The sequence below is a fragment of the Amblyomma maculatum genome, chromosome 8 (genome assembly GCF_055883805.1).
Source record: "Amblyomma maculatum isolate TAMU_Amacu chromosome 8, ASM5588380v1, whole genome shotgun sequence".
NCBI classification, from domain to species: domain Eukaryota; kingdom Metazoa; phylum Arthropoda; class Arachnida; order Ixodida; family Ixodidae; genus Amblyomma; species Amblyomma maculatum.
In genome coordinates, this window is record NC_139351.1 from 102,206,335 (window position 1) to 102,773,834 (window position 567,500).

The window sequence follows — 567,500 nt, forward strand, 5'->3', positions numbered from 1 at the left end:
GTGGGTAAAGAAGGCGCCGTATACTTTTGGGTGGACACCATGGAATCGCGGGCACCCACACCTAATAAGGTCAAGGTCATTTGAAGGTCAAATTTAGTGCCACGCGATGACCTGCTCTATCAGCGTAGGAAAGGAAAGGCGATGTATTTGTCACACAGGCTTCCCCGGAAAATGCGTGATAGATACTGCGCCGTTCACACCTAATTAGGTCAAGATCACTAGAAGGTCAAATTTAATGCGACGCGAAAACCGGCTGTACCAAGCGGAAGCTTTCGCTTCAAAGTAAAGGGAAAGTGAGGGACTCATTATGATACGCAAATGGAAAAAGGCATCAGTCAGGCCAAGTATAGCATAGAGGAGAGATGAAAGAACAGTCCCCTATGCTTTCCTTAGCCTCGTAAGTTGGTTTCTTCCATTCATGAGACCGTGGCATGGTCAAGTTTTAAAGTAAGGTGGCATGGCCGTACGTGGGGGTGGGTTCGGCGGCGTGTGGCAGTTGCGCTTGGTTGTGCACTATGCAGACGTGTCTACGTAGCTCCCCATATAAGGATGCAATGCAGGCATAACTAACGCCGCGTGTATGTCTACCGCAGTGGAAAATCCCTGCAAGCTAAAATGGGCAACCGAGAAGCTTGTGACTGCATATGGATTATCAGCGACTAGGGGACAAATCTCAGCGCATGCGACGTCGAGCAAGAAGACAATCAGGCCGACCGAACTGTATGCATTATTGCTACGACACTCTCAGCATGTACGTACTGTAATTAGGCTATTCTTATACACGTACAAGTGGATGCCCGTATGATTAACGTGCTGACTCGTGTAGTAGCGTGTAGCGGAGAACAGTGCTGAGTCTTTTAACAGCTAAAGTTCTATAAGTTACCTCTGCACCGTGGTACAGCCGCTAGAGCTTCGACGTTTAGCACGATATCACTTTTTTTTTTTTTTTGCGAGTATCCGTACACCTAGTGGCGTATAATCGACTCGGTTGTTGGCTGCAGCATTCGATTCGGTTTGGATTCACACATCCCTAGCATTGTTTATTTATTCTTACTGCAGAAACGCATTTGGAGGGTTTCACATTTCTTTAGTTGAAACGTTTGAGTGAGCGCTGCAGCGCCCGTCTGGACTGCGGTGCAGCAGTTGCAAGTTGCAAGTTGCATGGGGGCACCCATGCACGCAGACGGCGCTTACGTTTGAAATCTATAATGACCACTGCCCCGCTATTTACTTATTTATAGGAAGGGAAATGCGCTGTATCTGCCACACTTGCTCTGTGGACACCTCAACCGCGCCGTGAGGGAAGGGAGGAAGGTGGGAGTGAAAGTGGAAAGAGAGAAAGAGAAGCCGTAGTGGAGGGCTGCGGAGTAATTTCGAACACCTGGGGATCATTAATGTGCGCTGACATCGCACAGCACACGGACACCTCTTCATTTCGTCTCCATCGAAACGCAGCCGCCGAAGTCCCTCGCTATTATACGACCAAGTGTTCCGATCACGACTCCAGCAATGGAAAATGCACGTTCCCTCAGTACTAGCAGGCATTTGAGGCAAGTTGGATTCGTGGCCTCGTCGAAAAAATTTTATTTGTCCCGCAAAAATGTAATCTTTTTTTTTTTTTTTGTTTGGCTGCATACATTTAGCATACATATCGCGTGCCGCGTATATGGTATGCTATATAGAGTATACACTGCATAGCTGGCCGCACACGTGGAAATTTAGTTTGACCGCGTCCTTCAGGTGAGCTTCGAAGAGGATAGCTAGTTTAGTTTAAGCGGTTAACCGCACCAAGGGGACTCCGGCTACAAGGGGCGCCCAGGGGAAGGGTGCCTAAATTCAAACCACTTGGGCTTCGTTGTGAACGAAAAAGAAGCCAGTCTGGATGGGCACAGGGAATATCGGGGGAGAAGAATAGAGGAGGCATAGGGGGAGTCCCTGCGATGCGGCGTTTTTCCCTCCAACACAGTGGCCGAAAGGTTACTCCATTTGTCCGGTGGTATTTAGCGTCTTCGTACTGTGCGCAACAACTGCTCGGAGGAATTTTCGAGCCGTCACAAAACCCTAAAATATATGGCAAAACATTATGTTGCAGAGTCAAGTGAGCGGTCTATAGCATGCGCGGCGCAAGGTGTGCCCATTTCGGAAGTGCAGCAAAGCCGTGACCTCAAAAGTGTGCGCGCGGACCACTTCTGTGACATATGTGCAAGGCAGTCTGCCGATTTCTAATCACTTCTGGCGAACCCATGGAGTTACAATACTGCTGCCTCTTTCTTCTTCAACCTCATTCTTTCGCTTTAACTTCTTGTCTTTTTCAAATGCTTTATTGAATTCTGATAACCTTTTGGGGGCAGCCATTTGTCAAGTGGATACGAATAATAAAATAAAGGTGGACGGGAGGGTGTGGCTTTGGCTAGCATAGTTTTGCGTTGAAATGTTTGTAGAAGAAGAGGCAGGGTCCCCTCAAGGTTCGCCACCGTTGCGCTGATCAACGTCTTCGTCGAAAGTCCAGTTGATTGTATCGTAAATATCTTTGACCTGGATTTAGCGCATGGGCCGGTAGCGCACGTTGAATGAACACGGCTGCCTGAGCGGAGTACTGGCTCATGTACGGCCAGCTCGTACACGGCTGAACCGTCTTTATCTTCTTTATGGCGAGCTGTGCCTGCGGCGAGGTAGCCAATATAGCACGGGTCGTTTGTTGTGAGCACGCGTGATGTTTTTGAAAGTGGTTTAGAAAAGTATGCTAACGAGATAGAGCAATTTAGGAGCAGCTCTCGAACAAGCTGCGAGGAGCGGACGTGTGGCTTGATTATCTATCTAAAAGACGGTGTTTTTACCTTCATGTCATTTCTTTTCTCCTTCTACATGCTTTAGCCATTTCAAGAATTTTCGCGCTACGATATACACAGATACACAAGAAAGCAGGGACCACGTACACAGGACAAGCGCGCACTAACAACTGAGGTTTATTGATAACAGGGTTACATTTAAAACATTCCACACGCACTCTCTGATACAAGAAATCTCGCAAACTCACTGAACAGGCAGTGTCACATCCCTACGCACCTACGCTCCTTTATTATCTTTATCTCATGATTAGTTAGCATGACTGATGGCGTGCTCACGCACTTGTCTTTCCAGCTGCCCATATCTGAAACGCTTCTTTTATTTCTCTTTCTTTTCTGTCTTTTGAACGGCCTAAGATTGTGTTGTTGACTCTATCAGGAAGATAGAGTCAACACATGCGGAATTGCGCACAAAGAAAGATTTGTTGAGTGTGATGCAGGCGTTGTGTATTGCATTCCCTTATCATGCGGAATGAGGTACATAGGTCAGACAGGCAGGTGTTTGAACACGAGGTTAAAGGAACATTGCAATGATATAGGTAAAATCTATAACCCTGGAAACCTCGCACCCCTATAGCGTAGCGCGAAAATTCTTGAAATGGTAAACCAACTAGCCCACATTGCTGCTTTGCATGCTTTAGCTACATTTCGAATCTTAAATGGCATGATCTCTTTTCGCCACATCCTACGCGGTGCAAAAGAAAACATTTCTGGGCGTTTTTATTTACGCGACCCGAGAAACTGCCGTGCCGGCACAGGCGCGTACGGTAAGCACTGGCACTGCATTGCAAACATTATGAAAAAAGAACATAATAGAGAGAGGGAGAGAAAAAACAGAACATGCAGGAATAAAACAAAAAAAAAGATTTCCTTCTTTAAAATTTTTAGCCTTTTGTATTGAGACATGCCGGAGTGGGCAATTAACGCGTCGCGTTGTTTTAAAAATTGGTTTGCAAGAAAGGGAAGTCACATTCTCTGTTGCACTTTTCCTGTGGACGCTGAACCGCGACGTAAAGGAAGGGAAGAAGTTCGGAGTGGAAAAGTGGAAAAGTGGAAGTGGAGAAGTGGAAAAAGAGAAAGAGGAGCCGTAGTGGAAGGCTCCGGAGTAATTCCGAGCACCTGGGAATATTTAACGTGCATTGGCATCGCACATCACACGGACGCCTCTCCTTTTCGACTCCATCGAAACGCAGCCGCCGGTGTCAGGTTCGAACCCTGGTGCTCCGGCAAAGTAGTCGGGCATCTTAACCACGACGCCGCCGCGGCTGGGCAATGCGCCGCTGGACAAGACAAATTAGAAGGTCGCCTAAGCCGTGGTTACGGCGCTCGACTACTATGCCCAAGGATGCGGGATCGAATCCCGGCCTCGGCGGCAGCTTTTCGATGGAGGCAAAAAGCAATGCTCCCGTGTGCTGTGCGATGTCAGTGCACGTTAAAGAACCCAGGTGGTCGAAATTTCCGGAGTCCTCCACTACGGCGTCCCTCATAGCCTGAGTTGCTTTGGTACATTAAATCCCCACAAACCACAACCTTTACTTCACGATTACCTCAGACCCCGCCGGGGTGGCGCAGTGGTTACGGCGCTCGGCTACTGTTCCCAAGGGCGCGGGATCGATTCCCGGCTTTGGCGGTCGCTTTTCGATGGAGGCGAAAAGCAAGGCGCCCGTGTGCTGTGAGATGTCAGTGCACGTTAAAGAACCCCAGGTGGTCGAAATTTCCGGAGTCCTGCACTACGGCGTCTCACATAGCCTGAGTCGCTTTGGGACGTTAAACCCCACAAACCAAACCAAACCATCACGATTACCTCACATAAAAGCAAGGGTACACTGTTGGAGACTTTAAATGCGAGAATATTTGTTATAGGCGCGATATTATGAACACTGCTGCAGCAACACCCCTGTAAGTCTTCCATTGAACTTAGAGCTTGGGATAAAGTACGCTACGGAGCTAAAAATCATTAGTAAAGGTAGCGCTCTGTTTAAAGTACCCGACCGCCGGCGGCTGCGTTTCGATGGAGGCCAGACGGAGTGGCGTCCCTGTGCTGTGCGATGTAAGTGCATGGTAAAGAATCCCAGGTGGTCGAAATTTCCGGAGTCCTCCACTACGACGTCTCTCATAGCCTGAGTCGCTTTGCGGCGAGCCATACAAACGAGTGTGTTCAAGCAGCGTTATTGCACTGAAAGGACGCTAAAGTAGCTACGATAAATTTTAGCGTGCGCGTACTGGAACGTAAAAGAAAAGCTGTATGAATAATAAAGCATGTTTCACGAAGTAAAATTCGCGAGCTTGATTCTAGAATAATATTGACAGAGTGTGACGTGCGAAAAAACGTCGTTTCAAGAAAGAATTAATAATTTCCCTGGCAATTTGACAACTTCCTACAATATTCTGTTAACAAGCCTTGTTTGCACAATACACGTGCTCAAACAGAGAGCTAGATTTTGTTTTCTTAAAATAAAAGAAGGACAGAAGTAGAAAGAGGCAGAGTATTACGCACTCGGTGATTTGTTTGGTTGGTTATATAGGGCTTAACGTCCCAAATGACATCGGCTATGAGAGACGCTGTAGTGGAAGGCTCCGGAAATTTCGTCCATGGGGGGTTCGTCAGGTGCACTGATATCGCCTAGTGCACATGCGCTTTGCTTTTCGCCTCAATAGAAAAGCAGCCGCAGCTTCCTGCAGCTTCTGGATTAGCGCCCGAGTGGCCTAACTACTCAGCCACCGCGGCAGGACCGCTCAGCTATTCACCTGCGCTATGGGCACCAGATAAACACAGTGTGAACGACTGTGACTGTTGTTGTTGTTGTGGCTGTAGGAAGAAGGAAAAGAAGACACAGAAGATTGGCTCGTGGTGCTAGGCACGCGCTTTCCAATTGGATTGGGTGTTCGATTTCTGTCGTCGATTTCTGATCTGCCTGTCCTGGGAGTCCTCAAGGTGTTCGGTGCCTGAGCTTCTTCGTGGTGAGGCCTTTCCACGTTCAGGGGGGTTTTGATCAGGGTTCAGGCTAGCTTTATAGGATTTGGTAATGTAAAGGTGTCATTACCTTGCGCACAGGCATGTCTTTCACCACCCCGGGAGGGGGCTCGGCAGATTGGTTCGCCAGCCTGCCGAATGAAAGCTTGCCTCTGGAATCATTTGCAAAAAATGGCGTCGATGTGCTTCCTGTCGCACTCATACCGATAGGCGATGGAATGCTGAAAATGAAAAATCCGAAAGCTATTCAGCAGCAACTCAAAACTCTGACGGATCACTACCTTGTTATCTCTGAGGTGCGACCTTTCGGGAGAAGAGGTATAGTTTGCAAATCTGCAAACATTAATTGTGTGTCAGATCTGCTACACTGCAGTTCTTTTACATCGATTCCTGTAAAAGCTTTTATTCCTGAACAGCTGGCTTGCACTAAGGGTATTGTGCGTGGAGTGGATCCTGCATCTACTGCTCAAGAAATTTTGGAGGAATTTCAGGACGCAGGAACTGGTGTTCTTTCAGTGTATCGCTGCTCTCGCATAGTGGCCGGGGTGCGTGTTGCTACAGAGTCAGTTATAACAACCTTTGCCGGTCTCATGTGTCCATCTGAGTTAAAAATTTGGCCAATTATTTATCGCATTGACCCGCTACGTCCTCGCCCCCTTCAATGTACCAACTGTTGGCGATTTGGACACAGTGGACGAGCGTGTAAGTCTGCGACAAGATGCAGGGTGTGTGGGGAAGGACACTCTTCTAATAGCTGTACCGCTGCAAGACCTAGCTGTTGTCTGTGCAGTAACGAGCACTCGGCTGATGACCCCAGTTGTGAGAAACGATCCCAGGAGCAAGCGTTACTAGAATTAATTCAAGAGAATCGTTGCTCTCGAGCAGATGCTTATGCCCTTCTTGATCGGAAAAGGCACACTTATGCCAACTGTGTGCGCCCTTCTACTCCAGACTTTGAGACCTCGTTGTCTACCGCAATTGTGAAAACGGTTGAAAAAGCCCTTTCTGTCGTGGTTGACCGTATGCTTACCAGCTTTACTGAAGCTTTGTCTAGTATTGTTGGTAGCCAGTCACTTTGCCCACCTCAACCTGTGCTGACTCCAGCATCTATTTCATCTCAAACCTGTACTGAAAGTTCAAATGCAGATTCTCCTCTAGTGCTGGCTCAAGTGCACCCAATCGACAGTGTCCCTGTAGGCATTTCTCGCAAAAGTTTTTGCTCTAATGATGTTGAAATGGCATGCCCTACTCAAAAGCGCCGTGCTTCTAGCTCACCCTCTAAGTCCTCCATTTCTCAGACCAAAACTAAAAAAGGACCTTCCAAAGTTTCACAGCAAACCGATGTGTTAAAAGAGGCTATTGCGGCCTCAATTTTAGATAAGTAATCATGGCAGGTGTACAAGTTCTGCAGTGGAATTGTCGCTCTATTGTATCTTCACTTCCAGATTTATATCTTCTCCTTTCAACACATAAACCAGACATAGTGCTTTTGCAAGAAACTTGGCTCTCCCCCGCAAAGTCATTTACCTTAAAGAAATATCATGTTTTCCGCGCCGATCGTGTAAACGGTAGGGGCGGTGGTTTATTAACTTTGATATCGTCAAAATTATGTCACTGGACAAAAATAAGCAATACAGTAATGAATCCTGAGTGTGAGATTTTGGCTGTAGATATCGCATTGCCGCATTGTGGCCCTGTCACAGTCGCTAACGTGTACTGCCCCACAGGTGTACGTAGCACAGACTATTTTGACAGATTACTTACAAATTCTAATAGGGTAGTTATTGCAGGTGATTTTAACTCGCATCATACTCTTTGGGATAACTACTCCGACGCATGTGGACAGCTGTTATGGACGTGGATGTCGTCAAATGCTGTGCGCTGCTGCAATTCTCGGGCTATAACCTTCATGCGCGGAAATTCACAATCTGTCGTCGATTTATCCCTGGCAGCAGATGGGATAGGTATAGGAGGATGGTCCACAGTAGATAGTGGTACGTCTAGCGACCACTTTCCAATAACATTTACCATCATGATGAGCACAACACGAGATAGAACTTTGGACCGTAAACTAGTAAACAACGCCAAATATGCAGCTTCGCTACGCTCCTCCCTCAAATCAAACCTTTGTTCATGTAGGACCGACAAAGCACAAAAGGTATTTTCCTCAATCGCGAATGCTACTGTAGATTCCCAGTTCACTGTGCGGTCTACAGTAAACAATAAGTCGCCATCTCCATGGTGGAATGACGCGTGTGAGAAAGCCTTCCGCCGTAGAAAAGCAGCATGGAAAAGCCTCTCTTATAACCAGAGCCCAGTAAACTGGATAAACTACAAATTTTGTTCGGCGTCATTCAAAAGAGCCATAGCGCAGGCAAAGGACGAGTACAACGAAAATTTAAATACTTATTTGTCAAACCCTAAGCACAGGAAGGCTTTGTATCGTTTCATGGAACGAAATAGAAACTCGCACCTCTCACAGTCATTAAGTTCAGTAGTGTTATCCCCACAGGAGGCAAAGGATGAGTTAGAACAAATTGCGCAAGGACTAGCATTACGTTTCCAGGAGCAGTGCAGAGTTCCCTTGCACGCTCCCATTTCCTGCTCAGAGTATGTTGAGGTTGATAGGTCAGAATTACTATCTGTGATTTCTTCCATGAGAAACTCGGCTCCAGGTTGGGACGGGGTTACGGTAGGTATGGTCAAAATTTTAGCAAATGATTTCACTCAGGATCTCCTGGATCTGGTTAATGAATCATTAGAATCTGCATGGCTGCCTCACGTCTGGAAAGTGGCGAAAATTATATTGCTCTTGAAAGACCCTGGTAAAGGATTTCATGTTGAAAACATTCGGCCGATAGCTTTGACTTCGAATCTAGTAAAATTAATAGAAAGAATTGTGCATGGCCGCCTCTCAAAGCATATCTCAGAGGTTAATGCTTTGAGTTCTTCCCAAATAGGCTTCCGCAATGGATGCTCAATATGGTCTGCACATGTAGATTTAGAAAGTAGGATTCGCCTTGCAATGTACAACAAGGAGGTATCAGCGTTAGTGACGCTCGATATTGCTAAGGCCTATGACAGCATTGAACATTCCATTCTACTAAACAAGTTGTCATTATTACGTCCTCAGTTCTACATTTATGCGTGGATCAGGGAATTTTTGAAAGGACGAGAATTTTTTTGCACTGATGGCACATTAACCTCAGACACCTATGCACAGACAAGAGGGGTGCCTCAGGGTTCTGTGCTCTCCCCACTCCTTTTTAATATATTAATGTGCGATATTCCGGTTCATCCTGATGTCACTGTATATGTATATGCAGATGACATAGCATTGTTCGCCTCAGCAAAAGATATTCATGACCTATATCGTTCACTGCAGGCTTACCTAAATGCACTTGAGGTCTGGTTTGACAAAATTAAATTGGTTTTAAATGTGTCCAAAAGTAGTGTGCTAGTTTTTAAAACCGTAACCCCCTTATATGTTTCGTTAAATTACCGCTCAGATGTAATACCTCAAGTGGAATCTGTGCGGTATTTAGGCATTACGTATGATGCTAATATGGATTGGAGGCTTCACATTAAGTCTAATGTTCAGAAAGGTGAACGTGCCCTTGGTAGGCTGACACGGATAAGTAACAGGAAATTTGGTATGCGTCGAGATACCCTTCTACTTTTGTACAAAGCCTATGTGAGACCGATTCTGGAATTCGGCTGCATTCTTTTTTCTGGGTGTCCAAAATATAAGCTACATCCTTTGCTGCTTTTAGAAAGACGGGCGCTGCGCCTCTGCCTAGGGCTTCCACAGTCAGTCTCTACCACCGTTCTGTACTTGGAGGCCCGCATTCCGGACCTTAACTCCCGTTTCCACCTTCTAACTGTCAGATCATTCTTGCGATCATTTGAGACTACTCCCGGTGTGGCTATACCTATTTTTGTGTCAAACCCCGCACTCTTTCTCACTCACCAGTGGCCAAGGGTCTGCAAGCCCCAGGTTGTTTATACGCAGAGCATTTTAACAAACATTGGTGTGGACCTTGCTTCTATATGTCCTATTGGTTGCTCAACGTCCTTTGTGGATATAAATTATGATTCTATATTTCCATCTAATGTGAAGCACTTGCCCTCAAATTTAATATCCAGTCTCCTATGTGAACACCTTGAAAAGTTCCCTGATCACGCTGTAATTGCCACTGATGCGTCTGTGATTGCGCACAAAGCTGCGATTGGAATTTTTTCGGAGTCTCTTTCCTGGAGTTTTTCGGTGCGTGTCCCGGATTACACACCGATATTTCTAGCAGAGTTTATGGCAATTGGGCTAGCGCTACTAAAAGTTCCCTGCAGTCAATCAAAAATAATTTTTCTATCAGACTCTCTTTCTGTTTTGTTGTCACTGGAGTCAGCACGGGATGCTCAGTTGATCCGCTCACTAAAGTATTTCATACCGGGGTGGGTGAAAGAAATACGCTTCATCTGGGTCCCCGGACACAGCGGTATTTTTCATAACGAAACTGCAGATTTCCTGGCTAAATCAGCTCTTGATGCATCTGTTTCTTGTACCATTCCTAATATCACCATTTTTGGAATGTCCCGTTTCCAGCGATATCAATACCTAGCCGCTACATGCAATGATTCCTTGCTATCTACAGCCGAATACCAGCATCTCATATACTCATGGAAAGTTCGAGCATGTAAATCACGACAGTGTGAGGTTACGATGACTCTTCTGAGATGCAGGATTCCTCGCTTAAATCTTTATTTATGTAGATGCGGGATCATCCCCACAAACCTTTGTGAGGCTTGCGGTGAAATTGAAAATATCGATCACTTCCTTCTCGCTTGCCGAAGGTTTTCACATCAGAGGAGGGTGCATTTAGAAAGTCCAATTGCACGCTTGGGATTTACGTTATCGGTCCCGCTTCTACTCTCCTTCGGTGCGAGTGCGAAAGGATTTGCGTTGCCTCAAATCTGTCAGTACTTACATAACTACATAACAGCTACGGACAGATTCCCCTGCTAATTGCATTCCAAATTTACAAAACTACAAATTTTTGCATCATATTTTTTCATTCAATAACTTTTGTGATCTAAAACCTTTTGTTTTTGTTTAGTTGTCAATTACTTTATTACATTAATTCAGTTTGTGTAGGATATTTGGCAGTCCACACTGAACCCTGGCCAATCCCCCTTCGTGGGTATGTGCCAAATATCAAGGACGAAGAAGAAGAAGAAGAAGCTGAGCCACCTCCGCTGCCTCGTGCAGACAGAAGAGAAAATAGAGAAGAAAGGAAAGGAAGAGAGAAAGAAAGACGCGCGCCGCAACAACAGCCGTCGTCCACCACCAACGGTGGCGGGTGCAATGACGGCGTACAACAGATAAAAATTCGGTGCCAGGCTAGCCCCTGCCGCAAGCGGCGGTGATCCACCTGTACCAGCCCCATCAGGGGAGATCCTACACTGTGACTCCGCGGTGGTGCAGTGGTTGTTGTGGCTGTAGGAAGAAAGAAAAGAAAAAATTTGGAGGACCCTTAAGCTTCGCCTTCAAAAGTGGAACGCGATAGCTTTATTGCACCTCGTCGAGAAAACTTACTAAACGCAAGGGTATTGGGGCATCCTCGCACCGGTACCCGCGCGGCCCGAAGGGGAGAAGCCGGTGAGCGAAGATAGTGATCTAAAGAAAGGAAAGACTCTTGATTCTACAACCTGTGAGGGTGCACGGCGAAACGTCAGGGGCGAGTGGCGCGTCACGTGTCGGGGCAGCGTCGTACATTGCGAGGAGGGGTTCTTCTGTGTTTGCCGCAAGATGGCTCTGCATGTGCGCAGAGCGCAGAAGAAATGTAGCGGAAACGTACTTCGCTACTCGTGTAACTGCGACTTCTGTAAGTAACATGCTCATAATTACCGATATACACTGCAGTATAACGTTCTACGGCATGTTTCTAAGGCAACACCGAATTCACTAGAAGCGCTTTTGTACCGCTTTCAAGCATCGCACTCGTGGCTGAGTGGTAGCGTCTCCGTCTCACACTCCGGAGACCCTGGTTGGATTCCCACCCAGCCCATCTTGGAATTTGCTTTTTATTTATGAAGTGCATGTTTATTTATGAAGTGCATGCCGGGATTTATCGCTCACTGGACGCCGACGACACCGGCTTTTCTGCGACACGAGCTCCTTAACGCTACCGCGTTAAAATGCACGGGCCTGCTACTGACTCTGTAGCTGAGCCACCTCCGCTGCCTCGTGCAGACAGAAGAGAAAATAGAGAAGACAGAAAAAAAAAATAAGAGGGAAAGAAAGACGCGCGCCGCAACAACAGCCGTCGTCCACCACCACCGAAGTGGTGGCGAGTGAAATGACGGCTTACAACAGATATAAATCGGTGGCTGGGTAGCCCCCGTCGCAAGCGGCGTTGACCTACCGTCCCAGCCCCATAGGGCCAGGAACTGCCACCCTTCACCACCTCCCTGTGATGCAGTGGTTAAGATGCCCGACTAATGTGTCGGATTAGCTGGGTTCGATCTGGACCGCCGGCTGCTGCGTTTCGATGGAGACGAAACTGCCACCCTTCACCACCTCCCTGTGATGCAGTGGTTAAGATGCCCGACTACTGTGTCGGATCAGCTGGGTTTGATCTCGATCGCCGGCTGCTGCGTTTCGATGGAGACGAAACTATAGTGAACTAGAACATTGATGAGTATTCTACTTCACTATAACGAAACGAAGAGGCACCCGTGTGCTGTGCGACGTCATTGGACGGTAAAGATCCCCAGGTGGTCGAAATTACTCCGGAGCCCTCCACTACGGCACCTATTTCTATCCACTTTCACTTTCACCTACCCCTCCCTTACGGCGCCATACAGGTGTCCACATACACAAGTGTGACATATACTGTGCTGTTCACTTCTTGTGAACTATTATTATTATTATTATTGTTATTATTATTATTACTATTAACAATTGTGACAAAACTTGGGGGGACGCACTATTCCGCGCGATATAGCTTGTAGCGCGTCAGGACAGGTGAAGACGAGGTCCCATGCACTGCGGAGTGTCTTCACACAAAGTCATCACAACGTCTTCACAAAAGCGCTTTGTGTACTTTGTTTTTTGCATAATTAGGCTCCGCACTTCTCTGATTTATTTATTTATAGGAAGGGAAATGCGCAGTATCTGTCACACTTGTTTCTGTGGACATCTGAACCGCGCCGTAAGGGAAGGGAGGAGGGTGCGAGTGAAAGTGGAAAGAGAGAAAGAGGAGCCGTAGTGGAGGGCTACGGAGTAATTTCGACCACCTGGGGATCTTGCGCTGACATCGCAGCCCCGCCGGGGTGGTGCAGTGGTAAGACGCCCGACTACTGTGCCGGAGTTCCCGGGTTCGAACCCGACCACGGCGGCTGCGTTTCGATGGAGGCGAAACGAAGAGGCGTCGTGTGCTGTGCGATGTCAGCGCACGTTAAAGATCCCCAGGTGGTCGAAATTACTCCGTAGCCCTCCACTACGGCTCTCCTTTCTCTCTTTCCACTTTCATTCCCACCTTCCTCCCTTCCCTTACGGCGCGGTTCGGGTGTCCACAGAGCAAGTGTGACAGTTACTGCGCCTTTCCCTTCCTGTGAACCAATTTAACTTTAACACCACTGCAGGTTTTATTGAGCGTGATAATAGGTTGATCGCAGGTTAACGGATATTAACTGTGATGGATTTGCACAGGTGAACTGCGAGGGAGTCTAGAATGAGTTCGACCGCTTGAGGTTCTTTACCGATCAAGCACAGGGAGGTGCCCGTTGGGATGCATTATTTAGTCGCAATCCCTTCAGAACACTACTAACCTCTATTAAAACTTCCTGTTGGGCAAGTTGGCAGTTCATCTTGATGTAGGGATTTTAAGCGCAAACAAATCCAAGAACACACACACACACACACACACACACACACACACACACACACACACACACACACACACACACACACACACACACACACACACACACACACACACACACACACACACACACACACGCACGCACGCACGCACGCACACACACACACACAAGCGCTTGTGTGTGCGTGCGTGTGTCAACTTTCTTGTTCTTGTATTTGTGCTTAAAATCCCTACAACTACTAACCTGGACATGTTTCTTGCAGGCATGCTTGCGTAATGTGCACTCTTGGTCAAAAGTCTTGAAGCCAAGGTATTTTCGTCTGTGCCGCTTAAAGGAACCGCGCTCTCGAAAAGCCAGGAAGTGCTTCTCATAGCATGAAGAAATCGTATTCTAGAATTTCAGCGACGTTTGATTTTTACAGGTGCACCGATGACTTCATTTTACATTTTCCGGCTGAGACAAATGTCATTTCGATTACAGATTTTTAACCAAGACACCGCGACCAAGACTATACGTTAGTGGCGCTTGAGCGGGAAAGGTTGTGTCATATTTTTAATCCACGGCGCGCCCCGGTGCGGCGCGCATAGCGTGTTCCCTGCAATGCATCACCCAAATAACGACCTTGAGTTGCAAATTGCTGTGTAAATATAAACAGTTTGAAACTGCGTGTCAACCTAATCTATTTTGCCCTTAAAAATGACAAGAATAAAAGTAACAGAAATGCAGCCAAGGCTTCACGCATATCAGGCCTCTGTCCCAGATCTTGAAACGGGATGGATTGACCTCTTTTTGCATTATTTTTTGTTTGTGAGCAAACTGTCAGAGGCCGTGTCAAGAGGCGATAGCGCGACGCATGTGTAATATATAGGTAAAGGTTTAGAAACAAGTAGGAGTTGTTGGATTTGACAAAACGAGCTCACAAGATGTTGAACAACTTCAGAAAATAAAGCGGATGCGCCAACGCGCCGGAAATTTGCCTCATTCCGACACCACCCCCTGGGACCGTCTTCCTCCTATCACCGCTTCAAAATGTTCCTCAAAATCCTTCTCTCCTCCATTTTTTGCCTTTCTCCTCCTGGGCCCCTTCGAACCTCTTTCGCGTCACGCTCCAACTTCCACCCCTTCCCCTGGCAGCGGCGACAAAAGGCAGGAGCGCGGGCACGATTTAATCGTGATTTATGGCAGCCAGTTTTCCAGAACACGCTGCGCTCACGTTCGTCGCCCGTTTCCCTTTCCACTGAATCACAGCGCTGTTGAGGGAGGCAGAAGGAGGTTGGTTCTAAAAGGCGAGAGGGTAAAAAGCACTGAAATAAGCGCCGCTGCAACCACCGTCTACAAACCGTACGTTCTGAGCGCCCCTATCCCCCCCCCCCCCCCCCTTTTTTTTTCTCGCAGCCAAGCGTGTTACAGGGCTGTACTTTTGTTTGGTCATTTTCACACCTTTAATGGTTCTCAAGAGCTCTCTACACCTCGACAAAAATTAGCGCAGCATTGCTTGTTTTGTTCTTTTCGGGTATTTTCTTTCTCGCCCGAACCTCCCGCTTTTACCGTTACATCTGACAATGTCAAAACCTCCCCCCGCCTCCCTTCTGCCCCCTTTTCTTCCGACATAAGGTGATGCAGGATAGAAAGGCACGCCGTATATGAGAAACTGCTGTATGAAAAACGCAAAAGTTAAGGTTTAAAGACAGAAGAAAAAAAAAAGAGGTACCTAAGGGGAAATCCGGATGGGCGGCTAACGCACAGGATTCTGGGAGAGAGGGGAAGGAGGACGTGCCTGAGACAGGCGTGGCTGTCTCACTCCGGTGTGGAGGTGGGGAGGCCTCTTATCTGAATTGGTTCCCTGCAGGGCGGTCGGCGTTACCGGCTATGAGCTAATACACGACGAACACGTCGAGTACTGTCGATTAGGTTCCTTTCCTGCGCACCCCTTTGACATAAAATTTTTACCTTTTTGTACCTTTGGAACATTCATTGAGCTTGTTACTCGAACACTTAAAAGGATGGAAACTTGAGGCCTAGATTTCTGTTCGTCTTGCTTGACTTCAATTTTTTTTTTTTTTAAATTACGAATTGCCCTTTTGTGCAGTTGGTTTCTTGTATCGTTGACATGCTGCCGTGTCAGGTTTTTCAAATCGAAATCGACTCTTTCAGGCCCCCTTTCTCATCACCACGACGTCTGTCTGTTCTCAATATTTCCTTTACCACGCGGTGCTTGCGCGTTGTCCATTTTGAGGTACTTCTGCGGTGCTATTTATGTTTTTTTTTGTGTGTGTTCTATGTTTTTCGTGCGTTTCTTATTTAATTTTTTGTTTCCGGTGAAGACGCGTCTCCTCTACCGGGGGATGTCTTTCATTTTTTGAATGTTTCACCCACTGTTGTTGTGCGCTCTACGCCAAGCCTTTCACTGATTGTACGCGACCCATTTACTCACTGGGGTCTCCTCGCTAGCCGCTTAATATATCTTCGGTGAACTGGCTGCGGATGACGGAGCCCGCGTGACAGCGAAAGATGAGAAAAGCGCATGAGGTGAGAGTATCTGCCCTTGCTTTCGAGTTTTTTGTGGTTCTTTTTTTATTTATTGCTTCTTTATGTCAGGCCGTCCTTATCGCTGCTCGTAGTGATGCGAAGGCTGCTGCCAACGTCTGCGTCTAGCAGATAACTCGACCTGCATGTAATTAGTGGCGATTACGAAGTTGCACGTGGTTGTTAGCGGAATTCCCCCTCGCTCCGGGCTACTTTCACAATGAAAGCTCCGGCCGGGACTGCTGACGTCATTTACTGATTACACGAACGTTCTTGCGCCTATATACCTGCTTCTCCGTGCGTCGGAAAATGATAAAACTTTTTCGCGTGCTAGCTGTACCTGCTGCTGTTGCATGACTATTTTCCAGTCAGCGTGCTTGACCTTGGTGAAAACTGGTTAGATATAGGATGACCCCGACGAACTCGTTCTAGGTTAAAGGTTGCAAATCAGCAGATGATCGCCACGTGTTTGAGGCAATACGGGTGAATTTGCCGCAAGAGAGGTCCAAGAGAGGTGTTTACAAACAAGTACGACATTTTAAATAGAATGCCGTGTCTGTTAGTATCGGTATCAAAGAGTGCCATAACGGCCTGTACCGCTGCAGTACTTTCGAAGCCGCGATCAGAATAGTCTAGGCATGCCTGACCCGACGTGTCTGCTGAGAACAAAGTAAAAAAGAAACTGAGTACAGCACTCGCTCTAGTTTAATGTTCACTCTCTCTACTCTTGTCTTCACTTCCGAGTCCATCTGCTGATACCATGTGACTCGAGATCCCATACCGCAAAGCTTGCAGAAGCAGTGTGAACGCACAAAAAAAAAAAAAAAAAGGACGGGTCCGTGTTGGCTGTTTTGTGCCTTTTCCTCGTGTCTGCATCATACATAATGTAACGTCATGTGACGTCATACATAATGTAACTTCAACGCGCTGCAGCACGAATACAGTCGCGTCACGCACACTGTGCCAGAGGAAGCGGCAAATGGTAACGGAGAGTTTTTGAGCCTCTCGTTACAAAAGGGTAGGCGTCCTGGGAATCTTTTATTACACGTAACCACGTACGAAGACCTCCAGTCCTGTCATCTGAGGCGAAATGTTCTACTATAGCTCAATAAAAACAAATATGCCTCGCCTGCGTGCCTTTTGCTGTCGAGGATAAACTGGAAGACAATAATTATTGTTGTAAAGCTCATGGCCGACTTGGAAGCTGCTCTGATAAGTGGCCGCGGTGTGTTACGTCTTGCTAATGCACTAATCCCATACATGGCCGAGAGCAATGGCGTTTGGTTGGATCCACAACCTAGTATACGTGCTAACAAGTAAAATAATTGCCGTTACTTAGGTCGGCAGAGACCGGTTTTGCAAGCGAAAATTTTGTTATGCTTGGTTATGCTGTGTTGCCAAGGCAGGCTATATTCATATGGATAACCTAGTTTACAGAACGGAGGCTCGATTAAGCATGATCAGACACTGTTTTCTGTGGTTGAACTCTTCCGTAGCTGTCTGCGAACGTCAAGGAAACACAGCCGAAGTAGTAGTTCCGTCTGCGAACCTCATGAACACCACAACCGTGTTCCGCCAACACGAAGGTGTCGGGGGCATTTTGAAGAGGGAGATGCCAGGAGGCGAGCCAGATGGGCAGCGGTGGCGATGGAGCGAGAAGGCAGACTGGGAACTGAAGGTTGTATCAGGCAATGTTGTACATTTGTGGAGATAAGTACCGGTACGAATACAATTTGTCAAGTGTGTAAGAACCAAGGAGAAGAACCAAGCGCCGCTGACTCCTCACGCCGCACCTGAGATCAAGCTCCCAGCGCCAATGGCCTTGTCTCGACGAGGTCAGTAAACGTTGGCTTTAAAATGCTGTGAAAAATTCGACAACGAGCATTTCGGACACGAACGTACCTACGATTTTATTGTTATGTTATTTTGGTGGTTGTGGTGAATGCCTTTTTTTGGAGGGTGGAGGTGAGCTGAGGCAGGTATAGGGAGGTGGATCGAGGGTGGCGGTGTCAGGATGGGCAGCTTCATAGTAAGGCTGTGCGAAGGAGTCGTGGCTGGTGTGTTGTGCGCTTCTCGAAAATGAAGGTTTAGGCCGCCCAGAACAGCATTTTCGCTTCCGGTGAAAAAATTTGTGGTGGCTTAGCTTGAATAAGCCTGGATATCAGAAGCGAAAAGCTTCGGCGATTCCAAGACTTAGCTTATGGTTCCTTGGCGTAGTTGTGGCTTACCTTGCTATTCACGGTTGCACCTTATAGATATTCCATGGCTTATCATCACGGTGAAACATTGATTACAGCCGTACATCACATAAGATTAAACTTTATTCCGATTCCACATCATCATCACCGTTACACTTCTGTATAGACAGACATAAACACAGCCCGGTGAAAGCGCGCGGCACCGGCTAAAGGTCAACCGCCGGAGTCGCGGCGGCGGCTCCGACCACCTGCGCCTCTCCTGTGACGTCACGTGGTTTGCGCATGCGCAGCTGTGACTTTTATTGCGAAAGCAATACTACGCCAGGTCTAACCGCTCGTCGCTGGGTGCCGTGTCCGTGTCCATGGCCGTGGTCCCCTAGCAGGAGCTGCCAACTTGGGTCTCTCGTTTTACATGGGACGGTCATGTCTGACGCAGCTGCTAGGACCCTGGCATTCACGTCACCCCTATAGACCACTAAGGCACGTTCATACGGCTTGGTTAAAGCGGGGCTTTATATGTGTTTCTAACGACGGAGCACACGCGAGACTCAGAATTGACTAGCCTAGTGAAGCTTTTCGCTGCAAAAAAGAAAAAAAAAGAAGCAATTTTATTGTCTCAAAAAACTCAATCATGATTGTATGATAGAGCTATGTCCGCATGATAATTGAGCCTGTACCTGGGAATATGTTCCGGGTAGCTTGAAAAGTTGCAACATGGACCAAGCCTATTCCAGCATTGACATCTGTCGTTATAGAACCAACTCATTTGTAAAAAAATAGTTTTCCAAACTTTAACTCTGACAGCACCGGAAGGGTTTGTGCGTAAAAATGAGCGAATTGCTTTCCGGTGTCTGTGTTGCCACTTCAAGCCTGAAATAAAATAGGACCCCGGAAAAAATCTAAACCTTTATTTTGCTTTGTTCTGACAACAAGCGCTATGCTGCATACATCACCTAAAATTATGTGTCGCGATTTTTTCTTCCACGCAAGTTGCGGAACATTCTCTCGCCTTGCCGACTTGTCACCTTCCGGAGTCATCAGTCATGCTCTGCACTCTTTGGCCTTCTAGTTACGTTTCTACTTTTCTTTTATTTCTTGTCTCCAACTAATCTATGCATATATACTACCTGCTATAAACCGCCTCCTTCGCTGGGAAAAATGAAAAAAAAAAACGATAAGGAAAAAAGAAGCCTCGTAATGGCCCACTCGATTGAGCGCGCTATCGAGCGTTGAGCGAGTATCATATATATCTTGCACGCATATAAGGGAGGGGGGCGTAAATGTGTCCACCAACCCGTACCGGAAGATTTTAACGTTTTTAGAGCGCACGCGGCTTAGACGTCATTAATTTTTTGGCTCTCATCTTATGCCGCTTTCTTTCATTTTTTTCATCTTATGTCGCTTTATTTTTGTGCGCCTGCCCTTTACTCCTGACACACACACACTCTCTCTCTCTCTCTCTCTCTCTCTTTCTCTCTCTGCATAGCTATCTCTAAAGATCGCGCCCTCTTCCTTGCTCTCGGATGAGACGGGATTCGAGTTCAGGACTAGCAGGACGTTGAACGAAGATGGCTTAACACCTTCCGGTCGGAGATCCTTCTCCGCTCATGTGGAAGACGAGCCTACATCGACGCGCCGGTATCAATGGTGCAGATGGGAGGAGACGGATTTACGGAAACAATAAGAGAAAGCCACGCTCTCAGAGTCACCCAGCAGCGGATGTTGCAATGACGGCCGCATCACCACCGTTTTGTGGACGTCAGCTTGGTGCTGCTGGCTTTACAACCATACCTCGTGACGTGCAGCTAGTGATGTTGCTTCTCTAGCCTACAGGAGAGCGAACTATGTTAAGTTTCCCTTTGAGGCTTCAAAGGCGATTGTTCACTTTTGTGTAGTGACTGCGTCGCTTAGCGCAAGCCAGCTCCGGAACCGTTTGACGCACAAATAAAGTAGTTAGCGACAGCCAGCGTCTCCGGCTGGGTGGAAAGGCACAATCCACCGTATTCTCGAGAGAGTTTAAAGTTTATTAGGGCGGCATTTCGACTAAAAACGTGCATGTTAAATGTCACTAGGCGCTCGTAACTGATGTGAAGCGGTCCACTATATCTCTAGAGTAGTTCTGTTGCAACTCCTTGACAAGAAACACTTTTGCAGTTTTATGCAACGTGCTGTCAGCTCTGGCCACCGTGGCTCAGGCTGAGAGTTACGCAATACGACATGTTGGGCTAGGTGGTACAAAGTTGTTCCATAACTACAGCGCAGTCGACGGAACATGTGACGGGGCGGCAGAACGCAGCACTAACTTGCAAATGAAATCTCTATTTGCTGGACAGACGGTATAAATATAAGCACGTTGGCAATCAGAATTGCCAACAAACAAAAAACAGACATTGTGCATACAGCCTGCGTAGAAAACAGAAATGTTACCATAATTATCGTCCTTGCCCACGAATCACCGATCGTGAGTATCACTATCTGTTCGGAATACAGTGCTCGTACCCCGCCGGGGTGGTGCAGTGGTTACGGCGCTCGACTACTGTTCCCAAGGACGCGGGATCGAATCCCGGCTTCGGCGGCCGCTTTTCGATGGAGGCGAAAAGCAGGGCGCCCGTGTGCTGTGCGATGTCAGTGCACGTTAAAGAACCCCAGGTGGCCGAAATTTCCGGAGTCCTCCACTACGGCGTCTCTCATAGCCTGAGTCGCTTTGGGACGTTAAATCCCACAAACCAACCGTATACAGTGCGCGTCTATTAGGTCCGTTATGCGCGGGAAATGATCAAAGCGCTCGTGGCGTCCACACCTGCCAAATATGATTTCGGTTGCAATTAAGTCAGCGCTGTGTTGTGTCTTCTTTTACTGCATCATATCGATTGTGCTGTAGACCACTAGGCACGTAATTCTCCAAGACACAATCTTTAATGCTTAACGTTTGCCTGCGAACACCACCTAGCGGTGGCAGCTGTGACAGCCAATACCAAAAGAAACAAGGCAAGGGATGAGGAGAACCCACATTCTGCAAGCGATCGTTTCGACAACAGCTCTTGTGCTCATCCTGGTAGCGCGGTCATCACTGGCGGGGTTTATACAGCTTTTTGTTTCTGCAGACAAAACGCAGGGGAGAGGAGACGAGTAGGGCAAGCAATGAATGTTTCCTGGGAAATCCGATTCGCTTCACTGGAAACCCGTGGCGATGCCTCCCTTTGAGGTTCTGTGCAGTTTCAGCCTGTTTTAGTTGCCTTTAATGTATCACAGAATCTTATTAGCATACAGTCCTAACTTACTCCACTTTGTGACAGCATGTGGTATTGTTACGTCACACAACCCTACTGAAAAACGAAAAGTTCTACGGGGCAGTAACCTCACACAATCTCATCAAATCACATAGACTCTCATACGATGCACATCATTATCGTAAAGTATCTTCTATAATTTATGTTAATGCGCAAGAAACTATGCGCAATTATATGCGGCTTGTATGTGATTTCTTACGTGAATCGAGTGAGACTGTGTGAGAAAAGGTGAGGTTATTGCCTCATACAATTTTTTCAGTAGGGAACCCATCGACGAATGGCTGATCGGTCATACCACCTGTCAATAGAGTCAGGCCCGTGAGTCATGTTGGATGCATCCTGGTGAGCGATCTATAAACAGATAATTTTACAGTAACTACTAAAGAAAAATGTGCGATAAATGTTCAGGACATTTAGCATTTGTCCTTTAACATGGCAGCTATACTGTACATTTCATGGAACAATATTATTTTGCTAGTAGTACTTTAAAATTAGGCTAACTTCTCACGCGCATAGACGCTAACACAGCGTTCGCATGACACGATACAACAAGCACATAGCAAAAACCAAATTTGTTTCATCACTCGTCGATGCAACGGTAGGCCTGTTCGCATTTATGCTTTACCTAGAGGGCTGGGTTCTGAAGCCAATGATGTTAGATTAGAACATATCTCCTGCATTTTCTGAAGCCTAGTCTTTGACAAACCGTTCTGTTATATATAATTTACATTGGTAAATAAATTTCGAATTTATTTTAATGAAGAAAAATTTGCCATATCAGAAGGCTGAAATTTGTTTTACATGCCGAGCAAGAGGCCTGGGAGGCAGCGCCGCTCAGCTGCCATGACCTACAGTCCCAGCGGACCTTGGTCGCCAGGGCGCGAGCGGCGTTAGACGCCATTGGGGCTCCGGAATAGGAGCTCCACCTAGATGAATACGCTAGCGCTATCTTTGATCCTCATCAAACTAACCTTATCACAGCTCTTGAATCTGTACAGAACCGTGCTACTCGCTTTATCCTATCTAACTACTCAAGATATTCTAGCATATCCGCATTAAAACTTCGACTTCAACTTCCTTTTCCTCGCTTCCCGTCGCCAAATTTCACGCCTCTGCCTTTATCACAAGTTTTTTCATAGTTCACCTCGTGACAGCCAGCTCATCCAACCGGTATAGGCCATTCTAACAACGTCATCCCGCATCGTGACCGCACTACTACATTCCAGAAGTCTTTTTTCGTGTACACAGCTAGCGACTGAAATGACCTTCACAAGAATGCTGAATTGGGTGAGTTGGTGCATTTACATTTTAGGAAACGTAGCGCGAAGAAGACAAGGGCAAAATGAGGGATACACACATGAGCGCTTGTCTTCTTTGCACTACGTTTCCTAAAATGCAAATGCACCAACTCGCCCAATTCAGCATTCTTGTGCAGTTCCTTTCCTGTACAGCAGGATCTTAATTTTCCACGTTCTAATTCACATTTTTCAAAGCGCTCGTGTGTGTATCCCTCATTTTGTCCTTGTCTTCTTTGCGCTACGTTTCTTAAAATGGAATGACCTTCCTAGCAGCCTTGCCCTAATCTCCGACCCTGCTCATTTCAAGAGTGCCATCGAAGAAGCCTCATCATCTTTGTAATCATTTCACAAAAACCATTGTTAACCAACAATGCAAACACGGGGGCCAGTTGGTTGATCATTCTGTGGAACACTGCGCTACTTGATAGACAGAGACAAATGTAAGACGACACACGAATGAAGCGCTTCATTCGTGTGTCGTCTTACATTTGTCTCTGTCTATCAAGTAGCGCAGTATTCCACAGAGCGCATTGTTAACCGGCGTTCAAATGCCCACCCCTCATGTAATGTCCCATCTGGGAGCCCTTGAGGTTCTAATAAATAAATAAAATTTGTGAGGGCCTGGACCAATAGGGCCTCGGTCCAAACATCTTGTTTAAATAGTAAATAAATGTTTGTCACCACAACCACCACCTAAGCCAGGAAATTGTACGGTTAAGAACTCCCACAGAATCTTTTAAAATTTTCTACTTCACTCGGAGCAGTGCCTGGCTGAAGAGCTGTGAGCTGATGGCATATCTAGAATCGCTGGCGCATGTGTGCTTGCTCATTCGCCTACTGCCGACAAATTAAGACGGAGCCGAACAAGAACACTGTATATATTTTTTTTTCCAATGGAAGGCAGATCTCCTTCATTAAGGCAAGCCAGACCAGGCCAAGTCAAGCCAGGCTGTCTGTCTGTCTGCGAATAAACGAGGACAGACGATTGCGTCCAGCATCCCCGTGTGTTGGTAACATCGCGCGCCGTTTGGCTGGCTCGGTGTCTCCGCTCTTCGTGGGCCTAAATCCAGTTGGGCAAGTTGTACAGGGCATCGATTATTCAACCGCGACCTGGAAAGCGCATCCTCCATCTCCGTTGTCGTGCGACGCGCGGTCGCGCTGCCAAGCACGCGTGGTATTTCGAGCACGCGGAGTGTAAGGTATACTTGAGTGGCAAATTAAAATTAACGCGTTTCTTCACGTTCCAAAGCTGCATACTGTTCAGTATAAGATGCTCTATGAGTAGAGGAGATAGGCTTTGGCTTCAGAGACATTTTAGCCAGCCAAAGTTGTTTAATTGGCGTAGAAATGTCGCCATGCAAAGGCGTCATTTCCAGTACGCCTCCCTGATACAGAACTGTGAACGGCGGCGGTTCTGTTTTAGTGGTGGTGCCAACTTAGGGCTGGGCAAATAATGCTTTTTCAAAACCGAATCAATACAAATAATTCGGCTTCGTCAAATCAAATACGAATTGAATAAGCATATCATTTTTCGCTCCTTATGCTAATAATATTCTTGGTTATACACGCACAGCAGTGAAGTTTTATTGGTGGGGCCGTGTTTCATAGACTGAAAGCTGTAGTTGCGGAAAGACTAAAGGCATGTTCATAATAAGGTTTTAAAAACCGAAACGAACACGGATAGGGTAGGTCTGCCAAAACAATGGAACACACACAGGGAAACTTTGCTGCCGCATCAAATACTGTTGTAATAGTGAACCGAATGATTGGTTTGGTTTGGTTCATAGGGTTTAACGTCCCAAAGAAATTCAGGCTATGAGAGACGCCGTAGTGGAGGACTCCGGAAATTTCAACCACCTGGGGTTCTTTAACGTGCACTGACATCACACAGCACACGGGCGCCTTGCTTTTCGCCTCCATCGAAAAGCGGCCGCCGAGGCCGGGATTCGATCCCGCGCCCTTGGGAACAGTAGTCGGGCGCCGTTAACGCTGCGTCACTCCGGCGGGTCGAAACGAATGAAGTTTGCTAGTCAGCTATTAGTATTAATATTCGATGCTGTTAAGGATATTAATTAAAAATCAGCAATGATGGCAATCACTCTGGTTAAGTGCTGTAACTTACGAATTTATAGCTGTACAGCTGTTAAAAGGTGCAACAAGAATCTTCGCCACAATACGAATTCAGTGCAGTAAGTGTATATAAGAGGCAAGTTGCACGTGTAGGAAGGTTACTTTTTTCCCGTCTACCGTGGAAGTCAGAGGGCAGCTCTCTCGTTCCTGGCTCGAGTGGCGTCACAGTCGGCGGGTGGGCGGCTATAGGGTGGCCACCTAGTACTATTAGAAGTCATGCCATCACACCGTTGATGAGAGTCTTAGCTCACAGGTGGCTCGATTGGAGGCGGCAGGTTACCCCAGGCACGTGATAGTTTCTGTAGCGGAGGCCCTGAATCGCAAACGGAAATCAGAGGCGAGCCTGCGTAACGTGCAGACAGCAGGAAATAGAAAACAAAGACAGGATAAAGAGAAGGTAGCTGTCATTCCGTACGTGCATGGTTTTTCGCACAATCTGAAGAAAGTTGGGCAGCGATCCGGAGTAAAAGTTTTGTTTTCGGCACCAAAGAAGCTGATGAGCCTTTGTAGGTTAAGTTGTCCCACACGAACGCAAAAACCAGCATGCAATGTCAAACATAGGGATCCCTTGGTATCTTCCCAGAAGGATGTTGTGTATAAGATCCCGCTTTCGTCTGGTAGACACTTCGGCCAAACTGGAAGATGTCTGAACGTTCGGCTGCAAGAGCACTCTAAAAAGGTCCGCAATATTGCCCTAGACGGACAGCTAGCGGCCCATTGCAAAAAGTGTGACAGCGAGACACCTGCCAGCCTTTGTTCGACAAAACTATTGCTTTGTATCGCCACCGTATCAGCCTAACTAGGGAGATTGTGGAAGCATCGCAGATAGCACGTTCAGGGGATGATTGCGTCAGCAAACCGTCGGTGGCTCTATCAAAAACTGAGCTGGATTTCTTAGCTTAGGCGGCACGTGCAGATGTTTTTCCTTCTTTCTTTGTGATTCTGAAGTGTATATATATATATGCTCCGCAACCGCAATAAACATTTGTTGAAAGTGCGCTATTGTCCTGTTCCCTCCTTGTCCTTTGTGATTTTGAGCGCTTCGCTGTATTATCGCAACTGGAACTGGGAATCTGGGGAGCATGATTCTGCTCGGCCTCTCCTTACCTGCCATCGTCATCCGGAACACCAACAAAACACACACGCCCGTGAGTATTTTGTTTGTGTCCCCTTCTCGCCCTCGTCCGTTGCGCTGTACCAAGAAATATGAAGCTTAGGAGTTCGCCCTATTGTAAATATTCCTTATTATGGTAAGCATTGCGAATGGTACTCCTGTGGCACCTGGAGAATGATTGGCGGCGGAAGAGAGGAAGGTGGAAGTGTAAGGTGGTTTTGTTTTGTTTGTGGGGTTTAACGTCCCAAAGCGACTCTGGCTATGAGACGCCGTAGTGGAGGGCTCCGGAAATTTTGTCCACCTGGGGTTCTTTAACGTGCACTGACATCGCACAGCATGCGGGTGCCTTGCTTTTCGCCTCCATCGAAAAGCGGTCGCCGCTGCCGGGATTCGATCCCGCGTCCTTGAGCACAGTAGTCGAGCGCCCTAAGCACTGCACCACCACAATGCGGCGTTAGTTTAAGGTGGACAGCGGAAGATGAGGATATATGGGCCGTCGGGGCTTGTGTTGTGAGCGAAAAATCACGAGGATGCTTTTGCCATGAGGAAGTTGGCAGATGACATAGATTGAATGCATGGAGAAAGTATAGACAGCTATCCGAGTGTGAAGATGTCAACTGCTACGCACAGATGCCGGTTAAAAGTGCTAAACGTGTAGATTTATAGTAAGGTACAACATGGGCAAGTAAGTGGGTGGGCAGCCAATGGAACAAACGCGTTTAAGGCCATAAGGTAAACCAACGCCGGCTGTAGGAGCCTTGCACGGCACTAAGTGCAGTGGCAGCAGAAGTTCCCGCCCTTATGTAATATATGGCTGCTTAATAGCTGCTCCCGGGTACACATAACAGGAACGAAATCGAAGGAAACCAGGTTCTGAGCTTTGTTAAGCGCAAGGGCCTGGGCAACTTTCTCGATAGTGTGCATTATGGCATTCTCTATAAACTATTATGTTCATGGCACATACTAGCATCTCCGGCTCCTTTTTGTTTCGTCTCAATGTTTGACATTTCTTTTCATTCTACAAATGGTACTGTTCGACTTTTTCCTTCGATTTTCGTTGTGTACTGTTAGCCTAGAGAACGTAAGCCTCTGATCGCTGTATCTTAGTCTTGTGCAGTCTTCACTCGCGTCTTCCTGTTTATGAATCCGAGGACCCCAAACACTGCGTGCATACACACACAAAAATAAAGCCCTTACTCAAGGCTTCTCCGCCGCCTTGTAACGGTACGCCGGTTCCTATATAGTGGTCAATCCACCTCCCCGTCGGAGAGCTTTCTCTTCCGAGTGGAGACGACGTTCCCTATCTTCCAGTCCACCGCAGTCCTATGTCTCGGTGTCAGGAGCTGAACCATGCCTATATATTTCCCAATCAAGCAGCCGCAGTCGGTGACCTGTGTGTGTAATCTTTGCAGGGCACGGAGCCTTTAGTCTTTGCCTGTCATCCCGAGATTCCGTTGTCTTTTAATTTGTTTACCTTTTCCTTCCTCTCTTTCCGCGCATGTCTCCAGTGCAATGCTTCCATTCGTGCGAAGCGGCTGACAACCGCTCTCTCAACCTCAAGCGGTCGCACGTATACAATTCGTGTGGACTCTGTGTATATAGTATGTGCGCATAGATGTCGGCGCTTGGACAAGTATAGGTCGCGTTTTTTCTATGCTAATCATCATCGCGCGAGTTGCTTCACCCGAATACGGGCAGCTTTTGTCATCCAGTAATTTATTGCATTTTGGCTCGTGTTTACATCACTATGCCCCCCGAAATTCATTTTCTCTCTAGATTATTCCCCTGTTATATCATGGTCCTCGCGAAACGAAAAGCATGAGCTAGACGTATGAAAGCCTGCATGTTTTTAAGCAACGGCACGCTGAATTTAAATTTTATTTTACCTGTGAAATGGGGCGCAGCGCACTGCTTATTAAAAATATTGGTGCCTCGAAGTACCACCAAACAACGCCGGTTATGTCATAAGAGCTTCGTACGTGGTCATGAGAAATGCTGAGTTAACAACCGGCATATTCGGATGGAACGAAAAATTGTTGGCGCAACGCTAAGAGATAGAATGAGGGCAGAGAGGGTCAGAGAAATAACTGGAGTTTATGACATTCTAGTGGAAATCGAGAAAAAGAAATGGGCATGTAGTGCGAATAGAGGATAACCGATGGTCGCTTAGGGTAAAAATTGGATTCTAAGGGAAGGAAAGCGTAGCAGCGGGCGGCAGAAAGTTAGGTGGGCGGATGAACTTAGGTAGTGTGCTATAGGGTGAAGCGGATGCAGCTAGCACAGGAACTAGTTAATTGGAGAAATATGGTAGAGAACTTCGCCCTGCAGTGGGTATAGGCCGGCTGATGATGATGATGATGATGATAATCATTATATTCGAATGCATCGAAGTTGTGGTTGCAGCGAACGAATGACATCTTACTATAGCGTTCGTGGAAATAGATTCACTGCAAACAAATTCAACAGAACTGCTTTTGTATAGACACGTGTAAGGACACCTATCGTTTCAGGCTCCGCTTCACATGTGTAGTTTGCCCTTTCACTCACTCACTCACTCACTCACTCACTCACTCACTCACTCACTCACTCACTCACTCACTCACTCACTCACTCACTCACTCACTCACTCACTCACTCACTCACTCACTCACTCACTAAGTCGTCAACTTATTATAGCCGTTTCCTCACAAATTCCCAGTTTACGACACTTAATGGACATGAGAGGAGAGAGATAAAAATTATCAGTGATTTGTATGCTTCCAAGAAGTATAAGGAGCAAACTTCCGACTTTCAAGCAAACAGCACTTACTCCCAGAGTGTAATATCTTGAAGTGCACTTTTATTCTGCTTTTCTGTGTCGTACTTCACTCGAAGAACGTTCCTGATGCTTACATTTCACCCAGAATTGGAAGGCTTATTGGTTTTGGGGCGTTAACTAGGAATACTTTTTGTGTTGCTGGTGCATGTGAACGGCCAAAGTTGAGCGGGTGGATCAACGACTGGGCAGAGCTTTACGAGAACTTCTTGCTTGCTACGGCGATGGTCTCTTGCGCAGTAGGAATGTGTCGATGAAAGTTAATGCTTATTTAAAGAAACACAGGAGTTATACTATTTTATATCATCTCTAACAATGCAGGTCGGCTGCTAGATCATTTAAAGAAACGTTGCAATCGATGGCTTCATAGCGGGTGGGTGTCCCATACTACTCGTACATATCAACTTTCATCAACTCGGTGTACTGCTTCAAGGCTCTTGGTTATCTTGGTTAGTTGCAAATCTAATACCGATTATAATCGCGGGTAGCGAACGATGCTAGCTCGTCTACACCAACTCCTCTGAATTCAGAAATTGGTGTTATAAACAAATTCTGAGACTAGTTAGAAAGCTATTTGTTTATCTGCGTCTACGCACCATAATCTTCAAAATAATTTTCTTGTAGAATGCATATAGCACTCCGAGCGTTCTTTCATAACTGCAATGTGTTCTCAAAGCCTATTTCGCACGTCCAAGTATATTCTACCTTTCGCATTACATGCCCCCATGTAGTGACAAACCTTTGAGCTAGATCTTTATCCGCAGGAGGTAGATCTGGCGAATAAGCTGGGTGCGGAAATGAGACGATCTTGCTCCAAGCAGTAAACTCGGGTGTTGTTGTTGTGTTGTTGTGGCTGTAGGAAGAAGAAAAAAAAATGCACGGGCCTGCTACTGGCTCTGTAGCTGAGCCACCTCCGCTGCCTCGTGCGGATAGAAGAGAAAATAGAGAAGACAGAAAAGGAAGAGGGAGAGAAAGACGCGCGCCGCAACAACAGCCGTCATCCACCACCGAAACTGTGGCGGGTGCAATGACGGCCTACTCGGGTGTGAAGAGAGCTCGGTGACATTGTCGTCGTGAAGCATCCAGTTTCTCGCGCACCACAGGTCCGGCCGTTTTCGCCAAATGTCCTACCTCAGACTCCTTACAATTTGACAGTAAGACTCGCTACTGACGGTGCTGCCCCGGAGGAAGAATTCTTGATGCACAATGCCGTGAATGCCGCAAAATACTCTGAGCGTGCCCTTGACTTATACCGCGAACCGGCCTCACCTTTTTCGGCGAACATTTCCACTCTGTAGGCCATCTCTTCGTCTCAGTGTGATATCCGTAAATCTACGTTTTATCACTGGTAATGATCCTCAACATGAAGGGCGGATCACATGAGCAAGCAGAGAGAGTTCTTAGCAGACCTCTACGAGGTGTTTATTCTACTCCTTGATCAGCAGCCATGGGACCAACTTGGCGGAAACACGGCGCATGTTTAAACCAACCGTGAGGATTGCTTGGGCAGCTCCGCATGACACGTCGGCAGCAACATCGCAGATTAATCTTCAACGATTAACATGCCCAAGCTGCCAAATGGTTTCGACATTTTTTGGGGGCGAGCTTGTTGAAGGCCTTCGTGATTTCTGGTCATTCTTCGGTGATGTTTTGTCGCTCTTGAAATGCATTTGCCACTCAACTCGTGCGATTCATTGCACCATCGCCGTAAACCGGCTGAATGGCGACAAACGTCTTGAGGCAGATTTGCACAGTTTCACGCAGAGTTCCACGATCGCTCTTTCATTTGGTCTCCTGTTCATTGGGAAATCGCCGGTGTTGTAACGCACGTGGTCAGAATAGCAACAGTGGCCCAGCTTCCGTTACACACATGACATCTTCTGATTCACTGACATTGACGGTCAGTGCTTCCTGTGTACAGCCTTGCATTGCCTTTCGTGGGCGTATTAGGAACTTGTCTAGAAACTTTTCGACATCACCTCGCGGCGCTGCAGTCTATCTGTTTCCGCAGTGGAGTAGCCAATGAGCGGAAATGTTATAGCCGTCAGACTGCCCAAGTAGATATTTTAAGAAAGTTGTTGAAAGCGCGGCACTCTTTACACCTGCAAGGAATCCTGTCCAATCATCTCTGCCCGTTTGCTTTTCACAGGAATCGATGCCCACCACTGGCGGCCGTCAGCCGAGCGGGCCGTATCGCCGTGACGTCACCGTGGCGCCTGCCTACTTCCACTGCCGGCTATCACCACTTCCGGCCCACCGCCCACGGCCTACGTCGGCACCCACGCGCTCTTCGTTAGGCGAGTATATCGTCTTTCGCGGCGGGTAACCGAAACCCGACTTCTTTTCTTTTCCCCCTTCAATATACCGACAAAGTCGCCACTTGTTCATTCACAGCACACTCGCAGGCACAGGCACCACGAACGTAAATTTTAACGATGGAGCCGCTCGACGCTCGAAGAACGCGTTGTTTTTCAAGGTGTCCGATTCGCATTGCAGATGTTGCCCTCGTTGGTGCTCGTTTTAGAGCTGTCGAGCGAAGTGGGCTTCTTAAGTTCCACTCAGACGCTTTCCCGGTGCATTCGGAGTCACCACGCCCACGCCTCGGAAAAGACGAGCGAGTCGTTGTCCGTGCGACGTGGAAATCGGATGCGTCTGCCCAACGCCTACGCTCTCCGACCGACCGGTTCGTTTATGTATCCTTCTCATATCTCGTACCTTCGGTGCGCGTCGTTTTATGCGCTTGAAGTTGTCCCATTTCCCACGGTGTTCGCGCGGAGCGAGAAAGCGTCTTCATTGATTTTCTCGCGGCGTCACGCGTAGCAGAACTGCAGTACAAGCTGCTCCGGATAAGTATACGACCGCACGTACCTTGTAGCCGATCGTTGATTGCACTATGATCTTTTCTCGGGCTTTTCAATGCGGGATGCTGGACTGTGGCGAGAGCTTGCGGCCCACAGGTTCATTCGTGCCTCCCCAGCAGCACTCCGGAGTCTAAAATTGCGGTGACTTTCAGCCTAGGTACTTTGAGAAAAGGTCCATGCGGGACCCGATTCTCGCAGCTTGCCGTACGTGACGTGACGTTCCGATGAGGCAAAGCGAGGGCGGATATGTTAGGCGTTGCATCAATATGGCGTTCAGTGTATCAGAGTTTACAGGTAATAACTAAGTCGTCGTGCCCTCCCACGCTTAGTTTGTGTTTGCGTGAGTGAACATCTGTTCGAGAACAATTCTCTTTTTGTTTTTTTCTTGTCATGATGCACACCGCTCCCCACGTGCTCGATATAATGGTTCAGCACCTTTGCTAGCCCTGCGTCGCAACACTTGAGACACACATAAACTGCAGGAAACTTCGCAATGTATCTCTTTGGCGAGTGTAAGTGAAAGCGGCCGCCGAGGCCGGGATTCGATCCCGCATCCTTGGGAACAGTAGTCGAGCGCCGTAACCACTGCGCCACCCCGGCGGGGCCTTCGCGTGAAGTAGTTTGCCACCGGCAATATGCGCAGCTAGCAGCACGTCTCAAAGCGTGTATCCGTTCAACGAAGCATCGGAAGAGCGCGCCCCTCCATTTTCATCCATACAATCCATTTTTAACTCCGGTACGAAACAGACTTCATATGCCCGGCTTTTGATCGGAAATTGAATCAAGGACCAACCAAACTATGGCATCGTTTCTTTCTGTTTTCTTTTCCGTGCAGGTGCGAGACAGGTAGGGCTCCTTGTCTTTTTTTCTCTCTTAATGCGGAACGCCATCGAGACCTTTACGCCGCGTGCACTGGAACGAGTGGCCGCGATCTTATATATACGCCTCTCTTTCTCACCCGCTCGCGGTTGTACGAGAAAATGAAGCCATAAAATCGCGCCATCCGCTCCGCGCTCCGCTGGCGGTGCCGTTTCTCGTGGGGTTCATGTAATATTCACACGCGGCGCGGGCGTTCCCGCTATCCGCACGCGCCGAGAATCCAGAAGCTGCCGCTAGTGGCGCGCGTGCGGGATATAAAGCAGGGAGTCTGGCCCGACTTCTCGTATCATATATCTAAACTACTTCGCGTGCGAAGCGTTGCGGGCGCGGTGCGGCGTAATTCGGTTTCCATGTTCTCTATGCGAGGGGCTTCTTCTTTAACCTTCTGTTTTAGCTTTTACTTCCCTATGCATCATTGTATTCTGCTGAACTGCTCGTTACAGCGGAGTGCCTATACAGCGGTGCCCTCCAGCACGCGTCCGTCAAGCCAAGGTCTTGTTACACGCGAAACCTGCCCGCCTGAGATAGTGGTGCACTACAGTTTTCTTCAACTATGGCATTGAGGATGAAGGTTACCTTTTTGTTCGAAATAGCGGACATGAAAAAACACAGGCGATTAATGAGATTCTTGCCGCATATACACGCGAGAGTATACTTTTCTACGGAATGATATCTGAATACGTCATCAACTATGTAAAGATACGAAAAAAGATATTAATGCTTGTTTGTAATATGACGCTTTTTTTTTTTTTTCAATAATGGGATCAGTGGAACTGTCGTATCCGTATGGTGAGAAATTGTCCTTCCACCTGCCAAGAGGCAAGCTAGAAGTTTTTGGAGGTTGCGAGGCCTCAAACGGGGGTGTTCGACTTCCATGTAACCCTTTGTAATGTGGAAAAAAAAGAAAAAGACTGCCCGAGTTTCTTCCAACTCTAGAATACCGTCAGTTCTTGTGACGTCACACAACCGGTGACCAATCAGCGCCTTCCTCTCCCAGAGGTATGCTCGTGACTTTCCCTGGCTGCAACGCTTCAAATGGTCGACGTTGCCGGTGCCATCGGACGGTCTTTTCACCCAATTTTGTGTGGTACTTGAACGCCTCACACGTTGAAAACGTCTAACTTCAACTGCTTACATATGTTTGCCCAAACTGGCTGACCACTGACCTACGACCTCTCTCATTGTATTGTTAAACCCTTTCTTCACTATGTGATTCACTGAATCGCTGACTCAATCAATCACTTGTTGATTGTTCATATATAATTTGTGTGCTCAGTCGTTCGCAGGTTCGCTCCCTTGACTACTTGACCTCAGCCCATCTCTTTAGTCACACACTAAGACACTGGGCTCGCTCGTTTACTCTTTCTACTTTTTCCCTTCGTTCGTTTATTCAATGAACTCATTCATATGCTCAAGCAATCACGTTTACTTACCTGTATTCTCGTCACTCTGCAAGAAAATGCTCGACCCGACGCAATTGATCGGTATATTACATACGACACAAGCCATCCCTGTCAATTTGTGCGTTTCAGTTGATCCTTCGGCGCGGATTTTTTTGTGAAAGACACTCGCCGAACACGATGTATTTTCGTGATTCTCCTGAGATATTCGTGCCGCATTAGCATAGCGCTCTGGAAATGCACTGGCTGTGGAGCTGTTGATTAATAAAACAAAATTTCGAGATCACTGCTCCCTCTCTCTCTCCTCTCCGAACTTGGGAAGACTGGGAGACCTCACTGCGGTCAGCGGACCCGGTCAGGCACAAGATCGTCGTCAGCCGGGCCGCATACGTCATGGATCAACATCACATGAATATTTAGATCGCGAGTGGGGTCTTGCGGAGACCCAGGAGGCCTGCTTGCCTGGAATGCTTCGCAAATTAAAGTTTTTCCTCCTCCTCCTCCTCCTCCTCCTCCTCCTCCTCCTCCTCCTCCTCCTCCTCCTCCTCCTCCTCCTCCTCCTCCTCCTCCTCCTCGGTGGATTTCCGGTGGATGATTTTTTTTTCTTAAAGGTTAAACAAAACTGCGTCATCATTTGATTGACGGGTTGAGTGGGACGGACGCTCACACGTGAGCATATAAAGGCGTTCGCCTTAATATGTGCAGTATGCACAGAATACACAGTGCAGTATACACAGTGCAGTATACACAGTAGCCATATGCAACATACGGCTCCAGGCGGGACGCCGTTCTTCGCGGTCGTGTGCTCATGGAGCCGTGACCGCACTTACAAACTAAACAACCATAATGATCAGCACATGCTAAGAGAGATGCGACTGAATTAATGCAGCCTATACATGGCACCCCACCTTCTCTTATGGCAGGTAGCACTTGCTTCCGAAGCACTGTATTTATTTAATTTCTTTTCGTCAATGTCGACGTGTTCTTTTTGTGTTTTTGTGTTCAAAATATCACCCTGTCTTGAACCTTTATTGACCCTGGTGGGGTCTGACCTCTGGATGTCATATTTTTGTCTCCCATGTGTCCCGATAGTGTTCCTTTCCCCTTCTCCAGGACAAAGTAACTGGCCCTTGGATACATCGTGGCCGGAACGGGTCCTAGAGTGAGGACCCGAGACCAAAGCCTGTTCCTGATCCTGGTCCTCTGTCTTACAGTACCAGCGCAGTGACGCGTTTATGCATGCACCAGCTAGTGCGAAATGAACCCCCAATCCTTCATTCCGACATCGTACGAACAAGCCGCGGGCAGAGACGATGAAATGATTGTCAACGCTTTTCTGAACATGTTGGCACCGTCCGATAGCGCTCCAAATTAAGGTAGGAAATGCATTTAATTGGAGAGAGCAGACTACGTAACAAAGAAACATGCTAACAGCGGGCCATCAAAATACCAATTCCATATTTTTTTTTCATGCGACTGTGATGTAGTTCCTTTGCTGTCTAAATAAATGTCAAAGTTCCATTAAGGACCCTCCACTTCCTGTATGATTAACTCGTTAATAGGTCTACGTGTCGGACCATTAATAACAACAGTGAGCTCATTGCACTAATGGGCTCATTTTTAGCTCTAATTGCGCTTTAAGACTGTCACCAATTTTCATTTCGGATCTTGCGAACTCTCATCGTAAAGGAGGGCTAATGCTGCGGTTATGCTGGCGCAGTTCTTCTTTTCTTTTAATAACAAATAACCCCAACATGGCTTCCCGCGTGCCTAGCACCCGAATATCGCCATCCGAGAAAGGAGCACCAGGGCCATTTCTGATCGGCTATTAAGGTGCCGTGAGTAAACACACGTAAGTTCTCAGCTATAGGAGCTGGTGTCGAAAGACGAAGGATGGGGCTTGGGGGGGGGGGGGGGGGGGGGGGGGGGGATAGTATACTGAACGCCCAAGCGACTTGCATGGGTAGTGCTTTAACGAGTGGAGGAGGGCGAGGACGGTGTAGTACCCTGTCGATGATTTCGTACTACACTCTCCCCTTCCTCTACCGACAATCTTCGCTGCTCGTGCTCTGGCCGAACGAACCTGTCAGCTTCACTCGAGCTACGAGCAGACGGTGGAGATAATAAGCCCCGTCGCTAAAAGGAGGCGCTCGTTAGCGGCCCCAGATGCTATCTTCTGCTAAGCGAGCCGCCTTCTCAAATGGCTAGAGGCACACAAGATGGCGACCGGGGCGCTGGTTCTGATGCTTCGAACGGCGACGAATGTTCATTCTTTCGTTGCTTTAATAATCGGCGGGTGGCGGGCTTGTCAAGTGATCGGCGAAGGGCCACTTTTACGCTTTTACGGCGGAACGTTGTTTGTCTATAGGCGGCGCTCTGATCTCTGTTCCGGTCACGGAGCATCCGCGCGCGCTTTGGCTTCTAGCGTGTGAAGGGAAGAAGGAGGGGTCACGCGGGTTGTTTACAAGGCCAGACACACCACAGTCGTTTTCCTTCGGAAGGTGTTGTTAGTGGTGGCGCTGCGTTCGCGCCCCACACTGACGGGCAGTGCGTTGGTGCGGGCCCGGCTTCGCGGTTTTCAAAACTCGTTAAACAGAAACAAAAGAAAGCACAGACCTTCCTCTTCCCCTCATCTAAGACTTCCTTTTACGGCTGCCGCACTTCAACGGTGTGGGCACCGGCCGCCCTTCCCATCCTTATTCCCATCCCCGTCGGTGTGCCCTCCATCGGCCCACGCCTCTCGGAAATTCTCGTCCAAATTGCTATCGGCCATCGTTGGGGGCTGATCGCCAGGGACCGGATTCGGACTTTTGCGTTGCCGTTGAGTGGGGATCGTCGCTCCACGCGCTTTTAAAGATGGATGACTCTGGAGAGAGAAGTTATAGATCTGAGCGGCGGGGGGCGCCACTGTAGATCAGAGGGTGGTCTAGTGTGCGAAGGCGGGTGTGGGCCAACCGTTCAAAACTATGTTTCTTTTTAAATTATCATCTTGAGATGAGAATTCCACGTCGGCTTGTTCGCCTGTCTCAGACCGTTTCGAGCGATCTTGATTACCTTCCTTTAAACCGAACGGGCACCTCAGGATTGCTTGCTGGCGAGGCACACACGGATTCTCAGACGCTGATGTTATGAATGATTACTTGGGGAAAATATTGCGAATGGCTTGGAAATATTATTTTGTTTATCACAGAAACACATTGTTTTTATAGTTCGGAGCCAGACGCGTGCGATGTGGAAGTTTCTCGCAGACACAACGTCGACTGTGTACACTAAGCATGATTTTGCGGAGTGTAAACGGAAGAACTTCTGCGTTAAAAAACTATGCGCTTGACATTTACAGCAAAATTGCGGCAACAGGCCATGCAACTGTTGATTGCTTGTCTTGCAAAAATGCCGGTTACTCCTACTGAAACTCCGCAGAAAAGAAAAAAGTACCCGCAACAACTGAAACGAAATATAAATACACGAAGTATGTCTGTGTCTTCGCATGGTATATACAGTGCGCAACGTACCAGATGCAGTCACGATGTGACAGTATATTTTCCTTAGGTTACACTCGTAAAGCACGCTGTGAATGTTATGTGCCGACTCAGGTTACTCTGCTGACCATCGCGATTGCTTTCGCTACCGAAGTTCCGGAATAGCCCCAGTCAAAATAGCTCATTACAAGAATAGCCTATCGGACGAATGGTCATAAGTTCAAAGTAGGAAAACATGGCTTCAAAGCTTTTAAGCCATCTGGACCTGTGGTTGCGATGGCTGCAATTGTGAGTGTGGCTGAGTGTAGTGTAATGAATGCAGTTGAACAGTTTTAGATGTCTGATTGAAACTTGTAGAGATTATTTCATGGCATTTTAGCTGTCGCTTCTTAGACCATGCCTTGGGATGAACTTTTTGGCAACGCAGATATCTGGGCGAGTTTATATGGACACATAAGTAACATGAGCGCATGAGCACAGAGAGAACATAAGGACACAACACGCGCTTGTTTTACCCTAATATTCTCTCTGTGTCTATGCCTAAGCGCTCATGTTAGCTATGCACCTTTGGCAAGGAACGGGACCATTGAAATGGCTAATGACAGCATGTACACGGGATATATAATAGGCTACTCTAAATTCTTGTTTCGAAAAGATACAGTTGAGTTAACTGAGCTAACTGCATAGTATTTCTGTTCGGCGAACTTCTTTCAACTATTCCCTTACGAAGTGAAATTTGTGCGCGACCGTTGTAGACGGACGTCACGGGAGAAGCAGCCATTCAGAAGCCAAGGGCAGGAGGCTGGAAAGCGTGCCCAAGAATGTGGATCTCATATTGCCGCCTAGTTGCGGCGTTTTGTGGTGTGAATGTGCCATTAATTGTTCTACTAGGGTTGATGACTTGAGTTTGTCTAAAGACTCTACAAACGTGCATATTGTTACATATATGTCATCTCAGAAGTTAGAAGACGAAGATTACGAACAGAGAAAGAAGACGAAGTGATAGCAACGGTGGAGGCTAAGAGAAGGTTGACGCTGCTGTGTTTCTGTGTGCTGTGTGCTGTGTCATCTTGGACTAACCTTCTTCGACTAACCTTGCCACGTATCATCTTGGTGAAGGTGTTGGGTCGGTGGGATGACCACCATGACTGGGACATTACTTTGCCATTTGTAACGTTCGCTTATAATTCGTCCCGTCACGATACAATGGGCCCCTTCTATCTTCTGTTCGGCCGCAACCCTTCACTTCCGTTTGACAGCGTACTGCCTCACACCGCTAACGCCGCCAGTTCCTACGTTCGTGACGCCATCTCCCGAGCTGACGCCGCCCGTGTTATTGCTCGCCGCCGACTGGCTTCCTCTCAAAACGCACAAAAACGATGCCATGATACTCATCATCGAGATGTCCACATACTCTCCGGGCTCTCTCGTCTTGCTCTGAACTCCCGCTCGTCGAGATGGGCTGTGTGAGAAGCTCTTGCAGCGCTACACAGGCCCCTACCGTTTTTTACCGCCAGTCACTTCCGTGACATACGAGATCACCCCTGTGCATACGACACAACAGCCCGCTTTGCCGCGTACTGATATAGTTCATGTCGCCCACATGAAGCCTTACTACTCCAACTGCAGTTCTCTGATATAGTACGCACCGGGACTGTGTTTTTCACGGCGGGGGTAGTGTTACATATATGCCATCTCAGAACGTAGAAGACGAAGATTACGAACAGAGACAGAAGACAAAGTGATAGCAACGGTTGGTGCTAAGAGAAGGTTGACGCTGCTGTGTTTCTGTGTGCTGTGGTCTGTGTCATCTTGGACTAACCTTGCCACATATCAGTATTGAAAGAAAAATGCCACTAATGGGTCACCGGGATATTAAAAACGGCAACAGACACAGGGCAGAAAAAGGCGGTCTTTGGCTGCTGCGGCTTTTAATATCCAGATGTCTCATCAACTGGGGCTTTCGAAGACAATTCGCCATTTTGTTCAAATTGTGACGTAGGAGTGACATGGGCAGTAGAACGGTGTCAGGTCACGTAATCACACAACCGGGTTACGCATTGTGAAGAAAAATAGAAAAAAAATATGATAGAAAAAGTGCTGTTGTCTGCTACTATATATTGACGCCGGGTATGAAAAACTATACGATGCTCCAGGAACCGTGACAATGTGGTGCTTTCCGCGATTCGAACGCCTTGGGTTGCAGTGAGGGCGAGTGAAATATGTTACGGCATTGCGGTCTCAGTGTGTCACGACATACCTGCTGTTGGACATTTCGGCAGCGCAGCTACGCACGGAGGGGCTGAGCGAGTTTACGAGATGCGAGGAGCGTTGCAGCTGGACAGCAAGAATGGCAACGGAATATTCGCAGTAGCTTGGCGCAGAGAAGGAGCGGAGGGTGGCATTGCTCCTCATAAGCGCCGATGAATTCTCTCACGTTTACTTATCAGCGGCATTTGAATACAGGAACTAAAACGCTTAAGGACCTCGTCGTAAACAGGAGGAATCGACAGATTTGCGGAGTTGCTCCAGCACTGGCAAAGAAGCGCCCGCGCAGCCAGCATAATCAATGTCCGAGGATAGCGCTCACAGTCTCAAAGTATCAATTAGTCGTAGCTCCTGGCTGTGCTGCTCACCTTTTTCGAACAGCCGCGTTATGACCATCTACCGTCAGGTCAGCAAGTCTGCTTAAGTTTCTAACATCTTGTGTCGGCTTGAGAGAGAGAGCTTGCGTGTGCGCGCGCGCGAACGCACGGTCCACGGGGCGGACGGCCGCCGCCCAGGGTTAAGAATTGCGCATTAATAAAATGGCAATCGCTAACAGCAGTGAAAGTGGAGACAGAGAAATAGGAGTTGGCGTCGGGGTAAATCAGCTGCTATGCACGCTTACAAGGAGAAGCATCGGCGATGCGCCGAAGCCAGAAATCGGCAACGGGCTCAAGAGACTGCTGCCGAACGTGAACAACGGCTAGCAAAACAGCGAGCGCAAGCCGCTGCTAGACGAGCGAGACGTGCACCTCTAGATACTTGTACGCCTGGTGATGACCCCATAGGGAGTCTTCAGAATGCCTTGATGTTGTTAATGACTCGGTATCAACAACGGGACCAGAAGAATCACAGAGTAGCCAAGAACGGTGGAATGCAACCAGGCGACAACGACGTGCTCAGGAGGCTGAAGAACGAGAGAAAAGGCTTGAGAAAGAACGAGTTCACGATGCTGCCAGACAGGCAAAACGGTGTGAAGAGTGTAAAAGACAACGCGTAGTAGAGACCGAGGAGATGAATGCATCGGCGACTGGGTGGTGCAGTGGTTACGGCGCTCGACTACTGTTCCCAAGGACGCGGGATCGAATCCCGGCCTCGGCGGCCGCTTTTCGATGGAGGCGAAAAACAAGGCGCCCATGTGCTGTGCGATGTTAGTGCACGTTAAAGAACCCCAGGTGGTCGAAATTTCCGGAGTCCTCCTCTAAGGCGTCTCTCGTAGCCTGAGTTGCTTTGGGACGTTAAACCCCACAAACCAAACCAAACCAAACCAGACTAGAATAAAGACCCGACGAGAGACAGTGCTTTTATCCAAGCTGCAAACACAAACTGTATCCTACAGTTGAGCCATTTACAACCTAAGAATACAACGCAGTGGGGAAGCATTTTGGACCTTGTGATGTAAAGGGCTGCAGCCGAAGATGGATACGTGGTCAGTCGAGTCGAAGTCTCACTACTTTACTGACTACCGATGTTTTTTCATCGGTGTTAATATAGCCAAAGAACACTGGTCATTCATTATGTATCGTGTCTTTAATCGTGGCTAAACACGTCAAGCTACACCCGCAGCTACACTACATGCCGAACCTTAAGCGCAACCACTGCAGTATTGTTGCGCAACTTACCAGGTTTAACCAGAGCTGAAATACTGCCATTTTTTGTTCTCTGTTTTCTCTCCCACCTTCGTGACGGCGCGAAAACTACGAGCCAACATATAAAACCCCGCTTTGACCGAGCCGTAGGAACGTGCCTGCGTGGTCTAGGGATAACGTGAATGCAAGGTTTGGTTTGGTTTGTGGGGTTTAACGTCCCAAAGCGACTGAGGCTATGAGAGACGCAAGGATTTTGGCAGGCTGATTGTGATATCGCCCTCCCACATGAAAGGGCGAGGCCCGAGATGGCAGCTCCCGCCAAACGTAATGTCAGGAAGCTGTACGTTCAGGTGTTCGGCCATGTCAGCTGCCAACTATCTTCTCTCACGAATTCTTTTTCTTCTTCCAGCCTTTGGATGTAACGGACGGTCCGGGAGTATGAGCGCTTAAAGGCTCTCCTCGCCTTAATAAAGAGCTCTATTTAGGTTATTAAGCAAAGGTATGCGCGTGTAGGTTCTAAGCAATATAATTTATGTCTTGTGTGCCGATTAATGCCAACGTGCTCGCAGTACCCCAATAAGTAGCCACGCATGTGTGTTACATGTACGTTTAGTGTAGTGCAGTGTACTTCTATCTCATGTGTTCCTGTATATCTCACTAGTCATGTACTAAGATTCGCACCAAATGGCCCGAATAGTCGCCCTGTTAACAGATCTTCATTCCGAGCAGTGGTCTTTCGGGTTACGATGTAGAATTCTTGCGGGATTGGAATTCACGGACGTATAGGAAAAAAATCGAGTCTAGATGTTAAACACCTGGCGCTCGACATTACAGGGCCACTCGTGTTTCTTGATTTCAACAGCGCGTCCTCTACTGCCTCATATTCCGCATGCAGGGATTTTGTAATAATAACACAAAATAAATAAATAAATAAATAAATAAATAAATAAATAAATAAATAAATAAATAAATAAATAAATAAATAAATAAATAAAGACGAGATTCATCAAAGCGTTGTTTATTAGGCTGCATGACTCATGCTAATTATTCAAGAAAAGATCTATAAATTACGGTATGAGATTACGCCCGCGCCACCTGGTCACCTTTTATATGCATACTCTGGTGCAATATTCGGGGTACGAACTCGCTGCAAAGCGGCCATTGGGCCTTCCCTCTGAACTTGGAACGTATGAGCTACGTCTAGCGCAGCATTATGGAGGAAATAAAGACCGCTCTGGTCACCGACCTTTTGAAGACATAAACGCTTCGAATAGCGACCCTGCAGTTCCATACTTGTTTATTTTCAGGTCTGCGTTCGCGTACGTGCACCTTGCGACTCCTTTAATAATCAAGCCATTGAACTGTGCTTCCGAGTTCTCGCACGTACTCTTCGCATATATTCACCGGACCACTGCACACCGATATGTAAAGCCCCGCTTTTACCAAGCCGTACGGACGGACCTGCTTTGCCTTGGGGTACATGAAATCTATTACTCGTTGTTCAAAGATCCCGAGTTCAATTCTTATCTCATCCTCACATCTCAAAGGTGCTACCCAAACTGGCAGTAGTGACTGCATGACGTCATACATTGAGCCGACCAATCACTTCCCGCCTATACTATGTCATTTGCAAACTATCATTAATCGTCAGAGGCGAGCCAGTTAATTTTTTTGCTTGCTTACACGTCCGCAGCTGGGGAGACGCTATCGCACAATACCAGAAAAACCTATCTGCTCAGTTTAACCTTCACGAAAGCGTTAAAGAAGAAGAAGCTAGCGCTTCCCATAACAGCCAGAGAGGCATAATGTACTCGCACGCCTCAGAGAGGAGTGACTTACGTCGACTGATAACCAGCAGAGAGATACTGCCTTTTCATACAGGCAGCCAGCTGGCCTTTCCAGTCGCACCACATGGCCCCAGACCGACAAACTAGTAATATAAAAAACTTTGAAGTTATAACGCCCAGAGTACGGGGCTCATGTTTAGCTCGGGGCTCGGTCAGACGCCTCCTTTTTAACTGGGAATATATGGCTTCGTTTACTGCCTTTCCCGCTACTTAGGAGATTCGTCTTGCCGTGTGTTCTCATATCTAGCTCCCTCGCTTAGCCTATAGGGCTCAACACGAGGTGATAACCTCCCTCGGACAACGTCTGGCTTTTTTTTTTTTTTTATTTCTACCTCTCTCCCGAACCATCTGCCGCAGCGCGCGAATATGTGTCTGCGTAAAAGAACGAAAATGGCATTCTGGTCCGGCAAAGCGCGGAGGAGAAGGAGGAGAGGAGGTTTCTGCCTCGAGGAATTCGCGGCCTTTGCGTTTTCGCACATCTTTTAGCCCGCGACCGGGTCTTCCCGTATTTATTGCCAGCCGTAAAGATTGCCGTGCTGTCCCTATTGGTAGCGGCGCCTACTAAAGGTGGACGCACTGTAAAGACCGATCGGTGGCACTGAGTCGTCCATGCGACTAACCGTATTCAGCTGGCACTAGCACGTCGGCTCAATCCTCGATTTCTTAGACTTTATAAAAGCTTAAAAGAATACGGCTTGCACGTTTCCTCGAGTGCAGTCGAAAGAACGGGACTAGATAGATGTTGTTCGGTAAACTTTGATGGCTGCACTGTGAATGTCGCTTCGACTGTGCTACTCTTGTTTCTTTTGTTTGACCCTCATAAAAGAAGAAAGCGGAAAATGAATGTGCAAAGAGCCCGCATCTAACATGGATATGTTGCCGGAAAACTAATAAATTTTACACAGTATACGAAGACGTCGCCCTTGCCATTTTAACTGATCGCTATAACCGCGTCATACAAATTCAGCAGTAGTATTAAAAACCTCCGTCATCATAGGAAAATATGAGAACTGCTCTGTCTCGACAACTTTAATTACAATTTTGCGTTCCAAGATCTCATACCTTCTTCGTTTCTTTCCTTGAGATGCGAAGGCATATGACTGATGTCATATACGCGGCGTGTTCGCGAGATAGTGCGGTATAAGGCAGTAGGGACGTTCACGGTATCTGAGATATCTTTTCTCAAAGCGCGGAGGAAGCAGTTTCGTTCCCAACTGAGGGATTATCACGGCGAGGGTGTAGCGCTCCTCACTTTGGTAGGCGTCTCACGGCGTCCCGCACAGCATTAGTTTTAGGCTAAAAGAAAACAAAATAAATACGGAACAGATGCCTTGAAGAAAGTACTGGCTAGAGGTCTCAGCATTTCACATAGACTCGTGTTACGACCGTGCATCCGCATTTGCGCGCTCTATTGTTCGCCTGTGGGCATGGAAAAGTATTGTGAATATGTGGTGATGGTCCAATGGCTCTAAGTGAGCCTGTTTCCAGGAATCCTGTTTTGTAAGCCTGTTTTGCTTTGTGGACAACCTGCAAATGCCAAATTGACCCTGTCAAGAGAACGTCTGGAAAAACACAAAGAAACGTCCCCCTGCGGGAAATAGCAGGAAGTGCTTTCTTTTGTTCACCCTTCCAGTCGAGAAGGGCTATGGTCCAGTGAGGAATGTCTACTTTTCAAAGGAGACGACAGAGTGACATGTCCGCTGACGTGCAGGACAAGAAAGGAGCATGACGCATACAGCCATTAAGTGATTTCCCAGGAATGCAGGAAAGATTTGCAATTGTCGAAAACGGACAATGCTGGGAGCGGATGCGGCGCCACGTGCACTCGGGTTTCTGAGAAGTAAAACCCCTTGTCAGAACCAGCCTGTGGTTTCTTTGCTGAAGAATAGAAATGTACCTCCTCTCCTCGCCGTTCCCAAGCTTTTCCCGCCAACAAGTGATCACGCCCAACGAATGAATGCCGGACCAGTCAGTGCTTCAGACCATCAGTGCAGTGATGTGTTCGATTGGATGCCGATACCTGAGGGGCGTGCCCTGGATTTGGTTGGTCAGCATCTTCAGAGAGGGGCTGGACATAGGGGGTTTTAAGGACGCTGCAGAGCACGAAATGTCGCTCTGGGCCCTGGGTAAACGGCTCATCCAGTCGCTTCTCGCTATGAACTCTTAACGCTTGCCATTTTGCTGATGTACCCTTCTTTTTCGTGTAAATAATCTTGTAAATAAGTTTCTCAAAGTGCCATTAAACCTGCTTGTACATATTTCGCCAACTTCGAAGATTCAATCCTACTTCGACCCCGAGTCTCTGCACGCTACCAAGTGAAGGCCGGGTCGACATAGCCCCAGCGTCACGACAACTGGTGACCAGCGTTGGGATCTGAATCTACAAGCCACAACATCTGATGACTGGAGGTGGGATCTGGATCTACAAGCTACAACATCTGGTGATCGAAGGTGGCATCTCAAGCAACAAGCAGGCGCAACAATCGGCCAACAAGAGGGCAGCTCGGAACATCGATCGCATGTGTGGGTGAGTGCTTGGCTTTTCTTCTGATGTGGACCAGGTTCTAGAACAGGGTTAGATTTTAGAACTGGTAAAGAGAGTGTGGAAACGCCTTTAGGTTGGTAGTTTGCACAGTTGTTTTGGAAGTAGCCGACACTCGGAGCGATCATGGACCTACAAAAGCTGCAGAAACCGGACCTGTTGCTATTGTGTGAGGAATTGGGAATTGATACAAGTGGTTTGGCACGAAAACCCTTGATTATAAAGGCAATCACTGATCTGGGAACCGATGATGAGGAGCTCAGTGAAGCATGGAACCTCATCGGTCAAAAAAAGGAACAGCTCAGACAGCAGAAAGAGCGTGAAATTGAAAGAGAAGCAAAAAAGCTGGAGCTAGAAATTGAGCTCCGGAAATTAGAACTAGAGTTGAGCAAGAGGTCGGGCGATTGTCCCCAGCTAGCGGTACCTCGTCTCAACAAGGAGGCAGATTTCAAGATGTCAAAGTACATGCAGCCATATGTGATATCAGGGGATATCGGTCTGTATCTGGCTAACTTTGAGCGAACTTGCGAAAAACTGTCCTTCCAGCGAGACACGTGGTCTCAGAGATTATTGACGGTTCTGCCCTGCGAGGCAGCGGAGGTTGTCGCGCGGCTAAGCAAGGAGGACGCGGACAACTACGAGAAGGTCAAAGCTTGCCTTCTGAGAAAGTATAGGCTTAGCGCCGAGGCGTTCAGACAACGTTTTCGGAACGCTACTAAGTCCAGGGACGAGAGTTACCCTGAATTCCTGTACAATTTAAGAGTAAATTTGGGCGAGTGGCTAAAGAGCACAGATTCCTACAGTGATGGGGACGCTGTAGTCGAGCGAATTCTTTTGGAGCAGTTTTATAACTGCCTCCCAGAAAAAGAAAGAAATTGGTTACAGGACCGAGGCGAAATTAAGTCGGCAACTGAAGCTGCCGAACTCATTGAGGAGTATGCTTCGCGCCGACAATTCAGCAACCCAGCAGTGGATAGGCCCCGCAATTCCAAGTTCAGTGTGAAAAACCGTCAGGAAAGGCACTTTGCTAGAGTTGGAAACGAAGAAATGAAGGTTTCTTCAGGCAAATTCCCTAGAAAGGACGGCAGTGAGAAAAGTGGGGAAGTGACCAACGTGCAGAACACAAAGAATAAGCTTGAGGCTAGGAAGCCGCTCACATGCTTTAGGTGTAATGAGCAGGGTCACATTGCCGTCAACTGCCGGAAAGAAAAGATTGCTTTCTCGTATGTCAGGGACTGCGATGAAAATATGCAGCTTTTAGAACCCTACCTGCATGACCTAGTAGTCAACGGGAAGCCTTGCAAGGTACTGCGCGATTCGGCCGCAACGATGGATGTTGTCCATCCGGCGTATGTATCGCCTTCCGACTATACAGGACAGTGTGCATGGATCCGACAGGTAGTTGAGGAACAGAGTGTGTGCTTGCCGATCGCGAACGTGGTCATCGAGGGCCCTTTCGGCGAATTAACAACCGAGGCTGCCGTTTCAGGAAAGCTTCCTAAGTGCTATCCGTATTTGTTCTCCAACAAATCGGACATGCTGCTGCGAAAGAGGGGCATCCTTTTCGGAGACAGAGTTGTGCAAGCCTTAACACGTTCAAAGGCGCGAGAACTAGCTACACTGCTCATTCCAGAAAAGTCCACAGCGGAGGAAACGGCAGTTAAAACAGTGGTAAATGCGGAAGATAGCAGGTCAGAAAACTTTGAGAGCGAGGCATCTCAGATATGTCAACTTGAAAGGGAGCTTGATGAGACGCGGAATGAGGACGTTCTTGAGAGTAACCTCTTGCCGCCAGTGTCTAGTAATCTCACGAGACTTTTAAGTGGAACCCGAGAGGACTTAGCTATAGAGCAAGCCAATGATCCCAAGATACAGGAGATAAGGGAGCGCCACCGTGCCACTAAGACAGCAAACAATATTTCTTTCGAGATGAGAAAGGGAGTGCTGTATCGCTTATTCAAGGATAAGCGCGGAGTAGAGCGGGACCAATTAGTCGTTCCCCAAAAGTACCGCGGAGACTTACTGCGACTTTCCCATGGCAGCTCGTGGTCATGTCACCTTGGAATAAAGAAAACAAAGCAGAGGCTGTTGCAAGAATACTATTGGCCTGGATGTTTTAAGGACACGGAAAATTTTGTACGGTCATGCGACACGTGCCAGCGGGTTGGAAAGGCGCAAGATAAGTGGAAAGCTCCGATGGTGTTAGTACCAATCATTACCGAGCCGTTTCACCGGTTAGTAATAGATGTAGTTGGGCCACTTCCTGTGACAGAGTCAGGGTACCGTTATATCCTCACTATGTTATGCCCAGCCACAAAGTTTCCAGAGGCTGTTCCGCTGCGCGAGGTGACGTCCGAGAGTGTAGTGGATTCGCTGCTGTCAGTGTTTGCACGAGTTGGATTCCCTTCCGAGGTCCAAAGTGATCAGGGTAGCGTTTTCACGAGTGTCCTCACCACCTCATTTCTCGAGCGATGCGGCATTAAGGTAGTGCATAGCTCGATCCATCATCCGCAGAGCAACAGCGTAGAAAGATGGCACTCTGTTCTCAAACGAGTCCTGAGGGGACTGTGCTATGAAAACAAGCGCGAATGGGATACCTGCCTGCCTGCAGCGCTTTTCGCTTTGCGGTCAGTGCCGCACGAATCCACTGGATTTAGCCCAGCCGAGTTGGTGTACGGAAGGTCACTGCGCTCACCTTTGCGAATGGTGCGCGAAGCCTGGGAGGGGCGCGGAGAAGACCCAACAGTAGTAGAATTCATTCTGAACCTCTTGAATCGCTTACATAACACTAAGGAACTCGTTGAGGCCAGCATGGAGTCAGCCCAGGCTCGTTCCAAGGTGTACTATGATAAGACAGCCCGTCAAAGGACGTTTTGTATCGGGGACCAGGTGATGTTGCTGTGAAGTTCAAGGCAGAATAAGCTCGAAGTACAGTGGGAAGGACCGGCTGAAGTCGTTGCAAAGCTTTCTAACACTAACTACGCAGTGAAAATTCCCGGTAGGCGTAAAGAAGTGCGCATTTATCATTGCAATCTTATGAAGCCTTATGTGCAGAGGGAAGCCGTGGTAAATCTAACTTTAAACCTTCCCGAGGAGATGGGGGACAACTTGATTTGCCTCAGCGGAAAAGGAAGCAACGCTCAGGAGCTTCTCAAAAAGACGGAGCAGAGAGGAGAACTAAAGAAATCCCAGCTGTCCGATCTGGGCGAAATAATAACAGAGTTTGAGTCCTGCTTCGTGGACAGGCCAGGCAGGACTGATTTGACTGAGCACGATATTGAGCTGACTTCAGACGTGCCAGTGCGATCAAGGTGCTACCGATTCTCTCCAAGGCAAAGAGAAATTCTGGATAGGGAAGTAACTCGCATGCTGGAATTGGGAGTAATAAAACCCTCGGAAAGCGATTATGCTTCGCCTATGATCTTAGTAGAAGCTCCAGGTAAAGACCCTAGGCCTGTGGTAGACTACCGAAAGCTAAATTCTCTCACCAGGGATCAAGTGTATCCTATTCCGAATATTGAGGAGAGAGTAGAACAGGTCAGTAGAGCGGCATATGTGACTACGCTGGACCTTACTCGAGGATACTGGCAAGTACCGCTCACTGAACGCGCCAGCAGATACGCGGCTTTCGTCACTCCGACGGGCAGCTACCAGCCAACAATGATGAGTTTCGGGCTCAAAAATGCTCCATTTTGTTTTTCCCGACTCATGGATAGGGTTTTAAAGGGGTGTGAAACATTCGCGGTGCCTTATTTAGACGACATTGCGGTTTTTTCCGACTCATGGGCGGACCATATGGTACATCTAAGAGCTGTACTGAGCCTTTTGCGTCAAGCTGGACTAACCGTAAAGGCCGAGAAATGTTGCCTGGCAAGGGCGACCGTGGACTACTTGGGTCACCATGTAGGTCAGGGTTTCAGGAAACCCAGCGAGATTAAGATTTCTGCGGTAGCAGACTATCCGCGGCCGAGCACGAAGACGGAAATTCGAGCATTCCTAGGTCTGACTGGGTACTACAATCACTACATCCCTAACTATTCAGCTTTGGCTAGCCCTCTGACCGACGCTCTCCGCAAGACAGAACCGACAAATGTAGTCTGGGACGAACAAAAGGAAGCCTCCTTCGTAAACCTGAAGGCTGTGCTGATTAGCCGTCCGGTATTGCGAGCTCCAGACTATGACCGAGAATTCACGGTCCAGTGTGATGCTAGTGATCGAGGGCTAGGTGCTGTTCTCTGCCAGAGAGATGACGACGGTAATGAGCACCCCGTGCTCTACTTGAGCAGAAAACTGAGTTCTAGAGAGAGGGCTTATTGCGCGTCAGAGAAAGAGTGCGCTTGCATTGTATGGGCCATTCAAAAATTGAAGTGCTATCTTGGAGGGGCCAAATTCACCGTAGAGACGGACCATTGTCCCCTGGCTTGGCTGCAAACTGCGACATCGAAGAACAGTCGCCTTCTTAGGTGGAGCTTGATTTTACAGCAGTACAATTTTGAAATAAGATACAAAAAGGGGAAGTTAAATGGGAATGCGGACGCGCTTAGCCGCTCATTCTAAGCGGTCCGAGATGTTCCTCACCATGTATCCAAATTGATAATCAGGTTTTTTTTTTTTTTTTTTTTTTTTTTTTTTTTCGTGCGCTTGAATATATGTGACTATGTAAAGCAGCACGTTTGGTTTTCGAGGCATACGTGGGTCCTGAACGTCTTGAGAGTGGGCTTTTCTCGAACAACAATGGCAGTTTTCTTTTAACCTGGTCTCTTCAGACGGGAGCCGAGTGCTTGTTTGGACATGTGGTTGAGTTTCAGACAGCTCGAGCAATTTGGCCTACAACAATCAAGACAACGCGACAAGCAACAGCGAGCTTCAAGCGTTCACGTGCAGGCCATTAAGTCGTCTCTTCATGCAGCAGCTGCGGCTGCTGCCCTCCGAGTCTCTTCTGGCGGGGGAGGAGGCTGTTACGACCGTGCATCCGCATTTGCGCGCTCTATTGTTCGCCTGTGGGCATGGAAAAGTATTGTGAATATGTGGTGATGGTCCAATGGCTCTAAGTGAGCCTGTTTCCAGGAATCCTGTTTTGTAAGCCTGTTTTGCTTTGTGGACAACCTGCAAATGCCAAATTGACCCTGTCAAGAGAACGTCTGAAAAAAACACAAAGAAACGTCCCCCTGCGGGAAATAGCAGGAAGTGCTTTCTTTTGTTCACCCTTCCAGTCGAGAAGGGCTATGGTCCAGTGAGGAATGTCTACTTTTCAAAGGAGACGACAGAGTGACATGTCCGCTGACGTGCAGGACAAGAAAGGAGCATGACGCATACAGCCATTAAGTGATTTCCCAGGAATGCAGGAAAGATTTGCAATTGTCGAAAACGGACAATGCTGGGAGCGGATGCGGCGCCACGTGCACTCGGGTTTCTGAGAAGTAAAACCCCTTGTCAGAACCAGCCTGTGGTTTCTTTGCTGAAGAATAGAAATGTACCTCCTCTCCTCGCCGTTCCCAAGCTTTTCCCGCCAACAAGTGATCACGCCCAACGAATGAATGCCGGACCAGTCAGTGCTTCAGACCATCAGTGCAGTGATGTGTTCGATTGGATGCCGATACCTGAGGGGCGTGCCCTGGATTTGGTTGGTCAGCATCTTCAGAGAGGGGCTGGACATAGGGGGTTTTAAGGACGCTGCAGAGCACGAAATGTCGCTCTGGGCCCTGGGTAAACGGCTCATCCAGTCGCTTCTCGCTATGAACTCTTAACGCTTGCCATTTTGCTGATGTACCCTTCTTTTTCGTGTAAATAATCTTGTAAATAAGTTTCTCAAAGTGCCATTAAACCTGCTTGTACATATTTCGCCAACTTCGAAGATTCAATCCTACTTCGACCCCGAGTCTCTGCACGCTACCAAGTGAAGGCCGGGTCGACATAGCCCCAGCGTCACGACACTCGCAACAGAAGACGACGTGGCTCTTTATAGCTTAGCGCGCCCGTAAGTGGTAATGAGATATCCTCATTGCCTGAATTCGAGACTGACTTCTCGTTTTTACGGCTCTCTCCCAGTACGGTATTTCCCGACGTTTCGGGGCATTTAATCACGCCTCCATAAATCGTAAAGCTGGCGCTGCTCTTCTCTCGCCTTCTGTATAGTTCGCGCGGTCAGTGCCGAGGGTGCGGCGCACCGGTACATAAGGGTCACATTCATTCGTCCATTTCTCCTCTTTTTCTTCCCTCTCCTCTCCCGGCTCACCGGCGAACTTAATGACGCTCCTGCGTGGCGCAGACTGCGGAGTGATATATCGAAGTTTTATGCGCCCTTATTCTGGCGGGTAAAATTCACCGCCTTCGCGGCGCTGTTAGGAACAGACCCTGGCCGGCGTTCAGTACTTATTCGATGATAGAGATATCGACTTTCTTCTTCTTTCTCGTTGGTTTCCGGTTGTCTGACCTTACATATGCGATAAGGCGGATTGAGTGATCATAGATTTGTGAAGGCGCAGCCTAATCTACCGCGCTGGTGATATCTTAGTTTCCACCTGGGGAATGCCAGCGACAACGGGTGGCGGATGTGCGGGGCTACACTAGCTTATGATGAATGACTGAGCGAATTTTTTTCTTGAAGTGGAGTGTATACTCTGCACCGCTGCTCGGGTTGGCGCCTCCTGTTGTTGTTCGGCAGTCCAAATTGGCCTTCTTTTGTAGGTATAGATACCATGATGCGCGATGTACAGAGTTGTGAGTATTTTTTGCTCCGGAATGGAGTATGCGGACGGGACGATAGCAACAAAAACGCAAAACTGGCGGATCTATGGGCTAATGCAGGTAACACTGCAGAAAAAGTATGGCTTAACGCGTGTGTAACGAAGACGGGCTTGCGCTCCAACCGCATGGCCATCGCCTAGCACACGCTCCCGGCTGGGCTCGCTGAATTTTGACTGATGTTGGGCCTGCTTCATTTTCCAAGATTTCGCAGATAAACCTAGTCATGCTACAACCCCCGCGATGCCTGAAGACGTCAACCAAGCCATACAAGTGGACTTGGCTGTCGTCTGTGCCGGTTCTTTCAGCCTGCGTAACCCGGCCATCCTCAGGAGCGCCGACGATCATGATATTGAGAACCAGCTCACATCCTGTGACCGGATCATTGCTTACAACAAGTCGGCCGTGTAAACTAAGCTGAGCAACGTTTTTTCCCCTATACTGGTGTACCCAATCAGTGGTATTGGAACCTCGACGCGGAGCTTACATCTCGGTCCATTTTCAAGGCAAGCTTTTTAGAAGTCTTAGGCCTTCCGGCTGTCCGACAACTCCGTGCAAGCGAGTGAACGCACAGGTGTCGGAAGCTGATAAGGTCAAGCGCATTTTCAACACGTACTTCAGGTACGTGTTGGTGGCGCGAGACATGTGCACCGTCGCAGAATACGTGTTAGACCTTCGATGAATTACACAAGCAGAGGGATTTGACTCGCGAAAACGCAATGCTCCTCGTGTCGCTTGCTGGCCTAACAGATGCAGACGACCAGTCATCGCTTCTTATCCACGCATAAAGGGCTTCATTCGGGAAGACGTCGCTCCCTTATTTCATGTCACCAAGAGCCATCACCGCGCCTGTCTCCCAACTTGCGCCAGATCATTCAAGAGCAGGTCGGAGAGGCTCTCCCTTAGGCATCTCAGTCTACACCTGTCAAGGCTACGCTGACATATGCGGATATGGTTGCAAATACTTGACCACCTAACTACACAACACTTTCTGGTCCCGTTCGAGCACAGGCAAGCTTTCTCTGACCCCCTGCTCAAGAAGGAACCTGCGGCTTACCAGGTCATATGTGGTTCGAAATTGCCGTCGACGCATGAGCACCTCCCGACCATCTCCCGAAGTTTCTGATTACTTACTTCAGCGTCAGTATAGCACAGCCGTAGGTGCGGTTCATTAGAGCGATTTAGCTTACCGTGATCCGCGATCCGCCACCGTGACTCTCTACCGCTCGTGATTGCGCGTGATCCGCAAGCTGATTGGTCCCGACGCGGCAGGTCTGTGTGCCGACCTCCAGTATGTGGCGCCATCTATTGGCGTCAAGGGGATCTGGGCATGCGCAGTGGAATACGCGGTGGCGGATCACGGTAGCGGATCGCGGATCACGGTAAGCTAAAACTCTCTATTGTCTCTTAACCGCACAGTATTCTCGGTAGCCGTTTACCTTTTCCATGTCGGCGCTCCATCGCCCCATTGCGGCGTCGTCCCTCGGCAGCTCAAGAGCCGCAGTTCCTAAGGCGAGAACTGCGCCGTCGTCGGATTTTGAAATTTCTTGTTTATCTGCTACCAACATACTAATTCAAGTTTTCTTGGAGGGGGCTTCTATGGTGGTGCCTGTCGACACCGGTGCTGCCATCTCTTGTCATTGATACCTTGGTGTTCCGCTTTTTGAAAAACGTGAAGAGGCCCCTTTTTTACTCGTATGTCATGAGCTGAAATCACTCACCTCTTCCAGCCGATAGTATCGTGTATTCGAGTATTAATACAACCAGAGTATTAACACAAGACATTTTATATATGATAGAGTTTATTGTTGCGCCGCCATGTTCACATGCGATTAGCTTGGGCTGGGACTTCCTATCGCTCCACGACGCGTAAGTCCGTCTTCTTTAGAATGCAAGGGCTAAACTTCTGCCGATGTCTGGTGCTAATCAATCATACATGCCGCGTGAAGATTTTCACAGGTGTAGGGCTATGCGACAAATATTCATGTAAGAGATACTAGTTGTTGCGATAATGTTATTTCTCATATAATTATCGGAGTTGATGCGATCGGATTCGGGGGCCAATACTTCCGAGTAGTGTGATCTGGCACACAAAACATCGGACATGGAAGCAGCAGAGAGAGTTGGCAAATAAGACGTTTTATATACACTTTTTTACGTGTCGAGTTAGGAAGATGAACTCGGACGAGAAGAGAGCTGTTAGTGGATAGAACACTCGTCAAATCCAGCTGCTTCGGAGAGATGCGCCTGCAGTACGCTGTTGCTGCGGCGTCGGACGTACGTATACTCGGAGGCTGTATACAAGCGCTGTCGGGAACCATTTTAGACTCTATCTATTTTATGTGTTGCTCTTGAAATGTCATTTAGGGTGAAAAGTGCGCTGTTGAAGCGGACCAGCTCCTGCGTTTTCTCACTCGGGCGCCGATGCCGCCAGCCGCCAGTTTTTCGCTGCATGTGGTACGGCACGGCGGCGGTGCGTCGGCACCGCATAAAGTTCCCAGAGAAAGTTCTCTCCATGTGGGTGGCCATTTACAAGTTACCTCATAAGTGGTTGAATATAATCGTTACCTACGACACCATAATCTTTTTGACTGAAGTTCGTTATATTGCCGGGAGCTTCGGTCTTTTCTTCATGGTGTGTACATTTTGTCTTCCCAACAGGGTCATGCGGACGGCACCGGTTCCGGCAGCCATCTTGCTAGCAGTCCTGGGCGTCTCACTCACCGGTGAGCAAGCCATTGTGCTTCATGTTACAGTTGCTTTGCGAGGACTATAAGTACGCCAGCCTTTCTTGTATGGTCTGGACACGCACAGGCTATGTTCGTGTGTTCGATTTGCAAGTGCCATTCTAAACAACGGATGCGTACTCCAAGAGCGGCAAACTAATGGACAGGTACAGTTTTAAGAACGGAAGTGGAGTACGGGACTCTCTCGAAAATTTCAAACGAATCCGAGTGTGCGCATAGCCCGCTCAGCAATGCGTTTAGTATGAGAGGAGAAGCTGAGGGTGCGGTCAAAAAGTACACCAAAATTTCATCAACCCTGTCCAACAGCGCAGAATTCACAGAATAATGGTAGAAAAAGCTGTTCGTTTTACTGGCAAATGAGGCAACCCTAGTTTTGGAAGAATTGAGGTTACGTCCATTCTTTGCACACCAATCAGAAAAAGCAGATATGCCAGATTGCAACAACAAGCAATCTTGAAAAGAATGTATGACCTTGAATATTTTTATATTATGAGCATAAAGAAGAAACGAGGAGTTCTTAAATATGGACGAAACGTCATTAATAAAAACGGAGAAGAGAAGCGGGCCTAATACGGACCCTTGAGGAACTCCACTGGTTGCGAGGTAAACGAAGGAGGCCTCACTGACAAAGCAGGAGCGATCTAGGAGATAGTTATGTAGGAGGGCTACGAGACTTTGACGCCGGAGAGTAGAAGCTTGTCAAGAATTAATGAATGAGTAACAACGTCGAGAGCTTTGCCCAATTAAATCACAGTACACAGTGTCAACCTGACGTCTCTGAAGGACTGCTGCAGAGTCGTACGTCATTAACGTGACTAGGTTGGTTGATGCAGAGCCAGCCGATATGAAGCCATGTTGGCTCGGTACTATGATATGTTTGAGATGGAAGGAAAGTACGTAGTGCAAAGCTAATTCGAAAAGCTTAGAAGTTGCAGATAGAAGAGAAATCGGACGATAGTTGGAAGCAACAGACACGGATGCCATTTTCTACACACGAGGAAAGGCAGCATTTTTTAAACAGTTATTAAATATGGCAGTCAATACTGGTAAAAAAAATACCACTGAAGGCTTTTATGGCGGCTGGAATGCCATCAGCTCCAGGAGACAAAGGTGATCTCAGACGTTTAAGACTCACACTTATCAACTCCACGTCAAAGATAGCGGAATTAAATGATGCACCAGATGGGAGGCAAACGGAATCACAATTTGGATGTTTGTAAACGGAGGAAAAATGTTGGGCAAAACTGTCGGCAACATCTCGAATTTCCGACCCATGAGAGTCAACTAAGCTAATACTCGAATCTGATTTAATGGAACGCTTGCGAACGTATCGCCAGAACTGGCTAGGACGATTTGATGCACTCCTCTCTAAAGACTCAATATAAGAGTCGTGGTCCCGCTTCTATAAACGTTTGCAAAGAGAACGCAAGCGGCGAAACTCATCTGCCCAATTGTCAAAACCAGGGCGTTTCGCTTAAGTTTTAACGCCATTTCAGTTCCCTTGAAAACCAGAAAGGAAACTTCCTACGCATCGGAGTATGCAGAGGTATGTACCGACGCATACCATCAAGAACTATTTCAGTGAAGCGACTGACTTGTCCATCTGAATCATTAATGTCATTTAAAAGGAACCAGCCGACGGAAGAGAAGAAATTGAAAAGACCGACATAATCACCACGTGCATACGTGAAACGGGGCAAATTCCTCACCCTACCTGAATTAGTAGAAGGTGATGCAGAGACAGCAGAAGTTGAATTAGAAGTGGAGGGTGAAATTTGTCACAGCGAGTCAGCGGCATGTCTGAACTCGAGACTGGAACACTTTCAGAATTCGATAGACAGATGTCAAGAATATTGCGACAGCAGTTTTCAGTGAAATTGTGTTGCTGCAAAGAATTAAAGGCTTTAAAATCAAGTAGAGTGTTACACTTACTTAATATGTAATGATTGTTGTGAGAAGAAGTAAATGAGTTCCAGTTGATACCTGGAGTATTGAAATCGCCTAAAATAAGAAGTTTGTGTTTGCTATGACGGGTCATAACATGTTCGATTGAGAGCAGAACATCATCATAGGCTGGAGGAGGAAGATTCGGAGGGATGTAGAAAGCTGCCAGTAAAAGATTTTCATGTCGATTTAAAGTGAGCTCAAGCCACACACATTCTTCAATAGTTTCCAGATCGGAACGTCAAACACACTGCACAGAACTGTCAATAGCAATAGAGCACTCCACCCCCTCTTTGTTTGGGTCCTGTTTCAGGGCGGTCGGTACGAAAAACAAATTATTAGAAAAGGAATCACTGGAAGGGATATCGCTTGACAACCAGGTTTCGGTAACTACAACAGCGGTATAACAACAGGACAAAACGCTAGAAAAAAATTCAGATCCCTTAGTCCGAAGACCTCGGGCGTTTTGATAATAGATGTCCAAATTAAGGGCCACTGCAATTTAGCGTCCGTTTTGAGGGATGCAGCATGTCGTCGTGAAGCTTCCCACGAAAGTCCTTTTAAATGCAACCCATCGGCCCCATCAAAGGCTCAACAAGCTTACTGAACGATTCTTCGTCAACTGTAATATGGAAGGACGAGTAGGAGTCGTACCTTGTTTTCGGATGCCGGCAGGAAATGGGGGTAACATTGATTGACTTTAGATTGCTAGTAAGGTCTACCGATGTGGTTTCGGGACTGAGTTTAGGGACGAAAATATTCTTCGGAACTGAGTTTAGGGACGAAAATATTCTTCGGACGCTTCTTTTCATTAACAATTTTTCCAACCAAAAGAAGCGTCCGAAGAATATTTTCGTCCCTAAACTCAGTCCCGAAACAACATCGGTAGACCTCACTAACCATCTAGATATGCCAGGTGAGATATGCCGAATGGTGTTCCAAGTACTTAACGCTCATATTTAAGAAGTCTCTGTTAAACGCCGAGCTCCCGGAGGACTGGAAGCACGGAAAAATTATTCCTATTCCCAAAACTGAAAATTCATCTCTACTTAGCTCATATAGGCCAATATCTTTACTGTGTATTTCTTCAAAAATACTTGAACATATACTTTTTGGGCATATATCAGCCTTCCTGGAAACCAATCACGTAATTGACGACCGGCAACACGGTTTTCGCAAAGGCTTCTCTACAGTGACCCAACTTCTAGAGACGATGCAGGATTTTGCCGCAGCCATTGATAACCAGTGTCAAATTGATGTCATTTTTTTAGATTGCGAAAAAGCATTTGACCGGGTCTCACACAGAAAGTTCTTGCTAAAGCTAAATACTATCTTTAAAAACGATCTACTGTTGACGTGGATAAAAGCACATCTATCGTCTCGATATCAGTCCATATCAATCGGCAATGCATGTTCGAGCCCAGCTTTGGTAAGTTCCGGTATCCCACAAGGCTCAGTACTTCGGCCATTGTTCTTTTTAATTTTTATAAATGACATTGTTAAAGAAATTCCTGTCAAAATCAAGCTGTTTGCCGACGATTCTGTATTATATCATGAAATACGAACTCCTGCTGACCAGCTTCTTCTTAATGACGCCTTGGCTAAAATTCATGATTGGTGCTCAACGTGGCAGATGAGTATCAATACTAAAAAAACAGTTTCATTGTCTATTACGCGTAAGAAGCGGCCATTAAGTTTTGCCTATACTATTAATAACCATCCCCTGTCTACTGTGGACAGCTACAAGTACTTGGGATTAACGATTAGCTCTGACCTACGGTGGAACAAACACATTTCTAATATTAAAAATAAAGCTATGAAAAAACTTGGTTTTTTAAGAAGATCTCTCCGGTACTCTACGCAGGAAATTAGGTTACTAGCTTACAAAACTTTTATCCGACCTGTTTTAGAATACGCCTCTGTTGTGTGGGACCCTTATACTAAAGAAAACATTAAAACACTCGAAAATATTCAAAGAAAGTCAGTGCGATTTATTTATAATTCATACACCTGGCAGACGTCCCCTACCATGCTACTTGAGAAAGCAAATTTGGATTCTTTGCAGCTCAGGAGATACCGCGAGAGGCTTAAATATATGTTCATGATTGTTCACAACAAATTAGGAATTAACAGCAGCAAGTACATTGAGCTCGTCCCGGGTCGTTCGACACGATCCTACCATTCTTTAAAAGTGAAGGAATACTCATGCCGCACTGAAACATACAAGAATTCTTTCTTCCCCCGTACTGTGCGGGAATGGAATGTCCTCAAAGCGAATATTGTAGAGGCTTCTACTGTGGAGTCATTTACGGAGTCGCTTAGGAATTCGTAACAATTTTGCAGCATTCAACATTTTCATTTTTTTTTTCCCAGTGCTCATTTTGACGCCAGGCGTCGTCTAATATTGTATAATGTTGTTTCTTTTCGTCGTTCATTTTTTTCGGTATTGTGTGCCGAGTTGCGTGTACCTCAGGGAGGTTTTCTTTTTGTCAAAGTGTATTTTACACCCACTCCTGCTTAAGGCTTTGCAATAAAGCCAGCAGTCTTCTGTAAATAAAATAAAAAATAAATAAAGTCAATCAATGTTACCCTCATTTCCTGCCGGCATCTGAAAACAAGGTACGACTCCTACTCGTCCTTCCATATTACAGTTGACGAAGAATCGTTCAGTAAGCTTGTTGAGCCTTTGATGGTGCCGATGGGTTGCATCGACATGCTGCATCCCTCAGAACGGACGCTAAATTGCAGTGACCCTTATGCGCCAGTGATGGCTAGACTTCGGTGCTTCTTCATTGCTCTAGGAGGGTTAACCGCACTTGTTTCTTTTTTGTTTTTCCCACCATCTTTAGTTTGGTTTGGTTTGTGGGGGTTAACGTCCCAAAGCAACTCAGGCTATGAGAGACGCCGTAGTGAAGGACTCCGGAAATTTCGACCACCTGGGGTTTTTTAACGTGCACTGACATCGCACAGCACATGGGCGCCTTGCTTTTCGCCTCCATAGAAAAGCTGCCGCCGAGGCTGGAATTCGATCCCGCGTCCTTGGGAACAGTACAGATTAGATTGCCCATGAGTGAACGCGTATCCAAAAACATTCCGAGAGCACTTCAGAATCTGCGGTGAAGAAATGCTAAAGCTACAACGTTACAACGCCCAAGCTTTCGCATTTCTCCACCACAGATTCTGCAGTGTTCTCGGAATGATTTTGGAAACGCATTCACTCATGGGCAATCTGTAAAGATGGAGGGAAAAACGAAAAAAAAAAACATAACATGCGGCGCTGCGCAGCTAGCAGAACTAGGGTGCCTCGATGTAGCGCACGCGCGCGCCCTCAGCTGAACGAGAAATAAAAATGAGGTAATCCCGGCACGCGCGTTGAACAAGCGCCCCGTTAATGTACCCCGTTTCACAAGATGTTGGCAGCACAGCGAAAGGGCGCTCGATAGGCCAGTTAGAATGGCGCGCGGTGCACCACTGTGTCTGCACGCACCTATCGACTACGATGTAAGATAGGATTAGAAACACAATCATGTCGTGCGCATAGTGCTTATAGAAAGGCATCTTGGTCAAACTCGCTTACCTTTTCTTGTAGTGCTACAAACAATTCGTGAAACTGAGTACATGTCTTAATAATAATACGTTCACAGGAACAGGAAAGCGCAGTATCTTTCACACTTCCGAATCTGTGAAAGATACTGCGCTCATATCCAAACAGAGCCTTGTACCACAAGATATGGCCAACACAATACAAAAGCGAATGTGTCTGGTGCGGAGACACCGCTACACTGTACCACACAACGAGGGGATGTAGGGCAAGCCCCATAATGCCTAAAATGGATAGCCCTAGTCCTGAGTAGTGGGAGGACATTCTAGCCGACTCGGACGAACAGCATCAGCTCATGCTGGTGCAGCGGGCCAGAGCCGCTCTAATGCCAATGGACTCCTGAACAGAGGACTGTCGACTACTGCTCTTTCCTAACCCACTACCCCTAACCCCAATTTTCCCCAATAAAGTTTATCAATCAATCAATATTTCACACTTGTTTCTGTAACACCTGAATTGCGTCGTAAGGAAAGGGAGCAAGGGGGAGCGAAAGTGGAAAGAGAGAAATAGGAGCCGTAGTGGAGGGCTGCGGAGTAATTTAGACCACATGGGGTGGTGGTGGTAAAAATATTTTAATGAAAATGATTAGGAGGTTGTAGCGGCGGTTGGAGTCCTCAGTCCGGAACCCCATTGGCGTAGGCTGCTGTCCGCGCTCTTCCGATGAGTTCTTTTTGAACCCTTGCGTCCGAGCTGGTCAGAGCTGCCTCCCACCCCTCCTGCGTTGGCTGGTTATTAATAGTGACAGTCTGATTTCGCTGGCATGCCCACACCATATGGTATAGGTCCGCCTTCTCCCCGCAGAATTTGCATTGTGAGTCAAATGACTCTGGATCTATTGCGTGTAGTCTGCGTGGATTGTTAAAAGTGTTGGTCTGTAGCTTGCGGAGGTGTATCTCCTCCCCTTTGTCTAGTGTCTTTGCCGGTGGAGGGTAGACCCGGCGAGATAATCTTAAGTGCTGAAGTATTTCGGTGTAAGTTAGCAATGGGATAGGAGGTTCCACGAGATCCGTATTGGGTGCCCGGGGGAGAAATGCTCGGGCTGAGGCGTGTGCGCTCTCGTTCCCTGGGATGCCCTGGTGACCTGGTACCCATACTAAGTGTTTATCCATGGGTTGGTAGCCACGGGTGTAACTATCTTGCAGGATTTTAGCTGCTAGCGGTGCAATCCTGCCCCTGAGGTAATTGCGATATGCTGTCTGTGAATCTGTAAGAATGTATTCTGAGGTAGTGTGTGTCGCAGCTAGGGCAATTGCCACTTCCTCCGCAGCCAGTGTGTCATGGCTGTGTAATATTAGTCCATCCACTGTTTTATCTTGGTGTACTACCGCAACGGCCGCCATTCCCTGTTCAGGACCCGCAGCATCGACATAGAACACGCCCTCGCGCCCGCCGTAGTGCCTTTTTATAGCTTCCGCTCGTGCTTGTCTTCTTGGCTGGTGAAAGTCGGGGTGCATATTCCTCGGTAATGGAGTTCCCTTGAATTGTCCTCTCCATGAGGCTGGGATGTCGCTTTTAGGGTCTAGCTGTTCGGGGCAATTGATGTTCAAATCGTTCAAGACTTGTCGGCCAGTCAGAGTCGTGGAGAGTCGTACCACCTGCGCCGTGAGGTGTGCCTCAATCAGCTCGTCTACCGTGTTGTGGACGCCCAGTCGTAAAAGCCGGTCCGTCGATGTCGTAAGAGGGAGGCCCAGGGCCTTCTTGTAGGCTGTTCTGATTATGACGTCGAGGTTCTTGATGTCAAACTTCTTGAGACGAAGGTAGGGTGCCGCATAGACGATGCGGCTCACGACGAAGGCCTGCACCAGTCGGAGAGTATCTTCTTCGCGCATCCCTGATTTCCGCGTCGTTATTCTGGCGATCATCCTGCCGACTTGCTCGCTCACGAGGCGGAGTTTCTGGATGGCGAGGTGGTTGTTGCCCTTGTTATTGATGCATAGACCCAGTATCTTAACGGTCTGAACTTCCTTTATGGGTGAGTTGTCAACGTGGATGTCGATCGTGGCCTGATTTTTGTGCTGGCGGAAGACTAGGAGTTCACATTTTTCGGGAGAGCAGGTTAGTCCACACGCTCGTGCATAATTCTGAACTGTTGTTGCCGCTGTTTGTAGTTGTTCTTCCATCATTCCCATACTACCCCTAGTTGTCCAGATGGTTATATCGTCAGCGTACAGGGCGTGTCGTATGCCCTGTATCTGATTTAGAAGAGGTGGAAGATTGCGGAGTGCAATATTGAACAGAAGTGGGGATAATACTGCCCCTTGCGGAGTGCCTCTCGTGCCCATCTTCACTTGCGTTGTTTGTTTAGTGCCGATGCTGATGTTGACTGTTCTGTCTTTAAGGAAATCATAGATGTATGAGTAGACTCGCTGGCCACAGTTGGTGGTCTGGAGATTTTGGAGGATTGTGGAATGTTTGACATTGTCAAACGCTCCTTTGAGGTCGAGGGATAGAAGTGCTCGGTCACTGTTTCTGCGTGCTGGATCAATGACTTCGCGTTTGAGTTGCAGAAGCACATCATGGGTGGACAGATGTGCTCTGAATCCAAACATCGTGTGTGGCAGTAGCTCGTTGTTCTCTAGATAGTTGGAGAGACGTGCGTGGACTGCCTTTTCCATGAGTTTGCCTGCGCACGACGTGAGGGATATGGGGCGTAGGTTTTCAATGCTGATTTTCTTGCCGGGTTTGGGGATAAAGTGTACATTGGCTGTTTTCCATGCCTGTGGAATGGTGCCGATGCGCCAGCATTCGTTAACGTAATCCGTAAGTTGCTGCAGTGCCTCCGTGCCGAGGTTGGTTAGAAGTCCGACCGTAATTTTGTCTTGTCCCGGGGCTGTACCTCGGCGCATATCTGCTAGTGCTGCTATGATTTCTTCTAAAGTGAAGTCTTTATCTAGGTCTTCGTTCGGTTCCCCCCGGTATTCTGGATTTGAGGGTTCTGCGTCTCTCGAAGTGCAGATATAGCGACGCGTGAGTTCATCCATGAGTTCATCATCCGTGCCTTGAAAGTTGTGTAAGGCTCGATGCAAATTTCTACGTTGTTCACTCTTCGATTTCGGTGGATCAATTAGGCATCGGAGAAGGTTCCACGTAGTCTTGCTGTCTAGGCGACCTTTGAGGGATTCGCACCTTTTTAGCCAATTGGTGCGAGCGAGGTCCCATGCGTATTGGTCTGCTTGAGTAGTTAGCTTCGCTATTCGAATTCTGAGTTTTCGATTGTGCCTTTGTTTCTTCCACCGTTTTATGAGACTACGCCTAGCTTCCCAAAGGTGTAGAAGATGGTTGTCAACAGCTGGGTGGTCCTCCGTGGTGGCAAGGGTTTTTGTGAGGTTTTCTTTAAGGTCGAGAATAGATGCCGCCCACTCTTCGTAACTAGTTATTTGTTCCGATGTAACTAGTTTAGTATCCTTCCTGAATTTCTCCCAGTCTGTCATTCTGGCTTGCCCACGAGGTTTGCTGTGCTTGTTGCTTTCAAAGATGGTCTGCAGCATGTAGTGATCGCTGCCTAAGGTCTCTCCCGTATTGAGCCACTCATAGTTGCGGGCGTTGCGGACGAGCGTCAGGTCGGGGGAGGTATCCCGAGTTATGCTGGTACCGACTCGAGTCGGATGCTGCGGGTCAGTAAGTAAGGTGAGTGCCATGTCAGCGATGGCGGAAGCTAGTTTCCTGCCTTTAGTGTCTTCCTTTGGATATCCCCATAATGGGCTAGAAGCGTTAAAGTCGCCGACTATAGCTAGGGGAGCTGTGTGAGCTTCTCTTAGTGCTTTGATAAAGATAGCGTCAAAGGCTGCGCGGCGCTGTTTGGGGCGACTATATATATTGAGTATATAGGTGCCCTTGCTGTTACGGTGTTGTGGTAGCAACTTTATGAAGGTATATTCAATGTCGCTGTGTAGGTCAAGGTCTACAGTGGTTGCTGTGCATGATTTGTGGACCAAAATACATGTCGAGGGGTTTGTTTGATGTGTTGAGTATCCTCTGATCTTAGCCTCCATATTTACTTCTTGCAGGGCTATTATTTGCGGCGCATGAGAATAAGAGTCTATGTATTGTTGTAATGTTTCCCTCTTGCGCTTTAGTCCCCTGCAGTTCCATTGTAGGATGGTGAGTTTAGGTCTTGGTTGTGGCGCCATGTTGAGGATTAGAAATGTGTGTCGGATCCTGTGGTGGATCTTCAGGTTCTTTATCAAGTTCAGGGATGACTAGGCGACGATTTCCCATTTTGCCCTGTAGTTTTGTGCCCTTGTTGTGAGAAACATCCGAATATTCCTGAATTTTTCGGTCAATTCTAATCTCCTGCGCTTGCATCCTGATTAGAACTGGTTCAAGTTTTTCCATCATGGGCTTGATGACTGATTCTAACATGCTTTTGATTGTCGTCTCGATCATAATTTGTAATTTATTGGCCATGAGATCTTGGACTGTGTTTTCCAAGCGGGTAATGCGGTCCTGTGTTTCGGTGTTCTCAATAAATTGCGGCATGGGTGCCTGCGGTGCTGCTGCCTGCGGTTGTGGTACCTGCGGCATTGGCGCCTGCTGTGGCGTCTCTAGTGCAGTTTGCCTGTCGATAGTGCTAGTATTTAGCTCCTGTGGGTACGGAGGGTGTACCTCTTCCTTGTCCTCCTCCATCGGACATGCCTGTTGTGTCAATGGAGGTAATGTGTTCTTCGGGTTGGCTGCGACGCCTAATTGCTCTTTTAATTTCCTATTTTCTGACTTTAGTTTCTCGATCTCTGCTTTAAGTTGTTTGTAAGCCAACGCTTCGGGGGAGGAGGCAGCTACATCTGCCCAGCTCACCTTGCCGTCGTTGCGCTGGTCCTTGTAATGGGGTCCTGTTGTTTTCTCAGCTGGACGACTGCCGGTGGGGTGCGACGCCTTGTCGCTAGTGTCACGTCCTTTGCTTGATGACCGGGAGCCGCGTGGTCCTGAGTTGCTGCTGTTGGACTGGGCCCGTTGGGTCAGTCGGTCCCCGCTGTTAGATGTGCCTCTGCGGCTGGACCGGTCCCGAAACTTGGCCCTGGACTGGTGACTGTCTTGACCTGTCTTGGATTTGGCTGGTTGTGATGTTCGGTACTTGAACTTGCATTGATTCGACCCCATGGGATGTGGGCCTTCGCACACTGTGCACTTGGGTTGGCAGTCATGGGCTTCTTGGATGTCGTCCTGGCCACACTGCGGACATCGTGACTGCGCAGGGCAAGGGCAGACATCCGCCCGGTGTCCAAGTTTCCCGCACAGCAAACAGGCTGGTGTTGTTTTCTTGTACAGGCGCACGGGAAGCGCCTCTCCGTAGTAAAAGACGTGAAAAGGGACCTTTCTTCCTTCGAAAGTGACGGCCGCTTTGTTGGAGGAACCTAGTTTTCTCACGCTCACCACTGGTGCGTCCGGGGAGCGAAGCGCTTCCGTGATGTCTTCGTTGGAAACCCTAGGGTCCACCTGTATTACTCCTTTACATGTGTCGTCAGAAGGCCGGAGGTAGGAGTACACTGCGTGTGCTGTGTCCCCTAGTTTAAGTTCTTGAATTGCGAGGATCTTTCTGATTATTTCGGCATCTCGTACGCCGACGACGATGATGTTTTGTTCCCAAATGGGCCAAACGCTGAGCGCTGCTGATGTGTTATTAATGCCTGCTGCCATGTGCAAGGAGCTTCCGAGAGTGTTGCTTCCCCTGAATTTGCTGAGATCCAGCGTTCCTCTAGGTTTGATTATGATGACTGCATCTTGCTTGTCGAGACGCGGCTGCGGAGGAGGCTTCCAACGCTTGACTTGCGTGCGTGGCGTCTCCTGCAGCGGCGTATCAGCTGCGGCGGTGAAGTGGCCATCTGGCGTTCGTCCTTTCTGCCGTGCCGAGCGGTTGTTACGGGCTGATGCGCGTTCCCACTCTTCTATCTTGCGTTGGATGTTGGCTTCTGTTACTTTGTCGAAAACTGGCGTTTTCGCCTGCGGAATGGTGACGATACGCATTCCATCCGGGTCGTACCCCGTCAAGGTTGTCATGATTTGCGGCAGAGTTTGCCCGCGGAGCCGCGGCGGGCAGCTGACTCGAGGCCTATCTGTTAGGCTTAGCTACTCGCTCGATCCGCTTGAACTTGAAATCCTCGTTGAAAATGGTCCCACCTGAGAAACGGTGGTCTCCTCGTTGTTCTGAAGTGCCCGGGAACAAGTCCTGCTGCTTTTGAAGCGCTTTGGAAATCCTTGTCCGGGAAAGGAGCATAAATTCGGCGGAGCCGATGTAACACACGGCCGTCCTTCCCGACTGCTCGCAGCGCCCCCACCACATGGGGATCATTAACGTGCGCTCCCCTGATGGGGCTGGGACAGGTAGGGGCTTGCCTGCCGCTGACGTTTTATCTGTGCTAGGCCGTCATTGCACCCACTACCGCCTGGGTGGTGGACGATGGCTGTTGCGGCGCGCGTCTTCTCTCCCTCTTCCTTTTCTTCCTTCTCTATTTTCTCTTCTGTCCGCACGAGGCAGCGGAGGTGGCCCAGCTACAGAGCCAGTAGCAGGCCCGTGCATTTTCTTTTCCTTCTTCCTACAGCCACAACAACAAAAACGCTGACATCGCACAGCACACGGACGCCACTTCGTTTCGCCTCCATCGAAACACAGACAATTTGTTATGCTGATCTTGGTCTGTCGTCTTGCTGTGCTAGGTAACCGATAACGTTTGGTCGACGCTTTGTCAGTTCAGGTAATTTCATGTTTTTGATCGCAAACAGAAGAAACGAAAGACGAACAACATACGCGCTCCTGTTTTTTCTACGTTCAAAATGTCCAGAACATATGCTAACTTTAGTTCAAATTTCTGTTTTAATTTTCGATTGAGGCGAAAAGCTAGGCGCCCGTGTGCTGTGCGATGTCAGCGTACGTTAAAGAACCACAGGTGGTCGAAATTTCCGGCGTCCTCCACTACGGCGTCTATCATAGCCTGAGTTGCTTTGGGACGTTAAACCCCACAAGTCAAACCAAACCTAATTTCAGGTAAAGTTGCCTAAAAATGTGCGCTTCGTGTTTCAGGCACTAGGACGACTTCATATACTTCCAAGTAAAGGCCCACATATGTTCCGAACTGCAACGGGTGCCTTGACCTGACTTCAGGCATCATTAAAACATCAATTACTTTGTCGCTAAGCGAGAATGCAGTTGATTCTCGATCATGCTTTTCTCGACGCGTCGCTGTATCTGCACGCAATGAAATGCAGAGATCATGATCAGTTCAGCGTAAGGGCAAATAGCCGACGAAACTTGAAACCACTATTACTTCCACAGAACTGCCTCTTTCGGGCAAACGACAGGCTTACCCGTGTCGCCTTACCGCACTGTCTCTCCAACTCTGCTGATGGCCCTTTGAGCCCAGTGCTCGCTATGTCTCGCGAAAATCTTGTTCGTCGCTGCCTTAACTGTCGCGCACGACGTAACGATGCCAAAACCCTTGCCATTCTCAGCCGCGCTCGCTGCATGTTATGTCTCCTGTCACGTGAGCGAAATAGCTAATGTTGGAATACATAAACGTTAGCACCGGCGGGGAGCTCTTCAACGCGGACTGCGATGCGCAGGCCATTCAATCACGAACGAACCAGCTTTTTGCATTCAGACTGCGGCCATTCCCGTCTTCACTACAAAAAACAACGACGAAAAAAAAAAAAAAAACAGAGTGAGGCATCTCCAAACCGCCACGGCAAGACGCCATTACTAATGCACGTGAACGAGATAACGCGGGAGCTGGGTACATCATAACCGAGAGCAATTATTGAGGACCGGGAAGGGCGCGAAGTACACGTGGTATATGTAATGGCCGAAGCGGAGGAAAGAGCCCGGGCACGCATATTCTTACGCTTATGTACACATAGCGCTGGGAACCCAGAGAGAGAGCGGGTGCACAAGAATAAAGCTTGCATTTGAGCAATCCGGACGTACGTACCGCACAAGTTAGTCTCGCGTGTCCTTGCTCACGTCTGCGGCGTCCGTCGTCATATACGGGAATGTGTGCAGACTTTTTGAGGGAAGAAAAGGAAACGCTGAAGATGCAATGAAATGACGAGGCTATAAAAAGAAAAAGATCAAGAAATCGTCTTTATAAAGTATGGGCCGTATACGAGAAGGCTGTTGGAATCCAGCTAAAGAAGGCTACACGCGCTCCGCTGTTCGTGACGCCATGCCTGTTGTCCCTCTGCCGTTGGCGGTACGAGGCTAATTGGACATTAAAGCTTGATGACGCGCCCGTCTCGCTCGTTTTCTCGTCGCCTTCGTCGGAAGCTATGGTTTTATGCGCGAACATGGGGGGGGGCTGGGCTTTACCGAACGAGCGAGACGTACGCAGCTCGCTCGCCGCCAACACCACCACTGCCGGGTCGGATGTGGCCTGGATGGGCCTTGGCCTTTCTAGGTTGGTTTGTTGTTGTTGTTTATTCCCCATCGGCGGCAAGGACGGCGACTTTTCCTGAAGCTCCGCTTGACTCGCCTCGGCGCGTCATTGCATCATTGATGCGAAAGCATAACGCCCTGGATTTTCGGGCGCCATCTCGCGCTGTTTGTATTAGTGGACTGGTCTGTCTCTGTTAGGCCCTGCAAAGTAGTGAGGGGCTGTTCAGTTCCACGTTGAAATTGTCGCTCCACCGGGGCCATTATAGATTAGTTGCTGAAGGTAGCGAGGGAGCCTCAGGACGCTGCCGAGAGTTTGCGCAGTATGGCGTACTCTGCCTGCTGACCTCTAAATGTACCGAGAAATAGCCTCAGGGGTTGCACGTTTCACGAACAGATGTCATTTAATACATGCAACGTCCAAGCAGCTCTAGTACAGAACGGGCTAGGGTTGGTTACACGTTCATTTCCTATGCGCCATGACGAAGGATGCCGCATCTATTACCTCAGTCTATGTGGTTGCATCAACATGCACCACCATGTTTTCTCAGTTGAGACTATCTCCTAAAGCTAGAAAGATAAGAACCAAACTGACCTGTGACACCAGGATGATGTTCTAGCAAAATGTACCCGTTCTGTCGCCGTGAAGCTTTGTTTTGTTTGCGCTTAATGCCTCCAAGAGCGATCACATCACGTTCTTTGTACCGCAATCGAGGCACCAAGATTTATCTCTATCGATCACAGCCACACACGACTGCTTGCACGATGTTCCAACGCCACGAATTCTTGTTTTGTTAAGGCTTTACGCCACCGGGTGCGCTCTTATCACTTTTTAAATCACGGCGTATCTTGCGTTACGAAGAAAGTGATAAGATCGCGCTGGATGACTTTCATCGTGAACTAAACAAAGCTTGGCGGCAATACTATCGCATCATAATAAAAACATATTATAGCAACGTTCCGTTCAAAATTGCCGCATGTGGTAGAATTACGTGTAAGTACATCTAATTTGTTTCAGGGTACGTCGGTGACGCGTAACCCTTCACAATAACAGCTATTAACCAGTTCTATGAAAATCATGCCGATAAAAAGAAAATTATGGTATTGAAGGCAACGTCAAGCCACAGGCGACCCACGAATGTTTCTTCACGTCATAGTGGGCCGGGTGGAAGTTGGAGCTTTAGGCCAAGGTTCAGAAATAAGAGACATCGGTTCGAAAAGTGGCCAGAATTCCACGAGGTTATCGTAATCTCCCGCGCAACTTACATGATACCCATACATGACGCTACATGCACCGTGGGTCTCTACGCGTCGAATGGCATGCTCTTAGAACGTCTCGTCTTACTTAGAGCGAAAAGCTTTTTTTTAAAGAGCTCATCTACGACTGTTCTCGTGCTCTACATCTGGCGCACGTACGCATCTAAGCCGCAAGAGAAATGAAGCGGCGTCGCGCTAGTCATCGCAGCACGAGGCTACATACGCGGGAAACATTCTAACGTGTCCCAATCTTTCTGTTTTTCATAGTGTCACACGAATTTCTGAAACCTTGCCTCTCGAATTACGCCAGTGTTGTTGTCTCTTCCATAATTTTGCGGGAGTTGTCATTTTAGAGCATAAGCTATACTGCAGAGTGTGACACTTTGTACTTCGCCTCTGTCGCAATGACCTTTGAGTCTTTGACTTGGAATTCATTTCTCTTGCGACACGACGTGGTACAGGTGTCCATCGACTTTTCTTGCATTTTTATATAGACTGTCTATGGATAATCTATATATTATCTATAGAGGAGAGAAAAGAAAACTGTTATAGACTTTATTCAGTGGAATGTCTATGACAAAATAAATATAGAGTTGAGTTTATAAATTGCCTAAAGAAGGTCTAAAGAATGCCAGTAGCCTGTAAAAGTCGATAACCATCGTCTCGCAGGGCCTCGTTGGTGTGGCGTCATCGCGTCGTCGCCACCGTCCCCCGCGGTCCACACCCACCATCCGCACCACCAGCACGAGTCCGAGGAGCAGTGCCGGCAGCCTGGCCCACTGGGCCTGCTGGCGGGCCGGTTACAAGAGTGGCAGCTGAGCGCCAGCTCGACGCGGCAGCCCGAGTGCCAGCTGCGCTACGCCCGCGTCCTTGAGCTGGCCTCGCGGGGCGCCTGGTGCCCCGCCAAAGACGCCGACACCGAGTGGATACAGGTGGACCTTGGAGCCGATGCTAAGGTACATACTGATGCGCGCGTGGTTCATCCAAGTGTTGCAGGCCTTCGGTAACCTGCGCCCGTCAAACTATATTTTCAGGACTTTATCTTTGGAATGAGCTGACTACACCGGTGATATCGAATTTTGCTGCAGATCGTAGCCGCTTAATGTAGTTTCCAATCGTTCGCGCCTTCCAACTTAGAAGCCCCGTTTTACCAGTGACCCCAGAAAGAAGTGCTATACAATGGTCATGCGAATACTGTCCTCACATGAATAAGTATGATAAGATGGAGGAGGAAGAGCAACGCCTTTACTGGGGCCTTAAGTCAGAACTTGAAGAATAGGTAATTTAAATGCGATTGAGGACAGCACAACGAACTGTAGGAAGAACACGGTGGGAGCAGCGTACAGCAAAGGATTGAGAGCTGTATACATGTATCTAAAAATAAGCCGATACTCTGGCGAAAATTTAGGAAGAAAACATGCTAATCGCAGGCAGGTCATCTCATGTGAAGAGCGATTAAGTCGCCGATGCTCGAACGGAACTAAATAAACAGGAGCCAGTAGAAGTTCTGGCCGAAATGCGTGGATAGGAAAGTTGCGGGAAGGGGGCTGAATGCACGTGGTGCTGGACAAGGTTAATTGCACCTAACAGGAAGAGGCTTTTTTTTTGTAATGAATATATCCTTTTTGACGTCGACTGAGACAATAATGATGACAGCGACTGCTATAGCAAAGACATTCCGCGGTTGCCTTTAGTGCAGACCGCATTGATTCTAATACACGGCTGTTTTACCATCCCTGGTAAAAGAAGCATGTAAACTTTACTGTGGCTCTACAGTATTATGGAGAAAATACAATTGGCAAGCGGACAATGAAGGACTACCAAAGACTGTCGTTGTTGATACATGCACCGAAGCCATTTCCTAGGGTCTTGGGCCGCTATCCATTAGCGACAATGACGTGTGCTCGCAGATCACCGGCCTGCTGACCCAAGGCCGTGGCGACGGGCGTGAATGGGTCTCGTCGTTCGCCCTGTCCTACAGCATGGACGCCTACCACTGGAAGCACTGCCTCGACGCCCACGGGAACAAAAAGGCACGCCAATTTTATTGCGAAAGCAATACTACTTTCACTTTTCAGCCCTTCGCGTAGCGAGGCGGTAGCTACCATTGACTTTTAGCGGGACCTTTGGCGCGCCGCCAAGCACAGCTATAGTGCTCTAGAATATTGGGCAGTGTGACGACCGGCGCCGAAGAGCGGGCCGCTTTTGCGATGACAAGAACCGACTCCCACGAGAGGGCGCGACGTGCAACAGGGGTGCCACGTTCGCCGCTCGGCGCGTAGCGGCCGCGGGATAGCGGGGGTACAGAGGAGGGTTGCGGTTCTCTTTGGAGCGATTTTCAGACGGTGCGCAATTAGTGTGATAATTAATAAAGAGGCTACTTATTCCAGGTGCTTAAACTGATCCCTGCCATTCTTTTACGTCTATCGGGAGACATCGTGCACGCTTGGGTAGTCCTTCGGAGCAGCGCGCGATGTTTGAATCGCTATCTGAAACTCTCAACATTTCTTCCTGTGGACAGTTACAAATCATCCAGATGAGCAATTTGTACTTAATGTTTGCAATGAAGCGTGGTTTTTTGCATTCGTAAATCCCGTAAGGGAATAAAGGCTGCTGCCCAGCAGTGCTATTAACACGCGGAGAAAAACAGTGTACATGCGAATCAAAGCTTGTGCTTCGTAAGGCCTCTTTAGGAACACCTATTTTTTACAAACCTTATTTACGAACACCTGCTTACATTTTTCAACTTGCGCTTATTGATACATAACAACGTTTATCTTAAATCGTCAGTAATCTGTAATATATCTCTTTAATCGGTGTCCTTTATGTGCCCTAATCACCGCTTATAGAAATTACAAATACAGTGTGCGAGCAAAACACATTTATTCACTACCGTACTAATTTAAAGCACTGTGGTATTTACCGGCAAAAAAAAAATAAACAAGGTATACGCGGCTCAAGCATTTATTCTTTCTTCGTGATTAACAATTACGTATATCGCGGACATTTGTTTGCGTGCCACTAACCAAAGGGTGAACCAGCTGCTTAGATGAAAAAAAAGACGAAAAGTCAAGTACAGCTAGGGCATTACTTCAAATAAAATATGAAAAATTAAACCCGTCACATACGTAATACGTTCATAGTGGGCACTTGAGTGCGGACGCTTTACTGGCATCAAATGGTACAGAGCAAACAAACAAAAATAAAAGCACTGAAAATTGCGCGTCGAATTGGCAGGTATGATGCAGTTCTTGGCGCGCACCGAGAGAAAGCGGAAAAATGCGAAAAAGATGACGAGCACTTAATACGCAAGCAATTAATATAATGCCGAAATCAAATGCGGACATAATGCGTGTTTATTCTTTAAGTGTGTGGTGTGAAATATGAGTAATCGACTGGATATACTTGCAACTACTGCTTACCGGACTATAAATAATCGGGCTACTTGCCGCGGGTGCTTTTTGCAGTACTAACCAGACTGTAATTGTTAACAAGGTTAATATTACACGTGAAATACTTCCAAGGGAATTTAATTATTTTCCCTTTGGGAACTCTTGTCGTGATTCGCTTACTTCGCAAAGAGCGACGCCGTAAAAACACATCAAATTTCATTGCTTCAAGTGGGAGCTTTTCTGGTGCTCCAAGTAGGTAAACTTTTTGAACCTTCACATTTTACAGGAAGTTTGCAAAATCTGAAGTGCAAAGCAGTCGAAAAGGACCGTGCATCCGAGCCAAATTTTTGAGTAAATTGCGACCTAGCTTCGAACCTATGGCGCTATTTTTGTTCGTGGTGAGAAACCGTGCCGACCTCACAACCTCTCTTTCGCAGAAGGATGATATAGCGGAAGCGAATTAAGCGTACCCTATAGCCTTCGCGTCCTCTATTTTCCGTCATTTCTTTTTCAAAGCTATTCTTTTTTTTTTGTATGTGTACATAAAACAGGACTAGAGCGATCTTCTGGAGGCAATGACTTGCATATTACCGGTGGCTTGCGCACCCTAGAATGGAAACATTTTATTTATTTATTTATTTATTTATTTGATACTGCCAACTGCCTCTTGGCAGTCCAAGCAGGAGTGAGTAAGTACAGTCGGCACTACAAATCAAGGTAAACAAGAATGTGAGTGACAAGAAAACATAAGGAAATGACTTGCAATACAGATTATTGCGCGGGCAAAAGCAGCTTATACAAAATTACAAAAAAGAACATTAAAAAGAACAAAAAAAAAAAACACACACACATCTGCAAACTGCAAAAACAGGAGACTGGACACTCTAAAATTAACATACTTCATTGCAAAGAGTGCACAGCAGACGCAAAGGATTCGACCGAGGTCATATTGGCGACTTCTTGCGGTAGGGCATTCCACTCTGCTATAGTTCGAGGGAAGAACGAGAAGCGATAAGCGCTAGTCTTAGCCTGTGGCATCACAATTGTTTTGCTATGCTTGCCTCTTGTTTCTCTTCTCTTATTAAAATTGATGTAGATGTCGGAATCCATTTTTGTTTGTTTATTAACTATATTAAACAACGTTTGTAGGCGATGTAGTCTACGCCGAAATTCTAATGTTGGGAGGCCGGACCGTGTTCTGAGTTCAGTGACCGAGGCTCTTCTACTGTAAGTATTATAAATAAATCTAAGGGCTTTCTTTTGCACGTTTTCAATGTTATTGATGGCAGTTTTTGTGTGGGGATCCCACACAACATCGGCGTAATCGAGCAATGGTCTAATGAGTGTCGTATAGGCAGCGAGTTTAGTCCTACTAGTGCAATGCTTCAGCCGGTGTTTAAGTAGCCATAGTCTCCTTAGCGACGCCGAAACGACATATTCAACATGAGCATTCCAGGTTAGCTTCGAGTCAATTACTACACCCAGGTATTTAAATTTGTCAACCGGCTTAATTGCTGCATTGTTGATTTTATATGTACAAATTAATGGTGTTTTCTTCCTTGTAATGACCATGTGTGTGCATTTTGACGCGTTTAAGTTCATGCGCCAGGACTGACACCAATTATTGATTGCAGTTAGGTAATCATGTATGGCAGTCTGATCGTGCAGTGATTGAATGTTATGATACACAATGCAATCATCTGCGAAGAACCGGCATCGTACCGGGGAATCAAAGGTCAAATCATTTAGATAAATTAAAAAGAGAAGGGGTCCAAGTACTGAACCTTGCGGTACACCGGAAAGTACGGGAGCAGGTAGAGAAATTGAGTTTCCTATACGGACGTACTGTGTTCGGTTAGATAAATAGGAGTCAAGCCAGCGGAGAATTTGTTCATTCTTTAGCACGCATTGTAGCTTCAGTTTTAGTCTATTGTGACAAACACGATCGAACGCTTTCTGAAAATCGAGAAAAAGCACGTCTATTTGCCCGCCCCGGTCCAGCGCTGCCATGACCTCATTGGTAATGTGTAGAAGCTGTGTAACTGTGGATAGGCCACGCCGAAATCCATGTTGTTTTTCGGAAAAGAAACTATTATTTTCTAGAAAGCTAATCACGTGCTTAAAAATAAAGTGCTCCATCACCTTACTAGCGGTGCACAGAAGAGAAACGGGTCTGTAATTAGTAATACTGAGTTTATCTCCGGACTTATAAATGGGTATTACCTTTGCTGCTGTCCAATCATTAGGAAGGACACCTTGCCTTAGACTTTCATTAAATATTATAAACAGATATTTTGCGCACCACTCCGCGTACCTAAAAAGAAAATTATTTGGGATGTCATCGGGACCAGCAGATTTCTTTATATCTATGCTTAGTAGGGACAATTCTGGAACAATTAGGTCATTGTTAAACTATAACGCATTGAGATTAAATGTTTTAAGTATAGCGCACATCTCTGGGTATTTATAAAGCTACCCGTTACAACAATGTTTCAACTTATGGAGAGAAAAGAAAATGGTGTGTTCTTAGATTAGTGTACAGTTTCACAAATTGTTGTCTCTTAAATTTCGACGCTTATATATCTTTATACGCGTTCGATTGCAGCCTGTTTGTGCACTGCTTTCCTCTTCCCGGCCGCCTTCATTTGGTTCTTATGCTCGGTTGTTTCCTCTCTTTTTATTGTTTTTAATATATCTCCATTTTTCTTCCTCTTTAGCTGCCTGCTTTCTTCGTCGTGCGTTTGCCGTGCCGCACAAAAATTCTGAACCTTTATTCACATTCGCAGTCGCTCTTTTCACGGCGCTGCGTGCCTTCCACCAACCCCTTTCTTCCTCCCTGGTAGGCGACACGTTTCTTTTTATTTTCCTGTGAAACCTTTACCTCCCACTTCTTCCACCTTTCCTGACCCACTGTGTTCCGTTATTCAGTAGCCAGTTGGCGTGGTGTCGTTCGTTTTTCATGTCCTTACTTTACTATATCTCTACCTCCATGCGGAGTAGTCCACATTTAATTCATATCCAAGTGAATGCTGACTTCTCTTGTGGCTTCAGTGACGTACTGTAGTCGGCATAGTTGGAGTGAAAAACAACGGAATATACCATTTTGGACTGTTTTGATAATGGGGTTACTGTGACCAGTTTTATTCAGCGCTCGAACGCACGTGTTGTATGTTTCACTTCTTCATACATCCTGCCTCCACACAGCCCTCTTTTCAAAACGACTACATTTCTGGACGTGAATTAGGTGCTTTAGGAATGCTAAAGCAAGCTGTACGGCGAGTGAAGCGTGCTGTGCGAGTCGTACGCCGGCCCTCTCCAAGCTGTTTTCTTCGGAGCCAACTCCTGTCATGTTACTTCCCCGAGGTGTTGCCGACGGCCAAAATGGAAAATAAATTAGGTGATTGCTAACAGTACTGAGCACCGTTAACCGGCATATTTGTAAAATCTTGTCGCGAACAGCTCGAGACGACGCACAAGCAAACAAGAACGTACAGTCCGCGCGGTATCCGCCCCGCCGCACAGCGCGCATACGCGGGCGCCCGGACGGCTGACACACCAGTTGCTGGTGGCGCCCTCTGCGCTGCGGCGCCTCCGTCATCGCAAAAGCGGCCTCCCGCTCCCATGCATTGCGCGGCGCGGTCGACACACTGCCCAATCTTCTAGAGCACTATAGCACAGCTGCGCAAAAACAGGGGCCCCAACTCGCGCCGTCAACTCGCGAGGCGGTAGCTATCAACCGCGGCCTAACTCCCGCTCCCTCCGTGAGGGAGCGCTACAGCCGGAGTGACGTCATCCCATCTGCCGCAAAAACAGGGGCCCCAACTCGCGCCGTCAACTTGCGAGGCGGTAGCTAGCATCCGCGGCCTAACTCCCGCTCCTTCCACGAGGGGCGCTACAGCCGGAGTGACGTCAGCCCATCTGTGGCAAAAACAGGGGCCCCAATACATAGAATAACCAGGTAGCACTCCGCAATAAACAATAGTTGAACCATATGCCGTGGCCAGAGTGAATCACTGCATAACCATAAGCATAACCACAAGCACCACAGCCAGCTACACCACCAGCTGCGTAGCCATAGCTATTGCTTTCGCAATTACCAGGCTTAACTAAGCTAAGCCACTGCCCATTTTTTTTTTTCACTAAGATATCTTGCTTGGAGGAGTGCTATGTGGGCGATGCACAATAGGCAGCACCAGACAGGCAAATCGCTTGCGCTGAACCATGCTATATATCCAAAGGGAGCCATGTCAACACAGACGCTAAATCAAAGGAAGCTCGTTTCTGGCTTCACGGCATCTGGGTCTTTGAAAGGTCGCTCGTTTTCGTTTTGCGTGTGTAGGTTTACCCAAGGATTCCAGTCTTGGAGCAAACGTCTTTATGCATAGGGCTGGATCACCCGTCGCATTTTCTTACCATGATGATCAGGCCCCTGATGGCAGTTCCTGTAAGTCTCGAGACATTGAGAAAAGCTGTCCTCCCACTGCTTGAAACAGCAGCTGAACTCGAATTGAGTGGCTCGGTGGCCGGAGCACAAACGCACACAAATACATGATATTGCTCCTGTGGTGTCCAAAAAGTGCATGATGTACATTCGCACTTAAAATATTATGTGCAGCGAGAGTAAAGTGTGCTGTGACTCCTACGAACGAGGTATGTGTAAGTAATGATGCTAGCTGTGCATAAAGTAAACTGAAAGTTAAAAGCATGCGTTACTGGCTATGTCCATAAAATACGCTGTAGCAAGCGCCAAACATCCGCGAAGCGTGGAAAGAACGCTTCGCTTTAAGCTTTATTATTTAGCTTCATTATTTCTAAGTGCCTCTGGATGCACGACTAGAACGACTATCTGAAGTGGCACTATAAATTCGTTTTTTTTTTTATTCTTTTCTTCAAACATGTGTCTGTTCGTCGAATTTAGAATAATATGCAAGACCCAGTGAAATCAGTTGCTATACTCTCCTATAGTGTGTTGTGAGGGCGGTTGTAGGTACGCATTTGCTTACAACCTGTCAGTATATGTTTGCTTGCTCTCTGTGGCCAAGTCATTCAGTTTGATGTAGTGATACCATGGTGCTCTCGAGGTTTTAACCTCGGTTAGTCTTAGCGACATTCCTGGACCCGGCTTTGTGTGTGCAAGCCATGGGGAATGCCGTGATAGTTGACACCATATGTATAATGTCCTCGCAGATTTAACGTCGGATTGTCTCAGCAACGTTACTGTAAATTCATACTCGCAGGCTTTCCTGGGCAACAGCGATTCGCACAGCCTGAAGCTGAGCTACCTTGATCCTCCGGTGCGTGCCCGATTCCTGCGACTGCACGTGCTGCGCTGGCACGGACGGCCCAGCCTGCGCTTCGAGCCCCTCGGCTGCCAGGGTGCGTCTTACGCCTCGATCATTGATCTTCTGACTCTCAAAACCAGCAGGCACGTGAATAAGAGATGATAAAGCGAACAGAGTGCAGTGTATCCCTCCATCATTATTTCGTGTTTTCGGAGCTCTAAAAGGAAGCCTTTCCAAAATACATCTTATGCAATGCAAAGCTTTGCAAACATATTGGGGCAAATTACGGGCAAGTATCTTTCCTGTGGCTCAAGTTTTGCGAAGGATAAAATTGAAATAATTGACTCAGAGGTCACAGCGAATTACGCCCCAACGGACAGACGAGGGGGAGAGAAAAAACTGCCCACGATTACGTTATTTCCTAATGCGAAATTTGAGCGCAGCTCGTCAGCTGTTCCACCTTTTCGATAGATTGAGGCAAAGATTTCGAGCAAGACACGTATGTACAATTAGAGACAACTTTTTTTTTTTTTTAACGCATATTCCTTCAAGAAACACTCCACTAACAGTTCTTGGCTGTCATGAAAGAAGCATTGTGGTCGGAGAAATGGAGAGCAATTGCGTTATTGGGAGGTTGCGGGAAGCAGCACGTGGGCCCATAGGAACGTTACGCGACGAACAGATAGCAGCGACTGACTAAACGCGCGAATATAGTCCAACGCAACGCACTTGCACGCGTTACTGATAGGACAGTGATGCCTGACAAAAGATTGCTTATTCGCACGTTTCTGCTCAGGCCATGCATTAGTACCTTTATGTGGGCAAATGATGTTTATCGACGGCGTTGGCTTTATGAAGCCGTAGGTGGAGCGATGTATGAAAAGAAATGCAAATCAACCGTGAACTCCGAGATAGATGTATACGGTTTCATTTCTGGCAACAGTGCCTTGCACATTTATATCAAGAAAGGAAAGAATATACCTAAAAACAAATGCATGAACCCAACACGCAACATCACTGTATTGGACTGCAGCTTGTTTCTTTATTTCTTATTCAGCGTTAGAAATACAATGGTTCATTACTAACTATGCCAGTAAAATAACATTGAAAGCCGCTGCGGAAACTACGGCTGTGCTGCATTTCATTTTTTGTTTGTTAACCAGCTCACTCAACACAGACATCACCATTCCAGGGAAGACGAAGAAGTTGTTCTTTAACGCTGCCTTCACGTCCTTTTCTCTCTTTTTGTTTTGTATATTTAGTGATATAACCTGGGAGGCGCCGCTCCCTATTTCACACGGCGATGCAATTCTGGAGGCTCATGGGCCTCCTTTGGAACCCGGTGTGTCGGCAGCGGCCGCCCAGAGGAAGTGCCTCTACCAGTCGAGTGATGCAAGCAGTCAGGCCGCCATGTTATACTCGGCTGCTGAGACAGGCTTGCATTGTGATTATGAGAAATGGACCATGGACAATCGCTACACCGCCAACCTCTGCGAATACCTAAGCGCAACTGGACTTCACTCCTTCTTTTAACTTTCTATCTCCTGCATCCCATTCCCTCTTTCTCAACTTATGCCTTGTGAAAAACGTTTCGAGAAAAAAACACACACAAAAAAAAATCGCGTGCTTTGCTCTAGACGACGAAACTCCGCCTGGCGAACTGGTGGCGCTTGTACAGGTTGCGGCGCTTTTGATCATTTTTTTTCGCCGCTTGAGATGACGCCATAGTCGCAACGAACAGAGATATATATATATATATATATATATATATATATATATATATATATATATATGACGTGTTGTGTGTGTGTGTGGTTTGACTCCACATGATTGAGCCACTTGATGGCTGTTACACCTGTCTATTGGATTATCATAGACTTTACCTCTCACCACATCATGTGGGAAGGCGTTCCAATTAGACATAAGGGAAGAAATCTTGTGTCATTAGCCTCTGACCTTGACCTTCAGTATCTTAATGACGGTATCCCGACCTACATTTGAGGGGCGACTTACAGCAGCTGTCCTGAGTCCGGTTGCAGAAATAGAACCGCACCGAAGCGACACATGTATGCGCCGCGTCGATTGGTCAACCTTCTTTCAAGCAGTTACGAAAGATGTTTGCATAGCAGGCCTCTTCGCATATTTTGAAGACAAAATTAAGGAAGTCATGGTAAACGCGACGTCTTTATTCACCCTAGTGCCTAACTATACACAGAGTTTGATATGGAATTACAGCCCCTGCGACCACTGCGACTATATATATATATATATATATATATAATAGATAGATAGATACCGACGCACAAAGTCGCGCATCGAACTCAGAGATGCCAGGCGCACGCAAAAGAAAAATCAGCGTAGAATTTGTAAACCCTCCAGGCAAAGTGTAGGAGGCCATTCTGTGAAACTCTTCATTCACGGTAGCTTTATCACGCATCTGGAATGTCGTTCGTGGCCTTCGAACATCCTCTCAACAGCTCCACCCATTCATATCTCTCGCACTCTTCCAGATGGGGTGAGGTCGAGGTAGCTGAAGATTTCTGCTCTAGGGTAGCAGGCCAATCGACCCCAACGGCAACGCTGCATTTCAACGATATTCCTGCTTCTTAAGATTCACGAATGGACCTTCCCTTCTCCGTGGAAGAACGACGCTGTGCTGGCTTGTTGCAGACGGTCATCATCGGCATATCCCGACGGTGTAACATATTCTGCGCTTGCAAACCTTAGACAAGAAGCTAGACGCGTTTTTTTGAAATATTACAAAAAATCATGGAGGGACGGTGCAGTTCCAGACGAGTGGAAGTGCAGTCGTTTAGTTTCGCTCCTGAAACCAGGCAAATCGCCACTGGACTCGAAATTATACCGTCTAATTGCACTGGCTTGCTGCGTCGGCAAAGTACTGGAAAGAATACTGCTTACACGTATTGAGGGTTTCGACATGGACGCTCTCCAATTGACAACGTGGTGAACCTGGTATCATCTGAACAGCGTCAACAACTTTTGAAGCGTTTACCGGCGTCGTTATTCCTGGATATCGAAGGCGCATATGACGTCACTGACCAGACTATTTTGGACGCTCTGGTAGATGTCGAAATTGGCGGTTGCGTATCCGGCTGGATACGGAGTTATTTATCCAGCAGATCTCTTTGTGCTGACTGAGAAGGGTCCAACATCACATTTCCCTTCCCGTGGAGTCCCACCGAGTGGATTACTAAGCCCAATGCTTCTCAATCTTACAATTCGTTTCACTACGTTTCGTTTATTGATTCCTTAAGGACCCGAAAGCATTACATAAGGGGGGAGGGGGGGGGAGGATGGGGGCCATATAGTTTTGGAAATGTCGGGAAAAATGGAAATAAAGCACTCAGTAAAAAAAAAAAAGGAACTACAAAGTGCAACACACGTGATAATTACGGTATTCATATAAATGTTTAGCAGATGATTATACAGCCCTATAAAGTAAGTAAAATAAGGATTAAATTAATGCATAAATCAGTCGATCTAAGTCTGATAAGCTTTTAATTTTTCGCGGAATGTTTTACGATCAGTGTATGAAGCGATGTCCTTAATCAGCGAGCTCCAGAGTACTATTGCATTAGGAAAGCATAACCTGTTATTAGCAGACATGTGGCCGCTTATACGTGCTATCGGGTTATTGTGGCTGAGCCGGGAGGAAGTTCTTAGTGGGGCAGCTATCAAATAGTGGCGTGATTTTAAATTGCGATAAAATGTGTGAAATAAACATAGCGGGCGATGCCATGGCGTGAATCGAGTGTTGAGAGACGAAGGGACTGCTGGAGGTACGTGACACTAGATTTTCGTGTGTAACATGAAGTGATGAACCGACCTGCACGATTTTGGATTGAATCCAATTCGATGGTGAGATAGGATTTCCATGGATGCCAGATGGATAATGCATACTCTAACTTTGGGCCTACAAATGTTTCGTGCGCTAATTGTATTATTTCAGGAGATTCAGATTTCAGATTACGTCGCAGGTAACCAAGTGAGCATAAAGCGTCGGAGCAAATTGATTGAATGTGAGTAACCCATAAAAGTGACGATGTCAGATGCACACCAAGATATTTGTAGGATTGTGCTACATTAGTAGGGACTGATGAAATGCTGTAAGTGTGGTGGATCAATGTGTGTTTCTGGGTGAAAGACAATGATTTGCACCTTGTAAGGTTTAAAGGAATCTGCCATTTTTCGCACCATCCTGCGAAGTCCTGTTGTAAGTCTGCATTATCAGCTTGGCTATGAATCGTATTATAAATAACACAGTCATCTGCAAAGAGTCGCAATTTACAAATAATGTTAGAAGGCAAGTAGTTTACATATATTAAGAAAAGTAATGGCGATAGGCTAGCCCCCTGAGGGACACCCGACGCCACATCTGTCATTGGTGATTGAAAGTCATTCGCAGATGTGAACTGTAAGCGTCCTTTGATGAAATGCTCTATCCAGTTTATTAGATTCTTGGGAATCCCGAGGCATGAAAGTTTCGCAAACAGGTTGTTTCAGCACGGTAAAGGCAGGAGTCAAGGGTCGGTGATCCGGGAAAGGCCACGCACTAGACGGAAGACAGCACACCAGCATCTGGAACACGAAGATGGGCGTAAACGTGGTGCGAGTGGTGTCATGCTCCAAGTGGTGGGCCGCTTCGGCCCGGTTTATGTAGCGTGCTCTCAGGTCTTGTGACGGGTGACGTTGGGGATGCAATATGTTTCCAGTCGAATTGTCAACTTACGCTGGATTCGTGGCCGGGCTATTGAAGGCGATGCCACCCAGGGCGGGTTCCAGGGTTCGGCTACAGGCACTGTGAAGGCAGGGGTCGAGGGCCGGTGATCCGGGAAAGGCCACGCATTAGACGGAAGACAGCACACCAGCATCTCGAACACGAAGATGGGCGCAAACAAAGTGCGGCGAGCGTTTTCATGCCCCCAGGGCTTATCGGCATGAAATCACAGTCGGCGCAACTCTCAATTTGTGAAGACGACACCTGTATCTGCACATCAGGAGTTACGGGCCCGCAAGTTCGAGCGACTCTTCAAAAGGGGAAAGGTTGTGTCGTACCTTCACCTACAAGGTCTGCAGATTTCAACCCAAAAGTACTAGCTCGTTGCATTTGCATTGAAGATGTCTCATTATACCGTACGTGTAAATGGCATATCAATACCCTACAGAAGCATCCGTCGCTTTCTAGGAGTGATTATCGACCGATATTTTAAGTGAACTCCCCATATTTCATTCATGAAAAGAGACTGACAGCGACTGCTCACGTCCTCGCAGTCTTTGGGGGAAGTCTTGGGGAGCATCAGTACGGTCGATGTACCAGCTGCACATTTAATTATTAATGGGATTCCTTCGGTACAACCTACCTGCACTTGGAAACATCATCCTAGCGTGAGCTTTGCGTCTACGTCTATTTCTCAATGCACAAGCTTTTCAAAGGGCTGCGCGTGATGCTATTGCATCATACATTTAAGGCGTAGCTTAAGTGTCCGTCTAGATTTCAATAACCAACGATTTATTTTCGGTTGGCGCAGAGTGCAACGAAATCATCTCTGTGCCGCCCGTGGCGCGGCTGACGGCGTCCAGCTGGCGGCCTTGGCACCCCCAGCAGGGCTCATGCAGCCCCGACGAAGCTCAGCTCTTCGCCAGGGGCGGCTGGTGCGCGCTCAGGAACAATGGCAACCAGTGGCTTCAGGTATGCACAGAGACGATTTCACTCCTCTCGGTGCCGTTCATTTTTCTTTGGCATATGTGGTATACAGTGCCTATCCAGTTGGGAAAGTTGTCCCATTGTAGATACATGGGCAAAGCGAGGTGAAGGATGTTGCGTTCTGTTCACTCCGTATGTCGCCTTGCGTCCAGGGCTTGTCTCTGCAATGATACACCCCACGTTCCCTCAAAGAGCCTGCAACATTAAAGGAGGGATGAAAAAAATTGGAGGCTTATTAAGGTTAAGCCCAGTGGATGCGAAGCATGTTAAGCAGCTGCCTCAGTGTGGATGGGGCTAAATAACGGAGACGTGGTTTTAGGTTAATCGTCGTACTTTATTCTTTGCAGCCCGACAAACACACTCTTATGGTCCGTAAATGCATGACTCTTGGTTTGCACGTCACTTACGCATACACGCCCGGCGCAAAGACGCTGGCGCGGTTGCGGGCACAGAGACTGACGCGACGGCGGGCGCGCGCCGCTTCATCCCTGGCGTGACGTCACATATCACGTGATGCAGCGATGGTGGCGCCGCGCGACGGCGCGAACCGAAGCGTGGAGGCCTCCGCCGGGCGACGTCCGACGGCGCGATATGAGGCCCCATCTGCAGCCGGTGTGACGTCATCACGTGACGTCACATCATGTGATCTCACTTCAAGGTCAATAGAGAGATTTAGCCCACCGTGATCCGCGATCCGCTACCGTGATCCGCCACCGCGCGTTCCACTGCGCATGCTCAGATCCCCTTGGCGCCGATAGATGGCGCCACATACTGGATGTTGGCACACAGACCTGCCGCATCGGAACCAATCAGCTTGTGCGCCCCGCCCACGAACGGTAGAGGGCCACGGTGGCGGATCGCGGATCACGGTATGCTAAATCTCTCTAATGGTGGCCACCGCCGGGAGGCGACCGACGGCACGATATGAGGCCCCATCTGCAGCCGGTGTGACGTCATCACGTGACGTCATGTCACGTGACCCCACTTCAGGGTCAATGGTGGCCACCGCCGGGCGTCGCGCCAAGACCCGAAACCTAGGTTAATATGCTTCGCATAAAATGAGCGAAAGAAATGCTCGGACAAAGGAGACTGCTGGATTTTCGCTGACCAGCTGGAGTTTTATCGCGAGACGTTCGCATACTTATTTACATGCGCAATCACAACTTCTCCGTGTCCTGAGGTGAAAACGCGGGAACACGGACAAGCTCATTGTAATACGGCTCTTTAGTAACACCAATTATCAAATTCTGTTCTTCAATGACTAAGAAAGCGTTCATTCGCATGCTGTGTGCTGTTCTTTTGAACACAACACTGCAACTAATTTACGTCTGTGTCCTTACTTTTGCGTATTTTAGGCTTAGGAAATAGCGGCGTATAATGTACAAATCAGCAGCAACAATAATACATATTTCAGGTCTCTTTAAACACACACACACAACGCGCGCATGCAAACGTAGCGCTTAAAATAGACTATTTTTGCCTGGAACCGTTTAGTGCAGCACAACTTTAGGACCTACGTATATGGAATGTTTATTTCATTGTCTTTATGCCTCAGGGACATTGAAGATGAAAATAAGGCGATGGATGCTGTGCCAGATGCCTGAAGTAATGTTAAGCAAGTGTTTAAAAGGACGGGATACAGTAGCTCACTAAAACCAACTGAGGAAGGTTGATTGTCTCGTTGACTAGACTGCTGTGCCTTTTTCTCCTATACAATTATTAGCAATGAGTGATGAGCTATATATATATATATATTAGCTCCTGTATTAAGCTGTCAGGCGAGAAGTTGTAGGTCATGTTAGAAAAAAAACACTTGATTGAAGAATTAGGACCAAGTTGTCATTATGCTGTTTTATTTATTGGCCTTAAAGGCCACTATCTAGGGTATGGCACTGACAAAAAATCAAGCCGAACACTGATGAAGTATCGCTGATAGTCTCTACAAGTACTACAATATTTGCGTGCCAGAAAGCAGCAAAAATAGTAATCAAAACTCTCTCACGCTCGCCTTCAAAAGCCATATTCCGTGCTCTACTCTGGCCGCCGATCCTCGACGCTGACGTCAATACCCAAGACAGCATCCACTGGTCCGTCTCTGACGGACGGGTGGAGAGTGGGCGGAGACCACTAATTACCGCTTGCAACGCTCGCTTAATTTTCTCTCGCTTATTTTGCTGTCGCGCACGTGGAGTCCCTGCTCCTGCAGACAACACGCCGAACCCGGAGGAGTAAAAATGAATTTGGCTTGCGGAGGCTAGACGGTTGGAGAGGAAAGTGAAAGACCTCTACGAGTCAACGGAAAGAGAGAAACACGGGGGAAACGTTTGATTTCGGGGTCTTTAACTGTGCGACTGTTTACTCAAAAAAAAAAAAAAAAAAAGTGTCCGCAGCCTTGCGTTCCGTGGGCAAAACCTCACAGTCATCGGGGAAGAACATAGTTCCGGCCGGAGGGTGCACCGTAGACCTTTAAGAGGATGATACCACGTGACGGCTACTGGCACATATCTGTCGCTCAGTGCGCACGCACAACTTCTGGAAAAAGAGGTATTTGTTTTGCTTTCGATGACAAGTCCTGGGACACTGATTATGCGCCGTTGTCACGTGGAAGCTTTTGTATTGTGCGAGTTATCTTTTAAACTGGACACAAAAAGCCAGTGCACCTATATGGTACCCTGGCGGAAATTTTAAGCAAGCTTGCTGCATTTCAAAACGATTGACAACTTCTACATTGTTTATTTATTCCTTAAGCAAAATCTAAAATTTTTCTAATTGCTTTTATTAATTAGTTTTCGTGAAAAAAAAACTATGTATTGAAGACTCGGTCGTACGACTCTTCACAGCCCTGAGTTGGTTTCACGGAGCTGAGATACTTCATGGTATCTAAAAGGTTGGTTAATTACCACCTTCAATTGAGGCATATAGGGTATATCATCGTAGACGCTCTTGTTCCTGGTTTCGAGGGTTAATTTATGTTTTACCCTCTGGCGTCGCAGGTGGACCTGGGACCCGCCACTCGCGTGACGGGTGTGGCAACCCGGGGCCGCGGTGATGCCCGGCGCAAGCACTGGACCACGGCGTACCTGCTCTCCTACTCCAACGACAGCCTCCGCTGGCACCACTACAAGGACGACAACCACCTGGACCCCAAGGCCGGTCCGCCTTCCACTCTTCTGTTCATCTCGTTGTTTGTTAAAAATCCGACACAATTTTTTAAGAAGCATCTGCTGTGAGCTGTAGTATGTGAGACTCAAGTCCCCTCAAGCCGCACGAAGCCGTACAGAAGCTGCAATATGCCGTACAGAAGTCGTCTCAAGTAGGATGAAGCCGTAGTATGCTATATTTTGGGAGCAGTAGCCTGCCGTGCCAAAGCCATCGGACTTTATACGAGCCATGCTTAGAGACTTGCTCCTCGAAACATTGTTTCTTAATATGAAGTTTGATGACTGATAATTGCACCACTTAAAGAGCCTCCATATTCGAGTTCGTTTTTTGTTCTAATGTAGCTCGACGTTTTCAGGTCCTAAATTTCTTACATACGCGAAAAGCAGCGCATGCTTGTGCACCTGCCGTACATAACAGTAGGCATGACATAGTTCAAATGATTTTTTTCTTCTCTAACGGCCCACTGTGTGCAACTAAGTGAAAAAATTAACGTCATCCCCTTAGCATGCACCATTTTGAGACAATTTTTATCTGGCGCATCGTTTTCAATAGCTGTTTGCTGCTTATTAAGCATATTTTTATTCTTGAAAATAATATTTATTGCGTTAAAACTTATCGTTGCATTATACACACTTCAACGTTTATGCATAACAAATGCAATTCTGATGGGACTGAGATTGTTACATCAAAGTTGAGCGTGGAAGCCATGTTGGGGGCCACAGTAAATTTTGAGAAAGACTCGATGGGAAGTGGCAAAAAGATCCGATGGAAGAGCTTGATATTGGTGACATCTTAGCAGAGTGCACAAGCTTTATTAAGTGACGATGTGAACTGACCCACCACCGCTAGAAAATGGGTAGAATGGGCACCAGCCGATGCGAGGAATTTAATCATGATTCATTTATCGATTTTCCAATCATATCTGACTCTGAATATATATTTTTTTTTTCTGAGAGAGGAAGGATCAACGTTGCTCACGCAGTCAAAATAAATTTTTATTTTAAATAAAATGCCGCTTTTAGACGCTCGTATCCGCTGAAGGTATAGTACGTCTTATTGAAATCGCCTGAAGTCGTACAAAATCTCGTTGGAAATTGGGAGATGCAGCGTGCCACACCGGTGAGGGTTGCTCACCGCATAATGCTGTTTCTACCATTCACTTGCGTTCCCATCACGTAAAGCCCAGTCTATATATTTTATTATTCTACTGTTCGACTGCGCTATATAATGTCTGCCGTAGGTTGCTCCCCTAGATCCTTTTTTTCTACCTCCCGGTGACCTGTCTCGCATCCGTTTGATGTTTAAAAACTAAATTGAAAAAAAAAAAAAGCAAGTTAAGGAATGGTTAAACATAATCAGACAAGCGAAAGAGCGCAACTCCTCCCACTGCCGGGGCTAAACAACACAAAGCTGTCGAGAGCATCTTGAAGGGAGAAGTTATGCGCAGTTATTAACCGGCATCGTTTACAACTGCCACTCCGGACGGTAACGGCGGTTAATTATAGTCATTGCTAACGCTATGTATCGGGACTCCATCCTTGATTAAACTATTCTTGCCATTTTAGACAACAGGAACTTGTCGGGGGCATTTTGAAGAGGGCGAGCCAGATGAGCAGCAGTGGCGGAAGGGAGGGGAGTGGAAAGCTGGGAGGTACTGTGTCGGACAATGCTATATACTTGTGGAGATATGTATCGGTACGAATACAATTTTTCAGGTGTGTGAAAAAAAAAAATTACCGACGATTACGTTACTTCCTAATGCGAAATTTGAGCGCAGCAAATAAGCTGTTTCACCTTTTCGATAGATTGAGGCAAAGAAATCGAGCAACACATGTATGCGCTATCACAGAATTTTTTTTTTTATTTTTCACACGTATTCCTTTAACAAAGACTCCACTAACAGTTGTTGACAGTCATGAAGGAAGCTTTGTGGTCGGAGAAATAGACTGATATATGTTCGACTTGGTACACCAATGCTTGATTCTCAAAGACGAGATCTATAATAGTGCCTCGCGAGGTTGTCACAGCCGTGGGACGCGTTACGAGCGAGAAGAACGGTATGTTCGCCCGCATAAGTGTGAAGAAATTCCTGTTTGTCTTTATGTCAACATTAAAGTCCCCCACTACTAACATCGGTGTGGATCGATGGACGGTTAATGCGAGTTGCAGGAAGTGCACGACGTCTTTCGTGAGTGCCGTAGGGGCGAAGTAGGCAGCTACTACCAGCAAGCCGTTGGGCAACTTTGCGGCGCACAGTTCGCCAACTTCATGTGACGTGCCAAACATTTCGACTGGTATTGCAGAGAGACCTGTGCGCAAGTAGATAGCGACTCCCGCCGCTCTGTTGTCACCGCACAGGGGTTGCATTGGAGGAGGAGCGAAGAAAGGAATTAAGTTCGAGCCGGCGCTTTGACAACCGGAGACTCGCAAGAAGAGGGGGGAGGGGAGCGGCGTGTACACCCAGCGGCAAACGATGGGGGCAGAAGCGCGCGCAGCAAGCGGACAACGCGATAAAGGGAGGAGGGAAGAGATAGCAGCGACTGACTGATGCTGCTTACGCCGATAGTGAGTCAACCCCAGCTGCGGAGTTGGTTTCAGGGACAACGCCGCCGATGCCGACGCAAACAATATGATACCCTCGCTTCCGCAGCGCCAAGAACCAGGTCTAGCCGTGGGAAGGTGGTCACGTATTCGTCGACGTGCCGGGGCCTACGTGAAATAACCGGCGTGTCGGCAACTGAAGAGCACCCTATCCGCCACACAGGAACAGGGGGGGGGGGGGGGGGGGGACCCTCCCCTCCTCTTTCTGCATGGCGGCGACGGTGTTCTATGCAGTCACGTTATCTTGACTCTCTAGCGGCGTCAGCGGCATCCAGCGGTATCAGTCGGTCGCTGCTAGCGCTTGGGGGATAAAAGGGGGGCGGAGCTGGTTACGAGGCCGACGACGAAGCCGACGCGGAACCCAGGAACGGACGCCAAAGAGCTGCGCTCTAAAAGAAGCAGTGTGAGATGTAGGAGAAGAAGCGAATCAGCAGGACGAGAAGCGAGCGCCGGCTCCGCGTGCCGCACGTTCGATTAGAAGCGGGCGGCGGGGAGGCCGGTCGCCGCTAGGCACGTTCAAGGCCATATGAAACGTATGCCGACCAAGCTACAGAAGAGCCTAGTAAACTTCTTTTCACTTCAAAATTAAGGAGACCCTTAAGCTCTGCATATAAATGACCCGATAGGGGCCCCCTGGAGTGCTTCCGAATTGAGACGCGTAGTTTGCACTGCAGAGCCAGTTTTAAAATTACTAGAATTCGGAGGCATCATTTGTCTTGGCAATAACGTCATCGTCATCATCATCGTCATAAATCTTTATTCATAAGGAGGACTTGATGCTGAGAGGGGAAGGGGGTGGTTTAGGTGAGGTTGAGGGCGCCAGACTCGGACATGAAGTTCGACATGAACGTAACAGCTCTCGATAGAGTTCCAGTGGCAGCCGTTGGCCGGTGCCACAAGTTTTTTTCCGACACATTTTTTTTTTATTATTCTGGGTTACGGCGACGCCAATGTTTTTTCCACAGAACAAACTCTATATGCTATCGCGTAAAACAGAGCATGATTCTTTCAATGTATGCTCCTTTTTGCATCAAAGTGGCCAGGCGAAGAAATATCTTGCTCGAGCAGCTCTTTTTTGTTGGTTCGTGCTCTCACAGGTGTTCGGGGGCAACATGGACCGTGACACGGAGAGGCGCCACTACCTGAACCAGCCGTTCGTGGCACGCTTCGTGCGCTTCCAACCCACTTCGTGGAAGAGGAGAATCGCGCTCAGGGCCGCCGTCATCGGGTGCCCGCACAGGGGTAAGCGGAACACCCCTTCTGAACATCTCATCACGTTGGTGCATAGTTAAGTGAAAGCGCTTCCCCGCTATTGTTTCACCGTTAGCTGCGCTTGCAAAGTTGTATGTTGACGGAGAAACTTATAGATGAATAATAATAATAATAATAATAATAATAATAATAATAATAATAATAATAATAATAATAATAATAATAATAATAATAATAATAATAATAATAATAATTGTTTAGAGGAAGTATTCAGAGACTTGGAATGGGAGCAGTTAGAGATAAGGGTAGATGGAGAATACCTCAGTAATCTGCGATTTGCTGATGGCATTGTCTTGCTAAGCAACTCGGAGGATGAACTGCAAATAATGATTGGTGACCTAGACAGGAAAAGTAGAAAGGCAGGCTTAAAAACCAATATGCAGAAGACTAAGGTAATGTTCAACAGCCTCGGGAAGGAACAGCAGTTTAATTTAGGTAGCGAAATACTGGAAGTAGTAGGCGAATATGTCTTAGGATAGGTACTAAGACACTTAGGATAGGTACTAACCGCAGATCCGGACCATGAAAAGGAAATAACAAGAAGAATAAGACTGGGATGGAGCGCATTTGGCAAGCACTTGCAGATTATGACTAGCAGCTTACCGGTATCGCTCAAGAGGAAAGTATACAACAGTTGCATCTTGCCTGTACTCATCTATGGGGCTGAAGCGGGGAGGCTAACCAAGAGAGTTCTACTTAAGTTGAGGACAACCCAGAGGGCTATGGAACGAAAAATGGTAGGAGTAACATTAAGAGATAGGAAGCGTGCAGAGTGGATCAAAGAAATAACTCAAGTTATCGACATTCTAGTGGAAATTAAGAAGAAGAAATGGGCGTGGGCAGGACATGTAGTGCGAAGAGAGGATAACCGATGGTCTCTTGGGATAACAAACTGGACTCCAAGAGAAGGAAAGCGTAGCAGGGGCGGCAGAAAGTTAGGTGGGCGGATGAGCTTAAGAAGTTCGCAGGTGTCAAGCGGATGCAGCTAGCACAGAACCGGGTTAATTGGAGAAATATGGGAGAGGCCTTTGCCCTTCAGTGGGTATAGTCACGCTGATGATGATCATGATGATAATGTCATGACTCCATCACTCTCAACTTATTTTTGCCGCCATTTTCGGGAGGATTGAATATCCCGAACTTTCTTTCCCATTTAGACACTGTCCGTTGCCTGCAGTCTTCTAAGTGTCCGCTGTGGTTTAGATGCTTGTCCGGAATGCTTACTACGTCTTTCCTTCCCCGCAGCTTCTTCCTGTGCACCATTCTGATGCACTTTCTCATTTCCAATCCTCTCTTCAGGTGCCACCGAATTAAAGTCGCTCTAGGCCACAGGACGTCTTGTATTATTCCTCTAAAGATAATTCTTACTATTCAGGAAAATACTACGAGACGCAGCCACTAAACCTGTTCGTCCCAAACGTCTCCCCACTCGTGCCGGGTGTCCTCTCCTCAGCAAGGACGGGTTCACAACTTAATGCTTTTTCTCTTCAACTGAAACTACATTTTCTTCTTAAAATATGCGCGTTTTACATTATTAAAAACAAGCTGTAGAGACTGCGTTTCTTCGTGATATTCGAGGTATTTGGTTCTTGGACGTTTGAGGTAATGTTTCTGAAAGTTTTTTCAGTTCTGTGAGACGGACCATTTAATCCAATGTGAGTATATTGCGGTGCCCTTCGACCTGTCTTTGAGGACGCATGCAGTTCATTCAGATTCCCATACCAAGGCCATTTGCATTCTTTCGAGTCGTGATGCTCCAGAGCATTTGTACCGTAATAATGACAGATGACGACACAGGCTGTCGAACGAGGTTCAAGGATGGTAGGATGCCCCGTCCATCTGCAGGACCAAAGGGCTCTCTATCAAGAGCGCGGACAGCAGCGACATCTTCTTGATTCCCGGACAACGGCGACATATATCCCACTCCCTTTACCACCCAAAAAAGATTCCTATTCATTTCTTTAAAGCCAAGGAGTTTCATCATCATCCTCATCAGCCTGACTATATCAACTGCAGGGCGAAGGCCTCTCCCATATTTATCCAATTAACCCGGTTCTGTGCTAGCTGCATTCACTTGACCCCTGCGAACTTCTTAACCTCATCCGCCCACCTAACTTTCTGCCGCCCCCTGCTACGCTTTCCTTCTCTTGGAATCCAGTTTGTTACCCTAAGCGACCATCGGTTATCCTCTTTTCGCACTACATGTCCTGCCCATGCTCATTTCTTCTTAATTTTCGCTAGAATATTGTTAACTTGAGTTATTTCTCTGACCCATTCTGCACGCTTCCTATATCTCTTAATGTTACCCCTACCATTTTTCGTTCCATAGCCCTCTGGGTTGTCCTCAACTTAAGTAGAACCCTCTTGGTTAGCATCCACGTTTCAGCCCCATAGGTGAGTTTATAAATATTTATAAATTATAAATTATATGTAAGTTTATAAATTATAGGAGTTTATAAATATTCAAAGCGTTACGGTTGTAAGTGCCAATTCCAAAGCGCCCCTCTGCCGAAGTTTCTGCACCGCAGGTAGCCAAGTATATTCATGCTCTGTAAGTACTAAAATTTCAGTAATAATTGAACGGTTATAGCACAGCTGAAATTAGCGGCAGACAAATATCGGCCGAACGTGTGGCGCCGTCAGTATGAAAGACATGTATCAACATCCAGCCATTGCGCATGAGGGCAGGAATCCGCATGGCTGGCAGGCATTAAAGAGGATACGCTTTCAGATGTTTCTAACTCGCTGGAGGACAACGAGTTTATGCAGAGGCCAAAGAAAACACGGACGAGTTAGCATTGCTCGGCCGAATTCGATGCATATGCGCCAGCACATCAAATTTCACTTCAGTTTCGGTTCAAGGCTGGGTTTTCAAGGTGGTTGTTGTTGTTTGGCTGTAGGAAGAAGGAAAAGAAAATTCACGGGCCTGGTACTGGCTCTGTAGCTGTGAGACCTGAACTGATTGATTTATAGGAAGGGAAAGGCACGGTAACTGTCTCACTTGTTTTTCTGTGGACACCGCAACCGCGCCGTAAGGGAAGGGAGGAAGATGGGAGTGAAAGTGGAAAGGGAGAAAGAGGAGCCGTAGTGGAGGGCTACGGAGTAATTTCGACCACCTGGGGATCTTTAACGTGCGCTGACATCGCACAGCACACGACGCCTCTTCGTTTCGCCTCCATCGAAACGCAGCCGCCGAGGTCGGCTTCGAACCCGGGTACTCCGGCACAGTAGTCGGGCGTCTTACCACTGCACCACCCCGGCGGGGCGCACAGCCGCTGCCTCGTACGGACAGGAGAAAGTAGAGAAGAAAGAGAAGAAGGAAAGAAAGACGCGCGCCGCAACAGCCGTCGTCTGCCGCCTAAGCGGTGGCGGGTGCAATGAAGGCCTACAACAGACAAAAATTCGGTGGCTGGCTAGGGCCCCCGCCGCAAGCGGCGTTGACCTACCGTCCCAGCCCCGTAGGGCCAGGAACTGCCACACTTCACCACCTCGGGTTTTTAAGGTCAAGCAGGCTTCATGCAAAGATCATCAAAGTCGCTGATTGGTTACCTTAGTAGTAGCCCACTATAAAAATTTTGTGTCCACTTAGGCACACTAAATGGACCCTGAATACAGGTCTATCACAATTTCTGTCTTCGTGAAATGCGATAGCGAGCCTTTTCATTTATTCGTTGTTGGGCAGCAAAACGCCTAAGTATTGCTGAGACATTTCGACTCTAGATAGAACAGGCTTTTATTTTTTTTATTTTTTTCACTGATGATACAAGTCAGAAATGCTGACGCGGGATGGGAGCGGCTTAAATTAAAGCCACCGCTAGTTGAAGATTTCGCTTCATTTGCCGTAGTTCTCGCTTCCGACAAGAGAAGCGCTTGTCGAGGCATGAACTTTTCCTAGAACTTGGACTTCCTGTGATGCTCCCAAAACCGAGGCATGTAAAACAATTTCGCAGGTTCAACTATCTTTGAAACAAGTCAAGAGTGTTAGCCATCGGCCGGCGCCACACTCGCTGCTGCCGCTTCGTTCTTGGCTCGATTCCGCGCTTGGTAACTTTCTCGGGAACAGGCATGTCTGGCTTCTTGTTTTTCGATAGTCTAGGGAACATGTCTGGCGCTGCTGCGGTCTGTCTTCAGCGAGAGTGGCTTCCTCTGCGCCATGACACCTGGTGGACTTACCCGAAACTGCGCTCTCGGTCTCGCCCGCACTCGCTTAGATGGCGTATTTACCTACGTTGAATGAAGAAGCGCCGCAAATGGAACTTTATTAAGACGACAATATTCACTGCGCATCCAGAGAGTGTGTTTCAGTTGGAACATGGTGAAGGTGGCGATGTTTGTTACGCAGAGCGAGAGTCTTGTAGTTTTGCACGAGGCGTGATTGGCTGCAGTGGTAGCATAGCACTCAAAGTATACAATGTTTACACAAGAACCCTCAGCCATAATTCGTGCATGTGCTAGGAAAGCGGATCCGTTGGTTCTAGCACGTATTCGAAACCCAGCCGCGGAAAGGTTGTTTTTTTTTTTTCACAATTTCTTTACAACCGAGGTCACATGGTACGCGCTGTTGCTATGTAATGTATTTGCACCGTTGTCATAACGACCGACATCGTTTACACATTGAGGAATAACACGTGATCTTCGCCAATGGGAGCTGTAAAACTAACGCTCTAAAATGAGAGCCTAACCGGGATGCAAAGTCGCGAAGCGGCGAAACCGAAATACACCGTAACACAACCGGTCGCCTATCGCGCCGCCAACTGTAAGTTTAATTTTGCTTCCAACACTTAGACTCTTTTCTTTGACCTTATTTATGGGTTAAAATTGCGCTAGCAGGTACGAAGCGAAGGCTACATCACAACTGAGACGTCTAACCATAATGTATACTTATTAGTCTCCGAGATTGCTTGAACGACATGGTATTCATTCTTGAGAGAACGGCATGCGGCGGCAATACATGTATTTCTATTCCTGTTCTTGTCTTTGCCGGTTGTCTTTTGCGAATTTGATTTCAAGTTCAAGAAAATATTTTGACCAAGCGTCGGTGAAATCGGAAATTGGGGGAATTAGTGCTAATCACAAGAAGAAAAGATGCAAGAGATGCTGAACAAACGTCGTCGACACCTTAAGTTGCTTTGTAAAGGTCGCTCTACCACAGCACAATAAAGTGTGCAGTGAAGGCCAACTTTTGTTAAATAAATTTATATTTAAGAAAAAGGAAAATTTTTAAACCTGTAAAGCAGGTATTATAATTTTACTGCGTACGCGCCTTTCCTTTCTTTTTATTTTTTTTCCCCATAAGAAGTAAAACGTTCCTTAATGTGGATAGTGTTATTCAAATGGAGGAACTTGGCTGAATTTTGATTCATGTTTATGATTATTTATTCTAAATATTTCAAAGAAGGAGTACGTTTTATTGCCCTGGTGTTTGCTGTTAGTAGATTAGGCTGACATGCCAGGGGTGCCGGCACTGACCACAGTGTGGATAGCGCAGTGTTGTGAGTGGTAGGCCATTATTCATTATGTGTTTGAACAAATTGCGAAGCGAGTAACTTCGGTTGGCGCAAAATGCATCACAAATGCCCTACTGTTGCTACATGTGATTTTGGCTCGCGTAGGCGGAGACTCAACAAGCGCTAGACATCACAAAAAATACCGGTTATGGTATACCGGATTTGTTTCGCCAGCTTGCCAAGGGATGGCGCCACCACACTTACTGTCCAAGCAGAGGCATCGATTTTCTGCGCAGGACTTTCTTCGCTGAAAGCCAGCTGGAAATAACTATTCGTGGTGATTGCATAGATGTGGAACTCCTTCCATCACATTTTTAAGTTCGCTGACCACCGGACCTCTCTAAACTGCTAGGTTATTTTGAGAGTGTGATCACCTGTTGCGTGATACTGTGTTTCGCTCGGCCTTCGTATAGATTGCAAAGGTCAACCTTCGCAAGCTTCGAATATGATAAAACAGCCGTAATAGTTGGGAGACAGTCATTTCCTATACTCGTACCTTGTAGTCTTGTTCACATTTTTTTAAATGTTTGGTGCAACAAAAACGGAAGCTTCACTCCAAACTTTATCTTTATTTTCACATGATATTGCACCGTGAATATGGCCATGCCGTCACTGTGCCGTGATGCCTAAAGTATGTGAAAGTGAGCTTTCCTTTATTTACCTATTTCTATTTGTAAAGTGGAATGATACTGCATCCTCACGTTAGCTGAGCTACAGCGAAAGCAGCGAGCGCTTTAATCAAGTCATGAAGGCCGTGAGAAAAATGAGAAATATATGTAGGTTCTCTGCAGTTGGACGGGTATCATATGACGAAATGATCGATATTCGGTAGCCATTTGTTTAGAAATCGCACATAATTGGTAACTTTCTTGCCACGGTTGGCGTTGATATTGACGACGAAGTTTAACAAAATAATTATCAAAAGTTCATTCGGGCGTTGTTTAACACGAGATGAAGTTTTCCGAGTTGCTTTTCTCAATGAATCGAGCCCATGGATGCCCTAAAGCTAGACCTGAGCACCAGGAAACCTGTAGGTTCACAATAAACTGTGCAAAAAATTAAATAATTCCCGTTCATTTCATGTTGGGGCTGTTTTTCATTATCTAGGGCTGTCTCGTCTAGAGTCTGCACTAATGGTTGGAAATTTCAGCCCGTACCACGAGCCTTGTTGGTACTAGCTATATACATCACTTGAACCTCTGTCACTCCTTGTCCGGAAAAAACGCGCCTAAAATTCGGCAGAGACGATTAAGGCTGCTTTTATGTGAGAATGTGAAAGCAATTATGCATTATGTTACTCTGTATAAAGCTGATTCATGGTACGTTGTCTAACGACTACAAATGATGACTATGGGTTTGGGTAATGATTATGCACAATGTTTGTACACACTGTACACCTTTCATTGCGTTGTTTTTTATGTCACTGAGTCTATAGCTGACCAATAAGTGTCCGGCCATGTCACCTGCCAAATTCCACCTGACCTGCCATATTCATGCTCGTGATTTTCCTGACATGGACTCTGTTGCCGGATTTTGTGCGAATTGGACACACAATGCTTTTTAAATAATTGTTTTTGTTATGTTAGGTACTTGATACTTTGCTTCTGCCTATATTGCAGATGTGATTACCAGTGCAATTTCTAAATAACGTTTCGATGTTATGTATGCATTTTTGTATTTTTTTTTCTTACTTTCTCCGCAGGAGACTGCGGCCCTGGTTTCTTAAGGGTTCGAGAAGACTCTGAATGCAGTGAGTAAAGGGTCTTTTGTTTTCTGCTACTTCCATTTCGATAGGAAAAAAATATTGTCCTTCGTTTCAGAAGCAAGAAGCAGAGGGTACACACGACCAGTTATGCATGTCATTTCACCTCAAGTACATTATCCTGCTATATCATTATCCATGCGCGCAAGTGTACTGCTCAGAATAGGCGAATAATTTTGGGTGAAGGCGTAAATTGACGAGGCCGAACCTTACTTTTGTTGACCTGTTGAACGCCACTTCTCCTCAAATATGCATGCCCCGCCTAATGTAATAAATGAGTAAAGAACAATGTGGATTTGTCCGTTATGCGTTTAAGTACAGCTTTCTTGGGCATATCTCGTAATTTTAAGGCAGCTGACGGATTGCAAATGACCGTTGTGAACATATTAATAGGAATGGTCTTATCGTTCGGTCTGTAAATAATTATGAAGCAGCGCACCAGGAGAGCACACAGACAGGAACGAGGCGACAAGCTCTGAATTTCCAGCTTTTATTCAAGGAACGTTTCAGAGTAAATAAAATACAATAGCATTACAAATATAAGCGACATCGAATACGATATGGACCCTCAGGCATCCTCAGGCACAATTTACCTTTGCACGTCAATGAATTCTAGCTCTCTCTCTCTTTTTCTCTATCCCTCTCGATCAGAGACTGCATGGTGCGCTTACGCATGGAGTCCCTGCATTATCTATTGCCTTCTCGATAATCATGCTTGTTATTTGCATTTATGTTTGACCAAGGTTTTGCAATTGGGAAAATTGGGTTCACAGACTAGCGCATTTTTCCGCTTTACCGTTTTAAGACCAAAGGGGTACGTTTTCGATAATAACTTGCAGATAATTACTATTGTCTCGGAGGATGATATGCGGGTATATTGCAGTGCAGCCCTGTGATATGCAAAAGGTTACTTCCATAAACGACTTCCTGCTTAAGTTTGCGTTTCCCCGGAATTTATGATGATATGAACCAAATCAGGTGTCGTCGGGGTTTCTGTACATGACGGTAAGTGCACCTGCAAATTCCACGTATTTAACATTTGATCCTCGTCCTGCTAGGGCCGAGAACTTACGTTATTTAGACTGTCTGAAACGTGGGAAACTGACTTAACATATGGGGAAAATGCTGGATGCTTTAAGCACAGACACTCACGAAAAGAGTTCGTTTGGTCTTTGCAGCATACGCTACGTACCACCGTTGTCCGCTGGTTCGATCGAAGTGGCCACGTGTTCTTTGAGCCAAGACGGATGCAGGGCACGTCTATCCCATTGCTTTTCGCAGTAATAAATAGATTTTTACCTGTCTCTAGGTATACTGATTCCTGTCTGGTAAAAGAGGATGCATTTATTTTTTCGAAACCTGCATGGAAATGCTATCTTCCCACTGGTTGATTAAAACATGTGACGTCTACACCGTGTAACATGATCACCGCTTTTGGGCTGTGTAGCCTAGCCTGTGAGATCGGAGTAAATAAAACTCGATGCCTGCATTTACTGGCATGCGAAATCGCCCGGAGAAGACGACACTTGCGTTTTTATTTTTTTACTTTCTTAAAGCTTCGTTTCGTTGAAAGTAACGTCGGTATCGTTAAAATGATGCTCTGAATTGTCCTATGGTGTGCTTTGAAAGCGATACCTCGTAAACCAGAAGCGTGCTTCACTGCATCAGTAGTGTTTCTGTGGAAAAGCACACTCTACTGAACCTTTTGTGGAGACAATATGCAGTGCGTACGCGCGCGAGCTTGTGTATGTGTGTGTGTGTTTGGGGGGGGGGGGAGTGTATGGGTATGGATAGAAAGACAGAGAGAGAGAGGGGGGGAGGGGAGTCTATAAGAAAGGGAAGTGGTGGAGCTATTACTCCCTTACAGTGCACATGAGCAATGGTCGCCACGTTCGCGCTAGCTTTTTTATTTTTTTTTTGTAAAACTGTTTCACATCAACTGGGAACTCTGCAGATATTTCGGCTTCTCATAATTTCGCATATAGATACACGAAAAAGTTTCCTTGGAACATCGGGAAGCTTTTCCTTTTTTAGCTTCTGTTTGCAGCCTTTTTGTTTGCTTTTTATATTTTTTATAATCAAAAAGCAAACTTTTGCAGAAAGTATACTTTCTAATAACGTCCCCAAAGAAGGAACTCTTCTTGTTTCATTAGGTCCGCTTAAATATTCGACACTTTGTTTTCCACAATATGTTTTATTAGCAATGCAAAAATAGTTTCCCATATTTAGCGACATTCGGACGTGGCTGCCCGCCTTCTAAGCGAATTAACCCGCATTCTATTTTTTTATAAGTCTCGCCCTGTCATGCCCGCGTGCTCGAAATACTCCGTTCTTTCGCAATATCTTCCTTGCAACATTTCCTTTCTAACCTATTTGCCAATTCTAACCCATGCCGTGGCCTTCCATTAAACGGGATTGACTTCGACCCCTACACAGTGCACGTCGTTGATCCCTGTATTTATGCAGTCCACAAACATCGCAGATACGACCTCAGTTGCGAGACTAGCCGCTCTGAAAACATAAGAACACGGAAGGCGTGGCCACATGTGGGGGCTGGCTGGTAGAGGGTAAAACGAAAGAATAAAAAGCAAGGTTAAAAAATCTCCCAGACTTCTGGCCGTCTCTCAGGGCAACGAGTGAGTGACAGTTATAGCTTTTCCAGCCCCTCCACTCCACAGACGAACCACTTTCGAGCACACCTCGATGCCCTGACGAGACGCTATTGGGGGTAGATTTTAATGATATAACCTTTGAATGTAAGCTTAAGCAGGCGTCACTTTACCTGGAAAATTTAAAGGAAGCTCTTTTTTTTTTTTTTACTTCAACCTGCGTCTTTTATTTTACTCCTAGTTTTATTCAAGGTACTTTTCATACGAAACTGGCCTCGCTTGTGTTTTAAGTTGTACTTTTCTTATTTCATTGATCTTCGTGCCATCTTTCTGTTTATATTTCACGCCATATTTTGCTTCTCTCCACTGTTGAAGCGTTAATTTTCTTTTCACTATCTGTAAAAGCTAGAGTTTCAGGAAGACTTCAAAAAAGTACAAATATTCTGGCTTGTATCTTAATACATGTAGAAGGTAGATGACATAGGATGTAAAAATATATGGCGGCTGGCCTACACTCTACGATATTATATCCGTCCGCCAGCACATGGTCGAAGTTTCCGAACGTAAATATTTATTTTTGATCGTTGTCATCGTTTCTCATAATCGATCGCCTCTTACAAAGAAAACTAAAGCCCAAGATCAGTATCACTAACTCGGATGTTAGAGAAAACTTATTGTTTGCTGCCTGTAATGAACACGAGCTGCAGTCGCTAAATTCGACAAAGTTTTAAGTTCGCTTGAAAAGTCTACGTCTCCTATTTTGCACACGCATAAATAACTGACTTTTTATGACACCTGGTTTTGTAAGAAACAATGTGATGACAGTATTAGCCGATAACGTGGTGGCGTTAGTCTATACAAGCTACCTATTAATGGACTATACTGAAAACACTATATAAATATGTGTTCGCGGTTCTGTTCCGACAAGGAGCTTGTTTGCTTATTTGTTTATTTTTGACAGTATTAGATCGTGTCTGCCATTGCCAATTTGCACCTTTATTTTGCAGCGGCAAGCTTACCCCCCGCAACAATTTAAGTTAATTTTCGACACTTTTTTTACTGATCATGCGTAATCTGAGTGCCAGAAACGAAGAGCAAAAACTAAAACTAACATTAACCGTCTCGTAGGGGGCACAATTCTCAATGCGATGCGTTGCTTCCTAAGTGCAGTACCGAGTAGCGGTAATCCATTATGTATTTTTCCTTGCTGCAAGACGGAACAGTCTAGACCCGCGAATCGATGGTTCTCCTCGGTTCTTCTCTGACCCGGAAAAGCGTGTCACGTACTCAGGGCGTAAAAGGACCCGTACCATCGTGACAGGCGCTTCCGTAATGGGACCCCGAGTCCGTCGGGCAGAATTGTTTGTAAACGAGGGGTTTATGACGTCACCCATGCGCCGGTGCGGTGCAGGAATAACAGTGATGCGACCTCTCTTGTCGATGGAACCGCCTCTTGAATAGAGAGCAGGGCAGTTTGCCTTCTCAAATGAGGTTTACCGCAAAGTGATGCAGTCAAACTTACTTGAGCTTCTTGATTCCATGTGCCCCTAGTACATAGCTATACTCGGGGACACTTTTTCTTGGCAATGGAGCCAAAGCTACGGAGCCGAAACGCATCATCTTCCTGCGCAGCTGAATATAGTCCCTAGTTTTGTGAGCAATCTCTGCAAAAACAAATTGAAATCATAGTGCTAGTTATTTACGGTATATTTTTTATCACGGAACCAATTTTCCGAAATGAAACTTGCATGCCCAAAACACTTATCTTTGTCCCACCGGGTTTTCTCGTCTGTTGTCTGTCGCGGGTTTTCGAGACTCCCAGACTTTACAAACAAGATGGCTACAGTCGCCTGTTCGGGTAATTCCGGTTGTTCTGGTCGTCTACTCCGCAAGGGTTGGAAGCGTTTTCACCAGACAAGATTCGAGTCAAGTTCAAGAGACGTTGGCTGTCGAAGCAAACGAAGAAAATGATCTGCAACGTCTATGCAGACCGAAGCCGCGCGGTCGAACTACATGGCGGAAAAGTGTCCCCGAGTATAGTGCTGTGTACAGGCGCGTTTGAGCGAGTCTTGAAAAGAGCGCCAATTTTGAATGAACAACATTTCTTTTTCTTATGGGGGGGGGGGGGGGGGGGGGGGGGGGGGGGGAGGGGGGGTCTAAGATGTATTGTTACTAGGCATCAGGTCACGTAATTTCTTTGTTATCTTTTTATAGATGCGAAGAGCGAAATTAGGAAGATAAATTTTGCCTGACCCAGCCCCGCCACCCGCACATGCTAGACTGTGCTCCTTATAGAATGAAATTAGGCAGATTACTTTTGCCTGACCAAGTCCCGCTACTCGTAAATGCGCGGCTATCATCTGTCCACTTCGGCCACGATGTGATTGCTTAAGAATGGCTTGTGCATGTCAGGACAGCGTCAATCCACTTCAAAGTGCGCATCTAAATATGGCCTTTGTTATTTCCAGACAAGGCTTAGAGACGCGGCGTGTTTCATCTGGCTCCAATTTCCGTGACGCGGTTCCTATTCCGCCCTCGTTGCAGCCGAGAATCTGGCGTACCGACGCGAAACGTGGGTGAACGACAGGCGCTACGCGTTCGCCCAGTGGACCGACGGTCACTCGTCGTTCGCCGTGGACGGGGACGCCGGGGCGTCGCAGCCTCCGCGTAGCTGCGCCATTCTGGACAACTACTTCGTCGACCAGCCTGTGTGGATGGTGGACCTGGCCAAGAGGCAGCGAGTGCGGGGCCTCGTCGTGCTCAGCTGGCAGCCCAGGCACCAGCAGCACGGTAAGGAGAAGCCCTGTCGCTTGACTCGTGCAGCACTCCGTGTCTTCTTTTTAACTTTCCCCCTTCCTTTTGTCTTCTCTTCGCTCATCTGTCTATCTGTGGAGTGGCATAGTAATAAACAACATGCACGTATTTATAAGCATATAATGTATGCATGACCTTAGGGTCCCTTCTCTACTGAAGGACGATGACAGGTTGCCTGTGTTAGTCAAGGGGCGTAGAAGAAGATGACGTGGAGGAAGAATTTGTGGAAGCCGGAGGTCCGCCATTTCACCTCTCACCTCACAGTTCAAAAAGATGCCTTTCTAATTGTTGTTTCTAACAGCAATCACAAAGCTACAAGCGCTGGCAGCCAGCAATAACCTGCACAGTTTTTCAGTCTTTGTTGCACTTCACATAAGCAAACTCTATTGGGAATTAGTGTATTCTGCCGATACCAACTCGAACATTACTGTTGTTGCTGCGTTTTCTGAGGCCAACATTAGCGAATCTGAAGCTAGTCTCAGCAGAATACACGGACTCCAAAGGAATCTTGCCTCAAGGAGGCGTATCAAAAACATTGAACAAAATGGCTGTAGCGCGAGTCGCTTGGCGACTGCTACCAGGAACAGCTATTGGAAAGGTGTCTTTATCCGCAACACCTTGTCTGTATGCATAAGAATATAACACCGCTCACCAATTATGAATTTCATCCAGCAGCTTTGCCCTGACGTGGTGTGGACTATACCTCGTCTCAGAAGATGTGTGCAGCATTGCGAAAAGCAGGTGTGCAATTCACCAATCGGGATCATGCGCACTACAATGGTAATTGTGCTCCTACGCACCTCTCGTCCCGGGGCACAATAATAGGCATTTGTGGTCCCACTGTCGGCCACGCCAATTCGGGGGCGATAGGTGCTTCAGAGCACAGTTACCTACTATTACAGTGGCCATGATCCAAAACGGGCCGGGGCTTCCCTGCCTTTCGCAGTGCTGCAAACATCTTGTGCGACGGAGTATAGTCTAAAAGTTTTTTTCTTGCAGACAGAGCTAAGGTTAAGTGCATCCGCAAGTGGTCGCGTTCGGTTCCCTGAAAAAAGGACAAATCCTAAACACAACATAGGTTTTTTATCGTCGTATGCACGATGTTTAAACAATCCATTGCCAACTGGTGCGACTGTCTGCGTCTATCAGCATCTAGGACTTAAATGTACTTGACTCTTTCGTCTATTCCGAAAGAGGGAAACGGTTTTCACTGTGTACCTTCGCGATGAATCTTTGTGCATACTAACTGCGGAACTTTGGTTTTCACTAGTTTGCGTACACTTGGGAGCAGCCGTATTACTTAAGAGCTAGTTGCGGTGGCGTGATCGAGGTTATAGTGGGCTTTAGCCATTTTCGCTGACCCGTTTCTGAAAGCTGAACTGGTAATATTTACGACAATCTGCCTGGTATTAGTGCATATGTGGTTATGTCTGGGCACGTTGTTTTCGTTTTCTGTCCCTAGTCCTATATTCGCCCTCTTTAAAACAAACCTTGCTTTTGGCGCATGATAGCATAAGTCAATTATCTGCCAAAAGACAGAACACAGCACAAAACTGTCTTCGTCTCAGTTGAGACCGATATCGTGAGCGAATAACTAAGTCTACAAATAACAAAAGAAATGTTCATAAGCGACTACAATAGCATTTTTTTCCACCTTTTTTTTTTTTTTAATTTTACCTCGCGGGTTTTCAAATTCAAGCAGATGAACGAGACTCAGTGAAATGAACAATATGGAAAGCAAAAACTACTCTCTTCAACAGTATCTCCTTCATGCTTGTCCTCTTTTTATTGGAAATTGTCTAGCCTCGGCTTTTTTGTGTAATTTCATGTCTGATATGGCCTACCTTTGGGCTTTAACCTCTCCTCAGAGTATTTAAGTACACATACTTGCTCAATTTCTTTGGTTCCCATTCACATTACCGAGAAAAATAATTTTCATTATTATGAGATTATATTGAGCGCGCCGAAAATGTTCTTTTTCTTTTCGTATGCTAGAGACACGTTTATGGACAGGGATAGCTGCTCAGTCAGTGTTTCGATATTTTCTACGGCAAGAGTAGATAATATAATGAATGAATGAATGAATGAATGAATGAATGAATGAATGAATGAATGAATGAATGAATGAATGAATGAATGAATGAATGAATGAATGAATGAATATAAACCATGGAATTAAGCAGAGTCGGTAACAGTTGTCTTCAGCAAAGCGCTACCGATTGCAATCAGAATCATTCTCAGAATCGTGTACTGACTGGCTAAAACTCCCGTTTTACTATAGTATTCGGCCTTGTAAGTCACATGATCATAACGAAAAGCGCGGCATGTTTTCTTTGCCATTGGTTTCGTATTCTGGTCCACTCTAACCCCTGACCACGACCATGGCGGGGCAGTTGCTGCCAGGCTTTAGGCGAGCTCTCCTGGCGAAGTTTCTCGACGTTTTGAAGGAAAACGCGACAAAATGTCGCGTATGGATTATATGGCTGAAAAAAAATTCAACATTACGAAAAGTATGACTGGGATGAATAGGAAACTCATAGAGCTGAAAAGCGCAAAAAAATGCGAACTTCTGCGCCTTTCCTTATAGCACACAGCCACGCAATGAAAAGCGTAATCAAAATGTCGAAAGGACGAATTTGCCTTCGCGTGTTCTTTTGCATTCCATTCGACAAAAGCGCTCCACGGCTGATATCCCAAGACATTTTTTTTTGTTTGTTTGTTTTTTCTAGAAATTTCTAAAGTATGACGTTAATGTTACTTTTTGTACTGCGTGGATTATTGAGTTTGCACCGGGATTTCTTTGCCAATGTGGCACCGTCTCTCACTCAACCGCCACCGCTACAAAAAGAAAAAAAAAAAAAAAAGAAGAAGAAGAAGAAGAAATTATGAATGATCACAAACAACAAACGACGTTGAACATCGCTGTTGAAATCGCAGATTATAACAAGTACGAAACGCCCAACAGAGCCTGTGTACTGAAATAAGCCGATCTCCTTATTTGCGGAACACTCGGAGTCCATTGACGCACCATTTTACAACATTCCGACAAACTGACCGCGGCTCCCCAAAATTTTGATGTGGTGGATAAAAAGTAATTTTCAAGGGTCAATAACTGAACGTTTCTTCAAATGACGCATCGTTATCTCGGACTCTCAGGAGGCTGAACAAGTCAATAGTGAAAGTCGACTCACAGTTTTTTAAAAGGCATACGATTACCATGTTCATGTTCAGGATGCATATCGACATGAGTTCAGCGCTTTTGTACAAGGCGCCGCAATGCGCCACTCACAGATTCACTTCCATGACCCATTTTTCTGTCTCTAGGAATTTCACTCACTGCTTGCAAGAGCTACCTCCTACCATCTTCCCTAATATCTGACTTCTCTCAAGCACCTTCCCTATACCTGATGTGCACACTATTTCATGACAGCCCTTGCTCGTATCAAAGAGAACGAAACTACTCCCGCGCCTATCGCACCTGTCTGGAGTCAGGGTGACAACCATACCATGTCCCCCGACCGTGGTGGCACGAGCTGCGATGCCCTTGTAAGTCAGGCCTACTCGGCATTCGTAAAAACACGTGGCGCAATCAAAGGAAGGCCACTTCCCTGCTTACGCATAAAACGTTCCCGTAGATAAAGCAAGTGAAAACGGTTGTTTCTTAGTTACAATTGACTACGTTGAATTGCAGTCACGCATTGAATAACTCGAAAAACAAGAATAAAAGCATCGTCATTTTCTTCTGCGGCTCCATATATATCCAGTCCGTCAATGATGCAACGGGAAACGAGTGTGGCTTATTACAGACGTTCCATACAGGGTGTTCTCAAAATAAAGTACAGCGGTAGTGGTTGTTACAAATTAAAACAGCGCAAAGAAACCGGACACGAGGAGAAGACAACACGTAAGAGGGTACGGGTGCTGTCCCGTCTTGTGTGTTTTCTTGTCGTGTTCGTTTTTTTTTTCTTTGCGCTGTGTTAATTTGTAAAAGCTATGAACCAGCTAGCCGCGACTAAGATCCTCATTGAAGGTAGCTGTTAAAACTGCTTTCCAAGAGGAATAGCAAACTTCCATCTTTAGTGGATATGAATTGAGAAGCCAGCTCCTTTTCCGCTGCAAGGGATCATTCACGAGTGAGGGTTACAATATTCACTCCAGGCATGGTTAGAGGAAATCATTTGCAATTCTCCCTCTCTGTCTTCCTCTTGACCCCTCCCTTTCCGTTTCCTCAGCAGAGCGCAGCAAGGTGTACCACGAGATGTCCAACCTGGACAAGCTGACGGCGTACGTGGTGGACCGGCCCCGTCTCGAGGAGATCCCCAACGCGTACAAGTGCGCATCGGTGTCCCGGCTGCACGGGGCGCTGTCACGGCGCCGGCTGCACTTCGAGTGTCCTGACGACATGCAGGGACGCTACGTCTACATCAAGGCCAGCGGCGTGCAAAACCGGAAGGGACGGCTCTTCGCCGCCGTCCTGTGCGAGGTCATGGTCTACTGACACCCTGCCACAGGGGAAGAGGTGCGGCAAATGTTTCTAGTTGCGAAACAAAACCGGTCATCCTGTCTATGAGTATAAATTTAGCACTACGTAGATCTTGCTATTAGTCCAGCAAAGTGAGTTCGTCTTCCACTCGCCCTGACCACACTTATGCACTCCTGGAGTCGAGCGTAGGGAGATGATGACCTATAAACGCACAACGAATAAACACTACGTGGGGTTCGAAATCTCGCCTCATCGTTGAACCAGCCCTTGCAAATCAAGTTTTTGTGTAACCCTAACCCACATCTGTCGCAAAATCCGAGAAAAAAATTGAGGGCACTGTGGAATCTACACTGCAGAAATGCGAAAGCTGGAGTTTTGGTGCTGCATACCATGCATTACGTTTGCTGTCATCATTATTATCAACTAAATGCACCGCCATTATCAATGCTACTGTCATACAGCTGTATAACGTCACAACACCTGTGGCGCTCCTGGCGGAGAGAGCGGGAGTTAGGCCGCCGTTCATGCGCACCGCCGTCTCTCACGGAAGGCGCGAGTTGGTCGCCCAGCTTTGAGGCCTGACGTCATAACACCTGTGGCGCTCCTGGTGGAGAAAGCGGGAGTTAGGTCGCCGTTCATACGCACCGCCGTCTCTCACGGACGGCGCGAGTTGGTCGCCCAGCTTTGAGGCGTGACGTCACACAGAGGTCATGCGAAAGGTCATTTCATATGCACCGCCATCGCACCGCAAAGGCTTTAAAGTGAAAGTAGCATTGCTTTCGCAATAAAAAATAACATTCTGCATGGTTGCATCCGCCGGGCTCATCTTTTTCAGGTCGAGTCTGCTCTGCCTACCATCTAGATCATTTTATTTGGTCCTGTTTCGATTAAATGGCCAGGCAGCTTATACCATACGCGACTCACATGCATAGCAACAGTGTGAGCGGTCAGGCGTTGCTTGTATTCGAGTTTGCCATGGTTGCCGGTGTTGGCCTAGATGTTAATGTCATCCACATACAAGGATTGATTGACGGAAGGAATTTGGGCAATATCCCGCTATAACTGGATAAAAGTGATGTCGAAAAAAGAACCTGGACAAAACTGCTCCCTGGGGCGTCCCTCGCTTCCTGGCGGGAATAGTTTGTTTTTGACTGCGCCTAACTGTAGGCAGGCGGATCTGTTGCTCAAAATGGCAGTAACATAACCGTGATTTCGAGAACCAACCATTAGGTCGCTCAGTGATTGTAGAACGGATGAACGAGCAGCATTATCAGAAGCCTTGGGAAACGGAAATCGAGAACATCTTCCTTGAGCTGTAACATGACGTCCTCAACTGAGAGTCCGGCTCGGAAGTTAAGCATGGTTAGGGGACACAGTTGTTCGTTCATATGTCTATCACAACTGTCTTCTTAAGGAAACGTCTGTTCCCCTCTCAGGCTGGGAATTCATTTTCGCCCTTACCTGGAATCTCGTGAAACCACTGGGAATTCAGATTTTTTTTTTAGAAATCAAGTTTAATTTCAGCAGGGCTCTGCCGCACGCAGCGCTACTATATATTGAAGCCAGCCGCCGACGCATTTGCCCACAATGCGTCCGGCATGCAGCCAGGGGCTCGCGTGTAGCCTTTCGGAGCATTCTGCGCATGCTCTTTGGCGGTATCAGCGCAAGTAGCGCAGACCTCTCTATGCCCACCGCTACGTCGGGTCAGTCGGCACGTCTGTCCCGGGACGCACGCCTCCTCCGCCCATAGACAGAGCGTGTGGCAGACGTGAAAGATTAGCCATGCTCGCGCCGCGCCTCACGAATGCACACATCGTACCTGTCGCTAAGACACGTGACTCTGTCCAGCATCGGATAGCGAGCGAGCGCTCGGCCACGTTGCTGGCAGTTGCGCTTTTTCTCGCACCGCGCTATTCGCTCGCGAAAGGCGGTCGTGCGTACCTGCAAGCATGGGCTTTGTGCGTAGAAGGCAGCCTTCGTGAGTTGGGGTCGGACACGCACGTCTGCCCTTGCTGTTCGCGGAAAGCGTGCGGTCGTTGTGCCAAACACCGTTTCAGGTGTTTGTCGGCCGGTAGGGGGAGAGGGGATACAGAGTAAGCCCTATGCCAGATGCCTAGTCGTTGCGCCATGCGATGAAAGAAAAAAATTACGAACGGGGAAAGGAAGTGCCAATGGAGAAAGGGCATAAGTGAAGTCTCGCCAAACGTTCTGGTGTATTCGTCAGCGCCTGGGCCTTGCCTGTAGAATTGCTTGATCGTTCTCACCTCATCTTCCATTTACTGTCAGTCGTCCATGGCGGAGTTGGACGGGGAGGAAAGGTTTGCTGAAACTCATATTTTTGCCGATGCTTTGTTGTACGTGTCGCCGTAAGAAAGATGAAAAAGTTTTCCTGAATGGAAAAGCTGCACACGAAACTACATTTGGAGAGTAGTTCCACACTTCTCCTCACCTTTCTTGCCAAAACGGTGATGCCAATACGTCCCCCCCCCCCCCCCCCTCCTGTATTGTGTTCTGTTAGTCACCTTCAGTGCCACCTGAATAGAGTGGCTACGCGCCGCACATTCTGAAGCAGCCATGTCCACCTAGATAATGGTCTGACTGCTCAGCTGATAGGCACGGAAGAACTCAATCCACCTTTTTTGTTGACTGTGGCGCCACCTCGTGGATGCGGTCACAACGAAAGTGGTTGGTCCAAGCGTAGTCAGAGTCAATGCAGACACTTGTGAACTAGCGTGGACAAGCTGTGGACAAGGTGAATGTTGCGCAGATGCTGTTTTCTTGACAGCCTAGGCAGCTGTAGTAAGTCTACAGACAGAAGCAATCTTTACCGTATCGCCACCGGGGCACGAATATATTCCCGGAAGCTTCTTTGCCGTTACAAAAAACCGGCGACTCTGTTGCCAGCCGCTTACAGTGGAGAGTGACTTATACTGCTAGGACTGTGTTCAAACTGTACCGACCTGGATTTTTTGCTGGTCGATCTGGATTAGGTCAACTGCATTTTATAAATGAGAGAGAGCTCGATGCAGAGCTCACAACGTGTTATTTATTTATTTATTTATTTATTTATTTATTTATTTATTTATTTATTTATTTTGTAAGGGTGCGTTAAAGCTCAGGTCGGTGTTCAGGTCGACCGTTTAACTAGCGCGTCAGTCTCTTGCGTCTTCGTCTTTTGTCTGCCGTCTTCTTTTTTAGCACGCGCCTTTTGACATACGCTCGTCGTCTTTGTCACTGTCGACAATCACCGAGCGTTGGTGTGACACTACAATTTATTTATTTATTTATTTATTTATTTATTTATTTATTTATTTATTTATTTATTTATTTATTTATTTATTTATTTATTTATTTATTTATTTATTTATTTATTTATTTAAGCGGTGAGGGAACGTCGGATGCTTTTTTCTTTCTTGCACCTAGTCACCGTTCGCGCAGTTTAATCTTTCTTTTAAACCATATCTCGAAATATTTTGAATAGGCAGGCTGCCAATATATTATCAATGGCATTGTCATTGCCAAAGGTCCTGTCCGCAAGAAATGTTGGAGGGGTTATGTGTTAGATATCCGATCTTATTCTGTGGATATATTTTAAATCGACCCTAGTGATTTAAATATTTTGAGAAATCTATGCATCACATTTCATGGCGCGCTCATTAGTGCCCACACCGCGGAGACACCTTCGCGCATGTAATTACTATTAAGGTTTGAAGACGCCGACTACCATAAGAAAGCAACACTAGCATAAAGAACACAATGGCGTATTAAGTTGTTCCTTTCTAATTCTCAGCCGCACAGCGGGGCATACTCTACTGTGAGATAAGATATTTTATTTGCAAAAAATAAAAATACGATCGATAAATGTGTGTATATACTGCCGCTTTAAAAGGCAATTCCGTTCTTTGTGTGTGTGCGTGTGCGTGCGCGTGCGCGCGCGTGCGTGCGTGCGTGTGTGTGTGTGTGTGTGTGTGTGTGTGTGTGTGTGTGTGTGTGTGTGTGTGTGTGTGTGTGTGTGTGTGTGTGTGTGTGTGTGTGTGTGTGTGTGTGTGTGTGTGTGTGTGTGTGCGCGCGCGCCTTTCCAGTTTATAATAGCTTCACATTTAGACTCCCTCTTTTCCTGTATACGAGATCGTTTTTCAGTATATTAGGTATTCGTATATTAAAAGCGTAAAGACGGGTTAGCCCGTGGTCGAAACTAGGTTTTGACTAGCCTGTGACGACACGACAGATCAACCAGTGAGGTCCTGGATATGGCCGCAAAATCTACCGAGCGCGCGTTAATTGCCTAAATTGGTGACTTCCGATGGCAGCTAGGATCATTATTTGTCTGAAGTGACTGAAATCAAGCTCAAAATGTTGTCATGCTGCAAACGCTGAGCAAATAAACGCGTCCGTGCATCCAGTGACGTCACACGCCCAAGATTCGCATGGCGGCACCTGCAAGCTGGGAACTTTGTAAACCCGGTCTGGGCATATTATATCCAGATTGACGATAGCAAAAACGACAAATGCAAGCACTGTGGGGAGAGAGGGACCCTCGACCATATAGACTGGGAATGTGCTAGCTCCCCAGAGGCTATAGCAAATATAAATTGTAGACAAGCCTGGGAAGCCCTGCTGCGGAGCGAGGTCCCTGCTCTACAGCAACAAGCCATCCGCCTGGCGGAAGAAGCCGCGAAGAGCCAAGACCTCTTTGCCTGCTTCTGATCGCGGAGGTCTCGGCTCCCGTCCCTTAGGCCTGAGCGCCGGGGTCGGGGATTGGAGGCCTGCTTATCTGGTGGAAGACTAAAGTTGTTATCATCATCATCATCATCATTGCCCGTACAGACCTACCTGACTGAGGCCACGACACGGGGAAACTTGAAAATTTATTTTCGCTGCAACAAAACATGCAACAATTGCGAAAGTTGGTACAAGTGATCAGAAGGCATAGTATAACTTCCAGTGAAAATGGCAATAAAATCAGTGATATAAAAACTTCTGAGAACGATATACTCCTTATGCGAAATGTTAGCGTAGCTATTTGAGCGTTTTTGAGATATATTGAAGCAAATAATTTTAGATATGCTTGTATGTATGTATGTATGTATGTATGTATGTATGTATGTATGTATGTATGTATGTATGTATGTGTGTATGTATGTGTGTGTGTGTGTGTATGTATGTATGTATGTATGTATGTATGTATGTATGTATGTATGTATGTATGTATGTATGTATGTATGTATGTATGTATGTATGTATGTATGTATGTATGTATGTATGTATGTATGTATGTATGTATGTATGTATGTATGTATGTATGTATGTATGTATGTATGTATGTATGTATGTATGTATGTATGTATGTATGTATGTATGTATGTATGTATGTATGTTTGTATGTATGTATGTATGTATGTATGTATGTATGTATGTATGTATGTATGTATGTATGTATGTATGTATGTATGTATGTATGGGCAGCTACAAAGCACGCTATTCTTCCCACGAGACAAAGAGAATTTCTAAGACAGAAGAGAGTCACGAGTGAGCGGCAAAACGCTTGTGGCTGTCCTTCCTCTTCTCAAAAATTCTTTTTGGCTCGCGACTCTCTCGTGTCTCAGCTTCACCGGCAACAACGGGGACGCGGATCAGCCGCTGATGCATAAGATCAACGCTTTAAAAACACCGAAGTTGTCCTTAAGCATGCGTCGCAGAGCTGATGTTCAGTGCGCGTGCGAACTTATCAGACGGTGTTGCCTGCCTTTCTTTGTGCAGTAAACAAACCGGACATGTTTCACTCTCTGTCGCAGATTCCCAGGCGAAGTGCTGTGACATTCAAGCTTCGTGCAGCACTTCCTCGTTCTTCAACCCATGCCTGTCACACCGGAGCCACACGTGATCACTGCGCCGAAACAAGAGCTGCCGTGCTGCTATTTCAACTTCGCATGGTTTTAAAGCTTGGGAAACAAACCGACAGTTAATGCATAACCGAGCATCACATGAAAATCACCATTTTGTGTTAATGTCCTTTCACCCACTGACATTCTTGTTGTTGCAAATATATTTTCTCTGGGTAAGTTTATTACGTATTTTCGCCATCTCTCAGAAAGAATTGTCGTTAGGCGATAAACGCTCAAACCTTCCTCAGTTTGCAAAGAGAAAACGTTTTTGGCTATATTCAATGAAAGAAGATAGCATTTGCATAATACTAACTCCTTAAGCAGCAACCCTTATTTTTTTTTCTTTTTGAAGAAGACTATGCCAATGACTGTTTCACAAAGGTACAGGTTGTGCACTTTGAAGTACAGTCTTTGTCAAAAGTGTAGAGCCCAGGGGATCTGCTGTCCAGTCTGTCCAATGCATGTCCAATGCATGTCCAGTGTTCCGAATCTCTCGATGGTAAGATTTTTTTGTCCTACCCTATCCAATGGAAAGGACCTCCACTAACGCTAGATTAGCGCCGCTGTTTGGCTCAAAAGCAGACCCCCCTGGCTCTCCACTTTTGACAAAGGATGTACATAAGAAAGCAATTAAACTAAAATTTTACTCCCTTGAGCGGGAAGTTTTGTTAAAAACTTGACAGCTATGGAGTACTTTAAAAGCACCGGACCTCCTTTGCAATGTCATTAGAACTTACCTTTTGACGACGTGTTCAGTGATAAGCTAAATCAAAATTTCATTCTATGTGCTTTCTCATCGTTTGTTTACTCTTCTTTGGCCAAGCTCACATTGTTGTTATCGTGTGTTACGCATGTGCCGGCAGATTCGCACGCACTGAAAAGTGCCGCTCGAACTTTCTGTCGCACATACTTGTTGATCCATACTGTTTGCACTGATGTACTGTTTACATTGAAGCCACTGCCGGTAAATATGAGCAAGTTACGGGATGTTAGCAGAAGAAAACTTGATATTTGGTTTATCACACTTTGCGGCAAGGTACCGTTAAGTCGATAAAATCTTAACAGAAGAGACTATCTTTGTCTTCTAAAAAGGTTCCAGAAATTGCAGCAATGATGTTGTCCTTATCGGCATTTGGCTGTTTATAGAGCCGTGTTCACGATAAAAGCAGCGTTATATATTACTATGCATCAGCATAACTGTGTTATTGTTAAAATGTGTGGTACACATGCATTTATGGGTAGTCTTGCGTAAAGGGCAAGAATTAAAAGCAATAGCACTGTTCAGATTAATGTGAAATTTTTGGCGAGAAGAATGTTTTCGTGTGGATCACAGCACAGTGTACTCGTTTTATTGTCGTTGATACGACGCCACTCAGGCCTGCTGCGTTATGTACAAACTCAGTGAACCATGTATTACTGCCACCATGAACTGCTATTAAAGTGTCCTGTAGCCAGTTGAAAGAAAATCTCGCTTTTTTTTTTTTTTTTTTTTTTTTGCTAAACGAAGTTTGTCATCATTTTCGATGGGGGATATATACAACTTGGGCAGGCTCCCAAAAACACCCTATACTCTACGTGCATCCCACAACAAAACCTCTTCACGCAGCTACTCAACTTGGGCAGTGACGTCTTGTCTCTGTTCACGGTTGCTGGTACAATAGATTTGATGCGATTAAAGAAATAACGCATAAACAATAGTCGCAGAGAGAAAGTAGGTGTGACACCATAAAAGTAGCGCATGTCTTCTAGATTTGCACACACACTGTCAAGGGAATAACAAACGTGCGGTTGAGGTGTCCGTCGGGAAAGGAGACAGATATTGCCAAATGTTTGGTTGCAGCATCCTTTAATTATGCAAAAGCGAGCTGTCATTTTCGTACCCTTACTAAACGACAGCTTATATGCAGCTCGTTTCGCCGAAATGCCGCCACAGACGACGGTCGGGGGAAAATTCTAATTTGTCTACAAGGTTATGACGTAACAGTCGCAATACATTCAAAAGGAGTTTCAGGCACCAACATTCAAATAAAGCTAGCTAATTGGACAAGGGATCAAATGAAGCCAAAATTGGAGAGAAGGTTCCTCTAAGAGGGGGTATTTCAGAAAATAGAAATAATTCAATGAAGAAATTTGCTACTGCTGTAGTTCGGACCCAGGACGTCTTCATTCCAGGCGGGCACTCACCGCATAGACAACGAAGAAACTATTTTCTTTAACATGGTATTTATTACGCTGAAGCAAGAAAATATCTCACGAAGAATCATGTGTGTCAAGCGTGTTCTATAGAAAACACTTAGTGAACGTGTTGCGGTGCGTATTACTAACGTATGTTTTGGATGTGCATATCTGTATTGGAGGAATAGTTATTTTTGATATTTTATTTAATGATATTTGGCGAAGTTTAAACGTGCTCCTGATTTTGTGTGCCCTTTTCTTCCGAATGCGGAATGCATCTGAATTCTATGTATTTTCTTTTTTTTTTGCCTGTTCACTGCCGGCATTACCGCCCGAGGCCTGTCCACCTTCGTCGATGCTGCACCAAACAACGCTACGCGTGCTTTAGCTATAGTGGCGTATCTTTTTCTTTTTAAAGCGAAGGTTTCGCTATAGTGAAGCTGTCACAGTATACGCATGCCACCATGCAGCCGCCTATCCTGCACTCTGCTCTGCCGAGAAGACTGAGTGTCACCGCAGTTCTAATAGGCAATTACGTCACCATTTCAAATGCTAGCCATAAATACTCGGAATGCTCTACCTGCAAATTTCAGACATTCCACCCGAGGCGAAACTTATAAGACCTGTATGGTATACACCCGAAGTGAAAGAGAGCACGCTAAAAGTGGGCAAACTGGAAGAAAAAAAACAAAACAAAGACACACACAAAAAAAAAACTGCATGCCACTAATATCAGATGCATTGCACAGTGCAAGGGGGAATCGGCACATTCAGCTGACCCATGTCGATTACTTGATGCTTGCTTATCGCCAGTACGAGCGACGATACGCCACTGCCACCACCACTCGCCAGGGGCGCTTTCAGTGCTTTATGCTAAGGTTTTTTTTCTTGCCAAGCCGTGCAGAAGGGCTAGCCTTCGGCGACGCACACTTTTCTACTTCGTCAAAAATGGCGCAATTACTGTCTGCGTGACCCCCGCAGTAATCGTTGCTGCGAATTTGTGCACTAGGGAGTACAAAAAATCTTACATCGTCTGTGAACCGTGGTTAAAATCTTTCTTGGCTGAAGAGGCCGCATGAAAAAGGAAGCGAATGCATGTATTGGATGTTTTGTCCTGGCGAGCAGTGATGGCAGCAGTGCAACTTGGCTCGTGCCGGCGATAAGCTGAGCTTCAGGTGATCGCGATGAGTCCGGCGGATGTGGCGATGCACACTGGTTCGCTGCTGCCCACCTCCTGACAGAGCGCGCTGCAGGACTGCAATTTTAGCCAGTTCGGCCACGCTCTCGTGTTCCGTTTTCCTTCTGGGGGACTTGTACGAGTCATTGCACAGATCCCCACTAGCGCGCACAGAATATTCCAGGGCCATCTACGGCAGCATGAGAATGCAGCACACGACAAACAATACGCGCCAGACTACGCAAAGAAAAAAAAAAGATTGCAGAGCGATAAAGCAGCAAAAAGAAAAAAAACAGCATGGGGGCATGGCCATACGGGCAAAAAAAACAGAAAAGCGACGAAACAGCAGAGGGAAAGGCAGCACGACTACAACACAGCATATCACAACACTGTGCAGCGCTGCGAGACATGTTAACTATTGTAGTCAATACCGTAGCAGTCTGAGCGTGTTGGTTATTCATGATGGAAAAATACAGCGCAGAGAAGGACGAGGACAAAATGTGTCCTATGTGTCTTCATTTTGTCCTCGTCCTTCTCTGCGCTGTATTTTTCCATCATTATTGTAGTCAAATTCCATATGGAGAGGCGTTAGATTAGATGAGTTAACGTTAGATTATGTTAGGATTAATGGCGCAGAACTTAGAAAAAATCTTTTCTGTCTGTGTTGCAGTCGCTTTTAATGTGTGTCTTGTTGCTTAACGGACCACTGCGCATACACAGTATCGTCTAAAGGCCCGAGTCGTGGGGTTGATGAGCCATAATAAGACGTAATAAAGGCTTCAGATGCTTATTCGAAGATAATTAAGAGGGATTGTAATAAAATCGGTTCGCCAACGTGTCCTGCGAAGTTGCTTAGTTAGTGAAAGCAGAAGCGAAAAAAAAAATAAAACCATGGCCAATTTTCCAACCAACTTCATTTCTGGGTGGCCCAGATTTAATTGCGTAATGCAGCAGAAACTGCGTCACGAAAGCGAGACAAGCAAAGACTGCATAATCCCTTGATCTGCCACGCAACACTGCACCGTTCTGCACCGCGTTGTGCTGTTTTTTGTTACCGCTGGCTGTTTTGACGCATGTAGTTTTGTCGCGCTGTTCTTTCATGGTACCGCCCTCCACTGCGGCGTCGTACGCTTAGTCACTCCGAGACGTTATGCCCGGCAAACCCTAATTTTGTTCTTGCTGATATACGAAACCTCGTCAAATGCCCTACAACTCAAAAGAACTGCACTGCCCGGGTCGATGAGCTCGTTTTAGGGAAAGGAAAAAGTATATTTGTAAAACAGCGCTGACATCGTTGGACAAGAACTGGAAAGACACGAGCGAGCGCTGACTCTCAACTAAAGTTTTAATGCCAACACCTGGCGTTTATTAAGTAAAAACACAAAGTACATACTAAGTATGAAGAAGAACTGAACAAGGGTAAATGGGGTACGCCTCAGTTCGCAGATGAGCCAACGTTTCGACAAGTGGACTTGCCTACGTCTGGGCCCTGACGAAGACAAGTCCACTTGTCGAAACGTTGGCTCATCTGCGAACTGAGGCGTACCCCATTTACCCTTGTTCAGTTCTTCTTCATACCGTACAAACCATCTTCTTCCTTTCGTTTATACCTGGAAAGTACATCCTAAGTCACACATAAAAACGATAAAACAAAAGGCAGAGAAGGGCGCAACGCTCAAAGGCCAACAGGAAAATTTATCTCTTTGTGACTGACAGATGGTTTGGTGGTTCTTAACTTAAATGGAAGACTTCTATTAATTCCTGCGTGGTCTGATCACAGCGCGTGTAAAGAACATCTGTGCTGCTCCACAAGTCTGTGCAAATTTTCTTTTTCTTTTTCATTACGTCTTAGCTTTTGCAGTGGTTCACCAGGTATGAAAGTTCCTCGTTATTGTCTAGATTGCTTTTGTGTTACAGCAACATTCTCGTCTGCCCTATGTACCGGGCTCCTCTCGGCTGCGGGAGGTGGTTAGTTCGAAACCCACCGCCGGACACCCACCGGTAAAAATGGGTAAAAGGTGGGCATATACAAAGCCCCTTAAGTGCAAATAAAGCTATATCGCATGTCAGAAAACTTTAAATCCCAAAGTTGAAAGCATATGGAAAACTACAAAAATTGTGTGCGTAGAGAACAGTAAGCTAACGAATAGACATTATGAATTATAAATATGTCCATTTGGAGTGAACGCACTGGACAAGGCCAAAAATTGTGAAGTTCACTGGTGCGTGGAAATAAACTGCATTTAAACATATCAGTCCGAGCCAAGATTACAATCGTGATGGCTTCTTGTTGATGTCGATTTGGCAATCGTGGCGTAACCATTATGAAAGTCGGTATAGTGCGATTGGACAGCACGGTGCAAACTTTCAACGGTTCCGATAGCTGGCGAGTGGCGAGGTTAATTAACTGGAATAATTCGAGGACATATAGAAAAGTGCGTGAGTGTATGGGGAGATGGGGGGGAGGGGGGTATCACGGTTTTATGATGGGTCAAAATTTACGAGGGTTGTTGGTTAACAGAGAGGACAAGTCATGATCTAAAAACTGACGTCGGGTGGATTTTAATAATTACTGGTATTCTTTGTCGCCTTTCTTATACTTTTCCCACATGCCCTAACTACCATTTGAGGCACTGTTTTAAAGCATGATATGTGACAGATGAAAAGAGGTAAGGACACCTTAATAGGATTAACCTCAACGTCATGAGGGTATGTCGACGCCATTTGGGTGAAGGGCCTCCTATAAGGTGCATCCGCCGTTTTTCTCCGCTGTTGTACCCGTAAGATGGCTCATAGGCTGTCGTAGCCACATCCCGATGCCGTGCTGAATACTCGGATTGCCTGCAATAGACGTACAGACTTAGTTAAATGTTTAGAACCTATAGGGGGTTTGCTCCTAAGTCATGTGGTGAAGTTCATTTAGCGTTCCCGGAAGCCTTACCCTTTCGGGAGTTCAGGACCAAAACTCTTACCTTGAGGCGGTTTTGAACAGTCTGAAAGCATTACGAGTCATGCGAGATGGCCTTTTCACAAAGACTGCGCCTTCCTTCGTCTACCTGTCTTTTGAGCTCGCCTGCGCTTGCTATAAGTGATTGCTTTCACAGCTTTATTCTGCGCCATCAGCCTCTTTTCTTCCAGCAGGATAAGGTGCTCGTTCCTGTTAGCAAGTGGCATATACTAAAATTGCAAAGTGCACCGCGAACAGCTCCGGCAACGGAAGATCTCCGAGACGTGAGGACTCAAAGCAGAGCACGCTTTGGTTCTAATCTCGCTCCTGGCATTGCATGGTGGGAAAAAAAAATAAGATTTTATTTTTACTTTTGAATACTAATCAGAGGGAAATCTTTTTATTATTTATTTATTGTTTATTGCAACCTCAAAGGCCCATTGAAGGGGTATTACATGAGGGAGTGGGTTTCAGGGCATAATATTGCTTCAAGTGATGATTTGAACAGTGATGGGTCTGTATGGAGCACGACGTCGGCAGGCAAGTCATTCCAGTCCTTTGCTGTGCGCACGAAAAACGAATATAGATGCGCAGATGTACGGGCTTGTGGAGGGTGGGTTGTCTTTTCGTGGTTCATGCGGCTGGAGGTGCGGTCTTTTGCCAAGTTTCGGAAAGTTGCTTCTCAGGGTTCAGAGTAGTTCACCTTGAGTTTTGCTGTCAACATCGCCAAGGTTTCAGGGTGATTGATCCTTTGTACTTTCCTGAACATAAGAGGAAAAGTTTAATTTGAAGAGCAGCTTTTTTAGTCGACAGTTCAAACCACTTGGCCATCGCCACAGCGACTTGCGTTGTGTTTAAGGAGGTATAATACTTGCTATCAAGTAAATTGTGTATATTCACTCTCGTTCTCTTCCATCCGCTTTTACAAAGGCTGAGTGGCAGCCGTGGCCATCCAACAGGCGGGTAGGCTCAGCTAGGCGACTTGATGTCGCCTCTTTTGATAGCGATCACGGTGACTGGGTGGGCCGCTAAAGATGAGGAATAATAGGTGGAAGGCGACTTAAGGAACCGAAACATAGATGTACCCTGCACAAAATTTCCAGCGGTCGAACACGGCGGCCCGTAAATATTCTAGCCATCATCTTGCAAAGCACCATTTAAGGCACGGAAGCCGGACGCGCCATCCTTCTAAAAAACAAAACAAAGTATATGCGTGTGAACAACAATTTAAATAAACAAATTTTTTTCATTATTCTCTACTTATCTTGCATAACCTTCTATCTGTTATTTATCATAGATTAGGCGCCAAATCATCGCTGTTCACAAGATCACACAAGACGATTCTGTGGGAGTTCCGTTCTCGAAAAAAATAGGTTTTTTTCCTTGTTATGATGATGTTTCTCCGGCTGCAAAAGACGCACCCTTGGTGAGAAAGCTAAATTTTTAAACTTCTCTTCGTATTCGATGTCATGACGTCAAGATCCGCAAGGCCTTCATCATCATGTTTATGTTGGTAGAGGTGCAGGGATCCGCGCTCTTAAAACTGTAGCTTCGCATCGCAGTTTTAATTAGACATTTGCAGGTGATGATACTTCCTGTAATCATTCCTTTTTCCCCTTGCCGGCCAACTAAAGTCAAGTTTTCAGTAAAGGCAGATCCATAGTTTCTACAGCGGGAGAATCTATCAATACACCTACTGCAGTTACTCTTCGTGTCCTGTCACAGTATTATATAAAACCATGTCAAAATACCACAAACTATGTTGTAATTCTGTCAAAGCGCCCCACAGTTCTTCAGTACTTATTTGTATTCAATTTCTGTACCACTTTTCTGCTATAACTACACAAAACTGCGATGTTCGTAAATAAATATTCGCTGACACAACAGATCCACGATAAAACCTCATAAAAAATTCTGTTGTGACAACAGGAGATGTTCTTCAGTTTGTTTGTTTGTTTGTTTGTTTGTTTGTTCTACTGTTTTGTTTAATAGTCAGGTATGCCTGTCTATGTAAAAAAGAAAACGGATGCTGTATAATTTCTTTAAAAAAATAAACTATCCCTATTCATGTGTGTAATAGTGCAGTAGGAGGCTTTTGCGCTATCAAGTGCTGTCGAGTGAGTGCCAATAATATTTATGACACGACTATTGGCTGGTAATTTTTGTTCCCTACGTAGTCATGTATGATTCCAGAAAGTGGAAATGTGTTTAATGCCACAAAATAACATTTTGCGGCATAACCCCGCTAAAACCACTAGCGTTGCTCGAAATGCGATTCCTTCCTTCATTTATGCACGCCTCTGCACTTTTCCCCGGAAAGAGTGGATGAGGGGAAACGGAGTGAGGAGGTGAAACGTGAGCTGCCGCGCCTCCAGAGACAGGCAACATTAGCGCGAGATTAGTTTCCGGCCGGAGTGACAGATCCTTCCCGCCGCCTGCTATCCAATAAAGAAAAGCACGCAGCTCTCCCCTTGCCTGGAGTACAGCCAGTCCGTGCGGCAAATAGCACAAATGCGGCAGCGGCTGGCGCTGGTAGCACTGGTCCCACGCGCGCCTATTTGCAAACACTGACCCAATGCCGACCGACGGGCCGACCGGAGACGGCAAGCGATGTGCGTCAGATCAACGTCATGCTGACGTCGACTGTACGTAGCGAGCGACGAGCTGAAGACGGCCGCCGAATCCAAGAGGGAGCACAGCGCCAGTTGCGTATCTCTCGCCCCTCCTCCCGAACCTTGCCGTGTGTGTGGTTCCGCGTGAGAGCGATTGCTGCGTGCCGCACGAAACACACGAACGAGCAAAGAAACAGGCCTTTCGGGTGGGCTCTTTCTTCTTCCTCAATCCTAGACACGGGCGCTAAGGCAGTTGCCGTTCTTCCTAGTCTTGTCGCGTCATTGAAAGTCCATGATTGAAGCGAACAGCGGCGGTGCGTTGACCGCGTCGACGGCCAGGAAAGCTGTTGCAGTAGCCCTCTGCGCAGCCGGTTCGTAGCGAAGGCAGCTGAGTCGAGGGTGAGTAGAGGCTATGATTCGGAGGTGGCGTGCTTTCCTGCCCCACCCCTTAACCCCTTTGGCATCACGTCGTTTGCTCAGGAACTGCCGTGTTTCCCCCCGGGTGTTCAATTAGGATGAAAGAATCGCAGTGTTGTGATCACGCTTGGCCCCATAAGGGAGGGCAGTAACCTTGTCTGGGATGCTACTTTCGCAGGAATTTCCGCAGACACTGACAGCTGAAAGCGTCGCCAACGTTCCGGGTATGAATCGGCTGTGTTGCGATCTCGTCGTTCGCTGCAGCTGTTCTTCGTGAAGTGATCAAGTTTCATAATAAGCCTCTCTCTAAACTTGGCGAACTTGCGTGGGGCAGTTGCACGTTTGCATAATTTTAGTCGCGCTAATACTTCAACACCCTCGTAGCACTTGTAGCTGCTTCTCGGGCGCGAGGGTTGGGATGCACATAAAAAAAAAGAAATATCGGTCTATCGCTGGACAGTGTGAGAGAGGGGTGGTCCGCTCGCGCGCGCTGCTGAGAGGGCGCTACGGCGCGCTGCATCTTTCGAAGCAGACGACGCGGAGAGCGTAGCAGACGAGCATCGAATCGGGGGAGCGCCGCTCGCTATAACTCCAGCTCGTGTGGTTACTTATTTTGTCATCACAGGGCTCTGTGGACGGGTCACCGAACAATGCCGAGCGGCAAACGCATCATGAAAAGGGTCTTCACCTACGCCCTCATCCTCGGTAAGTTTTACACCTTAGTCCTTTCACCGTTACAGAGAACGGTACCTTGCCGTATCACGCGAGCAGCAACCGCTTGTGTGTTTGCTTTTTCAGAACCTTTGCCACGACATCTCGCTCATGAGCAGTAGTGAATCAGTGATAAAATAGTAGTGGAAGAGTTTTGACGTTTAATTTCGCATGAAACGCGCATCTAAGACACGCTCCAATTTGTATCTCGTTAGCATCTGCTGTTCGTGGCTGCAGTTATCAGCTTTAGTTAGCAGTCGACGTGCTGCAGTTTATTCAAAGCAAACAACAGCTCGAAATGACATGTTTAGAATGGCACCTTGCGAGGCGAGCTACAAGTATAGCTTGCCGTTTAATTCCGATAAACCAGATCAATTCGTCAAGCCCACGCGGGTCGTCTGGTCACATAATGGTACGCTTTATTGAGCGTAGCACCGTGACACACATACTGTCAACCCTCGGACTTCGAGTATGGCCAATTCAGTGGAGATCTCTCCTCATCTCGCATCGTTTTTTTTTTTTTTTTTTTTTTTTTTTTTTTGCATGCTTCCATAGTAATTAGCACAACTGCCGCGAGCGACTGTGTTCATATGAGTGCACTGTGCCGGTGATATTTGTATACCTGCGCGTTTGTAGATTTTGTTGCTTTGAAGACATTATTCAGTTCCCGTCATTCATCCCGCCTGATAACGTCCCACGTTAATGAGCCCTTTCCCTCCTGTGTTTATTGACCTGCCCCTTAAGCACATGCGCCTTCTGAGCTCTTCCCTGTATCGCAAGCTACTGAAGCGCGAATCTGTGATGTGCCAGCCACTGAATAGCGGCACCACACACGTCCTAATCTTGCGCTGTGCAATGATGACGCGGCTCGGAGATAAAGCACGTGCGGAGCCCGTATATTAATAATGCCCAATGAATATATAAAATGGCTCCGCATACACAACGCATTTCCCAACAAGGCTGAATGCTATACCTTTTCTACAAGACACAAGTATTTTCGGCGACGGCATGGCAGCTGTCATGTCTTAAAAAAAAAAAGAAAAAGAAGTGACATTGGAATCTGGCACCGTAATGAATTCATCTGTCTCGAACGTAGCTCAGGTGCTTCCATGTGGGCTACTTTCCAAACTTAAGCGCTATGCTACATATAATATAGTAAATATATTTCCTGATAGTAGTTTGCTAAGTGGACATGTTTATTCGTTTGTTCAAAGCCACGTCAATGTGTTTTCCCCGCGTACATGCTTGGGTGTGTTTTCCTTTTCTCCAGCTGCTGCTTTCTATAATACTTGAACAAACTTTTCGCACGCGGTAGCAACGACCTCATTATTCGTCATGGATGTTTACTGTCGCCCCTGTCGTGTTTTGTCCCACAAAGCTCTCCGTCACGTGTATCACGTTCGCCGTGCCCCCAAGCCTACCTACCAATACACTACAAGCTTCGCTGTCTGCAATTTACGGCTCATCTATTATTATCCCAACCACATAATGGTTTGATTAGGTATCGTTTGTGGGGTTCAACGTCCCAAAGCGACTCGGGCTATGAGAGAGGCAGTCACTTGATTAGTACGTCATTTCTGACACAGAAGTTGTTACGTTAGCACTGCATTATCTCCCTGAGTCATCGACGAGGAGCACGTGTTTCATGCTCATCGTCTTTTTTTTTTTTTTTTGAACATGTTGTCATTCCTAACATAATGCGAGCGTTCTTGGCAGCGGCTGTGAGTGCGAATATCCATACTCGGCCTTCACCAGCAAGATAACCGCGGCCACATAAAAATGCTTTTTCAGAGACCTTAGAGGACGCTTGGACACACACATCGGTGTGGTCCGGCGTGGTACATATGGGGTGGGGACCTCCAGAAGCGACATTGGCTACGAGGGACGCTGTAGTGCAAGGTTCCGGATTAACTTCGCCTGCTTTGGTTTTCTGAAGGTGCGCTGACATCGCACAGTGCACGGACGCCCTGCTTGTGCTCTCCATCGGCTCAGTACTCGAGTGCCCTGACCGGCCTCGAGCCGGCGTGTGGACTCGATGATATAACCCAAAATGACTTCAGGTGGCCACAGAAGCAACTGTGACAGATACAGCGCCTTTCCCTTCCTGTGAACCAGTTACGGCAAAAACCTTTCTAGACTCGTGCTGAAAATCTCGCGCCGGCGATAAGTGCCAGCGAAATTCTGCGAGTGACAGATACTGCTCCTTTCATTTCCTGCAAACCAATTATAGAACGGCGGTGTACTTTGATGCGTTCAATGGAACACCGGTTGTGTCCGATAAGGGGCGCGCGATGAACCGCGTGTAGCAGCAACGCTCAGGCATTCATATTTCTCTACTGCAGATTCTGCAGTGCTCTCGGTACTTTTGGGTACCGAGCTTGGACTGCCAGCAATTGTTATTTATTCGCATGTTTTTCGCGTCCGTCGGCGCAACATTAGTTGTATCAAAAGACATAATGCGGCACGTATTTACGGTAAGACTATTCTCGGTTATTAAGCGCGAGTGATTAAGGGTTTCCTGAACAAATGTGCTTGAGGAAGCGGCATGAGCCAATGGCTTCCGAGGGACTTTCGATTTAGTTCACTGAGGAGGGATTTACAAGATAGGGGCGTCACTCCTATTCGAGGGATCGTACATAGGAAAGCATTCCGTACCCGATTTTCGGACGGAAAAAATTATAATAAGCTCATGGTTCAAATAAGAGTTTCCAGTCTCCCTGCTGACACACCCCAAGAATGACCCATAAGTCTGCCCCATATATATAGCTAACTCAGTGCGCACTTATCGCCATTGTATCAGCGATAACAGTGCAGTGATAAGCATGATAAGTTTTGCGCTATATGTGATGATGATGATGATGATGATAAGCTCTTTATTTACTCTGAAAGAAGGGGAACCAGCCGGAAGACTGGTTGCACTGCTTAGAGAAGGTCAGCAGGGATCCCTTGGGACTCTGTGGCCTCCAATGCGCGCAAAATGAGCTGGCGCTGTTGGGCGAGCTCGGTGGTACGCAGGAGGGACTCCCACGCATCCACTGTACCTGAATTGTCTGCGTTGTGTCGTATACATGTCCACGCCATGTGAATGAATGTGACCGGTTGTGAGCAGTGTTTGAACGTAGGTGCAATAAGATTTGGTTAAATTTTGCTATATAGCCATGGGTTGGGAAAGGCTCCTGTTTGTATTTTGCGCCAATGGACCTCGTGCCGGGATAGTTCCCGGTGTGCAGGGGGGTATAGGCACCGTTCGAGCCGATAATGCTGGAGGATGTGACTATGTCGTCGTTCTGGTCACCGAATGTAATTAAAAAGTTCGTTTTCAGGAAAGGCGCAGTATCTGTTACACTTTTTTTATGGACACCATAACGGCGCCGTAAGGGAAGAGATGAAAGAGGGAGAGAAAGAGGGGTCGTAGTGGAGGGCTACGGAGTAATTTCGACCACCTGGCGATCTTTAACGTGCAGTGACATCGCACAGCACACGGGCGGCTCTACGTTTCGCCTCCGTCGAAGCGCAGCCACTGGCTGTCGGGTTCGAAGCGTCCGTGTGCTGTGCGATGTCAGCGCACGTTAAAGATCCCCAGGTTGGCCGAAATTATTCCGTAGCCCTCCACTACGGCTCCCCTTTCTCTCCTTCCACTTTCAGCCCCACCTTCATCCCTTCCCTTACAGCGCGGTTCAGGTGTCCACATAGCAAGTGTGACAGATACTGAGTCTTTTCCTTCCTGTGAACCAAATATTATTATATTAGAAGCCGGGTACTCCGGCACAGTATTCGGGCATAATAACCACATCGTCTACTTTATACTGCCTGTGATGTTGAAAATCGCTCTAGCAGGCTCATTCGGAGCGGCCGCCCAAACCCATTGAGAAAAGGATGGTGGAGTGAAGAGGGGAGAGAAGCATAGAAAAGAAGGCACAGCGAATTTGTGCGAGTCCATCGCAATGCAATGAAGTCCCAATTCAGTGCAGGCTGCGGGCCCTCACTTCCCGTAATGCTCCAGCCGAGACGCCCTCGACGTTCGACGAATAGTAATCATCTTTAATGCTTTTATGCAGTTCTCTTACTGACAGTAGTCAATTTAGGGAGCTCACATATAGTAAAAAGCTTCCGTATGATATTTTATATATATGGAGCCCCCGAACGATCTCCTATGTGACCGTCCATAGCTGGGAAGCTTTCTGATGATGTTATATATACTAGGAGCTTCCTTTAATGTTATATATAAGAAGTTTGCATGCGGTCTTCCGTGTCGCTTTCTCCTAACATAGATATATCATTGGTCTTTGTGATGTAGTGATATCCGACATTGTCTTTTGTGCGTATACAGTCACATTACATACTGCATATTCCATAAGATAAAAGGGGGTATCCTATTTGATCTGTGCTTCTATTTTCCCATAGCCCGTGATAATTGAGTGCTCCGTGCTTTGTCATACGTTATTGTTTAATTTTGCCGCCTTGGAAATGCGGCTCGTGTCACAAACGGGATAAGGACAAGCTCCGTACCTCTTCATCACTGAGCCGGGGGCGCTGTTGGCTAACCGCTGGAATAGTCACGACCGCATACTTCAAAGCAATCCCCGGCATCGACTGCACGTGGAACCTAGCCATGGTCTTTCAAATGTCAATTGGTTTCGAGAAATGGACGCGCTTGTCTGGAGGCAGGTATGTATTGGAGAGGCATAGCCAAGAAAAGCGCGCTCCGCAATAACCATGGCGGTCTGTCTTCAAGATAACCCATGTCGAAATCAGTATTCGGGCAGTATTTATATATGTTTGTAACATCGCTAACGGCAGCATTACTGCAACGTCTGAGATGAACAGAGCAATGCAGCTATGACATAGAGAACTTTTGAAGATCTAGTTGTTTGTAGTTTTTCTTCTAATTCGGCGCTCAGGCCCAAAGCACAAAGTGGCTTTGAGTGGCGGTGCATGGCTGTATGTTACAACACAGTATAAAACCAGCTTCTTTTTTTTTTATGCTCTTCTTGTGTTCATGCTATGTTCTTTTGTTTTCTTTAGAAAACACCCAAAATAGCTAAGAAGAGTGAGATATCGACCAATAGACGTGTGTAGTGGTTTAAAGATACAATCGCAGATCCGCATAATAGCCCCTAGAGCGTAGCCTTCCCTCTTCTTGCTGTCCCAGCGCTATGAGGGGAGGGGGGTGACTCATTTTCCTTGTGCTGGCGGCTTTATTTCATTTTTCAGGAATCCCTGTACTCTCGCACGTGGATACGTAATTATTTTATTTGGCGAACGAGGAAGGAGGCGGAGACGTCTTTAAGCATATATATATATATATATACACACACAAACACACACACACACACACACACACACACCGTGGCAGTCGGCGATATATACTTGACACATCAGTGGTGCCGTCACGACCAGTGAAAGCATTGCCCGCGTGGACCGTGACCCTCATTTCCTGGCTGATTAGCACTAATCGACGGCTTCTCTACCTAATGTGCTTCTGGCTAATGGACAGTGCCGGTCATCGCTCTGACGGAGTATTCTCTGCCCCCTCACTTTTTTCTTCTTTCATATGTTTTCCCCGAATAGTGGATCTTCCCTTCAAAGTATAGTGGCAAGCAGAAAACCCACTGACGAACGCAGTTGATTTTGGGAGGCTAAAGGAAAAGCTTTAAAAGTGAATCTGGGGTAATGCATAACGCGATGTGAAAACAAATTGAGGGTAATGTGGATAACGTTGCAAACGAAGGGGGCAGGGGGGGGGGATATTGCAACACAGTTGTCATTTATACCAAGGGGAAATCAAAAGAGTGCACTCGAAAAGGAATGTAACACGGGGAACAGTAGATTACATTGGAACGGTAAGATAATGTAGCCGGCGGTAACTGAGTCATGTAGGAAGCTCAAATAAGCAGATTAGATACGTGACCACCCTGCTGTCCCCGGCTGCAGGGCTGGAATAGACGGAGTAAGTGGCAAAGGCATTAGAGAGATTTAGCGTACCGTGATCCGCGATCCGCCACCGTGACTCTCTACCGCACGCGGGCGGGGCGCTCAAGCTGATTGGTCCCGACGCGACAGGTTTGTGTGCCGACATCCAGTATGTGGCGCCATCTATCAGTGTTAAGGGGTGTCTGGGCATGCGCAGTGGAACGCGCGGTGGTGGATCACAGTAGCGGATCGCGGATCACGGTAAGCTAAAACTCTCTATTAATCCGCCTTTTGCGCGAGGATGTGGCGCCATCATGCGGGAGCGGGCGGGAAACACATTGAGCGGCAGTGTAGCAGACGACGCGAGAGCACACCATACGAAATGGCCACGCCAACGCTGGTAGAAAGCGAAAGCTTCCCCCCTTTTTTGGTCTCGTAGCGGAAAGTAGTGACAGTGATTGCAGCATATCATGTTCACGCAGTATGGGGGAAGGTAGAGCGTTTTCACAATCCACTCATAACGCACGTACGCATATACTATCTTCGTATTGTAAGAGCGTGTAGCGCGGGCCGTGTTCGACGTGACAGAATGAGACGCTCTCAGCGTGCAGGTTTTCGGCAGACAGGAGAGCGTGGGGACAGAGAGAGAGAGAGGGATCTCAAAGGGCAAAGCAGCCAGGGGTTTGTTGATGCTGCAGAGCTAGGTGGAATCGTCTCCTGTGACTTTGAGCGGCGCATATGCGCGGGGTGTCTTGAGTTACCGAGCACAATGCGGTCTCCGCGGCGCCGGCATGGTGCAATGGGCGTCGCTTCCTCCTCGCGTCATCTACAACCGTGCAGCTATAGGATTTCATCCACGAAGATCGGCAGAGAGTCACATATACACACCCCGTGAAAAGGGCATTGTCCCGGCCGGAATGCACACCTGCAGGAAACGCGCTGCATTTTTCTGGCAATGGATGATTCAGAGCTGTAGCCGGTTTCTGGCCTCAGGAGTCAGAACGGATGTGGTCGCAGTGGTGAAAAGGTTCTCGGTGCGCAGAGAATGGTCATTCTGTTGTGAAAGGATCTCCAACGTTCATTTCTGCCTCCGCCGCGATTTCTGCGGAATCAACAACTTGGTGACACATGTGAATCTCCTACATATCTGATGCGCATCTCGGTCAGGAACCAACCCTGTTCTACGTCCAGAGCGATCCACTCTGCAAGTGAACGAGCATGAACCCTCCAGGAGACTCATTTATTGTGCCGGGCGGTTTCCTTGACGTTGCAAACGGTTGGACGAAGACTACGATTATCAAGCTCCCTAACGAAGTGCATCTGATAATTCGTACACCAAAGGAACAAAATCCGGATGCTTTGGCGTGCACGAAGGCGAGCCTTTAATTTAAAAAAAAATACTGTGCGTCGTGCAAGTGTCAAGTGCGTCATATGCTCCGAGCGGCAAAAACACAGATACTACAGGTGTGTATGCATCTAAGCGAAATAAGCATGATGAAAAGTACCTACTGGAGTTTTCACCCAGGCTGTAGCGCACCAGTGATAGCTGCAATGAGGATTTCTTCGGTGCGTGATTGCTTCAGTTGCACCGGGGCCTGAAGGCGATGTATTTTGTCCCTTCTTATCTTTATGTGCGAAACGGCTAGGTAGCTTAGATATCACAGGCGGCTGTGTGCGCTAGGCCGTAATATTTAGCATGTTTTATCGCGACTGCCGCCTGACTAAAAAGAAGAAAAAAAGGGTGTTTGTTGTGATGCACCGCCGTTAGCGAGCCGAGTGGTTGAGCTGGTCATGACGCTCGCGAACGGCAGTGCATTAAAACGCCGTATTTTTTTTTTCTTGTCAAGCGCACACAGCCACCTGTGATATCTGCGCTACCCGGCCCCTTCGCACATAAAGAAAACAAACGACAAAATACATCGCCATCAGACGCGCCGAACAAGTGCTCATTGCGGCTATCACTGGTGGGTTACAGGCTTGGTGCAAACTCCGGTAGATACTTTTCATCATGCACATTTCCTTTAGATGCATGCATACCTGTAACGAAGTGTTTTTCGCACAGTCGAGAGCACGCAGTCGGCTGCCAAGGTCGCCCATTCACGTCTTGACGCTTGGTTGCCCTAATCCAAGCTTCACGCCGTTGCAGGTCGCGGCTCGCCGAAGGAAACCTAACAAAACGCGTCTTGCATCCCGGCACGCCTCGAGAGTGGCAGCCGTAAGCGGCACAGGTGGTTGGCATCGTTTTACCGAGGCTGTGAACGTACCGCGCCTCCAGACCCCGTGCGTTGGCTATGAGTGCGGCGACCAGAAGCGCCGTCGACGCCTCTCAATGTGTTTTCATCAGTCGCCGCTGGGGCTTCGCGCATGCGCAGAAGACTCGCGCAAAAGGCGGATTCCATGGCGCAGAGACGTAACCTGGCTCGCAATGGTAACAGTGATGATGCGTTTCGCGACTTTTTTTTTTTACACTTTGAGCCTAAAGGTTAAAGCAAAGCCGACGCGTTGAAATTATGCTATATGGCCTTCGCACAGGTAAGCTGTAGCCCGTCCCTATGTGCTTTTTCACTGACAGACTGTAGCTGTAAGACGCGATGTGATACATATCCCTAATGAAGAAACTTGTACAGTGCAATGCCGTAATGCATGTATTATTATACGATGTGATACAAGTATCATACAAACGCGCCCGTGTGCTGTACGATGTCAGTGCACGTTAAAGAACCCCAGGTGGTCGAAATTTCCGGAGTCCTCCACTACGGCGTCTCTCATAGCCTGAGTCGCTTTGGGATGTTAAACCAAACCAAACCAAACCATCATACGTTATCGCACAGCACGTATATTTCATTACAACGTATATTTATATGACGTGGTATGAAAAGCCGTGTGAGGTTATTGCACCATACTTTTTTTCTCAGGTGCGCTGCAGTTGACTTAATTCATACACCTGACTTAAAAACTACTACTGTATACTGTACCATAGTGTATATATTTCTTTTATTTTTACCTACCCTTTTCTTTCTCCCTGTCACTCACCTCTTTGATTTCCTCTACCTTCTCCTCGCTATCCCTTTATTTCCGCCGCCCCAGTTCAGGTGCTTCAGATATAAGATAGCAGATACCGGAGCTGGCAAACATCTTTTCCTTCCTTTGCACATACAATAAATAACCACTACAACAACAACAACAACTTAAAAACTGCGCACGCAGCATGTCGATTATTCAGACCCCTTCAGCTGTTACCCGTACGTCCCCATATCAGATCGGTTTTTCGCACCGCATTCGCACGTGTTCTGCTGACAACCTGGCGTGGATGCATAAGAGCCTGGCATCGTCTCCACTGTGTTGTTTATTCGGAAAGGTGTGTCCTACTCGCTTCCACCAACAGGGCGGGAGCCCCATGCGGTTCACTCTAGGACATTGTTTACCCACGTGCCAAAAGAAGCTTCACGCCTTCTTTTAAAGTTCCTCGGGACTTGGATTTAGCCTTCTTCTACGTACAGCAGTTGATGACTGGCGGGCTGTTTGCGTGCATGGCGGCGTTGTTCTGCTAGGTCTCAGGTATGTGACCATAAACTCTTGCATGTAAGTAATACTCAGGTGTCGGGACGGTGGGGCGATTTCCGGCAGAAGAGCCGCAGGTCTAACCGTACCACGCAGTAGTTTACAACGCCCTCAACCAGCTTTCACGTGGCTTTTGCAGCTGCGACATCAAAAATCACAGCTGGAAATGTAGACCTCGCGTTTAGGTTTTTGTCGTTCCGCCGGCTCGCCTCGCCGCATGCACTGTCCTCCGAACATCCGCCACATTCGTCAGTCGAGGCCCTGTCATTCGTGTCCTTCTAAAGTGCTTCGTGTCGTACTGCATTCTAAACAGCCTTTCTGTTCAGCTTGTTTTTAACCGTACCGTAATGGAAATTTTACCCGCCATCCGCGCTTAAAAGATTCTGAACGCTGATTTGTCAGAAATCTCAGTTAGCTGCTGTGAGACTACGCCATTCCACGAATCCTGCATTTATATGACCTTGGCAGCACTCCTCGGTCAGAATTGTCCGATCAGAGCCCTCTATTGCACGCGGTTATGAACCGAGAGTCAAGAAATCAGATTAAGCGTTCAGCGGATCCTGCGCCTAGATGACCATGGCAGCCTGATCTTCGAGACAGCTAAATTCTCTTGGCCGGGGGAGGAGGAGGAGGGGCGGCGGTAGGGGAAGGGGAAAGGTATGTAAGGACTTGCAGGGCGACAAAAGAAGAGGTAGATTTACATACAAAGCAGGGCAGTTAGAACAGCAGAGGTCCGAAAGTGAAATTGTCAGCAAGGTGCAATGAATGTTTGTTTGAATCCTGAGATGTATGCAAGGTGTCCAAGCTAACTTCAGCCAAGGGTTGAAACTTAAAGCATTTGAGGTAGGCCAGAGAAACCACTTGTATACAATTTCCCGTCATCCGGCGCTCCGCAGTCAATGTTTATTTTGCAATTAAATAATTAAAATATTTTTTTCTAATTTGCTGACTATATTTGCAAAGTTGGAGAGCACCTTCTGAAACCCTATTCCGTTTATTTCCGGTAAAAAAAATTCACGTGTATCTTTTTTTTTTTTTAAGCTCTAAAGAAAGCCCGCGAAATAAAAAAAAAATATCACGTGACTAACGCATTCGCGCGCCATGATTGTGGTGCTCTCAATCGCGGTTTGAGTGAACGAAATTAGCTGCGGTCGTGGCTCGACAGCCCAGTTCCAGTGATATATTGGCGATGGTTGCAGCGAGTGCGAATGCGGTGGGCTCTCTGCAACTTGTGTAGTCACGTGCGCCGACTGCCTGAAGAGGACGAAAAAAACCATCGCATACATATCGGCCTGCCGCTGCAATGGGTCCTTGAAGCCACGGCCACAGCTGATTTCATTCCCTGAAACCCCTTTTGAGAACAACACAATCGTGGCGCGCGAAGGCGTTAGTCACGTGATATTTTTTGTATTTCGCGGACTTTCTTTAGAGCTTAGAAAAAAAGATACACGTGATTCTTCCTTTACCAGATATATATATATATATATATATATATAGAATGGGGTTTTCAGAAGGTGTTCCTCAACCTTGTAATTCAGATTTACTGTGTAAAGGCAGTAGTTCGTAAATTAGAAAAAAATATCGTAATTACTAATTAGGTAATTTCAAAATAAAATAAAAAGCGTCTGTGGTGCGCCACATGGCGGGCAGCTGTATACAAGTGGTTTCTCTGGCCTACCTCAAATGTTTTATTTTCTAGCCCTTGGCTAAAGTTAGCTTGGACGCCCTGTATATGTACTTGAATAACGTTGAGATTTCGATCTAGGCGGGGATACCTGTCAGTACGGTGTTTTAGTTGGCCGAAGTGCTTCTGCATTGTGAGTTTGCAGGCCAGCGCCTACCAAGAAAGGAGGGAAATTCACCCCTCGCCGAATATAGCTGGAAACGCACAACACGCTCGAACTGTCCAGCATACTAATGCCATCTACAACCAACTTTCCTCCTTTGTGTCTACTTTGTGCAAAGCCTACCGAGTTAGCTGTTGGCCAAAGCTAAATGAGGTTCTTCTTCACGTCACTGAAACCCTTTCTTGGACCCATCCTTAATTCCGCTGTTTATTTCTTCATCGCTTTCTCACAGTGCAGCATCTACTGTCGCGCGATTTGCATTAACTAATTACGACAAAGCTGCGTCCGCTTTTTATGAGCACAGCACCCAGTGCTTTAGCGGTTCTGTGCATATCGACGGATATTAAGTATGTTCCGTCTGAATTCGTCACTGTAACGTCAGGTCTGATATCGCCCGCAAAAGGGAAGAGATTATTCACATGCAAATTTTGAGGCGCTAGCTAAGCGTCAAGGGCGACAGCGTATAAGATCAGGCAGCGTAAAAATCTCCGTAAATGGAACTAGGGAAGGTTAAATGGCAGCCATAGCATTTGCCAACATTGCCAGGAATGCTAACGGATTGGTCAGATATTGATTCGTTCAGGACGCAGTGCATGCTGCCTCTACAATTGCGACGTCGACATTTGGGACGCAGCAACCCGCTAGTGTCGGAAGAGAAGTCGTTTTATGGCGAAAGAAATACTACTCTAGGTTTCGAGCTTTCAGTGTGGCGCGGCCGCACCCACGTGACGTTGTGACGTCACACCCCACGTGACACTAGGGTAAGAGCTGGGCTACCAACTCTTACGGTCGGCGTAGCGTGGTCGCAGTCACGGCGCGGCGCGTGACGTCACACCCCACGTGACGCAAAAGCGAGAGATGGGCTATCAGGAGCTGCCAACTTTGGTCTTTCGTTTCACATGGGATGGTTATGTCAGAATCAGCCTGCTAGGACCCTGGCATTCACGTTACCCCTATGGGCCACTAAGGCACGTTCATAGGCCTTAGTTAAAGCGGGGCTTTATATGTGTGCCGAGGAAGAAGAAAAAGAGAAGAAGAAGAACGCTCGGTCACCCGCAGTTAATGCTTTCGCTCAATATTTGGTTCAGCAGCGTTGAACCCTTGTAATTTCTTTATTTCTTTAAAATTATATTCATTTGCATATTCATGCATACACTGATTACTAGTGGGACGCGATAAGCATGTATGTGCACGATGTGATATAATTAAATATTCAGACCGGTTAAAAGCAGTTAAATACGCTACCTAATTCTTGCACCAACGTCGAGGGCCGTAACCTACACCTCTCGCTGTAACTTGATGGGGTTACAGTGGTGCCGTAAGAGTAAACCTGTACTGACTGAATCCTGCCGATGCACTGCTTTTTATTGTTACTCCTTAGTAAAACTTCTATTGGTCTAATCCGCTGACTCTGAGGGAGGTAAAAGAAAGCGAGGAAACGGTAGTACTAGACTATAAAAGCAGATATCATCCAGGTGACAGAAGGACTTAATTGTCTAGACTAATAGCCAAAATTAAAAACATTTTTTTTGCGCTTCTTCCTTGAAACAGTACACCAATTTGGACAAAAGCGGGAAATGTTTGCTTCTTACTTTTTTTTTCTTATAACCCACGAAGATTCTCTTTTCGCTGGAGAAGACTGCAGACTGGCACCTTCCACAACTTATACATTCTAAACAAAATGTTTCCCACACAGTATAGAGATAGCTGCCCCTGGTGCGGAGACAGTCCGACCCTATACCACGTCACATGGGAATGTAAACACAACTACACTTTCCACAAACAAACTAACCCGAGTGCGGAGCAATGGGAGGGCCTGCTAACCAGCTGCGAGCTCACCGCCCAAAGGGCATTGGTGCAGCACGCATGCGAGGTAGCCAGGACCAGTGGAGCCCTGGAATGAGGGAACCACCCGTGCTAAGGAGTCTCCAACGGTGGCGAAGAAGCGGCTGCAGGAAGACTCTCCGAGACTAACCAAAAGACCTCAATAAAGTTTTTTCACTCACTCACTCTCTTTTCGCCACATTTTGCTCATAATGTTTTCCGGATGTAGCGTCACCGCAAATATTTGTAGGCCCAGTGTGGCGCCCACGTGTCTACAATTTTCGTTTTATTTTGGTTTTCGTGAAATTTTGCTTAGAAGTGTATCAATCCATATGCCGTTATGTTGTTCGTTTTGATGCCTTTAATTAATGGCTAGATTTTATACCTTGGTAGTTTCTGCATTGGGTTATTAATTAGTATAAGTTTATGCGAATGCGTTTGTGGTGTTTTTACATATGGCTGTGCAGTTCGTTCCTTCTCTCATAGGACGGCTGCCACTTTCACGCCCCAGAAGGGCGATATGTGAATGTTCCTTTATTTCTGTTTTTCCAGCTACTATTTTAAAATTAAGCTTGAATATGTCGTTACACAATATAAGCAAAATATACGCCGCACTAGGAAAATGTTTTTTTTTTTTTTTTTTTTTTTTTTTTTTTTTTTTCATTGTAAGAGTAGGAGATACGTGCGTAAACGTAAACTTGTGAGAGACAAAACATCTGGTTATTGGCCTACGTCTGAAAAAACAGCTAATGACCTTGCAACATCTGTTAGGCCTGCATCCAAGTTATTCTTCTTCTTTATAAATTGCCTGTCATGCGTAGCGAATTTGTAAGCGTTTCCGTTGCGAACGCTTACAAATATTCCTTTTTTGCCGAAAGTTTCTGTTTTTCGTCGTCGTTTTAGTTTTTCATCCTGTGTGGAATGTAGAAAGTGGTCACGCAGTGTTTACGAGAGCCCAAATGCCTGTGGTACTCCGTGGACGTCTGAACCGCGGAATTTACTGTCGGCCACCGAGGCCTCGTGTAGCAAACACGTCCTCATCTAACAGCGCCACCAACCTTCGTCGTCGGTTTTTTCCGTTACCAAGGTTCGCCTCGGGCAGTGCTAAACCAGGCCCTGCACCGCTATGAGCTCACTCCGTTAAATATTGATGAATATCAGCAAATCATACACTTATCATAGCCGCCAGGTACGCGCGGTGAATTCTGAGTCAATCCTTTTCGCCTATCTTGACGACAGCGACCTCGTACGACGACGCCTCTTCGTTTCGCATGCCGGCTTGCTCGCTTTAGTCGAAAATGAGGCACCGTGTATGCCAGACTCAATCGTGAACGCGCGCCGAAGTGGACTTTTTTTACGGGACTGCCCCGAAGTGACGTGGCTTTTCAGTCTTTAATTCTTGGAACCACGTCCAAACAAGTTGCGATCGAGCGACGCGGAAAGGCCGAGTGACGTTACGTTCGCCTCGTAGAATTGTATATAGGCGCACACAAGGTCAAGAGCTTTCTCTATCGCTCGCTTCGTCGCCAGGCTCGGCTTTGGCCCGCTCTTTCTCCTATGTCGGTGCTTTTATTTTTTCTTTAATTAAGCTATAGCCACTTTTGTAATAGGTGGCAAACAAGCCTGGGGGGCATCTGTATTCAGCGGCCGGCTGGTGGTTGCCGTCATCTGGGCGACCTCCGAAAGATGGCCGTGAGAAGCGGGAAGAAAGCGGACTCGGACAAACGAAGCCAGTTTCGCGATTCTATGCAGTGCTTGTTCCGGAGAGTGAGAAAATGATCGAGGGTTTTGCTCGTAATCATCGGTAATCGCTGTGTCTTATGGCCAATGTCGGACCTTGAACGTCATCGTGTAACTGTCACGGTTCGAAAGCAGTAATACAGTGAAATGTTGAGCTAGTTAGTTACGCACGCACGCGCACACACTAACACAGAAAGAGAGAGAGAGAAATGGGGGAGGACGATGCTCTACGAATAGTGCTACGTAAATACCGTCACCGTGTGGCTGGCGCAGTCGAAAACAAGTGTTAGGTTGAGAACTGTCGTGGTATCCGACGGCATGTTAGTGGATTGAGGCCGTTTCTTTGACGGGTGTTTGGTAGAAACTGCCACCTCAATATATCACGCTCTACAGTTGCTTTCCTGTGCCACAGCGGCACATTCGAAATCTGTTAAGAGTGTTTCTGTGGCATCGCTCAAAAATGCGCTTGGCAGGTTGTGTTCTCATGACGTCCTTCTAAGCGTACAAGCGGAGGCGCAGAAGCTTTCAAAGCCTCCTTGTATCTGCGACAGAGTCCCTCTCCATAGATGCGCTCAGTGCAAAACAAGTAAAGAAGGGTGTATCCCTTCCAAAAAGATACAACATGTAAGATAGTACGCTCTCATGTTCACAGGCTGTCATGTCGAATGAAAAACGCGGCGGGACGTGCCGGTGTCCATGTAGTTTTTTTTTTTCTTTTTTTTAACTAGTAAGTGTTGTGTTTTCTGCTGGCGGACTGACGCCGATGAGCGTCCTTAACCACGTGTGGCAAAAAACACGAAAATTGCTTTGTATATTTCCAGTGCGGGATCGATGTACTATGGTTATATTTGGGAAATTGTATGCCGAGCAGACTGTTCATAGTTTAAACAAAATTATCCGCAAACACGTCAAGTTGCTATAAATGGGAACGGGCATTAAATACGCATTTTCAAGGCTTGCCCTTCTAAAACTCCACGCTTGCCCTTGACGGCATCCGCGACCGCGAGATCTGCAGAAACCGACTAGCAAGGGATATCCTTGAAGCGCTGATCATTCATCAGCCAGAGCCGGATTACTTAAGCACGCGTTCTGTGAGGGAGCCTTCTTGAAAAAAAAAAAGAAAAAAAAAAGAAATTGACTACATCGCTTCTGCTAAGCCCCCTACATTATTCCTGTCCGTAGTCTGGCTTGTCTCCATGGCTTGTGTTGCTTTTCATACCCTTCTCAGTATGCACGCAACTAGCAGTGTTCAAACATTTAGTTGATAGCCAACGCGTTGCATCGCATGCTCTTTTCTGGCCCTGTGGTATGCGCTTTGTTTTCAGATCTAAAGGTGTTCTAGCATGCTCAGGTATCCGGCCTAAAGCAGGCGCATACGCTCTGATCTGTTCTTCCCTGGCAACCGGGAGCCCATTGTGGAGACCGTCACGCCATGTGTAGTTCAGGTGGGGGTGATGCAGCTTCTCGGAAAAGAACTCGTAAGGCATGATCTGGCAACACTGGCTTCCCTTGCAAAATTCTCTTTATACACTCCGTAGACATCATTTAGGCAATCTATCAGACGTACGATTTATTCCGTGCTGCTCATGCGAGCAGCGAAGATCTCCGCAGGCTCATACCTCTATGCGCATTCCTGTGGGCATCCACCTACTTGCGCCATATTGTCTACTACACATAGTACTGTGCACGGTGGAAGACACACCGTGGTACTGTGTCACCGGAAACACTGCACGAAGAACACAAAAGGTCAATGGAATATTGTGCTCCGTGAAAAACCGATCACAACCTCGTGAATGCGGTGTATGGCGTACTGTACGACGACTGCTTTTTTAACTGCGGTCACAGATGCGTACCATGCCAGCCTGTATTTATTTTTTTGCAGATGATTAGAGGCTCCGTGACGGGGGCTTCTGCAGTGTAGGCGCCTGGCTGCTAAAACTGTTATGTAATAATTAAGGTACGTGCACAGGCTGAAAGGCCCTGTCATTGCCCAACAAAAAAGAAAATACAATCAACGGACGCACGAAGAGACCTGAAAAATGCTTTGTACGGTGTAGGACCACCGTGTCGGTATAGCACTCAACTGCCAAGCAGCAATCGATCGCAGGTCTCACGTTTACACCAAATCGCCCACAAGTGTTTTTTTTTTTTGTTTTGTTTAGCGTGAATGCACTACTTCAGGTGGTAAATCAGAATACAGGTAGACAGGGGGGAAGCCCAAACCTAGAAAAGAAAAATATCTTGACGAAAAACAAAACTCGCCACCAGTGACTTTCGAAGCCAGGCCGAAGCAAAGAGATCCGCGTGGCTGGCCACTGCATTAGAGCACTACCCCTTCTCCTTTTTTTTTTTTGTTTTGAATTCACTGTAATGAAAATAAACATATTCAATTAAGAACCATCAGGCTGCCGCACGTGACCGACGTAACCTGGCTAAATTTATTTTACTACTTTCAAGCATTCAATGTGCGAGAGCCAGTCAGATGGCGGATCCACAAGTTTGATTACTGCAGTATATCTTGCATTGCCTTAACGTGCTCTCTGACTGGCCGGGCATCAATATCTGCGTGACGCACCGGCGTCCTGTTTCGGGCCCAAAACCATTACAACGTCGCATGGAATGTCGTCCTGATTTTCAACAGGGGAGTACTTGATGACATGAAGGTCATGCGGAAAAACCTTATAAGGGTCATTTGAAGAACATCCCGGAATATAAAAAACAACCTTCGTCTAGCAGTCCAAGAAGTCATGCTCAATGGTCTCATTCTTTTTGCATAGAGAATAGTGCACTCTCCAAGGCACTGCATCGTCTCGGCAGCCGGTTTCTCTGTAAGCGTGGAAAGTTGCCAAAGTGCTAAATTCAACTAGTACTTTCTACTAGGTTTAGCCACGTTATCCTCCGCATTCTTTTTTTTTTTTTTTCCTGCAGATGTACCTACCTGCTCCCGTTTTTCGGTTTTGCATGATCTTTCGCATTTGCATGACGTCGGTTTTATCAGAAGCCTACGTGCTCTAGTGTAACACTCCTCGCAACTAGGCCGTTAATAAAATTCCGCCAAATTCTCGAACCTAAGTTGCAAGACCACTTTAACTGCTTTTTTTTTATTTTAAAATATTTAATCAAAAAGAGCGTATAAAAGCCCCAAGAGAACAAGACATTGACTACATACTGTTCTCTACACAAGACAGGTAAATTACAGCGCAAGCAGTACGTCGTCATCTCCATCCAAGCCACTCCGATACCCCCTATGCTATTTGGTTCGGTATCGTCGTCATCATCATCAGCCCGACTATACCCACTGCAGGGCGAAGGCCTCTCCCATATTTCTCCAATTAACCCGGTTCTGTGCTAGCTGTATCCACTTGACCCCTGCGAACTTCTTGACCTCATCCGCCCACCTAACTTTCTGCCGCCCTCTGCTACGCTTTCCTTCCCTTGGAATCCAGTTTGTTACCCTAAGAAACCATCGGTTATCCTCTCTTCACACTACGTGTCCTGCTCATGTCCATTTCTTCTTCTTAATTTCCGCTAAAATGTCGGTAACTTGAGTTATTTCTCTGACCCACTCGGCACGCTTCCTATCTCTTAATGTTACCCCTACCATTTTTCGTTCCATAGCCCTCTGGGTTGTCCTCAACTTAAGTAGAACCCTCTTGGTTAGCCTCCACGTTTCAGCCCCATTCGGTATAGTGACTAGTTATGCGGTCCAGGGACGTCATGAAGATTGCTTGCCGATAGCAAGGCTCGGCGTCGCTGTAAATCTGGACAGACGTCCCCGGAGCTTTTGTCGATGTAAAGGTAGAACGCATCGCGCCGAAGTCAAGCGGTGGCTGCTATTTACAGCCACTCTTAATGATGTATTCTTACAGCTATAAAACGTACCTGCTTTTTCCCCTAACTAATTTCCATCACTGCCGACACCTCTTCACGGCAACGAAATGGCCTAGCTTCTGACCTAAAATTTATCAGGCGCTTTTTGTTTCTGTCTTTACTGACTGATAACGTTCATGGATAGCCAAGCAGTAACACATTCGCGTGAGCCATTGAAGCCGCTATGACAGATAACAACAAACAACACAGTCGTGTCCTACACACTCGCGTGGACGTAGTGTTCTTTTCCCGCGCATCCCACTGACAGCGAACGACTGCCACTCCCTTTATTCTTGCGATCCGGCAACGCCTCGCTCGCAGCTCTCCTGGGAAACCGTTTTCCGCGAAATGTCGCGTTCTTTTAATGCGTTCTGCTCGGGCAGCGCGCCAAGTTATCCGGAGCGGCGCGCAGATAGCGATAACGAGATATCGACACACTTTTTCTTCTCCCTCTCCCGATTATGGGGAAGAGCACGGAGCAGGCGATTAAAGACGACCACCGTACCCTTGCGTCAGATACCGGGGGTATAATAACAGTACCAGACCATGCAGACGCCGGCTGCCCCTGATTCACCACCACGGCCGACGTGGCGTAAGACCCGCTAGAGCCAATCCGGGTAGAGTTCCCGCCACCCTGCCGCCGCTTTTACTGCTTGTAGGCGGAAATGGTCGCCTCCGTCTCTGTCCGTTTGTCTGTCTGTGCGATTTGCGCCGATGAGGCAATGCATTCATCACCAGAAAGTGACGGTTGTTCCTTGGGCAACGCAAGAGGAAACGACACGCAGGTCACCGCTGCTTGGCGGCCGAAGAAAAATAAGGTACAAGAAAAAAAAGAGACAGAATAAAACTCTTGCCGTAGCTTTTGTTCGTGGTGACTGACGATGGCTTTTTTTTATGTCCTTCTCTATCTTTTTTGTATTTAATTTCGTTGCTTTCTTAATTTCTCCTTAATTTTCCTTTCTATACCAAGCGCTTACTTTCGTTAGCTTTGTTTTAATACTTCCTTCATCTGTTCTTCGCTTCACCTTCCTGCCTATATCTCCCCGTTCAGTCTTTTTTACACATTGTTTTCTCTTCCTTCTCCACCCTTTTCTTCATAGGTTTTTTTTTTTTATTATTATTCTCTCGTATTGCATAATATATATAGGCCATTCGTCCTATTGCACTGTGGCCGAACGCAGTTGTATTTGTCGTGTGCACACGTTGTGTCACAACCAAGTCTAGAGTGCCTGAATATCGCTGACACTGTGTTTCAAAATTACTACGCGACGCTACGCATAGAATGTGTCATCCCTAATTGATTTGCTGTACACGTGACTGGACGTTTCGTCGTCAAGTGTTAATGAGGAAGAATTTTTTTTTTTTTTTGGCGTCTACAGGATGTGCGGACAGTATATGTCACTACGAGACTGTACGCGAGATATATAACGAAACTAAGAATGACGATCATTCTAACGACAACAAGGCAGTTAACAGAGCATCATTAACAATAAAAAGTCAACGTTGTGTACAGACTGCTAGTTCGATTCATGATAATCACGATAATGGTACTGAGATAACATGGATGACATAACGCACCTGAATGAGAATTTCGGTTACTTAAACCTGGTCAGGTTCCACTAGTCACATGATCAAGATGCTTATTTCATTTCATTTATTTACTCTCAGCGCCGTTCGATATTACAAAGAGGAGGGGGTAGTGCAAAAAAAAAGCAGCAAAAAAACAAAGAATACAGGTTTACTGGGTAGGTTAATGCAGGTGATCAAATGCAGCAGACTCGAGGCAGTCTTGTGCGGTGATGGACAAGACGGAGGAGGGAAGGTGGTTCCAGTCCGTGCTAGTTATAGGAACAACGGATTCGAAATAAATATAAGTGTGCAGCTAACTGGCACGCCAACTTTGACTCAGTGGTCCATGCGCCATGAGAAATAAGTAGGAGTACTGAAAAGAGATTGGTTCAGCTTTTCATTGGTGAAATAAATTTGGTGAAAAAGACAAACGAGAAATGCGACGGCGGAAATAAAGCTCAGGAAGGTTTAATGTTTTCTTCTTAAGTGTTACACTAGCCAATCAATAATAGTTAGGCAGGAAGAAACGACTAGAGCGATTTTGAATGGATTCGAGGGCTTGTATGGGTGATTTAGTGTGGGGATCCCAAACAGATGAGGCATACTCAAGTTTCGGGCGCCAAGAGACATGTAAAGAAGTACTTTCAGGGTCACAGGAGCAAGGGAAAAATTGCGGCAAAAGAAACTAAGCGTTCGGTTAGCTTTATTTGTAATATGTTCAACATGCGCTTTCCATCATATGTTGTTAGTAATGTATACGCCACGGTACTTATGATCAGATACAGAAGTTAAAGGAGAGCTATTGAGGAAATGGGCGCATGAAGACTGGTTAAACGTACGTGTTACTTTCATCGCTTCGCACTTACCAACATTTAGTTTCATAGACCAGGTGTGACACCAAGTGGAGATGTTATCAAGATCAGACTGGAGAGCAAGTACATCTGAGGGCTTAGATATTTGTCGATATGACACACTATTATCCGCGTAAAGCTTTATTTGTGAGTCAATGGAATCAGAAAGATTGTTAGTATAAATTAGGACGAGCAGAGGGCCTAGTACGGAACCTTGAGGAACAGCGGATGTTACAGGACTTACGGGTGAGTCACAGTCGTTAATGGTAACGTACTGGGTACGGCCCTCTTAAAAGCATTCAATCCACTTCATAACATTAGTATCGAGATTAAGTTTGCTAAGCTTGAAAACTAGAAGTTGATTTGAAACAGTATCAAATACCTTCGCAAAATCGATAAAAATGCAATCCACAAATGACGATGAATCCAAAACGGGTAGACGGTGCCACACTAGCATCAGCTAAGCCTACACAAGAAGTTGTGGACGTCGACATAGAATGTCAGCAAAATGAGCTGACGTGTCGTTATAGCAACATGCATAGACAAGAAGTTGTGGGCGTCGAAACAGCGCGACAAAATTTGCGAAATCAGAACTGGGCATGGACTTCGCAATTATTTCGCATTCCCGCATCTAAGGGGAGTTAAGTGCGCCCCTGGAATTTTTCACTGCGATAAGTAACTGAGGCTTCGTTTAGCGGTTGACCTTGGCGACGTTTTCTTGGAAAGAAAAGAAATAGACAAAAACGCGCACCCTGCTTTGGAATTTGCACTTGCAAGCCGATGGTTATCCCGATTATACTTCTCGTTTTGCACCCCAATTCCGGTGAACGTGCAAATGCCGACGCACCGTGTGTGTGTGTGTGTGTGTGTGTGTGTGTGTGTGTGTGTGTGTGTGTGTGTGTGTGTGTGTGTGTGTGTGTGTGTGTGTGTGTGTGTGTGTGTGTGTGTGTGTGTGTGTGTGTGTGTGTGTGTGTGTGTGTGTGTGTGTGTGTGTGTGTGTGTGTGTGTGTGTGTGTGTGTGTGTGTGTGTGTGTGTGTGTGTGTGTGTGTGTGTGTGTGTGTGTGTGTGTGTGTGTGTGTGTGTGTGTGTGTTTCACATACCAAAACATCGCGGATCCCGTGAGGCACGTAGAACAACGTAAACATTTGAACTAGTTTTGGGCTCCTCTATGGTTCTTCCACGTGCGCCGGAATCTCATTGATGAACACTTTAGGTTTGCACCTAAGCCTTGGGCCCAACACTCAATGCCATGCCTTCTCAGCACCAAGTCAAAACTGCTCGGAACCAGTATAACTATTATTGGTTCGAACATCTTATCAAGTTGCAAAAGCTTCCTTTTCACTTCACTGCTATATAATTGCAAAATATTTACGCTGTTGATGAGGTTAAGAAGCTCGCAGGGGTCAAGTGGATGCAGCTAGCACAGAACCGGGTTAATTGGAGAAATATGGGAGAGGCCTTCGCCCTGCAGTGGCTATAGTCAGGCTGATGATTGCTGATGATGATGATTGGCGCTGTGGCCTAAAGTCCTTCTGTAACACGTCCAGTACGTGTGAGGTTCATATTTCCAACTTCGATTCCCAGTTGAATCACCATGGCTTAATCTTACTTTTCTTTGTTGGTTCATTTTATGAGATTACTAAGGAGCGCCTTTGTTGGTAACTGAGTGTTTCGCGATATATAAACAGTGAGCATTTTATAGGTTGGTTGGGACACGAAAGAGCACTTCCGCTTCAATGTGCGCTAAACCTGCAGAGGTCTCTGTGCTCCCCTCGTTAGAATGGTTTTGTTGTATACCGTTATCTGTGTTCTCTTTATTCTATTTAAATGGAAAGAAGCGCAACCACGTCACTTGATTTAATAGCTAACAAAATGTGGAGAATGGCAAGGTGAATATTTTCGGCTGACCGAAACGTTCGCGTCTGGATAAATATGAAAGGAGATGGTTATGAACTCTAGTCAGAGAAAAAAGGTCGGTAATATGTGCAACGCTTGTCAAAGAAATCGCACGAGAAAACACGGGGACTTAACCCTCCGGATTTCGCTCACGGTTCTTGCACAACGTGTGATCGAACGCTTTATTTAAACAATTACGACACACTACTAAGTTCCCCGCAGGGGGCACCTGTTAAAGCAGGTGTTTGTGTGTTTTGTGCGACACCACGGACCCCGAGCACCCACGTTTAGTCGTGCGTGGCATCGCCGTGTCCGGGGAAAAGGGGATCCTGGTGGTTGAGCCGATGCCGAGTGTTCGGACCTTTAAGGCCCCTCGGCGGAGGCAACACACCACTTTGGCCCCAGCTTCACGTAGACGGCACCTCCGGGCTGACCCACCCGGGGGAAGTCGGCAGTCGTCTTTTCCTGTCCTCCCCTCCATCTTTCACTTTCCTATCTCCTTTCCTACAACTGTCCTGTCCTCTCCTCTCTTCTTGGTTTTTCTTTTTCCAGGCGGCTAGGGTTAACCTTGTGTGGCGTACCACCCTGAGTACCGCCATATTTGGTTATAGCTGGAGTGTACAGCTGGCATGGACTGGACTTGGTTGCAAGTTCCTGTCCTGCCCCCTTGTTGGGCTCCATGGTGGGTGGCTGGCACCTTGGCCGAACAACACACATATTACATGGCTTCTTCTACTGTAAAAACTCATCGCCTAAACAAAAAAAGGCGCACCGAAGAAATTGCAGAATTCCTGCAAAAACCTAAGAAAAGCTTCCCCAAATATCACGTCGTGCACTCCGAAGTTGAAGGAAAGCCGGCCCGAACTTTGTCCCCATTTCTAGTGTCAAAATGTTTCTCAGCTGTCCTTGGTCCGAAATACAAAGTCACAAAAATAGCAAACGGAGACCTACTACTTGAATTAAACGATGAAACACAGTATGCAAGGCTTCCAAACCTCCACTGCATTGGGGATGTCAATGTGACCATCACCGCCCATAGATCTTTGAACACCGTGCGTGGTGTAATCTCCGATAATGACTTACTCCACATAAGCGAGCAAGAAATGCTAGAAGGTCTTGCAGAACAAAATGTTATAAATGTGCACAGGATAACAATCCGAAGAGATGATAAAGCGATACCTACTAAACATCTCATTCTCACATTCAGCTCAAGCGTACTGCCAGAAAAGATCGAAGTAGGATACCTGAAAGTTGAAGTCCGACATTATATACCGAACCCCCGAAGATGTTTTAACTGCCAACGATACGGCCACGGATCACAAAGTTGTCGCAGTCGCAAAACATGCGCAAAATGTGCTTCGAAAGAACACCAGTCTGAAAACTGTGATGCCTCATCGCCACACTGCGTGAACTGCGAGGGGGATCATCCTGCCTATTCTAGATCATGCCCAAGTTGGAAGAAAGAAAAAGAGATCATCGCTATCAAAACTAAAGAGAACATTTCATTTACAGAGGCCAGAAAACGACTTGCACAAACTAATCTTTTTATATTCACTGGAAAACCAGACTATGCGGTTGTAGCGTCCAAGGGCGAGGCACTACACCGCAATCAGGCGTCTGCCAAGGTGTCTTCGGAACCTGAGGCAGGGCCATCCTGCTCGCCCCAGGCAGAAGCAGCAAAGGCTGCTCTGCCAGTTTCAAAAGAGGGCTTGCCGACCACGGAGTCGGTAGCCCGCAAGGTTTCCCCTACCAGGGGGAGACCTAAGAATCGGTCGTCCGTGCCTTCACCACGGACCCCCAGCGCCTCGGGTGAGGCGATGGACTTCTCCCCCAGCACTTCTGGGCTGCAGGGGAGGAGGCACTCACTTGAAAAAAAGGGAAAACCACGTATAACCCCTCCTGAAGTAAAGTAACTTTTCTTAATCCCCAAAATATCATAATGGCTTACATAGTACAGTGGAATTGTAGAGGTTTATTGAGAAATTACGCAGACATTACAGATATCCTCACAACCATGACACCCACAGCTGTGTGTCTTCAAGAAACAAACCTTGGGCCTCAGCACACAAATATCTTTAAAAAGTTCAAAACTTTCCGAAAAGATCGAACGCATGCTGGTAGGCTGTCAGGAGGTGTCGCCATAATAATACAACCTGATGTCCCTGCCAGACAAATACCACTCAAAACAAATCTTGAAGCAGTGGCCGTAACCATCATAAGCCACAAAACGATAACAATATGTTCCCTCTACATACCACCACAACTCTCAATTACACTACATGAATTAGAAGACTTGACTGAGCAGTTGACAGAACCATTCTTGATTGTTGGGGATTTAAATGGGCACTCCCTCTTCTGGGGAAGTGACCATACTGATACCAGAGGACAGATCTTAGAAGACTTTATACTTTTTAATAATATATGCCTTTTAAACACCGGCAAGCCGACGTATTGTTGCCCCAGCTCTGGAAAAATGAGCTGCATTGATTTAGCCTTCACATCTCTATCACTTTTTAATGACTTTAATTGGGATGTTTTAAATGACCCTCTGGGAAGCGATCACTTACCGACAGTTTTAAAGTTATCATCATCCACACCCATCATCCCATCGAGGCCACGGCGCTGGAAACTCCACCTCGCCGATTGGTCGGTTTTTAGAACGAACGCTGCGCTAGAAAAAGTATATTCTGAAGATTTGAGCGTAGAAGAAATAAATGAAAGGTTTATCGCGTGCATAATTTCAGCAGCACTATTATCCATCCCACAAACGTCACAACACGCAAGAAAGAAACACAAAGTATGGTGGACGGAGGCATGCAAATTAGCTAAAAAAGAACAAAACAAAGCATGGGGCATCCTCCGCAGATATCCGACACATGAGAACCTGATTAACTACAAGAAAGCCAAAGCCAGAGCGCGGTATGTCCGGAGAAATGCGGAGAAAACTTCGTGGCAAAAATATGTGTCCTCGATAAACAGCTCGTTGCCCTCCAAAAAAATGTGGGAACAGGTCCGAAAATTTACAGGAGATTTCACCCCTTATACATATCCTATGCTGACACCACCCGGAACACAAACAACATTAGAAGAACAAGCGAACATTTTAGCCGAACACTTTGCCAATGTGTCAAGCTCATCTAACTACACTCGCACATTTCAAAAGCATAAAACAACAGCAGAAAAGCAAAAGCTTCCCCTTCGGACAGGTGTAAATGACGACTACAATGCACTTATAACAATACATGAATTGAACAGAGCCTTATCTTCTGGCAAAAAAACAGCACCGGGACTTGACAATGTACACTACCAAATGCTCGCCCATCTCTCACAAGCCGCTGTAGAAGCATTGCTGAATTTTTTTAATAAAATATGGACGACTGGCAAAATACCAGAAGCTTGGAAAAAAGCCATAATAGTACCCTTTTTGAAATCAGGCAAACCCCCCACATGTCCTAGCAGTTACAGACCAATAGCCCTAACCAGCTGCATTGCGAAATCTTTTGAAAGCATCGTAAACATCAGACTAACCTTTTTTCTTGAATCCCGGCATCTTCTCGATATACATCAATGTGGCTTCAAAAAGGCATCATCAACAACCGATCACCTTGTCCGCCTCGAGAACACAATCCGGGAGGCGTTCAGCCACAGGCAGCACTGTGTCGGGGTCTTCTTCGACCTGGAGAAGGCCTACGACACCACGTGGAGGTTCGGTATCCTCCGCGACCTAGCAGATCTAGGTATCCGGGGCAGGATTCTGAGCTGCTTGAATGACTTCCTGACGAACCGTACATTTCAACTCCGTTTAGGCACAGTATTCTCCACGACTTTTGCACAAGAAAACGGCGTACCGCAGGGGTGTATTCTAAGCACAACTCTCTTTATAGTGAAAATGAACTCGTTATCTGCAATAATCCCAAAGTCCATAATGTACTCCGTCTACGTAGATGACCTGCAAGTAGCATGCACTTCCTCCAACATATCCACCTGTGAGAGACAACTACAACTGACACTAAATAAACTAGCTACCTGGGCAGACAGCAATGGATTTAAGTTCTCTCCTCAAAAGACAGTGGCCGTTGTGTTTTCATTGAGACGAGGCTTACAGAATTATCCCACGTTATACCTCAACCAAACCATACTACCAGTGAAACATGAACATAAATTTCTGGGTATCACATTCGACAAGAAACTTTCATTTCTTCCCCATATAAACAATCTGAAAAAGAAAGCAGCCCAATCACTTAACGTCCTAAAGGTGCTGTCGCGAAAACGGTGGGGGTCCGACCGAGCATGCCTTCTGCAAATCTACCGCTCCGTGGTGCGCTCTAAATTAGATTACAGTTGTATAGTATATGGTTCAGCTAGGACATCCTATTTAAAACGACTAGACCCGGTACACAATCTTGGATTACGGTTAGCAGTTGGCGCGTACAGAACATCCCCAATAACCAGCCTCTATGTAGAAACAGATGAACCTGCATTAAAGGACAGACGATGCGCCCTAACATGTGCATACATCCTGAAACTTCGTTCTCAACCAAAACATCTATGTCATTCAGTAGTCACGGAATGTCCCTCTAGGACAGCCTTCAACAACAAGCCCCGGTTGATTAAGCCGCTTCTCATGCGCTTCGAACAAATGTGCCAAGATTTAGACATTAGTGAATTGCCAAGTATTGCCCCAAGAAATAAACCACTCCCACCATGGTACACCCTCCCAGCAGTTTTCGACCTCACACTAACGCAGTTTCAAAAAACACGCACACCACATGAGCATATATCACAAGAATTCCTTGCATTAAAAGAAAAATATAAAAATTGCATTGCATTTTTTACAGACGGCTCAAAAACTAAAGGCTATGTTGGCAGTGCAATAGTACAAAATAACACAGAGAAAATAACACGACTACCCCAGTGTGCATCAGTTTTTACAGCCGAATGCTACGCAGTCTGTGTTGCTGTGGAGAAAATATTGGATAAGAACATCAAAAACAGCATCATCTACACAGATTCATTAAGCGTCATCAGTGCAATAAACTCCAAAAATGCTGTTCAACCAATGATAGGAAACATTATACACAACATAGTAAATATCACAAGAAGAAAACATACTATCAAATTCTGCTGGGTACCCAGTCATGTTGGGATAAAGGGTAATGAACGAGCAGATGTATGCGCAGCAAGTGCGAAAAATTTACAAATAAAGCAAATCAACATGCCACACAGAGACGGAATGAACTTAGTACGTACGAAATTACGAGCTAAATGGCAGGCTGATTGGGAAAGCGAAGCAGAGAACAAGCTTCACTCCATAAAGCCCATATTAGGAGAATGGCAATCATGTGAACATCAGAAACGTTTCATTGAGGTAATTTTATGTCGTCTGCGCATAGGCCATACACACATAACACATAACTTCCTACTAACGAAAAAAGGCAAACCTGTATGTGAAATGTGTAGACATGAGCTAACAGTAAATCATATTTTAATCTCATGCTCACAACTCGAGGAGCACAGGAACAAATATTTTACTGTATTTTACAAAGAACACATCCCATTTCATCCCGCATTGCTTTTAGGCCAAGAAGCACTTGTTGATTTTTCACTTGTTTACGGATTTTTAAAGGAAGCCAATGTTTTAAACCAAATCTGAGCATCATTACTGTAGCCACTTGATCGTCTAACCTTGCGGTTGGCGCATGATAGCCACAGTTGCTTATGCGCCAAAAAACTCCATATAACTAACTAACTAACTAACTACTAAGTTCACCGTGGACAAATACTAGAAGCTTTCTCGTTGGTATCGCTAGCAACTGTGAAGTTCTCGATGTCTTTTTACCACTCATATTTTCGACCGCAACAACAAGCAAACCTTAAAGAAAAACGAGTAGCGCGCTACATGTCAGCAGAGGGGTCCGGTAATCCGAGGAATAACCGATTTCGATCTATAACGGGGGGTCTTCTAGAAGGTGGCGCACACGCCTGCGGAGAGGCAGTGGTCAGCCGCACTGCGCCGCTGAAGCTTACCAGCAACGTCTTTGTTTTATCCAGTTATAAAGACTGACACAGCCGGCCGTGCGCCGAGCAAAGTTCTATGCCAGCGTTTCCCTGCTGAAAGAGTTGTATGATGCAATAGCCTCATACAGCGTCTATTACACAATTTCATACACAATACCTCCACAACGCCATGTCGCGGTGGTACAGAGGAGGGCGCTCGACTGCTGTGCCCAAGGGTGAGGAACCGAATCCCGGCCGCGGCGGCCGTTTTCCGATGGAGGCAAAAAGCAAGCCACCCGTGTGCTGATGCGATGTCAATGCACGTCAAAAAACCCCAGGAGGTCGATATTTGCGGAGCCCTCTACTACGGCGCCTCTCATAGCCTGAGTCGCATTGGGATGTTAAACCATGGTTAAACCCCATGAATCCATGTCAGCATTCAAATATTACTCAAATATCATACATTATCGTAGAAAATGTTTTTCAAAATTTATAGCGACGGTAAGAGATGTGACTGTAATCATGCAAACGTCATATTTCATACTTCGCCATATATTGCATAATATATTTGCTATAATTCATGACATTCTATGACAGAATCTCTAGGAGGTTATTGTACTGCACAGCTTTCTTCAATAAGGAACTGGCATCCCGGTATAACGCCCTGACCATTTAGTGTGCATTGTTTTGCCGGTAGTTTTCATTCCTTTCAATTAGCGATGTCTTCGCGCAGCCGCTAGAGCGGATGTTGGTCGACAGTTGGACTAGAGTGAAGTACTAGAAAAATTCCATTTTGGCGTAAGATTTCTAGGCACGTTGCAGAACGCCTTGGGGAAAACCGTGTTAAATTCCGTGTGCCTGTCACGGTGTCCCTGACGGCTCGCTTTAACGGCGTCATATCGTCTTGATTCATCTAAGCTGTTGGTGTCTAGAAGCACATACTATCGCGCGGGAGAACGCTGGCAAAAAGTTGCCGCCGTGCGTACAAGTACACATATTGGAATTAGAGTTAAAGTATTGTTCGGTTGGGGCGAAATTCCCGGTTCTTCCATATCTCCGGAAGGCCGCGGAAGCAGGCTTGACGAACAGCACGGTGTTTTCGCCCCTGCTAGGGATCGTTGTCTCAGATGTTCAGAAACTCAACAAGTGGTGACGGGAGTGTGCTTGGCCTTCTGGCACGGAAAAAGAGTGGCTTAGGGCCACATATTTGGCTGAGTGAGGATTTGCCTCTGCAAAAGCCTGAAAAGGAGCTCGACTCTATGAGGACCATCTGCAAAGCCCACGTTGTCCACAGTCCGGACCCATTTCCCGTAACGCTATCATACCGGCATTAATCCCTTTTCCTGAAATCCTATGTTCCTGACAACTATCCAGGGGAGTTTGAGGTGCAATTTATCCGGGCCAGCTGTCTACTTATAGCTTGAAGTCGCTCTTTTGTTTTCTGAGTTCGGGAGAGTCAAAACTATCCTGTCCTCCGAGACAGAATTATTTGTGTCATTGGCTGCGAGCCTGTGATGCGAATGTGACACATCTAGGCGAAGAATTATTTATTCACTTATTTATTTAAGCTAGAACTAGAAGTTTGTTTCACTTAACCCGCGAAATACTTTATAAACGCGCTCTTTGTTTTTTTCATATTTTACCTCCAGCTACAATCTGCGTTTTATAGTCTAACCAGAACAAATGGTGTGTTTTCTCCCTCCACCCCCCCCCCCCCTCTCCTCCCAGAAGAAAAAAAAAAGAATGTTTTCTTAACGTTTGGTGCCGCACACAATGATGCCTATTCTAAAACATAAAAATGGTCTCGCCTGTGATATTGATAGCCTTCAACTTTGCTATTCAGTTATGCACACTAAGTCCAAAGATAAGATAGTTGATTATATAGCTTTATTTAATTAATGCTGTTTCTGTTGTATTCGCCACATAAATGCTGTCCGCCCTACCGTACAGTCAACCTGCGTGCATAGATGTTTTGTTGCAAGCAAGATCTGTATTGAATAGTTTGAAAAGCTCGCTGTGTATGCACCGCATGCTCCTACGAAACTCCTTTCTTTCCTTCAACTTTTCATTCGTTCCACCTTGCCTTTCCTTTCTTCCTTTGTTCCTCCTTTCGCTCTTTTTTTTACTTCCATTCCTAACGCTTCTTCGCGCCGTGGAAATTAAGTCTGTGTAACTACGGTGTGCAGCGCCTAATGGACCCGACCGTTCCCAGAGCCGGGCGTAATTATCCAGATTATGGCACAAGTACCGGCCGGGGCACAGGGTCGAGGATTTAGCGCTACGCGGATTAGCGAGGATTAGCGCGTAGAGTGCGCAGTGCGCCAGCACCTGAGCGCGAGCATTAAGGCCCGTGTTTGCATAATGCACCGGTGTGTGCGCCAGCTATGTTCCAGGCTAGCGGTCACGTGACCAACGCTGCGCAGGGTCGGGGCGGAACCAAGAGTGTCACCAATGTTTACGCTTCGGTGATTGGCTGCGCGGGTCGCCTTGTGCTGGGTGGTGCCTGTGTGGTCTGCGTGTGAAGTTCTCGTTCGTGCTTAGCGTAGTTTGATTCGTGGGACGACGAATGTGAATTTGAGATGTTCCAGTGCTTTGTGCGGGGTGTGCTCCGTTTGTCGGGAATGCAAATAGAACCCGCTCAGTGCTTGCGCAGACCGGCGAGTTCGCTGTTTCGTTGTAAGCGTGTTTGTGGGACCTGTATTCAAATGATTCCGCATGTATCTGTTATTGCGCTCGTCTCAGATGTCGCGCGCTACGTCTGGGTTGTATACGTCGTCGTCGATTTTTCATGCTTCCTTCCTGTGAATCCATGGGCATGGTGGAGGCGGAGCCTCTGACTGGTGTATCTATTTCACTCGCGTCTGTTCGTCCTTTCGGTCAATTATTTTGTTCATGATCGTCCTGTGTGCTGCAGTTATGCCAGATTAGACACCAGCGAAACCAGCGTCCATAAAATATGATTGACGATATTCTCGACCATTTTAGACAGACCTTCGATTATAGAGTGCGATAAGCCTTCGGCATTATGCATCTTTCTTTAAACCTTTAGGCAGGGGCGCAAACTTAGATTCCGCTTGGTATTTCTCATAACAAGTGTTCCTGCAATGTTGGGCCTCCTGCAATTGCGTAGCCTACAGTGTGTCAAAACTGCTTCCCTTGTTGAATTCGTAGCACTTGAAATGGCTGCCTTTTCAGGCTGAGATTATTATTATTTTTTTTAAATTTCAGCGCTTGCTTTTTGCAGATCATTTCCTGCTGCTAAGAATATACCTATAGTGCTTTTTTTTTTCTTATGATGCCCTCGGATATAGCTGACAACGACTAATTAAAGCTCAGCTACGGCAGATGTTACCTCGTGCGGGATTAGCACCTTATCTACTAGTTAGATTACAGTGGCTTTCTTCAAGGGCATTTTACTTCTTCGATCGCATTATTTGTTGCATAAATAACTAGTTATCTTTGTTTGAGACGGGATTTTTTTTTTGAAATTTGGGTCTGAGATTGTTTTGAGGCTTAAGAACTTTGTCATCCTGAGTTGAAGGCAGCGCAAGACGTCGTGTCTTGCTGCTCCTGCTCGTTTTTTTTTTTTTTTTTTTTTTGTTTTGTTTTCGGACCATATATTATCATCCGCAGCCACTGCTTTAGAGAATGCATTGTAATATTTGCGACATAAATTTATCAATAGCGTAATAGTTATCTGCTTTTCGGAAGAACGGAATTTTCCCTCCCTCCGTCTGCGTGGTGTAATCGTCTATCACGGGTGCTTGATTGTCCTTGACTGTGCAGGCCTTCTGGTGCTGTGCGTGGCGTCAATGCGCGGTGCCCTGATGCCCAAGCAACTGCCGGGCTTCCGCTGCGACGACCCGCACATCCGCCACCCGTTCCGGGGCGACACCGTCACGCTCACGCAGATACTGGCACTGGTCATCGTGCTGCCTGGACCTCTGGTGCGTATATCTGTCTGGACGCCATTATTATACGCGCTGTATGTGCCCCCTCACACAGGTCACGGCGCTGAAAGGGATGGACTTTTAACGCCTGAGAATCAGAGAGGCCACATGATGGCGTTGTCGCCACTGTAGGCAGTCGAGTGACAGTTCTATTCCGCTCATCAGTGCTTCCTTATGAGAGATGCCGCTGATATCCGACACGTGCCGAAGCGGGCGCCTAACCCTCATAGGTATACTTGCCCTTACGGCTCCTGTCGTAAGAGATCGCGGGAACGCGCTGCTCTCCACCCTCCAGCCTTAGTGAATTTCGGCCCTAATTACGCGATCACTATCAAAGAAGTGCCCTAGAGTACTTTCGCAACGTCCACGTGGCTCAGACTCACGAAGCATGCACATTTCAATATATGACCGCACACTAACCGACGCTCGTCCGCTTAACGTCTTTCTCTCGTGTCCCGCTGTGATGTCTCAGTGGCTAAGACGCTGGACTATGCTGGCCTCGGCTGCGAAACACAAGGCGCCAGCCTACTGTGCTGTGCCAGTGCACGCTAAAGAACCCCAAGTGGTTGTAATTTCCGGAGCCCTCCACAACGCGTCGTCGCTCATAGCCCAGGAACGTTTCCTTGTTTTTCCGCACATGGAGCCATGCTTTGCGTCACTCTGTGCAGTTGTTCCTGGTGGAGCGCTGGGCGGGCAGCCCCGTCCGCTGGCCGCTTGTCCGGTCGGCGCTGCGCCATTACGTGCTCGGCCTGGAGCTGGTCTCCGTGGCCATCGAGGTCGTCAAGTCGCTCGTCACCAAGCCTCGGCCGCATTTCCTCGACTCGTGCCGGCCCGACTGGGACAAGTTGGACTGCTCGCAGGGGTATGCCCTCTTTTTACACTGCCTACATGTATCGGGACAACATTCTCACTTTCCCCATGTCGCCTATGGATCGAGAGCAAGCACACTTAGGGGAGGAAGGAAAAACTATAGTAGCATGAAAACAAGGCAATCTTGATGCTATGTATGCGAAATATAGCGAAGTTCTATATATGCATAATGAATATCACTTAGGGACTTTAAGATCACAATTTACTTTTATTGTTTATCATTGCACTGGACAGTCTCCGGGTGCAATGCAGTTCCAAGCTGTGGCCCCGTCGACGAGCAGTACGTGTTGTGTTTGTCCGCAGTGTCGACCGTTGTCGGCGTGTTCTCTCGTTGACGTGTTCTCGGTGTGTTTCCTGCAGCTTGGTGACACAGTACCAGTGCGCCACTGAGGAAGCCTGGACGCTGGTCGACATATACAAGTCATTTCCATCTGGTCACTCGGCACTCGGCTTCTACCTCTTCACCTTCGTCGCGGTGAGGACACTGGTCGCTGTTTTTGCGCCTCTGTACACCACAGCGCCTAAAATTGAAGCGCTTTGTGAAAACCGTTCAAACAGGAAATCCGAGACGGCCATGCATTCGTCAGGGTCATGCGTTCGTCAGTAATCTAAACCTTGCCATATCGTTTCCTATTAATGGAAAGTACACGACCAAACGTACAGTACTCACGGATTGAAATAGGACACTCGGAGCGCGTGGCCGTCGCTGCATGCAAGGCACTGTGGTAAACAACAGGCCGGCTTATTGGCGACCGGAAGGAGCAGTTCTGCTTTTTAGATGTTCTCCCCCTCGCGCTATACCACAATGCAGCACCTTGGTTCCATGAGCATCCACGGGCGGCGCTGCATGCAGCGACGGCCACGCGCTCCGAGTGTCCTATTTCAATCCGTGAGTACTGTACATTATTATACGCGATTGTGGTTGCAGGAAAAGCAGGTTATTTAACGTAGTGCCTCAAAATAATCTTATATAGTGTCAAGAATGCTGTAGTCAATATGCGTACGCATAGCTTTAAGAGGACGGTGGCATAAACTAAAAGTTCTACCGGGCAATAACCTCACAAAATCGCAGACTCTCATACAGTGGACATCATTATCATAAATTATTTCGCATAATATGGTAAGTACAAGAAACTATGAGATCTAATGCAATTATATGCGATTTGTATGTGATTTCTTATGCGAATTGAGTGAGATTGTGTGAGAAAATGTGAGGTTATTGACTCATACAATTTTTTCGGTAGCTTTCTACTAAATGTGATCGTAGGCAGCAGCATATAGAACACTAACACACGCGTGAGGCGTCATCGTTCAAAGTGTGCCTCTTACTGCTCCCTTCACCGCTTTCTGTTCCTTTCTGTCTGCCCGCAGGCGTACTGCACTGTTCGGCTACCGTCGCTGGCGTCTCGGTGGTCGCGGGGCGGCTGCCGGCTCCTGCAGCTGTGCCTCTTTCTGCTGGCTTGCGCATGCGCGGCGTCGCGCATCTACGACCGTAGGCATCACCCGGTGGACGTGGTCACGGGAGGACTGCTAGGTGTTCTCGGAGGACTGGCCACCGTAAGCGACCTTGTCCTCCTCACTACTATGCTCAGCCCCTATATCGGGTGGATGACGAAACGCGTGCTCTGCCTTTCGGTGGAGTTTGGGTGCCGGGATTCCGGATGCATTCAGAACAGCACGACAGCGGTGCAAGGCAACATATAAGTGTTGCAGATTGACGCTCAAATATCTGTTTCCTTTCGTCAGAGTTAAAATTTAGTTGTGCCCATAATTTCCTCTTTAAACGGATGAAGTCACGTTTTTCTAGCAGCTTTCCAACGCTTTTTTTTTTTTCGTCAGTTTGCAGCGTTCTTTTTTGATTGCCTCATTTGCTCAAAATCATATGACGGCGACTACCGCAGTATATATCATTGATGATGGGTGCAATGACAGAGGGCATTGGCATTTATTATGAATCACGTGATTTCCCCATCACGTCATCGCGCGACACTACACCGTTTTGTCTGCATACGGCAATGTCCTCACTTCTCAACGACCGGACAGTGGTTGTAGCGACCTTATTTTCTGAACTAGACACGGTTGCGTTCGTGGTCGCTCCACACAAGAGGACGATGCGCTTACGGTGAACTCTCTCATCGCTTTAGCGAAGACGACGTAGACTTCACCGGCAGACGTGGTCGTGACTTTGTTCCGAAGCCAATCTGTCGCAGAGTGAAATCCCACGACAAGAACCTCGTTGTGTCATCGCCATCATCTTCTCCAGCCGGAGAAGCGAAACTTACCGCTTCCGATGCAATCAACACCGCCTCTCCCTTGCACTCTTTCCGGTGCAGACCTCGTTGTCCGCGTTTCCGACAGTTCTTGGTCATCAGCGGCCGGCGTATCAACTCTGTCATCTCGTTGGCGGATGCCTTCTCCCCGTTCGGTCGTCTTACACGCTCCCCTCCTTCTTCCTTTCCTGCGAAGAACCGGGGCTCGACACCACCGGCGTCATCGTCATCCCAGCCATTCTCGCCTTTCCCTCAAACTTCTCGTCGTCGCGCCAACGGCTTTTCGGCCTCGGCTCCTTTGTCACTGCCGCAGCGCGATAGGCCATTTTTCATGACGTCAGCAGCTTCTACTGCTCTTTGGTCATGATATTTCTGATATTTCTTTTCCTACGCCCTCCCTTCGTAACCCCGTGGACGACAACCCATCCAGCCAACGTTCTCTTGTCAAATAAGGGAATATATGGAACAAAAAAAAAAGAGCAAAAAAGGGAGTTTCATCTATAAGCGGATTGAGGAGACTACTCTCTGGTGGCGCTTGGATTCTTTCGCCTCTGCGGCCCCAAAAGCAGCAGGGCGGGCGCGCTTGCGAAGCTTATACTCTTGCTACTCACCCGACAGCGGCGGTGGTGGTAGATCCTATTGGATCCTGCCCTTTGCCAGTCTTTACTTTTTTTTTCTCTTGAATTTTTCTTCACTTATTCGTCAACTCGATCTTCTCATCGTCGCTGCCAAGTCCATGCTTGCTTCCTATCTTCCCCTTTTCCTTTTTAAACCTTATTTTTCGTCGGGCTCTTAAGTGAGTCTCGCGAGGTGTTAGGAAACCCTAGAATTTCCTTCCGAAGTAGGCGGGCTGCAGGACGGTGCTATTATATATACTCTGAGACCGCAAACGTGGGTGCGTTTTTTTTTTTTTTTTTTTTTTTAGTTTTTGCACGATGCACGTTGGAGCTAAGGGATGCGGGTCAAAATATGCGGATCTAAATATGTAAACCTAGAGGGTCCGCCACTCTACTTTCTCGCTCGTTCCTTCGTCTTTGCCGCCAACTCTCTCGTTTTTCAATGCAGTTCTGTCTTGGAAGAAAAAGGAAAAGAAAACAAGCGTGTTCAGAAATAAGAAGTAAAACTGAAGCATAGAGAATAAATATCCAGCTGACAGAGAAGAAAAGAGCAAACGAAAAATTATCGCGACTGCTACAAAGAATGGAAGAGAGAGCGCCACTGTCTACGTAAAGAACCGGTATCGGACAAATGGACAGGAGCAATGGCCCGCACAAAAGTCAGACAGCCTCATTTCTAATTTTTTTTTTTCTCTCTCTTATCTTATCTTCCCTTTCACCATAGCCCCGCGCGACGTGTCCGCAAAGCTGTTAGGAGGGCGCAAATGTCGTAACCGCCGCCTGCACCATTGGGCGGACAAAGGAGGCGCGAGAATGAAGCGAATGGGAGGGGGGAAAAAAAGAGGGGAGGGGGAACACGAAAAGAGATCACGGATATCGAGAAGGAAACGAAAGAAGAGAGAAGAGGAAAGGAAGGAAGAGTAAGAGAGAGGGTGTTGGTAAGACGGTGAGATGAGAGGCAAAGCAGGAAAGCATGAAAGGGGGAAACGGTAAGTAATCGCGAGCGAGCGGAGGGGGAGCTTCGCTATCTTCAGAAAGATACGAAGATGTCTGCTTTCCTTTTCTCCATTTCGGAACCCCTCCCGCAAATTCCCTTTCCCTGCAGGGATGTAAACAGGAAAGGAGTGCGAACGAAAAAAAGAGTGATCTAGATTTCTTGACGGGCGAAAATATACTGCTTGCGGAGGATGATGGAAAGTAAGAAAGAGAGACACAGGGGTGGGACAAACGAGCTGTGCGGCGGTATATACAGAAAAGGCTCGACAACCAGCCCCCTTGTCTGTGCACCGACCACGTCCGTCCATCGGACGCCTGACGGTCGTGGTCCGATCGGAACTGCGGTCTGTCGGCGATCATAGATCACCCAGTTTTCTAACGGCGGAGGCGGTTTCCTATTGATTTCGAATCGACGCCGCAACGCGAACCGTTGTGCCCTCCGTGTCCAGTTGTCTGTAGAAACACTGCAGGCAGCCCCTGCCAGAGGAATAGGGAGAACGGTCCAGTTTTCGTGCGTGCGTGTGTGTGCGTGTGTGTGCTGTGTGTGTGTGTGTGTGTGTGTGTGTGTGTGTGTGTGTGTGTGTGTGTGTGTGTGTGTGTGTGTGTGTGTGTGTGTGTGTGTGTGTGTGTGTGTGTGTGTGTGTGTGTGTGTGTGTGTGTGTGTGTGTGTGTGTGTGTGTGTGTGTGTGTGTGTGTGTGTGTGTGTGTGTGTGTGTGTGTGTGTGTGTGTGTGTGTGTGTGTGTGTGTGTGTGTGAACTTTTAAACAGTGTGGTTCTGCACGGGTAAGAAGAAAATGAGAAAGCAATATCACAGCTATAGAACCCGTCCTCCTTCAGGCGGGTTTGTGACCAGCTTTTTTTTCCAATTCTTGTTTTCTTTCCCTTTTTCCTTCCCTTCCTTTTCTTTCTTCCGTGTTTGTCATTATTGTCGCTCTAATTTTCCCTCGCACAATCGACGGGCGGACAAACGTAAAAGGCCCCTCTGACCTCCTCCTCCTCCTCCTCCCCCCCAATTTTCCCAATTCCCGGGAGGCGCCCGTCTCGTGCATTTCAGCCGCCACGCTGCAGCTGCAGTACCACCACCACCGCGAGGATTCATCTTACTGTTTAATGGCTCCGGCCCCACGCACATCCCAAAGGCCTCGCTTGGTAGCACTCTTTCTCCGTTTTTTTTTGTTTTGTTTTGTTTTCCTTTATAACAGCCAGCGGGTTACGCACGACGGTGGATAAAAACAAAAGCTAGAAAGAGGAAAAGCACAAACTACTTTATATATAACGACGGCCCGCCGTCCGGGCCTTGCGGCGCGCGTGTTCGCTTTAATCTTCTCATTTCGCGGGAACTCTGTTTTGTCACCCCCTCCTATCCACCTCCTTCTGTTGTATCCTCTGCTGGTTTATATCTTTCTTTTCCAAGCGTCGGGTTTTCCAGCTGCGTTTCCCTCGCTGCACTGGTACTTTTTATTGCTCTGTATCTAAATTTCCTTTTCTCAACTTTTTGTGTCGCTGCTCCCCCACTACAACGCCACTTTCCTCATTCGATGTGATTTTTTTTTTTCTGTTCCTATGTTTCAGTCGGGGCTTGTACCACTGATATTACTGCACGGTCACAGCGCAACAGCCTTGATCGAAAGAAAACCACATTATAATCGTATCCCGCCCAATGAAACTAGCTTATCAGCCTTCATTTCTTGTTCTCATCCGCCCGAAAAGCACTTCTCTATCTCATTTTTCTTGACAACCTTTACCTTTTTTTTTTTTTTCATCGGGCATAGAAATAAAGGAAAGGGGAAGAGCGGCGAGGCGATTTATGTCCGTCGTCCGTATATAACGTCCCTTAACGAGATTAAATCCCATTTCGGGGCAGCGCCATTCCCGGCCTGTCTCTTAATGCGGATCTTCTCTGAATCGCCAATGCCCACCGCCGTTGGCTGTCTCCGTCTTGGTGATCCGTCCTTGTGCCATGACGTAGTATATACCCTCGTAAGCCCGGAAAAGCCGTTCCGGTCACTGCCCCTCGAAGGCACGCTAGACGGCGCACGTATAAAGGGGGCCCTTCACGGCGCATGCGCGTAATGCTATTTCTTTACTATATACTCCGTTTCTGTGCTTGTATATATTCTTTTTCAGAATGCTAAATCCTCTCGTTGAGTTCTCACATTCCTTGGCGCAGTGTGGACACCAGGCTTGTTCAAAAGCTCGGATTTAATACTGAACGTCTCTCGGTGTATAGCGCGAACCACGGTGTCTGTTTTTCGTTTCTCGTGCCTGCGCATATTGCGCTAGAGTGTTTTGATTGCTATTACGTTTTTTCTCCCGACAGCTCGCGCGTTGTCAGCTGTAGAAACTGGCGGTAGACGAGCGACTCGCATAGACTGACAGGCAAATATTCTAGACTGGCGTAGGCAAGCATGCCCAGCAATGTAGGCAATTTTTCGTCTTTTCTGCGTCGCGTGTCTGCCACCTTGAGACTCTTCGGTTTTTCATTGATTAACCGAAGCGCAGAAGGCAGACGTGTTGTTCAAAACTACACAGCAAGTCTTTCAGAGGGAGCAGCAGATACCAGAAGTTTGGCTACGAAGTTTAATTATCAAAGGTAAAAAGGGAAACGCGTGACTTGAATCACACACCTCAATCGCGGTGTGCAGCTGTGCACCGGGTGATTTTTTTTAAAGGTGTACACATGGTACTATAAAGGCACGAAAGCTGCCTCGGTGCTGTCTATACAGGTAGGGTGTACAATATGTGTGTACATCACCTGCACATTATATGCGTTATAGAGTTTGAGGGTACAATGTTTTCCTTTTTTAGCTAAAATTGCCTAATCAGCTATTTTTTTTATTATTATTTTAAATGACATCCGTCATTGATGAGTCGCCTTTTTAAATTCTCTTAATCGGCGATATCGCTCGAAGTATCGGACGTCAAAAATGCGCATCTAAAAGCTGGCTGAATAGGCTTTCACGCATCGCACATTTATAAAATAGCATCGCTGTGCTGATATTTTCACCAAGATCGTGTCCTCTTATTCTTCCATCATCACACACACAAAAAAAAAAAACACATGTATCATCATCAGCTGGACTGTACCCACTGCAGGGCGAAGGCCTCTCCCATATCCCTCCAATTAGTCCTGTACTCTGCTAGCTGCATCCACTTGACCCCTGCTAACTTCTTAACCTCATCTGCCCACCTAACTTTCTGCAGTCCCCTGCTAAGCTTTCCTTCCCTCGTAATCTAAATCCTTACCCTTAGCGACCATCGGTTATCCTCTCTTCGTACTACATGTCCTACCTATGCCCATATCTTCTTTATTTTGACTAGAATGTCATTAAGCCTAGTTATTTATTTCACCCACTGTGCATGCTTCCTATCTCTTAACGTTACACCTACACTTTTCTGTTCAACAGCACTCTGTTTTGTCCTCACCTTAAGTAGAACCCATTTCGTTAGCCTTTGCGTTCAGGCCCATAGGTGAGTACAGGTAAGAGGCAACTGTTGTATATTTTCCTCTTGCGCTATACCGGTAAGCTGCTAGTCATAATCTGCGAGTAGTTGATAAATGCACTCACCTCAATCTTATTCTCATACTTATTTCCCTTTCTTGGTTCGGACCTACGGTTACTACGGGCCCTAAGTAGACATATTCGCCTGTAACTTCCAGTGCTGTTCTACCTCTTGTATACTCATATTCCTTTCCGAGGCTGTTCAACATTACCTTGGTCTTCTGCATGTAAATTTTTAGGGCTACCTTTCTGCTTTTTCTTTCTATGTCATTAACCATTGTTTGCAATTCGTCTACTTAGCAAGGCAATGTCAATGGCGAATTAAAGATTACTGAGATATTCTCCATCTACCCTTATCCCTAACTGCTCCCATTCCAAGTCTCTGAATACTTCCTCTAAGCAAGCTGTGAATAGTACTGGGGAGATTGTGTCTCCTTGCCTAACACCTTTCTTTATGGGAATTTTGTTACTTTCTTTATGCAGAACTATGGTTGCTGTGCAGCCAATATATATTACAGCACTTTCACGTACGCCTCGTCTACTCCCTGATTTCGCAATGCCTGCATTACCGCCGATGTTTCAACTGAGTCAAATGCTTTTTCGTAATCAATGAATGCTATGTATAAGGGCTGGTTTTATTCCGAGCATTTTTCTATCACCTATGATATAGGTATGATCGATAGTAGAGTACCCTGTTCGAAAACCTTCTTGATATTTTGCTTGATTGCAGTCTAAGGTTGTCTAAAGATGAGTAAATAGGGAAAAACAAAATAATAATAACCCGGTATAGGCTTAGGCTATCAAAACAATAGGTGGTAGATGTGCGCTTAGTTTTGGCATGAGCCGACAAGGGCTAACAATTGTCCGATGCCTTCGGGCTTGGTGTATGCGGCTAATAGGCACCCCTTTGAAGATATCCAAAGCGAGCGAACTCCTCTCAAGTATCTGGGGAAAGGAAACAGTAATCATTGCATTCAAATTGAGTGTTGACAAATCTGGCGTTTCGATATTTAGCGATAGCGGGATTAGGACAGTTTCAATACAGGAATGATAAATTATGTACAGTGTAAATATTTGGAGGCGGGGATTGATAAAAAAAAAGAAAAAAAAAACAGAATACTTAATGACCCATGAACGACATATCGCAAGGCGAAATGCAAGTGGAATGCGGCTATATAATGGAACGTACGGTTGTTTCGACAATATACACGCGAAGTAATAAAAAGACTGTAGAAGGGTGTAATAGTTCCGGTGCTGAAATTTATGCAATGCTGCTCTTGAAATCTAAAACTCTGCAAAGACAACAGGGTAATATGGGCTGGCCGTTCTTTGAAGGACGGGAAGCTCAGAGAAAAACACCGTTCGAGGAAAGACTATACGAATAATGGATGAGAAGAGGTGGGCAGTCAGAGTCTTCGGGTGTTTGTGCAGTAAATACGCTGACACGCGCTGGAGGAAAAGGAACACAAAGCTTGCGACAGGCTACGCAGGCTGTCGCAAGCAGCAAGAGAAAGGAAGTTATCGCGAACATCGAATAGAGAGACCGCGAAACTGAGACTTGTTTTTCGGAGACAATGAGATCACTGCGTAAACACACAGCTAGAAAGTGAGAATTAAATCCTGGAGAAAACATTGTATGAGGATTCCAGCGTGTGCCCGTCCATTTGAGGCCAGATCAGCTTTCATTAGAACCATGCTATATAGAGGCAAGTATGAATAGGCAAATGATATCCGTGTAGTATACGGGTGCAGTGCAGAAGACAATGAGCATATTCTGGCAAACTGTTATATGTCTGAGAGCGCGTGGTAAGCTTTCGAATAGCTTTGGTGTTTTGGGACAGTGCATGCAGAATTAACGCATCATCGGTAGAGGTGAGCAAGTGTAGACTAAAGGATTATTGGCATGAGAGCAAAGCGTGAAAACTGCGCAACCTGTCATAAAAATTAATATAATTTAGCTTCGAACTTGGAAAATAGCGTGGTATCAAAAAAGGAGCAGGATAAAAGCAAAACGAGATGTGAAGGGGGAGCACAAAACAAATAAAACAGCGGTTTTGTTCGACAAGATTCACTCGCCAACACCTCGATATGCAGTGGGGATGCCAAAATTCATCTATCTATTCGTCCGTCTGTTCGCCCGTCTGTTCGTCCGTCTATTCGTCCGTCTATTCGTCCGTCTATTCGTCCGTCTGTTCGTCCGTCTGTTCGTCCGTCTGTTCGTCCGTCTGTTCGTCCGTCTGTTCGTCCGTCTGTTCGTCCGTCTGTTCGTCCGTCTGTTCGTCCGTCTGTTCGTCCGTGCGGTCATCCTTCCGTTTATCCTTCCGTTTATCCGTCCGTTTATCCTTCTGTCCATCATTCTGACCATCCTTCTGACCATCCTTCTGACCATCCTTCTGACCATCCTTCTGACCATCCTTCTGTCTATCCTTCTGTCTATCCGTGTGTCTGTCTGCTTGTATTTCATCTATCCTAATCTGTCTGTCTATCTGCTCGTCTTTCATCTATCCTAATCTGCCGTTCGTCCGTCCAAAGGCAGGTATGTTACGGCTTTCTTTGGCTTGACTAGGCGGCGGTGATGAGGCAGGGGTGCGTGTTACGCACGTTGGGAGGACCCTGAGGCGTTCTTCCCTGGCCTCTATCCAGCGTATTCCTAAACCCAAGCCATCTCTCGTGTTGTTTGTTGCGTTAGAAGTGCTTTTACGCGCCACTCGAAATAATCGTCGGGATGATCCTCATTGCACCCGCTCAATGGTAACAATCATACCTCTGTAATTAACCCTGGCTTGCTCCAGGTGAAGCTTTCCCGCAGCCTTCTTAATCTCATCCGCCTGCCTTTTTTCAACACCTGCGCACTTGTCTTCTCTTGGCGTCCTACCCTTAGGTAATGCATGGCCACGATTCGGGAACAGAGAAAGATAGAAAAGGAGGACTACAGTATTTCCCGCTCAATTTAATCCAAACGCCAGACTATTTAATCATAGCGCCATAGAATTTAATCTAGGCGCCACAGAAAATAATCCAAGCGCCAAAACATTTAATCCTGCCGCCACTGATTTTCATCTGTGCCCACTCCAACAGTTCCTGGACAGCCAAGGCCATTAAATTTATTTCATCAACCCTATAATCATACGTATCAAATAATTGGGCTTTCTGAGCGTATTAATATGAATAATGTTGTCAAGCGATTTTGGTGGGTCATGTGACAGTGTAATGTGATTTGGTGTGACATGCGCGTAAATTCGCCCATTTTTCAACTGTATCATCATGGGTGTCAAATGAAAGGGCTTTTCGAGCTTAATAAGGAGAATATAGCAGTAAAACAATTTTGCTGAGTTACATGACAGTGTAACATGATTTCTCTTGACATGCGCAATACTTTGCTTGTTTTTAACCCTATAATCATGGGTATCAAATGATCGAGCTCTCTGAGCATATTAAGATAAATAAGGTTGTAAAACGATTTTGATGAGTCATGTGACAGTGTAACGTGATTTGGTGTGACATGCGTGATAATGTGCCCATTTTTCAACGATATGATCACGAGTATCAAATGAAAGGGCTTTTAGAGCTTAATAGCGCTATTATTGCAGTAAAACGATTTTGCTGAGTTACATGACTGTGTAACATGATTTCTCTGGACATGCGCGATAACTTGCTTGTTCTTAACCCTATAATCATGGGTATCAAATGATCGAGCTCTCTGAGCCTATTAAGATGAATAAGGTTGTAAAGCGATTTTGATGAGTCATGTGACAGTGTAACGTGATTTGGTGTGACATGCGCGATAAGGCACCACTTTTTCAACAGTATCATCATGGGTATCAAATGAAAGGGCTTTTCGAGCTTAATAACGCTGTTATTGCAGTAAAACGATTTTGCTCAGTTACATGACAGTGTAACATGATTTCTCTGGACATGCGCGATAATTTTTTTCAACCCTATAATCATGGGTATCAAATCATCGGGCTTTCTGAGCGTATTGAGATGAATGTTAGTAAAGCGATTTTGATGATTCACGTGACAGTGTAACGTGATGCGTGATATTTTTAGCTTTTGGCACCCTATAGTCATGGGTTCCTAATGATTCAGATTTTTGAGAGTAATGAGGCGAATGTTTCAGTAATGAAGTTTCAGTAATTTCAGCCACGAAGCATTTAACTCAATCGTATCCGAAATTCTTTCCATGTTTGGCCAATGTATTCCTGTGGTTTCGACGCATGAAATGCCGCATGAATGCTCAATTAGGTGTCTGGACTTGCGACTGCATTTCTCTAACGAGCAGACCTGCTGGTCCTATCAGCCCAGGGGTGAGAAACCTCTCCTGCCTTTTATGCCTGCTCATACTAAACTCATTAAGAGAGGCATAGTAAGACTGTTTTCAAAATGCGCTTCAGAAGTCCTGTGAACATCATTTCCAGGATAGTTTTAGCAACCAGGTCGAGCGCCTGTCAGCCACCGGATATCCCCTGAACGTTCTGGTGTCCGTGGCCGGTTCCGCGGGCAAGAAACGAGGACGACATCACACACAGGCGGCGTCCAACAGGGAGCACAGAAGTGTGGTCGTATGCCCTACATTCATGAGGTCAGCCACCGCCTCAGAAAAGTCGCGAAACGTTCAGGGGTTGACGTCGTCTTTTCAGCGCTAATAAGTTTTCGCCCTTTGCGCGAAGGTAAACAAACCTCTGATCGCCCGTGGATGTGGGATGACTCATTCGGAACAACTCTTCCCCTGTAAAACCGGCGTCGTGTACTCCCTGCCCGTATCCTGTGAGAAGAGATACATTGGCCAGACAGGCAGCTGTCTCAACATTAGGCTTCAAGAGCACAGGAAAAACGTAAACAGCATTGCAATTTCCGGGCACCTCGCCATGCACTGCAAAAAGTGTAACCATAACGGTGATGATCCGGACAAAACCTGCTACCAACATTTCAATCGCTGCACAATTCTTGCTAGAGGACGGGATAGGATATCCAGGGAAATCGCAGAAGCGTTCGAAATCCATAGCGCAAATAAGCAATGTGTGAGTGCACCCTCCCTGTGCTTGTTGCAAAAAGAATTGGAATTTCTCAGATGCAGGGTAAATGTTTAATCCTTTTCATTATTGCCCCTCTCCGCTAATTTGTTAATCACTTTGTGCCACGATTTTAGTTTCGTGGTTTTTTACCGTTAGATTTTAATGCTCTTACTTACAATTTTGGCTATGTATATATCTGTTTTTACCGGTTTTACTTCCCGTCCCGGCTTCTTACACAGTGGTTTTATCGCTTTTAGGCTTTTCGGCCTTTCACCTTTTTTTACCCTTTTTTTATCGTTTTTATCGTTTTTACTCTTGGCCGTGACGACACTGTTTCGGTGATTGTGCAGGATCGCATTTGCCCCCCCCCCCCCCCCTCGTAGTACCTTATATATGTGTCCTGCTTCGGAATAAAATTTCAGTTGTTAGTCAGCGCCTGTGCCTTTGTCTCCGTTCCTTCGTGTTTCGTCCCGTTCCTTGCGCTGTTTAATTTTATTAGTTTCAGTAATATAGCTTTGCTGAGTTACGAGGTCATGTAGCGTGATATGGTGTAACATCCGCGATTGTTTCCCTCATTTTGAACCGTACAATCACAGGTATCAAATGAGTCGGTGCTTTGAGAGCAGAAAGATGAGTATTGGAATGAATAAATATTGCTGAAATATGAGACATTTAGACTTGACACAATTGATATCCCTTTAAATAAACACTTTTTGCAACCCTATCAGCACCAGCATCAAATGATGAATAGTCTTTTATAGCACGCCAAGGCAAATACTGCAGTAATACCTTTTTTCTGAGTGATTTGGCACAGTTACGCGGTTTGTTTTTAGATAAGCGGTAATACATCACATTCTCAATGTTATCATGATGTTTGCCAGAATCATCCACTGAGTGCAGCAAAACTATTTTGCAGTAAAGCTTTTCTGCTGAGTCATGAGACGATGTTGGGTAAATTGGTTTGACATGCGCGATCATACGCTTTTTGCATCCCTATTGCGCTTGGTGTCGAATAAATCGGCATAAAAGGCTAAAACTACAGAAAAATAATTTTGCTACATGACCTCGTAACTCACCAAACCTATATTACTGAAACATTCGCCTCATTACTGTCAAAAACCTGAATCATTTGGAACACATGACTATAGGGTGCCCAAAGCTAAAAATATCACGTATCACGTTACACTGTCTCATGACTCATCAAAATCTCTTTACAACCTTATTCATCTTAATATGCTCAGAAAGCCCGATCATTTGATACCCATGATTATAAGGTTAAAGAAACAGCAAATTATCGCGCATGTCAAGAGAAATCATGTTATACTGTTATGTAACTCGGCAAAATCGTTTTGCTGCAATATTCGCCTTATCAAGCTCAAAAAGCCCTTTTATTTGATACCCGTGATGATACTGTTGAAAAATGGACGGATTATCGCGCATGTCACACCAAATCACGTTACACTGTCACATGACTCCTCAAAATCGCTTTACAACCTTATTAATCCTAATACGCTCAGAAAGTACGATCATTTGATACCCATGAGAGTAAGGTTAAAGAAAAAGCAAATTATCGCGCATGTCAAGAGAAATCATGTTACACTGTCATGTAACTCAGCAAAATCGTTTTACTGCTATATTCGCCTTATTAAGCTCGAAAAGCGCTTTCATTTGATACCCGTGATGATACTGTTGAAAAAGTGGCGCATTATCGCGCATGTCACACGAAATCACGTTACTCTGTCACATGACTCATCAAAATCGCTTTACAACCTTATTCATCTAACACGCTCAAAAAGCTCGATCATTTGATACCCATGATTATAGGGTTAAAAACAAGCAAATTATCGCGCATGTCCAAAGAAATCATGTTACACTGTCATGTAACTCAGCAAAATTGTTTTACTGCTATATTCTCCTTATTAAGCTCGAAAATCGCTTTCATTTGATACCCGTGATGATACTGTTGAAAAAGGGATGCATTATCGTGCATGACACACCAAATCATGTTACACTGTCACATGACTCATCGAAATCGCTTTACAACCGTATTAATCTTAATACGCTCAGAAAGCCCGATCATTTGATACCCATGATTATAAGATTAAAGAAAAAGCAAATTATCGTGCATGTAAAGAGAAATCATGTTACACTGTCATGTAACTCAGCAAAATCGTTTCACTGCTATATTCGCCTTATTAAGCTCGAAAAGCCCTTTCATTTGACACCCATGATGATACAGTTGAAAAATGGGCGCATTATCGCGCATGTCACACCAAATCACATTACACTGTCACATGACCCACCAGAATCGCCTGACAGCATTATTCATATTAATACGCTCAGAAAGCCCAATTATTTTATAAGCGTGGTTATAGGGTTAATGAAATAGATTTAATGGTGTTCGCTGTCCAGGAACTGTTGGAGTGAGACCAGATTAAAATCAGTGGCGGCAGGATTAAATGTTTTGGCGCTTGGATTATTTTCTGTGGCGCCTAGATTAAATTCTATGGCGCTATGATTAAATAGTCTGGCGTTTGGATTAAATTGAGCGGGAAATACTGTAGACGCAGGCATTGCATAATCTTAGCAAACCACGCGTGCTCCCGTTGCTGTTACCGACGAACGCGAGTCGCGCACATAACGCATGAGTAGTTTCTTGCAAAGTTGATAACAGAGGCTACTGCGTGGTAGCCATAAGCAGGAACGTTCTGCAAACTAAGCACTGTTGCCATGGGCAGGCATGGCTTATACCTCACAGGAGCGATAACAGTAGAAATCCGTGGCATACTGGCGCAAGAGCGAATACAATGGCCACACTCCCATGCACTCCATCCACATCTAGCTTTTGGTGGCGGGATGGCAGCCATTATGGTAACGCGCCTCTCAATACCCAGCCGTTACTCTAAAGTGTAGGCTACAATATTAATAGAACACTAGTGTTCTCTACTTCGTTTTGTGCATCAGGTGCTGCGAAGATTTTGAGGACAGCGCTCTTGCTAGCTCAGCCTGCTTCTGTGACCAAAAATAGTGCGCTGCTTGGAGAGTGAAAAATAATAAATTGTTTGCCTGCAGGTTCAGCACAATGCGCTTGTCATCAGCTTGATTAAAGATGCTCGTATCTTTCGCGAAACGATCGAAATCTATGAATCTGTATATTGCTTTTCTCGTTTTAGTTACCACACTCGATGTCGTCACCGAGAGTAGACGTAAGCGCGAAGTGTATCAGAGGAAAGCCGTGCTTAAAGCCATTTCTGCTTCAGCGCCTGTCTCCTCTAAAGGCAGAAGCATTTAGCGCCACAAAACCAATGCGAAAGGATCCTTATATTTTTTTAGGCGGACTACTTACGTAGCCGTCGCGGTGTTGCATCTGCTGTTTTAAGCGGAGCATAGCACTCCACAGTTAATTTTTGGGCCAAATACATTATCTGTTAAAAGGTTGACACCTCTTTCTTTAACTGCAGTCACCTGATTCCTACAGGTAGCGTAGCCTAACGTCCTTCGTTACCATATGTAAATGAAACTTTCTCTCAACATAATGTACAAAATGTTATATTTCAAACTGAGTTCAATGTTGTTGAAAGACTAGTTTTTGTCTTTTGTGGGAGTGTTCTTGGGAGTACCATCGTGACCCCGTCAAGTGCTATACACCTCCTTGCCGCACTTTAACCCCCTTGTAGGGGGAGTAACTGTTTACTAAATCGATATATATATATATATATATATATATATATATATATATATATATATATATATATATATATATATATATATATATATATATATATATATATATATATATATATATAAATTATTTATTTATTTCAAATATGACATACAAATACGAGCTCTGTGTGCTTCGCTGAGTCTGCTTCTGTGTGCTCAAACTTAGATTGCAAAGCGTTTCATTATGTTTCCTGAAGAGTGCATCGCCATTTTGCGCCGAAAATATTCACTGTTATTTTTGTTTCGTTTTTCTCTATTTCAGATCAGGTGGTTTGTCTCAAGCAGCCGACATCGCATCGAATCTAAAGCCCAATGAAAGAGAGAGTGAGAGATGCCACGTATGACGGCATCACCGTTACGTAGCATAGCAGTGATATATACACATGTCTATTTAATTACCCCGTTGTTCGACATTCCAAACGCGTCTCGAAGACACTATTTGGGCTTCTCCCTTATGGCTTCCATCTATAAATGTTTTCACACCATGTTTTACGGCGGTAAAGCAAGGAAAACACTACCCCGCATTCACCAACGCGACATTCACTGGTGGTAAATCACGGGGCACAACAAGGATGCTGGACGGGAAACTTATCATTGCCTCGAGTGAAGCAGCGGGCTAAAAGATAACGTCACAAGAGGGTTTCGGCGGCCGTGAAAGGTACGCCTGATGGCGGAGATTTAATCTGTCAGCGGATTGTTTTCCTTTGTTTTGTTACATGACCAACAAGTCCAATTGTCTAAACCGCTTACAAATGCCCTCTCAATAAAAAAAAGTTTCTATATTTCACTTCACAGAAACCGCAACAGTAATATACTAGATGCGCGCGCGGGAAAAGTCGTCTTTCTGTGTAGATTCCGCCGCCGTGATAGTTGCTCTGGGATTGCTTCCAGCCGTCATTGACAGTAATAAAGGGCCACTATAGTAGAGACAACTATGCTTAAGACGCCATTTCTTGATCAGCTATGTTGCGTTTACCCGACAAAGCTCATAATTCCCGCCTGCGGTAAGGGTTGAGCCCCCGCACCCCTCCTAATGTCTGGGTATGTGCGTGGGAAGTGCACCGATCTAGGAGGTTTTCCTTGTTTGATAACTCTGACACGCGCAATCTTATCTCCTAAGATGAACTCCGACACGCGCAAGTCCTATCTCCGAACCAAAATGACGGAGTTGTCGCCACCCTAAAAGTGCAGTGTAGCGCAGTGGTTACGACGCTCGACTACTGTATCGGAGTACCGCTGGTGGCTACGTTTCGATGGAGGCGAAACGAAGAGGTGTCTGTGTGTTGTGCGATGCCAGTGCACGTTAAAGATCCCCAGGTGGTCGAAATAACTCCGTAGCCCTCCACTACCGCAACCTTTTCTCTCCTTCCACTTTCACTCTCACCTTCCTCTCTTTGCTTACGGCGCAAATATCTGCAGAAAGTGTGACTGATACTGCACCTTTAATATAAACCAATTAATTGGTGTTTGTCGAACACTTGAAGGAATGTGGTCGAGGAAACTCTCATGTGACGTTATCGGGCCGGGCCAGACAAAGCGGGTTTTCCTTCTGTACATTATTTCATTGCTCCCGTGTCCTTCATGCACACACACCCGCACACGCCGACACACGCGCGCACACGCACGGCGACACACAGACACGCACATACACACACCTTTTCTTCCCCTTCAACATGTGAAATCGGTGGAGCGTGTACAACTCAAACCGTCCTCTTTTCTAAACGCATCTGTGTGCATCGAAGAGTATATATATGTATACACAAGACACGGGGTGCGTGTCTGGCCGAGGAGTTTTTCTTCCGCCAGGGCGTCGTCGTATTGTTGACTGCGCTCTCTTAATATATACAGTGGCTGTTTTCTCTGTTTTTATTGTCGCCATTACTGTTGTTTGTTGTTCTCATTACGGACCTGTAACCGCGCTACAGCGCGGTTTTCGCCAACCACGTCTCACGCCTCGATCGAAGTCTTCTTTCCCTCTTCGTCGTCGTCCAAGGTCGCAGAGGCGTTTCTATTTCGACGCTGGCGTGACGCCTGTGCTGTTGCTGGACGAAGCCGCTAGTTGGCGGTCGTATTTTTGTACGCTGAATGGGATTAAAAAGAAAACACGAAAATGCGTGAGAGTACGTGCTTGTTTTGTGCGTCTGTTCTTGAAGCGACCCTGACGTCTCTGCTAATTAGCAGGAACATTGGCGTTATAGCTCGTGCAAACTTTTGCAAGTGTGTGTATGTGTGTATGTCTGGGTTTTCAGGAAAGCTGGCCCCGTGTATGAACCTCTATCGGAAGAAGAATGTTTTACGTCAAACTTCGACCATCAAGAAGGCATGCGATTACCTTTGGACAAGTGACTTGTAACTATTATTTCGTTCGGTTCGGTAGTTAGAAATATAAAGTCGCTTCTCGTTTACAGCGTATTGTTTCAGGGATAATACGAAAAATTCTATTTTGAGTGCGCCGCACGCACGCGAGTCATCTTTTTACTGCTGATCGAATAATACTGTAATCAACGGTCGAAGCATAGTTCGAGGTATTGCGCGATAGCGCATACAGCTCGCTCGGTCAAAAAGGAGTCACCGTTGTCGTAACCAAAAATGAAAAAAAAAATCGGAAAAAATACACAGGCGATTTCGTTTAAAATTGTGACAACCGTTCTTGTGTAGCATTCAGGATATCATTCCGGATCGTGTGCTGTGCGATTTAAGAGCACGTAAAGATTACTCCGGAGCCCTTCACTATGGCACCCCTTCCCTTACGTCGCGGTTCAGGTGTCCACAGAACAAGTGCGACATATACTGCGGCTTTTCTTTCCTGTGAACCTATTATTATTTCGTGCGGTTTGTTGGGTTAATCTGCTATAGCGTGCCCCAATAAATCGAATCATTCACATATATACCTCCAATTGTATGCCGTTAATTGTAAGTGTAGGTGTCCACCGAGAAGTGAGTCGGATGCCGCATCTTTTCCCCAAAACCCAAACCGACTAAAGGCGGAACTTTTTCCAAACTCTGTGCCAGTCTGTCAATGACCTAATTTCCCGAAATGAAAAGGCGCTGTTAAAGACGCTTCTACCCTCAAGCGCATTGTGGTCTGTAACAACAGTGAAATATCGTCCAAATAAGTAAGGACGAAATTTAGCAACGGCCCACACGAGAGCAAGGAATTCACGCTCAGTAATGGAATAATATATCGTCCTGGGTCGGATAGGAGACGACGTTCATATCGATAACTCGGTAATGACTCTGCCGCTGAGCAAAGTTTGCTGCATTGCCATGGCCACTTGCGTCGGTGCGTATAGTTCTGTCGGAGCGGACGGGCAGAAATGGTGATGTGGTGAGTGCGGCAATAAGTGCTCAGAAAGCATAGGTCTGGTCCGGGCCTCAGCATAAGTGCACGGCCATGTTCAAACGGTGAGAGGACGGGCGATTACTGCAAAGTTGAGCACGAACAGACTAAAATAGGAGCACAAATCGATGAAACTTCGGACGTCAAACGCAGAACTAGGAGCTGGGAATGAACTGACCGCGCGGACTTTATCTGGGTCGGGCTGGACGCCGTAAGTATTGACCAAGTGGCCAAGAATCTTAATTTCGTGGTGACCGAAGCGGTTTGGAGTTGAGCTGAACGCCATCTCGGCAGAAAATGGCGAAGATTGTAGAAAGACGATCCAATTGGCTTTCAAAAGTGGACGAAAAAAACAATAACATTGTCTAAGTAACAAAGGCAAGTTGTTCACTTCATACCCCGAAGCTACGAGTCCATCACCCGTTCGAATGTCGCAGGAGGATTACAAAGGGCAAGTGGCACCACCTTGAACTGGTAGAGGCCATCAGGGGTGATGAGCGCTATTTTCTCTCGGTCGCGTTCGTCGACAGTAATCTGCCAGTAGCCCAAACGTAGCTCAATCGATGAACAGTGCTTAGCTCCGTGTAAAGTCGAGGGCATCGTCTATTCTAGGGAGAGGATAGACGTCTTTCTTGGTTGTCTTATTGAGGCGGTGGTAATCAACGCAAAAATGCCATGTGTTGTATTTCTTTTTAACAAGAGCCACGGGAGATGCCCATGGGCTACTCGAAGGTTCGATGATGTCGTTGGCCAGCATCTTGTCGACCTCGCTTTGTACTACTTGACGTTCTGAATGGGACACACGGTATGGACGCTAGTGGACAGGACCGGCGTAGCTGGTAGCTATGCGGTGAGTAACGGCTGTTATCTGACTCGACGGACGGCGACCAATGTCGAAGATATCGTTGTAAGTAAGCAGAAGGCTGTGCAGATCTCGTGCGAGATCGTGTGGTAGATCTGCCGCAATCATTTCAGAGATGACACCAGAACTGGAGCTGGACTGAGCGGCGCCATAGGAACTTCAGACGGACGCTTATGCTTGAGAACAGGCACTGTGCATTCGCTCAGCGAGGACAGTTCAGTAAGTGCAATGCCTTCAGGTAGAACCTGTGGTGATACGCTGAAGTTGAGGACAGAGTGGCTTGATTTTGATAGACATTGACGATGAGATGAGCAAGTGCAACATTACGCTGCAGAACGACATCAGTGGCAGGGCGGGCAAGATAGTCCTCGTCAGGAACGGCTGGATAGGGCACTAAAGGGTCGTAGACGGCAGCTTCCGGTGGCAGGCGACAGCATGGGGCAGAGCGAATGTGAGATAGGCTTGATAGGTCCTCAGAGCAGATAGGCAGTTGGAGGCGCAGAACACCAGCAGAACAGTCGATGACGGCGGAATGAGCAGATAAGAAGTCGAGCCCAAGAATTACACATTGAGGACAGCTGTGCAGAACGCTGAAAAGGACAGAAGTATGGTGATCGACAACACTCGGGTCGTACACATGCCGACTACGGCGGCACAACTTCCGTCGGCTACGCGGACGGTGTATGTCGCAGCTGGGGTCATTACTTTCTTTAGGCGACGACGAAAAGAGGTGCTCATAACAGATACTTGGGCACCAGTGTCAATAAGGGCAGGAACTGAAACACCATCCACGGAAATAATGTTACTTTGGACAGGAGAGGGCGGTAGAGGATTTGCAGTCCGAGTCGAGAATGCAGCGTCACCTCCGGGAGCTGCATTTCTAGTTTCCCGCGAAGTGGCCGGTGTAGGAAGGTGATGAGCTGCGGCGAAGAACAGGAGAGCGGGAGCGACGGGTTGGCGGGGATGGTGAGCGACTTCGGGGTGGTGCGGCGGGCACTTGGTCGGATGCTTGAGATGGAAAATTCGATGCATAATGTCGTACCTATTGTTGAAGAAGCGGGGTACTGAGTGCCAACGGCTTGCATTATGGCAGTGGCGGGAGATATGGCCCACACAATGACAAAAAAAAAAAAAAAACAAAAAAAAACAAATGGGATGATCATGAGGAGTGCGCCAGTCCTCTGGTTGTTGAGAGCCGTATCGACGATAGAAATTATTCCGGGGAGTGGTAGCGGCAATAGCAGGAGGTTCTGAAATAGTGCGGTGTTCGGCCATGGTTTGGCCTATGGAGGTCCCCAGGTTAGCAATCTCTTGACGGATGGCTTCTTTATCAAGGAAACTGTGGCAGCGTAGTTAGAAGGTACTGGAGGAGCAGGGGGAATCATGGGTGCCAGTGCCTCTAATTCTCGGCGCACGATGCGGGTGAAGTTATCTGTTGCAGACGGCTGCCTTAAAGTCGCTGAATCAGCGCAGGTGGAACTAGCAGCGGCACAAAACGAGGACCTCTTGTATGTAGACCACGCATGGTTTCGTGGCCGTTTGTGCGCGTGACGCCAGGCCTTTCTTGGCGGCAAGCAGGTTCCCAATGGGCTTACCAAAGAGATCATGCATCTTCTGTTCACAAATTTGCCATGAAGTTAGTTCTGGCTCGTGTGTTACGTACCACCTGAGCGCCGTGCCAGTCAAAAAGAAGATAAGGTTGGCTACCATCAGAGTGGCATCCCACCAATTATTTGCTCTGGCGTGCTCAAACAGGTAGAGCCAGTCGTCTAAGTCGACGTTGTGGTCACTATCACAGAATGGGCCAGGGTCGCAGAGCTGTACCATGGCGACGGCTTGTGGGGTCATTGGAGAGAATGCGCTGCTAGGTCGGCGGCAATGGGCATGTTGATCGGTGCAATGTGGCGACCACTGCGGAGATCCAGCGTGGGGTAGAGGGATCGAGCTGCAGCCTCCACCAAAATGTTACGGAGGACCTTGATATGGTCAGTGAACCCAGTCCGCCTTATCTACCACAGCGAGAAATACACTACCACCCAGTAAATGCGCACACTTTGGCGTCGTCGTCTCTCAGACCAATTCCTTAATTCTTCTTCGTCACAATATCAGCAGCTTAACCTGATGGAATTATCATTTCATTCAACACCATGGGCGGGAGCAGATGAAATAACATGGAGGAAGGAAACAACTTAGGAGAGGACCTTGCCATTCCCAATGCATTGAAGAAAGTGTGGCGGAAGTGACGTCAAAATTTAGGGTTAGCCAAGTCGGTCCATTAGCAATGGCGACGCTGTTGCTATGAAAACTCGGGCCACTAGCAACAGCGCTGCTAAGGGCCCTAGGTACCTGAGCGTCGAGGAGAAAGAGAATGCGGAGGGTAAAGGAGGAGGTATAGAGGACTAGAGACGTTGCAGCGTCCGGTCGCGGCGCGGCTGCGCCGGCTTCAAAAAAATGACGTCAGGGCCTCTCCTAAGCTTTCCTTCCTCCATGTGAAATAACTTCGCTAAGCCTACAACGCTAGTTTTAGCCGGAGGGTCCCGTGGACATACTATATTTTCAGGTTATGTTAATTATACTCCTGGTTATATATAAAGGTTTCCGTGTGCGTGACGCAGGCTTATCGGTTTGGCTTCGCTTTCATGAAAGCGGAGAATTTTATAATTTCAAGTTATTTATTAATTGTTAAGTTCTTGAAATTAAGTATACCAGCTCCCTTGCAGTCATTCGAGATAACCCCTTCAGTTCTAGCTATAATAGGATACAACGTTAAAAGAAACAGCAGTTGCTAACTAAATGTCATAGTACGGGGCATATATTATTCCGCTAAACAGTAAAAGAAATAAGCTTTTAAATGGGACTATATCAAAGAACCCAGAGGCATCGGATATATTGACCTGGTAATTTGGTCTGATGCCTATAGCTTTTTGTTTAGGTGACCGATCCTTTCAGTCACAAAAGAGTATAATGTATATGGTGGTTAATTGGTTTCTATCTGGAGAATCCCAATTTTTCTTTTAATTGGGGTTTTAAAGACAGTGTTGTGGTTTCTACGAGCGGGCGCGGCCGCGCAAAATGCAGCCGCGGAAATCCCGAATCCAACAGCGTGAAAATATTGTGAGCCTTCCGTCTCAACTTAGCCTTCTTTCACAATATGAATAATTTTCATGTATTTCCCATAATTTATGATACGTCCAAACAGTAAACTGCTAGCCCTACCGGTAGGATTAAATTTGTGCGTTCTCAACGCTATGCTGAAATGATCGATGGAGTCGTTTTCAGTTTTGCTCTTTTTTATATTGCTATTATATCCACATTCATCTAAAGAAGGTAACTTTAATTATGCTTTAATCGCATTTTTAATAATTATTTTCTTTGTGCATTTATACCCTGAAATTTGGATCACTGACGAAAACTCGCAAGTTTTATCGTATGTTTTCAAAGTGGTAATTGTAGGATAATATTCCAGATGATACTTGTTACCATTATCCAAATTGTAATTTAAAATCTTCAAGAGATAAGCCTGCGCGGTACTGTAGAATGCTCCTCCCAGCTAAACCGCGGAACGCTCGCAGCTCAAATTTCGCACAGAAATGACATTTGGTCATTAATATTTTTAATATCATTTTTTTTTTTTGGAGTACTTGCCTAATTCGATCAGAGGCTAGATATTCGTATCGTATTCGGCGGCGGCGAAGCAAGAGAAGCCGCTGCCCCGCTGCTGGCATCGGAAGCACTAATCTTGAGATGTTTCGCCCAACTCTGTCACGGCAGAAGTAGCAGAAAGAGACGCAATAGATGGTCGTAAACAGACAAGATATGGCGCATCCGATGCCAGTGCTGGGGCAGCGGCTTCTCTTCCTTCGCCGCCGCTGAATACGATAATAACATCTGGCTTTTTCTGATTGAATTAGACAAGTACTGCAAACAAATTTGGTATTAAAAATATTAGTGACGAAATGCCATTCCTGTGCGAAATTTGAGCGGCGAGGATTCCGCAGTTTAGCGGGAAAAGCATTCCACGGCTCGTTAAACGGCAACTCCGGAGGTTTTTCCACATTCAAATATCCTGGTAAAATTTTACTGTAGGTTGTCCTCTATGCCTAGATGCAATCTACCAAATCCCCGCAACACAATTTTAAGGTGTGCAGTTTTCGTAGCTTCAGTAGAGAAAATTTCAGCGGGCAACACCGAGTTTGTGACGTCACAAACAGTACACCCTCTTTACTGTGTAATTTAATCGACGTTCGTCCATGTTCTGGCAATCAGGCGGCTCCAAAGCAGAAAACTGGTGCCACCACCAGATAAGCGTCCGAACAACAAAGAGGCGACCGCATGGCGGCGTTTACAGGCAGGGAATTACATCCACCCGGTCTGGGCCTATCGTGTCCAGAAAGATGAGCGACAGGACGATAAATGCAAGCAAAATGGGGAGAGAGGGACCCTCAACCACGTAATTTGGGAATGCGCTAGCTCCCCAGGGGCTGGGAAACCCTTCTGCGGAGCGAGGACACAACTCTTCATAACTCTTCAGAAGCAAGCCATCCGCCTGGCGGAAGAGGCCTCAAGGAACCAAGACCTCTTTGCATGCCTCTAATCGCGGAGGTCCCGGCCCCTGTCCACTAGGCCTGCGTGCCGGGGGCGGGGAGTAGGGGGCCTCCATTCTGGTGGAAACAAAAGTTCACGCAACACACATCCTCGTTTCTACGCGTTTTACGCTCGTTACTGGCTACCGCTGGCCACTGCCTACGCGATCATGAAACTTTTAGGCTTGTATTTGGCTATCTCAGACATTCTATGTACTCCGTCATAATTTCCACACTTTATTTCTACCATGCAGCGCGCTTGCGAATGCTTTTCCAAAACTGTATGTGACGTCAGCGTTTCATCGACTGAAACAACTAGAACGTTGGTTTGGCCGTTAAAACAGTTTCGGTTTCGTTTTGCTGTTTTCGAAAAAATAGTTCTACTTGGAGTTTCGAAACGCGGCTTTTTGTGTCGGAGTCAGGACACACCAAGGAATGCGAAGCAATAAAAAACTCAAGAAGATGTAAAAACTACCGGAGTTGCCCTTTAGTATACCCTCTTTGTCGTTAGAATGCCATAGTAAATCGCTATTCCAACTCCTTAATGTCCGTCTCTTCCAGTGATTTGAACACGTTTTTGATCATTTTCGCTTCAGTCTGTTCCAATGTCCGTATATCAGGACAAACTATCAAGCTAGATGAAATGTAAGTTAATTATTTTAGGTATATTGATCATGACCATTCCCACAACGGCACCACTGGAATGAATTTGTATTGGTGTGTTCAATCAGCAATTCGTTTCTAAACCTTCTGAATGATAGAAGAATATTTTAACATTTTCTCATAATGTGACGGAGTTTGGCTGTGTACGTGTGTAAAGAGCAATTCGTAGAGCGTTCAAAGGTTCAAAGTTCAAATTTCAAGAAAAACTAGCTAGTTCCATTATAACTTACTAGATGGCGCTGCAGCACATACATCTTCAGAGAAAGTTTTCTAACTCATGGCTATGTCCACGCATTTCATATAGCGTCTTCCGAAGATGGCGAGCTTTGTGGACTTCTTCCACAAGGGAAAGGTAAATATTGACTTGCTTTTAATTTTTGAGACCTTTGTGACAGCTTTCTTGTGGTCATATAAGTCAGCTATGTGTTCGTTCACAGATCTTTACCTAACGAAGTCGGGGGCACCTGTTACCTGAGCAGTTTCGGTGATATGCCCTTGTGGCAGCTGGTGATCGCCACCGTCCGGAATCGAAGATTTTTCGTGGAATGCGTGTTGACCTTTTGCTAGATCGCCTTGGAGATGTTTTGGAAAAGACCTTCGCCCGTATTTACTCAGCAATAATTTCTTAGTCTCGGAATGCAGCTCTTGGAGTGCAGTCTCCAAGGTCGAAACGAACTCGGGAGTGTAGTTGCAACACGCCCACTGCTAAACTAGACGTTCGGCCGCGCGTTAAGGTGTGAACGGTGTGAATGAACTCTGTTGCACTGTACCGTTCGCTCAGCGTTAATTTATTTTAGTTTCTCGCATCCACAGTCACTTCGTTGACAGTAGTGCAGAAGCTATGACTTGAAAGTTTTCGATAGAACTCGGGCACTGCAGTTTAAAAAAGCGGTGCGTCGAAAGATGAGCCCATGTCCGATCTTGCCGTGAGCGCCCGTATATCGTACCATAGCCCCCACAAAGGCCCTCACATGTGCGAGACCGTTCGTTACTCATTCTGACGTCACGCGGCTCTCGAGATTGCTGTATTTTTTTTTTTTTTTTTTTTCCTGTTTTCGGAATACTCACACCACTCAACGTCCCTGGAAGGTCGCTGCCATGACATTGCAAAGCCGTAACGATACCCTGTACCAGGAAATTTACTTTCATTGCGTTCTGTACCAGTTGTTCAGTCGACGCCTTTTTGGTTAAGTTGCTTCGTTTAGGAGCCAGACGTTGCAGAGCTCTTCCTGCGAACTAGTGGAGCTGGTACCTTGCGAAACCGGCATAAGTGCGTGGTTTTTCGCAACCCATTGCCGTTCGGCACGGAAGAAAGGTATGAGAACAAGACAAAACAAAAGCTTGGTCGGAAAGATGCCTTGCTTTTCCTTGCTATCTTGTGCGTGCGGCCTGAGAGTTTCTACTAAAACACGTGAGACAAAAGGAGGCAAAGGGTGGGGTGAGGGAGAAACTATATTCGGAAGTTGTTTATTGACTGCCTCCTACCTGGGGAAACGCGTTTCTGAGGAGGAGAGAACCGCCTGCGCGTCATATGGTCGAATGGGGTTCCGTGAGAAACGTGCAAGCCTTCGCGTCGCTTCTAGCGTTGGCGTACGACGAAGAGCAGGGAGTTGGGAGAGGAAGCTTGCTATCTTTTGGAAGGCACATCGGTACAGTGGGTGCGATAGTTCCTTCCGCGCCGGCGGTGAAGCCCCCTTTCGCATCCGGGCTGCCCGTCTCGCTGTTTCGTTCTTTCGCGCGCCAGAGTTTCCTTTTACCAAATTCTGTTTCCGTACGTCACATCATCGACCCGAGGGTTTTTCCTGCCTTCGCTAGCGACCGCCAGGTAGAATATGGAAATATCATGCGCGAGGTCGTTTATGTACTGCTATGCATAGGAGAGACAGTGCATGCCGCGCGAACCGTTGCTTATCACGGAACAGATCTACTCACAAGCCAGTATCAAACCGATCGATTAGCCCCGCTACTGCTGGTTGGCCCTGACTATAGTGAACTAGAATATTCTATTTCACTATAGCTCTGACCTACAGACATTGATCAGGAGGAACAGAGCTTTGAGGAACTGTTTTGAGGCTGGTTTGTGTTTAGATATGTTCTATAAATGGCCCCAGGTCGCATGACGTTGCAAATGCCATGGTAGTGCACCACGCGCAGCTTCTATCAAGTTTTTCTCAAAATTACCTAGAGGGATGCATGACGCCACCGTCAGTATATGTTTCTTCCACTATGGGAATGCTAGGAACGCAAGATTTCATGTTTGGTTTAGCTAGTGTTGGGCCTGAATAGTGGATTTTACCTCAGGGTTTGCAGCTGCATTGTGATTGTCTCATCTGTGTGCCAAATAAATTATGTTTAGTAGCACATTTTTTCCCCTTCATTTGATTGAAATAAAAGTGCGGTGCTAGGCTGGTATAAAAGCTCTCACAGCATTCTTCAAGGCGTGCCTTGAAAAGAGGTATATTATTGCAGCTTAATCCACATTTCATACACAATGATAGCGAAGCCAAAAATGTAACCTCACCTTCATGTCATTTCTGCACCTCTCCACGGTGGATGAATCATTGCAGTGCTACTTCTCCTCCTAGTTAGTACAGGGGGAATCATCCTTAGGTGAAACTCATCTCTACAGGGAATCACTCTTACATTAAATTCAGACTCATCCACTGTGATATCTCTCATAGCATGGGTTGCTTTGGGATCTTAAACTCCACTAACCAACAAAACCAAAGTACAGGGCATCGAGGTAGGTGACCTTAAGCAGATTAAACAAATTAGTGCAAGCCAACAGCAGTTGCCATAGTTGGTGTTCCAAATGGGGTTCAAGATGGTGTTTAATGGTTTAATGTACCATGCGGACAATTTTCACCATTTTCGAGAAATTGATGGAGTAAAATTTTGTGATATTTTTTATTGTATTTCAGTAAATTTAAAAATCTAATATTTTCTCACTTTTTCAATTTTACAAACCAGTTTTCAATCTGCTGATTGGAATAAGACCTAAAATAGGGATTTCTTTTCATTGTGGGAGATTTTGGTTACAGCATGGAGCATTACCCGGGCCCATGGTGGCAAAAACCATTTATCACCGCAGATTTGTGGGTAGGCTCTGTGAGCTCATTTTTTGAAAAGCACTTTCTTGTTAAGGCCACTGTGTAGTCATAATGACTTGTTCTGCAGTTACTACCTGACATTTATGCACAATCAGGGTGGCTCAGTGTTTAGAATGCTCGGCTGCTGTACTCAAAGATGTGGGATCGAATCCTGCCTGCAGAGGCCACTTTTCGATGTAGGCGAAAAGCAAGATGCCTGCATGCTGTGTAATTCAGTGTGGTATCAGTGCACGTTAAAGAACTGTCAGGTGTTCGAAACTTCCAGAGCTATCAACTAAGGCATCTCTCGTAGCCTGAGCTTTTTTGGGACGTTTAATCCCATAAACTAAACCAAATCTGACACTTATACTGAGTGTTGGCAATCAGCCCAAATTAACTCACTAGCTTCATTTGAAAAGTATGCACATTTGATCTTATTGGATGTCTCTGTGGTTGCATGGCTCTAGTTATGATTTAAAAGGTTTTCAAGTTTGGCAACGAACAGGTTTTGGTGCATGTCCGGGCTTTAGGTAGATTAATCCAAAGATAATATGTGAAGGTTGTGTTGGGGCAACAGTTTTGATGTTACTTCATGGGACAAGATGGATTGTTAAACATGTCCATTTCTGTGTTATCTCCACTGGACACGTTGGAATATGCCATTCAACCGCTTTCTGCTGATTTTTGTTTGACGTCACAGCATTTGCAGTACTGTACCTTACAGAAGGTATGCTTGTCTAAATTCATGCATTTGTGATAAGTAATGCATTTATGGCATTACTAGAAGTAAATTGAGCAGTTTTCATGCAGCTAAATAAAGGAAGAATAAGTTTGCACTGCTAACGAGCATGTTCCATTCTCATTGTCAGCTCTGCAGTGCTGACTTTGTATGCTCATGTTGCACTCATATATAAGTGAGACTTGTCACAGTACTGACAGTGCTAATTGTCAGTACATAACGGTGTTTAAATGATTGTTATAATGGGTTTTAGACATTTGATTGTGGACACAAACACCTGCAAAGACAGGGCTCTTAGCGCTAATATTTGGTTGGTGATGGGATCTGTGTGTGTGTCCACTTTGCGCCATGTTTTTTATTCTTGCTGTTCGGGTTTTTAGCAAGTTGCAAGAACTTTAAGCTTTTATGCTGTAATCACTACGATGTAGTTGATGAAGCAAATCCCCACTGTTTCCCTTGCTGTGCTTTGATACCCCTTGTAGATGTCAAAGCTTATGTAATACCAGTTGCAGTGTCTCCTTCTCGCAAACATCACATGATTTACTAACAAGGGCGTCATATGCAGCTTGTGCCTTTTAGATTTCTCACTTCCTCTTGTGATGGCAGTGCTCATTATAACAAAAGTTTGAAGAATTAACAAAGAAATACTATTTATACTTCTAGGGGCTTAATTTTAATCGCAGCTGCCATGCATTGCCTACTAAAACTTTTCAAATGCTGCAATCACAGGGAATGCACTCTTTTAATGGCTAGCTATAGTTACAAAACTGGGGCGCTGATAAATGTCAGATTCTTGCTCTGTGGTGTTTCGTCAGCGATATGCTTGGAGAGTGAATTTGACTGCATATCAATGCTCTTAACTGGGCTAGTTGGTGAACGAATTCAGGCATGGTGCTAGCGCACAAGGAGGACACACACGGCGGGTCTTGTCCCCCTACCCGCCGTGTGTGTCCTCCTTGTGCGCTAGCATCATGCTTGGCTGCATAGTCTGTTGTGTCTGGGCTGACAGCTGAGTGGGCTGTAGATAAATGTTAGACTTTCCAGCTTTTTAGAATTTGGCCGACTTTTACTAGCCCTTATATTATAATATTGTTGGTTTTTGAGGGCAGGAAAGGCGCAACATCTGTCACACTTCTAGGTGGGCACTTGAACCACACATTGAGAGAAGGAAGCAGTTCTTTTTTCAGTGATCATTTTCTACTGGTTAATTACTTTCTTTTTTTTTTTTTTTTTTTTTTTTCCAGTGACATAGCATATTCCGGTGTAGTAAAATGTCATCTTTGCCTTTTTTTGTTAGCCTGAGGATTGGATTATGAGTACTTTTTCATAAATGGCCAAGTATAAAGCATCGCTTGTAAAAAATATTGCCAGTGCAAAAACAAAAGGGTGCAGAAGCAAAAGGATGCAGCTGTCAAACAAAAATTCATATTAAAGGTGACTTCCCAAAGGTCCATTGTTATTTTACCATTGGGTTGTGGCACTGCGTTGAGTAAGAGGACAGGGCGTCATGTGGCCTGCATGTTAACAGGCATTTTTCATGACCCCTATAGATAATATTGAGTCAGATACCTTTAAACACATTGTGAAACCTTAACCATGTAACTACCCTACCTGGGTGATGTCAGTGAACAGTGCCGTGCAGGCAGATTACATTAGGCAAAGAGGTTTAGCCTACCAGTCTGCAGAGGCGTGTATTGTATTGGAGTGGTACTTCAAAATGCACAAATGCACTACTTAATCCAACAGTACCGCTGTTTCACTGCGCCTCTTTCTTGTGTGCTTTATTTCTTTTCTTTGGTTAAGTGCAGCCCCTGCTTAATAAGCAGCTATCTGTGGTGTGTACACCGGATTTTTTCGGTTTTAGCTAAATTTCGAAACTTAAATTGGTGTGCTCTTTCATCCATCTTTCTTTTAAAGGTCTGGCCCCTTGTTATAGAACAAACTCAAGTTAATGATAATATTAGACTTCACAATTTAGAGATTCCTGATTTTCCTAAATATCATTCCTAGATCGCCAGGGGATGATTTGGAACATGTATTTCCCTGTGAATGTAAGATCAGAGTTGCTTTAGCCATAACTGCAGCGCATGCATGCATGCATGGAGAGAGCATGCCGATCCTTCCCTCCCTCCCATAAACCAAACCTGCCTCTCTTCTGACGAACGGTCAGTCATCGGTGCAGACGTTCCGGCCCAAGAAGAAGTTTGAGCCAGGCACAATGCGCTACTCACTACACAAGCAGGCGCAAGCATCACTCAACTCTGGCATCAACCTCCGCGATGCTGTCAAGTTGCCACCCAGGGAGGACATGAATGACTGGCTGGCCGTGCATGGTAACATTTCTTCCAGCCTTTTCTTGTTGTGATTTCCAGGACTGCATTTTCTGCACTGCCGCCAGGTTTCATTCCTGGAGGGGCATATAAGGATTTTGCCTTCAAACAGAAATAAACATTAGTTTACCACAGAAAAGACAGTGAAGTCATTACTCTATTGGCTAAATGCTACTTTGTATAAAACCACATTGGGTTGTGCTGGTGTAATTGTGCCTTCTTTAATCTCTTTTTCATTTTTTTGCTCACATTTTTCTTTTTCATGGAAAACGTGTGTCTTATACATTCCACCTTTTCAGGGACATTTGTTGATGGCAGAACCATATTTAAGAATGCATTTGGCTGTTCTGGGCCCCGCGTTTATCATTCACGCGTGCATTTTAAGAGCTATGCACGTCTTTGCACCCCGCTGTGGTGGCTGAGTGGCTAGGGCATTCGACTGCTGATATCAGAGACATGAATTCTGTTGTGGCTGTGGCAGCTGCGTTTCAATGGAGGCGAAAAGCAAGATGCTTGCATACTGTGCATTGTCAGTGATCATTAAAAAACCCTAAATGGTTCAAACTCTCTATGCCCTGCACTAAAATGTCCCTTTAGGTCCCTCGAGTCGCTTTAGGACGTTAAACCCCACAAATCACACCAGATGACGCAAATCAGCATATCTTTGTGACGAGTGGGCGTGCAAAAAAAATTGAGCTGACCAATTTTACTCTCACGGGGTACCTTCATATTTATCACATGACTTAGCTTGCAGCTGCTGCCATATTCTTTTGCTACTTTTGTGAAGTCTCACACAGCCGCTTGTTTCACTTATCACTGGTTTCCTTTGCAGTGGTGGACTTCTTCAACCGGATAAACCTGATCTATGGCACCATCTCTGATTACTGCACAGAGGAGAGCTGCCCCAGAATGTCTGGGGGCCCAAAGTGAGTGAGCATTGCTTCTGCATCAGCTTCTACTTCTGCCCTGCATCAGAGACTCTCACGCTGGACTTCATGGAATTGATGGGTCCCCCTGCAAGTGCTCTTTGCATTGTCGAAGCACCTAGCTTCATCCATTCCTTCAACGTTCACCTTTACTGTGCACGCCATTTTTGCAATGATCACACTGTAATTGCTCGCAGCAGACTGTTTCACTGGGCAGCCAGTCTCTGGTAATTGACTGCATGCATAATTGATACTTAGGAGCTCCTCAGCACTTTTTGAAAGCTCTTGGAGTTCCCTGAGGCAGGAGAGATTGAGAAACTCTTGCCTACATTAGCAACATTTCTTCCACATCAGGAGATAAAAACTCGGGAAGAAAGTGTTTAAATCTTTTAGTTCAGCAGAGTTTGGAGATGGCAGCTGGTGGGTGTGTATTCCATACCTGCCGACTCTCTCGAATTGTCTGGGAGTCCCACGAATTTCGATTACACCTCCCGATCATCCGAACGTGACCTCAAATCTCCCGAAAAGGGGCCGCCATAGCCCAGCATTTCTTTTTTCTGTAACTATTTTTTTTATATTTTTTTTGTGCGCTGTCGCTATAATCCTATAACGTCCTATAATATAACCATGCCGGAAAGCAGTGCGGGAGCTGTCGGTCACCAGCATGCACCTTGAATCGAGGTAGCGGCCGTCAGCACCATCACGAACGCGAGCAACCAATGGTCGCTGCCATATTGAATTTTCCAGATTAGCTCATCTCAGGCTATCTCGCGCATTTAGCAATCCAGTAGTTATATGATCGTGGGTGCGCCAGCCGTGCTACGCTGCCTTTGGCTTTCTCAGGTCGTTGAGTGAAGTGCGGAACGCCGAACTACTCTTTGTGTATCCCCGAGTTGGAACAATCGATGGCGCTTTCAAAAGCCAAGAAGTACTTGCAAGTAAAAGCTCGTTAATTCAAATTCCACGGGGCCGCCAGGCCAGTTCGAATTAACCAAAATTCGAACTAATGAAAGTGAGCAAAAATGAAGGCGTTTGATGCCCGGAGGGCACGAAAAACATTTATTTAGCAAAAAAGTCTGTTATCATCTTCTGCTTCTTCTCTCTGAGGGCTACCGTACTCACTCGGTCTTCTAGCATGCGAATGCGACGCAGGGAGTCTTCTTCCCCCTCTTCAAAGCTGAAGAAAAGGCGCGCGACATTCAGCGCTCCCATAACTTCTGCCGCGGATGGACGCACGGGCTCTTGCTCCTCGTCGTCGTCCTCGTCTTCTGCCTCTTCTGGGACAGACTGCTCCCCAACAATTTCAGCGACAATGTCCTCATCACTTAGGGCACCGCACACTGCTGCATCGCTGTCTACTCCAATGTAATCATCAAAACTGACGTCCTGCAGCACAGCACGCACAGCCGCAGGCAGAGGCTCCGGACTCCCATCGTCGCCACTTTCTTTCATACTTCCGGCAGCAAAGCCACAGTGGTGGAAGCAGTTTGCAATTGTGGACGGCGTGACCTGCTCCCATGCACGCACCAACATGTGCACTGTGAGCAATGTGATGGTGCTGGTCTTCTGGTTTCCAGCGCACAAAGTCATGCGCTCGATCATGTGGCGCCTATAGAAACATTTGATGTTTCTGATCACCCCCTGATCCATCGGCTGCAAGGCCGCAGTCGTGTTGGCGGGCAAAAAGACGAGCCTTGTGGCTTTCAGCTCGGCGTCGACTTTGTGTGCCGAGCAGTTATCCACAATGAGGAGAACTTGACGCTTCCCTAGCTCCATCCTCCGATCGAATTTCAAGAGCCATTTTTTAAACAATTCGCCCGTCATCCACGCCTTGCTGTTGGCGGAGTATTCCGTCGGCAGCGTCCTAATGTTCTTGAAACATCTAGGCTTATGTGCCTTGCCGACAACAAAAAGAGGGACCTTCTCCGTCCCGGTCATATTAGCGGCGACCAGAACAGTAATCCGCTCTTTGCTTCGCTTGCCGCCAGCGCAGCTGTCCCCTTTAAATGTTACTGTTCTGTCGGGCTGGAGCTTATAAAACAAAGCCGTCTCATCAGCATTGAATATATCATGTGCCGAGTAGCTTTCTAAGTACTGCTGCAGAGCACCGCTTCGCCACGTGGCACAAGTTTCTGCATCCACTTCTTTGGCTTCTCCAGACAACACCCGGAAGACAAGATTATGTCTGTCTCTAAAGCGGTGAAACCATCCTTCGGAGGCGACAAAATCTTCCACATTCAAGCGCAGGGCGAAATCGGCCGCCTTCGCCATGATAATTGGGCCGCTCAGTGGAATGTCAGCGCTTCTCATTTCTTTCACCCACGTGATCACAGCGGTCTCAATTTCCGGATACTTGGCTAACCGAAGCCTTTTTCTGTTGCTGGCGAAATCTTCGGCTTCATAGGCATCCTCGATGGCCTTCCTATTTCGGACGTACGTCGACAACGTGCTTGGTGGAATCCCGTGCTTTTTCGCGATTTCCACTTTGCTGGCCTTCCGTTCATCCACCTCGCGTAAAATAGCCACTTTCTCCTTCACCGTCTTGGCACAGTATTTCCCACGCGAACACATCTCGCGGACACAAGCTCACAACAAGCGGCGTGCAAAACGAGGGCTCACGAAATGCAACACGAAACCGTGGTCATAACACTAAAACGTCGTTCCTCGAAGGAGTCGCGGCAGGAAAGACTGTTTAGTACTTGTTCCCAAGACCGACTGAAATACAGACCTGCACAGATAGCACTGCTCCAGCGCGCACCTTCTAGGTCATAGCCTTCGCCGCTAGGGAACGAACACTACGGGTAACCTGGCGCTACTGTAAACCTGTTAATAAGAAGGGTCTATTAGTTCTGTCATTTTTCTTCGTCGTTATAGTTTACTTATCTGTCCACGTTGTAATGCACAAGCACCTGTTCTGCGCATGTGCAGCGAGTAACTGCAGTGCCGTCGCACAAAGCGGAATCGCGGTATGTCTTCTAGCGAGAGAAAAACAAAAATAAACACTCTCCGCTAAAGTACAAAAAGGCAAAATTTTAGAAGTATACCTCGGGCAAAGATCTTTTTTTTAATTTGGGTACAGTCTGTTTATATTAATTTGTGATTTGATGATGATGAAAATGACAGACGAACAGGTCAACCGAGCGCCCTCAACGACGAGAAAGGTAACGAAAGTTGGCGCACGAGGTCCCATAGGACCCTGTTTTTTATGCAGGTCTGTATTTCAGTCGGTCTTGCTTGTTCCTGCACCCTAGCGGCGCCCCGATGGTTGTGCCATCTATCGTTCTGCCATGAAAGCTTCCAACGATGGTTTTTAACAGCGCCGCTTGGCGGCGCGCAGTTCGAATTATGGGTGGCGGCGCCAATTTTTGAGTGAATTAACGAGCTGTTATGCGCATAGACTTCTATGCACTGCGGACTGGACCACGATGACTATTTCGAATTATCCAAAATTTCGAATTAACGAGTTGTGAATTAACGAGCTTTCACTGTATTTTGGAAATCGTACATCATTGAGTTTTCGTGGTTCGACAGTTCGTGAAAAGGTGACAAGTATAGATTCTGTACCATCTACGCCTGTGATGGGAGCGTTTCGTACGGTGACAAGAATGACATCAAGGGACACATCGCTTCACAAAAGCATTAGAAATATGTCCGTGCTGCAGAAATGCAGGGCACCATCGGCAGTTTCTTCCAAAACGACGGCGAAGACAGTGTGATTTGTGCAGAGTGCCTCTTCACGGGAGTTTTTGTCGAACGCAACCAGCTGCTAAGCGTGAGTGATCACGCGGGACCGTTATTTCGGAAAATGTTCCCGAAAATCTGCCAAAAAGCACCCCCTCTCCCTCACCGCGGCGGTCTCCCACATTTTCATGTTGCTAGGTTGGCAGGCATGGTATTCTCATCTGCCATGCACTGCAGTGTGGGTGCCCTGGTTTCGGGCTTTCCAAATGTCAGCTTGGCTGCAGAGTGACTGTCATCAGTGCAAACATCTCACAGCGCTACAATTTCTTTTTTTTCTATATCTTTCTACCACCCAGCGGTGGAAGGTGAAGGCCTTCCATATTAAAGGACCGCCCCATGCAAGCAACCATTGCCTCACACCTGCTGCCAACTTTGTTGTTACTGGGTGGGACATTAAATCGTATGACGCTTTCAAAAACCCCAAAACACCACTCGGCTGCTCTGTGCACTTCATTGTGGGTATTTCAAATGAATGACCTGGTAGCAAGTAATAAGTGGACTCCTGAACCGTTCATTCAGTGACAAGGTGAAGGAAGGAGTGAAAGGGAAGATAGTTTTTGAAAAAGCGGACTGCATTTACTAGCGCTCTCGCTGAGTTATGCATGCATCATTGTGTGCTTGTAGTGTCTTCAATGTAGGAGTGTGCAGAACAGCTACATTTTCACCCTTCTGTGTTCATCTGTCTGTCCAACTGCTCATCCTGGGCTCCCTCTCTTCGCTGTGATGTGCAACAAGGTGCCTCTGTATATGATGTCAAAATTCTCGTTTGCTATTTATTTATTTATTTATTGTACCCTCAGGGCAAAGCATTACAGAGGGGAGGGGATAATACACAAAATACTGACAATGCAAAGCAAGAAGATAATAAGCTACCAAATCATGCATAGCAATTGGAATAAGTGTTCAAAATTTTCAAATAATTTCAAAATTTCAAAAAATATAAAATTCAAAGTGTTCAAATAAGGTTCTATCTCCTCAAAGACGTGCATAAGTATCATAACAGTATCATCAATTGGAGCTGTGCCGATTACGCAAGGCTTTATATTATCACCTACAGTAATGACATTACGAAGTCTGCACGTGCATTACAAAGAGGATTGTTGTACTAAAAATGTGACAAAGCAACCAACACGTGCCTCCTGCTGGCACGTGGTATGTGACTCTCTCATCTACGCAAGGATTTCTTTGAGGGTGCCAGACGGTGCCGCACATCAATGATCTGAGCATGCACTTAGTGTATGTGGACCAATCAGCATGCATGCAGTTTGGAAATTGCACTCACTGTCGCTGCGAGCTGAGGCAGTGGCTTTGACATAGATGGAACCTTCTTTGTTCACTATGATAATGTCAGCATGTGCATCGCTGGTACATTGCATGTTCTCATCATTTGTCAAGGCTGTAGTGTCGATGCTAAGCAATTGGGATTGTTAGCAGGATTTTAGAGCTCTGTATCAATGTTCGCGCATGAGCCTATCGGCACCGAGATTGTAAAAACAGTCCCATCCAAGCGATCACATAGAACTGGCGCTTGCACAGTGATTGTGGCGCTTCTGTACATCCACATGCACATCATGACATTGTTGATGTGACCACCATGATTTTTTTTTTGTAATTATTGCAACCGTGTCTTTGACTTCGATCGTAATAAGATAAGTTTCCACACTCTATGGGTGCTAAAACTCCCCTCCTCCCCTCCCAGTCCCGGCATCCCTGAACATGAAACAGTCCTTGCCTTCTACCGACCGTTCGTTTAAGCATTGCATCTCCTTAGGTCATGGCAGGTATGGTGAAGAAAGCAGATCTGTACAGTGCAGTGTGTACCATAGTATATCTATATGCCATGTGTTACATGTTAATGGCTTTGTTTCACTTTGCTGTGCAGATTTGAGTACCTTTGGTGTGATGGTCAAAAGTACAAGAAGCCAACCCCACTTCCAGCACCACAGTACATTTCCCACCTCATGGACTGGGTGGAGGCGCAGATAAACAATGAGGAAATCTTTCCCGTCACTGTGGGTGAGTAATGTCAGCGAGGCGTTTCAGCGTATTCTTCAGTAACCTCAAACTTGTTGAGAGTGTGCTGCATGAAACAGGTAGAAAACTTGCTGCACCCTCACATTTGACTCAGATGGCATCCATGAGCCTAAACAGCCAGTGTGACGAAACTCTCCCATAACCTATTAACATTGTTTGTGTTTAGGCTGCCTTTTAAGGAGGTTTTTTGGCAGTTTTGTCAGTAGTTTATTTGTTGCTTCATAAGTGGAAGTCCCATCTGCCTCGTTGGCCACTGTACAATTTTAAGGCCTGTTGGTAAACTGTGGTGATGTTTTACAGACCTGTTTTGATTCACATGAATGCTCATGGTTTGATGTTTAAAAGTAGTGTTACCATTTTTACATGGATGGCCATCAGTGGAACTGCGGCCATTGTATGCAACTAACCTTACTTCATTGATCTGTCTTGTAACCAAGGCTGTGTAACTGCAGCATGCCTTTCTTCCTTTTTAACAGATGTTCGGTTTCCGAAGAATTTCGTGCCAACCTGCAAAAAGATTTTGGCCCGGCTCTTCCGGGTCTTCGTGCATGTCTACATCCACCACTTTGACAGGCTCGTCGCCATTGGAGCGGTGCGTTCTTACCCGCTTCTGCCATTCGGCGGTGTTCTCTGCATGACACGAAAGCTTTCTCGCTGTATTTAGCTCCTTAAAGTAATGCAATGATGGAAAATTATGTTTCTCTACTTTGCAGCTGCATCCACTAGGACCACAGTGTTATTCAAAAAGTAGTCAGACCTCGATATAATGAATCGCAGGGGACCGCCTAAAATTATTTGTTATTTTTAAATCTCGTTGTAATGAAAAGCTTGCAGTTATAAGATAGTGGTCAAACCTTGGTATTGAAATGACGTACCTTGACAGTAGACACGTAGCAGACAAGCAAAAGCTGAAATGAAAATGTTGCAATAACTTCAAGTCTGCTTTATTTCAAGAAACCATTTTCTTTTGACATGTGCAGCACATACGACCGATTAAAAACTCGACAACTTCCACATTGCGCACACCTCATCGTGTACGTCATTGCACCGTGCGATGAAAGTGCGGATTTTATTCATGCGCAATAAAACACAGTTAGATATGACCTCATTTTCAGTGTTCAGTGAAGTTTGATAATCTTGTCGCGGTCTTTCAATATTACCGCAGCGGTCGATGGTTCAACGCCAAGCTCTCTGCAGAGGCCAATTTACTTTTTCCCAGCGTCGATTTCTTGCAATATGGCTACTCTTTCCTACAGCGAAAACTGCTTTAGCTTCTTTTTGGTACCATTGATGGCTACATCTATCGTCGGATCTCGATGAACTTGGCAATAAGATTATCCACAATGAAAATTCCTGCCTGCACGCACGAATGGCACGAATGGCACGAACCACCGATCAGCGAACGACACACAACGCAGAGAGAAAAAATGCAGGGGGCCAGTAAAACCACAGCATTGTGGTGGCGCTAGGTGTTGGCTCGAAATATGGGGATGATAGCTGTACCCTGCGGCATACTCACAGAAATGACGGTTTCTGTTTCGTTCGAGAGTTGCGGTGCAGTTAAATTTAGGTGAATTCCTAATAGCTGATGTTTCTTAATTATAGAAGAAAAATAAGCAAGGTACATTATTCTGAGATATGCACTATATTGAAATTCATAGTTCAAAAATAGTTTTACATTGAAAACATTGGAAATCAGTCGGTGATTTTCAAAAAGTTTGTTAGTTTAAAAAATTCATTTATGTGGTGTTCATAGTAACGAGATTTTACTGTAGCTTGTGTGGCTCTTCTACGTATACGGCTTGTGGCACTTTTGTAGGTGAGGTTGTTGTAGCGTAATACCCCTGTTACATGGGCAGGGCTAACCGCAGTTAGCATAACTGCGATTACGCGAAACCATGGTTAGCCCATGTCACACGGTGGACAAAACCATGGTTACACCACCAACCGCGGTTATCGCAAGCCGAGCTTGGCGACCTCGGTTTGCATTGTTAACCAAGGTTATGGCGGCATCTGTTTCAAGTGCGTCTGCTTCAACAGTGTACTCGCTTGCCTATTATATCACGTTTAATGACAGACGTATTGAATAGATGGTGTCTACTGCGCCACCCGACATCTCCAGTTACAGCAGACAGCTTAGCATCTGCATACTGAAGCCTCATCCTGTTTCTGCAGTATCGTTTGCGTGGCTTGCTGCTGAGCGGAATGTAAAAAAATGCGTGGTCTTAGCTGTATCATGAAAGTACACAATTTCACAATGCTTGCAGCATAGGATGCTGCGAGTAGGCTGAGCTGCGTTACACTTACCGCGGCGGTAAAGCGCGCGAGCGCGGTGAACAACGGCACCGTGCGTAACCCCCAAGTCGTCGCTAGGCCTAAATTGTTTATCTTCGAAGCCACGGTGGTCGGTGCTTTGGAACTAATAAACTCTGTCCTAAATGGTCTACTCCTGAAACTGCCTTATTGTGAATCCTATTCTGCCGCAGTAAAGGATGATGTGATCAACTTTGGCGACGCATTAATCGCAGAGCTAGTATAACCTGAGCGGTGAGCTGCAATGCATCGGCGGCAGCTGCCTTGAGCAGAAATTTGCTAGTATCGCAGTTACCAGTCTTGTCAGCAATTTGCCGCTGGTCAGCGATCTTCAAGTGGGGATTGCTCCTGATATTTGGCTTAGTATTTCATATGCCAACAAGTTTAGCACGCTTTATTTTTGACACTGGCTTTAGCGAGCCACTGTGTTATTCACGTACGGTTTGCGGGAGGAGGGGCCAACACGGTAGTGTTTGCGGCAGTTGAGGAAGTGCTGCATCGTGCGGTGCTTGACCGCGCTGTTTACTCCTTGTCGGACGGCACACCAGAAATTATATGATAAGTAAGACATTTATAAATGCGGCTTTGTTCCGCTGATCACCACGTCGCTTCAGTTGCTGTACTTAATGGGCAGTGGCCGTCGTAACCGAGAACGGCGGCGAGCTGTGTAACAACAGCGAACCACGTTTGGCGGCTAACCGTGATCAAGTTCGGTAACCTAGGTTAAGCGTAACCGTGGTTACGCCAGCCATGTGACTAGGGTATCAGACTGCCTGGTGACTAGAGGCCACCTCTGTAGGTTGATTATGGCCCAGCAGCCATACTTGATCAGTTGGCAGAATATAAGGATAGCATGATGCTATTGGCTGGTCTAGTTGCTGGCCTTGTTTTCTTATGCACAAGCTCCCGAACTCACACTTCTTGCCTCTGCTTCTTCGTTGGCTGTGCCATTGCTGACAGCAGTGCTGCTAGATTCTCGCCCCAATATGTATTTTTATGCATGCACCTTATGACTATGAGAAATGAGCCATCCATGTCTTTTGCTGGGAGTTGAGAAGCAGAGTGAAATTAATTGGTTAGAGTTCACAGCATTGTTTTTTTCTGCTGCCATCTTTGTTTACAGGAGGCACATGTCAATACTTGTTACAAGCACTTCTATTACTTCATTACTGAATTCGACCTAGTAAGCCAAAAGGAACTAGAGCCCTTGGTAAGTTGTATGTTTATTCTTCGATGTTTTGATAGCCTTGTTGGCTCACTCGTGGAACGGTGGCTGTGTCCTGTCACAACTACCATAAAAACCTACACTTAATATTAATTTGCACATAAAATGAGGTGTACTTTGGGACTAGCTAAAACAGAAGCTTTTGGTTGCATATAATGTGAGGAGGAAAACACACTGAGAGTATTTATTTGCGCTGATTGCACACTTTACGTTTGCCTTGAGCTGACTGCATTCGTGGAGTTCCCACGCACTTATGTGCTGCCACCATGGCAACTGACGATAGAATGTGATGCAATCCTGTTGTGCAGCGCGCTCTAGCTGACACTGTGGGTAGGCGACGTTGTCGTCATAGCTGTATTGCACTTTGCTATGGCAGACAGCAAGCTTTAAATTCAACAAAGAGAAAAAAGAGACAATGCATTTCAAGTGGGCATATTTGATGTGCTCTTCTCTCTCTGACTGATTGCAGACAGAGATGACTAGAAAGGTCTGCAAGGATGTGGTTATCTGGAGCCCTCGTCATAGATGAGACAAGCGACAGCACATGATGGTGGCCATCGTAACCTACCCCGTGATGTCTACAGTTGCTGTGCTGTGTTGCTATCATCCTTCAACTTGTTGGCTACTCTGTAGAGACAATGCTGGTTACTTTACCACTTACTGGTAACTACTGCTACACCACCGACTGTAGCAAAGCAGTGAACTCCCCTTCTAGTCTTGCTGGTACAGACACAATTGGTGAAATTCGCACATACCATTCGCTTTTATCAACGATTCTTGGGAAGAACTGTGCTTTTTCCGTCTCGCTGCATGCATTTTATTATATGTCGCTGACTTTTCTTCAAGGGCTTGGACCCTTTGTATGTGGCACCTGTAGCACTTTGTTGTGTAATGTGTGAATAGCATGCTTTTTTTTTTTTTTTTTTTTTGCTGTTTTGTCTGCAGCTGCAATGTCTCTCTTTGGGCAACCTCTTTCCCATGTTTTCTCGTGAACATTTTTTAGAAGAAATGACACTATGTACGTATAGAGACTGGAGTTTGTAGCTACTCCGTCACATATTCTTTATTATAGAAAACATACTTTATTTTGCTCGTTTGAAAGCACATGTCATAGATTTGAGGGTTTCATTTTTAACCGGTAACTCAGTTATCCGAAGCACCAAGTGCTGCATGGATGTTGTCAGTCACGTTTTTTAGTTTATTGCTATATCAGGTGGCATCGTATATTTATAAATGGGACTACAAATTACAAGTGTCGACGGCAGTCTCGGTCTGCACTTGACTTTTGTGAACGGAATGCCTAAATGTGCTGGCCTGTCTTCTTCGTTGTTGTTTGTGCTAGAAGAAGTTCAGTAATATAAATAACAAAACAGCGGGTAACTGTTCTTGTCAGTGGTTTCATACTCTTAGCTGCACATTGCACAGATGTTGTCAGAAATTGTTACTGACTGCCTTGTGCCTATGAAGGCTTATCATTTTAGGTGTGTAATGAATTTGTATAAAAATGTGCCCACTACATCGTTTTTGAAAATTTACCAATATTTAAATCAGATTTACATAGATTATTTGTCCAAAAAAAGTAGATCCATTCTGTGAGTAAACCTAACAAACGGCATTGTGTCATTTTGTCCACAATATTGCCACGGGAACGTGAGCAGCTCAAATTCTTCGACGTATAGATAATGCCACATCCGAGCGTGTATCTTGGTGTTGGTATATATTTTATTTTTTCTTCTGAGATGGGGGTAGACTGTCTTTCTTATATGAAAGTGACTGTACTTTACTGCAGTCTTGGAGGCATTATTTTCTCTACTTGTCTTTATTGTGTGCCTTATTGCCTGCTGATATTATCCACCTTATTGCTCTGTTCCTCTTTTTGCACTTTCAAGTGCGCCTTTTGTTTGTTTTTTAACTTTCTCTGAAGCACCCTGCTTTTACCACTTACCTTTTATGTACTGTCGTGAGCGAAAACACAAAACCCACCCACCCGCCCACCCTCTGCTAAGTTGCGAGCCTTGCCACACTAAATATGGGTGCTGCTTGGCAATACACTCCTGGTGTAGACACTAGCGCAGAGCATCAGTCTTGACACCAGGAGCGTGTCGTAATGTAAGCACCAATATGCTCTGTAACTTGAGGGATGGGTCTTTTACCTTTGCTTACGATTGTACATGTGGGGCTAAAAAGAAATGATCAAGTTGATCATCGGCAGGGAGATCAATGTCATTAGCTTTGTGAGAAGTCCAGGTTTTTTTCTTTACATGACTTGCTATCTTGGATCAAAAGTTGCTCCACATGATATGCCCTGACCTTTATACAGCCAGGGCCATGGAAATTCTTTGATTCAGGCCTAATTTCCAGAAAGCACAATGTTGTTGAATATTTGTGTTTTAATCCGCAGCTGTCAGTGTGACCAGGACAGCTTAAATGGAGCTTCAACATAGTGTCCGCTTTATTTTAAATTGCTTAGCAATAACTCATTATAAATGCCCTAGATTGGGCTGATTGATCAGGGACAAAGTATCAAAACTATTGTGTGTAATTAGAGATATCCTAATATTAGGTTTGGTTTGGTTTGTTGGGTTTAACGTCCCAAAGCAACTCAGGCTATGAGAGACGCCGTAGTGGAGGACTCTGGAAATACCGACCACCTGGGGTTAAAGAACCCCAGGTGGTCGGAATTTCTGGAGTCCTCCACTACGGCGTCTCTCATAGCCTGAGTTGCTTTGGGACGTTAAATCCAACAAACCAAACCAAACCTAACCTAATATGGGATTTTGGTTGAATAAATTGCATATAGAGCTTGCAACAGAGGGAAATAATTAACTGGTTTTCATTTCTTTTATGACGAATGAGCGAGAAGACACTCTGAGCTTTTTGTTGGTTTGCACCATAGAAAATGACTATGTGTGACTGTCAACTGGGGGCATTATACTTCATATTACTTGCGCACATTTCAATTTTATCTTTTCCCATCTGCAACTCTGCCTGCATGCCTGTCTTGTAATGGTGTTGCTTAGTTTGTCTTTTCCTTTGCTACTCGTGGACAATGTGAGATAACTAGCACAAGTGCTTTGTTCAAACGTTTGCACACACATGTCATTATGTTGCATCACTTGGGAGCATATTTGCTTTAGAAACATGCAGGCTGTAACCAGTTGGTGTAGGCCTAGAACACTTACTGGTTGTGTGTCCCATATTAACTTGCAACCTGGCACATTGTTGTATAAATGTAAATTTTCTAATCAGTGTACAGTGCACAGTGATGAGCCATGCTCTTTTTATCTTATCTTTTCTTTATTATAATGATAAGAGGTGCTGCATGGTCTGTCTGACATGTTTTTTATGAATGTAAATAGTGTGTGCTGGAAATTGAGGTCACATTTCGTTTTCTACTATTGTGGGCTTTTGGAAAATTGCCAGAGAGGTTGCCGAGTCATGGCACAGTCTGTTCATCCTGGCAGCGTTAGGAAAAGGAGTAAATACATTTTTTTTTTTTTTTGTCTTGGTAACAGATTGCTGCTTAAAACTGAAATGTTTAGAGAATGAGCTTGAATAGCAATTGTGTACTTCAGGTATCAGACATGAGCGCGTTCTTGTGTTATGGTGAAGTTAGATTTAATGTTAAAGGGCATTAAGGGACAACTAACATCGTGCATTTCTTGGCTTAGTAAAATACTTGATGATTGGGTCTTTGTGGCCACGTAGTGTTTATTTTGACAGAGTCAGATTTGAAATTAGAACATTTTATTTCTCTATTCAGTTTCAACTCCTCACTTCAGTTATGAAAAGGATTACGATCACATTTAGAATTTGGTTCGAGACTGATAGACCCAAAACATACAGCATTTTGCTTTTTCGTCGTGACAGCTTTCAAAAAGTTTTCCGACTTAACCGATGGCTCATTTGCAGTCAAACTGTGAACAGAGCTTGTGTATTCCGGCAACTTTTTTATCATGGCAACTTTTGCTTGGTCATGCCATGCATGTTGCAAAAGCGTAATCATCTACGCCGAGACCTACGATCCCAGCCTGTAAATGGCATTTTCTTGCTGCAGAGTGTCAGTGTCACCATCTCTGAACCAGCCACAGCACCGCTACCACTTTATCTTTCGCACTGTAAGTAAGCATACCATACCTCCACAAACTACACCACATTGAAACAGAGAGGTCAGGCTCCACACAATACAATGAAATAAACGAGAAAAACACAGCCCAGGACTCTGCAATGTCATCTTCCGATGCTTTAAGCCACGAAAGCTGATATATAAGCTGAATTGGATAAAGTCACCCTACAAGAAAAAGGATCAATACCTTTTTATTGGTGAAGCCGTGTTAAATCAGTTGTATCTGATATTTGTTTGCTAAGTTGGATGCAAACGTTCTGAGTACTTCAGTTAAAGCAGATGAAACGGCTGAAGCGGGGTAGTCAAAGGGCCCGCGCACCTTGCAATGCTCCCCTCGGTGCTTTGTGGCGCTTTCCACTGCAGAAAAGGGATGGTGTCATCACCCTTCTTCAGCAAAGAAGTGTTGTTTGCTGGTTTTTGTTCCTCTATCGTGGTGTAGGCATAACGCTTTTGCATCATGCACAGCCCAACCAAGTATCGTAAAACTTAGAATGGTACAAAAGTTATCGCAATATGCAAGTTCAGTGTGTAGTTTCATCGCAAACGAGTGATCAGTTGAAGCAGGAAAAGTTTTGAAAGTCTTCACGATAAAAACTCAATATACTGTACAAGCAGTACGGATCTTGTTGCAATTTGCTTATAAAAATGGCTGTTGGTTTGTCTGGTTTGGTCTTTGACCTTTCCTAGCTTACAAAAGCTCAGTTTTCAGCAAAAGAAGCCATTGTTCTATTGATTAGGCATAGCTTAAGCTATTGAAAAAAGCCAAATACAATTTGTCCTCATCGTTCATTTAACTTGCCAAAGGTATCTGGTAAGCTTGCGTCATTGCATAGTGTTGAAGTTGTAGTAAACCCTCTTTTGGGTAGGGATAGGCTCAAAGTTTCGAGCGTCCATCACTGCCATTTGTACGGTTCATCACGAGGCCAGATTTTGCAAACCTTTCCTTCCTTCGATTGTGTACAGAGCTGCTGACAAATTGTGTCATGCAGCTTCTGGACAGGTGAAAAGGGAGGAGTATACAAGTGGCAGCAGTGCTGAGCCTGAGTGTCTGCTGAGGTTTGTAGCCGACACTCTGAGCTCACGCATGTAGACTAAACTCTATGCAGATATAAAAATTGACGTCTTTAAATATGATTGTATGCATTAAATATCTGGTTACATTTGAGATCAAAAACAATAAGTGCGGTTTCAACTCGGTCTTGTTGGTTGCATATTTCATGACCTTGATAGATTCTGCCTCGACCTCTTGTATATCTCACTTTATGAAAAGTATCCGTGCCGCTGGAAAAATGTTTTCTACATGAAAGGTGGAAAGATTTTTTTACTCTGACTTGTGACTCGAGCTTTGTAATAGCGTAGTGGCTTGAATATGAAAGAGTGACGCTGTCATCAAATGTTGGAAAGTTTCAGTACTTGTGCTTCCATGAAGTTTATAGGTGCATGTGCAAGGTTGTGAATTGTGTAATTTGTGAACTGATGATGAAAATACGCTGGCAATTTTTTCAGGTGTGTGTGTGTAGTACCTGAGTGGCATGTTAGCAGCAATTTTTCTCACTATGGTATTGTAATGAGAAGGGTTTCATGAAGAGCATTGACAACAGCACTGCAGTGTTTTCATGTCTGGAAGTAATGTTCGTTTTTGCGAACTTCGTTTGAAAAAGGTTGCAGTTAAGATGGATGTTAGCAACTCTGAAAGTCTGTGAAAGAGGCTGGAAGCTGTTGCAATGCATTCAGTTTTGCTTATGTCTGACCAGACAGTGTTTTTTTCACCAACATCATGCTTCTAAAAGCAGTTTCTGTAAGTGAGCCTACAATTATTTGGACTGCCTTTCTTTATTGTAATAACTCTCTCCATGTGCGACGACAGTGCAATGATTCACATTCACATTTGGATTTAAAACCGAGTACCCCACCTAACTTGCCATTATGACTGCCTTTAATAGCAGAGATAATTGGGCGAATTCATATGACAGCATGTTAGAAAAACAGTGCAGTAGATAAAGGCATGGCTAACAGTGGGCTGGATATTATTAGAGTAATCTTTATGCCCAGCTAATTTGGGCTACCTCGGTGTTGTGTAGAGCTAGCTTTCTTGGCTTTTGTGCACAAGTGCACATTTTGAGTGCACAATATACTTTTATGTCCTTTGCCCTGAAACTTCAGCTAAGGGTTTGCACTCATTCAATCCTTTCTTGGCTATGTCTTTTCTTTCATTCTGTTTTTCACTACAGGTTGTTTTCCATAGTGTTCTGGACAGCGCGGCCATGCATAATATGTAAATATGTACTAGTACCAGGTCTCACAGGCCGTGGTCAAAGTTTGGTGTTAATATGAAAAAGAAGCTAATTAGCTGCTCTTGTTGAGGAAGACCCCAAATCGCTTTCAACTGCCTTGTTCCCACTTTATGTCCTGGAGTTTTGTGAAGTTTGTTTTTTGCCTTTACCAGTTTGCTTTGCACTATAGCTTTATTGCTGCTTTCATGCAGAGTGCCCAGTTTTCAGATGAGTGAAATGGAATGCCTTTTTGAAATAATGTATGTGCTTCAAATTAGATGTTCTATTTGCATTGACCAGCTACTTATTTACACAAGAAATGGAAAACTGGTGGTGGAAAACGAAATTTTTTCATCACCTTCTTTTTTTAATGTGATGGTACTTTCTCCACATATGTATCATACTTTATTTTTTCTGGACATATATTTATTTCATTTGTACATCACTGTCATCCTTGCATGGCATCAGGCAACAACACTGTAATATGTAATTGCATAATGTTGATGTTTTTGATCCTTATGTTTGCCTCAGCAGAGCTCTGCTTTTCCGTGGCAGTTGTGCTGTCCATGCTACAACTAACAAAGCCATCCCCACCTGAATGTTGTTTTACTTGCAACTGTATTATTGCCTGTATTATCAGTCTTCTAACTAATGCTGTTTGGGTGTTATTATGCAGGTTTTCCAAGCCTGCAAACTTGCTAAGAAATCTTCTGAGACTTGTGATTCAGGATTACTTTGCAAATCTGGAGAAAGCAGAATTGAAGGCACCAACATCTAACCCAGGAAAAGATATTTTTTTCTGTAGTGCCCCGCCACGGCGGTCCAGTGATTAGGGCAGTCGACTGTTCTACCTAAGAGTACGGGATTTAATCCCGGCCCTGGCAGCCTTGTTTTGATAAAGTTGAAAATCAATGTGCCCATGTACTGCGTGATGTCAGTGCACGTTTAAGAACCCCAGGTGATTTAAATTATGTAGAACTCTTCACTACGGCATCTCTGGGCCAGTTTGGGACGTTAAGAAGCTATTTACTAAAACTAGAAAATGCGTACAAGAGATAGGTATCATCAGTGCTTTCCACAACGCAAATATTTTCATGCTAGCTTCATTAGCACCGAACATATCTGCAATCGAAAATGATGCTCCTTTTGTCTCCCTTCAACTTAGCGCACGCCGACGTGCAAGAAAACCCAAACAAGTCGTGACAGTGTCCTACCACTCCTTGTCGCACTCGCATAACGTGGGAGTGTCTGTGAGTGGGAGCACCCAGCCAGCCCCAATGATGTTGTTGAGAAGGGAAGGCATGGAGAGATGTTGCCCCAATCGGTTGGGAGCGGTTGCCAGGAGCACTTTTTAAAAATTAGGTGTAAATTATAGGCTCCACACAGAGCTTTTAAATTTCAGTGGAATACTCACAAAGACCACCCCTATCGAATTCTTGGACTGGAATATTACCGAAAGTACTGTTTAACAAGCCCTTTAAACCCCATAACCAAATCGATAACATTTTGTAAGTTAAGGCGGTGAATTGAACGACTAATGTACTTGAGGTGCATGAATTCTGCCCTTTAGGAATCTCAAAGCGAACGTGATAAGGAGTTAAGTCTGTCAGGATATGCGATATTTCTGAAATTGATGCAGAGTCTGAATACTGATCCTGTTTAACTTGCACATTTTGGCTAGCACAGGCTCTTTCAGTGGATCAGCGCTATGTGGTCTAGATTATATGAATTTTTTCTCCGTTGGTTTTGAATTTCGAAGGCTCAAAAATGGTGCCTGTGTGCCATTGCATAGTTGTAGATTCTGGACGGCTAGTAGATTTACAGCATCTTTCCTTGTTCTAATAACGAGTCTTCTGTAGTTGTTTGAGCAGTTGTGCATCATGTGACTGTTATTGGCTAACAACTGTTGCGTGCAATGTAAACTTGATAGCTGGATTTCAGCAATATGATTCAGTTGAACTGCAGTTGAACAAGTGAACTGCATCATCTCTGCATTTATCAAAACTGTAATGTTAAGATGTAAAAAATGCTTCCTTATAGATGTTTATGTATAGTTCGTGCACAGAGTTGCATATGACTGCAGTATGATGTTTTCAGCTGTGCATGGCTCCTTTCGCTTTATTAAGGTGTCTGGTCTTCGCTTACAAAATGTGCATATTGTCTGCTTCATGAAAATAAAAGTTTGTTGACGATTATTGTGCTAATTTGTCTTGGACAGTACTGGTCTTGAGGGCTCTATTTGAAATAAGCCTTGTTAGGAACGAGGCACATCTCTCAGTCTCTTAGTCTGCTGCTTTGTGGGGAAGGGGCCCAGTGCTCACTTTTCACTAGAGACTGCCTGTTATATAGACCTTTTTATGAGGCGAAAGTGATGAGAGGTGAGTCCGTGCACAGCTCTAAAAGAAATACTACTTTGGAGTGTCACAAACTATAGTTCCATGATCACTTCCACAATGCCAGCATAAAGTGAAAACAACAAAGTTAATACACGAAATATAGTGTACTAGATAAGATACAGCTTCACTATGCAGTAACCAACACAATTCATATGTGGCAGAAAGTAGGCTGTTAGGGCTTTCCTGGTCACTAATATAAAAAGCTGTCTGTAAATTAAGAGCGCAGTAATTTGTTGATGGGACTGAAGGAAGAAGGGGAAAAAATGCACATGCCTGCTCTTGGCAGTGTAGCTGAGCCACCTCCGATGCATTGTTCACCACCGAAACGGTAGCGGGTGCAATGACGGCCTACAACAGATCATGATAACTTTATTAATATCCGTCAAGGAAAAGATTCCTCCCCTTTCGGCAGGCTGGAATCCCTTGCGATTCAGCGGTGTCCAGGGCCAGATGGATGATTTTCGTTAGGACTTCTTTGTTCTGGCTGATCATTAAAGCCTCCCAGGACTCCAAATTCTTGTCTGGTTCGTTGTATATAGGGCATGTTCACACCATGTGTATCATACCTGCCATTTCGTTACATTGTTTGCTCCGCGGGTCCTGGATCACCAGATATGCCATCTGCTATAGTGCGAGTGGGTTGGGAAAAAACCCTGCCTGCAACTTTTTCCATATACCCTCTTATTTTCTGTTTAGCATTTCGTCTGCTAGAGGTGCACGTCTGCCTTTCTAATCATGATTGAGAATATCGTGGTATATGTTTCAAACTCTTAAAAATGCGGTGGCTGGATAGCCCCCGCCGCAAGCAGCAATGACCAACCAGTCTCAGCCCCGTAGGGCCAGGAGCCACTCTCCCCACCCATCCTGCCGAAAGTTCAATGCTTCTGGCTTATATGTTAATAATTGGTTCACAGGAAAGGAAAGGTGCAGCATTACTGTTCTATGGACACCTGAACTGCTCCGTAAGGGAAGGTGGGACTGAAAGTGGAAAGAGAAGGATAAGCCATAGTGGAAGGCTACGGAGTAATTTCGACCCCCTGAGGATGTTCGTGCACTGTAGGAAGAAGGAAAGAAAATGCACGGGCCTGCTACTGGCTCTGTAGCTGAGCCACATCCGCTACCTTGTGCGGACAGAAGAGAAAATGGAGAAGAAAGAAAAAGAATAGTGGATAGAAAGACGCGCCGCAACAACAGCCGTCGTTCACCACCGTAGTAGTAGCGGGTGCAATGACGGCCTACAACAGATAAAAATCGGTGGCAGGCTAGCCCCCGCCGCAAGCGGCGTTGACCCACCTGTCGCCAGCCGCGTATTTGGGTTTGCTCGGTACGGTGGCTTCGCAAGGGACAAAACGACAGAAGAGACGAAGAAAGCGGGCTGTTCCGACTAGCATCTACCGCCCCCAAGAGCCGAGCAGCCTAGCGATTAGCGGCGCATGCTTTTTCAATGGGCGTCCTGTTGGACGCGGCACTAGCTTGAGAAAGCCTATACTACTACTACTACTACTACTACTATTACTACTATTATTATTATTATTATTATTATTAGTAGTAGTAGTAGTAGTGGTAGTAGTAGTAGTAGTAGTAGTAGTATAGAGGAAGACTTGTTTCACTAAGTTGGCACTGAATTGTCATAGTTTTAATTATTAATGATAATATTAATTGGTTCATAGGAAGGGAAAGGCGCAGTATCTGTCACACTTGTGTCTGTGGACACCAAGGGATGAAGGTGTCCACTACTACTACTACTAATGGTAATAATGATAATAATAATAGTAATTAGCAGAGAGATATTACTGTGTATTATTATTATTTTGTAGTAGTAGTAGTAGTAGTATTATAGGCTCTCTCAAGCTAGTGCCGCGTCCAACATGACGCCCATTGAAAAAGCATGCGCCGCTAATCGCTAGGCTGCTCGGCTCCTGGGGGCGGTAGATGCTAGTCGGAACAGCCCGTTTTCTTCGTCTCTTCTGTTGCTTTGTCCCTTGCGGAGCCACCGTACCGAGCAAACCCAAATACGCGTCCCAGCCCCATCAGGGCCAGGATCAGCCACCCTTCACCTCCTCTCCTCCGCTGCCTCGTGCAGACAGAAGAGAAATTTTAGAGGAAAAAGAAAAAGAAGACGGAGAAAAAGACGCATGCCGCAATAGCAGCCGTCCACCATCTAAGCGATGTGCAATGATGGCCTACAACAGATAAATATTCGGTGGCTGGCTAGCCTCCGCCGCAAGCGGTGTTGACCTACCGTCCCAGCTAACGTTGGTCCCAGCCCCGTAGGGCCAGGAACAGCCCTTCACCACCTCCACTCAGCATCGCACAGCACACGGACGCCTCTTCGTTTCAGCTCCCATCTGCGGAGCGGAAAGAAGGCAGGAAAGCGAACGAAACTGGAAACTAACTATTAGACACTTCTATTTTATAGGATGTCTCTGCACCCAAAACCTCCTTGGAGACATCCAAATGTTTGAGCACTGCCGCTCAACAGTGCGCCTCCATTGAGCGTCATGCCGCCATGGTATTATCATCATCATGTTATTAGCCAGTATAAGTCATAGTTTTAGCCGCCCTTCAAGATAGGCGCGGTAAATACAGTTCGTTGTCGTATGTTGCGACGCTCCGAGTGCTGAAGTAAATATAAGGGGCAGGTTTCGTTCGTTTGCTCGACAAAGCTTATAGCAAAACTTCTTCCAAGTCTTTCGCGAGTGCTATCAATCTTCTTCGCGAACGCAGCGATGTTCCGGTGACCCGTTGCTCTGAGCGTGCACGGACATCTGCTTGGGCGCTTAACATGAGTCACGGCTCCTGGCCTAGTCGCGGTCGTTGGCGGTTCCGACGACGTGCCGGCGGTGCGAGGTTCGGTGCAAATCGGCGGCGTCCAGTTAACACAGCTGTCACGGGCGATAACAACGAGGAGGAGGACAGCCAACCATCTCCCGAAGGCCGTAACCGCGCAACCCGTCGTCGCACCGTTCATTCGCCGTATCCTGGCTGGGATCTGTACTTCCCGAGCGGGGATATCGCACCGGACGCTGTATTCCTGCAGCGGCTCACGCTTCTGGAGGCTTACTTCGCTGAACAAATTCCCAAGCTAGTGGGATCAGCGGGTGTCATCGACCGGTCCCGCAGCTCCTATGAAATCAACATAGATGAGATTGTGGCTGATGCACGCGTTAGGCAGGGCTGGTCTGACCTGAAAGACTGCCTGAGACTTCGACCTTGCGATGTACTCAAATTACTGGGTAAGCAAATTTTGTAGCAGGTTATATGTTATTGACGAAAAGTGGTATGTACCGTCTTTGCCAAAAGTAACCAGGCTGCTCCGAAGGCTGGCGGAGCAAGCGCGCGGCCGTGTGGCGGCGTTGCGCTCGCTGTGGCTTATCGGTGCTCGTCAGCTCCGAGGGACAACAGCTGACGTAACTTCGCACCCTCACTCTCACCCGTTGGATGATAAAAACTAGGCGCGCATGATGTGTCGGCTGCGGTTTCACGTGTGCGAAGCTTGGTAGAGCCCAGCGAGGGCGCTCAGTATACGACGGGGCTATTCGCTCTTTTTGGCAACTGCCCTGAAGCAGATAATATGTCGCGTTTCTCGCTGTATAATTATACGTGCTTGTGTTCTGTAATCCGCTGCTGAAACGCACCAGCAGAATTGCGCTTTCCTGTGTGTTTGATACGCCTGTGCATCGCACCTCGAAATTTCAATATGCTTTCTTCAAGGTGCCTTGCGTAGTGCCACATTACGGGTCGTAACTATAGGGAAAGCTTGTGAACCCTTTAAAGTCACCTTATCTCTCTGGAAATTGTGTCAGCTCCTCGGGGTAGCAGTTTAAAAATACGTGCAATGATTGATTGCAACTAATTTTTGCGTTTGCTTGTAGGTAAGTTTTGGTTTAAGTAAAGCACTAAAATGAAACCTTCCTCACGCTTACCCATTATATGCCCATGATTACTTTCTCGCTCGCGGAACCCTTATTTCTAAAGCCCCTCAGGGGCTTTACTTATTTCAGGGCGACACTGTCTGGCAAACCTAGCACATACTCGTCCTAGAAACGAAGAGCGCACCGTGTCTACTATCACCTGTTTTTCTGTTTTCCGCAGTTGCCGAGCAGAGCGGATAGCCCGTCGCTATACTGAGCGCCCTCGCTGGGCACAACCAGGCTTCGCACGCCTGAAACCGCAGCGCCTAGTTTTTCTCATCCAACAGGCGAGAGTGAGGGTGCGAAGTTACGTTAGCTGTTGTACCCTCGAAGCTGACGAGCACCGATAAGCCACAGGGAGCGCAACGCCGCCACACGGCCGCGTGCTTGCTCCGCCAGCCTTCGGAGCAGCCTGGTTATTTTTGGCAAAGACGGTACATAGCAGGGACGGCCTGGGGCATCAAGATTGTGGAACAAGCCGTGTCATAAAATGCACACCGTTTGCGAAGCTTATTAGTTGAAGTACTTGTCCTCAGATTCAGGAGCTACAGCGTCCATACTGAATATGTCATAGTACAAATTTAATGTGGTAGCCACCTGTGCCTTTTACCTTAGGTTGTGCGTCAGTCATCTCAAAACATGGACAGCCATAAATTGGTTGATGTTTCAGAAAAATCATTACTCTGCCGAGGAACTTTTCCACTCCACTTCTGATTAGTTTCCATCTCTTCATTGCCAAGCATGATGAAGGTCAGAGCTGTTAGTCGTGCTATAATCAGCGATTGACTACAGTAGTGACCCTGTTTCTTTTCCTTGCAGGTCTCTCATTACACCAAGCTTTCACAAAACACGACAAACAGTGCACAGACGATGCCACGGAATACCCATTTCCAGAGTTGACCGTCCGCATTGCTGGGTTTGGGCCAGTGATGCCACTGCGGGATGTTCGTAGCACGACGTGCGGCTGCATGGTAGCTGTCCGTGGCACAGTTGTTCGTGCGAGTGAAGTGAAGCCACTGTACCGCGCTCTTGGCTTCCGTTGCCTTGGCTGTGGCACAAGTCAAGCTGTTATGCAACCAGGCGGCTACTTCACGACACCCTCCGGCTGTTCTGAAAGAGGCTGTCGTTCTAAGTCTTTCCAGGAACAAGTGACATCACCTTTGACCCAGCTTGTTGACTGGCAGTCACTGAGGCTTCAGGTACTTTTCAATCTAACTGAAAAAGTAGTTTTATGTACGCTAGTGCGTGCTTATAACTGGACATGGTGGTAACGTGCACTTGGAAACAATCGATATACATCAGTTAGTATACATGTAACGTAAAGTAGCAAAAGCAAAACACATGGCTGGATTGTTGATTCATTGATTCAGCATGTGCCAGCTCAATTATATTGGCTACGTGCACACCACAAGGCGCACTGTGGTTGGCGCTGCGTTCAGCGCCACTGGTGGCCACTTCTGCATCCAGAGTGGGAAAGTGCCCCTTAAGAATACATGTTCGTAAAAGTCTAAAGCTTTTTCTTATTTTATAGCATAATTGCGATATCGGCTTTTCATGAAGAAAAGCCCAGTGTACCCTGAAGCATTATAAAGCCTCATTTCAAAGGTGCTGTATTTTTAACACAGTGCGATACTTGTGTGTGGGGGTCACTCGGTAGCTTGCTCTGGACTGGAGCGCAATGCATCGAGATGCTCAAACAAAATTTTACGACCAATTTTCTCATTTCATCGTGTATTCATGTAGGCAGCCGTTCGTTCACAGTTTACTTTCAAATGCACTGTGACATGGTATACAATAACACTTACAATCAATATTTTTAGAATGGTATGAAAAGTGTATGTTGCGAAGCCGGGCATACTTCTAACAGGGGCTTTGCCAGCTGGTGTTTCCGAATCGCAAAATCTCCTGGAGTCCAACATTCTGTTACATGCGCTCCACTGGTTCAGTAATACGGGCACTAAAAACAGGGCACCCTAGATGCTCATTGCGAAAAGCAGCTCTCAAACGGCATGACAAACAAACGAAGACAAACTGCCCACCTTTGCAGATGACATCTGGCCGTTGCGGTGGCTCGCACCGTGCAGACGATAGTGCAGACGACACCCCAGATGGCACCCCGGCTGCTTTCGCCATCTGCACATGAGCAAGCTCAGCATTTGCCATGCCTTTTGAGAGCTGCCTTTCAGGTAGAGAATCTAGGCTGCCCAGTTTCAGCGACCGTACTATGAACTAGTGGAGTGCACATAACAGCATATTGGACTTCTGGAGAAGCTTTTGTGATTAAGAGAAACACCAGCTCTCAGAGCACCTGTCAAAGGTATGTCTGGCTTCTCAGCACACTTATCATGCTTTTAAAAATATAGCTTTTAAAAATCACTTCATATTTTGTCACAATATTCTTCAAAGTACATACTAACTGTGAATGAATAGCTGCTTACATTAATAAGTACAAGGTGAAACGAGAAAAACTGAATGTTTTGTCTCCGAGGCATGCTCCCGTGCAGTGCCAATAGTGAGTGGCGATCCCCACATGCAAGCATCATGGTATTTTAAAAATACCACACTTTCGAAATGAAGTTACATTATTTTGCAATATGTTTTAGGGTGTACTGGGCTTTTCTTCATGAAGGGCTGACATCACACTTGCACTGTGCAATCATAAAAATGCATTTAACACTTCTGTTTACATGTATTCCTATTGGTGCATTGCCAATCTGGACGTCGAAGGTGCTGTTAGTGGCGCGTAAATTGCCCTGATGTTAGATGTGCACAAAGTTTTTGGGATGTTAAACCCCAAAACCTACCAACCAGCTTATTAAGCCTATTAACCTATTAAGCCTGTTCCAAATTTCAATGCTCTGAAGAGCTAAAGAATATTGTTACAGGCTGTTATAACAATCTAATGGTGACTGCAGAGGAACTGTGAGTAATGGGTTGTGAATTTGTTTGCATGGAACAGGGCACTTAAACAGTTAAATAGGTGATTGTATGGATATGATGCTGTAAACATTCTTATGCAGGAGAATGATACAATCATGCGTGCGGAAGAAATGATATGCCAGTGTTAGAAAAGCTACTTCAACAGTCATCTAACAATGTCAGCTTTGAACATGCGAAATGCCTGTTTGTATTTTCTGCAGTTTCACTACTCATTGATATTTCCAGTGCAGATCATGAACTTGCATCTCAAATAATTCAATGCATACAACTTCGCTTGAAAAAGTTATCAGTATTTATCAGTAACCTTTGATACAAATTGTACAGCTCTTGTCTTTGACAAATGATGTGCATAAAATGTTGAACACTAGAAAAGCAGTACTCCTTTATCTATAGAGCCCCGCCGTGGTGGTGCTGTGGTTAAGACGCCTGTCTACTGTGCCGGAGTACCCGGGTTCGAACCCGACTGCTGACGACTGCGTTACAATGGAGGTGAAACAGAGTGGCATCCATGGGCAGTGCATGATATCGGTGCACATGGGGTTTAACATCCCAAAGCAACTGAGGCTATGAGAGACTTAGTGGAGGGCTCCAGAAATTTCGACCACCTGGTGTTCTTTATTGTGCACTGACATCGCACAGCACACGGGCGCTTACCTAGCTTTTCACCTCCATCAAAAAGCGGCTGTCACGGCCGTGGGTTCGATCCCGAATCTTTGGGCACAGCAGTCAAGCTCCCTAACCGCTGCGCCACCGCGGCAGTGCTCTTGTTACATTGCTCCGGGCATGTCCTCATACGACATTTCTTAGCAAAGTGAGAGAGATTGTTGTTACACAACAGTGAATAGACCTTATCGTGATTTCTTTTGTGTGTGAAACGTTGTTGCCTTCCATTTTCTTTTTTGCTAGGAATTAGAGGAAGGTACTGAAGGTGGCCGTATTCCACGAATAATTGACTGCGAACTGACTGATGATTTGGTTGGAGCAGCTGTTCCCGGTGATGTGGTGACTGTGACAGGCATTGTGGAGCTGGCACGTTCCGACATTCCCTCAAACGCGACGGGCCCCGTCGATTGTCACTTGGTGGTGAACCACCTTCTGGGTGAGCAGCGTGAAGCGGTTGTAGCCGCAACGCCACTTGGACCTGATCTGGGGAGACTCGACTACTATGCCATTGAAGCAATCCATGACAAGCCAGACTTGTTTCGTCTGCTGGTGAATTCCTTGTGCCCCGCCATTTATGGTCATGAGGTCAGTTGCATTGCTGTTCACTACATGCCAAATGATTGAACTAATATATGCAGTAACTCACTTGGCATCAAAGCAGGGCCTCATAAGAAATGCTGCTCTTTTTTCATAACAGGCTGTGTACGCTGAGTGTAAGCTTGAAAGGCTAGCATTTGTTTGGTGTTAGTTGGTGGTACTATCATAGATTTCTCTGTCCATTTTGACAGACCAAAACTGCAATAGTTCATTTGGAGACAAGCCTAAAGTTGTTGATTTCTATGCCAAGCTTTCAAAGAAACTGCAGCCTTTAGTATACTCATATTTAGCCATGCAGCAAGGTTGTGTGCATCAGTTTGCTGCATGAGCTTTTTGTTACAGTCATCTTATTTCTTTCTCACATTTGACATAACCTTGTGGCAGCTGGAGTGTACACTATGCTGCATTTTTTTTTATCGTTACATCTCATATATTTGGATATAACTGTTTGGACCTGGAACCATGATTTAAATGTTTTGCTACATTTACAACTTTTGGCTCTTTGCAGGGACAGGGAGGTTTGTGAAATTTATTTGTAAAGCGCACAGGGAAACTAGAGCTTTCATCACTCAAATATGTCCACATGTGGGTTGTCAGCTCTGCAAGTACTTCAAAAGCGCTTTAAGATTGCTGTGCTGCTTATTGACGTGAATGTGAACCCACTGGCTTTTTTTTATTGCCGCAAGAATCTTGCTCGCACTGATTACCACACTTATGAAGGCCTTGAGGCTAGCAAAAACTTGGGCAGCACCTAAGCTCTGCCTTTACAGGTGTAATGGGATAGCATTAATGGATGCCATCTGTGGAACCTTATTTGTGCACATGCAACTAGTTACTGACATTATAGTGGAAATCAAGAAGAAATGGGCATGGGCAGGACATATATGCGAAGAGAGGATAACAGATGGCCGCTTAGGGTAATACGCTGGATTCCAAGGGAAGGAAAGTGCAGCAGGGATGGCAGAAAGTTTGGTGGGCAGATGAGGGTAAGAAGTTCTCAGGGGTCAAGTGGATGCAGCTAGCACAGGACCAAGTTAATTGGAGAAATATGTGAAAGGCCTTCAGCTTGCAGTGGGTGCAGTTTGGCTGACTGTGATGATGATCATATCTCACACATGCTCAGCACACAGTTATAGGCTATCACACTATGTAAAAAGCCACATAACATACATATAAAGCTCTGCTTTAACGAAGCCCTACGAGTGTCCTTGCATGTCCTAGATGTAGCTTTACTGATTTGTGCTGAAGGGTACTGGTGGGTTCAAGTCCCATCTCGCCCCCTTCCATCTCAAAGGAACTACCTTGAGTTGCCATGTCATGCGGTGTCGTGACATTACACGACCTATCAAACAATCAGTGTCTGGCCTTGCCACCTTCCAGAGTCATGCTCATGACTTCTCACTCTCAACACTGACACTGGATTTGCTGGAGAACAGAGCTTTTAATCCATTCGCTTCCAAACACGGTGATTCACTATTCAGGGTGAAAAGATAAAAGTGAGAAAAGCTGCTGGGACGTTGTCTTCAGGGACAGATTATTGCTATCAGCAAATATTAGAATGTGATGCCTGTCATTAATTCATTAGTAGTTAGCTCTTTCTACATGAGATGGCAGTAGTTGACTACTAGTTTTGCAAATATTTACGCAGAGAAAGTTTTTCAGCCCGCTGATTTTCGAGTCGAGCATGATGTCGAGTAGAGGCAAGAATGTTACGGGTGCTGATACTGACATGCTTCTGTTTGCCAGTGACATTGATTTGGATTGTGATAATCCAGAATTTTTATATGGCTTGCAAAGCATTGATGATGACAGTGACAACAGCTCAGTGGCTCTTGACTACAACGAAGTATGGGGATAGAAGGATTCATCATAAAGGCTAACATCTGGCTTTATTTTTGATTATGCAGAGATATGCCAAAGTCTAAATGGAACTTTTTACGTAATGAATTTCATTATCTATAACACCTAATCATTCTTTACAAGGAAACGACTAGGGGAAAAAATGTCCTATGTGGGAGGGTTGATCTACTCGAACAGATTGTTGAAGGGACTGTATTGATAGGCTACCTGTGTGGAGGGAAACCAGGTGCCGCTTTATCTCACCCTGTGAATGGGCTCACTTTGGTCGGGAGATACCTGCTGTTGCCATGAAGCAGAACTTCTTACACAGATGTGTTTTCTGCAAAACCCAAGACAAAATAAAAGCTAGAGCCATTTTGTGTGTGGCTAATCGGAGATCTCGAGGCATCCTCGAGGCACTGCAGATGAAGTTATGTGATGTTGGGAAGATGGTGAGAGACCGGAAGGCGTGGCATGACATGGTCCATGGGGTCACGAAGAGTCGGACACGACTGAACGACTAAACTGAACTGAACTGAATCGGAGATCTCACTTCGCGTGCCTGTATTTTCTCAGATTTTCCATACAAAATAGAATGTCTAGGTAGTGTCAGTGTGTGCATGTTGTGGCAGCTGAATAAAACACAGTTCCTTTCACTACAGCATTTGTAGCACAAGGCACTGTTGATTATTTCAGGTCACCCAAGTCTTGCTGGGTGCTCAAAAATATGACACTGAATTCTGCGCAGGGAATGTAGGCAAAACGGCGGAAGTGAACATGTTAACGCTAGGGGTGTGCAAATATTGAAATTTTGTAATGGGAATCGAATACAAATATCGGGAAAAAATACCCTCGAATATAGAATAGTTGATCAGTGAAAAACAAATAAAAAAAATTGAAAATGGAAAGCACAGTAATTCAATAATTGGGGGTTATGTGTCGACACAGAAATATTTCCTTCCCCTGCCTGCTCCCAGTCTCTTTGTTCCTCATTCTACTTCTGCGAGGCACCCATGCGGTCTCAATCATGGAAGAGAGGTCGTCAACTTTAGCACAAATGTGCTACAGCGACCAGAAAACCATGAAAAGCCGTCTTTCGCGACGTTGTAGTGATGTGCATACTTTGGCTGTTTCGATTGGTCCCGCCATATGGCCTCATTGGACGAGTGAAATGCGATAGAGAGGGACCGGGAAAAAAGAGTCGGGGGGCCATTTTCGGTTTGCTTGTATTTGGAAATTTCTTTGCTTAGGAACTGTCTGTTCCAGTGCACTGATTTTGTAATTGTTTCTGAGCCGGTATCTGTATGAGATAAAGGATTAATCCAAAATGTAGCACACAAGTGTTGCAGGGCCTTTTTAATTATAGTAGCTGTGAAAAAGTTTTTATTCTTACAGAACTAGATTTCCTTCCATGGCTGTCACACTTTTAATTATGTCGTCCAATATGTTGAACATTTTTTCATTTCTTGGTCTGGAAAGAGTAGCAATGTGCACACAATGTCACCTTGATATAAAAGATCTTTAATCCTAAGAAATCACTGCATTTCATCGCTGACTGCATCCACAACAAAAAATACATTTGTCAAGTTTTGGTACATTTTCACAGTAACATAATCACAAATGCCACCTCTCTCTTTTTTTTTATATACCAGGTCGTTAAGGCTGGCCTGCTTCTAGCCCTTTTTGGTGGTGTGAGGCGTTACTCGGATGACCCCGATCATGTGCCCGTGCGTGGTGACCCCCACGTGCTGGTGGTCGGCGACCCAGGTCTGGGCAAGAGCCAGCTGCTCCATGCCTGTGCCCGGGTTGCACCCCGAGGAGTATTCGTGTGTGGTAACACGGCTTCCGTTGCCGGTCTCACTGTTTCCATCAGTCGGGGATCGGTAGGAGAGGCATCTTTGGAGGCTGGTGCTTTGGTCCTCGCAGACAGGGGTGAGTGTTTGTTTCAACAACACAGTTGTACCTTTTCTGCTGACCCCTCTGAAGATACGTTAATTGCTCATCTTTTAATCGGCTGAAGAGCAGTGCAAAGAAAAAGGGACAGTGGTCACATGCATAGAAAACTGGGCGAGTTGGATTGGATTCATCTTAAAGCAGATTCATCTTTAAGTGCTTGTGTCACCTCCTGTTCTTTTGTCCTGTGTTTTGTGCTGATTTAAGATGGGTCACAAGCACTGTGTGTGTAGTCATTTTCTTTTCTTTGGACAAGTTTACAATGCTGTGGATATATCGTCATTTTATATGCCTTACATTGTGTTAAGAGAGTGTAATCATTGTTGCATCTTGTGCTCTGCACTGAAACATTTTTTCACTAGTTTATTTCTGATTTCAACATTTTGACAAAGACGTGATTTGCACAGAACTAGCAGATGTTGAACTGTTAAGTTCTAGAATGTTTACAGGCACCAATTTCTGCAGTGTGCACGAAAAAAAATATTGCTTTCATAGAAGTTCCGAACCTCATTTAAAGCAGGAGATATGTATTCACAGCGCCTGTTGGCAAATGCATTCATATTTGTGCTAACATTATCGGTGCATAGTAGCAACAGATGAAAATATACAGCATAGGCAAAAAAAACAACAACTAAATTTTAGAGATGCCTTGTAAGACATTTAAACAATGCATTGTGCTGTCTTCGTTTTGCAGCTAACCATTCCTTCCCAGAACATGTCAAGTAATATAAATGGGCATAGTGCTATCACTGGCCTCTCATAGAGAAGATTCATAGTGGTAAGCAAGGTGCTCTCTGCTTCTCAATGAAGCTTATGCAGAAACTGACCTTGGAAACTTCATAGTACCTAGGAGTTGGCAGAAATAGACCATTTTGTTATGGTTTTCAAATAAATGGCTGGAGTCAGTGGTAAATTGCAGCGAGCTTTGTGCACACAAAAAGCTCTCAAAAGAGTTTCTATTGAGACTTTCAATGCAGCAATATTTGGTGGGCTCCAAGACACGCGGCTACTGAACCAAAGTACCCGGGTTCGAACCCGACCGCTGTCGGCTATGTTTCAATGGGGGCAAAACGGAGAGGCATCCATGTGTTGTGACATGTCAGTGCAAGGTCCCCAGGTGGTCGAAATTACTCCTTAGCCCTCCACTATGGCACCACTTTCTCTCTCTCTGCTTTTACTCCCACCTTCCTCCCTTTCTTTATGGTACGGTTCAGGTGCCTACAGAAAAGTGTGACAGATACTACACCTTTCCTTTCCTATAAACCAATTTATTTATTTATGATTTTGATGGACAGTGCTGGCAGTGAGAACTCAGACCATTTCATGACTAAGGAAAAGGCCTTACCCGCAGCTAGGTTCATGTGGTTGTCAACAGTAAGATGTATCTGGTAAAACTGCAAACCTTTTATGTTGACACTGAAGCAATTTAGTTTTGCTGCTGAGAGCTGTATCCGTTTTCCACCGAAAGGGTGCTGCTGCATCGACGAACTGGACAAGATGTCGACGGCACAGGGGGCCCTGCTTGAGGCCATGGAGCAGCAGTGTGTGAGCATAGCCAAGGCCGAGCTGACGGTATCACTGCCAGCCAGAGCGGGTGTGCTGGCCGCAGCCAACCCTGTCAAGGGCCATTACCACCGTGGCAAGACGGTGGCCGAAAACCTGCGCATGGGCAGTGCTCTGCTCTCCCGCTTCGACCTGGTCTTCATTCTGGTGGACAAGCCCAATGCAGTGAGTTTTGCTCCAGGGCTGATGCAGGGGCACGCCAAGAGGTGTATGAGGTTTCCGGTTGTGATCTGATTTGTACAGGAAGTGGAATGCATGCATGCAGACAGGACGCTTAGTCTAACCAGCATTCACTGTGCTTGCACGCAGTTAGTGTGATTGGTAGCAGTGCATGTCATTGCTTTCTCCTCAGAATTCAGTGTACTGCATTACATCATACATTTAATTAAAGATGGAGCTTAAGTATCCCTCAAAATGTCTTTTGCTAGCACTTACCTCTGGTGCAACGACAAAAATTATAAATTTTTTTGGATGCAGATGTGTGTGATAGATCAGTGTTCATGTATTGACAATTTTAAGCTTAACTCAGTAGACCTCCACTATGGCACCTGTTTTTATCTTTCCACTTTCACTCCCACTCTCCTCCTTTACCTTACAGAGCGGTTCAGATGTCCATGGAAAAAATGCAACAGGCACTGTGCCTTTCCTTTCCTGTAAACAAATTTATTTATTGTTTATGAACAATATTTCTGTTGTTTCTATCCTTTTTTTTTCTTGTTAGGATCTTGACAGGCGTCTGTCAGAGCACGTCATGTCGATGCACTTACAAGGATCCACTTCACTCCTGACACGCCGGCAGCAGTCGGAGGGAACAGCAGCTGACGTTGAGCTGTTAAGTAGTCCTCTGGATTCTGAGGTGTGCAAGTCACTTGTGGAGAGGCTTCGTGGACCTGTTGAAGACCCGGTCCCTGCTGCACTGCTACGAAAGTACATCACTTATGCACGACAGTAGGTTTCACTCACTGTGTTGTTTCCTACACTTTATTTATTATTGTGTATTTTTGCACCTTCCCATATTGTGAACATAAGTCATGCTGCCATACTTCCTAGATTCGAGCTGAGCTCTGCTTTTTGTTTTCTATTGATTTTACAAGAGGGTGGATGCAACTGTTGCTTGTGACATCTTAAGTGGAAGTTATGCGAAAATGTGGACGAAGTATGGATTCGTTTGCTTGTCATGAGAGCAAGTGACAATTCATCTATATCTGCGCTTGGGTGATGAACCATTTCTTTTGAGCAAGCTTTTGCCGCCAAAGATGCTGTAGGTTGTTATAATCTTTTATCTAATGAGTTTTATTTTGTTCATGCTTTTTCAATTTGCTCGCAATTAGATCCAAATGCTTCACGCTTCTACTTCCTCAAACTGCATTCAGTTAGTTTGTTCATGTGCCTGCATGTTGTTTTAGAGCATAGGATAGACTATTGTTAGTGAGTGCGAACTGTGTGCACATAGCCTAAATGAAGATAACGCAAAGTGAAAGTGCAGGCATCATTCATGTTTCTTTTCAGGAAATTCATGGTGAGCTGGCACGATGTCAGCAGTTAAAGATTTATACAGTATGGTTAGGCCTGCTTTTTAACCTGATAGCATTAAAGGCCCCCTCACTCCCCCTCCCCATTCATCGAAAATCTGCCGTCGGTGTTGTGAACAAAAAATCACGAACATGCCGCTGGCAGCCGGTAGCTGGCAGCTGATATGGTCGTGCATTGACTTGACGTAGGGTTGTTTGACGTTACGTTTGGCAGGAGCTGCCAACTCGGACCTCTCCTTCATATGGAAGGGTGGGAGGGTGATATCAGAATCATCCTGCCAGGACCCATACATTTCACGTTACCACTAGGCCACGCAGGCACATTCTTACGGCTTGGTTAAAGTGGGGCTTTGTATGTGGGCTGGTTGTTTACGCAATCGCGTCATACACTTTAAAGCGGAGCTTAAGTGTGGCCGATAATTTTTTGTTGCACTTCATTTTATGTTGTGCATGTAAATTCATTCAATGAGTCATAATTTTTCTCACTAGTTGACAGTCACCTTAGCATTGCCTTCAGCGATAGCACTAATGTGCTGCATACATAGCTGCGATTCTGGTCATTCTTGCTGTGACTGTGCATTCGCTTTGTTTCCCTCACCACCGCAGGTATGTTCAGCCAGTGCTGAGCAGCGAGTGTGCATCACACTTGCAGAAGTTCTACCTTTACCTGCGTGAGAAACGACAGGCAGACTGTGTTCCCATCACCACTCGACAGCTGGAGTCTCTCATCCGGCTCACTCAGGCCAGGGCCAGGCTTGAACTGAGGGAGGAGTGCACTGCCCAGGACGCTCTTGACATCATCGAGGTGGTGTACACAAATGTTGCCTACTTTGTCTTTCGGAAAAAGCCAGTGTCAGTGTTGTCTGCGCTATGAGCAAGAAATTGCGTTTGGCAGGTGACATGGCCGTTTATTAATTGGTTGGTGGATTGTGTGACACCACAACACCATATGACATAACCATGTTGGGAGCTATGCAATCAATGACATTTTTTTATAGGCATACTGTAGGAACCCGCATATAATACAAAGTGTAATAGTATCGTCATAGCAAAAACGGAAGAAAAACGATTTCATCTGCCTATAATGCGAGCGAGGAAAGATCGGCAAAAGTATTTATTTGCACTACATTTCGCATTTACCCTGCGAGTCATAAGCACTCTGCACTTTCACATCTAACGCTACTCCACACTAGGCATTAAATAGTGCCTCGAACCTTCATGTGGTGGCGCTAGTTCGCTCCTTTCTCACACCGACATGTCACCATGAGGAGAAGAGCAGCTCACATTCACCCTGGCAGTCACAGAAGCCACATGGCTTTCTGGTTGTTCTAAAAACCAGTAGGGAGCTTCCAGCCCGGATGCGGGACAGCAGCGCACGAGCTGCCGGCCATCATGCACCTGTTTGCATCTAGTACCGCGCACAGGCGCATAGAGTGTGCATCCAGGAAGTGTTTTCACATTCGGGGTTTTCGCAACTTTTGTCATCCGGTACGTGTATCATCTGCCTAGAGTCCCTTCTTAGAGGCATCTTTCAGTAGAAACTCGTCTTCGGTACCTCTGAATGTACTACTTGGTATCCCGCATTTCTTGAAAGTGCAACTGATGCACACCTTGGGGGTGCCAGTCAAGCATCCGCGTTTCTGCTGTAGTGCATGACCAGTATCGCTTAAGAGGCCCGTGAGAGACCCGGACAACGTGCGGAGTGACCCTTTCTCCATCCCTACATCGGTGCTATCGACCTCATTTCGGTCACGAGGATTGAGGGGTCAGCATTGTGAAATCAAAACCATTAAAACAGTCAGCCGACACCATCGCTAGAAAGCGCCATTCTTGCTCCAAGCAAGATGCAGATAGCGCTGATTAATAAGTTTGCCGGAACTGTGAATTTCGGCTGAAATTCATTTGGATTTGCATATAATATAATATCACGAGGAAATCTGATATGATTAAATAGGGAAAAAAATCTCGTAATATACGGGCTTTTTTTTTAGGATAATTTGAATGTTGTCTGTAATCATAAACTCTGCTGTTATTTTAAAATGCAGAAATACTGCAAACATCCTTCTCATCAGTGGTATTTAAGAATACATATATTAAGGTCATTTGCTTTTACAGTACGTTTGACTCCTTTCGATAGATCATTTTGCACAATAGCATTTTGAAAACTTGCTGAATTTTTCTGCAAGCACTGCGACATAAAGTGGTAGGTAACTGATGACTGAATACTCATATGATATGTATAAGGTTACAGAGGCATTGCTGCACAAGTTAAGGAATTGTTGACTACATAAGTGAGTAGCAAAGTGCATGTATGTGTAGGAAGATTCCCAAGGGCAGCCGCAGTTGGGAGCCATTAACATTGCCACGTCACACCCTTCTCAATAGTATTAAGCAGAAAATTGGAAGGGAAATGAGGGGTTCGTTGTGATACATTTAAAGGAGCCAACAGTCTACGTGTCCAAGGTGTGAGGATATTATAATTTTGTTTAGTGTTTTGTAGTTGATCTTGAACAGAATTAGTCTTGTGAAGATTTTAGGGAGAAAGAATATAAATGCAAATCGGAAGGAAAAACAATACGTGACTGTAGCCAAAACCTGAGAGGGTAATCACCTTGTAATCACCTCATTCATAGTGGCGGATGTCCCACCATCGGCGCGTTGTTTTTTCTTCCGCTTTGCATTTATATTCTTTCTCTCTAAAATCTTCACAGGACTAATTCTGGTCAAGATCAACTACAAAACACTAAAAATAATTATGATATCCCTATACATTTACCTTGGACTTGCAGACTGTTGGTTCCTTAAAACAACCTGCTCAATGGCATCCTTTAAGTGTACACCAATTTTTTTTTTGTTGTTTGTCTAGAGGATGGGGAAATATTGCTTGTCTACATAGGTTGCACTTTTCAGTTTAAACTGCGAAACACCAGATAGAGAAACTGTATCAAGTTTATTTCCTTGAAATTCGGTTTTAGCCAAACAGTATCAGTTCCCCTGACAGGCATGCCAGAACTATCTAGCCATTCAGTGTCAACTATGGTCGACAGCAGGAAAAAAAGAAGTGAAGTATAGAAACCAGGGATGTGCCAATGAAATCGTGTCGCTGTGTTAGAGACCTCTGCCTTACAATCACCTTATAGAGTCGCCCTAATCACAAAAAAGTCACCCTCACTTAAAAGAATGCCATCACCAATAAGCTGTCATCAAGCTGCATAAGCAGTGCTCTCACTTTCACCCGTACATGTGGCCTTGTGTACAAGCCATCGTAGCTTTTGATGAAAATCGGACAGATTCTACAAAAGGGCTCACAGGTTATGTGGCTAAAGTTCTTGTTCTATATCCACCTTTTATCACGATTTTCGGAATCTGCAAAGATGGCAGCATTATAGTCTAAGCATAGTGAAGCCTCCGACAACATCGACATATAGTGAGGTCACAACGACGTTGACACAAAAATTTTCTGAGGAACCTTCCCTTGGCTAAGAATACTGCTTGCGACGACCTGCTACTATAGGCTTCCAAAGCACCGCCGAGCGGCGCTGCTGCTCCTGACAGGGAGCGCCATCTCTGACGGAAAAATAGAAACTGGGGATATGCGCGGCGGCACCACCTAGGCATCCCGTGCAAGTTTTCTGCTTTCGCTCGCTTCCGCGTACGTGCAGACATCTCGCGCTGCTTTGTCGCGCGGACAGAAAAGCACACACTGGACGCCGCCGGCTCAGCTCGCTTGCCTTCACGGCGTGCGCCGTGTGCTTTCTCTCGCATCAGCACGCGCCTTGACGCGCCCCCGCAGGCGCATCACGACATGCCACCTGCATTCCGTCTTGATTGGGCAACTTGACGCGTAGTTTTATGAAGAATACTTAATTATAGGCGGTAAACTTTTTATTCACGTCTGCACTGTAGAGCAGACGGGGATGAGTAAATATTGATTGTGAATGCGTCCCACGTTAGCAAAACGTAGGAAGTGCATCTCGAGGTAAGTCTGCTACGTAAATATATTGTCGCATATAATATGTTTAAAAACTGCTAAAGTATCATCAGTACTGTGAAATAAAGTGGCCCGCTCGTTGACTATCGTTTTAGCATGTAGCATGCGATCTATATACGGATTTGTTTTTTTATTATTACGAAGTTACCAAAGGAAATCTTGCACTAGAAGAATAAGTATATAGTCCGAAGGAGGTGTTTCTTCAAAGACAAGAACGCTAGCAATCTCATAAGCACATGCGTGCTCCGTGCGCTGCACGCAACATAACCAGCTCGCTGGCTCGGAAGGCAGTGAAATCCAAGCTTGTACTTCATAGTGTTTTATTTCGGTTCTTATTAAATGGTTTTGCTTCATTTATGATAATATTTGGTTTGCAGTCACGAACCCTGTGACGCGAATGGGGGGCTCCGTGCGAGTAGTGTCAGTCGAGTCATAGCTAGATCACTTTTGTACTGCACTTCCGACATATCTTCGTTATTATTAACAATAATAATAATAATAATTGGTTCACTTATTGGCCAATTTGTAAATCTGTAAAAAGCGCCTCAGCAAGGCATGTTTTCCAACTCCCCCCCCCCCCCCTTCCCTCCCGAAAAAAAAAAAGGCCTCGTTCCTAGATATTTTCTTGGTCAATCTAAAAATGAAAAGGCAGCTGTGGACACTTAGAGCACATTCACACATCAGTCTCGATCGCGGACGTCTCATCTGTTTATTTGGTTGCTTTCAGTGCACTCACAAAGCAGGGAGAGAGTACAAAAAATCGGCAAAACTAGACACGCGGGGAGCGAAGAGTAGGATAATCTTCCATCCTCTTCACTTTTTGCGCATGGGGTTAAAGCACTGTACTTTTTTAATGCCTCTCCAAGCCGTCTTAGTCAACTGTCAACATTTCTGAGTTCACGAAGAAAGGGGAAATTGGCTCTTTTCGTTTCCACAAAGAACGTGAGACTTCTCAGAACGCTGTCATGCGGTTGGAAAACAGGTCTTGCGGACACGCTTCCAAAAGAATCTGCAAAGTTTCACACGTGAGCCTCGTCTTTTGGCGCTTCGCCTACTATTGTGGCTTCCCATGGAACAATGCTACTTAGTACATCCGTTTCGCATGAGCGGAAGCGTTTTTGTATCGCCAAATAACCGCCAGGTGCAACGCGATCGCCGCGCGTGCACAGGAAGCTACCAGAGCGTCTGCTCCGGCGAAGCCCCATCGTTTCACATTTTGCCACCACGCCAGGAATGTGACGCTGCCGTCGCGCGGCGAAATTTGAGCTTGGGTTTCCTATATGAGAGATGCTGCCAACATATGTAAATGCATACGGCTAGTTCTGAACACAACGTGCAGCTTTGCTGCATTGTAATGCTTAATTTGCAGTTGTGTGCTGTGCCGTCGTGCAAATCTGCCAAGTTACATGCAGCGTGATAAAAGCTCATGGTTTAGGCAAACCTTATCGTAATCTTTTCTTATTTGTTCTATTCCATAATCATCATCATCATCATCAGCCGGACTATACCAACTGCAGGACGAAGGCCTCTTCCATATCTCTCCACTTAACCTGGTTCTGTGCTAGCTGCATCCACTTGACCCCTGCGAACTTCTTAACCTCATCCGCCCACCTAACTTTCTGCCGTCCCCTGCTACGCTTTCCTTCCCTTGGGATCCAGTTTGTTACCCTAAGCGATCATCGGTTATCCTCTCTTCGCACTGCATGTCCTGCCCATGCCCATTTCTTCTTCTTAATTTCCACTAGAATGTCGGTAACTTGAGTTATTTCTCTGACCCACTCTGCATGCTTCCTATCTCTTAACCCCTTCACCGCTTTGTTATATCAATGAATTTCTTAACAAAACTGCTTATTTTTTTAGTGCTGATTTCGGTTATTATGTTGCCATACGTAAAAGACGTTTATGTGGTAGAAAAAAACGATATTAACAGGTAAGTGCTGCCATCTGTCGAGCAAAATGCCATCTAAACCACAAACGAGCGCTGCTCGTTCGAAACGCTGAAGGGAAGAACATAGGTATTCAGCGAGGACGAGCTATAGTCGTTCAAAACGGTTTGGGGACAGCTTTGCAAGGACGAGCGCAGTTCGTCCGAAACGGTTAAGGGGTTATGTTACCCCTACCATTTTTCGTTCCATAGCCCTCTGGGTTGTCCTCAACTTGAGTAGAACTCTCTTGGTTAGCCTCCAAGTTCCATTCCAGAATGAACTAACCACCTGGGCGTAGCCTTTTTCTTCATGTGAGCAAGTTTTCAAAGGGTTCTGTGCTTAGACCTTCGCTTACCTTTTTCATAAGTCACTTATTTTTGAACACGGTATTCTTAGGAGAGCCTGCAAGATCAGCTGCCGACGCTAAACAAAGCTCACAGCATCAGGAGCTGCTGACTTCATGTAATCAGTTTGCCAGAAACATTGAATCACTTACAGCGATATTTTTTGCCATTGGCTGCTGTTGTATCAGAGCGTGTACACACATGCTGCAACGACTGTTTAGTAACAAGTTAGACTGGCTAGGCCAGGATATTTTTTTTGCTGCTGCTGCATTTTTTTTTTCTGAATCGGTTGTTACAAGCTAAGCTTTAGAGAAAGCCAATGAGAGTATATGAGTTAACTGTGCTGCATCCTGGTTTTGCAAAAAATTTGATTATTTTAATATATTCAGTCAGCTGCACTCAGTACCCATGTACTTTGGCAAGGAGGAGTTTTCGCTTTATTTTTGTGTGATGGGATTAAAATATGTGCTGTCATGGCTAAGTAATGTCTTTACAATACGAAAGATAACACTATATAAGATTAGGGGTATGCTGGTACTCTTTGTATAGTTTTTGAGTCCACGCATGATAACTCATTTTTTTCCTGCTTGATGCAGACATATGCGTGAGTATGGTTCGCTTTTATATTTCTCACTCTGGTAGGCATGGTTAGATGTACATAATACATTTGCCAACTGAGTGGATCCATGCCGAGTGCCTAGGTCTCTCAAACAAATAGGCCTACGTATGTTTCCTACTCCTCCAAAATGGCAGGATTTTTTGCCAGGGCGGATTACATAATCGAAGTGTCTTACCTTTGTTTCGCTCTCCAGTCAGTGTTTGATGGCTTCACTGCTTTTTTCTAGCCATATTAGTGAGTCTAGTGCCAGCTTCATATAAATTTGATGTCACAGAGTCAATGTTGTAGTGACCCTTGCCTGTCAAAAACACAGTTTGCTGTCTTTGCGCCACATATTATAGGATGTGGCTGTAAATTCTTAGCCCAATTATAGTTAGCTCTTTAAAGAGCAATATCTATCTTATTATACATGGATACTATGACTATCAGATTCACGACAATGACCAGTTTGTTTGATGCTGTCAAGGCGAACCATACAAGTATTCAGACTTCCATTAAAGGTCACTAAGCTCACATACTGCGCTTCATTTGAGCGGAAAGAGAAAAACTGTCAAATGCTCCTAATTCACAGAGCAAAGAAGCTTTAATGCGCCCATCATGCCAACCCCAGGCACTGCGAAAAACATTATCTGGGAAGCATGTTTATGCTGAGTGAGTTTACAACCAACCTGCTTGCAAAAAAAAAAAAAAAAAAAACTAAGAACATTCGTCTTGAAAGTGTCTGCTGCACTAGTGGAACTTCCCCTGACAGGCATGCCAGAACTATCTAGCCATTCAGTGTCAGCTATGGTCTACAACATCGTGTTGCTGTGTTAGAGACCTCTGCCTTATAATCACCTTATAGAGTCGTCCTAATCACAAAAAGGTCACCTTCACTTAAAAGAATGCCATCACCAATAAGCTCTCATCACACTGCATAAGCAGTGCTCTCACTTTCACCCATAAATGTGGCCTTGTGTACAAGCCATCGTAGCTTCTAATGAAAATTGAACAGATTCTACAAAAGGGCTCACAGATTGTTATGCGGCTAAAGTTCTTGTTCTGCATCCACCTTTTATCACGATAAGATGCAATAAACGGTTTTGTTGCAAAACAGGGTGTCATGGCTCACTTAGACTGGAGTGATTGAGTTCGAAGGAAGTAACAACAGACGGAATCATTATTTTACTCCAAAATCATGATAAATTAACAGAATAAAGTGGGACATGATTTTACCGTCTTCTCTGTAAATGTTACTGGTTTTGTTAGATATGTTATTTTGTGCTGTCAGAATTATTGGCACTACTGTCTGTATTTTGGTTAGAGATGCTTTTTACACACCAATTTGGTGTGTTATTGCAAAGAATTCACCAGCTGCCCGATAAGCCATCAATCAAAACATGCTTAAGCAGAGCAAAATTTATGGATGACTACCACGTCATATAAACTTTGAATTTAAATGGGGATAAGAGTGTTCTTAAGAAAATTGGTGCAGAAAGTATCAAACAAGTCCTAGCTCCTCTCACAACACTTCTAACGCTACAACTTTGGTGGCATCCCTTTGCTTCTAGCTCATGAAGCACAGCATAGCGGACACACAAAGTAACGAAGTGGGTGGCCTGGACTTTCGGCGATCCCAACATGGCTCCGGCATGAGCAAGCCAGCCCAAGCGCGTGCACTTGTCAGCGCCCTCACTAAGGAATCGCGGAGGACGGGCAACCGCATCTTCACCACAAGCGAGCTGCGGATATTAGCCGAGCAGCAATGTGGAATACTCTCCACATCCGTGTCCACCATTGTCGACGCCTTAAATGTCCAGGGCTTCCTCTTAAAAAAGGGCTCTGGCCGATACCAACTGCAAACTACTGACTTCTAGGCCATCATTCAATTATAGCTGATAGACATGTGAGTATACGTGTACCATTCATTTTATTTATGCAGAGTATAAAATGCTGGTTTTCGATTAGAATTTCTGCACCTTTTTATAATTGTTTCTTTTGTTTGAGAGGTTTTGCTGTTTTTTGTTGACCCAAATATTCCAACTTCTAAAGCAGGACATTTGGTTTATTCACCTCTAAGGCTTTTGCAATTTGATCCCTGCAGTTGGAAAACTTTCCTAGCAACGTGGAAGCAAAACTGTGCTCTAAGACTTGGCTGCAGCACTTTATTGTAAGTACAACCACTCTTGTACTGTGAGCACAGGTTAGGCTAAATATGGTGCAAAAATAATACTATAACATATCCTTCAAGTGTAATATATTACTGCTTTGTATGACGAGTTTGAATTACTTAGTTGTTATTAAACATTTTTATGGCTGAAATGCCATAAGCAAAACAGACTAGCAAGTTGTGTTTTTACTGTTGCTTTTTGTACTTGTGCTATCTTCTCCCAGAATTCATAAAGGACAATTCAGAATATACTATTGGACAGTAGAAACAAGAATAAAAGCACGTGCTATCTCAGAAATAGATAAGTCTCATGCCTGCACTTCTTTCAAAAGGTAGCTTTTAGCGAATAAGCTTAGATGTTTTGTAATTTTCCTGTCCTAGGTATTGATTCATGGTTTGGATGGGCATTGAACATTTTTTTTGCATTAATATCTGCGAAGTTATCACTTTTTACTCATGTTACTCCTGCATCATTTGTGTTCAAAACACAGTTGTTGCGTTCTGAGCTTGCTACTGCTCATATCGGGTTCCTCATGGTTTGTCTGTTAAAATGTTGCAAGATGTGTCTTATATGACAAAGCAAAGAAAAACTTATTCTCAAAAAGATTGTTGCTTGCCTTTCCAGACAAATTTTTCCACTCTTAATTTCTTGTAGATACACATGTTTTTACGTGTCTGGTGCTATCAGCAACATATATATCATGTTTGCTGCACAGCCGTGGAAAATGTCCAAAGTTTCACTGCGTGCCTTGCAGTCGACCAGTGACACCAACAAAATGTCCATGTAGTGCTTGTGCACTGGCAGATCAGAGCTTGGACCGCATCTCTCCCATGAGCTTGTCGAGCTTCATCGCCATAGGCAGGTCACCTTTGAGGGACAGTTTTCCACCCATGAAGGCACTAGTGGGGTTAAGCTTCCCCGTGAACATTTTGATGAATGTGTCACGCTCCATGACAAAGGTCACGTCGGCTTTGCCCTGAGGAGGGTCTCCCTTGCCGACGGAACCCTTGCCGTTCTTGAGGTCGACGTACCACTTAGTGGGCTCACCTGGGATGGGCAGTCAAGATAAATTATTATTAGGCTTCCAATTAATGAATAGTAGCCTTTTAAATGAAGTCTGTAAAGCTCGGTTCACAGATAAGCTAACACATTAAGGATTGTTCAGTTTACTTTCATTAAACCACAGTATATATGTACAGAAAACATGAATAATTTAACTTCCACAAATTCACCACAGACAGCTAGTGGCTGCGTTGCAGGTTCTAAATTTCTTTTCATTCTTAGAAAGTCATCATCCATATTTGCCATGCTAATATGAAGGCAGTCCTGAATAAAAACTGCTAACGATATCCTGTCACTAAATACAAAACAAAGCAAGAAATTCGCACATAAAGTGAATTAAAACAATGCTACAATGTGTGCACAATAAACCAAATTTAATTTTATCCAATATGTAACCACCACACGTGCATGAAATCCGGCACCTGGTGGCAACTGGCCTCTCCCCCAATAATCCTGTCATATGCCGCTTGGACACGGGGACCACATCATCATTCACTCCTCGACTTCATTGCATCAGCCAACCTTTTTTTCATTTATTTGACCACACCCTTTATCCTTCATAGCATTTTTATGCCCTGAGCCAATAAACATCGCGAAAACAAAAAATAAATGCTACAGAATAGGAAAGCAGGTTAAGGCACACTATAGTTAGAAATTTCTATATCAAAATCTTTACACAGCCACAGAAAAGCTGAGATAACTAAGTGCTTCTTGCATTATTCCTGAATACATACTAGCCATTGGCTGAAAGAGCTGTATGAAGCTAGTGATATGGAGCATACCTTTTACATCAAAAACGAAAACACCACCAATCTGGTTGACCAAATCATCATTGAGGTACACAGAGATCATGCTGAATACCCCTTCCACGGTTTCTGCTGACACCAGCTGGGCTGCCATGTCTCTCCTGTTGCTGCCTGCACATAAGAGAACGTGTAAAGACAAACATTTATGTGTATATTTAGGCATGAAAATAGAGGAAGAATTATTGTTATTGTTATGCAAAGCATGACTATTTCATTCTGTGTGCACTCCGTGTTCATGATTTTGTTTTCAGGCTGTTCGTAGTGGTGAGCATTGGCCTCTTATAAAAAAATAATAATAATAAAAAAAAAAACCATTTAGTGCAAATTGCCAAGCATATTTAAGCATATCTCTTGCAGACGATTTCTGAACTTCTTGTTTGTATACAAGATATCCAATATTTGTACAAAAAATTGTTACATTTCTGTTGCAGTGACGTAAATTTTTTACGCACGCACGCACGCACGCACGCGCGCGCGCACGCACGCACGCACGCACACACACACACACACACACACACACACACACACACACACACACACACACACACACACACACACACACACACACACGCACACGCACACGCACACACACACACCAGAAACATCACCTCTCACAATCCTTTAATTATGACGACTTAATTCGAAGTGATTGCTTCTATGGTCAAATGTATACAGCAGTGGCACACCAGTTGCTTTTTTAATATACAGGCTGTTGCTACGTGCATTCTCCGGTGAGCTTGTAGCGGAAGGTGTTCATGAAACGAACTGGTTTCGTCGTGAAAACCGCACTCGGCGTTACAGTGTAAATCAAAAATGTGCTTTTCGGGCGTAGACGCCTTGCGTCCTGCGTGCGCTTTCTCCCCGGAAGAGAGTAGCAACAAAAGCGGAGAAAGGCTCGTTAAGGGCGACCGCCGACACGCAAACAGGTTTCGGAGCGCGCCAACATAAATGACAAGAAGCATTCGCGGGCGGCCCGAGCAACGCGCCCGTTTTGAAGCAGGCATCTGTTGTGTAAGCGAAAGTTGCTTGAAGGACGCACGCAATCGGTTATGTAAGTGGGACGCGGTTGCAGAAAAGGATGAAAGCGCTCGAATGCCCTCGTGACATGTGATGCGTCGCCGTACCTTTCGAATCGTCCATGATCGGCTGCGTTTTGTATCCTGTTCCTAGCTGTATCCGAGCGCGCCGCCTGTTCGAGCCTTCTCCGCGTGTGCGCGCTGTGACACGGTATTGCTTTGTGGGCGCCCCGCGTACGCTTCGGTGGCGATAGCGCGGTTCAAGGTCTGTGAACGATCATATGACCGTCCGGCGCCCCTAGTAAACAAGCTTGGATTCGAGCGGTTCTCTTTCAGGCCGGGTCTGCTGATGTCGGCCGCAGCTGGTGGCCAGTGCGTATCTTGCCCGCTGTGGGCCGCGGCGGTCGTGTAGCAGACGACGCAATCGCAGTACATGCATGGGACCAGTTGCGAAACATCCCATAGGGATGATGAGGAGGAAAAACATTTAAACCCAATAACTGGGCACTGGTGATTAGGGTCCATGTATAAAAAAAAACGGCGGTTTTGATTGGTCAAATTTGGGGTGTTTACTACTGGTGGCGGTACCTGCGGCCATTAAACGAAACTGCATCCAAATTTCAAACTTTCTGATTGTTGATAAATGCACAACCATTATAGAAAATAAAATTTTTTGAAGACTTGCAGCGGCAGAAATTATTAGGTTAACAGCCATATAATTAGCTAAGATGGAAAAGGTGAGAGAAAAATTTGATTTCCAGAAGGCAATGGCGGCAATAGCAAAAAGCTTGTATTGAACGCTTCTAGATGGCGCGACATTTTATAGACACCCGAAAAATGCGCACAAACTTCGGTCACTTTTTGAAGCGGAGTTTCGCAACTGGTATGACCCAGAAGCTCTGCATGCATGGTAAATGCTTCTTAAAAAAAACTCCCATTTCAAAGCGCAGCGTTTTTCTGTTAACCATTTACCGGGCACTAATAGATGCAGACTCGCCCATGGAAATTATCTGAAACGACTGCGCGTTTCCACCAATATAGTGTTCTAGAAGTGAGAAGTGTGCCGTCTTCGGCCACGGCCGGTCTCGAGGGAGAGCGCGTTTCTCTCTTCTCTTACGGCCTCTCCAATGGGGTCTGGTTCCACCGCCCGCCGCTCCTCGGTGGGGTCGCCCCCGCCCCACTGCTGCTCCTCCGCTACAGCCGTTCACGCGCAAGGGAAACGCGCGCTCGCTCTTCGCTCCGCCCGCATCGGTTGCAACCGGCAGGTCCTGATATTTAACCCCTTATGGCTTATAGGAAGAAGCCGTAATCAGCGTCTGATTTATCGTGTATGAGCAATAAAATAGTCAATAATGCGCGTGCGCGCGAGAGCGCGCGCGCCTTCGTCAGTGCTGTCGCGCACGGTCGAATGAAGTTTCGGGTGCACTTACATCAACACTTTTTGCCCCTAAATTTTTCACAGAACTATATGTACCATTTTATGCAATGTGCCTTTGAAAGCTGTAAGCAGGTATAACGCGACCTGACGCTAGTCTGCATGGCAAACTGTTCGGTGGATATTCAAAGTATTCTGCCAACCACTGCCGTTTTCGTTTAGAGCAAAACAGGCACTGACGAAAATTCATAGCACGTCTCAGACTCAGAGTAAGGAACAAAAATTTACGCATACAGTTAAAATTTCAGTTGTCTAGTGGAGTGAGCTGTTCTAGCTTCGCTTAAAATAAATCAGTAGGTTGAAAGACAGCAGATGTATACGTAGTCTCGCGACTGACGCACACGTAGACAGTCGTAGTCAGTTTAATACCAGTAGTAAAAAAAAACATTTAATCAAGGAAATATGGGCATAAACAAATATGCATAATTGAAAAGAGCAGCAAGCAATAAAAAAACTATCCTTCAAAGTTAACGCATTGCACTCATTCATCAAAACGGTGCATGCGGCTAGAAAATTAAAGACTCAAAATCTTTTTGGACGGTTTGTGCACACAAAGAGCTGGCCTTTCGTTCCTGTCTGTCACATTCTTAGCATAATTGACAAGAAGGAGTCTGAGAAATTTCTCACATATTAAAGAAGCGGACCTTGGATATTGTCAATGCCTTCCGGGCAACTCAGCAAAGGTGAGTTCTCAAGTGCTGGCTGGATTAAGATTTGAAGGACTTCAAGGTGGTAGGTGCACGACAGCTTTTTCAAAAAAAGACACAACCTTGTCCAAGAGGGCTACAAACCCTGGTTTTGGATAATGCAGTCCGCTAGAATCTTGTCCTCGCAGAATAGTGTACATGGGGCTGCTTCTTTCGCTGGTTTCAAGAAGGATAGCACGTCACACCCGAAGTCACTGATTAACTTCACAATGTATCCAGCGACGTAAGCTAAACCAGAATACGTGACAGTGGGTAATGGGATGACAGGAGATACCATCACTTCTTTCAGTTCCTCGGTTACTGATTGCGGTAGAGCTGAAATGATTTCGTCGGTGTCGACACTAGGTGCCTAGGCGCACAATACAGCGCGACATACAACTCCTATAGTCACCTCTGAATAAATACTTTTATATCCATTATTGAGGAGTGTCCCTTGAGTAACAGTGGCGAATGTGTAATAAGCAACGCATTCTACCAAAATAATGGGGCAGCGATTGCTCTCTAAGGCAGGCATTACTGCACAGATAGTTACAAGGAACTATTAGTTCAAAAACATACTAGAAAAAGAAAGAAAATATTGCTAGGAATTAGTGCTTGAAATAGATTTCCTGTTTTTTTCATGAAATAATCATGATATCATGTAAACATTTCATTAAACCAACGTTTATTTGCAAAATTAAAATAATGTTTATAATACAACATAAAACATTTGCTGGTCTATAAATTAAAGCAAAATTGAAAACAAAACTTAAAATCGTTTACTCTGACGTTATAATACTAACACTTTATGCCATGTAAGCATTGTGCAACTTACATTACATTTTTATAAAATTATTTTCATCTTCGGTGTTACATCGATGGTTTCTCATCTAGCGCTGAAAGACGGTTTTGCCATTGTTGCTGTTATGTTTGCCTTGAAGCATCGATGTGATCACTGCTCATTCACTTTTTTTTATTCATCTTCTTGTACAGGCTTGGGCAAAAATTCAGATTAAAATGAACAAAAGTAGATACAATGCCGCAATACATGTCATATGCTTGTCGAGCGTGCTGAGCGACAGCGTTTTTTTAATATAAAGACTCCATTCACGTGTGTAGCACGCTGACAGGATGCCGCTGCAGCATCTACCTTCTGTAATCTTTCATTTAGGGGCTGCACTCACCACGAAACCCGCGGGCGACAGCGCAAAACCAGGCAAAAGCCACCCGCCGCCACTGAAGCAGATGCGGAGCGAACAGTGAGCAGGTCGCGCCCCTTGCGGCGGCGGAGAGCGTGACTCAAGGAGAAAAGTTCCCATTGTTCACGCGGCGATTGAGAAGGCCGTAAGAAAGAGCGCGCGCTCTCTCCCTCGAGACCGGCCGTGCTTCGGCGCGCGTCAATGCGAGCGAAAAGCGTAGGTGGCGCTGTCAGTCGCAGGAGCGCATCATAAGCGCGCGCGCCGCAGAGGCGTTCGGGGCGTCTGCTTCTGCAGCTGGTGTTTTGCGTTGACTCCATTGCGTTGCGTTGCTTCTCTGTGGTACTATGACACGTTGTTCACGTTAAGCAAAAAAATACGCATCTGCAGAGAGCGCAATCATAGTTCCAGTCTGTCTCGTTGGGCTTTCGAACCCACCCACACCCCTTTCCGGAAAGCCCTCCTTTTCTTCCTTTTTTTTTTCTTGCTCATTGCACGCTCTTTCTGCTGTCTCCCCGACTCGAGCCTTTCCTTTCTCGAGATATACTCTCCCCACGGTGGGGGAATCATGTTAGCCGTACAAGCAAGGAACCCATCCATCTGCTCTCAAGTCCGGTTGATGAGCTTGGCCGCTTGGTTGACGAGGGAATGCTCGAGGATGTCGAAGCTATTTTGAATGCACTTCATTCAGATGATCGTAAGTACGTCACTAGGCACAGTTTCAGCAGTTTCATAGCTTATATTGCAGTATATATGGTTTGAAAGTTCATGCACAAATCAAAATGAAGTACATGTTCTGCGTTTTTCACTTTGAGCAAATCGTGCTCGGCACAGGAAGCCGCGCACGATTGAAAGAACCGCCGGAAGCTGCGTTTCGATAGAAGTGAAACGAAGAGTCGTCTGTGTGCTATGCGATGTCGGTGCACGTTAAAGGTTCCCACGCGGTCAAAAGTTTTCCGAAGCCCTCCACTTGGCTCTTCTTTTTTATTTTTTCGCTTTCACTCCCGCCTTCCTCCCCTTACCGCGGTGTACTCAGGTGTACTCGGAAAAGTGCGGCAGATATTGCGGCTTTCCTTTCCTGCATCGAAGAGCGTACGCCAAAGCCAGGGTTCGATGGTGCTGTTGTGGCTGTAGGAAGAAGGAAAAGAAAATGCACGGACCTGCTACTGGCTCTGTAGCTGAGTCACTCCCGCTGCCTTATTTATTTTATTATTATTTATTATTTGTAGGAAGGGAAAGGCGCAGTAACTGTCTCACTTGTTTTCTGTGGACACCGCAACTGCGCTGTAAGGAAAGGGAGGAAGGTGGGAGTAAAAGTGGAAAGAGAGAAAGAGGAGCCGTAGTGGAGGGCTACGGAGTAATTTCGACCACCTGGGGATCTTTAACGTGCGCTGACATCGCACAGCACACTACGCCTCTTCGTTTCGCCTCCATCGAAACGCAGCCGCCGAGGTCGGGTTCGAACCCGGGAACTCCGGCGCAGTAGTCGGGCGTCTTACCACTGCACCACCCCGGCGGGGCTCGTGCAGACAGAAGAGAAAATAGAGAAGAAAGGAAAAAGAAGAGGGAGAGAAAGACGCGCGCCGCAACAACAGCCGTCGTCCACCACAGAAGCAATGGCGGGTGCAATGACGGCCTACAACAGATAAAATTCGGTGACTGGCTAGCCCCTTCCGCAAGCGGCGTTGACCTATTCCGCCCTTCACCACTGCGCAACCACGGTGGGACATATGCTTTATGTCGAAGCCTATAAGCGAATCCTAATTTTTCCGCAATTTTTTTTTTAACTGTACGAGTTTCGTTTGTTATATGTAGCCTCGGTATCCCAGCCTTTCTGGGGTGCAGCGTTATGCGCGTGTAACAACGTCGAGAGGAAATAAAATAATGCGGGCATCGTCAAGGAAAACAGCGCAAGTTATGCTAGTCGATACACGAGGATAAACGGACTAATGTCGCATTAGTCCGTTTGCAACGGACGACCGAGGCATACGGCCTTGTGGGGGAAGATATATATCCGGGAAAGCGTAGTCATGTATCGAGAGAAGGCAAACGCTTCATTGCAAGGAGGCAACGTACTGCATTAGTTATCCGTGCCTCTGCGCGAGAAAAAAAAAGAAAAAAGCTGCCATGTTAGTTGCGGTCTCGTTTTCAGAAACAACGACTGTTATTCCAGCACCACTGATGGAGCGTGACGCGTGTTTCAATTGTCTGTGAAGAAAACTGCCTCTTTTATAAGCCGTGAAGGTTGACGCCGTCTTTTGTGTAGACCTTGGCCATCAAGGCCCGGGGGAATTGGACGCTTCGGGGACGACGGTAAACACGTTCTTCGAAGACGCGCGGCCTGCAGCTTCGCACCAACTCTCTGTGTATCGAAGGAAATACAAATTACTACTTTATATATTTTCACGCTCAAGATTCTGCTACTGACGATGACGTATAATATTAAGCTGCAGTCACCCTATTTGCTAAAAATGGTTGCAACTTATGATGATTGATTTATAGGAAGAAAAAGGCGCGGTAACTGTCACTTGTTTTTCTGTGGACACCTCAACCGCGCCGTAAGCGAAGGGAGGAAGGTGGGAGTGAAAGTGGTAGGTTAAGAATTTTGAATGTTTGCAACCGTGGTATCGAGACAATATACGTCGCGACACAACAAAAATGACAAATATATATATCGGTCCATCTTCGGTGTTTATTTCAGGGTACGCACATTGTTGTTGCTTTTCAACACTATCGAAAACGATACTAATGACTGCGCACAAATGGTTGAGTAAATGAGCAACCACATCTCATTCCTCCTCACGACCGTGGCTCAGTCAGGTGAATGCGAGAAGGCAGCGACGTTAACCATCTACAAAGAGAAACTCCGCCAGACTTGTTCTTTCACGCATAATAAAATAATAATAATTGGTCCACAGGAAGGGAAATGCTCTGTATGTGTCACACTTGCTCTGTGGACACCTGAACCGCGCCTTAAGGGAAGGGATGAAGGTGGGAGTGAAAGTGGAAAGAGAGAAAGGGGAGCCGTAGTGGAGGGCTGCGGAGTAATTTCGACCACATTCTCGTTCAGACTTTCGATGTGAGCGGATGTGTCCCTGCTCGTCTCCCGCGATATCGTCGCGCCTCGCTCCGTCGCGCCAGCTTCGCTGCCGCCGAGCACCTTCGCCTGCGCCCGCTACCGTCCGTAGCGGCAGGCGTACGTCCTCGCTCGTCGCGCGCTCTCCAGCGCCGGCGAGTTCCTTCTACTAGGAGGTCTTCCCAGCAGTCGGCCGCGTCAGCGGCCACCCGCTACCTCTCCTAGAGGCCTAGCTCGGCGGGCCGCTTCGGCGGCCGCGGCGCCCTACTCCTCGAAAAAGGATTTCCTCGGGGCCGCCGTCGTTTGCTGCGGCGGCGGCGGCCCCCTCCCTACTTCATGGACAGCAGCCTGCAGAACCGCCCGCGGCTTCCTGCAGCTCCTTGGATCTGGGACGCACCCTGGCTAATTCTCGCTGCACCCTCGTGGCGCGAGAACCCTGCCTCCCCCCATCGCCACGGACCACGTGTTGCTGTGGATCCGGCGACCTACCCGCCGCGCTGCTGCTGCAGCAGTTCCCGGCGGCCCCCCCCAGTTGCCGCCCGACTTCGTCGTCGCGGTGACTCCCTGCTGACATCTTTGTGATGCCGCAGTCCTCGCTGCGCTCGCGCTTCCAGCCAAGCCAGCATGCTTGCCACGTGCAAGCCACCCGCCGTCCTCGCAGCACCACTTGTGTGCACCGAGGCGGCTCCACCTCGCCGCCATGGACCACGTGTTCTCGTGAATCCTGGCACCCCCTCCTGCTGCTACCTGGATACTCCGGGACAGCTCCCCGTGGGCTCCCTGCTCGCAGGCCTCGGCGCGCTGTCTACTGATGGTCACCTCAGCGCCACCCGCCGCGCTGCTGCCTTGGCAGCAGTCTATCGCGGTCCCCTCCTGCTGCGGCGGTTGCTCCAATCGCCGTGGCGTCCTGCTGTCAACAGCAGTCCTTCCTGTGCCTCGCAGAGGCGCAGTACCAGGCTTCGTCTGGAACAACCAGAAGCGCTGCTGCACCGGAGGCTGCGCACCGGACCACCGACCTGCCGATGCTCACCGGGCTATTTGCTTGGTGCGGGCCACGACGAAAAGGCGATCTCCCCCCCCCCCCCCCTCCCGACATCCCACTTCCCCACCCCCCGGACACCAAGAGTGCCGCCGCGATATTAGGCCGGCATAACCCGTGTCCGGTTCCCCCCCACCCCCCGTGAATATCCCAAAGTTCCCAACAACAACACCTGGGGATCTTTAGCGCTGAAACCGCACAGCACACGGACGCCACTTCGTTTTGCCTCCATCGAAGCGCAGCCGCCGCGGACGGGTTCGAGCCCGGGAACTCTGGCACATTAGTCGGGCGTCGTACCACTGAACCATCCCGGCGGGGCCTTTCACGCATTGATGTATTCATTTTGTTTTTAGTAAGTCTATCCAGTTCTTTTTTTTTTTTTTTTTTTTTTGGACACCAATTTCGAAACGATGTCTCACCTTCTATGAGCACTCCTTCCGCCACCTCTACCTAATTAAGCACCGCGATTGACGAGTCGAGCGTATCATATTCACGCACGTCGCTAGGTTAAACTGGGATTTAGTATGGGTAAAGCAGTCTGCCGAGTAAGTTTTCCCGTCATTTGCAAAACTGCTGCTATTAGCAGTGTATCATGTCAACAATCGCAGCTTCTTTTAATCCGAAAATTAGCTTATCTCTTTTTGATCAGGACACTACCCTATGACACATATCGGTATCGATATAGGCGAACTTTTGTTTTCGCTCAGTGCTCCTTTAACATCGAATAGCCAAATCGCAATCCGTAGAGTCCGCTCTCTCCGGCACAAATAGTTTTTCAAAATACGGAATAGAATGTCTTAAAGAAGCCAAAACCAGGATGCCGAAGCTCAATTCTGACCAAGCGATGACCTCAGGACTGATCGGCCCATGACATCACAGACACCGTAAAAACCTATAATCTGCAAGTTGTTGGGCTAAACTGACGCGTTAGCGGCAACTTCGGTCATTATTTGTCTAAAATGACCAAAAGTAAGCTCGAAATTATGTCCTTCAGGGACAGCAGAGCGAACATTGACGGTCTTGCGTCCAGTGACGTCATAAACACACAAGGTTAGGTGTAGAAAAACCAATTAAAGCCGCAAAATGGCAAACATTAAAATTCGTTTGCACTGGAACAAGCGCTATGCCGTTGTGAGATTTGGCAGGAATGGTTGGTTGGTTGGTTGGTTCATAGGAAGGGAAAGGCGCAGTATCTGTCACACTTGCTCTGTGGACACCTGAACCGCGCCGTAAGGGAAGGGATGAGTGTGGGAGTGAAAGTGGATAGAGAGAAAGGGGGGCCGTAGTGGAGGGCTACGGAGTAATTTCGACCACCTGGGGATCTTTAAAGTGCGCTGACATCGCACAGCACACGGACGCCACTTCGTTTCGCCTCCATCGAAACGCAGCCGCCGAGGCCGGGATTCGATCCCGGGAACTCCGGCACAGTAGTCGGGCGTCTTACCACCAAGAAACTTTTAGGGACATGCGATCAAAATTTCAGGCAAATCTTAGCAGGTATGAAAAGCGCCGGACTTGTCTTTAAAGACCTACGGGTGGTCGGAATTAATCTGCGGCCCTCCATTACGGCCCCTCTTTTTTCTGTTTACTGTATCACCCCTCCCCACCAAAAGTGAGGCAGTTACTGCGCCATTGCCTTCCCTCAGGATCAATTTTCAACGTCACTTCACCGCAACAGAGAAAGGAAAAAAAAAAAAAAAACGACACTGACAGTACCACCTAATAGAGCCGCCCTGCCTCTCGCGGTGCGGCTTATTCACACGCCTTATCTTTCTATTTGTGTCATATTTAATATGTCGATATGCAAATGCAAGCTGTACTCAGCTCGCAGTGCGTGCGACGATTTCACAATATTATGCATTGTTTTTGAATAGACTTATGCTGCATGTGACTTCACGTACGGGCAACTTTTGCCATCTGTGAGTGCACTATTAATGGCCCATTTCCCGCCATAGCGGCGATTGCGCACTCCGACGAACGCATTTTAATGCCTCCGCTTACGAGGAAAGAAGCATCTTCCGCGGCACGTGGTTAGGGAAGAATTAAGCTTTTTTTTTTATTATTATTATTTCTCTTCTCTTTCTCTGTCGAATCTCACCTTCCCGGAATGACCGCCGCGGGGCGTTTCTCACCGGCTTGCGAGCGCGACTGGTTTCTATGTGCGCCGAACACGCACGGCGGACCTTCGAACGATGCCTCTGGCAATCGCCTGCGGAAAATTTTACCTTCGTTTTCGTTTCTGTCCGTCAGTTTATGTGGTTCCTTTGCCCCCTTATTGACTCGTAACCAGAGAAGAGCGTTAAGAAAGTCAAGTATGAAAAATTCCCACCTTTCTTCCCATCTGTTCCTGCCTTCCTTTATTTTTCTTTCTCTTTTCTGCCTTCTTTCTTAACCTACAGCTTTTTTTTTTTTTTTTCTACCGTAATTTCCTTTTGGAAGTCTGCCTATGACGTTTGTAAACATCGCTACATGGAATTCGCTAGCACTCTCAATAAACTACTTGTAATTAATTTTTTAACTTATTGTTCTGTAGCTTCAGCTTTGTTTCCACGTTGCCGAGAGTGAAGGTTCTCACGTACAAAAATCTGCAATACATTGGCTGTTCTGTAGTTTCAATTCTCACAAACTCGTACGCTAAGGTGCTTCAGAAGCCGGAATTGCAGTGGCTGAACAAAAAGCGATTATTTTCACGTTTTCGCCGGCCTTCACGTGATCGTATATCCCACTTGTGATGTCGTAGCCATCGTCCGGAAACCTGAAACCGAAACTGTACGGCAGACGATGTTAAATTATAATTTATTTACAAGGCATAGGCAAATTTCATGCGGTGATCCATGTTTGCTTATGTCTTATACGGAGTTTCGAAAACATGAATACGCTAATAAAAATTTCTCTCTCTAAATCTCTCTGCCCCTTTAATAGTGGCTTCAGAGCCGGCTAAAGCCGTAGCTGAGAACAGGCAGCTATAAGGGTTTCCTTGGGACTTAAAACTTTCTTAAGTGTATAGAACCGTTGTTTTTGTTTGTTTACCTTTCTGTCGCTCCTCTCCTGTTTGAGAACAGCGAGAGGAATAACCTTGCTCCTTTTTCTCGTTCGTTGGGCGAATCGTTATTCCTTCCCTGCATTCTCGGCAGCGCTCGCTTCGCTCTGAACTTTCTCTGTCATTCGGGTCAACGCCATTACAACACACGCACACCCAGATTGCCTTGGCGCCGATTGCGAGAGTCTCTGCGCTGAAGAATGGAAAGAAGAGAAAAGCTAAAAAGAAAGTAATTCTTTGAGACGTTGAGCTTGTGTAGGAAAGGGGTGGATATGCAGTCTGAACTTTCCTTTGCTTTTGACTGACGCGACTTTCGCTCAAAGGAGATCCGTTGACCTTTTGTGCTAACGGTGGCCGTCAAAGGAAGGCACGTACTTGTGTGCCAAGACCACCTGTCGCACTATACGATGCAGCGAGGCTATTAGAGTTGACGAACCTTTCCGGGCAAACTTGTTACTAAATAACTACTAACTTGAGTTACATCACTGAGCTCGATCTACAACTTGTGGTGGTCGTGCATGTCTGCTGCTGCTGGTGCAACATTTAACTCAAATATAACGCAAATGACAAATATAGTTAACTATGAAACTAACACACCCTATTATGTAGGCTATTGAACTGATCGGTCGTAGATAACTGAGCTGTTAAGTTGACCAGTTAGCTAATAACAGTGCGCATGATTTCAAGCTTCGTCACCAGCCTTGCTGGGTGTATTTGGTGATCTATTTTAAATGCGTCGTAATTCTGCCAACTCGTACGGCACCAACATCATCCTGCTTTTGCACAGCTTGCACTGAAAGCCATGCGTTGTGAATGTCACAAATGGACTGTAGCGGTAACCACACCCGGACGCGGGTCACTGTTTGCTCCATCGGCTTCTACACGTCCTTGGACGTACCAGTGAACAGCTGTACGCAGCTGCTCATTTGTGACGTCACGAACGTACGTGGGCGCCCGTGCAGCGCTTGGGCTTATAGTGGCAGCTGTGTAACTGCGAAGTTAAATAGGCGCTCTCAGTGGCCGGGCAAAAAATTGTGTCGGAATACTGAACTGCTTATGGTTGGATGGACGGAACATGAAAGCATCCCTTGTGAAATAAGGACGCTCGGGATTTTTTTTTTCTTATATATCGTGAACGTTGTTATAGATCAGCTAACTATTTCGTCATTTCCTTTACTGAATTTTTATTTCTATCAGTTCAGTTCAGTCGTGTCCGACTCTTCGTGACCCTATGGACCATATCACGCCACGCTTTTCGGTCTCTCACTATCTTCCTAACATCGCATAACTTCATCTGCAGCACCTCGAGGATGCCATCTAACCATCGCGTTCGCTGCCTACCCCTTCTCGGGCGACCCTCAACCTTTTCCAACATCAAATATTTCTCCAGCGGCTCCTCTCTTCTCATCAGATGACCAAAGTACCTGAGAGAATTTGACTCTCCAATGAGCAGTCAGGGTTTATGGTCGACAATATCGACTGATTTGTTCTTCTGGCAGTCCAAGGAACTCTCAAGAGTCTCCGCCAGCACCACAATTCAAACGCGTCAATTCTTCGGCGGTCAGCCTTCTTCACAGTCCAACTCTATACTTGTCAGCTTTTCTCACCACTCTGCTTTTCAGCAATCAGCCTTCTAATCTCTTTTTGCTGACTTCCACCGCGTATCATTCCCCCAACCACTGGTACCTCTAAACTCTAAGACCTCAGAGAGAGTGACTGTGCCAGCATCCACATCCGGATGGATATCATCACATTCGAGTATAAGTTGGTTCTGCGCATTTACTACACATTGCACATGTGTCGTCTTTTCTGGGTACATTTATTTTTGGAGCTGAATTTTCTGTGGCCTCCTGGTCTAGCTTCAGGAAGTAGGGCATTGCCTGTTGAGTTATATATATATATATATATATATATATATATATATTCCCTCCTGTTTTTTTTTTCTTTTTTTTTTTTTTTTCAAATGTCGATACAGTTCTGCACTCTGCTTACCCGATTTGACGCAGCGCTCACTACGGACGCACTGTAAAACTGTATAGAAAACGCAGACTAAGCTAGTATATAGCCATTATCTTGGAGACGTGCATTGCTTGTGCTTGTGTGGCTGTCATACGTGCGCCGGTTTCATGAGCATCATACCTCACTCGGCATCTCTATCAACAAGGTTAATAACTGTATCTCCTAAAGACAAAAACCCACTCCCGTTGATTTCTATCTCACCATGTGATATCACAGCAGATCTTCCAACCTCCTCTTTCGATCAGACTTTGCCGCTGTCGACTATACATTCTTCTTTCTTTTTACCATGACGCAGCGTCACCTACTCGTTCACAGTATTACATCCCCCCTCCAAGTCGCCGTCGTCATCATCATCATCATCACCACCACCATAATCATCATCATCATCATCATCACCACCATAATCATCATCATCATCATCAGCCTGACTAAACCCAGTGTAGGGCGAAGGCCTCCCGCATATTTCTCCAAAAAACCAGGTTCTGTGCTAGCTGCATCCACTTGACCCCTGCGAACTTCTTAACCTCATCTGCCCACCTAACTTTCTGCCGCCCCCTGCTACGCTTTCCTTCTCTTGGAATCCAGTTTGTTACCCTAAGCGACCATCGGTTATCCTCTCTTCGCACTACATGTCCTGCCCATGTCCATTTCTTCTTAATTTCCACTAGAATGTCGGTAACCTGAGTTATTTCTCTGACCCACTCTGCACGCTTCCTATCTCTTAATGTTACCCCTATCTATCATTTTTCGTTCCATAGCCCTCTGGGTTATCCTCAACTTAAGTAGAACCCTCTTGGTTAGCCTCCACGTTTCAGCCCCATAGGTGAGTACAGGTAAGATGCAACTAGTGTATACTTTCCTCTTGAGCGATACCGGTAAGCTGCTAGTCATAATCTGCTAGTGCTTGCCAAATGCGCTCCATCCCAATCTTATTCTTCTTGTTATTTCCTTTTCATGGTCCGGATCTGCGGTTACTACCCGTCCTAAGTAGACATATTCGCCTACTACTTCCAGTACTTCGCTACCTAACGTAAACTGCTGTTCCTTCCCGAGGCAGTTGAACATTGCCTTAGTCATCTGCATATTGATTTTCAAGCCTACCTTTCTACTTTTCCTGTCTAGGTCATCAATCATTATTTTTGCAGTTCATCCCCCGAGTTACTTAGCAAGGCAATGCCATCATCAAATCGCAGATTACTGAGGTATTCTCCATCTACCCTTATCCCTAACTGCTCCCATCTACGATTTCCTCTAGGATATCATCACTGCACTCTCATAATTTGCCACTATCAAGTACGCCTCGTATATATGCCTCACATCTACGCTACGCGTCTCGTCGTCTGGTGTTGGTTCAGTTGGTAGCGGTGATAACAATCAGGCAATTTATCGGACTGACTGCGTGTGCGCGCCATATTTCCCTGACACCATACAGGAACGGAAAGGGTCTGTGATAAACCTCCCCGACCTCTGCGTGGGCAACTGACCTCCATAGCGATAAAGCAGATCAGGCTCGTGCTTCTAATCAGAGAAGGTTAAAAAGCCCTCCGGAATAGCTCGTCTGTTCACTCCGAAAGCAGAAAGGAAAATGCGTACTTATGCCTATATATTTCCTACGAACTGTACGCGAAAGCAGGCGAAGCAGAATTAGCATGCTAGAAAGTATCCGCCCTCTGCGAACATCCTTGCGCGCTCTAATCGCAGTTTTTACACTGAAATGGGTGGTGCATGCCCAAGCGGAAAACATTCGTTGCTGAGTCGCATCTGGGGGTTTCCTGGGGCGGGACAGAGTCGCCAGCTGCAAAAGTCTGGCAAGACGACCATTTCGTTCAGAAAACAAGTTCTATTCTATTGGAACGTCTTTCTATTGAAACCCGCCTTGTCTTATTTGCTTCTAATGCCTTTGGGCCGGTCTTCAAAATTACTCTGTATATATTCGGTGTACAATGAGGTGAATAAGATGCCTACACAGAAGGGCCATTTTTTTTAATCTACACCAGCTACACCAGTGCAGCAAAAATTCATTGTAGGTATAGGAGATTTCCTACACTGGTGTAGCTGGTGTAGGTTAAACAAATGGCGCTAATGTCAAAGAAAACATCTAAAATTGATAGGGAACCCCAGACCGCGAATCAGCGTTTCGACAAGAGGACTTATATTAAAAACGAAACGAACAAGTATTGAGGGGGCCACAGTCCGCAAGTCAAGGCTTCGGCAAGAGCACCAGAGCTTGCCTTCGTCTGTGTGTACAGATGAAGACAAGCCCACTAGTCTAAACGTCCTCTAGCGGACGTAGGTTCCTTCTCAACCCTTGTTCGGTTTCCTTTGACTCTGCATATATTCGTACTTCAAAGCTGATGGATGACAAAACGTTCCCATTACACATTTCCAGGTATCTGTTCCAGGTCTGAATATCTGAGGTGCTAACTGGTCGAAAACTCTTAAATTAACAAATTTTCATGCCATATATTGCGTTCACATTTGGCGACGGCCGCTGAAATATGAAATGGAAGGAGAAAAGCTGGAGGGCGTCGCTTACTTTATTTAACCATACTGCAGGCCAATGTTGTTGCCCGAGCAGGCGGGTACCCTAGCGAAACAACTGTATTAGTCACAATAACCTCATACAGATTTCTCATACTAAACTCATACAAATCTCATACAATCTCATATTTCTCATACGCTGAATGATATTTGTCTGAGATTATATGAGATTTATACGAGTTTAGTTTGAGTTTAGTATGAGAAATCTGTATGAGGTTATTGTGACTCATGGTTTTTTGGATAGGGTAGCTAAAGGACTGAAGTGTAAAACAGCTATACAGTAAAAAGGACGAAAATCACGACCACAAAACCCAACTTTAAGCATCATATCAAACTCGATGCAGAGCAAGCACTTTATTCGATGTTTTTTGCATATAACCCTAAAGCCACGGGATGTTCGGCGGCAAATAACACTGCTTAAGAGCGTCTTCACTGTTGCTGCGAACGGGGACAAATTAGTGCAGAACATTCCCACGTTTTACAAAAAAATAAATAAATAAATAAATAAAATAAAAATAAAGGTGGGTTGTGCGTAAATGAACGCGCATAACAACCACGTCATTTATTCAACATTAGATATCGTTTCTATGCAAATTCCGCTATGCGCATGAGTGAGTTGCTACTAGTCTTCAAGCACCCACACGTACTACGTTCAGTGTCGTTTTCTTACTACGAAGTTATGGAGACCAAATGTCAGATATATATGTTATCGAGCAAGCATGGCCTCTACATTTATCTCCGACGAGGAAATGGCCTCCTTAAGGCATCGGCGGCTCGCCACGAAGTTGCACGTGGATCCTTAATAGCAGCATGGAAGGTCCACCTCAAGGAGAACGGCTTCGAAGGCTTACTTCAGATTACTCAGCGACTCAATTCGCCGTGTTGCAATTTCATGCGCGCCCGTAGATACGATTGGTGCGTTTCACGAGGGCGCCGATTTCCTCATACGCCTAATGCTGATTTGAAAGCGCCGAGGTACTTATTCTTTACGAGGTAGTTGCGTTAAAAACAAGACATCTATTCACCTGTCGTATGCAGAATTTTGTCAAATATCAAGCAGAGGTATGATGACATAACTTTTATCGGTTTCTAATGTTGCATTCTGCCGTAATCAGAAAGCATTTTTCTGGTGTATGTTCTAGTTCCTTACATCCACGTCAGTGTCATGATGATTGGCATGATCAGTAAAGGAAAAATAGACGAAATAAAAGCTATTCTTTGCGATGCCTCATGCGTGTCGTGTCGGCTCCATACAATCTATTCAGTTTAAGAAAGCCCATCGTCGCGGATTCAGCGACAAGGTGTTCCGGTAGGAAATCTAACAAATTGGGTGAAAAGGGAAACCCACGTGGACTATATTAGCCGAACGTTCACATGAACACACTATATAGGGCATATATCTCATCTTATGGCCACCTGCTACCCAACCCTCTTGCTAATAACGCCTGGATTGGAAAAGAGGTGGACGATCGCATATTCGGCGCTGACATATGCAGGACACCGTTGCCTTATGCTCTGGAGAGTTCCCTGTGCAGTTACTTCTGTAAAAATTCACTGTTGCTTTAAGACTTGGCCCACTTGAGACGCATGTTTGTCGCAACAGTGGTCACTTCTTTCAGGAGAGCGTGACACAGGATCAGCCAAATCGTCATCGTTATCCATATTACGCCGCTATAGTACCAGCACTTCTCGCATCGATCTATAATCATCTCAATGCTTATCTCATTGGTCCTCTTCATCACAGCACATATCCTTACCGAGATCAAATTTCTCTTCTTGGTTTCAGATGGGATGTATACTTATCTTCTAGTCTAATCCACACTGATGTGGGTTTGTGGCTTGTCACTGTTTCTACAACTTTGCTAATTATCTAATTACGGGTGGAACTGAACGCCCAGCCTCCAAGGTTCGAGGGTCAGCTGTTCAAGCACTACCACATCCTGCATCATCATCATCATCATCATCAGCCTGACTATACCCACTGCAGGCGAAGGCTTCTCCCATATTTCTCCACTTAACCAGGTTCTGTGCTAGCTGCATCCACTTGACCCCTGCGAACTTCTTAACCTCATCCCCCACCTAACTTTCTGCCGCCCCCTGCTACGCTTTCCTTCCTTTGGAGTCCAGTTTGTTACCCTAAGCTACCATCGGTTATCCTCTCTTCGCACTACATGTCATGCCCATGCCCATTTCTTCTTCTTAATTTCCACTAGAATGTCGATAACTTGAGTTATTTCTCTGACCCACTCTGCACGCTTCCTATCTCTTAATGTTACCCCTACCATCTTTCGTTCCATAGCCCTCTGGGTTGCCCTCAACTTAAGTAGAACTCTCTTGGTTAGCCTCCACGTTTCAGCCCCATAGGTGAGTACAAGTAAGATGCAACTGTTGTATACTTTCCTCTTGAGCGATACCGGTAAGCTGCTAGTCGTAATCTGTGAGTGCTTGCCATCCTGCATACACTGCCACATCCTGCATGCGTGCACTCATCGAAGCGCGCATGCTGGAAAAATGCGCCGCTGCGGGCAGCTGTGACGCTCACCTTGGCTGGCTACTGCTTGCGGCGGTTCCGAACGTTCTCCCCGGCGCGTGACGCTGATCTGCCAGCCGGCTCCGTCGAACGGCCCGCCGATCCGGTGGGATGGACGTCCTTGGAGAGTGCGGCCACGTATCGGCGCTGCGAAGGCTGTTGTCTAGCCTTTCAGTGCTTGTCCCTTTCCACCCCTGCCTCCTTGCCTGCGCTAATGGCCGGGGACAGAGACGTTTTTTTTTTTTTTTTTTTTTTCATGCATGCGCACATAACAGAAACGTTTATGTGCGCATGCCAGTGTCCGCTTGAGTGGCTCTGCTTTGGAGAAAGGAAATAAGCTCACGAATATCTTATAGGTCTGTGGTTCGACCTCAACCCAGACGTAGACAAATGACAAGAGGAAGCTGTGCGCATTTTTCTAATCAGTTTACTCGAAAATAAACATCCAGACCCCTTTTCTTTATCACTGTTTCGACGATTTTGCGTTTTTTTTTTTTGCACTTCGTGATTCACTAACAAAAACGGAAAATTTCTGATACATAGAGGCTTCCAAAAAAAAAAAAAAAGAAATGTCAATGATAACGCTAGGTCATTAAAAGAGCGTCATGGATTAGATAACTCTAGGCAATGCATATTGGGTAAATGACTTGTTCGTCTCGAAACTGCAGTGACGGGTTGCGCGGCAAGACGCCGCAATTACTAGCAGTTTACGCTATTTTCTCTCGTGCGATGTCCCTGTTTGCAGAGAAATATGCAACTTTGACAGCATTTGAAAGTAATCTATCGATTTGGACTCCTTTTTTCTAGGTGGTTATGGCACCTTTAACAGTTAATGCATTCAATGCTGTGTAGCATGACGAGGGTTGTATAACGCAGAGATAAAGTGAAAAGCCTGCATATGCATATATCCTGCATATTCTAACCAACTAATTAACTATATGTGTCGTGTACTGTCGTCCTAGCTGAACTCAGCATTGTTCTCGACACCTTAGACCCTACCTTGGACTATTTTGCATCAAAAATAAAAATAAAAAGGCAGTAATCTGCGGCGACATGAGCATCGACACTCTAAATGAGCGTGACGCGTAGTACCTTACCTAAACTTGAGTCCTATGTGTTTTTAAACAACTAAAGTAATCAATCAGAATATGCGCCGGTATACCTGGACGAGCTAACTGCAACGCCATTCCTATGGGGAAGGAATGCTTCGCGTATTTAAGGCTCGCTGGTTTTCTTTTTTTTTTTTCTTCTTCTCTCAAAGAACTGCTTCCATCTATGTCTGGGCGTCTGCGTTCGAGCATTGCGCTCGTGGGTCTCTGAAACGGACAAACCAACCACCGAGTCAGCGTATGGATGGCGAATGCATTGATGAGGAAATAAACCATCACCAAGAAGGGACAAAATAATTTCGCTTTACGCACTATGCTTTTTCCTTGCGGGGCGAGAGGCACGAGGGCAGCGGTTGTTGAAGTGCGATGTCGTGGTCATCCTTTCCCGTCATGCATCCCGCGCGTGCATTTTGTTCGGAGCCGTTGCTAATGAACATGTGGGGCGTAACGGAACTCCTTTTAGTTTGTTCGTAATAATTTGTTAGCATCAACATCATAGTCGGTCAGGGTCGACGATGGCGGTAATTTTGCAGCAATGATCAGTGCAGGAGCAGTTAGAGACAAGGGTAGATGGAGAATACGTCAGTAATCTGCGATTTGCTGATGACAGTGCCTTGCTAAGCAACTCGGAGGATGAACTGCAAATAATGATTGATGACCTAGACAGGAAAAGTAGAAAGGTAGACTCACCTATGGGGCTGAAACGTGGATGCTAACCAAGAGGGTTCTACTTAAGTTGAGGACAACTCAGAGAGCTATGGAACGAAAAATGGTAGGGGTAACATTAAGAGATAGGAAGCGTGCAGAGTGGGTCAGAGAAATAACTCATGTTATCAACATTCTAGTGGAAATTAAGAAGAAGAAATGGGCATGGGCAGGACATGTAGTGCAAAGAGAGGATAACCGATGGTCGCTTAGGGTAACAAACTGGATTCCAAAGGAAGGAAAGCGTAGCAGGGGGCGGCAGAAAGGTAGGTGGGCGGATGAAATTAAGAAGTTGGCAGGGGTCAAGTGGATGCAGCTAGCATAGAACCGGGTTAACTGTAGAAATATGGGAGATGCCTTCGCCCTGCAGTGGGTATAGTCAGGCTGATGATGATGATGATGGTCAGTGAGACCTAATTTCTGATCGTATATTTTTCACGCTCGTTACTCAAATCTGTCGTGTGGTGCACACGTGAAAGTGAATGCAGGTGAAATGAACAATCAAAGGCAAAGAGAGAATAAAGGCGGACGGGGTGGTCAAAACACGCCCTCATTTCTACACCGTTCAAAAGGTACACAGCGCACAGTAATTTCCTGTGCGGTCGTTTGACTCTAGAGACCTCGTCTACATATTTGACATGCTGTATTGATTTGCAGCTAATAAACCTTGATTTATAGGGGGAAAAAAAATTCTGCGTGTCATCACAGCACAGAAGCCAGAAGGACGGACGTAGTAAACACGAACATCGTGTTGATTTGCAACATGTTTTTGAACGTATATTAAACGCGTGCTTGCACAACAGCCACGAAAATGACGTCAGGCCGCATTATGCAACTCAGAACAGACACACGATCAGGATGCGCCTTCCACTTTGGCGTCAAAAAATAAAAGGTTGGTTGGTTGGTTTTTGGGGTTTAACGTCCCAAAGCAACTCAGACTATGAGAGACGCCGTAGTGGAGAACTCCGGAAATTTCGACCACCTGGGGTTCTTTAACGTGCACTGACATCGCACAGCACACGGGCGCCTTGCTTTTCCCCTCCATGGAAAAGCTGCCGCCGAGGCCGGGATTCGATCCCGCGTCCTTGGGAACAGTAGTCGATCGCCGTAAGTTCATGCTTATGTATGCGCATGTTGATATGCGGCTGCCGTGTGGACCTGAAGGAATCCTACTCTCCATGGTACCCCAGTATGCCTGTCTCGGGAACTTAGAAGCCGACACTCCACATCTGTTGCCTGTTTACCCAGCGAAACCGACAAGAATCCAACCGAACTCTCGCTGAGCAGTCCCGCGTACCGCGTACCGCGGAGCTTGGACACAGGGTCCGCAGAATCGCTCTCCCGAGGACTTCATTACCTCAGCAAACTTCTTTTCATTTATACAACTGCGATCCTTTTATGCTCTCGATGTGTGCAAATTTATGAAAATGTTAATCAATGTACAACTGTGGCTCATGTTACGTGCGCAAAGTAAACGGAAGCGATTGGGTACTCAAAAAAAAAAAAAAAGCCTGAAGCTGGTTATCTATCTTAAAACTGAAGCCACCCTTGAATACTTGGGTTGCACTAACGTTTCCAGCTGGAACCAATTCCGCTTGTGTCATCCCGATGTATTATGTGTCCTGAAAAATGGTTGTAGCGTCACCAGTGAGGAGTTCCAAGTAAGAGAAAAGAAAGCCCCGAGTCAGACTGAACGATAAGCTGATAGAATTCGCTGGCACTGCAACGAACTCAGGCTGGATGATGACAATAGTGATGCTGGGACTCACGCGCGCTTGCAACGTCTTATTGTAGCGTGCCTTTGCATCAGCCCGATGTATACCGTTATCCGCCAGGGGTGGTTTCCTGTGCACGGATAGCTCTTTCTCCTCACCGGGGATCCGCAGCTGAAATGTGCTTATAGTGAGCCTATAGTGCCAACGATGTTTTCCGCGAGAATTCACGAAATCGTTTCAAGATAGGTTCAGCAGCGTCTTCTGATAAGGGCGCTAACCACGATATAACTATAACCGTACTGTAAATGACAGCACGGACAAGCAAGAACAGCAATAAGTAATGGTACTGGCCGTATTGATTGAACAGTGGTGCTATAACTCTCCTGTTCGTCGTATCCCTCTATATCGACAGCCGCCATATCTTTTCAACGTTCGTGGAAATGTGCGTATTAAACGATGTTCTTCTTCCTTGCTCGGTATTTAACCCTGCGTTTGTCTCAAATATATGCTCTTGCACATTGTAGCGATCCGCTTAGGTAGGATGTCGGGTTGTTTTTTTAGACCCCATGTGGGAAGGTTCGAAAGTTATGGGCATCATCAAAAACGGGCGAATTTGCAGTATGAATGGTGTGCTGAGATGTCGCTTGGCTCTGCTGAACGTCGCGTGGTCGGAATTGTTGCTTCGGAAATTCATGGGGTGGGACATCCCGCCCCTCTCTACTGTACTGTCCAACGTTACTAGATCGTACTGTCACTCGTCGGAGCGTATATTATGTTCAACACGAAATGATTGTTGCTCGATGAGTGCATTGATTTTGACTAACTTTAGATTTGAGCGGTTGTACTGCTATGATACAGTGATATCCTCGGGTCTCAGGTCCTGATCTATGTACATATTTTTGGTACAAGAGCTGGCTAATGGTTGGCTAGTGAACTGCCTAGTAGCTGCAGCTAATGACTCATTGATAGATTGACTTTTGTAATCGTCGAACCTCCTCAATAGACGCCGCAGCGATCTCAAAAATTGACTCCCATTGCTGACCTTCTTTCGCCTCCATGCACTTTGCTGCTAGCTAAATCAGTAGTTTTTATTTGTGCCACTATTATCCCCCCACACATATAATTAGCATAGCTTCCACGTTATAGGAAAAACATTACATATCATCGCATTTACCAAGCCGTACGAACGTGCCTGCGTGGCATCCAAGCGTCCTGGAAGGCTGCACTGCAATCTCACCCTCCCATCTCAATGGCGAAACCCCCAGTTGGCAGAGCCTACCGATTCGGTCATGTCATGTCCGAGGGATGAGCGCAGCCCAAACGGCATCGTCCTCATCGATCGGAGCCCCCTCTGCAGGCACGTGCCTCCAGATAAAGAAGAAGACGGCGCGCATCGCGCTTCACTCGAGAGGCGTCTGCCACCATGAAGAAGAACAGCAGAGCTGACGTTCGGGGGAGCACCAGCTCGTACTCGACGGCACTCACCACAATGTCTCCCCAAAAGGCGAGTGAGAGCCTGGGCCAAGCCGCAGTCGCCGAAGCCGACATGTACGCGGCCGTCATTGCGCTCACTGCAGCCATCGAAGAAGGTGGGTGCGCAGGATGCGAGTCTGTACGGTCTTGCGTTCACTCACGTCATAGAATGCGTCACTTTTGTAATGCCAGAGCAATTACGCGTGTATTAGGCCCAAATATAGGGCCTCCTTAGTTAGGTCTACAGTGTGCAAGTGGAATTGAGGACTTTGCAGTGAGCTATGGCAATGAAAATGATAGGTGTACCGCGAAGCAACACAGTAGTGTGGGTCAAGGAACAAACTGGTTAGCGACCCGTCAAAATTAGCACGAAGAAATTGGCTTGGTTAGATCATGTAATGCGAAATGAGCATAGCCGATGGTCGTTAACAATGACGGAGTGGTTTCCAAGGGACGGCAAGGGTAGCAAGGGCTTCCTAAGATAACAGCGCAAGGCGTAGATGAGGATACTAAACGAGACACAACGAGCGCTGTTGTGTCTGCTTGTCTTGTGTTACCGTCTACATTTTGCGCTTTTAACTTAGGATGAATCACCAACAAACCAAACTGCTGCTCTGTGTAGCATGCAGGGGCGGCAGAAGTTTAGGAAGACGGATGTGATTAGGAAGTTTACGGGCTGTGGTGGTCGCAGCTGGCGGAGCAGGGTCCATTAAAAATCACTCGGGGATTTTTTATCGGGCAGTTGTCATGGTCAATATATTGTTGATGGCAGAAACGAAATGGAGTCGGGACTGTGTCTTCCACAAGCTTCGACAACACAGTATGGCTCCGCTGCATCAGCTGCCCTTAAAGAAGCGGAACATTAAATGCGAGGAGCTTTTCGAAGTTATTTCACTGTAAGCCATACAGTTTTCGCCCGATGACACAGCAACAACGCTAACGGTACCTCCCGGTTTTATATATGGCAGTCGTAAGAATCGGGTGATGTCACGTTAATTTGCTTGCTGAATGGTTGAAGTGCGGCCAGTACCAATACGGAACATATGGTTCTTAACCGACTGTTCGCAACGAAGTTCGTATGTGTAAATGGGAAGCGCGTTAATCGTGTGTAGTCATTGCATATCAAACGGCGTCGGTACCACCCGCAAGCGCAGTATAGACACGCTACATCCACAGACCGTAGCAGTGTTGTACTTTGCTCTTATCAACACTAACCACGCACTCAATTTCGTTCAGCTGCTGGCGATTCTATAGGATACAGCCGCCGGTTAAGGCAGGGCGCAGTGTGGCATTTCACCCCCGTGTGACGTAAATTTTCCGCTTTCCAGAGGAGGACACCAAAGCTGGTGCAACCGGGACGTCGCCGCCAGCAGCTTTCGTCCCGTGCGATAGCACTTCGCCCAAGTCGTCGGCTTCGCGTGTGGCCGTTGCTACCTCACGGAGGTCACCAGGTGCCTACCAGAGCTATCCGGCCGCGCAACCTCCACCAGCATGCAGCGACACGTGGCCATCGCCGCCCCTTGTCGCCCACGGTATTGCTGGCTCCGCGGCGGGCCATGAAGAGGGACGTCAGTTCAGCGGATACGCCATACAGCCTGCAGGACATGATGGTAAGCTGCCCCCTGATTATGTGATGCCGATGATAGCCGAAGTTTATTGGAACACCTCCTCTCATGGCGTTCCCCTTTATGGCCCTGTGCCAAGATCTGGCTCACTTCTTTTGAACTGTATGAGGAGTGCGACGGCGGCTTAATTGGCCCAGGCAGATGCCCAAAACATCCGTTTCAGAAGACTAGATCGCACAGTCAGTTTCTTTTCCAAGGAGAATTCCGCGCAGTCATGCATGCTTGATTTAGACTGCGTTTAAACGTGATTTTCACGAGCAACTACTACTTGTATTCAATTGGACAAGCGGACTTGCCGCAGTGTACCATTGGTGGCATTGCAGAGACTGCGGAGCATATATTAGTGATGTGCCCAGTGTATGAGTGCGAAATGATAATGCTATAGCTACCTCCTTACACATTTGGACAATAGGCCTCTCTCGAAGGTTTTACTACTGGTCGCATGACCGGGCAAGTGGAAAGCGTTGTGAAGGAACAGCGCAATTAACGGGGCACAAGAAAACGAGGAAGGACAAACGTTTCCTTGTGTCCCGTCAATTGCACTGTTCCTTCACAATGCAGAACCAAGTAGCCCGCTGACTTGCTCTTACCAGTGGAAAGCTCTACAGGCAATGCGTGCTTCTTGCGGGCTTTTTGCTGTTTGACACGGGACTGGACTCTGGGAGCGCTTGTGAGAAAGTCACTGTGCTTGTGCATCTGTGTCATACCTCTTCTCAGTACATCGCCACTCATCACGACCCTCTTTCTTTTCCTTTTCTCCTTGCCTGGCGCAGAGTAGCTGGCCAGATGCTCAAATTTCCTGCCGACCTCTGTATTTCCATTCGACATATCTATCTGTGATTCGGCCAAAACCTTGTGGCTAGCTGACCTCCGTCCCTCGCTGAATTCAGTGTACTGCTAAGGGTTCAAATTATCTCTTTGGCGAAATGAGTTCCGCTGCCCAGATCAGGTCTTTATTGGGGCTGTTTGACGGGCGGGTTATGCGCAGGCATTGCCAATGCATTTCCGGTCTGGGTGTGCTGTATTCCGTGCAGCTCTAAGCCGGGCAAATGCATTTCCGCTCTGGGTGCGCTGTATTCCGTGCAGCTCTAAGCCGGGCAGCAGCGTAAGACTAGTTAACTCCTTTTTACAGGCCCGTGGCCTGTCCCTGGTGGCGTAGGCGGTCAAATATCGGATACCTGGGATCCTGGTCTTCGAACAAGGACAGAGGGAAGCAGTCACTTGGGGCTGTGTGCCCCCGGTGTGGCGACCGAGGGCATCTATGGAAGAGAAACTTACACGAGCCCCTCCGACGGTAGGTGGGGCGACGCACTAAGGTAACGCGAGCAACTCCTCTTTTCCTCTATTGGTGATCGTTGCATCTACCCGAAATAAGTTTTGCAAATGGCGGGCACGATGAGCGGATATACATGGCCACTCAGTTCTGCCTTAGGCTGTTATTGGGTTAGTTGGGTACTGCATCTATTATCCTCTCCTGTTTTCTGTGTGCGCGCGCGTGCGTGCGTGCGCGCGCGTGTGTGTGTGTGTGTGTGTGTGTGTGTGTGTGTGTGTGTGTGTGTGTGTGTGTGTGTGTGTGTGTGTGTGTGTGGTGTGTGTTTGTGTGTGTGTTTGTGTGTGTGTGTGTGTGTGTGTGTGTGTGTGTGTGTGTGTGTGTGTGTGTGTGTGTGTGTGTGTGTGTGTGTGTGTGTGTGTGTGTGTGTGTGTGTGTGTGTGTGTGTGTGTGTGTGTTTGTGCGTGCGTGCGTGCGTGCTTGACTCTTGCGTGAGCCTCTTACCTGGCTTCTAGCAGAGCCTCGAATTCCCCGAGTTCGGCAAAGGAAACGTAGCGCTCTGAGCCGCGAGATTTCATTACAGGGAGTCATGTAAGACTAACTTCCGATCGTTCCCCTCCCCCAGCCGTCGTCTGCGATCTCCTGATTTTGACGGCAGCCTTAGCCAGACCGATGACTTTCGCTGGCCTTAATTGTTCTTCCTGGTTTGGCAGCAGTACCCCCCAGGAATCTCTTATTTTCGGTTCTCCAAAGCTAGGGCAAGTCCACACCATGGGGACAAAGTCCGCGATTCCAATGCATTTTTTGCATCAAGGGCTAAACACCTCGCGGTGCCACTTGCTTAAAAGGTGTGGTTTTGGAAAGACTACAATTAGCAGTTTCTTCTACGCTACCTCTTCTCTCTGTGTGGGTTTCCTTGACTACAAGTAGAACGAGAGGAAGAAGACGGCTACACGGCATGAAAGAGCACTGAACAAGGGTAGAGCGGGAGGAGCGGTCGAGCCAATGTTTCTACAAGTAGACTTGTCGAAACTCGACAATGTTGTGCCGGTGGGGTTATCACATAGCCCACCGCCAACAGGGTTGTGCCAAGGAGTTGGTTGCGTAGCGCTCGTCACCCGTTTCGTGAACGAGGGCTGTGACTGCTGCCCACACCCAGTTTTCTTTTAGCCCAGCCATGCTACAGCCATGATGGAAACCCGACCTGTGAGAACCCGACCTTTGCAGGTCATTAGTTGTTCGAAACTTTAAGCCCTCCAAGGGGCTTAGCAGGGTTAGCAGAGCCTCTTCCAAACGCACACCCCTGAGAGAGCCGGGCGCCGGGCCGGGGGACGCTTGTACCCATTTTACCGGTGGGTGTCCGGCGGTGGGTTTCGAACTGACCACCTCCCGCAGTCGAGACGGGCGCCCAAACCACTCGGCGAAACCAAACCGGCCAGCACCTAATGCGACCATCCCGTGCGGCTGGGCCGCTAAGTCCCCTCCCCCTTAAAGGGGGGTGAGACAGAGCGGCCCAGGCGGTGTGGTCCTTCCCTGTTGGACAATAAAAGTTTTCAACAACAACAACGAGGGTTGTTAGCTCCCTGGGCGGTAGCGATGGATCCGAGTCGGCGCTGGTGAGATGACGAACAAGCTTTATACACTATTTACAGGCATTGGTGGTGGTGACTATGATTTATTTTTTTTTGGGAGGGGTACTGGTCACGTCTTATGTTAGCCATCTTTGTGGCATCACTCTTGGTGACCAGGGGGAAGGGGAAGTTGGGATTAGGGGAAGGTTGGGGAGGGGAAGGTTGCTGACGCCGCATATGTCGCCGCCATTTCCGCACGAAGCACTATAGGCCCATGCAGGCCTACAGAACAGAGCTGAGGCCAGACTCGATAAATCAGGAGGAGCCGGTGAGCAGAAAGTTGGTTCCGAGCTGGGAAGAGCAATTGCCCTTCCGTATCAGCAGGGAGACCAAGATTCCGATAGCCATTCAGAAGTTTCTGGCGATGTCCAGCGGAGGCTGGACACACGAGGAGAAAGTGTCCCAGTGTGCCAGTATTGCCGCAAGAGGGACAGGCTGGGCTGGGGGCTCGGCCACAGGCATACATGCGGGACGGAGTCCACGTGCAGCCTATTTACACAATGAGTTCGGCTCTGGGGCCGAAAGCTAACATAGCCATACGCGACTGTTCTCGCGCAGCGACGGCCGGGGAGATTCCGCCGTGTCCGTTCTCTCAGGGGGCGCACTGCTCCCGATGGACACTAGTGACGAACTCACACTCGGAGTCTCGAAGGGAAGCACTTGAGTCTCCGTAACCGAGAAACCGTTGACGCTCAAATAATCCAATCCGACGGCAGCACTTTCGCAGGGCCAATGGGAGAGCTTGCTGCGCTCTTGCTTCAAATATGCCGCGGGGCGAGAAGGGGTCCATCGCCTGGGCCACGGCGCCGTGCTGTCTGGATGCTCAGCTCATGTTGAAACACGTCGCTTCCCTCCCTTTGGCACGGCTCGCCTCCAGTGCACTGATGCTGTGCAGAGAAATATACGGATTTTTTGAAGGAGGCAATCGCCGGAGAAGTTTGGCGTCCGGCTGAATTTCTGGGTGGCTTTGGCCGGGCACAACAAGTGGCCGAAACGTTGAATCGACTTGCGAACTGTGCCCCCCCCCCCCCCCCCCCTCTACTCTTGTTCAGTGCTCTTTCATACTTGAGTGCAAGTGACGTTCCAACTTGTAAGTGTAAATATGAGCAGTATCATATGTGGGTTCGAGTGGGAGGAAACTAATTGCTTTGTGTATCGCCTGAAGCTCCAATGCAAGGGGGTGCATGTATCCACGCCATACGTTGCGCGAGAGTTAAGATGAGGATGGGAGGGACTGTACACAGCGGTAACTCCCTGCAGAGCTGTGAGTGATGCATCGGTGTATATTATGCACCCTGGAGGCAAATGCGCGGCTGATATCGGCGGCGAAGCAATGGAGTGATTGTCTGTGCGTTGACAGTACGACCAAGGAGGAAGAGTGTGTAAGCGATGGAGCTGAAGCGACATTTTCCGGGCTCTGCTTGTCTCATGCTGGTCGATGGGTTCAGCTAATGTATTAAAGAATACTCATTAACATAGTCATACGGTAAAGCATATTGTTCTTGAGACTGCATGCAGGAAAGACGCAAAATGTTTCTAGTTTAAATATAGTTTCAACCTAGTGATAGAGTAAAAGCTGCGAGTGTCAGCGATAGGCCCTCCAACATCGTCTTTTCAATTTGCTGTTTTTTTAACATAATTTTCCCACCTTCTTGGTTCACACGAAAGATGCTGTATCTGTCACACTTGTTCGGTGGACACCTGACCGTGCCATAAGGGAGGAAAGTAGGAGTGAAAGCAGAAAGAAAGGTGCCGTAGTGGAGGGCTGAGGAGTAACTCAACTCCCCAACTCGACCCTCCGCTGGCGGGTCCATGTAAACAGGGCTATTGGGGTTACCATATGCAAATCACGAAAATAGCCGTTGCGCCGTCAGGAAACGCATGCAGTTTCGTCAAATTGCCCCGCCGTGATGGTGCAGTGGGTACGGCTCTCAACTACTGTGTTCAAGGACGCTGTATCAAATCCCAGCCTCGACGGCCGCTTGTTGATGGAGGCGAAAAGCTAGGTTCCCGTGCGATGTGCGATGTCAGTTGCACGTTAAAGAACCCCAGGTGGTCGAAATGTCTGGAGCCCTTCACTTTGTTGTTGTGGCTGTAGGAAGAAGGAAAAGAAAATGCACGGGACTGCTTGTAGCTGAGCCACCTCCGCTGCCTGATTGATTTATGGGATGGCTCCTCTTTCTCTCTTTCCACTTTCACTCCGCTGCCTCGTGCGGACAGAAGAGAGAAAGTAGAGAAGGAAAGAAAGGAAAAGAAGAGAGAGAGAAAGACGCGCGCCGCAACAGCCGTCGTCCACCACCTAAGCGGTGGCGGGTGCAATGACAGCCCACAACAGACAAACTTGGTGGCTGGCCAGCCCCCGTCGTAAGCGGCGTTTACCTACTGTCCCAGCCCCATAGGGCCAGGAACAGCCCTTACTACGGCGTTGTTGTTGTTGTTGTGGCTGTAGGAAGAAGGAAAAGAAAATGCACGGGCCTGCTACTGGCTCTGTAGCTGAGCCACCTCCGCTGCCTCGTGCAGACAGAAGAGAAAAAAAAAACTGAATTATTTATAGGAAGGGAAAGGCGCAGAAGAATGAAAAGGAAGAGGGAGAGAAAGACGCGCGCCGCAACAACAGCCGTCTTCCACCACCGGAATGATGGCGGGTGCAATGACGGCCTGCAACAGATTAAAATTTGTACAGGCTAGCCGCCGCAAGCGGCGGTTACCTACCTACCTGTCCCAGCCCCATACGGGGAAAACCAGCGGCGTCTTTCATAGCCTGAGCCGCCTTGGGACGTCCTACAAATCAAACCAGTTTTGTCAAATCGCGTGGGCTGTCTACTTATGCGTAACACTCTGCATGCCTGTGAAAGCTCTATTTTTAGGCCTGCGCAGCGACTCAAACTGCCCCTGTTTAGTAGAACAAGTTGCAAATCCCGATAGCATAACCGTTTTTCTTGTACGGATGCCTGGAAACCTTGCGTTATTCCTCAGTGACGAATCTTTAAGACATGGACATCGGGCCAGAGACGGAGATGGAACACCAGTGGGCCAGGAGGCGGACTTTGTGCCACAGCACTCGCGATCCAGCGTCACCACCGACGACGAGAGCAGGGCAATGACCGGTGGCTTCAGGGACGACGTCAAGCTCGGAGCAGAGGCGGATGGCAAGCAAAGGCCGCCTGTCACGGGCCCCCAACAGCCCCTGCCCGAAGGTAACAAGCACGAAGAAAAGACCGCTGGATCGGCGGCCGATGCAATGTCCCCTGCATCCAGGAGGTGGTAAGCGTGAAGGAATATTCGTAACATTAAATCATCATCGTCGATATAGTCAACTGGTGATTTGAGTCACCTGTGGCAGAAAAGCATTGTCCCGCTGAAAGCGCTATTTTTAGAACCAGACTCAGCCACTAGTTCGCCAAATTTTTCTTGGTATATGTCTCCCCTGCTGACTCCCTGCTGCCGCAGGTTTCGGTTCCCGCGGTTCTAGAGTCGAAGCGGAATTGTAAACTGGATGTCACGGTGGACGGGACTGCTCACCGAGACGTTTACTAGGGGAAAACTCCAAGAGAAAAAAAGTCATCTGTCTGTACGCAAGAAATTTGCGCAAATGAGACCGCCATTTACGAGTGTTACCCATCAAATACACCCCACCCTCTCATTAAGAAACCATCACTGAGTGTCTTGAGCGACCGCCGGCTATCTAATCTCTTAATTACGTACATGTGGCATGTACAGCCTTTATCAAAAGTTTACAGCCCACGGGGTCTACTTCTGAGCGATATTATGTGGCTCGTATTGCATTCCCAGGTTTCTATACTTGCTGAAGGCAAGAAGATTTTTCGGCCTACCCTCTCCAATGGTATCGTCCTACCCTCTCTAATTTTTTGTCCTACCCTCTCCAGTATTTGTCGCACTTGCTATGTGGACACCCGAACCGCGCCGTAAGGGAAGAGATGAAGGTGGGAGTGAAAGTGGAAATAGAGAAAGGGGAGCCGTAGTGGAGGGCTACGGAGTAATTTCGACCACCTGGGGATCTTTAACGTGCGCTGACATCGCACAGCACACGGACGCCACTTCGTTTCGCCTCCATCGAAACGCAGCCGCCATGGTAGGGTTCGAGCCCGGGAACTCCGGACAGTTGTCGGGCGTCTTACCACTACACCACCCCGGCGAGAAATTTTTTTCCCTTAACATTTCTGAGCTTTCCTGCATTAAACAAAACAAGTGACAATGGAATACTAAAATGGCCAATAAGAACGCGGAAAAGAGATGCACGTGAAACTGTACTCTTTGTTGAACTGGGGGCGAGGGTGCGTGCCGAGCGTGCGCCCCTCCTGTGTCGTCGCATCCGTAGTGAGTGGCGGTGGGGGTGGTGGTGAAAAACTTTATACAATGTTGAGCGCCTTAAGTAATTACATCATAATGACGGGTCGGCTCTTGGTTGCGTGTTGTGGCCGGAAGCTGGTGCTTCCCAGCGACACCCAAAGCCCAGTCCGTCAGCCGCCTTTGAACGGCCGGGTCAGAGCTGGACACCGCAGCCTCCCATCGCTCGAGGTCGGAGAATTGCTAAGTGGCTGGAGGGTGGAATTCCGAGCATTTGATCATAATATGCTCAAAATCAGCTTTAGGTGCCCCACACAGCGTGCACTGCAGCGAGAACAGTCCTGGATGGATCAAAGCTAAGAAAGCAGGGGATGGGAATGTACGGGACTGAAGCTGGCGCCACGCCACCTGTTGTAGCTTAGTCATAGATTTATGAGGAGGAGGGTAGATGGTTCGCTGATCACGGTAATGGAGAGAGATTTCGTGATAGGATACCATGCGCTCGCGAGCATCTCCCCAGGCAGTGGTAGTCCGTGCTCGGCTGACGTATTCTCGAGCAAAAGAGAGCTGCTTCGTTGCCTGGGTGACCCGTGTGAGTGGGCACCCATATTAATTGAATAGGGTGTTCGGGTGGGGAGAGTGGCGGTGAGGAAGCGCGCCGCTATCGCGGGTGCACCGTACTCACGCTTCTGGGTTGCCGAGGGACTCATCTGGTGGCAGGTTTTGTATATCGAATTACCGATATATCGAACTATTTCGCGATCCCATTCGAGTCCGGGATCGACTGTAGATTGCTATTCGCAACCTTAATAAGCAAGAAATTAATTTTCTCTAAACCAACGCCGGTAGTTTTTGGGTTGTTTGTGGCAGATGTAATTTATTCAGTGCTGGTGGGCTCTAGGAAAACTGAATGTTGCGTGCGTAGCGGAGAAGCCAACTGACCTGGCTAAGCGCTCTGTGTGGTCTCGTGGCAGAATCAGTTGCTCAGTGCACTAGAAATATTAACCAGATCAGAGATAATAACGTTGTTAAACAATATTGACTTCGAGAAGGGGGTTATGATCCCATTTACTAATTTATATTTGCACTAGGTACATTTGCCACAAATTAGAATTTGCTTTGGTATAACTGACGCTTTGTCGCTTTTAACACAGGTTTAATCAGGCTATAGAGTACGTGTCATATCGGTCTTTTAGTGAAGCATTAAAAGGTGTTTATATCTTTATTAAGGTTGTCATTTTTTTCTGCAGGGAGCATAAAGGAATATCTGTTATCCAGTGGGAACGAGAACTACCATATCGGCTCTTGGCAGGTAGTTAGTACAATCAGACACAGTATTAGTGATAAGCTTCTGCAGGATATGTAATAAGAAAATTTAGGATGAGATGAAATTCGAAGCATTTATCCTTGTGTTGCGAGTTAATCGCGCTACCCTTAGGCCATGAAGGCACATTCGTAAGGCTTGGTTAAAGCCGTCAATCAATCAGTCAATCAATCAATCGATCGATCGACCAATCAGTAGGCTTTTTTATTGGTTACTCGTTACTTTATTTGCAAAACACATAAGGACAAGAAAACAAAGACAATTACCGCGCCTTACATTTCTTCATAACCTTTTCCCCTACCCTTACTGAGAATCGTTTAGTGTGCCTTGGCGCTGGTCCACCGAAGCGCCGTGTAGAACCGTGAGGAATGAAGTGCGCCACCGCGTGCAGGTGCATTCGCAGCTCACTACTGGTGACGGGGTTCGTGTTCGCTCTCTCGCTGGCCCTAGTCACAGTCATCGTGGCCGTGTACGAGTACCTGCGGGAGTTGGACCGGCCCGTGGCCCGGGGCCGATTCGGCGCCGTGCGCGGACAGCGGATCGTGGTGCGCGACCAGGGCCGCGAGTGGCCCGTGTTTGCTTTCCTGGGCGTCCCGTTCGCCAAGGCTCCCCTAGGGCCTCTGCGCTTCGCACCTCCATTGCCTCCGGACCGGCCGCTGGGGGTACGGCAGAGGTGCTTGATTCGCCAATTAGCTGTTGCAAATATCCCCGCGGTTTTAATTTAGGTGTTTATACAACAAATCTCCTGTGTAGGCCGTTTTACGTAAGAGGTGGGCGGGTTCACGGAAGAAGGCTTTTACTGGCAGTCCTGATATTTATCGAACTGGGATGGTGCACAACTTCAGGCAGATCATTCCAGCCCTTCGTTGTAAGCGAAAAAAAAAAAAAGAAACGAATGAAGATGCGACGATGTGCCCGCATGTGGAGGGCATGCCGATTTGGAGTGACCGGTACGGGATGAGTGACGATGTTGTCGGTACTCGGAGCATGACGATAAACTTACGATAAAGGGTGAGTCTATAGCTATTGTGCGTCCTGTTTTTAGGTCGGGAAGATTGTCGCTGTGACACTAGTACAGGAGGAATAATCATGGCAGATAAATAGGGCAGTGCGATTTTGGATAAGTCGAACCCGACATCATAAGTGATGCAAAGCTCGGAGGTTAGCGGACTATCATGCATCATGCCACATTCAAACAAACTGCTCCGTCCTTATCGAAGCACTATTATCGTGAACAAAATAAACCTTACGGTGGGGCACGTACCATAGCTAGCTACCCGTCTGATAGGGGACCCTCCTGTGTGGTATATAATCCCTTAGAGGCGCATCCATCGAAGTACCCTAAAATATCCAGCAGCTGCCCGCAGATAAAGCCCCTAGTTTGATTCATTATTTAGAACTTACAGGCTTATATTGGTCGCATTATATATCCCTACTGAAAAATCAAACGTTCTACGGGGCAATAACCTCATAAAATCTCATCTAATCGCATAAACTCTCATACGGTGCACATTATTATCATAAAATATCTTACATAATTTATGTACAAGAAAATATGAGACCTTATGCAATTATATGCGACTTGTGTGCGATTTCTCATGTGAATTGAGTGAGATTGTGTGAGAAAATGTGAGGTTATTGCCTCATACAAATTTTTCATTAGGCATGTTTTGCGTGATAGCGTATGGGCCCGTGTGGCAGAAAACCAGGCTCTTAAACTGCAGCCGGACTACGTGAAAGGTACTTTTGAAAAGGGCTATGTTACCGACGCGGTCTCAGAAGAAGCATATACGATTCCTTTATATATTCAGTCTTCGCTGAGTTACGGTGGACAGTCTGAAGGAGTACCATGCACTTGTTCTACGTTTACCTCATATTTTGTGCGGACCGTGTCGCTGGGAATCGCGCATTCGTATGTTCACGGCCAGATGCGTCCCGAATACTGATGATAAATGCTGGGTTTTCAAGTCCGGTTCCATGCATGGGAAATGTCATAGCTAACAGTTTTAAGAATGACAATCTAGAACACTATCCATGAGAGATTCTATATAAAGGACGGCTCCGCCCTTACAGTATGTCTTTTTCTTTAATGCAGTCCGTTGATAAAGATCTATAGATTTACGGTCGTACACTATTCGTAGACTTTTGTCTATAGACTGACTATATACAATAGACAATACATAGTAAGAAGGACGGCAATGTATTCTAAATGAAATATATGGACCATTTTTATAAAGGTGGATCGATTTCGACCACCCGCGTTCGTCGACGGGAACTGCAATTTTGGCTCGTATTTTTGCTTTTCGCCCCCATCAAAATGCTGCCGCCACGGCCGATACCGAACCGACAAACTCGTGCCCCACATCATAGCGGTGCATCCTGTGGCGTCCCGCAGGATGACAAGGACGAGGGTGCCCTAGACAGTTGGGACAAACGTCCCCCGTGCCCGCAGCAGGACTTCTATCTGGGCCGCGAGCGCGTCAGTCCCGTAAACGCCAGCGAAGACTGCCTGCACTTGAACATCTGGGCGCCTCCTTGGAACTGCACCCCGGACACGAAGCTCGGCACCTGCGAGCAGCGGACAGTGCTATTTTTCCTCTACGGGGCGGCATTTCAGAACGGCGGCAACAGCTTCGAGGCACGTCTGGACGTCGTAACTGTATGCTTATGAAAGAGTTTTCCGCTCTGGGCCGCTGTGTAAAGGGCTAATAAATAATATCTGCTGACCATGCGGTACCGATTTAGAATCACTAATGTGCCTTAGAAGCATTGACTTCATTGAATAATTTTTTCTTGAGCGTGCGGCATGAGCGCAGAAATACGACAGCGAGGGCCATTGGGCGTCCGTTCTGTGTGTCCAGGTATGCTGTACGGCTCCTAAGGACCGCCACAAGCACTCGGCCACCTCTTTAGCACTATCACAATTTCGAACAAACAACTGTGAAGCGCTCTGGAACGAAATATATCTTTTTGTCATGTCTTAAAATATGCACTCCCCCGCCCCTCCTGCTATAGCTCCAGATGGAGCTGCAGCATGCACAAATAAATAAATAAATAAATAAATAAATAAATAAATAAATAAATAAATAAATAAATAAATACATAAATAAATAAATAAATAAATAAATAAATAAATAAATAAATAAATAAATAAATAAATAAATAAATAAATAAATGGTAACTTGGGATGAAAACAGTGCATACTTGGCGCGAATGTGCTGTTTTGCCACCTCGTTTCGTAATAGGCCACTGCAGGGCCACTTGTTTGATGCTGCGGTAACAATGCTAAAAAGTGGTCGAATTGCCGTTATGTATGGGAGCTTTCTTCTGACCTCTCGGATTTCTTTGGATGAAGAACTTCATATATACATTTTACTCTATACTTCCCGCCGATAAAAAGCGCTTTAGTCAATAGCCAAGCAGGTCTTTTGCCATTAAAATTCGATCGTTGCCATCGAATTATTACAGTTAAAGGCGTAATATTTACCGTTTTCGTTTCCATCTTCGCTCGAGGGAGGACAAAGATTACATCCCATCTGATAAACTATCTCCGCGATGCAGCTCTACGACGGCCGGTACCTGTCCGCTATCGGCGACCTCGTCGTGGTGGTGCCGAACTATCGCGTCGGGGCGCTGGGCTTTCTCAGCGGTCCTTGGGACAACAGACTCCGGGGGAACGCTGGCCTGCACGACCAGCGGCTAGCGCTCGAGTGGACTCTGGCCAACATCGGCTCGTTCGGCGGGAACGCCTCACTCGTTGCCTTGGCTGGCCACGATGCAGGGGCGTCGTCCCTCGGCTTCCACCTCTTCAGCGGGGATCTCGCCTTCTGGACGCGCAATACGACTCGTTTCATCCTGCACAGCGGAGGACCCTTCCACAGGCAAGCGCAGTGCACTTCGTTTTGTGTGGTCGCTCCCTGCAACAGGCTCGGAGACCGTGTGCTCGACTTTATTTAACAAAGAGCGAGAGCTATGTTATTGGCGGGTTTCAAGCTGGGAGATATTCAGATTAAGAAATTGACGTGTGATTAAGGTATACAGAATCGTTTAACGGAGGCCGAGCCTAACTGGATGCCAATGGGGAAGACCGTCGTGCTGCTGATGCAACCTGACTGGCGATGATGGTGATACTTCGCTCCGCAGCACGCATAAAAAACTTGAGGGACACCTAAGCTCCATCTTTAAGGGTATGACGCAACAGTGTTAAAGGCTGAAGTCTGCGGGTCCTGTAGTGGATCGTCGTTGACGTGCATGCAATGTCCTGTACTCGCTTAATTCCTTAATGTGGGCCTCCATTATCTTTAGCATGTAGTCTTGAGCTACCACATGTGTGCAGGACCAGCCGACAAAAATCCACTTTAAGCAAGCTGTATAAGTGCCTACCTGGCATAAGGCTAGCACGTGTGGCTCTGGGTCCCGGGTTTGAATCCCATCGCATTCTCCCACCTGCCAGAAGCATGCCCGTGATATTCCGCTTACAACGCCAGTGGAGGATTATCCGGAGAATAGGGCAGTTAAACTGCAGTTATTTTATTCTGTTCAAAATTACTCTTCTCAAGATTACCCTGGACCGCATTACTAAAAAAGCAAATAATTTATTTCCAGCCATATACTAACTGCGGTTCTGCATCATGGTGCGGCCGCTCATCTATAGGCACAGGCGTTTCTTTCTGTTCCGTTGTCTCTGCGTGCATCGTGCTCCAATTCCGACCCTTCTTTTCTGCCAGAGTCCTCCTCACCGCTATTTGGCTGCTCCTTGTTTTCTAGTATTTCTTTTTTCAACTCTTTTGCGAGGAGGTTCGAATGGCTCCTGGAAGCCAGCGGCCGTTGCATGCTTTCGTTGCCGCTCTCAGATGAAGACCGCGGCAGTGTAGATCGGTAGGCAGCGTCTCTCCCTTCTTCGCCGCCTTCGAGGCGCCCGGTCCCCACTCCGTAGTACAGAAAGGTCGACGGGTCGCTTTTCTGGTGTTGGGGAAACAGACAGTGAGCACGACAGGGACCTTTGATATTGTTAAAAATTTTCAGGCATGCGCTTTTAACGAGATGGTGGTAAATGCCCCGTTCGCCAGAAAGTTCGACGTCAGCGTTGTCGGTGTATAGTTGCTCTAAAAATAACGGTAGTCGCTTTGGAAAGTGGAGCTGCAGCGTTAGCTGACATAAGTCACAGGAACTGGGGAAGTTCCGCTGCCGCCGGAATGGCGCCGCTGCGGCCGCCATGTTTGTTCCAGCTCAGCCGGCGTGCGCCCATGTTTCTCGCAGCTTCGGAATCTGAGGGGTGCTCTGAACGGGCGCATTTCTTCAAATTTTCGGGCCACAGGTTTAATAACTCGTGCTTAGATTGTTAGGGAAGAAGTAAAAGACAGAATTCGCCTTCTGCGCGAATAAAATGGGTTGTGAAACGAGAGTTTAACGAAGGTAGTAGCTAAATGCATCGATTGTATATGCATTTTATGGTTGAAAATAATATCTGAGCAGGTAAGGAAATTATCCCGGGTTGACAATCATGCATGAACCAAAGATTTAGCTTACACTTAATCGAGTTTGGCGCTGTGGGTTTTAAAAAGAAAAGCTTTTTCTGCTATCGTCAAGCTCGCGTGTCATTTCAAGATTACATTGCGGTATTAAAATTCATGAGCGTAGTTAATGAGATCATAGTAAACGCTGATATACCCCATATTTCTTAAACTCCTGTTTCCTTCATTTAATTACTCGATTGCAATTTAGAGAGGCTAAAGAGAATATCGAGCAAATGCCACTCTTACAAGCACGTAAGCTTTGTGTGTATGATTGTGTGTAAAGGAGAAGTACGTTAGCCTAATAAAAATGCTATTAACATTGTCGAAACTCCGCGAGTTTATTTGACATTATTTTTGTTGCCGCTGCTTGCATTCCGACGCTCTTAGAGTCACTTTTGTTTGGCGCTGAGCCCCTTTAGCATGGAATTAGGCAATTTGGATAGTTAGATTTTGTTTACATTATGAAAATAGCTATAAAGTGCGCTAAATACAAGTCAACTCAAAGAGCATATGTCATGCGGTCAGCGAGCAGCAGGTAAAATATAGATACAATAATAAACAAGACCTGGAATGCTGACCATGCGCGATCTGAGAAAAGGGGGCAAGCAGTACACAGCTCAGCAAAAGGTACTTCTGGTTTAGAAATCGTTTCGTCCCCTGCTCATATCTAACCTGCTAATAGATTTTGGTCTGCATTATGGAATGAAGTGCTGAACTTAATAGCCAACTGAAAAACGTCACGCGGCCAGCGAGCAGAAGGTAAGAAGGAGATACAAAAATAAACAAGGGCCAGAATGCTCATCAATTCCGGAAGAAGAGGTGCAAACAAAAATCAGCGTTCACATTCGCGTGAGTCATTACCATTCCGGGGCGTCACTATTCAAAATGTGAGACACAGTGTGTTTAATTCCTTCTAATTCGGAGAATTAAATCCGTCGAATGCTCACCTGCATCGGGCATGGAGAAAACGAAGAATCTTGCGAAAGAGAACAAAAGTTTACAAAACAGCAACCGACGCCGCAGTTCAACCACGAGAAAGCACAACACAATATGTTGAAATGTCCGATATTACTTCAAAAATTGCATTGGCATTCTTCCTGTTATAAGTGCGCTTTCCCATCAAGACACGCCTCTATCGGATGTTATATTCTGAGATGAGGCACGCATTATGCTCAATGATTACTGCACACACAGCTCCCTTAAATTTATATCACCTTGACCTTGTAACAATAATTCTTTTCTTCGCATGTAGAGCGCTATGAAGCACAGTGTATATTCAAACACGTGACTCGCAGAACGTTGTGTTGCTCGTAGGTGAAAATTTATCCCGCTTTATTCTTTGTAGCTAAAACAGTAGGTCGTTCGCTGCCATTCATACCGCTTGGAATGTTAACAAAGGCCTGCCCGGATTCCTGGCGATTGGCGAACCCTAAAGCGCAGCAGACGTGAATATTATGCATTTATAGCCCCTTTTCATAGTTTTACAAAACGCTTAGAGCGAGAGGACACGTTTTCGAGCACAACGCGCAAGCCATCTTTCTACTGCAGCACTGGCACCAGGGAAGCTGACGGAACATTCATGTCGGTGCGTGACCACGTCACCGCAGGGAACCAATCAGAGGCGTGGCTTGGCTCGGCGGCGGAGAGAAAGCGAATGCGGTACTTAGCTGACATGGCCGGGGACGGATTGGTGGTAGGGTTTTGCGACATCACGTGACGACATAATATGGAAGATTTGGCAGCAGCTGCCAGCATGGGCTTATCCTATCAGATTGGAGGGTTAGGGGAATCGAACTCCTCCAGGGGCCTTGAGTTCTGAGTTCAGACATACGCAACCCCTAGGCCACGCAGGTACATTCATGCGGGGTTTATAATGGGTTACCTTCCGCACAGTGCCTTAGCTTGCGACTGTATATGTCCAAAGTTATCTGTGGGATACTAGACGCAAAAATGAAGCGATTAGCGTTTAAGCGAGGTGCACGGTGCAAACGAGTTGCGAACTGCGAGGTGCAGCGAGGTGCAAACTGCGTGCAGGCGAAAGAGCTTCCGCAAGAGGAGTAGCGAAATGGAGCCGTTAACGCGAACGGCAGAGCCCTTAGAGGCCCCGCCCTCCCAGTTTTGTTCCAAGACCACATATGCGGTGGCGGCGGTTATGCAGGTACGAAGGCCAGGGCACCGAGGGCTCTCGCCTCCTGGCTTCTAGCCTCCGCTGTCCAGCGGACCTTGCGTCGGACCAGGCACTGCAGTGCCTGCAAAAGGCCAGCGTGGACGGAGTAGCACGCAATCAGCTGGCGCTCAACTTCGTACCGATGTTCAACAGGGCGCCGCTGCTCCGACCACGACCTCGGCAGGGGCTGGAGAGGTCTTCGCGCTCAAAGGTGTGTGTGGCGCGGCTGTTCTGACAGAACAAATTTAGTAAGAAACTCAAGAAGAGCTTATCGAGCCGCGCTGCAGAGTAAGAAGCACTTGGCTAATTAAAATTAAAACAGATAAGTCAAGGGAACGAAACAGTCAGCCGCAGTAACGTTTCCGCGTTGAACGAAATAGTTTGAACATTCTTTCTCTTTTGTGCGGTCTCTTCCGCTCCTGCATGCATTCATTTCTCCTATTAAGGCTGGATGTTTATGTGACTCCATTGGTCTTTTCTGCCGTTCTTGATGAGTCTCGTAGCACACTTTTCTTTTCAGGTCATGCAGTGCTTGATAGTACAAAAAGCTGGGAGTGTTCGCGCTCTGCCATTTGGCTTTCACCTTCAAGGGCTTCAGCGGGGCACCTGAGGCACCGCCTGGATACGTGTACTACAAAAAAATCTATATATGCTGTATAAAAAGTCTCGATTAAAGCGGGACAATGTATTTCACAAGCCAGATGACCTCTCTCAGGTTCTTCTCTATCGAGGCGCCAACGTATTGTCAGCCCAAGGCGTGGTCACAATGCCTCACCAAGAAAATTCCAGTGGATGCGTGCGTACCCATGCATTCGTCGACTGGCGTGGTTTCACGTGACAGGAAAGCGCTATCACATGTGGTTAGTCGGGTAGGGCCGCCTACCGGAGTCCTCCACCTCTGCTGCTGCATTCGTGCGGGGGTCAGTGAAGAACCCCCAGAGGGGAGCAGACGACAGAAGCTCGGTCGCTGCAACAAGGTTCTATTAGATCATATACCACTTTATTCGCCTCCGTCGCTGGCTACACAGGCGAGGAAGTGCCACTGAGGTGAAAAGGGTTTGGTTTATGTAGCTTTAATGTCCAAATGCGACTGAGGCTATCAGGCACGTCATAGGGGAGAACTCCGGCAAGTTCGCCCACTTGGCGCTCTTTGAAATGTACTGACAGCACGCGGGTGCCTTTTCTTCCTCAATCGAAAAGCGGCCGCCGCTATCGGGATTGAACTCGTGGTCTTGGGTTTAGCAGCCAAGCGCCAAAACCACTGAGTCACCGCGGCGCGTTGAGGGGAGGAGACCTCTTGACGAAGTAGGTTGTATTTGTGCCGATCGAGCAAAAGTCCCCCACATCTTTTTAGAGGTAGACTGCGGTAACTTGGTGCAGACTGTCTTCCAGTGTGATGGCGTTTTTTATTGTGTGAATACCGAAGTTCCTGCTGAGACGTCATCATCCGTGCTTTTTTTTACAACGTGGGATTACAATTATATAATAAGACATTTGTCTCGGTTCTAATTTGTCATTGACGAATAAAAACTTCAGGAATTATGTCGGTAGCTCGGCGAACAAGACACAGCACCAGCCATTTAAAGCCATACCAGCCATAAAATTCTTGCTGTTGTCAATGTGCCTTGCAGATAGATAACCCGCAAGGCCTAGAGTTCCTCCTGGGCCGTGCAGGCAACGAGGGCGCGTACCCGTGGTTCGTGGCGCAGCACCACTCGACCTCCAGCGACTCCCGGCGACTGGCCACTCGGCTTCTGGGCCAGGAGGCGCTAGACCGCTGGCAGACAGCCACGGGGGTCACGCTGGACTCGCAGTCCACGGATGCACCCTACGAGGAAGCTGTCGGCGACGTCCTGGTGAGGGATAGTCTTCTTGCTATGCCTCATGAAAGGTCTGCACGAAGAGTGTCGTTCGGCGTATACCTTGTGCACGCCTTTAATCATAGAGACTCACCTCGTGTATACTGATGTGAACATTAGGCCTCCAGTATAAAGCAGACCCCCCTATCTTGCTGCATCGTATATGAAGCGCCTGCGTTTGGTATGGCAATCCAATATTTGTGCCGCGTCCACCATCCGGCCGTTGGCATCTTGCCACGGAACCTACAAGGCGCGTAGGTGTATCGTGTACAGATTCTTGGCCGCACGATACGTGTCGTGGTGGCTCTGTGGATTTGGCGCTCGGCTACATGAGCCCAGGGTCGCGTGATCGGGTCCCGGCCCCGGGATAGAAGCGGAGTGCTATCTATATGATGTCAAGGCACGCTAAGAAACACCCCGTGGTCGGAATTTATCTTGGGCCCTCTGTTTCTTATAGCCTATGCACACCTTGGTGACAATAAACGCGAAGGCGGTGCTGTGTTCCACAACGTTAAGACGTTTCTTACCCACTGGAAAGGCGCTACAGGGTTTTTCCCACGGGCACTTACAATTCACTTTCCTATGAGGCACTTAAAGTTACTTTTCGAGCAGCGAAACGTACATTGGTTCATACTGAAAACGCAGCAGAAACAGTGTGTACGCTGAGTGGGTCGAAGAACACTTCATAGCGCTTTCAACAGGCCTCGATCAAAGCAAGCAAATTTACACACGTAGACAGATATATCGTTACTTAAGAAGAGCACTGCAGCATATTGCCCAAAACATTAAGCTCAAACACTTTGGTTGGCCCAATTAAACACCCTTTAGAAACTTCAGTCAAGATGATGAGCTTGAGTAGTTTTCTTTTCTCGTCTAAACTTTTTTCTTTTTGTGCGCGCGCTTTTCACTGGGAACAAGAACAAACCGTCCGCACTAATCGATATTGGCTCGATCGTGGAAAAGGCGTTTGCTATTGGTCCATTCCAACTAAGGTGACAATGTTTGAAAACATGCATCTACAAAGTCATTTTAGACACGTGTTAGAGATCTCTATTCACCTTTCGCTTTGCCAATGGAATCAGAACTCGGATATATGACTCGGGTCGAGCACACAAATGCACATTCAACATCGCGGCCACTCTGGGACTCATGACCTGGTGACTGAGGTATACTACCCAGAGTCCTCTGCGCGGGGTGGTGGCGCCATTACGTATGCACCCGCACTACACTCCGCAGTTCCCCGAACTGACTGCACACACAGTACACGAGATCACCAAAGGACGAGGGCATTCTTTCCGCGCATAATTACGTTGATTAGAATGCAGATAGTAAGTGTCCGTCTGCAGTAAAGCTCCCGTTGTAGTGAATCCTCTAAAATTGCCATACGCATGGTCAGCTGCAGACTGGAATAAGCAAGGGCGTTTAAGCCCTCGCCTATTTGCACATGCGCAGGAGGTGTGCCCAATGACCGAGCTCGCAGAGCAACTGCACGCCTGGCAGAATCGGGTGTACATGTACGTTCTGGGGTACCGGCCCAGCTACTCGGAGTGGCCTGACGAGACCGAGGCGGTGCATTTCGAGGACATGGAACTGGTGTTCGGCATACCGTTCAGGCCCAGGGTGTCCTCCAACGACCGCGACAAGCAATGGGCGAGGACCATGATACACGTGTGGGCCACGTTCGCACGCACAGGGTATACCGGCGAGTGTGCATGTGTGCGAAATTTCGTGCCAATATTGTGCTGATTATTTTTGCTTAAATTACAGAACACCAAAAAGAGTTAGGAGTAGGGCTATCCGGTATTAATACAGGAATGCTTTTAACGGCCGCATTTTCAGCTCCCATTGTCCGTTACGGTTCCGTTCTCCAAGGGTACAGGACATCCATTGGCGCCCTAGCGAGGCTCAGAGGTGTTACATAAATTATCGTGTGTTGTTCCATTACTTCAAAAATATCAAGTGAAGCAGTACTAACTTCAAGCAGTTCTTTAGTTGCTACCACCAATAATGACGTTGCAAAGACAAAAGATCGTTATTTGGAGAGGGTTTCTAAAGCGTGCGCCCCAGAACCGTTAGAACAAAAATTGCTGTGGTGGCGCCAGATGGTGCCACTTGTCCGTGGCCAATGCATTGCGCGGGTACCCGACGTTCGCCTCATCTGCGGCGACTTTAACGTCAGGTACAAGTAACAGGCTCCATCCTCACGACCTCGATCAGAACGGCGGAAGAGACAGCCATAACCCTCGCCATCCGATACATCTCATCCAACCCCGCCGGGGTGGCGCAGTGGTTACGGCGCTCGACTATACTGTTCCCAAGGACGCGGGATCGAATCCCGGCCTCGGCGGCCGCTTTTCGATAGAGGCGAAAAGCAAGGCGCCCGTGTGCTGTGCGATGACAGTGTACGTTAAAGAAATCCAAGTGGTCGAAATTTCCGAAGTCCTCCACTGCGGCCTCTCACATAGCTTGTGTCGCTCTGGGACGTTAAACCGCATAAACCAAACCAGTTGTTAAGAATCCACTTCAAGCCACTACCACAAGTGCATCTTGCATTAATTACATTGTTGCACAACACGTCGATTAAGCCAGTAATAACTATGTGTCCTACTTCAGTTACCGCATGCCGTTACCCCGGTCCTGCGCGACAGCACAGAACATGCGCTGGGTAAAAATGAGTTTCCTCAAAAACTTCACTTTGGGTCAACACGCATGCGCTCCTGCAGTGGAATAATCAAGGTCTAGCACGGGTTTTGTATACTCGAAAATCGTTATGGCTCAGAAAAAGAAACATATGACTTCTTGGGGAAGGACACAGAACCTGGACGAAGCGTTTCATCCAGATTGTGCGTCTCTCCCCTTATCGTTAACCCTTCTTGCGAGCTAGAGCATTTCGAAAATATCGCTTCACTGTTCTCCTCCAGATGTTCGCGTTTTGTGAAGCGTGGATCTCTTCGCGGTTCTCGTTTATATATCCTCATTAATACTTGTGTTAATAATTCACAATTTTGATAGTTTTTACCGCAGTCCAGACACAAAATTCGGGCCTTTACGGATCGTTCGAGCGTTTACCCGAGAATATAATTATAATATTCGCCCAGTGCTGCCAAATGCAACATTAGGTTGGGCCCACTGATGTCACTTTCATGTGCACCTATATCTATAGTCTTTTTTCCCAAATTCCAGATGTACGGATGAACGTTAGGAGCATCCCCCTTGAAACATGATAGGGGGAGTACGGCGATGTTCGATATTGTTGCTCCATATTTCTCTAACCAATCTGACAAACTAAAAGGTGTAACCCAGAATTTCCCCCTTTTTTTTAAATTCATTTTCTATTGCCTTCAACACTGTACTAATTTTGATTACAGAGATGCAAACGAGTTTCTTTATTGATAATGAATACTTCGTATTTCTATATTTTTAGCCCATTGTCATGAGCGTCGCCAACCTTATCTTTTTTTATTAACGCCTCCCGTGGGTGCGTCCACATTAACTTATTGCCTCTTAAATCCGGAGAATAGCGACTGCACCTGCCCGGCATCTGAGTGGATAATACAACTTTCTTAAAAAATATGCTCAGTATTTGCAACAGGTTTACCACCGCAGATATGTTGATGCTTTTTGCATTCGCGTGTTTTGAGTTTCTGATTTCTCTTCAATGAGCAGCTGCTTGCTTAATCGCCATACAGAGGTTCCTTCCTTGTTTGCCTTTTCTTTTCTTTCTATAGTATGTCTGCTATGCCATGTCGCTATCGTAATTGCCAATTTGCCCGTTTGTCCGTTTTAGATAGCCTTTAATGTTGACCAGACATGTATGAGCCACTTGGGCATCGTCGGGGGGAACTATGTGGAATTTTTTTTATCTTTCTTCGCTCTTCTCTGCAGAAGACCGCCCACAGTGGAGGCCGCTAGGTGGTCCGAGTACGACAGCGCCCACCCCACGATCATAAAGCTCGGGCCCAAGGAGGCGGCCGAACACTCTGACGACCGGCAGCAGCTGTGCGATATTATGCGCGCTGACCGTCTGACGTCGCGAGGCGTGCCCTCGTCATCGCCGATTGGCACTACCGGGCCTCGCTCGAGCGCCGCAGACTGTAGCGCCACCTGGATCTCACCAGTCGGTTGCTTCGCGGTGATGGTCACGATGACAACACGCGCGAATGTGTTGTTAATACCATAGCTGAATACTCCAGGATGACTCGTGCCTGTGGTGCACGAAGAGCGAACTTTAGCGCCTTCAAGTCTTAAGTTGAAAACCGTTGCCCATTTTCTGTTCGGCTTCATGCTTTACTCAAGAAAACTTCATATTCATGTACCATATAACGTTCGAGGCTATCGAGCGAGTACAGGGACATATAGGACGTGTTGCATGGGCGGAAATTTTGTTTATAGCGAGCAATAAGTGCGTCATAAAAAACTAATAAACGACCGGTATTCGAAATCGACCGATCTCTGGTCTAGACATGTGTTCCCAAGGTGTTTGTCCGTGTGATATGTATGTATGTATGTATGTATGTATGTATGTATGTATGTATGTATGTATGTATGTATGTATGTATGTATGTATGTATGTATGTATGTATGTATGTATGTATGTATGTATGTATGTATGTATGTATGTATGTATGTATGTATGTATGTATGTATGTATGTATGTATGTATGTATGTATGTATGTATGTATGTATGTATGTATGTATGTATGTATGTATGTATGTATGTATGTATGTATGTATGTATGTATGTATGTATGTATGTATGTAAGTCAGAAGAGGACATCGAAGGTTCAATTAGGTAATGAACAGGCGATGTGCGTTCCGCGACTCGGTAAGGACCATGAAATTTGCAAAAAGTTTCGAGGAGAGACCCGGAGTACTGAATGGAACCCGGAGACTCAAAGAAAAAGTCCGGGGTCGTTTGAAGGTTGTTGTGGCGGAATTCCTGGCGGCACTGAGTGTCAGTGGTGAGGAAGCGGGCGATTAGGTGGCAGTCTTCTGCGTGTGGGGCAGCTTGCGAAACTGGAGTATACTCAGATGCATCAGGTTGGTTAGGGAGAATGGTATCGAGTAGAGCAGAACTATGGCGGCCGTAAAATAAATATAGAACGGAGAGACGCCGGTGGTCAACAGCGTTGCGCGGTATTGTAGGCGTACGTGACATACGGACGGACGAGATCCCAATTTGAGTGTTCGGATGAGACGTAGACAGAGGGCGTATCGCCAAGGGTACGGTTAAATTGTTCTGTGAGGCTGTTAGTCTGCTGATGGTAGGCGGTTCTGGATTGAGGAATGATGCTGCACTTGCTGAGCAGAGCTTTGACTACGTTCGATGAGAAAACGCGTCCTCTGTCACTGAGCAGTTCGCGGGGTGCGTTGTGGCGAAGGACGAGTCGGTCGGACGCTGAGGAGGATGAAAGGGCGGCGGTTTCTGCTTACCTCGTCAAGTGATCAACTGCAAAGATGGCCCAACGGTTACTGACGGCAGTGTACAGAAGGGGTCCGTATAAATCTGCCTACGCGGTTGAAGGGCCGCGCTGGGGAATGTAGCGGCTTCAACTCTCCAGCAGAACGGTGAGCAGTGGGTTTTCGACTTTGAGAAGCCAGGCACGAGCGGATGTACTCACATTTCACGCCATTAGTAACGCAGCCGGATCCGTAAGACTCCTGCGTGACTGCATTGTGGGTCAGCGTGGAAGTAGTCACAACTTGCGAGCGTAGGTGGCCAGCCATTACTAATAACCACTTGCGGCAATCGGCGCTGCAGTTGCGGCGATAAAGGAGAGTCACGGACTGCAAAATGAAAAGCCTGATGGCTGAGAGCACGTGATAGAAAAGCCGCCGTAGGATAGTAGAGGAAATCAAGCAGAGATGCAATCCAGAGGTTCCGTGCACTGCGCTGAAGGCATGTTTTTGATGTGAAGCGATGGCGGGACCCTTCGAATGTTGAGAGGCTGGCGACCTCAACCAGAAGAGGGCAGCGAGAAAGGGCATCGTCACATTGGTGCTTGTGTCCGGTACGGTAGACGACGTGGACAAGTTCCTGCATACGAAGAACGGCCGGAGGGGTCTTTCAGGGACGATAGCCAGCAAAGGCCGTGGTGGTCCGTCAGGCGTCAGGACAACCATAGATAAGGGCAGAAGTTGGTTTAGAGCACAAATGAGTCAAACATTATTTTTTATTTTACTGAGTAATTAGACTCCGCCTTCGTGAGGGTGCAACTTGCATATAGGCGAAAACGTACTCAGCAAATCCAGGTTTTGCTGCGCGAGTACAGCGCCGAGATCAACACGACTGGCGTCGGTGTGGACTTCGTTAGGGGCCGTCGGGTCGAACTGACACAGGATGGGCGGGGCATTTAGGATGCAGCGCAAGGTATAAAACGCATCGTCGCATGCGGGTGACCATTGCGAAAAGTCGGAACTGCCGGAGATGTGTTCAAAGTGCAGTAATCCAAGCGAAATTTAGAATAATCGTAAGGAAGTAGGAGCTACAGATCAAGGAAGCTGCGCAGGTCTTTGACAGTAGTAGGCTTGGGAAAGGCAGCGACAGCATGAAGTTTGGTTGAGTCTGGAGAGACGCCTTGCTTGGAGACACCGTGCTTCAGGCGGTAGAGACAGGCGTCGAAATCTAGAGAAAAGACGACGATGTCGTCGAGGTAGTGAGGCATGCCTTTCATTTTAGTCCCCGCAAAACGATGTCCATCATTATTGCAAATATTTCAGGCTCGTTACAAAGACCAAAAAGCATAACTGTAAATTCGTATAAACCTTCGGGGGCTACGAAGGCTGTTTTGGGGCAATCGGCCGCTTCCATGGAGACCTGCCAATAACAGGAACGTTGATCGATGGAATAAAAGAGTTCGACTCCTTGCAAACATTCCAGAGCGTCATCTGCGCGCGGAAGAGGGTATACATTCTTTCGCGTAATCTTAAGATTAAGGCGGTGGTAATCTACACAAAAGCTGATGAAGCGATCTATGACGAGCGCAGCAGGCGAAGCTCAAAAAGACTACTGGAGGGCTGAATCACGCCGTCTTAGAGAATTTGGTCGACTTTTTTGCGACATTTATTACCTCGGTGCATAGAATCCCATGTTATGATGGATAAAGGGTATGATCAAATAAATGAAAAGGAAGGTTAGCTGATGTAATGAAGTCCGGGAGTGAACGATGGTGAGGTCCCTGCGGCAAAGCGGCATATGACGACGGATTACAGGTTGAGAGACCAGCTGCCTCCGGGTGACGAATCCGCGTCGGCTTCAGCGCTGGACATTCTCACAGCAGGTGATGGATAATGCCTTCAGCATCTCGATACTTGCAGACGGGACACCCAGGATGGGGATGCACATATTGAAACTTAGGTCACATTCGAGTCACTGCAGATGTAAGGGCACACTCAACTCAAATCCTGCGAAGCGCAACCCCCTCTGCACGGTATAAAACGTGGGTTGCGGTATAGAACACGTGTGCGGTGTCGCAGGTACGTCTTTCTTGCTAAAAGGAGGGTAGCGCTATTCAGTTTCAGGAGCTTTGGCGATCACGAGGTTGGGATATAATGGCAGGTCGCAGAATTCGCACGGCTTTGGGAACAAAGAAGGTCACGTCGAATCCATTCAATGCGAATTGGCTGCGGAATGCATGCTGCTAGGCAGTGTATATTTTAGCAAATTTCTGTGCGGCTACTGACGCGTCTAAGTAGATTTGTCGCCTTAAGGACATAAGTGCGTATGACAATACGGGCCGTGGGAAGAATGGTGGTCACGGAGCGATGCGCATTTTCAACAGCAAGCAGCTCCGCATAGAAAGATCGAGGTTCCAGTAATTGAAACCTTGACTTGCAGGTGCAGTACTGCAGTTGTCATTTGAGCGGGCGCCGCCCGTTCATGAGCAGTGCGTCTGATCAGACCCAGCGTATGGACCGCCTGTTTTCTAGCTCGAGACAGCCATGCAGTTCCAGTTCCTGGCTTATGAATGGGTTAAACCCAATATTTTTACTGTGGTTCTTCCCTGAAGTGGGGTTCCGGTCATATATAGACGAATAGGTGTTGCAGCTAATTTACAGCGCCCCCGGCGATTGGAGACTGACATGAACATAGTTTTATACTGGTAGAGAGTTGAAGCCCAACAAAGAAGCATATGCAGACGTGATATCTAAAGCTGATTGCAGGGCAGTGCGGCTTGAGTCAGCAGGTCCTTGTGTGCGATCCACACCTTGAAGTCATCAGCGTGTATTAAGAATTTAACCGCTATGCTGCCAACTCCGCCCGTTCCGCCTCGCGGAAAATGGCCCGAGTCGCATTTCGGCCACAGCTTCCAAGCGACGAAAACAGAGCAGCTAGGGTGCACTACGTAGACGCAGTTCTTGTGAGATCGGCGCCAACTGCTCTGTGTATTTCTCGTTTTGGGTAGAGAATGCGCAGACAGTCAAATTACCGACACACGGCGAAACAAAAGGACGGAAGAAAATGCGTGGTATAGGATGCCGTTCCCTGCGTCTTTTGGGAGGCCAGATGAGATTTCCCGTTGAAACCGTCGGAGCAGGCACTCCCCTGATGGGGCTGGGACAGGTAGGTCACCGCCGCTTGCGGCGGGGGCTTGCCTGCCACCGAAATTTTGTCTGTTGTAGGCTGTCATTGCACCCGCCACCGCTTCGGTGGTGGACGACGGCTGTTGTTGCGGCGCGCGTCTTTCTCTCTCTCTTCCTTTTCTTTCTTCTCTATTTTCTCTTCTGTCTGCACGAAGCAGCGGAGGTGACTCAGCTACAGAGCCAGTAGCAGGCCCGTAAATTTTCGTTTCCTTCTTCCTACAGTCACAACAACGACAACAACGTCGAAACCGTCGTCCGGACGCAACAGCCTGTAAGCTACCTTGACCAGCGCAATGGACACCTTCGACGTCAATGCGTCCTGCACAGTCCTGGTGGACCACGACGCCGAGGCGTCGTCGCTGGGCTGTGACCTCAGCGTGGACGTGGCCTCCTCGACGCACGACGTGGCCCATTTCATCTTACAGAGTGTCGTTGCGGTTCTTTTGAAGAAATAAACTCATAATTTACTTGCCGCTGTCAATCAATGTCAGGGCTTTTGTGTTCATCTGAATTTTATTTATTCGAATGTGTTAAACTTGACTTTATGTGTGTGAAATAAGGAGCTTCTTGAAATAAAACCTACAACTGGAGATATAGAAATGCTTGCATTGCTTAGCCTGACTAGCTGGAAGTCTTTGTGAGACCCCGTTGTTGCTGGATTGAGCTCTGTAAACCGGAAAGCGGCACCAATAGCGCATATTACATTCCCTAAGCACAATTTTCACGCCACTGTAAAGCAGTTCCTCAGTTTTAATCGTCATTTCAGGCTACGTTTAACAGATTTTCAGTTCCTCAGTATGCTGCCAGCTCCGGCACATTTTTCCTTCCTGAAAAAGGTTGGCGAGACTACGTTGCTCAATTGCGCTATTTTTATAGAAATATACTTTCTAGAGCCATGCTGCTTCAATTGGCCGAACCAGCGCGAAAAAGGTCAGGCAAGCGTGACAAATTTATTTTCAGCTTTTTTTTTTTTTGCCCCGCATATCCTGGCTTCGAGGGGTGTCTGAACATTCGAAATGGTTTACGACAGCGATAGCGACTATATTCAGATAGATAGATAAATAGATAAATTAATTTATTGAAAGCAAAGGCAGAGAGGCTGGCCGGAATGTTTAAAATCTGGCTTGCTACTCTGACCACACATTTGTGTGCATTTGATCACTGTGAATATTTGGAAATTGCGTCGTTTATTGTGACCTGCCATCGCGAGTTCCACACTGCGTTTGTTGGCTCATCATCATCATCATCCAGACTAGGGTGAAGGCCTCCCCCATACTCCTCCAATTAACCCGGTCCGGTGCTAGCTGCATCCACTTGACCCCTGCGAACATCCTAATCTCATCCACCCACCCAACTTTCTGCCGCCGCCTGCTACGCTTTCCTTCCCTTGGAATCCAATGCGTCATCCAAGCGACCATCAGTTATCCTCTGTTCGCACTACATGCCCTGCCCATGCCCATTTCTTCTTCTAAATTTCCACTACAAAGAAATTAAATTTTCTGACCCACTCCGCATGCTTCCTATGTTTCTCAACGTTACACCTACCATTTTTCGTTCCATAGCCATCTGCGTTGTCCTCAACTTAAGTAGAACCCTCTTGGTTAGCCTCCACGTTTCAGCCCCATAGGTAAATACAGGTAAGATGCAACTGTTGTATACTTTCCTCTTGAGCGATACCGGAAAGTTGCTAGCATCACTGCCTGCATCACCGCCGATATTTCTACTGAGTCAAATGCTTTTTTCGTAATCAATGAATGCTATGTATAAGGGCTGGTTATATTCCGAGCATTTTTCTATCACCTGGTTGATGGTATGGATATGATCGATAGTAGAGTACCGTTTCCGAAAACCTGCTTGATCCTTTGCTTGATTGCAGACTAAGGTTGTGCTGATTCTATTAGCGATTACTTTAGTAAATACCTTATACGTAACAGACAGTAAGCTGATTGGTCTCTAATTTTTAAGGTACTTAGAGCCCCCTTCTTATGAATGAGGATAATGTTTGCATTCTTCCATGATTCCGATACCGTCGATGACACCAGGCACTGCGTATACAGGGTGGCCAGTTTTTCTAGCACGATATCCACCCCGTCCTTTAACAAATCTGTATTTATCTGGTCATCGTTAATCCGGTCATCGTTAATCACTTATCTAATACAGGGTTGCCACAACTGCCGCCTGCTAAACCTGATAGTGAATAGGGTCTACAGCAGCAAACGAAAGCTCAGATGCGGGAGCTGAGCCCGCCCATGCCGATCAAGCTTCCGTGCAAATCTCTTTTCCGAGGAATGCTTGACCTTGACACTGCAGCTTTACTGGCCCACTCTATACGCGATGCAATATACACTGGAACGAGATGAGCCGTCAGCAGGATCGCTTCATATCGCCATGATGCAGGTCGGTTTATACGACTTCAGCGACTACCAGGAAACTTTGCTCCGTCGCTTAAGGTTTGGTGTAGCGCATGCAAATAGCTACCTTCATAAGATGAACTCAAGCTGCTTTAACTCCCAGTCGGAAAAATCTACAGGACATTTTCTGTTGTTACGACAGAATTTCTATGCGGTTTTTGACGGGAAACCTGTTGTGACAACAGAGCATTCTGTAGTAACACCAGAAATTTCTGTAGTTACAACAGAAAAGTGCTACAGAACTACAGACAACAGAAATATACTACAGAAAAATCTGACGTTTACGACAGAACTACAGAATATTGTGTCGTATTTTTGACACGGTTCTGTAGTTTTTTTCGACTGGGCTGTAATGTTCCGGAGCCAATATGTCATGTTATTTTGGAGTGCGCTCACTACACTGATGATAGGAAGGCTTTGTAAACTGCTCTCAGGCAGCTGGACAGCTGGCCTCTTCTTGAGAAAACTGCTTTAAGCGTCAGAGCGAAACTTTTGATAACTGGCGTGCGATAAGTGCTGTTTTCTAATTCTTAGGAAAAAGTGGTCTCGTTTCGTGCATAGACATTTGCATGGTTTATACTGTGTGTGAGGACATGTTCTATCGTCCCTACCCTCTATGCATACGTGCCTCTGTTGGAACATGTGAAGTGTATTTTGAGCTTGTTCTGGTGCAGACGTGTGCGCGTTTACGAGTTTGTGCCTGCCTGTAAAAATGCAGAGCTCCTCTCTGCTCTGTGCCGTAGTGTGCATGGTGTGATGAGTGGAGTGTGCGGACTGCATGTGCTGCATATGCGTTGAGCTTTTTCTGGCGCAGTGCATAGTGTGTACGTAAACCTTTGTGCTGTTACAGAAGTGCAAAGCTCTTCTCTGCAAACTGCGCCAGTGATTATGTGACAACCGGTGTGTATGAAAGAAATTTGAAGCATAGTTGTATGAGATGAGTGTCGCGAAGTGTGTGCGAGGTCTCCTCAATAACCTGGACGGCCGCAATCAATTTACATACGCCATCATCATCCTCCATTCGCCCTTTAACTCTCCTTTACTTGCTTTTTCTCCTTCTCCAGTGTAGAGTAGCTGGCCAGGATTTCTACCACTGCCTGACCTCTCCACTTTTCCCTTCATGAAATCAATCAATCTCTCTCTCTCTCTCTCCTACCTAGGTTAAATGAAGGAGCGGCGCAGATGGAGCTTCATTAAGGCTACAATGTTCGCATCACAGCTCGAGAGCGTGTTGCAGCTTTATAAAAGGCGTGGTCGGCTGCGGCGATACCATAGTACAACTCTCCTGATGGGGCTGGGACAGGTAGGTCACCGCCGCTTGCGGCGGGGGCTTGCCTGCCACCGAATTTTTATCTGTTGTAGGCCGTCATTGCACCCGCCACCGCTTAGGTGGTGGACGACGGCTGTTGTTGCGGCGCGCGTCTTTCTCTCCCTCTTCCTTCTCTTTCTTCTCTATTTTCTCTTCTGTCTGCACAAGGCAGCGGAGGTGGCTCAGCTACAGAGCCAGTAGCAGGCCTGTGCATTTTCTTTTCCTTCTTCCTACAGCCACAACAACAACAACAACAACAACAACAACAACAACAACAACAACAACAACAACAACAACAACAACAACAACAACAACAACAACAACAACAACATACCATAGTGCTGTCGTGCCTGGACCAGGAAAACTGATCTGTTCGCTCAGGTGGCGGTTTGTAACCCAGTCGCAGCGATGCTTTTTGCGGTGCAGCTGTTCCGAGGCGCAGGTGAAATTGGCTCATGAGCAGTACCTAGCTTGCGCTGATGAATGACTTGCAGATTTGTAGCAGTAGAGCCTACGCTCTAATAAAAAAAGTACGTTTTGTTAAGACTAACTAACGTGTTCTGCACCAATTATTCTGTCCTGTAATTCGCTCCGTTCCATAATCACAGCACCGGTAAATTCTGTAGCGAAAGCTACACTACTCTACCTTTAATATTTCGCCGGTGCCTAAAAGAGCACCAACTCGGGCATACCCTTTCATGTACGACGGCAACATTAGAATCAGCCTACCATGGTGTTCGAATTCACGTTATCCATATAGCTATGCCACGCAGGCACTTTCATACGGCATAGCTAAAGGGGGGTTTTACATGTGGGCTGGTAGCCTACGCTATCGCGTCATATCCTTAAAGGCGAACTTCAAGAGCGAACCATTTGTTTTTTGCGAAAGGTGCACTACAGTGCCCTTCAGCATTTCGCCAGCGCCTGAAAGAGTTTCCCGTTGCCTAGGAACAGATTTCGCCGCTGTTGCAGAGGAACAACGACAAGAAGACAAAGAAACCGCTGGTGATAACTCGGTAGCCGCCCCCCTGGTGGAGACGAACGACAAAAGCGAGTTGCTAGTACAGAAGGTTCGTTCGAACGTTGCGACGGCGGTGTGCCACGGAGTTCGACGTAGAGACGGTGTCATACCACTGGAACACTTCTACACCCGAAGGTCAACGGAAAGCAAGGGGTGCTCATACGGGAAGTGATTCAACGTGCGACGGACCGAGAAGCGAAGCTGAAATTTCGCGGTGCCTGAAAAAGAACGGCAGTGTGCATACTCCGAGACCGGTTTTCGCTACAGGTGCGCCAAGTGTTCCGCCCCTGGCTGCGCTCACTACAGAGAAGGAAGAGGGTAGCGGCATCCCGGCAGGTGCACGCACGGTGCAGAGAGGAGGAGAAGGGTAGTTTCCGCACTGTGCACACGCTCGTGCCGCCGCGGAGAGCTGACCGAGTGGAGCAGGAAAGCATCTGCTGGCATCACATGCGCAGAGCATAAAAGTGGATTTTGCCTTGAACGCCAGCGAACTTTGATGCGTTGAATGGAACGCTGATTGTGTTCGATGCAACACTCGGTCGCCCGCAGCCAAAGCTTCGCTCCACATTCGGTTCAGCAGCGTTGAACCTCTATAATTTTTTTTTTTGAGTTACATATTGCTGTCACCACCTATTGATCTCAGTTCAGTTGCAGTGTCATGAATGACGTGCACGATTTTTGTGTTGTTTCATCTGCTCCCCATGCATTATGCAATAAGTGCCATTTTGTGGGAGTCTGCGGTAACAAAACAAAATTAGACATTATAGAGGAGCGCAGTGAAAGAAATACGACTAGCATCTATATCCTCGCCGGTACATTTCTTTCACTCTGTTCTCCTCTCAATGTATCACCAGAAAAAGACAGGGAACCTTGCAAACTTTATTTTTCGCACGATTCAGACTTCCGCTGAGTGTTTTCGTTCAATTCTGATGGCTTTCCGTCACGTCGGGATGCTCCCTCAGCGATACCCAGGTAATCGTGGTGCTACGTCTCTTTACGCGGCCAAAAGATAACGTGCTACTTCTTCGTGCCAGTCTGAAAAAGAAAAAAAGAAGTAGTCAGTATAATATTGATATGACAGCGTCTAACTTAAAACTGAGATAAAACAGAACGATTGTAAAGATACGAAGTGCATCAGCAGGGGCGCGTGCACCGATTGCGACGCAAGGTAACGCCCCTCTGGGCCAAGCGTGCAAGGTTTTCCTACACTAAGCCTAACCTTAGCAGCATTCAACGAAGCAGCTGAAGCACAGCCTCGCCCTCCCGACCCTGGCCAGATTGCACTAATTCATTCCCGGTGTTTCAAATCCTCCCAGGACTGGCAAGACTAATGGAACCTTTTCTCGCCTGTCTTGACGGCCCCTGCAATCACGAACTGGACTTTGAAACCTGCAATTGCCGTGGCCTCGAAATATTGGTCAAGGTGCTGGCTCGCTTCTTCGACGTGATCGGCAGCAGACCAAGTTGTGTTTGTGCTAAGTGTTCATCCTACGGTAACCAACCAGCTGGTTCAACGCCTTCGTGAAGTGCGTCAGCAGCATCAGTTCAGTGTCCTCGATGTGGACGTATAGAGTGGACTTGAACTATACGTGCAAGCTTCTTCAGCTGCAGGCACTAAATGGTAAGTGCCATGGTCAATTAATCGTGGTCCTCGAAACGGCGAATATGGCAGCGTTGTAGACCTCTCAGCTTAACATTATCACACTGTGGAATGCATTGCACGCTCCGCTGCACATATCATTGACGAGTTGTTCTAGAATTTGCTGCGCGTATCTTCCGAAGTATAGCGGGAGCACGAAGAGTGTGTTCATAGGCAACAGCATGCGCCCGTGGTCGCTATAGCCAGTTATAGGCAGAGGTGAGAATGTTTGCGAGAATTTGCTCACCTCTTACTACATTTTTAAGCGAGAAATATAAATATAACTCCAGTTTCAAGAATTGGAATTACCTATAACATTTATAACTCCAATTTCAAAAATTGGCCCTAGCTGTTTATGCATTAATTAATGCTAGGAGTACTGTTTGCGTCAATATTTGTGTCCCCGGCAACACTGCAGTTTCTTAACTGGTACAGCCGTCAGCACGTCTGTCTAGAGCACTAGAACGGGCCGGGCCGTTTTTTGGCTGCACGCGCGAAGCCTACCGATAACTTAGCTCGGTTTGAGATCGCCTGCATTTCAGCACGCGTCGACCCGCTGAGAACACTAACGAAATAAAACAGTGCAAGGAATGGGACGAAACACGGAAGGAAAGAAACACGGGCGCTGACTAACAACAGAAATTTTATTTCGATGGAGGACACATAAAGGTACAAAGATGGGGGTATGGCTTACGAAGATACTTCGTTGGGCGAGTTGGTACAAATTCATTATTAATTATTAAGATGGGGGTGTAGCCAAGGGATCCTGCACACTCTCCGAAACAGTGTAGCAACACTGCCTGCAGCTTTATCAGCGTGTCGCTTCACAGCCGCGATCGACAGCGATCCCCGGGAAAGGTACAGCAAGCCGCGAAAACAAAGTTAACATGCCTCGGAAAATATTTGCATGCTGGAATTTTAGGAATGTGCATCATTTTCTAAACCGCTCATTGCATATAAAGGCATTGTTGGCTGTTGCAAGCGTGCAGTAAGCATCTACGCATCGCAAAGCGAGTATGTCATCGTGTCTGTTCATATCACTGGCGTGAGCCGAGACGTGCTATCTCGACATAGTTTTCGCGGCCGGCAGTTATCCGCCAGATGTTATCGGTAGGCGTGACGTTGGTAGCCAAAAGCGGCCCGTTCGAGCGCTCTAGACAGAGGTGCTGACGACTGTACAGGTGCGCGCCCATGACAGCTGGTACAATATTTAAGTGGTCGACCATTACTGTGTTTGTGAAAGAAGATAAGTATGTATCGCCCGGAACAGGGAAATACTTTTATGATCGAACCTGTGATGCAGATGACCTTTAAAGTCTGCCGTAACTAAAACTGAGTCGACTGCTGTAGACTTCCTAGTGATTAGTAGGTATTGTCGACATTTAGCGTTTAGGTAGAATTTGATAATTTTGATGGTGGACCTGATCCACTATGCTACAGTGGCCTCTGAGTGTGCAAGGCAACATGAGACAAAAGCTTTCACAGGGCTTGGGGTTAATTTCCATCCTCCCACAGTGTCCAGTGCGGGACCCCACCGTGCAGGACTCCCAACTGGTTGGCGATCAGGTTTAATAGGTTTTTTTTTGCCTGTTTACAAACTCGCCTTCCGCAATAACGGTGCCGGTATTTAGGCAGTTAATCCCATCGGTGCGATGCGCTGTCGACATTACTGTGAACCATTCGATGACTCAGCTGTACTGCCAAATTAATCCAGAAAAGCTCTTCTCGTATTTTTGTCATCGCTACGTTCGTTTAGTGTCTCTGTTGTATGTCCTTATCATTACCCAGAAGTGCAGCGTAACGCAGACAAACACGTAGATAGAAACACATCACAGGCGCACACTACCAACTGTAATACGAAACGGAACCTGAACTTCCTCTCTCACACTCAGCCACAACTTCCTCCTTTACTTCCAAGTTCATCACACTCTCACAACTCTTTTTTCCCAAGCAGATGTCCAACCGACAATAACAGCAGAATCATCCCAGTCCATCACTCATATCGTCCAAGCACGACAGCCAAAACTTCCGCCAAATAAACAGGAACTAGAAAAACCACCGCATACCTGCAGCTGCCATAAATCACGTTCACTCCCAATACATCTAAACAGCGAGCTCGGCTTGTGAGATTTGAACGGAAAAACACATCAAGGCAACCCTTATTTCAAATACTGATCGCCTTGGCCAATATGGCCAACTGCAGTTGATTACATACCACAATGGCTTTCTACTTCACAAGCACAGAATCTTTCTGAAATACCTGAGTCGCCGTCCTTTCGTATAGGCCAGTCGGAATCACTACGAAGCCTCCTTGTTCCATCGGCAGCAGGTCCATCTTCTGAAACGTCCTCAGTAAGCCAAAAAGCACATCTCATACAACACACATCCCTCGCAGTCTTCGAGAACAGACATTTCATTTCTGCGTAATGACAGTGAGGCATCATTAACAACTGTCCACGTTCCGCGCTGTTACCTCAAGATTAACAACTGTGCTATCCAAAACTCCTCTTAAATTTCACGGGCAATCTTGTCCCGACTCTTACCTGAAGTCTTGAGCCTACTCAGCAATGGTTCACACTTGTTGTTTCGACGCTGAAGAGGTGCATTGCACCCCTTTCCATTCTCTAAATACTTTTCACGCTATCTTGTTCTATCATCACTACATCGCTCAGTCTGCCCTATATATACTCTTCCACACGTTAGTGGAATCTCATAAACCACACCTACCTAGCCTTCAAACTCTTGGCATCCTCTTACAAACTCTTGACATACACAGCCTACAAACAAGACATACACATCCTACAAACTTTTGAAATACCTCTTATCACACAGTGCTCTCTTACTCTTCCCTATTCTTGCGCACAAAGCACTGTTTCTTTGGCGCAGAAAACACAACCGGAACATCATACCTGCCTGCCATCTTCTTCAGGCAATGCTCTACTCTATGAATGTAAGGAACTACTTGCGGGCGTTTATTTCCCAACTTTGCTGCAACCCTTCTGCCCTATAACCGTGCTCTGGAAAACAACCACCTGAAGCCTCTGTACTTGATCATTTGATTAATTATAGCCTCAGCCATATGATCACAGGAGCTTAAGAGAGCTGACAAAGAGAAGCAATCGCTCGTTTAATAGATTTTGAATGCTCTGACCCATTCGGATACAACGGTCTTTATCCCGGGGAAAATATTTCCGATATGCTTTGCCATTGAAAATTTGAATATTTAAATCTAAAAACTGCAGCCTGTCATCCACAGGTAGCTCATGGGTAAAAGCAAGCCCTTTCCCTTGCTTTCTAAAAACCGAAAGAGCACTTTCCACTTCATGCGTCAATGCAGATCTCTTATTCATGATCACTAAGAAGTCAATAAATCAACCAATATTTCAAAGTACCTTTATTTCGCAACTTTACAGGGCGAAAAACAACATCAACATACCTAAGTATTTTTATACCTAGACCCTTAAGTGATGCAGAAATCGCTTTGTCAACTGACGATAGAAATATGTTGCACAGGACTGAGGCAACACATGACCCAATACAATTGCTCCTTCTCTGCACATATCTGTCTCAAACGACATGACCATAGACTTAACATTAACTCCAGTAGAGTTCTGAAAAGCTATCCCTTGGTCACCTGACATAGGACGTACGTTAATTGGGTTACATGCGCAAGAGAAAATTCGCTCTGGTGCCTTTTCAGAACAAATCAATATAATGTTAAAGCAGACCTTCAACAATTTGCAACTTAGATATATAAGGGGGCCTTAATAAGGTCTACATCCATAAGGTTTCTAGATGATCTCGACGGGCCCTAAGTGATGAAAGGGAGACTATCAAGGCTAGAAAATTCGATCGCACTTTCGTATAGCACACACTTTCCAAATTATTTGAGCGCATGCGAAGTAGGCCCACAAAATCAGACAGCGCCGCCACGCTTGGTACACTAACGCAACGATTTTTCTAATCAATTTCAGTTGAGAACTGAAATTCCAATGAGTGCTGAGGTCTAGCTGCGGTAAACAATTGGGATTACAGAAAGTCTCTGTGCAATAAAGCGACCACAGGTGGAAAGAAACCTAGTTCCTTTTTCGAACGGCATATAGCTCGATAAACCAGTGTTATTTATTTCATTTCATTTATTTACTCTCAGAGCCGTTCGGCGTTACAGAGAGGAGTAAGTAGTACAAAACTAAACAGCAAGAACAAAGAACACCGCAACACTGGGCAGGTTAATGAAGGCGATCAAATACAGCAGACTTGAAGCAGTCTGGTGCGGTGATGGACACAACAGAGGCGGGAAGGTGGTTCCAGTCCGTGCGAGTCATTGGAATAAATGCTTCAAAATAGAGTTGTTTGGTTTGGTTTGTGGGGTTTAACGTCCCAAAGCAACTCAGGCTATGAGAGACGTCATAGTGGAGGACTCCGGAAATTTTCACCACCCTGGGTTCTTTAACGTGCACTGCCATCGCACAGCACACGGGCGCCTTGCTTTTCGCCTCCATCGAAAAACTGCGCCGGGGCCGGGATTCAATCCCGCGTCCTTGGGAACAGTAGTCGAGCGCCGTAACCACTGTTGGTTGTGCAGCTTAGCAGGCCAACTTTGAATCTGTGGTTCATACATGATGAAAAATAAGTTGGAGTACTAAAAATTATTTTGCTTCAGCTTTTCATTGGTGAAATAAATTTCATGAAAAAGACAAACGAGAAATTCCACAGCGTAAAGAAAGCTAAAAAGGTTTAATGTTTTCTTCATAAATGTTACACTGGCCAAACGAGAATCGTCAGACAGAATGAAACGAGCAGAGCAATTTTGAATGGATACGAGGGTTTGCATGAGGGGTTTAGTGTGGGGATTCCAAACAGATGAGGCATACGCAAGCTTCGGGCGCACAAGAGAGAGAGAAAAGTTATGGCAAAGAAAAACAAGCGTTCGGTTAGCGTTATAAGTTGTATGCTCAACATGCGCTTTCCATGATAAGTTGTTAGTAAGGTATATGCGAAGGTACTGTGAGCACTGTGTGGCGCTTCATCTTCCACGCGGCTGAACGTACTGCTTCATCTTCATCCTGCTCCCTCTTGTGGATACCCATCGTCATCGCGGAGTGTGGTTGGCTGCAGTGTGCGACCAAGGCTTCAGGTCTGCGATAAAACCTGATCCCCCAAGTCCGACCTTCGCGTTACCTTACACGTGGTGGAGGTGCTTGTCAGAGAACAGAAGTCAGAGGAGAGTTATTGAGGAAATAGAGGCATGAAGACTTGTTCAACGTACGTGTTACTCTCATCGCTTTACACTCACCAACATTTAACTAAATGTTGGTGAGTGTAAAGCGATGAGAGTAACACGTAACACACCTGGTCTATGAAACTTCATAGACCAGGTGTGACACCAGGCTCAGATGTTATCAACATCTGACTGAAGAGCAGGTACATATGAAGGGTTAGATATTTGTCTATATTGTGCACAATTATCCGCGTAAAGTGTCATTAGTGAGTCAATGGAATCAGAAAGATCGTTAACATAAATTAGGAAGAGCATACGACCTAGTACGGAACCTTGAGCAACGCCGGGTGTTATAGGACTTACGGGTGACCCACAGTTGTTAATGGTGATGTGCCGGATACGACACTCCAAAAAGCATTAAAGCCCCGCAGCGGTGGTACGCACGATTACTGTGCCAGAGTTCCCAAATTAGATCCGACCGCCGGCGGTTGCGTTTCGATGGAGGCGAAACGAAGAGGCGTCCGTGTGCTGTGCGACATCAGTGCACGTTAAAGTAAAGATCCCCGGGTGGTCAAAATTACTCCGTAGCCGTATGCCGTATGCCGTAATTGCCGTATGCCGTAATTGCCGTATGCCGTAGCCATATGCCGTAGCCATATGCCGTATGCCGTATGCCATCCGTTTAGAATGGCGAGGTAAGCGTGATGGCATAGCGAAGTGGATTGCGAAGTGATCACTTAGACTTGACAGAAGAGTTATTGGCGAGGTAGCAGCAGGATATTTTGTCAGCACAAGGTCGAGCACATTTGAGCATGAGCGGGTAATGCGAGTTGGTTCCTTAACAAGTTAAATGTGAAAGAGAGGTCAATGAAAGATAAGCACTCAGATGAATTACCAGTTACAACGGAGTTGGGATCGATTCCACTGAATACCTGGGAAATTGAAATCTCTATAAGAAAAATGGGTGCTTTTGGGTACCTAGACAAAACTTAATTTTTTCAAACAGTCGCAGAGTTCTTCACAAAATGTAGTGGCAGAACGCGGGGACCGATAGCACGCAAAAACAATAACATCGCAACAATGAAATTCAAGTTCCAATTGGATCGGGACAAAGTAAGAAATTATGCCTTCAGAGACTGCAACCAGAACACCGCCTCCTGACCGGTCACCGCGGTCACGTCTGTAAACAGTATACAGTCGTGCCTCGTTAATATGGACACTTTGGTTTCCGACCAAAACGGTCCATAAAGCGAGTCATCATAATAACGAGTCATGAATAAAAACAAAAAGGATTTTATTGAGAAAAGAGAATTGTAATTAACGACTGCTTTTGTACATAATGGTGTGCACTGGACTCAAAATCTCACAGAACACCGGCAATTTTGAGTGCATTATTCTTGTCATTGTTGTTTTCGAAAAATTGTAGTGCAGTCTGAAGCGACTCGCTTACCATGACACCCGTGATGTTGGGCTTTGTGTTGGTCGAACTTTCGAGCACGAACTCCTCACTGGCGGATGAATCAGCGTCTGATTCTCTACTCACCACCTTTTTCAAAATGGCCTCTTCACTGAGCAAGTAGCCGCTAAGTAGCTGCTTGAGATTCTCCTCAGGCGAGGAAACAGCTGAGCTGTCGATACTAGTCCCTCGCAGCTTGGATTGGCTGAGATGGCTTTTGCCGCTTGTATTCACAGATTTTTTCGCGCCTACGTTCAGCTCTGTTCTTTTGCGTTTAACTCCCGCCGTGCCAAAAGCCAGACTCAAGTTGAGGGTTACAGGCTCCTGATGCTGTGCTCTTTTTTGCCTAGTTAACCTTTCTGCATTTCCGTTCTTCTGATTCTTTCTTTTTTTGCCTTGTACTGTTTCTGTAAGGAAGCAAGGGAGTCAAGATGGCAAGCTGCTATGCAGAGGGCTATCGAACATCCCATCTTCTTTGCGCCGTTTTTATGTGTTCCCATAAAACAAACACTGCAAGCTGAAGTACAGTTTAGAACGACGGCTAGCCGACTACGAAGAGCTCAGACCTTGTCAAGGCCGCATCGTTGACTCAAAGCGAAGCCAACATACGGACCGCCTAGTGTGCAAAGTTTGGAAGTTCGGCAGCGTAACAGGGACGAAAAGCAGGAGCATGAGAGGGAAGCTCGTCCAGGACGGGACGCCCGGTCCCGGTGGCGTGTTCGTACCTCGCCTTTCTTTTGTCGCTCTACCTTTTGAGTGTTTTAACTCTCACCCAAAAGGGTTAACGGCTTCATGGAACACACATTGCGCTTTGGGAAAGAAAACTTCAGTTCCCACCGCCACTGTAGGCACTTGTCTTTATTCCTGTCATTTCTTTCTTGCGCTTTTACCGGCCTCTCTGTTCACGTTCAGAAAAATTTATTGCAACCACATGTTGCTATTTTCCCGATGGCGGCGGCATTTCCGTTGCACCCAGAAATCTCCGGGTTCCCCCCTTTCGGGGTCTTTCTTATGCTGACCCTCGGTTTGCTGTGTACGTTCTTCTCCGTCATTGCGCTCCCCCCCCCCCCCCCCCCTCCCTTAGAACGTCGACACGCCCGTTTTGGTTCTTTCCAACCCCACAGGACTCGTTCAGGCATCCCGCCGTATCGGCTGTCGTGTAGGTTCGCGGGCGGCGGGCCCTTCTTTAACTTGCGTTCGGACTCCTCTGCTTTTTTTCAAGCACTGTTCATATTAACGAGACAAAAATACACGGGCCCAAGTGGAGCGCGTGTATTCTTCCCCTTTCCATTGTCCGGGCAGCGAGTTTCCATATTAACGAGGCGTAAATACATTGAAAAGGTTTCATCCCCAGAAAAACTGTCCATAATTCGGGTCGTCCATATTAACGGGGGTCATATTAACTGGGCACGACTGTACTTCTTTTCCCAAAAAAACAGTTCTCTGCTCCCGACTTTCATGACAACCAGGTCTCAGTTAAAATTGCGATATCAGCCACACATGTATTCATCAAAGATGATAGGGCATCACGCTTGTTTACTATACTTCTTACGTTTGCAAAAATGAATTAATAGTCGCCAATATGCTTTGCCTGAACGGCCGCTGATTCCTAAAGTGAGCCACTTTGTGGGAGGGACTGTGAAAAAGTATCGGGATCATCCGAAGCAGTTCCTATAAGGGAATCTGCTGCGCAAATCTGAAGGCGATACAGGGTTTTTGGAGGAAAATGTGCTTGGGGAATCTAGTTCGCAGATTTTATCTGTTCCTTTGCAGTTGACATGACATTTTTTATTGATGTATAGTGTTCTACACCGTAGATTGTAGGGTAGAATGGTAGCCTTTGCAAAGTCTTTAGGCTTGTTTTCGCAACTGCCTCGTTGCTTGGCAAAAATCCCCCTGTTGGAGGATCCCCCCCCCCCCTTTTTTTTCAGCTTTGACCTGCGTATTAAAGCACTCTCCTTATTTTTAAACGAAGCAACCTTAATAACAATAGGTCGATTTTTTTCAACAAAATAGACAAGTCTACTGCCCGCGTGAAATTGCACCCGCTGGAAGTTCTAAAGATAAATATTGTGAAATAGCGGTGCGCACAGTTTCTTCAGTCTGTGCCCACGTTTCAAAAGAATTGTCTTTCAGTCCATAAAAAAATTAAGTTTTCACGGTGTGAGCGATCCTCAAAGTCGTCTAGCCGTGCTTGCAGGGCGGCATTTTCAGTTCGCACTATATCAGCAACAACGTATTGAACATCGGCCGCGTCCACAATCTGAGTACATTCTAGTGCGCTTACTTTCCCTTCGACAATTTCCAATTTCGTGGTAATGTCGGACACTCGTTCTTCCAATAATTCCTAACTGGCTTTTACTTCATCAAGTAATGGCATTACTTCAGCGTGGCGCGCTTTCATCGTACTCGTCAGAACTTTTATGGCAACCAGTACTTCATCATTATCTTTTTTTACTGTGCTGTTAGGTGGGCCAGAGTTTGCTTCCATATCACGTGACAATGGCAACATCATCAATACGTGTGTAAGCAGCAATTATATTATAGTTTAAACAAAAACACAATTAAACACTTGGCGGCTTGAAGGCACGTCAAGCGAGGAGTTGTCACTGATGTTAAGGCGCGCTGGCTGTAGACTACTGGTAAACGACTAATAGAGTTCAGCATTGTGAATGATTCACTGGCAACGAAAGAGCAAGAGTTTATTTATTGCGCGATATGTGCAATTAACGCGTTGTGGCAGGGACACTGGAAACGCTAACGAGGTGACAACAATCAGAGACCACGCAGGCGCCTTCGGAGCGGTTTTGATGCTCTAGCAGCAAAGTGCGGCAGCGACCTAACGTCGCATAAAAAAAGTACTGCCGCTCCCGTAATCGAGCGATGTTAGCATCAAATGGTTACGGGACGGGCATACCACGTGGTCGGCAAGGGCGACCAGTCTTGTGCTGTGGCGTATAACTCGCAAAGGGATCGCACCAACACGTTTCCTGCCTTTCATTTCCACAGGCGTCATTGCTTCTGCGCGCGAAGGAATGGCAAGCATCCTAAATTTCAGGGACGGTTATCTTACATTTGATAGTTATCGCGGAGTTGGCCAGAGTAATATTAAATGGGGCGCCAGTGTTCGTCCAGTTTTGACGAAGTCAAATTTCACGGGTGACCCGCCCGATTCGGTAATCACCACTAAGTTAGTCATACTTAAATTAGGTCAGACAACCATGTTTGTCTAATTCAGATAAAGACAAATTTCAGGAGCCCACCTAAATTTGGACACCAATGGATCTGACGTACTAACATAGGTTGGACATCAATGGTCCAACCTATGTTAGTACTGATCGTGTAGTCAAGCCCTTTTTAACACTTTGTCCCAATGTTCCTTGTTCTTGGCGTAAGCGTCGCTCGATGCACAACCACACAGCATATGGTTTAAGTCTACAAGGTCACTGCACCGTTCACACACATGTTGTCCGTCGTAGTCTTGGTCGAAGTGCTTCATGCGCCAGGGGATGGGGTATGAGCTCGTTTGGAGCAAGCGTAACGTGATTGACTGGCTGCGGGTTAATTTCTTATTCGGGAGGAGAAATGCTCGTCTGCCTCGATAAAAGTGCTTAGGGAGTTCGTTGCACGTGAATAATTGATCTCTGTACTCGATATGTGGAGAAACAGGAGGGATGCGGCCGCCTCGTGTGCGATCTCGTTGAGATTCCGTAGGCCGCCCCGTAAGCTGCCCATGTGTGCCGGGAACCATACGATGGAGTGATCGGTGATCTTACTTCCGCCTAAGATCCGTAGCGTCCTTTTGTCTATCCCGCCCTTGGCGAAAGCTCGAGTGGCTGCTCTAGAGTCGCTGTATACAGTTGTGAAGTTCGAGTCTTTTAGAGCTAGTGCAATAGCTGCTTAATCAGCTACCTCTGGCTTCTTGGTGTAAATTGTGAGTGAGTTGCACGTACGCCCGTGTCCGTCGACTACTCCTACCGAGTAGGCATGCTTTCAGGTATGTACGCTGCATCCACGAAAGCTGTCTGGTCGGGAAACTGTGCCGCGTCCGCAGCAAGGGATTTGGCGCGGGCGAGCCTTCTTTCTTGATTGTGGATCGGTGTACGGTTGTTGACTAAAAGGGAAGGCGAAGAGGAAAAAAAAAAGTCTCTATCAACCCAGTATTCTTGAGAAACCTTACTAAGGCCTTTGGAGCTTGTGCAGCCGAAGGCCCATCACACCGAAGGTCCGAGGAGGCGTTCAATGCGCAGAGCTGTGCCTTTAGCTCAGCCTAAATAAATTCGCACTGTCCCGCGATGTGCAATAAACCTGTGGCAGGAGGTTTTTCACTTTTCAATTCATTTATTTTCCATGTATACATGGTGAGGGTCGAAGGAAAAAAAGCAGAAATTGTGGCTTGACATGCCCCTCGGCCCCTACATTGCAGGGCAGCAGGCAACATTCACATTTCTTTCACAAGTAAATGCAAACAAGGTTGCAAAAAAAAAAAAAATACAGCTGGCACAGAATTTAGGAGGAAACAAAAGGCAAGGAAATGAAGCACACACGAAAATGATAACAAAAAGCAAAAAAGAACTCCAATTAATAGAAAAGGATGTCTTCGATTATTGAAAACAGGTCAACGCTTTATGGAACGAAAAAAATTAAAAGAGCAAAGAAGGCATGCTGAAAATCTAAAAAGCAGCACATACATTCTGCATACTTTTGCGGCATGCTCGAGATATATCAATTTTTCAGCATGAAACTTGTTCAAAAGACCGGGCAACATGTTTGCTAAGCTATACGTACCGTATATTGTGCGGCATGTTGGAATATGGCACAGTTCGCCGTGTCTGCTAGGAGAAAATTGTACATTTAGCGACAGGTGTGCCGTGTCACGCAAGTAATTGACATTTTGTTTTATATCCTTCGAATATCTTTTAGCCAGCCTAACATTATAAATTTCAAATACCTTTATGGCATCGAATTGGCGGAATAAATCTCATGTATTCATATCAGAATCGGCGTTTAGTATTGCACGCAAAGCTTTCTTCTGTAGAACGTAGATCTTATTTTATTGGTACTTGTGGCTGTTCCCCAAACAAAATGTGCGCATAGCTTACTTGCGACATAAAGAGTGAATTATAAAGGAGATGTTTAACTTTGCATGGAAGTATAAGTGGACTATGCCGGTTATTGATACCTGAGACACGAAAGCGCTTACTGATACAGCTTCAACATGAATGTCCCAGCTTAGCTGGTTGTTGAAATGTACCCCTAATATCTTAATATTGTCTACAACCTCTATTGTTTCGAAACATAGTATAAGATCGCATGTTATAATAATGTTTTTATTTTTTGGCTTAAAAATAATAACCTTAGTTTTAGCTACATTAATTTTCAACTGATTATGAGGGGACCATTGATGGAGTGTACCTAGTGTCATATTTGCCTCATTTATCATACCTTTGCATGCTATTGATGAGAAGAACAGTGAGACGTCATCTGCATACATAACACACTTCGCATGCTGAGATTGATTAACGATACCATTATAAATAAGTTAGAAAGTAGGGGTCCAAGGATACTTCCCTGAGGTACGCCAGAAGTTATATTTGTCTTTTTTTTTTTTTTACTGAAGACTGACAGCTATTAATGCTAACAAACTGAAAACGGTATGCGAGACATGACGAAAGGAGCGCATGAACATGTCCCCTGAAGCCGTAGTCGAACAATTTTGACAAAAGTATATTGTGGCTAATGTAGTCGAAGGCCCGCGAAAAATCTATAAAAATCTATATAAAGGGCAAGTTTCTTTTCTTCGAAACACTGCAAGATGTACTATCTTTAACTGAGCAATGCTATCTCAGTAGATTTAAGTTTGATAAAACCAAACTGCGAATCTGTTATTATCTAGTGTGTGTCAAAAGGCAAGATATCCGCATGTGAATATTTTTTTTCCAGTCCTTTAGAAAAAATTAGCAGCACAGAAACTGGCTATCATTTGAAACACAGAGCTGTCACTTCAGCAATTTCCATGCGCCATGGGAACACTCCATGTTCCAGACATAAATTAAATATATGTGCTAAAATTGGAGCTGGAATATCTAACACATACTTCACAGACCGTATCTGCAAATAATCCGCATCGTGGGATCTGCAGTTTTTAATGTTCATGAATGCAGTGAATACTTCAGAACATGTAGATGGACTGAGATGGCATGGAATTGCTTCTTTGCCTAACGAGAGCATGATGTGATACGTGTTGGCGAACTTTGGTACTCTCGGGGTGACGAAATATTAATTAAACGCAGCTGCTAGTTCTCTTTTCTTTTATACTCCGTCCCTAAATTCCCCCCCCCCACCCCCCCCCCCCCCCCCCCGTCCCCTACTAGTTTGCGGTGTTTGTAAACAGCATCGCTAATCTGGTTCCACAACTTTCTGGAATCGCCGTGGCATGATTCGAATTTGCCGCAGTAACACGAATCCCTAGCATGCCTTAACTTTTTCTTGAACTTATTTCTGAAGACTTTATATCTTGCTAATTGTTCGGTGTCGCGCTTATTAATGAAGTCTAGGTACACTTTTTGTTTACATTGTACCTCCTGGAGCAATTGTGACGTTATCCACTCTTTGCGTCATTTCCGAAATGCTACATTTGAAAGCTTCTACGAATATGTAGAATCGGCAATGCGAAAAGTAAAGACGCAGTATACTGTACTAATGGGCGACTTCAATTCCAAGGTAAGGAAAAAGCGGGCAGGAGACCAGGCAGTAGGTGACTATGGAATTGGCTCTAGGAATAGCAGGGGGGGGGGGGGGGGGGGAGGGGGGGGTACTAGTTGAGTTTGCAGAGTGTAATTTAGAATCATGAATACCTTCTTCAGCAAACGGAAGTACCGGAAATGGACATGGAAAAGTCCTAACCGGGAGACTAAAAATGAAATTGACTTCATACCGTGTTCAACCCCCGCCATTATGCAAGATGTAGAGGTAATCGGGAAAATGCGATGCAATGACCACAGGATGGTGAGGTCCCAAATTAGCCTAAATTTGAAGAAGGAAAGTAACAGATTAGTAAGAAAGACACCCCTTCAACACATTGGCGGTGATGGGGAGGGCAGAAGAGTTCAGAATCTCGCTACAGAATAGATATTCAGCTCTAGCCGAGGATGGCGACATTACCCTAGAAGCAAAGAACAATAATTTCAGAGATATCATTACTGAGTGCGCTGTAGAAGTAGGCGGTAGGATAGTTAGAGAGGATACCGGTAAGCTGTCTAAGGAGACGAAAGATTTGATTAAGAAACACCCGAGTATGAAAGCTTCCAATCCAACTGACCAGATAGAATTGGCCGAGATATCAAAGCTAATCAATAAGCGTAAGGTGACCGATATAAGGAAGTATAACATGGAGAAAATTGAGCATGCTGTAAAGAACGGGGAAGCCTTAAAGCGGTAAAAAAGAAATTGGGCATAGGCAAAAACCAGATGTATGCGCTAAGGGACAAGGCGGGCAACGCCATCACGAGTATGGACAAGATAGTCAAAGTTGCCGAAGAATTCCATACGGATCTCTAGAGTAGCCAAAGTAGTCAGGACCATAATGAGATTCGCGGTCGGGAAAAACAGTCAGACATTCCACCAGTGACGAAGGACGAGGTCAAGAAAGCATTAGAAGCTATGAAAAGGGGGAAATCAGCTGGAGAGGATCAGATAACTACAGATTTGTTGGAGGACGGGGGCGATATCGTGCTAGAAAAACCGGCCACCCTGTATACGCAGTGCCTGGTGTAATCGACGGTACCGGAACCATGGCTGAATGAAAACATTATCCTCATTTATAAGAAAGGGGATGCTAAGGACCTTAAACATTACAGACCAATCAGCTTATTATCTGTTACGTATAAGGTATTTACTAAGGTAATCACTGATAGACTCAGGACAACCTTAGACTGCAATCAAGCAAATGATCAAGCAGGTTTTCGGAAACGGTACTCTACTATCGACCATATCCATACCATCAGCCAAGTAATAGAAAAATACTCGGAATATAACCAGTCCTTATATATAGCATTCATTGATTACGAATAAAGCATTTGACTCAGTAGAAACCTCCGCGGTGATGCAGGCACAGGGAAATCAGGGGGTAGACGAACCGTACGTGAAAGTCCTGGAAGACATATATTGTGGCTGCACAGCAACCATAGTTCTGTATAAAGTAACAAAATTTCCATAAAGAAAGGTGTTAGGCAAGGAGACACAATCTCCCAAGTACTATTCACAGATTGCTTAGACGTAGTATTCAGATACTTGGAATGGGAGCAGATAGGCACAAGGTTAGATGGAGAATACCTCAGTAATCTGTGATTTGCTGATGACATTGCCTTGCTAAGTAACTCGGGGGATGAACTGCAAATAATGATTGATGACCTAGACAGGAAAAGTAGAAAGGTAGGCTTGAAAATCAATATGCCGAAGACTAAGGTAATGTTCGACAGCCTCGGGAAGGAACAACAGTTTACGTTAGGTAGCGAAGCACTGGAAGTAGTAGTCGAATATGTGTACTTAGGACAGCTGGTAACCGCAGATCCGGACCATGAAAAGGAAATAACAAAAAGAATAAGATTGGAATGGAGCGCATTTGGCAAGCACTCGCAGATTATGACTAGCAGCTTACTGGTATCGCTCAAGAGGAAAACATACAACAGTTGCATCTTACCTGTACTCACCTATGGGGCTGAAACGTGGAGGCTAACCAAGAGGGTTCTACTAAAGTTGAGGACAACCCAGAAGGCTATGGAACGAAAAATGGTAGGGGTAACATTAAGAGAAAGAAAGCGTGCAGAGTGGGTCAGAGAAATAACTCAAGTCACAGATATTCTAGTGGAAATTAAGAAGAAGAAATGGGCATATGGGCAGGACATGTAGTGCGAAGAGAGGATAAGCGATGGTCGCTTAGAGTAACAAATTGGATTCCAAGGGAAGGGAAGCGCAGCAGGGTGCGGCAGAAAGTTAGGAGGGCGGATGAGGTTAAGAAGATCGCAGGGGTCAAGTGGATGCAGCTAGCACAGAACCGGGTTAATTGGAGAAATATGAGAGAGACCTTCGCCCTGCAGTGGGTATAGTCAGGCTGATGATGATGATGATGGTGTAAGGGAGCCCGGCGTGCTTATTCACAAACCCGCGGACGAGATGCGCAGTATGATAGCAACTTTGATGGTAGTTTTTTCTTTTTCTTGCAGCATCCCCAACCCTTTGTTCCGTATTTAGGCTCGTTTATAAAAACAAAAAGGAGCAATAATAAATGGGATGATCTTTTCTGACCGTATATTTTAATTTTCTGAGCAAATTTGAGGACTTCTTTGTTCGCATGGGGCGAAACGCAGCTCTCAAGGTTCCAGTAATCGTGCAACGCTGCTCGAGGTTGTCCTTTCTCAAGGGTGCGCACTATGTTTGCCGCATGGTTCCGGATCGGTGATAGATCGGTGATCGGTGTAGTTATTCCGCGAGAAGAAACTGTATGCTCATTGTAATGTACGAATGGTCAGTGATGTCCCACTGAAATTCTTTACCGTAGTTTATCAACAGTGGCGGAAAATATCCCGAGAACTGTGCTCAAACTTCTCATTTCTGAGTATCGCAATCGTTTTCAACTCGATAAAGTTAAATTCCCGTTCCCGAAAAAAAAAAATGGGGCGTGTAAGCTTTGAGGAAGCATGAGGAAGAGTCTTGGTTCTGGCGGTTTATATATGGCCGCGCATTAACGGGACATCGTGCTGTGTGACGTCAGACGATTTGACCCAATTGTAACACTCGTTGAACTTGACCATCGCCATTGAAAGGGGGGGGGGGGGGGGGGGGGGGGGGGGAGGTCGGAATCAAGGTCTCCAGGACCCTTAGTTGAAAGGTTGAGATTGCTGCGTACTATATCTGGGATTAATAATTGAGTTAAACATTCAGCTAGTTGGTCACACATCTCAGTGAAGAGGGCAGCAGAGCAGGTAGCAACACAAAACATAAGAAGCAGACACAAACGCAAGGACAACGCTGCACTGACAACTATGTTAACAAGAACCCGCACATATTCTTCCTTGTCTTTAACATCCTGCCGGTTTGTGCAGAAATTTCAATTCCTTCTTCAAGAAACCCACTGAAGGCATACTGACACATTGGTCTCTCGAGCCACAGAGTGCATATGCTTCATAAATGTTCCTTGCTAACGTATCCTTCATCTTTTTTATAACCTTAACATTATGAAGGTCAGCTGGCTGGAGGAAGGCTATTCTACACGATTTTGCACTGAGCATACGTGGAATGTGTGGCTCCTACCTCTGGTAAAGAATTGCACCAAGAAGTAACAGTCCGTTCCAGTGCGAAAAAATCTTGTAGTTACTGTAGGTAATGTACAGTTATCCGCTAATGCAACAAAAGTGTTCAAACATATGCCTAAGTTTGCTCTTCCCCATAAGGTCGACGCTGCAGGGACGCTTGCTATTGTAAGACATGTCGCAGAAAAGGCTGATGAAGAGGGCAACCGAATTGTGGCTGAAGGGATTGACTGTTTGAACCGTATCAAAGGACGTGAAAGATGCAAGTTGCGATTTGAACCGGTAATTAAAGAAATGATGAGCAAGGAATTTAAGCTGTGCCTTTCGGATAAAGAAGGTGGTTTTGTTGTATTGGATTCTATTAATTACGGAGTAAAGGCTCCGGCAGCCATGAATAAGAACTTTCGAAAAGGGCAACCTAAGGACTCAAAAGCTGCTAAGAGAATGGTTCTACGGATTCTCGAGGAAACTGACCTGAGGCTGCTTTGCCGCAAGGTTAAGGACACTACACATGACACCTTGTCGGTATTCTTCAGTGAAAAACCACACAAACCTGACATACCTTGCCGAGCAATATTGTCAGAGGCACACACGTGGCAGACGCTAGTCTCGGAATACTTGGTCAAGCATCTCGGCCAAGTATATGTGGATGATTCCTCTGAGGAGATATCTCAGATCAAGGGATATGATAAGAAGAGGCTTTCTGGATTTTCACTCGATATTGAAGACATGTACTGTTCTATCCCACAAGAAGGCTTGTTGAAAGAACTACGAGAAACGATTAAGAAGCAGGCTATAGTTTTCCAGAATTCCGCCGGGGTGCTTGTGGATACATTCTTGGAGTTGATTGCAGCCTATGTCAAATCAACTGTTACATCCCATGATGGAATATTTTATGTACAAAGGAGTGGTGTATGCATAGGTTCGAGAGTTGTACCTGCTCTGAGTGATGCGTACCTAGCCGCATGTGACAGGATTCTGACGGCTATGAAAGATAAAGGCATTGTAAAGATTGTTCGTTACGTTGACGACTTTTTGGTATTGTGTGATTTAGAGAAAGGAAAGGCAACTGATCAACTAAAATACATAGCCCTAGATGTGTTTGAGTTGCCCTGATCTTAGATTCACCTGGAAACGTCGACAGGAAGGTGTTTTGCGCTTCCTAAATTTGAGTCCTGTATTCTTACGAGAACACTTATGTTGGACTAACCAGCCACGAGCGAACAAGCAGTTTCCTCCGTATACAACCCAGCATGCAAAGACAGTAAAAAGAGGTGTTGCAAAGGCTGCATTGACGTCGGCTCTCAACAAATGATGCCAATAACCTGTAAAAGCAATTTTTCTAAGCCAGACTGAGAGGCTTCTGGAGGCAGGGTATCCTGAGTAGCATAATAAAAAGCATTGTCTTGCCGATCAAGCGGAGAATTCGAAAAGGAAACATTACTCAAAGAAATAAGTGGTCAGTGGTACCATATATGCATAGCTTCACCCATAATTGAATGAAAATTGGTCAAAGACACGTCATCCGGGTTATTCCCATGGCATCAAACAGAGCTAAAGGGATGTGTGCGCGGGTTAACAACCAGGACTTCAACTCTGGATGCAAAACTTCGCACCGGACTAGGTACTCGAAGTGTATTCAGGGGGTTGTTTATCAGATTCCCTTGCATTGTGGAAAGAAATATATTGGACAGACAGGAAGATGTCTCAATGACAGGATTAGAGAGCATGTCATGGCAATATCGGAAAAGTCTGGAACTAATCTCGCGGTGTACTGCAGACTGCGATGGTTGTAGAGACCAAAAATGTCCAGCTGGCCTTCATAATATTAAGGTTATGAAAAAGATGAAGGATAAGTTTGCTAGGAAAGTTTATGAAGCATATGCAATCTGTGACTCGGGAGACCAATGTGTCGGTATGCCTTCAGTGTGTTTCGTTGAAGAAGGAATTAGAATTTCTGCGCTACCCGGCAGGATGTTAAAGACAACGAAGAAGTTGGCTACAGGAATGAGTACAATGAGTACTTACATATCTACATCACAGCTACGGACAGATTCCCTTGCTTACATTATTTCAGATTTACAAACTTTTTCGTGATTCTAAATCTCAAGTTTTTGTTTAGTTGACAATTACTTTATTGCACTAATTCATTTTGTGTAGGAAATTTAACAGTCCACACTGAACCGTGGCCAATCCCCCTTCGTGGGCATGTGCCATATATCAAGGCAGAAGAAGAAGTGAAGGGAGAAGATGTGCGGGTTCTTGTCAATATAGTTTTCAGTGTAGCGTTGTCCTTGTGTTTGTGTGTGCTTCTTATGTTTTGTGTTACCTGCTCTGCTGCCTTTTCCAGAATTTTCGCGCTACGATATACACAGATCCACAAGAAAGCAGGAACCACGTACACAGGACAAGCGCTTGTCCTGTGTACGTGGTTCCTGCTTTCTTGTGTATCTGTGTATATCGTAGCGCAAAAATTCTTGAAATGGTAAACCAACTAGCCCCCATTGCTGCTTTGCTTTCTGCTGTCTTCTTCCAAGAGGTCTGGAATTATCCTTGCAAACTGTTCCGACAATCACTGCACCGTAGCTACACTTAAATCTTAAATTAATTGTATACACAAAATCACCCACAGTGGTTAAATCATGCTAGCTCCATCTGGAGTCCAGATCAGCATCTGGGATGACCTTCAGGGGAAAGCGTGAGGCCTTCTTTCTGGGCCTCACGTGGGTAGACATTGTCCTGAGCAGAACTGAAAGGAGATCGTGTCTTCATCAGAGAAGCAAGCAACACGTACCCTTCCGCGTTGTTCTTTGGACAGCACACAACAATATTCAACATGCCACGCCACATAATGAACATATCGCAGATGATGCCAGGCCCGTGTTGCCATGAAGTGAAGTGGCTTGATACCCGTTTGGCCTCTTGGCCTCACATGGCCGGTTAGGTGAACTCAACAAGGTACAGAAATGGCTGAGTACCGGTTTTCTGAACAGCCCTTTACGACCAAGGCAGTCCACAACTTTGTCCTATGAAGGCAGTCCTATGAGACATGCGTGTGTATGAAGTCATCCATGGTAAAAGTGTAGAGATGACTGCTGTGCTGATATATGAGACATGGCATCAGTAGGGAATCTGCCATCTAACTTTTGAAGGGTGGATTTTGAATCTGTTCGGATCTGAACAGCTCTAGCCGGTAAAGCATGCAGATAAGCTCGAATTATCCGCGACAATCTGAACGGTACTCTGTTTTAAAACGTTGAAGAATTGAGAGCACGTTACTGCCAAAGGAGAATGATGGCTTATAGCCCACGTGAGGAGTACTGACAGTACAGTGCGGAACCTTTGCATAAAGTTAGACCAGCTGCACTGAAGCCACGCATAGAAGTTCGTATGCTGTGACTAAAGCGGGGCGTCGTATTTACGTGCGGAGAATGATGCTAATGAATGTGTGTAGGGCAAATAAGCAAGAAGAAATATTAGGGAGATTCCTAAGCTCCGGCGTTAAGGCTATGACGCGATAGCGTTTCACACACACGGATGTTGTTTTTTCCACTTTTTATTTTTTGAAATCTTACTTTCTTTTTGTTTATATTTTTTAGCGCTTCAATACTGAGTATCCACAAACTTTGGCTTCCCATTCTGAGCAGTTTAACCCCTTTGAATCCATCATTCATTGTTTTCTATTATTCGAATAAATCAATTGATCATGCACAAACTCTAAATTTCCTTAATTAGCCTAATTTCATTCTAAAAATTCTGATACCTTTTTCACTGCCTTTTTCGATTTTCCTCTAGTTTAATTTATGCATTAATCAATCATATCAATTATTGTATGAACTCGTCATCACCTACCACGCACCAATCATTCACGAATCACCAGATTACTACGGTATAATGTTTCACACATAATTTCCGACGCGCGGTGAAGACTGTTTTTAGACCGAATGAGCTGGAGATGCTCTCGTTTAATACATGATAGACATGACAGCACGCACATAAGAGCGATTGACATTGTCACGTCATAGCCCTAAAGGTGGAGTTTAGCTAGCCCACCCCCCTTCTATTTTATTTCCAGCGGTTCTTCGTAGTCTGCCCCACTTAAGTGATTCACCGATGGGTGTCGATCTCATATATCCTGATGTTATAATAGTAGTTTGCAGGTGTATTGATAACTGATTTAGTGAAAATTTTTATGTGCGTACAAAAGTAAGATCGACGTTCCTCGCCTCCAAATTGTGTTCTCTGAAGCGGAGATATACGATACACTTAATCCGAAATCAGGAGTTAGATGAGTCATATTTGAAAGCACCAAAGCTAATCTATAGTGACTGCACAAAAACAATATAGGCCTCCGTTAAGATAGGTGCTGGCCAATCCGACACGATTTTCCCAGCGAAAGTATAGTATTCAGAGATTAGAGCAGTTCGGGACAAGTGTTGATGGAGATATCTTTCTATTCTTTGAATCGCTGATCACATTGCCCTGCTAAATAGCTCAGATGATTAACTGCCAAAAATGATTTATGAGTTAGCCAAAATGAAAAAAAAAAAGATAGGTTCAAAAATTGGTATATAAATAAACAAAATTCAGCATAGTTTCAGACTTAACTTTGCAGGCGCTTTCCTGGAAAGAAAATAATTTCAAAAATTCCTGGGCGTGATTTACTATAAGCAACTGGGCTGGAATGCCCACATTGTGAACTTAGAAGGTATTGCAAGCTACCTAGGCGTCACTAACAAATATAAAAATATTTTAACCCTGAGGCTTAAAAAAAAATGATATACTATTCACTAATAAAATTCCGTCTAAAATATTGTTTGCGTGTGTGCAGTACCTCAAACCGCCATCCTGTGCATCCCAGCCGAGCGCTTTAACCAACTACGCCACGCCAGGAACTTTTTTTATTGCATGGAAGTACTTGAATCTTGATCTAACCAGGTCGCTGGGATCGTGAAACACACATTCACAATTCTCCTTGTCTACAGTGAGGATGATAGCGATGAAAACGACTCTTCAATTAGTGATAATGACAATTATGACATTAGTAATCATAATGACGGTGAATTTAGTTGATAATGAAAGAAAACGTAATGCCCCGTGTTGACTAGCAACGCTTAAGCCTTCGCATTTCTGCAGTGTAGATTGCACAGTGCTCTCTGATTTTTTTTTTACCTCAACGTATTGTATTTGTTTACAAATAAATAGAACTAAATCTTAATTTTCTAAATAAAATTTTCATTAAACACGATCCACACTCCCTCAGATATACACGATACGCCACTCCTCGCGTCAGAAGTAAGTACGGTATGCAGATGACCTCGCATGCTGTTTCAGATTGAATTCACGAACTCCCATTCTTATACAACTTATCTCAAGGTTTCGAAACATTTCGCTCATTTTAAAAACGGTATTATGGTGTTATACTTTACTTTCGTTCAGCTATTTGAAAATAACACTTCTTTGTTAGTACCACTTGCTAGATACGTTATGTTTCATGTGGTACATTGTGTTTTATGCTGCAATTGATGCACTGGTCTGATCTCTAATTTTGTACTGATGTATGTTGTTTTAAGCATTGCCCTCTAGTGTCGCTACTGTGGTTTTTTAGGCATTGCCCTCTTGTGCCGCTCCTATAAACGTATACCTGTACATACGGTTTTTGCGTAGAACCCGGAGCTTCGCTCCGAGAATATTCATAATTCGCAAAAAAAAAAGTATTGATTTCAATATGTTGAAGGCTACGGTAAATTTGAACAGCCTGGGAAAGTAGGATCAGTTTACAGTAGGCAGTGAAGTGGTAGGCGAATACGTCTCTTAGCACAGGTAGAAACAGCAAATCCAGACCACGAAATAAAATTGGCATGAAGCGCATTTGAGAAGTACTCGCAGATCAGGACTAGCAGGAAAGCATGTATTCACCTATCGGGCTGATACATGGAGAGTAAAGAAATGGATCTATTTACGTTTGGACAACGCAGATAGATATGGAACAGAAAACGGTAGGTGTAAAGTTAAGCTATACGAAGCGTGTAACATGGGTCAGCGAACCAGAGTTTTAGTGGAAATCAAGAAGACATGGGCAGCAGATGTAATGGGTAGAGAGGATAACGGATGATCCCTAAGGAACAAACTGTATTACAAAGGAAGGCAAGCGTAGCGGGTGGAGGTTAGTAAGTTTGCAGGAGTGAAGTGGATGCAGCTGGCGCACAGCCGGGCCTTCGTTAAATGGAGAGATAATGGCGCCTGAAAAAAGTTAGGGATCAATGGCTGTGAACGATGCCTGCTGTAGCGTGAGGTTCGCTTTGTCGTAGGTTAGTTCACTGGTTTCAGATGTAGAAGCAGAGTCTGTGAAGAATCTCACGACATGTTCTTCTCGATAACTATTCACCGAACCTTCAGTTCAGTTCAGTCGTGTCCGACTTTTCGTGACCCTATGGGCCATATCAAGCCACGCTTTTCGGTCTCTCACTATCTTGCTAACATCACATAACTTCATCTGCAGCGCGTTCGCTACCTACCCCTTCTCTGGTGACCCTCAACCTTTCCCAACATCAATTCTTTCTCCAGCGACTCCTCTCTTCTCATCAGATGGCCAAAGTAGCTGAGCTTTAGCTTTAGAACTTGACCCTCCAATGAGCAGTCAAGGTTTATGGTCAACAATATCGACTGATTTGATCTTCTGGCAGTCCAAGGAACTCTCAAGAGTCTCCGCCAACACCACAATTCAAACGCGTCAATTCTTCAGCGGTCAACCTTCTTTATAGTCCAACTCTCGCATCCATACATCACAACTGGAAAGACCATAGCACGAGTCATACGGATCTTGGTTGGCACACTAATATCTCTGCTCTTTACTAGGCGGTCAAGGCCAGCCGTGACTCTCTTTCCCAGGAGCAGGCGCCTCCTAATTTCATGGCTGCAGTCTCCTTCCTGGGTAATCTTGGAGCCCAAGAAGAGAAAATCTGTCACAGCTTCCACTTCTTGTCCATTGATGCTCCAGGACTTGATAGGGCAAGACGCCATGATCTTTGTCTTTTTAATGTTCAGTTTAAGCCCAAAATTCTCACTCTCTTCTTGTACGCGCATCAGAAGTCTCTTGAGTTCCACTTCACTTTCTGCAATTAAAGTGGTATCATCCGCATATCTAAGGTTGTTGATACGTTTTCCAGCAATCTTCACTCCAGCTGAAGACCCATCCAGACCGGCCTTCCTCATGATGCACTAAGCATATAGGTTAAATAGGCAGGGCGACAGTATGCAGTTTTGTTTCACTCCTTTCTCAATCGGAAACCAATCAGTAAGACCATGCCCAGTTCGCACAGTGGCCTCTTGCCCTTCATACAGATTCCTGAGGAGACAGATGAGGTGAATTGGAACTCCCGTCTCTTGGAGAGCTTGCCACAATCTGCTGTGATCCACGCAGTCAAAAGTTTTCTCATAATCAATAAAGCAGAAGTAGATGGGTTTCTGGAACTCTTACTTTTTCCGTGATCCAGCGAAGGTTGGCAATCTGGTCTCTAGTTCCTCTGCCTTTGCGAAACCCAGCTTGCACATCCGGAAGCTCCCGATCCACATACTGCTGCAGCCTACCTTGGAGGATTTTCAACATCACCTTGCTAGCATGCGAAATAAGCGCGATCGTGTGGTAGTTGGAACAATCTTTGGCACTGCCTTTCTGTGGAATGGGGATGTAAACTGACCTCCTCCAATCCTGTGGCCACGGCAGGAGTGTCCACATTTGCTGACATAATGTATACAGAACGTTAACAGCATCATGGTTGAGGTTTTGAAACAACTCAGCTGGAATGCCATCAATTCCGCTAGCTTTGTTCTTGGCAAGGCTGGCTAAGGGCCATTCAACTTCACTCTTCAGGATGCCCAGCTCAAAATCAGTAATCACAACCGTCTTATGTTGGATTTGCACATTGGGACCTTCTTGTACAGTTCTTCAGTGTATTCCTGCCACCTATCCTTTATCTCTGAGGTTTCAGTGATGTCCCTGCCTTGTTCGTCCTCTATCACGCCCAGCTTAGCACAGAAGCTTGCTTTGATATATTTGATTGTCTTATACAGAGCTCTTGTGTTCCTCAATTGGCCGTTGTCTTCAACTGCTTGGCACTGTATGTTCAGGAAGGCATTCTTATCTCTTCTTGGTATTTTCTGAAAATCCGCATTAAAAACCTTGTATGTTTCTCTTTCTCCCATAACGTTTGCCATTCTCCTTTCCTCAGCTATTTTCAAAGCCTCTTCAGATAACCAGTTTGCTTTCTTGCATTTCTTTTGCCTTGGAACTACCTTAGTAGCAACTTCTTGTATTATATCACAAACATCAGTCCACATTTCTTCAGGCTCTCTGTCTTCTTGATCTAATTCTTGAAATCTATTCCTGACTTCTACAGCATATTCTGATGAAATTTGATCCAGATCATACCTGAAAGGCCTTCTAGTTTTCTGCGTTCTCCTCAATCGAAGCTCAAATTTGGCAACAAGAAGCTGATGATCAGTGCCACAATCAGCCCCAGGCCTTATTTTTACTGCTTGTATGGCGCTTCTCCCTCTCTGCCGGCAAAGAGTATAATCAATCTAATTCCCGTACAGACCGTCCGGTGAAGTCCATGCGTACAGACGCCTCTTGTGCTGTTGAAAATAAGTATTCGCTATGGTCAGGTTGTTTTCTAGACAAACCTCTACTAGCCTGTGCCCATGCTTCATTTGACTCACCAAGACCGAACTTGCTTGTATTTCCGAATATTCCTTCACTCCCCACCTCAGCATTCCAGTCTCCTATGAGAAAAAGGACGTCTGATGGAGTGCGATCTAAAAGGCATTGCAGGTCAGCATAAAATTTCTCAACGTCAGCTTCTTCAGCAGTAGTGGTTGGTGCATAGACTTGGAAAACTGTTATGTTGAAAGGGTGACCTTGGGTCTGAAGTGAAATCATTCGGTCGTTTCTGGGGTTGTACCCTAGCACTGCTTTGCCCATTCTTCTGTTTACTATGAGAGCGATTCCATTCCTTCTCCCGGATTCGTGCCCACAATAAAAGACATAATAGTCGCCGGAATTAAATTCTCCCATTCCGATCCACTTGAGCTCGCTGATACCCAAGATATCGATGTTCAATCTGTCCATTCCTCGCTTGACGACATCCAGTTTACCTTGCGTCGTAGATCTTACATTCCATGTTGCTATGTGATATATCTCTTTGCAACATCGGACTTTCCGGTTGCTTCCCGACACATCCACAACTGAGCGTCCTTTTGGCTTTAGCCCATCCGCTCCATTCGTCCTGGAGCTACTAGGAATCGCCCTTTGTTCATCCCCCGTAACATGTGGGACGCCTTCCAACCTGGGGGGCTCATCTTCCGGCGCCATATCATTTATGCTATTGTGATTAGCCATAGGGTTTTCTTGGCAGGAAATACTCGAGTGGGTTGCCATTACCTTTTCCAATGAATCACATTTTGTCAGAACTCTCTGCCGTGACCTGTCTATCTTGGGTGGCCCTACACAGTAGAGCTCACGACTTTATCGAGTTTCGCAAGCTCCTCCGCCACGATAAGGCAGAGATCCATGAAGGGGCACCGAACCTTACTGTTTATCTATTTCCACACAGCCCCAGGGTTGAAAAACTACGGCATAGAGTGCGTTAATCAAACATGGAAAGTGCGTATCAGGTGATGAAGCGAGATCAGGCTGAATGGATGCACTAGACTGGAAGCTCATTTCGTTCCATTACAGCAAAGCGATTCTAATCTCGTGAACAACGGACGTAAATAAATAGGACTTTCGTGTACTATATATTCTGGTACTGCCTTACGATGACTGAAAAACAGGCGATACACGCGAAGGGTGATGTATGAGACTCGACGCCACTGAGGTTATGCTGGCAGCCTGACTGCAGTCACAAAGGATGAAAAGTAGTGAATATTTGCGAACAATTTTCACGTTATGAAAAAGTGGTGAAGTTACAGCCGGCACCGAAGATGCGTACTGTAATTGCGACGTCACTAGCGTTAAGCCTCAACCCAGCATGTGAGGTCACCTTAAGAGTGCAGGGTTTGTGATAAAATTGTTAACCCTGTGTTAATGAAGCGATTAAGATATATGTCCCACGTTACGTTATCTGTGTGGCTGCGCTTATTGAAAGATGCAGCAAAACATTGCGTGCTGCTGCACTCTTCAGGTATGAGTTGCAAGACATGATGACTCGTGTACCCACCCAGAATCTGTGCTTGCTATCACAACCAATGTGCCGTAGCGGGTGGAAAACCTGCAGCTGATGAAACAAGACAAGGTGTCGCTTGTTGACAACTTTTTTAAAATCAGCGAAATGCTTTGAAACCCTGAGATAAGGCGTACAAGAATGGGAATTTGTGAATTAAATCCGAAACAGCATGCGAGGTCATCTGCATACCGTATTTACTTCTGAAGCGAGGAGCAGCGTATCATGTATATCTGAGGGAGTGTGGATCGTGTTTAATGAAAATTCTATTAAGAAAATTCACATTTAGTTTCATCCATTTGTAAACAAATACAGCAGTTCCTTCCTGTACGCAGCTTCACCTGATAGCTGTGAAACGGAAAAAAATAACGATGCCTGCTCTTCAGAATACCGCCAAGGGCAGGAACGGGCATCCGCCCTTTGGATGTCCGGCGGACAACGAGAAGAGGTTCTGTGCTACAAGCACAGATACCTTCCCTTGTCCTCCTCACTCCGCGGCTGAGCGTACAGTCGGACGTCATGTCGTCCGGAGCGACCCATGTTCGACCCCCAGCGTCCGCAGCGCGCAGAACCGCGGAATTTGCGGTGCCGGCGCAGGGATTCGAACTCGCGTCCCCGCGTGTATGTTAGCCATCCAGCGATCGGTGGACTGTTTATTTTACTTTGGACGAGGGCCTGTACATCAAGTTTCTTTTGTCGATATGATTACCATTTTTGGTCGATTTCCTCCTGAGATACCTGTGCTTTTTTTGCTTCTCGGTGTTCCATTGAAGTAGCCCGCCGTTGTTCTATGGCTTCCCTGATTTCCTTATTCCACCAGCTCCGTGGCTTCCTCTTTCCATTCCAGCGGTTTGCTACTTTAACCTCCTTAATTTTCCTCCGTATGAGTATTTCTACCTGTTCGTAATCCCAGTCTTCCTTGGAGCTTTTCTCTATTGCTTCCTCTATGTCTGTTGCTATCTGCGCTATTTGATCGTCGCTTAATTTTGCGTTTACTTTTTGTCTAGGTTCCTTGCTATAAATTCCTTGCGACATCAAAGAGTAGTCAACGGTCGTCTACCTGTTGCGGAATTCTCACGTCATTTATCATTCGCATTTTGTTTCTCTTTTTACTATAACTAGGTCGTGTCGCTCACTGAAATCTAGCATTAGCGTCCCGTTATAATTCATGTATTCATCCAGATCGTTGATGTGGCCGTTCATGTCCCCCAGCAGAATATTATCGGCCCCGTCTCCAAACTGGCTAATATCGTCACTGAGACATTCAACAATATTCTTGTTTTCTTGCCTGCATTGGTGTTCTGTTCCTAATTAAACTACCCCAAGCCATGTCCTTATGCCGGCAATTATTCCTGATACCCAGATATGTTCTCTACAAGATTATTTTATTCTTTGCCAAATTGTTCCCTGGTGTATCAACATACCTACCCCTCCACCCTTTTTTTCCGTTCTCGTTCTGTTGCACCCTTCCCAGACGTAGCCTTCTATAAACGGCGGATCTTCTAGATCCCTGAGATGAGTCTCGCAGAGTGTACACACCTATTTTGTGATCCTTCAACTGTTGTTCTATCTCTATTCATTTCGCTCTTTTTCTACCTCCTTGCATGTTTGTGTAGCTGATCCTAGAGCTAAATCTTTTTAATACTTTTCTTTCTCGACCTCCTCCTTGCCATTTTTTGGGGCTCAGCCTCTGTTATTATGCTTTCTTCTGCTTCACTTCTAACTACCTCTGTGCATGGAGCCCACGCGGACCCCCTAAAATACTACAGCCCTGCCTGCCAGGCGCCAGCCGATCTCTGCTCCCACCCTTCTGTTAAAATGAATGCCATGTCACTGAAAAGCCCCTCCAATACCGGCTTTAGGCACCTCCCTGTTTACCTCAACAACTTTCAAACGCTTCTCCAGGCTTAACTTTCTTACGTATTGATTAACTATCACCACGTCCTTTTCCAGCTTTTCGTTCGATCCTAGCACCTCGGGTAGTGTGCACACAACTATCTGCGCTTGCTGTGTTATCTCCCTGATATCGTCCACTCCATTAGCTAAAGTTTCCACCACTCCTGCAGCTTCACCATTTAGGACATCGTTTAGCCCTGCGGCTACTATCACCATACTGCGCTCTGCGGAATTTTTTGACAGCCTATTTTTACTCTCTTTCAGCACTGCCCTCATTCTGCTCCCGGGGAAGGCTCCAACTAACACTCGCTTACCACCCTTTACACGTTCCAAGATATCTCGCTTGCACCTGCTCATGTTAGAATCTCCGGCGATAAGGACCTGGGCCTTCTCTCTCCCTCTCCCAACTGTTGGCTCCTGCTTTCGGTTATCTGTGTCCTTGTCTCTGGGATTTTCATTCTTCCTTACTTCTTCCTTTTTGGCCGTCCTAGTGGCGCCACCTGTTGGGGAGAGTGGAACTAGTCTCTGTAAACGGTCTATAGAACAAAAGGCTGGGGTCGTTTACTGCTCAGCTTTTGCCGGTTGTAAGCTAGAGATTAGATCGGAGCCAGAGTTAAGAAACAAAACAAACTTTATACCGAGAGAAACAATATAGAGGATAATCGCGCTAATAGTTTGAACGTGTACACAGGGTTCACAAAAAGAAAATGCCGACATGCAAGTTAAAGAGCCAGCTGTTTTTCATATCGGCGTGCCTGTGCCGTCACTCTGTTTACCTCAATTTTTCTTTGCACGTCTTCAGGATGCCGACCAGCCTGTATCTCGGCCCGTTTTCGGCGTGCCCAAAGTTTTAGTAGGTGCAGGTCGACAGTTGACTGGTCTTCGTTCACTGTAGTTGTAATGGTGTGATCCTTGAGTACCGTTTGAAGGGTAGTAACAAGAGAATTCGGGCTAATTGAAGGAGTTCGAGTATCCTGCCGTACACCATCCCAATGTGTTACAGAAGCTTTTTTCCAAATTTCTTCATATGTCCCAAATTAAGACAAATACTAATGCGGACTTGGTCACTACCCCACGCATCTAATTCCGCCTGCCATTGTGGTGCACCAAGGTCATTTCCCCATGTCAAGTCCGGTGAGCATGTTTGTGTTGCAGGTGGTATTGCGACGCCTGGATGATTTAGCAGTGTAAATTTCATTTCTGTGTGTGGAGATGGGATGAATGGTGCAGTCGTTTAGGCTCAGGAACGACCAACAAGTCCCTATGAAGGACTTTCCATGGCATAAAAAAGAGGCGGCAGGTTAAAGATCATGCGGAAAGTATTAGACTCGCATTACAGCTGTAGAAGTAGGCGGTAGGATAGTTAGAGAGGATACCGGTAAGCTCTCTAAGGAGACGAAAGATTTGATTAAGAAACGCCAGAGTATGAAAGCTTCCAATACAACAGACCACATAAAATTGACCGAGATATCAAAGCTAATAAATAAGCGCAAGGTGGCCGATATAAGGAAGTATAACATGGAAAAAATTGAGCATGCTGTAAAGAACGGGGGAAGCCTTAAAGCGGTAAAGAAGAAATTGGGCATAGGCAAAAACCAGATGTATGCGATAAGGGACAAGGTGGGCAACGTCATCACGGATATGGACAAGATAGTCAAAGTAGCCGAGGAGTTCTACACAGATCTCAACCGTAGCAAAAGTAGTCAGAACCGTAATGAGATTGCCGGCGGGGGCCAAACAGTCAGACGTTCCACCAGTGACGAAGGACGAGGTCAAGAAAGCATTAGAAACTATGAAAAGGGGGAAATCAGCTGGAGAGGATCAGATAAATACAGATTTGTTGAAGGACGAGGGGGGGATATCGTGATTGAAAAACTGGCTACCCTGTATACGCAGTGCCTGATGTCATCGACGGTACCGGAACCATGAAAGAATGTAAACATTATCCTCACTCATAAAAAAGGGAACTCTCAGGACCTTAAAAATTAGACCAATCAGCTTACTGTCTGTTACGTATAACGTATTTACTAAGGTAATCGCTAATAGAATTAGGATAACCTTAGACTGCAATCAAGCGAAGGATCAAGCAGGTTTTCAGAAACGGTACTCTACTGTCGATCATATCCATACCATCAATCAGGTGATAAAAAAATGCTCGGAATATAACCAGCCCTTATACATAGCATTCATTGATCACGAAAAAGCATTTGACTCAGTTGAAACCTCGGCGGTGATGCAGGCATTGCGAAATCAGGGGGTAGACGAGCCGTACGTGAAAGTGCTGGAAGATATATATAGGGGCTGCACCTCAATCATTGTTCTGCATAAAGAAAGTAACAAAATTCCCATAAAGAAAGGTGTTAGGCAAGGACACACAATCTCCCCAGTACTATTCACAACTTGCTTAGAGGAAGTATTCATAGACTTGGAATGGGAGCAGTTAGGGATAAGGGTAGATGGAGAATACTTCAGTAATCTGCGATTTGCTGATGGCATTGTCTTGCTAAGCAACTCGGGGGATGAACGGCAAATAATGACTGATGACCTAGACAGGAAAAGTAGAAAGTTAGGCTTGAAAATCAATATGCAGAAGACTAAAGTAATGTTCAACAGCCTCGGGAAGGAACAGCAGTTTACATTAGGTAGCGACGTACTGGAAGTAGTAGGCGAATATGTCTACTTAGGACAGGTAGTAACCGCAGATCCGGACCATGAAAAGGAAATAACAAGAAGAATAAGATTGGGATGGAGCGCTTTTGGCAAGCACTCGCAGATTATGACTAGCAGCTTACCGGTATCGCTCAAGAGGAAAGTATACAACAGTTGCATCTTACCTGTACTCACCTATGGGGCTTAAACGTGAAGGCTAACAAAGAGAGTTCTACTTAAGTTGAGGACAACCCAGAGGGCTATGGAACGAAAAATGGTAGGGGTAACATTAAGAGATAGGAAGCGTGCAGAGTAGGTCAAAGAAATAACTCAAGTTACCGATATTCTAGCGGAAATTAAGAAGAAGAAATGGACATGGGCAGGACATGTAGTGCGAAGAGAGGATAACCGATGGTCGCTTAAGGTAACAAACTGGATTCCAAGGGAAGGAAAGCGTAGCAGGGGGCGGCAGAAAGTTAGGTGGGCGGATGATGTTAAGAAGTTCGCAGGGGTCAAGTGGATGCAGCTAGCGCAGAACCGGGTTAAGAGGAGAAATATGGGTGAGGCCTTCGCCCTGCAGTGGGTATAGCCAATCTGATGATGATGATGATGATGATGATTATGATTATGGGGGATGCAATCAAAAGCTTTGGCGAAATCAATAAATATGGAGTAAATAGAGATGAATCGAATGCCTGATGAAAGTCTGTTACTAACTCAAATAACTGTGTCTGACACGATAAATGTTTCCGAATGCTGGTTGATATGAAGCAACTTGTTTTGGTTAAGATGAGCCATAATGTGAGTGTAGATAATGTGTTCGAGAATTTTGCAACAGATCGAGGTCAGTGAAATAGGCCTGTAGTTATTGGGAATGGATCGGTCTCCAGATTTAAAAAGCTGGATGACGTGAGCAGATAGCCAATCTCGCGGCACATATGTTGTAATGAGTGATTGCTGAAAAATGAGAGAGAGAAGTAAAGCCGAGTGCTGGCAGGCTATTTTTAAAAGTTTCGCGTTGATGCCATCGGGTCCTGGGATGGTGCTGAGGGTTAAGCGTTCAACTGCGGGAAACACGCCTTGTGCTGTTACGAGAATGGGTGAAAATGGGAACCGGATGTCGGCTTTAAGAAGCAGTAAGTGGCTCTGAAGTGGCAGTTCGTCTGTGAAAGCTTCTGTGAAGTGGTTGTTAAATTTTTCTGCGCATTTTTCTATAGTTAGGGTATTGCCGTATGCATCCAAAAGAACAGGAGCCGTACCGATGCTTTTGGAATTAACTGAGTTCCGAAACTTCTTCGGATCAGTTCTTATCAAACTAGGAAGTGTAAAATTAAAATATTTTTTTTTTCGCTTTATAAATTTCTTGTAAGGTGTTTATTGCAGCACCATGACCGTAGGCAACGTCCGCAAACCAAAGCGACGGGGGTAGCGTTCGAACCAACAGCTTGCCAACAGTGCAGTGCCAACAAGGCTCCGGCTCCACTTCGTCTACCTCTTCGGGTTGGCGCGCGAGCTGATGGCGATCGGGATACTACAATACCCCCCGGCGGAAAAGGAGCCATCCTGGCGACTCATGGTGATGAAAGGGTAGGGGGATCATACTTTGGCTTGAGGCGGTCGACATGTACAGTTTCTCGGCCGCGGCGGCGATAATCTGGAGATTGGTTCAAGGGCTCTACTACGTAATTGACGGGAGAAGGTTCGAGAATGCGGTAAGGTCCATGATAGCGCGATAGGAGTTTGGATGAGAGGCCGGGTGCTGAGGAAGGCACCCAGAGCCAAACGAGGGCACCTGAGGGATATGAAGGCGCTGGATTTGTAGGGTCCCGGTTATGCTTTTGTTGAGCCTGGTTCTCCGTTGTGAAGGAGCGCGCCAATTGTCGGCATTCTTCGGCAAATGTGTGCGCTTCAGACAGTAGAGTGGTCTCTGAAGCGTCGGGGTGGTAGGGCAGGATAGTATCCATGGTGGATGTGGGTTCACGACCATATAAAATAAAGAAGGGGGAGAACCCAGTCGTTGTCTGCGTAGCTGTATTGTAGGCGTACGTTACGAAAGGCAGCACTGGTCCCAATTAGAGTAAGCGCTATCAACGTACATGGCTAGCATGTCACTAAGAGTGCGATTAAATCGCTCAGTCATGCCGTTCGTTTGGGGGTGATACGCTGTGGTACTCCGGTGAATGATCTGGCACTGTTTGAGGAGGGCTTCGACAGTCTCGGAAAGAAACGCACGTCCGCGGTCACTGATCAATTCTTTCGGTGCGCCGTGACGAAGAGCGAGGCGATGCAGAATGAACGAAGCAACATCCCGTGCGGTGGCAGACTGCAAGGCCGATGTTTCCACGTAACGGGTTAGGTGGTCAACGGCTACGATGACCCAGCGGTTGTTAGCTGAAGTGGTCGGAAGCGGGCCATACAGATCGTTACCGACACGGTCAAAAGGGCGGCTGGGGTAAGGCAATGGCTGCAACGGAGCGGCTGGCTGAGGGGGTGGATTCTTGCAACGTTGGCAGGCGGTACAGGATCGGATGTATTGACGAATGAAGCGGTACATACCGCGCCAGTAATATCTCATACGCAGTCGAGAATAGGTTTTCATGACACCTGCATGGCCGCATTGGGGATCGGCGTGGAAAGAGGCGCAGATTTCAGCACGGAGATGTCGCGGAATCACGAGAAGCCACTTTCGCCCTGTAGGATGGTAATTGCGGCGGTATAAAAGTCCATCACGAGTGGCGAAGTGGTGGGCCTGACGACGAAGTGCACGTGACGGAGACAGCTCTGCGGGCGTAGACAGGAATGTTAAGAGGGAGGATGTCCATGGATTCTTCTGCTGCTCAGATTTCATGTTGGTAATGTTGAGCGGCGAAATATCGTAGGCACAAACGAAGCCAGCCGTCGAGTCGTTAGGAAGCGGTGAACGGGAAAGGGCATCAGCGTCGGTGTGCTTGCGTCCAGATCGATAGATGACGTGGATATCGTACTCCTGAAGACGTAACGCACAGCGGGCGAGGCGGCCGGAGCGGTTTTTGAGGGAGGATAGCCAACAGAGCGCGTGGTGGTCGGTAACAACGTAGAATGGGCGACCGTAAATATAAGGACGAAACTTGGTAATGGCCCATATGATGGCCAGGCACTCCTTTTCGGTCACAGAATAGTTCGATTCCACTTTCGTGAGGGTACGACTAGCGTACGCGACGACATACTCGGAATATCCAGGTTTCCGTTGAGCAAGAACAGCGCCCAGACCTACGCCGCTTGCATCAGTGTGTATTTCGGTGGAGCAGGCAGGTTCAAAATGGCGGAGTATAGGGGGCGAGACCAATAGACGGCGTAGTGTACTGAACGCAGCATCACAGGCTGGTGACCAAGAGGAGAGGTTCGGGCCTCCGGCGAGAAGTTGCGTTAAAGGGGCGATGATACTGGCGAAGTTGCGGATAAAACGGCGGAAATACGAACACTGCGAAGTTCTTTCAAGATTGTGGGCTTGGGGAAGTCTGCGACGGCACGAAGTTTGGTAGGATCCGGTAGGACGCCATCCTTGGATATGACATGACCAAGTATTGTGAGCTTCGTAGCGGCAAAGTGACATTTCTTCAAGTTGAGCTGTAGGCCGGCTTCAGTAAGACACGTAAGGACACGCTGAAGGCGCAGAAGGTGGGAAGGGAAATCTTTCGAGAAAACGACAATGTCATCTAGATAACAAAGACACGTTTCCCATTTGAGCCCACTGAGAATGTTATCTATCATTCCCTCGAAGGTGGCGGGGGCGTTGCACAGTCCGAATGGCATCACATTGAATTCATACAAGTCATCGGGAGTGATGAAGGCTGTTTTCGGGCGGTCAGCGCAAGCCATCGGTACCTGCCAATAGCCAGAGTGCAAATCTAGCGACGAAAAGAACTCCGCTTCTTGCAAACAATCTAGCGCGTCGTCAATTCGTGGTAGATGGGTAGACATTTTGGCGGGTTATCTTATTCAGACGCCGGTAGTCCACACAGAAGTGGATCGTGCCATCTTTCTTCGTCACCAACACTACGGGGAAGGCCCAAGGGCTATGAGATGGTCGTAGGATGCCCCGTTGAAGCATATCGGCGACATTGTCACGAATGATGTGGCGCTCAGTGGGCGACACGCGATATGGTCGCTGCCGCAGGGGAGCATGAGGAGCAGTGTCGATTGCATGAGAAACGGTCAAGGCGCGGCCCAAGGAAGGCTGGGACACGTCAAAAGATGCACTGAAGCGCTGAAGGAGGGCGACTATTTGGTCCCGTTGGGCGGACGGAAGGTCGGTCGCGATAGCTCGATGAAGGGCGTCGACAGGAAGCTCATCACTCGTAGCAGCACAAGACGTCAGGGCAGCCACGTGAGGAAAAATTTCAGGTTCGGAGAACATGTAAGTACGATCAGGGTCCAGCTCTTCAATGTAGCCTAGGCACTCCCCGCGAAGAACAACCGTCGGATAGGGAAAAGGATTGGAAGCATAGATGACACAGCTGCCGTCAGAAATCGTTAGAACGGCGAAAGGAAGAAGGAGGCGGTTATGGTGGGCGGAGGCGAGTTCGGGCGTAAAGAGAACAGGACTAGGGAGGGCAGATGTCGAAATAAGGGGAACAAGAACAGAAGAAAAGGGAGTAATGTCGGTGTCTGCAGCTACAAGGAGTTTAGCAGGGCGCAGAGGCGGGTCACACAGGGAAACATTACACACAGGGGAAAGCTCAACTTCAGCACGGGCACAATCAATCACAGCATTGTGAGTCGACAGAAAGTCGTAGCCGAGGATGATGTCGTGGGAGCAGGCGTAAAGCACCACTATCTCGACGAGATACGTAATGTCTTTGATGCAAACTCGTACCGTGCACGCTGCCACAGGGGTGATGCGCTCTGAACTGGCCGTACGAAGCGAAAAGGCAGAAAGCGGCGTCGTGACCTTGCGAATTTTGCGGCGAAGGGCATCACTAATTACGGAAACGGCAGCACCTGTATCCACCAGCGCAAGAATGGGAAGACCATTCCCGTTAGTTTTCCCCTTGCGTAGGGCCCTGTCGCCGGAGCATCGGCGAAATGGAACGTCGGCGAGGCGAAGGCGAACGGCGTGTCGAGTACTGAGCCCGAGGTGGAGACGATCCAGAAGAGACGTTGCTCAAGGGCGGCTCGGGATCATAGTGGTACTGACGAACTGTGTTCTCAGGATGAAGCGGGCGCTGACGGCAAAGGCGAGCGACGTGACCCGGGAGCCCGCAAGCATAGCAAATTGGGCGACTGTCGGCAGTTCGCCATGGGTTCGTAATGCGGCGTTGCGGTCGAGGGATCGGAGACTAAGGGGCCATGAAACGAGGTGGAGCATAAAGTGTAGGGCCGTTTTGGTAAGACGATGAAGGAAGCCGACCGCGCGTTCCAGCGGTTACTTGAGCGTAAGTGAGTGGGGCCTGCGCAGGAGCGATGGGAACACTAGAAGGCAGCGCTTCGGCAACTTTCTCCTCGATAACTTGGCGGATAGCCGGCGATATGGATGGCGCGTTGGCCGGCGCTAATTGCGAAGTGCAGACGGTCGGCTGAACTGGATGGAGGAGGGACAGCTGGCGTACAACTTCTTCGCGGATGAAGTCTTGGATATTCTGCATAAGTTGAGACTGTTCCACCGACGACGTAGCCAGTGCCAAGCCAGCAAGGCCGGCAGGTGCGGCAGCCCGCCGCGTAGAAGCGCATTGCTTTCGTAGCTCGTCAAACCTCTGGCACAGGGTTATAATGTCGGATACGGAAGTAGGGTCCCTGGCCGACGACATAGCCAGCACCTCCACCAACTGTAAGGTGTTTATTGGAGCACCAAGACCGTAGGCAACGTCCGCAAACCAAAGCGACGGGGGTAGCGTTCGAACCAACAGCTTGCCAACAGTGCAGTGCCAACAAGGCTCTGGCTCCACTTCGTCTACCTCTTCGGGTTGGCGCGCGAGCTGATGGCGATCGGGATTACTGCATTCTTTGTAATTTTCCCAGTCTGTGGCTTTCTTACTTCGAGTTGCTTTTCTAAATGCTCTCTTTTTCCTGATTATTGCCCTTTTGACATCTTTGGTGAACCAACGATCGTTAGTACGCGTAGTTATTACACTTTTCTGCACGTAGCGATCTTCAATTTCAACGAGCTGGCCACGGAACAACTGCCAATTTTCATCTGTCGTGCGATTCTGGAAATTGGCATGAAAATCATCAGTGAAAGCTTTCAATATGCGGTTGATGTTTTGGACGTCTGCTCGCGTGTAGTTGAAAATAACTTTTCATTTTTTCAATTTTAGAAGTGTTGAAAAACAGCTACCTACAATGTTTGCATCACGCTATGATTTCTACATATTTATTCACTGCCTTCCAAATCGAGCTACCATGTGACTAGCTGCTCACACATCTCTCACCCACATCATGCAAAGCCACACCATGGAGAGCACTTCTGACAAAAGCCGATTTTGTTCTCTGAGCCATGGTTTGGGACATTGAAGTGAAATTGCTGTCATGCAGACGCATCTTTTATTGGGCTTGTTGCCATTTAAGACCATGAAAAAAGAAATTATTCAAAATAGAAGGCACCTTGGTGCAAACATTTCTGTCAGCTGTTTTGGAAGACAGTTTACTACTTCCTTATTGACAATAATTGTTCTTGAAGCTCATAATTTAAAGGCTTACTATTGTAGTCTTAATTATTATAAATTTCAATAATGTAAACCAAACTAGGCCAGGCAACAGCCCGCAGCTGGATTAATTCACTGGGCTAGAACACATCGACGTTTTGAAAGCTAGGACACCTGATATATAACACTCTCCATGGTCTCTCTCTGTTCTTTTTAGTTGTTATAATGTCACAGCCACCTTCTGTTTTAAGTACATCACACAATTTGCCAGGATTTGGTTTCTGGACCTCTAGGATTAAAATAACGTGTTTTATTGCACACATCAATGCTTTCATAAAGCAGCAGCAGCGCAAAGAGCCCTGTGGAACAAACATGTAGCAACAACAGGGCAAACTGCAGCTAATGTAAATACCTTAACTGCCATCCTGGGCAATAATTACCCTGGCTCTAGTCCCACATAGCTATAGCTACACATGTTTCATGCCAAAATCAATCAGTTGTGAGTGCTGTTTTTCTCTTCGGGTAATGCTGTTGAGTCTCCATTTCTTTTTCACACATCTGTCCCATATATTTCATTTAATTTTCCTTTAGAGGGACGGGGTGGGAGTCGAAAGAGAGCTTGCATTTGTTCATACTTGAGGCTAATCAATGTTAGATCCTATTCCATAATTGGTATCTTACCCGGGTTGCGCTGGTTCAGGCTTGACTACATTTTCTTTTTTAGCTGTATGCTGGAACCGTCATATAATAATAATAATAATAATAATAATAATAATAATAATAATAATAATAATAATAATAATAATAATAATAATAATAATAATAATAATAATAATAATAATAATAATAATAATAATAATAATAATAATAATAATAATAATAATAAATTTTATTCATTTCAAAAATGACATACAAATACGAGCCTGCCCAAGCCAACAATGGGCTTGTGGGGCAGCGCTCGGCAGAATGGAGCAAGCCAGGGAGCGGCACAGTAAGTCAATATTGCACAAGACTCAAAATAAAACTAAAGAAAGGCAGTAAGAAATGACGGGGAAAAATAAAAAACAAAGAAAGAAAGAAAAGAAACAAAATTACACATACAGATCAAAGATATATGATTTTACTTCTTTCCGTGTGCTGGAAGATAAAACATTATCTGGCAGGTCGTTCAACACATCAGGTAGGTACATGGAAGGCACGGACACGTTTGCCATATCTTGTCTGTTCCTTTTTGAATGTTTCTTTCACCATTCGTGACTTTACGGCCTAGTGAATGTCGCCATTGCAGATTCTCGTTTTTTATTCTCATTGCAGGCATATACATTGGCATCAACGGGACCGGTGCGTGCTACTTTTGGAACTACATCTCTTTATCGGGCTAACTTAGGCCCACAAAACAAAACGGCTTCGTCAATAGTAGCAATCGTGCTCATTGGTCGTCGAACTATGAATGCACGTTCATTCGGTAAGTGCTCAATTTAAATTCGGCATAGAAACGTCTAACTAGATCAGCGAAGGCATACTAGAAAAGTCAGAAAAGTGGACAGACGATGCGGCGGCAGCTACGAACCGTGCGAGAAAAGGCCAATTCAAATTTACGGTGGTGGCCATGTAACCACCCAAGAACATTATTGAAGCGCTACTCATTTGGCAGCTGACGAGAGCCCATGATCACAGCAAAAACCACTCCACTCCATGGTGATCCCGGGGCAAGCGAACTGCGCCGAGGTGCCAAAATCGGTAGCACAACCCAGCTTTGAATGTCATTTGAGGGAGCATGCTATTGGACGGAAGGCGATGCCCGCCAATCGGGGCGCTTGAACCGTCCGGCTGAACGGCGGTCAGCAAAACGATCGTACAACACCCCTTCCGCACAACGTGTGCAAGCGGGCAGAAAACGTGCGCCCGCATACTTGCGGAGCGGGTCTAAAAAGAAACCGTACAGCGGCCTTAAATGGCTCACCGACAACGATAAGAGCGGGAGCCTGCTACGGTTCCTTACGGAAAATAATTTACATGAGTTTCTATAATACGCCTTATGACACACTTTCGTAAAAAAAAAAAAAAAAAAAAAAAAAAAAAAAAAAAAACGAGCAAGTTAAAGAAGGTCTTATGCAAACACAGAAGTTATTGAGAATACGCGAGAGAGGCAGAAACAAATAAACACCAAATTATCCTACGCGCACTGTTGCGGACCGACGTTCGGAGAGTCGCGAGGTGGCCGTTCCGAAGTCTGACGCCGCTTCGTCACAGATCCGTGGCTGGTCGAACAAGGGGTTCCCCATGAGAGCTGGGCAGGAGCACTTGATGAAAGTCAACGGCAATGTGAGTTGACTGACATTGTGACACGTCATTTATTTGTAGAGCGTGCAGTGTCTGTTCGTTACACCGCGCCAGGGCAGTCGCGACATACACACAGCATTTGCAGCACAATCGTCTTATCTTCCTACCGCCGAGACGCGCGTCGTCATTTTTCAAGCGCACAGGAAATGTGTGAAAAATGCCAACTGTCTCTTCATAAGTCTGTAGCCGCCGCTTGCGAGCAATTCCGAAAGAGGTATGCCCAGCGCTCACCAGTTTATCTCCAAGGTTGTCCATGCACCTCGGCTTTGCGTGCGCGATTCCTTCCACATTCACCTAAATTTGGAGGTCCAGCTAAATCCTCCCTACTGAACGTAGTCTGGACACCAGTTTTAGTCAAATTTGTACGAGGTCAAAATTTGGGCGGGTTCCCCACCGTGGCGGTGCAGCGGTTGGGGCGCTCGACTACTGTACCCAAAGATGCGGAATCGAATCACGGGCGAGGCAGCCGCTTTTCGATGGAGGCGAAAAGCAGTGTGTCCGTGTGCTGTGCGATGTCAGTGAAAGTTAAAAAAGCCCAAGAGGTCGAAATTTACGGAGCCCTCCACTACTGCGTCTCTAACAGCCTCGGTCTATTTGGGACATAAAACCCCACAAACCAAACCATTTTGGGGTACAGAGGGCCAAATTGCAGGTGTCCGGACAGGCGCTTTCTGGGACACATGCCGGTCCCGTACGGCAGCTTAGAGAGCGCAGATCTTGTCTCGTTAAATCTCGCTCGATGCCCGGATGATTGAAAACAGCTTTTTTTGGCTCGACGTTACCTCAAGGTTGCCGACAAGAGGAGTTAGAAGCGCTTTATGTTTAATACTCCTGCCGACAGTAGCCACAAACACAAGTCGCCGCCGCTCGTGGCTCCTTTAATTCATTGCGGGGACATGTTTGAAAACTGGCGTTAGCCTCCCTGCCTGCGTGTCGTGAGCACTGCATGGCATAGCGCTGTTCGATAACCTATCTCCAGTCTTCTGCATACAGCTCTCATGACTGTTGGAAGCATATCTGTGAGTCCTCTGCTTCTACTATCAATAGTGCAAGGATCAGGTGACTCTATATTGCAATGCGCGCAGTGGAAGATGTATATGTGCTTAGCAACGTTTACAACATTCCATATGTTTTGCCATATGATTACGTAGTAGCATGGAAAGCGATGTAATGACTCGGGTAGGGCCGTACATTCACTCACAGTGCCAGTGCAGGAACACAGATTTTGTTACACCAATGAAATTAACAGTTTAATGGTCTGTACTGCATGACGATACTGTCAAGCGAAGAGAATTGTCTGAGATAAATTTACGCAGACGTCTGTAGTCCGTCTTCCCATGTGATATCTAGCACTACCCAAATTCTAAAGTTAACGGCCACCTCAAACCTTCTAATGTTGTAACAGGTGACTTCACTGCGAAGGTAGGGAAAAAACAGGCAGGAGACCAGGCAGTAGGTGACTATAGCATTTGTTATAGATATAGCAGGGTGGAGTTACTAGTAGAGTTTGCAGAGCGCAATATTTTAAGAATCATGAATACCTTCTTCAGCAACCGGAAGAACCTGAAATGAACATGAAATGGTCCTAACGGGGAGACTAAAAATGAAATTGACTTTATGCTGTGTTCAACCCCCGCCATTGTGCAAGATGTAGAGGTAATCGGGAAAGTGCGGTGCAGTGAGCACAGGACGGTGAGGTCCCGAATTAGCCTAAATCTAAAGAAGGAACGCGACAGGTTAGTAAGAAGGAAATCCATCAATGAATTAGCGGTGAGGGGGAGGGCAGAAGAGTTCAGGATCTCGCTACAGTATAGATACTCAGTTCCAACCGAGGATGGCGACATTACCCTAGAAGCAATGGACAATAATTTCAGAGATATCATTACTGAGTGCGCGGTAGAAGTAGGCGGTAGGATAGTTAGAGAGGATACCGGTAAGCTGTCTAAGGAGACGAAAGATTTGATTAAGAAACGCCAGAGTATGAAAGCTTCCAATCCAACAGACCAGATAGAATTGGCCTAGATATCAAAGCTAATCAATAAGCGCAAGGTGGCCGGTATAAGGAAGTATAACATGGAGAAAATTGAGCATGCTGTAAAAAACGGGAGAAGCATTAAAGCGGTAAAGAAGAAATTGGGCATAGACAACACTCAGATGTATGTGATAAGGGACAAGGTGGGCAACGTCATCACAAATATGGAGAAGATAGTCAAAGTAGCCGAGGAATTCTATACAGATCTCTACAGTAGCCAAAGTAATCAGGACCGTTACGAGATTGGCGGTAGGGAAAAACAGTCAGACGTTCCACCAGTGACGAAGGACGAGGTCGAGAAAGCCTTAGAAGCTATGAAAAGAGGGAACTCAGCTGGAAAGGATCAGATAACTACAGATTTGTTGAAGGACGGGGGAGATATCGAGCTAAAAACACTGGCCACCCTCTATACGCAGCGCCAGGTGTCATCGAGGGTACTGGAACCATGGAATAATGCAACCATTATCCTCGTTCATAAGAAAGGGGACTCTAAGGGCATTAAAAATTAGACCAATGAACTTACTGTCTGTTACGTATGAGGTATTTACTAAGGTAATCGCTAATAGAATCATGACAACCTTAGACTGCAATCGAGCAAAGAATCAAGCAGGTTTTCGGAAACTGTACTCTACTATCGATCACATCCATACCATCAACCAGGTGACATATAGATGCTCGGAATATAACCAGCCCTTATGCATAGCATTCATTGATTACGAAAAAGCATTTGACTCTGTTGAAACCTCTGCGGTGATGCAGGCATTGCGAAATCAGGGGGTAGATGAGCCATACGTGAAAGTGCTGGAAGATATATACAGAGGCTGCACCTCAACCATTGTTCTGCATAAAGAAAATAACAAAATTCCCATAAAGAAAGATGTTCGGCAAGGAGACACAATCTCCCCAGTACTATTCACAGCTTGCATAGAGGAAGTATCCACAGACTTGGAATGGGAGCATTTAGGGATAAGGGTAGATGGAGAATACCTCAGTAATCTGCGATTTGCTGATGACATTGCCTTGCTAAGTAACTCGAGGGATGAACTGCAAATAATAATTGATGACTGAAACAGGGAAAGTAGAAAGGTAGGCTTGAAAAATCAATATGCAGAGGACTAAGGTAATGTTCAATAGCCTCGGGAAGGAACAGCAGTTTATATTACGCAGCAAAGTACTGGAAGTAGTTGGCGAATATGTCTACTTAGGACAGCTAGTAACAGCAGATCCGGACCATGGAAAGGAAATAATTAGAAGAATAAGATTGGAATGGAACGCATTTGGCAAGCACTCACAGATTATGACTGGCAGCTTACCGGTATCGCTCAAGAGGAAAGTATACAACAGTTGCATCTTACCTGTACTCATCTATGGGGCTGAAACGTGCAGGCTAACCAAGAGAGTTCTACTTAAGTTGAGGACAGCCCAGAGGGCTATGGAACGGAAAATGGTAGGGGTAACATTAAGAGATAGGAAGCGTGCAGAGTGGGTGCGAGAAATAACTCAATTTACCGACATTCTAGTTGAAATTAAGAAGAAGAAATGGGCATGGGCAGGACATATAGTGCGAAGAGCGGATAACCGATGGTCGCTTAGGGTAACAAACTGGATTCTAATGGAAGGATAGCGGAGCAATTGGGGCGACAGAAAGTTGGGTGGGCAGATGAGGTTAAGAAGTTCGCAGGGGTCAATTGGATGCAGCTAGCACAGAACCGGGTTAATTGGAGAATAATGGGAGAGGCCTTCGCCCTGCAGTGGGTATAGTCAGGCTGATGGTGTTAATGATGATGCATAAATCCAATGAGCTATGCGTGTCTTGACCTCTTCCAGCAGTCTATGAATACAGCGGAGCAGTGAAGAAGTTTGTGGTAGAAATTACTGATAGAATTCCGGTGTAATTTCAGAAAAGCCACCTCCTAGTTTCTGCGCGTCTGAGGTACCGTGGGCGGAGCACCATGAAGCGCCACAATCCTCCTGCCAAATCGTGCAGCAGCGGATAGCTCCTGCGCACTTCCCTCTTCCAGTCCTTCGGTCAGCGATGCTATCGTCATTCCAGACACAGGAAGTCACTAGCTTCTTTTGGCAGTGGCGGGACCTATATAAGTCAGCTGCTATTTAGTGTAGTTAGGGGGCCTGTAGTGTAATATGAAATTTCGTTTACGAGTTCTGTCGTTGTAGCGCTGCGCAGAACCTCATCGGAGTCTCATTCTCCCGTTTGAATTATGCGGTCTAACTTCTCCATCTCCATCTGGAACGGTAACGGTTCTATATTACTCCTAAAAATTTCACCGAAGGCCGACATGTTGAGCACAGGCTTCGCCCCTCGTGCTTCAAACCTGTTGGACATCAAAAAATTTATCATCCACTAGAAGTGAAAAAATGTCGGGTCAAATTAACCAATTTTGCTCTAAGTCCGGTAGCCGGCGGAGTCAATGCAGCGGACGCTCACGGTAGAAGATAGACGCTTGAAAATTTGGAAGTTTTCGCTAAAGAATTAGGGTTTGCCTCCTTTACGATTTTCAATTCGTGACTTCGCAAAAAATGCATTAGGAAACGTTGTGTTGATCTGCGTGTTAGAAAGCGTGACGGTGCGCAGAGCATGGCCTACTGGCCCTCTTTTGAAAGTTCGTTTTCAGATCTTTTAATTTCGTATGCTGTAATTTGTGTAGAAATGCCTACCTCACTATCAACTTCAATATGTTTTTCTTGCGTTTGTTTTTAAGCTGAGACACAGGAGGAGAAAAGGAATCAAATGGAATGCGATCCGCCTGTAGGGCAAATGGAACTATCGGAATGGGTTTCTGGTCAAAAGCAATATAGGTAGAGAGCAAGGAAGAGTTTATTTGAAGAAACAAAAAGTGCTAGCTGCTACTGCGGAGTAGAGAATGATCCAGCGACTCTTACAAGTTGGCTGGAGAAAGTATTCATAACAATTATGAACACTTAAATAATGTTTACTCCAGAATCTCGTGAATGTCTTGACGTCCGCCAATGCATGCGGTCTTAAAAAGGTATAGTTTGCAGCCAACCATCTCGTCCGGCTAGAAAATAGTCTGAGAAGCATGCGTGCACATATATCACTGTCTTGCATTCGTGTTTGATCTTGATAAATTTACGGTAGCACCTGCACTTGTTTATTTATTTAAACATACTGTAGGACCTTCTGGGTTCCTTACAGGAGTGTGTCCAATACAAATATGTGACCAAAAAGAATTAAGAAAAATACAAATACACAAGTATTCTCTCATTCAAACAATAATGAAAACAGGAGACAATTAAATAGAAAAGTCTAATTTCCGAATATAATCAAAAAATTATTCGACGGACGCACAGATGACTGCAAATTTGGTCAATTTATTCCAATAAAAGATTGCATTAGGGAACAAGGAGTACCTATAGATATTTACGAGGCTTGTAGGTTGAAGGGTTATTTTACAATGATAAGTGTTTGAAAAGAGGTTGCATTTACTGTTAGCTAGTTACATTAAAGTGGCCGTGATATAGTTGGTACAAAAACTTTAATCTTAAAATTATTCTTCGGTGTGATAGTGTTTGTAAATTTGCTTGAATGAGTAGGCTTTTCTACTTATGAGTAACCTTCTCAGAGCAGTACTTTCTGCAACTCAGCATAACTACGTTTGCATGTCAGGATGCCTAACTGCCTGAAAAAGTCTTGACTGACCAGGTGTAACGCTCTACAAGTATTTCAGTGAAGAGAGTAGTCTCAAGTACAATGTGTACTCAGTATGCGTAGAAGACATTGCAAATGCACGCGCATCATTCAGCACATAGTAGCATGCTGGATGATGAGGTGCAAATACAAATTGACACCAAACAAGCTAACAATTTGAGCAGAGAGAAGTGGACATAAACTTTCACCACCAGAAAACAGGATTTTTTTTTTCATTCAAAACTGGATGGCAGATCGGCCCACCCAGCATCTAAACAATGCTCTGACGCCTTTAGAACAAAGGCCATAAAATCCTGTCTCGTATAAACACACTATAAGAAGCCTTCAAATATTTAAACACACACAAAGTACTCTCACGACACGCTGGCGATTCGATGGAACATGCCTTTTGTACATTAATTGGTCGGTTGTGCATTTTTGTCTCGATTATCGGTGCACTGTGTATGTGTCTGCGTGACTATATAATCTCTGAAACGGCTCGATTGAGGACGTAACCAGCGTTTTCGCCCCTCAAGTAGTGCCTATCAAACATCGCTTGTAAATAGCCGCTTCGTGGAGATAAATGAGGTCTCCCTCGAGCATAAGAGAAACATAGTTACAGTCGATATGTTCTAAATTTTAGTGTACTGACCCCAAAATATAGCGTGAAGAGAGGAAGATGAAGAGCGCTATTGCTATACAGTATTAGGGTCTCATTACACTGACTGCCACACACATTATCTGGTGTGTTCTTTGTTTTGAGTACTTAGGCAAAGACAAGAAATAACCCTTGATTTGCCCAAACCTTTTAGAATTATACCCTCAGTGCGCAGCCACTAAGCTATTATATCATAGAAGCTTTGTGTATCTTCACGATATTTCTCAGCCCTCGACGCCTCTTTAATGATACTGCCTTAACGTCCATGATCTGCGCAGGTCATATCTCCAGGGTACCGGAGGGCCAAAGGTGCCGGATGCCCAAGCCTGTTCACAGCTGCGTTTGAAGCACTACCCTACTGAAAAAGACCCATATGATTTTCATATAGGCCACATATGAATTCTTATAGGCCACATATGAATTCATATAGGCCACATATCGATTCATATGGGGTCAAATTCACACCATATGGGGCATATAGGACTAGGCGCCGTTTATATGGGCAAGTGGTATGAGGCCATATGTGCCCCATATTGTGCCCATATCCATATGCATTGCAGGACATATGGATCGTATGGGCACTGGGCATATGGGTGCAGAGTTCATATGGGCGCCCATATATCAACCAAACTTTGATTGTCAATGGTTCATTTGTCATATTATGTTGAAAATGTACATCACCTGGGCGTCCATATGTAAACAACACAGTACCTTTAACTATGCCAAGATGTCGAAATCACTCAACTCTTATCAAAACATATATACTACACAGTGATGGTACAATTTATCACTCCCCACCAGGGCGCTGTTACATAAATAAAAAGTGAAGCAATTAATAACAAAGTATATAGTTACAGGCGCGATTGCTTAATCGTACAATACTAAAATGCATTCTTGAATAGAGGGTGCTTTTGGATGCTTGACAATGGCCAAAAGTAGTTACATTCTGCTTATGTGCACAGAACAATTAAATGGCTTGAAGGAAGCTGTACATTTGATGTAATAAAGTAGGTCATTGCACTTTATGTGCCATCATCACAAAAATATACATAACAAAATTTCAATAATCCAATTCCTTTCTTAGATCAAGAGAAATATTCGGTTTCCACAACGACACGTAATCATTAAAAGCAGAAAAAAGTAAGATCAGCCTCCCCCCTCCCCCTCACAAATTTTTTCTTGTTGTCATGCACCGCCAGCTTGTCCCTCTCCCATCGCCTTCATCCCCTGCATACCACGCTGCTTCCTTCGTTTTGCCTGTTTATTTTTTTCGTTCGAGGTCGGTACCCATGCTGCAGCTGCTTAATTGTTAAAGCCCTCCCCACCGCTCTCCCCTAGCTCGCATCCGATGCTCTCTAAACTTGAAACTTCTGGTGGTTTATTTTTTTATTTATTTTTTTAATTCCCAGAAACGCGATGATTGGGAGACGGCTCGACATCTGTACCGGTGACGAAGGACTTGTTGAGAAGAGGCAAGGATCGGACGAATACAGGAAATGGGGAGTGGGTTTAAAGGGGTAGGAAGTGGGGGGGGGGGGGAGAGGTTTAAAAGCCTATTTGAGTAGTCATGAGTCAAGGTGCCGGCAGGTACAGGCAGGTACAGGTGTGCGGTAGCAACGGTGTTCGCTGGCGACATTGAAATCAATCCCCCCCCCCCCCCCCCCCCCCCCCCATTTTTCGTGTTGTGCAGGTACCGCCAGCTTGTCCCTCTCCCATCGCCTTCAACCCCTGCATACGATGCTGCTTCCTTCGTTTTGCCTGCATTTTTTTTCTCGTTCGAGGTCAGTTCCTTTGCTGCAGCTGCTTAATTGTTAAAGCCCTCCCCACCACTCCCCCCTCGCTCGCATCTGCTCTCTAAACTTGATACTTCTCCAACCATCACTTCTTAAATTCCTACTGCTCGACTCCGGCGCGGGTGACGCAGGGCTTGTTGAGAGGAGGCAAGGAGGGACGAATAAAGAAGAAGAGAGCGAGTAAGGTTTAAAGGGGTAGGAAGGGGAGGGGGGGGGGGGTAGATTTAAAAAGCCTATATTGAGTCAAGGTGCCGGCAGGTTCAGGTGTGCGGTAGCAGCTGTGCTCGCTGGGGTCATCTTTTTTTTTTTTTTTTTTTTTTTTCTGCGTTGTGGCTAGCTCGTACGGTTCACGTGGTTCGGGGTCATCTAACTGAAGAAGTCGCTTTTTTCCGATACTTGGTCTCGGTCTCCAGGACGGATGGTTCTTGGAAGCTTCTTTTTTTTTTTTTTTTTTTTTTTTTTTTTTTTTTTTGAGTCTTCGGAATGTTCGGTTATGGTGTTGCTACTTGTTAAGAAATTCCTTATATACCATTTTTACGTTGCCGCATATTTTTTAGGCACTTGTTCGCCGGTTTGCAGTTGAGGACTAGTATACATGCAGTGTAGACCGCTTATAACGTAGGTCGCGGGACCTCGAACACTGCACTGAAAGCGGTACTGCACTTTTTGACCTGAAGCTACACACGCATCTCATTAATAAATGAACAAAACGCAACGCACTAAGTCCTCTGAACACAGATTAGTTTCAGCAAACCGCACGCAGCGCGCGACCGCGTAAATTACCGCGACCGCCGCGCGCGGAACTGTGTATGCTCTAACGCAAGCTCAGTTTCGCAAAGGCGGTGGTGCTAACCTTAGCAGCCACAAACGCAGTGGGCTAAAGCATCCTTGTCTCTTTGAATTCAAACAAATAATATGAGGAGTCTCGGAACAAGGCCTTTTAGTTGGAACACAAGCTGTGCGGTGAGGGTGATAGAGGAATCCTCATTTAGTGTTTAGTGCACTGTTGTGGCCCCCCACGACATGGTACCTCCTTCACAATAAGCGGTTACGTTATAAGTGGTATCCACTGTATTTTGTAAACAATGGCTTGAAGTCTTTCTCTAGATGGTCTTTGGGAACATATAACCGGCTACGCAATGTTTTTGTTACTCCTTTCTTTCTTTTAGCATACGGGGCGGCGGCACCATGATTATCGTTACTCATTAAAGTTTGCTCTGCCGCCCCATAAATAACGCCCCAAACTTTTGAACTGAATCACGTTCACTCTAGAGCTTTTAGCCTAACCGCTATTTTCGACTGCTTTTACCGGCTCCCACACGCGGCAGCTTCGTTTGCAGCGGAATTCCACAATATGCTTCATCCTATAAACCACATCATATCTGTACACCTTCATTTTATTCGATGACTTTAACTTTCTTTCGATAACATGGAATAATATCTTGTCGCAAGACTAAGTGAACGGAACATCGGAAGTTCTTGCTTCACATTCGGTTTATCTCAACACGTCACCTCCTAGGCTTGACGAAAGGAGGAAGCTGATCAGACATAGCCTTTCTTCAGTTGTTTTTTTTTTTTTTTTTCAACTTGACGGCAATGCAATTATTTGGGAAAACTCGTATCATCGGTATTTGCAGATACATGTGCACAAAACATAACGGAATGTCCTATTGACACTCTCTTCGTCTTGTACTTGTTCAACTGTACATTTTTGTTTTTTTGTTTTGCAAACCTATGCTATGATATGATGCATTCTTTTTTATCGTATTGTTGTACCAACCTCCACTGCAGCATGGATACTCTTAATAATTCGTGAATGAAATAACTGGATTTATTTTATTTGAGCTTGGAAGGTAGGCCAGCGCCGCATCATTTCCAATGCCATGAAAGGGATTGCGAATTTGCGATCCAAGGGATTTATTTTGCATTGCAAGGAATGTCTCCTCCAGAGCACCCAGTGGGCTTCTCCCTCACCGTTTGTATATATGGCAATTAAAGTTTCTACCATCACCATGTTTCTTTCCTCGCGGCTCCCGGGTTAGGAAAAACTTGTCCAAGCTCTCCGCTTTTTCTTTTCCTCCCTCACTTTTTCGCCGCGTTCTGTCATTCTCTCCACATCTAGTAGCCTGCTGCGCTTTCTTGTTTTTCCTCCTCCTACGCCTCCTCCTACGCTGCTCCGCAGTCCCCCGTGCTCTCTCCACATAGCTCACGCCGAAACGAGTTTTCTCTCTCCGTTAGGAAAAAACTTCGCTCTCCGCTTTTTTTTCTTCACTCTCGCCTTTCCGCCGCATTCTTAAATTCTCTCTCCGGTCTGCTTCCTCTTTTCTCCTCCTCCGCGGCTTGCTCCCGCCGAAACGACTTTTGTTGGTGTAGTGTTACTGCTGCTGGCGCGCGTCCATTCATACCCACGCAGTGTGCTTCGCCGGTGCCTCTGCTGCTTGTGTTGTGAGAGAAGGGAGGACAGCATACAAGATGGGTATAAAGCTGGATGTCTCCTTAATCAAAGATTTTAACCCGGTCACATGCGCTGACCCTGCTAAATGCAAGAGAATCTACTGGAAGGAGACGTTCAACGGTGAGGCAAGAATCCTACCCCCCCGGCGACGTTCTGCTTCTTGGATGTAAGTCTGCATGTGTTATAAGTATATTGCAATACTTTTTGTCTCGATCGTACCATTACTGCCTGCTGATGTAGCTTCTGTGTAAGTTTGCGGCTCTTATATTATTGTTCGGCAAAAGGTGATGGAGGCGTTGAATAGATTTTGATCGGTGTCGGCCCGCCGTCAACGCTGTGTGTACGGTCAAACACAACCACGCGTACGCACCAAAGTACTTACCAATAACGGAAACCTAGTAAGTATGCTCAGAGTAATTGCCTCATCCCCCCCCCCCCCCCAAATCCTTCTTGAATAAGGGAATAACGGACAGCGTGAATAAGGGAATAACGGACAGCGAGTACGCATAATCACAGTAATTGCCGCATTCCCCGCCCTTTTATTGGAGCATTCCTGCGTGTGCGCATTCGCGCACTGGCATGAGCGGGCTTTTCATGAGGGCTTGAATAGTGTCTGATAAAAGAACGTGCTCAGTGTACTATGCAACTGCTTGCACGTAATTATTTAACTTGCAGCACTCCGCTGCACTGTGCGTGCGCGGCATATTATAATCGGCGCATATTTTGCAATGTGGAAGTCGCATACAGTTCGACGTGCTGATGGCCGTGGAAGCATATTTAGACATTTTTGCTGTCCCGGACGGTGACACGAGCCGCGTGCGTCTTCTCGCAAGCAAACGTTTACGTTGCACGGGCGGCGGAGCTTGCCGACTAGAAGTGCGGCCAGCTAGTTATACTCATATTATCTGACGCTGACCACTGAAAACGTAATAGAATGTGTACATACATTCCATATTCCATTGCAAAGTGCTGTGTAACGTGTCCTTTAGTTAGCAATAAGTTTAGCTCCCATAAGTTTCTCTCTCTGCATGCCACATAGGCTAGCACAATTAGCAGACAAATGACAAAAAGAGACCTGCATCTGTTGCGTATTTATTTGTTGCCATTAAAATTTATCCAACCGCGGTCACATTCAGTGTGGTCGTCTGCTACAGCATGTCATCAATATTTAAGTAAGGACAGGCTTTTAGAAAATACAGATATCTTACAGGATGGACGAACGAGGACAATATGTATGTGGGAAAGCAGGAACAGTATTTAACTGAAAGGGAAGAGACATGTCAGAGTAATGAAGCATAGAGCAACATGAAAATACAATGGGTAAGAGGTGCTGAAAGGTATCAGAAAAGGAGTATTGGCACCAGGGATCACTTTCAGAAGGGGAGAGTTGTTCCTGAAGTCGGACCAGCGCTGCTAGAAATAAACCACTGATGCGGCAGTACAGGGTGACATAAAGCGGAGCTCATTGAAAGCTTGAGAAGCATAGAATAAATGCCGATAAGAAGGATGGGTGTGGAGAATGGGTAAAACCGACGGGCAACGAAGGTATTAACTAAATATTTGTATAGGAAGAGTGCGGATATTGCAGTGGAGGAAGAGAATAGAAAACTGACCAGTAAGTGTACAGGATTCCAGAAAAGCATATATTGAGCATATTGAATCAGTGGTCAAAAATGTAGGGGGAGAGTAATGTAAACTTAATGGGGAAAAAAGGCAATTGTTGGGATATGTAGAGAGCTTGCACTTGGGCCACAGTGGCTGCCATTCCAGTATGCAGGCAGAGTGTAACACGTCAGGAGGCATGGCGCACGCGTATAATCAACTTATTGGTCCCTAGCTGCTTCATCCTGCCCAATCGAAGCTGCTGTAGTACTTCAATGCTTCTGGCTTACAGCAGTGTGATTCAGTGGGTATGTGTGTAATCTGTGTGCACCAGAAAAGAGCACATGTTTCTAAAAAGTTGGACTATTACTATATTGACGCTTACGTATCACTGCATAGACTCTGACGTGGTGCAGTTTTTTTGTACTTGAGAAAAATTCATAGCCTATAGATCCGTTGCGTGAGCACGCTTGCTGACAGTCAATGCACCATTCTCAAAAGGTAACATATATCGAGGCTCTTCAAGCAGTTAGCTTGAAATTTCAATCTTATTCTTCTTGTACGTGATGGGCTATATAATTTGAACTAAAAGAATCACTACACCTATGACATTTTCACCGAAACAAGATTTTCGGTCATGCACATTTGCAGCACTGATTGCAATAGCAAAATGTCTCTGATCACCATGCCACTTGTACTGTGGATGCATGTCTTTGCTTTCTCCAGTTTCATATCTGAAATAAAGCAACTTGAGTTCTTCATTACAGTGGTGGCCCATTATTGTAAAGGCGCAGATCAGCATGCACCCAGTGCACCTGCTAGAAATGCATTGCTGCTGTTAGGTGATTTTGATACTTCGGCATTGCTTCATGCGTTGCTTCATGTCTTTGCAGTCTTGTTGCATTTTTGTTAGCTACTGCAGGAATGAGAAAAAAGGTCCCCTTGAGCAGTGTCCCTAGTTTGCAAAGTAGTTTGCAAACGCAGCGCAATTCTCCTATAGAAAAACAGATCCTATTGGAATGTCACATCAGGGCATGGGCGATGGCAGGATGTTTTTTTTTTTTTTTTATCTTATGGAGCCAAACTTGCTCATCCCAGTAGGGGGGGGGGGGGTGCATTTGTCCAGGCGCCATGCTGGCAGATGCACTGATGCCATGAGCCAGCACTTCTGCCAGCCAGATCAAGATCTTGGATTACTATAGATAACACATGTAGGTATTTGTGTTGGGGGCAAAACTGTTTGTGGTGATTATTTGATAAAGTAAGTTGGTGAATTTTGCCTTAATGCTTTTATTTGCTCAGAAGCTGCATGGATGCTTGAAGATGGTACTTGCTAATCTATACTTTCTGTATTCTGAAGGTGAAACGCAGTAAAAAAAAAAAAAAAACTGCTCCTTCTCGGACAAGACTCCCATGGCCTGAAAGCTCGGGTGATGAGCTTATTGAGAGATGGTTGCTAAGGAAGGAGCAAGAAAATAGGAAGTCCCTGCGAAGAAAGGTCAGAAAGCTGGAGGAGAAGCTGAAATGGTTGAAGATCAAGATAGCCGCCTCCAGGATTTGCTGCACAAGAAATTTGGCAAGTTATAAACACTTTTCTTTTGAAATTTAAACGAAATGATTTGTTTTTAAGTTTTAAATGCAGCGATGTAAGCGCAGAATTATAAGCATTCTGTTTGATATGTGCTGACAGTAATCTGCATTATATATACCTGGGTGTACGTCTCTGTAACATGCTGTAATAGCCTGTCATTTCCTAACCATTAATTTTAATTTCGTGTTCAATTTCGGACAGGCCAAAACACTATTTGTGCTTGGAGTCTTGTTTTAAACTTTGTTGTCATTTTGTCTGTAGCAAGCAATGTTTTCTAACAAAAATGTCAGAAATCGACAAAAATGTATAGTTACACCAGAAGACACCAGAGACATAGTCGCCGCTGGGCACCATCTGTGTTCACCGAGTACGTGCAGTGAGGGACCTTGAGTGTAGCCAGCAACTTTGGTGAATCAGTGATATTAGCTGTGGGAATAAGTTCTCTATTGGCATCATCGCAGTCAGTTATTACTGTATTTGGTTGAAAAAATCCACTGTGCTAAAAAACACCACGACTATACACTCTAAACATAAATCATACCTTATAAGCACAACTCTCTCATAACATAAAGAATGTCGCCCATTGTTATGAGATTACAGTGGTTTGTTCTGCACCCTTCAAATTGTCCAGATTTGCCTGTGTACAGAAAAAAATTGATTTGTCCCAGAGTATTGGCCCATTTCAGTTTACTATTAGGCACAGATCATGGCACGTCCCCTGCATGTGCGGTTGTGTATGAGTTCCATTTATCTTGCAGTAAGGTGTTTGTTGGCCAGATTGGCTGATGTATAAATGTATGTCTGAAGGAGCATTTGGAGGCCATATTGTCCGACACTTACTTGCACGTGGCTGTGCATTGCAGGAAATGCAACGAAGGAAAAAATAAGAATAGTAATAAAGATAGACAAGGCTGCTATCCGCAGTTCTAACAAACTAGCATTCTTTTCCATCATCGAGATAGGCTAACATGAGAACTTAAAAAGGCCTACTGTATCAGGAAAAAAGGTGCTAGATGCATCACCCAGCCTTTGTCTCCCTAGCAGAGTGTGCATTTTTATACCTAGATAAAATTTGAAACGTAATATTTTTTTTTTACTGTCTGGTGGTTCTGCGCAGGTGCATCTGTTTGTTTTTCTGCATATATATCTCGTCTGTTTGTTCAAATAACCGTAGTTGGGAGTCTGCGCTTGTCCTGTTTTTTAAGCGTTTAGACGTCATCTTTTTTAGTGCAGTGGATTTTTTCAACCATGTCTATATACCAACTCGCTCAACTTTCTACCTTATTACTGTACTTGTATTCACCTTGCAGCTGTTCTAGGCAATATGATTTCTTATTGTAGGCATCGATTTACTTGTGTTCCTGCAGCATATAAACTGTTGTGTCTACATTTTGAAAGTATAATACATGCAGAAATTGTGAGATGAATAAGGGCAGTAACTGCTTTCGATGATACTGATTCACACGGCCTAAAGCCTAAGCCTCTGGTTTGTCCATCCAGCACAAGAGGTGCCGGCGGCACCCAAGATCACTTTGCACATTTGGAGTGAACACAGATGATGCCAAGCAGTGGCACTGTCTCTGTTGTCTTATGGTGTAAATGTAGATGTTGATGTCACTAGAGGGGGCCGTATTGCAAGAGAGAGTATGAATATCTAAATAGTACTAGGTACTGTTGAAGAATGTGTGCTGCATTGAAAATTACGTACTCTTACGGCACGCTTCGAAACTACAACTGTCATTGTGTACTAAAAATGCACTCTTTAGTTGTATTTCATCTCTTTTTGTACAGAAATTTGTGAAAGTTGTGTGTACGGAATAGGATAGAATGTAGCACTGGATAAAGGTGGGGGCTAAGGATGCTGAAGCACAGAACCTTATCTCCGAGGATGTGAGAAGGGAGCCCGAACCACAAAGTATTGAATGTTGAGCGACAGGTATGAAGAGAGAAAATCAGAATGAAGAGCTGGGGCCCCCACCTGATCTTACTTTGTTTAGCTTTTGCCTTTGTCAGACCTTGTCGAGCTGCAAAAACAGAAACTCCCCTTCACTCGGGAGGTCTTTTTCTAAAAATAATCCATCACTCTCATGCCAATCACAGTAATCACACCTTTTTTTTTTTTTTTTAGTTTGGTGTAGGGTAAAATGAAATGGGGTATTTACAGAAGTATAATATGGAAGAGATAGGAGGGACTTCCAAATTGGGGGGGGGGGGGGGGGGGGAGGTGCAATGCACTCTAGCCTAGGGCCCTTATTTCTGTTAATCCGGCTCCGAGAATGTTGCAAGTTGTGATGGCTGAAGATACATCACAGTGAAATTTGCATGGCCTGCTGATCCACTTTCCAATTTTAAAACGTGAAACTGAAATGAATTTGTGCAATCAGCACTATTAAAACTAATGCAGGATATGTTACTGGGCTAGTTAGCGGTTGTCGAGCATTATGGTATTGTAGTGCTGGCAGACAAGGACAAAAGGACGAGATACACTTACACAAATGCGCTGAACTTTCAACATGATTTTGTATGTTTTGATTCGCGCTTTACATTTGACAGAAGGGCATCAACGTGCAAACGCACCTACAAAGTAGATGTAATCTCAGTAGCCACATGTTTCTTTTTTCATGAAAAATCTGGAAGAAAAGTTAAAGGCCAGGGCACAAAACCAACATCGCACAAAAAATGCTAACGGGGCCGAAGCCCGAGGTGAAGGCAGCTTGTGATGCAAAAACTCACAAGTGGCAAGTTAGCCACATTGCCAGTTGTCATGTGGTTGTGGCATTTTTAGAGAGGTGACCACTTTCCAGTTTAGAATTCCCAATGGCATTATAGGTTTCCTCCTTTTAAATCAATGACTGTGGCGAAATTTGTCAAATCACACCTTGTCATAGTCAGTGCTGCAATTAAAACATCGGTTTTTTTTTTTTAGTTTCCTTTATATTTTTAATTTTGTTCCTGGTGCAGTGTATTTTTAGACATTTAGTGTTTCCTGCAAGATATTACATGAAATGAAGAGCTAGAGCAGTAATAGTTGAGTGAATCTGAGAAAGTAGGAACCTGGGTGCAAGCAAAAAAATGAAGACAAGGTAGATGCTTGGGCATGCTGGTTAGACATCAGTGCAGTGCATTTATGCCCAGGTGTCTGTGTCTCCTCTCGTCCTCGTCGTGAATGCGCTGCACCAATATTAAAAAAAAGCATCAAGCTAGGTCAGATGAACTCATTGGTGAAGATAAAGTTTATTCATGCTATCATAAACTGCAGCTCACTGGCAAAGAGAAAACAGGAGCATGCCCATGTCTACTACTCATGACCTCAAGCTTCTGGCACACACACTGACTTAACTTTGCAGGGCATAGACGTGATCGAGCTTGTCTACAAAGCAAAGGAAGTGACATTTTACAGCAGGTTTCAGTCTGTGTTCTCAATGAAGCAATACTGCATAAGAATGAAAGCAAGTAACAAGCACATTGCCCTAGACAATGCAGTTGAATGCTAGGATTTGTTCCACAGCATAATGCTGTGGTGCTGTAAATGTGGCTCATAAATTACTTCAAGGACATTGCCTGCTCAGTTGAAGTGATGGTCATGCATAGATGGTCTGGGCTGTGCCTTCCTAACTAAGCAGACTGCAGTTGCAAGTGAAACCATCATGTACCATTTTGATTTCAACTATCTGTACACAATGCTTTCAACTATGTGTACACAATGCTTTCAACCAATTTTTATTCAGCTGTCAAAATGACTCCTCTTCAGAGTATCAATGAAAATAGATGAATGCTCCTTTTGTTGCATCCTGTGTGCCTGCACTTCACACTTTTAGTGTTGCTTCTGACATCCAGATATGAGCTTTGTGCCATAATTGCTGTATAGTAGCTGCAAACATGACAAAGACAGCTTGTGAAATCACTGGGCTGTGCCAACTTTGCTGTAAAATTGATGCTGATAAGAAGTCCATATCATCATTCTTTGTCAATCTGCTATCACTTTCCGCAGACAGTGCCAAACTTTGAAGTATTCAAACAGTTTTGCTGAGCAGAACGTTCTATCACTAATAGGTCTTCAGTGTGGGAATTGCAGTGTATGACTTCCTTCAGTGCTTCTGCTATACAAGCTTTCCAAGCAACTTGAGCTAAGACTTCAAAAAGGTTATTTTGCCCTTACCTGATTATATTTACTTAACTCCTACATTATTCCCTGCAGCCCCCAAGTGAGATATGCAAGGTTTTATAAGAACTTCAGAAAACACCTATCAAATTGTTTCTTGCCTGGTATGCCTCACAAACTTCTTTTTTTTTCATTTTAAAGCCTATAAAATATGAAAGAAAAGGTCACTTGATTGGGCACTTGAGCTTTGCTATTATGCAGCTGTCGAGAATATGTAATGAGTGGGCAAGGTTGGCAGCAGTACGACTGTAGGCATGGTGATGCAACAGTATTGTATATATTTGGATCTCTAGCCTGTGTCATGTGAAGGTGCAAATGCATGCTGCAATGACTGACCATTGCTGACTACAAAACAAAGTAAAGAGCATTTTCATTCTCCTTTGAAATGCTCGGTCAGGAACATTCATTGTGCCATTGTGCAGTAAAAAGCAGGAATCCCAGTCAGTCACTGCATGCTTGAGAGCAGCACAGGAGCTTGGCATAAGCATCTGGTCACATGGCTTTTGTTTCTCATATTCTGTGAATTTTAGAATGCAAGAAAGTACTGCATGAGAAATATAATATAGGAAACAATTTAATGATTGGTTTTCACTGGCACTATACAGGTTTGCATATCCCACTCTGGCTCTGCAGCAAATATTTACAACTTTCAGTAATTAAGCTTCCATAATAAGTCAGTTAATGCAGAATTAAAAATTAGCCTAAGTTACAGTAGTCTATGTAAACATGAAACATCCAGTACAGTTGTCTCCGAAGTGCCTTTTGATTTTAAATCTTGGCTGTAGTTGTGCATGTTATGCATACCCACTGCTCAACGACTACTATAGTTTACCATATTGCCACTGTGCATGTGCATGGCTTTTAAAACTATTAGTGAGCATTAAGGCTGACAACAGTATAAGAGATAAGTTGGAAAAAAAAGATAAGTTGGAATCCGGTGGAAGCATTCCAGATGGCCTATTCCAGTGTTTCTCAAATGGGGGTCCGCAAAAATATTTTGAGGGTCTGCAAACACACATCTCCCCCACAAAAAGAAAGTTTATGCAATAGATCTGTGCTCAGGGTTAAAAGCATGGAGTTTCAAAGCCAACTAGTTTCTCAAAGGCAAAGACACAGGAGAGGAGTATGGAAATTGAGAGTCTGCATATGAGAGAGGGATTTTTGTTGATGCAGGCATCGGTTAAACTCGAGCTCTTGCTGCACTGCTGGATGGGCTGCAGGCAAAACATTTGGGATGGGAGAGTGAGCAGCGCAGTGTTGGAAGGAGTTCAGTCCTTTCCAGCAACATACATACTGACATGCTGCCTCTGTCTATGTCCTCTGCAGCTGTGGCCCACTGGCTTATCAAGTGCACATTTTTAGAGATCACTTTAGTATGGACCCTATCCCAGTTTGATCTCTTGGAACTGCAGCAATAACAGTCCTCACAAGAATCCCTACCCCCCTCTACAGTCAACTTTCAGTGGTTCACAAGAGGTCTCCAACTCATCCATTGCCGATAACCACTGATCTATTCATTAAGCTGTTTGCTACTTATACAGATCCCTTCCGTTTCTAGCTCTTTAGGAAACAGTGCGAACAATGCACTGAAAATATGCAAACAAAAGAGCAGTAAGGATGGCTTTTCTTTATGGCTGTAGAAATCCTATAGCTAACCTTATCCATATCAAAAGGATTATCTTTTTTGTTCATCTTTCATGTCTACTGTGGCCCATCTATAAATAAACGTGTGAATTCAGATTTCAGTTTGTTGTTTCACTGCTTTTCCTTTCCTTGTAGGTGTTGAATGCACCTGGGGACAAGGTACCTGTACTGGCAACAGCAAACTGCCAGGTAGGGGAATCGCATATGCTTTCTACTCCTATGCTGCACAACTACCTAACAAAGTCATAACACCCAGATTAATTTATAACTCTTTTTAATGTGCACTGCTTTGCTTTGTTTCATGTTTCTTGCTATGCCATCCCACTTAAAAAACTGGAAAGGATTGGCCAAGAAATCTATGTGTTCATTCATTCCTGTTTTTACTATTGCTTGCACATCAGAGTTGTAAGGGTGGCTTTTCTTCGTGGCTGTAGACAACACATAGCTAACATCAAAACCAAGAGCAATATCTTTTTTTGTTCATTTTACCTTTCTACTGTGGCCCATCTATAAACATGTGTGACTTCGGATTTCAGTTTGGTACGTGTTTCACTGGTTTTCCTTTCCTTGTAGGTTTCGAATGTGCCTGGGGACCAGGTACCTGTACTGGCAACAGTAAACGACCAGGTAGGGGAATTGCACATGTTTACCACTCTTATACTTGTCCAACCGTGCAGACAGAAATACGTAAGGAGGAGACCATAAGACCCAGAAAAACACCTTTTAAAATTTGTTTTGTGCTTCTTGCTATGCCATCTCACTTAAAAACTGGGAAAGAAAGGTCAAGAAGTCTATGTATTCATTCATGTTTTTACTGTTGCTTATTACCATGTGCTTGGGTACGCATGGAAATAATTACTTATTTCACCACATTTACTATATAACCTATATTAAATCACTAGGCTAGTGATCAAACTGTAGGGACATAAGCGGCTCATTGTATGGCGCATACAAGGTGAGCCTACTGCCGCTCGTAACAAGGAAAGCATAGAGGATTATTTATTTTGTTTATTAATATCGAAAATAACGAGTTATTTGATACTACAAATGTACCAGTTTGTGTTTTCTACGGTGTGCGATTTCTTCCAAAATCTTCGTGGTTTTTACTGAACTGTTCAAAACCAATTTTCTTTAAAGGCGCTATCACGTAACACCTCTGAATTTTCTAGTCTAATGAAAAGTGAAATTATGTTTTCACACTAAAATTTTTTGCAGACAATCTGTGAACAAAGGTTTTTATAAGGCACCAAAAAGTGCCAGTAGAGTGATTTTTTAACCGAAGATTCATCTGTTTTAAATTTTTTTCAAAACACATTAAATAGGTAACAATACAAAGCTTAATCAGATTGTCATAACATGTATAACTTAGAACAATATTTATAACTGCCTCATGACTGGTAAATATCCTTGCAAGATATATTAAGGGAAATTGCCTTTCGCTTAAGGGTTCTTTAAAGTGCATATTTTATCCTTTATTATTCATATTTTAGTTTTTCATGCATGCGGAGGGTAATGCTTTTCTCTGTTCCATGCAGGTTCACCTCGGCAAGGGTGTGTACATTCCTGTAGAGAGATGGCAGTGGCTCCTGACGCTGCCCAAGGATTCTCTGTTTTTCAAAGAACCAGTGAAGGCTGCCTGTGTCTCAGAAACAGGAGTGTGATAGGGGCCCCGTGTCGCCACTTTCCGAACTCTAGTCCATTCAGCCTCCAAAAAAGCCCTGACCTATCACAAATTGGCAGCTGTAACAAGTGAGTGCTTCAATCGTGATCTAATTATCTTTTTTTTCAGTCATGTTCATGTTGTTTTACATAAATACAGCTCAACATCCTTCACATTTGTGGAGAATTCATGTGTTCAATTCTATTTCTTTTATATTGCTGTGAATTGTTTTGGTGTTTCCTGACTGATTTCAATAATTTATTTTTACAATGATATAAAATTGACCATCTCTTCTCTTCGGACTTTTTTCCTCATTTGTTGCTTTCCAGATGGATTTGTCGCATATATTAGCAGGAATGCTATTGATCAGCTGCCTCCAAGCAAGTGCATGCAGAAACTAAAGATATATTACAGAAATGCTGAAAGACGAACAGATGAAAAATGCAAGCTTGAAACTTCAAATGTTGTGTATCAGAAGCCAAATAAATAATACCGAAAATTTCAGTCATTACCAGCCTTCTCTTATTGTATAATGTAGGACACCTGCTCAAATGTCACCACCTGAAAAGAAATTATATGGCTGTGGATTTCACGTCACCCATCCTGCCCAAATCACCTATAATGCCCATATTGCCCATAATGCCCGTATTGCCCATATTGCCCGTATCACCCATAATTCCCTTATGCCCATATCACACATATCGCCCATATACCCATATCACACATATCGCCCATATGCCCATATTGCACATATCACCCGTACTCCCCTTATGTCCCATATGACACATATCCCCCATATCCAATAATACCGTATGCTCAAAATTCATATGGGAGATTTTCAGTAGGGTAGACAGCGATGAGAACCGTTACTTATAACTTGTAAGCAATTCACTCCTATTTCAGCATATTTTGGAGGTCCACAGCGACTGCTGTATGGCTAGCAGCAGCCTGAAAATGGGGTTAGTAGGTCTGCATTCTCCCATACTGTGAGCGCGTGCGAAGGATGCCAACAAACCTTTACAGCGTAGCCAGGCTTGTTACTCTAACGAAACGGTTATACTTGCTATGTCAGTAAGAAATTGAATTGTCCATGAGTGCTGAGCTGTCCTGCAGTGAAAAACTGGGATTACAGAAAGTTGGTGAAATAAAGCGAATGCCATTTCGAATGGCACATATAGCTCGATAAGGTAATTTTAAAGAAGGAATGAGTGTTCTATTACAGTTCGAACAGAAACAAGAAAACTTGCCAGCGTGAAGACACATCGAACGAGGGGACATCAAGTCAGGCCGCGCTGCTTGCAGACTACTAATTGTGCCTGGAAGTTTGGTACATTCGCACAGGTAAAATTTAGGGGGTCCAGAGGACCAAAATTTGGCGGTGCGGACAGACATATTCTGGGTCACATGCTGGCTAATTACGAGGGCTTGCAGAGTGGAGTACCCATATCAGTAAACTTCGTTCGGTGCCCGGATAACGCTCCTCGGTTTTGGCTCGACTTGACCACAAGGTCGGCGACAATATCAGCTAAAAGCATTTCATGCCTGAAAAGAAAGACGGCGTCATAATTCGGAAGCCATTGTGTGGAAAATATGCAGCTGCAGTTGCTTTGGAAGTGTCCACACAACGAAATGAGAGCAGTTATGATTCTGGAAAGCGACAGGACATCACGAAGGCATGGCAATGTCGCGGATGTATGTTTGCATACGCTTAAATGGCGCCAGTGATTCGGAATCGGGATGACGCATGCGTCTGAGCAATAACCAGCCAACCGAAAACTTTGAGGCGGATGGCGGTTTCTTTGCCGCGCTGATTATAAAATATTAGACAGTGAGACGAATGCTGTAATTAAAGTATCTGGATAACTTAAGCTGTCTGGTGCTTTGTAACGTAAATCGATTGCACACAGTACAGGCTTTCCATTATAATGCCCCTTAAAATACCCCATAAACCCTGACTGCACATTGGAGGGTCAAATACTAAAGTTAAAGCTCAGCTACTTTGATCATCTGATGAGAAGGAGGAGTCGCTGGAGAAAGATTTGAGGTTGGGAATGGTTGAGAAGCCAAGACGCCACATTCATGGAGATAGCCTGCATTGCAGTATAAACAGAAAGTACATAAGTGGTGGGGAAGCATTATGAACAACAGCTCACTCAACAAAATGTCATTCGTCAAATTTTTTATGAAAGGAGATCAGCATTTCACGGTAGTGATGTCGTTGGTCAGGTAGTTCGTGTCCGCAGCGGGAGGGAAAAAATGTAGTGGCATAGATGACGGTGCGGGCGCGTGGTGTGATATGTTGTTTTGCGAGTGAGCTGTAACAATCGTATTTAATAAGCAGACTGTGAATAGAGCGCCGAAATGATGACACACTGCTGCCGTAAGAGTATGAATCAGGAATAGATCTGGCTGCTCTATTCTGAAGTAATTGAAGTGCATCGAAAGGTCGTTGTGGTATGAATTACGGAGGGTGATTCATATTCTCGCTTACATCTGACGATCAAATTTGTAATCTGAAGTTTTACGTTTTGCGGAGCATGTTGGAGATAGGGTCATGAAAGTCGAAACGTTTCATTACAAGACAAAATGTTATTGCCAATGCAAGTAGTCCTTCTTATACTGTTCCACAGGGTCGCGCATAATGGACATTCATTATGCTGTGAGGAAGTTAAATCAGTTTACAGCGGCGATGAAAGGAGAAGTGTTTATATTTACGGCAGCTTTGCATAGTTGAATTAGTGTAAGAACGCCTTATAGCAACGCAGTCTAACGCAGTCGTTTGCTAACATGCAATATTTGAACTTACATTGCAAGTGGTAATGGCAATGTACATACCCTTCGGGACGCAGGATGTTACTGTACTGTTTGAACTGTGATTATTAGCTACCAGAAATATGAATAGTCGGGAATGTCACGAGAGTACCCGTATACTCTGGCATTCTGAACACTCCGAGAAAAACCCCATAACTGCGATCCATATGGCAGTCCCTCAACTGCCCCGGTCCAGGAATTTTCGGCATGTAGGCATTCCTGTTGCGACGGTAGAAAGAAGGAAAAGAAAATGGACAGGCCTGGTAACTGAACCATTTCCGCTGCCTTGTGTGGACAGGGGAAATAGCCAATAAAGAAGACATTCACTGTGGTTCAGCTCTGGTTAAACCTGGAGGATTGCGAAAGCAACATCTGCATGGCTGTTATGCTATAGCTAGGCTGAATTGTTTCGGTTATTGTTTATAGGTTCATTGAATAGGCCAGACACCTTGATTATAGAAAGTTCTATTCCCATTAAATATTAGGTTTTGCGCACGATCGATACGAGCGCATCGACACAATCACAGGAAACTTCCGCCCTTCCAATGAATTTCATTGAATGGCCACCAGATATTTTCTCCGTAATCTTCCATGATTCCAGCGTGAAGGTGCAGAAGTAACTGGAGAGGAGGAAGTCCCCTCCCACCGCGGACTGTCTGCAGCGGATGCGCGTTGAGATACTGTGAGGGATCCCAGCAGGCTGGTAGTACCTTACCTTGGACACAACTGCCAGGCAGGTTGAGACTGGAAGTTACGTTGAGAGAGTGTAGAGAACTTTTCATAGTGACACCGATGAAGTGTACAGCAGTATTCCAGAAGCAAAGGTAGCATATTTATAGAGCAAGATGGTATCATACATCAAAATAATTTTAGTAATTACAGTCGAGAATGTATGGGGCCGTGTACTCTAGTAAACTGTAGTCACTTCGTCAGTGGCGGAGAATCGGCGCTACACATTCGCGTGGGAAGTACGTTTTATTATTGAAACCTTGGCGGAAGTTCTGTGGGAGAAACGCTGTATACAGGCGAAGCAGAATTGAACATTATATCGTGGTCGCATGCGAACATTACTGTTCGTTATTCGTAGCATGGTGCAAACGCTGTATAGAGTGAAATATACTATGAATTAATTTTTAATACCGCAAGTACTGTTGGAGCTTACAAATTGCGAGGTGAAGAAATGCGGTAGTGCGTTCGGGACGGCCGTGATTGGTAAGCCACCTGAAATCATGGATCGTTTTTTCTCGCGGCTTCTTCGCCACGACTGTAGACTGCATTTATTCGCTTGTATATAACGTTACGCATTGTTTACGCGTGTTCCAGGTCGCTGTCACGGGTTGTCCAGAGCAGCAGGAAGTGAGCAACATTTCACATTTCGGCAGGATCGGCAGCCTCCCCATTTCTTGACACCTGAACGACAAGGTAGGAAAGGGTGATTATTCGTTGAACTTTTGCAGCATATCTGCCATAAAAAGAGCATTTAGTCTACCTAAAGTTAATACTAGAAGTAGTATGAAAACCGATGTAGTGACTCAGATTGGGCCGTACATTCACTTATAGTGTAGTAACACGAATTTAATTTTACCGACGGAATTAACAATTTAATGCTCTGCACTGTATGACGAAAGCTCTCAAGCGGAGAGAATCATCTGCTTTAAATTGGCGCAGATGTCTAGTGCTTCCCATATCATATCCAGCACTCCCGAATTCCAGCGTTCGCCTCCCTGCTGTGCATCCAAAGCGACACATCAGTCACTTCTGAGGTATGAACGTTTGCAGTCGTAAATTCTTTTTGACGCAGATTCTCAATAGAGCCTCGTGTTTCTTGAGCTTCTCGGCCCACTCCCCTATGTTTTCGATCGGCCGCAGCTCTCAAGCTCCTCACAGAGTTCTAAAACGGTCCCATTTTCTCGCAGACAGCGGACGAGCTTTGCGCGTCTTGACGACCTCTTTCAGTGCCGAGACGACAAAGAACTGATCGCTACTAACGTTTTGCTCCGAACTGTTCCGTTAGAAACCTGTCGTGTTTATGGAAAAGCGAAAGGAACGGTTACTACAGCTTCGAGTTGAGTAGTCGATTGATATACTATTTCGCGAGATACTATATGCCGCGATGCCAACCTTTGCGTGAGCTTTCTTTTTTTATCGCTCGATGGTTCCGTAGTTTGCAGTAGGCGAACAGGGGAATGGTAACAACGTTACGTTACGGCAGCCAAGAGGATGTCTTAAAAGCCACCGTAACTAATTTCTGCAGGTAATGGATGCCAGTGAGCGCCACTGTGGGTGACCGAAGGCGTGGAGCGTGTTCTGCAGGCAGCTTTGTATCACCAAGCACACCATAACCGAGGACTTCTACACGGTGAGCACGGCACCTTCTCATGCCCCCGGAGAGTGCCAGAGCCTGAACTGTCTAGTGTGTAGGAACATAAATGCGGAACATAACACTATAAAAGAAGGTGCTTGCACCGCGTTGTCACTGTCACAGTTGCGTTGTGGCCACGATGTTGAGAAAGTGTGACAGAACATCCACGTTTGGCATACATAACGGACAGATCATTTCCACTAGTTTGAGCTACAGACATTACGCTTCGATGCCTAAACGGTGCTTTTGTGAAAGAACAATATTGAGAGATGCACATTTCTGAAACTCGCAACGCCACGGAGCCAGAATACAAATTCAAAAGGAAACCTTGAAGAGGGAAATCAGCAAATAATTCGAGCATTTTTGTGGCTGAACGATACATTCTAGAACCGAAGATGAACTTCATATTAGAGGTAGAACAAAAACAACGCGGATGTAACGGTAATTATACGATACTAAACGGTAGGCGTCATAAGGGGGTTACACGGGCATGTTACTTAAAAATGAATCGCCTTGAATGTCACTATTCTACAGTATGTAAATTCTTTGAGGTAGCTGCAACTTACAGTTTGTCCGTAAAGCTCAGCTACTTTGGTCATCTGATGACAAGAGAGGAGTCGCTGGAGAAATATTTGATGTTGGGAAAGGTGTAGGGTCACCGGAGAAGGGGTAGGCAGCGAACGCGATGTGTTAGATGGCATCCTTGAGGCGCTGCAGATGAAGTTAAGGAATGTTAGGGAGATAGTGAGAGACCGGAAAGCGTGGCGTGATATGGTCCATAGGGTCACGAAGAGTCGGACATGACTGAACGACTGAACTAAATACTTTGCAGTGGTCAAAATTATCCGGAGGTCTCTGACACGGCATCCCTTACAAGCGGAGCATCGTTCGTACATAAAACGCGGGAAACCAGAGTTTAGAAAAGTATCGAAACTGAAGTTTGCCGTTATGTGTAAAAGTTATTCACTAAACATCGTAATAGGTACGGTTAGCCGTGAAAATGTATAGGCTTGGTTTCAAGGATATAATTGATTCTACAGTGACTTCACGTAGTACGCGACAGCCGCGGCTAGGCAGAGAAAGAATGTATGACCAGATAGTCACAATACCACTGCAGCGAAATTGGGAGGTGTTACCAGTATTACTGGAGCCTTAAACAACCTTACGCTTATGATCTGCGCAGGTCACCGCTGAAGGCGAGCTGAGTAAAATTGGACTGCAAGAGCCCAATATTGAACCCGGGGATGAAGCTTCCGGCTCGGTGCAGTGACCGCTAGGTGAGCCACCTTCATTCCCAACTCCTTAGAGCGCGCTGCAGTACCGTGTGACTAAGGTGACACCGTACCCCGCGATCATTAAACGGCATCATTGGCTACACGATATGTTGCATAGCAACAACAGACGCGTGGCGGCGGTGTTCGAGCGCTGCACTTCTTACCTACAGCTTCGTTTTGCTATATATGTATATATATATAGCCTAGTCTGGAGGGCAGCGAGGGAAGAGCCCGTTCTACTACTATTTGTATAAACTTTGTACGAAGTGTACGAACTGCCATTGTGGCCAAACCGTTTGTCTCAGTACGTTCCGGATGGCGTAAAGATTTGTTATCTTGCTCTCTCCCGACTGGTATCCACAATAACCTTCCAGCATTAATTTCGGATAAGACGAAGGAGTGCACCGGATATAACGGAGGTAGGTTACACGACGATTCAGGGATATAAAGAAATTTGGTATGCGAAATTCGTCCAGATTCTATTCATTAGATGGCGCTGCTCATATTGAAAAGATGTCTTTTCGCGTATTCTGCCACTGCCATGTGCATAAACATTAGCGACCGCATTTCATAACTTTTCGCTGGGAACGATAGGAGGATAGAAGTGTAACCGATTTCGCTAATGCAACATTTAAAAAGTTATGAAGGAAGCCAACTGTCGGCGAGACCAAGGAAGGCATTGGTGATTGTACTTTGTCTTTTTTTTTATTTTTACTTCGGTAATTGCATAAATTGGAAATGTAATCTGTTTAGGGGAAAGATCAATAAACAAAGTAGAAGGAAAAACATTTCGTTTTTCTTCGTACTTTGTGTGTATTCATCTTTCCCCTAAACTGATTACATTACTTATTGATGTGATTACTGAAGTAAAAATTAAAAAAAAAAGAAAAAGTACAATCCCCAATGCCTTCCTTAGTCTCGCCGGCTGTTTGTGGTTCTCCTTCATCTATCCATCCAGAGACGCCCGCGTTCGTTGTAACACTGAGGCAGTAACGCGAAGGAAGAAAAAAAAGAAGGAAAGACTGTGTGGGCGTTCTTTGCCGTATGCAAGGAAAGAACTAGCAGCAACGGGCATCCGCCCTTTGGATACCCGGGGGACAGCGAGAGGAGATGTTGTGCCTAAAAGGCACACCACCTCGCCTTGTCCACCACACACGGCGGCCGAGTGTACAGTCGAGCCTCCAATTGCCCGAAGCGACCTGTGCCGGAATCCCAGTCCCCACATCGCAGCGATCGCTGGCACAAGCAGTGCAGGCGCTGGGATTCGAACCCAGGTCTTCGCGTGTGCGAGCTCAGCACGTTACCCACTCGGCTACAGTGTGGCACGGCTTCTGAGTGACACTCCGAATAGGTGTTGCATGGGGGATGAAGCGGCCACAACGGAGCATGCGCCGCGCCGACTTGCTGCTCTTTACGTGATGGTGTTGAAGCATATCTCGCGATATCGAGTGCAGCCTGTGTAGTGTACGCGCTTGATATCGAATGCAGCCGCTGTAACTTTCGTGCCTGGTCATGCATGATTACCTTGCCACTGAATTCGGTGCTTGGTTGTGTAAACGGCGGATATAAGATAGAGGCACGTTCTCTTTGTTTGCTCCTATCTTATATCCGCCGTTATGTGCCGGTTGTCGGGGGAACGTAGGGCGAGTAAGCGAAGGTTTGTTTATCTATGCAGGTGTCTATAAAACATGCAAAGGCTGAGGTTATGGAGGGTTTAAAGTACCAGAGATGCAGTACTGGAGGGCTCCCGAAATTTCGACCACCTGGGATTCTTTAACGTGCAATGATATCGCTCAGCACACATGCGCCGTCGAGTACGGGATTTGATCCCGCATACTTCTGCACAGTTGTCGAGCACCTTAACCACCGGGACACCTCAGTGGGATAGATCGAATTACTGCTACTACTGCTGCTACTCCTGGTATTATTGTTGTTGCTACTGCTACTGGTATTGTCGTTGTTGCTGCTGCCGCTGGTATTGCCGTTGTTGTTGCTACTGCTCCTGCTACTCGTATTGTCGTTGTTGTTGCTCCTGCTCCTGGTATTGTCGTTGTTGTTGCCACTCCTGCTGCTACTGCTGCTGGCACTATCGATGTTGTTGCTACTGCTCCTGCTACTGCTGCTGGTATTGTCGTTGTTGTTGATACTGCTCCTGCTGCTGCAAATATCGTTGTTGTTGCTACTGCTGCTGCTACTGCTGCTGGTATTGTCGTTGTTGTTCCTACTGATCCTGCTGTTACTGCTGCTGGCATTGCTGTTGTAGTTGCTACTGCTGCTCGTATTATCGTTGTTGTTGAAACTGCTCCTGCACTTGCTAGTGCTACTGCTGCTGGTATTGTCGTTGTTGTTCCTACTGCTGCAGCTGGTATTATCGTTGTTGTTCCTACTCCTACTGTTCCTGCTACTGCAGCTTGTATGCTGCTGTATGTTATTGTCGTTGCTACTGCTACTGCTCCTGCTACTGGTATTGTCCTTGTTGGTGCTACTGCTGCTGGTATTATTGCTGTTGTTGCTACTGCTCCTGCTACTGCTGCTGGTATTATTATTGTTGTTGTTGTTGCTGCTGCTGGTATTAGCGTTGTTGTTGCTACTGCTACTGCTGCTAGTAATATCGTTCTTGTTGCAGCTGCCACTGCTACTGCTGCTGGTATTGTTGTTATTGCTACTGCTCCTGCTGCTACTGTCGTTGTTGTTGTTGCTGCTGCTGCTGGTGGTATTGTCGTTTTTCTTGTTGCTACTGGTACTATCCTTCTTGTTGCTGCTGCTACTGCTCCTGCTACTGCTGGTATTGTCGTCGTCGTCGTTGTTGTTGCTGCTGCTGGTACTATCCTCGTTGTTGCTGCTGCTACTGCTATTGCCGTTGTTGTTCCTACTGCTCCTGCTACTACTGCTCCCGCTCCTGCTGGTATTGTCATTATAGTTTCTTCTGCTGGTTTTGAAGTTGTTGTTGTTGCAGTAGCAGTAGCTGCTGCTGCTGCTACAACTACTACTACCACTACTACCACCACTACTACTACTACTACTACTACTACTCCTGCTGGTATTGCCGTCCTTGCTGTTGCTGCCGCTCCTGCTCCTGCTACTACTGCTGCTGCTACTGCTGCTGGTATTGTCGTTGTTACTGTTGCTACTGATCCTGCTGCTACTGCTGCTGGTATTGTTGTTGTAGTTCCTACTGCTGTTCGTATTATCGTTGTTGTTGAAACAGCTCCTGCTCTTATTAATGCTGCTGCTACTGCTGCTGGTATTGTCGTTGCTGTTCCTACTGCTGTTACTGTTGCTCCTACTGCTGGTATTATCGTTCTTGTTGCTACTGCTACTATTCCTGCTACTGCAGCTTGTATTGTCGTTGTCGTTGCTGCTGCTCCTCCTCCTGCTCTTGGTATTATCTTTGTTCGTGCTACTGCTGCTGGTATTATTGTTGTTGCTGCTACTGCTCCTGCTGCTGGTATTATCGTTGTTGTTGTTGCCTCTACTGCTGCTAGTACTGTTGCTGTTGCTGCTGCTGCTACTGCTGCTGGTAATATCGTTCTTCTTGCGGCTGCCACTGCTACTGGTATTATCTTTGTTGTTACTGCTGCTAGTATTATTGTCGTCGCTGCTGGTATTGTCGTTGTTATTACTACTGCTCCTCCTGCTGCTGCTGCTACTGCTATTGTCGTTGTCCCTACTACTCCTGCTACTGCTGGTATTGTCGTCGTCGTCGTTGCTTCTGCTGCTGGTATTGCCATTGCTGCAGCTACTGGTATTGTCTTTATTGTTCCTGCCGCAGCTGCTGGTACTATCCTCGTTGTTGCTGCTACTGCTATTTTCGTTACTGTTCCTACTGCTCCTGTTACTACTGCTGCTGCTGGTATTGCCGTTGTTCCTGCTGCTCCCGCTCCAGCTGGTATTGTCATTATAGTTTCTGCTGCTGCTGCTTCTGCTGGTATTGTAGTTCTAGTTGTTACTGCTGCTGCTGCTCCTGCTACTTCTGCTGGTATTCTCGTCCTTCCTGTTCCTGCTGCTCCTGCTGCTACTGCTGGTATTATCATTGTTGCTGCCGCTCCTGCCGCTTGTATTGTCGTTGTTGCTGCTGCTGCTGGCTTGTTGTTGTTGCTGTTCCTGCTGCTGCTGCTCCTGCTGCTCCTGCTACTGCTCCTGCTGCTGCTGGTATTGTCGTCGCTGTTCTTGCTTCTGCTATTGCTGCTGTTATTTTTGGCAATCCTCGCGCTTCTGGCATTGCTGCTGTAGCAGTAGCAGCAACAAACAGAATACCAGCAGCAGCAGTAGCGGCACCAACGACAGCAGCATCAGCAGCACCGACCCGTACCCGCAGCAGCAGCAGCACCCGTACACGTACCCGCACCCGCATCCGCAGCAGCAGCAGCAGCACCCGTACCCGCACCCGCAGCAGAAGCACGCATACCCGCAGCAGCAGCACCCGTACCCGCACCCGGAGCAGCAGCACCGGTACCCGTACCCGCAGCAGCAGCGCCCGCAACCGCATCGGGAGCAGCAGCACCGGTACCCGTACCCGCAGCAGCTGCAGCACCCGCACCTGTACCCGCAGCAGTAGCACCCGCACCCGTACCCGCAGCAGCAGCAGCCGCAGCACCCGTACCCGCAGCAGGAGCAGCAGCACTGGTACCCGCACCCGCAGCAGCACCAGTACCCGCACCCGCACCCGGAGGAGCAGCAGCAGCACCCGTACCCGTACCCGCACCCGCAGCAGCGCCAGTACCTACATCCGCACCTGGAGCAGCAGTACCCGCACCCGCACGCGCAGCAGCAGCACCGGTACCCGTACCCGCAGCAGCAGCAGCACTGGGAGCAGCAGCACCCCTACCCGCACCCGTACCCGCAGCATCAGCACCCGCAACCGCATCGGGAGCAGCAGCACCGGTACCCGTACCCGCACCCGTACCCGCAGCAGCAGCACGCGCACCCGCAGCAGCAGCAGCAGCACCCGCAACCGCATCGGGAGCAGCAGCACCGGTACCCGTACCCGCACCCGCAGCAGCAGCACCCGTACCCGCACCCGGAGCAGCGGCAGCACCCGCACCCGTACCCGCAGCAGCAGCAGCCGCAGCACCCGTACCCGCAGCAGGAGCAGCAGCACCCGTACCCGCACCCGGAGGAGCAGCAGCAGCACCCGTACCCGTACCCGCACCCGCAGCAGCAGCACACGTACTTTCACCCGCACCCGCAGCAGCGCCAGTACCTACATCCGCACCTGGAGCAGCAGTACCCGCACCCGCACGCGCAGCAGCAGCACCGGTACGCGTACCCGTACCCGCAGCAGCAGCAGCACCCGCACTCCCACCCGCACCCGTACCCGCAACCGCAGCACCCGTACCCGCACCCCGAGCAGCAGCAGCACCCATACATGTACTCGTACCCGCACCCGCAGCAGCAGCACTAGTATCCGCACCCGCAGCAGCAGCACCGGTATCCGCAACCGCATCGGGAGCAGCAGTACACCCGTACCTGCACCCGCAGCAGCAGCACCCGCACTCCTACCCGCACCCGTACCCGCAGCAGCAGCACCCGGAGAAGCAGCACCCGTAGCCGCAGCAGGAGCAGCAGCAGCACCGGTACCCGTGCCCGCACACGCAGCAGCAGCAGCAGGAACAGCAGCACCGACCCGTACCTGCAGCAGCAGCAGCAACAGCAGCACCGACCCGTACCTGCAGCAGCAGCAGCAGCAGCAGCAACAGCAGCACCGACCCGTACCTGCAGCAGCAGCAGCAGCACCGACCCGTACCTGCAGCAGCAACAGCAGCACCGACCCGTACCTGCAGCAGCAACAGCAGCACCGACCCGTACTTCCAGCAGCAGCAGCAGCAGCAACAGCAGCACCGACCCGTACCTGCAGCAGCAGCAGCAGCAGCAGCAACAGCAGCACCGACCCGTACCTGCAGCAGCAGCAGCAACAGCAGCACGTACCTGCAGCAGCAGCAGCAACAGCAGCACGTACCTGCAGCAGCAGCAGCAACAGCAGCACGTACCTGCAGCAGCAACAGCACCGACCCGTACCTGCAGCAGCAGCAGCAGCAGCAGCACAGACCCGTACCTGCAGCAGCAGCAGCAGCAGCAGCACAGACCCGTACCTGCAGCAGCAGCAGCAACAGCAACAGCAGCACCGACCCGTACCTGCAGCAACAGCAGCAGCAGCAACAGCAGCACCGACCCGTACCTGCAGCAACAGCAGCACCGACCCGTACCTGCAGCAGCAACAGCAACAGCAGCACCAACCCGTACCTGCAGCAGCAGCAGCAACAGCAGCACCGACCCGTACCTGCAGCAGCAACAGCAGCACCGACCCGTACCTGCAGCAGCAGCAGCAACAGCAGCACCGACCCGTACCTGCAGCAGCAGCAGCAGCAACAGTAGCACCGACCCGTACCTGCAGCAGCAGCAGCAGCAACAGTAGCACCGACCCGTACCTGCAGCAGCAGCAACAGCAGCACCGACCCGTACCTGCAGCAGCAGCAGCAGCAGCAGCAACAGCAGCACCGACCCGTACCTGCAGCAGCAGCAGCAGCAGCAGCAACAGCAGCACCGACCCGTACCTGCAGCAGCAGCAGCAGCAGCAGCAACAGCAGCACCGACCCGTACCTGCAGCAGCAGCAGCAGCAGCAGCAACAGCAGCACCGACCCGTACCTGCAGCAGCAGCAGCAGCAGCAGCAACAGCAGCACCGACCCGTACCTGCAGCAGCAGCAGCAGCAGCAGCAGCAACAGCAGCACCGACCCGTACCTGCAGCAGCAGCAGCAGCAGCAGCAGCAACAGCAGCACCGACCCGTACCTGCAGCAGCAGCAGCAGCAGCAGCAGCAGCAACAGCAGCACCGACCCGTACCTGCAGCAGCAGCAGCAGCAACAGCAGCACCGACCCGTACCTGCAGCAGCAGCAGCAGCAACAGCAGCACCGACCCGTACCTGCAGCAGCAGCAGCAGCAACAGCAGCACCGACCCGTACCTGCAGCAGCAGCAGCAGCAGCAACAGCAGCACCGACCCGTACCTGCAGCAGCAGCAGCAGCAGCAACAGCAGCACCGACCCGTACCTGCAGCAGCAGCAGCAGCAACAGCAGCACCGACCCGTACCTGCAGCAGCAGCAGCAACAGCAGCACCGACCCGTACCTGCAGCAGCAGCAGCAACAGCAGCACCGACCCGTACCTGCAGCAGCAGCAGCAACAGCAGCACCGACCCGTACCTGCAGCAGCAGCAGCAACAGCAGCACAGACCCGTACCTGCAGCAGCATCGACCCGTACCTGCAGCAGTAACAGCAGCACCGACCCGTACCTGCAGCAGCAGCAGCAACAGTAGCACCGACCCGTACCTGCAGCAGCAGCAGCAGCAGCAGCAGCAGCAGCAACAGCAACAGCAGCACCGACCCGTACCTGCAGCAGCAACAGCAGCATCGACCCGTACCTGCAGCAGTAACAGCAGCACCGACCCGTACCTGCAGCAGCAGCAGCAACAGTAGCACCGACCCGTACCTGCAGCAGCAGCAGCAACAGTAGCACCGACCCGTACCTGCAGCAGCAGCAGCAACAGCAGCACCGACCCGTACCTGCAGCAGCAGCAGCAGCAACAGCAGCACCGACCCGTACCTGCAGCAGCAGCAGCAGCAGCAGCACCGACCCGTACCTGCAGCAGCAGCAGCAGCAGCAGCAACAGCAGCACCGACCCGTACCTGCAGCAGCAGCAGCAGCAACAACAGCACCGACCCGTACCTGCAGCAGCAGCAGCAGCAGCAGCAACAACAGCACCGACCCGTACCTGCAGCAGCAGCAGCAGCAACAGCAGCATCGACCCGTACCTGCAGCAGCAGCAGCAACAGCAGCACCGACCCGTACCTGCAGCAGCAGCAGCAGCAGCAACAGCAGCAACAGCAACAGCAGCACCGACCCGTACCTGCAGCAGCAGCAACAGCAACAGCAGCACCGACCCGTACCTGCAGCAGCAGCAGCAGCAGCAGCAGCAGCAACAGCAACAGCAGCACCGACCCGTACCTGCAGCAGCAGCAGCAGCAGCAGCAGCAGCAGCAGCAGCAGCAGCAGCAGCAGCTGCAGCAGCAGCAGCAGCAGCAGCAACAGCAGCAACAGCAACAGCAGCACCGACCCGTACCTGCAGCAGCAGCAAGAACAGCAACAGCAGCACCGACCCGTACCTGCAGCAGCAACAGCAACAGCAACAGCAGCACCGACCCGTACCTGCAGCAGCAGCAGCAGCAACAGCAACAGCAGCACCGACCCGTACCTGCAGCAACAGCAACAGCAGCACCGACCCGTACCTGCAGCAGCAGCAGCAGCAACAGCAACAGCAACAGCAACAGCAGCACCGACCCGTACCTGCAGCAGCAGCAGCAACAGCAACAGCAGCACCGACCCGTACCTGCAGCAGCAGCAGCAGCAGCAACAGCAGCACCGACCCGTACCTGCAGCAGCAGCAGCAGCAGCAGCAACAGCAGCAACAGCAGCACCGACCCGTACCTGCAGCAGCAGCAGCAACAGCAGCACCGACCCGTACCTGCAGCGGCAGCAGCAACAGCAGCACCGACCCGTACCTGCAGCAGCAGCAGCAGCAGCAACGGCAGCACCGACCCGTACCTGCAGCAGCAGCAGCAGCAGCAGCAGCAACAGCAGCACCGACCCGTACCTGCAGCAGCAGCAGCAGCAACAGCAGCACCGACCCGTACCTGCAGCAGCAGCAGCAGCAACAGCAGCACCGACCCGTACCTGCAGCAGCAGCAGCAGCAGCAGCAGCAACAGCAGCACCGACCCGTACCTGCAGCAGCAGCAGCAGCAGCAACAGCAGCCCCGACCCGTACCTGCAGCAGCAACAGCAGCACCGACCCGTACCTGCAGCAGCAGCAGCAGCAGCAACAGCAGCACCGACCCGTACCTGCAGCAGCAGCAGCAACAGCAGCAGCAGCAGCAGCAGCAGCAGCAGCAGCAACAGCAGCACAGACCCGTACCTGCAGCAGCAACAGCAGCACCGACCCGTACCTGCAGCAGCAACAGCAGCACCGACCCGTACCTGCAGCAGCAGCAGCAACAGTAGCACCCGTACCTGCAGCAGCAGCAGCAACAGCAGCACCGACCCGTACCTGCAGCAGCAGCAGAGATAAGAATGCGAATACCAGCAGCAGTAGCAGCAAAAACGGTAACACCAGGAGCACTAGCAGCAGTAGCAGTCGCAACAACGGTAATATGAAGAGCAGCAGCAGTATGAACAACGACAATACCAGCAGTAGCAACAGCAACAACAGCAGGAGCAGCAGTAGCAACAACAAAGACAATGGGAACAGCAGGAGCAGCAGTAGCAACAACAACGACAATACCAGGAACAGTAGCACCAGCAGCATTAGTAGCAAGAACGACAATACCAGCAGCAGTAGGAAGAAGAACAACAATACCAGCAACAGTAGCAACAACAACTACAATACAAGTAGCAGGAGCAGTAGCAACAACAACGGCAATACCACCAGCAGCAGCAGCAGCAGTAACGATAATACCAGTAGCAGTAGCAACAACAATAATACGAGGAGTAGCAGCAGTAGTAGCAACAGCAACAATACCAGCAGTAGTAGCAGTAATCCGATCTATCCCACCGAGGTGTCCCGGTGGTTAAGGTGCTCGACAACTGTGCAGAAGTACGCGGGATGAACTCCCGTCCTCGACGGCGCATGTGTGCTGAGCGATATCATTGCACGTTAAAGAGTCCCAGGTGGTCGAAATTTCGGGAGCCCTCCAGTACTGCATCTCTGGTACTTTAAACCCTCCATAACCTCAGCCTTTGCATGTTTCATAGACACCTGCAATGATTAACAAACCTTTGCTTACTCGCCCTACATTCCCCCGACAAACTGCACATATTTAATGCACTCGTGGCGTATTATGTTTCGTCTCCGCGTACTCGTACTTGTCGAACTTCGCGTATATATTAGCAATCGTTTTGATTTCTGCTTCATGTGAACACTTCCAACCCATATTTTCTGTACCCATTTCTTATTTCAACCTTTTCATCGGGTCTTTCATACATTACATATCGGGGCGGTGAAAAAATGTGTATGCATTCTGTGGAATTGAATGTTGCGTCAGCAGAATAAGAATTCATTGCAGACTGCGTGTGAGGAGGATCAGCCTCATTCAAGCGAGCTACTTTACCCTCTCTTTAATTTAATGTCATCAAAAGCGAACTTCACTATAAAATGAACAAACAGCACGCCCATCATTGAAATAGAGACACGTTCGCTTTGTTTGCTCCTATCTTATATCCGCCGTTTACACAACCAATTCAGTGGCAAGGTAATCATGCATGACCAGGCACGAAGGCCGCATTCGATATCAAGCGCGCACACTACACAGGCTGCACTCGATATCCCGAGATATGCTAAAACACCATCACGTAAAGAGCAGCAAGTAGGTGCGGCGCATGCTCCGTTGTGGCCGCTTCATCCCCCATGCAACACCTATTCCGAGTGTCACCCAGAAGCCGTGCCACACGGTAGCCGAGTGGGTAACGTGCTGAGCTCGCACACGCGAAGACCTGAGTTCGAATCCCAGCGCCTGCACTGCTTGTGCCAGCGATCGCTGCGATGTGGGGACTGGGATTCCGGCACAGGTCGCTTCGGGCAATTGGAGGCTCGACTGTACACTCGGCCGCCGTGTGTGGTGGACAAGGCGAGGTGGTGTGCCTTTTAGGCACAGCATCTCCTCTCGCTGTCCCCCGGGTATCCAAAGGGCGGATGCCCGTTTCTGTCCTCGGCGGTATACTGATGACCAGGCATCAGCTTTTTTTTTTCGTTTCACAGTTATCAGATGAAGGTGCGTACAGGAAGGCGGAAACACATCACGCACGGAAGGTCTGCGTGCTCCGTACGCTTCATACCGTGTGCTGAAGCTTATATATAGGGATATGATGTAGAGGGTTTGTTTGTGTGCCTTTTCGTCGCCTTCTTAGGAGTCACCGTAAAATTCGCCAGTGCTACGGCTGCGCAACTTCTATACCCTCAAATCCTACCAGCTTTTTTTTTTTCGTCCTCATGGTACATTTTTTCAACCTGCTTCCTGTAGCCATGCAACTACACGAAAGAGCCGATGCCTACTATACTTTGCATATAGTCGCCCCTGAACGGAAGGAAAACAGATGAGCTAGATGTGATGTCACGTGCCTTAACGCCAGAAGGGTCCATCAGGTTACTGAGTTACTGGCCTATAGCTCTTATATTTTCTATTCGCTGATCGTTGTCCTTGTTGTCCCCCCCCCCCTCACGCTAAATAGATGTATCGGCTTGGCATTCTCGGTGATGGGCTCAGCCTACTTCCGTTCCAGCTCTCGCTCCCTTCTGCGAGTTTCTGTTCCTACCATTGTAAGCATTCTCCACCGTGAGAGGGGGCACACTGAAATACCACCAGGAAAATAACTATACCTCGGCGACAGAAAACTAAACACTGGCGAAGGTTACGATGACGTCTGAGAGGGCGACGAAAAGGCACACCAACAAACGAATTCCCTATATCATATCCTATATATACAAGCTTCAGCACAAGGTATGAAGCGTACAGAGGACGCAGACGTTTTTACATCACTAATTATACCTCACGACCAACCAGCCGTCATCAACAAGCGAAGCCTTGTCTTGTTTCATCAGCTGCAGGTTTTCCACACGCTACGTTACATTGGCCATGATAGCAAGGGAAGATCCTAGATGAGTACGCGAGATAAGCAGGAGTCATCATGTCTTGCAACTCATACCTGAAGAGTGCAGCAGCAAGCAATGTTTTGCTGCATCCTTCAGCAAGCGCAGCCACGTGTATATACCGTAACGTGGGACATATTCCTTAATCACTTCATTAACACATGGCTAACAATTATACCACAAACTCTGCACTCTTAAAGTGACCTCACATGCTAGGTTGAAGCTTAACGCTAGTGACGTCGCAGTTAGAGTACACATCTTTGGTACCGGCTGTAACTCAGCCACTTTTCATAAAGTGAAAATTGTTCTCAAATATTCACTACTTTTCATCCTTTGTGACTGCAGTCAGGCTGCCAGCATAACCTCAGTGGAGTCGAGTCTCATACATCACCTTTCGCGTGTATGGCCTGTTTTTCCAGTACCAGAATATAGAATGCAGAATATAGCACCAGAATAAAGAGTACACGAAATTCCTATTTATTTACGTCCGTTCACGAGATTAGAATCGCTTTGCTATATTGCTACGTAATAAACATCAATTTTACTCAATCCATTCAGCCTGATCTCGCTTCATCACCTGATACGCTCTTCTCGTGTTTGATTAACACACTCCACGCCGTAGTTTTTCAACCCTGGGGCTGTGCGTAAATAGATAAACAGTAAGGTTCGGTGAATGGTTAACAAGAAGAACATGTCGTGAGATTCTTCACAGATTCTGCTTCTACATCTGAAACCAGTGAACTACCCTACGACAAAGCGAACCCCACGCTACAGCAGGCATCGTTCCCAGCCATTGGTCCCTAACGTTTTTCAGCCGCCATTATCTCTCCATTTAACGAAGGCCCGCAGTGTGCCAGCTGCATCCACTTCACGCCTGAAAACTTACAAACCTCCACCCGTTACGCTTGCCTTCCTTTGTAATACAGTTTGTTCCTTTGGGATAATCCGTTATCCTCTCTTCGCATTACACCTGCTGCCCATGTCTTTTGCTTGATTTCCACTAAAATGTCTAACTCTAGTTCGCTGACCCATGCTACACGCTTCGTATCCCTTAACGTTACACCTACCGTTTTCTGTTCCATATCTATCTGCGTTGTCTCCTCCACGTATCATCCCGATAGGTCAATACCTGCTTTCCTGCTAGTCCTGACCTGCGAGTACTTCTCAAATGCGCTTCATGCCAATATTATTTCGCGGTCTGGATTTGCTGTTTCTAATTGTGCTAAGTAGACGTATTCGCCTAACACTTCACTGCCTACTGTAAAGTGATGTTACTTTCCCAGGCTGCTCAAGTTTACCGTAGCCTTCAACATATTGAAATCAAAACTTTTGTTGTTGTTTTTTTTACAAATTATGCTCCGGGCTCTATGCAATAACTTATGTTCAGGTATACGTTTATAGCAGCGTCACAAGAGTGAAATGCCTAAAAAACATACATCAGTACAAAAATTAGAGATCAGACCAGTGCATCAGTTGCAGCATAAAACACAATGTACCACATGAAACATAACGTATCTAGCAAGTGGTACTAACAAAAAAAGTTATATACAAATAGCTGAAAGAAGATAAGGTCTATTACCGTTTCTAAAATGAGTGATTGAGCGAAATGTTTTGAAACCCGGAGATAATGCGTATAAGAATGGGAGTTCATGAATTAAATCCGAAACAGCATGCGAGGTCATCTGCATACCGTACTTACTTCTGACGCGAAGAGTGGTGTACCGAGTATATCTGAGGGAGTGTGGATCGTGTTTAATGAAAAGTCTATTTAGAAAATTAAGGTTTAGTTCTATATATTTGTAAACAAATACAGTACGTTGAGATAAAAAAAAAGTCACAGAGTACTGTGGGATCTACGCTGCAGAAATGCGAAAGCTTAAGCGTTGCTAGTCCACACGGGGCATTACGTTTCCTTTCATTATCAACTAAATTCACCGTCATTATGATTACTAATGTCATAACTGTCATTATCACTAATTGAAGAGTCGTTTTCATCGCTATCATCCTCACGGTAGACCAGGAGAATTGTGAATGTGTGTTTCACGATCCCAGCGACCTGGTTAGATAGGCTTAAAGTACTTCGATGCAATAAAAGAAGTCCCGGGCGTGGCGTAGTTGGCTAAACCACTCGGCTGGGATGAAAGGGATGGAGGTACGACTCCTGGTGGAAGATGAATGGAAGGCGCCGGAAGATGAGCGCCCCAGGTTGGAAGGCGTCCCAGATTTTACTGGGGATGAACAAAAGGCGATTCCTAGTAGCTCCAGGACGAATGAAGCGGCTGGGCTAAAGCCAAAAGGACGCTCAGTTGTGGATGTGTCGGGAAGCGACCGGAAAGTTCGATGTTGCAAGGAGATATATCACATAACAACATCGAATGTAAGATCTATGACGCAAGGTAAACTGGATGTCGTCAAGCGAGAAATGGACAGATTGAACATTGATATCTTGGGTATCAGCAAGCTCAAGTGGACCGGAATGGGATAATTTAATTCCGGCGACCATTATGTATTTTATTGTGGGCACGAATCCAAGAGAAAGAATGGGGTCGCTCTCATAGCAAACAGAAGAATGGGCAATGCAGTGCTAGGGTACAACCCCAAAAACGACCGAATGATTTCACTTCGGATCAAAAGTCACCCTTTCAACATAACAATCATCGAAGTCTATACACCAACCACTACTGCTGAAGAAGCTGACGTTGAGAGATTTTATGCTGACCTGCAATGTCTTTTAGACCGCACTCCATCATCAGCCTGACTATACCCACTGCAGGGCGAAGGCCTCTCCCATATTTCTCCAATTAACTCGGTTCTGTGCTTGCTGCATCCATTTGACCCCTGCGAACTGCTTAACCTCATCCGCCCACCTAACTTTCTGCCGCCCCCTGCTACGCTTTCCTTCCCTTGGAATCCAGTTTGTTACCCTAAGCGACCATCGGTTATCCTCTCTTCGCACTACATGTCCTCCCCATGCCCATTTCTTCTTAATTTTCGCTAGAATGTCGGTAACTTGAGTTATTTCTCTGACCCACTCTGCACGTTTCCCATCTCTTAATGTTACCCCTACCATTTTTCGTTCTATAGCCCTCTGGGTTGTCCTTAACTTAAGTAGAACTCTTTTGGTTAGCCTCCACGTTTCAGCCCCATAGGTGAGTACAGGTAAGATGCAACTGTTGTATACTTTCCTCTTGACCGATACCGGTAAGCTGCTAGTCATAATCTGCGAGTGCTTGCCAAATGCGCTCCATCCCAATCTTATTCTTCTTGTTATTTCCTTTTCACGGTCCGGATCTGCGGTTACTACCTGTCTCAAGTAGACATATTTGCATACTACTTCCAGTATTTCGCTACCTAATGTAAACTGCTGTTCCTTCCCGAGGCTGTTGAACATTACCTTAGTCTTCTGCATATTGATTTTCAAGCCTACCTTTCTACTTTTCCTGTCTAGGTCATCAATCATTATTTGCAGTTCATCCTCCGAGTTGCTTAGCAAGTCAATGTCATCAGCAAATCGCAGATTACTGAGGTATTCTCCATCTACCCTTATCCCTAACTGCTTCTATTCCAAGTATCTGAATACTTCCTCTAAGCAAGCTGTGAATAGTACTGGGGAGATTGTGTCTCCTTGCCTAACACCTTTCTTTATGAGAATTTTGTTACATTCTTTATGCAGAACTATGGTTGCTGTGCAGCCACTATATATATATTCCAGCACTTTAACGTACGGCTCGTCTACCCTCTGATTTCGCAATGCCTGCCTCACCGCCGAGGTTTCAACTGAGTCAAATGCTTTTTCGTAATCAATGGATGCTACGTATAAGGGCTGGTTATATCCAGAGCATTTTTCTATCACGTGATTGATGGTATGAATATGATCGATAGTAGAGTATCGTTTCCGAAAACTTGCTTGATGCTTTGCTTGATTGCAGTTTAAGGTTGTCCTGATTCTATTAGCGATTACCTTAGTAAATACCTTATAGGTAACATACAGTAAGCTGACTGGTCTGCTATTTTTAAGGTCCTTAGAGTCCCCTTTCTTATGAATGAGGATAATATTTGCATTCTTCCATGGTTCCGGTACCGTTGATGACACCAGGCACTGCGTATATAGGGTGGCCAGTTTTTCTAGCACGATATCCCCCCCATCCTTCAGCAAATCTGTAGTTATCTGATCCTCTCCAGCTGATTTCCCCCTTTTCATAGTTTCTAATGCTTTCTTGACCTCGTCCTTCGTCACTGGTGGAACGTCTTACTGTTTTTCCCCACCGCCAATCTCATTACAGTCCTCACTACTTTGGCTACTGTAGAGATCTGTATAGAACTCCTCGGCTACTTTGACTATCTTGTCCATATTCGTGATGACGTTGCTCGCCTTGTCTCTTATCGCATACATCTGGTTTTTGCCTATGCCCAATTTCTTCTTTACCACTTTAAGGCTTCCCCCGTTCTTTACAGCATGCTCAATTTTCTTCATGTTATACTTCCTTATATCGGCCACCTTGCGCTTATTGATTAGCTTTGATATCTCGGCCAATTCGATCTGGTCTGTTGGATTGGGAGCTTTCATACTCTGGCGTTTCTTAATCAAATCTTTCGTCTCCTTAGACAGCTTACCGGTATCCTCTCTAATTATCCTACCGCCTACTTCTACCGCGCACTCAGTAATGGTATCTGTGAAATTGTTGTTCATGGCTTCTAGGGTAATGTCGCCATCCTCGGTTTGAGCTGAATATCTATTCTGTAGCGAGATCCTGAACTCTTCTGTCCTCCCCCTCACGGCTAATTCGTTGATGGGTTTCTTTCTTACTAATATGTCGCGTTCCTTCTTCAGATTTAGGCTAATTCGGGACCATCCTGTGGTCACTGCATCTCACTTGCCCGATCACCTAGGTCATAGGAGACTGGAATGCTAAGGTGGGGAGTGAAGAAATATCCGGAATAACAGGCAAGTTCGGTCTTGGTGAGCCAAATGAAGCTAGGCAGAGGCTAGAAGAGTTTTGAAAAGAAAACAACCTGACCATATTGAATACTCATTTTCAACAGCACAAGAGGCGCCTGTACACATGGACTTCACCAGACGGTCTGTACAGGAATCAGATTGATTATATGCTTGACCGGCAGAGATGGAGAAGCGCTATACAAGCAGTATAAACAAGGCCTGAGGCCGATTGTGGCACCGATCATCAGCTTCTTGTTGCCAAATTTAAGCTTCGATTGAAGAAAGCGCAGAAAACTACAAAGCCTTTCAGGTATGGTCTGGACCAAACTCCATCAGAATATGCTGTGGAAGTGAGGAATCGATTACAAGAATTAGATCTAGACGACAGAGAGCCTGAAGAGATGTGGACTGATGTTCGTGATATAATACAAGAAGTTGCTATTAAGGTAGTTCCAAAGCAAAAGAAATGTAAGAAAGCAAACTGTTTATCTGAAGAGGCTGTGCAAATAGCTGAGGAAAGGAGGATGGCAAAAGATATGGGGGAAAAAGAAAGATGCAAGGTTCTCAATGTGGATTTTCAGAAAAAAAGACAAGGAGAGATAAGAATGCCTTTCTGAACATACAGTGCCAAGCAGTTAGGACAACAGCAAAATGAGGAACCCGAGAGATCTGTGTAAGACAATCAAAGATATTAAAGGAAGCTTCTGTGCTAAGCTGGGCGTGATAAAGGACAACCGAGGCAGGGACCTCACTGAAGCCTCAGAGATAAAAAAGAGGTGGCAGGAATATACAGAAGAACTGTACAAGAAGGACCCGGATGTGCAAACCAAACATAAGACGGTTGTGATTACTGATCTCGAGCCGGGCATCCTGAAGAGTGAAGTTGAATGGACCTTAGCCATCCTTGCTAAGAACAAAGCTAGCGGAATTGATGGCATTCCAGCTGAGTTGCTTCAAAACCTCAACCATGAATACGCTGTTAACATTCTGTATACATTATGTAAGCAAATTTGGACAACCCTGCAGTGGCCACAGGATTGGAGGAGGTTAGTTTACATCCCCATCCCAAAGAAAGGCAGTGCCAAAGATTGTTCCAGCTACCGCACGATCGCGCTTATTTCGCATGCTAGCAAGGTGATGTTGAAAATCCTCCAAGGAAGGCTGCAGCAGTATGTGGATCGGGAGCTTCCGGACATGCAACCTGGGTTTCACAAGGGCAGAATTACTGGAGACCAGATTGCGAACCTTCGCTGGATCATGGAAAAAGCAAGAGAGTTCCAGAAACCCATCTACTTCTGCTTTATTAATTATGCGAAAGCGTTCGAGTGCGTAGATCACAGCAGATTGTGGCAAGCTCTCCAAGAGATGGGAGTTCCAATTCACCTCATTTGTCTCCTCAGGAACCTGTATGAAGGGCAAGAGGCCACAGTCAGAACTGGGCATGGTCTTACTGATTGGTTTCAGATTGAGAAAGGAGTGAGACAAGGCTCCATACTGTCGCCCTGCCTATTTAACCTATATGCTGAGTGCATCATGAGGAAGGCCGGTCTGGACGAGTCTTCAGCTGGAGTGAAGATTGCTGGAAAACGTATCAACAACCTCAGATATGCGGACGATACCACTTTAATGGCAGAAAGTGAAGTGGAACTCAAGAGACTTCTGATGCGCGTACAAGAAGAGAGTGAGAAGTTTGGGCTTAAACTGAACATTAAAATGACAAAGATCATGGCGTCTTGCCCTATGAAGTCCTGGAGCATCAAGGGACAAGAAGTGGAAGCTGTGACAGATTTTCTCTTCTTGGGCTCTAAGATTACTCCGGAAGGAGACTGCAGCCATGAAATTAGGAGACACCTGCTTCTGGGAAAGAGAGCCATGGCTAGCCTTGACCGCCTAGTAAAGAGCAGAGACATTAGTCTGTCAACCAAGATCTGTATAACTCGTGCTATGGTCTTTCCAGTTCCAGTACCGCATGAAACATAACGTATCTAGCAAGTGGTACTAACAAAAAAGTGTTATATACAAATAGCTGAAAGAAGTTAAAGTATAATACCGTGTTTCTAAAATGAGCGAAATGTTTTGAAACGATGAGATATACTACGTGTAAGGATGGGAGTTCACGAAATTAATCCGAAACAGCATGCGAGGTCATCTGCATACCGTACTTCTGATGAGAGGAGTGGCGTATCAAGTATATCTAAGGGAATGTGGATCGTGTTTAATGAAAATCCTATTTAGAAAATTAAGATTTAGTTCTATTTACTTGTAAACAAATACAGTACGTTGAGGTAAAAACAAAAAGTCAGAGAGCACTGTGGGTCAGAGGGCACTGTAGTTGGTTAAAGCGCTCGGCTGGGATGCAAAGGATGGAGGTTCGAGGTACAGCAGGCACGCAAACAATATTTTAGTCGGCATTCTATTAGTGAATAGCATAGCACTATTTTAAGCCACACGGGTAAATATTTTTATATTTTTCAGTGACGTCTAGGTAGCTTGTAATACCTTTTAAGTTCACAACGTGGACATTCCAGCCCAGTTGCGTATAGTAAATCACGCCCAGCAATTTTTGAAATATATTTCTTTCCAAGAAAGCGCCTGCAAAGTCAAGTCTGAACCTATGCTGAATTTATTTATATACCAATTTTTGATTCTATCTTTCTTTTTCTTTTTGGCTACGGCATTAATCATTCCTGGCAGTTCATCTGAGCTATTTAGCAGGGCAATGTGATCAGCGATTCAAAGAATAGGGAGATATCTCCATCAACACTTGTCCCGAACTGCTCTAATCTCTGAATACTATACTTTCGCTAAGCAAGCTATGTATAGTACTGGGAAAATCGTGTCGGATTGGCCAGCACCTTTCTTAACGGAGGCCTATACTGTTGCTGTGCAGCCACTATAGATTAGCTTTGGTGCTTTCAAATATGGCTCATCTAACTCCTGATTTCGGATTAAGCGTATCGTATAATTCCGCTTCAGCGAACACAATTTGGAGGCGGGGAACGTGGATCTTACTTTTGTACGCACATTCAAATTTTCTTCCAAATCAGTTGTCAAAACACCCGCAAACTACTATTATAACATCAGGATATATGAGATCGACACCGATCGGTGAAACACTTCAGTGGGTCAGACGACGAAGAATCGCCTTAAACAAAATAGAAGGGGTTGGGCTAGCTAAACTCCTCCTTTAAGGCTATGGCGTGACAATGTCAATCGCTCTTATGTGCGTGCTCTCATGCCGATCGTGTATTAACCAAGAGCTTCTCCAGCTCATTCGGACTGAAACCAGCCTTCACCGCCTGTCGGAAATTATGTGTGAAACATTATACCGTAGTAATCTGGTGATTCATGAATGATTGGTGCGTGGTAGGTGATGACGAGTTCATAAAATAATTGTTATTATTGATTATAGCATAAACTGAACTAGGGGAAAACCGAAAAAGGCAGTGAAAAAGGTATCAGAATGCTTAGAATGAAATTAGGCTAATTAGGAAAATTTAGACTTTGTGCGTGATCAAGTCATTCATTCGAATAATTCAAAACAATGAATGATGCGTTCAAAAACGTTAAACTGCTCAGAATGGGAAGCCAAAGCTTGTGGATGCTGGGTATCGACGCGCAAAAAAATATAAACAAAAACAAAATGAAAGTAAGATCTCAAAAACTGAAAAGTGGAAAAAACAACGTCCGTGCATGTGTGAAACGCTATAGCGTCATGCCCTTAACGCCGGAGATTAAGAGTCCCCCTAATTTTTCTTCTTTAAATTTATGCCTATTTGCCCTACACATATTAATTAGCATCATTCACCACACGTAAATACGAAGCCCCGCTTTAGTCACACCATACGAACTTCCATGCGTGCCTTCAGTACAGCTGGTCTAACTCTATGCAAAGGTTCCGCACAGGACTGTACGGTCAGTACTCCTCACGTGGGCTCTAAGCCATCGTTCTCCTTTGGCAGTAACGTGCTCTCAATTCTTCAACGTTTTAAAACAGAGTACCATTCAGATTGTCGCGGATAATTCGAGCTTATCTGCATGCTTTACCGGCTCGATCTGTTCAGATCCGAACAGATTCAAAATCCACCCTTCAAGAGAGGGCGGATTCCCTACTGATGCCTTGTCTCATATATCAGCACAGCAGTCAACTCTACACTTTTACCATGGATGACGTCATACACACGTCTCATAGGCAACAAAGCTGTGGACTGTCTTGGTCGTAAAGGGTTGTTCAGAGTACCGGTACTCAGCCATTTCAGTACCTTGTTGAGTTCACCTAACCAGCCATGTGAGACCAAGAGGCCAAAAGGATATCAAGCCACTTCACTTCATGGCAACACGGGCCTGGCATCATCTGCGATATGTTCAACATCTGGCGTGGGATGTTGAATATTGTTGTGTGCTGTCCAAAGAACAACGCAGAAGGGTACGTGTTGCTTGCTTCTCTCATGAAGACACGATCTACTCTCAGTTCTGCTCAGTAGAATGTGTATCCACGTGGAAACCAGACGTGTAGAAAGAAGGCCTCACGCTTTGTCCTGATGGTCATCCCAAATGCTGATCTGGACTTCAGATGGAACTAGCATGAGTTAACCACTGTGGGTGATTTTGTGTATACAATGATTTTGTGTATACTTAAGTGTCGCTACGGTACAGTGGTTGCCGGAACAGTTTGCCAGGATAATCCCAGATCTCTTGGAGGAAGGTAGCAGAGCAGGTAACAACACAAAACGTAAGAAGCGCACATAAACACAAGTATAACGCTGCACTGACAACTATATTGACAAGAACCCGCACATCTTCTCCCTTCACTCCTTCTTCTGCCTTGATATATGGCACATGCCAACGAAGGGGGATTGGCCACGGTTCAGTGTGGACTGTTAAATGTCCTACACAAAATGAATTAGTGCAATAAAGTAATTGTCAACTAAACAAAAACAAAATTTAGGATCACGAAATTTTTTGAAAGGAAAGAATACGAAGCAAAAATCTGGAAGTTTGTAAATTTGAAATACAGTTAGCAAGGGAATCTGTCCGTAGCTGATGATGATACTTGCCCAAAACGCGCAGATGAGCAAACTGTTCTCAATTTTATTCAGCATAAACAGTGTTCTAGAGCAGATGCCTATGCACAGCTAGACCATAAGAGAAATTCGTATGCAGCTCTTGCAAAAACACTAGCTTCGGGTGTGGAAACAGGCATGACAAAGTCGGTTGTCTCAGCTGTAGAGAAATCACTTGAGGGTTTCTTCGAGCGTATGTTAAGCACGTTTACAGAAGCTGTGTCACAGGTCATAGCTACAAAGGTTGGTTCGACCTAAATTGCAGCTTTGCAAGTTGGCAACCCTGGTATAGCTGAATGTCATGCTCCTATGGTTGCTAGGGCCTCTGTTGAGGGAGGTTCTACCCAGACGACGCCTACTACCTTTTCTTCAATGAAAGTACAGGGTCAAAGTCCTGTGGATACCCACGTGTCCATCGTTTACCCATTGGATGTAGAGATGACATGTTCATTCCAGAAGCCCCGCGCTTCTTCCTCTCCCGCAAAATTTGCCCATTCTAACACTAAAAGTAAAAAAAGGTTCCCGCAATCGTCAGAATAACACTGATTTCTTAAAGGAGGCTGTTACAGCCTCCCGGATTCTACAATAATCATGGCGGGGTTAAAAGTACTACAGTGGAATTGTCGTTCAATTGCATCTTCGTTTCACGATTTACAGAATCTCATCTCAAATTTCAACCTACACATAATTCTATTACGAGAAACTTGGCTTTTGCCAAATAGGCCATTTTCTCTAAATTATTTTAGAACTTTTAGATCAGATCGCACTAGCGGCCGGGGTGGCGGCTTGCTAACATTAATTTCGTCAAAAACATTTCATCGGGCGACGGTGTCACACAAAATTCTACGACAAGACTGCGAACTGCTTGCTGTTGATATCGCAATTTCACAGTGTGCTCCTCTCACTATTGCAAATGTCTACTTCCCAACAGGTGTCCGTACAACAGATTGTTTAAGTGATCTATTGAGTTCAACCAACAGACTGATTATTTCTGGCGATTTTAATTCACATCATGTTATTTGGGGTTACCGTTCAGATATATGTGGGCAGCGGCTTTGGAACTGGATGTCTGTAAATGACGTGCGTTGCTATAATAGTCCAGACATAACCTACATGCGAGCAGCTGCTGGGTCAGTAATTGATTTAACGTTAGCAGCAAATGGATTAAGGGTCTCATCGTGGGCTACGGTGGATTGTGGTACATCTAGCGACCACTTCCCAGCTACGTTTAATATAGAATCTGCTCCTCTTAGAGTAATTGCTTGTGAACAAAACTTTGCCAGCCATGAACTCTTTAAAAAATTTGTGGATTCCTTTTTTTCCTACATAGCATCATCTCAGCATTCTGAACGTGCTCAACAAGCACTTCTGTTAGATGTCACTGAGCGTTCAGGGTTCACTGTGAAATCTTCTGTCCCTAACAAAATGTCGTGCCGATGGTGGAACGAAGAATGTGAAAAAGCATTCCGTCGTAGAAAAGCTGCATGGAAGAACCTTTCCAATAACCAGTGTCCTCAAAATTGGATAAATTATAAATTTTATGCGGATTCATCTAAAAAAAAACTATTCGTATAGCATAGGATGAGTATAATGCTAATATGAATATCTATCTCTATAATCCAATTAATCGGAAGCATTGTAAAGCTTCATGGAACGCAACCAAAGTTCATCACCACATGTAAACGAGTCAGAGGTGTTATCACCCAATGAAGTAAAAGATAAACTTGAACAAATTGCGAACGGTCTTGCTATTCGCTTTCTAGCTCAAACGATGGTTCCGTTACCTCGACTTACGCCACATGCTGATTTCATTGCAGTTGAGCTATCGGAATTGCATTGTATAGCGGCTGCTCTGAAACCTGCAGCTGCTGGGTTTGACGGTATTACAGTCGCTATGCTGAAAGATTTAGTGCAAAACCACAACTCGGAAGTGTTGAATATTGTAAATTTTCCCTGGAAACCGCATGGTTACCTGAAGACTGGAAAGTTGCTAAAATTATACTAATCCTCAAAGATCCGAAAAAAGGTTTTGATTTGGATAATATTCGGCCGATTTCTGTAACTTCAAATCTAGTGAAACTTATTGAACGCATAGTTTACATGCGCTTCACAAACCATGTGATGACTCTGAGTGCATTTAGTGATGCACAAATTGGGTTTCGCCAAGGGTGCTCGATTTGGACGGCTCATACAGATTTGGAGAGTAGAATTAGGTTAGCAATGAAGAAGAAAAAAGTGTCGGCATTGTTCACTTTGGAAATCGCTAAAACATATGACAGTGTAGAACACACTATACTGTTGAATAAGATAAACGAAATTAGGCCACCTTTTTACACTTTTGGTTTTGCATGGCTAAAAGAATTCTTAAGCAATAGAAAATTTTTCTGCACTAGAGGTTCTATAACTTCTGAAACATTACCAACTAGAGGCGTGCCTCAGGGATCGGTGCTATCTCCATTGCTATTTAATATATTAATGAGGGATATTCCTGTTCATCCAAATATAAACGTGTACGTGTATGCGGATGATATTGCCTTTTTCTCTTCTGCACGAGATGTTCATTCTTTATACCAGCTATTGCAAGCCTACTTGAATGCCCTTGAAGTTTGGCTGGGTAAAGTAAAATTAATTCTTAACGTGGAGAAATCCTCAGTACTTGTTTTCCCACCGGCACACCCTCTATATATCTCCCTCGCGTATTGCGGTTCACAATTCCTACAGGTTGAATCCTTAAAGTACTTGGGTGTATTATACCACCTCCAATTAGACTGCCGGCCTCATATCAAAAGTAATTGCCTGAAAGGTGAGCGAGCCCTCGGTCGCCTGATTCGAATTAGCCATAAGATATTCGGTATGCGTAGAGATACTCTTTTGTTTCTCTATAAAACGTATTTGAGACCAATTCTGGAGTTCGGCTGTGTTCTTTTCTCGGGCAGTCCTAAATACCATCTACGACCTTTGTTGCTACTTGAGAGGCGCGCTTTGCGACTATGTTCGGGGTTGCCAAAATCAGTTTCAAATGTAGTCCTCTATTTAGAGGACCGTGTACGTGACTTGAACTCTCGATTTGAGCTCCTCACTCTGCGAACCTTTTTACGAGCACTGGAATTTCTGTCTGGAGTGGCTTCTCCCATTTTTATTACACACCAAGCTCAGTTTCTAGATTATCATTGGCCGCAATATAAGCATCCACAATTAGTATTTACTCAGTCCTTGCTGTCCAAGATTGCAGTTTCGCTTACGTCAGTAAGACGTGTTGGCAATATTCAAGCTACTTCCGCACTGTGCTTTGACCAGTCGTTGCCATCTAATGCAAAACACTTACCTACCACTGTAATAAATGGGCACCTTGAAGATTATCTATTACAGTATCCACGACACGTAGCTATATTCACAGATGCCTCACAACGGAATGAAAAAGCAGCAATAAGGATTTATTCCCAAGCACTTGAATGGAATTTTTCTGTACGGATCCCTGATTACACACCAATATTTACTGCTGGATTGGTTGCAATTGGTTTGACACTTCAAAAAGTTCCCGGTAACGTTACTCACGTAATCATACTCCCTGGTTGCCTGTCAGTCTCAGCAGAATTCGAAAGCCGGAAAATGCGTCCTTTGAAACAAACCCTGATATTTTTCCTGCCGATACATTTACAGGAAGTACGTTTTCAGTGGGTTTCGGGACACTGCGACACCGCTTCTAATAAAATCGCGGATTATTTAGCAAATTCAGCTCTCAATGGGCCTGTTGCCGATGTTGTATTCCAATATTGCTAAATATATCCCGTTTTGAACGGTTTCAAACGTTAAACTCATTGAGCCATGAGCCATGAGCCACTCCTTGCGACTACGGATTTTAACTATTTAAATGTCCATTGAAATGTCCGATGTTGTACCTCAAGGCAATGTGAGGTCTCAATGACGCTCATGCGTTGTAGAATTCCTTCCCTCAATCTTTATTTATGTCGCTCTGGATTCACGCCGTCGAATCTTTGCGCGTCATGTGATGACGTGGAAACAATTGAACATTACATCCTCTCCTGCCGCAGGTATGCTACTCAAAGAAGACATTATTTAGAAATACCTCTTGCTCGCCTAGGATTGCCATTTACAGTTCCTGTCCTCCTCTCCTTTGGTGCAACCGTCAAAGGGTATGCCCTAAACCCGGTTTGTGACTTACTTCATAATTATAATATTGCTACTGGAAGATTTGTGTGTTAGTGCTGATCTGTCTGAATGGTACTCTTTTCTTTTCATTGTTATTTTTATTATTTTACAATTTTATTCCTTTTTTAATTGTTTTCTATTACTATCGCCTCAAAATTTCAAATTATTTCAGCAACACTAACTCCTAATTATTAGGTTATCTACCATACAGTCAAATCGACATTATCTATTATAATATGTCACCTACAACGACTTCTGGCCAATCCCCCACTGTGGGTATGTGCCATTATAAAGAAGAACAAGAAGAACAAGAACAAGAAGAAGAAGAACAAGAAGAACAAGAACAAGAAGAAGAGGAAGAAGAAGAAGAAGAAGAAGAAGAAAAGAAGAAAAGAAGAAAAGAAGAAAAGAAGAACAAGAACAAGAAGAAGAGGAAGAAGAAGAAGAAGAAGAAGAAGAAGAAGAAAAGAAGAAAAGAAGAAAAGAAGAAGAAGAAGAAGAAGAAGAAGAAGAAGAAGAAGAAGAAGAAGAAGAAGAAGAAGAAGAAGAAGAAGAAGAAGAAAAGAAGAAGAAGAAGAAGAAGAAGAAGAAAAGAAGAAGAAGAAGAAGAAGAAGAAGAAGAAGAAGAAGAAGAAGAAGAAGAAGAAGAAGAAGTGCGGGTTCTTGTCAATATAGTTGTCAGTGCAGCGTTGTCCTTGTGTTTGTGTGTGCTTCTTATGTTTTGTGTTGTTACCTGCTCTGCTGACTTCTTCCAAAAGATGTGTGACCAACTAGCTCAACGTTCAACTCTATTATTAATCCCAGATATAGCACGCAGCAATCTCAACCTTTCTACTAAGGGTCCTGGAAACCTTGATTCTGACCTCATCCCCCCCTTTCAATGGCGAACCTCAAGTTTAAAGTGTCTGACAATTCGGCCAAATTGCCTGACGTCACACAACATGATGTCCCGTTAATGCGCGGCCATATATAAACCGCCAGAACCACGACCGTAGTGCTTCCTCAAAGCTTACACGCCACAATTTTTTTTTTTCGGGAACGGGAAATTTAACTCGGTCGAGTTAAAAACGATTGCGATACTCGGAAACGGGAAGATTGAGCGCAGTCCTCGGGATATTTTCAGCCACTATTGATAAAGTGTGGAAAGGAATTTCAGTGGAACATGACTGATCCTTCGTAAATTACAATGAGCATACAATTTCCTCTCGCGGAATGACTACACGCCATAACACCGATCCAGACCATGTGGCAAACATAGTGCGCACCCTTGAGAAAGGAAAACCTTGAGCGGTGTTGCACGATTACTGGCATCTTGAGAGCTGCGTTTTGCTCCATGCGAACAAAGAAGTCCCTAAATTTGGTCAGAATATTAAATTAATCGGTCAGAAAAGCTCAACCCATTTATTATGGTTTCTTTTTTATATATAAACGAGAATAAAGAAGGAACAAATGGTTGGGGATGCTGTAAGAAAAACAAACCCCTACCATGAAAGTTTGCTATCACATTGCTCATATCGTCCGAGGGATTGTGAAAAAGCACGCCGGGTTCCCTTAGATATAGTTCCATATCTCACTTTAACACAACATCAACGACAGGATATGAGGTTGCGCTTCACATATTCTACAAGACGTCGCTCAGTATTGGCATTGAAGACATTCACTGAGCATTAATACTATATAAAACACTCCTTAACTTCGTAAGAGCTCCTAAAACGGCACTGGAACCAGCAGATTGCGATAGCACGTTTTTCAAGCACCGAACATAGACACCAAATCCTTCAACAGGCTGCCCTTAGTCCCAAAAAAACTTCCCAATCATTGCGCCTCCTCCTTTTCTCCTAGATGACCACTGCATCACAACCGTTTCAAAACAAGTCGCAGCCTATTTCATTCCAGGCAGATTGGCTCGCGCTGCACTGGGCATGAGAGTCAGACCGCGACATTCACACTAAGTCCTCGCTCTGAACCACTTCCTAATGCTACCTATAGATACCCACATTATGATCACCGATATGATAGACCTCTTTCGCTCAACCGCCAATCCGTCCGGGTATACGGCGCCTATGTGTGTCGCCTCCTTGTTCATATCTGTAGTGCGCACAAACTTTCCATCCACTATGAACAACCGACTCGCCCAGAACGCAACGATGCTGATATACGTCGATTCGATGCAAACTAAAGGCGTAATTAGCTTGGTCTGGTATGGTTTCAAATGCCAAAGCGACTCATGATATAAGGGACTGTGTAGTGGAGAGCCGGCTGTAGAAATTTCTACCACCTTGTGTTCTTCAATATGCATTGACATCGCACAATACAAGGCGCTTTCTTTTTCTCCTGCATCGACAAGCGGCCCCTGCGGCCGCGAACAACCCCGTGTCCTTGGGATCACCAGCCAATCACTTAACTCGCGAGCTAAGGAATAAGCCGCTTGCGATTTCCTGACCATATGCAAGAGCACGGAACATTATTTTCTGTTGCCAACAATAAATAAACACTTGGCTATCAAAACGTTAACGAAACATTTTGTACTCTCCTCATTACTGACAAATCTCTCGTAACTACTCAACTGGGTTATACTTCAGCGCCTAAAATTTAATAGACTCCTCACACCCTACACGTGCCTTCTTCTACCATCTCCTACCCTTTGAAGGTGCCCCGAGTACTTTTCTAATCTGAAACATTCTGTTCTGCTCCCCATTGCCATCAAGTCTCGGCATTACGCATATCCCGCTCCTCTACAGTGGTGAGCACGATTGACCTCGGACCAAATGGCAGACCACTGATCTCCGGTGGCCCTAGTGCAGGATATCTTTAACACTGAATGCTGCCCCGTTGCGGTGGCTCAGTGGATAAGGCGCTCGACTGCTTAACCCAAGGACGCTGGTTTGATATCGGCTACGGCGGCCGCTTTTAAATGGAGGTGAAAAGCAAGGAGCAAGTGTACTGTGCGATGTCAGCACACGTTAAAGAACCCCGAGAGGCCGCTGTTTCTGGAGTTCTTCACTACGGCGTCCACCGTTACATGAATCGCTTTGGACGTTGAACTTCTTAAAATTGACCCCATAGTTCCGTCATTAAAAAGTTTCCTTTTTCTATCTCTATTTTATCTCCCCCATCATCAATCATCATGCAGCGGTTTACAGCGCATTATAGCAGGATTTCCGGGCGAACGCTACAAGCGTGCACTACTTCCATCATGTGTCATGTGACGCTTAACAAAATCAATATAACCGAAAGCAGGAGCCAACAGTTGGGAGAGGGAGAGAGAATGCCCAGGTGCTTATCGCCGTAGATTCTAACATGAGCAGGTGCAAGTGAGATATCTTGGAAAGTGTAAGGGGTGATAAGCGAGTGTTAGTTGAAACCTTCCCAGGGATGACAATGAGGGCAGTGCTGAAAGAGAGTAAAAATTGGTTGTTGAAAAATTCCGCAGAGCGCAATATGGTGATAGTACCTGCGGGGCTAAACCATGTCCTAATTGGTGAGGCTGCAGGAGTGGTGGAAAGTTTAGCTAAGGGAGTTGACGATATCAGGGAGACAACACAGCAAGCGCAGATAGCTGTATGCACAGTACCGGAGGTGCTAGGATCGAGCGGAAAGCTGGAAAAGGACGTGGTGACAGTTAATCAAGACATAAGAAAGTTAAACCTGGAGAAGCGTTTCGAAGTTGTTGAGGTAAACATGGAGGTGCCTAAAGCAGGTATTGGTGAGGCTTTTCAGTGGCATAGCATTCATTTTACAGAAGGGTGGGAGCAGAGATCGGCTGGCGCCTGGCAGGAAGGGCTGTAGCTATTTAGGGGGTCCGTGTGGGCTCCGTGCACAGAGGTAGTTGAAAGTGAAGCATAGGAAACCGTAATAACGGAGGCTGAGCCCCCAAAAATGGCAAGGAGGAGGTCGAGAAAGAAAAGTACAAAAAAGAGATTTAGCACTAGGATCAGCTATACAAACTTGCAAGGAGGTAGAAGAAGAACGAAATGGCTAGAGATAGAACAACAGTTGAAGGATGACAAAATAGGTGTGTACGCTCTGCGATACTCATCTCAGGGATCTAGAAGATACGCCGTTTATAGAAGGCTACGTCTGGGACGGGTGCAACAGAACGAGAACGAAAAAAAAAAAGGTGGAGGGGTAGGTATGTTGATACACCAGGGAACAATTTGGCAAAGAATAAAATCATCTTGTAGAGAACATATCTGGGTATCAGGAATAATTTCCGGCATAAGGACATGGCTACGGGTAGTTTAATTAGGAACAGGACACCAATGCAGGCAAGAAAACAAGAATCTTTTTGAATGTCTCAGTGACGATATAAGCCAGTTTGGAGACGAGGCCGATAATATTCTGCTGGGGGACATGAACGGCCACATCGACGACCTGGATGGATACATGGATTGTAACGGGAAGCTAGTGCTAGATTTCTGTGAACGACACGACCTAGTTATAGTAAATAGAGAAACAAAATGCGAAAGACAAATCACGTGGGAATTCCGCAACAGGTAGACAATTGACTACTCTGTTATGTCGCAGGGAATTTATGGCAAGGAACTTAGACAAAAAGTAAACGCAAAAGTAAGCGACGATCAAATAGCGCAGATAGCAACAGACATAGAAAAAGCAATAGAGAAAAGCCCCTAGGAAGACTGGGATTATGAACAGGTAGAAATACTCATACGGAGGACAATTAAGGAGGTTAAAGTGGCAAACCGCTGGAATGGAAAAAAGAAGCCACGGAGCTGGTGGAATAAGGAAATCAGGGAAGCCATAGAACAACGGCGGGCTACTTCAAGGGAACACCGAGAAGCAAAAAAAAAGCACAGGTATCTCAGGAGGAAATCGACCAAAAATGGGAATCATATCGACAAAATAAACTTAATGTACAGGCCATCGTTCAAAGTAAAATAAAACAGTCCACCGATCGCTGGATGGCTAACATACACGCGGGGACGCGAGTTCGAATCCCTTCGCCGGCACCGCAAATTCCGCGGGGCTGCGCGCTGCGGATGTCGGGGGTCGAACATGGGTCGCTTCGGACGACATGGCGTCCGGCTGTACTCTCGGCCGCGGAGTGTGGAGGACAAGGGGAGGTATCTGTGCTTTTACCACATTACCTCTTCTGGCTGTCCCCCGGACATCCAAAGGGCGGATGCCCGTTCCTGCCCTTGGCGGTATTCTGAAGACCAGGCATCGATTTTTTTTTTTCTGTTTCACAGCTATCAGGTGAAGCTGCGTACAGGAAGGAACTGCTGTATTTGTTTACAAATGGATGGAACTAAATGTGAATTTTCTAAATAGAATTTCCATTAAACACGATCCACACTCCGTCAGATATACATGATACGCTACTCCTCGCTTCAGATGTAAGTACGGTATGCAGATGACCTCGCATGCTGTTTCGGATTTAATTCTCGAATTCCCATTCTTGTACGCCTTATCTCAAGGCTTTAAAAACATTTCGCTCATTTTAAAAACGTCATCAACAAGCGACACCTTGTCTTGTTTCATCAGCTGCAGATTTTCCACACGCTACGTTACATTGGCCAGGATAGCAAGGGAAGATCCTAGATGAGTACACGAGTCATCATGTCTTGCAACTCATACCTGAAGAGTGCAGCAGCAAGCAATGTTTTGCTGCCTCCTTCCGTAAACGCAGCCACATAGATACCTTAACGTGAGACATATATCTTAATCGCTTCATTAACACAGGGTTAACAATTTTATCACGAACCCTGCACTCTTAAGGTGACCTCACATGCTGGGTTGACGCTTAACGCTAGTGACGTCGCAATTAGAATACGCATCTTCGGTGCCGGCTGTAACGCCACTACTTTTTTCATAAAGTGAAAATTGTTCTCAAATATTCACTACTTTTCATCCTTTGTGACTGCAGTCAGTCTGCCAGCATAACCTCAGTGGCGTCGAGTCTCATACATCAGCTTTCGCGTGTATTGCCTGTATTTCCAGTACCCGATTATAGAGTACACGAAAGTCCTATTTATTTACGTCCGTTGTTCCCGAGATTAGAATCGCTTTGCTGTAGTAGAACGTAATGAACTTCCATTCTTGTCCATCCATTCGGCCTGATCTCTCTTCATCACTTGATACGCTCTTTTCATGTTAGTTTAACGGACTCCACAACGTAGTTTTTCAACCCTAGGGCTATGTGGATATAGATAAACAGTAAGTTTCGGTGAATGGTTAACAAGAAGAACATGTCGTGAGATTTTTCACAGACTCTGCTTCTACGTCTGAAACCAGTGAACTACCCTACGACAAAGCGAACCCCACGCTACAGCAGGCATCGTTAACAGCCATTGATCCCTAACTTTTGCCAGCCACCATTATCTCTCAATTTAACGAAGGCCCGGCAGTGTGCCAGCTGCATCCACTTCACCCCTGAAAATTTACAAACCTCCAGCCGTTACGCTTGCCTTCCTTTGTGATACAGTTTGTTTCTTAGGGATCATCCTTTCTTCTTCTTGATTTCCCCTAAAAAGTAACTCTGGTTCCCTGACACATGCTACATGCTTCGTATCACTTAATGTTACACCTACCGTTTTCTGTTCCATATCAATCTACGGTGTCCAAACGTAAATAGATGCTTTTCGTTACCCTCCACGTATTAGCCAGATATGTGAATATTGGTCAGATCCAACGACTGCATGCTTTCCTGCTAGTCGTGAACTGCGAGTACTTCTCAAATGCGCTTCATCCCAAGTTTAATCTCCTAGTTATATGCATTTTATGATCCGGATTTGCTGTTTCTACCTGTGCTAAGTAGACATATTCGCTTACCACTTCACTGCCTACTGTAAAGTGAGGTTACTTTCCCAAGCTGTTCAAATTTACCGTAGCCTTCTACATATTGAAATCGGAACTTTATTTTTTTACGAATTATGAATACTCTCGGAGCGAAGCTCCGGACTCTATGCAAAAACCGTATGTACAGGTATACGTTTATAGTACCGGCACTAGAGGGTAATTCTTAAAAAAACATACATCAGTACAAGATTCGATATCAGATCAATGCATCAATCTCAGCATAAAACACAATGTATCGCATGAAACATAATGTATCTAGCAAGTGGTACTAACAAGACAGTGTTATTTGCAAATAGCTGAAGGAAAGTAAAGTATAACACCATATTACCGTTTTTAAAATGAGCGAAATGTTTCGAAACCTTGAGATAAGGTGTATAAGAATGGGAGTTCGTGAATTCAATCCGAAAAAGCATGCGAGGTCATCTGCATACCGTACTTACTTCTGACGCGAAGAGTGGGGTATCGTGTATAAATGAGGGAGTGTGCATCGTGTTTAGTGAAATTCTGTTTAAAAAATTCAGATTTAGTTCTATTTATTCGTAAACAAATACAGCAGTTTGAGGTAAAAAAAAAAAAACATTGCAAGAGCACTGGGGAAAATACACTGCAGAATTGCGAAAGCTAAAGAATTGGTAGTCCACACGGTGCACCACATTTGCTCTCATTGTCAACTAAATACACCATCATTATGATTACTAATGTCATAATTGTCATTATCACTGATTGAAGAGTTGTTTTCATCGCTATCGTCCTCACTGTAGACAAGAATTGTCAATGTGTGTTTCACGATCCCAGCGACCTGGTCAGATCAGGCTTCAAGTACTTCGATGCAATAAAAGAAGTCGCTGGCGTGGAGTAGTTGGTTAAAGCGCTCGGCTGGGATGCAAAGGATGGAGGATCAAGGTACAGCAGGCACGCAAACAATAATTTAGTCGGCATTCTAATAATGAATAGCATAGCAATATTTTAAGCCACACGGGTAAATATTCTGTATTTGTTAGTGACGCCTAGGTAGCTTGCAATACATTTTAAGTTCACAACGTGGGCAATAAAGCCCAGTTGCTGAGAGTAACTCACGCCCAGAAAATTTTGAAATTCTTTTCTTTTCAAGAAAGCGCCTGCAAAGTTAAGTCTGAAACTATACTGAATTTGTTTATTTATATACCAATTTTTGACCTTATCTTTTTTTCTTTTTGGCTAAGTCATTAATCATTCCTCGCAGTTCATCATCTGAGCGATATAGAAGGGCAATGTGATCAGCAATTCAAAGAATAGGGAGGTATATCTATCAACACTTGTCCCGAACAGCTCTAATCTCTGAATACTATACTTTCGCTAAGCAAGCTATGTATAGTACTGGGAAAATCGTGTCGGATTGGCCAGCACCTTTCTTAACGTCGGCCTATATTGTTGCTGTGCAGCCACTATAGATTAGCTTTGGTGCTTTCAAATATGGCTCATCTAACTCCTGATTTCGGATTAAGTGTAGCGTATATCTCCGCTTCAGAGAACACAATTTGGAGGCGGGGAACGTCGATCTTACTTTTGTACGCACATGCAAATTTTCTTCTAAATCAGTTGTCAATGCACCTGCAAACTACTATTATAACATCAGGATATATGAGATCGACACCGATCGGTGAATCACTTCAGTGGGGCACACGACGAAGAACCGCTGGAAATAAAATAGAAGCTAAACTCCGCCTTTAAGGCTATGACGTCACAATGTCAATCGCTCTTATGTGCGTGCTCTCATACCTATCGTGTATTAAGCAAGAGCTTCTCCAGCTCATTCGGACTGAAACCAGCCTTCACCGCCTGTCGGAAATAATCGAGGGTTCTGTAAAAAATTGTACCGTAGTAACTTCTGGATCGGCTGACTCATGAATGATTGGTGCGTGGTAGGCGATGACGAGTTCATAAAATATTCGTTATTATTGATTAATACATAAATTGAACTAAGTGATAATCGAAAAAGGCAGTGAACGAGGTATCAGAATGCTTATAATGAAATTAGGCTAATTAAGGAAATTTAGAGTTTGTTCGTGATCAATTGATTCATTCGAATAATCGAAAACAATGAATGATGGATTCAAAGGGTTAAACAGCTTAGAATTGGAAGCCAAAGTTTGTGGATGCTCAGTATCGAAGCGCTAAAAAATATAAACAAAAAAAAAGTATGATTTCAAAAAATAAAATAGTGGAGAAAATAACATACGTGTGTGTGAAACGCTATCGCGTCATAGCCTTAACGCCGGAGCTTAAGAGTCCCCCTAATATTTCTTCTTTTAATTTATGCTTATTTGCCCTACACATATTCATTAGCATCATTCACCACACGTAAATACGACGCCCCGCTTAAGTCACAGCATACGAACTTCTATGCGTGGATTCAGTGCAGCTGGTCTAACTCCATGCAAAGGTTCCGCACAGGACTGTACGGTCAGTACTCCTCACGTGGGCTCTAAGCCATCGTTCTCCTTTGGCAGTAACGTGCTCTCAATTCTTCAACGTTTTAAAACAGAGTACCGTTCAGATTGTCGCGGATAATTCGAGCTTATCTGCATGCTTTACCGGCTAGATCTGTTCAGATCCGAACAGATTCAAAATCCACCCTTCAAAAGTTAGAGGGCAGATTCCCTACTGAATCCTTCTCTCATATATCAACACAGCAGTCATCTCTACACTTTTATCGTGGATGACTTCATACACACGTCTCATAGGCAACAAAGTTGTGGACTGCCTTAGTCGTAAAGGGCTTTTCAGAGAACCGGTACGTAGCCATTTCAGTACCTTGTTGAGTTCGCCTAACCAGCCATGTGAGACCAAGAGGCCAAAAAGATATCAAGCCACTTCACTTCATGGCAACACGGGCCTGGCATCATCTGCGATATGCTCAACGTGTGGCGTGGGATGTTAAATATTGTTGTGTGCTGTCCAAAACAACGCGGAAGGGTGCGTGTTGCTTCCTTCTCTCGTGAAGGCACGATCTCCTCTCAGTTCTGCTCAGGACAATGTCTACCCACGCGGAAATCAGACGTGTAGAAAGAAGGCTTCATGCTTTCCCCTGAAGGTCATCCCAGATGCTGATCTGGACTTCAGATGGACCTAGCATGTTAACCACTGTGGGTGATTTTGTGTATAAAATAATTTAACAAACATTTAGGTGTCACTACGGTGCAGTGATTGCCGGAACAGTTTGCAAGGATAATCCCAGATCTCTTGGAAGAAGGAAGCACAGAAGGTAACAACACAAAACATAAGAAGCACGCACGAACACAAGGACAACGCTGCTCTGACTACTATATTGACAAGAGCCCGCACATCTTCTTCCTTCACTTCACGCCTGCAGCCAACTTCTTCCTTGTCTTTAACATCCTGCCGGTTGGCGCAAAAATTCTAATTCCTCCTTCAACGAAGCCACTGAAGGCATTGGTCTTTCGAGTCACAGATTGCATATGCTTCATAAACTTCCCTTGCTAGCTTATCCTTCATCTTTTTCCTAACCTTAACATTATGAAAGTCAGCTGCACCATGTTTGGTCTATACAATCAACGCAGCCTTTGCAGTGCACCGCGAGATTAGTGCCAGACTTGTCCGATATTGCCATGGTGTGGTCTCTAATCCTGTCATTGAGACATCTTCCTGTCTGTCCAATATATTTTTTCCCACAATGCAAGGGAATCTTATAAACAACCCCTGAATACACTTAGAATACCTACTCCGGTGCAAAGTTATGCATCCAGAGTTGAAGTCCTGGTTGTTAACCCGCACACACATCCCTTAAGCTCTGCTTGGTAGCGTTGGAACAACCCGGATGGCGTGTCTTTGGCCAATTTTTATTCAATTATGGGTAAAGTCATGCATATATGGCACCACTGACCACTTATGTTTTTTAGCAAGGTCTCCTTTTCGAATTCTTCGCTTGATCGGCAGGAAAATGCTTTCTATTATGCTACTCAGGATACCCTGCCTCCAGAAGCCTCTCAGTCTGGCTTAGAAAACTTGTTTCGACGCGTTGGTGGCATGATTTGTTGGGAGTCGACGTCAATGCAGCCTTCGCAACACCTCTTTTTACTGTCTTTGAATGCTGGGATGTATACGGAAGAGACTGCTTGTTCGCTCTTGGCTGGTTAGTCCAACATAAGTGTTCTGGTAAGAATCAAGACTCAAATCTAGGAAGCGCAAAACACCTTCCTGTCGAAGTTCCCAGGTGAATCTAAGATCAGGGCAACTTTCTTCAAACACACCCAGGTCTATGTCTTTTAGTTGATCAGTCGCCTTTCCTTTCTTTAAATCACACAATACTAAAACGTCGTCAGCGAAACGAAAAATCTTTACAATGCCTTTATCTTTCATAGCCGTCAGAATCCTGTCACATGCGGCTAGGTACGCATCACTCAGAGCAGGTGCAACTCTCGAACCTATGCATACACCACTCCTTTGTACATAAAATATTCCATCATGGGATGCAACAGTTGATTTGACATAGGCTGCAATCAACTCCGACAATGTATCCACAAACACCCCGGCTGGATTCTGGAAAACTATAGCCTGCTTCTCAATCGTTTCTCGTAGTTCTTTCAACAAGCCTTCTTGTTGGATAGAATAGTACATGTCTTCAATATCGAGTGAAAATCCAGAAAGTCTCTTCTTATCATATCCCTTGATCTCAGATATTATCTCCTCAGAGGGATCATCCACATATACTTGGCCGAGATGCTTGAGCAAGTATTCCGAGACTAGTGTCTGCTACGTGTGTGCCTCTGACAATATTGCTCGGAAAGGTATGTCAGGTTTGTGTGGTTTTTCACTGAAGAATACCGACAAGGTGTCATGTCTAGTGTCCTTAACCTTGCGGCAAAGCTGCCTAAGGTCAGTTTCCTCGAGAATCCGTAGAACCTTTCTCTTAGCAGCTTTTAAGTCCTTAGGTTTGCTCTTTTCAAAAGTTCTTATTTATGGCTGCCAGAGCCTTGACTCCGTAATTGATAGAATCCAATACAACAAAACCACCTTCTTTATCCGAAAGACACAGCTTAAATTCCTTGCTCTTCAGTTCTTTAATTACCGGTTCAAATCTCAACTTGCATCTTTCACGTCCTTTGATACGGTTCAAACAGTCAATCCCTTCAGCTACAATTCGGCTGGCCTCTTCTTCACCAGCTTTTTCTGCGACATGTCTTACAATAGCAAGCTTCCCTGCGGCATCAACCTTAGGGGGAAGAGCAAACTTAGGCCCATGTTCAAACACTTCCGTTGCATTAGCAGATAACTGTACATTACCTACAGCAACTACAGGATTTTTTCGCACTGGCGCGAACTGCTGCTTCTTGGTGCAATCCTTTACCAGAGGAAGGAACCACACATTCCACATATGCTCAGTGCAAAATCGTGTGGAATAGTCTTCCTCTAGCCAGCTAACCTTCATAATGTTAAGGTTATGAAAAAGATGAAGGATAAGTTATCAAGGAAACTTAATGAAGCATATGCACTCTGTGACTTGAGAGACCAATGTGTCAATATGCCTTCAGTGGTTTTGTTGTAGAAGTAATTAGAATTTCTGCGCAAACCGGCAGGATGTTAAATACAAAGAAGAAGTTGGCTGCAGGCGTGAAGTGAAGGGAGCAGATCTGGGGGTTCTTGTCAATATAGTTGTTAGTGCAGCGTTGTCCTTGTGTTTGTGTGGACTTCTTATTCTTTGTGTTATTACCTGCTCTGCTGCCTTCTTCAAAGAGATGTGTGACCAACTAGCTGAACGTTGAACTTTATTATAAATCCCAGATATCGCACGCAGAAATCTTAACCTTTCAACTAAGGGTCCTGGAGACCTTGATTCTCAGGATATTTTCAGCTACTGTTAATAAAGTGCGGTAAAGAATTTAAGTGGGACATGACTGATCATTCGTACATTACAGTGAGCATACAGTTTCTTCTCGCGGAATGACTGCACGCCATAACACCGATCCAGACCATGTGGCAAACATATTGCGCACCCTTGAGAAAGGACAACCTTAAGCGGTGTTGCACGATTACTTGAACCTTGAGAGCTGCGTTTCGCCCCATGCGAACAAGGAAGTCCCCAAATGTGCTCAGAAAATTAAATTAATCGTTCAGAAAAGCTCAACCTATTTATTATTGCTCCTTTTTTATATATAAACGAGAATAAAGAAGGAACAAATGGTTGGGGATGCTGCAAGAAAAAGAGACCACTACCATCAAAGTTTGCTATCATATTGCGCATCTCGTCCGCGGGATTGTGAAAAAGCATGGCGAGTGCCCTTAGATATAGTTCCATATCTCACTTTAACACAACGTCAACGACAGGATATGAGGTTGCGCCTCACATTATACAAGACGTCGCTCAGTGTTGGCATTGAAGACATTCACTGAGCATTAATACTATATAAAACACTCCTTAACTTCGTAAGAGATATAAAAACGGCACCGGAACCAGCACATTGCGATAGCATGTTTTTCAAGCATCTAACATGGACACCGAATCCTTCAAAAGGCTGCCCTTAGTCCCAAAAAAACTTCCCAATCATTGCGCCTCCTTTTCTCCTAGATAACCTTTGCATCACAACCGTTTCAAAACAAGTCGCAGCCGATTTCATTCCAGGTAGATTGGCTCGCGCTACACTGGGCATGAGAGTCAGACCGCGACATTCACACTAAGTCCTCGCTCTGAACCACTTCCTAATGCTACCTATAGATACCCACATTATGATCACCGATATGATAGACCTCTTTCGCTCACCCGTCAATCCATCCGGGTATACGACGCCTGTGTGTGTCTCCTTCTTGTCCATATCTGTAGTGCGCACAAACTTTCCATCCACTATGAACAACCAACTCGCCCAGAACGCACCGATGCTGATATACGTCGATTCGATGCAAACTAAAGGAGTAGTTAGCATGGTATGGTATGGTTTCAAATGCCAAAGCGACTCATGATATCAGGGACTGTGTAGTGGGAGCCGGTTGTAGAAATTTCTACCATCTTGTGTTCTTCAATATGCATTGACATCGCACAATACACGGGCGCTTTCCTTTTCTCCTCCATCGAAGAGCGGCCCCCGCGGCCGCGAACAACCCCGTGTCCTTGGGATCACCAGCCAATCACTTAACTCGTGAGCTAAGGAATAAGCCGCTTGAGATTTCCTGTCCTTATGCACTAGCACGGAACATTATTTTCTGTTGCCAACAATAAATAAACACTTGACTATCAAAACGTTAACGAAACATTTTGTACTCTCCTCATTATTTACAAATCTCTCGTAACTACTCAACTGGGACATACTTCAGCGCGTATATTTTAATGCACTCCTCACACCCTACACGTGCCTTCTTCCACCATCTCCTACCCTTTGAATGTGCCCCGAGTACTTTTCTAATCAGAAACATTCTGTTCTCCTCCCCATTGCCATCAAGTCTCGCCATTACGCATATCCCGCTCCTCTACTGTGGTGAGCAGGATTGACCTCGGACCAAATGGCAGACCCCTGATCTCCGGTGGCCCTAGTGCAGGATATTCTTTAACACTGAATGCTGCCACGTTGCGGTAGCTCAGTGGATAAGGCGCTCGACTGCTTAACCCAAGGACGCTGGTTTGATACCGGCTACGGCGGCCGCTTTTAAACGGAGGTGAAAGCAAGGAGCAAGTGTACTGTGCGATGTCAGCACACGTTAAAGAACCCCGAGAGGTCGCTGTTTCTGGAGTTCTTCACTACGGCGCCCACCGTTATCTGAATCTCTTTGGACGTTGAACTTCTTAAAATTGTCCCCATAGTTCCGTCATTATAAAGTTTCCTTTCTCTATCCCTATTATATCTGTCCCATGATCAATCATCATGCAGAGGTTTATAGCACATTACAGCAGGAATTCCGGGCAAACGCTACAAGCGTGCACTACTTCCATCATGTCTCATGTGGCGCTTAACAAATTCAAGATAACCGAAAGCAGGAGCCAACAGTTGGGAGAGGTAGAGAGAATGCCCAGGTGCTTATCGCCGGAGATTCTAACATGAGCAGGTGCAAGTGAGATGAAAGTGTAAAGGGGAATAAGCGAGTGTTACTTGAAACCTTCCCAGGGATGACAATCAGGGCAGTGCTGAAAGAGAGAAAATATAGGTTGTTGAAAAATTCCGCAGGGCGCAATATGGTGATAGTAGCCGCGGGGCTAAACGATGTCCTAAATGGTGAGGCTGCACGAGTGGTGGAAAGTTTAGCTAAGGGAGTTGACGATATCAGGGAGACAACACAGCAAGCACAGATAGTTGTATGCACAGTACCGGAGGTGCTAGGATCGAACGGAAAGCTGGAAAAGGACGTGGTGACAGTTAATCAAGACATAAGAAAGTTAAGCCTGTAGAAGCGTTTCGAAGTTGTTGAGATAAACGGGGAGGTGCCTAAAGCAGGTATTGGCGGGGCTTTTCAGTGACATGACATTCATTTTAACAGAGGGGTGGGAGCAGAGATCGGCTGGCGCCAGGCAGGCAGGGCTGAAACTTTTTAGGGGGTCCGCATGGGCTCCGTGCACAGAGGTAGAAGTGAAGCAGAAGAAAGCGTAATAACGGAGGCTGAGCCCAAAAAAACTGGCAAGACGGAGGTCGAGAAAGAAGAGTACAAAGAAGAGATTTAGCACAAGGATCAGCTACACAAACATGCAAGGAGGTAGAAAAAGAGCGAAATGGCTAGAGATAGAACAACAGTTGAAGGATGACAAAATACGTGTGTACGCTCTGCGAGACTCATCTCAGGAATCTAGAAGATCCGCCGTTTATAGAAGGCTACGTCTGGAAAGGGTGGAACAGAACGAGAACGGAAAAAAAGGGTGGAGGGGTAGGTATATTGATACACCGGGGAACAATTGGCAAATAATAAAATCATCTTGTAAAGAACATATCTGTGTATCAGGAATAATTGCCGGCATAAGGACATGGCTAGGGGTAGTTTATTTAGGAACAGCCCACCAATGCAGGCAAGAAAACAATAATCTTGTTGAATGTCTCAGTGACGATATAAGCCAGTTTGGAGACGGGGCCGATAATATTTTGCTGGGGGACATGAACGGCCGCATCGACGATCTGGATGGATACATGGATTGTAACGGGAAGCTAATGCTAGAATTCTGTGAGCGACACGAGCTAGTTATAGTAAATAAAGAAACAAAATGCGAAGGACAAATCCCGTGGGAATTCCGCAACAGGTAGACGACCATTGACTATTGTCTAACGTCGCAGGAAATTTATAGCAAGGTCACAAAAATGGAAATAGACGAAGCAGGGGAGTGCGGTCTGGGGAGGTATCATAAACGTACTGCAGATGGGGCCCTTGATGAAAAGAGAAATGGGACTTAGACAAAACGTAAACGCAAAATTAAGCGACGATGAAATAGCACAGATAGCAGCAGACATAGAGGAAACAATAGAGAAAAGCCCCAAGGAGGACTGGTATTATGAACAGGTAGAAATACTCATACGGAGGAAAATTAAGGAGGTTAAAGTAGCAAACCGCTGGAATGAAAAGAGGAAGCCACGGAGCTAGTGGAATAAGGAAATCAGGGAAGCCATAGAACAACGGCGGGCTACTTCAAGGGAGCACCGAGAAGCAAAAAAAAAAAAAAAAAAAAAAAAAGCGCAGGTATCTCAGGAGGAAATCGACCAAAAATGGGAATCATATCGACAAAAGAAACTTGGTGTACAGGCCCTCTTCCAAAGTAAAATAAAGCAGTCCACCGATCGCTGGATGGCTAACATACACGATGCCTCTAGAGGCGGACCAAGAGAATTCTGGAACCATATAAGCTGGCTAGGTAAAAAGAATCAAAGAAAGCAGGACCGGATTCAAGATAACGAGGGAAGATAACGAGGGAAATTGTTTAAAGGGAGACAACGCAGTGAACTACATCACATCAGTTGACAATCAACCGTAACTACGTCTGAACTACATCACATCCCATGCCCAGACGAAGACAAGTCCACTTGTCGAAACGTTGGCTCATCTGGAAACTGGGGCGTACCCCATTTACCCTTGTTCAGTTCTTTTTCATACCGTGCAAACCATCTTCTTCCTTTCGTTCTACCAGTTATAGTCGAGTCATTTAAAAGCGACGATAGGGTAACCTCCGCAAATCAGGAAGCAACACAAAATAGCAGAATACAAAGCAGCTTAGAACTGACCAATCTAAACTGGAAAAAGGCAGAAAAAATATTCCTAACAACACATCTACATGAACAGATACATATACAAGAATAGATAGAATTCCGATTAATGAACTTGGTCCAAGAATTAAGGAAACGTTGTTAAAAGCTTTGGAAACAGTCATAACGAATAAGCAAATTCCGGACAGCTGGCGGCAGAGTAAAATGAATTTGATTTATAAAGGGAAAGGCGAAAGGATGCAATTAAAATCCTACAGGCCGATTACCATAACATCTATTATGTACAGGTTGGCCATTCAGGCGGTGAAATTAAAGGTGCAATGATGGGTAGAAAGTAACAAGATACTCGGAGAACTTCAGAACGGCTTTAGAAATGGTGGGCGCATAGATGATAGCCTGTTCGTGCTTACCCAATTCATCGAAATATCTAGAATGGAAAATAGACCTTTGTATTTGGCCTTCCGGGACATACACGGGGCGTACGACAACGTAAACAGGCAACTTCTGTGGAACATGTTAAAAGAAGGTATCGGTTATGAGATAACACAGTTCCTACAGGAACTATACCGGGATAACAAAGTAGAAATTACATGGGAAGGGATAACAAGTACGGAAGCTGTCAAGGTATAAAAAGGATTAAGACAAGGTTGTTCTCTATCACCGCTGCTGTTCCTGCTTTATATGATAAACCTGGAACGGAGAATACAAGAAAGTATCCTAGGTTTTACACAGTCATATAGATTAGGTGGAAAGGTGGTAGAGCAGCGCCTCCCCGGTTTGATGTATGCAGACGATATTGTGCTGCTAGTTGAGAGTCTGGAAGAATTGCAATAGTTCAGTATTGCGGAGATGAAGGGGACGCTCTAGGTTACAGTTTTAGTGCAGTTAAGTCGGGTCTGATGGTTTTCAACGGCTCAACTGATCAGGGTCTTAAAATACAAGGCCATGTAATACCCAGAGTAGCAGAATATAAATATCTCGGCGTATGGGTACCCGAAGGATTGGCATACATTGGAAAGCATGAGCAATCACTTAAGGCCAAAGGGCGAAGAAATGCCGGGATAATGAAGCATAGGGCATTGTAGGGATACAACAGGTATGAGGTTTTAAGGGGTATTTGGAAAGGAATTATGGTGCCTGGGCTTACTTCTGGAAATGCACTTTTGTGCCTAAATTAAGAGGTACAATCGACATTAGAAATAAATCAGAGAGCCGTCGGACGATTAGCACTAGGTGCCCACGGCAAAACCACAAATAAGGCAGTACAGGGAGTTATGGGCAGGGCATCTTTCGAAGAACGGGAAGCTGACAGTAACAGATGGGCGACTAAAGTATTTAAGTACCTATACCTAAAAAGCGTTGACTCACAATGGAGGAAAAGAACTAGGAAACTAAGTTGTAAGTATGCTGGTCACAAGGACGAAGAAATAAAGAGCGTTAATCTACAGGTGAAAAACACAGAAGCTAAAAATTGTATAAATTCAATGGAAAAGAAACAGGGTGTGGAAATATACCGAAAGTGGAAAACGCAGATCAGAAAGGAGGCTTTCTTTGATACCTCAAGAGGCAGAGCCCTACCTTTTGAAGCTAGATCAGGGTGTCTTAGAACACGCAGCTACAAAAAGAAATTTAACAATGGAGATGACGCATGTGCTGTATGTGGTAACTCCAGTGAAACAATTGACCATATTATACTCGAATGTAATGCGAAATCCGATGCACGCGCAGTCACTCTTCCTGAAGCTCTGGAGTGTAGAGATACCAGTGGCCGGGTCAATATCGGCGGTGGAAGCTAGCAAAAAAACGACTGGAAGAGTGGTTTTTCGTAATGCAAAAACAAAAATTCAAGAAACAGAATGATGGTATAGTTAACCAATATAAACCAATAATTAAGATATAGGGATAAAAATGAGCATCATAGCTGCTGCTACCACCCCGTTTCAAAGGGGACGCTCCTATATTCCATCCATCCATAAGGGCGATCCAGTCCATTTATTCTATAGCCCGCTTCCAAGCAAGCGATTAACTTGTCTTTATACTTTACACCTATCTTGACCTCGCAAACATTTCATAGGTAAAGGGGCATTTATGCAAATGAATGAAACGAACACGGCGAGGCTACTCTCGAAAGAGCGCAGCTAGCGTCATCGCTTAGCGCTAAGGATAACTACGTAGGGCTAAAATCTTGACTTAAGAAAAGCCTTGAAATTAAGGAAAAATTATCGATACATGAAAAAACGAGGCTCTGATGATCAAACTGCAAAAATATAGGATACTAGCCTGCCCGCCATCTGAAGAGTCCCCAAACACATTCGTAGATGTTCTTAGTTTCGACTTTCCTCTTCAATTATTACTTTCTCGCGCATAATCCCATAAAGCAAGCCATATTTTTATGCCACATCGTTCAACTTTCCATTTGTGTATGTGTTTATGGATGTCCCTTGCTCCACCACATCAAAAGACTAAACATTTCAGAAATCCCAAAATGCACTCACCTGTGTCGAAGTCATGGGCGATGGTGGAAACATATCCGCTGTGTCTTTCTCCTTGAGTCCAGTCTCTACTCTCACAAGGTCATGACCTGCAAAGAACGTGGACGTCACCACACGCGTCACCAGGTTGCGGAAGGCAGCGTAACAACCAATTGTTAAACAAAGCACTTTCGCTTATTTGATTATTCCGCAACAACGTTCTTTGAAGGCAGATCGAACATTGTGTGTCTTCTGCAGAAGTAAGTCTTAATGTTGATGTAAAAATAGAAAATTTCAAAGCAAAATATTTTTTCTGGTTCTTCCTGATTGGACAACTGCATACATGCTTATCCACGAAACTCTAGAAGAGCAAGCGCCAGCATGAATTTTGGCCGCTTTTGCGCTGTGGACCAGAAATACTGCTGCATCTTTCTTGGCACCGCATAACTTCTCCACAGAGGCGCACTGAGATTCTAATATTTGATGGCGACGAACGACTGCGTGTCCCAACAATGAAGATTGCACTATGCCGCGACACATGATCGCCAACAGGCTTTCTGATTGGCTATAGGGGAAGTCTACGATACAACTCTTATTATAATACAGATTTACCAGGGTTTCTTGGCCTTTCTCGTTCAAATCGTCATATACTGATTGCATTTTCTTGATATCAGGAAATATGCCTTTAAATAAGGCTGCAATGTGTCCCAATAATGTCAGTAAGGAACGCGTGGCGACGGTAACAGTAACCGCGGTTGCAGATGTATCTTTGGTGGCCCGAAATAGTTGCGAGAGTGCAAGCAACAATGCCACGAGTGGGATGAACTAGCTCCAAAGCGGAATTAGGTGAGTCATAGTGAACGAGGGGTTCTTAAACGACTGTTGTGGCAGGGGGATCGTAACCAGACTGCTTTACAGCGAGTTTTGTGAATTATTGCTGCGGAGCGAATCCATACCTGCAGCACATATTAAGGCGCCTATCACAGTGAGGCAATTTTGCTGCCGCATCATTCAATCACAAATAGAAATGACATGAAAAACTCGGTCAATACAAATGCTACCACTAACAATGTACTCGCTTAGATATTTGTATCCTGGGAGCACATTGGAGCCGCACCGTAACTATTCACACAGGCGTATAAATATATTTTTCATTTCTGAACGTTGGCAAGCAAAGACTACTAACATTGGAGTTCCTCAGTGTTCCACATTTAGACTGTCTCTGTTTCTACTTAACATTAAGGATTTGTCATCACGTCTTACATTTGCTGGATATATATTATATGCCGATAATACCACCACATTACCGTTGTAGAAAAGTAGATTCCTTAAACAGGGTATGTTGCTGGGCGAGTTGGTTATTCATTGTCAGAGAAAGAACGCTAGTCTTCGCATGTGTTGATTAGTTCCGCATTCGCCTGCCGTAATTTTTAATCGAGCTATTCTGTCTTTGCCCCATCGTTTTATTGCAATAAGGTTTCATGCATCTGTGGTTTGTTCTTTAGCCCGTCCTGTTTTTCAGTTTGCTAGGCGTATGACCTTTTTGTGAGTGTCCTTTTACTTGTCTTTTTCGGTTTTGTCTGACTAGATTTCAGTGTTTTCTTTTAGCGCCTTTTAGCAGTTGTTCATGTTTTTCATCATTTTTTACATTTTAGCGTCTTTACCTTTGTTGACATTTACAGCCTTGGCTTTTAGACTGAGCTTATATGCTTGCCCTGTTTTGTTGTTTCTGTTATTGGTCTCTTGCATTCATTCTCGCTTTTAGCCATTTTATTTGTTGGCTCCCTTCAATATCATTTTTTCTGGGCTTCATGTGCGCCTCGTTCTGTTCCTTTGCATCCCCCCCCCCCCCCCCCCCGCATTCCGTCGTTAATTTTCGTTCAGTATCAGATGCCGTTTCTTGGATGCTTGAGCTCTGATAACCATGCTCATGCACATTTTGGTATTTGTTTGTATATAAGGCGCAGATCGGCTGTCTTCCAAAATAAAGTTGTTAATGAGCGCATATGTGTGTGTCTTCCTCTTCCCGGTCTGTCGTCTGCTAGCGTTCTTTCTCTGACAAGATTCCTTAGCTTATACTAAATCTGCTAGTAATCTGCACTAATTCGTGCAAGACTGGTAGGGCAGATTTATCAAACGCCCCGCGGTGGTGGCTCAGTGGTTAGTCAATCGACTTCAGAGCCAGGGGACCTGGTATTGAACCCGGCTGCGGCGGCCGTGTTTCTGTGGAGGCGGAACACCGGTGGACGTGCACTATGCGATATCAATGAATGTTAAAAAAAAAAAAAAAACCTAGCTGATCGAAATTATTCGGAGCCTTCGACTGTGCCATCCCTAATTATTTGAATCGCTTTGACACGTTACACCTCATAAACCAAATCACAAGCTGAACTTTAACGCATGTGCTGAGTTATAGTGCTGCAAACTTAGTAACCTGGTGTCAAAACACATTCGTTCCACGAAGAACAAAAGACATGAAATCCTCTCCTTCCCTCTCACAGCGTATGTCTGACGCCATCGGTGGGCGCTGACAGCAGGCGTTATGGGCTAAGACAAACCGCAAAACCATGAAATCAATGATATTGTTACGGTGAAATCCGCAAGGGGGTTTTTATTTACAGTGCTGTGGCAGCCGGGCCATGAAGCCTGCTAGCCCCAGAAACCAGCGCTTCTTCCTCTTCCTTCTTCCCTCCTCCGTACTCTGCTTGTGACCAAGTCCATAACACTATGTTCAGTTCAGTTCAATTCAGTCGTTCCGTCGTGTCCGACCCTTCGTGACCCTACGGACCATATCACGCCACGCTTTCCGGTCTCTCACTATCTTCCTAACATCACATAACTTCATCTGCAGCGCCTCGAGAATGCCATCTAACCACCGTGTTCGCTGCCTGCCCCTTCTCCGGTGACCCTCAACCATTCCCAACATCAAATCTTTCTCCAGCGGCTCCTCTCTTCTCATCAGATGACCAAAGTAGCTGAGCTTTAACTTTAGAATTTGACCCTCCAATGAGCAGTCTGGGTTTATGGTCGACAATATCGACTGATTTGATCTTCTGGCAGTCAAAGGAACTCTCAAGAGTCTCCACCAGCACCACAATTCAAACGCGTCAATTATTCGGCGGTCAGCATTCTTCATAGTCCAACTCTCGCATCCATACATCACAACTTTAAAGACCATAGCACGAGGTATACGGATCTTGGTTGGCAGTCTAATGTCTCTGCTCTTTACTAGGCGGTCAAGGCTAGCCATGGCTCTCTTTCCGAGAAGCAGGCGCCTCCTAATTTCATGGCTGCAGTCTCCTTCCGGGGTAATCATGGAGCCCTAGAGAAAACACTATGTTGCCAAAAGCTTAAGAAATGAGATCCACGTGTGGAAATCACTGACCCCCGTGCCAATTCTCCAGAGAGGCACCTAAACGACCCCCTTGACGCCTGCGTACGTATGTTACGGGACAGTGCACATTCATGCATTTTTTTTTTTTTACCGTCCTCTACGAGACTTACTCCATGCTCGTAAGCCAGTGAAAAAGAAGGGTTATCATGCCGTATCGTTCAGCATTCTTCTTTTGGTATTCCTGGTCACGTCGTAACAGAAGCTTTCTTTCAATTTCAGACTCTCATAGCTCACGAAACAAAAAAACAAAAATAAAGCCTTTAAGAGAGCTAAGTATAGTCCTTCTGTGCGTTCTTTCAGGTGGGTTGTGCTCTCACCTGTGCTGAAGTGGCAGACAAAGGTTGAGACACCTGCCACGTTGTGCTTCTCCAGGAATTCAGTCCCAAGGTCGTGACCTGAAAAGGTATACTCACGTCACCACATGCACATCACCACATGCGGTATCAATGCGCTCCTGTAGGAGCGTGACTGCCTGAAGTTTGTCGTAGCTTTATTGCTGGTGCGACACTTCTAAAGGCGACAGGAACAGTCCGCGCCTCCCTGAAGCATATATTTATTTTCTAAGAGCAGTATGACGTGAGTTTCAAAACACTGGGAAAAGTCTCAAGAAGCGCTTCCTGGTGCGCTGCCTTCCCGCAGGCTGGCTAAGTCGCGAACCTCATGCTACATCTATCGTTAACGTTTCTTTGGTGTTGATTTTTTCATTTCTGCCCTGTTAATTCTACTGTCCAAGATTAGATTAGATGGATTTATTGAAAGGAAAAGGCAGAGAGGTTGGCCCGAATAATTCAAATCTGGCCTGCTACTCTGCACTGGGGAAGGGGAAGGAGAGAAGAAAGAAGGTCATAATGGGTGACGATGTGGGAGAAGGCATATGAAATATATATACAGACACAGCAGCTTGCTTTACAAACGTGAATCAAGTCCGCTGGCGCTCAAATAACGGCAAAGAGCGCGCACTGCCTGGACGCCCTTCCCCTTGTCCTGCCAAGCGCCCAACAGCAGTTCCTCCGACAGAGGCCTCTTGTCTAAACGCTTCAAGGAAGCAGCTAGCACATTTCTTTCGTTCGCATACTCTGGGCACACCAATAATACATGGTCCACAGTCTCTGGGATGCCACAAGTTGAACATTCCGGTGAGTCCATCTGTCCAATTAAATGTAAGTACTTGCGCGTGAAAGCCACGTTTAAACGAAGTCGATGTATCAAGCATGTCTGATGACACGAAATATCACGCGGAACATTAAATTTAAATGTTCGATCGAGCCTTAGACGGATGTGTCGGGCGTCTGGTTGAGCCCAGTAAGCTGCTGTATCAATATTCATATAACTCTTTAGAAGACACGTCGTATCCGCTCTTGAAAAAGGCACAGCTGTTTGGAAGCCATTGATGAGTGCGCTTTTCGCTTCAACATCGGCCAAGAATTCTATTGAGCCGTACCTGTATCACAATGACGTCGTTGCAAACTGTGTATAATTCGCGAGTCTGTGGCTTCGTTCCCCGACTCGACGCGGTGGATCAGTGGTTAGGGCGCTCGACTACTGTGCCGAGGGACCAGAGTTCGATCCCGGCCTTGGCGGCTACTTTCGGAGAGAGTCGAAACGCAAGGCCCCCTCGGGCTGTTCGTTGTCAGTGCACATTAAAGAAACCGGTGTAATCGAAGTTTTCCGAAGCTCTCAATTGCGCCAGTCCTCATAGCCTGAGTAACTTTGGGACGTTAAACGCTATATGCCGTATACCTCTTCTCAGAGCCAATTCAGCACTCCATCCTCACTTCACTCCCGCATATCGTAGTGCAAATTAGCTGCACTGGCTCCATGTTGTTTCGACCCCACAAGTACTAGGACAGAGACGAAAAAAGACAGAACAGGTGCTGAATATCAGCTGACCAAATTTATTGAAATACGCAATATATAGAGAAAAAAAAAAGAAAAAACAAAGGAGCAAAAGCACATGATATGCGCAGTCCAGTTCATGATTACAACACTCTGGTCTGAAGCACTACAATCCTAGTCCTTGCGGTCCCGAAACAACATGGGTCTATACGAACTCGTTCAATTTTGTGCCTTTTTGCCTTGGCTTCCATGGATGGCTTCTATATATACAGTACCTGCTGCTCGCATTACTTGGCCTTTTTTTTTTTTTTTTGTTCCCTGTAAGTACGAAATTATGTCACGAATACGTTGTGTCAAATTTGCGTAGCTGTGTACAAGGAACAACCTTTTTTCTGTTTCGCCAACAGTAAAACGCAAGCTACGGTTTTTTATAACCTACGCAATGTCATTTTCACCAATTTATTTGCGCACAACGACAGCTCTCGCAGAAGTGGAGGTGAGCTGCAGATCTTCTGCCCGGGAAAAGGAAGCCCTGTAGTTGACGTTGAGTATCGTCGGCTCTCCTTCCTAACCGCATGTGGACCAAGCTGCATGTCAAGCACCTTGATTTCCAATCAAATGACCAGAAGTATGTTCTACGCCCATATTCATTAGCTAGATGGCTTCATCTCTTGTCCTCAATCGACGTTAGCTACTGCCATTGGGCGCTTACCGCAGCCATCAGACGACACGTATACGTGGCGAAGAATCTGCGTTTCCCAATCAGTAGCTGCGCCTGTTGAGGTGTATAACAAGTCTTTTTTTTTTTTTAGCGTATCTATAGTTACAGCAAAAATCTATTTCCTCATTGCTCATTTGACTCTTCGCAATTGCCGGAGACCCATACGTCAACTTCGCGGACTAAAATCACGGAATAGGGGCGGCTTTGAATAAAATGCAGGGATCTGATAAATGTCGGCTGCAGTGTAACGTTTATACAGAACGAGCTTCTCTCAAGAGCAATGGCTTTTAAAAATTTAGCTGCGCCAGCCGCAATTTATACGCCCGGCAAATTTTTCCCATCACCATTAAAACGAGGCCAAGTGGATGTGTCCTTGTCGCGCTGGAATTTGTAGTTGAAAGCATTATTTATTCAACCATAATTTCGCAGTGACGCTACGTAACTAGGCAGGCGCGTTAAAGGTTTGAAAGCAGGCAGATTATAGAGGGTATTGTTCGGAATAAAAGATGTGTTACTTGGCGGCGTGCCCCAAAGAAAATTTTATGTTTTGTTCTATTTTTTGTTTTTTACGCAAGCACTCAACGCCAAATCGTTTCATGATCAGTATCCTTGATACGATAAGGGGCGTTTCACTTGACGTCACGGGCTCCACTTGGTGGCTAGCACGTGTCTTCGGCAGCGCAGGCCGTAGCGGGCGGTGATTATCTTTTTCGGTACTCGTGCTGCCTTCCCCTCTGCTCCAGAGACTACGAAATAGCGGTCGCCGTTACGTCTATGGAATGTTCAGCCGAAGCACTTGTCACCGTACAGCAAGCCCTTTCTTGTACCTAGCACCAACTACACAAGTTGTACTTGGCACCAATACATATGGCTATAAGTGAAAACACCCTGCGAAAGGGGAAAACACGAATGAGTGGCAGTTCTGAAATTTAGAAGTTACTCGAACGCTACGAAGTTGAACATCCTCGTCCACATTCAAAAGCCGAATATCTTCCGAGTATTTACCAGTTATAAAAACTATCGGTTTCCATTGCTATGACGAAATTAGAACTCGTGCCCATCCTCCCGTCAGCGCCTTCTGTATACCTCACAGCTGTCAGACGCTGAGCAATCGCTCTGGTCTCTGGTGATCCTTTCGCGCACAGAACACATTCACAGTTTCGAGAGAGCCTTCCACAGCTAAAACAGCGGTACTGCCTCCAGTTTGCAGATCAGTCACTAGTGTGCGATCGGCCTCTTTGGACACGATATTTCGTGTTGCTCTCGCCTGTTTCTGAGATTTTCCAAAGCCTCAAAGTTTAACAAACACTCATTATGTGTATCGATACTCTAGACCAACAAACAAAAAATCGAAGTTGCGACTTTCATGAACATAAAGGAAAAGCTGGCTGACCGCCATCCCACTTACTGCATTAGCGCAGGAGGTCGAGAAGCAACACGTTCCGAGGAATCTTCAAAGAAGCACACCATATTCACACGCACTTATGACACCACACTTCCAAAACGGGCCGCAATTGTACGCTGAGGCGATATCTTCCGTCCGCCACGGACGACAGGACCCGCCGTAGCTGCCGGCGGTCGGACGATCAAAGGGCACGAACGGAATGTTGTCAGGCTTCGGTTACAACCTGAAGCCGAGGCTTTACCTGGGCGAAAGTTCCGACCTTAAGTTGGCGGTGACAATTGCACGAGTCTGTTCAGTCAATGTCGGTTTCGAAAAACATGTTTAACTAACATCTTCCGACGGCAATTTCTGGGTAAGGCAGGGCTGCCTTCCGTAGCTTCTTTGCCACCTCTTAGGCCTAACTTTTCTCGTTCAATTCCTCCCCCTGGCCCACACGGAACCGATAGCACTATCTTCCGTCTTAATCATCATACTTCTCGGTCATTCCTACGCTTCCAGCGTGCTATCATGTCATTGGTTGGTTACCAGAAGCAGAGATAAGATCGTATATACCTTAGCCGCCTGTGGAAGTGCTCCCTCACGTTACCGGACATTTGGAAACCTACAAAGCATTGCCACAGTATCCGAACAGCAGCAGCGAAAGAAAGCGCATCAAAATCTATAGGGCCTGAGCAGATTAGCCACTCCTTTCCTGCGCTTATGTTGCACAATGGCTTCCTTCCTGTTGAACCGTGCGAGTCGTGTTATCCGTTTCTTTTTCTTGTGATATGTACAAGATTGTTTTCTACTTAATTTGTCAATTACAGGAAACAGTTATCTAATCAAGCTATCCGGTGCCTGAACAAACTGAGGGGATTATAAACTGGACTGACAGCACGCATAAACGCAAAAAAAAAAATACAAAACCTTTCTTGTGTAAACAGCATATATTATGTTGTCTGCTCCAAAACGTTTCTTTTTTTTTTTTTCACTGCCTTTTTTTTTTTTTTCTATGATACGCGCATTGAGTAGCGCTCTGTTACTGTTCTCTAAATACGTGTAACGCATCTAAAGATGTTTACTAACTTTATCTGGGTATATAATTTCTGTTTGAACACCACGTATGTGTGTTCTACGTATTTTTTTTTTTTTGTTACCTGCAGCATTGTAACATCTTTCTGCTGTATATTGAATCAAAATCGCATTTTCTGTATGAAGCGGATTCCGTTTGTTAAACAAGGAATGCTGTACGAACTAATCGAGGACAGGGGTCTCGTCAGGCAATATTTTATCCTCTGTCTCCGCAGGAGATTCCCTGGATAAACATTTTGATTTGATTTGATTTGAATTCTGCTTGGCAAGAGCTTTGACAATGCTCGTTGCATTAACTTAAAAGGAAAGCCTATACAACCTGCTCCTAAAACGTTCTGTAAGTTGCATGAGGGGTACTGCCCGTGAAGACATCGACAGCGGAAAGGGAAATCATTGTACGGTAATGTGTTATTTGTATTTTATTTTGAAATAACAAACTGTTGAGCATGTGTTTATAGGTTGTGAAGATGAGGTTTTCTTTTGGATTGTGTTGGAACGGACTTTGCCTAAATTTTCCCTTTTCTCCCTCCCCCTCCTCAGAATGGAATTGTTTTGTTAGCTGATAATGATTATGATGTTAGGTATATGCTAATGCTATTAGCCTTACATATCATGTGAAAACACTGAACGGCTGTTCCCCACGGCGATCTTCATATCAGATATATTATATCCGATAAATACGGAGTATATGTTTTGAAAACTTAGACATGTGTACTTGGTGTATTAAAGAAACTGACAAACTTGAAGCTTTTACAACAGGATGGGTGACAAACTTGAAGCTTTTACAACAGGATGGGTTGCACGTAAATCGCTTTACTTCGCCTATTCGACCACTCTGTATAGCGTTTTGTGAAAAAAAAAAAAAAGGAATGAAGAAAAAACGTCGCTGTAGGTAGGTAAAGCATCACACTTTACACTCTACCACCGGAGCATGAGGTTGTTGCTTTTTTGTTCTCCTGCTGTCTAATAGATTATATGTCACTTAAGAGATGGGCACCATTGTTAATATGAAATTTAAAGAAAAAGGTAGTAACTTACCCCTATACACTCTTTTAAATCAGCCTTGGCTTCCTTCATATTCCTGTTTCACCAAGTTACCCATGGATAACTTCCACTTATCAAGCAACATCCAAGTACGTACCTGTACATGAATACTGTGTACGTCTTCGAACAGATCGCCCATCTTTACTGTAATCAAGGTTTGTTTGTATTAGGGCCAAGTAAGGCGAGCTTTCCGTGTTCCATGTGTTCCATCGCGACGCACGAATCCAAAACCTAAACTACAATAGTCATGGTAGGAGACATCAAACGGCTTTTTGGCGAGCATTCTCAGTCCTGTCTCGCACCTCTGTTCCATTGTGATAATTGAACCAGTAAGAGTCCATACACGCTAATTCATTGCAGTGATACTCAGCGCAGCAATATTCTCCTGTGTTCGTGTTTATTAAGGCCAAAGCCTTTAATGGCACATGCTCGCGGTCACGATCGTGTTCGTCCGTCCGTACGTACGTCTGTCCGTCCGTGACGTTTAGTGTGATGACGTCAACAGTGGTGTAGAATGTCGTACCTTTAAATAAATGATGACGTCATCAGTGGAGCAGTATGTCGTACCTTGAAATTAATGATGACGTCATCAGTGGTGTAGTATGTCGTGCCTTGAAATTAATGATGACGTCCTCAGTAGTGTGATATGTCGTACCTTGAAATAAATTATGACGTCATCAGTGGTGTATTATGTCGTGCCTAGACATTACGATGACGCCATGAGTGGTGTAGTATATCGTGCCTTGAAATTATTCATGACGTCATCAGTAGTGTAGTATATCGTGCATTGAAATAAATGATCACGTCATCAGTGGTGTAGTATAGCATGCCTTGAAATGAGTGTGAAGTCATGATGACGTCACACCCGGTAATGTCTAATAACCGGAGTGAAAAAAGAGAGGAAGAGGTGCCGTATAGTAGAGGGCTTCGGATCATCACGCAAATGGAGGCTTTCGCCTTATCGCACTTTAGTGGTCCAAAGTGCCCCCTAGAATTTTTATGCACAGGACTGATCGAAAGGCTATGATATGGACTGTGACGTGATGTGATGCGACTGTACTGTCTTCACCCACCCCTATCTCACCCACAACTTTTATACCCACCTACCCCTGTCCCTCAGTGCAGGGTAGCAAACCAGTTCCTAGTACCGGTTAACCTCCCTGCCTTTCCTCCTCGTTTTCCTCCTCATTCTGCCTTCCCAACGCCGCCGCTTTTTACCACGGCTGTCGCGGAAAGCAGTTCTTAACACCCTTGCACTTGTTCGGCACTTGCATTTTCTTTAAAGCGAGAGTAACAAAACCCCGTTCAACAAAAACGACGTCGTCGGCGCTAGGAGCGAAAGACCACGAACATGCCTCTGTCAGTGGTAGTTGGCATGTGACGTAGGCGGGCGCTTATTGTTCAGCGGGTTGTGTGACGTCACGCAACCTTAAGACATAAAACACACGGTCTTTAACGCTATCACGTTAATAGACGAACAAATTAAAGGATGATTAGTCAAGCTCGTTTTAAAGTGCATACGCGCGACGAATGTACTACTACGATTGAATGTATTACCAAATCAAAAAACACCGACGCGACTGACCAACTAGCTCTAATTTCCGTTCTTCTGAAGTATTACCCCAACTTCTAAATATGTAAAGGGTTATCGTGTCCTAATATATATATATATATATATATATATATATATATATATATATATATATATATATATATATATATATATATATATATATATATATATATATATATATATATATATATATATATATATATATGTGTGTGTGTATTAAACGTAATTTATTTTGCCTCCATCTTTTGAAAATGCATTCTAGCTTCCTCAAAATTCCACACGCGCTTGAGACAAATTGTCGCATCCTTCTTGTGTCTCGGTAACGTCTTTTGCGGTAAAGGCTTTGCATTGACAGCGTATTTTAAAGCTCTCAGGTTGTGACTTTCAGATCATTCGTACCGCAATTCCGACCTAAAGAACGCGTCTGTGAGAAGTGTGGCTTCTCACGCAACAGCGGCACCATCGTGGAAAGGTTCGGCACCCTTAAACGACCACTGCAGACGCCGGCGCCATTTCAGTAAGACGGATTTCCACACTCCGTTGGTCGTAGGTGCTTTTGATCATCATCAGCAGCAGCCTGACTATACCCACTGCAGGGTGAAGGCCTCTCCCATATTTCTCCAATTAACCCGGTTCTGTGCTAGCCACATCCACTTGACCCCTGCGAACTTCTTAACCCCATCCGCCCACCTAACTTTCTGCCGCCCCCTGCTACGCTTTCCTTCTCTTGGAATCCAGTTTGTTACTCTAAGCGACCATCGGTTATCCTCTCTTCGCACTACATGTCCTGCCCATGCCCATTTTTTCTTCTTAATTTCCACTAGAATGTCAGTAACTTGAGTTATTTCTCTGACCCACTCTGCACGCTTCCTGTCTCTTAATGTTACCCCTACCATTTTTCGTTCCATAGCCCTCTTTTTTGCTTTTGATACTTCCCTTTTTGATACTTGTGACGCTTTTGATACTTCCCTGCTAGTCTTGAAACGTTTGAATCATGTGATGGGAGAGCTTTGTACGCTGTGAAAAGTGACCTCGCTAAGTGGTCAAGTGGCAAATCGCGCAGTAATCGCGAGCTACGTTGTTTATTTCCCTTCACTATAACCCTGGTCTTACTAACAGGGTAGAGAATGGTAGAGAGAGGGTGCAGTGAGATACGGACCCTTCTCCACTCCACTGTGTCACATCGCTTTGCCACACCAACTGGCCCAAGCGCCCCCTTAGTTCATATCAGAGGACGTAAATTAAATATATTGTTACCAACCTCTGAGTATCATCGCTGCTACCGTAAATCATGTGCGCTAGACACTATATATACCCGCACTAAATTCATTGCTGAAACGAAAATGTGTTGATTTATTAATTTTTATTGCACATGTAAAATTTCCCAACCTTTAATTTTTTACTTCTTTTTCCAACAGCTTAACAGATTTTTCGTCCGATGCCTTTAACCCAATTAAACAGCTAGCATTTTCAGAATGAGCCAGGAAACACGTGTCAGGTTATTGAACTTATAGCTATTTGCATACCCAATAAACCAAGAATGCTGATGAAATACGCCAGCCAGTGTAAAAAGAAATATGTCAGGTCCATAAAATATGGCTCATGGGGCTTAACGTCTCAAAGCGACTCGGGAAATTAGAGATGCAGTTGTGGACAGCTCCAGAAATTGTGATCACCCGGGGTTCTTTAACATGCAGTGACATCGCACAGCCCATGGGTGCCTTGCTCTTCGCCTTCAGCAAGCAACGGCCGCCTGGGTTAGGATTCGATCGCGAATTCTTCGGCACAGCAGTCGAGCTCCTTAACCACTGCACCACCGCGGCAGGGCAAGTCCTTACCATAGGTTTTCTACTGAGACACCACCGTTTTCAGTAGTGAGAAGCAAAGCTAGAACTTGCCTATATCAGACCTCTACTTAATCGGTGTCACAATCACTGTGCAGCTAACTGCCAAGGCCTTGCCTTCTACATAACCGGTCCTCGAGTCACGGTCTAGCCCGTTGAGTGATACATCGACAGTCGGCGTAAAATACACCGGTTTATTCCGGACTAGCAAAACACTCGGAAATGCACAAAACGAAATGGAGAGCAGCAGAGCGACGTATGCGGTCAACTTCCTCGAAAGCGCAATGGTATGACTGCAGTTGAACACATTGGGGCGCGAATAGGACGGTGCGGCACAATTCAGAGCATCTTGAAGCGATAGAAGAAGCCAAGCAGAGCAGGCAGTCACGGCAAACACTTCTTCAGTCTTCTGGATACCCACTTCCGTGCTCTCTTAAACCTACAAGAGTGCTGCCCGTCATCCGCATGCTGGCCGTCAGCAGCGAGACCGCAGAATTCCGCCCCAGTATCTTTCCCACCAAAGTTTCCTGAGCACGGCCTTCACGTGTCACGCACCGCGATAAACAGCTCGCACATATGCGCATTTAAGCTGCGTCCATATGAGCCTAGATAGAAGGAAAAGACCACGCGTGGAGAGCGCCCATAGTTAAATGCCTAAAAGGGGCCGAGGGAACCCACGACGGCTATTCAATACCGGATATGTTCAATAAATTGTACTCACCAGAGCTTTTCAGCGTTTTGGCGTGTTCATTGGTCCAGAAGCCTCGTGAAGTGTACAGACCAATCACAGGCGCGCACGAAACGGTGACAGAAACGGGGGACAATACAGACAGCTAGCCAACAAAGCAAGCCTTATTTCAGGTCAAGCATGTGTAAATAGATAAATGACGTCGATGGATATCGAAACACAGACGGATATAACAGATACATCGAAAGCAAAACAAACGGGCGGGGAAAAATGCAAATGTGTGTGTTGAGCTTTCCTCTTCCTCAATGCGAGCTGGCCAGTCCGAGCGACAGCTCTTCGGCTTTTTATTGCGAAAGGAATACTACGCCAGGTTTCGGCTCGTCACGTATAGTCCGTAGCCGCAGTCACGAATGACCATGAGCAGCCGCGAAGAATAAGAGGAGGAGGAATATCTGTAATTATACAGCGCTCAAATTGATTGCTTTTTTTTCCAATACATTGACAAACTCCGGTACAAATGACTGAGTTTTGAAAACAACCATTATGTGCTTAATAGAGTCCCCAAAATACTTCCTGATAGGCTTTAAATGAAGGCCAGCATGAGAAACAGGGATTTCCACGGGCTATTAGGCCCGAGCGTTGGCTTATGTGAGAAAATGGGATCACGTGACTGCTCTCCTGCTGAAGTAGACGCCAGATTGAATTTGTATGTTTTAAAAGCTAATCGTCACGTCTGGTTCTGTAATTTTGGTTGATATAGAGGGAAACTAGTAATGAGAACTAGTAATTAATTAGTCTACTAATTACTAATGTACTAATTAGTCCCGACTCGCAGACCGGTTGCAGGCGTCGATCAGTGGCTCATCCGGGTGTCCATCGTCTTCTAGACGGTGGACGCTTTTCGGTGGATTTTGTATGTTCCAGATATGCAATAACATCCAGTATAAAGTTTACTTGCGCGTTAATGGGACGCTCAACTACTGAACGTTGAATGAGAATGATGATTTCATGCTCCTGTGCTTTCGGGTGTGCTCTCGGAACCGTGCTTATGATTTACAAGATACAAGTAAGATACTCTGACTTCAGGTAATTATTTCGTGAACTCATGTACGGTCGTTCGCTTGCGGTCATGAGTAATGTTACCTGGCGTCATATGGGCTGTCGTCGCGTCCATGCTGTCATTTCGGTGTCTCTTCCTGCAGCCACAGAATACGCCTGGCATTTCCCGAATACCGTTGAGAGGAGTAACAGTTCAGAAGAGCGTGTTGTCGGGCTAGTTGGTTCTGAATAGTATATAAGAGAAATGCGCAACAACAGGAGTAACAGGCATCCGCCCCCTTCAATGCCCGGCAACTTCACCTGGTAACTGTGAAACGAAAAAAAAAAAATACAAAAAGAGTAACGATGCCTGGTCTTCAGTATACCGCCGAGGACAGGAACGGGCATCCGCCCTTTGGATGCCCGGGGGACAGCGAGAAGAGGTGCTGTGCTAAAAGCACAGATACCTCCCGCAGCCGAGCGCACAGCCAGACGTCATGTCGTCCGGAGCGACCCATGTTCGACCCCCAGCGTCCGCAGCGCGCAGACCCGCGGAATCCGTAGTTCCGGCGCAGGGTTTCGAACATGCCTCCACGAAAGTGCGAGCTCAGCACTTTGCCCACTCGGCTACGGAGTGCATCGAGTGCTTGTTAGCTGCCGCCTCTACTGGAGCGCGAAGGTGAGCACACCGCATGCGCAAGACAGGGTATCGCTATCAGTCAGTTGTAACCGGGTACGAGGCAATGCAACAGTAAAGGGCCGAATTACGTGGTCTCAGAAATGGTGTTCATATGGATACAAACACGTTAGAGTTACCAGTAAAGAAGACGCACAGCAATGTCTTCCAAATAGTTCCAGACAACACTGTAACGAGGCTTACCGTAACTCGTAACGTTGAAAGAGCAGGCGTAGTCGATTTTTGTTGATCACATTAGGTACTCGTATAAAAGGTAATTTAAAATATCTGCAATCAAGTAACAGTTTTTCTTTTTTAAATACACTTGTTTTTTTACGATGTCAGTGCACGTTAAAGAAACCCAGGTGGTCGAAATTTCCGGAGTCCTCCACTGCGGCGTCTCTCATAGCCTAAGTCGCTTTGGGACGTTAAACCCCACAAACCAACCAAAATACAATTGTTTAGCCGTAACCCTAAAACAAAATGAAAAATATCATGCTTCATGGCTACGTTGAAGCACGCGTGCCTAGTTGACCATTAGGCTAGTGCATACTTAAAGAAGCACAATAATCTCTTAATGAACAGTTCTATAAATTCGTATAGAACAACTTAATTAGTTTTGTGAATCGCATGGTCAAACAGGAAGGAAGCCATTGTGCAACATAAAAAACCTTTACTTATAGAGCAGGAAAGGAGTGGCTCATCTGATCAGGCCTTTAATGCGCTTTCTTTCGCTGCTGCTGTTCGGATACTGTGGCAAGGCTTTGTAGGTTTCCAAATGTCCGGTAACGTGAGGGAGCACTTCAACAGGCGGCCAAGGTATATACGATGTTATCCCTGCTTCTGATAACCAACCAATGGCATGATAGCACGTTGGAAGCGTAGGAATGACCGAGAAATATGACGATTAAGACGGAAGATAGTGCTATCTGTTCCGTGTGGACCAGCGGGAGGAATTGAACGAGATTAGTTAGGCCTAAGAGGTGGCAAAGAAGCGACGGAAGGCAGTCCTACCTTACCCAGAAATTTCTGTCGGAAGATGTTAGTTAAACATGTTTTTCGGAACCGACATTGTCCGAACAGACTCGTGCAATTGTTACCGCCAAATTAAGGTCGGAATTATTGCCCAGGTAAAGCCTCGCCTTCAGGTTGTAATCGAAGCCTGACAACACTGTGTTCGTGCCATTTGATCGTCCGACCGCCGGCAGCTACGGCGGTTCCTCTCGTCCATGGCGGACGGAAGATATCGTCCCAGCGTACAATGTCGGCCTGTATTGGAAGTGTGGTGCTGTAAGCGCGTGTGAAATCGGTGTGCATCTTTGAAGATTCCTCGGAACGTGCTGCTTCTCCACCACCTGCGCAAATGCATTAAGTGGGATGGCGATCAGCCAGCTTTTTCTTTATGTTCATGAAAGTCGCAACTTCGATTTTTTTGCTTGTTGGCCTAGAGTATCGATACACATAATGACTGCTTGTTAGCCTTAGAGGCTTTGGAAAATCTCTGAGAAACAGGCGAAAGCAGCGCGAAATATCGTGTCCAAAGGGGCCGATCGCACACTAGTGACTGATCTGCAAACTGGAGGCAGTACCGCTGTTTTAGCTGTGGAAGGCTCTCTCGAAACTGTGAATGTGTTTTGTGCGCGAAAGGATCACCAGAGACCAGTGCAATTGCTCAGCGTTTGACAGCTGTGAGGTATACAGAAGGCGCTGACGGGAGGATGGGCACGAGTTCCAATTTCGTCATAGCAATGGAAACCGATAGTTTTTATAACTGGTAAATACTCGGAAGATACTCAGCTTTTGAATAGGGACGATAAATGTCCAACTTCGTAGCGTTCGAGTAACTTCTAAATTTCAGAACTGCCACGCATTCGTGTTTTCCCATTTCGCAGGGTGTTTTCACTTATAGCCATATGTATTGGTGCTAAGTACAACATGTGTAGTTGGTGCTAGGTACAAGAAAGGAAATCAAGAAAAAGAAATGGGCGTGGGCAGGACGTGTAGTGCGAAGAGAGGATAACCGATGGTCGCTTAGGGTGACAAACTGGATTCCAAGGGAAGGAAAGCGTAGCAGGGGGCGGCAGTAAGTTGGGTGGGCGGATGAGTTTAAGAAGTTCGCAGGGGTCAATTGGATGCAGCTAGCACAGAACCGTGTTAATTGGAGAATTATGGGAGAGGCCTCCGCCCTGCAGTGGGTGTAGTCAGGCTGATGATGACGATGATGATGGATTCAAAGCGGAAAAATTAATTCATGTCAAACTGTGATTCATAATAGCAGCGAAGTAACACAAATACGAAAGAAAAGCGTTCGTTCGTGCTCTCCGTGTTTCCTTTGTGATCGCGTAAGCAGGGTGAGTCATGCTGCGGCCTCAGCCTCGCCTGGTCTCTCACCATATTTGACGCAGAATAAAGCTTATCTATTATGAATCGTGTCAAACGTGTTATACGGAAGCAGATAAATAATTGCTTCCGGACACTGCACAGTCCTCCCGTGCTAACCTGAAGACGCCTTAAAAACACATTGTAGTGTCCGTACTATATAGGTAAAACGTGCAATGAGATATCTGGAGACCAGTAATGGTGAAAGGGCTTATAGTTTTGGGAACACGGTGGATAAAATTGGAAGGAAAATTGGAGCTAGCAAACGTTATTCTTGCGTTAATCATAATGATCATTTGCGATTCTATTTTTCGGAGCATATTGATAACAAGCCATATCCAATCCTCGCAGTGTATAGAGAACACTGCGCCATGGCCGTGACTGAAATAGAAGGCAAAGAAGCAGCGCCTCTTCTGATGCCCTTGAGCCACGCGAGCACGGGCATGCCATCACTGCCACGGACAGCCTGTGACACGACGCGGAGCTTTGCACCAAGCATCCGCAATGAAGAAGGGCGAAGCTGCCGAACTGTCCACGACCACAAGCTCCAACTACGAGACCGCGCTCACCACGGTCTCCAAGAAACGCGAAAAGCCCCCTCACAAAGGTAACAGACGCTTCTGTTAACAGGGACAGGCTAGTTTCACGCTGATAAGAGGCAAGTTCCTCATGGGCCTGGTATCAGCTCTAAATGTGACAGGATATCTTCTATGAGTCGGTTACCCGCGCCGGTCTTTTCATTGCTGCAGACCACCATTTCCAGAACAAAGTTGACGCACAGAGTTGTCGGCGCCGCAGTGCTTTCTTGGGAAGCCTTACCTCCGAAACGAATCTAGAGGCTTAAACCACCGTGTCGTGCGGAATTTATTGATCAGTCTTTCGAAGCCTTCAGCACCGCTTGCGGCATCGTGGCATCGTAAATTGAATGAGCAAATACAACCATACTGTACATTATCCGCGAGGCCGTGAGCACAGGCACGAGGTGGCGGCAGGATGTTGGGAATAAAGCGAACGTTTACGAGGCTGCACAGAGTAAGGGATTTCGGGAAAATTGAAAGTATCGGATATTATGTGGAGTTGGTGGGTTGCGTTGAGCATATCGGCAATTAAACCTGCACGCTATAAACTATTATATATCACACCATTTTGTCAAATCGGCATATTACACACAGAAGACATTTTTCAGAGCCCCGAAAGGTCAGCTTGCACTGAATATCAATGTCCACACTGCTACCACGGGTCGCCTCATCGTAAATATCAAACGACATTTTCTCTTTTATCTGACCAAATATCCGGATAGCTTCAATCGCAAGTGTCTGGAAAATATCTACTCGTTACTAAGCAATATTTCTTTATGGTTCTCGCTTATGCAGTAGCTTCTTACTACTGTATCATTGCATGCTCTACATACAGTCTTAATATCTGTACTCAGAGAATTCCCAGGAAGACATCAGCCGCGCAGCCCTGTTTCCGACAGGCGGCCTGGCGCCGATCATGGATGTTGAGCCCGAATGGATTGCGACCCCAGGAGGCGCTTACACACCTGAGACATTAGCAGAGGAGGGTGCGCCACCTGCAGTACGAGTGCCCAGCGACCAGTGGCTGCCTCGGCGCTTGTCTCAGTTGGGAATCCCACTAAATCCTGGGCCGGAAGACACAGATGACCTAAAGGATGTCCAGGAACCTCTCTTGGAGGCTGACCGCGTTCCTGTTCAGGAGACTGTCAGACAACCGCCGAAGACGGATGGTAGGTCTGCATAATATTCTCTTTACGCTTCACAGGGGCACTTTTCCGGGCCTATTGGGGCCCTAATAATAATAATAATAATAATAATAATAATAATAATAATAATAATAATAATAATAATAATAATAATAATAATAATAATAATAATAATAATAATAATAATAATAATAATAATAATAATAATAATAATATGCATCGTTTGTTGAGAGCAGCCTCGAGTTCCCTGTAGCTAACCCGCGACGACCATTTAGAATATACATTTTGTGAATATTTGATGAATGCAATACCTGGCTGCGACTTACAGGGTCGAACTGGATTGTTTCATTTTGATCTTGTTGTGTCCAATATTGGTGCGCTCTAAATCGAGGGCGAGAAACACAATTGGTGCCAACTGTAAAATCGGATTCCAGTAGTAAATTTTAATTTTTTTGTTCATTTGGGAAAGACAAAGCGAATTCGGCCCACTGGTGGATATGAGCTGTAGCCAGCAACAACGATAGACAACTCAGTGGAAGGAATAATTGATTCTACCCTTGTTAAACCAGGTACTCCGCATACCAGAGGCTCCAAGTCGACGACTGGGGGAAAGAAATCTAAAAATGGGGCTGCGAGGTCTGCAAGCGTCGTAACGCTCCCAGGTGACAGGTGAGCTTGCCTTGGCCCATCAACTCCGCTGTTTGAAAACGCTCCCCCCCCCCCCCCCCTCTTTATTTGATTTTGTCCCCGTTTTTTAATGCTAAAAGAATTTGCCAAGGCTCTGACTTTGGTAGCTGCTTCTTGTACCAGCGCTTTAATGCTACGCGGTGTAACCGAAATTAACACCGACTCTGCGAGGAGGCTGCCACAGGAGGCAGACGTGGCTGGTCCGTCAGCCGTGCTCCAGGCCGGCACTACGGCGCCGTTCAGCATCGACAGTGCGGCGTCCGTCGACAGAAGGCCTCACGACGGCCTCAGTGCCGAGTTCGGGTATGGGCCGGGGATGCCCGTTGTCCCTTCCTCTTCGGAGCCATCGTCGCCACCGCCGCCAGGAGACAGGCGTAAAGAGATAATCAGGAGCGTCAAAATGTCAAACAGGCGGGACGCGTCCAAGACTAGACGGTAAGCACAGTCTTTCTTCTCAGCTAAGATTTGAAATCAACAAGTCTGCGCGTATTCCTTTTACAGCGACAAAAAGGAAAGGAGGTTGGGACGGTCTGTCTCACAACCTCAGCGGTTCTGAGCTCTTCTCTTAGTTTCACGCGTTTCGGCGCCTTTAAGCCATCTCCTGGCATCCAAACTTAAAACGCACATATCACACGCCAGCCCAGCAACTACCGCTGATTGATTGATTTATAGGAAGGGAAAGGCGCGGTAGCTGTCTCACTTGTTTTCTCTGGACACCTTAACCGCGCCGTAAGGGAAGGGAGGAAGGTGGGAGTGAATAGTGCCTATGTTGTTGTTGCTGCTACTGTAGGAAGAAGGAAAGAAAATGCAAGGGCCTTCTACTGGTTCTGCAGCTAAAAACAAACAAAAAAGAACGTACAGACACACCACGGGCAACTGAAGGGGCCTGCCGGCGTCGTTTAAAGTCTCGCGCACTAACTAACCGGCCAAACAGAGAGCGGCCGAGCGCCCTTGAATGCGTGAGACTCCCACCCCTCAAGAAAAGGACTCAAACAGACAACGCGCACACGCAGGGACACATCAAACCGCACTGCACGCTTTCTAACTCTTAATGTTACACCTACCATTTTCGGTTCCGTAACTCTCTACGTTATCCTCAAGTTACGTATAGAAGCATGTTCGTTAGCCTCCACGTTTCATACCCCATAGGTGAGTACCGGTAGGATGCAACTGTTATATACTTTGTACTTGAATGAATAAATAGTCATAATAGGCGAGTACTTGCCAAATGCGCTCCATCCTATATCTTTTTTTCTTTTTTTTTGTCCTAGCTATTTTCCTTTGATAGTGTGGATCTGCGGTTACTACCCGTCCTCTGTAGACATATTCAAGTATCAAATTGCTATGTTACTAGCAAAAACAAAGAGACGGCGGCAGTTCACGCAGAAGACATATTCAAGTATCAAATTGCTATGTTACTAGCAAAAACAAAGAGACGGCGGCAGTTCACGCAGAAGGCTATGGTCATGTCCGCTACAGCATGAAATAAATCGATAAAATATACATGAAAACCACCATTGTCTTATTTAAGGCTGTGATTTGGGCGACTTGGCATCGAAACGTTTTTATTAGGAAGTTCTAATTATAGTATGCTACTCTGGGACGCCGACGTGGCTGACCCCACGCTGAAGCATTTTCGCCGGCCTGTAGGTTGCTGCTCTTAAGAACACCTATGTAAGGTACAGCTGCTATCTCTGGAGAAATATTGGTCTGCCAAATGCGCTCTATGCCAGTCTAATCTGCAGCCACTTCCTGCCTTTGGTTAGTGTATACCCTTGCCATTTGCAGTGTCTCGCTTCCTACCTTAAACTTAAGTTCGCTTCCGAGACTAAATTTTCGTTAGTTGTCTGCACATTAATTCCTTCGGTTTTAGCACGTATACAAGCCCTACTACGTGCTGTTCGACGTTAGGTGGCAGTTTCACAAACGACCTCGACATTTGACCTATGACCCCAGGCTCCCGGTGCAGTGGTTACGGCGCTCGACTACTGTGCCCAAGGACGCGGGATCGAATCGGCCGCTTTTCAATGGAGACGGAAAGCAAGGCGCCTTGTGCTATGCGATGTCAGTGCACGTTAAAGAACCCCAGGTGGTCGAAATTTCCGGAGTCTTCCGCTACGGCGTCTCTCATAGCCTGAATCGCTTTGGGACGTTAAACCCCATAAACCAATCCAAACCAAATCAAATCGTTCCTTTTCCTTACCGTGCGGTTCAGGTGTCCACCGAGAACTGACCAATACTGCGCCTTTTAATTAAGCGATATCTTTTACAGCTTGTTCGGTCGAAAAGCCGTCGGTGTAATAGTAGTGGTCGGCACTGCGCGTCGGAAATAATCAGGGCTTCGTAAAAGAAAATCTTATCGTGGTAATTGGCGGTTCTAGTGACTGATGATCGATTGATATGTGATAGGCGACGACGACGACCAGTTAATTAAATCATTGTAATAAATAGATTAAATGAATGAAAAATGAAAAAATGAAAACAGGAAAACGGATGTTCAATGGGGTCAAAATACTCTGATAAGCCAATGCTTAATGATACTAATTAAGAAATTTTATTGTTTCTGATCAAATAATAAAAATTTAAAAGTGCGTTCAAAGATGTCAGACGGCTCAGAATATAAAGGCGATGTTTAAAGTTAAAGTTAAATTGGTTCACAGGAAGGGAAAGGCGCAGTAACTGTCACACTTGCTCTGTGGACACCCGAACCGCGCCGTAAGGGAAGGGAGGAAGGTGGGAATGAAAGTGGAAAGAGAGAAAGAGGAGCCGTAGTGGAGGGCTACGGGGTAATTTCGACCACCTGGGGATCTTTAACGTGCGCTGACATCGCACAGCACACGACGCCTCTTCGTTTCGCCTCCATCGAAACGCAGCCGCCGCGGTCGGGTTCGAACCCGGGAACTCCGGCACAGTAGTCGGGCGTCTTACCACTGCACCACCCCGGCGGGGCAAGGCGATGTTTGCTGATGTTAAGTATCGGTGTATAAAAACGACAAAACAAAAAAAGTGGAAACCAAATCCTTCGTGTTTGTTAAACGCTGTCGCGTCATACCCTTGACGACGGACCTTGCCTTGTGTCCTCCTGATTTTTCTTTTTTTTTTACAAAAAGAGAAGGATCAGTATCTAACACACTTTTTTCGGTGAACACCTGAACCGTGCTGTAAAGGAAGGGATGAAGGTTTGGTTGGTTGATTTGTAGGGTTTAACGTCCCAAAGCAACTCAGGCTATGAGAGACGCCGTAGTGGAGGACTCCGGAAATTTCGACCACCTGGGGTTCTTTAACATCGCACAGCACACAGCCGCCTCGCTCGTCGCCTCCATCGAAAAGCGGCCGCCGAGGCCGGGACTCGATCCCGCTTCCTTGGGAACAGTAGTCGAGTGCTGTAACCACTGCGCCACCAGTGGAAACAGAAAAAATAGCCGTAGTGGAGGGCTGCAGAGTAATTTCGACCACCTAGGAATTTTGAACGTGAAGTGACATCGCACAGCACACGGACGCCTCTCCGTTTCGCCTCCAAAGAACTGCAGCCGCCGGCAGTTGGGTTCGAACCCGGGTGCTCCGGCACAGTAGTCGGGCATTTTAACTACTGCTATAGCCTCCTCTATTCCACTGCGCAACCGCGGCGGGGCCCTATAAAGCAATATGAAAAGCAAGTGTTGGCGTCTACCGAAAAGTGAGCGATACAGTGTCTTGCTTCCCGAAAAACCGACAGTGTGTAAGCGGCCCCGCCTCGGTGTTTCAAGAAAGGAAGACGCCTCATGCTTTTGGGTAGTCACCACGGAATGGTGGACACCTACACCTAACCACGCCAAGGTCATGTTTTCATATCGTTTCTTGTAAATTTCATATTGTTATACTGTATATGGACGAAGAGGCGTTCGTGTGCTGTGCGATTTCAGTGCACGTTAAAGATCCCCAAGTGGACGAAATTTCTCCGCAGCCTTCCCATTACCGGCACTCCTTTCTCTCTTTCCGCTTTCACTCTCATCTTCCTGCCTTCCCTTACGGCATGGGTAACATGTCCAAGGAAAAATTGTGGCAGATACTGTAATTTTCCTTTTTTGTGAAGCAATTATTTTATTATTAGTATTATTACAAAATATTTTAAAAATCTCGGGAAAAAAGGATGGTGTTGAAGGCGCTGTCATGTCCGCTCTTAAGGCGCTGCTCAAGCATCCCCTAATTCAAACCGTCAAACAGCGTGCAACCTTGACAACGTTTTTTTCTCCTCTTCATTCATTTACCATGCTTTACGATTCATCTTCTGAGTTTACAGGAAGTTTTTGGAGGCCAGCGAGGAAGGCATTTGCCCTGAAGTGAACGTACATTTAGTTGGCCTCATGATAATCATACTCATGGCCTCATAATAACTGCGCCTCATGATAATCATACAAGTTGCGGTCACTGATTTGTCTTCATTATCACAGGTGCCTGGGCCCTCAGTGTAACCGTCCGTGTTTGTTTGTAGGTCTGGATACAGCAGGCCCCTGCTAGTAGCCCTTGTGGTCGTTTCGGTCGTCTCGCTGCTGGTGGTAGCCGTCAGCCTATTGGAGCACTGGTGGGGCCGCGACCACCCAGTCGCCAAGGGGCTGTTCGGTGCTGTACGCGGACAGCGGCTCTCGTTCAGCGACCAAGGGCGCGATTGGACCGTGTTCGCGTTCCTGGGAGTCCCGTTCGCCAAGGTTCCCCGAGGACCCCTACGCTTCAAGCCGCCACTGCCTCTGGACGCGCCGGTCGGGGTGCGCTGAACAGTTTCGATTTGCAACGCTGTATACAATGAAATATGTAAGCCTCTTGGAAGCAAGTGCCATCAGAACATAAATAATTACAGCAGTTTTTAATTACGGGCCGTAGTACGCGGCGTGTGTGCTGCTTGGTTGGGCGTGGGTACCGGTATCAATCTCGTGAGTGCCGCTAGCCATGCAACCGAGGCGACTTTCTGAAATATCAAACGAAGAGCGATACTTGTCCAGTAAGTGAAGAAGCTGGCCGTGCTGTGGTGGGGTGAGGCTTTCGTCGACAGAACAAGACAAGACTTCGTCTGCAGCGGAAGAAGTAGCTGCAGGCAAAGTGAGTAGGCAGGAAGAGATGAGGAGTCAGTTCAACGGTCCGGCACGATCAAGGTATCGATGAGCTCGACATGATCAAGGCGCTCACCGCGGAGAAAAGATCAGTTGCTCAGAAAAGAATTAGAGACCTGAATTCGGCTTCTGCCGTCTTGGAAAGTATTGGATACCGAGCGCCTCGGTGATGGAGAACGGCGGCGAGCAGGCGATCGGTCGGCAACGGAATCAAGGTCGGCGGAAGCGGAGGGACGTGGCGTGTATTCAGCCGGCGCGTAGGCGTAGGGTCGTGAGCAATCCGCAGGCGGCACGATGCGGCAACGACAGCAACGTATGATGTGTCCAAAGACACCACACTCGTAACAAATCGGGAGATTGTCCCGAGTACGCCAAGGGTTCGAACAAAGTGGGGTCGGCCGAAGGACATATATTATGGTGAGGCTACCCAAAAAAAAAAAAACATAAATTAATGTGCCTCTGCCTGTGCCACATCGGCCGAAGGACAGTGAAATCTGCTGCTGGCGGCGGTGGAGGGCGGAACGGAATATCCGAGTCAGTGCGGGGGCGCCTGAGGACGTCGGCGTACGTGGCGGATGGTGTGACAGGAGCCTGCTGAGGAACGGTTGGTAGTACCTCAGCCACTTCATCCCGAATCACAGCCGGAAGGGTTGGGGCCAGGTTAGATGGCAGAAGGAACAGTTGCCGTGTGACCTCCTCACGCACAAAGTCCTCAATCTCGTCAAAGCAGCGAGCTGCTCGTCGCCGATACAGCCAAGCTGGAGAGTGAGTCAGATTGCATTAATGGTGGTTGGGCTGGTATGCGCTGTTTGCTGAGCTCATCATAGGTCTGGCAGAGAGTGATCTGCAACAGTGTTGAGGTTGCGGCCGACAAGCATCTGGAATGCGTCTGCCTCGATGCCTTTTAAAATGTGCCTGATGCGATCCGCTTCCGGCATATATACACGGGTGCACAGGCTCACAACATCTTCGATATAACTTGTGAATGATTCACCATGCAGCTGCCTTCTAGATTGCGGGCGCTGCTCTGCGCGCTGCTTTCGGACAGCAGAGCGGCCGAAGATATCAGATAAGGCCCGCTTGAAGTCAGACCAGGTAGTAAAGTCTGCTTCGTGGTTACGGTACCACACGCTTGCAATGTCTGTGAGGTGGAGTACGACGTTGTTCAGCATCTTGGCCTCGTCCCATCGGTTGTGGTCGCTTACTGGCTCGCAAGAGTCAAGCCAATACTCAACATCGTGAACGTCAGTCCCGCTGAAAATGGCCGGGTCCCGCTGTCGGGGCATGCCTGACCCGACAGGGGTAGGCGAAGAAGCAGGGGGCTGGCTCACTTCAGTTGTCATGATAGGTGCAATAGTGCGGCTACGGAGCTCTAGGATGGTAGAAGGGTCGACTCAGCACGCTCCACCAAACTAGCTTTCTCGTCTGGCTTCGCGTGCCATCTACGCCTCCCGGTCTCTCCTCCAAACGTCTGCCCAAGTACCATGGACCCTATCGCATCCTCGAACGCACTTCCCCAGTCAACTATATGTCAACACAGTGTACGGTCCTTTCCGTACACTGTGCAATTAGATAGAAATATCTCGTCGTTATATACTTACATAGATGTTAACCAAGATTCAGTATCACTATGAGTGGGTTCACCAAATCTAGGAGTGAAGCAAATTCTTCCTTATTATTTTTAGACTATGCAAGTGATCACAATAACCTTCAGATCAATTGTCGGCCACAGTATTTTACGATGAGCATTCAATGGTGGCTATTGTCCCGTTCTGGTTGCTTTATCATTCCTACTGTCGTACATGAAGACGTCATTTCCCATGTTCAATTAAAAACTTATTAAAGTTCAATTTAAAAGAACCCCGCGGTCTTGAGCAAACTGATATAACTTTTCGCTAGCAATTCTGACTTTTTTTCAATAATCTTGGCTGATAGAGAAATCAGTAACTATTCGTTTCAGAGCAGCATCAAGCACTCGCTGCTTGTCCTTACTGGACAAAAATGTCACCATTAATGGCCGTGCTCTTTCTGGTTTGTACTGTCCCAGTCGGTGCGCTCTTTCGATGTACGTCAGGCAAACCGTAATATTTAGCTTTTCAGAAACAAATGCGACAAGTCCTTCCTCTGATTCCGCCCTTGTTTCATTCACTGCATCTCGGAGGCCATAAAGCATCAGATTATTTCTTCTTGATCGTTTATCCAATTCACCTTGGCTATCAAGCGTCGCCGCAAGCGAAGAAACAGCTGCTTCAACACGTGTGGAAATCGTTTCTACAGCTTTCTTCAAGGGAGGTACAGCCAAAGCATAACTTTCGGCGCGTTCGACCTTGGCTGCTAGCTAGTCAGTTACTTTTTGCTCAATCGCCTGCTGGCCAGACCGCAGCGAACGAGTTTCGCTAAGAATGTCAGCCTGTGTTTTCACCAACGATAGTATCTGCATGATAACCTAAAATATTTTCTGTTCTTGCTCAGCTGTAAAGGGGCCCCAGGATTTTTCTCGATTTCACCAGAGCAGGTCAATCGCGTTTTCACTACACCAGCCGAGATTTCACAACAAAATAAAACAAAGGCAACAAAGTTATGAGCGAACTTATACAGATGTAGAGTGGGATATGACGCCAGTTTTCTGGTCGCTTTGCCGTGCACAGTACGGTAATCACAAACAACCTCTAGAAAAACAGCGCGTAAGCGCATGGCGTCCATGGCGGTGCCAGATCGATCCCGAAGTGTCTGACAGGGGCGGCAGCTAAAAATGTTTCCTGTCTTCCGATGGAAGTGGTTGCCTGGTAAGGTGGCTGGCAGCGCTCGGCTCTTGGCGAAACCGGGCATCGATGAAATCCGGACAAGTATGATCCACGTAGACGATTTCATCGATAAGAGAAAAGGTGGGGAGACGGCCTGATGACAGGCAGACATCGCCCGCAGAAGCTGTAGAAATACAGCGTGTAAGCGCATGGCGTCCATGGCGGCGCAAGATCCCCGGGTATAGGGCTGAAATAGGCCACTTCCAACGGAAAGGCGACAAAGGTCCACCATCATATTTCCTTGCTGCCCTGTGCTGTAGGAAGCTATCTGCGAGTGCCATTTTGGTGCGGCAACAGAAGCGATGGTGATAACAATGACGAAAACCGTGACAGCGAAATTAATTCTATGAACGCACTTTGGGTAGAGCCATTTCACGATTGAAGCAAAATGAAGACCTCTACCAATTACAGCTGCACTGCATGTCTGTTCTCCAGCTTTAACTTAAAACTGAAGTTATGCTCTTACTTTTGGTCGGACCATTGAAACTGGAGTTACGTACCGCTGCACTCTCTCGCGGGCCATGGGCGGCACGGCACTTAACCAGCAGAGGTATCTCAAAGGCTCTAAGTCTATTCAGACACCCCTTCGCGTCCTTGCCAAAATCTCCGCCCCTCCTTCATATGTGCCCTAAATAGGAATTCGTGACGCTCATACACTGTTGAAGCAACGCGCGAAAATATTGCACTCAGACAAGTACAGTTTGCTCGTCTGGGTGACTGCAGGAAAGCCAGAACGGGGACGCCCTGAACAGTCTGGCCAAGCGTCCACCGTGTCCGCAGCAGAATTTTTACCTGGGACAGCAGCGAATAAATGTGGAGAACGGCAGTGAGGACTGCTTACACCTCAACATCTGGGCACCGGACCTGAACTGCTCACCCGGCCACGGACCCGAATCCTGCCAGCCAAAGACTGTGCTCTTCTTCCTGTACGGGGCGTCCTTCCAGAACGGCGGGAACAGCTTCGATGTAAGTATATGCACTGGCAATATAAATATATAATAAAATTAAATTTGGTTTTGATAGAGAATCGCCGAGTGAAGGAAGGACTGAAAGAAAAGCCGTGCTTATCGAGTTCCCAGCACTATTTTTTACTTTCTGGGGTTCTCTAAAGGGTGTTGAAATGTATGTTCATTTCAGGTAATCAGCAATATCCTTGTTTAACCAGTCAAGCGCCTCGCAACACTTTAACAAATTGCCATTATGAAGGGAATTGAGTCTTTTTTTTCTCTCTCTTTTGCTGACAACGGGATGATACACTTAGATACAAGATTTGTAATCAGTGTGGTTGTGTTTGTTTCACTGTTCCTAAAATGGTTGCCATTTTGCATTTACCTGTATTTGAGCTGTTTGCGCAATCCGTGAATGCACTGTATACAATACTGTTTCAATTTTGTATGCCCACCTGTCTTGGTCTCAGATGAGACCGGAAGTATTGAAAATAAATAAATATCAGAAGGGTGTCTTTCGTACCTCCTCCATAACAATATACCTCCGCTGGCAGAATAAACACTGCCGTGAGGGACTGCGATGGGTTTGGCGATGACAGCTCATAGCAATATGGTCGAATGAAAGGCAAGAAATCCTGGAAACTCGGATTTGGCCGTTTGCGCGGTGTATTGCGTAAAACGACCTTAGCACCGAGGGTGAGACAAAAAAAAAAAGTCAGCACCCACTTCAAGGCTGTGTTCTGCTTTCAGTGAGTTCATTCAGCATAATATTGCGCAAACGATGCGCAACACGCAGGAACACAATGAATCGGCTCTATCATGTATTTCTTTCTCTTATGCCCCGCCTCCTGTTTTCAATTTGTACTAGACATGATCCCTTACTTCGTACCACCCGATGCGCTGGAAGCGTGTGCTCCCATTTACTCCCCGCATCAAGACGTAGTGGCGATGGTAGTCCAGCAGGCAGGAAGGCACCGGAAGGCATTTTAAAGCTACTACTCAATTCAAAGCAGAAAAGAAAACTACGAATAAGTCGCTAGAAGCAACAAGCAACCTGGAACAATGTGCAAGAACTTGCGCGCCTGACTGAGATTATGCGAGATAAATCTGGTCGTACCTCGCGTCCAAGAGTGACACAGCTGCGTGACAGTTGATCTGTGCTTCAAAAGCCAGCAGAAAGCTTCTTGGCAATGTTGGCCACTGTACTGTCTAAATTCGCACTAGCGTACGGACCGTTATAGGGAGTAAGCACTGCAGATAGGGTAATGCTACACTATCAATTTATTAATGCAGATTTTTCAATTAAATATCACAGCATAGCTCAGAAACTCCGCTTTTTAAGCTCAGTCATCTAGTCAGGCAGGTACCTCATTTGTATGCACTACGTACAGGGGCCTAATGAGATTCTGTGTTGCATTATAGTGCGAAAGCACTACATCACGAGATCTAATCGACTCATCGATTCGGTGCGTCACCAAATTGGCCCAAGCGCCTACTCGGCTTCGCTATTCAGATAGGACATCCGAATACATATCCTTTCAGGTCGCTTGGGTTCTGAGTTATGCACGCTGCCCCTGTAAGCCACGCAAACACTTGGGTACGGCGTGGTTGCATCGGACTTTATATCTCGCTCCTGGCAACTTCCGTAACATGCATCATGGTTCTCTTCACGAGTGTGGCAGCGGCAGGTCATGCCGAGAAGACAGTTCAGTTCAGTTCAGTTCAGTCGTTCAGTCGTGTCCGACTCTTCGTGACCCTATGGACCATGTCACGCCACGCTTTCCGGTCTCTCACAATCTTCCTAACATCACATAACTTCATCTGCAGTGCCTCGAGGATGCCATCTAACCATCGCGTTCGCTGCCTACCCCTTCTCCGGCGACCCTCAACCTTTCCCAACCTCAAATCTTTCTCCAGCGACTCCTCTCTTCTCATCAGATGACGAAAGTAGCTGAGCTTTAACTTTAGAATTTGACCTTCCAAAGAGCAGTCAGGGTTTATGGTCGACAATATCGACTGATTTGATCTTCTGGCCGTCCAAGAAACTCTCAAGAGTCTTCGCCAGCACCACAATTCAAACGCGTCAATTCTTCGGCGGTCAGCCTTCTTCACAGTCCAACTCTCGCATCCATACATCGCAACTGGAAAGACCATAGCACGAGTTATACGGATCTTGGTTGGCAGACTAATGTCTCTGCTCTTTACTAGGCGGTCAAGGCTAGCCATGGCTCTCTTTCCCAGAAGCAGGCGTCTTCTAATTCCTTGGCTGCAGTCTCCTTCCGGGGTAATCTTGGAGCCCGAAAGATAAAATCTGTCACAGCTTCCACTTCTTGTCCCTTGATGCTCCAGGACTTGATAGGGCGTCAACGTCAAATGCATCTACCATGAATCTGGCATCTACGCCATACATGCACATGTTATACTAAGTTCTCCACAGCTTTTCTTTTCTCTCTAGTTTTGTACTGAATAAAATGGAGCTCATTGTATGCAACTGGAGACCATGCATGGTCAGATATTCGTTGGAACTTCGTGATCATTCTCCCTTAAACTCCTCATTTCCCTTCGAACAATCAGGTATTTGTAACATGCCTTTGCATCTGAGTCACGGGTTCAAAATGACCCAAGGAGCGACGATCGTCGTGGTCCGCGCAGCTCTACGACGGCCGGTACCTGTCCGCTCTGGGCGATCTCGTCGTGGTGGTGCCCAACTACCGTGTCGGGGTGCTGGGCTTCCTCAGCGGTCCGTCAAGCAGAGTGATTCCGGGCAACGTAGGCCTTCACGACCAGCGGCTGGCGCTCTCTTGGACTCTGGCCAATATAGACATCTTCGGCGGCAACGCGTCCCGCGTAGTCCTGGCGGGCCACGACTCCGGGGCGGCGTCCCTGGGCTACCACCTCTTCAGCGGCGACGCGGCCTTCTGGACACGCAACGTGGCTCGCTTCATTCTGCAGAGCGGCGGGCCATACCACAGGTATTCATACGCAAAGTGTCTTCTTTTAGAAGCCATAAAAGACTCAGATGAGAATGCTTAGAGAGATTTGTAGAGTACCAAGAAGGGTCAGACACGATCAGCGTGCCAAAAAGCGAAGCTACAGGAGTCGAAGCTGTGTTGGTTTGGTCACGTGATGATTTGAGTCAGAGTGTCTGAAGAATTGTGTTAGGAGTATATCGAAAGGAGTGAGGCACGGATACGACATGAATGCAGTTGGGAACCGTTCTGGTAGTCGTCGTATGGCAAAATTCTTATTGAAGACTAAGTGAAGGGCACTTAGTCACGGCGACACCCCAGATTATAAAATGAGATTAATTGAAAGAGAGACGAATACTTTGGTTGTTTGAAAATACCAAGCTCATTGATATACTGCTCCCAGATGGTTGGTTGGTTCATTGGAAGGGAAAGGCGCAGTATCTGTCACACTTGCTCTGTGGACACCTGAACCGCGCCGTAAGGAAAGGGATGAAGGTGGGAGTGAAAGTGGATAGAGAGGAAGGGGGGTCGTAGTGGAGGGCTACGGAGTAATTTCGACCACCTGGGGATCTTTAACGTGCGCTGACATCGCACAGCACACGGACGCCACTTCGTCTCGCCTCCATCCCAGAATATTGGAAAACGCAGCAGGGAACTTCTTGGGATAGGGTGATCGGTAACTGATTTCTCAGCGCAGTCAGTGCTGCATTGTTAAAACGAATTCCACTCATACATTGGTTAGGTTTGGTTTGTGGGGTTTAACGTCCCAAAGCAACTCAGGCTATGAGAGATGCCGTAGTGGAGGACTCCGGAAATTTCGACCACCTGGGTCCAGTTCTTTAACGTGCACTGACATCGCACAGCACATGGGCGCCTTGCTTTTCGCCACCATCGAAAAGCTGCCGCCGAAGCCGGGATTCGATCCCCCGATCTACCCAGACAGTGCGCAGAATCTGCCAAGCTTGCTTACTCAATGCTATCAGACGGCGTCAAGATTCTTGTTAAAATATGGACTTTACCATCCGTAAATTGGGGGCCTGAAGTGATATGCGGCAATACGTACCTTAATGTTCCCAGGCCGGGGTCCTTTCTCTCAGTGTACTGCGCGAAATCTTGCATACGGGAAAAACTCCTACTCGCTCTTGTATCTCATAGTGTGGATGGCGTCACCGCGATTCCTCAGACACGTGAGGAACATAGTCACGAAAAACACCAGAAATGACGGTGAAATGACTCGCATGGCTGCATTCTTACGCGAACGTTCAGCGCCGGTTTTCGCTTGCGCGCGCTTCTGCGCGTACATTAATTACCACGGATCACTGATGCAGCGAAGTGCCCTAAGCATGTTGTCCTCCTTGTGCTCTCGGTCAAGGTACGAAGGCGACGGCGCCGAAGGTGCTCGTCGCCTCGCGAACAGCGTCCAGTGCCCGGACGACCTGTCGACCGAGGAGTCGCTGCGTTGCCTACAGAAGGCACCACTAGACTCTGTGGCCCGCAGCAAGCTGGCACCACTGTTCGTGCCTGTGTTCAACAGAGCGCCGCTCTCCAAGCCCCAACCACGCTGGGCGCCGGATAAGTCGCTCCCGAAGGTACGCAGTCTTTCAACCATCAATACTCTCACTGAAAGGTGCATGCAGAGTGCGTAGTAATGGGCCCTATTGAGATCGGTAAACGGTCCGGGAATGCTGTCCTATAGCTCCTCAAAATTTGTTTCTTTATGTTTGAAGGAAGGGGGGGGGGGGGGGGAATCTACACAATCATGTCAAAAATGTGATAAATTATTCCATACTTCTGTCGCAACGACATACTTTTCTGTAAATGTACCATCCCTGCACGCACCTTTCCGATCATCTCTAAATCCTGCACAGTGCCAGGGCTAGAACACATTATGAAGTCGAAATCGTTTGTCTCCCCGTTAAGGCTTTTCCATGTCCACTGCTGGTTCTTCCGTCTGGTGAGGAAGTTATTCATGATCCGTAATTTATTGCGTCCTGTCAATGCAACCAATAACTCCCTCCTGCTATTCCTTGACCCCACGCAATAGTCATCCACTGCTTGGTTTCCAGCTTGCTTTTGCCTACCTTAGCATTGAAGTTGCCCATCAGTACTAAGTATATTGTGTTTTTACTTTCCCCACTGCCAATTCTACATCTTCGTAGAAGCTTTCCACTGCATAGTCGCTTGTATAACCTTTAGTTTATACCGCTTATTAAGTTTAATTACGATACTTGCGCCACCCTCTCATTAATACTAAAGAGCTCATCTATATTACCAGCTATATGCTTATTGACAAATAACGGCTCCTAGTTCTCGTTTCTCCGGTAAACCTAGTCAACACAATACAATGCCAACCCTTCAGTATAGTATATGCTCATTTTTCCTCCTACCCTCACTAAGCCCTATGATATCATACCCTCTATGTCCTCGAACAGCATTGCTAAACTAGCCTCACTAGCCAGGATTCCAGTGCTAAACGTTGCCTGTGTCATTTTGCAATGGCGGGCTGTCCGCGGAGCTAGATTCATAGGAGGTTGTGGCCAATTATCAGGGTGGCTAAATCATATTCTTATGAGGTAGCGCGTTTCCAGAGGTGTGAACCGCTTGTCGTACTCCGAACCTGTTTATGCAAATCCATCGACACGCGGACTTTTTTAATCTTTTTTTAATCCAGTTGAGGATTGCGCAGCACTGAAATTGGAACCATGGTCTACTTACGCGCGCGATGGATGTTCTACCCGTACGCCACCGCGGCGCTCCATAAAACATATACAGCGTAAAAGGTAGGTAGGTATAACTTTATTAAAATGCCGGAAACTGACGGTTTAACGCGTCGTGACGCTGGCCAAGTGCCGACCTGCCCTACTCTGCATTACCCCGTTTCGGCAGTGAAAAGATTCCTCCCTAGTTGATGAGTGATTAGAGTGCTCGACTACTGTACCATATCCCGTTTACGGCGGCAGCCCTTCGATGGAGACGAAAAGCCAGACGCCCGTGTACTTGCGATGTCGCTGCACGCCACAAAACCCCGGGTGGTCGAAATTTACGCAATCCTTCACTACGGTGTCCCTCATCGCCTGAATCGATTTGGTATGTGACTCTCTAAACCAAAGCCCTAGCGCAAATAAAAGAAAAAAAAAGCTGCACATAACTTCCTACAACGGCTACAGCGGTTATTTTTTTTTTTTTTTCTAGGATTCTCAAAGTAAGAAGTATGCGCGGATGCATCTGAATTTTCACGAGTAGTGCGCCAGAGTGATCGCGAAAACGACAGGCACAGAAAAGACAAGGCAAACAAAGTATGTCTTCTTCTCTGGTCGATGTGACTTAACCCTCATGTTTTGCAACATGTTTTGTCATGTTTTGTTTTGACGGTGTTAATTATTAGCATCCGACCGTAGACGTATGGCGCGTGTGCCTCTTGACCATTTCCCCCGATAGTCCCGGCCTCGGCGGCCGCTTTTCGATGGAGGCGAAAAGCAAGGCGCCCGTGTTCTGTGCGATGTCAGTGGACGTTAAAGAACCCCAGGTGGTCGAAATTTCCGGAGTCATCCACTACGGCGTCTCTCATAGCCTGAGTCGCTTTGGGACGTTAAACCCCACAACCCAAATCAAACCAGTTCATTTAATTTCGTTTGTAGAAATAGCACTACTGGTGATTACAATTTTGTTAGTTCGCACATAAGTCCCAATATGAGAAATTGCATTTTCTGTCGAATATAATGTTCATGCATACATCGGGTACAGTTACTTGTGTTGAAGCCTCGTATTCAAGGCACGGACAAAAAAAAAAGAAAAGAAAACGGACCAAATATGGACGTACCAACCGTTTTACACTTTATGACACATGGACGATTCAGCCAAACATTACGGAATTTTTTACAGTGATTTATCGCTTTGTTATTTGCATATTTCCGCCACCGATGAAGAAGCTTCTCGTCACTCTTATCCTTTTGTGACCACATTCAAAAATAATTGATTTGCATTAAAATTAAACCCTTGCGTAGACGGCGGGCCCTCAGGGCAAGGAGTTCCTGCTGGGTCGAGTGGGGAGCGAGGGCGTCTACCCGTGGTTTGTGGAGCAGCACCGCTCCGGTTCTGCTGACCCCGAACAGCTGGCCTCGCAACTCGTGGGCCGGGAATCCCTCGAGCGTTGGCAGAACGCCTCGGGCATCGCACTCGACGCAGCCACCGGCGACGGGCCGTTCCAGGAGGCTGTCGGGGACATGCTGGTAAGGCCAATTTCGAGTTCTTTCCTTGCTGTGTTCATTTCTGTCTTCCTTTTGTAACTGTTCTTTATTGGCGTTCAAATATCAGCAATTCAACTGCTATATTTAAGCCATAACTAAAAACTCTCATGGCCTATTCCCTCCAGCCTATGCATTGGGCCACGATTATTTGTCATTTCAGGAACATACTACTTCTGTCCATGTTTCTTGTTCCCTTCGATTTCCATCTGTGCCCATCTCCCGACACTCCTCATTCCCAAGCCTTAACTTACGTATACTTAAATTAAGTTTTCTGACTGTAGCTGCAGCCATAGTAATCGTTCCCCTCCTGCTTCCTTCCATTCTCTTTTTACTCCTTTTCTTCAGAACTACTTTCTCCACTGCATGCAGCACGATCGTCTTCACCAGTGTCTGTCCAGACGTCATAAACAGAACGTTCATCGCGTTCAGCTTCTTACCTCGATACTCCCCATGGCTGTTACTCCCCTGATGGGGCTGGGACAGGTAGGTCACCGCCGCTCGCGGCGGGGGCTAGCCTGCCACCGAATTTTTATCTGTTGTAGGCCGTCATTGCACCCGCCACCATTCCGGGGGTGGACGACGGCTGTTGTTGCAGCGCGCGTCTTCCTTTTTTCCCTCTTCCTTTTCTTTTTTCTCTATTTTCTCTTCTGTCCGCACGAAGCAGAGGAGGTGGCTCAGCTACAGAGCCAGTAGTCAATAGCAGGCCCGTGCATTTTCGTTTCCTTCTTCCTACAGCCACAACAACAACATGGCTGTCTTCACTTCCCTAGTTTCCTCATCGCTTCTGCTTATTAAACCAAAAGTCCGGATTCGTCGACATACAACACAATCAACGGAGAATTTCCAATATAACGGTGACTTTTTAAGCGTTTATGGATTTCTATTTTAAAACCTAAGGCGCGTACGCCGATGCTGGTCGTGGAGTGGGCAACAGCTATGATGCAGGAGAGAGATAAAAGGGACAATGGTTACCCTGCAGGGCACCTTGCAGGATTTAGGAGCAAGATGGAGACCAGAAAATTAAAGGGCGCCTGAAACGTTACTTTCCTGGATGTTTTGGTGCAAGGAAGCAAAGGTGGTCTTCTTAACTATTCGAACCAAATTTGTAACCTTCACATGGAGCCAATAGTTTACGAATAATTTTTTTTAAGTGCTCCTGGTGACAGCTCGCAACCGATCAGAGCGATACGTTCCCACATGCAAACCTGCCTAATGACGTCATCGGCGCTTGCTGGATGCGCCCACTCATTGGGCGCTCCCAAGTGACGTGGGCGAAACGCTGCATGGTGGGGCGCCGTCGCGGTTTGTTCTCTTTTTTTTTTTATTCCGCGCCGGTGTGCGTTGAGTTGAGGAGGGAGATGAGCGTCATTTTCGATCGCCGATATTTTCGGTGTTAGAGACGCTAGCTTAGAAATTTTTGCGTTGAGGAGATGACTGATGGGCACCTTTTACTCGTGTGCGTTTGTTAGCTAGTTAATAGCGCTTTTTTGGGCCCTTTAAATGGATACCTGCTTCTGTATTGCAATGAAAGCCGGTGTTCCTAAGACGAATAAAATAGCATTGTTTCCTGCACAAGGTCAACGGAAAGCGCTTTTTTCCCTCATTTATTTCTTAAACTTGGTCACTTGGCGCCGGCGCCTGAAATTATACTGCGCCTCGGGAGCTGTGACTTCACGCGTCCCCCTGCCTCCGCCCCCACCCCGTCCGCCCGTCTACTTGCTACGGCTGCCGCCGGCTGAAGCTGCGTGCGCGGTACACGTAACAAGCTGCGTATGAGACACGCTGGGAGTGCTCTCGGTTTCTGTAGTCGCATGGGCCTGGAGCCTTCTGAACTAGAATATGACCCACGCAGCTTGCTAGACACAAGGAGGGGAGGAGGTGCGAAAGTGCTATGTTTCTCACGATTGTAACGTTAGTGCAGTGCAGGGAAGAAACATATATGTCACATTTCCGAAAGGTCCCAAGCACCGAAGAACATCGAACTGTAGCCTTAGAGAAAAATTTTCCGAGTCTGACATTTTTGTTGGAGCCATTTCGTCCACAGCCGCAAATGATTTATTTTTCCACCAGCTGAAGTACGCATATCTGCTGCCTGCGGGAAGTCTGGTTTATGTTCTTCACATTCGGAATAATGACACGAGTTTGTTTCAAACTTAGTTTCGTCCTGCATCCCATCTCAAGACAGTTTTCAGTCCGAGATTATTTGAATTTGAATACCAATGCTCAAAATAATGATAATGCTTCCGAAGTATCAATTCACAGCTGAAAATGTAGATATACCGAACATTCTTGCAAATTAACCTCCGCGCTCATATATGTCTAGACAGCGCAACAGTGTTAGCCAATATGACAGTGTTCCATAATTCGTGACGTCGACGCATGCGAGCAGGAGGCGTGTCCCATGTCCGAGCTCGCCGAGAAGTTGCACGCTTGGAAGAACCGCGTGTACGCGTACGTGCTGGCTTACCAGCCCAGTTACTCGCACTGGCCCGATGAGTCCGAGGCCGTGCATTTCGAGGACTTGGAGCTGGTGTTTGGCGTGCCACTGAAGCCAGATGTGGCCTCCAGCGACCTCGACAAGCAGTGGGCGAGGGCCATGATTCGCGTGTGGGCCACGTTCGCACGCACAGGGTAAGCTCCCGTTGCCCGCAAATAACCCGCGGCAGAATGTTACCTAGGGCCCACAGAGCCTCGGGTGGGAGTCTACATTATGAAGTTAGATGGATGTATGGATTTCTTTTTGGCGCATAAGCAGCTGCGGCTATCATGCGCCAAACACAAGGTTTGATGGTCTTATGTTATATGATATTTATTCTCATTTAAAAGGTTCGCTTTCTTAAGAAATGTGTGAACAGGAGAAAAATCGACGAGGGCTTCCTCGTCTAAAAGTAATTCAGAATGAAATAGGATGTGTTCAGTGTAAAATACAGTAAAAAAGTTTTGTCTGAGGTTCTCGAATTGTGAGCATTAGATTAAAATGTGATTAACTGTGAGCTCATCGCTACACATTTCACAAGCAGGTTTGTCTCTCTTTTTTTTTTTTTTGTTAGGAGAACATTATAGGCGATGTGCGCGTGTCTTATGTGCAAACGACATAACATTACGTTGATAAATCGTTTCTGATGTTGACATGATTGCCATTCTATTGATGTGGGCTTTTACGTCATAAAGCTTGTTGTTTCCTTCATTTTCCCAAGCGATCTGCCACTTAGCTCTAAGTATGTTGCGCACTAATATCACAGATTCTCTGTGTGGCATATTGATTTGTTTTATTTGCACACTTTAGCCTATGCAGCGCATACATCAGCCCTTTCATTAGCCCTAATCCCAACTTGACTGGGGACCCAGAATAATTTATAGTATGTTTTCGTGTTATCTTTGCTATGTTTTGTATATATAATGTTTCCTATCAACGATTCAACAGCATTTATGGAGATTATTGCAGTGATGGTGATTTAAAAATCTGTGTAAATTATGCTATTTTCGATGTTCTTATTCATTATACTTTCTCCACAGCAACACATTCAGCGTAGCATTCAGCGGTAAAATATTATGCACACTGAGGCAATCGTATTGTTTTCTCTGTTTTTTCCTGTACAATTGCACTGCCAACATAGTGTTCAGTTTTGGAACCATATGTATAAAATGCAGTGTAATTTCTATATTTTTCTATCATCTAGGTATTCTTGTAATATATGCTCATGTGGTGTTCTTGTTTTCTGAAATTCAGTGAGTGTGAGGTCGAAAACTGTGGGGGTGTGTGCCATGGGGGGAGTGGTTTATTCCTTGGAGCGATTATTGGTATTTCATTTATTATATCTAAGCCCTGGCATTTTTGTTCAAAGCGCATGAGCAATGGCTTAATCAAAAGGGGCTTGTTGTTGAAGACTGTTCTAGACGGACATTTCGTGACTATTGAATAGCAGAGATCATTTGGCTGAGAACGGATTTTAAGAATGTAGGTACGGACATGCTAGTGCGGTTCTTCTGTATTCTAGGCAAGGTTAATTTCTTTGTACATAAAGGCTGGCTACTGGAAACGTTCGGTACGTACCAGATGGCAACTCCTTAAATCAAGATTATGTACGGAATCTAGTCGTTTCAAATAGAATGGTCTGGCTGAGCCGTATACTATGCTTCCATAGTCCAACTTCGAGTGCACCACAGAGCGATACATTTGTAAAAGGCATAATCGGTCGGACACCCACCGTTTTCGTGAAAGCACTTTCTTTTTCGGGTTGTTTATGTGGGGAAGAAATGTTAGTTTTCTGCCAAATGTGATACCTAAAAATTTATGTCCTTGTTTCACTGGTAGCATGGTTTGGTTCAAGTATAGCGTGGGACCAATCTGTAGGCCTCATCTCAATGAAAACACGACGGCTGCTGTTTTTTTGTTCTCTTCTTTTGGAGGGGGAAACTTAAATCCTTTGCTGTCTTCCCAGATCGATAGCTTATTTAGTGTCATTTGTATGTGGCTCTCACTGGTAGATATGTTAGAGGAAGTGCACGCTATCTGTAGGTCATCTACATAAACGGAATGCATTATCGAATTTGGGATTACTTCGGCTAACGATTTCATTTTTACTATGATGAGTATTGTGGCTAGGATGCACCCCTGTGGTACCCCATTCTCTTGTGTAAACGTTATGGACAAAACTGTACCTAAACGGACTTGGAATGTACAATTAGTCCGGAAGTCGTTCAGCATCCTGCCGTGGATGTCCAGATCTGCTAGGTCGCGGAGGATACCAAACTTCCACGTGGTATCGTAAGCCTTCTCCAGGTCGAAAAATTAAGACCCCGATGCAGTGTTGCCTGTGGCTGAACGCTGCCCGAATTGTGTGCTCAAGACGCACAAGATGATCTATTGCCGAACAAGGTTTTTTTAAAGCCACTCTGATGTGTATCCAGAAGTTGTCGGGTTTCGAGAACAAAGTTGAGTAGGATGTTTACGATGCGTTCAAAGGATTTGTCAATACAGCTGATAAGGGCTATGGGTCTGTAACTGCTAGGATTTATGGGGGGTCTAGCTGGTTTCAGAAAGGGTACTATTATGGCCTTTTTCCGCGCTTTCGGTACTTTGCTAGTTGTCCAGATTTTGTTCAATAATTTTAGCAATGCCTCTACGGCAGCCTGTGAGAGATGGGCGAGCATTGCATAGTGCACATTACCAAGGTCTGGTGCTGTTTTCTTTCCTGAAGTTAACAATCTGTTTAGTTCGTAAATTGTAAGAAGCTATTTGCAGCCTTCATATAAACCTGATCCGAAAGGAAGTTTTTGCTTTTCTACTATTGTTTTGTGCTTTTAGAATGTGTGTGTGCGGTTGGATGAACTTGATACTTCTGCAAAATGCGCACCCAAAATATTGGCCTGTTTTTCTAGTGTCATCTGTGTGGCAGGTGGTGTCAACACTGGGATTGTAAATGTTCTATAATCTCCAGCAAATTTCCGGACCTGTTCCCACATCTCCTTTGAAGTTATTGAGCTAATTATAGAAGAGACATAATTTTGCCATGAGGTCTTCTCAGCGTTCCGCAGGACGTACCGTGCTCTGGTTCTAGCCTTTCTTTTTTTTTTTAATTTAACCGAGTTATCTGCAGTCGGATATTTACGGAGGACACCCCATGCTTTGTTCTGTTGCTTTTTTGCTAATTTACATTCCTTTGTCCACCATATCTTGTGTTTTTTTTCTTCCGTGTTCTGCTGTTTGGGGTATGGCTAACAGAGCTACAGGTACTTTACATGTAGTAAATATTTCATTTATTTCTTCTATAGAGGAATTTTCTGAATAATAATTTTCTAGTGTAGCATTAATTTTAAAAACTGCCCAATAAGCGAGGTGAAATTTCCATCGCCGTGGCCTCATTGGGACGATGGACGCTGATGATGTTAGCTTTAAAATTGTAGGTGAATGGTCATTTCCCCGGGGGTCTTCAAAATCATCCCAAATAAAATGATTAAACCTCATGGAGATATAAATGCTAAATCAAGTGGGCAGCTCAGTTTTCCAGAGCTAGGGAAGTGTTATTTTTCCCCTACAGCTTCTAGACACTGTAGCGGTACACCTTGGCCACCTGCATTAGCTATTCCGCTGGTGACGATAATTCTATTCCCTTAAGTATTCCAGTATAGTACTTCCAGAAGCCTCGTTAGAAGGCTCAGAACCAAACCACTTGGGCTATGTACTTTTGACAGACAGTACGTGCACGCTGTTGGAGCAGCACGTTTGAAGATCAGTTGGAGACGTCTTTCCCAGCAGTGGATGTATGTATGATACTGTAGTGCTGATGATTGCTTTTGATTTGGAATGGTACGGCATTACATGTACGGTACAGAGACCGGAGTAGATGGCTTCGGACTAATTAGCAGGGAGAGAAAGCGTACTATATTTTTCGATCTACGTGCACTGAACAGTCTGTGAAAGCGAGGTGTAAAATACAAATAATGCAGCAAATAATCCAAGCAAAAGGTACAGAAAAGTTAAGAGTGCTTGTAGTTATGAAAAGTAGGCAGTATTTAAACAGTGCATAGAAAAGAAGAAAGACTTAATAGAGAGTTATAGTATAACGCGATCCGCTACCGCGCGTTCCACAGCGAACACGGCGACGCGGCAAGCGTCTGCGCCGCTGGCTAGGATTGTGGCGCTATCTGGCGCTCTAAAGTCAATCTACGCATGCGCAGTGGAGACCGCTGTAACAATGAGGATACACGTCGCATTTTTCGTGCCTTGCTTAGGACGACGCCGACGCTGCAGTCGACGGTATGGCCAGTGTACGACTCGCTCTGGCTCACCATCATGAAGCTAGGCCCGAAGAGCTCTCGCCCACAGCGTGACCCCAAGTGGCAGCGCTGCCGACTGCTGCGTGACTTCGGGACACCATCTTTCTAACGGCACTCGCGCTGACTGAGCCTGGCCGCAGTGTCCGAATATTTTTTTTCTTTGTGCAGAGCCCGATCTAATGCGACGGCCTTATGAGTACTCCGCGAATCTACTAGTTTTAACGCTTCCCAAATGTAATAGCTAGCGAAAAATAACTTTTTTATCGCGTCACAACTCTTGATTAAGTATACATGCTTCTATAATTTACGTGTTGTTCATGTGTCTGTAGAACATTGGAAATCGCCATACAGCTTCAGGGAGTACATAATAAAATATCATCGACCTGTTTTACACCCACTTTACACCCAAACAACTTAAGCCGCTGCCATGGAATTCCCGTAAACTTCCTCGCCGTCCGCCATCGGCTGCTACGCTTGCTTTGTCTGAGAATTCAGTTACCCTGAGCGATTATCAGTTAACTTGCCTTCATAATACATGACCTGCCCATGCCTATTTTTTCTTCTCGAGTTCTAATGCTCCAAGGAGCGTCGAGAAAAAAAGAGCTCAAATGCTCAATAGAAAATTTAGCCGCCTACCGGCAGAGGAAGTTACCTTTGTTGATGTTGTTGTTGTGGCTGTAGGAAGAAGGAAAAGAAAATGCACGGGCCTGCTACTGACTCTGTAGCTGAGCCACCTCCGCTGCCTCGTCAAGACAGAAGAGAAAATAGAGAAGAAAGAAAAGGAAGAGGGAGACTCGCACTGCAACAACAGCAGTCGTTTACCACCAAAGCGGTGGCGGGTGCAACGACGGCCTACAACAGATAAAAATTCGATGGCAGGCTAGCTCCCGCCGCAAGCTAGCCCCATCCTGCCAGAGGGACAAGCCCCTTTATGGTTACAGCGGTAACGAGCTGGTCGGGTAGACCGATCACCACGGTCACCCTGAAAACTAGATGTCCGGAGATAGCTGAGGAAGTGACTGTACCATTGGCATGCGCCCAGACGAAGGCGCGTTTCGCAGTCACGCGGCAGCAAAACTGCCAAACGAAGTTACAGCCGTATGCTGATTGAGAAATCGAATATTACACCAATCTTCAATCTCGCGAACTATTCAGTTTATTTGGACTCCATAACGAATCCGGCCATGCGCTGGTTCGAGGACTCTACTATTCTAGAGCCCCGTAACTCTACCAACGAGCTCGCGGCAGAGCCTTAGGGCGGGGAGCGTGCCAAAGAAATTCTAGAGCACTATCCTATCGATTGAGTAAGCAGGTGGCTGCTGCGTTAGCCTACCCTAAACTCCAAATCGCCTGGCGCCGCCTCCAGACTGGGACATTCCCAGACCCGCTCCATGTTAGCCATATGCTCCCAGATGATCAGAATTTTGTATAAACTGCGACTCGAGAGGGAGCCTCGAACACAGAATCTGGGACTGCCCCTTTTTTATCAAGAGGGGCCTCCATCTGACCGCTGCAACTCTGGAAGACCGTGCTGCGCTGCTCGCACCGTGGGCTACAGTTAGCTGCCGTCCACCTGGACCAACGTCTGTCGGCCTGCGTCTGAGGACCGGAGCTCCTTCATCCGATGGTCTAAATAAAGAAGTTCTACTCTCTCTCTCTCTCTCGAGTTCAGTAGAATGTTATTAACTTGCGCCTGTGACCTAATTTCCCCTATGTTTCTTCCCTGATAAGATCACTTCTTGTCTCTAAGCTACATCATTATGGTAAGCGTAGAATTATAATAATACATTATAACGTACATTAATATAACTTGCATCCCACCCACCATACTCAAAAGGAAAGGCTCCGAAATCGCTGCGCATGAGCGATTTTCTGTCACTGCATGGCTGCTACGGCTGGGAGTTGAACCTAAAATTGCCTTCTGTTGACCTATAGAACACAATTTCCGTCGATGCTTAGAAAAATTTTTTTCCAATTCAAAAAGGTTACTGCGCACTGTTATCCTTCCTTGCTAAAAATCTGATGTAAAACTAGTCTCACGTTTTTTATTACGCCCCCCTTTTTTTTTTCAAGAGCCAACAACACGCGCTGTGAGCACATGTCAAAAATTCAACCAACAAGCATGGGCGGGGCTGTAGCAAAATTCACATGCGTTGGCATTACACATTCCTAAATTTGCAGCATAGTTCTCTGATTATGGCAAGAGGTTAAATTATTCTGATCAGACGCTACATGTATAAGCACGAATTTTCTTGACATCGGCAGTCATTGTGCTCTTAATCGTCAGAACGTCAGCGACAATCCTGCTCCGTTTCACGTGGCGCGTAACGAATACACAGTCGTAATATTGCAGTAGCTCTGCTCATCAACAACTCAGTGCGAGTACACCTCTGTTAATACGCTGCCTATATAAATGTGTGAACGGTAAATGTAGATCCGTTACGCTTAGCAATACGTTGCGTAGTGTATGTAAAGGGTGTATCTACATGAAGGCTTCTGTCGCAGTGCTGGTCCTACGCTGATCCCCGCCGTAAGGGAATTTAATAGTTCACAGCATGCTCTATGCAGCTGAGGCCTTTTATATAAGGCTGATTTCTTATCAGTTTTGGATAAAGAAAATCTTTTAAACCAGTGACATGAAGGTGAGGCGAAGGTTGCTGGCGCGCCACCCCAAGAATATGACGGGCCACAGAATATTCTGCTCAGAGCTTTGTTCAGAACTATTCTAGAAGTGTTTCTCACATGATAGTGCATCCCTCGTTTCGCCACCTCGCTGTAAGAAGCTCTGAGTACTGAATTTTATTCATTATTTTGATCTAGAATGATGCGACCTGAGTGTCATCCCGGCCCAGCATTTCGCTCATGTAAGAGTAAATTCATTGATAGGAATGGGAAGGCGAAATATGCCACACATCCCCGTGGACAACTGAACAGCGCAGCCACAGACGAAGAGAGTATACACCCAGCCCATCCCTCACCACAGCGCAAGCAGCACACTGTCGAAGCTTGCAGACTCGAGCTGCCCCACAATCTACACTTCTGCATGTCCAATACCCAGACCAATTCTCATCATGCAGACTTTGCGGCACATACTGCACATCCTTCTTATATGCTCCACCTTTCCTTATCCCCCATCGCCAAACATCGCCGAGTCTTACTGGGAGTCTCTTATGACCAGAACTTCAAACCAAGACCAGCGCAGGATCATCTCAAATGTTATGAGGAGGTTTGCACTCCAAGGATATTCTTTTGCCTTGTAAGGGTGTCTCATGTGTTATAAGGGAGCGCCCAAGTTGCATGCTGGGGACTTCGTCCCCACTATTTGCACATATGGCAATAAATGCTTCTACCACCACCACCAGAGGAAATTGAACCGCGCGTAAGGGAAGAGATGAATTTCGGAGTCAAAGAAGAAAGAAAGAAAGAGGGGCCATAGTGGAGGGATCGGGAATAATTTCGACCATCTGAGGATCTTTAACATGGAGTGATATCGAACAGCACACGGACGTCTTTTCGTTTCTCCTCCATCTAAACGCGGCCGCCGCGGTCGGGTACGTATCCGGGTAACAATAATAACTGCTTGACAAAAAACAAAAAGCGTCGTATCTATCACACTTCTTCCGTGGGCACTTAAACCGTGTCTATGTGAGGGAAGGATGGAAAGTGGCAGTGAAAGTGGAAACAAAGAGGTGCCGTAGTAGAGGGACACAGAGTTATTTCGACCCCCTGTGGAAGTTTAAAGTGCACTGACACTGGGAGGAGGGGGTGGCTTATTGCACGTGCCGTCATTGCACTCGCCGCAGCTTCGGTGGCTTACGTCGGCTGTGCGATAAGCATCTTTTTCTTTGACTCTTTCCTCCCAAAGCTTTCAATTCTCCTCTGCCTGCACGAGGCAGCGGTGGTGGCTCAGCCTTCAGGCCCATGCATTTTCTTTTCCTTCTTCCTACAGTCGCAATAACTGCAAATGGCATGGCACAGCACACGGATGCCTCAACGTTTCGCCTCCGAACTACTGTATATGTACCATAATGTAGATATTTCTCTTTATTTTTACCTACCCAGTCCTTTCTCCCTATCGCTCATCTCTGATTTCCCCCACCGCTCCCTCACTATCCCTTTATTTCCGCCGCCCCAGTTCAGGTGATTCAGATAGTTAGCAGATACGGGGCTCGCAAACATCTTTTGGATATAGTATAAAAATAACCACATACTACTAGATATGTGCATGGACAGGACATGTAGTGCAAAGAGAGGATGACCAATGGTCGCATAGGGTAACAAATTGTATTCCAATGGAAGGAAAGCGTAGCAGGGGGTGGCAGAAAGTTAGGTGGGCGGGTGAGGTTAAGTTCGCAGGGGTCAAGTGGACGCAGCTAGCACAGGTCGGGATGAATTGGAAGAATATTGGAAAAGCCTTCGCCCTGCAGTGGGTATAGTCAAGCTGATGATGATGATGACTAGAAACGAAACGCAGCCGCCGGATATCAGGTTCGAACTCGGGTACTCCGGTACATAAAGGAAAAGTTAATAGCGCAACAAAAGGACCCTCACAAATAGGCACAAATAGACACATGGGACAGGCGCTGACTCCTACTTCTTTCTCGAAACACCACCCCGCACCTCCACCAATTGTATGGGTGTGTTTATTCAGATGGATATAGCCGCTCAGGAGGAACTCGCAGCAGAGCGTCAGGCGCGGCGAATCAGCAAGGCAGCGAGCAACTTCTTCGTCCTCGAGCGCGCCAGCACGCGATGCATGGCAGTGGCTATGAAGACGAAGATTACCACACTACAATACAAACTTCTTCAACATCCAGATGCTCCCACAAAATCAGCAACATATGCATCCTACCTAACAACATTTAACAGTCGACCTTCACAACTATACAGCAAGAGAGATGATTCACTAATACCTTTTGAACCAAGTCTTTTTATATACAAGGCTTCTAGCCGCTCACGGGCAAGATTATCGCTGTTCCTGCCTAAAATCTTAATTTCTTTGAAGTTCGGTTCACATTTTGTCTTGAAATCGCACGCTTTGCAATGAACAGGTAGATGTAAATTCTGAGTGTTTTTTTTTTTTTTTTTTTTTTTTTTAGAGAGCGCTTATGTTTTTGTTGCGCTATTAACCTTTCCTATGACATGCACCAACTAGCCCAGCAATCAGTTTTAATTGACTCCAGTACAGGATTCGATAATCTTAACCACTGCGTCATTGCAGCGGGGCAGCTGGTTACTCCCAAAATTTACTCCACCAAAGATCTCCTCGATAGTGCCACCTCACCACGAACATCCGAGTGCCGTCCCTGCTTATGACGACGAAAGCCTTACATGACTGCGATCAGAAAGTGGGCGCAAAGTTGTCTGCACGTTGGCGTCGTTCAGTGAACAGTTAGGAGAAAAGAAGTGATTTTATGAGGTAGAGGATGAAAAAATATCTCTCAATCCTAAATTTGGTCGATTTGAAGCGATTAGTTAATAAATTAAAAACAAAAATATTAAACGTCCAAATAGCCACAGACGTCGATATAGCGCGGGGACGTGTAAAATCGGTAGTGAAGTCAGACTAGAGCGACAGCTGTCAAACTTGCGGCAAAAAAGCACAAGCAAGGAGGATTAATGCTTGGAGTATATTCAAAAGTGATTAATTAACATGGTTTATTCAAGAAACAATAATACAGAATTTGGCGGAAAACGTAAAAAAAAAAAAATTAGAGAACGTCTCTTGAGACTCTCCTTCCTCTCCACTCATTTGCCTCTCATCGTTTGCCTTTTATCGGCAATCGTTACAGTGCTACATATAATTGGTTTGCAAGAAAGGAAAGACTAATGTCGACGTTCAAGGGATGTAAGATCACGCCCACCGGAAGTGGACGTGTTTCTGACTTAAAGCCAAATAAATGCATGATAGTGATCAGAAGTGTGCAACGAGTCAAACTTCCGAGAGCACTGTATACTCGGCGTTGCTGTGTTGTCCGCGAGATGTGTCAGCGAGATTCCGGACATTGCGTCTCTCCTTTCCTGTAAACCAATCATAGAACGTCGGTGAACTTTGATGCATTCAGAGTAAGCAAGCAAATCAAGCAAGCAAAGCCAAGCAAAGAAATCAAAGCAAAGCAAACAAAGCAAAGCAAACAAATTAAGGAAAAACAAAGCAAAGCAAAGAAGAACAAAGCAAAGCAAAGAAGAAAAAAGCGAAGCAAAGAAGAAAAAAGCAATGCGAAGAAGAACAAAGCAATGCGAAGAAGAACAAAGCAATGCGAAGAAGAACAAAGCAAAGCAAGCAAGCGGCGGCGCAGGCTGGCAGCCGGGCAGGCGGCAAGGCAGCAGCAGCATATCCGATATAGATCGGTGAAATAAAAGCAGTGTGTAACAGATCAACAACTTGCAATTAATCAGATTCAAACACTATACAATGAGTGACAGCCGTTCTCAGATAAACACGTGGCGAAAAATGTGGTTGAAAGCCTGTGCGTATCTGTCTGAACATTACGATATTGCCAGTTGCTACAGGCGCTGTCCTGCAGGCAATGGAGAGCGACTATTAAGTTACAAAGGAGGAATACGGGATAATCACCATCTACGGATCAGTGCCTGCGAAGCAAAGATAAGAGGTTCAGGGCGGCCCCATAAATCGAACCCTAACTGTTATTTCTCCACTACTATATAAAAATGAACATTCGTTAGTCTCTCCAACAAGGACAACTTCAAAGCGCATTACGAAAGCATGGGAGTGTACGACGATGATATTAAAATTAACAAAGACAGGGCAAGACCTAGCTTCAACAGAATCGACAGAGCAGGGAAAGTCTGGTTTCTTAGCCACGGAAAACTCCAAAGCTCAATAAGAAACCATGGGAACGTACAACGGCCTTAAACTTCATGAAGACAGGGCAAGATATGACACCTCCAAACACCTTCGGAACTTGGGATTCACTGAAAAGGAACGCATTTCGGCTTCGTAAACGGCCGCTTTCCGTCTCACCAACCATAACCTCAAAACTTCTAATGCAAAAGCCTCTAGCTCACCTACCTAACGTATTTTTGACACACTGAAAGGGCGCCTGAAGTGCGGCACTGCTCTGAGTCGTCTAGCAAAAATTTCCGACCGCCTGCCTGAAGGAACGCAAAGCGAGCACATCTTCATGGATGGCGGAGATCCGCCAGGCGGCGTGCCTGGGAAAGATGGCGGAACACCGAGCTCCGGAATCTACCGTCTTTATGCCAAATGATCGACCCTGGGACCTCAATCACCCAGTTCACATTATTCGGCAAGTAGTCAGGTTCAGTCTGACTCATGTGCCGAATTTGATCCTTTTTTGCTAAGAACCGACCATCTGTAGGTTCTGATGATGCCCAAGGCTCGCTAAGCCAATTGCCACGGACCTCGATTGTGTTACCAAGGCAACGGTACACGGTTGGTGGTGGTAGAAATATTTATTGCTAATATTACAGAGTATGGGGCGTAGCCTCCTACATGCATTTGCGAGCCCCCTCAATGTACGTAGGGCCCTCTTACAAAGCAAAGGAAAGCACTTGGTGGACTATCCTAGCGAGAGCGCTAGTATGACCTTGCGCTGGTCCTGATAGGAGGTACTGGTGAGTAGGTTCTCCCAGTAATCTAGGGCAACATCTGATGAATGAGGATGTGGGAATGAGGGGCAGGTGAGTAGTGTGTGTATAATGTCACCAGGTTTGCCACAGGGCTTGCATGAAGAAAACTGATCAGGAAAGTGGGCGTGGAGAAGGATGGGGTATGGAGATGTGCGCGTTTGTAGCTTGCGCCAATGGGCAGCTTGTTTTATGGTGAGATTCGGGGCAGGGGGTGTGTAAGTCCTCCTATTTTCGCGGTAGTAAAGCATGTCACGAAAGGACAGCAGGCACTCCCCGGCATCTGGAAGGACGTTTCTCCCCAGCCTGGAAAGTGAGACCTCGGTCCAGGAAGTGAGCCTCCTCATTACCGAGAAGGCCCGCATGTGCGGATGTCTAAATAAGGGTGACCGATTGTGTTGTCAAAAACACAAAAGGCGGTGGGTGTTGGGGGACACTAAATCATTGGCAAATGTAAGGATAGCCGTTTTAGAGTACAAGACTATTTTTGTGGCGGGTGTGGATGTCATGGCTAGCGCAATGGCTGCCTCCTTCGCCCTTGTTTTAGAATCGGTGAGAATTGGGCAAGCAGAGATAAGTTTTGCATGATTATTTTTAATTGCTCGTACCTCACGATGGCTGCTTGCATAAGTGGCCGAATCTACATATGCTACATTCGGGTCCTTCTCCATAATATCTGTATAAGGCTTGCGCCCTGGCTGTTCTGTGTTTTCCTTCCCGTTCCGGGTGCATGTTTTTAGGCAGGAGGGTGGAGGGGGGGGGGGGGGGGTACTAAAATTTTGGAGCGAATTGCAGGAGGTGATGGGGGGCCTCCAGATGGGAGTCCTATTGGCCACGGGTTGTCGCCGCCGTCATGTACAACCGATGAATTTCTTGCAGAAGCACGCGTCCGCGCTGCCGAAGTTCACGCTCATGTCTCCGACGCCGCCGAAGCACGTGATCTATTTTTTCCTCGAGAAGTTTGTCATCAGGCATAGTTAAAAGGGAGCGGGGAGTAATAGGAAGCTAGAATTAGGAGTGTAAACAGGTCTCTCTTAAATAATCGCATAAGTTCAGAGTACGAACACGGAGGAATTAAAGACGCGCTCATACCTCCGAAGATGCGGCTGATCGGATTACCCCCAAGAGGAAAGACAAACCAAAGATTCCGGCGACACGTACCTTTCTCAACGTTGAAAACCGTTGTAATCAAAACACCAAATACGCTCAATATCTCTCAGGTTAAACCCTACGAAATTCTTCAACTGTTGCCTCAGCAGCAGACTCGGTGCCACGTGAGCGACAAGCTCTGACTGTGCAAATCATGTACCACCAGAATGCCATCCTTCTGAAGACAATCAACGAATTCATCGCACAAAGGGTAACAGCAGCTACCTCCCTTCTATTCAAACCAAAAATCATAACACCCAAAAATCATGACGGCCCCCGTGGTTTCGTGCCGCGGTGTAATTCACGGAATCGAGGAAGGTCTTTCAGAAACCGAACCTTTAGAAAGCCTTGAATCGTGGCATGCGACGATTCTGTCCGCTAGTATGATGGGAGAGGCTGAGTCAGTGCTAATAACGTTTGAAGGCACCCATATGTACCTCGACAAATTCTGTTCCGCCGCGTCTTGTACAGATGCAAGCCTGAAAGGCCGAATGCTTTGAAGTGCAGCAGGTGCCGTGAATATGGACCTCGGCTGCTGAACTGCCCTCATCCTCTGACCTGCTCAGCCCAGCTCAGCCAACAAGATGAACCACATTGTTGCTACTGCTATTGCTTCCTCTGCGGTGGAACTCACCCTACGTTTGACCAAACCTGCCCTGTGAAGAAACAAGACCGAACGAGCCGCAAAGCTATATGACCGAAGGAAGAGTCTCAAGGAACAACTGGAACCTTCCGACCAAGAACAAAAAAAGCCATGTAATTCCCGGCATCTCACTACAAAGCGACTATCGACTACACAACAAACATTGTCTAGCCACCCTGGGAAAAAGGATACGCAACCCCATCAACCTACAAGTCTCGAGGACTTCCCCCCACTATCATCAGAAAATAAGGAGACTGTAAAGCCCCCTCGAACGAATTTATGGCATCAAGAAGTTCAGGAACAGCCAGCTGCCCCACGTCCGCTTCTCAAGCCAGGTATGCTCCCACCACCGGGTAAGCCGAGCCCGCCACTTCCCATCTCCCCTCCCAAGCCTTTCTCATACACACCTTCCGATTCCACACCAGCTAACACATCTGAGAATTATATGCGCCACATAAATGATCGGAATGATCTGGTATCTTGCATAAGAAATTTCCGCCATTCGCCAAGCATTCGAACTCATGCATACTCTCCTTAGTAATCCCCTGCAGGATGACAAACACATGAAATTCCTTACTCCTCTCAAACGGCTCCTTCCATCTACATCCACTGAAGCAACTGCTGCATCCTCTTCCGTCCCTCCCGAAAAGCGTGCAAACGTATCTTAAGAATGGCTGTGAACAATAACATGATATCAGACAGCAGATACAGGGGCTGGCAAACAATTTTTCCTTTTGTATATAAATAAAATGATGACTACCACCACCACATTGTACAATGGAAGAGCAGAAACATCAGTACCAACCGAACCCTCTTTATTCAATGGCTCCTGACATTACCCTCGCAGCCAGACGTCAATCTATTCAAGAATTGGGTCCTCTTAAAGGTATTCCAGGCTAACGTTGCCCTCATACAGCTCATGACAGTCATTGTGGCGCAGTAGTGAGCACTTATATTCGTCAGGACCTCCGATTTGAGTCCATCGATATCCTCTCTCTTCTTGAACGTCACCTCATTGCAATCATTCATCTCGCCCTTTGTCCATTCTGAATTTCTATAACCCCCTACAGAGTACGCGCTTTTCAAACAGCTCATGCACTTTTCTTCAAGATTGTTTCGAGACTCCGGCTTCTTGATGGGTGGGTACTTTAATACCCCGCACGTTATCTGGTATTACCCAAGCACCTTCCAACCTGGCCGCATACTCAGCGGCACATAAACGGAGTTCAAATAACTGTTTATAACACCCCAAATTTCATTATTCGGGAAGGTTACAGGCACCAACAACCCACCATGCCAGACCTCACAGTGGGCCGCGGACTGCGAGAAGTCACCTGGCAGGTTACAGATGAAAAACGGCTTAGCGACCATTACATTATTCAAATCACTGTCCTTAGCTGTACTGCAAAGAAAGCGCGCGAATTAAAAAACCAGTCACGTGACTAGCGCATTCGTGCACCACGATTACCCTGATTTCAACGGTGGCTTGAGATAAGAATATCAGCTGCAGCTATGGCTCGCAGCGGCAAGCCGATATGTCTGCTGCGGTTTCTTCGCCCTCGTGAGACAGTCGGCACATGTGATGGTGCTAGTTGGAGAGAGCGCGTTGAGCGGGCTGTAGCCATCGCCAACTTAGCCTAACGCTGGAACTGAGCCGTCGAGACACGGTGATTTTGGTTCACTCAATCCACGGTTGAGAGAAGGGCAATCCTGGCACGCGAATGCGATAGTAACGTGATTGTTTTTGTAATTCGCGGGCGGGCTTTTATTTTTATTTATTTATTTTTTGAGCGCGGGAAGAAGATGTATGTGCGACTTTCCCTATCGCAAATAACGAAATGGGGGCTTCTCAAGATGCTCTTCAACTTTTCAAATAACACTTATGGTGTAAAGTCAATAATAAGTAAATTAGAAAAATTAACTAATTATTTCCGAAACAAAACTTTTTTCTGTGGTGCGCAATACGGCTGGCAGATGTATACAACTTATTGCCATTGGCTATCTCAAATATTTATTTTTTAACCTTAGGTCCAAGTTAGCTAGGACACATGGTATTATGTAAAGGTCAGTACAGTTTCATCGTTTTGTGTTCAAGAAAGTGTCTCCGTGTCATCACTACCTGTTCCCACAACAGCGTGAATAGTAAAAGTCCGTTCAGTAGATTTAACAGGTGCAAGACCCAGTCTTCAATACAGTGCGGCTAATCGCTTGTAGTTAATCTTGCAAAATTTCAACAATAGCGAAACTTCCAGCAATCGGCGAGTTTATTTTACGTTATTGCGTATACAGGTCGTTCGGTCGAATAGGCGTCGCCGTAATCCGGAATTTTGAAAAACTGTGTCGGGAGATGATACGCATGTCATTACATAAGAAAACTGTGACGCAACGGTTCTTTATGCAGCGTTCAGGGGGGGTGTCATACCATTTCGCTACACACTTATAGCATCCACCTGCTATTCAAATTGGAGGCTAGTTTGTGACAGGGAGTCACATTCGTCACTAATCCAACGAGAACCACTCACTCTGTCGCAAATACACTCGACCTCGTTCTTACTTCACAGCCCGACTTAGTTTCTAACATCACACACGTGCCAGGAATGAGTGACCACTCTTTACTTTTTTTTCAATTACATTTCGCACAACCCAAACATGTCAAAAGAACAGTAATTATCCGTAATTACAAAAACGCAGACTTTGACACGATTAATAGCGAGTTATGTTCATTTCTTGATATCTTTCTCAAGGGTTTTGACCTACGTACCGTGGAAGCTAACTGGATGATGTTCGTTCAAAAGGTTGCTTACCTAACCGACAAGTACATTCCCATTCGCACTTTAACTCAAAAACCGGACACACCTTGGTACAATAATCACATAAGGCGACTATCAAATAAAAAGAAGCGATTGTACAGGTCAGCCAAGCTTTCATCGAGTGAAGCTCGTTGGAATGCCCATAAATTAGCCTCCAGCGAATACGTGTTGGCGCTAAAGAACGCCAGGAATAAATATCTATGCCACACGCTGCCTTCCATGTTAATTAATGATACTAAAAAATTCTGGCGCGTCATTAACCAAAAAGATAACGACACTATAACCCTCGTTGACAGCTTTGGAAGTGTTATACCCTGTAATCAAACCGCGTCCATTCTTAATGAAACATTCACCCGAAACTTTTCTGTAACCCGTAATGTCTCGTTACCCGCTGTACCTTGTTACGACTACCACGATATGTTTCCAATCACAATAGACCCATGTGGCGTTGAAGCTGTGATTAATTCATTGCGTCTTGCCTCTGCTCCTGGTTGTGACCTGATTACTGTGAAATTTTTGCGCAGCACTGTTGTTTACTCATCCATTGTACTAGCAAAAATTTTTCAACAATCACTTGATACAGGACGCCTGCCCCTTGACTGGAAAGTCTGTAAGGTGATTCCACTCTACAAATCGGGAAACAAGCAGTCTCCTCTCAATTACCGACCTATCTCACTCACCAGTATCCCGTGCAAAATATTAGAACACATCCTACATTCATGTCTTGCAAATTTTCTCGAATCTAACTCATTCTTCTCCAGCTCGCAGCATGGCTTTCGAAAATCTTACTCCTGCGAAACTCAGCTCGCTTCCTTCATACATAAACTAAATCTTATTCTTGATAATCGTTTAATGGCATACTGTATTTTTCTCGACTTTTCCAAGGCTTTCGACAAAGTGTGTCATAAACTGTTACTTTACAAACTACAACTAATGAACATGGATCGCAAGCTTCTTACTTGGATTGAATATTTTCTTACTAACCGTTCACAGTACGTGTAAGCCAATAATCATAACTCTCACTTCAACCCTGTTAATTCCGGCGTTCCACAAGGCTCCGTACTTGGCCCTCTTCTTTTTCTAATTTACATTAACGACTTGCCTTCTTCCGTTTCCTCACATATTCACTTATTCGCTGACGACTGTGTCATTTTTCGAGCAATAACATGCAGTGACGATGTAACCACCCTTCAATCAGACCTGAATGCTATAACTTCTTGGTGCAAAACATGGCTAATGGAACTCAACATCAATAAATGTAAATCCCTTTGCGTATCCAGAACTTGCGACAGTACTCCCACTTATTTTCTAAACCATCTTCCATTAGAATCGGCACACTCTTATAAGTACCTTGGTGTACACATCACTTCCACTCTTACTTGGTCTTTACATATCACACACATAATTAATAACGCTAATCGTATGCTGGGTTACATCCGCCGCAATTTCGCTAGAGCGCCTTCCTCGCTCAAACTTTTGCTGTACAAAATGTTAGTACGTCCAAAGATAGAATACGCCGCACCTATCTGGGACCCTCATCACGAAAATCTAATTCATTCGCTAGAAATGGTCCAACATAACGCTGCCCGTTTCATTCTTTCAAACTATAACAGGAGCGCCAGCATATCTTCAATGAAATCAAGCCTTAATCTGCCACCCTTAGCTACACGTCGTAAAATGTTTCGTATCTGTCTGTTCCATAAAATGTTTCATCATCCGCACTTACGTACTGAACTTATCCCTCCCCCGCATCACGTATCATCAAGACTAGATCACGCCTACAAAGTCGGTGTACCATTTTGCAGAACTAACGCTTTCTTTCAGTCATTTTTACCTCGCACTGCAGCAGAGTGGAATCACCTTCCGGCACCAACAGCAACCATCAAAGATCATCAGCTTTTCAAGGACGCCTTAGCTAACATTGTATGATTAACCACACCTGTAACCTTTCGACAATTGGTCCATTTTGTTTATTTAATTTCTATTTGTGCCTGTAACCACTCCCCTCTCTAATGCCAACGGCCCTGAGGGTACTTGAAATAAATAAATAAATAGAAATAAATAAATAAATGCTGAAGCTTTGTATACTCGCTTTTTGGATTTCTCGCAAGTAGCTGTGAAGCCTCTTTTCCATGGGGAGCTACATGAAGCGATGCATGCTGGGTAATCCGCCATGTTATCGTCGAGTCAGCAGATTCGATTTCCCGGTATCGAACTACTTGCTGGCAGGTCTGGACAGGTCTCGGCTTCCGCTCTGACAGGAAGTAGCGTAATGGTCACATGACCTTTCAAGCTCCCTCCAGCGTTTGCTCTTGCCGCTCTTAGCAGACGATTCCGACCATTAGTCACCACGACTCAGTTCTTTCGCAGTAGCGCCGCGCGCACGCTTATCTTTTGGCGTACGTGTAATGCTAAAGACAGATAACAGAGGCGCGAATCAATCGGTGCTTTTCGCGAACGGAGCGTGACATGTCTGATTGGAAGCGTTTTGCAGACTTCAGTTTGGCAGGGTTTCCTTGCCGTCGCTGCTCGCAGTTTTTCCAAAGGCCTAGCTCACTGCGCTCGAAAGCAGAAGGAATCGTTTGCAAAGGCATTTGCAACAAGCGTTAGCTGCTCCAGCACAAAGCGGTTCGCTTGCGACGCTTTCAGAAACTGCGCGCTGAAAAGATCGCGAAACAAGGTGAAGAACTTCTGGGCAGCACGAAAAATCAATCCGTGCTCGGTACATGTACGCTTCTGTGTGTAGCGAAATTCAAGACTAAAAACGATGACGCAACATTCAAACGTCTTACAGCTGTTTAGAGATAGTGTGTCATTGTTTAGCGCACGATATCGTACGCAGGGACACGAAAAGTACTCGGAATGCGCTCGGGGTGTAACTCAAAATGGCCGCCGGCCCAGGAGCTTTACTGGTGGCCGGGGCTTCTGGGCTGCCCGAGGAAACTCGAACGCCGGACAGCTGTCAGCAAGTAGTCCCGCACAGTCCGGAACTGATAATCGAATGTACCCACTGCAAAGCAGCACCACACTGCAGCACAGCCGCATTCACATGGTCGCGTGAAATTCGCGCAGACGATGCGAGCAATCGGACCGGCCGACTGGGAGTTCTTCACGATTCCAAAAATATGCCGATGCGAGTGCGAGAAGGCAAAGGAGCTCCCTGAGCGACGGCAACGTGTATGGCTCACGCGGGCCAACAAACGCGAGATCGACGTTAGAACTAGAAATCACGAACATCAGCGATGTCGATGGGCAGCTAAGGTTTGTACACTGGTAGCGAAGGCTTCATAGACGTCCATAAGAAGGTTTATACGTTCAAAACATGGCGGCTCATGGGTACTCCACTATGTTAATTCCACCGCCTTTTGAAAATTGGGGGGGGGGGGGGGGGGGGGGGGGGGGGGGGTTACTAAAGTTAGTGACGTTGTATGACGCCAAGGCTACGTTTAACATTCACTTTTCTGTCACTTGCAGTCACTTTCTGGATGCACCCTGCCGTATTTTTAATGCGCAGTCCTTTTGAAGTTCGCCTTGCAGCGCTCGCCAACCTTTGTCATTCTATTGGCCTAGATACCAGCAAAATGTGCAACAAAGTTACCAACGCGCACAAGTAAGGCATACTCACATGCTGATTGGAGCTCACGTGTGAATGTAATGCGGGAAGCAACGTAGTGTGACACCGATGGCATAACGTCCTCGCTGTTTCACGGTGTGTCAATCCTTCACATGCCGCGAGCTGTTTTATAGATGCCAAGCGTTTTGAAAGAAACGAAAGCGTGCCGCAGTGGGCAACAGTACATAGCGCTGTCCGCATGTAGAACGAGAAAACGACGGACTTGCAAAACTGGGAAGCATCCTACCTAGTATGACTATACTCGGGGACAACTTTCTGTGGCAATGTGGTGGAAGCTACGGAGCCGAAACGCACCAGCTCGCTCCGCACAATAATATAGTGCCTCCAGAAATTTCGCAGGTAATGTTCTGGAATGTTATACTATTATAGAACTATTAACCTTATTATTGTATCAGGCTTATACTACAGTACTAGAAAGTACAGCGGGAGTTTAATACGCAGCGTTCATGTTGATGTCTGCGCGGCCTGTCAACAATCCCGCAAAGCGCGAGCAGCGTACGCGGGGCCGGTTGGGATGCGTCTTCTGATTTTATCTGCCTATTTCTGAGCACATTCGTAACGCGCGTCTATTTTTGATAGCGTACGTCGTGCACGGTGCCGAAACCACAGCCGAGGCCAGGCACTCGGAACTACATGGCGTAGTAACACAGTTAAGAAAGCTCCGCCCCCGTAGCTTTGGCTCCATTGCCACAGAAAGTTGTCCCCGAGTATAAGAAGCAACTTAAATGCAAGACGAAAAACTTCGCAACTGACACATTATTAGATAAGCGAGCTAACTTCGTACCATTTCCGGGAGTACTATCGCAGATAGCGTGACGGCAGCGATAAGCAACTGCTTCGTTGCCTCCTTCGCAAGCTGGCTAAATCAGAGGAGTGTCATACCGGGCGCTTACAAATATTGTCCTACAACAGCCCAGCTAGACTGCACAAAATTAGTCCGGGTACTTTCTAACCCGAAGGCACATTTTTATGGAAAGAAAGCAGACCTTTACCATATGGTCTTGCCAATAAAACCAAGCTATACCTCACAAAGAAAAGTCAACGTGGGCGGATTGGTAGGCTGTCCAGCTCCGACCTTGCGGAACAAAGTACCCTGACACTTATTCATAATAATGTACTGTGTTGTGCAATGAACCAGGAAAAATAAAATTGTGATTTTTTATTCTTGTTGCACTGTTTTTAAAACAATCTTTATTGAAAGCCAGTTCCTTGGTAATTATCATTAAAAATTGAAAACTGATGATATCGTAATTATTTTGGTTAATTGCACAGCTGTCAGCAAGGTCTATAATTGCAAAAGCAATTTTCGTTGTGGCTAGGTATACGAGTTATGATTGCTTGCATAGGATATATATATATATATATATATATATATATATATATATATATATATATATATATATATATATATATATATATATATATTTAGTATATATTTGGACAAGTAACAACTTTTTAGTGTCAATGAACTTTTATGATAACAATAAGAAAAGACCGTCTGTAACCATAATCAGCCGGATTATAACCACTGCCGAGCGAAGGCCTCTCTCATTTTCCTCCAATTAACCCGGTCCTGTGCTAGCTGCTTGACCTCTGCAAACTTTTTAACCTCATCCATCCGCCTAATTTTCTGCCGCCCATTGCTACGCTTTCCTTCCCTTGGAATCCAATTGGTTACTCTTAGAGACCATCGGTTATCCTCTCTTCGCCAATACATGTCCTGTCCACGCCTATTCTCGATTTCAACTAGAATGTCAGTAACTCGAGTAATTTCTCTGCCCCAATCTGCATGCTTCCTATTCAGGTTACACCTACCACTTTCCGTTCCATACCCTTCAGCATTGTCCTCAACCCAAGCAGAACCCTTTTACTCAGCCATGTTTCAGCCCCATAGGTGAGTACCGGTACGAAGCAACTGTTACACGCTTTCCTCGAGCGATACCGTTCATCATAATATGCGAGTACCTTCCAAATGCGCTCCACACAATCTTATTGCCCTAGTTAGTTTCCTTTTGGTGGTCTGGATCGATTATGCTATACCTATCCTAGGCAAACATTTGCCTACCACTTCCAGCGCTTCGCTGCCTATTTTAAACTTCGGTGCCTTTCCCAGGCTGTTGAACAGTCTTCTACATATTAATCTTAAGGCCTACCTTTCCGCTTCTCCTGTCATCGCCACAAGCACCGGCAAACCGGTGGCTGAGTCATGCAGGCAATGTTGAAATCCGATCACCAGGTAGTGAATGCTGTGTCACCGAACAAAGGTAACCTATGGCAGAGTAAATGGATCCGAAATTTATAGGTAATGGATCCTTATGAACAGAACCCCAGTGAAGGTGTGAACTCCACGCAGTAGCCGCTCAAACAGTAAAAAGTATATGAACGGCCGTTGACCCAACAAATGCAGCGTGACTGCCTCTAAAAACGACATGAAACGACAGCATTCGCTTGCTTTCATTGCTCAAACTGTTACGGCAGCCAGTCTCTAGAAATCATTCAAATATAAAAAGTAGATCGAAAGCTGCCCTGCCTTGCTTGCTTCACCCCAGCTCTGCGGCCCAGTGGTGGGTCATCTCTCTGTGCCCACATGAAATGAATTTTATCAGGTATGTAGTCCTCGACTAACCTGTTCAGGCGCACAAATTTCGGTCATTTCTGACCGAATGGCTCGACAGTTGCTGATTTCAGCCAGGCACTTTCAGAACGCAAAAAATTGATTGCTAAGCTACGAAATGCCGATGCTCGCTACTTGTTTCCTGTTCTGCTGATGCGATCGTAATACCAGCATGGTGGTTGTTCTCAACATAGCGGCTAGATGGCGCCACCTATGCAAAATGGCAGCGCCCACGAGAAAACACTATTTTTAGCACATCTGCAACATAAGGCATGCAGTATCAACACCGAGGAGGCCCTCGGTAGCGACCACTGTATCCTCAACACAACCATTTACACACGCCCCCTGAAGCGCCCCACAACGAAAGCAAGCATCCCCAATTGGACCATCTTTCGCCAAAATTTCCCAACAGAAACTAACACGGACATCACAAAGCAGGGCTACGCGACCTGGCCCCAGTCAGTCATGGCGCACCTTCACTCCCACGAGAAACAAACACAGCTCAGAGGTAGTTACGGACGTGGACAACCACCTCCTGCATTTCTGGGAAGCACGCCGTGGCCTCACGCGCCGCTGGAAGCGTCAGAAACACAGCAAGAAGCTTAAAGCGCGCATTGCGGATCTCACTCGGCAGGCAGCAAAGTACGCGGCCCAACTCGCCGACTCCAACTGGGTGGACCTTGCAACAAGCGGTGAGGCAAATGTCGAGCCGCAACACGTGGCGACTCTTCCGAGCCCTCATCAATACAACACAGACACGCGCGGAATAGCAGGAACACCTACACAAAGCCATGCACTCATTCCAAGGACACACAATGCAACTGGCAGTGGCGCTAAGCGATCGCTACCTGTGCACAATTCAGGACCCCCCCCCCCCCCCCCCCCCCCCCCGGATCAGCCTATTCCAATGCAGGCACGGAAAACTCGGAGTTGGACAACCTATTCCCGCTCCACGACCTGCGGGCCAGTCTGGCCAAAATCTTTCCTTGCAAAGTGGTCCCATTCAACCTAAGGAAATCAGTTCTTGCTCCGACAGGTGGCGGACCAGGTGGGCCGCATGGTCCGCCGGTTTTCAACAAGCGAAGTGTGTTACGATGCAAGGACGCCTTGCGGCTGACGAACGCATTCGTGATCAGTCGAATCTTGTATTCGACTCCCTACCCCCACCTGCGGGAACAGGATACTCTCGAAGTTGTCCTCCGTAAAACAATGAAACGAGCACTGGTTCTCCCGGTCTCCATCTCTACTAACCGTCTCATGGCGCTAGCTGTGGTGAATACTTTCAAGGCGCTTCGGGAGGGCCACCTCACCAATCAGTACACGCGTCTGACAGAGTCGGGTCGCAGTCTTCTTGCCCGACTTCACATCCAACACACCCAGCTCAGAGACGCGCCCTCCATGTGCGGCCTACATGTCCAAAGAGGACCATAATGGTCGCCGCCTGGCGCGGGCGGAAGCCTTGAACCGCCATTATGGAAGCAAACCAGGAGTTTTCTACGTGGACGTCTCCGGCCCGAACCCTAGATGTTGGTACAAAGCCGCGGTCATACACAAGGGCAAAACAGTAGACGGCCTTACGTTCAAGGCCGTCACCAACCCACGCAGAAGAGGTTGCCATCGCGCACTCGCAGCCTGACTGCTCCTCCAAATACACAATAACCGACTCACGAGAGGCTTGTCGGAACGTCCAGCAAGGGTGGACTGCTCCCCTAGCTTACCGCATCTACCAAGTTGTAGTCGAGATACGGGTCCCGCGTACCGATCTCTCGTTTGGGCTCCAGGTCACCAAGGTAACGAGGCAGCCGACGCCGCGTCCGCGCTCACTCCGGGCATTTCTCACGGGACCCGACGCGGACCAGGATTGATTTCAGCCCAGCTTACAAATTTAAAGAAATGTGTGAATATTACAGATCCATCCACGCACCAATCTCTTCCCACCCTGTGCAAAGGGCTGGGGAAGACTAACGAGCGGGTGCTCCTGCTCACCAATACAATGTTGTGCCCGGCTACTCTGATCCACAATTTGACGGGCTGTGCTCGCACTATGGGAGGTGTTTGACACCTACCACATGGTGTGAGCCTACTAAAAAAAAAAAAAAAAAAAAAAAAAAAAAAAAAAAAATCTTTGCCCCCTATTTTTAACCCTACCCGAGAGAACTGGGAGGCGACCCTGCCCGCCTGTTCAAGAAATTATTTCAGCGTCTGCTCTGCATTTTACTTTGCGAATGTAGTCCCTTCTTGCTGATATAGTCAGGCAGGAACAGTGGTCAGTCAATACCTATTTTAGGATGAAATGTGTAAGATTTTCAGCCCAAGTATGTACCTGCACTTCTGTGGTGAAACCCATCTTAACGATTGCGCTCTAAACACACCAAATTCTTGCTGTAATTATTTAAAACAAAATGGACAGCCAAGTTTCAGACCTTATCCTAATTTATCATAGTTTTAGGGTCCCATATTGAGCAAGTATACATTAGCCTTACATCCCAAGGCATTTATAGACAGCAATGGACAACAAATGCAGTTTGTTATTAATTTGGTCTGATTACCTTATTTAGATAACCAGAAAAGCGACACTAAACACATCAAAATATGCTATCCAGTCGAATGCAAACTGTTTTCCCTACTACGTAGTAGGTAGGATGACACTAGACTTGCAGGTGCGTGCGGATTTATAATTTCATTCGATACGCACTTAGCATAGGTGCACCCACAAACTAACCAAGCACGCATGCACGAAGTGCCTGAGCCGGAACATAACCGAAACTGAGGTGGACGCCTGTAGCGCCATGTTAGCTACAGACTAGCGGCATCTGCCGACAAGCGGACAAATGAGTATATTTGCCTTGCAACATTTACATTGTCTTTTCGCAGTCATTTATGTGTGATAAAGGCATGTTATCATATTCGAGACAAAACAGACTACCGCATTCAAACGCTCAACGTAATTCGCATTTGTCAGCCTCCAGGATCCCTTGAGAGTCGCGTGATTTGTAGTTGCGAGCCTTGGCAGTTTCGGCTGTGGCGGCAATACCTGTATTCCTGTTCATCTTTACTACCTTATAACAGCTCTGTTTTCAGTAAGAGTGGCTTTTATGTAACCAAGAACTGGCATTCTATCGATGCAAGCCCACTTCATTTTTCTCTTTAGTGACCCTTTAACAGCGGAGAGCAGAAAGTTTGACTCGTTTGAAATGCATACTTTTTCAGTGAGCGGACTTTATCGTGGAGGAATTGTGGTGGAGGTTACTGTAGTTGCATTCAACACATTTTCTTGATAGTGTCACTTAATGCAGCTGGAGACAAAGCTGGAGACAAGCAGCGAATACTAAGGTAGAGAGCGAGGAATCTTGGCAGAGACATGCAATCACATAAAAGGGCTTTCTAATGCATTGCACTGCCTTTCACTCATGCCATACTCAAAATATAGGGAACATCTGCATGGGGCAATGAGTATATTTTGTTCACATTGTTGAGCACATCAATGCGGAAAAAGTAATGGCACCCAAAGTACATTTTCACCGTACGTGCGGGCAGTTCCCACCTTATTTCGCACATTTGTAAGGCAAAATACAGGACCAAGTCTAGCCCTCTGAAAAGTTTATACTAACGACTCATAATGATGCATGATTGTATCATATAAAAAATGTTAGTCTACTACCTTTAAGCTTATCTCGATATCGAGGTTGCAATGGGCATCAGAAAACAGCAAACGTCAGCCCCATTAGCAACTTTGCATTTAAAATCAGAATACATACGCATGTTCACTTTCCAGCATTTTATTTTCAGCACTTCCTGACCAATGCCATTTACACAAAACTGTCACCCCTCCCCACAGTCAGCCCCAAAACAAATGGCAATCTGCAAACTATCAATAATGATGATATACACTTTAAAAAAACAAAAACCCGCAGATGCAGAAGAAACTGGCGTGGCATCATGAACAAAAAAACTTGCAGGAGCCACGAGCATTTGCAAGCAACAGGCGCAGGTGCTGCAATGGCGCCCACTGCCCTCTGTTGCAGCGCACTGCTTTACTTGCGTCTTATTACGCGCCGCGTCAAACCCACTCTTTGCAAAATGTTGCATGTCCCACTTCTTCAGGTTGCATTCTCTGAACAAACAGCCTAGACTACTTCGGCCTTCGAAGCTTCGTCGAAGTTCTCGACCAAATCCGGAACGTCGTCATCTTCGTCATCGGCGGCACAGGCACCAGCCCCTCCACTTTGTTCCGAATGGCTCACTGAAACACACACATGCACCTTCGCCTTACTCTACATACTCCGCATTCCTCAATGAAAATTGTGCAGAAAGACAAAAAAAGGCGATATTTAATCATCTAAAAGTCCATATCAAAACTCAAGCTCCAACCTTCTAAGGTCGTCCGGTGTTTGAGGAACGAGACACGCACGGGTACAGCAGATATAAGTGATAGGTGTACACGTATACACCACCAGCAACCTATTTGCATCCTACAATAATACATAGGTCGCCCCTGCATCACTTTAGCATTGCTATGAGGAACAGTGGAACAGAGTAAAACTTATTTCGCTTCTATTTTACCACAAGATGAACTTTTGCAGTGATAGCAAACCACTGCAACACTAGGACACAGCACTTATGGCACTCCCGCACTGCTCAGTCAAGGAAAGAAAAACTACGAAACCCTTCCACATGCAAAAAGTGCACTAAGTTCGCACCTTCCAGCCAGAGTGTGGAGAAGCTTCCTTGAGGGTTACACCCTTAACCAGCTCAAGTATGCTCACTGCAGTACAAAGACCTGCTGTCACCTTACCCTCACAAATGTCCCCATCACAACAATCTACCTAACCTCACTTATGCTTGCCTCCTCTTGGAATGCTATCACTCCGACATTGCACTGCATGACCTGCCCACGCCTTCTTGATTTCATTTAAAATAATGCTAACTGGCACCGTTCCCCAGTTGTTCTCTAAACCATTTTGCTCTCATTTGTCTTCCAATAATCTGTTCCATTACTTTCTCAAGCTCAACCCTTTTCCACGCTTGTACCCATAAGCCTAGAGGGGGTATTAGAAAACTGCCATTCATGCCATATGCCGCGTGCCATATGTGCTACATCCCATTCTTATTCTTTGAGAACCCTCATGCTGGTGGAGGAAAGGCAGGGCACCATGACCCAGCCTACATTTGGCACAGATCAGTCACAGGCTGCATGTACACCACGCGGTGACTTGGAGCATAAAATATTAGCTTTGAACTCGCAGGTGACACTAAATTGCAACACACATTAGCATGGTGAAGAGACGGTCAGATAATGGCACCTCATGCGTACTGCCATAAGTGAACAAAAGAAGCGAGATAATAAAAACAGCTACAAAACTGGGCACCTTCAATGTGTTTGGAGCTGGATGAGGGAAAGCAAAAATCTGGAAAAAAGAAAGGAAACAATATTGGTTGCTATAGAAGAGAGCGAAACTAGTTGGCGAAGAAAGGAGTAGAGCAATGTCGTTTTCGAGAGGCATAATGCAAGCTTATTTTATAGCATGCTCACATATCTTCTTTTGAGGGCACTTGAGTCATAACTCCCAATATTTTTATGGTCTCTTCAAGTTTGTCGCAAAGGACACCTACTCTGCCTCGCAAAGAAGCCAATCACCCAATCAAGCAGGATTTCTCAGTGCCTGAAAGTGGGCATTGCGCCATAAACCCAATTGCTAGCTCTAAAGGTACAATAGCAACCAAAGACAGGGTAAAACGAGCCATTCTGTCTACACGCGACTTTCTGTGCCACTGCAGAAGCAGTGTGCAATGTGATGGCTTCAGCCCGCATGCAGTTCCAAACAGCCAACCATAAGATGCCAGGAAGCTGATGGCTTCTGCACCAGCAACATAAAATTTTTGCCGAGTAAAGCAAATTGTGCGATATAAAAGGACAAGGAACACAATTTAGGTAGCAGTCAGGCGCAGCGCAATCCTGGATACATTGAACTCGAAGATGATTAAAAAATGGGCAGACATAACACTGCAGTGGATTAGGTAACCTGCAACCGAAAAGCAAGAGTACCTGCAGTAGAGATGCGCATTCTGTAGCGGCATGCCACTTGCTTTGCATCACTTAGCCCAGTCTACTTCACATCAAAGCCAGCACAGATAGTGCAATCACTTTCAATAAGATCATGGCACAGTTGAATTTCCTTTTGCAATGACCACAGCAGCAAGGCGTGCGAAGCATGTCTGGAGAGATCAGCCGGTAGCCTTCGGTCAGTCAGATTAGCTTCACCACACGGCCAGAGTTGTAGCAAAATGCTGCCTTTCCCAAGTGTCGCGTGGAAAATGATCGAAGGTACCAAGTGCTTCACGCGTCTAGTGTGTCCACTAGGCACCCAAAGCCGCACCTGAATGTGATCCACGCACAAAAGGCTATCGCGCCATTAGGAGAAGCAACAATTGCGGAAGCATGGCGTGTGATTTAAATTTTCATTTGAGAGTTAAAGAAATGCATCCAACAGTGCTATGCTTGAAACAGAATTTTCAAGGGGATTCTCAGAGTTGTTAGACATTAGTAATATTTAGATACATCTGGGTTTAATATATCCAGGACCAATGATTGCAATTGAGGACTACCACCTCGGCATGCAAGCTCCACAATGTACCCCCATTCACAGCAAGGCAGAACGTTCAACACTTAAATACGTACCCATGGCACTTTGTACACTGGCAAGCCTCTTCAAGTGGGTCAAGCTCTCGGCTCCAAGCTGGTTCAATATCCCAGGAAGCATTTCTGTGATCTCTGCAGTGAGGTAAAGAGGAGCGACAAGTGGGAAATCGGGTGGCCTGGGAGAAAAGACACTGCAGCTTCTCTGCACAATCCTGCTAGTGCCAGAGCAAAGCAGATCCACTCCAAGTCAAGCACTGCCAATGCAGAGGTTGACCAAACAGTAGCGGAACTCACTTATACCATTTACCTTGCACGAACAAAGACTATGAACTATGCAGACGTACATACACAGCTGAACACACACAGATGAACATGGGAGTGTGTGGCCATGCTCTCTGGAGCGCTAATGCATCCGTTATGACTTCCAGGTTTCTCTGTACCTGCATATTTTGCTTCAATGTGCAGGTGGATCAGACCCACTGAAACTTCGAAGAGCAGTCATGTCTTCCCATGTTCATGCGTACTATGACTATGGCGGTAAATCACATATAGAAATCCATGCAATCAATAATACAGCGAACACAAAAGGCACCAGAAAACCTCATGCCGTAGTGTCCTGTGTGCTTTTCATCACACAGTCCCAGACAGGCATCAGTACCGCTCTCACTGTTTCAGCTGACTGATACTGTCCGTCAAAAAACAAAAATGTCTTCTGCAAGCACAGGCCCATACCGGTGCACTGCAGCCAGTCAATAACATGTGCACATTATTGCTCCGCCTATCAAGATACGCGGCCGAGCCGCTCCGCACGGCAACCGGACCGGCAACGATCATTTTATTTTTTTTGTTGTTGGCAACCAGCAACCAGCCCTCTAGTGGCGAAAATGTGCTGCATTTATGTTAGAAGGAAAAAAAGACGATCAATTTTGGATGTTGAAAATAAAAGGCATTTCACAGGTTCCTACAATATAGCATAATGCGACATTTATTAAGAGGCAAGCAGGAAGTCGTATTTCTGAGATAAGAAACTGTCCCTGCTCGGCCACCCTGGATCATTCTGCTCGACGCTGCTGGTAATCCACTCATGCCAATTATCAGTACTTTTGTGATCCGAGTCTTCCGAAGCAAAATAGTTATGGGAATTTTCGGCTGTGATTGAGTGCCGTGGTTCACCATGTCACGAAGTTCAAGACCGCTAACCCTTAGAGAAAAGCTCCAAATTATCAAAGAAGCCAAAAAGAGAACGGGTGCAACAAAGGCTAGCATTGATTGAGACCTCAACATTCCGCAGTCGTCGCTGAAAAATATTCTGGACAAAAAAGATAGCATTCTACTAAAATAGAAGTAAATTTGCCGCCAAAAGGAAAGCCGCGAAGGAAGGAAAGTTTGTCATCATAAAGGCGACTCTTGTGGAATGGCTGCGACAGGCACACAGCTCAGAGATTCCTGTTGACGGCGCTTTGCTAGCGCGCGCGAAAATGTTGGCAATTTGCTGGCGGACGTCGCAGCACTCGAAAGAAAACTAATGCGTCGAAGCTGAGTAACGGCGCAGAAGAAAATTACCGATTTTTTTAAATGGTAATAAAGATTTTTTTGTCGAACCAGTTCAAAACAAATGCCTTTTTTTTTTCTGTTAATTTGATTAGTAATGGTTGTCACGGGCTTTCAAGGCACACATTCAGCACAAGGCCACGCGCCACAGCCAACATTCTTTGACTTTCGATGATACGACACGCAGGCTATAAGACGATATCGCATGGTCTCCTGAAAGTCGTATAATCGACGTTCCACTGTATTAAGAATGCAGGACATTGGCGACACCACTGAACAGCCAGCCAAGAACACTTGAAGAAAAGTATCTCGAAATGTGCAGTTATGCCGCACAATAACAATGCTGATCATTTCAGTGTCTGATGAGGCGCACTGGTTAATGTGCTTGTGCAAAACTCCAATCGCTGCGATTCAAATCCTGTTTGGTGCTTTTTTTTTTATAAGTAACCAAGCCATTTCAAAACAACTTTTTGCAGTCTTCCTTTCCCAGCAACAAGGCCAGGAAGTGATATAGGGCCAGCCTGTGTAACAGCTCCACTGGTTTCGTTAAGGATTACCTTCCACAATAAACCATTATACCCAATCTTGTATAGATCTTGTACCAAATTTTTCAATACAGAAGCACTTGCCGAGGCATAAACAAAAACATCAGGCTAGCTTAAAATTGGCAAGACTAAAGATAAAGAAATCAAGCTGTATTCCCCTAGCATCAATACAGAAAACAAAAGGTTTCCGAGGAGAGGCTGCTCTTAAGGGGGACGCGGGTCTTAGAAAAGCAAAAAATCGACAAAAAACGATTTTGAGAAAAACGTATATCCGGAGTGTTTGTACCTCCAAGCACCTGTACTAAAAATATCAACACTGATTTTGGTCAGAAAATACGATAAAACTGACTTTAAAAGTGCCACAGGAGCCATAAAATGGCCCAGCAGTAAAATTTGGTCAAAATTCCCGCGTGCGCCATGGGCCAAACCGTCAGCCGATTGCTACCATGAACTTTGTGCAAGTTTATTACACATTTTTAAGTACTTCTTTACCCCATAGAGCACTAGAACAGGCATGTGAAGGGATAAATAATTTCTCGAGCTGATTTTAGGGATAGTACATAGCTTTATGACAAGTTTTTGCAATTTTGGACTGATGCTACTATCAAATATTTAGTATACACTTTCTCTTGAGCAACAGAGCTACACACTGATGGCATTTACGTTGCTGCAGGTACAACCTAGAAAAAGTTAGCTGTCTCAAACTTCAGATGCGCTTTTCTCATTTCAATATTTTTGGGCACCGCTCTCAGCCTTGCAGGGCTTTTTTCTATTGTTTTAAGTAGGTTTTGACAAATTAGTTATCACTGTAACTGTACTTAAAAGATCTAAGGGGTGATGCTCTTCATATAACTAGAGCAATTGTGCTAATTACGAACTACCATGGTTAGAGAGATAATTAAACAAAAGTGTGCGCAATAAGAGTTTGTCCGTTTCACATATAAATTGCTTTGAAATTAATAAAAATGGCATCACACCCTACAGCATGATTTGGCACTAAGGCAATGCACTTCCATTTTGTGTTTGGCGAGGCATATTTGCCAAAAAGCCCTGTAAGAAGTACCCTGTAATTATTTTCTCGAACTTCAGCCGTCCCTGAACCAGTGTAGCTATAAAGAATCCAAGTACAGATTTGAAATCGGCATTAAAAACTGATCAACACTGAAAAGGTTTTCAGTTTGGACGAATAACAATCTTCATTTTAAGACCTAATTACCCTCTTCGCGGTCCACACCACACAAAAAAAGAACCAAGAAACAGAACACAAGACCTCAGCAGTACATTGGCAGCCTTCACAGTTAGAATAGCTGACCACTGCGGGTGGTGGGTGCTAAGTGCGACATGGCACTCACGTTTCGTCTCTGCGTGCCCTGTGACTGCAAACGTGTTGGCTGCCAAGGAAGCCTGGACTTTGGGGTTGTTGAAGTGAATGACAGAGCCATCTTCTTTGATCATGTTTACCTAAGAGTAGAGAAAAAGAAAAAAAAATAGTAAAATTAATCAGAGCAGTGTCCACAAACCAGACAGGTTTCACCTGCCACCAGCTGTGACCAGCCCTGCACTGCTAATTTCCCAATTTATTACATAGTCCAGCAATGACTGAAGTCATTACTGCAGGGGAGTAATGGCCCACCATCTGCCCACCTAGGAACACCCTCAACTCCAGACACAGTAAAGATCCTTAAAACGCCAGCAAAGTGAAAATTAATACCTTGCCTGGCTATGTTCCCTATGATGCTGAAGCCGAATGGCAAATTACATATTTAATGCTGATGATCAGATCCCAAATGAAGACCGCTAACAATTAGGCATCTCAATAAGTCTCCAAAGTAACAACTGAAACCCGGGTGCTTCATTGTCATTAAATGCGTACTGTTTCGATATACTTTGAGAAGCACAGTATAGCCGGTGCAACAGGCCGTGATGCAGTAATCTCAGAGCTAACCTCGGGGCACATGGGAGGAAACGAAAGCCCGCTTGAAGAAACACAAATGAACACATAACGCTCAAACATGGCTTGGAAATATGAGAATGCTGCTGTCACCACTCACCTCTTCAATTCCAGGGATGTTATTTACAGTGAGCTTCTTGAGGGAACTCTGGAGTTTTTTGTCATCTGTTGTAGCTGTCCGGTGAACAACCTTTTTCTTCCGGCGTGCTGTACCCTGTATTGAAGAATCATATAAAGACAGTTTTAGTTACAGCGTACTTGAATTTAAAAGTTCTCAAGTCTTGTTAACTCTCACGTGACATCCCTGTCCATGCAACACCCAAATTCCAGACCTTTGACAAGATTTAAACTATAATATTCCGACAACCACCTGTTGGCTGCAAAAAATTTGTTCTACTAGCCCTGTTCCTGGCAAACCGGACACTTCTATGCCAAAAAACATGCGACGAACTGGCTCACCAAAAGCCAGAAATGACAGTTTGCACGCGACATGACCGGGATCATCACAAGCACTGCACTAGATTATCCCGCAAAAAATCTAGGCTGCGTGCGGCATGCAGAGAAATGGCATACTTTAGCAGCTCCACCCAATGTGCACTTTTCAACTTTACATCAGTATATAGGGCACTGCTTTCAGGACGACTTCTTGTGACTTTTTTTCAGTGCACCAAAATAAACATTTGGAACAGAAGACACATCAATGACTTCAAGGCAAAAAAAAAAAAAAAACATGGGGGGGAGGGTGCAAAACCTCGCTTTTCCCAGTAAAACCCAGACCTGAAGGCAAACCCACCATGTATATCTACGCTAAGAAGCTTAACCACGATAATCATCGGTGCCTGATCAAGACTAAAATTAAAAATCACCTTAAGCAGTAAGGATGCTGCACTACAAGGCTGTCCTCAAGACTGACCACAAGCGAATAGGCTTTCATGAATTTTGCAACTAGCTACGCACATCACAGCTTCGTTCGTCACGCATTAAGGACAATGGTTTCCCCACGTTAAAAACATTCAAGAACGAAGACTTCAGACTGGCGGAGTAGAGCATATAAAGCAATACACTGAATAACTTTCTTATGCCTCAATGCACAGACGTGAGGATGCTTTTTCACGGCGCGCCGCAAAACGCAGCAGGCGCCGCAATGCGCAGCAGAACAAAAATGCCGCATTTTAGCTCAGCTGCTCTCTAAATGCCACGGTGCTACCGCTTGTGCTGCTTGTATGTCTATGCGGCTGCGTTTCAGCACGAGCCTTCTGTTGGAAAACTCAATACCCGACATAAAATTGAGCGTTACTTCCTGTGAAGAAAGTCTCTTGAGCGTTCTAGACAGGCTAGCGCACGGCTGTAATCTGGCTTCCGCTGCGACCAGCCGAGCAAGTATGCAACGTTCTGATCACAAAACCTTACACACGGCGTGCCGGCGCCAAAATTACGCGACGAAATATGACATAACTTCCAAAAGCGGCCAAAGAGAGGCGGACGTGAAACCGACACCCGCCCCCACAAACACGCTGCACGACCGACCATCGTAACACGACGAAGTCATAGGAGGCAAGAATAACTCCGCCTGACGACTCCGGCGCGACGTCCAGCTGGCAAATAACGGAAAAATCGCATTCGTACAAAGACCCGATAGCACGCCGCGGGTAGAGAGCCGTACACACTACTCGCTGGTTGCGTAAGGCAACACACTGAATGCGTCAAGGGGGTAAAACCAGAAGAAAACTCACCTTGCCGCCGATGCGGACTTGGGCCTGGAGCTTGTTTAACTTGTCGGCATTCATGCCTGCGACGAGAGATGGCAAAAACAGCTTCGATTACAAGTGGATCCACGCGCCAGATCGTAATACAGGAGGAAAGGCCGCCCGATACAGTGGCGGCGGGTGGCCTTTGTGACTCAAACTCTCGCTCGCTTGACACTGCGATTACAAAGCAAGAAAGACAAGAAACACGTGTCCAACCTGCGTGGGAAGGCGCTTGGCCGTCTTCCTTAAGTCCCACGGCCATCTTTCACGACGCAGTGCGGCGATATGCGAACGATCAAGGCCGGTCAACTCACACAGTCACCCCCGTGCAGCTGCGGCGTGCGGCGTGGTTAGGGCTAACGCGCCACTTATGTTTTGTGACGCGATACTACTGGCTATTTCGGCGTTCCGGCCGATACCCCAAGTCTCTGAGCCCTGTGCCTGTCGCGTTCCCGTAACAGATATAAGCTAACCGTGCGGCTGCCAACACGTCGGCTTATCGAGCAAAATGCCGAACTCACCGCTGTTTCAGCAAATCCCCGGTGGTAGCGGCGAAAATGAACCCGCAGAAGCCGAAAGAAAGAGGACCTACCTACTCTCGCCGACAGGCCATTGGTGCGATAAACGTTCCAAAAAGTTGTGATACAAAAGTAATGATTAATATAATTATATTGTTTAACTATTTCAAAAAGGTTAACAATCAATAAGAGATTCTCTTAAAGAATAAATATAGCGGCAAATAAAGCTCACATCACTTTTCCTTTAAGATGCTATCACCATTATTCCACCATTTATTAAGTAAAAATTTGTGTGTATTTTACTTTATTATGATATTTACAAATATTACAATAACACGTTTCACATCCGTGCGAGTCTATTAAAACTAGCAGACGACGCACCTGCCACATTTTGGCGCCATTTCGCGTGCAACCGCGGCAACAGCCACGTGCGCCACGCACGTAGCTGGCTCGATTCATGCGTAATCGCTGTTCTCTTTAGATGTAACATCGTGCATGTATCTAAACTTATCCACAGGTGCAGCGAGAACCGGCATACTATGAAGATTAATAGATCATTCAAACCATCGATTGGTAAGGTTGCTTCAAGAGCTGGGCTTGCCTGCCAAATGAGTGCAGTTTCTCATTATTATCGCGAGAACTACATGTAGCAATCTCAAGCGCATCGATGGGCGCATAATTTTAAATTACAATAGTCAAAAGCAGGCCAGCTGTGCGATCCGTCGCGCGACGCCGCCGCCAACGACGTCGCTGGTGCATACCGCACGGAGCGATGGGGCTCAGCGACAGAGAGGCGCGTTTTCGGCGTTGCTCTGTTACCGCCGCCTCGTCATTCGGTCAAAGGGAGTGCAATCACGCTATATCCCATTTCTAACACTAAACAGCATGAAGTACGATAAAACACTGATGAAATTTCTTGTAACGCATCGTATTTATAGGGTCACAGCGCAGCGGTGCGCTATCTACACTGCGATGCCGACTTGCATTGCAAGCAGTGACTTTCTCCTGTTCTTTCGGAAATTAACAATATCTAGCCATGCTAACCTTTCTTTTTCCTTTAATTACCCTTCCAAGCTTTTACTGAATTATCTCGATGCCGTGAAGGCACCAATGTTCTTCGCCCAAACCGGACTAGGAAAACAAACTTCACACACAATAATAATAATAACAATAAAACAGAACAGAAGTTGAGCACCCTAAAGCCCTCTGCGATTGGCTGCCTCGCGAACTGCTTTCGGGCGACAAGCGGAATTTACTAAAAGAAACCGGGCGACAGCGACGAGCGGCAATGCTTTGGCGGCCCTCAGCCCGTCGCGCGGCATGTCGCCGCGAACTGTCGCCTCATGCGGTTAGCGCTTGAAACTTACTGTTTGCCGACACAAGATGCAACTTTGATTGCCGACTGCATATTGCTCGCGTGGTGGAAAAATACACCCGTGCATCTTGATTTCAAATCATTAATTAAATACCCTCAGATGACTGCAAAATATCCCAGATGTCATAATAGAGGCATTTAGTTTAGCGCTACCGCTTACCGTTGCCGTCTACCGCGCAAGTGTCAGTACGCATGCGCAGATCACCTAGAGGGCGACAGATGGCGCTACGTTCCTGTCAAGTTCTAGCGGACTCTGAGGGCAGGGACCAATCAGCGCGTGTTATGCTGATAGCGTGCGGTAGCGGTAGACTGCCGCGGTAAGCTACAAGTATCTAATAGCTGATGGCAGCTCTGAGAGATATATATATATATTATCGCAAATGCAATACAACTTTACGAATTCGCACTGTTCAAAATAATGAACAGTAGAAAGTGAAAGCAGTTTTGCAAGAACAATATGGGCAGAACCCTTGCCGTGACTGACAAGGCAAACTGCAGTTCAGTGTACGATGATGATGATGACTTCAGTCAAAATGATGCCTTTAGTGCTGAGCACCTAGCAGCACAAGGTTTTCTTTTCTTTCTTTTGTCTTAGCAGCGTTCGGCTCATGGTCCAAGAATAAATAACACAAGCTGTCAAGTGTGCTAACAGGGTGCCGAGTACGAGCCAATTGAGACCAAAGTAAACTCGCACCTGTCCGTGCACTGCAGGAAAGAGAAATGCGATCACAAATAAAGGTTCGAAATTAAAACCTTCGACAGAGGTCATGTCGTGGCCAGTGAGCTGCTGAACGCATTCATTTGCATTGTACCTCAGCTATAAATGTTTTCCTGATAACACATCATAATGTTTGTACACACGATTTGAAGGAGTCTTCGACATCCAAGAACTTTTTTTTTATACCCTCCAAGGGATACGGCAGTGCAGTCTGTGCATGTGGATCATTCAGAAAAGTGGACATTTTGTCCATGATAGAGCATCATGATTAGACAATGAAAATTTATTAATAAACTTCAATTATTATTTAAAGGAACATTATATTGCAAAAATGAATTATATGGAAATTATATTGCAAAATTGGTTTGAAATAAACATAAATACATATTTGAAAGCTCGTTAAGGCAGATTACCTGCATTGCATATTCAAATAGCACTGCTCACATTTCTCATGCATTTAGTCCATCCTAATTATTTGTCTAATCAACCTCTATCATGCCACGTCCGCCTTGCTGTACACCCTAACGAGTACAGATCACGCATCTCTCCTAGTCTTTAATACGAATGTATGCGCTGTTTTAGAGAGAAATGCCATCAGTTGGCACTCGTCCCGTATGCAACTTCGTTGTCCCCAACGAGTCGCACTAAAAAATCAAAAGCACACGGACACAAGGTGACTCACTTGATCTGCTGCTAGGAGCCTTGCCTTCTGTGCTGCTTAAATGCAGAAAAAAGGAACAGCTAATGCACTGTAATAAAAAGAAACAGCAATTGTCCCGCACTAGAGGAAAGGGACGAAACCGATGAACGGAGACAGAGAGAGGCACAACAGCAGAAGGCTCCGGATGCCATTTCGACCACAAGAGGTTCTTTAGTGAGCAGTGGCACTGCACAGTACACACCGTTTACAGTGCATATAGATGTGGACGTTCTTGATTTGTTCTTGATATTAAAACGACACTGAGAAGATAATAAAGTTCCCCTGTACAAACCATTTACCACCATAGAGTTAAAAAATACATACATATTGCAATTTCTGGCTATTGTCTCTTTTGATCTTTACATGATGAGTTTGAATTGAATGTTGGGAAAATTTTTAAACTAAATTTTCACAGCAATAAATATGCTTTCCCACCCCGCAGTGGTTAGGGCGCTGTTCCCAAGGATGCGGGATTTAATCCCTGCCTCGGCGGCCGCTGTTCGATGGAGGTGGAAAGCAAGGCTCCCGTGTGCTGTGTGCTGTCAGTGCACGTTAAAGAACCTCAGGTGATTGAAATTTATGGCGTCTCTCATAGACTGAGTCTCTTTGGCACGTTAATTAAACCCCACAAACCAAACCAAATGTGCTTTTCTGCTAAACAGACATCAGCCAAGCCATAAAGAGCTATAGTGCAACGTGCCGAAGAAGCCCACCAACCCGATAAGCTGTGCATCCAGCAGGTGCAGGATGCGCGACACTACAACCTGCGGCACCACAATGTTAAATATCAGACAGGTGATCTTGTCTGAGTTTGGTCTCTAGTCCAACGACACGGACTTAGTGAAAAGCTCTTCAGTCGATATTTCAGTCCTTACCGAGTTCTGCACCACGTTGGCACTCTCAACTACAAAGTTGGGCCCCCTCACGGGGCCCCACGATCAAGTCGCGCCGCACACCCGGAGATGGTCCTTGTCGTTCGCCTCAAACCGTATCGTGCAAGGATGCCCTCCCTCCCTGTGAGTCCGTGAATTTCCTCGAGCATCAGGTTGACGCTTCCTCACCGTGGAAGCTAATGATCCCAGTGTGAAGAGGACAATGAAGAAGAGCAGAAGACGATAAAGTCTCAGTCTCGCGCTTGGATTGGACATCCCTGGACTATGCTAACACCTCCGTGTTGCCGGCTCTGCGGCCTTCACACGTTTTTTTTTTGTCTATGTGACAATAGAATCAATTACTACGGGAAAGAAGAATGGATGGCATTGTTCTGTGTCCCTTAAAAACCCTTGTATTACAGCAGGACAGATGTTTTCCCATTTTCTTCAAGTGTTGGCAAACAGATAACTGCGCATCTACATACAAGCATGTTTCTATCTTTCACTAATAGGCCTCTTTTGTGTTGTGTTTTCAGTAGTATGGCTATACAGTTTCACACAGCCCATTTTAGCAGGGAAAATAAAGTATGAAAAGCTGTTGAGCTTTCGAGAGTTTTCCATTGATAAATTGCCATGCAAAACTGCCTGAAGAAATTTGCAATACTAATTTTCTTATACATCAATAAGACTGCCGTATGGATATGTATCACATTTGCGATCTTTTTATGACATCATTAGTACTATTCTGTATCTTGTTTTTCTCACAGCCCAGGGGTTTAAATGTGTTGTATAATTTGTAAGCATGTGAGACATGACTGCATGCAGCAATTAATGGCTAAGCAGTATGCCAATGCCGGTTTGACCCCCCCTTATAAGGCACAAGCTGTGTTTAGATGTCTTACATGCATACAGCTTGCTCATTATATGGGGTTGAATCAGGAGTGGCACATTATTTAACAATTATCTGTATGACATATAGTGTCGTCCTATGCCTGTCATTCCTTCATGATGCCTTCGAACTACAGTAAAGATAGTCACATGGATGCAGTCATCAACACTATTATCTAAGGAATTTAATTAGCAACATTACTTATACAAGGAAGCACTTCAAGCAGTTTCTGCACAATCTCCTTGAGTATACTTGCATCTCAAAAAGTTAAGTATTCGGAGTAGCAAGACAAAACTTGAAGCAGTTGAAGCAGCTCTCCGACAAGAGCACATTCCATCCAAGCAATGGCAGTAAAATGCCTGAAACAATATGGCATTTCAGTCATCACAGCAAAACGAAACACTCGTGACCATACACTAAAGCATATTTAGGAGCGTTCAGAAAGTGATATAATACGTAAACTGACTTAAAGCCTAGGGGTGATTGCAAATTTACACAACAATCAGTGGCAACCAAACTTCTCTACCAAGTAAGCACAGTCAACACTGACCATTCTCAGGAACTGAAGAGATAAAAGTGTGAATGTACAATATTTAAAATGGCACGGCATTTGTAAAGTTAAATAGCTCAGAAAAAAAAAAAAAAAAAGAAACCTCTTCCATCATGGCTAAGTGTAAAATAAAATGAAAAAAAAAAAAAAAAAAAAATCTTCCTTCAGCAATAGTCTTATGTCTCACAATCATATCAATTTTAGACAGTGGATTGTACATTCAGTCATTCAGCAGCTCACAGGCAAACATCACTGCAAAACGCCAAACACATCGACTGCAGCAGCCATCAAGCAAATGCTAATAGCAGTGAATATAATTTAAATACTAAACACCATTCAATACCCTCATCTAGTTTGTATGAAAGACTGATAGCACTAGACTAGTCAAAGGCCTAATTTCATGTTTAGAGATATTAAAACCAGTCTTTTACAACTGTCACAAAGCTAGCTTCATGTAGCTCATTGCAGGCAGCTAGCCTGGAAAATGTTGACATTGTTCTCATATTTCAAGGATTGCACAATGTTTTCGGTCACATACAACAAAATTAAGAATTCTAGCACTAGATTTAACTTGATTTGCAAGCTTCATGCACAGGATCACATCAAGGCCCATTTCTATTGGAGCAAAATGATTGTCATCCTGCCCACGACAACTGGTACTTGAATGAACTAGGTACACTGGCACTAATATTTGTTGAGGAAGCCCCCAACTTTCTTGTGTGATTCGCATTAAATTGATAGATAAACATAAAACACATCTGACTTTAAATGAGGACATCACCCCTGAGGAAAATATGGCCAGATATAGTTTCAAACATTAATATCTAATCAAATCAGACAGAACTAGCCAGTCCTTGTCAGCACCCTTTTAGCTCTTCTGTGGAATAATTTTAAAAACTATCGAATAATTCTAGAGAAATTCAACACAAACGGCAATGCATGCTCAGAACACAAAATCAGTGCAGTACAGAACCTGCTCCAGCTTAGAAGTCATTTATACATGGGAATCAAAAGATTCAGGTTTTCTTTTTTTTTTCTGCAGGCCAAAAACATGAATGAGGTAGGATGGGATCTCTCTTGATTTTAAATAAAAAGAATCAAGGAATAAAAATATGGCACAATCGCGATGCAAAAAAAAAAAAAAAAAAGCTCAAGAAAAGCTTGTGCGTGCATTTCATCAACAGCAGATCCCTTCACACTCTTTTTACATGCACGTAACCCGTCACTATTAAGGGGTCCTTAGCACAAAAGCTACAACATGACATCAACTAATGCACAGCAAAACAAAACACAAGAAAACCTAAAGATCACAGGAATAAATGTTCAGGACAAACCGCTAAGCGCACAGAACACAGGCTGAGCACGTTCTGGCAGTTTCTTACTAATTCTCGGCACTAGTCTCCATTTGCTATCACGACCACCTTGTATCACTTTTCTACGCTAGCAGCACAATACAATTACTCTTGGGCCTATGGGCTCTAGTTTTCTGCTAATGGCAACATTCTGACTTAATGCCGAGAAGAATCTTCACAAGCAGCATGGCCTGAAAAAATAACAGACCGAAGAAACAAAACACCAGTTGCCACAAACATGAATATTGAAGCAGGGAAAAAAGCATTTAAGAGAATAAAAAAAAATTTTCTTTTTATATGGCACAATGCCTTGTCAACATGCTATCTCAACACTAGTGTGATGACCTCAACTGAGCGCAAAATTCATGCAACTACACAGGAAAAGAAATTCTGATTTATTAAGTAGAAACAACCAAAAAAAGCTTTTCGCCTCGACATGGTACTGACTCTCCTGTAATAAAAGCTATTGCTGATAGTACTTGCATTACCACAATAATGCCATAGTGGCATGGTACAACAACAAAGCCAGAAAAAATGTGCATTAACATCATCAGCCAGACTATACCTACTGCATTGAAAAGGCCTCTTCCGTATACCTTCAATTAGCCCCAGTCTTGTACTAGCTGTATCCACCTGACCCTTACGAACCTAACTTTCCACCACCAACTGCTATGCTTTCCTTTCCTTCAAATCCAATTCGGTGCCCCTTCACGACCATCAGTTATTCTATCCTTGATTTCTACTAGGATGTCATGAACTCAAATTATTTCTCTGACCAACTCTACAAGCTTTATATCTCTTAATGTGTGTTAACATATGCTTTTATAATATATATTCCTCTGATAAGAGAAATAACACTAGCCTATAAAGTCCAGAACCTTGTCATGACAAGGCTGCTCTAGGCGGCAGGTTCTTATTAGGTAAGGTATTATTAGGTATTAGGTTCTTATTAAGTAGGTTTGGTTCCATCAGAGATACTGAGTTATAACAGCAAAATTAATTTCTCATATCTTTGTCACAAATTTAGCTGACGCCCCTGACGCAAGCTTTAAAAAAGTAGACATCAAATTTTAGTTGCGTGTTCCATCTTTTGAATGGTATGGATTGCGAGAAAAGAAGATAATTTAGAATTGATTTCTTTTTTTCATGCAGTTTTACATTTAACCGCTGAGCAACGGCTGCAATGTCACAGACTAGCTGATGTCATGCGAGGACGCATAAAATGTGCACTACAGTCACTGCACTATTTATTTTAATTCACACCAACTCTTACACAAGCTTGCCAATGAGCTTGAATCACAAAAAATGAATAAGCAGTGATTATATTGCAATATTTTTCACAATTCACGTGACATCAGCTCGTCTCTGATGTCGGGGTCATATCATGACTGTGGATGGCAAAATCGGAACTGCACGAAAAAAAAAAATTCAGATGCAGATTATTTAGCTGGAGTAGGTGGATTCCATGCAGTGACTCATGTACGCCATTGTCTTGTGCACCATTCCAAAAAAAAAAGAAAACATGCATCCAAAATTTTGATATCTCTGCTTGTTTAAGAAGCTAGAGACAATTATTAGTAATTAAGTAAAGCAAAGGGTTTTCAAACTTTTTTGTGAACCAGATAGCAATCAGATTGCCCGAGTCTCTCTAAACCATACTGACTGCAACAACATAGCTTTAATCGATCGCTTTTATTTGCTTCCCACTACATGTTATTCTATCACTGTCATTTATTACGTCACTGGCTGGCGGTTACTGTAATGAGCCTTAGTATTAGAGTGCACTTTTGTTATATTGTGCTGAAGTCAAGAAGACGATTACACAATAAGTGCTTATCATTCAATAATCTTTGAACCTTCACATCTGCTTAAGATTATTATCCACTACAGCTATGGCTTTGTGTCACATGAACACCCTGAATAGCCCAAGCAAATAACATAATAACTAAAGTAACTAAGCTGTGGCTTCAATTAAACCTTGAAGCTCTACCTCAGCAAGTATTTTTTTAGCGTTTTGTGTGCGAAACGATAGTATATCCTTAGTAAGCAGCAAATTACAGTTAAACCTCTATGTAATGAACCTTCCTGTAGCAAATTCCTCGATGTTACGAAGTTTTTCGATTCCCCAACCCTATTGATGTGCATGTGTTTGAAAATTCCATGCAACGAACATATTGTGGCACCTATCCCTTACCTAGTGCTGAAGTACTGAAAATTTGACAGAACGCTGCAAGTTCCAGGAACGTCTACGATAGCAATGTGTGACTGCAGTTGATACAAAGTGCCTTGTTTCAGTGCCGATGGCGCACCTATGTGGCAAATGCAGCAGCCTCCGTTTCTTTCGCTTTTGGAACATGGCACTACAATAGTTCACGATTAAAAGCAGCAAAAAATAACAGAAAAAAAAAAAAAAAAGACATGGGGCAAGCAGTGTGCATTCATCACAGCCAAGTGGTTGCTCGCGGCCTCCCATGCATCGGAAGCAAGAACAGCGGTGCATGCCGGCGACGCGAGGCCGAATCTGTTTCCTGGGGCTACGGTGCTATAACCAGGTTTAACTGTAATATTTGCCAGACAGTGGCCTCGCTGTGATGCTATCACCATCAAATGATATAGTAAAGACTTTTGCTGGTTCAAGTAACATAGAGGAGTTCTACTGAACAGCTAACTAAATTGTGCCTAGGAGCAGAAACAGCGAGGGGAAAAAAAAAAAAAAAAGATTGAAACATCAGGTGAGCTTGTGCTTGAATTTCATTCACAAGAAATTTTTCGTCCATATTCAGATTTAAAGGCCATGCCAGCACCCTCCCTACCCACTAAAGATTAGATACCTGTTCTAAATAAGTCCACTGGGAGTGCTATATCACGCGGGGAGCTTCTGCAGGTCATAGACAGCTTCAAGAAGGCAGGAATGACTCCACGCCTGAATCGGACAGGAGTCCGGGCACACGTCGCCATTGCGGTTGGTGAGTTCAGGCAGTCCTCGCCACGGTGACGACTGGATGAGCTGGTAGTTATTGGAGAGGATCTCCTTCACCTCAGTGATAGCAGCGGTCAGTGCCTTCTTGGCATCAGGCACTTTCTGGGCAAAGTAGAGCCTGGCCCTGAGATAGAAGCCCATTGGCCAGAGCCATTCCTGGGGGAAACAAGTGACATGTCAAGTGTGCACGCCCATTTCTTTTGTGAAAATGTAGGTGCTGGCATTGCACACTGGACAGCAAATAGCAAATGTTGTAGTGCAGAAAAGGTATAGCAGGGAACAGGAAGCTGTTAAGCTCTACTTACCGGACCCTGGTGGTAGTTGAAACCATGAGCACACTTGTAGTCGTGAGAGTCATTGCTATTGTAGTAGTAGCCATTGTAGTTCATGTCACTGGAAGGGAAGAAGACAAATGACCTGACATATTCCTCACCCTCTCTATAACTCAAAGTTATGCAGCCCGCATGAAATCATTCTCAACAGCCTTGTCACATCTGTGTGTGCTGATCGACAAAAACCCCTCAGCCGTAATTACGGTAGAAAGTTGAGCGAGTTTAATCGGCTTCATGATGGCAGCAGTGCGAAGGAACAGTATGAAAAGTACAGGAAGAAGTATGACACAGCATGAGCGTCCTTAGTGCTTTTATTACAGGTGCACCCCTCGTTCCTGGAGAATTAAAAACAGGACCACTTACTACAGAAAGTTGCGTTCAGACTATGTGCGCAACATATGTATCGTTTGTAAGGATCGTAAGTGCAAAAAATGTAATGTATCTGTTCAGACCGCTGTCGAATTGAGCGTAAGATGCGCAACATCCGCAGCCAGCATGGGCGTAAATGTCAGAGGACCCGCAACGTTTACTACTAGCACAGATACGTCTGTTACTGCGCGACTAATACACAGCCTTTTTGATTTTACCTTTCCGGTCATGAGGTTTCCAGTCCTCCCAGATTTCACGCGCAAACCAGCAAGTAGGCGACATCATCCAACACTCCTACGCTGCTGCAGTGCCTTGGCTCGCTGGTGTTATTGGTGTTGTGTCAGTGATTGTGGTCTACCCGTAGCTTGTTCATGTGCAGTGCGGAATCTTTTTCGCTGTGGAGCCTCTCATAAAAAAAGTTCGGCAGAGGCCGGTTCTCTACTACCAGTAGCTGAAATTGTTCAGAGAGAAGTGCAAAACGATGCCTGGCTGCAAATTGCCAGTGCACTGAGTCAAAGCAGTAAGTGGGTTTCCAACCCCTTTTTTATTGTGCGAACAAGCTCTCAACAAGAAAATGCTTCCTCTAGTTTAAAAAAGTGAGGTTATAGAGGCGGGGGGACGCTCGCTTCTTCCTAGTGCATTCTCGCAGCCCATCGGCTCCGTTGACAAGTGAGGGAACAGTTGGCCTGCAGCGAAAGGCCGATGCGGGGTGACGTTGCGGTCGGGCAGCAAAACGGAGCTGGCGCGGACCCATCAAAGTTTGAAAGAAGCTCCCGGTAAAAGAGAAAAAGAAAACAGTGCCTTCTGATGGGGGACGAGGTTCCGCAGACGTTTCCGTGTCTGTCACGAGCGCCCCAGCTCACTGTTTGGAGTCAGTAGTACAATCTTTTGAGTCACCACCCCTAACCGTCTCCAAGATCGCTCCAGAGCACTGGTAAACTGGATATCGCAAGCAGGGATGCAGGCGGACTGCACGCAGGAACTACGTGCGAGTGGGGGTTGTAGAAAAAAAAGAAAACAGTGCTGCCGCACTCTTTTGACCGAGGGTTGAGGTTTGGCGACATTAGCGCGGGACAGAAGCTGGTGTGCAATACCACTGTTGGACCATGCGGACAGGCATGCGCTATTGAAGAAGATTTGACTAACCCAAACTCTTCTATTATTCCTCCGTCTGTGTAGGTTGAGCGCACATATGATGCTAAGGTTATTTTGAACTTGAAGAGCCCCGACCTACACTATCAGCTGCTTGCTAACTGGCGCCATGTTGAGAAATGCGAGACCCAGTTTGCTCAGAGCAGCGACTGGCTAGTTGTAAAGAGCATATCTTACCGAACAGCCCAATGTGAACATGCGTGGTCGCAAGCTATAACGCGAGTTTCAGCAGCTATGTGCACTGTGATAAATATGACTTACAACGGATGCGGCTGTAGTCTGATTACGAATTAACTATAACAAAACTATTTTGGGGTGCATGATAACCTTAGTTGCCCATATATCATAAAACTACTTTTTGAAACTGTGCCAAAACTGCAGTTTTTGAAAAGCTTTGTGATCAGAAGTAGCTTTCCACTGAAAATTATTTTGCCCTCAGGGGGTTAAAAAAACAGGTAAAGCGGTGAATCTCAAGCATTAATTACTCAATAAACCTGCTGCAGTGGCTCAGTAATTAGAGCACTCGGCTACGGAGCGGGAGGACCCAGGTTCAATCCCGGCCATGGGGGCCCTATTCTAATGGCTGTGAAACACTCTGCTGTGTGTTGTCAGAGCACATTAAAAAATCCCAAGTCGTCTAAATGAATCTTGAGCTTCCCTCATAGCCAAACATGCTGCGTTTGGACGTTTACAGCTTACATTCAATTGCTCAATCAGGTCAAGCTCTAGGCATATGGGCAATACATTCGACTAAATGTCTTCAATCATGAATAAACTGTTATCTCTGTTTCTTCAAGAGGAGTCAGAAAGCCAGCAAAGCAGTGGGTCTCTATTCAACACTAATACCATTTATTGCAATCATCTGCGCCGCACTACAACAGTTCTCAACTTTTTTGAATTGTAAGAAGACCATAAAATTCACTCCAGTATTTACCTTGGATCAAGTGTTCTCATTCCAAAAGGACCCACAAGGACGTCCTTGACGACGTTTAGAGCATCCCAGGCGTTCTGAACAGTAAAGAGCTCAGGTGCCTAGAATGACATGCAAATCAAGACATACAGTCACTGTAAGAAACTAAGGGCGTATGAATATTCTATATTTCTAATATTTTTCAAACAGCATGTGCTTTTTGTCTCAATCCACTATTACAAATAAAGCGCACTTTACAAACTTCCTACACATTCAGAAACTTCGAAGTTCCAGTAGCTTAAAGCATCAGTGAAACACTGCAATATTTTCAAAAACCCCTTAAAAACTATTGCCAGCACAACGCAAGATCCCGCATGGTAGCGCACTGACCGCCAGGAGTTACAGCCCTACTAGCAATGCTCATCTCATTTTCAATAACCATATGCACGTGCACAGAAGCGACCCAGCTCATGGGGGACAGCTTAACAAGGCAAAGTTGCGGCACGTGTGCACTGCTGTGGTTGTTTAATGGCAAACGGTTTGATTTTCACCAGAACCAAAAAAATATGCACCTTAAGCCAAGGTGGGCAAGAAAGGCACATACGAAAAAAGTGTCAGGCTCAAAGCCAGCCCGTACAACTGCACTGTACACAACGAAGTTCATGTGCTGGGATGCCTAACAGCGTGGCTTCGCTTTTGCAGTTCGCGACAGCATTTGCATGACTGAAGCCCATCCTGTGGCTTGTAGTCCAGCGAAACCAGTACACAAGGGCTAAGCATGAAATGTGTAATCGTGAATGCTGCATTTGACGAGGCGCTCTTTGTCTTCAAGCGTCGCAAGGAAGCATGGACGAGATGGTCCCGTTAGCGTTGCTGCCCAGGTTGCTGCTTTTCTGTCCATTCTACAGGCTATCTTGTTGCATTCTGAGTGTGTGCTTTGCCTTACCATTAATGGACCGCTGACATTACTCTTCCAATAAGGAGGTACCCTTTAAGATACTTCATTGCAGCATTCAGTAAGCTCCATTTTCTATAAGAGTATTAGGGGGGGGGGGGGGGGGGGGGGGGTCCTAGTGCTATTTTTGTTATTTTTCAGCATAAAAATATAAAGCCTTACTCAAATTCGCTATATCAAAGATTTCAAACACGCTATTTTTTTTCTGTAGCCCAATTATTTCGCAAAATAATTATTTATCAAACTTCCATTTTTTGAGGTCTAAATTCTGAAATAAGTTGTGGTTTGATACCCAGAAGAGTGAAGAATGTAACGTTCAAAGCAGTTTATTTAAATGTTTATTAGTAAAAATTTTAAAGCTGATTAATTTCAGTATACAAAATTGCAGTTAACTCTTCACAATAAATAATTGTAATTTTCAAAAACAAAATTGAGCTTCCCATTGCAAAAAAAAAATTTTAACACTATGTGCTCATGAGCAATCATTATCAAGTAGTAATTGTAAACAAGGTATTACTGCATTATTCCTTCTTAAAAAAGAATAGACACCTAATATTTGGTTGCACGTTTTATGCTTTGTAATGATGCTAAGCAATTATTATACACAGATCACCACATGCTATTTGTCTACAATCACTAAACAATTTACAATCCAATTTCTTTCCTCACTTGTTTCATTTTCGCTACCAACAGAAAAACAATGGCTATGACATCAAAGTTACGTCTAGGTCATGTGAAATATGAAAAAAGCTACAGTATAATCGCTACTCTGTCATTTGACTTCACTACAATGGTAAAGCCAGACGGCTTCAAGAACGAAATCACGAGTGGAAGAGCACCAGTACTCTCGGACCTCCTGAAGATTTGCAAGCAAGCAAACACTGAAGAAAGGACTTTGTGTCCACACCACACTCTGTATCCATTTCCATCATCATCATCAGTCTGACTATACCCACTGCAGGGCGAAGGCCTCTCCCATATTTCTCCAATTAACCCGGTTCTGTGCTAGCAGCGTCCACTTGACCCCTGCGAACTTCTTAACCTCATCCGCCCACCTAACTTTCTGCTGCCCCCTGCTACGCTTTCCTTCCCTTGGAATCCAGTTTGTTACCCTAAGCGACCATCAGTTATCCTCTCTTCGCACTACATGTTCTGCCCATGCCCATTTCTTCTTCTTAATTTCCACTAGAATGTCAGCAACTGAGTTATTTCTCTGACCCACTCTGTACGCTTCTTATCTCTTAATGTTACCCCTACCATTTTTCGTTCCATAGCCCTCTGCGTTGTCCTCAACTTAAATAGAACCCTCTTGGTTAGCCTTGTTTCAGTCTCATAGGTGAGTACAGGTAAGATGCAACTGCTGTAGGCAATGTCATCAGCAAATCGCAGATTACTGAGGTATTCTCCATCTACCCTTATCCCTAACTGCTCCCATTCCAAGTCTCTGAATACTTTCTCTAAGCAAGCTGTGAATAGTACTGGGGAGATTGTGTCTCCTTGCCTAGCACCTTTCTTTATGGGAATTTTGTACTTTCTTTTATTCATTTCCAGGACAGCAAAAAAACTCACCACCACCATGGTAACCAGGAAGTTTGGCCTCAGCTGGTAGTCGGCCCAGGGCCAGATAGCCCCGTACGTATCCTTGTAGATCAGGCGTCGGTTGATCAGCTCAGGATGCAAGTCATCGTGGCTCACTGGGTGGTTTGCAGGAGGCACCCAAAAGCTTGGCTCAAAGTTCTTCTTGATCAGTGACCCCCATTGGTCAAAGGTCATCACGGTCGTAACACCTGAGAAGAAGAGAAACCGAACATCTATGTCAGCAATGCTAGCTTCAACATAGGCTCCATGAGCGGAACGCAGTTTTGATCACTTTCTCCTTATCAGCATCTAAAACGTATTCCGTGTAAAGAAATAACTAGATGCATGAATATAAGCTCTGCATTCTATAGCAGAGGCAGGGTAGCTCCACATGCACTGGCTCTTATGAGGGCAACTTAGAAACATTTCAACAATGTCCCATATCAAGAGTGCTTCTCAAATGAAAATCGTGACAGGTACGAACAGCAATATAGAAGGAGTGCCAAAGGGTGCAGCACAATAGTTTATTCATGTCTGATATGACATCTAACCATAAAATTATGTCTACACAGAAAGCTGGCACAACACCGAATTTCCAACACAAATTTCTTGCAGCAGCAGTCTTTCTGTAGTGAGTGCAGCAATTCAAGAAGCAAGACCTACAATAACGGGTATTACCTTTAAATTGACACCCATTATTGGGAACATAATAGCTTTAAAAAGTTAATTCAAACGTTAAACTAGTTTATATTAAAACATATGCTTAAAGACAATTAGCAATAAAAGAAAAGAGAAGATAACCATTCAATCACGTGACCTTGCTCTGCTATAAAGTCATTTCATGTGAATAATGACCAAAAGATCTCTCGGAAGTGTGTTTGGTCAAAATAGCTGATGCTGCAAAGGGCGACATCGTCACCTGAATGTGTCATGCATTCAGTGAAACAGCTAAAGGTGAAGGAAAAAAAATCGTAAAAAAGACCCACGCACCACCTGCCAACAAGGATAAGAGTACTACAAATCCATCGGCAGCATGAAATTCGCCCAGTGAACCTCCGTACCATGCTCTGTCCTCTCAACCGCGTTATATGGGTAGTAGCCGTCCTTGTACATCTGGTCCAGCCAGCGCAAGGCAGATTTGCAGAGCCCCACCAGTTCCACTGCAGATCCGTCTCTGCAACAATATGCGTTCGGTAAACGAATGAACCCCGACTCTTCCACCTTGTGCTAGTTACAAGCGAGAGCTGTAGCACAGTGCAATCCGTGATTGGCTGCTGTTATCTACTACTTCGTGGAACACCACTGCACCTGCTCAGACTGCCCAGAGGGCACCAGATGGCAGCAGTTACAGTAGAATACCACTTGAACAAACGTCCCTTGAACGAAGTATTCAGTTGTACAAACTTTATTAAATCTCCCCACCGAAGCTCCATTGAACACTATGCAAACTCCCTTCATTTTAATGAACTTCAGTTATTGCTCATTTCAGTTCCATGAACGGCGCCATCCTGTGTCTTCAACGTCATACTGAGCACTTAAAAAAGCACAACCCACACGCTTCGTTGCATATTTTTATGTTGAGAACCACTCTTCATTATCATGTGAAGAAAAGTGGTTGTTATTTAGCTTTAAAGTGAATTGTCCGTCTAAACTAGCTAGTAACCAGCCGAATCCATAGCTGTCTTTGCACGCTTAATTAGCTGTACAGTCGTAGCCAGTCAAAGCCAGATCTTCAGCCCTTCTAGGCCTTTTAGCTCCAAGAATTGCAAACACATGCATTTTGATTAACCGTGATCTGTTTGGAGAAAATGAAAGCCTTTTCTCCTCAGCAGGCCGTTGTGATGGGCAAGGTTCTCGGGAGCTTGCACACAGTGACTGAAACCAAGACCACTGCAGTCCTTTCAAAAGTGCTGCAAAAGGTTACGCACTTTTCACTTGCAAATGAGTGCAGTGACAAATAAATAGGCTCAGATAAGATTTGAACAAACTACATTTCTTGGAGCTAATGGAAACAATCTTCCACACAATTATTTCAGTTCAATGAACTTTCATTTTAACAAACTTTTTTCTAAGGTCCCTTGAACTTCGTTAAAGTGAAGCTTCACTGTACTGGCAAGCTGCTCGCACACCTGCCACTTCAGGATCGATTAGTGCACCCGCACTGCTGGCACAAAGAAGCGGAACACGGCAGCAGGTCACGGATCAATCTGGTATATCTCTCTCTAATGCATGTTCAGAATCTCTCACACGCGTCTGGTGTGACTAAGTATGCCCATATAGCTGCAAAAGAAAGTTCGCAGCAGCCTTTATGAAATGCTTTAGATGCCAAGGCGACAGTCTGTGCTGATCATGTTCAAGTACACTATAACTGTCATCCAGCTGCTCTAAAAATGCAAATATGTGAGGTTGAAGACGAAGAGTGAAGTGATGTGGAGGTCATACTTAGGAAAACTATGGCACTGAAAGGGAAACTGTCCTCTAAATAATCCACCTGGGCGTGGCAGGATGTCCCTTGTTGCCAGCCTTTTCCGAGCTTCCCATCTTGTCCATCCACGTGCCACAGTTCCATGGGTTTCCGCCGTACACAAAACCGTTCTTGAGGTCTATCCCAGCTCGGACATTGAAGCCTGCAAGTAAAAACCAGAAGAATTAAGTGCAGAGCATTAACACACACAAAAAAAAATAATAATAACATCTGTGCCACCTTCGATACACACAGTACATAGGTAGTGTTTCCGACAATACACTATAAGTGGGCTCTCTAAAGATATTAAAGCACTAACAACTTGCTAATGGAGTACTAGTACAGTTCAAAAACTTAATACTGGCCTAGCTGATCACCGCATATTTGCTCAAAAAACTCAGAGAGAGAGAAAAATAAAAGCGATGAAAGCAACACCTTCGGTGCAGTGAGCTCGCTCACTTGGCTGTGCTGAAGAGAGCAGTGCAAAAAGACGGAGGACGCGACAAGCGCTCATTATGTCCAGCGCAAGCCTGTCTCTTGCGCTGGGCGTTGCCATCTTCTTCCTGCGTTCTTAGGTATAAAACTCAGCCACCACTGCTGCCAAAATGCCACAACAAACTTCTTGTGCTTTTGCAAAGGTGTCAGCTAGTTTTGTTACCGCTCAGGTACACATGTGACAACAAAGAAGTGTGCAGGTACTGTGCTGTTTGCATTTCTTTTCATTGCAATAGTACATCAAGTGTAAAGCTTGCATTGCAGATATTTGGCTGCGACAGTTGTGCAGTGGTCACTGCCGAATGACAGTGCGTCAGACCACAGATTCAAATCCCATTGCTGGGCTGTGAAGTTTTAGTTTGTTCCACATGGTGCGACAATGGTTACTAGAAAAGGCCTCAATGGGCTCCTTACGCTATCACATAAAAGCAAATAGAGTAGTCGTTCATGATTCAAACTCTTCATGCTTTTGTTACCACCCAGCTACAAGCACGAACACAAGACATTTGAACAGTGCAGAGGTGCAATGCTCGATGGAACAAGGCACACTAACAAGTTCCAATCTGGTCAAAATTGCTTTTTGGCCAATTACCAAAATCATAAATCCAGCTGTGGTTGATCAGGCTGGTGATGACGCCTTTATTAGTACGAAAACATTTTGCTTGGCTGTGTTCTTCGCTTATTTGAAGAAAAAAAAAAGAGACGCCATTCAAGCAAGTGCTGCCAGATTTAGGCTTTTGATCTCAAATGCACACTTCACTGAAGCTCCTTGCCACAACCACTTCCACTGCTCCAGCCTATCAGTGAGCGCAACCATATTCAACCAAACATATCAGCACGCCCACCTTCGTCTGTCATCTGGCTGTCAATATGGTAGCCGGCATTTCTCTCTCGAAAAGCAATGCCTGCAAAATGACGTTGCAGAGCCTCCTGTATCACTTCCTCCAGAGGCATCTCCTGTGAAAACCAGCAACAGAGGGCAAATCATTTCCTTCTGCATTATGACACTGCATTTAATCCCAGTTATCACATGATGAAGCAATTTTGGGAGGACACAACAGGCATAATGAGCTAAATGCAGCTTCCCTAGGCAGCTGCGATAACATTTACCTTCAAGACTGTGCAACCAACAAATAAAATAGCAAAAATTACATCCAGCTATTATGCAACATGCATTTCCCTTGAAGAAGTACCAAGTGATTGTAAGCACTAAACTTGATTAAGTTGTTCAAAACTTGCAATCATAGATGTGGACACTGAAAGGCTATTCAGCTTGGCAAGCTATGCTTTGGTGTGTTGGTCACAAAGACGGCATGCCACAACATATTCAGCACACAACAATAATGCCATGCTGAAACCATACACTTAATGCCACCTTGTGCTCTCCTTTTCCCCGTTTTCAGACATAATTACACTGGAATGTCACCTGCAGACATAGTTATGAAATGAAATGCAGTGGCAAGCGGCAACTAGAAATATTGGCATCTTACCAGGGTCTCCACTCAAGCTGCGATGCCAGCTATTGGATGTGACCCAGACAATACTCATAGCAGGGCTGGCTCTCCTGTCCCTTTGCCCCATGACTCATGACACTGAATTACAGGCAAAGTTAAAAATAACATTTCTTCGTGCCAAATGTGAGCTGAAATGCAGTTTTCACTTCAACAAGGGCCTGCCAATGCTCCTTGATACAAGTCATGACTACTCGATGGCTCTGAAAGTCTAAACATACCTTGTTACCCGGTTCCAGTGGTGGGCTGTCATCGGTCGGGTAGAGTCGTGCCACTCTGTCCTTGAGGATGAGGTACCCATCGGGCGCTTCCTTGCAGTAGTCCTGGATTGACTGCAGCCACCACCAGACAGCATCGCGACAGTTGTACCGAGCATGCGTGCCTTTGTCCAACAGATTCGGAATGAGGCCGTGGCGCAGGCAACCAGCAAATCCCAGGATGATGAACCTGTGCACAAAGAAACCCTTGACAATAAGCAATGTTTCGAAACTAAGTGCAAAATTCATTCTTCACACCTTCTGAGAACTTGGATAAAGAAAGCCTCCGAATGTCTGAACAAAAGACACTATGTATGCACTATGTGACCAAGGTTACAGGGTGCAGCAGCAGCAAATGAAACTCGCCAACAATATACATGGTAAGATACTACGCTCTGATCCTCTTTCACAATGTGATGGGGCCCACATAATAATGCTCAAGAGGTGCAGTAGGTTTTCTTTAAAAAGCAAGACCTTCATGAAATCGTATGAAGAAGATATAAAATTGAAGCATTTCATGGAAGTAAAGCTCAGTTTGCACAATCCACAATTCAAGGCACCTTCCATCTGGCAACAAGTGTTAAAAAAAGTAAAAAAGAAAGAAAGAATGGACAATTTGTTTTTAGAAGAAAACGGCCTAAAAATGCCCGTACCTTGCCTCCTGGAACCGACCAGTCAGCAAGAAGAGACCTCTGAGGGCGATGAACGTGTCCCGGCCCCAGTTCCTCATGTAGCCAGACGCAAAATGTGGTAGGCCTACAAACAAAAATCCATACACATTTCTAATGGTACCGGAGAGGGCAGCAGTGGCACTGCCCACCTGCAGAGATGGTGGTACAGGTTTCCTGGCGAGTGTTGGTCGCTTCATCGATTCGGTATGGTGGCTGGGGTGGTGCCAGCTGTCGCGACAGGGCTGGGAGGTGAGCATCAGGCACAAAACCACCCAGTATGACCGAGCCCAGGGCCAATTCTCGCACCAGTGTGGATCCATGCTTCACAAAGCTGCATTGTTTTGCATGTCAAGTGCACGTTCAAGTAGCAACGCCTTATCGGTAGCTACCAATCTACAGCACTGCTTCAAGGAATCTAGTTGTGGCCTTGAAACCACTGCCCACATTATACTGATGGTACTAGAATGGTACATGGCAGCTTCCATCCTCTTGAAGCAACGGGGCACAGTTTGTGGCCACAGCTACCCATGACAGCTACAGTGCGCACCGTGGGGTGGTACAGAGTACCTATATAGTCCCTTTGACAGTTTCAAATCGAACTGCAACTTCTGCAGCATGCCCTGTGGCCTGGACAGGCATGATAACCGATGCATGAGTCTGCTGGATGCATCCAGACATAGAATGCGCTATGTATTTCTTGCATAAAGAAAAGAAAACTAGTTACGCCACAAATCTGACATTCTGAGCATGTGCATTCACTGGGACAGTGAACATTTAATTCACATATTTTGTCATTTTTTATCGTCATGACCAAATACTGAAGACTGAGCGCTGTTAGGATTACAGCCATAACTAACATGTTTAGACCTCGGAGTAATGCAGCCTCAGCTCTTTTGTGCCACAGAGGGCTGAGACTCCCATGACTCCTCAAGGATTAAGAACTTGCACACTCCCCATGATAACTCCTATGTGATTATCTATCTGTGCATGAAGCTTAGGCAAACCATATATATATATATATATATATATATATATACATACACAAAGTATTCAGGGAAGACTAAGTAATTTAAAAAATAGTAGGCTCAAAACACAAAAATAAATATTTGCAGGAACACACTCTCTGCATGAACGAACATAACGTGCTGCAAAACAGCTCTAATTATGCATGTAATTAACAAAAATTCAGTAACTAGCTTTTCAATTATCACAGTTTGATAGTTAGTCACAATGGCGAGTTTTATGCCGTTAACGAGACAGTGCCATATCAGTTTTTGAAACGAGGAAAAACTCATTTTCGAAAGCCTTGCAGCACAAGGAAATCCAACGCTTTTTTCTGCACATCGCCGAAACTAAGCGCACAAGGAGAACATCCACTGGTGATGCGTCGTAATGATTGCAGCACTCAATTTGAAGCATCTGTGCTTATTTCCGTGGCTAGGAAGCTTCGGCGCTTAGCTTAGACTGTGGCCGGCATTATCGCCTGCTTTGTCGCTCAGCATAAGAAAAAGATTAGTCATTGTCAGCTATGGGGATGTCGATTCAGAGAGCCCCGATGGGCTCAGCTGCAGTTCTTTTTTTCTTTTCGAATAGCTTGATTTGAGGCGTCGTCATATATTCATTTACTCACCAGGTTGAGCTCCCATTTTCCTATAATCCCTGCATGTCACAAAATGCGTCCGAAAAAGAAAAGTTTTGTCCGCGTAGCAAGGGGGGCTTGCGCAGAAGTGGCCGTATGCTATCACGCAATTGTTCTTGCAGTTGTGTTAGCATGTTTTAGCTCCTGTTTCTCAAAAAGCGCTGACATTTGCATTTGAGATGCTTGTTTCGGAGGTGCACATGTGACAAAGCCATTGCAGTGGAAGTGTTTCAAATCACTAGAATGTGCGGAAATGCCGCCTAAGAATAAAGCGTCGTGCCGCATCGTACAAATTGTGGGCATGGCTGCACCAGTGCAACTTCGATACTCCACTGCCGACAAGGTGCATATTGTGACCGCTTATGTCAGCACGCAAATGGACATGGAGCTGGTATCCAGGCTCTATGCTGCCCAACATACTGGTCGTTGTGTGCAAACATGTTCCAAGTTGATATTGATATTTAATCAATTCAAGACTACCAGAAAAGAAAAGACAAGGGAGTGAAAATGATGATTTTGAGACTGATGTCCTTGCATACCTTTTTGTCAGACCGGAAGCAAGTGTCAGGTAAATTTTCAATGGTTTCAGAACCAGCCCAGCTTCAGTTGTGAAGTCCCTTTCAAGACAGAGCTGCCATCCATATCACGTATGTCTTTACCAGGAACTTATACTGAATGACTTTGAGGTACTGCTCAATTTTAGCAAATGACGTCCAAACAAATGTGATTAAGACCTGAAATTTCTGCACAAAGCGCTTTGGACAGACAAAGCCCAATTTTGGAGGGGTTCAATTGTGAATTTGCAGAATGCCCATTATTGGTGTGACAGGAATCCACATTGGCTACATCAGAACAAGGGCCAAGTAAGATGGCCAGCAAATGTTTGGTGTGGCATTTATAACAGCTGTTTTGTCGGTCCTTACTTCATTGACGGAAGCCTTACTGGTAAAAAGTACACAGACTGCATTCTAAAAGGAGTCGTTTCTGAATTTGCCTCAGAGCCAGTGGTCGTTTGAAAAAAAAGATAGTTTCAGCAATGACGGAGCCCCCTTGAATCTCTTTCTAGTCCCGCCATTTCTGGACAGTGGGCGGCACCTTCCCCAACCATTACACTGGGAGCGGGGTAACAACACCCTGGCCTCCTAGGTCGCCCGTTTTCTCACGACTAGATACCTTCCTCTGGGGATACGCTAAAACAAAGTTTTCAAGACTGAGTCAGTGAACCTCAAATACCTAAAGCAGTCTCCGACGACCTCTGGCGCTGCATGGTTATACACAAACACAACACACACACAAGAGAATTAAACCAAGACGTTCATACCGATGATGCGCTTGCTACCAACTGCCTGTTATTTGTGATACGACAAAGAAGAAAGCATCATAAGAAACGCAGGGTTACAATAAGAAGAAGTAAACAAAACATTTAGAAATAATGTGAATAAATTCAGAACGAAAACATTAAATGAAAATAAAACGAAAATAACGACAAATTGCGTCTAACTTCTTGTCACATTGTCCGAACGAAGCAGTGTCACCTCCTTGATTCACCAGAGGTCATCGGAGTCGTATAGCCAACTAGCCTGCTCGCAAGTACTACACCTGAAGCAGCATGTAAAGATATCAGCTGAAAAGATTATCCAAGAGATGCTCGTTTCTGCTATGAACTTCTTTAAAGACTGCATTCTTCTGTGCATCGCAATGGATGGAAGGAGTCTGAAAACCTGAAAATTATTCTCTATCATCCCAAGGAGTAGTACTCGCATGGAGTATCCAAGTGGGGCTGCAGCCAACTGAGTCATTAAAATTTGCAACATGTTTGTTATAGTACAAATAACAAGTGCTTGTTATAGTACAAATAACAAGTGCTACATATCTGCCATCAAGGACTACCAGATCTTAAAACACGCAACACGTGTGATCCAGCACACGGCAACCGTATCGAGCCAACCACTACGAAGCTAGGTAGTGCTACAATTACAGTATTTTCAGTTACAATCTTTTCAACAACGAAGTCATTCTTGTTTTTTTTTTTTTAGCTGTCAAGCCGATATCGCATAAAAAAAATAGGTGCTTGACAGAAATAATGCAATGCATGTCAATACACCGGCACTGTTTAATATTAAACAGCAATCTGCACGCTGTCACAGAAATGTGGCGTTAATTCCCGAAGCTAGCAAAGAAATGAAAAAAATAATAAAGTTTCTTCTAAAGATAACCGGACAGGCAGAGTGCCAGGCCAGAGGATATCAGTGTTCCCAAAAGTGAAGTTGCCATGGCTGACAATAACTATCCTTTTTCATACTTGCGACAAAGCAGACAATAGCGCTGCCCGCAGTCTAAGCTGAGCGCTGAGGCTCCCTAACGGGGGAAATTAGTACATGCATTTAAAATTGAGCATTGCATTCATAACGACAAGTCACCGTGGGATATTTGCGCTTGCGCATACTCTGACACTCTTTGAGCACTCTACATGCGAAAAAAAGCGTAGAATTTTGCCGAGCTACACTCTGGAAAGTGAGCTTTTTTTTCTTGGTTTCAAAAACATATGGCATCTTCTCGTTCACAGCCTCAAACTCCCTATTGGCACTAACCAGCTAACTACACTAATTAAAGAGCTATTTATTGGATTTTTGCTAATTACATGCATATTTAGAGGCATTTTGCAGCATGATGTGTCCATTCGGACAGAGAGTGTGTTCCTGCAAATACTTTCTTTTGAATTCTGAACCTACTATTTTTTTAAATTACTTAAAAGTTCAAAAACTTCCCTGAAATACCTTGTATATATATTGTTATGCATTTTATCATTTGGAGCATCCTTGCAGGCATACCATCAGGCTAACCTCAGCAGTCACCCAAAGAAAGTGCCCTATCCTTGTGCAACTGTTAAGCACACCTATGTTGACAATGTATAAAAAATGTGGGTATACAGCAAGTTGAAATGCTTGATGTTTTTAAAACAAAATGTCACTCAAGGACCGTGTTAAAAGATCTTTCTCAAGAAGTTTCTTGCCCTAAGAAAATGTTTGACCCTCCCCCACCCACTTTTATTTTGTCAACAACACTCTTATTATGATGTTTTAGGGTTCTTGCTTTTCTGCCACACTTACGAAAAAAAAAGGTGAGCCAATAATGAGGACCAGTGATCGCCATGAAACTTACTTTGACATCTTGCTCCAGACTTCCTCCAGCACCACGCAGTATGTACTCGTCACAACAGCGTCAAAGTAGCAAGGCACCAGATAGCGAGGGACTTTCTTCACTTGTGTAAATACCCTGTCCAGCCACTTTGCAAGCTGCAGGCAATCACACAGAGAGCATGAAGTTAGCAATATCCAGATTTGTCCGTCACCAGGCAATATCCCTTCATGCAAAGTAACATTGGTGGAGGCCAGTTCCAAGCAGTGTAGGACATTGTTTCGCAGATAGTATGATGACAATGGCAGCTTGTATTAAAACTGTTTGTCAAATGAAATCTTTCCTCTTTTAATGCGAAGGCAGTGAGTGCCACTTTATTCCCCAACCCCCTGGGAATCTGATGGCTGTTGAAGTGAAACCTCAGAGAAAGAATGATCAAGAGAGGACACTCCCATAGACCCCAGCGGCCCAATCGGCTCTAGCGCGCCTAGCGGTGGGTGAGAGCAACTAACAGCTGGACCCACACTTTCAGATCATTCCTGTCCCTGTTTCACTGCCGCGAATTTCAAATTGCTTACGTGCCACCCAGTGAATTTTTGCGCACCCAAGGCACACACTTCTCGTTTCCGTTTCACTGGCGCAAATTTCGAATTGCGTGCGCATTACCCACGTTTGCTCTGATCCAGGCCAGGGCCAAGGCCTGGGCTAAGGAGGCCTGGGCCAAGGAGGTCGTCGAGCGCCATCGAACGACTACCACTCCTGGGGCGGCTTGAGGAGAAGCGTCCTCTCACGAAGAACACACCAATTTCTCCTCAATAACGTTTTCTCCTTTTCCTTGTCTGTGGCCTGAGGTGGATAGAATGCCTCATCTAATCCCTTCTGCGAATTTCGTTGTCCCGAAATTATTCTGAATGTAAGATGTATAGAAACGTGCACTTATAATAGGCAGGCGTGGATTCATAAATCAACAAAGCTTCTTTCTGTCTGGCATGATTGTCTTCTGTTTGGAGGGAGTAGTCATTCAACATGCAATATTTAATAAAGAGACGGAGTGTCGAGGAACCTTTTTATTTCAGGGCAAGATAAAAAAATGAGCACAAAATCTGGCCGCAAATCAAGACCAGCATGGCAGAGAAAGGCTTGATAGAAAGGCAACTGTGTTCCTTAACATAATCAAATCTGGATAGATGTAATTACAGAGAGAACACAAGGCAAAAAAGTCAACACATCACTAGTGCTTGCAGAAAAAATGGTAAGACAAGATGGGCATGCTCAAAAGTATAGGTAATGCTTTGCAGCTGGTACAGATATTGAACAATAAATGCTGTTCTAATGTTGGCAACCCGTTTCCTTCTTTTATACACCGCTTTGTTACAAGTTTGAGTACTGTGTGACCTGTCCATCATCATCAGCAGTCCAAATATCATAAAGATATAGGAACTGTAGTCATCACTGTCCTGCTGTCCCATGATATGAAGAAAAAACTAATTCCTGGCTTCTTGTGCGTTCTGCCGTTGTTCTGGCATCACGACACAGAGCAGTAGGAAGGGCCGCCGGAAGACATGGCAGAATGGTCTGGAAAATGTCAATACATGCACATGTTATTCTGAATTACATAACCATATTCACAAGTCATCTAGTTAAAAATTGTTTTGAATGCAGCAAAACAGTTCTCCACCATACAGAAACGCTGGCACAATGACATGCATAATAGGATTTGACTCTAAACAGGAACTGACGACAGGCGGCGATAAAGTATACCTGAAATATACCAATATGAACCCTTTTGGAATTTGAAATACGCACCAATTGAGCGCATGCGCAAGAATAAGGCGTGCAGTGTGTTTCACTACGAGCAAAACAATCTGCCCGCAATTGTCACAGCAACAAACAGGCTCAGAATTTCATAAATGCGCAAGACTTTGCCCTTCAGCTGCACTGCGAAATATGTGCGCTCTGGCCCCTCTTGCTCCCCTCATTCCATCCTCTTACTTTTGTAATCAAAACTGCATGGGCGCCACGCTTTAAATGCTGTACTGCGTCTTGTGGAAACTACCCACCGATGATGCAGAAACACAACACTAGCCTATGCTGACTTTTTATGTCAGTGTTTTGAAGCTGAAAAACGTGTCTTACCTGCTGTCCAGCAAGCGAAAAGTCGTTTGGTGCACCACCGCAATACCGAGCTGACAGAGCAGACGACTTGCAGTCTTGCATGTTTCTTCAATAAATTACGTCTTCATATGTATGCTAAAATAGTCGGCTATTTAATAACAAGATAGTTGTACGCTTGAATTTAAAAACCATTTTTTTCCTGTTTGCGCCCTCTGGCGTTGGGTGCGAATACTAGACACCTGCATAGTTGTGACATACTTCCTGAGGCCAGTTTCAGTCCAGTGTCCTCTCTTTATATTTCCTTTCTCTATGGTGAAACCTTCAACCCCTGCCTCCCCCCTTCAGATGCAACATCAATCAGCCACCTCTCAAACACCACTCCATTAGGTAAGGGGCACCCCATTTACCCACTCCCACCCACCTTCACTATCCAAAAGTGCCATCCATCACCACTCCACCTACCTCCACCCTCTACAAGGAGATCCCATCTCACAGAAGAACAAAGAAGTGTCAGCAAAATCAAAATCAAAGAAGCAGTGTCAGATGTCTGATGGTCCTGTAATTTTTTTTTTTCATTTATTGCAATTATCTTGCTATGTGCATTATCATCTCCTATGCAGGGCTTACACGTTCATGCAAGAACAGGAGTGGAAGCAGGCTCGAGCATTTTGGAGAAGCTTTGAAGCAATGAAATAAGAATTTTGGAGCATTGGAATTATGTTTTGGAGCAAGCTTCTAAAGTCAAATGCCTTTGATAATTGCAGTTTTTTTTCTTTCTGAAAAATAAAATCTCCAATCTGATTACTTTTTATGCCAGCTCAATGCCTTTCCAACTTCGCACTCATCTACAACAAGACAAACAGCCAATGCATGCAAAGGTATATAATTTAACACAGACCTTAGCAACAACTTGGAACAGACTAGCAGCAAACGGAACGCTTGCTGGAGTGCTTCATAACTGAACACCTAGCCTGACCTAAAGTGTTTTCCTATTTTGACTTGATAGATTCAAATGTCGAGTCCTTCGATGCGCTCAAGCAGTGCCACTAATCGAGTTCAGATTAATGGGCATGACATTTGCGTCCTATATATTAAGCATATCCTTTTCAATCCTATGTCTGTGCTGATAAATTCCTGAGCAGTAGTCAGTAGTGCCTTAAGGAAAGATAGATGGCACTGTAGGGTAGCCTTTTCGTTCTTAAGCTTTTTTTTACTTCCCTGCCTCCTGCCAATAGTTTCTTCCTTGCTTGAGCAATGCTGGGGCTCATTTTTAACATCTTGACATAGGCCCTGTATGGCTTTCCAACACTCTTGAGAAGCTTCCTAGCGTTTGACACCTTTAGGGTATCAACCCATAGCCGTAGGCCTGACAAGCTTGACATGGACAAAGAGGCTTGATGGTCTTCTTTTTCATTAGAATAACTAATGCAGTTTTTGAAGTCGGACAAGTTTCCTAACGGCTCACAGTAGTTTGCACTATCTGCTTCGCTTGCTGCTCTCTCTTCTCTCTCTACCAGTAATTCGAAAGGCTGGGAAGAGGTGCTATGTGAAATGAAACAGTGCATTTTGTTTTTGCAACTAATTCTCTCTAATCGCCTGTAGCTCATACTACTAGATTTACTTGCAAACAAATATTTTTTTATGCTCCATGCTTCCCTCTCTCACAAAAATTTTATTTGTATTTAATCCCAGTGCAAGATGCGTGGATATCTTTGCCCTTGGTGCTGTGACACTGCTCCCGTGTTCTGCTAAATTTGATAGCAGAACATCGAGCCAGCCAGTTTGGAGCAGTTTTGAAGCAATATTTCATTTTGGAACAGGATGGAGCAGGAAAAGCAGTCTGGAGCAGAATGGAGCAGCACTTCTACCCCTGCAAGAGCTGCACAACCTGTACACAGTGAAGACATTAATTAAAAATCACAGTGACCACCTCATATGCACAAGAGCCTTTGAACAGGAAGTCATAAGTGTAGGTAGCGCTTCATATAACAATGCCAATAAGTCGTAGTATCTCGATGGCTACATTTTTGTCTCTCCTTTCTAAAACACACTTGTCTAACTTGGCATTAAATTAAGTTCTATCTTGAAATCCGCAATTACTTGTAAGCTTCTTTTGAGCTTTCAGGCAGAAATTGGGTGTCGCCACAGTTTTAAGGCGCCTCTTCAAAGTACAAGAATTTGGTAAATACGAGATTTTAAGGGCCCTAGCAATAGTATCACGCACAAAAGTTCTTGCCTTAATAGTGGGGCGTTCCACAACAAGGCGCTTAACGATGTACTCCATGAGCCAGTCACCAACACGCAAGTTGTCACACACGGGGTGGCCAAGATCATTCTTAATGCGGATTTCAGACAGCAGGGACATGATACCTATGAAAAGACAAAAGAACACGAGGACATGGCACTTGTCAAAAACTGAAGTCATTTCAAAGCAGCCAAACGAGACAATGCATAGTTTGAAATAGCCACATAAAATCATGTGCCACTTAGCTAAAATGCAAATGTGCGATACCCTGAACCAGAAAAGTTGGCTTGGAGTATTATGCGATACATAATAAAAGTGCCATGCAAACGATGTCACAATTAGGCAACCAATTCATCCTACTTCGCTACTTTCATGAAGCAACGCAACTGGGTGGTGGTGGTAGAAACATTTACAGTTAAAACTCGATTTAACGAAGTTGAGGGGAGCCGTGAATTATTTCGTTAAATCGAGAACTTCGTTAAATTGAATGAGGCATTTCTTGGGCACATAATTCAGTACATTCGATTACAGTAAAACCTCGTTAAAACGTACCCGCTTAAACAGTACTTTCGTTTTAAAAGTAGTAAAGTCAAGTCCCCGACTGAGCACCCATTGAACATAATGCATTTTGCATCCGCATAAACCGTACCAGCTTATCGCGGTCGTAACGGTTAGCACGTACCATTTTCACTTTTCGTCGCACTCGCGCGTGACGAATTCACGCCGGTAGCACCGACCCAAAGGACGGTTCGGCTAGCGGCGCAACAATCTTCCCTAAATACCGCCGACGGGACGGCAAGCCACACAGCTAATGACAAATTGGCGCCAAAGTTGGTAATCATACAACTAGCGCAATCTTTGGGGGTCCGTATGGTCATCGTCATGACCCCCCGCGCTACTTTCGAGTGGGTAGCGCCAACACCACGACCGGCGCCGCTAGCGCGTATGAAAAGAAACAACAACAATTCTTACTAAAATTCTAATTTTGGGGTGCTGTCTACAAAATAGACCAAAAATTAACACTTTTTCACCTTTATTTCTCGAAAAAAGGTTCGTTAAATCGGGACAAATCACGGAATCGGTTTCGTTATTTCGAGTTAGTCAAAGCATTGAACCCTATGGGTGTCTGAGGGGGAATTAGGATACCTTCGTTAAATCGAGATTTTCGTTAAATCGGGTTTCGTTAAATCGAGTTTTGACTGTATTGCCAATATTACAGAGGGTGGGGGCGAAGCCCTCTACATGGCATTTGAGAGCCCCCTCCATGTACGGAGGGCCCTCTTACAAGGCAAATATAAAGAAAAGCTTTTGGAGGGCTATCCTAGTGAGAGTGCTAGTAATAATCTTGCGTTCGTCCTGATCAGAGGTATTGGCGAGTAGGTGCTCCCAGGAATCTAGGGCCACCTCTGGTGAAGGAGGATGTGTGAATGAGGGGCCGATGAGTAATGTGTGTACAAAGTCACCAGGTTTGCCACAAAGCTTGCAGAAAGAAGGAAATTGATCAAGAAAGCAGGAGTAGAGAAGGATGGGGTATTAGGTTGTGCACATTTGTAGCTTGCGTCAATGGGCAGCTTGTGTTATTTTGAGAATCAGGGCAGGGGGTGCGTAAGTTCTCCTATTTTCACAGTAGTAGTTAAGGATGTCACAAGAGGACAGCAGGCACTCCCCAGCATCTCAGGAAGGCCGTTTCTCCCTAGCCTGGAAAGTGACACCTCGGGCCAGGGAGTGAGCCTCCTCATTACCAAGAAGGCCCGCATTGAGGGTGCCCAAATAAGGGTAACAGATTGTCAGGGTTGCCAAAAACGCAAAAGGTGGTGGGTGTTGGGGGACACTAAACCATTGGCGAAGTTAAGGATAGCCGTTTTAGAATCTGGGATGATTTTTGTGGCGGGCATGGATGTCATGGCTAGCGCAATGGCTGTCTCCTCCACCTCTGTTGTAGAATTGTAGAATCAGTGAGAATTAAGCAAGCAGAGACAAGTATTGCATGATTGTTTTACTGCTAGTACCTTTCGATAGGCATTTGCATAAGTGGCTGGGAATAAATCCACATCTGAAACACTGAATGTTGCAACATTCAGTGACTGCTAGGTGCCTGTCATTATTCAACGCGTGCTTCCCATATTCATAAGCCTGTTCTTGGCATAGATTAGCCTTGATCGACTCTTGAGCTGCTTTAAGACCCTGTCTCTTCATGAGCTCCACTATCTTTATTGGTTTGTAATGAGCGTATATGCCTATACACTGTTCAACGCTGCAAGTAAAGATATCAGAGTACGTTCTTAAGAATTGTCACTCGCGCAATTGAAAGAAGACAACAAAACATCCAATCCGATTCCCAACTCCCCAATAGCAAAAGTGGTTAGGTTTTCTGCAGCCATTGCCATGTATTAAATGTAGTTTGCCTCTGTGTTCCAAAGTAGCCTACCTTTGTTTAACCTCCATTTAGACCTTCTCTGTTACTTTCTGAATGCGTGTACACAGGTCACCACACAGGTCTGATAGCAGTAAAATAAAACTCAGTTATCAGCAGAACTTGTGTAATCCTACATTATTTTTACGTACTTTTTTTTAGTAGGGGGGGGGGGGGGGGGCAATATCAGTTATGGGGTTGAGTGGCTACACATTCCAGAACATCTAAGGCAGCACAAAACAATATCAACCACAAAGTGCATAAAGACTAGAAAGGCAATGAAAGAAAAGATCAGTGCTGAACTGTCCGTCCTGTCCACCTGAGGTTGCCTTTGCCAGGATTATCTTAAAAGTCTTTCCTTTCACATCTTTCAATCCTTTCAATCCTTTCAATCGGGACAGGTGGGAGAGACCTTGTGCAACTCACCTTGAAGGCCGCAGTAGACAAGGCTGCCGTGCCTGGGGAAGTTGTAGGCTCCACTGTTTCTGTTCTCGGCTTTCTCCTCACACTCTGCACGAAAGAGGACCCGGTTCAAGTCCGACAGGTTGAGAGCCTTGGCGATGGTCACGATGTTCTCCTCGTCACTGCACGGGTTAGTAGCTGCGACAGCATCCGCCTCCAGCTGTGAACCCGAAATGTAGCCCAGGTGGGACAGGTGCTTGCGGATATTCTGCACAGCAGCCTTGCTCACCGAATGGAGGTTCACCCTGTGTCAGGTACAAACAAAACAGCGAGGCAAGCAAGCACAGGTCACACAGGTCACTGCCATCAAACTGTGAAAACTTAAGAGCTGGAGGAAGGCAGCAAGTAGTTAAAGCAGTGTTCTCTTAAGACATCAAAGGACAGCCCGATTCTTCCTGGATATGCTCACGTTTGCTCAACAGAAAAAAGATGCATTTCTTGTTTAAAAAATTGGATAAAATAACTACCTCATGAATCCACAGGAGAGCAGATTTCCAGCTGCCTATGCTTCGCATCTGCTCTCGTTAAGGTCATGCCACCATAGCACGAAGTGAAGTTTTAATTGACAAGTTTAACGGCTGCTTCCAGCCAGGTACCTACATATGCTTGTCAAGCCAGTTGCTGAAGCCCGCTTCAAAAAACAAAACAAGGCACGTTTGGGAAGCAATTTGAGCAGAATAACAAAATATAGTGAAACTTCATGTATGCTTAAGAAGCCATTCACACTGTGCATTACCCCCCCCCCCCCCCCCCCCTTCCCCTCTTTTTTACTTGGATACATTTGCTGACAAGGACAGCAAATAATGCCATATGAAATTCAGCACTTCTCCTTCTGACTTGGTGCTTGCTTTTTAAAAATTCTGGGCAAAATGAAACATGAAGAGAATGGCCCTTCCAATGACTGCAGCACGAAAAGAACACTAGCACAAAAGAAGGAAAACACACATGACACGGAAAATCACAGCAATTGTCCGTGTCGAGTGTGTTTTCTCCTTCCTTTGTGTTCGCCCTTTTTTTCGCGCTGCAGTTATGTGCAAACAAAGTAACCAACTGGCCCAAAAGCTAGTTTTATAAAGAGAATGGTCCTTTTGCCATGACATCCAAATGAGGCCTCATAAGGCAGTGAGTTCGGCACAATCACCAATATAAAAAGCAGGGTGTAAAGCATGGCAAGGAGGTTGTGCTACACTCATGTAGTGCCATTATGATACTCGCATTAATTATTTTTACTTTACTTGCTCAAAAGCCTCTAAAAAGTGAACATATATAGCATTAAAGATCAGAAAAAAATGTTTTAAGATTTCATTTTTTGACAGTTGTAAAATTTCAGTGATAAAAAGGTTGATAAAGGTGTACTTGCGATAGTTTCGTATCGCTTCGTCTGCTGTACGCAAGCTATATGAGTAGAGTGTTTTATACTACACGCAGCATGTACTGCGAGAGTCCTTTTCTGTGCACACTATGGTTGATAGTATTCCTTGTGCGTGCGTCAATCGATCGTGCACGAGTAACGATTCTCGGAGCCGTCAGCAGTTTTGCGGCCCATTCCCGGCACCCAAATGGACGCCCGAAACCGCCAGAGAAGCGAAAGCTCGCGCTAGACAGTCAGTGGGCCGTGCAAGAGAGTGCTTACTTTCACTCGAAAGCTAAAGAGCACAAGCATCTACTTTCATATGACATCCAATCAGTTGTCTTGCCTAGTAGGTGCAGTATGTACATAGCACGCTGGAGCTCGATCCGCACTATGCGATCTACTGCTGTTTCGAACACCGTGTTTTAGCGCAATGCCATCGTGTGCAAACACATAATGCCGAAAAGAATGAGGCATTTCGTTTCATATGTAAATACTGTTTTTGTTTTTTTCCCACACCAAACGGGCCCCTGCGTTTCTTTACCGGCTGTATTTCAACAGATTTTCATGTCCCACTCTTTAGGACTCGTCACCACCTTGGCCAATCTTCTAACTCAACACACTCGCCTATACTTGTGAAACAAACTAGGAAATTATTGAACTGCGCTTCAGCATCGTTCCACGCACTGCACTGCGATCTGTGACACAAATGGCCAACATGGTCTCCGTTTTTCCAACGTTACCAGGTTAATAAGTCGCAATTTGTGCTATATCTGGCTCAAAAGTCTCGTAGAAAGTGCTGGCTACCATGCGCAAAGTATCATCATGGCTGCGAACACGGTTAGCAAAGGAGTAGAAAGGATTTATAAGGGAGTGCCACCATCGCTTTCGCTCTAGTCTTGGTTGCGTTAACTCTATGATAAAAAGCAAGGTCCAGAAAACGTTTTCTCAACAGCAGAAACATGACATACCTTGTGTGCGTTAATTAAATGCAAGCAGATGTATGAGGTGCCAAACATAACCAGCAATTGGCAATTTACCCAGTTACAAAGCACGCAGTTCAGTCAGCCATGGTAAGTGAAGTGATGTTTCCCCAGGCCCAAGTATAGTAAAATGAAAAGAATCTTAGTCGAGAAAAGTAGTAAAAGTTGAATATACGCATTCAATAACTCCATTCCACTTCTGCCTTTAGAAAAACTTTTTTTTAGGAAATGATATTGCCCGTAAGGTATCCTACAGCCCCAAGAAATGGAATGAAATGATGCAGTATAGTGCGGTGGCGCAGTGTAGCACAGTGTGACGCAGTGTGGTGCAGTGTGGTGCCGTGCAGTATGGTAGGGTATAGTATGCAGAATTTAACATCCCAAATCTGAACATTGTCCTTAATGTGCACAGCCTCTGAGGATTTTCTGGGACTGGGAAGTCTCCAAGGACTTGTGACAGGAGATAAACAGCACGTCGTGGTGGCTCAGTAGTCGGGACGGTCAATTCCTAAACCCAAGAGCACCGGATTAAATCCTGGCCACAACTGCAGCTTTTCAATGGAGGCTAAAAGCAAGGCACCTGTGCACTGTGCAATATCAGTGCACATTAAAGAACCTTGTGTGGTTAAAATTTGCACTGATTTCCACTAGGATGTTCCTCACAGCCCGATTCACATTGGGACATTAAACCCAATAGACCAAACGAAACAGGAAGCAACAGCACCAAAAAAGATGAACGCAACGACAGAAATGATGCAGGATAGCACTTGTTCAGAGTCATTTCTTCTGTTATGTTCGTCTCTCTCGGTGCTTTTGTTTCCTCTCTCCAATATGATCATTCACCTAGCCCCAATCGAAGTTCTAAAGTCTCCAAGGTGCTTCAAGCTGTCTACAAAAGGTAACTCAGAGTCTGCTTTAGCACTTTAATTGGCAACGTTTCCCAGTGTAGTACCTACCTGAAGGCAATGACGGAACCCGGCGTGAAGGTGGAGAAGTCCAGCTCTTGGAGGTTCTGCTCGCTGGCATCGCTAAGATCCACCATCTTGGATTCCACGAGCGAAATGTGCTCACGAATCTCCAGCCGGTAATCGCTGAGTCCTGTAATGTACTCCATGTTCTTCTCTTCCAGGGACTTGTTGCCTTTGCCCACCTTGACAGTTCGTGCCTCAAAGATGACCTCCTCGATCACTCCCGGTATGCACAGAGGTGGCACGCATCCAGTCTCATTAGGCTTCTCGGGCATCTGGAATGCCGTCCTGGCCACCAGGATCACCGACTGATGAGTGACTGGGCTGTGCCGAGTGATGGCGACTGTGTCCGGATTGACCTGGTCCACAAAGACCTGTGTGTATCCCTGTGCGCCGAGCTCGTAATGAAGACGGTTCAGTGCTCGCTTGGCAGCAATGATTCCCGAGTGCAAATGCACGCACGATGGCCTTTCCGTTGGATTCACAGACCACGTTGGGTACTGACGAAATTCGTCTACCACATGAATGTGATGAGAAACCAGCTCGTCGTAGCCGCGGTTCGACCCTGTTGCACAGCATGCCATGGACACGATGGCCGCGCTCGGAAGGTAGTCGTAAACCGACCGCTTCTCAAAGGGTGACGGGTTGTCATGAGTGACGTCCATGAAGACCGCGTGCGCGATACATGGTGTAAGGCAGCGGATTGGTGGTGGCATGAAGCTGCCAACGGGCTCACCTCCGTACCGGTACACCAGCCGGCCTAGCTCATGGGCATTGGGAGCACTCATCGCCTCGCGGATGAGCGAATTGATGCCAAGTCGGTTGACGAAAATGTTGTCGACCTCTTCCTTTGATGTGAAGAGCTCAGCAATCACGTAAAGATCGGGCCGGACTAGGCGTGCAGCATCCAGCACATACTCAGCAAGCGGCAGTGGAGTGCTGTGGCAGTTGTCAAGGCGAATGCCATGGAATATCCGGGCCGTCTCACACACATAATCCTTCATGTACTGCCAGAGATACGGGCAATCCTCGGGCGACTTGCCATACCGCAGCTTGACGCTGTCACCCCAGGCGATGAGCTCGCGGCGAAGGTACACGTTGGATCCCGGCTCAGCAAAGTTGCGCAGCGGGTCATCGTTCATGACCCAGCCATTGTGCGCCATGACGTAGGCAGCCTTGTCACTGAACATGAGCTTCTCTGCCTCTTTCAGGTCTAGCACTGGCACATGGGTGTTGACCACAAAGTACCTGCGAGTTGCCACCTTTCAGTTAATAACTTGCACAATGCAGGCCAGCATGTCACAGCCAAATACCTGGCTATCTTGTGTGTGTTCTTTTTAAAGGTTTCCCCTCACTAGAACTTCACACAGTTCAAGCAAATCTTTGCTACTATTTGAGTACAAGTTACTGAAGAAACAGTACTTCTAGGACTGCATTTCTGGCACTATTTTTACTACCGCCTAAGCTCATTCCTTTATTCTATGCACAAGAAAACCTATGCTGTGCCTGCATTACATCTGGCACGTAAATTATTATTTTCTTTTTCAAACCACAGCTGCAATGCTTTTTCTTGTTTTCTGAGACAGTGAGTGGCCACGTGAACAAATATCAAGAAGTCCATGCAGCCACACGTGTATAATTACGTCAGAAAGGCAATTCCATGGAAAATTCCCAAATGCTAGTAAGTGATTTTTCACTCTAGAATTATTACAAGAAAATTGTAACAAAATGAACCTCAAATTACTCCTCATTACAGGTAAGTGTTTAGCTAATTTATTTCTGATGCAAACATAGCTTGTGTCAAATTTCTCTCATGGATGTTGCAACCACACGGCACTTCAAATTAAGAGTATCAGGGGCCTCCCTTCGTGTGAATAACAAAAAAAAAGAAAGAAAGAACTTCACTCTCGATTTACGAAGCTCAACTTCCTTATGTCGGAAAAACTGTCAATTACATCAGTATTTTACTGGCCCACCAAATGAATTTTTTAAATGCTGCGCTGTTGTTGAGGGTATAAACCACAATGGAGCATCCAAGATAATGTCAACCTCCTGCGGAGCTTTGATGAGCATTAAAAGAGTAGGCAAGAATTTTTCTCCGTGCATACCGTGACGAACTGCCTCAACTTTGGACCATCCTACTTGGTGCTCTTCATTTTTCTCTCCTTGCTCAAATGGTGATTCAGGTCAGGAATGTGGCCAGTACCTTGTCTGCACATGGCAATGCCTCACCTTCCGACCAGCGGATTAGTCTTGGAGACAGCAGTCTTCTTGGGGCCATCTGGCTGAATGCGCAGGTATCGACAGCCACGGATGACATTCTCCACGGCTGCCTGCAGGTGGCTGTGAAGAAGGTTCCACTCGATGCCATTCAAGTGCTCCAGGCAGCGCCTAAACTCACCACAGCACCTGTCAATCTGCAAAGAGGTATTCGTGCTGCCAATGGGGTAGACACCAAAGCCCCGCAACTTCAGAATACGCAGGTAAACATTGTCTGACAGGAATCTGCCTGGTTATGCAAAATATTGTACAATATACACCGGCCAATCTTTACAAGACTGATTGCCGAGACGTTTCAAGGCTGGTTCGGTCCCTTCTTACAGGTGACTGGAATGACCTACAACAGCCACTTATAAAAAGGAATGGTTCACTGTGCTTATATTTCGCATGGCAGACCACGCAGCAACTTTTTGATGTTTTCATGTGTACTTTACTTGCCTGCTTTTGCCAAAATCATTGAGGTTCCAATGTACATACATCAGTAGTCACGGTGATAGTATGACAGAGTAGCACCTGTTCAGGGGCATCGGGACTGCTGGGCTCCCAGTTGCGGTTGAAAATCTGCAGGGCCTTGTTCATGTCGACGGTACAGCCATTTCGCTGGTACTCCGGGTGGTGGAGAATTTTGAGGTTGCCCTCATCGGGCACGGGGCCCGTGTTTGGGTGTCCCTTATCTGGAAAAGAAGGGCAGCAAACCCAAGAAATGAAACCAACAGAAACCGAGCACACACATATTCGTGCATTTACAACAATATGCAAAGAGTGAATACTAGAGCTTGAAACTAGAGGCTTTAGTTTTTTAGAGACACTCCATAACTGTGAACTGAAAAGATGCAGGAAAAATTGAGGAGGAGGGAGAAAAATGGTGCACAGCCTCCCATCTTTTCGTAAGGACAAGAGATGTAGCTACTTCAACGTTCAGCTGACATCATTTCCTTCACTTTGCAGAAAGAGAAGCTTTTTGTAGCGAAAGCTACAGTACAGTAGATTTTCAAGCCGTTTGCGCGGTACCGTAGAAGAAAAGAAAAAGAAGAAAAGGAAGAGGAAGAATAAGAGAGATAACTCGGTAGTTGGTAGAGGCAAGCGAGAACAGCGAGTTGCTAGGACAGAAGGTTCGTTCGATCGTTATGACGGCAGCATATTAAATCCAGGTGCCCGAAAAAAATTTGCTGCAACACTCACAGCTTTCGCTCTATCTCTAAGTTCAAGCCATGTTTAAACCCCCCAAAATTTTTCTTTTCTCGAACACGAGAAATATTTAGCTTAGTGAAGGCCCATCTAGGTGTCCGTTGCTGTAACAATGGCACTACAATGAAAGTTCTCAGCCCCGTGGATTCATGAAGAAAATATTGCTCTTTCCAAAGTGCGAAAGTGCCCACTGAGAGTTGCAGCACTAGCTACATCTCTCATGCTTGTTGCCACATCCTCTCTGAACTTCTTAGTGCTGTATCTTTTCAGCTACCTTCAAAGCTCCAGAAAGTAGACAAATCTTTCAAATAACTAAACACAGCCACACGTAGAATGGCAGGAAGCACATATCATGTGGAGCTTTCCAGCGTTTTTGTAAAATCACTTACAGCCTATTCAGGGGTTGGGAGGATTTTTTTCCAAGGGTGCTTTGATGAAAAAGACGCGATTTTTTAGCAGGAAGTAATCCCCCAAAATTTCCGTTCATCTTTTACCAGCAGTGCAATAGAGGGTTGAATTAGTCTGCAGGCCTAGTCTAAGCGAGAAAAAACAGCCACTATCGAATCCCGGCCTCGGCGGCTGCGTTTCGATGGAGGCGAAACGAAGTGGCGTCCGTGTGCTGTGCGATGTCAGCGCACGTTAAAGATCCCCAGGTGGTCGAAATTACTCCGTAGCCCTCCACTACGGCCCCCCTTTCTCTCTATCCACTTTCACTCCCACCTTCCTCCCTTCCCTTACGGCGCGGTTCAGGTGTCCACAGAGCAAGTGTGACAGATACTGCGCCTTTCCCTTCCTATGAACCAACCAACCAACCAATTCCCGAGAGGTGAACCTGAATCCTTTTTTTTTTTCTGCCCACATTGCTAGTGTATTTATTGTTAGCTGAATTTGTCTCTCACATGTCAGTATGCCAGAGGGTGTGTATACAAATTAGAGGTCCTCGATGTAGACTGAATGAGAAAGTATACATACTAAATTTTAATTTGTTTCATTTTTGTTGCAATGTACAAGACATTACCATACATGGATCACCGTGTAGTATTTGCTTAGGGCGATAATTAATTTACAAATGAATTTTTTCTCAAATGTTTCGATTTCAACAACTAACCAATGGCAAAGGTCAGTGCAGTTCATGTGAGGCATGAACGAGACAGAAGTGTAGGCACTGCTTCATCAAGTGTTGTGATTTACAGCTCTTGAGGCCAGCTGGCTTTATTTAGCATTGTGAATTAAAACGACAAAGCACAGATGGTGCTGCTGTCTTCGTCATGCCTCATGTGGCCTGTACTGGCCTTTGACGTCAGTTATCACTCAGCTGCTGAAGCTAAAACAAGGTTAGAAAAAAATTCTGAGTATAAATTATTGAGCAGCGACAGGCGAACACCATGTAATGATCTATATAATGTTTTGTCCACCATTACAAAAAAGAAACCGAGGAAACAAAAATCCCTCAGTGCTCGGACACTTGCACGCGAGCGACACCAACTGGTTGACCGTTTGTACTTTGTAAATAATGTACAAAGCTCGCCTTGTCCTTTCTTCCTATCGCTCCCCTCTATACTTCCTGTCGTTATCCTCTCCCCATCCCCTTTTCTTTCCCGCCAGCCGCCGCTCGAGTGCTTCAGTTTTTTAGATGGCAGTTGCCGCGGCCGGCTACACTCTTTTCCTTCTTTTTGATTATTTAAAAAAACATATATCAATAAACCACTACCCAATAAAAATCCAGTATCTATACTCCCTTAAATTGCTTTGCTTCCTCGTTCTCAAGAAGTACCACACCTGTGTCAAAAAGAGAGTGTAGACTTTAGCACAGGTTTCAAAATCTTATATTTCCGTTCAGTGTACCACCCCAAATTTAGAGCCAAATATCCACCCTTCCCACTTCCAACGATAGAAAGAAAAAAGAAAAATTTAACACATTAGTACTAGCAGAGGGCATTTAAGTTAGAACAGTCCACCTCGATGAGAGCAACAAACTGTTCAAGCAACACAAAACACTCACCTATGATCTTCTGTCTAAATGTGTCAACAAGGCCATCAACGTTGATGGTGAAGAATTCGTGTAGCTCTAGCAGCGGAAGCCAGTTCAGGTTGATTACACGCCTCAGTGCCTGGAATAAAGCCAAGGCAAATATGGTTGGCAGCATTACTCACACTTTGCAAAGCAGCCAAATGAGCAAAAACCCAGGGTGGACATAGGTTTAAACGACATAGGTTTAAACAAATAGATTACAAAACTATGTGCCCTTCTATATTAACTGCACAATTACAGTGTAGTCCTGACTCTGTGGTTGATTTAAGTTTCTGCATTTCTCAAAGCATTTGGGAGACAAAGCTTTCCATATGCAAGGTAATCATTATAGCTCAGTTAGAGGGACAGCAAAGACAATGTACAGACATTGCAGGTCCAATTCCCGCAAGCAATGTTGCCTTTTCTTCTGCCAAAAGCATCTTTCACCTAAGTGATTACTCAAGTTACTTCTCACTACTAAAGAAAAGAATAACACAGTCAACATAAATTAATTCAATATCAGAGGGGTCATAAAAATTCATTCAAACTAAGCGCAGTTTAAAATAGAGAACCTTCTATACCCATTTAATAATACAACTAATGCCTTATTAACACTGGAAGAACCAAATGTGGGTTCAAATAAGCCAGAAGTGTTAACTTAGTACATAATAATTCCCAATGCTTTCTTTGTACCTTTGGTTTCAACGACTGCTGGTTCATTCCCTTTACCATACAAGGTGTCCAAAGTAAGCCTTCCAAGCTTTCCTTTCTTTTTTCAGAGACAAAGAGCAGTGCACAAAAGTTGTTCTTGTAATTGTATTATGCGGCAAAGTAGACATAAACTCTGAAAAACATTGTCACCATCCAATGGGTAAATATAACTAAAGTCTATTCACGAACTTTTATTTCAATGCAGTAAACATACATGTTCATGCTGAAAACTCAGAGGCAGTGGCATTTGGACACAATAAAGTGTAATTTCAGTAACATGCCTAATCATGCTTAATTCTTGAAATAAGCACAGTTCAAATTTTAGCCCAATTCATCAAATTACTCATGCGAGCCTCCTGCACTGTGCACGAGATTCTTCCCCGGTGTGACACAGCTTTTGTGTATGGTGCTCTACATGGCAAGAATTTGCACTGGAGTAAATTGCAGACACTGCACAGTTTTACAGGAAAATAGATCAAACACAAACTACACTCAGCAATGTGTAGATAGAGGCAATGATGATACAGTGTCTTGTTCTTGGCCAGCGAAACTGAAGGTGATGTGACACGAGTGCTGCTTCTTCGAGTGACTGCTTGCCGAGCGGGTGATAAAAAGCGGTGTTGCCTTAAACTTCACATGAAGTCAAGTGCAGCGAAACCATACAGCTGGCCAAAAGCAGAAAGTAGTCGCCATCGATTGTAACTCTGCATTCTTGTCATGTGAAGAACCACAAATTAGCAGCTGCAGCACACAAAAAGAAGCTTCACTTTAAGTACTGAGGTGTTGTATACACAGTTACATGTTGAATTTCAGTAAATAGAAAGTTGGGCCAGTTGGTAATGATCTATGCTACAACGGTGCATATACAACACGAAGACGCAGAAGAAAACAACACAGACAGGAGCGCTGATGTTGGAGTGGGCTGAAAATTCAGATATGCATACTTGAGAACATAGGCATGTAACTAATTCTGTACAAAACAAAACAGCCCTTTTGTGCTTTTCTCTTCACATTTTCTTCTAAATCAAAAACAAAAAGTAATTCTAGACACCCTATAAGTAAAGTAGGTGGCAAACTCATGTAGCATTAAAAGCGCCACAGAACTGGGAAAATCAGTCACTTCCACACATCAAGTCCAATTGGTTTGCCTGCAGGCTACAGCTACACATTTAGTTAACTGTACAACAAGCAGACTGCTTACTACTATGGTACAAACTAGAAGCCGAGTGGCTCACATACATCAAGATGCTCCTCAAGTGTGATGGCCGGGGGGATGCCCTCGGATTCCCACTTGCCCGCGGCGATCTCGAGGGTCAGGTTGTGAATGGCCACATCGAGCAGAAAGGCAGGCTTCAGGTGTGGAGTGTTCACGAGATTGTAGGTGCACTCGGGGTGCTCTCTGATCCAGGGCGTCTCATTGGCCGTGTGGTTCAGGACTACGTCGGTCAATGACAGAATCTGCACGACAATGCAAGTACAGCAAAATTACTGGTCCCCGCACAAAAGGGCTCATCTATCAGCTGTTACTGAGAAAGAAAACCTCATGAAGTTGTCCTTGTACCTGGACAGTGATGCTGTTATGTTGGGTAAAATGGCAAAAAAGTGACTAAGGCTATCCTATGCCTAGCACGACGTTAGAAATATTCACCCAACGAGGTAAAGGACTACCAGTTTGCAAAAGTTAGCTTATTGATTACCTTCTTCTTTAGGAATGCAATGACAGATACAATTGTACAACTGAATATTCTTCAAACAGAAGGCTGGCGTGAACACCAGGATGAATACTAACTGCAATGATTTCACCTCCTTAATCTAGGGTACACTTAGGCAGCATAAAATACTGCACAATGGCTCATTTGTAAAAGTCACATGGAGAAACAGCTTCAGTTCCCCAAACGGTCCATAGCTCTCTAAATGGCAATTTTTGCTTAAATGCACCCACCCTATTTGGTAAGAGGCATCTGACAGAGAAAGTAAATTTCTGCACATTTCATTTTCAGTGTAAAGATAAAAGGTCTTCAAGCAAGAGAATTCAAACCCCTATATTCTGCGTTCAAAAATTAGCAGGTGATTTAACTCTGGTTAACCCTAAAGGAATAGCTATGCTCATTGCCAAGCTTGGATTAAACACATTCCGGTTTTCATCTTCAAGTGACTTTGACTTCCCTTTCTTATAAACTACTTTACAATCGAAGCATATGTTCACTACACTAGGTAGAGCCAGTCTTCCTGTGGCACTAAATTTGACCTTCAAGTGACCTTGAAAAATAAAGAAGTGGGGTGTCTACGATTCCGTGGTGTCCACCAGAAGTATACTGTGCCTTTCTTTTCCAGCAGAAAAGAATGCAAGTGCTCCGTTGTGCGTTTCAATGGAGACAAAATGAAGTAGTGTCCATGGGCTGTGCAATGTCAGTGCAAGTTAAAGATCCCCAGGTGGTCGATATTACTCCAAGCCCTCCACTGTGGCACCCTTTTCTCTCCTGCTTTCACTCCCACCTTCCCGTCTTCCCTTACGGCCTTGTTCAGGAATTTTTGACCTCCAAAGTTTTTCAAGGTCAAATTTGCTTCCATGGTGACGGCTTGAAAATTCGTTGCATTGAAGCTTCTGCTTCAAAAATACTGTGCTACCACATAACACCACAAAACTGATAACGAGCGCTCTTGTGTTCTTATCTACTGCGACAAACATTCCTTCTATCTGGCAATGGTGAACCAAAAGCTGTCCAGCAAAAAGGTGGGGAAGTTAACGATCTGGGAGCCACCAAGCACGGTGGCACCAGCCACTATATCACTTCAAAGGGGACACTCCCAGTATCCATCCATTTGTCCATTAGAGCTGTGCTGCAGACAGAAGAAAACAGTGTGCAACGACACCAACCTTCCACTCGTCGCACATCATGGTGACCAGCTCCTGCATATCCTTCATGTTGTATGTGCGGTCTGGCTTGTTGCACATGGGGTTGAGCTTGCGATGGTCACGGATGCAGTAGGACGACAACGAGTCGCCCAGTTCCTGGATGGGTGTGAAGTGAACAAAGTTGTAGCCGCTCTCACGGCTCACTTCCAGCTTCTGCTTCCAGTCGTCGAAGCAGCCCAAGCACTTAGTCAGCACCGTCTGGCACTGAATACAGTCCAGTGGCAGCACCTCCTGGTCTTTACCCCGCCGCAGCACGGGGTCGACCAGGAAGTAGCCCGAGCCCGCATGCTCTTTCCTGCATGAATCAACCTGCACCTTGAGAGAGAACAGCAACTGACCAGAATGTGCTGCGAGATTATGATGAAAATAAAACTACGTAGCTCAAAGCCGTTAGCAAATGTTACCACTGCTTGAAGAAAGTGTGGAATATGAGTGGACTATTCTAAAAGGACTTAAAACAAAAGTTATCAAAATGAACTTAAAATGCATTGGAAATGACCAGTATATATACCAAGACTAAAATTCTGAATTGTGATGTCCACTTGACCATTGTGCCCTTACTAACACCTTACTTTGATCTTCAACAGCACAAGTTGCAGTTATAATGACTTCGCTCCTGTTTGGTGTATCTTTTCTTTGCTGTCTTCTTGTGTTTAAGTTAATGCTCACAGACAATAAGAAAATATCTATTGTGGCAGGTCCCCAAATACCAACTACTATTTTTTTTTTTTTTTTAACGATTGAGAGCTTATAGTTTTGGCTTTGCACCTGCTTCATTGGCAACACTGTCAAAGAGATAAACAAAAGGAAAACAAGAAATACAGCCAACATGACAGTGATAAAATTCAAAGTGTGACGCACCCTACCACCACTGGCTAATACACACACCTAAACACAGTGAGAACTATGTGAACCAATAAATATATGTTTTCACCATTGTGTTGACGAGATTTCTTTCCACCAGGCAGTTAAAACAAATAACCTAATACAATCAAATAAGATACCGTACCTGCATGAAGTATACAAGAATTTCGCCTGAGCACAATCACAACAGGCTTGCAGTGAAATGGCGGAATGGCATACACCTTATCAGGTGCTAATAACGTAAATAAGTATAATCAACTTTCACACCTTTCTCCACCCCTGCAATGACAAGCGATGAGACCATGCAAATAGCTATTGTAGACAGAAAGATACCTGATCGTACATAACTTACTCATTGTTGATTGTAAAGTAGTAATGAAAGGTTCCAGCCAGGTTGAAGGTGACATCGGCAAAGTATGCTGTCTCATCGTTGGGGTTGTGGCTGTCATGGCACCAGTTCACGGGGTTATACTGGGTCCTTGAAAAGCTTGCACCAGCAGCAAGTGGTGCATTTATGAAAAACTTGACATCTTTACCAAAAAGCGAAGGGCCCAAGATGAAGCGTACTTTGGTATCTGAAAGGGAGCAACGCGTTTTTGCAGCAAAAGTGTTTCATAATTTTACATGCTAATTATTAGGACACCACTGAAGCAAATGCAAAGTTAGACAACCTAATGTTTTTCAATTTGTTTCCGCGCATATTGCACAGAACTTTCGACTGGTCAAAGATCGTTGGGCTAATGATAAAGAAAGGCTAGAAAACAGCAAAAATGAAAGGCAGCTTTCATAGCCACAGGCTATTTCTGCAAGGCCACTGCAGTGGCGTCAAACTTTTTCTTATTGTTGTTGGACAGAAGAAAAAATGAAGGATTATGTGCATAAATAATGAGGTAGCTATTAAGTATCCCCAGAGTCCTTTAACTGAAGGACCTCTGTATAACGACTAGCACCTCCCATCCGTCCAACTATCAAAATAGAGGCTAGGCTGGTCGCAACTAGCTGAGTCACTCCTTGCAATGCACATGTAACCTGCAACTTCATGAAGCCATATCCTTAATCGCCACTAAACGTGAACATAATGTAAAGAATTAGCAGTAGCTTTTGTACTGCTACCACTAGCTCATTTTTATTGGCGCAGACAAAAACAAAAATGTAAATGCAGAAAGTTAAACAAAGCAGACCTATGGCACTCAGTGCCATTAGCAATGTCATAAGACTGAACTGACAAAGAAAAAAATACCACTCTGGCTACACATTTTTCAGCAATGAAGCCATTTTTTATTGCTAACAAAAAGGTATCAACACAATGAAAAATGGCCCAGTTAGAATGCTCTACTGAGCACAAGAACCTCATATACTAGTCCTCTTTTAAGAATAATGAAACCTGTACAGGAAGACAGGGTAGTCTGCCAAGATTTAAGCCAATTCTAAAAGTTACAAGTTTTTTTACTCTTGCTTTCATAGTGCATGGAAAGGAGGAACACCAATGCCAGCACATATCAGTGAACACCTTTCAAGCCCTTACATATTCCACCCAAACAAATCAACTGCAGAGCAGGAGATTAAGGTTGGACCAGATAGTGACATGCCAGTCCAATGAGTATGGCTAAGTTCTGCATGCTAAATTCTTTATATCAACCCAAGCTGCAAGCAAAAGCAAGACACATCAAACAACTCTCACTCTGGATCAAAACACCGGGCTTTCTACATATGAAATCTACAGACGACAAAATACTGAGGCGAAATAGGTAACATGTGCTGATGTGGAAAAACATTAAATGGTATTCATTATAAATGTTTTCCTGGTAGTTCTCCAGCAAACTGAGCTCTTTCAACATCAATATTTGTTGTACACTTTCTCGCAGTTTAATTGCCCATTTATTATTTATTGCCCATCACTCAACATTACAGAAATGTGGTTGCCTTAGTTTCTCAATGACTAAACCCTGATCCTTGGAAAAAAACAAGTCTAGGACTTGATCTACACCAAAGGCAAAAACAAATTTTGCAGATTGTGTCCAACTGAATCAATGGAATAGGCACTGATCAACCAGAAAAAGAAAAACCGTGGTGGAAAGTTTTACCTGGCCAGTTCCACAGCTTAACCATTTAAGCGCTCAGTACTGAAAACGAGTGCTATTCACCTTTGGCGAGCCTGTAGATGGTACTTTCCAGAACACCATTGTTGAGTGCGAAAACATTGATGGGGAAGGATGGCCTTGTGTTTTCATTATCAGACCAGTTGGCAATGTGCATGGCGTGTTCCGACAAGCCGTTGGATTCCAGAGATGCTACAATACGAGGGTCTGCATAGCAAAGGCAAAGAACAGTTACTTTTTCTGCAGGATGAAATCTATGGTTAGCAATTGTGACAGTAGGCATAAATAATTCGTTTTTCTGTCTTCTTTGCTGGAACCTCAGGTTATATAATATCCACAGAATAAGTAATCTTTGAAGCACTAATGAGATGTGGTGCGGCATAATTAATGTGATATCTGATACATGTGCACTGAAACTCTCCACTTCCGCAACACGGAAAAGAAGAAATTCAGCTGGATACCCCCTTTAGCTCTCTCGTATAAGGCGGCACAACTACAGAATGTCCTTTGAATGTCCTTAATTTAATTATTTAATCCCTGCGTACCGTGGGCCGAATATTATGCTTGAAAAGAACAGCGCGTGGCCTTGTCACGGTTTTCATTTACCAGCGCTCATTAACAAACTGCACTGCACACAATTTAGTTTCCAAGTGGTGGCAACCGTGTATCCATACTTAGTGACCATACTTAGTGACTATTTCAACTGCGTAGTCATGTCACAACAAAACCGCGGTCACACACGAACGCCATACTTCGATTTGCACATCATCGCATTGCAGCAAGCGTATAAGCTAAAACGGAAGTCCCTGATAGCCGGCGGAAACCTTCCAGACGGATGACCCAGTGCAGAGAAGACGCTGATGTAAAAATAAGCATCAAAATCGTACCACATGGCGAATTTAGCACCCGGTAATCACGTTTATTTGTAGTGACTATACGCGCTAATCACTGCAGAGAGCAAATAAATAGCCACCACTGGAGCATCCAACAGTCAATTAGTATAAATTAACCCAACGATGCTGGCATGCGGCGATTCTGCAGAGACCAACCTACCAGCGACAAGACAGATACAACCTTGCTTTGTATATTGACCTCGAGATCATCACTAGGCAACGTCAGATTAGCAGACACGTCAAATGATTAAGACGAGTGATGCTACAGCCGTCCAACTTACCATGTTCGCCTGTGTAACTCCAGGGGGTGCAAGGCACGATGAAAACACAGTGACAAGTCTAATGAAGACAATAATACCGCCAAGCCACAGGCAATTTCTTTGCGAGCGTTCACTTTCAAAATGAGCTGCATAAACGACTCAATCCGCGCTCCCGAAGAACCGGCATCCGGCAAAGCTCTACCAAACGGGATTTGACGGAGAACGAAACCCCCACGTACCTCAAGCAAAGATGATCGCGCCGACGCTGGGAGGTCTAGAAAGTAAACGTTACGGGGCATTCATTCTTAGGTGTTCTAGTTTACTTTCGGAGGAGAGCACACTCCAACCCAGATGACAGTTGAGAAAGGCCGCCTTAAAAAACCGCAAAGGTCACCCCGGTAAGCTTCGTTCACGTGAGCAGGGCAGCAAAAGTAAACAAACATCGAGCTCCTACGACGTTCTAGACAAATAAGAGTTGTTCTCAAGACCGCTTCAACGCTTCAACAACTTTGCAGTCTACTTCATAATATAAGCAGTGGAAGCTGAAATCACTCTTTTTTCTTGTTGATCATTCCAACCAAATCATAAAATACCTGAATAAATTCTATCAAAGCACGCATATTGTTATCTAGGCTTATGTCATGCAGGTGGTCCTGCTGCCAATTGCACCAAAAACGACACTACAATTTGGCGGTCTTTTTGAATTTTGATAGTAACAACTATTTATTCAGCATGCGCAATGCACATACTTACTCGAATTTTTGTATTCCCGATAAAATCTCCTCGCGAAGAACTGGTTCATAAGATGTTCTGAAAGACAAGAGGTAAAAATTTTGTGTATCGGCCTCCAGCGTATGCATACGAATGCCAGTACCTCAAAGAATATATGCAACGGGTGTGTGCACGAACCTGCGTTTGTTTCCACACTATCTTTTCGATGGAGGCGAAAAGCAAGGCGCCCGTGTGCTGTGCGATGTCAGTGCACGTTAAAGAACCCCAGGTGGTCGAAATTTCCGGAGTCCTCCACTACGGCATCTCTCATAGCCTGAGTTGCTTTGGGACGTTAAACCCCACAAACCAACTATTATATGCCTTGAATATTGTCTTAGCGGTAACTCATACGCAGTTTTGCAGCCTACGAGCAGACGGAAGGCAAAATAGTGAAAACATCTGAGCCGGCACATCCACTGCGCCTTTCGTAACTTTCTTCATTATATCAGCAACAGAAAAAGAAGGCGGCTGTCATCTAAGATCTTAGTGCAGCAGGTAAGCTGTCTATTACGCACAGTACTGAATTCACTGACGCTGCATTGGTTCCAAAATTACGTGGAAAAAATCCGTTAAACGCTGCCAGCAGTCTGCAGAGACTAATTTTGTCACTCGGCGGTCACGTGGATTATAGAACCGGTCGAGTGCATCCGACCTCTAAAATATAGACACGCAATCAAGAGTAAACGTACGCAAGCATACTCACTCCTGCGTTCCCTGGCAGACGCAAGCGTGACAAAGATGCCGCTACTGTAAGATGCCGAATTCAAGGTTTCATCATACGCGCACGAAGACTTGCGACGCACAAGGGGGTTGGAAGTTGTCATCTTCGGCTTAAACCATAACTCTGGGTAATTTAGAGTGGGCGCTGCATCGACCTCGCGGCCCCAGTGCACCCGGGACGGGAGTGCGCGGGCTCCTACAGATCGACGGCCATGCTGGTGAGCAACTTGCCCCCGTCGATTCCTTTCGCACGGCCACGGCCGGATCGTGCGACTAAGCTACGGCCAGCTACAATGCACTCATCTTCGTTGTCTTTTACCTCACAAGCCATTTCAAGCTCGCACACGCCCACGGCACTTGGTACGTATATGGCCATTATAAAATACCAAATTACAGCTAGCCCCAGATGCGTTCATTTGAACTGAGCTTTGTAAAAATGCTCAGTTTGGAGCAATTGACTGCAGGCCCTAGTGGGGCGTTGAACCCAAACTCTTTCCAAATCGTCCCCGGCCGATTGCGTCGACCCTATATATAATTCCGCATCTCTATATGAGCGCCAAGGAAGTGTCAAGTGCTGCTGGAAGCAATTGTCTGAACTTTTCTTTTGCAATTGAGTAAATGGGCAGATAGAAAATTAACATATGACTCTAATAAACGCCTAGCTGCAACGAGATCTTTGCTTACAAAATAGGCAACCGCTTCATATACTCTCTTTGCAGGATTGTTCGGGAAAATTAGGCTACATTCCTTACGTCTCCATTTCTTTTAATTTAAACCTTGTGCAATACTCGGCGATCCAAATAACATTATCGCCACCATCTTGGGAAGATGAGGGGAGAATAACTTTATTGAGAGATGTAAAGATATTTAGGGGACATTTATCTACGTTCCGTGTTGAAAATGCTATAGAGGGGGCGTTGCACAAACGACCGAACTAGAGACTCAGGTATTGCACGTCAACTGGGAAGGATCACATGACAACAGGGATGCCGTAGAACTTATACGTCACGGCTACAATCCTGGCTGAAGCCAGCATAGTTATTAGTGACAGGAAAACGGCTGTCTGGCATTTTGGAAAAGGGAGGGTCTTGAAGGAAGCAACTAAAATTTTAGAGAAAGGAAAACTTGAAAGACCCACGAGACCTGGGATTTTATACAGGAGAAGTTCTGGAAGACTGAGGAAGAGGCTCTCAGGACTAAGAGAGCAAAAGAAAGAGAACTAGAACTCAGGAGATTGGATTTACTAATCGCAGAGATAAAGCGTACCGGAAGTAATGCGAATAGTAATCAGGCAATCTCGGTAGGCTCAAAAATCGAAATCAGAGATCAGCAACTGCAACGAAGAGGATCGGAGCAAGAGCGCGTCCGATTCGGATCGAAGGTGGGTAAGCATAGTCAGACGCAGTTTAATGCAAATGTTTAAGTCAAGACTGGCACAAGAAACGCGTCCGCTATTGCCCCGCCTGGAGAGAAAAGTGCAACAGGTAACACAGAGAAAGAGGCGACAAAGGAAAGAGATTTTAAAGGTAGGAAACCGGGCGTCTGTTACCGTTGCCAAGAGCCAGGCCATATTGCGACCGGTTGCCGTAAACCAAGAGCAGCCTTTTCGTCTCGGTCTAATGGCGACAACTTGCAAGTAATGCAGCCCTCTCGGCGGGAGCGAGTGGGAAAAGGGAAGCCGCGTAAAGTTCTCCGTAACTTGGCTGCTAAAGAGGACGTTGTCCACCCATTAGACGTTTAGCCTGCGGAGTTTCCAGGCGAGCGCGCCTGCGAAAGGCAGTTGGTTGAGGAGAGTAGTGTTTGCCCATTGCTCTCGACGAGATCGAGGAGACATTTGGAGTTCCTCAGACAGAGGAAGCCGTCTCGCAAAACCTGCAAGAGCAATATCCGTATGGGTTCTCTAACCACTCGGATATGTACTTAAGAGAAAAGAGCCTTTCTTTTGGAGACGATAATGTTCGGGATATTACATGCTTGCGAACTCAGAATAGCACAGTGCAAGCGAGGTGCGGGAATGAAAAAGGCAGACAGGACGCTGAAAGCGAAGGGGACTTTCATAGTCACGAGAAAGAGAGAGAGGTGTCCAAAATTGACCCTGTGAGGGAGGCTATAGTAGCTATAATCTGTGAGGGCTCTGCAAGAAATAGTGACGCGCCAGAGGAAGTTACAGAAGGGCGGCCTCACATAGAGAAGGCCACACAAGAGGGTTTGAAGACAGAGAGGAAAGTTCAGGTCACTTTCAAAGCCGAGATGAAAACCAAGAGGCTACGTAAGCGAAAGGAATCGGCACCTCAGCGCTCTAGGCCGGTTGCTCACGCGCGTCGCGTGAAAACAGAAGGCATTCGCAGATCAGCGTGTTCGAGACCCCTCAGCATTTCGAGTATGCCTTCCCCTAACATGAGACACTCAGGTAGCTGTCCTTTGTCGGATGACATGTGTCGTTTGCTGAGGAGGGTGCGTGGCTGTCGCGCGAAGGGACCACGGATAAGCGCGCGAAGCAGGTATCAAAACCAGCTACGGCACTAACAGAGTTAGGCTGTAGAGGCCTTTATGGAACTAAATGCTCAACGAAAAAGTCTACTTGTATGTCGAGATACCACTGTAGTTGTCTAATGACAGGTGTCATGAGGGAACCCATACCAACGTGCCCAGTCATCAACCTTGTTGAGTGTCATGAGGAGACTGCGACAAAGGATGTTTATCTGTCACGTGAAAAGAAAGGAAGCTGAGCGCGCGCAGCGGAGGCATGCAACTGTGGCGCCATCGAAGACAGGTCACAGACGCTTTTCTAAGCTCTCGAGACCCCTCAGCACTTTTAACATGCCTTTCTCTAACATGGGACACTCAGGACTGAGAGGAAAAATGTATCACTTCCTACGGAGGGTGCGTAGCTGCCGCATGAAAGGCGCACAAGCAAAGCGCGCGCAGCGTCGACGGAAACTACCTACGGCACTATCAGTTGCAGGTAGTAGATGCTTTCGCATATCTAGAGGCACAAGGCCCCTAGATTCTTCGAGCATGGCTATACCTGTACCACGAGGCACTCAAGTCGTTGTCTCTTGGCAGGTTGCATGTGTCGCTTGGTACACAGGGCAGGCATAGCTCACGTGAAAGGAGCCCAAGAGAAGTGCACGCAGCGAAGGCTAGAGTCAAATGAGGCACGATCAACATCCGGCCGCAAAGTTTTTAGCTGAATAAAAAGTACAAAGCCCCGTGGTATTTGGAAAACGTCTACGTTAACATCGAAACACCCAGATATAGTAGTTTCGTGAGGGGTAACACGTGAATTGAGCTGGGAAGGTACCATAACTGCCGCGTGAAAGGAAAACAGGCTATACGCGCGCAGAGGTCAAAGCCAGTTAGGTCACCGGCAAAGGTTCGAGGGTTTTGTAAATCCAAATGTTCTGGGCCCTCCAGTCACTCGAGACAGTGCAGTAGTGGTCCAGTGACAAGTGACAGGAGTGGCTTGCTACGAAAGGGACGTCGTGGCCGCGTAAAATGGCACTGCAGAATGCGCGGCAGTAAGAGAGGGACGCAGCATGCAAATGGGATCAAAGACAGGAGGATCAGCAAGCAACGCGTTCGCAGTCGCTCGCACCTATCTTGTGTTCGGCTTTCAAAGCGCAGGCTACGCTTCGGAAGCGTACAGTCTGGATGCGAAAAAGGTCAGATTCGCGAGCTGAGACCTTTAAGGTTTTCTCAAATCTCGGCACCTAGTGCCACCCTAGGATCGCGACCGCCAAAGGCGCGGCTGAAGCATTAATACTTCAGATGGATGAATGGGATCAGTAAAAAGGAAAAAAAGAAAAAAAAAGAGTATCCCCGGCTAGTCAGGCTATTTGAGGGTTCCTGGCTACACTCAGTGGCGTCGCTAGGGCCACCTGCACCCGGTGCGGAGGCACGGCGTGGACCCCCCCCCCCCCCCCCCCACACCTCCCTCCCGCACACATAAATAGAAGGCGAGAAGGAGAAGAGGATGGAGAAGGAACATGGAGGAAGAAAGTCGAGGACATTTTGGCGACTAAAGGGATTAAAATTGTTCTTGCGACTGAAGGAAGAAGGAAAAGAAAACGCACGGGCCTGCTACTTGCTCTGTAGCTGAGCCACCTCCGCTGCCTCGCGCAGTGCTGAAAGGCGAAAGCCTGAGCGCTGCATTCTGCTACGCGACTGATGCACATGTAGCGATGAATGCTGCTAAGAGTAAAGCGAGCGACTACTCTTTCACATTCTGCGAGGGCACTCAGTCAGTGAATTCTGCTTGGCAGCGAACAAGATCGCGCTCCTTGCATATTCGCAGTTGTTCTACGTTTACTGTTGTGTGGATGATTTTACCGGGTGTGCGGTAGTAATTAGTAATTAATTAATTAATCAGTCAACAATTAGTAGTTATTTAATTAGTATTTATTTACACATAATTATTTATTGGCATCGGCCATATAAGGCACGCATTCGCGCATACTATGGTGGTTAGTACTCCCCTGATGGGGCTGGGACAGGTTGGTCACCGCCGCTTGCGACGGGGGCCAGCCTGCCGCCGAATTTTTATCTTTTGTAGGCCGTCATTGCACCCGCCGCCGCTTCGGTGGTGGACGACGGCTGTTGTTGCGGCGCCCGTCCTTTTTCCCCTCTTACCTTTCTTCTCTATTTTCTCTTCTGTCTGCACGAGACAGCGGTGGCGGCTCAGCTACAGAGCCAGTAGCAGGCCCGCGCATTTTCTTTTCCTTCTTCCTATAGCCACAACAACAACAACTGGCGAAGATGCGGCGCTCTCTCCTAAAGACCGTACCAGACGCACCGCGGAGTGAAAGCGGGCGGCCGGCGTTGTTTTCCCTTGCCTCGTGGCTGAATATCACGTATTCGCGCTAGCACCGGCGTCGTCCACAGAGGCTCTCATCATTTTCTACAAAGCTTGCAATACACCCTCGCGTTCGTGCTCAGTCGAAGCTTGAAAAAGAACCTATTTGCTCCTGCTCAGGGCGTCTTTCGAGGCCCCTAAGCGATCGTAAGATCAACTCTTACCGACACGGGCCTTACTGCCAGGGGCCACTGCAACAAAACGCTATTATTGCCTCTCCTCCGTGGCTGCTTCTGCTTTCATCTCAGCTCCTCATGGTTCGACGGCGGTGAAGCCCCCCGAACCCCGATCACATCAGTATGTATGTATGTATGTATGTATGTATGTATGTATGTATGTATGTATGTATGTATGTATGTATGTATGTATGTATGTATGTATGTATGTATGTATGTATGTATGTATGTATGTATGTATGTATGTATGTATTGCACTCGGACCATATTTTTCCGTCCTACACTGACCTCTCCCGATCGTAAGCTCTTTTGAAAGCGAGCGAAGGCCGCGTAGAGGTGCATTTTCGACAACCGAACGTTTGGAGGAGCAGCATGTGCACACGATCGAACTCCTGTTAATTCATTCAAACTCGCTTAATTCGAACAACCGGTTGAATTGATGCGCTGTGTAATCCATGACGAGGAGTTCCAACATCCAGTGTCGACCGTATTTGTAATGATGTCCTATGAATCTATAGAAAAGACAATTTAAGACATACCACGTGCGAGTAGCAGTCACATAAGATAACAATCCCGTCCCGTCGATAGGTCAGTTGGTAGAGCGGTGGACTGTAGAGGTATAACACTGCGGACATCCATAGGTCGCTGGTTCGAATCCGGCTCGACGGATTTTTTTTCCCCTGCAAAATTCTTTTTTGTTAATTAATGTTCCAACCATTGTAACGTTACGCACAGCGAAGTAATCAGAACGAAAACAGGTGTACGTCTGATAAAAAAACGGTACCTGTTTTCGTTTGTGTTTGACTCATCGGCATAGACAACCAGTGATAGCCTCAATTCTCAAAGCCAACGATCGTATGGCTTTTCAATAAAAAAAAAAATAAATACATCGCACGTACTAGGGATGGGTGATGCGTATCTGCATTTGTTTTTTCAGACACTATGTAGATATCGACAGATGAGTGCTGTAACATACAACTTAAAAAAAAAATTCGCGCCCAACGTGGGGCTCGAACCCACGACCCTGAGATTAAGAGTCTCATGCTCTACCGACTGAGCTAGCCGGGCGGACAAGGATGCATCGCTTAAATAATATTATATTTAAAACTAAAAATGGTTTAAAAAAAAAAAAAATGTTTCCATAAAAACTAGTTTTTTTTTTTTCGCAATCTGTTGTTGCCATAACGACGAAGTGATTGTTAATGCACGCGAAAGCAGAACTTTCTGCGTGAAATTCTTTTCAGGGTTACGAATGGTCACGCGTTGCACTTGCCCTCAAATTCACTCACTCCGCCGACATCTACACTTATATTACTTCTACTAAAACCAAGCTTCACAGGCCAGCGCTGCACAAGCAGTGACATGGTGACACTAACAGTTTCCAGCACGACGAAATTGACGAAATCACGGCGTGGTGGAATACGCGAAGCTATCCAAACGAAGCTAACATGATCCCTTTTGCTGTCTCGATAGAGCATATCCTTTGTCATACTTGTGCCCAGACCTTCAACTCCACTTGTCAGAAACGTTGGCTCGACTTGCGAATTGAGGCTTCCCCCTTCTACTCTTGTTCAGTGTTCTTTCATACACCGTGTAGCCATCTCCCTCTCGTTCTAGACAACCTGGGACAGACGTATCAATCAGTTTTTACTGTGCTACTGCTAGAAAATGAAGTTGCTTCATTTTTTATTTTTTTTTAATGAATTTAGTGCATGTATGTAGGGTATTTGGACAAAGGTGGACAAAGACCTTGTCTTTCTTCCATTCGAAGCCTCACTTGACCTGTCCCACTTCGGTGTCTAGGGCTGCGCCGATCCTGTATGGCTTGACAAATGGGGCAGTTTACAGTGCACCTGACAACGTGACAAGGAGCCATTCGCGTGAGAAGCGGCCGAGAATCGCGTTCCATTACCAGCAGTCTAATATCTTGTACACTAAACCCTTTGTACAAGGTCATACATACGCCAACTCAAGTCGTCATTTGCGTTTCCAGCTAGTTATGCGGCCAGATATTTGCGCAGCGCACCGATAACTAAAAACTACAAAACTAAGATTACTGTACTAGACAAGCCAAAAGAGAATGGCAACTGGTGAAGGCTGAAGTACTGGTGAATGCTGAACCACAAGATCAACAAATGTTCCAGCATTCTTCAGCGACAGTGTATATTGCCTGCAAATGCAAAATGATCTTAGCATTGAGTTAACTATATTTGATACTAGAATAAAAAATTCTGTGTAGATATGTGGGTCTTGTTCATACCTGCATGGTTCCTCATGATACTAGCGTAATGAAGTCTGGTACACAGTTATGCAGACAAGGTCAGATGTGTTATGTGCACATGTATATGAGGCTAGGCCCTTTCCTAATATGCAGTGCGCTCATGGCAGAATCAATCTTCTCGAAATAACAGTGCTACACACAAGTACTCAAGGAGGGGACACAGTACAACTGAAAGGTTTTATTTGGAAGCTCCAACATATAGTCGCACCACCACCAATCCTGAGCAATCACCTGTCATCCCATGCATGGGAAAATGTTACTGTGCATTTGTCGATCGTGCATCTAAAAAAATCTGTCTTCCTTCGGGAAAGGTAACCAAAGGGTCACTAACACATGTATTCCAGTATTTTCATATCAAAAACCTTCCACTATTTCCTGTGTTAACCGATCTCGGTGAAGGAACGGAACACTTGTTCTCGAGCATAACAGACAGCATTTGCTGCAGTTTCAACACTGTTCCACCAAATTGCTTGAGGTATCACCTTTATCAAGTCTATTGGCATATTCCATTAGCAGCACATTTAAACATTGTCTACTCTGGCCCATGTATCTTTCACCACATGATTTGCAAAAGAATGTTGTCAGCTACGTCTTGCTCGTAATTAATATACACTGAAATGTGCTTAACACCATAAACCCCTATTTTTATTGAGCCACGTTCTGACTTTTTTTCAATCAGAGGACGTAACCATGAGTTTTTTGGGGGGCAGGAAACGTGACTCGAACGCCGTATCTGCTAGCAACGTTCTTAATCCTGTGTTATTGAGTGAAATTAAGGCATCACGATGGGACTGCTGTATTCCTTTGTCTTCTCGCTCCTCTTGTGTTTCACCCAACGAGCAACCTTCTCACTTGATCTACTTACCACATGATGTGGGTAGCCATTAAATTTGCTCCAGCCTGTTTACCTGAAAATGCTTTCTTTGACCAGATGATGGCAGGACTTCGACACAGCTGATAGGAGACAGCTATTCCATCTTTAATAACCTTGGAGTGTGCGGACGCAACAAATTTAACAATCCTTTTGCTGATTGTGGATGGTAAACCGAACAGAGATGGTTCGGCTTCTTCAGCAGCCTGACATCAGGAAACTGCAATTTGCCTTTGCTGGGAGCATCATGTGTGGACTTCAATCCCAGCCTACTATACTTAAAAAGATTCAGTGTGTCAGTGACCATACATATGAAGTTTTTGCTGTCACTGAGGACAATTAAATAGTAATCTACATATTGAAGGCCTTCATGAACAGGCCTTCCAAACTCCAAGCTATTCTTTTGCCCACAAAGCCAAGGAAAATGCTGCTAAGAGCAGGAGTTACCCAGGACCCTATGCAAATACCTTTCTGCTGAACGAAAAAGAGGTTGCCATGACCAATCGCAGTGGGTAACAAATAAAACGAAAGTATTTCTAAAAACGCCTCAAGAGAAATACTGCACCTTTCAATAAAGGCTCTTTCATCATTATCTTCAGTTATGCAGGACTTGACACACTTCTTCAGTTTGTCGTGCGGCATTGAATAATACAAATCCTCAACATCTATGCTAAGGAAATTGCACAGCCCTGGGTTCTCGTCCTGTCAAATATGTAACCAACGCTTCAGAGTTCTTGATGCTGAACAGGTACTCAGTCACCAAGAAACGCAACTGGGTCTGCAAATACCTCAAGATGGCATCCTGCCACGAGTTCCTCTCCGAAACGGTGCACCTGAAAGGCATGCCTTTCTTATGTGTCTTCACGCTGAAGAAGGTAGATATGTAGCCGAAGCTGCCTTTACTGATGATGCGAGATGTAGAAGATTTTGTCTTTCTATCCGTTGTCGCTGACCGCTTTCGAAACAGGCGATATCCCCCTTGCAAGGAGCACATCAGTCTCAAGTGATCTTGAAGGAACTTGCCTATCGCCACCACTCAGAACAGAGGATCTCGTCATTCTTCTTCTGTGACCTATTGAAGGCTCCATGAAATCAAGAACGCCGTGTTCCAGGTCTTACAAATGCATATGGCAATTAGTGACGCGATCACTGCTGCGTTGAAGAGGTCACAACAGACAGGAAAAGGCTCACTGTACTAGAAATTAATCATAACAAGGCAGACAACTGAGCAAGTTGGTGTATATTTTTCTCAAAATAACAATCTGGAAATAACTTTCCGCAAATAGCCTTTCCAGAAGGGTGATATATTTTTTAGATACGCAAATGACAATGCATGGTAACATTCCTCTGTGCATGGGATGGCACGTGATTGCCCGGGATTGGTGGTGGTGTGCGTACATTGTGAAGCTTCTGAATAATTCTTTTCAGTTGCGAGTAAGTGTTGTGTCACCTCCTTGTGTTCTTGTGCTTTTGCTATTTTGAGATGAATATACACCAACTTGCGCAGTTGTCTGCCTTGACAGAATCAATACACTGCTATGTTCCCTAGTGCACATAATTTGGTTTGTGAGGTTTAACGTTACAAAGTAATTCAGGCTATGAGAAATGCCACAGTGGAAGACTCCGGAATTTTCAACCACCTGGGATAACATGTACTGACATCGCAAAAGGAAGAACTGGGCGGAGTAGATGGCAATCTGAATAAAATATACTGAGATCTTTTTGAGCATTTGATAGCCATTGCTATGTCAATAATTTTCCACCTTGGGTGATGGTGGTGGCAGTGGTTTATTAAGTAAATTTGGCAGACACTCAAGACAGCTTACGTGTGGGAATGCGAAAGCATTACTCCTTGTGGTTGGAAACCTTTCATCATGCATAAAGTTCTCTGTACAAATTTCTGTCTGTGTTTATTATGCACAAGGTTGATGATAATCCTGTAAAACCAATTGCCGGACTAGTTGGTGAATTTTATATAAAGGAAAAGTTCCACAGTGCTAAAATAGGACAAGAGCACATCGACAAGAACACGATGGGCACATCGGCTACCCTGTCCTTGTCTATCCGTATGCTCGTCCCTTCTTTAGCACTGAGAAACTGTTCCTCTATTTAGACCGGTGATATTTGGGCCTTCTTGCTGCCAAGATATGAAGGTTGCAGAGATTTTTGTAGTTGCAGCATTTCTTTATTTAAAGACATTGAGTCTTCATTGTCGAGTTTAGGGCCTTCTGTTATATCTTCCTCGCAAGTAACAATGCCTTTGTCATTGCCGAGATGTCTGGCGTGTAACCTCCAAGAACCGCCAGAGGCATGCTCTTGATTGTTCCATAGATAGACAGATTTTCGCTTAATGGGGCTAGTATTAACGACCAATCAGTTATACCTGGCCAGAGGCATGCTCGTGAAGAGGACAGAGATGCATGCTGCGAAGTTGACAGGAGTGACAAAGCCTCGCTTAACCAAAGTCGTACAAATGTGTCTGCACGGCCTAGGAGTAGAGTCTGGATCCAAAAGTCCTGATGGGTTTGATTCAAGTGTGCTGCCCAGGTTGGCATCAGTTTGGCCATGACATATATGCTCCTATGACATCACAGAAACCGCCGACCAAGCAGTGCTCAACATGGCCCTGTTGCCTGCCATCACATGCCAAAAGCATGCTTGAGGTTTTTTTAACAGGTAGATAGACAAATATATTTTCGCTTAAGCGGCTAGTAATGCTTTCACATTAAAGACAAATAAAAAAATTTTTGCCAGCCATGGCAATTACTGTATATCTTAAGCACCCAGCAGCCCGCGGAAAAGGGAGGAGATATAGCAGAACGATAAGTACAGAAGGGAGCAACAGCAAGAAAGAACAAGGGGAGCTTTATACACTATTTACAAATTGCATCATTACCAATTAATTTACACCATTTCCCACTTGGGGACATTCAGAAAATATTACAGGGCATAAACAGTTGAGCAATTAGAAGGATCTTACAGCTTTTTTTGTGTGTATGCATGTATGCACATTAAAACTGATTTGCATGGTGAGGAAGCATAAGCTACACATATATTAATTACTCATCACAGCCCAACTTCAGCTACAGACGATAATTTAAGCTATTGTTATGCAGTCAACTTATGCAGTGAAGCTCAGGCTCTGGAGTTCTGATGCAAGTCTTTTGAGAGATGTTGAATAACGTCATATACAGTATAACTTCGTTGTTACGTTGTGGTTGACACGATTTCCCTTTCATACGTTCGAAATCATGGGTTGTAATACCAATGAGATAATGCTACATTCCTGCAGATGCATTCCTGAAAGCATAAAGAATATGCTTTATATTCTTGTATGAGCTACAGTAAAACAATTCAACCTATGTAAATTGAGCTGAAGCTTTGGTATTGCAAATAGCTAGTGCAATAAAGAGTATGTACCTGTAATTATTTTCATTTGCCTTCAGCATTGAAGCATCAAGAGCCCTGTATTTGGCATGGCATGGAAGTCTGGAAAGAGCGTCTGGGCATATATTTGTTAGGACCGGACCTCTCTAAACCTAAGGTGCTCATCATCTTCTCTTGACTACCCACCAAAAAGTCCGAAATGGGAACAGTGGTTGTATATTACCTTCACCCTGAACAGTCATTTTTAATGGGCAAATAAAAGGGGTTGCATAACTTCTTGTATATTCACGTGGCATTGCCAAGCGTCTGTTTATCGTTAGGATTCCCACTGTTACATGCAATTTAAGCATGTAAAAGTGAACCCCCCCGCACCTACCTTTTGCTAGCAATTGCTTTCAAACACCCTCATGCAGTTTTTTAACACATACAATTCAGCTTGCCACAGTAGTAATACATACACGTCAGAAGCATCCAACTCTCTATCTAAAACTTTATTGCTCAAAATGTAATAAGATTCCAGCCTCAACAGCAAGGCTTTCGAAGTTTCAACAAAGGTGACTTCCTCCTTGACTGGGGACAGTGGAGAAACATCAAGGCAAACTGGCTGCAGATAGCAGTTTACAGATTGCCCGTCATACGGTCTCTGGCCCAGGAAAATTCCACACTTGTGGACACCTCGACACCCTTGTTGTCAACAGCTTAGAACTGCTTCAGGAGATCGGGCTCTATGTCCTGGAACAAAAACAAGAAAAGCAGGTCCAATGAACTGAAATGTCTACACAGGTGTTGTTATGAGCCCTTTGCAACATTCAAAAACCATACATTACGTAAATGTACAAGCAAAAAGCCCAATCTTGTTTTGATTTGATCATCCTTAGTCCCGTACATGTGTTCAGAAACCACTTTTCTGATATTTACCCACCCGTTTCTTTCTTGTAGGGGTGCGAGAATACTAAAAAGTGAATAGTTTGCAATTAGTACTTGTTCTTTAATTTGCACTGCGCTTTCACAATACAAACCTTCTAAACATTCAGAAGTTTGAAATCCTGTTCATCTGAGCCCATGACAAAACATGCAAGAGATTTACAAACGACACTAGTATCTTGAACTTATAAAGTTGCAATATGAGTACATTTTTATATAATGGACTGCCAGCAAGTGCCAGCAGCCGGATAACAATAATGCCAGACCTTGCAGATTACCAATGCGCTGATGGCCTTCGAGTGTCGAGGTGCTTGGCCATCAAGGTGCTTGCTTTCGGGTCAGAAAACTCTTCGTCCCATTGGACATGGCCCGTGATGTGCCATATTCAATGAGACGAAGAGCTGCTTTGCGACGAAGGTCGATAACTGGCTGTGAGCTCGACTGGATGCTATCTTCTAGTCTTAAATTGCCATGATAAGAGATGCAGTGTGTGTAGATACTGCCAGCTTGTACAGAATGACCAAAAAGGCAAAGTTCTGTCTAGAGCGCACTGCCTTAATGGCAATACTTTTGAATGCTTCCCATTTCCAGTAATTAGAATGTTGGGTCTGCATATTTTAGGCAACAGAGAGCAAAAAAAAAAATTATATATATATATATATATATATATATATATATATATATATATATATATACGAGAGCCTTTGGCTAGTTTGCACAAATGCACACCTCTTGCACGGTTGCACATAGCGGTACATACAGTTTGGATACAAGAAATCAATTGTAGTGAAGGCTAAGTGGCCATGTGTTCTTGTAAACTCCGCATTTCAGGTTACATTTCACCACTGGAGTTTCGTCATCAGGTGTCTTGTTGCAGCGAAAGGTTGCTGCTCTAGTGCCCGTTTTGTAAGCTGCGTTGAATTTTTCCAGCTACGCTTTGCACATTGCCTCCAATATTCGACTGCAGATGCCACTCTTTCAGTAAAGAAATCAGCAAATTACCCATAGCCACCTTATATTTGCAGTACTTTATGTCAGCATTCATCATTTTTATTTTTCATTTCATTAAGTGTGATATCAGTATTTTCTGTGAATGTAATCGTTCAAAGAATTAATGGAGTTTATAAAACCACTTATTTTCTAAAGTGAATGCCCGGTAGGCCTTACAGGTATAGTATAGGGACCAGACAGCTGGATGGATGGCGCAGTCTCTCGGTGCTGGAATGCACCGGGGCATTGGAGTGTGCAGTCTGTCGTTTGTTTGCATTAGATTGCTTCGGTACTCCAGATTTTTATGTGACGCGTGTGAATACGTCCGGTGAAACGTATGTCTGGGCAAATGTGTCACATTGTTGGCTGCAATGGCAGCTACGCAAACTTGTCTGATGCTTCTAAGTCTATAGATTTCTACTGGTTTCCATACAAGCATGAGCAGTGGGTGACCTGGACATGGTTTGTTAAAAGACAGAGGCCCGTATCTTTGGTTACTGTGTGGTCATGGGAAGTGCAGAATTTTTTAAAACCTTGATGCAACCGAAAGCTTTGTGCCTTCAGTTCATCTGGAGTGATGGCATGGGAGACTCTCAGCCGAAGCCGCACTCCAGCATCTGTAGTAATTTTTCGGCAAATGTAAATCTGAAGATCCAACAGCCTAAGTTACGATGCCAGCTGTTTTCAGTTTGTGAACAAAAGGCCAGAATGGAAAAGGCAGCCACCATCATCGTTCGAGCCGCTTTACCCTCTTCAGTGATGGGAAGAAATAATGTTTTCACACCTATTTGCGCTGGCATAGTTATAGCATATTTTTATCTTTTTACAGAAAGAAGACAGGAGACTCTAACGAGTTATCATGAAATTTTTGTCCTCTTTCCTCTCTTCTTTCGTCAACCAATACCAGTGTGCCAATAACAAAGCCTGCGTTGAGACTCTGAATTTGTTCAGTTTTGTCTGTGGCATGCCCTTCTCACCTAATAAAAGCATCGACTGTTCAATACCACATGGTCACAAAAGCTGCTATCAGCTGCATATAAATGCGAACGAGATAAAAAACAGTAAACAAAAACGAGCACAGTCTTTTTTCATTTCGAAAGCATGAGATTGCCGTTTAAAATTTTTGTAGGTCCCGCGCACATTTCTTATCGAGTAGCAAATATTCCTCGTCTATTTGGCATTGGCGTTGTCGTATTTGACACCGGTTTATGCAATTTCTCAACTGCGCTCATTTCCTCGTCCGCCAAAGCACGGTGTCTCTTATTGGCCTTTTAATGCACGAGAGATTTCCAGATTAGGAACTAGTAACTTAAGGCCTTCTTACCTCGCAGAAATTGGAAATATACCTACCTGTAAAACAGATTTAACGGCACACCAACAAACCGCAGTTCACATGGTACATGTAAATTCTTGAAACGCAGAACTTTTGCAAACTACCCTTCATGGCGAGTACTTTAGCAATAAAATATAATAATAATAATAAATAATTAGTTCACAGGAAGGGAAAGGTGCAGTATCTGTCACACGTTTCCGTGGGCATCTGAACAGCACCGTAAATGAAGGGAGGAAGGTGGCAGTGAAAGTGAGAAGAGAGAAAGAGGAGGCGTAGTGGAGGGCTACAGAGTAATTTCGACCACCTGGGGATCTTTAATGTGCACTGACATCGTACAGCACACAGACGCTGCTTCATTTCGCATCTATCGAAACACAGCTGGTGGTGGTGGGGATTGAAATCTGGTACTCCGGCACAGTAGTCTGTCACCTTAACCACTGCACCACCATGGCGGGGCTAGCAATAGAATGTCCTCAGTTTTTGGCGGCCTATCTGACAAGACATCAGGATCTGTTTTATTCGATTGTAGTTTACGGTTTTGGCATTCTTCTCCTTTTCAAGAATATTCGGGTCACAAAAACTCCACGCAATTCCTTAAGCCTTGAAAGCCACAACACAGAATGGGTAATGTGCTCGTGTACGCCTTGCCGACAAACAGGCTGTGCCGCTCCACCGCCTCTGCATTCCGCTGTTCTGCCGAGGTGACGGTGGCGCCATACGACAGGTGCCCGGTCCCTATACCACATTGACTGTGGTTGGAAACGCAATGTTTGCTATACTTAGAATGGGTAATGTGCTCGTGTACGCCTTGCTGACAAACCGGCTGTGCCGCTCCGCCGCCTCGGCATTCCGCTGTTCCGCCGAGGTGACGGTGGCGCCATACGACGGGCGCCCGGTCCCTATACCACATTGACTGTGGTTGGAAACGCAATGTTTGCCATACTTCTGTTTCTTTTAATAGCTGTACTTTGCAGACAATCATTCATCTATCTTCAGCAAGTTTCACTGGTATTAGAAATAAATTTGATCTGCAACCAACTTTTAAAATTTGTGTTTGTTTTGCAACCAAAATTTTTATATTTGCACGCCTCTACATTGCTGTTTAGTTGCTTTTAGCCTTTATTTGTATAAAGTTTCAACTAAACAATGACAGAGGTCATAATGCAATTATCGATAAAGAGACTTCATGCTGTACAGTCTTGTGAATTGATGGTATTAAACCCAATAATGACTACTTCATACATGCAAGGCTATTCTCTGCTTGTTCGCTCTTCACACCTTTCGAAATCAGAGCTATCGTGTAAGGCAACAAGGCACAAAGCAGCATACCTATGTGTAACTACAAGAAACAGCCTACCTATTAAGATAAGGCTATTCACAGCCTTTGCTGGCCTATTTATCCCCAAGAACACAGCATCAAAATAAGTTTGCCCTTACCGCAGGGTCAGTGGTGGGCGCATAACGGTGAACGGGCTGCCCATTCTTGTCAACAAGAAACTTTGTGAAGTTCCATTTGATGGCACTGAAGTGAACAGAAAGAAGACAACGAAACATTATGCTCCACATTCACAATGCCAGTGACACCAAGAGGTATGAATGTGACACACTTAATGTTTACTGGTGCACTAAAATGCAGAAACACTGTACTCAAAGCCAATTATTCATAGTGTGTTGACTGCATACTCACTCCGTTAGGAACCCAGACTGCTTGTGCTTAAGGTACTTCCACAAGGGGTGTGCCTTGTCTCCATTGACATCCACCTTGCTGAACATGTCGAACTGCACGTTGTACTTCTTCACAAACTCTTTTATCGCTGCCTCATCTCCGGGCTCCTGGAAATTGCAAAAAGAAAAGGAAGAAAGAAAAGAAGATGGCATGTTTAGGCCAAACTGGAATTAAGTACACTGATACTTCAGTTTCGAGTCGTACACTCATTAGCATGCAGTCAGTCTGAACAGTATGTGAAAGGTAACATACCGTTAGATATAAAAGCCTGCTTTAGGCAAGCATGCCATACCTGCCTGCAGAGTGTTTGTCCCAAAACTTTTCGGAATTAATTTTTGTTGTCTGCTACACCGGCTGACGGGGTGGGCTTTGGGCGGAGAAGTTAGTGCGGGATCTATCCTTCGAAACGAGACTGATCTCGGTTGCTTGTGGGCAGCTGTTGAGGCAGGCCATGCCTCAACAACAATTATGGTAACTGCTCGTGTGATCTACCTTTCCTGTATCTATTGCGTAGTTATGTCTCGTGTACAGGCTACCTTTATCAGCCACAGAATAGTTCAAACACCTGTTTTCAGTGCGGCAGTCTCAGTATTCTAATAATCTCTTATTTCTTATAAAGCAACTGCTACTCAGTTTTGATCATAATTTCATTCTTGATATTGTAGTGCTTCAAACATCCAAGCAAAGGCAGGTTCCTATCACTCTTGGGTTCACTGAAACCATCAGATGAATTCCCTGCATTGCCTAAATGAGGAACACTGTTGCTTCCTTACTTGTAGTAGTACAGACACTGAACTTTGGCGGAATTTTTCATATTTTTTGCTTGTTTATTGATATTGCTTCTGCTATGAGTGACTGACTGCTATTGCTAGCATTTTTTGCTATATACCTGTTTTTGTTATTTTACCTTGTTTGTTTTGCTTTTGCATTTTAGGTTTTGACTGCTATTGCTTTGAATACTTGACACTGCTTTTACTACAACTGACTGGCTGCTATTGCCAAGTTTTGTTTATATTTTGCTACCTTTGTTTTAAGTGTTTAGTCATATTTGCTGATCCCTGATATGGCAGAGTTGAGAGCGATTAAGCTTTGAACAAAGGTGTGATCGAGGGTTTAAATATGTCCATTTTCCTTCCAATAAACAGTTGGTAGTGTGCGCATGTGGTGTCCTTTTCTTTCTTGCGTCGTCTTTGCACCATAGTGGTTTTCAAGTGATGGTTTACACAAGCTTATATAATCCATAAAGATTTTAAGGAAGTCCTCAGTGTTCCATCATAGAACCATTGCATTATATATGTGCACAGTGCTAGATGATATACTCATCATTGCAACCATGCCCTGTAACCGTTCGGTGGACTCCTGGCCATATGAGGATCACTCGAAATGACCTAGCCTATCAGCTCGCCTGCAATTATTTCTCAATGGGTGTCATTGATCCCATGGTCAAGCCCACAGGTGGTCGATGAGGTGTAAGGCCATCCTACATACTCATGCGATACCCCCCTAGCCAACTTACCCCACACACCCCTTCCTTCCAATCTGCGAAGCTTGCATATATGGTAGAATCAAGTTCAAATTGCCCTTAACACTAGGCTCTACCGATACAAACTTGCACAGCATCCCACAGCCCTTCCCATGTGCTGCCACTGAACACTGCCTCTCTTCGTGCCTTGTCTCCCTTGCCTCCCAGCACTATCTAAACCTCCCTAGCCATACTTAGCCTACCTGTTTGAAGGACACCCAAAGAGGACCTACACCGAGCTATGGTCCATCTGGTCACAAATATATTGTGTCTCAATTAAGGCTGCCAAGTTTTCCTCCTCCTACAAAGCTAGGTGGTGTGTGTGTGTGGGGGGACCACATACAGTGGCAGAAAAAAAAAAATGCAGTACAAGTCTTACTTTTTGTCTTTTGAAAGAGCACATGCCTTTTCCAGTAATTCAAGATATTACTGAAAATTTTAGGTTTTCCTTGCATCCTACTTTTTGGAAACTACTACATCTATTCACCTAATTAACCCCTCCTTTCACTCAAAACTAAAGAGCTGCTTACTTTCTCAAGTACAGACATGCCCCTGGCTCACTACTGTCATCGTTACAGCTGTTATCTTTACAACATCCACTGCAGGGCAAATGCCTGTCCCGTATCTCTTGAATTAAACAGATTTTGTGCCAGTACACCTAACCTACTCCCACCCCTTTCTATGCCTGCCATCCTTTGGACTCGTCAGTTACCCCTCAGTGACCATCAGTTATCTAGTCTCTGCATTACATACCCTGCTCATGCCCACTTCTTGATTTCGAATAACATGCCATCTTGTGTTTGTTCCCTGACCTACTCTACTCCCTTTCTGCCTTTTAAAGCAATGCCTACCATTTCCCTCTCTAAGCTTCCCGAGTTTTGCTGAATAATAATAATAATAATAAAAAAAGTGATCTAGGTACAACAGGAAGAAAAACCAATAGCTTGGGTAGGTTTTTCCTAACTCGTACATACCTGACCACCGAATTGATTGCAGGGAAAAGCGAGAATGCGAAGACCCTTTGACTCGGCATACTTCTCATGAAGTTCGACGAGTTGCGTGTAGTTCTTATTGGTCTTGCCTCACTTGGATGCAACATTGACGATGAGCGCCACATGACCTCTGCGCATTAAAGGAGTACAAGAACACGCAAGTTTTCCAGTGAATAAAATGAACAAGTGCCAGTACAGCAAGACGTTACCAGTGGTTACAAGTATCAACATAAAGGAAAATCAATGCCAAACAGGCACCTAAAAGCATATAGGAGTCGGTATTAGGACTCGAGTGAGAAAAAATATAAAAGGTAGTTACCACGCACTTGCTGATTATTTGGGCATTCATGATAAATTCTTAGTTGCTAGAAATGAAAGCACACAACTCGAATTTTACAGTGGCTTTGCTGAATATTAGAGCAGCGTAAAAGGAAGGAATATATAGTAGACAAAGAGCAAAGAGAAATATAAATGGGAGATGCTAGAGTGTTTCTAAAACCTGCGGCGAAGCGGTCGCGAGCCAATTTTGATAAGGCGGGGTCGAAACGTGTATCGGTTGCAAGTACCTACTTGTATCTGTCGAGAGATACTTCGTTGCCGTCGATGTCGACGGCAGAGAACTCGTAGATAGAAGATGCTTCCTTCCAGTTGTCGTTCGCCGCTGCCTGCGAAGACGGCAAGTCGCTCCGTGGCGAAATAAGAAAAGACAACTTATATAAACTGAAAACTCACCATGATTTTGCGGGCAGGCACAGCGGCTCCAAGCCTAGAAAGAATAACGATGTATTGAGCGACGAATCGTTACCGGCCTTGTTTCACCAAGCAACGGCTTCAACACAAATTAATGCTAAAGGAGGCAGGCGTAAGTGGGCGGAGCTAGGATACAAGTCGATACGTGCAGCAACGGCGGTTTTCGACCGGAGCGAGCCGTCTATCTACCGTTCCGGCTAACCGCTTCGCCGCTCCCGGAAAAGTACTCGTCGGGGTTCGTAGTACATGCGTATTCTTGATCGCCACTCATGCGCAGTTAGAGAGTAAAAACAGTCACTGCATGGGCGCAGGAGGGGCAAACATTCTACGCAACAGCTCCAGTCCAACTGACCTTGGAGGGCTGACGATGCGAGGAAAAACGGCGAAACACAGAGCGGAAATCATCACAGCAAACTTTCTGTGGGACAACAAAGAACGGGGCAGGTACAAATCTCCTCATCAGCATTGGTTTTTTTGTGGTGAAAAGGACAAATTATAGGAGAGAGACAGCACACTTACTTGCGTTTCCTCACACAACCTTCAGCTCACCAACACACTCAGTAGAACGGTGAGCGACAACCGGCGTCGGTTACCTTCCTTCCTGTTGGAAATTCGCCTCTACTGTGCCTCTACTTTAGCGGAGGGTGGGAGCAAGTGGCAAGGATAACTAAAAAGGATGAGAAGGGAAGACTCGCGTAAGCGTGCCGGTTTCAGTTTCGATTTCAATTGCTCGCTAATTTCAGTCGTGCATTGCACCTTGTTTTTTTTTTCTTATTATTAATGACGCTTAAGACATAAATCACAATTCAAGGAAACTTTGCGTGCTGGGAGAGCACAACTTTTCCATGAACGTCGGTTGAAGTGGCTTAGCAGCATCATGCCAAACGACACTGATATATAAACTCACGCTAGTAATGCGAAATGATTACTAATGTAGCCGCTAAATACATTCCTGAATTAAAAACAAACAACCACATGCCTTTGTAAGTGTAGCATAAGACATCGCTGCATATGGATCACCACGCGCTGGCATTCGCCTACAACCGCTGATTAAATATTTCGATTCCAACAGCTCTGTGGCATCAGTAGTCAGTACACTTGACATGAGCGGTGATAAACGGAAAAAATGTGCTGTTTGTAGCAAGTCTTGCAAGTCTGGCTGTTGAACAGACTGGCCTTAGTGTTGCAACAAATAAAAGCGATGAAGCAGCGATTATGTCATAGTGTTTACATATCTATGCCGAAACCGAAACCGAAACACATATGCTATGTAAACCACATCATTACAAAAAAGGTATTCAACTAATGGCAAGTACATCCATTTACCTGAATTAGGCACTATACCTGAATTGTGGATTATGCAAGTCAAGATCCAGAATTGAAACGTGTGGTCTGGTGTAGTAGAGGGTCATGCAGGTCACCTGCGTCACACCGGCATGGTAGAAGAACAAATGGTAGCGTAACTCCCATAGAAACCTGAACTGCGAACTGTGAGGCACAACAAACACGTGACGTTGCTTGTGACGTCACAGTGACGTACTTTTGGCGCGGAATTTGATTGTCTTTTTACTTTTGAACGAAAAATAAGGCCAACAACGACGGAGGCAGAACGATGCTCGGATAAGGCAAAAAATGGACACCGTAACTGTTCAGCCAACTTTACTTGACATGGATTTCTACTGTCAAGTTTTACGTTAACTGAAGTGTTACGGCATCTTTAACCACCTTATCATAGCATCGTTCTGCCTCCGTCGTCGTTAGCCTAGTCTTTCGTCGCGCGTCATGTAAACGCATTCTGGGGCTTATTTCTTCGGGCACGTTTGTGAACTAGGGCCTTGAAGTGAATTCGGCAAGCACATGGATAGAACCACATGGCTTGAGGCATTTCACTAAGGGCATAAATGAGTGAAGCTGCGCTGCACAGAAAGCCAGGCTTTATTAATTCACGATTACTTACATAGACGCTTCACGACAATGAAATCTTTAAGTGTAGGAGAGCGACCACCACTCATTCGTCACGGTCTTCATGAAATCCTCGTGATAACAAAATGACCTGAGCGTAGGTCTCCAAACGAGACGCGGTGAGATTATAAAAGGGTAAAAGATCTTGCTAACAAACAAAGTATACATATCAGCGTCAAAGAACAACAAAAACAAACGAAAGGAATAACTAACGCTAGCGCTAGAACGCCAACCTGTAAGAGCTTAGGTAAGCAATTCAAATTGGGATTGCCAGTATTTAGAAGTTAATGCGTCTGAGAAGTGAAAATTTCTACGATATAGCTTCGCTCCAATAAATCTCGCCCTGTTCATGATTCCCATATTTTACTCGCGCTTCATTTGCCACTGAAAGGAGTCAATGTGAGGTTACAAATTTACAACTTAAGCATTTAACATGTTCATGAGAAAGATCCCATTGACAATAGGAACATCACTGTAACAACAGCTAAAGCACGTTCAGCGAACGTTGGTGCGGTAATACGACGCAGTAAGCAAAACACGCAGCAAGGGGAGCGGAACGGAAGGCTTTGAGCAATGCGACACGCTTCTTGGGGGCAATAAAATCTCACCTTCACCGCTCAATTAAAACATGCAGCGATACGCCACTCATGCAGACGTGTATCCGTAAAACAGGCCACCACTTTTGCGACGTGCCCCACGCAGCGGTGGCGTAACGGTAGAACATCCGCCTCGCATGCAAAAGGACCGGGGTTCAAATCCCGGTGCCGCGCAATTCTCCACAGGATGAAAAATAAAAAAAAATCCGCGTGCCGATGGAATTGCATACACAGGTTTGGGGTGCGACATGGTTCCGGTGAACACCTCCGGCAACGCACTCCCTCACCAGAACAGGAGTTGGCCACCCTGGTGCAGTAATTGGCCACAACCTCCTATGATAAGCTCCATAAAACCCCGGCCCTCAGTCACCAGCGGCTGCGGAACAACTGACCACGGCGGCGGTCAGACCTGTGACGCAGCAGGGGGTGCTAAGAAAGCCTGGCTCCGCTGGACAGGCCGCCATTGGAAACTGACCCTGGCAACGTTTAATGCTAGAACCCTAGCTAGTGAAGCTAGTTTAGCAGTGCTGTTAGAGGGACTAGAGAGCATGAAATGGGATGTCATAGGGCTTAGTGAGGCTAGGAGGCCGAATGAGGCATATACTGTACTGAAGGTGGGCATGTACTGTGTTATCGAGGTTTACCAGAGAGGCGACAACTAGGAGTAGGTTTCCTTGTCAATAAGTATATAGCGGGTAATATAGATGAATTCTATAGTATTAATGAGACGGTTGCAGGCATCGTAATTAGGCTTAATAAACGGTATAAACTGAAGGTTGTACAGTCCTATGCACCTACATGTAGTTATGATGACCAGGCAGTTGAACGCTTCTATGAAGATGTAGAATCGGCAATGCGAAAAGTAAAGACGCAGTATACTGTACTAATGGGCGACTTCAATGCCAAGGTAGGGAGAAAACAGGCAGGAGACAAGGCATTAGGCGACTATGGCATTGGTTCTAGGAATAGCAGGGGGGAGTTGATAGTTGAGTTTGCAGAGCGCAATAACTTACGAATCATGAATACCTTCTTCAGCAAACGGAAGAACCGCGGAAATGGACATGGAAAAGTCCTAACGGAGAGACTAAAAATGAAATCCACCTCATAATGTGTTCAACCCCCGCCATTGTGCAGGATGTAGAGGTAATCGGGAAAGTGCGATGCAGTGACCACAGAATGGTGAGGTCCCGAATTAGCCTAAATCTGAAGAAGGAACGCAACAGATTAGTAAGAAAGAAACCCATCAACGAACTAGCGGTGAGGGGGAGGGCAGAAGAGTTCAGGATCTCGCTACAGAATAGGTATTCAGCTCTAACTGAGGATGGCGACATTACCCTAGAGGCAAGGAACAATAATTTCAGAGATATCATTACTGAGTGCGAGGTAGAAGTAGGCGGTAGGATAGTTAGAGAGGATACCGGTAAGCTGTCTAAGGAGACGAAAAATTTGATTAAGAAACGCCAGAGTATGAAAGCTTCCAATCCAACAGATCAGATCGAATTGGCCGAGATATCAAAGCTAATCAATTAGCGCAAGGTGGCCGATATAAGAAAGTACAACATGGAGAAAATTGAGCATGCTGTAAAGAACGGGGGAAGCCTTAAAGCGGTAAAGAAGAAATTGGGCATAGGCAAAAACCAGATGTATGCGATAAGGGACAAGGCGGGCAACATAGTCACTAATATGGACAAGATAGTCAAAGTAGCCGAGGAGTTCTATACAGATCTCTACAGTAGCCAAAGTAGTCAGGACCGTAAGGAGATTGGCGGTAAGGAAAAACAGTCAGACGTTCCACCAGTGACGAAGGACGAGGTCAAGAAAGCGCTAGAAACTACGAAAATGGGGAAATCAGCTGGAGAGGATCAGATAACTACAGATTTGCTGAAGGACGGGGGGGGGGGGGGGGGGGGATATCGTGCTAGAAAAACTGGCCACCCTGTATACGCAGTGCCTGGTGTCATCGACGGTACCGGAACCATGGAAGAATGCAAACATTATCCTTATCCACAAGAAAGGGGACTCTAAGGACCTTAAAAATTACAGACCAATCAGCTCACTGTCTGTTACGTATAAGGTATTTACTAAGGTAATCGCTAATAGAATCAGGACAACCTTAGACTGCAATCAAGCAAAGGATCAAGCAGGGTTTCGGAAACGGTGCTCTACTATCGATCATATCCATACCATCAATCAGGTGATAGAAAAATGCTCGGAATATAACCAGCTCTTATACATAGCATTCATTGATTACGAAAAAGCATTTGACTCAGTTGAAACCTCGGCGGTGATGCAGGCATTGCGAAATCAGGGGTAGACGAGCCGTAAGTGAAAGTGCTGGAAGATATATATATAGTGGCTGCACAGCAACCATAGTTCTGCATAAAGAAAGTAACAAAATTCCCATAAAGAAAGGTGTTAGGCAAGGAGACACAATCTACCCAGTACTATTCACAGCTTGCTTAGAGGAAGTATTCAGAGACTTGGAATGGGAGCAGTTAGGGATAAGGGTAGATGGAGAATACCTCAGTAATCTGCGATTTGCTGATGGCATTGCCTTGCTAAGCAACTCGGGGGATGAACTGCAAATAATGATTGATGACCTAGACAGTAAAAGTAGAAAGGCAGGCTTGAAAATCAATATGCAGAAGACTAAGGTAATGTTCAACAGCCTCGGGAAGAAACAGCAGTTTACGTTGGGTAGCGAAACATAGTAAGCGAATATGTCTACTTAGGACAGGTAGTAACCGCAGATCCGGACCATGAAAAGGAAATAACAAGAAGAATAAGATTGGGATGGAGCGCATTTGGCAAGCACTCGCAGATTATGACTAGCAGCTTACCGGTATCGCTCAAGAGGAAAGTATACAACAGTTGCATCTTGCCTATACTCACCTATGGGGCTGAAACGTGGAGGCTAACCAAGAGAGTTCTACTTAAGTTGAGGACAGCCCAGAGGGCTATGGAACGAAAAATGGTAGGGGTAACATTAAGAGATAGAAAGCGCGCAGAGTGGGTCAGAGAAATAACTCAAGTTACCGACATTCTAGTGGAAATTAAGAAGAAGAAATGGACATGGGCAGGACATGTTGTTCGAAGAGAGGATAACCGATGGTCGCTGAGGGTAACAGACTGGATTCCAATGGAAAGAAAGCGTAGCAGGGGGCGGCAGAAAGTTAGGTGGGCGGATGAGATTAAGAAGTTCGCAGGGGTCAAGTGGATGCAGCTAGCACAGAACCGGGTTAAGTGGAGAAATATGGGAGATGCCTTTGCCCTGCAGTGGGTATAGTCAGGCTGATGATGATGATGATGGGAGGCCGAGCCGAGCCGCCGAGCTGTGACGCAGCATTGTCCCATCGGCCGGAAATGCGCACATGCAGCGGCAATCAGTTTCTCATCGAGCACAGTCAGTCTTCGCCTTGCAGTAAAGCTCTACCAAAGCCAGCAGAATGAAATACTGACTGTTTGTTACAGATAACCCACTCTGTACGCAGCACGCAACGATGAACGTTGAACCGGGGCCGACGACGCACCCATTCCGCGGATGAAAAAAGCTTTGGTCTGAACAGTCTGAACCATATCTGAGCTTTCGGCAACTACGCAGCGGATAATAAGTGGCCGAGAGAGGCCGTTAAAAACAAGTTAAAATATGATTAAAAACGTGACACGTTTTTTCTTACGCAAGAAACAAAAACTGCATTCATTCCTGAGCGCGAATATTGTTTACTTTCTAGTTCTTTGGAGTTCTGGCAGATCTTATTTTCTGTGCGTTAGTAATTTGCCTCACAGTTCGCAGGAGCCCTCATCATCGAGTTGATGCCGCTGGCAGTAGGCAGCTGCACGCGTTTTCTTCCAAGTTGCGCGACCAGTTGTACATTGACCTTGACACCGGCGCATCTGTGCGTAGCCGCGCTCCGCGGCCGGTTTTGAACCACGGTCCGTACTCCGAGTTCGCGTCGTTTTCAGAAGTGCCATTTTCGCCTTGACCACAGGTATTCTGAATGATGGAAATAGCACTAGATGTCAGTTCTGTTGCCACCCCTTCCTGTTCCGGCGTTCCACCAGTAAGATGAGGGCGTAAATTAATGACACTTCTCGAAATGACACGAACTCGGAATATGAGTCCTGAGCTTTCCGGCTCAGAAGCTGCGGAAAGCCCTAACCACTCAGCCACCGCGGCGGGGTTTTAAGGTGAAAACCTTTCTAAGCTCATGGAACGAAATCCCGTGCGCGAGATCTGTCATATTCCTCGAGATTCCGCGAGATTAGTTCTTCTCTAGAGCTCCTGCCATCTGCAATCCCACTTGAAGGCGCGCTGAAACGCCACGCGACAGGAGCGATGGTGTAGCATCCAAACATAAATCGTAAGAGATACTGCGCTTTTCCTTTCCTGTAAATCAATTATAATTATAGGTAGCACTGCAACGAATGAGGCAAACGATGAGAGACAAATGACAAGAGAGTAAAGCTAAAAGACCCTTTAATTTTTTATTCCAGGGATCTGTCAGCACTCGTGAATTGTAATTGCGTAATGAATAGGAGTGCATGAACAGGAGAGCGCTGTGGTGTGTGCCTTCGTTGTTCTTGTCTTGAGTCTGTATTCGCTGGTCCCCTTTCTACGTAAAGAACAGAAACGAAGGCCTTTTGGCGAAAATTCATAACAGGTATAATAACAATTATGTTAGAGTTTGTTGTTGGCGGATTGTGGACTAGATGATGTTGTCGGCGCAGCACTCTTCACCTCATCCAGGCATAGAAAAGCGCGACGACTGCAGGCGCAACGCAGGAGCCGAGAAGACCCAAGAACGTCCGGCGCCCGAACGTCATGGGGCCAGCTGCACCGAAAAGTAGCCGAATGCTGTCCACGTGTATGAAGTAGCGGTCGAAGGTTTGCACCACCGTCGCCCTGTGTGCGAGAATCGAACTTCTCAGAGATATTTGCCGTGCATTATCTTTGTTCCCTAGCGTTTTATGTGCCTATGCACTACACTCGATACAGTACTTTAGAGGAGTGCCGAATGCCGAAGAGGGATGCACTGAGTGCTACTTAACTGAAGGTGCATTATGCAGCTTTTTGCCCAGTGTGCCTTCTTCCCACTGTAATGTACGTGGAGAAATAAACTTTCAATTCAATACAATTCGATACAATAAAGGAAATAAACAGGGTAAAAGGGGTCGAAGAATTTGTTCCTGAGATGAGGTGGAAAAATGGCACTCAAAAGGCTTTCCACGAAGTGTAAAAAAGCTGATGATACTGGTAAATATTGAATAGCCGACAATACTCTTGCAAAAATTTCTGATCTAGCCTGTGCAAAACCACAGATAAATGCGATAAAAAAATAACAGCCAGATCGCCTAGGTGACGCTTTAGTGGGAGGAAAGCATTACCGATCTATGTATGCTTCCTGGAACCAGAATAAGAGTGCGCCAATACCCAAGGCACGTGCAGATGCGTATCTTGTCGATATGTGAAGGGGGAGAAGTAACAAACCCTACGGCTACAGGACAAATTTATTCCTTCCGTTTCACCGACGATCCATCCAAACCACACACCCGATTGAAATCACTGTTTGGATACGCGCATTCTTTTTTTTCTTTTTTGAGATATTAAATTTTAAGCATACCTATCTTTATAATATACGGCGATTCTCTTCCCACAAGAATGCGCTTAAACAGTGGCGATAAATGTTTTCAATCGTATTGTGTGGTTTTTGAAGAGCAATACTCCTAGTTGATCCAAGTTCACCGGATCCTGGCGTTTGACCTTCAAACAGAGGTGTGTCATCCACGTGGCGTACCACGTGACTCGCAGCGTATCATGCTCTGACCGCGCGCCGCCGCCGCCTGTCAGCTTTAGCCGCGTGATGTACTGCGTGACTTGCCGTTCGCTTCAAAATGAGAATACATCGAAGCCGACTATCTTGCTCTCCTCACAAATCTGAACTTTTCTCAATGTGCAGCAAATCACAACTAACTAGAGAATCCCACCTACCGCACCTACACAAACCAGTGGAGGTATACGTGAGAGGGAGCAAGGTACAGAGAGTTAGCACTATTAGGATCCTGGGGTGTTTCCTACAGCAGAATAGGAAAAACACCGCCATCCTGAAAAAGCTTCAGACGTATGTCGACCAGGTACCGAAAAATACTGCAAGAACTATAGCTTCAGTCAGGTGAGCTACCCTATGTCGCTGAACTCCTGGTGCTTGAGACGCGGAAACTATTCAAAATTGCACCGATCCCTAAGAATATGCACCCGATTCATGACAAGGAACGAAGACAGCATAGAGCAAAATTTGTTCAAACTAATAAACGACCCTCCTGAGGAATCAGCCTATTGCGATGCTGCCTGTGGGCTAGAAGGGGCCGCGGTCATAGCAGTGGTAGATGGGAACCACTCCCAGAAAGTAACTGGATCAATTATTACGCGTAACGCTTTAATAGCTGAAGAGGCTGCGATAGCGCTAGCATGTACAGGCACTAAAGCCAGAACTATCCTCTCAGATAATAAGGCGGCTGTTAGGAACTTCGGCAAAGGCCTAATTTCCAAGCAGGCTGCCAGTCTACTGAGAAAGCACCCGCTAAAACGGGAGGTTTCAGTCATCTGGGTTCCAGCTCACGAGGGTCTACCAGGCAATGAGGCTGCCCATCGCCTCGCTCGAGATGTATACACCCGAGCGGCCATAGAGACCCCGCTACCGGAAGACAAAGACCCCCTCATTTCCTACAAGGAGCTCTCTGAGACTCCCAGACTAAACAGAAGGATCTATCCACCATCAGATAGGTCCCTAATACCCTCCGAATGCAGGGCCTGGCGAAAAGTTCAGGCCAATCGTTTCTTTCCTCATGTTACTCTGCATAATGAGTTGACAGGGGACCCAGAGGCTTGCAATCTCTGCAACGTACCTCTGATTCAAAATCACCTAATCTGGCAATGCTCCGATTCTCCGGGAGCTAAAGAAACTGATCCCCTTGATCAAATTACCTGGGAGTCCTACATCCGCACCCCAAATGTGGATGAACAAAAGATCGTCCTACGCCTGGCGGAGGAGGCTTACTCCAAGACCTCTGCGGCCACGGCGCAGGAGAGCCGGCAAGGAGACCCTCCCCTGGCTTTCGTCAATGCGGCTTTTACATTACATGCCCTGAACTGTGCTCGTGTACATAGAGAAAAGAAAAACAAGAACTAACAATTGGAATGAGTCGTCGAAATCAGTCTGTATGCCAACCTTTCCGACCTGTCATGAAGAACCCGTTCAGTCTACGTTCGGGCGCGCGGCGGTCCGCCTCGTGAACTGCCTTTCATTTTCGCTGCGAAAGCCATTTCGCGTGGCACAACGTGGGCCAAGCTGCGCATGCGCGAGGAGCCGCGTGACGTCAGAGGCAGCAACTGGTGTGTCGGAGCACGGCCGGTCTCGAGGGAGAGAGCGCGCGCTCTTTCTTACGGCCTTCTCAATCGCCGCGTGAACAATGGGAACTTTTCTCCTTGAGTCACGCTCTTCGCCGCCGCAAGGGGCGCGACCTGCTCACTGTTCGCTCCGCATCTGCTTCAGTGGCGGCGGGTGGCTTTTGCCTGGTTTCGCGCTGTCCCCCGCGGGTTTCGTGGTGAGTGCAGCCCCTGAATGAAAGATTACAGAAGGTAGATGCTGCAGCGGCATCCTGTCAGCGTGCTACACACGTGAATGGAGTTTTTATATTAAAAAAAACACTGTCGCTCAGCAAACGCTCGGCAAGCATATGACATTTATTGCGGCATGGTATCTACTTTTGCTCATTTTAATCTGAATTTTTGCCCAAGCCTGTACAAGAAGATGAATAAAAAAAAGTGAATGAGCAGTGATCACATCGAAGTTTCTTCAAGGCAAACATAACAGCAACAAGAGAAGAGAGAAACGCGCTCTCCCTCGAGACCGGCCGTGGTCGGAGCTGCCGTCGCGGCCGCGCTAGGGCGGCGTGTGCGCTCCGCCGGTGCCGGAGAAGTGACGTCATAACCACAGCCGGCGCTAGTAGGGTGCCTCGATGCGCTCCCGCTCTCCGCGCTAGCTGCACATCACTCCCTCCATTGGTTGTGTGGAGAAGCGCGGCCAGAATTGATCAACTAGGCGAAGGCTAAGCGTCGTGCTAATCCAAACAGTCAAACCGTGTATACAACTTCGCTGAACCATGCAAAACCATGCTTAACAAAGCTTTTGCTCATATAACTAGGTTCAAGCCAAGCTTAACCGGGGTTCAACACTTTTTCATGGAGCTTCCACCCATCAATCTTTTTTTCTGAGGTATACCTTATGAAAAAGGCCACTGGTACTATAGTACCTGTGGCGTTCATCGATCAGCGCTGAATTGCGTTCACAGAAATAAAAAAAAAGGGCCCTGCTTCAACCGAGTCATGGCGTGGCATGTGCACTAAGCCGTACCTAAAGAAGACCTGGACGAGGTTCTTAGGAGTGGGTTCAGGCTTCCAGTGCACCACTATCTCCTTCTTGGACTTGCTGTCTCCGTGGGCCACGGCGCTCTGCACGCATTCGTATTGCCTATTATTAATAATAAAACTGCGAGAAGCACCTATGCGAATGTTTGATGCCACCTGAAGAAATTCTCTTCGGTCTAGGTTCTCAATAGTCATATTAGTGTCCGTAGTCACACTGTCTACCTCGCCTTCGTAATGCCCATCATGCAACAGATTGCCTTCTTAGCGTCGACTCAACCGAGAAGAGCGGCTGGCCTTGGTGCTCCAAGACGTGGACAGTTCGTACGTTACTGATTGTTCTTTTTAACGTCAACGCTTTTAGCGTTACCTGTATCGTTCTTAGCAACTGTAGAATTGCAAGTATTCACGTTGCAGGCTGTATTATTGGTGACATGTTCTTGGAGTGAAAATCGCGACAAAATACACAATACATATAGAGTACTGTAGCGCGCACTCGTGCTGTCCTATCGTTGTATTTGCCTTTAGCAAGCTGTGAACAAACATGACACAAGCGACTGCAATAGGCAGGGCATTTAAATATTCCGTGAGAATGAAATCAACTACGGTAAGTACATGCGAGCGAAATATTTCTCTCCGAATATTTCTGCTCAGTAAGGTAGTAAATTGAAGTTGGTCTGTACCGGTCGACTACGACAGCCTACTGACAGAGATATTAGTAGAGGAATTTTATTTTTTTTTAAGGCGAAAGACTCTCTTGGTTCATGGTCAAACTCTCGCGTGTGCGAAATTTTTTCTTGAGATTCCGCGAGATGTGTTCTCCTTGTCTATCATTCCTGTCATCACCATGGCAACATAGGGGGCGCGAAGACGAGCTGCGCGCTCTGCGCGCTAGAGAGCCTATGTTGCACCGAGGCGCCCGATTTGCTTGGTACCGTCAATCCCCCCCTTGGAACAGACGCGTGACAAGGAACGCCACTCGACCGACACGCGCGACAGTGTACCGTATAATCTCGCATTTGCAGGTGCACTGCAGCGAACGCGTGGCAATCAAATAAAATTCCCACTTTGCGGCACCAACCCTGCAGCCTTTACAGCAAAACCATAGGGACCTTGATAGCAAGGGGCGCGCGATGTACCGTGTGCAGCAGCAAGGCGCAATGCTCTCGGAATTTTTATACGCTAGAACAGGGGGAGGAAACGACTTAATTGTGAAGAAGGAAAGGGATAATTAATTACCGTTAATTACTCAGCTGAGATTAAAAACTGAAATTTACACTGAGCTTGTAGCGTAAAGTTCAATTTTTAAGCACGGTTAACAGTTGAAGGCGTCAGCTCATATATCGTTGGAAAGGTTTAGATGAGCAGAAACAGAAAGTATATATCATCGTGCAGCTATTCCTCAATATTGGGTGTAATTCCGATAATTTCTTTAGTCATGGGAGTCAGGTGATAAAATTTCAGAGTCGTGTAGCCCCAAAAGAAAACTTCAGCTGCTACATACAATCAATAAGAAATGTAATTTTTGAAATCTTTTCTTAAATGGGGGAACAGAAACGAAATTTCCGCCGGAAGCACGCACTGGTGTAGCGCTTTGCAGCCACTGGCAGGGAAGGTGGCTGTACATCTGTATAACAGGTGAATGCGGTGAATCCGTTGAATGCGGTGCAACGTGCCAAAGGCTAAGTAAGGCTAAGGGGGTGCTTTAGTGGAGGGCTTCGGATAGCTTTGGCCACCCGGTGTTCTTTAGCGCGCACTGGACTCCCGGTGTACAGACGTCTTGTTTTTCGCCTTCATCAGAATGCAGCGCCCTCTTGGCTGAGAAGAAATCGGAGTCACTTGGCTTAGTTGCCGCGGCGGGCATATTGAGTTGTCTAGTCATAAACGGTATCATATCTCATAGCGAGATTTTTTGGCGTTGACCTGCTGGCCACACATAATTATTAATCATTTCTTCGTGGCTATAAAAGACATGTGAACTAGAGTGTCGGTGCGGTTGATAATGGTCTGTGTACTGCCTTTCGACTCATTTGGTCCGGAGAGGCAACAGCACCTAGAAACCGTTTCACGGTGTCGAGTGGGCTCATTTATTGTAGCAAGAGTTGGCCAGTCTCGTTATTTCGCCGTGCCTGTTCGAAAAGCGAAGAAAAGAAGAAGAAAAAGAAAAAGAAGAAGGAGAAGAAGAGGAGAACGGTTTTGTTGGAGTTAACGTTCCAAAGCGACTCAGGCTATGAGGGAAGCCGTAGAGGAAGACTCCAGAAATTTCGACCACAAGAAGAAGAAGAAAAGGAAGAAGAAAATGAAGAATAAAAAGAGAAAGAAGAAGAAAAGGAGGCGAAGAAGAAAAGAAGAAAAAGAAGAAGATTGGTTTTGTGGGATTTAACGTTCCAAAGTGACTCGGGCTATGAGGGAAGCCATAGGGGAAGACACCGGAAATTTCTTAGACTAGTCTAGACTCACTTAGACTAGCCCGAAGCCGAACAAATTGAAATCGTAGGCTATTGACATGTGTAAGAAGTTGGAATTGGAGCAGTTGGTACACACTATAACTAAGTGAAAGGCGCCTCACGGACGCCTGGATCGGACGACCGGCGGGGTCAGCTTCGTATGTGCGTGCGTGCGTGCGCGTGCGTGCATGTGTGTGTGTGTGTGTGTGAACAACTTTTATTTCTGCCAGAATAGAGGCCCCCTACTGCCCGACCCCGGCACGCAGGCCTAGCGGACAGTGGCCAGGACCTCCGCGATTAGAGGCAGGCAAAGAGGTCTTGGCTCCTCGCGGCCTCTTCCGCCAGGCGGATAATCGCCTGGTGAGGTTATAGCCAGTAATCTCTCTCATTATCATCACTGTCACTGTCCGCAACTACCACCAGCTATCATTATCGATCACTTCCTACCACTACTAGCGGTGGCGGTCTCCATGGCAACCGCGCTAGCATGTCGCTAGACAAGGAGATACGTTTCTCACGTGGTGGGCGTGGCTGTCAGGATGATTGACAGCTATAGTGGGACAGGACGCCGGACGTATGAGGCGTTAGACTTTCGCTTTAAAAAAACAGTCTAGGTCTCGCCAGGGGGATATGGATGAGTCAACTACTTTAATGGCTGAAGGCTGGGGGGAGTCGAGACAGCTATAGTCACTGTAGCGGAGGGACCCGGCTCAATTCCGATCACGTGGTTTCTTTAACATGTTCTGCCCACCGCAGCCCAGCGGTATTTTAATATTGCATTTCGCATGCCTAGAAATGTGGTCACAGTGACCTGGATTCCAACATGCGACCTCATGTGCCACTGTTGTCCACCCTACGAGCGGAGCTATCGTGCAAGTGTACGCTATATTCCTTTTTGTTTACCCGAACGGGTACCGAACCGTTGGATAAGATTGGTACGCGTGGATCTATACAGGTCCTCTTCTCTCAGATCTGTTGGACGGCAGGAGGCTCCTGCGTGGCAATCCTGTACACAACCAGACTTTTGCGAGTTTCGAAACTAAAAGCTTAAACAGAGGACTGTTTGTGGCTCGAAAGACGTGCCGTTTTGGGGTTGAGGTCATTTAGAGAGATTTAACACATCGGAGACGTGTTAAAGTAGATGTCTACCGGTTTGACAGAAGCCGCTTACGACTGGCATATGTGGGGCAAGGTGTGGCCACTTAGTGAGCGCAGTCGGCGCCCGGTAAACCGGTAGATGTCTATAATATTACGTCCCCATTCTTATAAGCCTTTATTCTCGAATTTTTAGGAGAACAGAATTGTACTGTTCGAGCGGCCACGAAGAATGCTACCTTCATGTTGCTGCGCGCCACAGTTGCCTGTATTGGCGAAACGTGTAGTTGACGTCACTTGAGTAACGACTCTACACAGGACCTAGAGTTTTACAGGTAGGCTCTGACACTGGTTGCTAAAGGTACCCCTCGTACCAAGCACACATACACTGAGCCACGAAGCAGCCTCTCCGCATCGATGACGAGCCTGCAACAACGTTACTAGAACCAGCGTAATGGCAGCTACAACTTGAGGGAAAGGAGGAAGCGTGTGTACCCTGTCATGTCCGTCGCAGTCGAGGTACCGCGAGTCCTGGAACATTGCATCCTTCTCGAATTCTCCGCGGAAGTAAATGAAATTATTCCCTCTGACGGCCATGGATCGGATGAGGAAGCCACGGAAGGTGACGTTGCTATTCGTGGTCAGCAGCTGTACAGTGACTCTGCCTTCGCGGATGCCCCGGTCGACCACCAGCTGCAGACGTGATGTGAACAAGTTTGGGGAAGTTAGTAATTCATCCTTACACGAAAAACATAGTTCAGCTTAAAGGGTTCTACTTTACCCATAGCCCCATATGCCCGTGCGAACCCTTTTTGCGCCCCTTTTATGCCTCTTACGCTATCACGTTAAAAGGCCATGTCGAGACAAGAAACAAGATCCAGTTATTTGTGCGTACACGTGCCTAAATAAGAAGAGAGCTAAAGAAGGTGATATTGGATACAGATGTCTCCATAATATGAACAGTAAGGGATCCAGGAGCAAAAAATGACATGTTTGCCAACGATCCCTTCATATCACTACGTAC

At 45.9% G+C, this 567,500-nt stretch overlaps 12 protein-coding genes, 1 long non-coding RNA gene and 2 other non-coding genes across 23 annotated transcripts in view; 8 read left to right on the top strand and 7 right to left on the bottom strand.

The window, feature by feature from the left end:
- Positions 1 to 52,924: 52,924 nt before the first annotated feature.
- On the top strand, positions 52,925 to 116,532 carry LOC146182034 (lactadherin-like). The gene is made up of 12 exons (XM_084575885.1): positions 52,925 to 53,088; positions 55,343 to 55,407; positions 71,259 to 71,545; positions 72,500 to 72,622; positions 79,219 to 79,357; positions 84,813 to 84,973; positions 87,982 to 88,137; positions 91,849 to 91,993; positions 99,233 to 99,280; positions 104,446 to 104,691; positions 108,951 to 109,234; positions 114,994 to 116,532. Exons 1-11 carry the CDS (start codon positions 52,925 to 52,927, stop codon positions 109,211 to 109,213), a joined length of 1,797 nt encoding a protein of 598 aa, XP_084432011.1. The 3' UTR covers positions 109,214 to 109,234; positions 114,994 to 116,532.
- Positions 116,533 to 124,043: 7,511 nt separating this feature from the next.
- Positions 124,044 to 177,250, top strand: LOC146182035 (phospholipid phosphatase 3-like). Of its 2 annotated transcripts, none has more exons than XM_084577034.1 (7): positions 124,044 to 124,393; positions 125,037 to 125,116; positions 157,978 to 158,138; positions 158,810 to 159,003; positions 159,372 to 159,486; positions 160,383 to 160,568; positions 175,398 to 177,250. In XM_084577034.1, exons 2-7 carry the CDS (start codon positions 125,062 to 125,064, stop codon positions 175,449 to 175,451), a joined length of 765 nt encoding a protein of 254 aa, XP_084433160.1. In that variant the 5' UTR covers positions 124,044 to 124,393; positions 125,037 to 125,061; the 3' UTR covers positions 175,452 to 177,250. The 2 variants fall into 2 exon arrangements, with proteins under 2 accessions (XP_084433160.1, XP_084433161.1); XM_084577035.1 differs by lacking the exon at positions 124,044 to 124,393 and adding an exon at positions 124,429 to 124,635.
- Positions 177,251 to 184,827: 7,577 nt separating this feature from the next.
- Mob3 (MOB kinase activator 3) lies at positions 184,828 to 209,574 on the top strand. 2 transcript variants are annotated; one of them, XM_084577036.1, is made up of 7 exons: positions 184,828 to 184,935; positions 190,582 to 190,744; positions 191,574 to 191,667; positions 197,291 to 197,424; positions 197,919 to 198,034; positions 200,879 to 200,965; positions 201,450 to 209,574. In XM_084577036.1, exons 1-7 carry the CDS (start codon positions 184,900 to 184,902, stop codon positions 201,507 to 201,509), a joined length of 690 nt encoding a protein of 229 aa, XP_084433162.1. In that variant the 5' UTR covers positions 184,828 to 184,899; the 3' UTR covers positions 201,510 to 209,574. The 2 variants fall into 2 exon arrangements, with proteins under 2 accessions (XP_084433162.1, XP_084433163.1); XM_084577037.1 differs by having other exon boundaries at positions 184,872 to 184,935; positions 190,594 to 190,744.
- Positions 209,575 to 212,321: 2,747 nt separating this feature from the next.
- LOC146182037 (DNA helicase MCM8-like) lies at positions 212,322 to 233,879 on the top strand. 2 transcript variants are annotated; one of them, XM_084577039.1, is made up of 9 exons: positions 212,322 to 213,011; positions 214,509 to 214,888; positions 217,536 to 217,877; positions 221,381 to 221,660; positions 223,150 to 223,409; positions 223,966 to 224,192; positions 225,383 to 225,581; positions 233,206 to 233,540; positions 233,739 to 233,879. In XM_084577039.1, exons 1-8 carry the CDS (start codon positions 212,561 to 212,563, stop codon positions 233,509 to 233,511), a joined length of 2,445 nt encoding a protein of 814 aa, XP_084433165.1. In that variant the 5' UTR covers positions 212,322 to 212,560; the 3' UTR covers positions 233,512 to 233,540; positions 233,739 to 233,879. The 2 variants fall into 2 exon arrangements, with proteins under 2 accessions (XP_084433165.1, XP_084433164.1); XM_084577038.1 differs by lacking the exon at positions 233,739 to 233,879 and having other exon boundaries at positions 233,206 to 233,645.
- On the bottom strand, positions 233,785 to 237,012 carry LOC146182038 (hydroxysteroid dehydrogenase-like protein 2). Its single transcript, XM_084577040.1, has 3 exons — positions 236,798 to 237,012; positions 235,650 to 235,784; positions 233,785 to 234,852 (listed from the first exon to the last, which is right to left on the bottom strand). Exons 1-3 carry the CDS (start codon positions 236,811 to 236,813, stop codon positions 234,611 to 234,613), a joined length of 393 nt encoding a protein of 130 aa, XP_084433166.1. The 5' UTR covers positions 236,814 to 237,012; the 3' UTR covers positions 233,785 to 234,610.
- Positions 237,013 to 259,203: 22,191 nt separating this feature from the next.
- On the top strand, positions 259,204 to 283,284 carry LOC146182039 (acetylcholinesterase-like). Its single transcript, XM_084575886.1, has 11 exons — positions 259,204 to 259,369; positions 260,582 to 260,863; positions 262,038 to 262,176; positions 266,756 to 267,043; positions 269,803 to 270,073; positions 271,807 to 272,049; positions 272,973 to 273,292; positions 277,086 to 277,305; positions 278,726 to 278,950; positions 280,406 to 280,647; positions 282,839 to 283,284. Exons 1-11 carry the CDS (start codon positions 259,204 to 259,206, stop codon positions 283,131 to 283,133), a joined length of 2,691 nt encoding a protein of 896 aa, XP_084432012.1. The 3' UTR covers positions 283,134 to 283,284.
- Positions 283,285 to 348,212: 64,928 nt separating this feature from the next.
- Positions 348,213 to 356,398, top strand: LOC146182040 (uncharacterized). Its single transcript, XM_084575589.1, has 5 exons — positions 348,213 to 348,418; positions 354,375 to 354,428; positions 354,813 to 354,866; positions 355,775 to 355,988; positions 356,229 to 356,398. Exons 1-5 carry the CDS (start codon positions 348,367 to 348,369, stop codon positions 356,248 to 356,250), a joined length of 396 nt encoding a protein of 131 aa, XP_084431715.1. The 5' UTR covers positions 348,213 to 348,366; the 3' UTR covers positions 356,251 to 356,398.
- Positions 356,399 to 403,820: 47,422 nt separating this feature from the next.
- Positions 403,821 to 467,012, bottom strand: LOC146182041 (uncharacterized). Its single transcript, XR_014700044.1, has 4 exons — positions 466,414 to 467,012; positions 411,377 to 411,454; positions 407,690 to 407,775; positions 403,821 to 403,826 (listed from the first exon to the last, which is right to left on the bottom strand). It is a non-coding gene; the product is annotated as an uncharacterized LOC146182041 (long non-coding RNA).
- LOC146182042 (acetylcholinesterase-like) lies at positions 425,839 to 450,684 on the top strand. The gene is made up of 10 exons (XM_084577735.1): positions 425,839 to 425,941; positions 426,767 to 427,081; positions 427,825 to 428,179; positions 432,216 to 432,486; positions 436,356 to 436,598; positions 439,232 to 439,551; positions 440,921 to 441,137; positions 443,553 to 443,777; positions 446,185 to 446,426; positions 450,531 to 450,684. Exons 1-10 carry the CDS (start codon positions 425,839 to 425,841, stop codon positions 450,682 to 450,684), a joined length of 2,445 nt encoding a protein of 814 aa, XP_084433861.1.
- A 5,787-nt stretch (positions 467,013 to 472,799) lies between the features above and the next one.
- On the bottom strand, positions 472,800 to 482,129 carry bic (bicaudal). 3 transcript variants are annotated; one of them, XM_084577041.1, is made up of 8 exons: positions 481,993 to 482,011; positions 481,688 to 481,803; positions 481,457 to 481,512; positions 479,824 to 479,937; positions 479,125 to 479,233; positions 475,716 to 475,808; positions 474,406 to 474,444; positions 472,800 to 473,279 (listed from the first exon to the last, which is right to left on the bottom strand). In XM_084577041.1, the coding sequence occupies exons 2-8, from the start codon at positions 481,731 to 481,733 to the stop codon at positions 473,164 to 473,166; spliced, it is 573 nt and encodes a 190-aa protein (XP_084433167.1). In that variant the 5' UTR covers positions 481,734 to 481,803; positions 481,993 to 482,011; the 3' UTR covers positions 472,800 to 473,163. The 3 variants fall into 3 exon arrangements, with proteins under 3 accessions (XP_084433167.1, XP_084433170.1, XP_084433169.1); XM_084577044.1 differs by lacking the exon at positions 481,688 to 481,803 and having other exon boundaries at positions 481,993 to 482,129; XM_084577043.1 differs by lacking the exons at positions 474,406 to 474,444; positions 481,993 to 482,011 and having other exon boundaries at positions 481,688 to 481,983.
- A 4,583-nt stretch (positions 482,130 to 486,712) lies between these two features.
- Positions 486,713 to 531,118, bottom strand: LOC146182044 (glycogen debranching enzyme). Of its 3 annotated transcripts, XM_084577047.1 has the most exons (23): positions 530,896 to 531,118; positions 529,549 to 529,710; positions 527,757 to 527,979; positions 526,502 to 526,835; positions 524,863 to 525,081; positions 522,904 to 523,012; positions 520,227 to 520,387; positions 519,666 to 519,850; positions 517,422 to 518,681; positions 514,096 to 514,376; positions 511,248 to 511,381; positions 506,921 to 507,054; positions 502,269 to 502,450; positions 502,102 to 502,204; positions 501,413 to 501,638; positions 500,526 to 500,637; positions 499,213 to 499,348; positions 497,783 to 497,895; positions 496,713 to 496,930; positions 494,213 to 494,310; positions 491,731 to 491,818; positions 491,277 to 491,581; positions 486,713 to 486,902 (listed from the first exon to the last, which is right to left on the bottom strand). In XM_084577047.1, the coding sequence occupies exons 2-22, from the start codon at positions 529,658 to 529,660 to the stop codon at positions 491,309 to 491,311; spliced, it is 4,701 nt and encodes a 1,566-aa protein (XP_084433173.1). In that variant the 5' UTR covers positions 529,661 to 529,710; positions 530,896 to 531,118; the 3' UTR covers positions 486,713 to 486,902; positions 491,277 to 491,308. The 3 variants fall into 3 exon arrangements, with proteins under 3 accessions (XP_084433173.1, XP_084433172.1, XP_084433171.1); XM_084577046.1 differs by lacking the exon at positions 530,896 to 531,118 and adding an exon at positions 530,678 to 530,864 and having other exon boundaries at positions 486,713 to 491,581; XM_084577045.1 differs by lacking the exon at positions 530,896 to 531,118 and adding an exon at positions 530,049 to 530,152 and having other exon boundaries at positions 486,713 to 491,581.
- A 6,638-nt stretch (positions 531,119 to 537,756) lies between these two features.
- TRNAY-GUA (transfer RNA tyrosine (anticodon GUA)) lies at positions 537,757 to 537,847 on the top strand. The gene is given in 2 exon segments: positions 537,757 to 537,793; positions 537,812 to 537,847. It is a non-coding gene; the product is annotated as a tRNA-Tyr (tRNA).
- A 326-nt stretch (positions 537,848 to 538,173) lies between these two features.
- Positions 538,174 to 538,246, bottom strand: TRNAK-CUU (transfer RNA lysine (anticodon CUU)). Its single transcript has one exon. It is a non-coding gene; the product is annotated as a tRNA-Lys (tRNA).
- Positions 538,247 to 544,193: 5,947 nt separating this feature from the next.
- On the bottom strand, positions 544,194 to 552,597 carry Gtpx (phospholipid hydroperoxide glutathione peroxidase Gtpx). Of its 2 annotated transcripts, XM_084577048.1 has the most exons (8): positions 552,474 to 552,559; positions 552,307 to 552,372; positions 551,937 to 551,970; positions 551,775 to 551,869; positions 551,187 to 551,334; positions 548,652 to 548,797; positions 548,402 to 548,486; positions 544,194 to 544,449 (listed from the first exon to the last, which is right to left on the bottom strand). In XM_084577048.1, the coding sequence occupies exons 2-8, from the start codon at positions 552,357 to 552,359 to the stop codon at positions 544,417 to 544,419; spliced, it is 594 nt and encodes a 197-aa protein (XP_084433174.1). In that variant the 5' UTR covers positions 552,360 to 552,372; positions 552,474 to 552,559; the 3' UTR covers positions 544,194 to 544,416. The 2 variants fall into 2 exon arrangements, with proteins under 2 accessions (XP_084433174.1, XP_084433175.1); XM_084577049.1 differs by lacking the exon at positions 552,307 to 552,372 and having other exon boundaries at positions 552,474 to 552,597.
- Positions 552,598 to 559,079: 6,482 nt separating this feature from the next.
- The window catches only part of LOC146182048 (uncharacterized), a 14,655-nt gene continuing 6,234 nt past the window's right edge, over positions 559,080 to 567,500 (bottom strand). The window contains exons 2-4 of the mRNA XM_084575590.1: positions 566,972 to 567,169; positions 562,924 to 563,021; positions 559,080 to 559,415 (exon numbers count right to left, since the gene is read on the bottom strand). Coding sequence (XP_084431716.1) covers positions 559,247 to 559,415; positions 562,924 to 563,021; positions 566,972 to 567,169 — 465 coding nt within the window. The 3' untranslated portion in view covers positions 559,080 to 559,246. The remainder of the gene's footprint in view (positions 559,416 to 562,923; positions 563,022 to 566,971; positions 567,170 to 567,500) is intronic.

Coding starts and splice junctions, on each gene's coding strand:
- LOC146182034 (XM_084575885.1), top strand. CDS start 52,925: ATGCCTGAAGACGTCAACCAAGCCATACAAGTGGACTTGGCTGTCGTC. Junction 55,408..71,258: donor CCTGGGCGTCTCACTCACCG/GTGAGCAAGCCA, acceptor ATCGTCTCGCAG/GGCCTCGTTGGTGTGGCGTC. Junction 72,623..79,218: donor ACGCCCACGGGAACAAAAAG/GCACGCCAATTT, acceptor TCATACTCGCAG/GCTTTCCTGGGCAACAGCGA.
- LOC146182035 (XM_084577034.1), top strand. CDS start 125,062: ATGCCGAGCGGCAAACGCATCATGAAAAGGGTCTTCACCTACGCCCTC. Junction 125,117..157,977: donor CACCTACGCCCTCATCCTCG/GTAAGTTTTACA, acceptor TTGACTGTGCAG/GCCTTCTGGTGCTGTGCGTG. Junction 159,487..160,382: donor ACCTCTTCACCTTCGTCGCG/GTGAGGACACTG, acceptor GTCTGCCCGCAG/GCGTACTGCACTGTTCGGCT.
- Mob3 (XM_084577036.1), top strand. CDS start 184,900: ATGGCGAGCTTTGTGGACTTCTTCCACAAGGGAAAG. Junction 190,745..191,573: donor TGACTGGCTGGCCGTGCATG/GTAACATTTCTT, acceptor TTTCCTTTGCAG/TGGTGGACTTCTTCAACCGG. Junction 200,966..201,449: donor AAAAGGAACTAGAGCCCTTG/GTAAGTTGTATG, acceptor GACTGATTGCAG/ACAGAGATGACTAGAAAGGT.
- LOC146182037 (XM_084577039.1), top strand. CDS start 212,561: ATGAGTCACGGCTCCTGGCCTAGTCGCGGTCGTTGGCGGTTCCGACGA. Junction 213,012..214,508: donor CGATGTACTCAAATTACTGG/GTAAGCAAATTT, acceptor TTTTCCTTGCAG/GTCTCTCATTACACCAAGCT. Junction 221,661..223,149: donor TTTGGTCCTCGCAGACAGGG/GTGAGTGTTTGT, acceptor TTCCACCGAAAG/GGTGCTGCTGCATCGACGAA.
- LOC146182038 (XM_084577040.1), bottom strand. Junction 234,853..235,649: donor TTTCGTTTTTGATGTAAAAG/GTATGCTCCATA, acceptor TGCCCATCCCAG/GTGAGCCCACTAAGTGGTAC.
- LOC146182039 (XM_084575886.1), top strand. CDS start 259,204: ATGAAGAAGAACAGCAGAGCTGACGTTCGGGGGAGCACCAGCTCGTAC. Junction 259,370..260,581: donor CACTGCAGCCATCGAAGAAG/GTGGGTGCGCAG, acceptor TCCGCTTTCCAG/AGGAGGACACCAAAGCTGGT. Junction 273,293..277,085: donor AGCGGAGGACCCTTCCACAG/GCAAGCGCAGTG, acceptor GCGGTTATGCAG/GTACGAAGGCCAGGGCACCG.
- LOC146182040 (XM_084575589.1), top strand. CDS start 348,367: ATGGTTGAAGATCAAGATAGCCGCCTCCAGGATTTGCTGCACAAGAAA. Junction 348,419..354,374: donor TTTGCTGCACAAGAAATTTG/GCAAGTTATAAA, acceptor CTTTCCTTGTAG/GTGTTGAATGCACCTGGGGA. Junction 354,867..355,774: donor TGGCAACAGTAAACGACCAG/GTAGGGGAATTG, acceptor TGTTCCATGCAG/GTTCACCTCGGCAAGGGTGT.
- LOC146182042 (XM_084577735.1), top strand. CDS start 425,839: ATGAAGAAGGGCGAAGCTGCCGAACTGTCCACGACCACAAGCTCCAAC. Junction 436,599..439,231: donor ACGGCGGGAACAGCTTCGAT/GTAAGTATATGC, acceptor TGGTCCGCGCAG/CTCTACGACGGCCGGTACCT. Junction 441,138..443,552: donor CGGATAAGTCGCTCCCGAAG/GTACGCAGTCTT, acceptor ACCCTTGCGTAG/ACGGCGGGCCCTCAGGGCAA.
- bic (XM_084577041.1), bottom strand. CDS start 481,733: ATGGCCGTGGGACTTAAGGAAGACGGCCAAGCGCCTTCCCACGCAG. Junction 481,513..481,687: donor CCAAGCGCCTTCCCACGCAG/GTTGGACACGTG, acceptor CTCTCGTCGCAG/GCATGAATGCCGACAAGTTA. Junction 479,234..479,823: donor ACATCCCTGGAATTGAAGAG/GTGAGTGGTGAC, acceptor CTCTACTCTTAG/GTAAACATGATCAAAGAAGA.
- LOC146182044 (XM_084577047.1), bottom strand. CDS start 529,660: ATGCACATTGCCAACTGGTCTGATAATGAAAACACAAGGCCATCCTTC. Junction 527,980..529,548: donor CATCTACAGGCTCGCCAAAG/GTGAATAGCACT, acceptor GCTCCCTTTCAG/ATACCAAAGTACGCTTCATC. Junction 491,582..491,730: donor TCAACTACCACCAGGGTCCG/GTAAGTAGAGCT, acceptor TGTTTCCCCCAG/GAATGGCTCTGGCCAATGGG.